This window comes from Triturus cristatus, chromosome 6 (genome assembly GCF_964204655.1).
Source record: "Triturus cristatus chromosome 6, aTriCri1.1, whole genome shotgun sequence".
Lineage (NCBI taxonomy): Eukaryota > Metazoa > Chordata > Amphibia > Caudata > Salamandridae > Triturus > Triturus cristatus.
Genome location: NC_140589.1, coordinates 981,117,792 through 981,694,507, shown reverse-complemented (window position 1 = coordinate 981,694,507; position 576,716 = coordinate 981,117,792). Strand labels below are relative to the sequence as shown.

General features: G+C 44.3%; 1 protein-coding gene across 1 annotated transcript; it reads left to right on the top strand.

Moving 5' to 3' along the window:
• Nucleotides 1-115,003: 115,003 nt before the first annotated feature.
• Nucleotides 115,004-529,389, top strand: CLVS2 (clavesin 2). The gene is made up of 5 exons (XM_085611751.1): nt 115,004-116,199; nt 353,886-354,060; nt 411,560-411,670; nt 468,807-469,027; nt 526,676-529,389. Exons 1-5 carry the CDS (start codon nt 115,811-115,813, stop codon nt 526,761-526,763), a joined length of 984 nt encoding a protein of 327 aa, XP_085467877.1. The 5' UTR covers nt 115,004-115,810; the 3' UTR covers nt 526,764-529,389.
• The last annotated feature ends 47,327 nt before the right edge of the window (nt 529,390-576,716 follow it).

Sequence of the window (576,716 nt, the reverse complement as noted above, 5' to 3'; positions counted from 1 at the left end):
TGTGAACCAGCCTTGGCCCCGTCACATACACTCGATGCAGTATTTTAAGCTGCACCAGCCTCAGACGCGACGGGATCGCAACCTCCTTAGGAGAGGAAACAGCAGACTGCCAATCCTCGTCATCCAACTCGAGGCCATCCCTAGTCCACTGGTCCCTCAGCCCCAGAAGCATATCCGCCCGGACGTTGATCAGTTTCTTATAGATGAGCGAGATCGTGCTCTCGGGCATATGGCCATCAAGGACCCGGTCCTCCAAAGGAGAGGACTCAGGCACCTTCTCACCCTCTATGAGGACTGATCGGAGGGCGTGACGCACCTGAATATAGCGGTAAAACTCAGATGGCCCCAGCTCATACTCCTTCTGCAACTCTTCAAAGGACTTCACCCTCCCCTTAATCAGCACATCACCGACCCTGGAGATGCCGATCAAGTCCCATTTCTCAAATCCCTTTGTGTGCCAAAGCCTACCCAGTCTCTCAGATTCAAACAGCGGGGTAGCGAGGGTGAGCCTATCCTTCCAGCCCAGCGAGTCAGTTGCCATCTTCCACACACGCACCGCCACACCAGTGGGCCCCGTGAGGGACGAGTCCAGGGACCGCGAGTACAACGCCCTGTAATAGTTACCACCACGCAGCAACCACCTGTCCATGGCATACCCAGGGTTGAGGGCAGGGCCATAAAACCCATGATTAATCGCACTCAGCTGGGTGGCCCAATAGTACCGTCGGATGTCTGGAAGCGCAATACCCCCGTCATACCATGGAAGCGTCAACTTTGCAATAGCTATTCGCGGTCGCCCATCCCACAGCAACGTTCGTTGGAGGCCTTCGACCTCCCGAAAGTAGTTGGCCGGTACCCAATCCAAAGTATTCTGCAGCGCGTAGAGGAACCGGGGAAGAGACATCATTTTGAACAGGGCCGCGTGCCCAACGAGGGAGAGCGGCAGCCTCCGCCAGCCCTCCACATCCCGCCTCAGGCGCGCTAGGGGGGGGAGGAGGTTCCTCTCATATCGCACAGCAGAGTCCATGGAGATAAAGATCCCCAGATACACGAAGCCCTGCTGAGCGACCTGGATCGAACAAGTTCGAGGGATCGGTGGAACCTCGCCACTAAGAACATATAAATACGATTTACTCCAGTTGATAACGAGACCCGAGTTCCTACCGAAAGATGTGAGTACGTCACAGACCACTATAAGTGATTTCTTGGGTGAGGCAAGATACAACAGGATGTCATCAGCATAGAGCGATATACGGTCCTCGTGTTCAGGCGACCACCTAAGTCCCCGTATATCCGGGTGCCAGCGTGTCCACGCAGCCAGCGGCTCAAGGGCGAGGGCGAACAACAATGGCGACAGGGGACAACCTTGCCGAGTACCCCTCCCAAGCTGAAACGGAGTCGACGCCCGGCCATTTACCACCACACTCGCAAGAGGGCCCTCATACAGCAACCTCACCCAGCTCACAAAACCGTGGCCAAAGCCGAACTTGGTCAACACGGCCCACAAATATGCCCATTCCACCGTGTCAAAGGCCATCGTGGCATCGAGAGACGCCACAATAGCTGGGTCACGCAGCGTGCCCTCCCTGGCGATTACACCATGAAGGCGCCGAAGATTTAACGCTGTGTTACGGTGCGGGATGAATCCGGATTGATCCGGGTGGACCAAGTCACCGAGTACCCTAATCAATCGGGCCACCAGGATTTTAGCCAGAATCTTCGGCTCTGCGTTAAGGAGTGAGATAGGCCTATACGAGGCGCACTTATCTCGGGGTTTGCCCTCTTTGTGTATAACCACAATCGTCGACAGTCGCTGATCCAACGGGAGGGCCCCACTCCCCCGCGCCTCCACGAACATGGCGCTCAGGTGAGGGGCGACCCTATCCGGAAACAGCTTGTACAGGTCGACCGGCAAGCCGTTCGGACCCGAGGCCTTGCCCGAGTTCAACGCGCGGATAGCCCCCACCACCTCATCGACCGTTATGTCACCATCTAGATCGTCCCTATCTATATCGGAGAGACAGGGCAATGCGATATCACGCAGGAGGTCATGCGAGTCCTCGGGCGGCCTGTCCGACACTGAGGCATAAACCATACGGAAATAGTCCGAGAAACACTGTACAATCCTCTCAGGTTCCACAATCACCTCTCCCCCCTCTCCCGTCAACTCCGGCACTACTCTATTGACCCGTTCTTTTTTGTCCAGCCAAACCAGGAGTTTCCCGGCCTTGTCACCAACATCATACAGACGGCCCTGCTGTTCCCTACTGAGGGTCTTAGCGGCATTCGTCACCAGGTCTAGGCCTTTTTCTTAAATGGCAGAATTCGCGCTGAGAGCGTGAATCCGGCAGAGAAAATTAAAAAAACAAAGCGCAGGCTCCCGCGCTTTGTTATTGTTAAGCCCCTGGGTGGGCCAGATCCCGGGGGCAATCCCAAATTATATAGCGGGGGCTTGCAGGGGCCCCCTCAGCCCCGGGGACTGCCACCTCCCAAGGGCTTTATTGATGATTTGCAGAGGGGCACGCAGCCCTCACACATGCCCCGGGACTACCAACTCCCTGGTGCTTTGCCAATTAAACAAGGGGGGCACGCTGCCCCACGCAGCCCCAGGGACCGCCACCTCCTTGGGGCTCTGTTTTTTTTTAAACATGTGTGTGCATTGGAGCTCCCCCATGGTCCCCAACAGTGAGGCCAGGCCCCGGGGATGGAGTCCCTGGGGCCAGAAGTAGCCAGGGAGGGGGCCACGCGGCCCCCCTCCAGAATAAAAAATAAAATAAAAACAAAAAAGAGGCAATGCCCCGGGGGATGGGGTCCCCGGGGCAGATAAAGGCATCAGGAGGGGGGCCACACGGCCCCCCTCCTTTAATAATTTAAAAAGATGTCTATGTGGCCATACCCCGGGGGATGGGGTCCCCGGGGCGAAATTGGCCTCGGAAGGAGGATCAAGCGGCCCCCTTCCCGTTTTTTTTTTTTTTAACAAAAAGTGGTTAGGCCCTGGGGAATGGAGGCCGCAAAAATGGTAAAAGAAGGGGGGCCACACAGCCCCCTTCTAAAAAATAAAATAAAAAAAGTCAGCATCTTGCCGGAGGCCCCGGCCCCTCCCTGCACCACTCTGCAAACGCGCCCCCTGGTGCATTGAAAGTTGGAGAACTAATTCCCCTTGAATACTGAGGGTCCCTGGGGGCCAACTAGCCCACCAGGTACCTCCAGTATGCGCCACAGAGCTGTGTTGCAGAGAGGTGGTCCAAGGCCACGCCCCTTTTTACACCACTCTGCAAACACGCCTCTTGGCACACTGCTGGTGGGGCGATGAGGTCCTCTTGTGTCCTGAGGATCTCAGGACACAAGTGGACTTCATCCTCTGAGCAGCAGTGTGCCAGGAACCGCGTTTGCAGAGTGCTGTAAAAAGGGGCGTGGCATTGGACCACCTCTCTGCAATGCAGCTCTGTGGCGCTTATTGGAGATACCTGGTGGGCTAGTTGGCTCCCAGGGACCCTTAGGATTCAAGGGGACTTAATCCCCCAACCCAGAAAGCGCCAGGAGGTGCGTCTGCAGAGTAGTGGAGAAAGAGGGCGTGGCCTGTGTCCAACTCTCAGCAATCCCACTGTGTGGGGCTTACTGGAGGTGAGAGGTAGGCTAGTTTTCCCCTAAAGGACCCCCAGCAGCGAAGGCGACTTTAATCCCCATCCAAGAGCGCACCAGGGTGCGAATTTGCACAGTGGTGGGCAAAGGGGGTATGGCCTGGTATAAGAATTTAACAATCAAGCTGTGTAGGACTTACTGGAGGTAATTGGAGGGGTAGTGGCCCCCAGGGATGTCCTTGGGGGCCAACTACCCCTCTTGTTACCTCAAGTAAGTCCCACACAGTGGGATTGCTAAGACGTCTTCAGAGGCCATGCCACTTTTTCTCCACCACTCTGCAAACGCGCCTCCTGGCAGACTACGGAATCGGGGATGAAGTCCAATTCTCTCCTGAAAGACTTTGGGGGCCAAGAATCCCTCCTGGTACTTCCTGTAAGTCCTACGCAGCGGAATTCATGAGTGCTGGTTGGAGGTCCAGCACCCTTTCTCCACCACTCTGAAAATGTGACTGCTACTTAAAGAAGCATCTTTCTGCACCTCTGACTTAGAGGTAGTTTTAATCCCCCTGCCCTATTATATACTAGGGCCTCACAGGGGAAGCCATGCCAATCACAGGGGTACCCCAACCCATAGTGTACCCCAGTGTATGTAGGTGTGTTCACTGTATTCTAAGTGTCTTATAGCATAGCACTGGCTCCGGGCCTGGTTAGTCAGAGTCAGTTACCACTAGTACCAGTCAGAAAAAAGTTGGTGGCACATGATGCCTTTGCAACAAGGCCTCTTTCTGCACCTCTGTTGGTTCTTTCTGCATATCTCTTGCTTCTTTCTGCACCTTTCTTCCTTTTTCTGCACATGTCCTACCTCTGTAGGCTTAGTTAGAAATGAACATTTAAAAAAACCTTTGAAATTCACTGAAAAAAACATAGGTTTCAGGGACGTTATAGTTAGTTGGACATTTAACTCATACAAAACCAGTGAAATTTGGCTGTTATAGTTAGTTCAGCTAACTATAACTTGTGTCCCTGCAATGCACTGCTGATGATGTCACACATTACATCATTCATGACATGGTCAGTGACATCACTGATGACATCTCAAATGATATCACTGATGACATCATCCACATGATAATCTGATGCAACTCCTCACACCCTAATATAACCTTTGATACACCCACTCTAAAATATAGACTACCATTTTCAAAACCATTGACACACCAATATCAGGTACTACATACCCACTCACTGATTCCTAGGTTTACACACACATCCACTTAGTGACTCATACAGTTACTCATACATGCAGTCACTCATCAATACAGTACTATCATATGCACTCATACACCTACACAGACACTCACACACAGCCACTCACCCATAAAGTTACTCACGCACATAGTCAGTCGTGCAAAGAATCAATCATACCCCCATTTACTCACCGATACTGTTATACACACACCACCTCACTTATTCATACAAATACTAACACATACTTACTCTCTTATACAATCACTGATACAAGCACACACTCATCCATACAGCCACTATCACAATCACTCACTCTCAACATATAGTCAAAAATCACATACACTGCCTTTCACATATGAAGATACTCACACATATACTACTGAGATATACATTCACTCACCAACACAGCCATACACACACTCACCCCATACAGCCCCTCACAGACGAATCACCCACTCACACATCTATGCAGAGTCACACACCCCTCACCCACCCACACAGACACTCAGGCATCCATACAGATACTCAGACAAACAATCAATAATCCATATAGACACTCATGTAGCTACTCACCAACCTATGCAACCGCTTACACACCAACTGACAGACTGATAAAGACATTAACACTGTTTAGTCACTAACCCATGCATTCACTAACACATGTTTAATCACTCACTTATACAGACAGCCACACACCTACTAAATTATATATTCAGACACTTATATACCCACTCATTCTTCAATACACCTTGGCATATATAAATATATATATAAAACATACTTAAACTTTTCAGAAACCCACAGTCACTGGATGATGTCATCAGTGATGTCATTTGAGATGTCATCAGTGATGTCATCAGTGATGTCACTGACCATGTCATGAATGATGTAATATGTGACGTCATCTGCAGTGCATTGCGGGGGCGCGAGTTATAGTTAGCTGAACTAACTATAACAGCCGAATTTCACTGGTTTTGTACGAGTGAAATGTCCAACTAACTATAACATCCCTGAAACCTGTGGGATGCTTCAGAGTAGCCATGTGCTTTACAAAAACCCATTTCATTTCATTTCTATATATATATATATATATTATCTACTGGCGGTCGCCAGTAGATAGTTATAGTTAGGATCGTGTTTCCATAGGAAATCTGCAACATTCTATTTGGAATAACTTTGGCGCCGATTGATGAATCCTCGCGAAATTTTCAAAATAGGTGGGGCGCTCCTCTCCGCTCCTTCCCTGAAAGTCTCGGGGGGATTCGTCAAGCGGGGGCTGAGAAAAAGGGGGGTCCCAAAATGCGTTTTCCCCATGCATTTTTCCATAGGACATTTAGTCCAAGCTACAGCCCGAACGGCTGAACAGAATTACTTGAAATTTGGCAGAGAGGTAGTCCTCAGGTCAGGGATGTGCCTTTTGTAGGTCTGGTGTAAAGCATATATATATCTATAGGCGCGCTCCGTGCGCGCTCCGTGCGCGTACGGTAAAACTTACCGTATGCGCACGCTGCCGTGCGCGAGCGCGATTCCGATTGGTTGTTAGATCTTAGTAAACATTCGAATCGGTTGAAACCAGGAAGTGTCGGCTGCCATTTTGTCTCTCGCAGTCTGAGGGGGTGAAAAACCAAGGTGGAGAACATGAAAAGGGGGCAGGGTGGACAGTTCCTGACCCCCTAGCCTTTGTCAGGGGGTCCCAGAAGGACCCCCAAGGGCCAAAATTTCCTTTAATTTTTTTGTGAAAAATCGCGGAGTACGCGTAGCGTGTGCGTACGATAGAAACAGAAAAATTCCGCGAACTGCGTAAAGTGGGCGCGCGGTGTGCGAAGCGCACCAGGCGCGTACGGTACGCGCACGGTGAAAAACGGTGAAAAACCTTTAAAAAAAATTAAAAAATACATAACTTAGCATTTAAAAAAACGTACAAATTCACTGAAAAAACCATAGGTTTCACACACGTTATAGTTAGGAATTAGCATTTAAAAAACCTTGCAAATTCACTTAAAAAACCATAGGTTTCACACATGTTATAGTTAGCTGGACATTTCACTCGTGAAAAACCATTGAAATTCCCCCGTTATAGTTAGTGCAGGCAACTATAACTCACGCGACCGCAATCCTCTGCTGATGACGTCAGATATTACATCACTGATGACATATGTGTCTTTCTGAAAAAAAAATATTTGTAATATATGTATAGCTAAAAATTAATGGAAGAAGACATGGGTAAATAAGTGTCTAAATACAGTGATGTAATATCTGACGTCATCAGCAGAGGATTGCGGTCGCGTGAGTTATAGTTGCCTGCACTAACTATAACGGGGGAATTTCAATGGTTTTTCATGAGTGAAATGTCCAGCTAACTATAACATGTGTGAAACCTATGGTTTTTTAAGTGAATATATATATATATATATATATATATGAAAAACCAGTCCCATTCCAAGAAGTGGGTCCGACACATGCTCAGTGGCGAAGGTAACTTTATTGCAGCGAAGGCTCCGTTGTTACAAAAATAGCGAAACGCTAGGGCAGACGCGTTTCAGCCATGCGGCTTTCATCAGTGCCCGCTCCACTATCTACTATATATATATATATATATCAGCTCCAAAATGCACCTACTCCATGCAGTCATGGACGGGTGCTTCTGAGCGGGGGTGCACCCGCTATAATTTCAGCTCCTAACCTGCGCTCATAAAATACGAGAAGAAGCACTCACAGGGGTGAGTTCCAGAGTTGCTTATTCACAAACTCAAAGCCAGACGCGTTTCGGCAGTCGCCTTCCTCAGTGTATATTTATATATACACATATAAATATATTTATGTGTGTGTGTGAAATATTCCTGTCATCCGCTTTGAGCTGTGCTGCCCAAAGGGGGTGTCACATGGAGCTGGGCACGGTTCCAGGTTCAGTGGTATACAACTCCAGATGCTAGAGTTCAAACAAAAGCTACGTGCACCCAGGAAAAGTCGAACAAAAGATATTTATTATTCAAACTTCACCTGCCCCCTAAAACGTGTTTCTGCCATTCAGATATGGGCAAAACATGTTTCAGGGGGATGGTGAAGTTTGAATAATAAACATCTTCTGCTTTACTTTATCTGAGTGAGCCTTAGCTGGGACCCTTACAACATTAGTGTGTGAACAGGTGAGGAGTCCATTCAGATCCAAAACACTCTCCAACGCTGTGGAGAGGCACGCACTCCGGTGCAAATAAATTCAGCAGATGTAGGCTTGTAAATGCATATTTTATTCCAGCGCAGACATGCAATGAGCAAAACTTAGCACATTTAGGCGTAGACACCGTGATCAAGGCGTGTCTACACTGAAAAGAGTTGGGTTTTGCTTATTGCATGTCTCCACCGGAATCAAATCTGTGTTTACAAGCCTACATCTGCTGAATGTTCTTGCACCGCATGTGCATATAGACCTAGGAAACAGTGAGTGGGTATGTACTAACTGGTATTGGTGTATCTATTGTTTCAAGAATGGTAGTGTGTATTTTAGACTGGGTGTATGAAAGTTTATTCTCGGGTGTGAGGAGGTGCAGCAGATATTAAGTGGATGAAGTCAGTAGTGATGTAATCAGTGATGTTATTTGAGATGTCATCAGTGATGTCACTGACAATGTCATGAGTGATGTAATATGTGACGTCAGCAACAGTGCATTGCAGGAACACGAGTTATAGTTAGCTCAGCTAACTATAATGGCTGAATTTCTCTGGTTTTGTACGAGTAAAATGTCAGCCTAACCATAATGTCCCTGAAACCTGAGGATTTTTCAGTGAATTTCTAAGGTTTTTTAAATGCTAATTCCTAGCTATAACATCCCTGAAACCTGAGTTTTTTAGTGAATATATATATATATATATATATATATCAAAGAAACTTCCCAAATGTGCAGTCTCGCACAACGAAAGGAACGGACAACTTCAATCGCCAGTGCTTGGAAATGGTGTTTATTCAAAAAGTTACGTGCCTAGTCCATGACGCGTTTCGAGCCACTCGGCCCTTGCTCACATGACCGCGTTTCGTGCATCACAGTACATTTAAAGTGAAATCACCAACTAGCACCTGAAAACAATCAGAAAGCATAACAAAGGAAATAGAAAAAACACTATTGCGTGTAGATTCATTGTATTGACGACTCGATGTCACATTATTGAAAGAATCACGAAAAATACTACTGCAACGTTGTGAACTTGGGCTTAAAAACTGTCAACAAAATATAAATTTTCTGCTGACACGTTTGATGTGTTGACCATTCATATGACTAACATTGTCAGCTGTACGCAAAGATTCAATCTATCACAGAAAAGAGTTATTTTTGTAGGTGGTTAGTCTGATGGCCTGAAAAACTTCCATGAATAAAAAAACACATGATATATACATAACAATTCAATACTATTTGTTGTATATAACTGGCAGTTGTTGTTACTGGGTACAAATACTCTATTGGAAACAGGTATTATGACTCCACAGGTTAAATAATCATTTGATAGCTGTATACAGGTATGCTGATAAACTGAAGATGGTCAACCAAGATAACATCCCAGGAACATTCCATATAAATGGTTAAATCCATATTTTAAGATATGTGCACGAGAGTGCCACAGTTGATATGCTAAAGTAATAAACAGTGCTCAGTGCTAAGGTGCCAATGCAGTTAAGTGTAAAGTGCTAGTGGTTAAAAAGATGAGTTCAGTACAGCCGAAAAATCACCAACTCCAATGTGGAGAGGGATTAACGAGCACTCTGTCAACATAGAAGGTATGAATACCTGAGGCTGACAAAAGGGATCCCCCTTAAAAAACAACCCTGAATGTTGTGTTAGTCTAGTAGAACTCCAAATGGAAGTGCAAAACTGTTGGAATAATTTAACCATGTCAGTGTCAAAGTTGAGGATTAGACGGTAATAGATTATTACCCAAAAACATCGTAAGATGTTATTTGCATGTTTGGTAGTGACGGATTGACCGTGGGCATGTAGATGGAATGCATCAATAATTAACACTCTGGGACCTGGGTTGAACAGCTGGGATGGAATGGCCCGACAACTGACTGGTGCCCAAATCCCGTATATTGGCCAGGCATTGCTTACAGAAAGTGGTGCATGTCCTCCCCAATATTAGGACCATGAGGGCATTTGGTGTCAAGCTCGATGATGTAGCGAGACTCCAATTGTCGCAATTGCTTTTCGCGATTCCCTCCTCTTTTTAGATTGGGTACGGAATCTAGAACGCAATATTTAAGACAATTGAGATTGTTGGCATGTATCATTTTAAAGTGTCTGGCCACTGGATATGCGGGGTCTGAATTGACGATGGCTCGCAAATGCTGGAGAATGCGAGCATGCACCGGTAACTTGGTGCTGCCGATATATTTCAGTCCGCAAGTGCATTCTAACATGTAGACTGCATACTCCGTTCTACAGGAGTAGTGCCCTTTAATGGGAAAACTTTCCGTCGAAAAAGCAGTGGTGTAGCTATTTGTATTTGTCCCAAAATTTACATGCGCGGCAGGAACTGCACCTGTAAAATCCAGATTTGGGAGATAACCAACTGGCTTTAGATGTTACTTCAGGACTAGATCTCACTAAGTCGTTGTGCATTGAATACGCCTTCCGGAAAGTAATGGTAGGCCTCATAGGGAGTACTTGTTTGAGCGTGGAATCTGTCAAAACAATAGGCCATTGTTTATTGATAATGGACTTAATTTGTTTAGCCTGTCTGCTATATGTGGTAATGAGCCTACATGTCGCTTGATTGCACTGGGAATCATCTGTAGGATTTGCTGAGGGTGTGTTTGATATATGCAACGTGTTGCTGAGTAATGATAATCTATCTGTGCTGTTAGCCTTGTCTCTAGCTGATTTGAGTTTGTGAGGATTATATCCTCTCTCTAAGAACCTCTGTGTGGCCTCATTTTGATGTCGGATCAACTCATTAGAGTTGCTGCATGCTCGGCGAATGCGAAGATATTCGCTGTATGGGAGACTGGTGATGGTGTGGGCCGGATGGAAACTTTTGGCATGTAAAATGCTGTTGCCTGCTGATGGTTTGCGATACAAACATGTTTCTATGTGATCGTTCTCAATGTACACTTTGATGTCAAGAAAATTACAGACTAAATTGTCTATGTTGGCTGTGAAGTGTAGATTGATGGTGTTCAAGTTGATTTTGTTGACAAAATCCTCTGCTTCCTCATGTGTACCATGCCAAATGACAAAAATGTCATCAATATAACGCCACCACCTGATGACATGTTTGCTCCACAAGGACCTGTGTTCTTGCTGTAGGACATGCTCCTCCCACCAGCCCACGTGTAAACACGCGTAGCTGGGGGAGAAGCATGCCCCCATCGCAACTCCCTGCAATTGTTGAAACAAAGTACCATCAAACGTAAAAATGTTGTTAAACAAACACCAACGGATCATAGAAATCAACATCTTGTTATGGGAATAAAGTTCAATGGGTCTTTTGCTGAGAAAAAATTCAATAGCTTGAATTCCATCAGTGTGCCGGATACTGGTGTAGAGTGAAGAAATGTCCAATGTTATGAAACAGTATTCTGAGGACCAAATCTGATTGTTGAGTTTGCACAAAAAATCTTTGCTGTCACGTAGATATGTTGGTAGTTGAGTTACAAGGTCCTGTAAATAATAATCAATGTAACGAGAAGTGTTTTCAAAAATGCTTTTCTTGGCAGAAATGATTGGTCTACCCTGTACCGGATTAATGCCTTTGTGAACTTTTGGTATGAAATACATTGTTGAAAGAACCGGAAACGGGTTATGAAGGAAATTAAATTCGTCCTTGCTGATCAAATTGTCTCTTCTCCACATCGTGAGGTCATCTTTATAGTTTTTACTAATTTTGTTGAACTCAGTTGTATTGGTTCTGCGGTAACAATCCTCATCGTTAAGGTGTCGATAGGCTTCAGCTCTATATATATATATATATATATATATATATATATATATATATATATATATTACCTACTGGCAGTCGCCAGTAGGTAGTTATAGTTAGGACCACGTTTCCATAGGAAATCCGCAACATTCTATTTTTAATAACTTTGGCGCCGGTCGACGAATCCTCGCAAATTTTTCAAAATAGGTGGGGCGCTACGCTCCGCTCCTACCCTGAAAGTCTCGGGGGGATTCGTCAAGCGGGGGCTGAGATAAAAGGGGGGTCCCAAAACGCGTTTTTCCCATGCATTTTTCCATAGGACCTTTAGACACAGCTACAGCCCGAACGGCTGAACAGAATTACTAGAAATTTGGCAGAGAGGTAGTCCTCAGGTCAAGGAAGTGCCTTTTGTAGGTTTGGTGTAAATCTGTTCAGTAGATTCTGAGAAAATAGCCTTTAAATCAATATATATATCTGAGCCAGCTTACGGTGCGCTTACGGTACGCTTACCGTACGCGTACGGTGGTGTGCGCGAGCCCGATTCTGATTGGCTCTTAGATCTTAGTAAACATTCGAATCGGCCGAAACCAGGAAGCGGCGGCCGCCATTTTCTCTCTCGCACTGTGAGTGTGGATTAAAATACAAAGCACAAAAACATGTAAAGGGGCTGTTTGGACAGCTCCAAAACACCTAGCCATGTTGACGGAGTCCCCAAAGATCCCCCAAGGCCAAAAACGGAATTTTTATTTTTTCGCTAATTTCGCCGATTACGCTTACCGTACGCGTACGGTAAAAAAATATTAAAAAAAAAAAATTATCCACACTCTCCCCACCCCGTGTGCAAATGGCTTATAACAGGTGTGAAAAATTAAAATATTACATTTCAAAACGAAGTGCATCATATGTCCTCCATGTGCGCACGGTGCGCGAAGCGCATCGTGCGTACATGGCCCATCTAGCGGTCGCGTGAGTTATAGTTGCCTGCACTAACTATAACGGGGGAATTTCATTGGTTTTTTATCAGTAAAATTTCCGCTAACTATAACATGTGTGAAACCTATGGTTTTTTCAGTGAATTTGCAAGGTTTTTTAAATGCTAATTCCTAACTATAACGTGTGTGAAACCTATGGTTTTTTCAGTGAATATATATATATATATAAATCCCTCCTTACAAGGAGCAGATTAGGGCACACAGCAAGGTTACAAGAGTTCATTCATTTTAAAACAGCATGATGCGTTTTGGTGAGTGTGCCTTTCTCAAATGCTTATGACTCAGGGGCCCATTTACACTTATTTTTACATACATGCTGCCTCACTCTGATTGGAGGGAGCACTGCTCGCCACACTTTCATTGAAGAGGACACTGGTGCTCATTTGAGCAGACTACACCTCTCAGCATTCGCTGTTATTTGTCATGATGGTTTTCTTTCAGCCCTTAAAATAATGACCTGTTATATCTTCTAGTGAGTATGGGCTGTCCATTTCATGTGCAGTCATATTCAAATGTTTTTATAAAATTCATTCACTGTGTTGCCCCTTGTGAAATTTCCAAAATAGCATGACTTTTTTAAACCCCTACATTCAGCCACATCACGCCAACTTGAAACACACCTGAAGGTACTGAGCACTGCTGGCCACCCTTTCATTGAAGAGAAGACTGTTGCTGATTTGAGCAGACATCTCCCAGCATTCTACTATTACTCCTGGGAATGCTCTTATTTGTCATGATGTTTTTCTTTCAGCCCTTAAAATAATTAACTGTTGTATCTTCTATTGAGTACGGGCTGTCCATTATATATATATATATATTACCTACTGGCGGTCGCCAGTAGGTAGTTATAGTTAGGACCCTGTTTCCATAGGAAATCCGCAACATTCTATTTTGAATAACTTTGGCGCCGGTCGACGAATCCTCGCAAAGTTTTCAAAATAGGTGGGGCGCTACGCTCCGCTCCTACCCTGAAAGTCTCGGGGGGATTCGTCAAGCGGGGGCTGAGATAAAAGGGGGGTCCCAAAACGCGTTTTTCCCATGCATTTTTCCATAGGACCTTTAGACAGGGCTACAGCCCGAACGGCTGAACAGAATTACTTGAAATTTGGCAGAGAGGTAGTCCTCAGGTCAAGGAAGTGCCTTTTGTAGGTTTGGTGTAAATCTGTTCAGTAGATTCTGAGAAAATAGCCTTTACATCAATATATATATCTGAGCCAGCTTACGGTGCGCTTACGGTACGCTTACCGTACGCGTACGGTGGCGTGCGCGAGCGCGATTCTGATTGGCTCTTAGATCTTAGTAAACATTCGAATCGGTCGAAACCAGGAAGCGGCGGCCGCCATTTCGTGTGTTTCACTCAGAAAAAAAAGAGTGATAACAAGAAAAGGGGGCAAGGAGGAGAGTTACAGACCCCCTAACATTTGTAAGGGGGTCAAAGAAGGACAGAAAAGTACAAAGAAAACATTTATTGATTTTAAAAAAAATCACGGGGTACACGTACGGTAAGCGTACGGTAGAAAAAAAAAAGAAAAAAAGAAATGAAAATCAGATTTAAGTGTTTAGATATTAGGGGGCTCTAAAAAGAGCCGTTGTGTTTATTAAGTGATTTTTTAGTGGTACCTACAAGTAAGTACCGATGCAGAGTCTAAGGTTCAAGAGGAAGACTCTGTTCCCTTCATCATTGAAGTGTACACCATCTCCTCTATAAATGTCTTGCATGTCATAACGCAAGTTGTTGTGGTAAATGGAACCCATACCATAGTCACGGAGGAAAGCAGAAACAGATTTGTTGACGTGCTTTCTTGCTTTGTCAATCTGCGGACAGAAATGATTGGACCAGTTCCATTTTTGCCTTTGGCATATGTTAGAAAACACAAAGGCAGTTTTAGGGAAAAGTGAAAACAGTTGTGCAAAGGTCTCCTTCATAAGCATTTCCAGACCTACCCCAGTCAAAGTGCCTAGGTCATTGCCACCACAGTGCACTATTATGAGGTCAGGGTGTTGGATGTGCATGAAGGATTTCACCAATGGCATCAATTGGTGCCACTTTAACCCTCTCTGACCAATCCATTTAATGTCTACATTTGGCAAAGCAAGGTCTCTCACCATATCTGTTTTCTCTGCATACTTTTCACTCCAGAAGACATAGCTGTGCCCTACAATCCACACTGTGAACATCTTCAAAGGAGAACTGGATGCACTCAGGAGGTGTCTTTCAGTAGAATGGCAATATGAAAAGAAAGACAGTTTGGAAATGGAGGCATACATATTTTTTTCAAAAAAAAAAGAACTGATTGGCTGTTTCATACCATTCTAGAATAAAAACTAGGCTGTATGTGTAAATTAATAGAAGCATGTTTTGTATTGGTACAGAAAAATGTGTTACCAAAGAACAGTACTATGGATTTGCTGTTAGGTTTGAAAAGTCAAGCACTCTTGCTCTTTGGAATTGAAACATTGTTTGGCGAACTTCTGACCTGACTCCACACAGCAGTGTTCCATGAGCTGTTGCTATGGTAGCAGGCAGAAGTCAAGTTGGGGGAAGGGTACTAGGCAGAAGTCAAGTTGGGGGAAGGGTACTTTTGGAAAAGGGTTGGTTTTCAACCAATAGAAATGTGTGATTACATTTGAAAAAAAGGGGCAAGCACTGAGATTTGAAACTAACATGTATATGTGTGGAAAAAGAGAGGGAAAGTTTGCCATTATCTGGTTCTGCTGAGAGGAGAGAGGTGTAGAGAACAGAGATCCTGGCTCTGATAATCTGCTGTTTGAGTGCCACATTTCTTTCACAACTAACTAATTTTAAAGGTGAGTTTAGAGTCTGAGAGGGGATGTATATGGTAAATTAAGAAATGAATAATAGAAATGCAATTCTTTTTGTTGAAGTTGTGTTTATTATTTTCTGTTTTGGGAGAAATTTAAATGTGAGGAACATGTAAAATAATATGGACTATGTTTTCACAATAAATTAAGGTGTACTGGTATAATAAAAGAATAGTTTAAGGGTTTGAGGTTGGACTCAGTAATGCAAATACATTCAGCATCACTAAGGCTGGTTGCCCTTGCTGGAGTGTAGGCAGACACCCAGGTTACAAATGATGCTGGTCTGAAAAAGCAGTTTGGACATGTGCTTTGTAAAAAATCTGAAAAGTGGATTCATAATGTGTCAGTCTGTAAAAGTGTTTATCACTTGCCAAAAAAAAGAGCAGTAAGTGTGCTTTCAAATTGGCAAAGAAATTTCGTTTTGTGACTAATGTGAAAACATGACTCTGTGTGCAAATAGGAATTACAGGCAGAGATTTATTGCGTATTGCTCTGGTGATTTCACAGTTGCATTAGAAGGAAAGGGGGAGCCTTTTTTTGGTGCAGAAGCAGACTCTTAGCACACAGGTAGCTGCTTACCATGTGGAATCATGCACAGTATTCACAAGCGAGTGGGGTTTGAGGTTTCAGTCAGTAATGCAAATACATTCAGCATCACTAAGGCTGGTTGCCCTTGCTGGAGTGTAGGCAGACACCCAGGTTACAAATGATGCTGGTCTGAAAAAGCAGTTTGGACATGTGCTTTGTAAAAAATCTGAAAAGTGGATTCATAATGTGTCAGTCTGTAAAAGTGTTTATCACTTGCCAAAAAAAAGAGCAGTAAGTGTGCTTTCAAATTGGCAAAGAAATTTCGTTTTGTGACTAATGTGAAAACATGACTTTGTGTGCAAATAGGAATTACAGGCATAGATTTATTGCGTATTGCTCTGGTGATTTCACAGTTGCATTAGATGGAAAGGGGGAGACATTTTTTGGTGCAGAAGCAGACTCTTAGCACACAGGTAGCTGCTTACCATGTGGAATCATGCACAGTATTCACAAGCGAGTGGGGTTTGAGGTTTCAGTCAGTAATGCAAATACATTCAGCATCACTAAGGCTGGTTGCCCTTGCTGGAGTGTAGGCAGACACCCAGGTTACAAATGATGCTGGTCTGAAAAAGCAGTTTGGACATGTGCTTTGTAAAAAATCTGAAAAGTGGATTCATAATGTGTCAGTCTGTAAAAGTGTTTATTACTTGCCAAAAAAAAGAGCAGTAAGTGTGCTTTCAAATTGGCAAAGAAATTTCGTTTTGTGACTAATGTGAAAACATGACTCTGTGTACAAATAGGAATTACAGGCAGAGATTTATTGCGTATTGCTCTGGTGATTTCACAGTTGCATTAGAAGGAAAGGGGGAGCCTTTTTTTGGTGCAGAAGCTGACTCTTAGCACACAAGTAGCTGCTTACCATGTGGAATCATGCACAGTATTCACAAGCGAGTGGGGTTTGAGGTTTCAGTCAGTAATGCAAATACATTCAGCATCACTAAGGCTGGTTGCCCTTGCTGGAGTGTAGGCAGACACCCAGGTTACAAATGATGCTGGTCTGAAAAAGCAGTTTGGACATGTGCTTTGTAAAACATCTGAAAAGTGGTTTCATAATGTGTCAGTCTGTAAAAGTGTTTATCACTTGCCAAAAAAAAGAGCAGTAAGTGTGCTTTCAAATTGGCAAAGAAATTTCGTTTTGTGACTAATGTGAAAACATGACTCTGTGTGCAAATAGGAATTACAGGCAGAGATTTATTGCGTATTGCTCTGGTGATTTCACAGTTGCATTAGATGGAAAGGGGGAGACATTTTTTGGTGCAGAAGCAGACTCTTAGCACACAGGTAGCTGCTTACCATGTGGAATCATGCACAGTATTCACAAGCGAGTGGGGTTTGAGGTTTCAGTCAGTAATGCAAATACATTCAGCATCACTAAGGCTGGTTGCCCTTGCTGGAGTGTAGGCAGACACCCAGGTTACAAATGATGCTGGTCTGAAAAAGCAGTTTGGACATGTGCTTTGTAAAAAATCTGAAAAGTGGATTCAGAATGTGTCAGTCTGTAAAAGTGTTTATTACTTGCCAAAAAAAGAGCAGTAAGTGTGCTTTCAAATTGGCAAAGAAATTTCGTTTTGTGACTAATGTGAAAACATGACTCTGTGTGCAAATAGGAATTACAGGCAGAGATTTATTGCGTATTGCTCTGGTGATTTCACAGTTGCATTAGAAGGAAAGGGGGAGCCTTTTTTTGGTGCAGAAGCTGACTCTTAGCACACAGGTAGCTGCTTACCATGTGGAATCATGCACAGTATTCACAAGCGAGTGGGGTTTGAGGTTTCAGTCAGTAATGCAAATACATTCAGCATCACTAAGGCTGGTTGCCCTTGCTGGAGTGTAGGCAGACACACAGGTTACAAATGATGCTGGTCTGAAAAAGCAGTTTGGACATGTGCTTTGTAAAACATCTGAAAAGTGGATTCATAATGTGTCAGTCTGTAAAAGTGTTTATCACTTGCCAAAAAAAAGAGCAGTAAGTGTGCTTTCAAATTGGCAAAGAAATTTCGTTTTGTGACTAATGTGAAAACATGACTCTGTGTGCAAATAGGAATTACAGGCAGAGATTTATTGCGTATTGCTCTGGTGATTTCACAGTTGCATTAGATGGAAAGGGGGAGACATTTTTTGGTGCAGAAGCAGACTCTTAGCACACAGGTAGCTGCTTACCATGTGGAATCATGCACAGTATTGACAAGCGAGTGGGGTTTGAGGTTTCAGTCAGTAATGCAAATACATTCAGCATCACTAAGGCTGGTTGCCCTTGCTGGAGTGTAGGCAGACACCCAGGTTACAAATGATGCTGGTCTGAAAAAGCAGTTTGGACATGTGCTTTGTAAAAAATCTGAAAAGTGGATTCATAATGTGTCAGTCTGTAAAAGTGTTTATTACTTGCCAAAAAAAAGAGCAGTAAGTGTGCTTTCAAATTGGCAAAGAAATTTCGTTTTGTGACTAATGTGAAAACATGACTCTGTGTGCAAATAGGAATTACAGGCAGAGATTTATTGCGTATTGCTCTGGTGATTTCACAGTTGCATTAGAAGGAAAGGGGGAGCCTTTTTTTGGTGCAGAAGCTGACTCTTAGCACACAAGTAGCTGCTTACCATGTGGAATCATGCACAGTATTCACAAGCGAGTGGGGTTTGAGGTTTCAGTCAGTAATGCAAATACATTCAGCATCACTAAGGCTGGTTGCCCTTGCTGGAGTGTAGGCAGACACCCAGGTTACAAATGATGCTGGTCTGAAAAAGCAGTTTGGACATGTGCTTTGTAAAACATCTGAAAAGTGGTTTCATAATGTGTCAGTCTGTAAAAGTGTTTATCACTTGCCAAAAAAAAGAGCAGTAAGTGTGCTTTCAAATTGGCAAAGAAATTTCGTTTTGTGACTAATGTGAAAACATGACTCTGTGTGCAAATAGGAATTACAGGCAGAGATTTATTGCGTATTGCTCTGGTGATTTCACAGTTGCATTAGATGGAAAGGGGGAGACATTTTTTGGTGCAGAAGCAGACTCTTAGCACACAGGTAGCTGCTTACCATGTGGAATCATGCACAGTATTCACAAGCGAGTGGGGTTTGAGGTTTCAGTCAGTAATGCAAATACATTCAGCATCACTAAGGCTGGTTGCCCTTGCTGGAGTGTAGGCAGACACCCAGGTTACAAATGATGCTGGTCTGAAAAAGCAGTTTGGACATGTGCTTTGTAAAAAATCTGAAAAGTGGATTCAGAATGTGTCAGTCTGTAAAAGTGTTTATTACTTGCCAAAAAAAGAGCAGTAAGTGTGCTTTCAAATTGGCAAAGAAATTTCGTTTTGTGACTAATGTGAAAACATGACTCTGTGTGCAAATAGGAATTACAGGCAGAGATTTATTGCGTATTGCTCTGGTGATTTCACAGTTGCATTAGAAGGAAAGGGGGAGCCTTTTTTTGGTGCAGAAGCTGACTCTTAGCACACAGGTAGCTGCTTACCATGTGGAATCATGCACAGTATTCACAAGCGAGTGGGGTTTGAGGTTTCAGTCAGTAATGCAAATACATTCAGCATCACTAAGGCTGGTTGCCCTTGCTGGAGTGTAGGCAGACACCCAGGTTACAAATGATGCTGGTCTGAAAAAGCAGTTTGGACATGTGCTTTGTAAAACATCTGAAAAGTGGATTCATAATGTGTCAGTCTGTAAAAGTGTTTATCACTTGCCAAAAAAAAGAGCAGTAAGTGTGCTTTCAAATTGGCAAAGAAATTTCGTTTTGTGACTAATGTGAAAACATGACTCTGTGTGCAAATAGGAATTACAGGCAGAGATTTATTGCGTATTGCTCTGGTGATTTCACAGTTGCATTAGATGGAAAGGGGTAGACATTTTTTGGTGCAGAAGCAGACTCTTAGCACACAGGTAGCTGCTTACCACGTGGAATCATGCACAGTATTCACAAGCGAGTGGGGTTTGAGGTTTCAGTCAGTAATGCAAATACATTCAGCATCACTAAGGCTGGTTGCCCTTGCTGGAGTGTAGGCAGACACCCAGGTTACAAATGATGCTGGTCTGAAAAAGCAGTTTGGACATGTGCTTTGTAAAAAATCTGAAAAGTGGATTCATAATGTGTCAGTCTGTAAAAGTGTTTATTACTTGCCAAAAAAAAGAGCAGTAAGTGTGCTTTCAAATTGGCAAAGAAATTTCGTTTTGTGACTAATGTGAAAACATGACTCTGTGTGCAAATAGGAATTACAGGCAGAGATTTATTGCGTATTGCTCTGGTGATTTCACAGTTGCATTAGATGGAAAGGGGGAGACATTTTTTGGTGCAGAAGCAGACTCTTAGCACACAGGTAGCTGCTTACCATGTGGAATCATGCACAGTATTCACAAGCGAGTGGGGTTTGAGGTTTCAGTCAGTAATGCAAATACATTCAGCATCACTAAGGCTGGTTGCCCTTGCTGGAGTGTAGGCAGACACCCAGGTTACAAATGATGCTGGTCTGAAAAAGCAGTTTGGACATGTGCTTTGTAAAAAATCTGAAAAGTGGATTCATAATGTGTCAGTCTGTAAAAGTGTTTATCACTTGCCAAAAAAAAGAGCAGTAAGTGTGCTTTCAAATTGGCAAAGAAATTTCGTTTTGTGACTAATGTGAAAACAAATGTAGTAATATATTTAAATAAAATAAAGGAATTTTTTTTTAGTTTTTTTCAGGTATTGCTGAAGAGCAGTGAACAAAATTTAAGATGCCTACAAAATCCAGAGTAAAAAAAGAGCAGAAAAAAAACCTATATTTGAAGACAACTGGAGGACCTAAGTTAGTTGAAGATGCTCATGTTGGGAAGAAGAAAAAAATCTTCTGGTAAGCAAAAAAAAGATTTTCTAAGGAACATATTTAAAAAAAGGAAAAATGTACAAAATGTCTGTACTGGAAAGAATGATTTGAATCGAAAAGGACAGGAAAAAATTGAGAATTTAGTTAATGCAAATATACCTTCTGCAACTCAAAAGATAAACTTAAACAGAAAAACAGCGTTTAAAGAGATACGTAGAAAAATGTTTCAGAGGAGAGTTATGTCCAATTTGATAAAGGATGTGAAGAAATATAAGCAAAAGGCAAAGTTTTATAAGAGAAAAAAAGAAATTGAAGCCATTGCAGCAAAGGCATTAGCATTAAAAAGGAAACTATTCATTTTAATTTTGAATAGGATGCGTACATTAGACAAAATGGTTAATGTACTGAAATCACATAGCAAAAGTAAAAGAGTAGTGAACAGAACAAACTTTTGTAAAGTGTTTTTAGGAAAATGGATGCATAGTTCAAGTAGTGAACCTTTTTTTAATGAAGAGAGCTATTTTCAAAGTAATAGTTTGCTGCATGCAGTTGACACCAGAGGTCGTGCTTATGAAGTGAAAAATGGTTGCATAATGGAGAAGGAGATAATGGTTCCAAGAGATGAGGTACAAGTGATGGCGGATGAGGCTATGGGGAGACGTCCTAAAGCCCCAGTGTACACTTGGAATTGTAGTAGTATTTGCACTGTGCGTCAGGAATCTATTGATAAATTTCGTGAGTTTCTAAGAGAATATAGCAAAAAAAGTGTGAAACAGAAGATTAAGGTGCTTCAAAGTCTAGATCCATGCAGAGTGAGAGAGAATACTGGTTTGCAGGGTCATTCTCTGGCTTGTCTATCTAGAAAAGTGTGTAATAGTGTTTTCCATCATTTTAGGATGCTGGCTGTTCATCATACTGAAATGAGAAAGTTTGTGAGACGGTTGTATTTTGCTAAAAGTCCAGCAATAAAGTTAGATGAATTGAATAGGGCTCTGTTCCGTGGAACGGTATCAGATGTAGAGAAGGTTGTTGATGAAATTCAGTTTTGTTACTTTGGTCCTGAACAAAACAGTGCAGAGAAGGACACAGTAAATGAGGAAGAAGTGGAAGAAAATGTAGAACCCTCTGTAAGTAAGACATTTAATGATCACATAACAAAATTTGCAATAATCTCTAATGAAAGACCAAATATAACTTGTATTTGTTGCCGCAGAACTCATTATAGAAAACAAACCAGGTATGTTGATCTCTACAGAAAGAGTGAAAATGAAGATAATTATAAGTGGAAGGATTTTGCCACCTATATATTTCTTGAAAATTGTTTTGAATTGGGTGAAGTTCAGCGTATTTGTAAATACTGTTACAACAAGTTAGAGGAAAATAGAATGCCGACCAGAGCTGTACATAATAATTTAGAATTGGATGCTATTCCTGCTGAACTATCTGAATTAAATACATATGAGTCTATACTCATTCAATGTGTTCATCCGTTCCAGACCATAGTACGTATGGAGCCCAAAACTGGTAAATTACCTCCTTCAGATTTACTGAGAGGTTTAAAAGGTAGAGTGGTGTATTTGCCCTTGGATTTGAAAAAAAAATATGGAAACTATTGATGCGGATACTTTGGACACTGAACCATTAATTATTCTGGTTAATGGTGTACCTACAAAGAATAAGAAGATTTGGCAGGAGCTGGTAGATGTACGGAAAGTACAAAGAGCAAATTTGTATTTGAAAAGGAATAACAAATGGTATGAATCAATTTATATAGAAGAAGAAGAAGAAGAAGATTTACAAGAAGACACAGAAACACCAACTGGACAAATTGAAAAAGTGGACAAGTCAAAGGAAGAAGAAATTTATGAACATTTTAGCATACATCCTCTTCATTCAAAAGAAGTTATGGGAGACAATATTGATCTATTTCAGATGAAGAAAGCAAAAGGAACTCCCGTGAGTGTATGGGAGGAGAGCTTGGAAGCTCGATGTTTTCCCCAGCTGTTTCCTACAGGAAAAGGAGGACGATACGATGAACGTCCGGAACAGATTCCAGCTTCTGAGTATCGGACTACAAGACTATATGCTGAAGATCCCAGATTTCAACAAAGTATTCCTTATTTGTTCCATCTTTTATTTGAAAGCGACTTGTCTGCACTGTCTTATGCAGTAAATCACATTTTAAAAAGTGGAGTACATTTACAAAATGTGTCTGCTAAGGATTTTATGGAGAAAGTGCAGCACCGAGATGATCATTTGGAAACACAACTGATCAATCTGATGGCTTGTCAGCGTGGGACAAATGAATATTGGTACCGACGCCATGGTGAATTAAAATGCATGTTACGGAATTTAGGAACACCAACATGGTTCCTTACCCTAAGCTGTGCTGAATACGCTTGGGATGATTTACTGGATTTTCTACGAGAGGCAAATTCAAACATTAAAAACATCGAATACAAAACAGCAGGAGAACTGTGCTCATTGGATCCGGTTAATGTTTGCAGATATTTCAATCATAGATTTGAGGCTATGATGTCCTCCATCTGCAATAAAAAAAATCCACCTCTAGGAGAAGTAGTGGATTTCTTTTGGAGAAAAGAGTACCAGGCAAGAGGTGCTCCTCATATTCATATGCTGTTGTGGATCAAGGAGGCCCCAAAGTTTGGAACAGATACTGATGAAGCAGTGTTATCTTACATTGAAGAATATGCAACATGTGCTATACCAAAAAGCACAGAAGAGAAAAAGTTAAAGGAGCAAGTTTTACGTTTCCAAAGTCATCGGTGTGGAAAATACTGTCGACGGAAATACAAGAGCAAAGATAAATACTACACTAAATGTCGATTTGGATTTCCTAGACCTGTTCTTTCAAATGGAAGAGTTAACAGTTTTATGTCAGCTGTGAGACATACTATCACAAGAAAATCACCTAAGAATACCTACAACCTTAAAAGAAAAGAAGAATCAAAAAATATAAATGACTACAAGCCAGTGATTTTATCCATGTGGAACGCTAACATGGATATACAGTATGTAGCTGACAATTCCATTGCTGTTGCTCGATATGTAACGTCTTACATTACGAAATCAGAAAAAACAGAATTGAAGGAAATGTGGGAAGAGATTTCTCACGAGAAAACTGTCAGTAAGAAGCTGTACAGTTTCAGTTTGAAGATGTTATCGCATCGAGAAATTGGATCCTACGAATGTTCAGATAGGTTATCTTCTGCAAGTCTCTACTCGAAATCAAGAAGAATAATTTGGGCAAGTTTAGGCCTTGCAGCAATGAGAAATCGGGTACTGAAATCTGTTGGAGAAATTGAATATTTGGCCGAGAATGACCCAGAAAGTACAGATATTTTGAAATCAAACATGTTGGATACATATTACCCAAAGAGAAGTCATCATCTGGAGAACATGTGTCTCTATGAAGTGCTGCAGAACTACATTTATTCACGGAAAGCCGCAGAAGACATCAACAATGGAAAATATAAAGTTATTGGTGAGGAAGGATGTTTGGTGAAGCAAACAAAAGGAAGTTTGATAAATCACCGGAAGCTGAGTTGCGACACTACTGACAAAAAGGAATTTTACTACTTGGCTCTTTTACAGCTGTTTAAACCATGGCGTACAGAGGATGAACTACTGGGAGAATTTCAAAGCTATGAAGATTCATTTAATGCTTGCAAAGACAGCATACAATGCAGAACATTCACAACTTATCTGCAAATGTTAAATGAAGAAATTGAACAGGAAACTACAATTGCAGCAGAAATAGCTAGAGACAGTTCTCAGGACAGCCAAAGTTCAGGAACACTCAGTCAAGATCCCCTAGGACAACCAATCGTTGAAAATGAAGCATCAATAGCCATGAATGAAGTGGAAACAGCTATGAATCAAGTTCAAGAAGAATTTATAGACTTACAAAATTTGGAAAGACAACTGAATCAAGAGCAGCAACAAATTTATGAAGAGATCAGAAACAAAATTGATCACGGATTTCTACATGAAAAAAAAGAGTGCTCATGCACATCATTTCATCCAATCAGGATGTATGTAAGCGGACAAGCTGGAACTGGAAAAAGTTTCCTTATAAAAGTCATCAGAAGCTACCTACAGCAAAAAACGGATTCTACTTTGTCTTGTGTGGTTACTGCTCCAACTGGGTTAGCAGCATATAACATAAAAGGAATCACTTTACATCGTTTGCTAATGTTACCAGTGGAGCATGAGAACAAAATACAATACAAAAAGCTAACTGGAGAAGCATGCTTGGAAGTTTCAAGAGTATTGAAGAAGATGCAAGTTCGCATTATTGATGAGGTGAGCATGGTATCGAACTTAATGCTTGCCTTTGTGCATTTAAGAATGCAGCAAATTCTGAAGTCAGACTATGACGTGTTATTTGGAGGAAATCACGTCATAGTTTTTGGAGATCTTTTGCAACTTACTCCAGTTAAAGGACAACCAGTGTTTAATACTGTGACACATGAAGACACGAAGAAGTCATTGGGAAGCATCGGTAATGCAAATATTTGGTCCTTCTTTGAGTACAAGAACTTACAACTAATATGAGGCAAGCAAACGATGAAGAATATGGAAGTATTCTGAAAGATATCAGGATTGGACTACTCACAGAAGCTGGCAAAAAAGCATTACAGACTCAGCTGCTACATAATTTATTTCCAAAGGAAGAAATAGTTGCAGAGAAGATATACAAGAACATTGCAGAAAACAAAAGTGTCATCTGCTTAATGCCAACTCTACGTGAATGCTCAATATTCAATGAGGAGCTTTTGAAATTGGAAAAGGAAGATATCAGGAAATTGGAAGCAGTGGACAAAATTGAGGATGGAAGAATTACTGTCACATTAACAGGCACACTGAAAAATAAATTGGATTCACTAGAGAAGAAGATTTCCAAAACAGCTGGATTAGAAAAGAATCTATATGTTTGCATGAACTGTAGAGTATTTTTAAGGAGAAATTTGGATGTTGAAAAAGGTTTAGTTAATGGAGCTATGGGAAGAGTTGTGGGTTTTATTAATTATCAGAAAAAAGATGGAATTGAATGTTTAAAAATAAAATTTGATCAGATAGAAGAAGTTAAAGATATTTGTCGTTGTACAGTTCGTTTCATGCTTGTGAAAGACTTATATGTACGTAGGAAGCAGTTTCCGTTTTCTCTAGCATATGCTGTAACTTTTCACAAGCCTCAAGGATTGACTGTAGATTGTGCATTTGTGAACATTGGTTCAACTGTGTTCAAAGAAGGTATGGCATATGTTGCTTTGTCACGAGTGAAAACATTATCAGGTTTATTCATGATAGACTTTGATGATTCAAAAGTTAGTGCTGATACAAACTGTGTAAAGGAGTATAATAGATTAAGAAGAAGCTATGCTCCTCATTTAGGTCAGTATCTTGTGTTGGAGAAACGTGTAGTTTCTCGTAAAAGGAGAAATGAGAATATCTGTAATGAAGATGTAGAGAGGAGGAAAAAAAAGAGGAGTGATGTAATTGCAAGCAAAAAGAATAAGGAAAATGAAGAACAGGTTGTAGGATGTCATTTTGAAAATAGCTCTGGTGTCAACTGCTACGCAAATGTAGTGCTGAATGTTGCATTTTATCTGGAAAGTTTGCAAGAGCAGATAATAGTAAATCAGGGAAAAAGATTCTGTACTGTGCTGAGTCTCCTTTTTGAAAAGCTGAGTAATGATAAAACTCAAATAGAAAGTGCTACTGAAATTAGAAAAGTTTTAGATGTATGTTCAGGACGAACACAGTTTTCTCAAAATGTACAGCAAGATGCACAGGAATTCTTGATGTATTTTCTTCAGGTACTGGAAGAGGAAGGGGTACAAATACAAAATATGTTTGGTCTCTCTTATAAATGGGAACATAGTTGTGAAAACTGTTATAATATATGTGGCTCTAATGTTGATTCTGAAAGGTTTATTTATTTAACATTGCCAGAGAGTAAAACAGTAACTTTTGCTAAATTAGTTAAAGATGCTAATCATAGCATGCAATGCAGTGAGTGTAAATCTGACATGTTTTCAACATTAATTTTAAAGGAATACAGACAGTATGTAATTTTAATGATGCAACGATGTAGAGCTGATGGTTCAAAATTGGATACTTTAATAAAGAAGTTTACAGGACAGCAATTATCAATTTCAGGAAAAACTTTTGTAACAGTTGCAATAATTTTCCATGATGGACCTACTGTAACTTCTGGTCATTACACAGTTTATCTTAAATGTGAAAAAGGCTGGACACTGTGTAATGATTCCCAATTGATTTTTAAGCAACGTTTGCCTTTTGATTTAGCAAATTCCTATCTAATCTTCCTGAAACCTAAATTTTAGAGAGATTTGACAACATCTGGAGAAAACAATTTTACCATTTTATTGGATTACCATTTGGAATTTACAAATAAAAAGATTTAACAAATTATCATTTGGCCTAATGGAAAGGTAACCAATTGTAATGTGGAATTTTTCCATTTTTTAAGGAAACTTTGGAAAACCAAAAATTTAGAAAAAATCGGTAACATCTGCACAATTTAAATTTTGGAATGTTATTGGATTGCCATTGGAAAGTTTTTCAAAAAAGATTTTTAAAATTACTATTTGGCCATGCGGAAAAGTAAACAATTCTATTGTGGACTTATTTAATTATTAATTAATCTGTCGGAAACCAAAATGTTACAGAGAAACGGTGACATCTGTACAATTTAAACTTTTGTTTTTTATTGGATTACCATTGGAAATTAAACAAAAAAAGAATTTTAAAATTACTATTTGGCCTAAAGGAAATGGAACCAGATGTATTGTGGAGTTATTTGACATATATTATTGTGATTATACTTCTGAAACAAAAATATCAGACTGTATTTTAAAGAAATAAGTATAGATATTAGATGATATTTTTTTAGAATATTATGCATTTCTTTAAAGTTATGTTTATGAAAAAAGAGATTCTGGGCTTTTTTAAAAACAATCTTTGAGATTGTTAATTTTTTTTTGCCTGCTGTTAAATGATGAATGCAATTGCTTTCACAATTTATAGTGAAATGCAATATTTTCTGAAAACAGCAAAAAAAAGGCAAAAATATTTTTTGAAAAATATGTAAATATGTGTACTGTATTATTAAATGTTTTATTAAATATTAATACTTTTTTCTTTTTTTTCAGATTGAGATAGAAAATTTTCGAAAACTATAACCATTTTAAAAGCAATTAAAAATAAATTAAATGAATAAATCTTTTTTTGAGTGGGTATGGTAAGTCAATAATGTCATGGTCCCTTTTTTCCACTTCTCTACAATCACATTTGCAGTTTTTAATTGTAGTCTCTCAAGGACCTTGTAATGTGATAATTGATTTTTAGTGTTTTTAAAAAAAAAAAAATAATAATTACACGTACCGTACGCGTACGGTAAAAAAAAAAAAAAAAAAAGTTTTTAAAAACATATAAAAATAGATGAAAGGTAAGGTTGGCTCTTAAAAGAGCCGTTGTGTTCATGCAGGGACAGAGGAAAGAAAGATTGGGAATATTATTCGGTACGACAAGTGTGCTGATCTATTTTACTGTTCACTAGGGAAATACTGGTCTCCCTATGACAAATTAGATCATGACAAGTGGCGCACCGTATATCAACCCTCAGAAACCGAGGGTTAATTTCCAGAGGACCAGAAAAAGGAGATGCTCCCCCCACAGATGAAGGGCTCACCTGACCTGCAGAAGAAGGACTCGGCTCTACAGATGATGGTCCAGGCTGAGCTGCTGTGGATGTGCTTGGTTGATTTACTGAAGGGTTACCTTCAGTAAGTCGAGCATGTGTCCTTCTGTGTACATCCTTAAGGTGTCTCATCATGGTGTGATTCCCAAAGGAATACTTCCTGTCAGGATTACCTCTTGAAAGTACACGCTTACACAGCTTGCAAGTCACTAAGGGTGCATTTACCTTTTGCTGGCCTTCTGGAAAAGTAAAATAATCCCATACGTAAGAGGTCTTTTGTTTCCTCGCTCTCTGCCTCAAGGTAGTGCTGCTAGCCTCACTCTCAGAAGAGCTCTGCTGTTCTGCCATCGTATCACAAAGACAACCCAGCTCCTTCTCCTAAGGGATCACAAGCAGAAATGAGGGGAATGGGTGTGGTGTAGGAGAGTTCTAGAACTGAAAGTAGTTTCAACCAATCAAAAGTTGTGTTTCATGATCACATGACCTACCGTACGCTTACGGTACGCTTACGGTACGCTTACGGCAAAAGTACGCATGCGCGTAAAAAAGACACGCGCTTGCGCGCATGCGCTTAACAGTCACTCCCCGACACTTCCGCGTAACGTGCGCGTGTAGCGTACACGCGTACGCGTCCCACGCGGAGTACGCGCGGCTACGCAAATTGCGTAACTATACGCAAACAGCGTAGATAAATTACGGACGTTGCGTAAACCGTACGCTTACCGTAAGCTTACGGTACGCGTACTAAAAAATAAATAAAAAAAAAAGGAAAAAATGTATTGCTAATAAATTTTACATGTTTATTTTATAAAATATATTAAAAAAAACATATTATAGAATTTTAATAATTTAACCATAGTCTTTAAAAAAGGATAGAAAATTAAAATAAAAATATGTAAAAAAAAAATAGAAGAAAAAAAAAAAATTAGCATTTAAAAAACCTTGCAAATTCACTGAAAAAACCATGGGTTTCACACACGTTATAGTTAGGAATTAGCATTTAAAAAACCTTGCAAATTCACTGAAAAAACCATGGGTTTCACACACGTTATAGTTAGGAATTAGCATTTAAAAAACCTTAGAAATTCAATGAAAAAACCATAGGTTTCACACATGTTATAGTTAGGTGGATATTTCACTCGTAAAAAACCAATGAAATTCCCCCGTTATAGTTAGTTCAGATAACTATAACTCGCGCGGCCGCAATCCACTGCTCATGACGTCACATATTACATCACTCATGACATGGTCAGTGGCATCACTCATGACATCACTGATGACATCATCCTTGTGATAGAGTGGCGGTCGCGCGAGTTATAGTTATCTGAACTAACTATAACGGGGGAATTTCATTGGTTTTTTGCGAGTGAAATATCCACCTAACTATAACATGTGTGAAACCTATGGTTTTTTAAGTGAATTTGCAAGGTTTTTTAAATGCTAATTCCTAACTATAACGTGTGTGAAACCTATGGTATTTTCAGTGAATTTGTACGGTTTTTTAAATGCTAATTTATTTATGTATTATTATTTTTTTTATATATTTATTTTACAATAAACTACGTATTAAAAAATTTTAGAAAGTTTTTATTTTGGTTTTTCACCGTGCGCGCACCCCCGCGATTTAAAAAAAAAAAAGAATTCTGCCTTCGGGGTCCTTCAAGGACCCCCTGACAAAGGCTAGGGGGTCAGGAACTCTCTACCCTGCCCCCTTTTCACGTTCGCCACCTTCCTTTTTCACTCTCGCACTGAAAACAAACAAAATGGCGGCTGACACTTCCTGATTTCGACCGATTCGAACGTTGACTAACATGTAACCACCAATCAGAATTACGCTCGCGCACGTTAGGGTGCTCGCATGGTGCGCGCACGGTGCGTGCACGGTGCGCGCTTATAGATATTTATATGCTTTTAAATGCTATTTTCTCAGGAACTACTGAACAGATTGACACCAGACCTGCAAAAGGCACTTCCCTGACCTGAGGACTACCTCTCTGACAAATTTCAAGTAATTCTGTTCAGCCGTTCGGGCTGTACCTTCGACTAAAGGTCCTATGGAAAAATGCATGGGGAAAACGAGTTTTGGGACCCCCCTTTTTTCTCGGCCCCTGCTTGACAAATCACCCCGAGACTTTCAGGGTAGGAGCTGAACGGAGCGCCCCATTAGTTTTGAAAATTTCGCGAGGATTCTTCAACCAGCGCCAAAGTTATTCAAAATAGAATTTTCAGATTTCCTATGGAAACTCGGTCCTAACTATAACTATCTACTGGCGACCGCCAGTAGATAATATATATATATATATATATATATATATATATATTACCTACTGGCGGTCGCCAGTAGGTAGTTATAGTTAGGACCTATTTTCCATAGGAAATCCGCAACATTCTATTCCCAATAACTTTGACGCTGATTGACGAATCTTCGCGAAATTTTCAAAACTTTTGGCCAGCTCTGGTTCGCTCCTATCCTGAAAGTCTCGGGATGATTCATGTAGCGGGGACCGAGAAAAAAGAGGGGACCCAAAACATGTTTTCCCCATGCAATTTCCCATAGAACCTTTAGCCGCAGCTACAGCCCGAACTGCTGAACGGAATTACACCAAATTTGGCAAAGAGGTAGACTCATGGCTTTTGCTTAAATGGTGTTAATTTGTTCAGTAGTTCCTGAGAAAATTACAGTTAAACATACATATATATCTATGGCCAAGCTGGATCCGCGCACCCTGAGCGCACCCTCCTGATCATGCGCTGAATGCTAATTGGCTGTCAAGTGGTTGTCAACATTCGAAACCAGGAACTGTTGGCAGCCATTTTGTGCCTCGGTTGAAGCGAGGCTGAAGAAGTCTGCGGAATAAGTGTGCAAAACGTATAAAGGGGGCAGGGTAGAAATACCCTGATGCTCTAGACCTGCTTAGGGGGTCCCAGAAGGACTCCCAGGGCCCCCCAAATTTTTATTTTTAAAAACCGCAAAGTGCGCGCAGGGTGCGCGGATCCTGCAGTAAAAAAAATAAAAATAAAACTGAGCTTTTTTTTATAAATAGCCCGAGGGCCAAATCCCGGGGGCAAAATATTAAATTTAAAGGGGGCCCAGAGGGTCCCCCAGCCCCGGGGACCGCCACACCCCAGGCTACAAAATAAATTGGTAGGGGCTCGAAAGCCCCTCCCAGTATAATTTGTGGGGGGGCTCAACGGCCCCCCCAAGCCTCGGGGACCACCACACCCAGGACTTTATGTAATGAGGGAGGGGGGCTGCGTGGCCCCCCTTCTGGAGCCCTCGAGGGCCCTGGGGACTGCCACCCCCCATGGCCGGCTCCTGCAGTGTCCTGTGGTGCCCACCCCCAGGACACTGTTGTTTGCTATGAGAGGGCGGGAGTCTCCCGCCCTCCCATAGCAAACTTGGTTTGGATTTTGAAAGAGAGAGCAGGGAAACTTGCTCTCTCTTTCAAAATCCAAACCATGTTGCTTTTCCACACGGGGAGCTGCATGTCAGCAGCTCCCCATGTGGAAAAGCAATGCTGGCTCCCAAAGGACGCGGGGAGCCGGCTGGGACCATGGGGGCGTTGGGGCTCCCCTCACAGTCCCCAACATTTTTTATAAGCCCTAGGGGATGGGGTCCCAGGGGATTATAAAAATTAGTGATAGGGGCTATTTTTTTTTTACGGTAAAATTAGGAGTCGCGCATCCAGCGCGGCTCTCAGCCCTGGTGTGCACGCGTTGGATGCACGACTACTAACCTGTAGGGTGCGTGACTCCAGCGCGTTTGGTGCACGACTTCTACGCGTTGGGTGCACACCTCCAAAAAAAACAATAAAAGAATAATATAAGTATATTTAAAAGAATACAAAATAATAATAAATATATATATTTTTTTAAATTTTTTTTTTTAAATATGTGTAGTGTAATTCAAAAAAAATATATCAAAATAAGTAGATTCAAAAAATGTAGTTAAAGAATATAAAAAAATTAGAACAAGAAATATATTTTAAAAATATCATTTAAAAAACCTTTGAAATTCACTGAAAAAATCATAAGTTTCAGACGTTATACTTAAGAATTAGCATTTAAAAAACCTTTGAAATTCACAGAAAAAACCATAGGTTTCAGACATGTTATAGTTAGGAATTAGCATTTAAAAAACCTTAGAAATTCACTGAAAAAAACCATAGGTTTTAGGGGTGTTATAGTTAGCTGGACATTTCTCTCGTACAAAACCATAGAAATGTCCCGTTATAGTTAGTTCAGCTAACTATAACTCGCGCGTCCGCAATCTACTGCTGATGATGTCACATATTACATCATTCATGACATGGTCAGTGACATCACTGATGACATCTCAAATGACATCACTGATGGCATCATCCAGTGAATGTGGTTTGGTTCGATATTTAAATAAGTATTATATATATAGGAATCTACATTGAAGACTGAGTGGATGTAGAAGTGTCTGGATGGAGGATTTAGTACTAATGTGATTGACTGTGTAAGTGACTAATTTAAAGTATCTCACTAAATATATGGGATAGTGATTTAACTGTATGAATAATTGTTTCACTCTGTCTCTTGTTGTGAAAACTACTGCATAAGTTTGTTACTAGCTATGTGAAACTCTATATTAGTTTTTTATTAGTTAAGTGAGTATATGTATGAGAGAGTGAATGTGTGTGTAGTTGGATGGAAGGTGTGTAACTGTTGAAGGATGTGTAAATAAATTGATTAAGTAGATATATGAGTTTAAGACTGTATGTGAAAACAGTTGTTTGGGTGAGTGAATGTCTTTATGGGTGTGTTGATGAGTAAATATATTTCTCAATGATAGATGTCCAACAAATTAGAAATATTAAAGGCAATGTATGTGACAGTTGTTGTATATAAATAAGTGTACATGATACTGATTGATAGTTTGAGTGACTGTATGGAAAACTATATACTTATAATAGTGATTTTATAACACACTAAGTATGAGTTATTATCTATATGAATAAATAAAGTGTTGTTTGTATAAGTGTGTAGCTGAGTAGATGGAAGTATGATCAATTGTTTCCATAAGTGAGTAGGATGTTTGCATAAGTGAATAGGATGTGTGCTGGTGTCTAATGTCGATATAGGTCTATAAGTATATTTAATAGTGTGCTATTGATCTTTCTCAGCATCTATGAGTAAATGTATAGGTAAGTGTTTAGATGTGTGTGTAGATCTACAAATGGCTGAGTGGGTTTTTACAAACTTGTATTGGTGTGTCAATGGTTTAAACATGGTACTCTATATTTTATACTGAATGATTAAAGGTTATACTACTGTGCGATGAAGTGTTTCAGGTTGTCACATGGATGATTTCATCAGTGATGTCATCAGTGATGTCATTTGAGATGTCATCAGTGATGTCATCAGGGATGTCACTGACCATGTCATGAATGATGTAATATGTGACATCACCAGCAGTGGATTGCGGGCGCGCGAGTTATAGTTAGCTGAACTAACTATAACGGGGGAATTTCTATGGTTTTGTATGAGAGAAATGTCCAGCTAACTATAACACCTCTATAACCTATGTTTTTTTCAGTGAATATATATATATAGGGGCCCGAAACGCGTCAGCTTTTGTAAATACTGCTTTGAGCATCCTGCTTACACGTGCTGCAGCCTCAAATAAAATGAATTGCGTTACCTACCTGTGTGAGGCTCCTGCGTCAAGGTAATCTTGTGTGATTGGATTTAAATGGCCTGCCTAGCCGTGGAGGAGCCCAGCTGCGTAGAAGCGGACCGAACATGATACCTACTGGCATCAACGAATACCGGACAGGTGCAGTTATTTGTGGCAGTAAGGTGCAGGTGGGTGTAAAAGGGATGTTACAGCAACCCACTGTGGTGAAATTTTATTTTATGTTTGGGGAAGCATGACAAACTCACTTGAGAAATACTGGCAGCACTACGGACACCAGAAGGCCGTGCGAGCGGCCACGCCCACTGGGGTTGGGTGCCAACTAGAAAACAAAGTGCTTCATTTGCTGTGCAATCCCTGTGATAATCAAGCCTATGACAAAGGGCAGGAGCCCGAAACGCATCAGCTTTTGAAAATACTGCTTTGAGCATCCTGCTTACACATGCTGCAGCCTCAAATAAAATGAATTACTCAGTGGCAGCCACCGCTAGGTAGTTATATATTTTTTTTCTAACTCTATTTTCCATTGCCAGAAAACAAACATAGCACAGTTCACATTTGTTATGCGCTGCCACACCACAGAACAATACGTCAATTAAAGTCATGTAAAGAACAATACAATGCACTTTCTTCACATTGAACACCAACCTGCCCTTCTCCAACATCAAGTAACAGTGTAATAAAAAACTTTTTCAAGTAATGTTTGTCTCCCTTGCAATCATCTCTAACCTAAGCATACCGTTTGCACTTCAGCACAGTGAAATGCAATTAACAATCGATACATCGGGGGGTGTGGCCTGCTGAGCTGCGAAATGGCTGCTCTGTGAATGTGCTATGCTGGTGGAGAATTAGTCCTGCAGTAATCCTTGTACTTGAAGAGCTACCACCGTGCAGCACATTCACCCACAGAAAGCAGACAACGTAAAGTACCGTTCACTGTGACCCACATTCCTGGGCTTTGTTCCGTAGCAGAGCTGTGTGCCTTGCTGGAAGAGGGCCAGCCGTGCATGCTCGTTCTGTCACTGCGTGGGTGGGCTGACCCTGAAATCGAGCCAGCAGCGATCCATGCGGTGGAAACCTCTGCCGGGGTGGCTGCGGAGCGATTCTTTCTCGATCGAAAGCCCTGGAAGTGTGCATTAATCCCACCGCAGAGGTGTGCTGACCTGCCCAAAGAACTTAGTACGCGCTGCCCGGACCATGATGGTGAGACGCGGTGACGAAGTGGCAGTGATGCATTACGGGAGGTGGTGGCGCCATCCTGCAGATCGATTGAGCGAGGGGCCTGCCTGCTGATTTTTTGGGGCGCACAGTGGGCCAGTGCTAAGGCCCCGTCCATCCAAAGGTGCAACTGCTGCCACTGTCCTGAGCGGATTTATACCTGGGGAATAGACTAAGGCCGGACGCGCGCCTCATGCGCCATTTTGTACCTGTGGGCCTGGACTCACCGCAGCGGCAATATTGATACGGAGGGCCAAACGGTGGACTGACTCATTGAGCTGCCAAGTGAGTGTGGGTCGCACTGGTGAGATGCTTCGTGGATCTTGCCTTGGTGCTGCTGTGGCCTGGATAGATTGGTGATCCCATAGGGAGCGGTGGCTCTCTGAAGTGTATGTCGGACCCTGCAGACTCATCCATTGTCTGACTGAAGTGCGGGAGGCCCTCCTGGCTGTCCCTGCGGGCTGCGGCTGTGCGCTGTCCCGCGTGGACTCGCAGATCACAAGTGGGTGAGTCACCGGAGTGGGGCAGCTGTGTGTGTCTCACTCATGCTGTGGGCTGTTGGTGGACCCTGCTGGGAAGGTAGGCGACACCTGCATGGGACATGGGGAAGCAGGATGCAAAGCAGCCGAAGCTGACCTTCGACCAGAGGAGGACCACGAGGCTTACGGAATCAGACCCTGAGGCCAGTGCAGAGAGACCTGCAGAGCCGCAGACGGAGGATCGAGGGGAAGACCTACGCAATCTGATGCTTGAGGTGCGGTCTAGTTTGCAGAACATCGATACCAAACTGGATGCGCTTACTACCCAACTAGATGCTGTCAAAACCCAAGTGGGAACTCACGAGACCAGACTTGATATACTTGAAAATAAAGTTTCCGATTTTCATGGGTTCCAAGTGGAAACAAAGGAACAACTTCTACAGATGGACAAAGTGTTGGGTTTAATCCGTGCCAAAAATGACGATTTGGAGACGAGGTAGCGCCGCAATAACCTGCGTTTCACAGGCATACCGGAGACCACGGCTTTTGCCAAGATGGAGACCTACGTGGCTGACCTGCTCCGGGAGCTCCATGGCACTCTATCTGTGGTCTTCGCGGTTGAGAGGGCGCACCGTGCCTTGGGCTCTAAACCACCGGTCGGGGCTCCGCCCAGACCCATCCTGGCCTGGATTCTTAACTACCAAGACCGTGACCTGATTCTGCGTCTGGCAAGAGAGAGGGGGAAGATCACGCACAAGGGCAATCAAATCTCCTTTTACCCGGACTTTACGCCTGCGGTACAGATGGCGAGGTGTGAATTCCTGCCGGCTAAACGACTCCTGCTGCAGGCCCAGATCCCCTACTCATTGCTATACCCAGCCAAACTTAAGATCACTCATGACGGATCTACACACTTCTTCACGGATGCCAAATCTGCCCGCAAATTTGCAAAACACATAGATGGTAAGCAGTCTAAACATGGTTCCAGGGTGGTGGATTCGGCTGAGGCCCGGCTCAGTGACAATGATTAATGGCTCTCCAGCTGTGTCATATCCTATGTTCTGGTTGTTCTGTATTGTAATTGAGGTTGGGAGACTTATGTGTGATACTCTCCCTGTTGGACCTTGATCGATATACCTCAGGTTTTGTTTTGGTTTAACCCTCCCGTGCTGGGTTTGAGAGGTCCAATACGGTGGGGGCCTACGGGTGGGGTTTGGTAGGTTATACGACATACCAGAGGGTGATGGAACACATTAAGTTGGACTGTGATGTACGAACTGCCGAAGCTCCTACCATGTCGTAATGTTATGTGGACGTTTTGTTTGAACATGTTCATGCAATTGGTTCAGCTCTCTGCAGTTTGTCGGCCACCCTGTCTTGACAGGGGAGTAAGCTGGCAGTCCTGCGCCCCTATGTGCAGGATTCCCTTTTGCTAACTGTTTCTTCAAGTTGTTGAGGGTGGGTTCTCTACAACCTAATTGGGGGGTTGGAGTGGGTGGTGGGTTGGTAGCAGGATTTGTTGTTATGTTTTCAGCCAGTATGACACTTTGCTGCTTGATTGTCTGTAGCTGGATTACTAAGATTGTGATGCACTGCCCTTACCCCACTGCATTTTTGCAATGTATACAGTCAGTCACCACGCCACCAGTTTGAACTTTTAAACATGGAACACTCGGGGATTAAATGACGGTAGAAAGTCCAGGCTTGTGCATGCCTACCTGCTGAGGCATAATGTAGACGTGGGTGTGCTGCAAGAAACACATCTCAATGTCGTACCATCCCCCAGGCTGAAACATAGTCGATGGGACCAAGTGTACTCTTCCATATACTCCAACTACTCTGGAGGGGTAGCTGTGCTGATACGGCAGGGCTTGGACTGGAGAGAAAGGGAACTACACACTGACCCGGAGGGTAGGTTCATTGTCATGCTGGGCACTCTGGGAGGAACCCCAGTCATGATAGTTGTGTTGTATGGCCCTACTGTGGACTCTCCTAGCTTTTTTCAAGACATCTGGACTAGAGTTAAAGCGACCGGCTGTGACACTATTATCTGGGGTGGGGACTTTAATGCAATAATTTCAGAAGGAAACCTGGTTGACATTTGGCGATGTAGACACCCAGTGATTCGGGAGGGTACCTGTATCTCAGAGCATCATGGCGCATGGTCAAGGTTGGACTTCTGGTTGGTTTTGCGCGATATTGCCACTTGGACCAAGGAGGTATCCCATCTCCCCAGATCCCTATCGGATCACGCCCCATGCCTTCTGCAATTAGTACGTCCCGAGTCCCCCCGCGCCTATTCTCATGGCAGTTACCACCACATGTACTTTTGGATGAGGTCTTTAAAGAAGAAATTAGAACAGACATAACTGACTATTTTACCCTTAATTCCGGTTCGGTGGACAAGGTAGTTATTAGGGGTAAATGCATTGCTCACCAAGCTGGGGTGTTAAAGGCAATTCGGGGCTCGCTCGCTTCCCTAGAGACTCAAATCAGGCAACCAGAAACGCAATATTACTTAGTCCTTTTAAAGGCAGATTGCTTGACTTTGAGGGGGAAGCGCAGCGGAAGGTCAAGTTCTTGGGAAAATGCACCGAGGCTCAGAGATACGGGGAGGGTGATAGGCCGGGGAGGACTCTAGCAGCAATGATTCGTGCCCCATAATCCACTGCTTACATTCCTGAATTGATTAGCACACATCGAACTGTCATTAGAGGCCAGTCAGGTATACTAGACGAATTCTCCTCTTTCTACTCCAGTCTATATACCGCTACTCGAGAGACAAGCCCGGAAGGCCTGCAGTCCTTCCTTGACTCACTTGAGCTGCTTTGGTTTAGTCAAAGGCATAGAGATTATTTAGATTTCCCGTTTACAGTACAGGACGTTTCTCAGGTAATCAAAAGTCTGCCACTGGACAAGACCCCTGGGTCTGATGGTTTAACCACCGCTTTCTACAAAACCTATGTGAAGGAACTGGCGCTGCACCTGATAGCGCTATATGAGGAAGCCCAGACCTCTTATATTTTACCGCCAACCATGCGCGAAGCAATAATAATTACTTTACTGAAACCTGGGAAGCCTGAAACTGAATTAGACTCGTACAGACCGCTGTCATTAATAAATGTGGATGTTAAAATCTTGGCCAAGCTGATTACTAACAGGTTACAGCCCCTACGCCCCTTGATCGCTCGTCCTGATCAATCGGGATTTATTTCCGAGCGGTCCACCTCACATAGCCTCAGGAATGTTTTCTCGGTCTTACACTATCTCCATCCAGACTTGCAGGCGGCTGCGGTTTTCCTCGACGCTACAAAAGCGTTCAACAAGCTCGAATGGCCGTATCTGTTCGCCATTCTGGGCCGCATGGGGTTCAGACCGCTATTTATAAATGTAATCCGTCTGCTATATACACGGCCAACGACTCGGATCTGAGTGAATGGCCTCATGTCGGCACCTTTCCCAATTTCGCGGGGCACGAGGCAGGGATACCCTTTGTCCCCCCTGCTTCTCGCAATCGCGATAGAGCCGCTGGCGGCCCGCATAAGACAACATCACACAGTCAGGGGGATGGGTTTAGCACCAGAAGCCTCCTTATATCGTTATATGCTGACGACGTCACGTTGTATGTAATCAACCCCGCAACGAACCTGGACCCCCTCCTCTGGGAATTTATTAGATTTGGCTGCCTTTCTGGAGTTTCCATTAACTGGGCTAAGTCAGTTATCTTTCCATTGACGGACACCACTGCCCTAGTTGTCTCCGAGTTCCCTCTAAAATGGGCGGATGACACAGTAAAGTATCTGGGCATATGGCTTAGCAGAAACTTGCAAGAGATATGGAATTTAAACTACAGACATGCCAGTACGTGGCTGGAGGAGAAAGTCATGGCGTGGGCCAAGCTCTCGCTCTCCCTGGCTGGGAAAATAGCACTAGGTAAAATGGTGGTACTACCGAAGTTTCTTTATTTATTTGCAAATATCCCGATCCCTCTGACAAATTCCTTTTTTAAGTACCTCAGGTCCCTGCTGGTTTTGCTGGTGTGGGCGGGCAGACAGGCTTGGGTGTCCTGGGATTTGTTGATGCTTCCACTGAGCCAGGGCGGCTTGGGAGCCCCGGATATGCAACTCTATGCCTGGTGCGCCCAGGCTCAGTTTTTCCACCACTGGGTCCACACGACTCCTTTCCAACCCCATGTGGCCGTGGAGACTGATGTGGCGGCACCTGTCCCTCTGTGTGTGGCTCTCTATCAGCCTTACCGTCATCCCAGAGACAGCATAGACACTGTGGAGACCCTGCGGTGGGCGTGGAATAAACTGCGGAAGAGAGCGGGTGCTCCCATACTATATGCCCCATCTATACCACTAGTGCACAACCCCATGCTACCCAATATAGGGGACGGTATCAGTAAGGCTGTGACACAAAAGATGAACCTATGTACTTTCGCTGACCTGTACCCAGGGGGACGCATTTCGACCGCTCCCCGTTGCGGAGGAGGGTCCAACAATGCCCTTAGCTGAACTATTTCTCTATTATAAACTTCAGGCTGCTTGTCGATCTCTACATGAAACATTTACGAGTCCCCTGCCACCTATGCCAGCATTAGAGAACTTGTTAAGCTCACTCTCGACACGCAGACTCGAGACACGGCTCTATACACACATGCAGACCACGGCACCTCTGACAAGGCAGAGGACACTTCAGGCATGGAACGACGAACTCCCCGTCCCGCTCATTGAGGTTAAGTGGTTGTACTGTTGTCTCCAGCTCACTGAGTTATCCCCCAATTATGAACTTCGCCTAATACACTTTAAGTTCCTCCATCGATTTCACAGGACGCCTATAGGCCTGCACCGTATGGGGCTGAGGGATGATGAAGGCTGTTGGCGCTGCAGTTTTATCCCAGCAACTTTTCTCCATATGTTATGGGACTGTCCACGACTGACGCTATTTTGGTCCACAGTATTTACAATGATAAATAAGATCATTGGCGCACCTGCGACTCTCACACCCTTGTTGGGCCTGTTGAGCTATGTAAAAGACACACCTGTTAAGGTTCGCAAACTGCATGCATTGCTTCTCCTCCTTGCCAAACGCCAAGTTGCCGTACATTGGGGGAGGAAGAGGGTACCTTCCATTAAGGAGTGGACCAGGGACATTGCGTATGGTCACTCCCAATTGACCACCTTCTGGGAATTAATGCCTCCTACCTCCAGACCTAGAGACATTTGGGAACCATTTATCACTTGGGCCTGGGAGAGACAGGGGGGAGATGGGGACATGTCGATCAATACGGGCATTGTCTTAAGTTTGTCTTAAGACAAACTTAAGACAGTCTTAAGACAAACTTAAGACAGACTTAAGACAGACTTAAGACAAACTTAAGACAAACTTAAGACAGACTTAAGACGGACTTAAGACAATCTTAAGACAAAATCCTAACTTAAGTCTGTCTTAAGTCTGTCTTAAGTCTGTCTTAAGTATGTCTTAAGTTTGTCTTAAGACAAACTTAAGACAAAATCCTAACTTCTGTGAATACCAAAAGTAGTAAGTTTAGGATTTTGTCTTAAGTTAGTTCTGTGAATCGGGCCCGAAGAGTATTACAAGGCGCTGAAGGTCTGGCTAGAGGCCAGGGATGCCCATAAGAATATGGGAGAGCCTGTGGAGGGGGAATAGAATGCAGGAGAGCAGCAGGATGAAGTAGTAGATTTGGTGGAAGATAAAGCAGTTTCCAGCCTGGGCACAAGTGTGTCCGCAAGGGGTCTGTCTCCAGAAGAGATGGAGGACAGGGAGAGAGATAGTCGGCATAATATGGAGATGGCTAAGCTTAAAATGGATTGTCAGAGGGACCTAGAGAACAAGAAGTTAGAATTTGAAATTATGAAAGTGAAACTTGAGCATGAGAGAATATTGAGGGAGTTGGAGATTAAAGCAAAGAGTGTAGACATCTCCCCCTCTGGTGGCAGCATACCAGTAGTGCATACTGAGAGTAGAGTGTATATACCTAAGAAGGTTATTAAGGATTTCCATAAGAGTGAAGATATTGGGCAATGGTTTGCCGCTTATGAATTAGCCATGGTGTCCCACCGGGTCCCTGAGAAGGATAGGGGAGCGGGGTTGTGGGGACGCTTTGTGAGTGAGGGGAAGGATACCTTGTTGGTTCTGCCCCCAGAAAGTAGGATGGTTTATGTCCACATGAAAGAAACTTTGATTACCCGCTATGGTTTGATCCCTGAGATGTATAGGCAGAGATTTAGAACCTGCAAGAAGATAGAGGGTACCACGTGGGTTTAATATGTGTCTTTTTTTTGCAGAGCAATGGAGCGCTGGGTAAAAGGTAGCAAAGTAGAAACTTTCTAGCAGCTTTATGATTTGATTGCATGGGAGCATTTATCTAGTAACTGTTTTCCTGAGCTACGCCAGCACCTGATAGAGTGCAAGCTAACTAACCCTAGGAAGCTTGCTGAGGAGGCGGACCGCTGGGTGAGCACCTGGGTTCGCAAGGGTCCAGTGGGAGACTTCGCCAAAGGTGGGCAGGGTCCCCAGCAGAGACGTGGAGGGGACAGGGGTAAACCAAGGGAGTTCCACAGAGGGCCCCAAAGTAATTCCCAAGGGAACCAAGCAGTGGTGTCCCAGCCTCCCCAAGATAGGAAGCCAGTGCCCCGACAGGTAGGCCTGTTCAGAGGGGGCCCCTTACTTGTTATAAATGTGGTTAAATGGGTCACAGATACTTTGATCCCTACTGTCCTCAGAGGGATGCTCCTGCACCACCCCGTGCACCACCCCGCCAGCTTGCTAGTGTAGCCCTGGGAGGGGAGGAGATGGGTGCCCAAGGTGGGTGGGATCCCGTAGAGTTGACCCTTGTCTCACTAGGAGACTTTGAGATGGTCCCTAAGCCTGCACTGCCTGCTAACACTAAAAAGTACAGGCAGTGGGTGACCATCAATGGCCATAGAGTGGAGGCTCTAAGAGACACAGGAGCCAGTGTAACTGCTGTCAGCTCCCGGTTGGTGTCCAAAGAGCAGGTTGTTCCCCATGCATTCTACCCAGTAGTGTCCACAGACAACTCAGAGAGCCAATGTGAGGTGGCTCAGGTTCCCTTTGAGGGGGGGGGGGTGGTCTCAGGAACTCTTCAAGTGGCTGTGAGGCCCGCCATGCCTGTAGACTGTCTGTTGGGCAATGATTTAGAGAATTCCCCATGGGCTACGGTGGAGAGGAGATCTCACTTGGAAATGTTGGGTCTGCCTGAGTGGGCGTGTGCTACCACTCGGTCCATGGCAGCCAAGGAGGGTGTTGAGAAAGACCTGGAGCCAGAGAGTATGGCCCAGGTCCCTGCCTTAGAGAGAAGGGGCAGGGGGCACGGGAAGCCGGCCCCCTTGGTTCCCACGGCCCAGGAGGAAGCAGACCCTGAGGGGGATGCGCTGGAGCCTACCGGGGAACAGATCGCCGAACTGGGGGACCTGCCTGAGCTGACCCATTGGCAGCAGGAAAGAGGGCCCACCAGGGAGGAGTTTTGTGAGCAGCAAAGAGTTTTCCCTTCTCTTGAGGGTGTGCGGCGACAGGCTGCAGCCCAGGAAGCAGGTGACATGTCTGGTTCACATCTGATTTATTGGGAGAACAGTCTCCTGTATAGCGAGCCTAAGGCTGCTGAGCCGGGGTCAGCCCATATGCTGGTGGTACCCGAGTGCTTCAGAGCCTTCCTACTGGGGTTGGCTCATGACATTCCATTGGCAGGACATCTGGGGCAGACCAAGACCTTTGAGAGGCTGGCAACCCCCTTTTATTGGCCCCAGCTGGGCAAGAGCTCAGATACTTATTGCAGAACCTGTGAGACTTGCCGGGCAAGTGGGAAGAGTGGGGGGAAGATCAAAGCCCCACTCAAGCCCTTTCCAGTTGTTAGTACCCCATTCAAGCGAGTGGGCATTGACATTGTGAGGCCTCTGGACCACAAGACAGCCATGGGCAACAGGTACATCCTGGTCTTGGTGGACCATGCCACCCGGTACCCTGAAGCCATCCCGCTCAGGACAGTGACAGCCCCCGTGGTGGGACGTGCACTGATGGGGATCTTCTCCCGTGTGGGGTTCCCCAGAGAGGTGGTGTCTGACAGGGGAACCAACTTCATCTCCCAGTATATGAAGTCTCTGTGGAAGGAGTGTGGGGTAACTTATAAGTTCACCACTCCTTACCACCCCAAGGTAATGGTCTGGTTGAAAGGTTCAACCGGACCTTGAAGGGCATGATCATGGGCCTAGAGGAGACCCTGAGGCGTAAGTGGGACGTCCTCTTGCCATGCCTGTTGTTTGCCTACCGTGAGGTGCCACAGAAGTCGTTAGGGTTCAGTCCCTTTGAACTGCTCTATGGCCATCCGGTAAGAGGACCTCTGAGTCTGGTCAAGGAAGGCAATCTCCCAGGAAACCTCCCCATGTTGGCCTTCAGGAACCAGACTCAGTGTTTCAGAAATATTGCTAAGGCAAATCTGGAAGCCAGCCAGGAGGAAATGAAAGGTTGGTACGACCAGAACACCACTCTGGTCGAATTTCAACCTAATCAGAAGGTTTGGGTACTGGCCCCAGTGGAGCCTTGTGCACTCCAAGACAAGTGGACCGGTCCATTTGAGGTGGTGGAGCGCAAAAGTCCAGTTACCTACTTGGTGGACTTTAAGTCTCCCAGGAACCCCTTGCGGGTCTTGCATGTGAACCACCTGAAGCCCCACTTTGAGAGGTCTGAAGCGGGCATGCTTCTTGCCACAGATGCTGGAATGGAGGAGGAGGAGAGTGAGCCTCTTCCTGACCTCCTGTGCACAGGAGAGAAGGATGGGTCAGTGGAGGGTGTGATCTTCTCCACTACACTGACCCCGGAGTAGCAGAGAGATTGCCGCCAGCTGTTGGGGCAATTCCCTGATTTGTTTTCCCTGGTGCCTGGTGTCACTGAGAGGTGCGTCCATGAAGTAGACACCAGGGACAGTCCTCCTGTCAAGCACAATGCTTACAGAGTGACTGACCGGGTCAGGGCCTACATTAAGGAGGAGGTCTCCAAAATGTTTGCCCTAGGGGTGATTGAGTCCTCTAGCAGCCCCTGGTTCAGACCCGTGGTCTTGGTACCAAAAGCTGCAGTGCCTGGTGACACTCCTGAACTTAGGTTCTGTGTGGACTACCAAGGTCTCAATTCGGTCAAGAAGACCGACGCGCACCCCATCCCCAGAGCTGATCAGCTCATAGATCGGTTAGGGGCTACCCGGTACCTCAGCACGTTTGATCTAACATCTGGGTACTGGCAGATCGCCTTAACTGATGGGGCAAAGGAGAGGTCAGCATTCTCCACACCAGATGGGCACTACCAGTTCCGGGTGATGCCCTTTGGGATGAAGAATGCCCCTGCCACCTTTCAGAGGTTGGTCAACTAGGTGTTAGTTGGGCTGGAGTATTTCAGTGCTGCCTACCTGGATGACATTGCAGTGTTTAGTTCCTCCTGGGAGGACCACTTGCGCCACCTCTGGGAAGTGTTGATGGCGCTGCGCAGAGCAGGCCTCACAATTAAGGCCAGTAAGTGCCAGATTGGGCAGGGTTCTGTGGTGTACTTGGGACACCAGGTGGCACCCCTACAGCCCAAGATTGAAACCATCCTGGCTTGGGAGCCCCCAAGGACCCAGACCCAGGTGAGGGCATTCTTAGGACTCACAGGTTACTACAGGAGGTTTGTCAAGGGGTATGGCAACATTGTTGCACCCTTGACTGAGCTGACTTCCAAGAAGCAGCCAAAGATTGTGAACTGGACTGACACCTGTCAGAAAGCTTTTGATGCCGTCAAGACTGCCATGTGTACAGCACCCGTACTCCAGGCGCCCAATTTTGCTAAGGAATTTATTGTCCAGACAGACGCTTCAGAGCATGAGGTGGGGGCCGTTCTGTCACAGATAAATGAGGAGGGACTATACCAACCTGTAGCCTTCATCAGTAGGAGGTTACTTCCACGGGAACAGAGGTGGAGTGCCATTGAGCGTGAGACATTTGCTATGGTCTGGGCACTGAAGAAGCTGAGACCATACCTGTTTGGGACTCACTTCCGGGTTCAGACAGACCACAGGCCCCTAAGATGGCTGATGCAGATGAGGGGTGAGAATTCCAAGTTGTTGAGGTGGTACATTTCCCTACAGGATATGGGCTTTACGGTGGAACACTGCCCAGGTACAGAACACTCCAATGCTGCTGGTCTGTCCAGATTTTTCCGCCTTAGTGATGAGAACTTCCAAGGGGATGGGTAGTTCTCCCGACATTTCAGCTGGAGGGGACACTTGTTAGACCTGGCACCATTGGCGTGGGTCTCCCTTCCCTTTTTCGCTGTTGTCTCCTCTGTTTTTGCTGGTATTGGATGTTCTGGGCGCTGTGCCACTGCCATTCAGTGACACAGCGCGAATGCTCCCTGTATAAATATGACATGTGAATTGGTATATCCATGATTGGCTTATTTGGTTTACCTGTTAGTCCCTAGTAGCGTGGCCTGTGTGTGCCTAGCGCTGGTAAGCCAAATGCGGCTGGTGGGCCTGAAGCGCTGGTTTGCGCCACCCACAGAAGCAGCTTGTAAAGTGTGTCTCAGACCTGCCACTGCAGAGTCTGCGTGCAGTCCAGAACTGCCATCTTGGCTGTGAAGTACACCCACTTTCCAGCCCCTGAACCTTCCCTTGGCATCATGTGAGTCACCCCTATGGTAGGGTGCATTGTATGTGTAAGGTAGGACATGTCCTGATGTGTATAGCATGTCCTGGTAGTGAATTACACCCAATTTCGTTTTTCACTACTGTAAGGCTACCTGTTCTCCATAGGCCAGAATGGGCAGTTTGACTATTACATTCTATAGTCCTAACTGAGCCAAAGAACATGGTGGAAAAACGAATTTAGTATGCCTGAGCTCAGAATATTAAAATACATCTTTTAGTGAAGTTTATTTTTATATTCTGTGTTTGAAAATACCACTTTTAGAAAGTAGGTCTTTTCTTGCCTAAGCCTTCCATGGTGCTCTGCTGTTATGTGTATTGGCTGTCTGGTTTTGGAGGGACAGGGCAGGCTGAGTCAGACCTGGGTTGAATAGAGAGATCTGCATTGGAGTATGGGGAGGGGTAGCTCTTTGACCCGAATAGGGCTGTGCCAGGCAAGGTGATTGCTGGCTCCACCTCCCACTGTGCGTCTGATGGCAGACCCCCTGTTTCTGAAAGGAAGGATGCAGCCTGGTAAACAAAGTGCTCCAGGGCTGGGCAGAACTGGTTCTGGCTGGGTTCAGTGACTTGTAGCTTCTGAGAACAAAGACTTTTGTGGTATAAATATCTGTGCTGAAACCCCTACAATGGGTATTGCTCCTGGACAACAAGAAGAACCTCTGTCTGTGTAACTGAAGGAATCTGCAGGAGGTGATTATCCTTGTGCTTGTGTGCTGTTTCTTGGATTGGCCTGCAGTGGTCACTACTGGACTTGGAAGAAGAGGAAAAGGACTTTGAAGAGAACTTTTATTTCAACTTGCTAAAGCAATCACCCAAGGGAGAAGAGAGCTAGCCTCCTGCTGGAGTCTCAGGCACATCGTTCTCCACCACCAGCCTCCTGTTTCCTCCCAGCTAGGATTTATATCTGCAGGTGAGCCCCTGTGAGTTCCAGGGCCTCTAGTTCTACTCCAGAGAAAAGAGTGCTGAAAATCGTCGCTAACGCCCGTTTGCGAGACGCCGCAGCTGAAGAACAAAAAACCATCGCGCTGCTGCCGCTGAGTGCTCGCTACCGGAGATTATCGCATCACACGTCTGCGAGCTGCCAAATGCTCGCTGACCTCAAGATTATTGCATCTCACGTTTGCGGGCTGCCAAAGGCTCGCTAACCCGAAGTTCATCGCATCACATGTTTGCGGGCTTCCAAGTGCTCGCTAACCAAGGATCATCGCATCGAGTTCATCGCTTCACGATATCGCAGCGCGGATGCCGGGCATCCGCCATTTTCATCGCATCGCACCCGGATCGTCGCTCCCTCACGGAGCGCCATTTCTCCTCATCGCAACAGGGTCGCACACGCAACAGGCTCGGCGCATCATCCTCCCTTGCGGCAAGGATTTCAATGCATCACCGGCTTAGCGTGGAGAAGTTTGTCGCGTTGTCCTGCACACAGATCAGTGCATCATCCTCCCTTGCGGCAAGGATTCAACGCATCGCTGGTCTCGCGTGAGGAAAATCATCGCTACAGCTCCTTAGCGACATTTTGGTTGTTTTGCTACAGAATCCAGGTACTTTGTAAGTAAAAGGGTCGCAGAGACCACTGCTTTGAACTGAACTCCTCTTTGCACACTTTGAACTATTTTTGCAGCCTTTCAAGGGTAACCCTAATTTTAGGTCTCGCCTGAGCGCTAGTGCATGCGCTAGCTCAGGCGTGACCTATAGTAAGCGGGTTTTCTAAGTAATGCCTAGTGGCCTAGCGCTTGCGTTCGCGCGCGCGTGCACGCGCTCAGCCGCCTGATCTGCAGCACGCGCACCACTCGCGTCCACTTTTTGTTCGTGCTTGTTTCTTTTAGTTGCTCGGCACCTCCCTGTTTCCCCGCTGCTCCACTTATCTGCCGCTTACCCTCTTGCTTCTAAGGGCTTAGCCGCTGGCCACATACCGGAGGACCCCAAGCGCACCCAGCAGGATGGTGCCATGCGCAGCCGCATCAGCAGTCATGCTTTCAAAGAAAATAAAGTGTGTGCACGTTTCAAATACATACCAATAAAAAGTGTACACCTTTAAAATACATACCACAACTTAGTGCAACTAGAATTTTCTTTTAGTTGTTCTGCTTCGTTGCGGTATGTATTTTAAACGTGCACACTTTTGTATCGGTATGTATTTGAAATGTGCACACACTTTATTTTCTTTTAAAGCATGACTGCTAATGCGGTCGCTAACCCCACCTACTACGCCCTGATTCGAGCTGCGATTGGATTACATAAATTAACAGGGAAGTGCATCAAAAGAAATTAAGAAGTGTGTGCACATATCGGTATGTATTTGAAATGTGCCCACACTTTATTTTCTTTTAAAGCATGACTGCTGATGCGGTCGCTAACCCCACCTAGTACGCCCTGATTCGAGCTGCGATTGGATTACATAAATTAACAGGGAAGTGCATCAAACGAAATTGAAAAGTGTGTGCACATTTGAAATACATAACGCTACAAAAGTGTGCGCGTTTTAAATACATGCTAATGCCCCCGGGGCTCCGGAATAACATCCTGTAGCTATCAGGACTGCCACAATACTTTCCCCAGTTTAGGAATGAGTTGCAGACTTGACTCTTCTGGGTTCATGCTAAAGAAATGCTATACATGCACATAGGTGCTAATGTCCCAACTTTGCAATACATAGGTGCCGATCACGATCCGGTAAAAAAATTCCCTGTACGACTCGTATCCGGTCTTTTTACCGTACGAATCGTACAAGTGCCGTACAAACTGCCAATTACGATTCGCATGGGAAAAAGACCATACGAATCGCATTGGGAATTATTCCTCACACGTCCTCGGGTCGGAAAATGTGTCCGACACGTCCTCGGACGATTTACCGTACAAATGTGAAAAGTGAAGTCCGACCGAGGAATCACGATCCATCCCGTGCGTCCGATGTTACAACCGTATGGAAAAAACACCGTCCGCACCGAACACCCATAGCAACCATGGAGACATGTGCCCGCATACGCGCCCAACACTCCCCCCAGCCCCCTAACGTTCGAGACGTACCCCCGTGTATGTACACCCCCACCCGTGTATGTACACCCGTGTACGTGTCGTACCCCCGTGTATGTACACCCCTGTACGTGTCGTACCCCCGTGTATGTACACCCGTGTATGTGTCCTACCCCCCGTGTATGTACACCCCTGTACGTGTCGTACCCCCGTGTATGTACACCCCTGTACGTGTCGTACCCCCGTGTATGTACACCCCTGTATGTGTCGTACCTCCCGTGTCTGTACGCCCGTGTACATGTCGTACCCCCGTGTATATACACCCGTGTACGTGTCGTACCCCCGTGTATGTACACCCCTGTATGTGTCGTACCTCCCGTGTCTGTACGCCCGTGTACATGTCGTACCCCCGTGTATATACACCCCTGTACGTGTCGTACCCCCGTGTATGTACACCCCTGTATGTGTCGTACCCCTGTGTATGTACACCCCTGTATGTGTCGTACCCCCGTGTATGTACACCCGTGTACGTGTCCTACCCCCGTGTATGTACACCCCTGTACGTGTCGTACCCCCACGTGTATGTACACCCCTGTACGTGTCGTACCCCCCGTGTATGTACACCCCTGTACGTGTCATACCCCCGTGTATGTACACCCCTGTACGTGTCGTACCCCCGTGTATGTACACCCCTGTACGTGTCGTACCCCCGTGTATGTACACCCGTGTACGTGTCCTACCCCCCGTGTATGTACACCCCTGTATGTGTCGTACCCCCCGTGTATGTACACCCCTGTACGTGTCGTACCCCCCCCTGTATGTACACCCGTGTACGTGTCATACCCCCTCGTGTATGTACACCCGTGTACGTGTCGTACCCCCGTGTATGTACACCCCTGTACGTGTCATACCCCCGTGTATGTACACCCCTGTACGTGTCGTACCCCCCGTGTATGTACACCCCTGTACGTGTCGTACCCCCGTGTATGTACACCCGTGTACGTGTCATACCCCCCGTGTATGTACACCCCTGTATGTGTCATACGCCCGTGTATGTACACCCCTGTACGTGCCGTACCCCCGTGTATGTACACCCCTGTACGTGTCGTACCCCCCGTGTCTGTACACCCGTGTACGTGTCGTACCCCCGTGTATGTACACCCCTGTACGTGTTGTATCCCCCGTGTCTGTACACCCGTGTACGTGTCGTACCCCCCGTGTATGTACACCCCTGTACGTGTCGTACCCCCGTGTATGTACACCCCTGTACGTGTCGTACCCCCACCCGTGTATGTACACCCGTGTACGTCAGAGTCGCACCCCCACCACAACCTCCTAAGTACGGAGCGCACCCCAGGCCCCAACATCACAACCGCATGTACGAGTCGTACCAAGCCACACACAAGGACAGCACTGTACAACAAAATGGCCCATGTACACCCCGTACACACGCTAAAAACGCACGTACACAACCAGGACAAAACAAAACAACACAAGAATACACCATTCGAATGGCACAAAGCCACTAAACATGTCCAACAACCACTAAAACAACACATTCACTGACCTGCAACTGCCAAAAACAAACAGAGGGCCCAAACACCACCACTCCTTATAACACACGCACCCAAACTTCAAACACAGCCACACCCACCAATGGACCAATAAAAAGGGCCCACACACACAAACCATGAGCCTTTGCAACAGACTCACTGCTGCCAGACCCCACAGACAACCTACAGCACCAAACTAGAAGCTTTACCACACCTTACACTTGCACACCTTCACACAACCACCTTCACAAACACCCCCTCATCACATTCACACACACACCTGCACAACCACACCCACACACCCACAACCATCCACCCCCCCCCCACCATCCACACCCACACCCCTCACCATGCCCTCTAACAAGAATCCAAAGTTCAGTAACCGAGAGTTGGAGGTCCTTGTCGATGAAATCCTCAGAGTCGAGCCACACCTCTTTGGAACATTGGTCAGACAGACCAGCATGTCAGAAAAAACAGCCATGTGGCAGACCATCGTCGATGCTGTGAATGCTGTTGCGGACACCAGAAGGAACAAGCAGGAATGCCAAGCCAGGTGGTACGATCTGCGGAGGAGGGTCCGAGCCAAGATGACGGATGAACACAACCAGGCCAACGTCACTGGAGGAGGGCCGTCCCGCAGACCCGTACACTACCATCCCTGGGAGGAGAGGGTGATGGCCATACTGCCGGTGGGGACAGTGGAGGGATTAGGAGGACTCCGAGACTCGGGTGAGTACACAAACAACGCACCTCACATGGGGGGAACGTCCTCCACAACCAAACTCACAAACAGGCACACAACCACCCCAAGCTATCGCATGACTCAACCACACTCCATGAACATGCACATGCCACTGGCGCCACCATGCCCCATGCACCCAGCTGGACAATGTCAAGTCACAGGCCACAGAAGACACCAACACATGACACGGTAACCCGGATGGCGGGAGGGTGGGCCCCAAAAATCACATAGTGCAACTCAGAAGTAGACAACAATGCCCTCTGCCCATATGGCCTAGGTCACAGCCAGACAAACAGTGTGTCCCCACACAGGAAAGACTTGCCAGCAAATGGCGGACACCTTGCATTAACACATGGGGGCGAAGGCAAGTTTTTGCACATGACAGCAGCTAATGAACAGCCAACACTGAAAGAGTGGCAGCACACACCACCACAGCAGCAGCGCAGACACAGACACTACACCCAATGGGTGCCTGGAGATCAGAAACAAACTCACAGCAACAATCCAAGGGCCATTCAAAGAACTGCTAACAGTGTGTGCCCAGGAAGCTGGGCTGAGGTGACAGAGGGTGACACACAGAGGGAGGGAGAGGGGGACAGAGAGGGAGGGAGACACAGGGAGACGGACAGAGGGAGGAGGCCGACACACAGAGGGAGGGAGAGGGGGACAGAGAGGGAGGGAGACACAGGAAGACGGACAGAGGGAGGAGGCTGACACACAGAGGGAGGGAGAGGGGGACAGAGAGGGAGGGAGACACAGGAAGACGGACAGAGGGAGGAGGCCGACACACAGAGGGAGGGAGAGGGGGACAGAGAGGGAGGGAGACACAGGAAGACGGACAGAGGGAGGAGGCTGACACACAGAGGGAGGGAGAGGGGGACAGAGAGGGAGGGAGAGGGGGACAGAGAGGGAGGGAGACACAGGAAGACGGACAGAGGGAGGAGGCTGACACACAGAGGGAGGGAGAGGGGGACACAGAGGGAGGGAGAGGGGGACACAGAGGGAGGGAGACACAGGAAGACGGACAGAGGGAGGAGGCTGACACACAGAGGGAGGGAGAGGGGGACACAGAGGGAGGGAGAGGGGGACACAGAGGGAGGGAGACACAGGGAGACGGACAGAGGGAGGAGGCTGACACACAGAGGGAGGGAGAGGGGGACAGAGAGGGAGGGAGACACAGGGAGACGGACAAAGGGAGGAGGCCGACACACAGAGGGAGGGAGAGGGGGACAGAGAGGGAGGGAGACACAGGAAGACGGACAGAGGGAGGAGGCCGACACACAGAGGGAGGGAGAGGGGGACAGAGAGGGAGGGAGAGGGGGACAGAGAGGGAGGGAGACACAGGAAGACGGACAGAGGGAGGAGGCCGACACACAGAGGGAGGGAGAGGGGGACAGAGAGGGAGGGAGAGGGGGACAGAGAGGGAGGGAGACACAGGAAGACGGACAGAGGGAGGAGGCCGACACACAGAGGGAGGGAGAGGGGGACACAGAGGGAGGGAGAGGGGGACACAGAGGGAAGGAGACACAGGGAGACGGACAGAGGGAGGAGGCTGACACACAGAGGGAGGGAGAGGGGGACAGAGAGGGAGGGAGAGGGGGACAGAGAGGGAGGGAGACACAGGAAGACGGACAGAGGGAGGAGGCTGACACACAGAGGGAGGGAGAGGGGGACAGAGAGGGAGGGAGAGGGGGACACAGAGGGAGGGAGACACAGGAAGACGGACAGAGGGAGGAGGCCAACACACAGAGGGAGGGAGAGGGGGACAGAGAGGGAGGGAGACACAGGAAGACGGACAGAGGGAGGAGGCCGACACACAGAGGGAGGGAGAGGGGGACAGAGAGGGAGGGAGACACAGGAAGACGGACAGAGGGAGGAGGCCGACACACAGAGGGAGGGAGAGGGGGACAGAGAGGGAGGGAGACACAGGAAGACGGACAGAGGGAGGAGACTGACACACAGAGGGAGGGAGAGGGGGACAGAGAGGGAGGGAGAGGGGGACACAGAGGGAGGGAGACACAGGAAGACGGACAGAGGGAGGAGGCCGACACACAGAGGGAGGGAGAGGGGGACAGAGAGGGAGGGAGACACAGGAAGACGGACAGAGGGAGGAGGCCGACACACAGAGGGAGGGAGAGGGGGACAGAGAGGGAGGGAGACACAGGAAGACGGACAGAGGGAGGAGGCCGACACACAGAGGGAGGGAGAGGGGGACAGAGAGGGAGGGAGACACAGGAAGACGGACAGAGGGAGGAGGCTGACACACAGAGGGAAGGGAGAGGGGGACAGAGAGGGAGGGAGAGGGGGACACAGAGGGAGGGAGACACAGGAAGACGGACAGAGGGAGGAGGCTGACACACAGAGGGAGGGAGAGGGGGACACAGAGGGAGGGAGAGGGGGACACAGAGGGAGGGAGACACAGGAAGACAGACAGAGGGAGGAGGCTGACACACAGAGGGAGGGAGAGGGGGACACAGAGGGAGGGAGAGGGGGACAGAGAGGGAGGGAGACACAGGGAGACGGACAGAGGGAGGAGGCTGACACACAGAGGGAGGGAGAGGGGGACAGAGAGGGAGGGAGAGGGGGACAGAGAGGGAGGGAGACACAGGGAGACAGACAGAGGGAGGAGGCCGACACACAGAGGGAGGGAGAGGGGGACAGAGAGGGAGGGAGACACAGGAAGACGGACAGAGGGAGGAGGCCGACACACAGAGGGAGGGAGAGGGGGACAGAGAGGGAGGGAGACACAGGAAGACGGACAGAGGGAGGAGGCTGACACACAGAGGGAGGGAGAGGGGGACACAGAGGGAGGGAGAGGGGGACACAGAGGGAGGGAGACACAGGAAGACGGACAGAGGGAGGAGGCTGACACACAGTGGGAGGGAGAGGGGGACAGAGAGGGAGGGAGAGGGGGACAGAGGGGGAGGGAGACACAGGAAGACGGACAGAGGGAGGAGGCTGACACACAGAGGGAGGGAGAGGGGGACACAGAGGGAGGGAGAGGGGGACACAGAGGGAGGGAGACACAGGAAGACGGACAGAGGGAGGAGGCTGACACACAGAGGGAGGGAGAGGGGGTAACAGAGGGAGGGAGAGGGGGACACAGAGGGAGGGAGACACAGGAAGACGGACAGAGGGAGGAGGCTGACACACAGATGGAGGGAGAGGGGGACACAGAGGGAGGGAGAGGGGGACACAGAGGGAGGGAGACACAGGGAGAGCAAATCAGCCTTGTGGTGTGTGGGAATGTCTGCTCGTCAGCAGGTGGACTGCGTGCATGTAGACAAGGGTGGCCAGTGCCAGCACCCCCCCTCTCCTCCATGGCAAAACACAGGGCCATGTCACAACCTGTGCACGAGCACAACGACAGCTACCTGCATCATTGAAGTGTGTGGAACAACTTCATGTGCCCACGTACAGTGCAACACGGAAGGCGCCAATGCACGGCTCGCCACACCTGCCCACTCCACTGCTGACTGCAGTCACACTTGACGCAGCAAGTAAGACTGTGCCACACATAGTTAAAGGCGCCAAAGTGGTGCCCAAGGGACACACCCATGCACAAGTGCACTGTGAGTGGAATGCAAGACAGATCCTAATTCCCAGAGGAAATGTTCCAACTTTGAAACTGATGAAACATGGATGTTGCATGGACCAAAATTAACATTGTCTCTCTCACACACAGGTCAACCTCGCGGTTCACCCCCCAACACTGGGGGTAAGACTCACAGGACCCGGCTCTGCGGGAGGCCGATCCCACCGGCAGCGACGACTCTCACCACTCTGTGGACGACCCCGACCAACCTGGCCCCTCTGGTGTCTAACGACCTGCAGCACCTGCGTCAGGTACAACGGGGCCAACCACCACCCCCACTCCTGCCACATCCCAGGAGACACCCAGGATCCCTGCCCCACCACCACAAAGCAGCCAGGCTGGCCAGGAGGGACACGGTATCCCGGGCACCCAGGAGGAGGCAGGCGACAACGCCAGTGCCACCCCTCAGGGGTCCCGGAGACCCGATGTGCCCACAAGGGCAGGCCAGGTGCAAGTGGGAAGGGGTGGTGGGAGTGGAGGACGGCGGAGGCGCCAGCCTGACCAGTTGGCTGGGGATCCGGTATATTCCCATGTCCGAAACATCCTGGACACATACCGGCAGGACACCACGGGCATGGCCCAGGTTGTGTCCGTCCTCGAGGGGATCAAGACCCAGCAGGCCCAGCAACATGCAGAGCTACATGCCTGTCTACTGCAACACCAACGGAGGATGGAGGACGGACAGGCTGAGCTCGTGACGGTGTACACGGGAATTCACAATACACTCCGTCGGATGGCCGACAACATGGGCAACCCTCCCTGTGCCAGAAGGCGTAGAACATCACCACCCACAGGGAGGGATCAGGAGGAGGAGGAGGAAACATCCGATGGAGCATCCCAAACATCGTCACGGCCTGCTTCTGAGGGTCCCCGCAGGAGGGCTGGTCGTCCACGGAAAGGACCGTGAGGGTCGGCGCTACAGCACCATCTCCCAGGACACCTGGCCTGGCACCTGGCCCACTGGAGCAACAGCAGCACAGCATCAAAAGACATTCTCTGCCACATGGCCTTGCTGGTCACTGTCTGACCAATGTTGACAAAGACTGTGGCATGGACTCTGAGGATTTCAAATGGCAAGGACACCAACTCCCCTACTGAACTTTGGATTCCAAACACCCGGAAAGCCCCTCATGTCATACCCCCCCCCCCACTAAAATAAAAAGTCACACCATGAAGAGAAGATGCCTGCTGGTTGCATTATTACCTTACATGTGTCTTGTAAAGTCTAAACATGCCTGAGTTCTCTTTTGACTTCAACCATCCACACCCTGGGGCCTGAGTCTGGCACAGGACACACGGGTCACAGTGTATTAGGCAAGACAGACATGGAGCACCATACACACCCGTGATGGGCCCAACCAGCTGAGGGGGTGGCCGCACAACCGTGCTGACAGACATATTGAGTACAGCAACAGTCATGCGCAGAGGTCAGGGATCCTGTCCAGTGTCCTGGGGGGCACCCAGGTATGTGTAGACAGGTGGCAGAACCATGTCCTGCAAGCTTGAGTCCGGTGGATGCAGATAATGGGGGCCTGGCCAATGTTGGATGCATGGGGATGGCACATGTCACAATACCCACACAGTCATGGACATCATGCACAATACACACTCTCATCCCACACACTCAGCTAGCATCTTGCTACTCGACACATAGACACATAGCCACTATCAGGGAAAACCATGCCAGACATGCTGGATGCACCGTGGCAACACACCAGCATTAACTGAGAAGAGGCACCTTGGAGGCATAGGGACACCTTTATTAGTCATGTTTTCGGGATTGCAGAGGCAACTTGAAGTACACATGAACACTTCATGTGGAGTAACATGTGGGTCCAACACTGGCACCCCCCTTCTGCAGCACAAATGCGTGATAGCCATGGAAGTGGCACACAAGTGTCGGCTAACAGCTAAACACCCACAGCTGCTCACGGAGAGACTGCCATACACCATTGATCCGCTGATGTGGAAGTCCCACACCATGTCAAGCCAATGCAAACCGTATGTGTCCGAGGGCAGTGTTACACACATTGATGCCATCATCACAATCCACTATCCCATCACTGATGACTGTCAACAAGTCTGACCATCTATTCAGGTGTACCCAGCTGCATGTCATGTGTACCATGGTGATGCAACATGGCTGCAGAGGAACCAAACATCGACAGGGGCAGTGTGCATACATCGTGAACAACTGCCACACCCAATACACCCCTGATGCATCCCTTACCCCAAGGAGACTTCCAAACGTGTCCGTGCCTGTAACGCTGAGTCAGCACACGATGACGTGTCCATGAGGAATAGCAGTGCCACAACAATGCAAGCAGCAGACGGCATGCGCAAGTACCTGGGGAAGAGAGACACACAAGAAGTCAGCTACAAAAAGCACAGCCACTTGCATGTGCATTTACTCGACACATTTATGGATGACAACATGCTAGGTCACAATTATGACTGAGGAAATACAACCATCACTGGCACCATCACTCCAGTGACACTCCCACACACACCTCTGACGCACGTGCCATACATGCAGGTGGAGACACACATCACAACACATGCCACACGGGGACCAATGCGTGCACACTCAGACACTGGTACTCACCACTAAGCAAAGAAGTCGCGTATGAGCCGACTCCGGATGTCCTCTTGCGGCTCCACATCCTCCACATCACTAGCCCCATTGCCAAGCCCTTCGTCCTCCACGGGTGGATGGTCCTCGTCATCTTGATCCAGGATGAGTGGCACAGCTTTCTCAACTGCCATGTTGTGCAGCATGCAGCAGACCATGAAGATTTTGCAGACCTTCGCCGGGGCATATGGGAGCGCGCCGCCGGTCTTGTGTAGGCACCTGAATCGGCACTTCAGCAGGCCAAACGTCCTCTCTATCACTCGCCTTGTCCGGCCATGGGCGGTGTTGTAGCGGAGCTGGGCCGGCGTGATGGGGTTGCGGAGAGGTGTGATCAGCCATGGCATGTTGGGATAGCCAGCGTCCCCTACATGGGAAGCACATGGACATCGTTAGAACAGGAGAAGCGGTCGTGCTGGTAGTCTACGCAAAATACAGGACAGACAGACTGTACCCACCAACAACACATGCTCGTTGGTTGCACAGCTGCGTCATCATTTCAGGCACCCTGCTACGCCTCATGATGTAGGCATCGTGTGCTGATCCTGGAAAACGAGCACAGACATGTGAAATCACCATGTTGGACAGACACACCACAAGGGCATTGATGGAGTGGTAGTGCTTGTGATTCCGGTACGCTACCTCCTGTGCCTGTGGTGGTACCAAAGCAACATGTGTCCCATCTATGGACCCAATGACATGGGGCATCCCTCCCAGGGCATAGAATCCACGCTTGACCCCAGTCAACATTTCTGGGGTAGGAAAATGTATGAAGTCATCCAGGTGAATCAACATGGCCTCTAAGATATCATGCAGCACACGGCAGAACATGCTCTGGGACATGCCACCAACATGAGCTATGGTATTTTGAAAGGTACCCGTGGCTAGAAAATGTAGGGCTGCCATTACCTTCAGCTTGGGTGTCAGTGCCGTAGGATACCGTGCAGCGGTTGCAGGTGTGGTGCCAGTCTCGCCGTCAACTCCAGAATCAACCTTTGGGGGAAGCGGTAGCACCGGATACGATCATTCTCCCGCATGGCAGCCAAGTCCGGAATTGCTCGGGGAAGAGGCGGCGCTCTGCAGTAATTTGGAAGTGACAAGGAAGAGTGAGTGCACCACAACAACAAATAATTTGTACTGAGCACATGTTAATCTGTCTATACACATATGCTACATACGGAGTCAGGTATGTGCCACATGCCCTGGACACGTATGGCTGGCAGGTGACACTCCTACCAAGACCCAGCTACACACGGAGATTCTGAACCTCCACATGCCATGGCATGGGATTAGCTGTGTCCCAGTGCAAGTGAACAGCCAGACGCAAGACAGGAGTGACATACATCCACACATCAGCAGAAGTAGGATGTCGATTGCAGAGACTGGTAGCGGAACACTAGAGCCACAGGTCACATGACATTACACTAGGACAGCCCACACACCTTGCCATGAAGCCTGTCACACCTGTGCCCCACACATGTAGTACTGCCCAGACAATGCCTTGATGTCCATCCATGGACAAGTATGTCAGCCCTATTCCTTCCTGTGTGCTGCCTGTCACCACTGTGATGTGTGAATACCACCATACTGCTGCTAAGAGGGCCTGTGTACGTTCCCATATCACTATGGGAGTGCTGCCGTATGTGTACCCATAGTCATGGTGAGCGTACAGGCATGTGTACGGTCAGTAAGTACGCATACACAAGAACACCCATAGTGGTACGGACCGTACACGCGTGCGTACGTTCACTATCACTATGGGTGTCCTCGCGTATGCGTACTCGTAGTGGTACGGCCCGTACACACGCATGTACGCTCAATATCACTATGGGTGTCCTCGCGTATGCGTACTCGTACTGGTACGGCCCGTACACACGCCTGTACGCTCACTATCACTATGGGTGTCTTCGCGTATGCGTACTCGTACTGGTACGGCCCGTACACACGCCTGTACGCTCACTATCACTACGAGTACGCATACGCGAGGACACCCATAGTGATAGTGAGCGTACAGGCGTGTGTACGGGCCGTACCAGTACGAGTACGCATACGTGAGGACACCCATAGTGATAGTGAGCGTACAGGCGTGTGTACGGCCCGTACCACTGCGTGTACGCATACGCGAGGGCACCCATGGTGATAGTGAAAGTACGCACGCCTGTACGGGCCGTTGCTATGCATTTGGGGTGCCCTAGGGCCCCGGAACGCACCGTACCTGTGTGTGAAGCTCAAAATTACATAGGGGACACATGAGGGACAAGTATTAAGGCCTACATGCATGCTGGTTGTCATGGAGACCAAGTTTTAAGTTTGAATTTGTTCTGGAAGGTGCACAGCAGAAGTCAGTTGGAATGAATCTACTTTGTTGCAATGTGTTTGTGGGGTTGACATCATGCTGAAGAAAAAAACACAATAAGAACCCACTGACTGTGCTAGGTTTGAAGGGATTGGAGGAAACATAGGATGCAAATGTGAGTGACCAATCACTCTGTACTCCTGTGCATGAAACAGGACAGCAAGGCAGATATAAGGCAGCCAGGTCCCATGAGGGAGCATTTGCCTGCACATCTCTGTATTCCACGACCCAGCTGCTGCTACTGATTCCCTGGAACCATGTCAAGGTCTGTGGAGAGGTCACAGCCCTTCACCCTGGAGGAGAACATGGCTCTGCTGGATGTGATCCTCCCACAGTACCCCATGCTGTATGGGCGACCAGGGTATCAGGTGAGTGCAGAGCTACTAGCACAGACTGTGTCCCTTTTTTTGTGACTGTGACTTCTGCCATTGTGTCCAGGTGTGACACACATGCTATGTATTGTAGGGGGGGTCCCAGGGGGGGAATGCCTGATGTCTCCCAGCAGTGCCCAGAGACAGGAGGGGTGGGTGCAGAGTCCTCCCAGCAGTGCCCAGACACAGGAGGGGTGTGTGCAGAGTCCTCCCAGCAGTGCCCAGAGTCAGGAGGGGTGTGTGCCTATCACTCACAGCAGTGCCCAGAGGCAGGAGGGGTGTGTACAGAGGCCTCCCAGCAGTGCCCAGAGACAGGAGGGGTGGGTGCAGAGTCCTCCCAGCAGTGCCCAGAGACAGGAGGGGTGGGTGCCTATCACTCCCAGCAGTGCCCAGAGACAGGAGGGGTGGGTGCAGAGTCCTCCCAGCAGTGCCCAGAGACAGGAGGGGTGGGTGCCTATCACTCCCAGCAGTGCCCAGAGACAGGAGGGGTGGGTGCAGAGTCCTCCCAGCAGTGCCCAGAGACAGGAGGGGTGGGTGCCTATCACTCCCAGCAGTGCCCAGAGACAGGTGGGGTGGGTGCAGAGTCCTCCCAGCAGTGCCCAGAGACAGGAGGGGTGGGTGCCTATCACTCACAGCAGTGCCCAGAGGCAGGAGGGGTGGGTGCAGAGTCCTCCCAGCAGTGCCCAGAGGCAGGAGGGGTGGGTGCCTATCACTCCCAGCAGTGGCCAGAGACAGGAGGGGTGTGTGCAGAGTCCTCCCAGCAGTGCCCAGAGACAGGAGGGGTGGGTGCCTATCACTCCCAGCAGTGCTCAGAGACAGGAGGGGTGTGTGCAGAGTCCTCCCAGCAGTGCCCAGAGACAGGAGGGGTGGGTGCCTATCACTCCCAGCAGTGCCCAGAGACAGGAGGGGTGGGTGCAGAGTCCTCCCAGCAGTGCCCAGAGACAGGAGGGTGGGTGCCTATCACTCCCAGCAGTGCCCAGAGACAGGAGGGGTGGGTGCAGAGTCCTCCCAGCAGTGCCCAGAGACAGGAGGGGTGGGTGCCTATCACTCCCAGCAGTGCCCAGAGGCAGGAGGGGTGGGTGCAGAGTCCTCCCAGCAGTGCCCAGAGGCAGGAGGGGTGGGTGCCTATCACTCCCAGCAGTGCCCAGAGACAGGAGGGGTGTGTGCAGAGTCCTCCCAGCAGTGCCCAGAGACAGGAGGGGTGGGTGCCTATCACTCCCAGCAGTGCCCAGAGACAGGAGGGGTGTGTGCAGAGTCCTCCTAGCAGTGCCCAGAGAAAGGAGGGGTGTGTGCAGAGTCCTCCCAGCAGTGCCCAGAGACAGGAGGGGTGGGTGCCTATCACTCCCAGCAGTGCCCAGACACAGGAGGGGTGTGTGCAGAGTCCTCCCAGCAGTGCCCAGAGTCAGGAGGGGTGTGTGCCTATCACTCACAGAAGTGCCCAGAGGCAGGAGGGGTGTGTGCAGAGGCCTCCCAGCAGTGCCCAGAGACAGGAGGGGTGGGTGCAGAGTCCTCCCAGCAGTGCCCAGAGACAGGAGGGGTGGGTGCCTATCACTCCCAGCAGTGCCCAGAGACAGGAGGGGTGGGTGCAGAGTCCTCCCAGCAGTGCCCAGAGACAGGAGGGGTGGGTGCCTATCACTCCCAGCAGTGCCCAGAGACAGGAGGGGTGGGTGCAGAGTCCTCCCAGCAGTGCCCAGAGACAGGAGGGGTGGGTGCCTATCACTCCCAGCGGTGCCCAGAGGCAGGAGGGGCGGGTGCAGAGTCCTCCCAGCAGTGCCCAGAGGCAGGAGGGGTGGGTGCCTATACCTCCCAGCAGTGCCCAGAGACAGGAGGGGTGTGTGCAGAGTCCTCCCAGCAGTGCCCAGAGACAGGAGGGGTGGGTGCCTATCACTCCCAGCAGTGCCCAGAGACAGGAGGGGTGGGTGCCTATCACTCCCAGCAGTGCCCAGACACAGGAGAGGTGGGTGCCTATCACTCCCAGCAGTGCCCAGGGACAGGAGGGGTGGGTGCCTATCACTCCCAGCAGTGCCCAGGGACAGGAGGGGTGGGTGTGATGCACAGTGTGAGCCTTTGTAATTGATTGTGTCTTTGCCCTCATTCCACCTGTGTACTTTCACTGGCACGTACTGCTTTTGCCCTTCCCCAGAGGAGTATGTCCCTATGGCAACGGTGCAATGCGTTGGCTGCATGACATGCCTTGTTGTAACCAGCTAATTTGTTCTCATATGTGTCTCTGTGACATGTTGCAGGTGTATTGATGTAGTGTCACTTGTTCATCCTCACAGGTAGGCGCCACTGCCAAGGAGCAGATCTGGCTGACCGCCGTCAGTGCCGTGAGTGGTGCGAATGGTCGGAAGCGGCGCCTGTCCCAGGTGAGGAAACGCTGGCAGGATATCCGGTGCTGGACGCGGAGGATCGCACGGGTCCTGCTGGGGGACTCACCTGAGAGCCATAAGAACCGCGGGCACCGCCGGCTGAGCCACATCCACAAGCGTGTGCTGCCGGTGGTCTTTCCAGACTTGGAGAGGCGCTTACAGGAGATGCAGCAGCAGGAAGGGGGTAGGTACATGTGTGTTTGTTGTGTTTCACCAGCATTTGTAAGTGCACTGTTCCATGGATGCACTGCCAGGGTTTAATGGTGCTGTGCAGATCCTGTTACCCACAGTATTGCAGTGCTCTCCTGCCTCCCTTCCCCTCCTTGCAATGTGTTCCCTGGTCTGTGTGAAGTCATTCCGTCACAAGGTTATGTAGCCTGGCATCCTTCTCCACGTGTACAATGCCTGCAGCATCATGTGTGGGGGTGGTGTGTAACAGGTTTTGGGACCTTGCCTGTGCCCTGTCCACTTCTGATCTTGTGGGTTCCATGTCAGTTGGCACTAATGATGAGTCGAGACATGGGAGTTAGTCTCTCAAGTGTGAGGCCTTACAGCACGCATGTCCTATGTGGTGGCCTGTGACATGATGTGCATGAGTGTGCGGTACGCATAGTGCGGGGATGGTAGCGTGTGTTGCAGTCATTCCCATTCAGGAGCATGGAGTTGTGTGGCCACTACTGTCCCCAGGGGCATATTTTCCTAGGTATCATGTGTGTAATCCGAATATGTTGACAATCTCTGTGTCTACAGCATAGGTTGTGCTCTGTGCCATTGTCCCCTGGCCAAATGTATATTGACGTGAAATGTAGTACAAGTGTCCACTGTACAGCCTGACCTGATTTTCCTTGTTCATAGTCACAGTGGCCAGTGCCTGTGTGTCTTGTTACAATCATCTGATGATGGCCATTTGTACATGATTATTTGGACAGGCGCACCTTGGGTATTTTGTGTGCAACCTTGATTTGTTGCATCCCATGTGTATTTCACCCAGACTAAGGGATGTAAGTGCTTCCTGTGTCTCCAAATAATAGTCTCATGTAGGGGGTGGGTGGTGCGGGCATGGCCTTCATGTCACAACCTGATATCTCCTTGCTAGGACTGGCCAGTGTGTGATGTTTGTCTGGACATGCACTCAAGGTGCAGTGGGCCAGTCATGGTGGGCATGTTTTCAGTATAACCTATGCTGCATGTCCCTCTTGTTCCTGGATATGGTCCCTGCTCATCCCTATTTCCTGCCACGCTGTGTGGTGCAGATGCAGTGCTGGATTGTCCCCAGGGCCTTGCTCCTCAGTCAAAATGCCATTCCATCTCATTTGCTATTGTGTCATGCTCTCCATAGTTTTTAGGTGGCATGGTGGGTCAAACAACTGTGTCTTGCATGCCCTACATAGGTACCTTGTTTTGTAGATGTAACTCTTCTTTTGTTTCAGGCTATGCACTGTGACCTATGTAGATTTGACTCATGTGACATATGTATACAGGTGTATGATTAATTTCTGTCTCTTCACCCTGCCCACAGCATCGTCGGGGGACACGGCGGGAGACATGGGCACAGACGGAGCAGAGGGACCGAGCACCAGTGCCAGCGGTGACATCGGGGCTGGCACATCAAGTGGGACTGAGGTGGAGGAGAGTGAAGCCGGGGACCTGTCGACTGGCACAACAGAGTATGAAGCTGACGGGTCCGAGGATGATCTCTCCGAGTGGGCGGCGGCTGCACCAGCAGCTGACAGCGGCACTACATCTCGCCCCGCCCCCTCCATTGCCATCAGCCGCCTCCCACTTGCTCGTGTCCCTTCCCAACGTGCCCGGTCACCACATGTCTCCTTCCTGCCAGGCACCGCACCCCCTGCCCCTGTCTCCACTGCTGCCGCCAATGCCGAGTCTGTGGACATCCAGCGGCAGTTGCATGTTGGTCAGGCTGCAATCCTTAATGTCCTCCTTGGCCACAGTCAAGTGCTGCACAACATGGAGGCATACTTGGAGGGCATTCATTCATCGCAGGCTGACCAACGCAGCTTGCTGAGGTCGATAGACTCGACACTGACTGCAGCAGTGGGTCTCCTGCAGCGCTACGTCCCACCCCCTACCCCTGCCCCATCCACACTTCCCACTCCCATGCCTGTCCCACGTACACCCAGACGTCAGCATGCACCCACCACAACACACACAGGCACCACACCAGCAGGGAAGGTCCACCGCACACCTCCTGACATGCACACACAGGGTGAAGTAGGCACACCCACTGGGTCGGGGGGCAAACGTGTGACACGCAGCCAGAGTGGGAGTCCGCATTCGACCCAATCCACTCCCTCCAAATCCCCTCCCCTCAGCTCTCCTGGCCACATCTCCCCCAAAGACTCCTTCATGGCCGCTCTGTCCCTGAGCCCCACAGTGACGCCACCACGCAAGCGGTCAAGGAAGTCCTCGGTCAGGGTGGTTGATTCCCCCCCCCCTGTCTACACCCTCCCCCAGTGGCGCTGCGACCCATCCCTCTGACCCCCCCCCCTCCTTGGGGCCTGTGGTTCCTTCGGGTGCAGGGGATTCCCTGGAGGACCTTGCTAAGGTGTGCAGCGAGATCCTGGCCTCCGCCTTTGGCCCTGCCCCACCCCCTGTGGTGGAGTCCTCCAAACCTGCACCCACGACGCCTACCCTTCACCCTCCTGTCCCTGCGGTGCCTGTTTCTTCCCCCCCACATGATGCCCTCACCCCTGTGGAAGACGACGGAATGTAACTGTGCAGGCAAGCTAGGGGACACGCATCCCTCTGTGTCCCCCATCCAGCTGTGACTTCTAGACTGCCCAATGGGCTTTGTAAATATTGAACTTTATACGAACATACAATTTTTGATCATGCTGATTAAAGCCATTTTTGTTTCCTTTGAACACTACTGCTTTTCTGATATTGCTGTTGGTGGGGCTGCTACATGATTTTGGGTGGTGATCATGTGTTGGTTGTGTGGGAAATGTAGTAGTGTGCTGGTCATAGGGGGGACCCTGGGATCTGTGTGCCATCACACGGTGTTAGCTAGGTTTCTGTGTTCATGTAAGCAGTTGCTGCATGGTGAAATTGTCCAAAGGTGTATTCCTTCCTCTGTGTACCCTGCCATCTTCCCTGCAGGGTGTTCCCAATATTTAGCGCAGAGCTGTGTGTACATTACCTGGGTGTGTGACGGACTCCTTCTACTTTGCAAATGCATGCTGTGCGATGTCTCCACCTGCATCATTCGTGGCATTCTTGATAGTCATTGTACTTGTGTATGTGGACTATTGACATGACTTCATGTGGACATGTTTTCTTTTCTGCGCCATGCATGCGTATACTCCCAGCCTCGCACACATGTGGTTACATGTACTGCAGGGTCTTTGTGCACCTGACTGACATTTGTGGGCATGGTATCTGTGGCTACTCCACCCTTTGCGTTACATGGGAACTTCTGTAAGTGTTAGGCACCCACCCCTCCTGTGTCTGGGCACTGCTGGGAGGACTCTGCACCCACCCCTCCTGACTCTGGGCACTGCTGGGAGGACTCTGCACCCACCCCTCCTGTGTCTGGGCACTGCTGGGAGGACTCTACACCCACCCCTCCTGCGTCTGGGCACTGCTGGGAGGACTTTGCACCCACCCCTCCTGTGTCTGGGCACTGGTGGGAGGACTCTGCACACACCCCTCCGGACTCTGGGCACTGCTGGGCGGCCTCTGCACACACCCCTCCTGCGTCTGGGCACTGCTGGGAGGACTCTGCACACACCCCTCCTGTGTCTGGGCACTGCTGGGAGTGATGGGCACACAACCCTCCTGTGTCTGGGCACTGCTGGGAGGACTCTGCACACACCACTCCTGTCTCTGGGCACTGCTGGGAGTGATAGGCACACACCCCTCCTGTCTCTGGGCACTGCTGGGAGGACTCTGCACACACCCCTCCTGACTCTGGGCACTGGTGGGAGGACTCTGCACCCACCCCCTCCTGTGTCTGGGCACTGCTGGGATGCCTCTGCACACACCCCTCCTGACTCTGGGCACTGGTGGGAGGACTCTGCACACACCCCTCCTGCCTCTGGGCACTGCTGGGAGTGATAGGCACACACCCTTCCTGTCTTTGGGCACTGCTGGGAGGACTCTGCACACACCCCTCCTGACTCTGGGCACTGCTGGGATTGATAGGCACACACCCCTCCTGTCTCTGGGCACTGCTGGGAGGACTCTGCACACACCCCTCCTGACTCTGGGCACTGCTGGGAGTGATAGGCACACACCCCTCCTGACTCTGGGCACTGCTGGGGGGACTCTGCACACACCCCTCCTGTGTCTGGGCACTGCTGGGAGGACTCTGCACACACCCCTCCTGTGTCTGGGCACTGCTGGGAGGTCTCTGCACACACCCCTCCTGTGTCTGGGCACTGCTGGGAGTGATGGGCACACAACCCTCCTGTGTCTGGGCACTGCTGGGAGGACTCTGCACACACCCCTCCTGACTCTGGGCACTGCTGGGCGGCCTCTGCACACACCCCTCCTGCCTCTGGGCACTGCTGGGAGTGATAGGCACACACCCCTCCTGTCTCTGGGCACTGCTGGGAGGACTCTGCACACACCCCTCCTGACTCTGGGCACTGCTGGGAGGCCTCTGCACACACCCCTCCTGACTCTGGGCACTGGTGGGAGGACTCTGCACCCACCCCCTCCTGTGTCTGGGCACTGCTGGGAGGCCTCTGCACACACCCCTCCTGACTCTGGGCACTGGTGGGAGGACTCTGCACACACCCCTCCTGCCTCTGGGCACTGCTGGGAGTGATAGGCACACACCCTTCCTGTCTTTTGGCACTGCTGGGAGGACTCTGCACACACCCCTCCTGACTCTGGGCACTGCTGGGATTGATAGGCACACACTCCTCCTGTCTCTGGGCACTGCTGGGAGGACTCTGCACACACCCCTCCTGACTCTGGGCACTGCTGGGAGTGATAGGCACACACCCCTCCTGACTCTGGGCACTGCTGGGGGGACTCTGCACACACCCCTCCTGTGTCTGGGCACTGCTGGGAGGACTCTGCACACACCCCTCCTGTGTCTGGGCACTGCTGGGAGGACTCTGCACACACCCCTCCTGTGTCTGGGCACTTCTGGGAGTGATGGGCACACAACCCTCCTGTGTCTGGGCACTGCTGGGAGGACTCTGCACACACCCCTCCTGACTCTGGGCACTGCTGGGCGGCCTCTGCACACACCCCTCCTGCCTCTGGGCACTGCTGGGAGTGATAGGCACACACCCCTCCTGTCTCTGGGCACTGCTGGGAGGACTCTGCACACACCCCTCCTGACTCTGGGCACTGCTGGGAGGCCTCTGCACACACCCCTCCTGTCTCTGGGCACTGCTGGGAGGACACTGCACCCACCCCTCCTGTCTCTGGGCACTGCTGGGAGGCCTCTGCACACACCCCTCCTGCCTCTGGGCACCGCTGTGAGTGATAGGCACACACCCCTCCTGTCTCTGGGCACTGCTGGGAGGACTCTGCACACACCCCTCCTGACTCTGGGCACTGCTGGGAGGCCTCTGCACACACCCCTCCTGTCTCTGGGCACTGCTGGGAGGACTCTGCACCCACCCCTCCTGTCTCTGGGCACTGCTGGGAGGCCTCTGCACACACCCCTCCTGCCTCTGGGCACTGCTGTGAGTGAACGGCACACACCCCTCCTGACTCTGGGCACTGCTGGGAGTGATTGGCACACACCCCTCCTATTTAACAATATGTACGCTTTGTCCATACAAGTGTGTGGGTTCGCTCCATGGGGGTACGGGTCGTACTTACACTGTTGGGGTGGGGGGTACGCTCCATACATCCGCGGGTGAGGGTACGGGTCGTACTTACACTGTTGGGGTGGGGGTACGCTCCATACGTACGCGGGTGAGGGTACGGGTCGTACTTACACTGTTGGGGTGGGGGGTACGCTCCATGCATACGCGGGTGGGGGGACGTGTCGTACGTACAATGTTGGCATGGGGGTACGCTCCTTGCATACGCGGGTGGGGGTACGTGTCGTACTTACACTGTTGGGGTGGGGGGTACGCTCCATACGTACGCGGGTGGGGGTACGTGTCGTACCTACACTGTTGGCATGGGGGGTACGCTCCTTGCATACGCGGGTGGGGGTACGTGTCGTACTTACACTGTTGGGGTGGGGGGTACGCTCCTTGCATACGCGGGTGGGGGTACGTGTCGTACGTACAATGTTGGCATGGGGGTACGCTCCTTGCATACGCGGGTGGGGGTATGGGTCATACTTACACTGTTGGGGTGGGGGGTACGCTCCATACGTACGCGGGTGGGGGTACATGTCGTACTTACACTGTTGGCATGGGGGTACGCTCCTTGCATACGTGGGTGGGGGTACGTGTCGTACTTACACTGTTGGCATGGGGGGTACGCTCCTTGCATACGCGGGTGGGGGTACGTGTCATACTTACACTGTTGGGGTGGGGGGTATGCTCCTTGCATACGCAGGTGTGGGTACGTGTCGTACGTACAATATTGGCATGGGGTACGCTCCTTGCATACGCGGGTGGGGGTACGGGTCATACTTACACTGTTGGGGTGGGGGTACGCTCCATACGTACGCGGGTGGGGGTACGTGTCGTACTTACACTGTTGGCATGGGGGGTACGCTCCTTGCATATGCGGGTGGGGGTACGTGTCGTACTTACACTGTTGGGGTGGGGGGTACGCTCCTTGCATACGCGGGTGGGGGTACGTGTCGTACTTACACTGTTGGGGTTGGGGGTACGCTCCATGCATACGGGGTGGGGGTACGGTCCGTACATATCCGTCCCCACGCTATGTGATGCTTGTGCGGGCCATACCCAGGCCTTTGCCACGTGGGTACGAGCCGTCCCGCCATTGTTGGGGTGACGTAGGTGTGGACGTGGTACGACTTGTACCCACGCTCTTAAGGCATGGGTACGGGACATACCTGTCTGGTTGTGTTGCCGGTTCGCGTCGTCAAGAACTTCCGTTGTGGCGGTCGCTGGCTTAGCTGGACACGCCCCCACCCCCTCGTAGTGACCAGGGCCTGAGGGTCAGGTATGTCCAGGGCATGTGTGCTGTGTGACTTTGGTGGGGGTTTTGTGGCCTGCCCTGGTCCTGCAACCCCCCCCCCCCTTTTTCCCCTCCCTTTGTTGTTCTGACCTTCTGCGGCGTCTGCGTCGGAGCCTGTAGAGGAGGTCGACTGCTATGAGGGCCGGGATGACACGTAGGTTCGGGTCCATGTCTGTCCGTCGCGTAAGGGTACTCCTTGTTCGTGTCGTCCTGTCTGTCCGTCGCGTACCGGTACTCCTTGTTCACGTCGTCCTGATTTCCCAGCAGTTTTTGGCAGCCGGAAAATATTCACCGTGCGGGATGACGTCGGTGCGAATCGTAATTCCTGGTTCGTGAATGGCAGGCTGCGTGCATCCCGACGTCACGTCGGCGCTTTCCCGGATCGCATTTGTACGTTTATTTTCGTCGGTCGGGGTTTTGTACGATTCGTACGGAAATGGTGTTTCCGTGCGAATCGTAATTCCATGTTTGTATATTTTGACGACCGGGTACGCGTCGGACGGAGAATATGCTCCGTCCGACGGTTCGTACCCGGTTTTTACAGGATCGTGATCGGCACCATAGTGTGCAGAATTATTATGTCTACATCAGTCTGCATCTCTCTACTCCTTCACTCTGCTTTGAGCGCCCTGCTCTCCGTAAAATGTATTAACCTCCACTTGCCCTCAATCTGCTCATGCTGTCACTCCTGCCAGATGAAGTAGTAGCAGTCAGCCTTCTTTAAATGGATTCTATTCCATTCCACGTTGGCCTTCTATGTGCTCTCATGCATAGTTGGATGGATCTTTGCATTGGTAGAAGGTGTGAAAAATAACAGCATAATGGTCTCCATGTACAATTTTCTTGCTAAACGTAAACAGATTAAATACACATTGAAACTTGATAGCAAACCCTCCCTACTCACTCCCTTCTTTTCTGTCTGTGTTCACGCTCAGTCCAAGGATGCATCAATATAAGGTGCATAATCTTTACAATATTTAGCAGGGACACAGCGTCTTAGCCCCAACTCGTCCAATGGAGGTCTAGACCAATCTACTTGGTGTGTGTTAAATATGTACATGTTAGTCAGGGGGTGTATCATGGTGGGTAGCTATTGTGTCTTATTTGAACTTCTCCATGTCTGGGCAATAACATATTTCCTCAGGACCAGCTCGCTCTTGTTTATGAAGTAAGGTGCCCTCCGCTTGGCTCCATGAGGCCACAGGTCATGCCCAGGATGCCCAGGCGGGGACAGATGGATGTTTCCAGAGTATTGTAATAGTAGGTTTTGCCAAAAGTAGGGCTAGAATCCTTAGTGCAGGCCTCTCCATGTGGGGGCGAGGAAAAAGTTCCGAAACACCCCATTAGGAGAATTAAGCATGGGAAAGTAAGTGGTGTTGGACAATAATTGCAATATTCGAGACCAATAGGTCAACAAGCATTGGCATAGCCAATAGGTCTCGCTTTTGGGACCTTATAAGTATTTAATTATGCAGCACAATATCCTTGGTGCAACAACATTAACTGCTGCATGGTTAAACACTTATAAGGTCCCAAAGGCGAGACCTATTGGCTATGCCAATGCTTGTTCTAGTATTGTGGATTTTTACTGTTATTGGTCTTGTGTTAAGTCTATATATAAAGATACTTATTTTTGTTAACTACTTATGTGGTGTCCCTTTGTAGTGTTCCTCACTGTGTTACTGTGTATAGTCATACATGCTTCACACACTGCCTCTGAGATAAGCCTAGCTGCTCGTGCTACGTTACCACAGGGTTGAGCAGGTGTTATCAAAGGGTGTAGCTCTCTTACTCTGACTTAGGAAGAAGGGTCCCTACTTGGACAGTTGCGAGCCATTGACAACTAGAGACCTCTATTTCTAACAGCTATCTCACGTTTAGTGAGCAGAAGGGCCACTCCCTTGAGTTTTCGAACAGCCTTAAGAAAATCTTATACACAGCCCAGTGAAGCAGATTCAGGGAAGAGAGGTACCTCCAAGTCTATCATTTTAGTGATTTTGTTGCAAACTGATCGCCAATAAGCCCCGATCTTAACACAATTTCAAACTAGATGTGCAAATTCTGTGTGTGGAGGACCGCACTAACAGCAAGTATGCAGTCTGCTTGGGTCAATGTTGTGTATTTTTTCTGGGGACATGTAAACCCTCCATAGAAACTTAAAGTATAGTAACCTATGCTTACTGTTTAGGGAAATATCTTTAGTTTGTGCACAGCAAAAGTCCCAGTGTGAATCTGAAATGCAATGTCCCAAATCTCTTCCCCATGCCTCCCGAACCCTGGCATCTTTACAGGGGACTAGAGTCATACACGCACAATACATTTTGGAGACCAGGCGCTCGCTTCTGGGAGTTGAGATTACAGTGGTTAAGGGGCCAAATTCAGCTGGTGCCAATGGGAACTCGGTAATTGCAGCCCTAAGTGTGCTTCGTACCCGACTAAGGATGAATCGGTCCATGAATGTAGGCTCACGAAATATATCTTCCTCAGCTCCGGCAAAAATGTGGCCGTCAGGAAATAGGTCGCCCACCTTACCTATTGCAAATTTGGTTAACGTGCGCCGTACTATTTTCTCAGTCATGATCGGGATCCAAGTGTTATTTAGTATTGGAATGTCCGTGGAGTATAATGTAGTTGTGGCTGTGACCAATTTCTGCCAAGCCCAGCTGGTGGTGGGGACGGTTTGGATATCTCGGGTGCCTCTTGGGAGGCCCTGGGGCAAGACTGTGTGTAATTTTGCGGACAGTACTAGGTCGACCTCGGGTCTTGAGTAGGGAAGTCTAGTGTCAGGGTGGTACCAGGAGTGTGCAAGGTTGCACTGCACTACTAGATAGTATACTTGAAAATTTGGAACCCCAAATCCTCCCCTGTCATGGCTGGCATCCCAGCTGACCCTAGGTCTCCTACCACCCTATGTTAATCTAATCAAATAAGACCGGAGTGTGAGAAAAAAGCTATTGGAGAGTGGGATCGGAATATTATTAAAAAGATACAGGAATCTCGGAAGAACAATCATTTTAATTAAGGCCACACACCCTGCAAGTAATAAGGGGAGGCGTAGCCATCTATCGACTTGTCCCTCAAGGGCATGCATCGTGGGGCCATAATTCAATCTGATAATCTCGTCTGAATCTGTGTGGATGTGGATCCCCAAATATCGCATCGTGTCTGAGCACCAGGTGAGCTGGAATTCTCAGTCCCACCTCTTAGTACTGGGAGTAATCGGAAAAATCACTGATTTGCCCCAATTGATTCCCAAGCCAGAGTGGAGTCCAAATCAAATATTCTCCCTAATAAGAGGATCAAGATTCTCCTCAGTGGTATGCACATAAAGCATAATGTCATCCGCATAGAGGGAGACAAGTAAGAGGCCTGTCTTGAACTGCAGTCCTCTGTGCAGGTGGCGTTCTTGGAAGTGTCTAACCAAGGGGTCCATTGCTATAATAAAAAGCAGCAATGAGAGTGGTCACCCCTGCCTGGTACCACGAGAGAGACAAAAGGACCGAGATAGTGTACCATTCAGCCGGAGTGTAGCAGTGGGGTTTTGACATAGTAGTGCAGTAAGGGTAACGAATCCTCTCGGCATTCCCATCTTATGCATCACCACCAGGAAGAAAGGCCATTCAAGAGAATCGAAGGCCTTTTCGGTGTCAAGTAGTATTGCAGCAGCTGAGACATCCAGCGATATTCTATGTAGGACATTGAATAGTGTCCTTAGGTTAAGGGTGTCGATCTCTGAGGGATGAATCCCGATTGGGCTGGGGAGATTATTCAGTCTAATAAGAGGGCTTGACGGAACGCTATCATTTTGGCCAAGATTTTGTAATCTAAATTTAGGAGTGAAAGGGGTCGATATGACCCACAAGAAAGCAAATATTTTCCTGGCTTGGGAAGCAGAATTATTACCGCTTCATGCAGTATGGGGGGCAACTCGCCACTTTCTAGGGCCTCGTTGTAGACTTCCAGCAAGTGCTGTGCCAGCAATTCCTTATAGGCCTTATAAAAATTCCCGAGAAGCCATCCAGCCCAGGCGACGTGGATCCATTGATGGCGTCTATTAAACTAGAGATCTCTTCTTTAGAAAAAGGTCCTGCAAGGAACTCTTGCATGAAATTTTCCAGCCAGACCACCGCGATCTCAGATAGATAAGCCTCTTGGGCCAAGCCATTATCATCTGTACGGGAGGTGTACAGGTTTGCATAATATGATAAAAATTTGTCACAAATGTCCGGTGTGCTCATAAGGACCCGGCCTATAGGGGTCCAAATCTCTGTAATGTAGGATCGCCCTGTTTGGTGTTTCAAAAGTCAGGACAAAGTCTAGCTTGGTCTATCACCCTCACCGTAGCGGTGAGCTGTGCTATACTTAGTCAAAAAGAAAGTCTCCCTTTCGGCAGCCTCCCTAAATTCTGTCAAGAGGGTCAGTCAGGTGCCATATCTTGCTGTGTCTGGCCGCATGACCTGGTCCCTGTCTAAAGCATCTAACTTACGCTCGATGCTCGCTATCGTGGCTCTGAGGTCTTTCAATACCCCTGAATGTTTGGAGATGTACACACCGCGACTGTAGGACTTGAAGGCCTCCCAAAGCGTCGCCCAAGTAGTGACAGAGCCCATGTTGAGTTCAAAATAGTCTTCGATGGCAGCCTGAAGCTCTGCATGAAAGAGACTGTCTAGTAATGCACGTCCAGGGAATCTCAACTGTCTTCTAACGCCCTCCGACCAAGGAACCTGTAACTCTAAAACTACCGGAGCGTGGTCCGAGTACATTCTAGGAAGCTGGTTGCTAGATTTGTACCATGTAAACAAGTGAGAGGTGAGTAACCAATAATTCAACCTAGCCAAGGTATCATATTGGGCAGCGTAGTGGGTGTATGCGGGGCTGGTTGGGTTTCTGTGTCGCCAAGCATCACACATACCAATGGAATCACAAAGATCAGATAGGCCCGCCCGGAACTTGATTTAGCGTCGGAGGAAGCAGAAGAGCTGTCTAATTTTGGGTCCATTTGTAAATTGAAATCGCCTCCCATGCAAATAAAGTCAGTCTCCATTTGCAGAATATGGGAATGCATATCATGGAAGTACTCCGGGCAGCCTATTTTAGGATCGTATATATTCACCAAAGTTATACGGTGATCCATTAATTGCCCCGTTACAATGCTGTATCGACCTTCTGTGTCATTATGAACTTTATGTAGTTGAAATGGCAGACGTTTGTGTATTTGGATTGCGGTACCTCGTGCATATATGCTGAATCCAGCGAAATACCTATGTGGGCCCCAGGCAGTAGCAAACGAGGTGGTGTCTGTTCTAGGAAGGTGAGTCTCTTGCAAAAACGCAATATCAAATTCCGTGTTGTTGTAAGTAGTTTAGTACATTTCTCCCTTTCTTAGCATTGTTCAGCCCCCTAACATTCCAAGTGATAAGCATAAGGTTGGAATAGGTGGATAAGTTATCTACAGTTGGCATATTGTTCTATTTGACAATGATTTCGAATTGGCAACGGCATTATTGTGGCTTGATGTGCAGCTAAGGAAACGGATTGGCAATAAATGCAGCCATGTATAGAAAAACTCCCCTCCACCCTCCCATCCCTGCTCTCCCTTATGCAGGGAACAACCCCATTTAGTATACAGTTATCTACCCCAAGCAAACAATTCAACAATGTAGAAAAATGAAGATCCAAACAAATTATAACCATCGTACAGACTTAGTGTGCTAAACACTTAGGGGGTGGCAACACCACTCCGGATACCCAACTTTATACTTATCTAAGGTAGTCCAATGACAGTCCATGGTCAATAACAGCGCCACAGCATTTGTGAGAGATATCGAAGATCTCAAACTTGCACTTGCATCATTCAGAGGAAAAAAGCTCCACGCTGGCAACAGAGCCACTGTGTGGGGGAGAGGATCTAGTTGCATCCTTATTGTTTTAGAGACCCCCCACCTTTGTAGCCTCTACAAAATTCCTGTACAGCTGAGGGTGATTCAAAGATACGAGACCTTCCTTCAATGTCAACGCGAAGACGTGCCGGATACAGTAACCCATATCGGAGTCCCAGTTTACACAGCTTAGCTTTTACACCATTATATTTAAGCCTCGCCTCTTGTACCATGATTGTAAAATCAGGGTACAGTGGTAACGTAGATCCCTGCCAGTTAAGAGTGCCTCTCTCTCTTGCCAGGCGCAGCGCGGTGTCTCTGTTGTGAAAGTTCAATAGGCGTGCTATTATAGGTCAAGGAGGGCAGCCAGGGTTAGGACGAGGGCCTAGTGATCGGTGCGCGCACTCTACAATAAAAGCTGACGTGAAGGCTTCTCTACCAAAGAGTTTGACTAAAAGATTTTCCACAAACTTGTCCATGCGACCGGTATTAGATGATTCTGGCACGCACAGGATACGGAGGTTGTTTCGTCTACAGCGCGATTCCAAATCCTCATTTTTAATGCCACATCTTTAAGAATCTTTTCAAACCGTTTGAGTCTGCGGACCGACTGAGCAGATCCATCTTCCAAGTCTGACACCCTTCCCTCTACAGTGTCCAATATCTTGTCATGTACATACATTTTGGCCCCTAGATTCTCCAATCGCTTGTCCAATGTGTCAAAGCGGCAATCTAAAGCTTTAAATCCAGCTTGTAGCTCTTGCAGCAGGAAATGTGGACACATTGCTTGATCTACAGAGGGGCCGGTGTCTGAGCCTCCAGCCGCCATGGTTGTATCCGTAACAGGACCCTTTTCTGTTGCCTTGGGAAACTGTAGGATACACTGCTTCGGGTCTTTACGGTCCATGCCGTCTCACCCACATCTGCTGGAATCACCTATTTTACATGCTAGTTGGTCACCAGGAAATTCAAACAGGGGGGGAGGTAGTTAAAGTTAGGTCCGCTTTTCCATAGACCAAGTGTTTTTTTGTTTGCTCATAACTTTGAACCCACTTGACGAATCTTCCCAAATGTTTCCAAAAATAAAGTTCATCCACCTCAGGTCCTTCCTGGAACATTTCGGGGTGATATGTCAAGCAGGGGCCAAGAAAAAATGGGGGTCCCAAAACATAAAATCCCCATGCATTTTCCATTGACTTCTTTTGGCAGGGCTACACCAAAAACTGCTGAACAGAATTACACCAAATTCGGCAGGCACTACATCTCGGTCCCCAGAGTGTGCTTTTTGTGATTTGGGGTAAATCCGTTCAGCAGTTTTTGAGTAATTAAGGGTGAATAATAATTGTATGTTTTGGCAAAATGGCTTGCGAGCCTCCTGTGAGAGAACATAACCAAAATGGAGCCCTGTGATTTGTCAAGAGGTTTATTTTTCTCGGCAGCCTGCGCACTCTCCGAGATCAACCTCTCTGATTGGCTGGCTGTTGGAATGTTAGAAATGCAATGGCCTCCATTACTGTTTACTGTGCAAAATTGGAGCTGTTGTGGAAATGAAGTAAAAACACAGGGGGCAGAACGGTATGCTGTCCTCCTAGATTTAGGGATGAGGTATCTAAGGGATAACTACTGTGAAGACAATAAATATATATTGTTTTAACAAGTTTTTACCATCTTGCGGGCCTCTCAAGGGAACGTGAAAAGTAAAAGGGAGTCGATGAGCTTCAATACACTCTTTTAGTAGGAATGCATATTGTGGTCCTTGTTTTTGAGAGGAAGTGTGTAAAAGATAAGTACCTTGATGAATAGTGTGTTATTTCCTTTTGATAAAAAATGTTATGCACTTGAGAGACTTTTGAAGGATTGTGAAAAGTATAAAGGAGTAGGTGATCTTTGAATACACTGTAATATGCATACTTGCTATTATAGGAAGGAGTATTACTGGAGATTGTGTGAAACAGAATCTACTATTTGTGCCCATCAGCTTTGTAAGAATTATGAGTATAGTACAGTCTCTTCCCATGCCCTACTATTCACACCTAATATCAGTGGCCTATAATGCAGACTGCTGCAGTCAGACCACCGATTTACTGTGCAGGAAGGTGAAGTTGGTGGTCTGACTGCGGCGGTCTGCATTATAGGCTCTTCTATGAGCCTTGTCGACACCGCAGTCACACTGCCGCAGTGGCTTGAACAGGCTTCATAGATGCTTCCTAGGGAGCGAATCAAACATGTCTACACATGCTAGTATCAAAGTTGCTAGAGCAATTGTGTTAGGTCCAGGCAGATTTACATTTTCTACAAATGGGATGAGACACTTTGGGTCAGGTTTGGCTTTTTCTCACTAGTACTGGTCTGTCTTTCCTGCAATCTAATGGCTCTCCTTTATTGAAGAAAGTCTTTCTCTATTGTAATTTCACTGCTTGTTCATGCTGGAATTGGAGCATCATTGCTAAATACAATTTGGATCTTCACCTATTCATTCAGGATTCTAATCTTGATATTTTTGTAACTGAAACCGGCTTTAAATGAGCCTCTACAAAAAGGAGAGTATATTCTATTCCAACATTTTGCACTGTTAGGGGCATATTCTCAAGGACCTATCGCCGAGTTAGAGGCACTTTATCGCAGCCAAAGTGGCGATAAATTAATCGCACCATTCTCAAGCTGGTGCTAACAGCCGATATCACTAGTTTTCCGGCGATAGCAGCCGCCAAAAACATCACCATAGACGACACCGGCAACTAACGTTAATGAGATGCAGAGTAGGCGTTTCCGTGCAAAAAGCCGCGACAACACCACTTTGCAACCTTCTCAACGACCAGCCAGATCGGCGATAAGTACACAAAACATGCGATAAGGCGCGTTAGCAGCAGGGATTTAACACCTACTCTTACCTGGTGTTAAGTCGGACGACAACCTGCACCATGAAAGGGAGCCCAGCCCAGAGCCACACCTGCAGAACGACAGATGCCATGGAGCCACTGATCATGGAGCTCGTAGAGCCCCAAGAGGGCCACAACACCTACCGCAACCATCCCCAGGAACCCCCCCCCCCCACACTCGGACACCCCCAGACAAAGGGATATCCCATCAACTGCACGAAATCCTGAACAAAAAAATGTGCCTGATGTCGCACAATCACAACAATCATGTGTGGTCAGAAAAAGGCGAATCGGTCATTCATCTTTGAATTTCAAAACAAAGCAATGTATTCAGATTAAACCAAACACACCTATGTGGAAGAGTCATGGCGGGTCTTCTCTGGACAATCTGTAAGGCATAGCCTGCAAGACAAAAATGAAAGATAAGAAGGTGTGCCATGCGCTCATCCAAGGACAGAGAGCGAGAGAAAGAGAGAGAGCATGAAAGGGAGAGAGCGAAAGGAAGAGAGGGAGAGAGAGAGAGAGAGAGAGAAAGAGATAGAGAGAGAGAAAGAGAATGAGAAAAAGAGAAAGAGAGAGAGAAAGAGCAAGAAAGAGAGCGAGAAAGACAGAGAGAAAGAGTGAGAAGGAGCAAGACAGCAAAAGGGGGAGAGGGAGAGAGTGTGCCGACATTGCGGACCCAGGCCTCACTGCTCACCTGCTGCCACCGGTGTGTCTCCAACCACGTGCCGGTACACACTGCAGTCCACCAGGTCCCTTATCTGAAACAGATTCCCGAATCATGAATGGCAGTCTACATCATTGCACACACCATCATCGTTTGTCCGCACCTGCGCACACAGTCTGCTGCACACCAGCGGTGATTGGCTGCTCCTGCGCAACCAGGCCTCACTGCTCATCTTCCACCACCGGCATGTCTCCAAGAGGGCCCACCACATGCCGGTGCAAGCTCCAAGCCCAGGTCCCACGACCTTGGCAGCCTCCACATCATGCAGCCCCGTACCGCGGGCCACAAGGTCACACACCTGATTCTGGGTCTTGATTACACAATGTCCGAGATCATATCAGTGCCCAGGGCATCATCGCAGGCTGCACACCCACCCAGCTCTTTAGGTGCCATTAACTCGCGAAGCACTGTCACGTGGCGGTAGGCCTGCATTGCCCCCAGTTCAGGCCTTCACTGCGGTCCAGCAGGGCTCACACAAATCCTTACCAGTCCAGGACAGCGCATCATCGCAGGCTGCACACCTGCTCAGCACTTACGGTGCCCCTACCTCAGTGCACCGAAAGTCACCATCCTGTGGCGGTAGGCCCATGCCGGCCGCAGTATATCCGGTGCCAGCAACTCTGTGCAACGCAAGTCATGGACCGTCTATGATTGAGTCCCGTGATATGCCAGGTGGATGCAGCCATGTCACCTCCGGCTGTGGGGAAGGACTGGGACATGGAGCGACATCCCCCCCACCCTTTATACGTAAGTCGAGTGGGCTGGGTTGGTGTACCCCAGGCCAGCGTAGGGGTGTGAATAATTATCCCTGGGCTCTGGGCGTGGTTCATTTCTGGGATGGACCAGAAACCAACTGATGTGTGTGTCTCTGTCGCAGTGTCAGAGCCACACGGCCCGCAATCGACAATGTTGCAATTTTGCATGCACCCGGAGGGCGGCCGCGCACGAAGATAATGTACAAGGAGTGCAAGACCGCTCGGGCTCTTGTATCATACATGCCAACTGTTGTGTGTGTTTCGCCATTGGTGCACCATAAGCCTAAGGCCTAGCCTCATTTGCAGCGCGGAAGTCACATCACATTTCCAGAATGCAAGACTAGCATTAGGGATGAAAGCACCTTTGTCCCAATACATAATGCAGAAGGACATCTGCACCTCCGACCTTGGTCTTGCATGCTGCTGGCACCCCCTGAGAGAGATACCATAGCAGATGATGACGACTGCCACACTACGCACAGCGCAAATGAAAGAGCAACGTATCCACACCACACACACAGAAGTCCTGGCTCGAGGTACTCTTGCATGGAATGCCCTTGACCTTTATGTACACAACTACCCATACGTCCAAACGTTGCTCACACATACAAATCATTGCACCGAGCTATGGCATATCATCCACATAACTGCTGCAAGCCATTCATACGAGAGCCAACAATGCACCGTCCGAACATCCCGGGCACATGCTCAACGGCTGTCACGTGGAACTTTACCGTGAATGAATGCTGCCTGTGAGTGTCTGATGCATTGGTCTGAATGCTGTGGCCCTTATCTTTCCCGTACTGACACGCACATGCTAATTAAGCATACGCAACTTCACTAGTGTAGAATTGTGATGAGTGTTGATTGGAATGACAAATCGTGTGCCTCAATGAGCATTGTCTGTACTGACGCATTTCACTGAGGGGTGAGTCACTATTGCCAGCTCCACCTCTGTGAGCCAGACATTGTGGTTGGGATAGTTGCTGATAGACTTGTGCTCCTACGTGTCTTCAGCAATGTGAGTATGGTGTCCAACGTTTTGCCATGTGGATCTATGTGATCCATCTGTACAGGCTGTGTCCACCCAGGTGTGTGTGAGTTGGTATGCAAAGAGATGTTCTGTTGTCAAATGTGATGGTGGACACTACTTTAGGCCTGCCAACGACTTAGACATTACACACACAGCCCTATTCCTAACATTGTGTGGGGCAAAGTTGTGTAAGTACGCAAGTGTTGTTTCTGTGCATTGAGGCCACAGCTAGTGCACGCATTCCCAGTCATCTCACTACCTGTGTGTGTCACGGTCACACATGCGCATTGCTTTAATTTCCCAGGGTGTACCTTTTTTTCAATCAACGTCCTTACATTCATCCATACTTTCAAACTTGATTGATTATGGACATGACACATCTGTGTCAATTTTAATGTTTTATTAACATTCGTTGGGGTTGTCGGAGCTGGAGCAGCACATGGCCATGCAAACACCACATCACATTGTAGACCAGGGTAGGGCCAGCCAGAGTCATCTAGGGATTGACAAGTACATCGGAAGAGGTAGAGGACAGTCCGCAGTGTGATTGCTGTGTCATTGTAGGGCAAGCAGAACATGGCAGTCCATGTCGAGGTTCAAGGTGAGTGTTGCGGAGTGTTTCGGGGGACAGTGGGAGTGTTGTTACAGGGCATGATGCAGAGGGCAGCACCAAGATGAAACAGGGCATATGGCAGAGAGGATTGCTACTGTTACCTTCTTAGTACACAGGTGGAATCACCTGCATCCTCGTCCTCTCTGTAATCTGTCTGACATGTGGGTGCTGATGTTTAGTCTGCAGCACTGTGTGCCACTGACACATCAGGGGCTGGAGATGTGTGTGTGGAAGTATCAGCAGCATTCATCTGCAACTGCCTTAGTGACAGCAATGCCATGATGAGGATCTGCAGGGCATGGAAGGTTCCAACAACTTTTCGCTGGTGTGCATCCGTGGCAGCCATTCTTTCCGCATGCATATGCTCCATGGTCTCCATTAACCTCATCATCTATGCCAACTCTCGGCTGACATCGCTGAGGCCACTCTGAGTAGGCAGTTGTTCTCCTCTCAGAGGCATGACTCCAGCGGTGTCAGGCATGGATTGTTGGAAATCATGGTGCGAAATGTGGGTGTCCGTTAGTGAGTGTAAGTGGTCCCTGATGTGACTCAGACACCCACTTATGACATCCAGTTTGGCTGCCATTTTGGCGAACCCCACCCACACATGTTCAGCCACCTCCTTCTGGCAGTCTAACACCTGGCCTTGGAATGCGATGTGTTCTTGGGTGAGGTGCTGGGAGCCAGCTGTGGTGGTGGCTGCTTTCTGCTGTGTGGTCAGTGCAGGTGGGGTCATCTCGATGCAGCTGGCCTGCACTGCACCTGGGGGTGGGGTGCGGAGGCTGTCCACAAGCCGTTAGAGGGTGTCGGGCAAATGTCCAGGGGGTCCTCTTCTTCATCACTGAAGAGATGTCTGGTCTGCTCTGCAGGAGGTGTTGATTGTCCCTCTGCAATGTAAAGGGGAGATGCTGGTTGACAGTGTGTTCCATGTATGTTGACGCATTGTACATGTTTATATACAGACTGCATGACAATGTACATTGTGACTGTTTGGGAGTAGCTGACTATTTCATGTTGGACAGTGGACATTTGAATTACATCAGGGATGTGAGGTTGTACGTGTACGCTCCCATCTCAGTTTCCTGCTATGCCAGATGTGATTGACCAGTTTCTACGCACAAGCGGAACCTGTTGTGTCCTCTGTTCTGCAGTGAAAGTGTTGCACTTCGTACCACATTGTCGTCAATGTTGATTTGCTGTTATTGCTATGTGTGTGTGCTGCATTGTGGGTGAGTCGCCCCTGCAGCTGTGATTTTGCTGTCCCTTTTCCCTTCGGGCGGTGCGCCTTTGACTTCTGTGCTTCTACAGTGCTGAGATGTTGCAGACTTGGCTGATTTGGGCTCTTGGGCATGGTTTATCCACAGATGTGTTGTTGCCGTCAGGGGTTGTGTGTGCACGTGGATGTGTCAGGGTGTGACCTGCTCCTTTCCGGATGTGTTCCACACTCAGCCTCCTCAGTGTCGTGGAGTGCAGCATGTCATGATAATTGGACTGTAGCCATGCTATTTGTCATGCAGTGTCACTTGCGTTGCCAGTGTGGCTCACAGACATGCAGATTTGCTGGTTTTCACACGTGTGCATGGGTTGGTTGTGAGATTGGTGGTGTGTGGGGGGGACACCTTTATGCCCATAGTGGACGTGGGCCTACTTGCTGTTTGTATGTGTGCTGCAGTGTGTCAAGGGGATCAGGGACATGCTCAAGAGTCATTATGGGTGTGCAGTGTGCTCTACTTAATTGTGCATGTGTGCCATTGTGCCCATCTTCCCCATCCCCCAGTCCCTGTTCGGTACTCACCCTGGTACTGTTGTGTCAGGTCATGTCGAGCAGTGTCCGGACCCCCAAATCCTGCCACTGTCTCCCCACTGATGACTATGGACTACATTTCATCCATCTCATCCAGCTCTTGGTGTTCCGCTGGACTGCCACCTCCAGTCTGCATTGATGCCTGATGGTTGCGAGTTTCTTCTTGGTTTTGCGCTTCGCATCATTCCAGCGCCTCTTGACCTCTCCAATTGTCCTCTTCCTCACTCCGACTGCATTCACCTTGTCCAAGATGGCCTGCCATATTGCATTTTTATTTGCCAATGGCACGTTGGAGGGGACGAACAGTTGTTGGTGGTGTTCTATCACCTCTGTGATGATGATCCTGTTTTCCTGTGGACTGAACCTCGTCTTCCTCTTCTTCTTCTACTTGCCCTTCCGTGATCCCAAGATCCCAGGCGGGTCCTCCTGGGGGCTTGTGGGGTTCTGGTCATCCTTTGTACTTGCTCCGGCTTCCTCCATTGTGCTATGCAGTTTGTATTGTTTTGTTTGTGTTTTTCGGTGTTTTTATAGTGCATTTTTCCGCAAAACGCGTAGGAATTGCAAGCCTGTCGCTGGTTATCGCTGATATTTGTAACGCGTTTGTCCATATTGCAACTTTTTTCATGTTCGTGTTTCGTGTTTTTTCGGCGTCGCGTTCATTTTAATGCGGTCATTTGACACGTTATCCTGAGACTATCGCATGGTGCCGCCGGGTTGAGAACACAACGTTAACACAGCGTTATTTTCACGCGATAGACTGCGATGTGCAAAGTTGCGTTAAGCAAATTTTGCGATAGTTATCACACATTCTTGAGAATATCCCCCATTGTGTTATTGAAGAGTTACAGCCATTTTCTGGGACCGTATTAGATGCCTTTCTTTTTATCCTCTGCAGCATTGAAATTCTTAGTATGCCACTTTAAAGTTTCTCATAAATTGACTATTATTTTGATCCAGGGGTGCATATATCGTAGCCACAGTACTATGTTTGCAGAGATTTGCTCAAAAGTCATAATTCTTGGTGATTGTAATTTATGAAAATGTCATAGTACTTGCTGACTGTACTTTATTGTAATATTTTTCTTCGATTTCGTAATTCTGCAATTAACTTTGCTTTTTTTATTCATTAGGTCTTTCTAAGACTCTGTACACTGTGCACCAAACAGGGAATGTGCAGAACTTGATTGCAGCCCATATTGGGAGAACTCAAATCCACAATAATTTACCTGGTCTCTAATCTGATCAGTGCACTATTTTTTCAGATTTATAATCCCTGGTACTATGTCACACAACCCTCTTCATTTGGTCCAATCGCCATTTAGACAATTACAGAAAATACTGACTCACTTAACACAGTTCTGGAGTATAAATCCTTATTGCGGCAGGATATGAGCCAGGTGATTTTTTCTACTCCTTTCATATTTATTTAGAGTATGTCTTTAACAAGTTAGCTATTGTCAAAGGGTGTGACAATTATTTATACTATGCTGTTGAAAAGTTCCAAAGACGAGACAATTTTAGATATGGCATGAGTCTAGTAATTTTCCTTTATATTACCATCAGTTACTTCATACAAGCACACAGGTAACAAATCACCTCCACATTTAAACCTGCTTTTCACAATTTTATTTCAGGGTCAGTTTTATATAGCACCAACATCAATCGAACATACAGTCACTGCACATTATGGCCTTTCTTAAAAAACACGTCATAACACTTTTACGGAGTTTCTTTAACTTATATTGCATTACTGCTCACCAAGCTAAAACTTGCAAAATAAAAGTCTTATTAATCACATGGGCAAAACCTATTGCATTTGCCAATGATTGTTCTTCTAGTCTTATCTTTTAGTGTGTTTGCACTCAGTTCTTTGGATTGTGCAATGTATGTGCCCTTTTCCAGACCGTGGGGGATCACGCCATACACCTATGTGCTACTCCTTTGTGCTATGACTTCTCATACTGACCACAGGTAGATATCCAAAGATATGGTCATATATAGCCATCACATTAGAAATTTCTCTGCCCACTTTGCCCAAATTAGGGGCATATCAACAACAACTGGCGATAATTATCTCTAAGCTCTAGGATAATTATCGCCGGCTAGCGTGAATTTTTATCACTGAGATAGCGTGCTATTAGCAACGCTTATCTCAATAGCGATAAAAATCCTCACGCTAACAGGCTAACGTGAGATTATCGCTGGAAACCCAGCGATAATCTCACGTTACCTTGTTGATAGGGACAGACAAACTTAGCCATGATATCCTGCTTCCATAGGATATCATGGCTAAGTCTGAAAAATACCAGACGTAAAAAAGCAGCGTTAACCGCGGTTAGCGCTGCTTTTTTTGTCACTAACAGGGTTAGCGACATTCTTGATAATAGGAGAAATGTCGCTTAGCGACATTTCTCCTATTATTTTACTCTGGAACGCCCCCTTTGCATCTCATTAGAGATGCAAGGGGAAGCGTAGAGTAAAAGGGTGCTAACATGCAAATTTGCGTGTTAGCACACTGTTGCTGATAGTGCGCTAGTTTTCTCTCCTTTTTTGGCTTTTAAAGCCAAAAAAGCAGAGATAAAGCCCTTGTTGATATGCCCCTTGGTGACTGTTTTTCACTACCAAACTAGGAGAGTGGGGGACTAATTACTTGCTTTATGGGGGGCTTTTTGAACCCTGTTACACCCCTGGATGAGGAATGGAGAAGCTACAGTACACATGGACAGTCAAACTCTCAGATGTTCGCTAAGCTTTACCAGAAACCTTTCAGTTTTTTGTGAAATGATTTACAAGAACTCCCTATTTTAAATGATAAAGAACACGCATTAATTAAGCTGCAACTACAGTCTGGGCTATCCTTTCTGGTACTGTCCTCTTCAAAAGGCAGATTTCATTTTCTTCAGGCTTTAATCAACTTACTTTGCATGTTATCAGTGATGACTTACTGTGCTGGGCCTTTTCATTGTTTGGCCCAGAGTCCTGTGACACCAGGGGCAGTAATATCAGTAAAGTCCCATGTTTCCTGTATCGGCGTGGGAACAAGTGTACTGGGTCATCAATCGTTGTTTAAGCAAGGGAGTTTGAGCACTATAGCTTGGTCGGTCACACCTCAGGCTTCCCCTGAACCCTCCACTAAAGGTCCTTATAATGTATTTGTCTTCTGTGAACCAGACACATTGTGGCCTCATTTCGTTCCAAGGATACGTAATCAATGTATAGCAAAGGCAGCCAGATTTTTATATATAAAGAGTAACAACTTGCCATAAGACAATCATGGTTTATGTTACATGTTGGTCGTCTTTTTTGTCTGCCTAATCCTCAACTAAAAGAGCCTTATTATATAGACACTTATGTTCCTTGCCATCATTAACATTTCTAAAAGAACGCCCAATGTGGTGAGCTTATATAAACATTATTTAATAGCTCCCACCTGGCAACCACATATGTTCTAATATATTTTTCAACATGATATTGAGTAACATCTTCTGATATGGCCAATGTGAGACTGCAGAGGAGACGCCCCGCTACACTGATCCAGGAATCCCATTGTTTAGTAGACGTGGATAATTGTGTTGTATTCATAAACTAAGCACAATGAATGCAACACAGCAGCACTGTTTTTAATGAAGTTTGATGTCTTGCCTTATAGGCATGCAGCTCTTACACCTCCACATTCTCGCTAGCTGTGTAGTGTCCACACAATGGTGTTCGGTAAATATGAAGGATGGTTCTGACTTGGCAATGTTTTCTTGGTCAGAAAGTTTGAATTTGACTTGTGCTAATTAGCATGGCTTTTTATTCATATAGTATCACAAACCATTTTGTCCTTTACTGCTGCTGATAATTAATGAGCTCTGGGCTATGTCTTACGTAACAGGTGTACACCAGAGCAGACGTACGATTGGTATGGAAAATAATCTTTTCTCTACTGTAATGTCAGTACTACATGTTCAGTACAGCTAGAGAGTGCACATTACCCTGATTAAGTGCTTTGACAATTTTCCAGGCAGACAACATAGGTCGAAATATTTTGGTAGTCTCTGCAATTTGAATAGTGATATTAATCATCATATTCTATCTATTGACCACACCTTTTTGATTTAAATCAAATCATGTGTACTCAGTAATGAGGATTTCCCCTTTGGGTATACTCCTAAATATTTGTATTATCTTTTATAACTCCAACTGAAACAATGAAATTGCCCTGAAATAGGTATATAAGAACTCACAGGTTTCAGCACTTCAGTTGAGTCCACTGGAGTGGCACTGTCCTACCCCAGGGTGAGAGGCCACCTATGATGAAGTATGCCACGATAATTTGTGGGTGAGGCATCCTCTCAAATATCTTCTGATGGTCCAGTACAATTGTTCTTCTATCAATACAGGAAATGTGGGACTTTAGTTATATGTACTCAAGTATCTTGTGTGAGATTATTTAGGTGTTAGGGAGACATACTTGAGTGTGAACCTCTTTACTCTCCCATTGGTATTAGTAGTAAGATCAGTTGACCACGCCAATGCATTGTATATTGGCCTCCCAGATTATACTCTCAATAAACTGCAGGTGGTCCCGAATGCGGCAGCTAGGCTTGTGTTCAACATTCCTATTAGAAAGAGCATTAAGCTAAATCTGCGTATGATGCACTGGCTGCCTGTGATGAAACATGTAAAGTTCAAGGCCCTGGTCATCGCGCACCGTGCTCTGCATGCTGGGGGGTCTGAATATCTTAGGAAGCGCTTTGCATTCTACACGCCTGCTAGGCACCTGAGGCCGGAATCTAAGCTTCTTGCACAGATACCCCGTGCGTGCCTACAAAGAAAGGGGGGGGGCAGGCCCCTTGCCGTTAGGGCAGCCACTGCTTGGAATTCACTGCCCTTTTCTCTGCATAGCATCCAGGATCGGGGGCAGTTTAAGAAACAGCTTAAAACTTTCCTGTTCTAATAGCTGCCCTTCCAGCACCTCAAGGCTCACGCCAGGACACTCCCAGGAGTATCTGTGCGCGGTATAAACTTCAATAACATGACATAACAGTATAAGGGGTAGTACTGACATCCCTGTGATAACAGCTGCTATCAATGGACATCACTAACTCGCAGCTGTAAGTTATTTAAGTAGCAGAAACAATAGCTGTTTCACTCTTCCTTACCCACAAACCTTGTTACGTTGGTGAATTGTGACGATGGCAGCTAAAGAAAGTTTTCACCCAAGCAAAAGTCGCACTCCTTTACGAGTGTGACCAGACAACAGCATGACATATTGGTCTTAAAATATGCAACTGTTAGTCGAGTTACCGGCAGTAACATTGCAAGGGTGCCAAGGCTTCTAAAGCAGACAAGGATATTGACTTCTCTCCCCATTTGTGGTGTAGTAAAACAGCCATAATTAGGGTGCAGAGGGCTATGCTTATAACCCGGGCATGGTGCCACTGTGCCTGCAGCACTAGTAAAAGCTACTCTCCTGGTTACGGGCCTGTGAGCATAAATCACGGGCATCATCGCTTAGCGGAGCTGCCAGCCTTGTGTTACTTTGAAAACACATGGAGAGAAAGTGCCAGTTCAACTACCTGTGCTGTATATGCCTGTGTGACAATCATTATCAACATGTATTAACACCTAGGGGCCATATGTAGTTAGCCTAATACCGGTCGGTAATGGCCGATTTTCGTTAAATATCCCGTTACCGACCGGTATTTAGGCTTTTGCTATGTAGGGGGATCATTTCAGGATTCGGTAAGTTACCGAATCGGTAAAATTACCGAATCGGTAATTTTACCGATTCGGTAAATACCGAATCCTGAAATGAGATGTAGGGGGAGTGTGTCGTGGGTGTGGGGATTCGTTATTTACCACCAACTCAAAGTTGGTGGTAAATGACGAATACCTGTCAAAAGGCATTTTTTTGCTATTTGAAGTGTGCAATGTGGCAGACATACATGCCCTTAGGGCATGTATGTGCGCCACATGTGCACACATGGACGAATCAGGGGTGCAACAGGGTGTCAATGTGACACCCTGCCACCCATGATGATGCCTCCCCCATTACCGATTCGGTATTTACCGATTCGATAATGGCAACTGGCTTCCCATTCATTCCTATGTGCCTCCAGGCCCATAGGAATCAATGGGAAGCCAGTTGCCATTACCGAATCGGTAAATACCGATTCTAAAATACCGACCCATTCCGAATCAGTAAATATTACCGATGGATTACCTACATATCATTTACCACTTCATAAATACCGAATCGGTAAAATTCGGTATTTATGAAGTGGTAAATGTTGGGCTACCTACATATGGCCCTTAGGGCCTTATGTAGGTGGCCTGGCATTTACCACTTCATAAATACCGAATCATACCGATTCGGTATTTATGAAGTGGTAAATGCTATGTAGGTATTTATGCGGTAAAAATTACCGATTCGTAGAAATTCGGTAATTACCGAATCGGTATTTACCGATTCGGTAATGAGGCATACCTTCCCATTGATGGGAAGGTATGCCTCATTACCGACTCGGTAAATACCGATTCGGTAATGGGGGGAGCACATGCAAGGGTGGCAGGGTGTCACATTGACACCCTGTTGCACCCCTGATTCGGCCATGTGTGCACATGTGGCGCACATACATGCCCTAAGGGCATGTATGTCTGCCACATTGCACACTTAAACGTGCACAAAAATGCTTTTTTACACCTATTCGTCATTTACCACCAACCTTTAGTTGGTGGTAAATAACGAATCCCCACACCCACCACACACTCCCCCTACATCTCATTTCATGATTCGGTATTTACCGAATCGGTAAAATTACCGATTCGGTAATTTTACCGATTCGGTAAATACCGAATCATGAAATGATCCCCCTACATCTCAAAAGCCTAAATACCGGTCGGTAACGGTATATTTACCGAAAATCGGCCGTTACCGACCGGTATTAGGCTTCCTACATGAGGCCCTTAGGGCCATATGTAGGTAATTTTTATTTACCGATTCTTAAATACCGAATTTTACCGAATCGGTATTTAAGAATCGGTAAGTTATATGTAGGTCAACAATCGGTAAACATTACCGAATCGGTAAAATTCGGAAAACATGAATCGGAATTTACCGATTCGGTAAATACCGAGGTGGTATTTACCGAATCGGTAAATACCGAGGTGGTATTTACCGAATCGGTAAATACCGAAGTGGTATTTACCGAATCGGTAAATACCAAATCGGGAGTTCAAAAACACATGACTTGAATCAGCCAATCCTGTGCTACCTAAACCCCACCCAACCAGGAAGTGGCCACACCCAGGCAGGTGCACACAATCAGCAGACTCTGGTGAGGCTGGGAGTGCTGAGGAGAGGAACAGAGCAACTGCCTGATTCAGCCCTGGAAAGTGAGACAATGGCCAGCCAGGACACAGAGAGGGAAGGAGAGGAGAGGAAGCGAAAGCTGAAATTCAGCCAAAAGGAGCTGCAAGTACTGGTGGAGGAGGTCGTGAAACAGCACCAGAAGCTATTTGGCAAACAGTCACAGCAAGTGCCTGAGTCAGAGAAACGCAAGATCTGGCTTGGAATCCAGGCACAAGTGAATGCGATGGGAGTGACACACCGGGACATCGATGTCCTCAAGAAGCGGTGGTACGACATACGTATCATCACGAAGAGGAAGGTGGCAGATTTTAAAAAAGAGGCCAGCCAGACAGGAGGTGGAAGCAACAGGGCACCAGCCCTGACAGACCTGGAGGAGCTAGTGGAGACCACCATTGAGGCAGAAAGCATCGTGGGGATTGGGGACGCTGACAGCTCCGGCAGAGGCACCTCCAAACAAGGTAAGCCGCTTGCACAGCAATGTGCCCCCCCCCTACCCCTATCCCAACTCCCCAAATGTGCAATTAGAATCCCACTCCAGTACAGGTGTCAGTGCATGCTAGCAATGCATCATGGGAGATGTAGTCCCTGCAAGCCCAAACATGCTACGATTAGCACAGAATAACAGGGCATGTGACACACAGTGGCGAGAAGTTGCCAGAGGACATTGAGATACTGTTTAGAAAATGTACTGTCATGTCAGCAAATCAATGCTTCAGGTACACTTAGCTGATGTTGCTCTTCTGTCCACAGGCACTACTGCGCACAGAACAGCCCATGACAAGGGAGAGAGGGCACAACACAAACACAGCGCCGAGAAGGCCACCACCAGCACTGGCCAGGGACCGGCACCACAGGCAGTCACACCACCCTAGCCAGCATCGCCGCTCCAGCCAGCATCCCCACTCCTGCAGGTGTCACCACCATCTTCACCACCTGCATTGCACAGGTTGAGGAGGCGTCCTGCTGCCAGGTTGGATGTGACAGACTCATCGTCTGAAGACTCAAGGGGGGCGGAAAGGTCCACTGTACCCCAGGATGTAACCCATGCCAGTGTGCCTTCCGACTCAGAGGGAGCAGACACAGTTGGCAGACGGCGCCGCAGGGCTCGGCCGCAGCGTCCACCTCCCCTCGGGCACGGCCATGGAGTGTTCTCAGGGCTGGAGGGCACCATGGTGAAAATACAACGCATCCAGGCAAGGGCAATGGTGTCCGTACAGCGACAAATGCGTGGCCTCAATAATACTTTTGGAAACATTGACAAGGGCATCAGCGCCATGGCAGGGGGCATGGCTGAGATGGCAGCGGGCATGCGGGACATGTCCCAATCCATCATGCTGCTGTGCTCAAAGTACGATGAGGACAGGGCAGCACGGCGCAGGGGACATCAGAGAAAGGATCTGACCTCAAAGGCAGTGAACCGGCTGGCGACTGCCACATCGCTACTCTGCAGGCGCTCTGTGGCGATGCAGGAGGGCCTTGCACACTGCAGCACAGATGTGTCCAGGGGGATGGTTAGGGTCACGAGTGCACTAGAAGTGCTGCTCACCAGCCAGTCTGCAACAACTGGCGCTTTGGATGCTGGTGACACAGAAGACACGACCAGCAGGAGCAGCATAACCCCCCCTGTCCCAGACACTCGTCGGAGCAACAGGCGTCAAGGTGGTGCCACTGGTACCCCAGCCAGTGAGGACGCTCCCTCAATTCCATCCCGCACTGGTGCGCGTGGGCGCAAACATTAAAGCGTCAGGTAAAACAATGACACCATTGGGTGAAGTAACCCTTAACTGACAAAATTTTATTTCTTATTGTTGTTGGAATAGGTTTCCCTTTGTGTCGTGGCGTAGTGCTGCCTGATTAAACTACGTTATGGCATCCGACTACTGGCTGTGTCCCCTTACTCATTCAGAAATAGTTGCATGTGATCTCTGCCCGTCTCACTCTCCCATCTGTCGCTGTTGGCACTCCTGCTGCGTTGGCCTCTGCCTGTGCAGACTCATCATCATTGTCCTCAATATATGTCATTTCAACCTCTGTGCCTCTCTTCGTGGCAAGGTTGTGCAGCATTGCACACGTGGCAATTATCTTGCAGCAGAGGATGGGTGTGTACTGGCGTGCAACTCCGCTCTTATGGAGGCAGCGAAACCTGCTCTACAATAGTCCAAACTTGCGCTCCACCACATCGCGTGTAGATTTGTGTGCCACATTATATCGTCTCTCACTCTGGGTTGATGGGTGTAGGTAGGGAGTGAGGATGAATGACCGCACGGCATATGCACTGTCCCCTAGGTGAGTAAAAGGGAGACATCAGTCACATGCCTCAATACACTATGATTTGCAATGAGTACTATGGAGCGTCACTGTTACTTACCTAGCAGGTATCCTTCTCCAAATTCTCCCGCAAGCAGTCGTGTGTAGATCCCACTGTTCTGGAAGATGTAGGAGTCATGGGTGCTCCCAGGGAATTTGGCTACAATATCAGTGATGATGTTCCCTGCATCGCAGATTACCTGCACATTGATGGAGTGGGTGGACTTTCTGTTTCTGTAGATGTGCTCGGTGGCAGCTGGTGGGCAGATTGGGATGTGTGTGCCATCTATACAGCCAATGACATGGGGGAACTGTGCCATGTGATAAAAGTCAGTTTTAGTTTTCTGCAGTTCAGCCTGTGTGTTTGGGAAGCTGATGTAGTGGTGCATTCTCTGCATCATGGCATCCAGGAACTTCCTGAAGAAACGGGACAGGCAACTCTGGGATACACCGCCCACCGCAGCTATCACCCCCTGGTAACTGCCAGATGCAAGTTTGGTGTAGGCTGCAGAGAACCTGCACATGTGGTGGTATGGCATGCGCCCTTCTTGTTGGCTGGTCCAGGAGTGGGTGCAGGTCCCTTATCAGGTCCATGATGGTTTGGGGGTGTAGCCTGTACCTTTCATGTATCTCAGCGTCAGTCAGTTGAAAAAGTGTGATTCGCTGTCTGTAGATGTGTTCCTCCCGTCTCCATATCCTCAGTCCTGCTGCCTGTAGACGTAGCCGCCTTGCAATGACATACAGAGCGGCCATGTTGTCCACGCTGTTGCATTTTGGGATTGCTTATATGCACTGTTGATGCTTACCACCTGCTTTCTATCAGTGTTAATTACCGACTCTTAATTACCGATTTTCATGGATTTCTTAATTACCGAATTTACCTACATATCTTTTTCCGTTTTACCACTTCATATTTACCACTTCATATTTACCGATTCGGAAAATATGTATTTGGTAAATTTGAAGCGGTATTTTAGTATTCGGTAAATATGATTCGGTATTTACCGATTCATATTTACCGAATATGGGTTTTTGGCCTCCTACATCTCAACTATCTAAATACCGGTCGGTAACGGCTTTTTTACCGAATTTCGGCCGTTACCGACCGGTATTTCGCTACCTACATGAGGCCCTAAGTGAGGTAAAGACTCTTTGTTACTATAGATGTAAATTCCGGCATACGGCCAAACAGAGTTATGTAAATAAATAAATAAATAAAACAATTTACATTGCGCGCGCTGCATCACCAAGTTGGCGTTGCAGTGCGCGTAATGTAAATTGTTTTATTTATTTATTTACTTAACTCCGTTCGGCCGTATGCTGGAGTTTACTACCCCACCCCACCGCCCACAGCACTCCCTGCACGAAGCGCTGGGATACCTCTGCTTGAGGTAGCTGTTGAGCTTTATAAATGCTTTTATCATTCAAAAATATTATATAACAGTTTGAGTCTGCCAGTGTGGTAAAGGAGGCTGATTTAGGATGGTGCATTTTTTCCACCTTAAGTGCCACTTGTAATGTCTCTGCCCACATGACCTGCCTCACTAGTATGATCTACGGTACTGCAGAACATATTAGTTAAATGAGAGTTAGGTTTCTTTTAAAGTCTAAGGCTCTTCTATGTAACAAAGTCTGCCAAACGCGAAGACAGATTTGTTACTGTTGGTTACGTCATTCGCCGCCGACAGTAATCGCGGTTGGTTAATTTGTTTCTTGCTCGCGCTGTAAAATAATACATTCTCGCGTGCGCGCGATCGCCTTACCTGAATCCCGGCGTTCGCCGACAAGTTTTCCCGATCCGGTCGCGTTCTCCACAAGATGTTGGATTGTTGGTAGCCATTTGCGCTGTCTTGCAAGTTGGCGAGCCGCGACCACGCAGAAAATACCGCGAACGGGCGGGAAAAAAACTTCCGCATCTTTGCGATATTTCTGCGTGTTTGCGGAGATTTGTAACATTTTCGCGATAATTTGCAAAAGTGAATTTCGCAAATTCCGCCCACCCCTAGTTTGGGCAGCCCCAGAGGGCCAACCAAACAGTCATTGCGCCCTCAAGAGTGGACACACCACTCCTTCCCAGATCACAGTGTGAGAAGCACAAACATGAAATGGTAGTTATTACCAATTTATGTTTCCACTTCTCGCACTGTGAGAAAGCAGTGCGCCAACGCTCCTCCGTCCTAGTGGAGGAGCCGCCCCTGGGTTGTGTGCCTGAACCACAGTCTCCTTTGGCCAAATTCTCACAGTGCCTTTACAGACCAGATGGCAACAATGGCATTCCTCCTTAATATGGACTGCCACCAGAATATCATTGACAAAATATCAAGAGCCAAAATATCGTTCAGGTAAGTTTACATGGGCAAGTATAGGTTTTATTTTCTATAACTTCACATATATATATACCTTCAAGGTACGTATACCTGGAATTAAAAATAGTAAATCTGTACTGACATATACAACTATCTTCTCTTCTTGGAATTTTGGTCCTCGATATTTTGAGCATGATATTTTGGTATCAGAATGTCTCTGTTGTCGATATTTCGATATACAATCGGCAACATTAGAGGTGTCTGCTGCCACGTGTGGATATGTAATTTGAGTGGCTACATCACTAGAAATGCACATTATCCATGAACTCTAAATAAAGGTGCCTTTCTTGACCAAGACGAGGGCAGTGTAGTGTTCGCATATAATTGTAATTGTACCTTTAAGTCTATTATGTGGAGCGTGGGGTGGAATGTACATTGTCACCATCATGTGTTCCAACCAGGACGTCAGTTATTACTGGTGTCCTGGAGTGGAGGTTGTACCGCCTGGCACTCACCTGTTTCTGATTAATAAACCTTGTTTTCCTACCCTACGTTTCCACGTTTCTACAATTGGCGACGAGCGGAAAGAAGCAGCTGGCATCTGAACCCACGGGGCAACTAAGAAGCGGAACCATCGTAGTTGTTTTCAATTTACCATCGGCAAAGCACTTCGTCGGGCCTGTGACTGCGGACGAGGCAGAACAACCTTGTGACTTTTCCGGGTCTGCGGTAACGTATACCGGAGCGGGGATACTTTAAAGTCAAGAAAAGGAAAGTTACCGTTTGATTGGGGTTACCGCGTGAACCAACGGCGGCATCATTCAAGCAGCTGTGTGCGAGCCAGGTACGCGAGCGGAGTTCTGCTGCATGCGCATTGAGACAGGCACGTCACTACGCAAGGTTACGTACGTGACCTTTGCGTGGCGGGTTTCCACGTTTCTACAGGCAGCCTATCTTTTTTACACAGAACTGGAGTCTGACAGTCTGTTTTTACTTACCACGTTTCCCCTTTGAAGTAGTGTGGAAGAACGAACATTGAACAGTAGGATTCTGTTAAAAAAGTAGTCTTCACATAAGACTGTACCAAGCATTTATTCTTCACGTCTCCTCTCTTCACTGTTACATATCTCTGTCCCAGGCTGCTTGACAGAGTAGAATCTCACAACGTAGGGTGACCAGATTCTCAAAACAAAAAACGGGGACTGGTCATAGACATAGAAGTAGGACTATGGTTTGCAGTAACCATCGACATAAAAGTAGGACTATTTGACAGCTGTCATAGACATAGAAAAAGGACTACAATTACAGCTCCCTCCACAGACCGAGATGAAGCATTACAGACAACAAATCCGCGGTCTTTTATTGGCAACCCTCTCCTTCACACAGCAGCATTAGTACTTTTTATTACATTTACACTTTTAAGGACTATAGCATATATTTGCCAAAAATCAATAAAACATCACAGGCTAGCAAACGCCAGATTTTTAGCTTTATCAATGCTCGTTTCTATAGCTGCACGTCAGCACCACATAAAGTACAACTCACCAATGTTGCTTAGTTGCTCATGACAGAAAAGCATGGGAGGTAAACTGCGGAATGCTAAATTGCCAAATGGGAGCCATGGACCATTGTACAAAAAAAAACTTCTCTCCAGGTATTACTGCCTTAGGGTCTTAAGGGTGGCAAAGGTTGGCCGACCACACTGTCCTCCCACATTTGCGTAGTTACTGCTGGGCTGTCATGTTACCTTACTGGGGTATGTATAGTGCACTCTAGCCATTGGTATCATCTCATAGTGCAATAGTGTGAAGACCTGAGCAAAAAGCTCGAGCAGCGCTGCTCGCCTCTCCCTGCTCTTTTAAGTCCTTTCCAGCTAAACAGTTTGCCGTGATCTGAAAGGTCAGTCAAAAGGTCAAGTCATAGCTTTGATATGGAGAACACAAAGCATGCATCAATTGGTTATGAATAAAACATGCAATGAGCAATGCATTAATCCTTGCACAGTATGCATAAGGGCTACTGAAAAGTTTGTATGACTATGAATACAAGCTACAGGATGAAGAAATATTGTTTTATCCAAAGAAGAAACTTTGGCTGGCACAATGACGTAGGTGGCGCTGCGTGTAAAATGTCTCTCTTCAAAGGATTTCCCTTCTTGCTACAGCGCTCACCTCAGTGACGACACATGCCGTAAACAGTGCAAAGAGAGCATGCGCGCGCATGCTCAACCGGAACAATGAAAAACAGGGACATTTCTGTGTTTAACGGGGACACTGTTTGAAAACAGGGACATTTGAGTCACTTGGAGAAAAGTGTCGGGACACGGGGACACTTCCCCAAAAACGGGGACCGTCCTGGGAAAACGGGGACGTCTGGTCACCCTATCACAACGCCAACATTCTAAAACAGGCTCGCGGCCTAACGGTAAGGATACACCAACTGCGGAGGAAAGTAGGGGTACCAGGGAATAAAGGGAAATACCATTCATCTATAACAAAAGATATATGAATGCTAAATATAAAATAAGCTATAAATTTGTACTCTTGCATAAGGAGATGAGAAATTATAACACTTGCGATGAAGCAATGAGTTCTGGGATATAAGATGGGCATTACTCAGAGATATACACCTAAGGAAGAACCTTTCAAACTCTGCAATATTTTCATAGGAAATCCGACTGCCATGCTTGTGGGAGAGAAAGAGCATGGACTTGATGTGAGCTATGAGTTAGTCCCCATATTTGTAATGGCAGATCAACAAGAGTATAACAGTTTTCCTTAAGAATAGTATTGGCTCACCTTTAGTAGCTTGGCCTGAGTAACAAGGAAGACCTTCGAAAAAATGTATGTGATGTACAGGTGATTCAAAACAAAGAAATTTACAGTTAAGAGAACAAAGAATTTAAAAGCCAAACTTTAGTTAAAATGATAATTCAAAAAACGAATAAAAGGAAATAAAATATGGACAATTGAACAGGGAGCGTTAAGTTGCCTTAAAGAAAAGCTGACTATTTCATAGGAAGACCAGGGAAGAAGGGAGATGCATTTTAGTCAAAATCTCAAAGAGTGCTAGAAATCTTGAAGAAATTCGAAGGTCCACCTGTGGTTGTTTGACAAGTACCTATGAGAGGCCAAAAGGTGTATGCTATGCAGGGCACAAGTCCTACAAAAAGAAGTGAGGGGACTAAAAATGTTAGGCAGTATGCAAGTGAAATTGTGGCCCGTGACATCAGAACATGTGACCACGATGCAGGACATCACATGAGGCACCACTGGATGACATCACAGCAAGTGGCATCAGAACCCCTGACCTCACAAGAAGTGACATCACAAGGAGTGTCATCAGATCTTAAGACCTCACACATATGTTTAGCAGACTTAGCATGAGTATATTTGTGCGCATTACGATATTTAGCCAATGAGATTGTGCATTGGGATTGTGCCAAAAAAATGACGCAACCCCGATGCAAAATATGGACCTCAACTTAAACATTTTGTTTTTGAAACTCTGCCACAATGAAAGTGGCAACAAGGGGAAACATTACAGTATATCTGTTCTGCTTAATTTGTTGCAAAGTCTGCATTTTAAAATATCTATGGCATTAAGGCACCTGCTGTAGAGATCTTTGTGTGCCTAGTAAATCTAAGGGAATAATAATGGGGAGATAACTCTGGAGGATTATGCATTTGAGGAGAGATCTGTGTTTTGTCTAGTCCTGTTTTTTATAAAATCAAAGTAGCATAGAGGGTTAATGTACCTCCTACAAACACTGACGTAACGAAAATTGAGGGGGTCTCCCTGCAAGGAACGTGAAGGGGCCCCCTCCGGACTCAATTAAGAGCTCTTCGGCAAGTAAGGGGGCCCCCTGGAGCTTGGGGCCCCCCCGCACCGCGGGGGCTGCGGGGGCCTGTGTTACACCCCTGATTACAAAATACATCATATAACATGCAGATGACAGACTTTTATTTTATGTAGATAGATATGTGGGTTACTGCTTTGAACACAGAGATCTTTTTGTTATTTGCAGTTAATTAGCTGTAATCCTTCTAATATAGCACAGTGAGCTATGAGGGCATGGGACCCCTACACCTTGTAACTCTCAATGTCTTATGTAACACACTATGCATTGACTAACACACATGAATTATTGCCAATGTATAATGTGTAAGATTAATGTCAAACAATCAATCAAACAGGATTTGTAGAGCGCTGGTTGATATTCACTATAGTATCCAGGTGCTGAGAGCCAAGCTGCTAGGGTGGAATCAGTTGAACAACCAGGTCTTGAGCTCTCTTTTACATTTCTGAAGAGAGGGTGAGGTCCGGTGCTGTAGGGGGAGGCTGTTCCAGGACTTTGCTGCGAGGTAGGAGGAGTGTCCTCCGCTGTTGATTTGGGAGATGCTGGGTGTATGAGCGAGGGAAAGCGAGGCGGAGTGCAGATGTCTGGAGAGTTGGTGGAAGATCAGGCAGTGGTTGACGTATACTGGTATTTGCTTATTCACAGCTTTGTAGTCGTGGGTTATCATCTTGAATTGGCATCTCGTGTGGACTGGGAATCAGTGGGGTTTCTTAAGTTGTGGGGTGATATGGGTCCATTTGGGAAAGTCGAGGATGAGTTCTGCATTGGTCTGCAGCCTCTTCAGGAGGTGTGTGTTAATTCATATGTAGAGTGTGTTTACGTAGTCTCAGTGGCTAGTGACAAGGGCCTGAGTGACGGTGTGTCTGGTGGTAAATGTAAGCCATTTGAAGATTTTGTTTTTGAGCATGCGAAGAGTGCAGAAGCAGGTGGAAGAGACTGCATTGATTTTTTTCATGGTTAGTTTGCTTTCCAGATGATGCTGAGGTTCAGGGCATGGTCTGTAGGAGTGAGTTTGGGTCACAGTTCAGCAGGGCACTAGGAGGCACGGGGAGGTGTTGTTCCCGTATATCAGTACTTCTGTTTTGTCTGTGTTGAGTTTGAGACAGTTGTTTTGCATCCAGTCGGTGACGCTGATCATGCACAAGAGGAAAGTGGCCCTCGTGGAGAATGGGTCTTCATATAGAAAAAAGATGAGCTGTGGGTCATCTGCACATGAGATGATGTTCAGTCCATGTGTCCTGATGATGTTGGCCAGTGGGATCATGTATGTGTTGAACAGAGTAGGGCTGAGTGATGAACCTTGAGGGACCCCACAGATGATGTTCTTGGGTTTTGGTGTAAAGAGTGTAAGGTAGATTCCCTGGGTTCTTCCAGTGAGGAAGGATGCGATCCATATGAGGGCATTCTCTTGGATTCCGACCTGATAAAGCCTTTGTGTGCTCAGGGGAATATCTCGCAAACACGCATTTTGAGAACGCGAACAAGCAAAAAATTCTGCGAAGCCGCGGAACGTAGAATTTTGGGCAATTCTGCATTCTCAGCAAAATGCGAAATTACCCAAATTCCGCAAATTCCACGAGCGGAACGGAATTTACCACCCAGGCCTAGAAAGCAGCATCCTATGAAAGGGAAAATATAGAGAAAGGCATAGAGTGCGCAGATAAAAAGTTTCAACTACAAACTGATAAATGTTATGTTACTAGAAAGGAAGGTGATGATTTTGTTGAAGAGCTATTGGATTCTTGCCCCCCCACTCTATGCCCCTGAAGGGATATACCCGACGGTTCTGACATCCCAGTCTGCGGCCTCTGTGCCGCCCTCTGTAGTGTTTCTGTTTCTAGCGCTACTGCCTCAGCCCCGGCCCCACTTGCTTCTCCACTACTCCCGTCAGTCACAGGGGCGGGTGCCGTTACGTCTCCTGTCCTGTCTGTTGGCTCCGTCTCGACTGCTACGCCTCCTTTTACCCCTGCCACACTGTCTCTCTACATGATGGTGCCTGTCTCTGCGTCTGCTCTATCCCCTCTGAGTGCGACACCCCCAACACTGTCAACTGTTGAAACGCCTGTGTGCGGGACGCATGAAGCGAATTGGGCAGCAGCAAGTGACCGCCTGGGAAAAGTGTTGGTGCGTTCTGCTGTGGGTGATGAGGAAAAAACAAATGGTGGTGAATCAGGTGGCTCAGTGGGCCCGGAGCCCGATCTAAAGTGTGGAAGATGTGTGGAGTGTGATGAAAGATTATGATCTCTTTATACAGCAGCATGCCCTTAAGCACGTCGGCCACGCTGATAGGGTTGTGAGAGCAGTGTTTTCAACGTGTTGCGCCACAGAATATCTATGACTGGGTGGCACATGGGATGAGATCAGGGCGTGGGATAAGGAGCGTAAGTCCGGCGACAAGCCTCAAAGCAGAACTCCTAGCCCTGCTGGGGGGTATCATCACTTACATGCACTCCCTTATCCCACCGAAGAGGGTGGATTGGGATAAGTTGGTTGCGTGTCGTCAGAAGAAGGATGAAAGTATGTCGGATTTCTTCACCAGATTTGAAGGGGTGTTTTGGGATTTTAGTGGTCAGGACCTGTCACAGGAGGGTTGTGTTTGTTTGTTTGTTAACAGATTTGTCTCTAACTTGCTCCCTGAGATTGCAAAATGGTTGCAGGCTTTGGAAAGGTCCTCATACCCGTCAGTGATATTGAGTATAGCACAATACTATGAACATAGAGAGAATGAGGACAGGGAAAGGGTCGAGAAAAAGTCAAAGGATTTGAAGACGAGGGTATTGCTGCAGCAAGTTGCGAGGGGAACTGGAAGAGAACAAGGTTCGGGTTTGGCCCCATGGCTAACCCGGTCTAATAGGGGTGGTGCTTCAAGTGCGCCCCTCGGGCTCAATCAATGTGCGTATTGTAAGCAGGAGGGACATTGGCAGAACGAGTGTCCAGAGTTGGGATTTTTCTCAGTTTAGGAGTAGTAAAGTAACTCCTAACTTTACTACTCCTAAACTGAGAAAAATCCTAACTTTCAGACTTTCGGTATTCGCAGAAGGCATTTAGGAGTCCTAAAATTAAGAGTCCTACCTTTACTGCTCCTAAACTGAGAAAAATCCTAACTTTAAGACTTTTGGTATTCACAGAAGGCATTTAGGAGTCCTAAAGTTAGGACTCCTAACTTCTGTGAATACCGAAATGAGTAAGTACCTTCTGTGAATACCAAAATGGTAGTAAGTTTAGGATTTTGTCTTAAGTTAGTTCTGTGAATCAGGACCCTACTCATTATGCCGCCTGCACTCTTTGAAAAAAATGTTGTGCCATCACATTACTCTGAACAAACACAACACTGTTGTCCGAAACACTAAATAGTTATGACAAGATTAAAAAAGCTTAAACAAACAACAAACGTGCTGCTATAGCGCAAACACAACCCTCTCTTTCATCATGTATTGATTGGATCTCTGATAAGATATTACAGATCCCAATGAATTATGATGAGCTTAAAAGTAATAGCCATGTGGAATATTGTTTATTTGTTCAACACTGTGAGCCTGCGCCGTTCATATGGCTGATCAAAGCTTTTTTTGGAAGATTGGTCCCAAATGGCCAATAGCCTGTTAAATGACTCTTGAGTCGCTTGTACTAAGATTTGTGCAGGGATCCTGCTGACGCTTGTGAACCAGAGGCTGACCTTTAACCTTGGCGGGTGCTGCACATAAAAATGGAGGTCTTTCAACAATATTAAGTATCCTGATAGGATAGTGATATTTTGGGTCTGGTCAAAAAAATGCATCAGAAGCTCAATCAGCACCATCTAGATGGATGCACATAGATGCTTTGAAGGGAGTCTGGTCATACATGTATTTCAGAGGTTGAGAATGTACCTTGCAGGGGACTTTGGACAGAGACTTGGGAAATTCTTGTCACATATAAGCACCAGCGTATTAGTCAATTATTAGATGTGGGTTTTAAAGTCGAATATTTTTTTCTTTACAAAAGAAAAATTACAAATTTTTGATTTTAATATTTTGAACAGTTTTTACAGTTACGGCTACTCTTTTCATGCAATTTTTGTATACATGCTAAACTGCTTCGAGTAAAATGTCTCTGGTAGGTAACCACACAATAAATTGAGCAGGTATCTTGAATAATTTTTGTAACCAAAGGCACACCTCAATTACAATTTTCTTGCGGATGACTGCCAAATATCCCACATAATGAGAAGATATCATGTACAATTTTCTCAAAGACAAGTACTCTCAAACATGATGCAAGTGATAAAATGTAATTTTCAGGAAAAATAAAGATTTTATGTTTGGAAAATATCTTGTCACACATATGAACAAGGTGCTAAGTTTCAGTGGTGGCCGGCATGGCTCACGGGTAGTGGGGTAGGTGGGGGGTGTAGATGGGCGCAGAGGGTTGAGTAGGGGGGTGCACGGGTCACAACAATTAAAAAACAAAACACTTACCTTCCTGCCGGGTCCGGCACGTCTCTGCTCCTGCTCTTGTCTTCCAGGAACAGGAAGCACCCAGCACACAGGCTCCCCTGACCAATCACAGTGCTGCAATGCAGCATTGTGGTTGGTCTGAGCACTGTGCCACGGCGCTCAGCCAGAGGCTGTAAGGGTGGGCATGTTCTCTATGCAGGCTGTAATGCAGCCTGCATGGAGAACAGGGAAAGTTGCCATGACTGTTTGGGAGGCCCGAGAGGGCCAACCAAACAGTCATTGCGCACTTAGGAGGGTTGTACCCTCTTCCTCTGCTTTTCAGCCCCATAACGCCCCCTCACGCAAGCTGCCACAGCAGGACGGAAAGATAAAATGATAATAACATTACATTATTATCATTTTATTTTTTCCTTTCTTTTCCTACGTGGAGGGCAGGGGAAGATGCTAAGTTTGAACAATTCAATCAATCAATCAATCAATCAATCAGTGTTTGTAAAGCACACTACTCACCCATGAGGGTCTCAAGGTGCTGGGGGAGGGTGTGAGCTACTACGTTGGGCTCATTCAAGGAGCCAGGTCTTTCCTGAATTGGTGCAGTGTCGGGCTCTTGAGGAGGTGAAAGGGCAGTTTGTTACAGGTCTTGGCTTCAAGGTAGGAGAAGGATCTTCCACCTACTCTGGTCCTGTGAAAACGTGGGATGGCGGCTAGGGCAAGGTCAGAGATTTCTCTTGGGGGTGTGGAAGGAAATTCAGTCATTGAGGTATTGGAGTCTGGTGTTGTGGAGGACTTTGTAGGCGAGTGTGAGCAGCTTGAAAGTCATTCTTTTTTCAACGGGAAGCCAGTGGAGGTCGCAGAGGTGTTGGGTGATGTGGTTGTGTCGTGAGATATCGAGGATAAGTCTGGCTGCGGCGTTCTGGATGGTCTGGAGTTTGTGGAGGAGTTTTTTGTTTATTCCAGCGTGAAGGGTTTTGCCGTGGTCCAGTCTGCTGGTGATGAGTGTGTGAGAGACGGTTTTCCTGGAGTCAGAGGGATCCACTTGAACGTCTTGCAAAGTATGCGGAGGATGTCAAAGCAAGCGGAGGATACGGCATTGATCTGGTGATTCATGGTGATTGATGTGTCGAGAATGATGCTGAGGTTGCATGCATGGTCCGTTGGGCGGGGTGGGTTTCCAAGAGCGGGTGTCGTCCTATGCAGAGGGGATGGAGCCTAGGATGAGGGCTTCTGTTCTCTCCAAGTTGAGCTTCAGGCAGCTGTTCCTCATCCAGGTCACAACAGCTTTAATCCCATCTTGAAAGCTGTGACTGGTGATGTCGGGTTCCTTGGTGAGGAAGAGGGTGAGCAGGGTGTCATTGGCGTAAGAGACGATGTTGAGCCCGTGGTTTTTGATAATGGTTGTGAGGGGGGCCATGTAGACGTTGAAGAGTGTGGGGCTGAAGGAGGATCCATGGGGTACTCGGCATCTGATCTCTGTTGGTTCTGAGAGGAAGGGTGGGAGTATTAATCTCTGAGTTCTGCCTGAGAGGAAAGATCGTATCCAGTCTAAGGCCTTTCCTTGGAAGCCAGCGTTGTGGAGCCTGGTGGCTAGTGTGCGGTTGCAGACGGTATCAAAGGCTGCTGATAGGTCCAGGAGGATGAGGGTTGCCAAATGGCCATGGTCAAGGAGGGCGGGGATGTCGTCGGTGGCGGTGAGGAGGGTGGTCTCAGTGCTGTGATTGCTGCTGAATCCAGATTGAGAGATGTCTAGGATGTTGTTGGTTTCTATGAAGAGTGCTAGCTGTGTGTTGATGGCCTTTTTGATGACTTTGGCAGAAAAAGAAAGAAGTGAAATGGGCCTGAAGTTCTTGAGGTCCGTTGGGTCTGCGGTTGGCTTCTTTAGGAGTGGGTTGACTTCAATGCACTTCCAGTTGTCAGGGAATGTGGCTGTCTCGAGGGAGCAGTTGATAGTTTGGCGTAGCTTGGGTGCAATGGCAGTGGCGGCCCTGTGTAAGATGTGTGGCGGGCAGGGTTCAGAAGGTGCTCTGGGGTGGATGCTCTTCATTGTCTTTAAGGTGTCTTCTGTGGTGAGAGGGTCCAGACGAGACGGGTCTTTTGGATGGCGTCACTGGGGGTAGGGGTTGAGATGGTGCAATGGTCTTGCTTGTCGAAGTTGTCATAGAGCGTCTTCATTTTGAAGTGAAAGAAGGAACTGAGTTTGTTGCAGAGGTTTTGGGAGGAAGGGTTGTCAGTTGCTTCGCTGTTGGGTTTGGAAAATTCCTGTATGATGGCGAAGAGTTCCTTGGAGTTATGGACATTGGAGAGGATTCTGTCTTGGATGAAGCTTTTCTTTGTTGATTTGATGAGCTGGTGGTGTGCTGTGATGGCTGTTTTGTAGGCTGTGCGTGCTTCTTGGTTTTGCTGTTTCTCCATGTCTTCTCCAGTCATCGGCAGCAGCCCTTGGATTCTCGGAGATCCATGGTAAACCAGTTGGCTTTCTTGTGGTGTTCTGGAGGGGGGCGAGAGTGTTGGTGCAGTTGGCGATCCATTGGAGGAGGGTGCCTGCCACTGTGTTGGTGTCTGCTGTAATGGAGTGCAAGTGAGGGCAGAGGTGAATGTTCTTCGGAGACTTTGTTCCAGATTCTACATGGGAGGCGGCACGTGTGCTTGTGTGCGGTGGGTTTTGTAAAGGAGAAATGGATGCAGTGGTAGTCGGTCCAGAGAAGTTCTGTGGTGTGGCTGAAGCAAATGTTGTTTCCTCCGGCGAAGATGGGGTTGACTGTGTATCCTTCTGCGTGAATGGGGGTGGAGACAAGTAGCTTCAGTCCTAAGTTGGTGAGGTTCACCAGGAGGGAGGTGGTGTTGGGGTCACTGTGGTTTTCCAGGTGGAAATTTAGGTCTCTGAGTAGTATGTGGGCTGGAGAGGTGAGGGCATGGGGTGCAATGTGGTCAGCGATGACATTGGTGAAGGGGGCGCGAGGTCCGGGGGTCGGTAGGCAGTGTTCTGCTGAGCATCGTCCTGGGGTTCGGCTTGATCTGGTAGTGGATGTGTTCCATGGGGGGCGAAACGTCGTACAAGTTTGTGGCTGTCAATTGGAGGGAGCTTTTGTGTACGATGGCAAACCCTCCTCCTGGGTGGGTGGGGTGGTCTTTTCTCAGGATCTTGCATCCGTCGGGGATGGCGGTTGAGATGTTGGGTGTGGCGCTGGTGTTTGTCCCGGTCTCTGTGAGGAAGGCAACGTCAGGCGTGTGAGTGCTGAGGAGGTGTATACAAAAAAGGCACAAGGGCCAAACAAGAGTTGAGAGGTATTGTCTACATAGCAGGAATGATACTCGTGTAGAACCTCCAGGGAAAGATACGTCCTCCCAAACAATATACAGTAAACAATTGGGGAGAACTTAAATGGCCCAGAGATATTGACTGAGAGATACCATTGGTAGTGGCAGCACCATATATTAACCGAATATAACATATATATTTTTTTTTGCAGAGTTTTATATAGCGCAAACTTGACCCGAATCCAATCAGAGCGCTTTACATAGCACCAGTTACGTTACATTAGGACACACATTCATTCTTTGTTAGGCACGGGGAGATTAAGTGATTTGCGCAGGATGTTCGGCATCATTACCGAGACTCGAACCCAATTCCCCAGGTCCGAGCGCCCTAGCCGTTAGACCAGCTCCTCTCCCCAACATATGGGTCTACAAATGTGCCATGCTCTTGGGAGTACACAATCCCTTCCATTTGCGATACCCAGACCTAGATATCCTAACAGCTCGTTCATGTAATGAGGGTTACTCCCTATGACTAAAAAGCGTAACTCCATTAATATGAATAAATCTTTATATATTGTTTTATTCTATACACTAAAAAAATACAGTGACCCTGTCACTGATGTAAATCATTAGTACAAAGTATTTTCCCCTTATAAAAACGTGGGTTTCTCAATAAAGTTTCTCTCAAAAAAACACCCGTAATACATAGGGAAACATAGCAAGACTACGTTTCCCATCATCCCCTATGTGTTTTGTAGTTCCTCCTACCAATGTCAGATTTGTCGCAGACATGATGCATAGAATTTATTCCACGTCTTTTCGGAGTAGAATCACCTGTGAATACGGTCCTCTCCTTCAAATAGACGGAGATCTCACTATACCGGCACTCATGCCGGGAGATGCAGGACGCAGTAGGTAATTCCTCGGGTCCAGGATCCTTGATAACGTGAGTCATGGATATGGAAGGAGAGTCACAAAAAAGAAACCAGCTGGCTATCAAGCAAGAGTGACTTTGACAATACTCCCCACTAAGTTTTATGCACTTGCACTTTATTGCCAGTTTGGATAAACTGTTTTTAATGTTTTAACTCTCTTATAGTTTGCAGCAAGTTGTGCGGGATTTTAACTCTTTTCCTCTTTTAGATTATTGAAATGATAGTATATTGTAACGATTTTAAGTAATTAAACAATAAAGCTTAATACCCCCAATGTCTGGGTGCAACAGAGTCATGGATGTGATACAAGTGACGGAAGAGATACCTTAGGTTACGGGGATTCCCAATCACCTTACTCTGTATTTCTTTTCATATACCTTGTCTTTCTAGTGTGTGACTACAGGACTGCTCTCTTGCCTGCACTTGTGGTCCTCCACAATTTGGTAAGAATCGTACTTTGTGTGGTATGATGATTTGTATTGCACACTATGAAAAATGTCAACTAATTTTAAACCATTTAATACTTGTCCCCGTATTACTGTGGTGTTTTTTGCACGGGACGGGTCTAGGAATCTGACACCCCTTATTAGAGGGTGTTTATATAAATGGGGAATGTTGATTTTGACACTCCCTTAAAAAACTCAGTATGCACAAACTCGTTATAAACATAAGAAGAGTATGATGCAATGTAGGTGAGGCAGTATGATACTGTCATGATGGTGAATGACTCCACAAATAGTGTATATTTTTTCTCCTTACAGGGCGGACATTTGATTGATGTAACTCCATACTGAGGATAAGTATATCCATAAGGCGTATCTTCCGAATGAACTTATTTTAACAATTTGATTATATTTTGTGTTTATTTTTCCAGGGAGGGAACTTACACTTTTTGTTTGTCCTGAAGAAAGCCATGGTCCCTTATGGCCGTCTGTTGGCTGAAACATGTTGGCAAGTACTTTAGGGTCATAGGACCATCGTATCCTGGGAACACCCTTCTTTTGTTTTTAATGCTATCACTACTCCATAATAAATGGATACCAGGAGTTGTTGGTGTTTTTTTAATCTTTAACCCCCCTGGCCTTTTCTCTTAAGTGCTCCCTGAAACATGGTTGAGCCAACCCTGGCCTTTAGGAGCCAGGGTGAACCCGATGATGAAGCATGACACTACTAGAGTGTGTGAGGGTTACTATAAAAAAAGAGGTACTGCTCCCAATAGTGGTAGTAGCAGTTAACTAAGTTCACCTCCTGAAAGAGAAATGTGCCTATACCTTTCTTATTAGTCTCCACTGGGTTGGATACCTTTTTGTTTACAGTGCTGAGGAGATCCCAGATTTCTACAGCATGTCTCTGTAGGGAGCGTGCGTTGAGGAGGATACAGCTCAGTGGTTTGTGTGCAGTGCAGTCTGGTGGGCTGGGGGTTGCTGCTGGGGTCCGGAGGTGAGTGAAAGTGTGAGAGCAGTGTCAGCAGGAGATTGGGCCTTGGGTGTTGCTCCGCATCGAGGAGAGCTGGCAGTTGTTGTTGCATCTGGGGTTGAGTGCGTGGAGAGTGCTGTGGTCGTAGTGGCGGGGGGGTCAAGTGACCAGGGTCCCTGGCGCTGGTCGGGTGGAGGACGGTGCAAATGGGCTTGACTTTGGCACGCCAGCAGTGCACCAGTAGTGCAGCCGTGCAGCCGCTGCCATTAAGTAGGGGTCGGGGAAGATGATCATCTGGGAGGCGGAAGGCAGAAGCGACACGCTGGGGGATACCTTGAATACTCTAATAAGTCTTTCGAACAGGCTTACGGCAAGAGCTTTCTTTTGCTGCTGTGCTTACTGTTTTTCCTGCAACCTTGATATTTATTATTCTTTCTTCTATCACGGCACTTTACACTTGAAAACTTCTATGACCACTTTTTCATGCACCTTATGGAGCGATAGCAGTAATATTTATTGAATGAATGCACCATTGATGAAAAAATATATAAATTGAATTGATTTCATATTTCTTTTGTGCAGGGGATTAATTTTCTTTCTCTCGCATTAATCAATTTGTATTGATTTAGATATGAAATGTAATATAGTATTTTTGTTCATTTTTATCGTTTTCCAATAAGACCAATTGTTGCTTGTATAGAATTATACCATAGAGGTAGCAGAATCAAGAAGTGTGTGGTTGTGCCACACAAATGCAGAAAAGACTGAGCATGCATTTTGGAAATGGCAGCACAAAGAAGATTGTATAGTCTTGATATTTCAAAATTCTTTCTTTATTAAATTATTCTCCTCTTCACATATACTAGGTTGGTAACCTTTATCATATATTATATTTTGAATTCTTTCGGTTCTTCAAATAGTTATTCAACATATGTGAAGAAAACCTAAACTGCAGACACTATTAGAGACTACACATATGGTGAATAACTATTTGAAGAACCGAAAGAATTCAAAATATAACATATGATAAAGGTTACCAACCTAGTATATGTGAAGAGGAGAAGAATTTAATAAAGAAAGAATTTTGAAATAACACCTGCTGTATGGACAGACATATTTTACGATCATTGAATAACTTTATGGAGTGCTGGATCACAGTGAATTGTTGACAAGTTATAAGGTCCTTTGATCCTAAGGGGGTTTAGGGGTATTTAACCTCATGATCCGGGGCACCCAAAGAATATTGATAATTGTGACTTGACGTAAGGATTTGGTGCAATCTGTTTCTGCCTTATACCCCGTTCTTTTGTATGTTATATTTATTTAATGCTTTTTTTATATAGCGCGGACTTTACCCGAAGGTGTCACAGCGCTTCACAATAGGAGCAGTACTGATACATGAGGAGAAAATTACAAGTGAGCATGTTACAAAAGCAAATGTTACGTTACAGAAGGCAATAGTGACAATTGTGCAAGTATCAAGAGCAAACAAAATTCAAGAGGGAGCAAACGATACGTTACAAAAGGAACAAGCATTGGCATAGCCAATAGGTCTCGCTTTTGGGACCTTATAAAGTGTTTAGCCATGCAACAGTTGCATAACTAAATACTTATAAGGTTCCAAAAGCGAGACCTATTGGCTATGCCAATGCTTGTTATTTTATGCAACTAACAACCATTGACAAAGCCAATAGTTCTGGCTTGTTGTAGGTGTAACGTTACTTGGTCTAGGTGTAACGTTACTTGTTGTATTATATATCTGAATGCAATGACAGAAGCAACAAAAAATACCAGTCGGGTGGCACATTATACTAAGCACAGATTTTTAGCTTATTTTTAAGCCACGCCCTTAATTACATCAAACACCCTTTGGAGAGACGCCCCTTGTTTTTTCATCCCACTTAAAGCTCTGGAAACAACACCATGTCACAGTCGCCCCACGTCCAGGCACTGTGCATCATGCATGACTCATGCCTTCCACTTTTTCAGATTACCTATGTGCAGGGGCATAGTGAACCCTGCCCCACCCCACCCCTTGCTTTAGGAACTACAGCGAGGGTGGAGTTCTTGATGGGTCTCTTATGTCTGCAACTCTGCAGCAAAGGCTCAGCTCATAATTAATGTGAAAAAGTGAGTGAGTAAGTAAGAGAAGGGATGGGTGGATGGATGGCTGGATGGCTGGATGGATGAGTGAAATGATGGATGGATGGATGAGTGAAAGGTTGGATGATGGGCGAGTGAATGGGTGAATTTATAAGTGAAATGATGGATTGATTGATGAATTGATAAGTGAAAGGGTGGACTGATTAATTGATAAGTGAAAGTGTGAACGGATGAACGGATGAGTGAATGGGTGGATGTAAGGGCTTGTAGATGGACAAAAGGATGGATAGATGAGTGAAGGAGTGAAAGGGTGGATGGATGAGAGAAAGGATGGCTGAGTGAAAGGATGGATGAGTGATATGTTCAATGGACAGATTCATGAGTGGCTGAGTAGATGGATGGGTGGGTGGGTGGATGGAAGGATGGATGGCTAAGTGAAAGAGGAATTGAGAGAGAAAGGGAGAATGGGTAAATGGATGACTGAACGGGTGAATGGGTGGAAGGATGAGTGACTGGGTGGATGAATAAGTAAGTGAAAGGATGGCTGGATAGGTAAATGCTGGATGGATGAGTGAATGGATGGGTGGAAGAGTGGACGGATGAGTGTACGGATGGATAGGGTGAAAGGGTGGATGGATGGATAATGGATGGATGAGTAAAAGGGTGGATGGAAGGATGGATGAGTGAAATGATGGATGGGAGGATATGTGATGGATAGGTTTGTAAATGGTTGAATATGGACATGGATGGGCACACAGATGGAAGGACAGAATGAATGGTGAAAGACTGAATGATGGATGAAAGTATGATCACACATTGTAAGCCTCATTATCTTAAGCAACATTTCCTATACATTGACTTTAACATTTATATGAGTGATTGTCTCTATATAATATGTGTGTGTTGAAACGCACTCCAACACTGCCCCACATACTTGGGATGAGTAGCACTATAGAAGAAATTAAATACACGTGAGAGAGGCTCTATGTGAAAATGAGGGGTGCCATTGGAGGGTGGTAGCAAGGCTGGACTGGCCGGACCGGGCATCAGGCGTTTTGTCTGGGAGCTGGAAAGGTGGGGGCGGTTTTGTAACCACAAAAAGACCTGCACATTTGCTTAAAGCTGCGCGCATTCTGAAAAACCATGAAGTGCACAATTGTCTCAACCTAAACTTATTTTCACTTGTATTTAAGTGGTTGTCTATTTACTTACTTACATACTAGTGCGCAACCTCCTCTGATGTGTCTGTAAAACTTACCTTTTGTCCTGAATTTCGACCTCCTGTCCTGAATTTTTGTCCTGAATTTTGACCCTTTGTCCTGAATTTTTACACTCACTGTCCTGAATTTGCACCCATGCCAGTTGGTCACCCTAGTGTAGGGGCTGATGAAGTCCTAGGAGTCAAGTTGTTTACCATACGGGCCACAGTGTTTTGCACCACTTGCAGTTTCAATACGAGGGATTCATTTGAGGCGAGGAACAGGGCATTGCCTTAGTCTAAGTGGCTTATTACTAGTGCCTGGATGAGTGTTTTACGTGAGCTCAATGAAAGCCACTGAAAGATTTTCTTGAGGAGACACATGGTACCAAAACTGGTTTCCATGTCTCAAACCCAAAGGACTTAACTAATTGGGCTAAGGGGGCTGAATGGATCGTGGGTGTATCTTGGCATAGATGCTGGTTGGTGTCTGGTGAGAACAATGCATCAGTAGTTGAAAATGCCCCCTGAGATGCCATCTCATGGAGGCGTGTGGAGATTTGGTAGCATGCATTCATTAGACCCAGATGATGGCTGCACACTAAGGTTGTATCCTCCAGTGTACGAGTGTGTTGAAACTGCATCAAACAAATCAGTTCTGCATAGAGGCTTGTAACCTTCTTGCTCTATACATGCACCAGAAGCTGGCCCTGGAAAATAGACATGACTGTTGAGATCATCATTCTGAAATTGTCATTCAACCTAGAGGTCGCTTCTCGCAGAGATTTGTGGGAGTTGTGTCTCACACACTCACATGCACCAAAGGCTGCGGATGAACCATAGAGATGGTCCCTGGGTCAGGGCACGAAAGTAGACAGGAACCCTAGAGGTGGCTTCGCCTAGAGACTTGTGGGAGACTTCTCACTCATGTGCGCACAGGCACCTGCCAGAGGCTGCGCCTGAAGCGTAAGGTTGGCCGTTTGCACAGGCTTGCAGTACATGACCAGCAAACGCATAGAAAGAAGAGTGTGTCTGCATCGTGCAGCTAAATTCTTCAGGGGTTTGTTTACTTTGTTGGGCTCCAAAGATGAGCAGCTTAGGCTTCTGTTACAAGTCATCTAATGGGATCGACTAGCCGACAATATGCAGTTGCTAGCTCCTGGAAGCACTGCAGGGGGTGGCATTAGCTAGCAACCAGCGCAGCAGTGGCGCGAGGTCCCAATGGTCTGAGGGGTCTACTGCACCCCCACTCACAGTTCATTTTCATTACCAAACCAGGGTACAGGAGCGCATTTTATTCGCTTGCACTGGGGCCCATCGCACCCACAATGTCATATTGACGGCAGGGCGCAATTTGTGAAGGACAGCGGGAGATCCACCTATGGCAGGAGCAGAAGTAACACGGAGAGAGAAGACTGACTCCACCTGCCTGCAACAGAGTTGTGTTTATTGAAAGAGTGAAGTCGGGATGACAGGGTGGGTGCGATGTGCAGGTGTTTGATGTGAAGAGGAGTTTGGTAGAAAGCAGCCAGAGAAATATGCAGCGCCAGCAGCGCAAATACAGGGCGCAGCCTGAGGTGACGTCACGTGACGAACAGCACCCTTATTGAGAGGAGAGCGAGCAGACGGGCGGGCTCCGCTTCCTTCTTTTCAGAGCTAAGCAGCAGCCGCCCCCCCCCCCCCCCCTACACACACACCGAGACCCCACAAGAACACAAAGGCATAGCCGGATAGCATCAGCTCCGTGTCACCAGCTGTCCGCCAGCTTTCCGCTCGGGCTGCCAGCTGCCTGGTAACACACACGCTCAGCCCCACCTTCGGCTCGTCCAGTTTCCAAAGGGTTGCTGGTTATTGTGGGGGGTCGCGTGCTGCAGGGACTTCATCCCAGGAGAAGAAGTAACGTCGTAACGTCGCAACGTCGCACCCTGCCTCCTCGCGCTCCCCTCTTTGCACCGCGATGCTCGCCTTCTGCCTTCGAAGACTCCTCGCCACCAGAGGAGCTGCTGCGGATGCAGGTTGCCGCATTGCCTGACTATGAGCTAGTAGGAGTGCCACGTTTTTTTTTATTCCTTCTGTTCTACGTCTCCATGTTCAGCCATCGCTGCTTTTTGTTACAACACAGCTTGGGTGGATTTTACTCTTTTGCGGTTTATTGTTAAATGTGCCTAAAATGGCAAAGAGCACGCAACCCAAACGTTGCAGGAGACATATTCATTATAAAGAAAACGAGACGGATCTTTGACTGGTAAATCTCACGCGCTGATTGAAGGATGTCAAAAATCTAACGGGAGCAAGGAGGGTGGAGGCAGCTGAAACATCTCCCGTCACTGATGAAGCAATGCATCCGTTGGAATAAGTGGTTTGGGCTGCTGCACGACGTAGAGATAGCCACATTTTGACCCAATGCTGGGACCAGATTGTGTGCCTGCTGTTCAGTGACTGCGGCCCCCGGGCAGTGCGTCTCTCCCGGCAGCAGGACGCTGGGCCCCGAAGGTGCCACCATGACCCACTTGCAGGCGGGCCTTTCGCCCGAGACCCTGGAGAAAGCCCGACTAGAGCTGAACGAGAACCCGGACACCTTGCACCAGGACATCCAGGAGGTCCGAGACATGGTCATTACCCGGCCGGACATCGGCTTCCTGCGCACGGATGACGCCTTCATCTTGCGGTTCCTGCGGGCCAGGAAGTTCAACCACTTCGAGGCCTTCCGCCTGCTGGCACAGTACTTCGAGTACCGCCAGCAGAACCTGGACATGTTCAAGAACTTCAAGGCCACCGACCCCGGCATCAAGCAGGGGCTGAAGGACGGCTTCCCGGGGGTGCTCTCTCACCTGGACCACTATGGACGGAAGATACTGGTGCTCTTTGCTGCAAACTGGGACCAGACCAGGTAAAACCGCAGACACCCACTGAAGTGCAGTCTCGGGCTTACATTCCCAATTAGCTGCTCACCCAGGCTCGCTTTTTGTGCGGGAGGTATTACTTTGTACATACATTTTTCCACTTCCTGCTTGATAAAATTGCATTTCCACGGGTCATGTTTAAGGACTGGTTAAAATGCCTCCCTGCTTTTAGCAGCAGATTGCAGTGAATAGAGGTGGCACGATTAGACAATCCCTTTTTTTTTTTAAATGAATAACAGGTTGTGGAAGATGCAGTGATGCTCTCAACAACAGTGTCATGTGGCTCTTGATTCCAGGCCAGAGCTTTTGCGCACTTGGCCACGCCTCCTCCCTCTTTCCTTGGGAATGGTAAACAATGAAGGGATGGGAGAAGGTGGCGGTACCACGTGGGCCATGGCGTATCTAATGTGAACGATGCTGTTTGGTGTCTGGAAGCTGCTGTGAGGCAACAGGTCTCTGCTGTCTTGACATGGCTGTGTAAGGTCTAGTTTCCGTGGGAATGGCACGTGCTGCAAACTGTACCAGTTAGGACCATGCGCAAACGAAGGGGCAGGGGTTGTAGGTTAAAGCTGTGTAAGAGAAAGCATGCCTGTTAGCTGCCCGCCAAAATTCTTATCAGATTTATTAACGTTTACATTGGAATGAAATGAACGGCAACCAATATCTGGTCATTATAAAGGAACCGGCATCAAGTTGCAATCATGTGGGCGCAAATTGTATGTTTTGTTGCTGAAGTTGGTCAGTTTTATTCCTTTTGCTTCTTCTCCTAATGTATGCCTTTTATGCCAGCCACCAAATGACTCCCTTGATATTCTCCAATCTGTTTCTTGTTCCATATTTCCTGTTGCTCAGTAATTTGCTCAAACGGATGCTTCCCTTTTGGTTTCCATGATGTACAGAACAGACACGAATGGTGGGTTAGTTATGAATTGCTAGTTCGGGCTTGACTGTTCGCATGATGAGCAGGGTCAAGACTGATTTTTATATGGCTGGGTCTGAACTGGGGTGGCAAAGTGAGCTAAAGAACGGTGATGGATTCCACCCAGATCTAATAGTGACCGGGGTGAGGGTCTGAAAAGTTTCAGCACTCCTTCCATCATCTCCTTGTGTTTGCTTGGTTTGCCCTAATCTGACAGGGTATGCCCGGACGTGGGTCCCTTGCTCACTTTGCTAGCTTGGCTGTTGAGGGGGTGTTACCCCTAAATGGGTCCCAGGATGCTTGTTTACTGTCCAGGGAAGACCTGACTTGGCAGTTCGGGCTGGACTGTTCACATGAGGAACAGGGTCAGGACAGATTAGGTCTCGCCTGACCCAGCGCATGCGCTGGTCTGGGGAGACTTATTGAGAGGGTTCCAAAAAGTGCTACCAGGCCAGCCTAGAGCTACAGTGCATTTGCGCGGGCGCACGCGACGCGCTTTACCGCGATTACTTTCACTTTCACGGCCGCACGGCCGCTTTGATGTTTGATCGTGATCGCGATCACTTTTACTTTCGCGGCCGCTTTGCATTGCCAATAGGTCCCGCTTTTGGGACCTTATAAGTATTTAGTTATGCAACTGTTGCATGGCTAAACACTTATAAGGTCCCAAAGCCGAGACCTATTGGCTATGCCAATGCTTGTTTGCCATGTGGCTTGGTCTGAACTGGGGTGGTGAAGTGAGCTAAAGAACAATGATTGATTCAACCCAGATCTAATCGTGACTGGGGGTGAGTGTCTGAAATGTTTTAGCACTCCGTCCATCATCATATTGAGTTTGCTTTGTTCACCCTAAGTCCCAGGATGCTTGTTTCCGGTCCAGGGAAGACCTGGCTTGGCAGTTCGGGCTGGACTGGGCTGTACTGATTTGCATATGGCTAGGTCTGCACTGGGTTGGTGAAGTGAGCTTAAGAAAGATGATGGATTCAACCCAGATCTAATAGTGATTGGGGTGAGTGTCTGAAAAGTTTCAGCACTCCGTCCATCACCTCCTTGTGTTTGCAACAGCTTGTTGATGGCAAGGGAAAAGAGAGACAGGACTTGGTAGAAGCACACACAATGTACTCTGCATACTTGGATGTGTCAAATGAAAACACATACATTTGCATTATTCCACTTAGAGATTCAACCACTTCAGACAGAATTGAGATAAGTTATTCTGTTATTGCAGGTGGAGCTATGACAGAGACACACACATTTTAAGAATAGACAGTACCCTACCAAACAGCTACTACAGGGACATTCTGCTTGCCCTGTGCACAGTTAACATCTGAACAATGCAAATGATAGTCTTTGGTGTCACACGCCATTGGAAAGTTGAACCTTTCCTCGATAATGGTCCATAACATAACAGTGACGCGCACGCCAAGATATTGGAACTGAACGTAATAATTAAAATTACCATTTAGCTTATTTTTAAGAACTGTCAATGTTGGCAGCTTTCAAGGCAAGCAAGGCGGAGATAGGTAAAAGATTAATTCAGAACAATATGGCTAATTGAATAAGATGAGATAAAATTATAAAAACATTTTTACAAGCTTCGCCCTATGTCTCCTAGCTCTACAGTCAACAAAGTAATTTAACATCTTCCATCACCTGTGATCAGTGTCATAAAGATATAAAGCATACTGTAAACATGGTAAGTTTTGACAGACATGCAAAATACTTTTGTCTGTATTAAGCTTAAACATAAGATGTCTTAAAACAGCAGTCCTTTCACATCCTACCTTTGGCCAAAATGGCACATCCTTGGGCACCTTTAGATGTTGCAACTGCTATCTGTTGTCTTTTGGTGGCAGAATATTAAGAAAATCAAGACAAAATGTGATTGTTTATTTGTCATCATCGCTTCACTCCTCGCATTACTAAGTTGGAGGCACTTTTTAATAGCTCGGAGTCATACCAGGTAACAAACACTAGGGGGCAGATTTATGTTTCCTGGCGCATCCCTGCAAATCAGCAAGGATGCGCCAGGAATGATGCGTCACGCAAGTTTACCCTTGCGCCACACATTTACAATGCGGCGCATCATGGCGCAGGAATAAACAGATGCGTGACGCATCCGATGGCGTAAGGTTGGCGCAGTGCTTCAGTTGCGTCGCAAGTGTGACGCAACTCTAGCACTGTTCCAACCTACCCTATCCCTAACATGGTGCGTCAAGCCTTACGCCTGCTTCAAGCAGGCGCAGGGTTTTGGCGCATCAGCGTTGGGAAAGTGACTCAGTCAAATCTTATAGATTTGACTGAGTCACTTTTCAGGGGCGTTCCTGCGACGGAACGCCCCCCCTCTGTCGACACGCCCACGTAAAACCTGACGCAGGTTTTACGTGGTGCAGGGCTTTACATCGTGACGCATCTCCATAGATGCGTCACGATGTAAATATGGCGCAACGTGGCGCAGGGATTACACCGCCGCTGTGTCACAAAAGTGACGCAACGGCGGCGTAAAAGTGGCGCATTTCCAATATAGATCTGCCCCGAGATTTCTTACAGTGGCAAACGTCCGCCATATTAGATGAGTGAAGTCACTGCCCTCGCGGTGACACACACGCGATCCAACTGGAAAGAAGTCGAAAGAATGTCCCTCGGGTTTTAGTATGAATTTGAACTCCTCAAACATGGACGAGAATTAATCAAAACGGTCCAGTGAAAAGGGAACACCAAAGGCCCTGTAATGTCAGGTGGCAGATGTTACTGAACCGGTTTTGTAAACAATCCACTTAAAATAAGTGGCAATCAATATCGAATCCTTATTGCCCCCCCTGGAGGTCATTAGCGCTGCTCACTGCCCGTATTATTGACCTGACCTGAACCTAAGGGTGCATAATAAAATGAAAGGCGATTGATCGGCGTGTTTTAATGCCAGAAAGCAGACAGGCAATAAAGTGTTAAAAGCCACCCAACAAGGACTTGTCAAAGTGTTCTTTGTCTCTGCCTCATGTCACTGCCACTGAACCAAACGTAAATCCACACAGTAGTGGCTAGAGTATCATGGAAAGCATTCTGAGTGGACGAGCCAAACTCAGAATTACACACAGGTGACTAGTAGAAGTGAAGTGGACTTATTGATGTGGCGAACACACGTTGGGGCAGATTTACAAGCCCCTTGCGCAACTTTTGCGACACTTTTAATGTGGGAAAAAGTGACGCACCGGCGGTGCAAGGGGCTTCTAAATTAGCCTCGTTAGGGGCATGGACGTCATTTAGGGGTCGCCAGAGGTCGCAGCTGCGACCCCTAGCTTGCCCCTTGTGACCCTAACCTCAGAGGTGCCAGGTATACAGTGACACTGACAGCCCGTCCTTACTGACGTTGGTTGGGGCGCCACTCGCTTTGCTTTCAGTCATTTTTTATTACACTAATAGTGAGTCACCATTAGTGTAATAACACATGGAGCACAATTAGGTGGAACGTGACTTTCCCTGGGAGCTGAGGTGAGTAACAACATGCTTTTAAATGTTTATTGCATGGGTGCTCGGGGTCGAGAGTGTGTTTACCTGAAAAAAGAGTGTATGTGAGTGCAAGTGTGAGTGAAAGGGAAGGTCATAGGGCGTATGATTTCACTTCGGCTACCCCAGGCATTTTGGTGAATTGACGTCCATGGTTAGGGGCCTTCTTAAAACAAAGCAATCAGTACAACGACAAACCTCATTTGAAAAACCTCATCCACCTACAGTATATTCAAGATGATGTTTCTGCCAGATATGCTTTTGAGGATGTGAATAAGTGAAGTTGGAAGCCGAACATATGATACACAACGTGTTAGGGAGCACACACAGAGGATGGAGCACAGACACAGGTAGGAAGACAGGTCTGTGGTGTCACAGCAGGCAGACAGCTGATAGACTAAATGCGCCCGCAGTCTGTCTCAAGCATTAATATCCACACACCTGTAGGAATGCCAGAGGTACATGATTTTGTGTTGGTGCAGTCAGTTGCAGGGCACTTCCAAAGTATTGTCTTCGATATATAAGCCCTGCCCACATGTTTGCAGGTGCCTAGACTTGGGTTATGAAACATGGGGATGGAAGCCTCCTTACTCTTAATTGGCACCCCCTTCCAAAGGGGAAACAGCCTTTACCACGAAGGCTTTTCTACGCGTTACGTTTACAACGGTACACTTACCTCGTAAACGTCTTCACAACACGTATTGATTCCACGACCGTTTTTACCACGCAAGCAACGTCATCACGGAACGTCTTCTTCCTCATCCGAAAAAATGCGTCAGTCCTTTTTTAGTGTCGGTGAAGACGTGAGAAAAAGGCAAAAAAAAGAAGAAAGGGGGCTTGGGGGGGGGGGGGGGGGGGGGGTCTCCCCCCCAAAAAAGAAAAGTCGGGGTAAAGGAAAAAGCAAGGTAAAGGCAATGCCTAGAAAAAACATTCCGTTGTAGCGCATGCGTGGTAAAGGCATGCGTTGCAACGGAATGCGTAGTAAGGACATATATTCCTTCCAAAGAAATGTATTCTGCAATGACCTACCTCGTGTCTTTTGCACCTCCTCACCATTAGCCTAGCGAAGACCCTGATTGGGTGGCATCAGGGAGATGAGTGTTATTGGGTAGAAGTGACGTGAACATTTTTATTGCACTTGCTTGCAGAAATTCTTGCCCACGTGGCCTGCCCTTAGAGTCCTGCAGTCCATATCACCTTCTTAACTACGACCTTCCCTTCTCAGAGATCTCCAACCCTCATGGCAGAAAAGCAAGTGGAGCGTCTACCTAGCTAAGGTAGTCATTGCCAAACTCATGCTTGTTGGTATCTGTTCTCACAGTGTCAGTCTATATTGCCACTCAGAGTCAGCTTCTGGCAGGGTCGGTGACAGCAATTTTTCCAGCCTAGTCAAAGAAAGTTTTTGCCTCCTCTGCTCCTCTCTTTCGAGGCTTGTGTACTAATTTTGCTGCTTATATCAACAATCTGGTGCCACAATTGTGTCAGGGCCATAGATCAGACCAAGCTCCAGCAATCCTTTGATGTAGCATGAAATTGCACAAAAACCTCAGAAACATAATACAGCGTCCTTAACCGGAAGTGCCTAGTGGCTTGTACAGGCAAGCCCTGTGGCTGGTTGGACGCGAATAGCGGGCATGCCGCTGGTGCACCGAAGGCAAGCCTGTCAGCGCCCGACCGGGTTCAGGAACCCTGACCCATCTCAGCCAGAGAAAAGATCTTATACTGCAACATTTCTGAGTTTGTTGGGAACGACTGGCAACATGAATTGTCAGGTCATTTACCTGGGGGTGACATCATTGACCTGCAACTTCTCCTTTTCCACTCACACTACCTCTGGGTTGCTAATGCAGTACAACCCCTGCCTACTAAGAATTTACTGACTGAGGGACATGATGGCCATCATGGCGAGAAGCCTTCTGATGGGTACCATCTTACTCAAACCTTTAATTTATTTAAGTCTGAACTGTTGTTCGCTTCCTAAACATCAGCATTTAATTTCCTTTGCGATTACAACCCAGATGCGCTATTCCTCACTAACACCTGTTTACATGCAGGTTCTCTGCCGGACATTATTGTGGAACGCCCTGCTAATTATTCTTTAGTTAGGATAGATAGAGAAGATAAAATGGGCGGAGGAATTGCCATCATTTAAAAAAAGAAAGACAACATATGCAAAATGTATCAACTTCCGATCCCTGACTGAAGCTTTGACATTAAGTCTTTCCCTTACTACCAAATTTACATTTTCTGGGGCCTTGATCTATCGTCCCCCTGGGTACCCCGGAAAGTGGTGTACCTCCCTACCTTATTGGTCCCTCAAATTCTCTGTACTGCTAATTCCACTTTACTCGGAGACATTAATCCCCATCTTGAGGACTTTAATAGCAATTGAAATATGTCCTTTATTCAGGATTTGGGTGTTCTAACTTGGCACTCGTAAATTCAGTACCTACTCACATTGCGGGACATCTTGTGGACCCTATTTTTTCTAACACAGATGGCTTGATGATAGACCCTCCGCTTCAGCTCTGCTGGTCTGACCCATTTGCTGTGCTGTTCAAGATTAGGATTTCTTCCCATTCTCCCACAACATGGCCTCTCCTGGACTCAAAAGTCAGAATTTGGTACAAACTTAACCTCTTAGCATGAAATGAGCAGTTACTTAGTACTAAGCCTAGTCTTTTACAACAGCTCGGTTTGGATCAAGCTATGATTTATTACTGGCTTGATGAGGCTATTGATATCACTCTACCTACGACCACTAAATGTATGGTCAGAACCCACCCACTTCCTCCTTGGTTCATTGATGCACTCAGTTCAGAAAGGAAAAGCTGCAAAGCTTTTGATAGACGCTGAAGGAAGTCATTTACTGCAGAGGCTAAGCCTGAATAAAGGGAATCATTAAAAGGTTATCATGCCCTCTATAAGTTTGCTCATGCTACGTACTATACAGGAAAAATAACTAATGCTCAGAATTGCCAGAACACACTTTTTAAGGGGGGTAAAAGAATTATCGTATGCAAGTAGCATCTCGCCTACGCCCCTTCTTTCACAGTGCCATTGTGATGAGTTAGCTCTTATTTTTCACTTAAAGTAGAAAATATTCACTTATAGTTTGCTAAAAATGTTGTGAATATAGATTCCAACCTTAATTAGAATTTAGTCAGTCAAAGCTTTTATTTCGGTAAAATACCATAAAAAGACATAAATACATATATACATTTAAACATGATTAAATAGACATTGTGTAGAGTGTAATCCATTAAAACATTAAAATAATTTTCATAAAAGATACACAGTAAAAGAACGTGGTTTTTCCACAAAGACAAATTATTAAAAATTGATCCAGGGCCAAAGATGTACTCACTACACCTCAAGGTACTGTAGTGGCAATATAGGTAATACTAAAATCAGGAGAAATGAGTGGCAGAAACCATAAATTTGGACCTTGTAAACCACATTGAGAGGAGAAATTTGGCCATTGCAAACACTATCAATGGAGTAGTATCATATTAGAATTAGAATTTAACCAATATGTCTTTAGCAGAGGCTAATCACTTGGCAACCAAGGCAGAGTGCACCCCTAAGTTAAGTGAATGGTCTCCCTTGAATTTGGCATCCTTCCTGGTTGCCTTGCAGTCTATTAAATCAGGATCTCCGATGGAACCTTTTCCACCAGACAAGCTCAGATTACTGGATAGGACCATTTTAACTATGATTTTGGAAGCTCCTTAATTCATCTTTGATCGAACGGTTTGTGCCTCAGAGGTGGAAGCATGCTTTGGTCCTCCTCTTCTCGAAAACATTGGAAAAACATATCAACGCCAAGCTTAGTTCATTTGTTGATGCCCACTTTCTTCTCCACTCCTTAGTCTGGCGATAGGGCCAGACACAGTACGGAGTCCACCCTTCTTGACGTGACGGAACATCTAAGACATCATCCGGATATGGGTGGTCCTGTCGTGCTCATCCTGCTCTATTTGAGTGCGGCATTCGACATGGTGTTCCACTCTATCCTGGCAGACAGACTGGAGTCTTTAGGCCTTGGAAGTTCAGTTTGGGATGACTTATTTCTTTCCTTAAAGACAGTACGTTTCAGGTTTTTCGGCTAATTTAAAATCCAATCGGCAAGCTTAGATTTGTGAGTTCCACAGTGTTCTATTCTGAGCCTCTTGTTTTTCAGCATTGATGTCCGCCCTTTGGCGGACCTATTTAGTTCAGGCTCTAGTCATATCCAGATTGGATTATGGCAATGTGCTGTACTTGGGCGCAGACAAGACCTCTGTCCATCGCTTGCAGATTGTTCAAAATACTGCTGCCAGGATGCTCTTTCCTTTGCCTAAATATGCTTCGGTTTCTCATTTGTTTCAGGATCTGCACTGGCCCAAGGTTTCCAAATGCATTGAGTGTAAAGCACTGTTGTATGTTTAAGGCTAAACTTGCTTGGCGCCACTGTACACCCAGGAATTGGTAGTTCCTTACCAGCCTACGGTCCTTGAGATCCTTGAATCAAGCCCTGTTTACTTTACCAAGGTTTCGTTTAACCCGTATGTCCAAAATTGTCCAAATTGTGAAAAACTCTGCTCAAAGCTCTTAGAAACTGCAAGTCACTGCTCACCTTTTGCAAAAGTCTGAAGACCTGGCTATTTTAAGTCATCATTCTGGGACAACCTATCTGCGTCTGCACCGGGAAACGCTTCTGGGTAGCTGTGCGCATTATAAGTCTCAAATTATTATTAAGCTAACATCCCAACCCCGTCTCTCTGAAAGCTGATCAGGGGGCATATTATCAAGACAGGCGATAAAATTATCGCCGCTTTAGCGGCAGAAAACTGCCGCTAAAATGGCGATAATGGGCTTGATAATATGCTCTATGGAATTCCAATTGAAGCTCAGGTTAGATGTCCTTCGCATCTAACATGGACTTCAATTGGAATTCCATAGAGTATATTATCAAGCCCATTATCGCTGTTTTAGCTGCAGTTTTCTGCCGCTAAAGCGGCGATAATTGTATCGCCTGGCTTGATAATATGCCCCATAGTTTTTTTTAGACCTTCATGGGAAGCAGGATGATTAATGGATTTATTTGCACGTTTTAACATAAGTGTTGTTGGCAGCCTTCCCCTGTGATGTGGCTTGGAGCCCTTGGCCTGGGCTCAGTAGGTCTACATTTCCGCACTTTCTTCACTTGCCATCTGATTGCTTTGCGCGTGCTGATGATAGCGCCCTCTGGAAGTGAGTGATGCTGTCTGTGAGCCTTTCTGACACAGGGAGGCCGGAGGACTTTGTCGAAAGCTGCTTTTCAGATTCAACAATTTAAGGCAGCGCTGGCAAACAACAATTAGTTAATGATACTGTGCCAGCCCCTTCTGTGGAGAAACAAACGAGTGGGAACGTTTCTGGTGAGTGCACTTCAGGGCTGATCACATTTCCACCAGCAGCCTCTGCGACGCAGTCAGTCCCTCTTGAAACAAATGCTGAAGCGCGCAGATAGATGCAGATCAAAGAAACCACGCATAACTTACAGCCACTGCTACATTAGTTAGGAGCTTACTAGGACCAGCAAGTCGAGAAATATATGGTACCGAAATGTAGGAAGGACAGTCCTGAATAAAAATTAAAAAAAAATAAGTTCAGGGGCCCAAAGTTTTACTTAGTAGCTTGCAGCTGGTGCTGCCTAATGCTTGGGGTTGCCGAGTACCTAAGTGATCTATTTTGATTCCACCTCAGGTATCTATCTTCCTCTACCCAACACTTCCTATCTCTTTACCTCAATCTTGCGGGCTCTTTTTCATCACTGCTTTCTCCTGTTGTCACTGTTTTCCTGCACAATTTTCTCGCCTTCTTGCGCCCTTTTCCGCCTTTCTCCCTCTTGCTGTAGGTCAAAATCTGAATTTGTAGAATAGGTCGGGTTACCAAAAATAAATGCTGATTCCACTGTCTGCAAAGACCAAGTCAAGCTCTGAGCAAGTAGTGCTTGACATAGCCCGAACCTTAGTGAAAACACCGCAGACCGAATAAAGGGGCATATCATCAACAACCGGCGATAATTATCTCTAAGCGCACTTAGCGCTGGGATAATTACCGCCGGCTATCGCTTGTTTTTATCGCGGAGATAGCGCGCTATCAGCGACGCTTATCTCCAGAGCGATAAAAATAACCGAGTTACCTGCCAAATGTGCAATTATCGCTGGGATTCCAGCGATAATCGCACAACGTTTGGCGCTACGTTGTTGATAGGGCAGGGCATACTTAACCATGATATCCACCTTCCATTGGATATCATGGCTAAGTCAAACTAAAAGCAGGCGTAAGGAAAGTAGCGATAACCGCGTTAGTGCTACTTTTCTTATCGCTATGCTTGTTAGCGTGCCCATTCATAATTGGAGAAATGTCGGTTAGCGACATTTCTCCAGTTATTTTGTGAAGGAACGCCCTCTTTGCATCTCATTAGAGATGCAAAGGGAGGCGTGGGGAAAATAGGGCGAAAACATTATCTCCGCTTTTCTGGCTTTTAAAGCCAAAAAAGCGGAGATAAGGCCCTCGATGATATGCCCCAAAATCCTCTATGCAGCGCAAGTGTAAATTAATGTTGCTTGAAAAGAATGTTATTCTGAAAAAGTGCAGTGCTTAATTTGAGCAGGTGTTTACAGGTGGGCGCCAAAAGGCACTGCTTTTTGAGCACCAACATTTATGTTTCCTCATTAGAGTTTTATCCAGAGAAATAGAGTGAAATATACAAAAGGACAAAAAAAGGGGAAAGGGAAAGACATAAAATAAAGAGAAAACGGAGGGATGAAAAAGAACCTGCAAGAGTGCAAGAGAGACAGGAAGTGCAGAATGGTGGAGTAAAGAGGCATAAAGTGGAACATGACTATGGATCTTAGGTATTCAGCAATCCCAGCATTCATCAGGGCAGGCAGGCCACAGGCTTTTGAGGAAAGCTTTGGGCACAGCGCTTATTATTTTAGATATGAAGCACTGAGTATTGTGAGCAGATTAACACATGTATTAATGCAATGAAAATGTGAAATTCAATGTTATTGCTGCCAGGGCGGGGATTCTTGTATTTCAGTCTTCGAGTGTAATCATTAGATAATCACTGCCATTGGTCGTATGAACCTCTCTTAAGGCATATTAAATGAGATTGGGTTAAAGTCAAATACCTTTGTTCAGACCTTATACATATGATACCCTACTTAGCATAAACTAGTTATTCAATACATAGTTCTGATATGCAGTTTACTATTCCCCTCCTGTGAGTCATGGCCCCTCTCCACACTCATCAATGACAATAAATATCATATTGCTCTCAACCAGTATATATGTATGTATAGATATTACAAAGATGCTATACCAACTCGGTAGTTATGGCCCAGCTGCATTATCCACTGAAAGGGCATGTTTTGGCCTGTTTGGCACACTTTCATCGAAACGGGTTGCGTTTTGTCACACACAGTTTTGTGCAGCTCGAGGGAAAAATGTAAGGGGGCAGTCAAAAACATGTATTTCTAATTTTAGCTCCCATACGGAATATCACTACACTAGAGCAAAAAACACTGAATAGACTTCCACCAAACTGGCATGAAAGTAGTAATTTACTCCTAAAGTGTTTATTGCAGTTTAGTGGAATTAAGATATTAGGATTTGAAAAAAGTGTTGAGCGTGCATTGAAGCTTTAACATTTAGCTCAATTTTGGTGATTAAACCCATGACTGGAAACGTATACGTTCTATTAATCACATTTGAATTTTCCATGGAATTCAATTGGCACATGCAGGGCTTCAATTATTGTTTTTCTTCCATATAGGAATATATGAATTCACCCAAATCCATGAGTTCTGAGTCATTAAAAAAATCACGGAGAAAATGAAAAAGAACAGCTCTCAACTTTAAAGTGTTGGAGACAGGCACCAAAAAGCAATGGAAAAATTGCTCAAAAAGACGACACAACTGATTTCAGTGAGCATTAAACTCACTAATTATGTAAAAATTGAATGCACACCATGTTGGTTGCAGCAGTGGGCATAATTTTACCAAAATTCACAAGTTTCATTCCAGTTCATATTTTGTTCTCAAAAAGGTGGATAAAGGCATCAGAGCTGTGGCTATGTGGAGGGCCTAGTATGGTGCATGGTAGGTTGAGTACAAGACCTAGTTGCAGGAAGGTCCTTTGTCCAGCCATAGAATGTGTAGGTGACAGTGCTCAGAATCTGGCCTTAGGCTATGCTCTGCATTGATATGCATGCAAGACTGAGGTAGAGCCTGGCCAACCCCTGTATGCACATACGTAAGCCATTCACTACTTTGAGTGAATGCATAGGCAATGTTCAGGCCTGCATCCAGCTAAACAGATCAAAGCCAAAGGATTCATACAGTGAGGTCTGTATAGGCAGTGACCCTGGGTTCAATCTATTTTCAATCAAAAACTCAGAAATTCATTGAAAAAAGCACAGATTAAACAAGGTTGTGATTCAGAGAGTGCAAATACTGTAACATTCAATTGGATTAAAAGCCTAAGAAATTCACTGTAAAAATCACAGCTAAAGTAACAAACAGTATGGTTCCAAAAGAAAACTACAAAAGCCCTGAAGTTTGTCTTTTTTGTTCATGACAAAAGCCATAACTCGCACCCCGCCAAGAAAGTCAAAACTTTTCCTAAAAGGACTGCTCATGACTTCACACATGATGTGGCAAATGAAATCAGGAATTTGATTTATTGAACATCTCTGGTGATATTACATATTGCTTCAAAATTTACATTATCAATGAGATTACTATACACACAGTATATTTTCTTTGGGTTTTTATGTGCTATTATTCAATCAAACGGGGGGAGGAAGTCTACTACTGCTTTGCTGATTTTGTTCGTATTTAAAAAAGTATATTGTTTTTGTGCAGATTCAATCAAAATGAACATGTTAGATAAAAAGTATGGAAAGTGTAACTTGAGTAATAGGTTTCTATATTGCCATCAAGAGCTTCTGGTGACATTTAGAAGCCACTCCTTCCTCCGCCTCATGGTTTAGGATGGCACCAAAGCCCCTCCACAGCAATTTACAAACCTGTTACAGTTACTAATATGGTTTCTTTCATCTAGGCCCTATGTCCAACCCCTTTGGCTGGGCACCACTGCTGCACACTGCCCTTTTCTATGCACTGCAATAGTTGGTAGTGTATGACCTAATAGAAGAGACACGCTTTTTGTTTGTGTTTTATTCATACTTCTCAAAAGTAATATCTGTTTTTGGTATTTTCTTTAAGAAGATGTTGTGGTTCTTTTGGTGTTTTACTCTGTTTATAAACGTACATTTTTTTCTTTACTGATGGAATTTTTTTGTAGCGTTCTTTCATCTTTTCTTTGTTAATTTTGCATTCTGTTCTCTGCACTATATGTTGTTTTTGTACTCTATGCAGTACAATGCACATATATTTTAAATGTACATTATTTTCCTGATAAACGTGCAGCATTCCTTTAACGTGACAAAAATTCTATGGCCCTCAACAGAAGTCCACAGAATCAGAGTTGAGTTTGCAGACAGAGCAATTTTAAGTTGTCCCAGAATGTGTCAATAGGTCAATAGTTCACAGATTTATATTTGAGCCCTCAGGATTGACGGTCCTAAGAAGGCACCAACAGTCCTTGAACTTGGTGGAGACTGCCAGCTATAAAAGGTCCACGAGTGTTATAGTTCACAGACTTTATACACAGCACACAGACTGGAGAAAGGGCAGGTCCAAGAGTTTTATAGTTCACAAATCAAGTATGATGTCTGTGAGCTATTCCAAGTGACCCAACATGGGTCTAAGTGTTTCTAAGGTCATGGACGCAATACTGGGTTTATCAATTTTGAAACATGCAGGGGATTTGTGTGTTTCAGGATTCAAAAACTCTAAGAGGAGCTTGGTGACCCCAAACACGAGCCAATTTTTTAATTTCTAAATATTGGGAGAGACTTTTAACGTCCCCCTCACCTAGGCATGGTTGTCACTACCCTCTCTGTGCCTTTTACTTTTTGACCAGAACAAGAAGACCATGCCATCCGTCTTATAATGGCAGTAGCAAAATAAAAGTTTCTCCTGTTGCCATCCCATTCCAGCATTTGGATGTATGAATCCAAGTCTGAGTTTGCATGCCCGAATTGCATGACAGGAAAAAACTTCGCTCATACAATCAAAATATTCCTTTATTTTGTTTAATTTGGGTCTGCAAACTGTTCTTAAACTTGGGTTCAAGAATGGTCTATTGACAAATGATCCAGATTTCTAACTCTTCTGTAGCCCACACAAAAAACTGTTTGTAACTCTAATTTCTGAAAGAATACTGAGCATATTTATATCAAGCAAAAGCCCTTTGCTTAAAAGTTCTATTTTCCAGCCAAGTTAAGTTGATTTCCATTCTGTGTTTTTTTGGTAGGTTGAAAAGGCTAGTGTTATAAAACTGTGTTTGTTGCTCTCTAAAAAACAGAGAATACATTAAATGTCTATGTGGATTTCTCTTCAGAGTAATAACAGCTTGGCATGTTAGACTTGTCTTCTGTAAATCAGTAGTGACAATTTATAATTAGCTCAAAGCTTTATAATAATTAAATAACAACAGTAATCCAAATTCCTCTTCGAATTCTGTCCATCTTAATAATGCCCATGATCCTTTTGACCGTCTCTTTGACCTCCACAAGAAATCTCTTAAAAGTTTAGCAAAGCTTTTAAGCATTCAATTATACAGTAATGAAGGAAGTTTCTTCAACACATAATAAGACAGGGAGAATATACATTTTTAAAGCAGTTCCTTTACTAGGAGAGTTCAATATATCTTCTCCTCCCAGTGCAATCAGTGTCAATTAATGAAAAATAAAGTCCAGAATTCTTTAATTGTTTCTTTTAAGTTTGACAGTGGACGGATCCCTACATATTTAATTCCCTCCGTTGACCATCATATTGGCATTAATAAAGTGTACCAAATAACAGCCCTGAAGTAGTGGGAGAACAAATAACTTGCCACAGTTTATTTTCTGTTAAGGTATTGCACCAACATCTATTCATTTAATAGGTGGGCACCAGTTTTTTTGGGTTGCTAGTTATGTGCAACATATCATCAGCATATAGCAATGTTTTTAATATTTCTATCTCTAAATTTGAAACTTTGGTGAGGAAGGTTTTTTCAGAGTTTTGTAACTAATGATTTTAAAGCTGAATTAAATAGAGAGGCTTATAATTGGTATCCCTGTTTAGTGCCACCCCGAAAATAGAAACAATTGATAAAACACAGTTTGTGATTACTCTTGCAGGGGCACCAAAAAACAAAGTTGTATGTTTCTATATATGTTGAACAACATTTCCAGTACATCAGAAAAATGGTTTTTAGTTTTCTCCTTACTAAAATGAAGTAGTTTTAGAAATCAGTAATTTAATTATTTTGTAATTATGTGTACCGATAGTTTGTGTGGGAAGGTCATTTGACATATTTCATATTGTAAACATATTGAAAAGTATAAACTGAAACATATTTCATTTGGCAAATTACGTACAAGTTAAGAAGATCTTACTCGTTTGTTAAATGTCATGCTCTGTTTGTGCATCATACGTTCATATCACAAATGTGCAAACATTTCTATTATGTTTAATTGTACAGCAATACATAAAAAAATTGCATACATTAAATAGATTAAATAATTGTATTTAAAGTTCACATATCTCTTTTTAGAGTAAACGGCTTAAATCATCAACGTATGTATTTCTCTAGAGCTTTAATTCTTGCTGTTGTAGTTTCCAACAGCCTGATATATCTAAATTATATAGTGTATGCTTATGTTACTGCTCATATTGTCATCACATGCCACAGCTATTGTTGTTACATTAATTTCATTAGGCCAATGTTTAATTTCCACAAAGTTACTTACTAATGGGGCATCAGGTGTTTAACAACTCAAACGTGGTTTATGTAGAAATATGTACTTTGTGCATTTTTATTATGGCTGTCTGGTAGCATGGACATGTTATGACGTATATTATATTTGTGTTTGTACAATAAGAAAATTATATTTAAAGGATTTTCATTCCCTGAGGGCTTTCTCTTTTGTGTTAGAGGCCAATGTCCCTACACTACATTTTCCAAATTTATAAAGGATTTTTTAAATCTCCTAAATTCAGCATGCTTTGTATAAAAAGGTAAGCTCTTTGCCTTCAGAGAAAGACAAACATATGTTCCTCTTAGTCCAGTGCTTTTTAATTCACATTTAACCTTATTAGCAGGTGGATTATAGATCATCACACATGCCAAAGGAATATTAATTTTCTTCTCTTTTGCTTACCATAATTCATGTCAGCACACGAGCCAAGCTCTGTTGAGTGCATTTTTCACTAGTCTTTTTGAGTAGCTCAATGAATCAATTTCTTTTTTCTGATGTTAGTTTTTCTGATGTAGTTTTCCTTTTCAAAAGATGCGTGTCTTATTTAAAGGAATTATCTTCAAACTCCCTAGATGATAAGAAGAGAAGTATAACAATGTGTTATGGTTAGTCGGTTTGGTGTGGATGCATGTACAGTTTCATTTCCTCAGGTAGATGTAGAAAAAATAGTGGTGTCTACCTGATTATTCACAAAAATATGTTTTGTGGACCTACTATTAAACCAAACATGGAACTCTTTTAGAGCTTCCAAAGTGTCTCTCAAAATTGGAGAAATGTAGTAAATGAACCATCTTCATTTCTGTATTGGTCTCCACAATAGGTTATGATTTCTAAAAATATTGCATTGCTTCTCCGTTAACAGCAGAAAGGAGTTATTTGGACATGAATATATCTTTGATAGAGCAATTTTTGCTGAATTGACTATTAGTTCTGGGAGGATGTATTGGGGTTAATATGTTTTGTTCTGTGTATCCCTCACAACTTCAACTGCTTCCTCTTGTCATATGTTTATATGCAACATTGAGGCTTACCAATATATTCCTTTTGTGCTACTTCTGTCATGTTGAAAAGGTGCATGGAATCCCTCACATATGTCGGTGTTACTAGCACAAAAGCTTCAGAAAAAAAAGTAGATGTACTGAGAGAGCTGTTCTAAAATAGATCCACATCCATATATTATTTGACATCCCTGTGGATGTGACTGTTTGTATGCTCTTTAGGTGGTATATATACAACTGGCATCATTTGTGCTCTTTTGTTAAAGAAGTCACATTTATTTTTGGTTGGCCACCCCTAATTTAAATCATCTTGTGAAGTATTCAATATCATGCTTTTTTATTTCTAAAGAGAAGTCTCTTGACAGAGTACAAACTATTTCAAAGTTGTATTTCTATTTCCTTTTTGTAGTCCTGGGTACTCATTAAGACAACGACTCTGCCTTTGTCTGCTAGCATTATCCTTATGTCATCATTGCTGGCAAGCATGTCTATTGCGCTAAATTTGTCTTAAATCAAATTGGCTTGACATAGGTATTCTTTATTTGTTAGACTCATCCAATTGAGCTATAATAAATTGTTCAAATGCTTACCCTTGTTAAGGCATAGGGGTGAATGGGTAGACAGAATGTAGATTTATTATGTAAGCATGTGGTATCTACTATTATATGAAATTCCTTGAAGACAAAAATACTTTTACCCTTATTTTCCTAAAGAAGTAAGGTAACTTCGACTTCATGTCAGTTGGGTATTTTACCAGTAATCTGGACAAAGGATAATCCCTGACTGAGTACATTATACTCTGCATTTATTAGCTAATGTTTAGAGATGCTATAAATTGTTAATTTTCAAGTGCCACCCTCTGTATACCCGTCTGTGGTTTCTGATCTCATAAAGATTGTGCATTTGTGTGTACATCTATCTACTTCTCTTGCTTCCTCTCCTAAAAGAGCTGTTGTTGATTTTGTATAAAATATCCCCCACCTGATGGGACATGTCTCTCTTCTCTAGAATCGGAGGATGTATCTGAGAATGCTATAAACAATGTTCTCGCTAAATATTCTTTGGTTGGTTGTGGCATCCTATACTAAAGATTCATTGGTAGCCTTGCTAGCCTGCCACTGTTCTGGGAGGTTGATCTGATGAAGGCACTAGGGAGTTATGGTTAGAAGTTAAGAGTCAGTTGGTTTCCAGGACCTATTGACAGATGGATGAGGTTCATTATCCTGGATTTACTGCATTAATAAAAGAAGATATTATATCTTTACTTGTGGAGAGTTGATCATTTCTACATTGGTGACAACTGGGCTACATCACCAACCTTTAAACCCCAACATCAATTGACTGAACAGTAAGTTGATGTCCTGGACCAAGAACACACATTCGTCTACGAAGCCTACTAAAGACTGCGGTTTCCTTGTTGTCACTAGGGCTGGTGACAGCCCTCCATGAGTAACCTCTGCACAAACTTAGTCTTTATAAAAACCTCCTGGCGATTCATATTTATCAGTGTCCAAGCCCAGAGTGCAGTGCTGGGCATTTTGTGGCATGTGGGTGTATGTAAGCTGCAAACGTCTGCAGCTGATTTTACTTTTGCCCATATTGAGCAGAAACATGGGAAAATTTTAATTTTTCAAGAAGCTCGCTCCTGAGAAGCTGTGCATGTAAGGTGGGTAACTGCACGTACCTCATAGTCATCTCTCCTTCTGTTGCCATGGTACTGGCTTCACATGCAAGCTCCATGGGAGTACGGACCGTAACCACCTGATGACTACGCTGCCTGTCATCTGGTTCAGCGCACCCGGACTCAGATGACCTCACGCACGCCACAATGTCACAGGAAAGTTCACAGAAAATGTTGGGAGGCCAAGTTATTTAGCAGAATATCCAATTTTTGAGACACAGTATTTTGTGCATGGATTTTAGCAACTTTAAGTACTGTTTTTTTAAATAAAGGCACAAACTGCAGGTAACTCCAGTACCTATGGGGTACTGGTGATATTTTGTCATCTTAAATTCCATTTATTTTAAGTATTATTTTTATACAATAATAACAATATCTACAAGTAGCTTGAGTACCTATTCAGGTACTGGTGAAATAAGTTTGGGACAAATGTTTGCCATTATTTCCTCTGTATTTTAGTGTGTACGATGGTATTGTGTGTTTATCATTGCATCTTGTGTTTTGATACCATAGTACTTATATTTTATGAGAACCTATTTCTTTCCACTTTGCTCTGCGTGATCCTGGTTTGGTAATTCCATCTGTAAATCTTTAACATGTATTTTCTGATGAGGGTGTTGATAGTAGATAATCTGCTTATGCATAATGTAATGGCTCCATCTTTCTTTCAATCATCTTCGGCTGAGCCAATAATTCAGTGGCAGAATATGTGGAACCTTGGGGGTAGAGACGAAGATGTCACTGCTCATGCCCTGCTTGGGCTCTGAGAGTCTTTGAGCACCTGCCAGATTTGTCGGCAGGGGATGCTACTAGTCTCAGTGAATATGGAATATGCCTGAAGAAACTAGACCCACATTACTTGGCCAAGATTAGCACTGTATTGGAGCATTATCACTTTGGATGTAGGATGCGACATGTGGGAGAGTCTGAGAAAATTAGTTGCCGCAAGCAATTTCGGGAATTAAGCAAATGATGAAAGGTTACGTGATCAATTTATGCTTGGCTGTTCTCTTGACAAAGATAGGGAAGCTCTCTGGTTGAAAGACAAACCCACTCTCACCGAGGTCTTAAAACAAGCAAAGACTTGTGAGCATTCTCTAGCTGTGTTGTTGTTATAGGCAATCACAAATCTAGTGCTGAAAAAGTGGTGCAAGTGGTAAAATCTAAAAGATTTTCTGCTGCATCAAGTGGTGAACAAAAAGGGAAAATAATGAAAAACCCAGTAATTAAGTACTTTAGGTATGGCAATGTAGGGCATGTGGCAAACCTCAAAGAATGTTCAGAATGGAAAGTTACATGCAAGACATGCTAGTAAGGAGCACTTCACATCCTGTTGCAGGGCGGACAAAAGCAAAAAAGTGAGTGAAGTGTTATATTACTCTAACGCACATGGTGAGGACCAAATGAGAAGAGCCGCATGAATAACTCTAGTGTAAAAACGTTATTTGATTCTAAAGTGAAAATTATGTAATTTCCCAGAAAATTCAATGGTGAATGTCTAAAGAATTATATGGAATTACTGAAGCCTGATATCAAGCCTAGAGCTTATGATGGACAACCCAATAAGTTGATGGGTTAATTTTGGGGAACAATTGAGTTCTATGCTAGGTTAATCTCTGTCAAAATATTTGTAAAAAACAAGGGTGATTAATTAATTGGCTGATTTCACCAGAGAGACATGTCAGTGTTTTCAGATCTCAATGAAACACCATCAGTGAAACTAATAGATGGCTGGATTGCAAGAGAAAGAGTAATGGTCCGAGAAGTGGAAAGTTCACACAAGCCTTTCGATTTTGAAGTACCTTTCCCTGAGGTGTTCCGAAAGGGGTAAGGTTACCTTAGGAACTATGCTCATCGCATAAAACTAAAACTGGGAACAATTCCCAAAATTGGGAAAGCGAGGAAAGTTCCTCTGATGTTTCGGGAAGTGATGAAGGACGAGTTGGACAAGTTTCATAAGAGTGGAGTGATTCAACAGGTGGTTGCAACAGAATGGGTGTCTCCTGTAATTATGACCAGAAAGGCAAATGGAGAGGCCAGACTTTGTGTGGATATGAGAGAGTTAAATAAGGCACTCGTTGCGGATCACTATCCCTTACCTAACATTACAAAGAACATTACTGTCTCGGGGGTGCCAAGCTATTCACCTCATTGGACATCACATCAGCATACCAACAAATATCATTGCATCCCCAATCGCAAGAATTTACTTCATTTATTATGCCATTTATAAGTATCATTGCGTCCCCAATCACAAGAATTGACTTCATTTATTATGCCATTTATAAGTACTTGTGGATGCCTTTTGGCTAAATGTCTGCTTTAGCAGTTTTCCAAAGAGCCAATTAGTGTGTTCTCAAAGGGGTTGATGGTGTAAAAATCCATCAAGACGATGTGCTAGTATACGGTAAAAACAAGAAAGAACATGAAGGATGGGTGTTTGAGATATTGAAAAGATTGACGGCCAGTGGGCTAAGTATGAAACTAGAGACATGTGGATTTGGAGTGACAGGAATAGAGTACCTTCGTCATTTAATCACTGGTGATGGGAATCGTCTCAACATGAGTCTTGTGAGTGCAATAAAAGATATGCCAAGCCCGCTTCCAAGGAAGAGCTGGTTACATTTTTGGGAACAGCAGAATTCTACAGCACGTTCATTCCCAGCTTTAATAAGTAATTAGCAGCAAGTAATAGCATGAGAATGTTGTAAAAAAAAGGGGGTTGAATTTGTTTGGCCGGCTTAATGTGAGAAGGAGTTTGAAGGAGTGAAAATAGACTTTTCTAAAGCGTTTAGTTTATGTAGTTTCAAACCAGGTGTAGAAACCATTTTGAGAACGGATGCCAGCGTGAAAGGGTTAGGAACAATGTTAGAACACAAATCTAGTGGTAAGGTTAGAACCATCTTGTTTTTGTGTAGGACATTATACGAGGCTCTGAGGCAAACTACTCTGTCATAGAAAAGGAGGCTCTAGCAGTTTATTAGGCAATTTCCAAGCTAAAAATGTTCTAGTGGGGCAGTCCATTTGTAGTAAAAACAAACTATAACATTTAAAAAAGGTTTCTTGCAAAAAAGGGATTAATGCCATCTCAGCAGGATCAGAAGTGGGTGTTGGCACAACAAGAATTTGATTTCACTGTCACATATGTCCCTGCAGTTTTGAACATCATTGCAGACTGTTGTTCTAGGTTGTGTGCTCAGGAGCCCAGAACAGAAGATGACATAGGTTTTGAGGATTAATTTGGGGATGAATCTTTCATGGTCTATACAGTTTCAGGTGTCATCATTCAAGAGGAGGTATGGAGAAAAGAACTGATGAATGATGTGCAGTTGCAGAAACTACTTCACAGGTTGCAACATGGTTAATCTACAGGTGTTACAGTGCCCAAGATAAAAAAGGTTTCTTGCAAGTGAAGGATGAACTATCCTTGGAGAATGGCCTGATAAGGAGAGGCGGAAGAATAATTCCTCCAGAGAAGGTGAGAATGCCCATGAGAGCCACCAGGAATTTCTAAAACGAAGAAGAGAATAAGAATGAATTATTGGTGGCCGGGCATAGATGTGGTAGTTGAGAGAGTGGTACGTGATTAAATGGAGTGCAGTAACAGCGACAAGATCTTGAAATGCAGGAACCCAACAATGTTAATCAGCGAGCCTGTATCTGGTCCTTGAACTGAGGGTACCCTGGACACAGTAGGTCCTATCAGGATCTCAAGGGGTGACAAGTTTATTATCACCTACATGGACATGTTTTGTAGGTGTCCTGAACTTGAAGTGGTTAATGCTATAGAGACCGGGGATGTGATTTTGTTTTTAGAATAATTATAAAACAGATAATAGAGTGCAATTAACATCAAGGATGATGGAAGATTTTTTGAGTGAAAAGGGCATCAATCACAGGACTAGATCCTTATATCATCCCGGTGCCAACTGTATGATTGAACGCTTCACGAAGGTGGTAGAAGAGTGTATCCAGCATGCAAGCTCTGAACTTTATGTTTAGAATTAAAGCGGGTACGGCTCCTAAATATCTTTTAGCCCTAGCCCACCCCTATACTCCCAAGCGTAACCTTCGGTCGCAGTCGGCAGCCTTTTTTTGTGTTCCAAGATTCAAACTGGCGAGAGTAGGTGGCAGATCTTTCGCACATCTGGGACCATCCCTCTGGAATACGCTCCCTCCCTTCATCCGAAGGGAGGAAAATTACGCCAAGTTTAGAAAGTATGTCAAGACCTGGCTATTTGAACAATAATTCTCAATAGCCTAACACCCTTTCTCCTGTCCTCTAACTTGCTGTGTCTAGGCGCCGGGAAACCCTTTTTGGGTAGCTGTTGCGCCCTATAAAATGAAAAAATAAATAAAAAATAAAATAAAATTAGCAAATTAGATGAGTTGGGTGGATTAACTAAAGGGAAAGTTTGTATGTACACGTTAACTTCTCATTCTTCTATGGTAGTTACACTTTTTTTACTGTTTAAGAAAAGGTCTGCCAATGATCTGGTTAGTCCTGCGTGGACAAAGAAAGTGAGAGCATTTGAAACCAATTTAATTACAGAAAGTGAAGATTTGTGTATGAGTTTGAGAGCTAACAGAGAAAAAGAGATTATGAGGAAGTGTAAAGAATTTTTTGATAAAAAAGAATGTCAGTAAAGAGTCCCAATGTAAAAGTTGGCGACTGGGTAAAAATAAAAAAACAAGAAAAGGTGGGCTGTTGGACAAGTTCTCCCAACCCATGAGGGTTATCAAACTGTTCAGGTATGCAATCAAGACTGATGATCACCATATTTGGAATTTGGGCAGAGTTGCATTATGGAAGATAACGGGGTCAAAAGGTCTTGCTACTGACTCCCGGATTGATCCTGAATTTGAGGATGGTCGTGAATCTGTTTCCAAGGGGCAAGTTCAGCACTCCTTGCATTACAGGGTTTCTAATAGCATACAAACAAGCAACAAGAAAAGCTAACGTATGAGCAAGAGACCAACACATCGCCAAGAATTTGTGTAATGATATTCTTAAACTCAATGTATATAATGCTATGGTATTCTTCATGCCTTGCTGTGTATTAGTTGTCACATCTTAATATTTATGTGTGTCTCACTGTTTGTTGAAGTAATGGGGGGTGGTGTGTGGTATCCTATACTAAAGGTTTTGTGATAGACTTGCTAGCCTACCACTATTCTGGAAGGTTTATGTGATGAAGGATCTAGGGGGGAATGCTATGAATGGAAGTTAAGAGTCAGTTGGTTTCCTGGACTTATTGACAGATGGACAGGGTTCATTATCCTGGATTTACTACACGAATAAAAGAAAACGTTATACCTTCATTTGTGAAGAATTGATCTTTTCTACATTGGTCTTATCGGTTTTGCTATTGTGTAATAACTTTCATTCAAACAAGAGTATGTACTATTTAGAATATCCTGCTTTTGGTTTCCACCTATAATAACTGATAAAACACAATTGAAAGAGAAACAGCCCTCACCAATGCAAACATATATATATATATATATATATACACACTGATAAAGACTTGCACACCACAAGCTAAAATACCATTCAAAGAAAGGAAAGTGAGAGAGAATGAGTCATTCTTATTTCTTTCTCAATAGAATGTAACTTTGTTATACAAGGCAGTAGCAAGAAAGACCTGTCTACAATTATTCTGCTTGAGTTTTGTTGCTTAGTGATGTCACTAAGCTATTGTCCATCTTCATTTTGTTTCCTCTAATATTGTCTTTCATGGATTAAGGGTGCATTTCAACTAATTGTTTTAAACACTGTAGAGAGTCTTGGAATGTTAAAATAAAATCAAATTTAATCATTTGGCAATGCTTAATTCTTTCAGTGATTGATAAATTGGCTGGCTCATAAGAATCTTGAACAATATGTACTATCACTTTCACCCACAGACACAGAATATGTAAAACCTTTTGCTATATCAGCCCCCTTTTCTAACAAATCCCTATTGATAGCAGGCCACCTGGCAAACACTCCAGGCTTTAAAGATTCATGGAAAGGGGTAGTGACAGATACCTGCAAGAAAAGAATGCATCCAGCATGCACATTGAATAGAGGTGAAAACATGGCCCAGTCTTTTTCACATACCAACAAAATTCATAGGCGCATGGTGTCCCATTGTTATGTGTGATGCTTTCAGCTAATCTTGGCTTTTTCCCCAACTGTGCTTTTACTGTAGGGGATTTTGAGTGTATAGTTAAGATGTTAAGTGCAATTTTTTTAAGTCCTAAAATACAATGTGATGTTTGTTAAAAGTTCAAGACTGAGTTAAAGTGAGACATTTGCCATGGGGACACTTGGCAGCTATGATGAATGTCCACACAGGAGCAGCACCGCCTTCATTTAGTCATGGAAAGAGTGCAAAAAAACCTGTGGCAAGTCTGCTTAATACATGAAGTTTCAGGCATCTTAGAATGCATGACTGCAAATCAACCTGGTATAATTAGAAATTTGAAAGGTTTCACAAGGTTCTATGTGGTTGACTATCGCTACAACATCGCAATATTCAGTGAGGAGTAGGTGAATAAGCCCAACCTGTGTCCAGGAATTTGTTTATTAAAACCTTTAACTAAAGCAATCTTACTTTTTAAATCCGTTATTAGTGCTGTAAAGCAGACGTGAGTATGAGAGGTACTGAGATGTGAAAGAGGGTGATGATATGTGTGTGAGAGTGAAAGTGCAATACACAGACTTTCTATGCTTGAAACAGTTTCCCTTAAGACCAACGGATACACTGCCAATGGGAAGACACTACTTATTGTGCATTATGTCTCCTTTAAATTAAATACATGCTTTATAGCAATCACAGCAACAAATGAATGTTGATCAATATTGGAAAGCAATTCTTTTGTCTATTTTGTTGATTACGCAGCTAAATAAACACTCATAAGCACTAATTTTAAAAGAAGTGGAAGAACTGCAAAAATACACTAGGAAGGAGTATGAAGCAGGCAGGAGATAGGAAAGCGAGCTGCGGCTGCTGCACCTACCACTCAACACCCACTGATTACTAACTATGGATGCCTCGGCTCCACCGGGTGGCTTTGACTGAGGAGATGGTTAAACCTCTCTGGTAACTTTCGACTGTGGAGCTTGCCTGTGGAAGTGGCTGGCGTACACTTGCCATGAAGGTGCAGGGCAGACCCAAGCTCTCTCTACTGGCTCTCTCCCCTATGACTCAGTACAGCTCTCCCTGTGGCCTGCAAGAGGGCATGCTACTCCCCAAGCTCGGACTGCCACAGTAAGCCCAAGCGTTAGCGGTTTTGGGGCTTTGGGTTTGGGGGAGAGCACCAGCGGGCAGTGAGCTTTGGGAAGGGTTCATGTGGGTTTGAGAGTGTGGGGCTCTAGAAGGTCACACTCAGTTCATTGCCAGACCCAATGTGGCTCGCAGGCTACCCACTCCTCAACCTTCCACTCTTCAGCTCCCTAAAGTCAGTTTACCAACTCTTTTAATTTTCCTGCTCCTGAAATGGACTAATCCTGTAACCTTCCAAAAGAGCCAGAATGTTTCACCCAATGATTTGTTCCTATCTCGTACAGCAAAGAAGCTGTCCCCCCCCCTCCTGCCTGTGTGCCTAAAATCTAAAGGGGAATGCACTGTAAAAAACTTGAAGGTAGGAAGAACAAGATTAAAACTTCACAATTTATACTGGGGTGTGGATACTGAAAAATCAAAGAGGATTAATGGCTGATGCACACCATCTAGTGGAGCTGTCTAGGAATTGGGAGGTGGCAAGTCTATCATTAGATAGCACTAACCCTTACATCAGTGCCAATCGGATTCACGAGAACAGTGAGAAGGTGATGACCTCTCCCATCCCTCTATCCCAAGCAACTGGACTAATTCATTGCACACCCACGCATCCATGGCTGGGTGTGCAAACCTCAGCTTGACACAGGCTCACATGTATTGGAAAATAATGATAACCAAGTAGAATACGGGAATCATCATCTAAAAACAAACATTGATGTGGAACTTTCATTCCCTCACCATGACCAAGATGTCTGAAAGTGCCTCTTCATTATGCTGGAGGCAACATCAAGGGCTTTAGAATTTCAGTCAAACATGTTTGACATCCAGATATTATTGCTGGAAGCTCTAGACCAGTATAAAGAAACCATTGACTTTTGCTTTGAACATCTTTTTGCCACAGTCAAGGAACAATGGGCGGGAGAACATGTGGGTTCACACATGAAGCAGCGCCATCCAAAGCAGTAATGCACATGTGATCCAGTTTTGGAAAAGCTAGCTTCACACTCTGCCAAACTCTCTATTTGAGAGTTCAAAGTGATATCCTTAACAGTGGAAACATCTTGAAGCTTCTGGCCTGTCATAATGATCATGAGCATCTGACATTGATGGATTTGGAGGTGGTCAAATTTATGCCACCATCAGCAGGGAGGTAGAATGATTCTACAATGGTTACGTATGCTTCAACAGCCATCTCAAATTCAACACTATCAAATCCTGAAGTCTTCTCAGACCTGGGCATCACAGTCTTCAGAGCTTCAGATTCAAGATAGCAGATAATGGTATTGTATGACTTAAAAACAACTTGTGATGAGCAAGGCCTGACAAGACAAGGTAGGAAACATTTCTAAGGGATGGACAAGGTTTTACTGTAAAGGATTTCATTGTCATGGAACACTCTTCAAGGCCGCCAGTGTAAGTTAGACCATCCCCTGCATATTTTGAGAGAAGATTGAGAATGGCTTCCCCAGGCACTGAATGGTAGCAAAGCTGCATGACTGAAACCCCATAACCACCTTAGTCCTTTAGGAAGTGCAACTGTGAAGAAAAGTATTTCTATGCTCTCCTGGAAGGTCGCTGGCCTAAAAAAGCTCCACACAAAACCAGCACTTGAAAATTATATCACCTCTCATGTGCTGATATGGCTACAGGAAACAAGGACTGAGGAAGAACTACCCACAAGGGGATTCACTAAATTCCATACCCCGTAAATTAAGCCAAAAAAAGGGCCACCAGAAGGGTATCCTGTTAATCTATTTATCCATTAATCATGCTTTTGTAGTCACAGAGCTGATCCTTTGACCTCCAAACATGCTAGGGATTAGATTAGAAAACTCGATGTTCAAAGAGATCTTTGGCAATGTGCTGATAGTAAATGTGTACATCAATGATAGTTTTAAGCAATGTTTTTGTGGCACTTACCACTTTATTGCTTTAATATTCAAAGTTGTTTTATTACCTATCACTGTTTTATGAAAAGCGTTTTATAAGGTAGGTGTAGAGTAAGCCCGAATCTTTCTAGCTCTGCAAGACTCGGCTAATGATGAACTTAAACAATGATTTATTGACGCTTATCACTTTAGAGCTAAAGAGCTTAAAACTGTTTAACCTTCCACCAAAGTTTTATGAAATGTATCTTAAAGGATGACTATCACTGACACTATAATGATTATCATCATATTGTTTACTTGCTACACCGGGCATTCATTGGCATTATGACCCGTCCACAAGAAATACTTTAACCTTGTTTTGATTGATGGGACGTTATGCAGGCTTTAATTGATGTAATATTATTACGGTCATGTTAATTTGATCGATAGTCTAATCTGCTATGTCGAAAGCTTATTGATTTTATTAACTGAAATAAAACTTTATCTTCTTACTTACTTACTGAGAAACATCATTGAAATCCGCAAAAGACTACACTGTAACAGGACAACCTAGCACTATCAGTGTCAAACATTTTCAACTTCCTTTCAAGTTTTTTACCTTCTGGTTCACTGTACATGTTGTGAGCTCTCTCGTGATATCAGAATATTTTGTCAAAAATATTGATTACAAAAATATCGTTTTTCTATTCATATAATGATAAGTAAAAAAATATCAAAAAAAGACATTGCTTCACACTAATATCGAAAAATATATGTAAAAATATCATTTTTACTATATATATAAGTTAAATAGGTAGAACTTAAATATTTGAACATATAACAATAATATAATGTAAATTAAATATGTCTACGTGATATTTATAAATATATTTAAATATTGACTACATTATTGAAACACACACACATATATAAAAAAGTGTGTATGTTCATATACATATATATAATAGTCACTAAAAAAAAAATGTTACAGGGACGTTATAGTTAGGCTCAGATTTCACTCGTACAAAACCAGTGAAATTAGGCCTTTATAGTTACCTGAAATAACTATAACTTACACCCCAGCAATGCACTGCTTATGACCTTATATATTATATCATTTGTGACATGGTCAGTGACATCACTGATGAGATCACCAATGTCACCAACGGACAATGTGTATTCAAACTGCAAAATTTACTTTAAGTTTACTGGATTTAAATATATGCTTTAATACTCATATTGTATAACTGTGAAAGATGTTGTTTAGCTCACTTGTTATATTTGCAGGCCATTGTCGATATTAGATTTGCAGTTGTTCTCACCATTTTACTGTTTAAACATCAAATTACTATGGGTCGTTACCCGTATGAGCAATGTGATTTTGAATAAGTCTCATAGAATACAGTTAAGTTATTGATAAACAATATGTACACCAAACTGACAAAGCAACAAGAAATCCAATTTGGAGGTCACTATAGGGTCATGCAATGCTGAAGATAGTCAGACAAAAAAACAGAGGTTCCTGTGGACACTCAATGATTGATATTACAATTTTTATCAGCGCAATCGCAGTAAAGGGAAGGTAAACAGATGCCAGAGAAAGAAATGACATGTAACACAGAGTATGTAGAGAAACAAGGTATTTTTATATATTAAATTCACAATTGTAGCAACATTTCCAGTGCGAAGTGTCCCAAGTGAAAAGTGAAACCTATAAGTATGGAATAAAAGCAAGATTTCAATATTTTTACAGACACAACCATTCAATAGATACACAATCAATGTTGGCAGCCTCCTAGTGTGATCATAGCACCTGAGAATAGGTTCGCTTCAAGTTGTCGACGGCGTTTCGACCCAACTAGCAATGCAGGGTCTCATCAGGACCTATCAATCTAGGGACACCAGTGGGATGCCTGTGGATGACTGACAGTCCCCAAGCAGAGACAGACGAGTGCAGGTCTCCCTGTTATTGCAGGTGAGATTTCTCTGCCACAGATTAACTCTGAACCCCTCATTTGACTTCTTGAAACAATTTCAACATCGGAATCCTCAAAAGAAATGGAGGAACTGTTCCTGCAATCTACTAAAGGCCCCTCAAATTGTTTCACGCCGCCAACTAATTACGTGACGCTGCCTTCCAGACAGGTATCACAACCACACCTTCGTAAATTACTGATTGCCAGCCCCTTTCCCTCCATAGGTGCCCTGATGGGCCCTATGTGAGTATCCTTTGCTACCCTTCACTCCCACAGGTGGTCACCACACCACTGTCAGTCACCCACAGGTGTCCCTATATTGATAGGTCCTGATGAGACTCCGCATTGCTAGTTGGGTTACTTTTCATTTGGGACAATATATAAAAATACCTTGTTTCTGTACATACTTTGTGTTACATGTCATTTCTTTCTCCGACATCTGTGTACCTCCCCTTTACTGCGATTGCGCTGATATAAATTGTAATATGAATCATTGAGTGTCCACAGGAACTTCTGTTTTTTGTCTAATTGTAAGTATCCTGGTTCCATGTGAGTAGGGTGTCCCTTGTTTCCTTATACACACTGCTGAGGATAGTGTCCTCCATGGTAGGAAGTTGTGCAATTGAAGAAGGACTGTATATTAATCACTCTGGTGGAGGGATCTGGGTTGCCCAGTCGAAGGCGCAAGCAGAAACCCTTGGCTTTCTGTTTGTGTTCAGTATATATATTTATTTACCTACCCATAAAAAAATAAAAAGTAAAGTAAACAAACTGCAAATAAATATAAAATGTTTCCAATTTAATTGTACATAAAAAGTAAACAATGTATAAAAGTATGTTTTACTAAAAATATTTTTAAAATTAAATACATATATATATACTAATAAAATTGAACACATAAACACATACTAATAATACATATTTTAAACAATATTAATTAAAAAAAGAAATCTCTATAAATAACCAACTATTCCCACTCCCATATATACAACAGTGGAGAAAGCGTTAAACTCAGGAGGGGTAAAATGTACTATTCCCACTCCAGTCTGAGCAACAGTAGGGAAAGCATTGGACTCAGAAGGGGTAAAAATTACTATTCTCACTCCAGTTAGTGCAAAAAGGTGCTTATCCCACTCCAGTCTGTACAACAGTAGGGAAAGCATTGGACTCAGGAGGGGTAAAAATTACTATTCCCACTCCAGGCAATGCAAGAGCAGGAAAAGCGTTGAATTGTGGACAGGTAGAATGTACTATTCCCACTCCAGTCTGTGCAACAGTAGGGAAAGCATTGGATTGCGGAGGAGTAACATGTATTATTTCCACTCCAGTCGATCAACAATAGGGAAACATTTGTTTGTGGAGGGGTACAATTTACTATTCTCACTCCAGTCAGTGCAATAGTAGGGAAAGCGTTGGACTGAGGAGGGGTAAAATTGACTATTCCCACTCTAGTCGGTGCAACAGTAGGTCAAGCATTGAAATCAGGAGAGGTAAAAAATAGTATATCCACTCCAAACAGTGCAACAGTAGTGAAAGAGCTGGACTCAGGAGAGGTAAAAATTACTATTCCCACTGCAGTTAGTACAACAGTAGGCAAAGTGTTGGACTCAGGAGGGGTATGATTTACTATTCCCTCTCCAGTCTCAGCAACAGTAGGAAAAGGGTTGGACTCAGGAGGGGTAACAATTATTATTCCCACTCCATTTAGTGCAACAGTAGGGAAAGCATTGGATTGCAGAGGGGTAAAGTTAACTATTCACACTCCAGTCTGTGCAACAGTAGGGAAAGCGTTGGATTCAGTAAGTGTAACATTCACTATTCCCACTTCAGTGTGTGCAACAGTAGGGGAAGTGTTGGACTCAAGATGGGTACAATTTTCTATTCCCACCCCACTCTGTACAACAGTAGGGAAAGCGTTGGACTTACGAGGGGTAACAATTGCCATGTCCACTCCAGTCGGTGCGGCAGTAGGGAAAGCATTGGATTGCTGAGGGTAAAATGTACTATTCCTACTCCAGCTGGTGCAACAGTAGGAAAAGCGTTGGACTCAGAAGTGGTAAAAATCAATATTACCACTTCATTCAGTACAATGGTAGGAAAAGGGTTGGACTCAGGAGGGATAAAATTACTATTACCACTCCAGTCTGCTCAACAGTAGGGAAAGGGTTGGACTCAGGGGGGGTAAACACGACCATTGTCACTCAAGTCACAGCAAGAAAAATACTTTTCCCACTCCAGTCTGTACAACAGTAGGGAAAGAGATGATCTCAGGAGTGGTAAAAATTACAATTCCCACTCTAGTTGGTGCAAGAGTTGGGAAAGCGTTGAATTGCGAAGGGGTAAAATTGACTATTCCCACTTTAGTCTGTGCAACAGTAGGGAAAGCGTTGGACTGAGGAGGGGTAACATTTATTATTCCCACTCCAGTCTGTGCAACAGTAGGGAAAGTGTTGGACTTAGGAGGGGTAAAATGTACCCTTCCCACTCCAGTTGGTGCAACAGTAGGGAAAGCTTTTGATTGCAGAGCAGTAAAATGTACTATTCCCACTCCAGTCTGTGGAATAGCAGGGAAAGCGTTGGACTGAGGAGGGGTAAAATTTACTATTCCCACTCCAGTCTGTGCAACAGTAGGGAAAGTGTTGGACTGAGGAGGGGTAAAAAACGTACTATTCCCACTTCAGTCGGTGCAACAGTAGGGAAAGGGTTGGACTCAGGTTGAGGTAAAACATTCTATTCCTACTTTAGTCAGTGCAACAGTAAGAAAAAAGTAGGCCTCAGTAGGGGTAAAATGTGCTGTTCTCACTCCAGTCTCTGCAACAGTAGGAAAAGCGTTGGACTCAGGAGGGGTAAAACATACTATTCCCAATACAGTCTATACAACAGTAGTGTAAGCGTTGGACTCATGAGGGGTAAAAATTACTATTTCCAGTCCAGTTGGTCCAGGGGTAGAGAAAGTGGTGGATTGCGAAGGGTAAAATGTACTGTTTGCACTCCAGTCTGTGCAACAGTAGGGAAATTGTTGGATTGCTGAGGGGTGAAATGTACTGTTCCCACTCTACAACAGTAAGTAAAGCGTTAGACTCAGGAGGGGTAAAAATTACTATTCCCACTCCTGTCTTTGCAACAGTAGGGAAAGCGTTGGACTCAGGAGGGGTAAAATCTACTATTTCCACTCTGGCCGGTGCAACAGTAGGGAAAGCATTTGATTGTGGAGGAAGTGTAACATTTACTATTCCCACTCCAGTGTGTGCAACAGTAGGGAAAGCGTTGAACTGCGCAGCGGTAAAATGTACAATTCCCACTCCAGTCTCTTCAACAGTAGGGAGAGCGTTTGATTGCGGAGGGGTTAGATTTTGTATTCCCACTCCAGTCTGAGCAACAGTGGGGAGAGCGTAGGACTGAGGAGGGGTACAATTTACTATTCCCACTCTAGTCTGCACAACAGTAGGGAAAGGGTTAGACTCAGGAGGGGTAAACATGACCATTGTCACTCCTTTGAGAGCAAAAAATGTACTTTTCCCACTCCAGTCTGTACAACAGTAGGGAAAGAGTTGGTCTCAGGAGGGGTAAAAATTACAATTCCCACTCCAGTTGGTGCAACAGTAGGAAAAGCGTTGAACTCCGGAAGTGTGAAAATTACTATTCGCACACCACTCAGTGCAACATTGGGGAAAGCTTTTAATTGCAGAGGGGTACAAATTACTATTCCCACTCCAGTCTGTAGAACAGTAGGGAAAGCGTTGGATTGAAGAGGGGTGAAATTTACTATTCTCACTTCAGTCTGTGCAACAGTAGGGAAAGGGTTGGCCTCAGGAGAAGTAAAAAGTTCTATTCTCACTTCAGTCAGTGCAACAGTAAGAAAAATGTTAGCCTCAGGAGGGGTCCAATTTATTATTCCCATTCCAGTCTCTCCAACAGTAGGGAAAGGGTTAGACTCAGGAGGTTTAAAATTTTACTTTTGCCATTCCAGTTGATGCAACAGTAGGAAAGTGTTGGATTCAGTAGGGGTAAAATTTGCTATTCGCACTCCAGTCTGTGCAACAGTAAGGAAAGCGTTGGATTCAGTAGGGGTAAAATGTGTTATTCTCACTCCAGTCTCTGCAACAGTAGGAAAAGCGTTGGCCTCAGGAGGGGTAGAATTTACTATTCCTAATACAGTCTGTACAACAGTATTGAAAGCGTTGAACTCATGAGGGGTAAAAATTACTATTTCCAGTCCAGTCGGTGCAGAGGTAGAGAAAGTGTCGGATTGCGAAGTGTAAAATTTACTGTTCGCACTCCAGTCTTTGCAACAGTAGGGAAATTGTTGGATTGCTGCGGGGTAAAATGCACTATTCCCACTCTAGCCTGTGCAACAGTAGGTAAAGCGTTGGACTCAGGAGGGGTAAAAATGACTATTCCAACTTCAGTCTTTGCAACAATAGGGAAAGCGTTGGACTCAGGAGGAATACAATTACTATTCCCACTCTGGCTGGTGGAACAGTAGGGAAAGCATTTGATTGCGGAGGGGTAACATTTACTATCCCCACTTAAGTGTGTGCAACAGTAGGGAAAGCACAAGACTGCATAGCGGTAACATTTACAATTCCCACTAGTCTCTTCAACAGTAGGGAAAGCGTTTGATTGCGGAGGGGAGCAATTTACTATTCCCACTCCAGTTGGTGCAACAGTTGGAAAAGTGTTTGATTGCGGAGGGGTAAAATGTATTATTCTCACTACCGTCTGTGCAACAGTAGGGAAAGAGTTGGACTCAGGAGGGTTAAAAATGACTATTCCCACTCCAGTCGGTGCAATAGTAGAGAGAGAGTAATTTACATCAAATATTTTAACAACTCAATTAAATAAAAAGTTTATAAATGTTTACATTTTGCAATTATATGTCTAAATGTTAAATAAAATTAAACAAATTACATATTTATCATGTTTAATAATTAATATAAATAAAACAAATAATACTCATGTAATTATAATACCATCCTATATTCTCCCAATCATAACAACCAACAATAAAATGTCATTGGAATTAAAAAGCATAACACAATTAACATATAACATAATAATAATAAAGAATACAATTGTAAATAAATGAATACATATTTTTAAATGTATTGATACTTAAATACCTTCCCACCCTATACTTCTACAAGCTAAACAACACACACGTCAAATATAAAGTAAGTAAAAATTTGCATAATTATCAATTACATAATTAAAAACAAATTAATCATTAATTACCAATACATTATTTCTTAATAAACTTCCCACCATGTCCCCTTAAAAACCCCAAAACCCTTACCAAAAATATATCTTAAACATTATAACTATTACACAATTTAAATAGTTAATTATCAATCAAACAATAATTAACTAATAATAAATTAATTATATTACTTTAACTTCACACGTCAAATATAAAGTAAGTAATAATTTGCATAATTATCAATTACATAATTAAAAACAAATTAATCATTAATTACCAATACATTATTTCTTAATAAACTTCCCACCATGTCCCCTTAAAAACCCCAAAACCCTTACCAAAAATATATCTTAAACATTATAACTATTACACAATTTAAATAGTTAATTATCAATCAAACAATAATTAACTAATAATAAATTAATTATATTACTTTAACTTCCCACCCATTACCCCTACAAACCCAACAACCCACAATTGATATATAACTTAAAAAATATTTTAGTTACACAATTTACATAATTAATTATTATTTTAAGAATTAATAATAATTAACAAGTAATTTATCATATTTAATGAACTTCCCATCCTTTACCCTTACAAACCCAGCAACCTGCACCTGATATATAACTTACAAAATATCTTACTTCCACGATTTACATAATTAATTATCAATTAATTAATGATGATAAATTAACATGAATTAATAATTATTATAATTAATTACCTTCCTAAACTGTACCCCTACAAACCTCACAACCCACACCAAAAATATAAATACCAAATGTAATCAATTACAAAATTTACATAATTAATTATCAATTACACAATTAATAATAATTAAAAATTAATTATTAATTAATTATCATTAATTTACTTCTCACCCTGTACCCCTGCAAACCCCACAACCTGCTATGACACTCAAAATTACAATAAACAATTACATTTAAAAACTACTAAAAATTGACAAACTATATTACAAAACATTAACAATAATTATACAAACAATTTATAACATATACAATTTAAATATATACTAAAGTTCATCATTTTGTAAAAGAAATAATATTATTAACAACAATATTTTTTGCAAATGATTTTAATAACATAGATATTTTTTACATTGATATTAGCAACATAGATATGCATCTCTTTATTTTTTACTCAATATTTTGCCCGAATACTAACGTCTTTGATCTATGTTTTCTCATCCTTTATACTGGAGTTGCCCACGATTTCTCTTTTTTATTCTTCTATTTCTTGTAATTGAACTTCACTTCTTTTCAAAGTGGTCTCAAACTGGAGCCAATTCAGAGGGATAATCTTGGTGCTTTATGGGGTTCTACTTAAATCCTTGCACTCAAATCCCTCCCATACTGTCGCTAGACTGCATTGACAGATTCTTCTAGGGAAGAACTATTATCCAGAGGACAGGGCACTACTCCATTCTGATCATTTACAAGAAAACCCTGGCACTCACAATATTTCAAAATAGATTGATGATAATAATATGTCAATCTTACCGAAACACAGGAGACACGAGAACTACAGTCATCTAATCAGTCATTGATTTATTTTGTAGTACAAAAAGTTGCAAGGACTAGCATATCAGTTTGTTAACACAATCATAACGTTTCTTCCATGATGTGAATAGCAGTCCAGTCTTTGTTGTGATGAAAATGAGAAACAGCCAACGGACGTTTCGTCACCACCATGACTTTCTCAAGGCTCAAAATTGTCAAAGTTAATATGGAGAAGTTGGCCGGCTCGACAGATGTAGTTGAAATGGTCTTGTCAGATCAGCATTCAGAGTTTAATAGTAGTAATATCTAATTCTTCTTCGATCTCTGTTATTGCTGATGGTACCATAAAACCTGTCCTCAAAAGAGTCGTATTCGTAGGCTATGTAAAGAGCAAAGTTCTTAGTTGCGTAGTAGATAATCAGTACGGCATCTGGGGCACTATGATGAGTCCCACATTTCTGCGCTGATATTTCTTACAAAGCCACCGTCACCTATTGTCTCTGCCGTCGTGAAAGGGCCTTCTGAGAATCACAGCAGAAATATTTATTCTTTCTTCCATGGCTAGTATCGGACTCCAAGAAATGTGTACCAGGCTCATCTCTTATAGCATGATTAGTGCTGGAACTGTGTGGGACATTTGCTGTGATCGTTCTAATATTCTATGATCCTGTCCAACTTTGCAGCCCTAGTGGACAGAGGTATGGACCAATTTACACCACTACAGCTCCTTGGCATCAATTCCCTCCCCTTTTCTCCCTCTCGTTAATGACATGACAGATGTTCTAGACTTACATTTCCATTGCCTTGCTGGCTGACCACCCCTTTGGCAGTTGCCAAAGTGTGTATTCTCCATAATTAGCACCAGTCCGTGACTCTACCAGTGCCGGAGTGGCTTATAGAGTTACAAAGGGTGTCATTATTTGAACACACTACATATATGTTGAAAGCCAAACTTAAAATGTTTGATAATGTCCGGGGTGCATTCCTTTTTTTCCTTCCGGGAGAATATTCACTGTCTGTAACTTGTTTTCAGCTTTCCATCTCTCCTTGTCAGTGAGTAACTACTACAACTTCTTTCTTTGGGCACTTGAGACTCTGGAACACTGCAGTTTGGATGTGTTCTTCCATTTTACATCCTTGGATGCCTTCACTTGGGCAGTTTCCTTGTACAGTAACCTCATCATCTGGATAGACGCTATGAGTCCCCCCTCGATAGAGTTTGGCGGATGTGCCCCTATTATGATTCCAGACCATCTGACTGACCTTGGAGATGTGGACTACAATATAATTTTTCTCATGCTTTTCTATTTTTTATTTTGCCTCTCTCCTACTTGTGGTGTTTCTCTTCTTAAACCTGACGGGCCCTATTGTCCTGCACACTGCTCTGTACTTGAGCCCTTGCTTTCACCAGCTTCTTTTGATAGTTTCCAGTGGCTTATTTGTAGAACAAAAAGTGCCAGCACCCTCATTAGGAGGCCACTACAACTTGCACCATCCATTGCCCCTGCCAGGGTTGTCAATTACAGTACCATCACAAATACTAATCATCACACTCCTACAAGCGTTACAATTCCTACTATTCAATGCCCCTCGAGCCGTAAGAACGGCTTGAGTGGCATGAATTTGTGATTATTAGTGAATATTAAATTAATAAACAACTTTTGTTGTTATCCTTCCCTATTTTTGTCTAATGTTGTCACCATGTGGCAGACTGTAACAAGCGCCGGTGCTAAAAATGAAGTGCTGGAGCCAAGCATCGGAATCCTCCGTCTCAAATTAAGCACTGTTAGTTTCTCAGGTACCGTGTTCTGATGTTGCCCATTTGGGTGGGTGGATACCCGTTGTAAGGCTATGGCTATGTTGTTACGCTGTGGCGTCCATGAGTTCTACAGTTGACTATTATACCTCAAACCTAGCTGTCGTCCTCTCCATACTATCATCACCTCACTCCCACCCTCTTTTGTCCCCACTCTCTTCCTAAGACACCCCCTTCTTCTGCTGTAGTGTGACAATGGGACCAAGTGTTATTCCCACCTGTTAAATCTATGGAGGGTCTTTTTGTGCTTACCAAACTATTGAAGGAATTATTGGTTATCATCTGCGTTATTTTTTAAATGTTCCAAAATCACCTGTGCATGCGAATGTTGTTGAATCAGTTTCCTTTTCAAGCACTTAGGTCTGTCAATGCGCTTCTGTGTTTCTGGAACTCCTGAGCTGCTATTCATATTTACTAGTGGCGGCCTAGCCAAAAATGTATTAATTTGAGCATCAATATAACTGACACCAAGGAGCTCAGACAGTCTAAAAAGCAAGAGTTTTCTAAGTTATGAAGGCATTGTATGGCATGCGTTTATTTAAGTTGACTATACGAAAAACTGTGGATGTGCGGTTCCATAGCTTTATATATAAGTATTATTTTCCAGCACAGTTTTATTGTGCATAGAAAAAGTCTTCAAAATAGAAACATATGGAAAATAAATCTGCAAATATTTGGCATTAAACATCAAATGGAAAACTGCATAGAGATATTCTGCAACCATTTTCTAACTCGGCTTGGTACAATTCAAAATAAAGTTTTTGCACTTTTAGAGAAATGATCCTGCGATGCGACCTGTGTCTAACGGGGCCGCGTCACAAATTGCCCCTTTTCAAGAAGTCACAAGCTGTACCAGCACATGAATATTAATTAGAAAGTTCGCTATTTGCAAAGGGTTTTGAATCCAGATAAGGTGGCTTCAAGGGACGTTGGACCTTCATCCCCAATGCACATTCCAAACTGATTTATTTTAAAGCGGTCTGTGTCCCTTATGGATAAGGGTGTTGTTCTTTCTTTTTTTTAAACAAAAGTTTCAGATTAGGTGAGCATTCAGTGGTCTGCTGGACCACTGTTTACTCACCAGTTGAGGCCGTCTGACATTGCTCACAAAGGAGAAAGTGCCAGTAGGACAGCTTCCCCCTTGTGAAACACATACCAGCCCAAATGAAAAATTTCCTAGTTTACGAAATGGAGCGTTTCAACTCTATTAAGAACACAGAGGCAAGGATTATGCTCTGCTTTCTTCGTTTTATTAAATTCCAGCAAAAAAAACAAAATAGCTATATTTTCCAGTAGGCAATGCAAAAGGACTATACAAATTCATCCAATCACAATCAGTCCAGTCCAACATAAGCAGACGTTCCCTGGTCAACTTCCTCTTTCTTGAATGCAACAGTGTCTCCATACAGTTTCTTTATTCAATCTTGTTTGAGTCAGACTCTGGGAAAGACATAAAATAGAACTAGAATGCCACATCAGGTAAATCTAGGATCATGCAGAAGACAAAGAGAGGAGCACATGCTACATTACATGATTGTGTTGCTCAGAAAACAACTCTTGCCATGCATATACCTTTAAAAAGTTTCAAAACGTGGAAAAAATATCTCAAACAACTATTCTCAACTAAGGAAGTTCCACAAAAACACAATTTACTCGAGTATCAGTTTCTTTGAACCATATAGGGGTAGGTTTTTCTCCGAAACCTGGGTGGAAATAATCCTTGCCTCCGTGTCCCTAATAGAATTGAAACTTTCTGTTACGTAAGCTAGGAAATATTTCATTCTTTGTCAGAACCGGAGGTGAGGGTTATGCTAGTTCAAAGCTTGTCCACCACTAAGGGTGCCATATCTAATATCGGTTTAAAAATAAAGCTGCTTGAACATGATGTCAGAAGACCAGCCTCCAACATTAGGGATTTCGTCTAGTCTTGTCCCTAGAATAAAGGCTTTAGAGGCCATCCCCCCTCTACCCAAGTGGGCTCCAAATTGCGACACGTCAATGCCTGCTTCTTGCATGACCCAGTGGACCCATTGAGGGATGATGAGAAATGAGACTGCTTTGAAAGGTTTCTTGAGAGATATTAACAGTTGTCTGTCACCAGGGGGACGGACTTCCTCTGTCATGTACTCGTAAGACTTGAGGCATCACAACACGCACAATTTGGGGCACTTATCATAACCCGGATAAGATACCACCTTAGAATTGGATTTTGTTCTCTTTGAAATGTGGAAAGTGACACCATCCATGAAAACAAGTTTTTTTAAACGATTCCTGGCAGTCCCAAGGGCAACAGCAAACAATATAGTACATAAAGAAGAACTGTCGGTACCATAATTAAGCGACACAATAAATATGACTGGCTTGACCTTTTGGCAAGGGCTATGGGCTAAAGAGGAAGCAAAATTTACAAAAGATTTAATAACGGACTGCCTAGCCCTTGATCTCAGCAGGAAAATACCATGGCTGGAGCACATTTTTAATCTCCTAACATGTTGTATAGTCGATATTGACATAAAGAACCCTATACTTATACAGACTTTTAGCAAACGCGACCTTAAGTTGAGATATTTAAAACGCCATGGACAATGAGAGAGAAAGGGCCACCACCCAACAACATAGTGTAGTTTCTTATTGTGAATGTCCACTGATGAGGGGCATACAGTTATACCTAACGCTGGTAAGAAATAGCCAACACAGATTTTACTTAACAAGGTTAAGGATGGGGATATTACATTATCTAGTAGCCTTCCCAAGAACGGAAAAGTGGTGCTATAAATTTCCAAACTGCCCGTGTGATGGAAAATCCTCACAATCTACCTTGCATTTTATTCGTTTTTGTAATTTTTATAGGGATATCCGGAAATCAGTTTTAAAACCTCTTTTTATATCAAATATGCTTTTTAATTCTAAATATGCGTTTAACTTTGTCTATAGCATGTGAAATGTGAAAATTATAAATGCTGTCCCTCGATTTATACAATTGTCAATTAAGAAAAGAAAGGACTATGCTCACTTGGATGTATTGTCGTATGAAAATTTAGAGGACAACCTTTAATGTAAGTTTTTAATTATTATCCCAATAAGATGAGGCATTCTGCACTTTACGTACCTTTTGCTGCTTATCAGCACTAGTACTTTATCATATAGTTCGTGGCAGTTTGCATTTTATGTATCTATATGCACTTATAGGCATAAGCACTTTATATCTGGATGTACTGTCTCTGAATAACTCATAGTGTAAATTATGACCTGTCTCCAATCTTCTATGTCTACTTTTATTGTTATTTTGTACCTTACGTATTTTATATGTATTAGCACCTGACATATTCTGTAACCCTCTGGCCTGATGATTTATAAACTGTTGTTTTTGACAATTTAACTATGATGTAATGTATGAATGCTCTTCTTTTTCTGTATTAGTATGCTTTTATGGTGTTTTTTTCTTTCACTGAATAAAGCTGATTTTGATTTGACACCTTGGGGAGTAAAAAATGACCTGTGATGTGCATAGCTCAAACGACTGAAACTCTGAGGCAAGAAACCAAACAGAGCCACATTGCAAATTTCGCCAATAATGTTTTTCATGACAGAAATTTGTTACGGTGCCATGACCAGAAACAAATTAGGACTTTATTGACGGCCCATAGAGAGGAGTATCTGGGTTCTGGGGGCAGTGCCAGATGGATTCCTTGTATTGGCAGCTGACCAGCCAAAATGGCCCACAAGTACCAATTGACTGTTCGATAAGCTAAGCCTTGTAATGCCTCTGAGGCCAGGAAGTTCATTATAGGGACAACTTCATATCACACTGGATCCTCACCACGTTGAACACACCAACAAACCCACTTTAACCATAAGGACCTGTATTGTTTTGTGTTCCCATCTGCCCATACTGTGGCCACCATTCTTTAAGCCTCCTGTGAAAGTCCTGGAACTCGGCATCTTTCCCTGTAATCCTCCATGCCATGAGAGGCATTCATCCCCGGAGGATAAATGGGTGATAATTGCCCAGAGGATCCTGAAGGAGATCTGGAGTGTGGGTTATAAGGATTGGAGAATACCAAGAAAGTTCCAGATCGGAAACCAAACTCAAGGCCTCCAGAATGGCATGATCAGGACCAAGTTTGTCTGTTGTCGTCTCACCTGAATTGACAAACTCATAATCATTGCGAAAGGGTAAAACACATACCCCATCTCCCCGGACCAGTTTTACAGGAATGCCTCTTTGGCTGCTGCCAGAGAGTCCGGCTTCCAGCTGAAGTATCTGGCCACCTTGTGGTCCAGAATTGAGAGTTCCACTGTGAAATGCCTCCAATGATTGTCCAGTTTCTTGAATATCAGTGGATCTAAATGCCACAGGCCTGTGTCAGACCATTCCCTCGAGCACTAGTCTTCTACCTTGTTGGAGGCTTTAGGATGATATCTGCTATGACTGAGACATTGTTGGGCAGACAGAATGTCCAGAAATCCTTGGTCAGATCTGCCTAGATCTTCAATCTTGGCCCCAGGTAATGATATAAAGAACCACTGAAATGTTGTCCATATTGAGGAGGACACAGCAACTCATCTTCTCTTTGGTTCAACATTGAATGGCGAAGGATTCCGCCATCAGCTCCAGGCAATTTACGTGATATAGTTGCTCTGAGGTGACCATTTCCCTCCTGGGAAAAGGTCCCCACAGTGTACTCCCCATCAAGATTTCCTGGCCACGTTTTGCTGGCTTCTGACTCAGCAACAATATACACGTCTGATCCGAAGATGGCTCTTCCCTTGCTTGCCTCCATGTGAGCCAAGGGCTACCTCATCTCATTACTGACTTCCTCTGTCAAAGGAACTTGCTCCAAATATTAGAGTCCTCTGCGTGGGTGGAAGGCCTTGAGCTGTTGAAGGGCCCTGTATTGCAACGGGCCTGGAAAGATTGCCTGGATAGAGGAGGACAGAAGGCCCACCACACAGACTACGTTGCATGGTGAAGTCTTGAGCCCGGACAAAGTCTTTCTCAATTGACTCTGAATTTTTGACACTTTCCTGGATGGCAGACTTAGAGTCTTTTCCTTTTAATTGATGACGAACCCCAGGAAGGTTGTCTGTTTGGATGGAGTCAGAAGGGATTGTCCTCTGCAACTAATCCCTAAGTCTGAATGGGTAATGCTACATAAGAAGGAGGTTGTCTAGGTAAATTATCAGGTGGTGGCCCTGAGTTCTGAAAGACTGCATCACCTGTCTCAACACCTTGGTGAAGTATCAGGGGGCCCTAGGACAGCCCGAAAGGCAATGTCTTGTATTTGTACACTTGACTTCTCGTTTGGAACTGCAAAAACCTGCTATGAGGTGGAAAAATAGGAACCGTCAGGGTCGCGTCTTTGAGGTCAAGATGCACCATCCAGTCTTCCAGCAGCAACAGATCATGCTAGAGCTGGATACCTTCAATCTTGAAATGGTGGAAAATCAACCATCTGTTGAACTCCTTTAGTTTGATCACGGGACATTGACCTCGGTCCCGCTTCACCACCAAGAAGATATTGCCGAGGAAAATATGCAGGTGAAGACATGCCAGGGCAATCACATCCTTATGGAGCAGCTCTGCCACCCCCAGATTTATCAAGGCAGCCTGATCCCCTACAAAAAAACAGTTGGCTTTGTATGGGATAACCGAAAAACCTGATCTGAAAATCCTGGAACATTTTCAAAACCCATGTATTTCCGCATTTGGGGCAGATCTATGCCCAAGTAGGGACATAGAGATAATACTTGTAAATACCCTTTGTAAATTCCCAAAGTCATAAACTTAGATGTTAGGTCTAAGTTTAGACCAAACATCTAAGTTTTACCTTTGTGAATCGGATCCATAATTTGTCATCCAGGGGAAGGAAATAAGATGGACTCCTCCTTCAGGTACTCACCCTCTATACCTGCGTGCATTGTAGCATTTGTTTTATTGATCACAGGCTCTTCACATTGCGAGTGGCAGTGCCAGCAAAATTGGAATAATGCAACCTACCTGATAGAACAGAGGGTATGAATGTAATACCGAACGATGCCTGACAACCTTTTGGTGCACTAGCAGCGCAAAATGAATGGAACATCACAGGCAGAAGGCAGGGGCCATGGACTACAGGGCCCAGCTCTGCTAGCGGCACCAGCATAAGGGATGCTGTCCCTTGCTGTTTTTGCGTAAGGAGGCACTTTAAATTCTTACAAGTGCTCCAGTGGTGCAGGACATCACAGGCAGAAGGTGGGAGCCACAGACTACAGTTTCCAGCTCTGCTAGTGGCACAAGCGGCAGGGGGCTGCCCCTTGCTGTATTTGCGCCAGGAGACGCTTTATGTTCTTGCAAGCGCTCCTGCAGCGCAGGACATCACAGGCAGAAGGCGGGGGCCAAGGACTACAGAGACCAGCTCTGCTAGAGGCAGCAGAGGCTTCCACAGACTACAGGGCCCAGCTCTGCTAGCAGCTGGGAGGCCACCCCTTGCTGTTTTCACACCAGGAGGTGCTTTAAATTTCTGCAAGTACTCCCGCAGCGTGGGACAAGAATGGATCATGTCCGGGCACGATATCTTCACCTGTCACTGCCCGGAAGAGGCTGAGCTAGGCCACCCACCTTTCATCGGCCTTTAAAAGGTACTGTGCTCTTCCATTTCTATTTGGGCTACTTATTGTCATCTATTGTGTTTAGGCCCATGTTGACAAGGTACTATACCTTTCCCGCCCTTTCCATTGTGGAGAGAAGCAGGGCTATGCCCTCGAAACCCATTTCAGGCACCACCATGGATTGCTTTTTTATGGTGAGATGAGGGAATGCGTAAGGAAATTGAACTTGCAGAACGTTGTTACTCCCTGTCATCCTCACTTGAACTGGAACCCAAGGCTTTGCCTGAGTCCACTATGGTCGCTGCTGGCTCCTATTCACTGCGGCAAGTTGAGAGTCCTGGTGTTTTCGATATCTCCTCTGGCCCACCTGATCCTGGACTCACTGCGGTTGTTGAACTTGTTGTCCATTCCGAGGGGACTCAAGTTTCTGTCAGTGTGGGCAGGAAGTGCAAATCAAAAAGTCTAGGGGGTAAGAGGTCGAGAGTGGAGAGGGGGGCCAAATCCAAGAGACAATGTCCTGGCCCCTAAACGGCTCTGTATACCCCAGGCCCTGGCTCTAATCTCGGCCTCAAAAGTCACAGTATAAGCAAGATCAGAGAACCTGTACCCAACATATTTGGGCAGCTATGCAAGGGTGAGTTAACCACCTTAATGTGTGCATTCAGGTCAATTCTGCTCCCCCTAGAGAAGATTGAGGAAGCACTGATAAATCTGAGTGTTGTCCTTGTGTAGTGTCACCCTACAGGGTTATTGCTACCTAGCCCTTTGGGCGGCACCAATATTCTTGATCCACCTATCCTGTCCCATGCTACACCTGATCCGGTGAACAAGCCCATGGGGGGGGTGATTGGTCTAGCGAAGGTATAAGCAATCATGAAAAGAATGGGATTGGCTTGCTAGGCATCCTGGCTGGGGGGCGGGGCCTGGTGCAAAACATAGGGTCTTGCGGCCCAGGGAGCAACAGATCTGGGTGTACACTAGTGTCCTTGCCTCCTAAGCTTCCGACACTATATCTTATCCCCATCCCTCTAGGCAACTACTTTTGTCATGATTTTGAAAAATGTCCCCCTTCTGAGGTGTGACACATGCAAGGACCATGACCAACTGGTTAACACAATGTTACACTGGGCCAATGGCAGATTGGGTGGCCCTGACCTATTCCACAGCCAGATCAACCTTGTCCGCAGAGTCTCATGGGTGGGAAACACCCCGAAGCCTGATAACAATGATTACATTGTCATCAAATTTAAAGACAGATGGGAGGCCAAAGATTTTTTGATCAGGTTTAACTTCACTGTGCCCATCTCTTTGACTGTAGAAGCCAGTAGCGGCTCCTGGTTGGAGTGCTACCGGGCAGTGACGTGGGGAAGGGGCAGGGTGGGGAGTAGTAAACAACGGAATACGGATGAATGCTGGTAAGTAGATAATTAAATCAATAAAACGAATTTCGTTGCACTCGCTGCATCGCCAAATGCGATGCAGCGAGCGCAACAACTGACTGCCTGCCTGGAGCTGGATTAATGCATAAATATTCCCTAGATCAGGTACCTCTATAACACCTGTATTAGCTTGGGCCTGTAAGATCTTTTTACCTCCCCTGGTAACCTGAATTCTAGTTACCTCAGAACCTTAACCCCTTCAGCGCTGCGGGAATTCCCCCGCGGTGCTGAAGGGTTCGAGCGCGGGCGGGCCCATGACTGAACGGTTCCGTCATGAGCACAGCGCAACCGATGCTCATGACGGAACCGTTCCGTCATGGGCATGGAAGGGGTTAAAAAGCACTTTTCCATCCAAATGCACAGATAAGAGAGTGCGGGGGGAAGCCGATAAGCCAACCGTCCAGGCATTGCTGAAATTTGCACAAGTAACTGTACTTTAGATGGGTTAGCATGTGGCACCATAGGTTTCTACTAGTGAAACTTAGATATAGAACAGTGCACTTTTTTGCCAGCTTCCTTCCGCTGAGTTCTTATTTTGCAATCTTGCATCCGTGTGATGGCTGTTCTTCACAAAGCACGTTACACTTTATATTGTTCTGCAAGTATTATGCACTACTGAGAAAGTGGTATCTTTTTTTAAACATGCTAATATCCAATATAGTTGAGTCATTTTTACTTTTCTACAGTCATTGTCAACTGTGAGGATTTATTTATCAAATGCTGGGTGCAATCAACGTGCTATAAGACATAGGCTATCTGTTGCTATGTGATGTGTTTTAATCTTCAAACTTGTATTTTCTTCTGAATGTTTTATGTCTTTTTAAGGGTTTTATGACCATATATTGATGGAGTAAAGATTGTTGAACTGTGAATGGTCAAACAGCTAGCCCGAATGTACTAGGGGCGATATTTTGGCAGTGGACAAGGCTAGTTGAATTTGGATGCCCAAGAAGCACGAAATATGGGCCAAAACCCCAGGGATGACACACCCTGTTTTTTATTAAGGGCAACATCAAGTTCTGCCTGTGCCCAGCCCCAAGTGGCACGCAAAAGCGCTATCACGCTGCAAAATACCTGTTTACACAGCTCCCAAATACAGACCTGTGTCACCGGGCATCAGGCACCTATTATTTTACACCAGACCCCAAGGTGCATAGGAGGCTACCAAGGCAGTTCGGGGGAGGCACATCCTCTGCAGGGACGCAAGTATGTCAGTATTAAACGCTAACAGATTCAAGCGCATCCCCGCAGAGCAATAAGATGCGATATCAGATGCCCTCTAGCAGGCAAGACAAGGCATTGCACTCGTGTGGCCCCGAATAAACCAATAAAGTAAGCTACAAATGTAGAGCTGACATTCGTCCTTAGGGCGGTGATCTGAAAGCCCCAAAACTACTAGATACACTGATATTGTACATACAGTTGGGAGAATAATGGAAACTACACTTATATGCTGAAGCAAGAAAGAAAGAGGAAGTTGACCAGGTGACGTCTGCTTATGTTGGACTGGACTGATTGTGATTGGATTAATTTTTGTAGTTCTTTCCCGTTGCCCATTGAGAAAGGTAGATTGGCATTGTTAAAGTTGAAGCCTGCTGGAATTGAATAAAAGGAAGAAAGCAGAGCATAATCCTCGCCCCTGATCCTGGAACAGAATCCGGGGTTGGTATCTGACCAATGGTTTTTTTGTGTTCAGAATATTTTATTGAATTTTTGATCAAATACAACTAAAAGAAGGACAACACAATTGCAGGCGCAAACCCTTGATGCATATAATTGCCATTAATGAGTCCCTTTCACATCACCTCATAATTGTTATTTGGTAGGGGAAACAGAACCCCTTTTGGAAATCACAAAGACATTTTTGACTCACTAAAGAGATTTAGTACATCACAAAATATTCTTTTGTTGACACACGTACTGTGCTTTTTATGAATCATATGGTATACGTCTGCAAAACTGCATTTTTGCTTCTGATCCCTAGCTCACATAAAAGTGAAGGTAAACCAGAAATTGTCTTATCCTTTCAAACTACTCCAATCAGTCATAAATGTAAAGTGAAATGTGCTACTTATCTGTATAAGGAGCAGCATTTAAAAGAGGAAGATTGTTACTGGTTTTTCGATGTAATATGTTCTTTAAAATGCTGCATGGAGTGGCATTAAAAGATTAATGCATAATGATAGCCTCTGGTCTTGTAATGAATTTAGCAAAGCTCTACCGACAAAAGCTCTCTACTACGCTCGGTTTTCCTTTTTATTTAAAATTAAGCCCATCTATTCCTTTGCATGGTTAAAAAAAAATTCTGAATGTTTTTATCCGTTCCTGAACTGATTATGGAAGACTAAAGTATATGGAGCATCTCAGTAAGTGAATGAAGGACCTGAATATGTGATAGTCTGTGTCAAAGAGTTATGTGGATGTGATATTAGAGCATATACAAACCCTGAACAACAAAAAAAAAACAGGAAAGTCTTGGTCAAAGCTTGGATAAAGGAAAATATCCATCCACTATATTAATAACCATACCACACTCACTAGTGCAGAAAATGATTGAAGGTAGCTGCTTTCTTTTCTTTTCAATAGTACAGTGAATTTAATTTTTATTTTACTCGCGACATCATTCACATTTCTGATTACATCCATGACATAAATCCTATTCTTGTGCCATGTTTACAAAACAGAATCAGTACGACTTGCATTTCCTTTTAGTGTATAAACTCTTGCCAGTTTACATGAAACTTGTCTGCTGACTACTTTTTTACAACCTGAGCAAAAATATTGCTTACAGTATTTATTTGTTTAGGGATCATAACCAGAACTGCAGCATGTTTATTAAAATAGGTGATATGTAGGGGGCTCACTGTGATTGACAACAGACACCAGCCAGTGGGAGAGAGAGTGAATGCTGGGACAATGAAATACAACAACAGTTTCCAAATTGATTATTGTTAAGTAACATTCCTGAACTTTTGCTATTTGCAGAGTAGTAAAGAGATTGGTTGGTGGGTTCCTTGAGATGGAGAAGCTCTTTTTAGAGAACTCTCTTGAAGATGTATACTGTAAAAGCGGCACCGAGGTCTGGGGGATGAGGGAGGGTATTTAAAATGGGGACATGCGAAAAAGGGAAAACAAGAGAAAACAATCAGAAGCGCTTGAAGGTGCAGCAGGACTGTTGTATTCCCGTTGGGGTAGAGAAGGGTGTAATATTAAAATGTGTAACGAGGTTTATAATATGGCCTTATATTCCGCCGCAGCGGGCTATACCGGCCATTAAAGGCTCGCTCCAGCATTAAGGACCTTTAACAAGGGAGTGGGACTTTAATGGCCGGTATAGCCCAGCTACAAAGGGCTATAAGGCAATTAGAACATTCTGCCACTAGAGGGCAGAATGTTCTAACAAATAAAACCAAGGCCTCTCGGAGCCCAAGGGGGTTTAAATCCCCTGGTCTCTGAGAGGCCATTGTGAACAAAAGCAACATTGGAATGTTGCTCCGCGGGCTTTTACGGGCCCGTAGAAGCATGGAGCACTCCATTGCATTCAATGGAGCGCTCCACATTCCAATGTTCTAATATTCTTTCAGTGCCAAGTATCAAGGGGATATGTCAATGAACTCATGGATAATTCTCGATGAGCAGTTTCGATGCAGAATTATCTGATGCCATATTTCATTAATATAATGGAGCGTGCCAGTCGATGGTGGCCTACTGCACATGGTGCAGACTTTGTATCATATTACAAATGTATAACAGGCTGCCCTCAATGCATTTTAATGTGGAGGTAAAAGCAGGCTTCTGCAGGGGGAGCAGGCAGTGTGGGACTGCACTCACCTGCGTCGTGATACCTCATAATCCTGGAATTCTAAGTCCCACCATTCTGTAGGCCTTCCGACGGGGCATATTGACTGTGCATCACTTCATATTTGGCACACCATCAATTTGCCGAGAAATGGCTGCTTTGCCTCTGGTTCCGCTTCTATACTACAGCACCGTGCCAAAGGAGTTCAGTCATTTGCACATGGTTGTGCCCTTGTGCAAATTAGGTAAATCCCGCCTTGGAGTTCACAATGTGTCCAGTGTAATCCATATTATGGAAACAGCCACATGAGTGTCTGATACCCCTTCTGTAATATCATTGTGTCACTGAGTGCAAAGAATGTGAGCAAACACCCATTGAACTCCGGGGGGGCTTTCTGTAAAATGCCCCTTAGTAACTGTAAGAGAGGTGTTAGTGATTTGTGAAACTCTCAACAGGAAGTTAATGGCTTTTGATGTGATGAGGTTTGAGAATCTCATTCCACAGTCAACGTGAACACCACTATGCTGGGGGCATGTGAGAGGAGAATATGGTCTAGTGATAAATAGAACAGTGAAGTGATGTTTTGTGAACAGGAGAGGAGATACATCGGAATCTCTCTGTCACAGTTAAGTTGAACTCAAATTAGTCTGAAATAGTGGGCAACAATCAATAGCATATAGCTAAGATTTAGTCCACAAATTAAATTTGGAACCTCCAAAGCTGTATCATTTATATACTTAACCATATTAAACAATAAACTCGACATCCTAAATAAACTTAGACACACAAATTCAGATATTGGGCCTCAGGAAGACTTGGATTGGGAGCGGAACTTATGAACTCATGACAGATTGTGATCAAGGCCATACTGCTGTTTATCCAGTTAAATATTTCACAGAAACCCTAATATAATGAAACTAGAGAGTTTAAAATGGTGAGATCGCCCACACTGCAATAGGTGCCATGTGGCAGCTGGTACATTCTTGCACATGGTTTAGGATTGTCCCTTTATTGGGAAATATTGGAAAGTGATGATACAGGAGCTGAAGTTGGTGTTGGGTTGGGGATTATACAAAAAAAAACTTGATTTCCCAAGGGCTAAGCTGCTGTCTGTAGCAAAAGGAGAAACTGACCAGGCATCGGGTAAAGGTTGTACCCCTGCCAAGCAAAAATGGCTGATAGGTATAGTTGGACTTTGCCCTCTCTGCAGGGTTACTCCCAAACTTTTTGCTTCTACCCGTCCTGTTTCTTTGCACCATTTGTTGTTGGCTTATTTTTATCCTCTATACATGATTAAATTGGCTAACATCAAATTGAAATATTTAATTTATGCACAAGTTCTTTGTAAAGTGGTACTATATGTACGCAGGGCCTGTAAATTAAATGAAATAGAGAAGAGATGCTATCTCTTATCTATTTGTGACAATTTTACTCAGAAATGGATTGTGACACTATTTTATACGATAATGACAAATGTGTGTTAGGCTCCAAGTATGAAGAAACGCACAAATGAAGTTCTGATTAAGATACTGCATCGTAAAAGCATGCAGAATTTTAGAAGTAGTTTCTGATAACAGATAACAGTTAATAAGTAGATGTGAAATTTTACTTTTATTGACATGTGTTCATATGCTTAGATAAACGTGGTAAATAAACGATAGCACAGAAAATTTCGATGTAAGAATAAAATTGCTTCATGTGTTAGAAAACAGATACTAATACTAGAATGTGTAACTTGAGAACTGACATTGATAGAAAAAGAACGTGCTACACGAGTTTATGTTATAATTGCATTTCGTGTCTTTAAATCTTGTATGCTGTAATAACATATGAAGTGCAAAGGAGACTTACAAAATTATGTGTGAAGTGATAGTGAATATTCAATTTTGTTTTATGGGGTACCCTACACTTACATGAACTAAGTGCAATTCATAATGAAGTGATATTAATATGCTTCATTTAAAAATTAATGCACCATTCTCTGTAATGTGAGATTCATATTTTAGCACAAATTCATCGTGCATGAGCTGAATTTCATGAAGGCCTCAAACTCAGCTTTCTTTCATAGTATGAACTTATGAATTGAATAGTCTGAAGCCTATGGGAATCTTTCGTAAAGTTACCACTTGTGTTCTAATACTCAATCACCTTCTCTCACGTTTGTAGCTTACTTGACTAGACTCGCAAAAAAAGTGTTATTTCCTAGAGAAGATGCTTAAGAATGGACAGACGAGGGATGAGAGCATGAAATCGCCTAATTTCTAAATGCAAAAAAATGTTTGTATGACTAAACTACAGTAGCTCTAAGGAAATGGCGAGTAATGAATTACTTAATTCTTCTGAATCTGTATACTTTTACCTACTACATCATCTCATTCTATCATGACCAACCAATTGGACTTAGTGGTCTGAAAAATTTGGTGATATCAAGGGGTGTAAACCTGGAACCGATGGAGTATAATTGCCTACATTGTGAACCAAGGGACATTACCCCTTTACCCATCCTGCAGTACAGAGACTGACAATTGGGACTTTCAGAAACAATACGAACTCTGACAAAATACTGCGACCGTGCTACCGGCTGGTATGCTATTGTAGGGGAACCATTTTAGCTGAACATGTTCACGCCAGAACAGCTGTGGCATTGAGGCTGCAGTGCAGATAGAGGCAGGCGATTCTGTTCATGAACTGGAACTGGTCAGTTGACATTTGCTGAACTTTCCTAGATGGTTGGTATGAAAATGCAACTGATTTCCCTGCTAATTCATTTTCTTTATGATAAAATATCCCTTGGCTGAGGAAGATAGTTTCTTCATGTTTGGATCTCGCAAAGTTTGCAAATGCTAATTAAACCTGATCTAATTTGAACTAAAGGTTTTATGCTATTGATTTTAGTCCAAAATAGAAATTTATACTAAGATAAATTACTCTGCTTGTTCTGGCTCATTATTTCCTTGTGGCTAAGTTCAATTTGATTTAGTGAGTACCTGAACTGGAGGTGGAGAGATTTAGTGAGTCCCTGGGAGACTATACCCAATATTGATTGTTAGCAGTTATCTTATTCCAGGTCCTCATATGATAATTGCTCACCCTCTAAACGTTACAGTCCCTTTCTACACAGAGCAAGATCCATCGGAGGACCTAAGAGATATAATATGGTAGCTGAAGTTAATTTGGGTTGAGAGAAAATTAAACTACAAAATAATTTGTGAGGCCCAACACGGTAACACTACAACAAATGCTAATAGTGGGCCTTCGGCACTTATTGTGCCACCCATGTAAGTGGATTTATTAAACATGTTTCAGGCCTACCATTGCAGCCTTTGTGCAGTTTTAACTGCCATTGCAACATGTTAAAATAAACCTTTTGCCAAGTGTAAACCATTATTAATAAAACATAAGAGTCACCTCTAGGGTAGGCCATAAACAGCCCATGGGGCAGATTGCATTCTATTTAAAAAAGTGGATACTTACTTTTAAGTTTTACATGTCCTAGTAGTGAAAAACCCTTAAATTCATTTTTCACTACTGTAAGACCTACCTCTCCTATAAGATAACATTGGGTTCCCTTATTAGATTTACTACGTGATTACTTTTTCTTGGTAACAGGTAGACACGTCATGTTTGGTCCCTAAAAAATTGTATTTCAAAATCCTATTTAATTGGAAAGTTGGATTTATTTAACAATTTCTGAAATGCCACTTTTTAGAAAGTTGACATTTTTCTTGTCCTACCCATTTGTTGCCTGCAGCCTGTGTCCTGGGTCACATGACTGGGTGCAGTTGGCCTTTGTGTATTACTTCCAACCAGTATCACAAAGGGGGACTGGGTGTTGGCAGGATGTACTATCCTGACATGATGGGAGGGGCAGTGCAGTCACATACCACGCTTGCATTTCAAAGGAGCTGCCTAAGTATGCACAGAAAGAACTTCACACTAGCCCTTCGTGACTCCAGACATCCTGGGACCAGGGAGGAGAGGAAGTAAATTCCAGAACCAGGTGTGGGGGAAGTCCAGAAGTTTCTCTTCATTCAAAGTTGGCCCTGGGTATAGTATAAATATTGGACCTCTTGAACCACTCATCAGATCACTTATGGACCTATGGAAAACCTAGGAGATGGACTGCTCTGCTGTCGTGCTGGACTGCCCTGCTGCACTGTTGCCTGAAGAAGGAAGACCAGGCCTGTCTTTTGTACCCAGAATCTCTAGAATGGCTCCAACAGTTAGCTGACTGGCCTCCTGTTTTGAGCTGTAGGGACTTAGCAAGCTCCAGAGACATTTCCAGATACACAGACTCAACTGGACTTGCCTGCACCTTGCTGCTGGCCTCTGCTATAATGAGTCCTGATCCCCAAGAGGTGCCCCCAGGTCCTAGCCCCTTGGTTGGCATCAGAGTGTACTCCTCCTGGCTCAACTGTGGGTTCCCTCTGAACCGACTCAGTGCTACACAATTTGATGCAGCACAATACAGGACCTCACATTGCAGCACCGTGCAGCTCCTGATTGGCCGTGGTAGAAATTGAGGTACTGATTAAGAGCTGGGAGAAACCCTACTCAAGCAGCTACCACAATCTCTGCCAGGGTGAAACACAAGCAAACCCCAAATTATCCTGTGCTTAACTCACTGGTAGCTGGGCACAAAGCACTCAGGCTTAACTTAGGGTCAATATGTGAAGTATTTATGCAGCACTTCAAAAAGCAATATAGTGAAAACATCACACAAAAAAAATCTCATACCAACCTGGAAAATAGAGTTACGTAAAAAAATGTATTTGAGACCAAAACAACAACAATCCAATCCATAGGTCTGGAAAAAAGCAATTTTTAGGATTTAAGTGAAAAAAGAGCCTAGAAGTACAAAGAGCCGACTGTTAGTATCTGTTTGCACTGGTCCAAGGTCAGGCCAGCCGCGATGGAGTGCAGGATGGATACAGGGATCAAGTTAGATGTGGTGTATAAAGTATACCTTAAATCATCATTAGTGGAGTGTGGCGAGATCCCACGTTGAGGATATGTCATGATGTGATGGTTCTATGGAGATGTGGTGCTGCAATGCAGAGTCCTGCATCATGATTGAGGATGCCATCGATGAGGGGCTCGTGATGCAAATTTCTGCATTGAAGATGTATTGTGCGCCAGTGGTTCAGAAGAAGCTGCTGGGCCCAATCGGGAGTCCGGGCCAGGGGTGACATCACTTGGGTTGTAGGACTCACAGCAGAAAGAATCCAGGTGCTGTGTTCAAGACAGATGGAGCCTCTTCTGTCTCTGAGGGTCTGATCAGGAGGCCAGAAACTAGACCTTGGAGTCACTCTGGTGGTCCTGGGACCAAAATGCAAGTGCAGCCCTTTTACGGAGGCAGCAGAGCAGCGAAGTAGCAATCCTTTGTTTCAAAGCAGCACAGCAGCCCTTCTGAGTTTTCCAGATGGGTACTTCAGAATTTGGTCTGAAGGCCCATTATTTATACCGGGTTGCCACTTTGAAGTAGGAGAAGGTTCTGCAAGTTCCAACCTCAGAGGTGCTGGGAAATTCCTGCCTCCCTGGCCCCAGCTTGTCTGCAGTCACAAAAGATTAGAGTCAGATAAGGTCAGAGGGGCTGGCTGATGTGTCATTACAGTACTGATTGATTCTGAGGAATACAATTGCGTTAATCTAAAAAACGTAATTTTGCTACTGTGACAGAAACATGTTATAATGTTGCAAACAACTCAAAAAAGAAAAAATATATTAAATAACAGATTCATCATTCAGTGAGTAAATAATGGAAGGAAATGGACTGAAGGCTTGGATTTTGTGAATCAACACGTTTAAGACAAGCCATATATGGATATGATATTTGCCACAGAAGCTAAAACATAGAGATGTTGAGGTGAAGAGGACCCATCCTTATAGTTTGCCTTCTCCTAAAGGGGTGAGAGGTGGGATGACCCATATTATTAATGATCTTTATGGTAGAGGAATAATAGCTAACCTCCTGTTTTACTCATGCCAAAGATCAACAAGATGATCAGAAGTATGTCTCAGCCAACAGTACCCAAGGTGGCAAAGAAGTCCTGAGAAAAGGATGTTGGAGAGATGGTTGTGTTGGGTGAATGTGATTACATTTGTGATGATAGACTCTTCTTTTTGTGGCATGTATTTTGCAGAATCTAGTTTGTAGTAGGTTGCTGGGATTATTCTGGGCAAGTATTACACCCCACCGCTTTCGAAGATCACCAGACGCCGCTGACCCAAAGTGAGGTGCAAAACATTTAAATAAAACAATTTGAAAAGTAAAATGAAAGTGGATGAATTGTTATGCATAGTAGGTCAATTGCAACATTTTGCAAGACAGATGATCTTTTGAAAGCTGGATCTACCAATAACTGCCCATGGAAATACCCAACAAATGGTTAACAGTCTACAACTCTTCTTTTACCTAGCCTAAATGTCAGTCATCTTTAGACAGATCTTCCTTCTGGGAAAGGCAGAGTAGCCTGGCAAAATGTTTCATATGTGTTAAATGGGACAATTAGGATGCATATTTTAGAAAACACTATGCCATGCCTTGTTTCACCAAATTCATACTCCCATACAACAACTCCTATAAGAACAATCACATATTAACATTCAAGACTACTCCAATGGTCACAGAAAAGTCCCCAACATAGCTAAGAGTAATGCGCAGAAGAATTTCTCAACAAACAACCTTGGAAATATCTGTCAATAAAATTGCACAGCATAAGTGGATTCACATTGAAAAAATGCACGATGGTGACACCAAGCCTTCAATCTTGCATTAGATAATGTCATCCTGGCCTATGTGTTTTAAGTATGCTTCCTGGATGTTCCTGGAGTTTTTTGGATGAAGAGACTCAAAAAGATATTCATATGTTTGTGACCTACAGCTAAGAAAGCATTACACTAGAATCTGGTCTGATGAATGGACAACAAACACACCGTATTCCATACCAGATTCATGAATACATACAACATAGACTGTCAGAACTCACCTGCTTCAGTGAAGCATCTATAGCCAAAATTTAACAGAAACAAAAAACTCCAACATATTCTCACAACTAATTGTTGTTGCATACAACTATCTCACTCAAACAAATATGCAAAATATATGGCTAGGATCCACCAGTGAAACATCTCAAAACAATGAGATAGCTAAAGAAGGCCATACAACAGGACACCAACGTCAATTCTGTAGCGTAATTATTATTGTAAATCAGACAGTTGTAAATTACCAAAATGCTGCATTTTGATTGGCTCCTTGTGTGTCAAAATCTACCCAGGAGATTCATAGCTAACACCTGAATGAATCCTCATTACAGAATCAATCCACCTATCTCTACACATTCTTCCCCTAACAGCTGTCTATGAAGGTTGCAGAGCTCTAATAAAAAACGAAGGGCTCAATTTAACATTTGGCTGTTGGGCCATCCTCCACAAGGGCAAAGGAGTAAATTACTCTGTCACCCTGGCCGAGGTTCGAACGACCAAATTTTGAAATGTCCTGGAGGCCAGCACACATTTCAAGCATCGACAGGAACCGCCTTCGAAGTGGTTTCTGCCATGTATTGTAACTTTGACGTATGGTTCTGTCAAACATGATGGAGCTGTATGGCAAAGTTAAAATTTTGTTTTTAAATTTCCAAAAAGAAAAACTCAAAGCAGAATTTTGTTTTTGAAAATAAAAAATCAGTGCCTCCCTTGCCATGGGAGATATCTCCCATGGTGAGGGGGGCATTTTGCAGTTTTCACTGCATTATTGTCAGGGTTTTCCTGGCGGTGAAAGGCAGTAAAAACTGATCTGTATTTCTACCTACCTAAATTAGGTGGGTGGACATCCAGGTCAACGTCCGAAGGCTCTTACTCCATCAGTCCGTCAGAGGGATGTAACCACAGTGGAGATGAGAGTAGTGTCCACTGTCATTACACCAAAGGCCCGTCCGCATTTAAATCGGGCTGACAGACCATTATGTTGGCCGAAAGTACCCTTTCCACCAACATATAAATTAGGCCCTAATTCACCTAGCTCACATAATGTGCCTGCCATGGAACCCATGCTGCTTTATAATCATCCATTTTAAGACTAGTAGACTGAATATGCATATGAAATGATTCACATACTTGCACTCACAATCAACGAGTTTCATACCTGCATTAAGCCAGTGCTCATTTACTTCTGTCTGCTTCATAGAAAAGGGATCAAGTACAACAGTTTTCCAGAAACATTATGTCCAGCAGTGCCTCATTTATGTCCTGAAAACATACTTTTGGCAATTTAGTTGTTCACCAGAACACTGGGGTGAAGCTGAAGTAGAATAGAAGTCTCAGAATGTCAGACCTTTTGTCTCACATAGATGAGGAAGATGTTTGAGAACTGATGGAAAAGGTCTCTTCATTGTAGCTTTCTGGAGCACTAACCATACTTCCAATGACAAAATAAAAGCCCTCATTTTGTTCATTTACTGCTGTTTTCTCGATTGGGAATGGTTTCAATTTTTCAGCTTCTATTATAGTAACATGGCATCAATGTATGGTTCAATTTTGTCATGAAAGTAGAATGTTAACATTCTAGCTGCTAATTACTCTGTGGTGGAGCTCCAGGAGAACATGGGGAAATTAACCAACATGGCTGCTTTTGCTGTTTTAGTGACGTCTCACTCATAATGCCATACTTTTTTCTCGCATGGATGAGAAAAGTATTTTTGAATTTATAGAAAATGTGTCCTCATTGAGTTTGTGAACCACGTAAAATCTGCTATCACACTTTCTATGTGCTACTTTTTGTGACCCTCAAAACCAGGCATTCAATACAGTGCAATTCAATAGGACACAAATTGGTGAAAGCTCATCACTCAAAAAAATCCAACAGGGATACTTCAATTACATTTCAAGCAAAGTAGTAGCATGAAAAAAATGCCATCTATTAGGTATTTTTTTAATTCTACTCCAAATTATAGGAGTTTGATTTACAAAACCAATATTATCCAAAGGGTTGGGCACACTAAGTATTTATGAACCAGATTGCAATAGGGCTTTGGCTTTGACTCAAACCCTCTTACTCAATCTGTGAGTAAAACAGTTTATTATACAGTGTGTGGTGCAATCTCACTGTGTGTAAAAAAACTCACAAACCCATCTTGGGTCCAGTTAGGTTAATTTTCAAAAACTTAACCCACCCTTGGTATCTGCGGCTTCTAGCAGTCTGGCTTTGTCAAGGGAATACGTGTGAAACATTTCGAAATACCAAAACAGTGGAACAAGAAAGAAACACGACCTAAAAAAACCTGAAAGCAGTTTATACAAATAGTTCTTATTTTCATGAATTGTTAGACACCAGAATGAACAAAATCCACCAAAGAGTTCAAGATATATAAGTGATTACACAACTTCTAAATCACTGCTTTACTTTCAGATCGCAAACAAGCATTGACAACTACTGCAGTTACTTGGAAAATATTTGAAAGGTTGTGTTTGTTTACTCCGGCCCACTTTCCACGACCAGCTCCAGCAGAGAGCAAGTCACAAGTGCTAATTAGGCTTGACAGGACAATTACCTTGTAGTTAAAGCAGTCTCCTGTCCAGTTCCAGGTGCTATGGGCAAACTGCCATAGAGATCAATTGAGCGGTCCTGATATAAGGGACAGAGGATGCTGTAAAATGCTTTGGATTCTGATCTGGTGATGGGGGTCTTCCTGGGGCCACTCCTCAGTTCACAAAAACAAAGGGTGGTGAGCGTTGATGTCCCACGAAGTCCGATTGAAGTCCAACCAAAAACCAGTTGCCACTGGCCTTTAACTGAGGCTAGTGTATGTCTTGGGTGACCAAATTGCACTCTGACGACTCACCCGGGTCCAACAGACTCTGGTGGAACCTTTGATCATCAAGACTTGTGGCCTGATAAAGACCTTGGCAGATGGGTTACTCCGTCACATCGGTAATGGATATCCTGTCCGCTGAAATAAAAATCCCATAGGATATAATAGGATTTATATTTCGGCAGACACAATATCCGTCACCATTGTGATGAAGTAACCCATCTGCCCAGATCTAAATCAGGCGCTTGGTCTCCCAGGCTGCACTTTAGCAGTCAGTGGCGGTCAAGCAATTGTGACAATCAACCACCAAGGCAGGCTTCTTCAGCTTTTGTGGCTCTGTAGCTGTAACAAGACGTTAGCCAACTAACTCTTAGAGTCACTTCTTCTGTCTGGGTCTAGGGAATGAGTTTTCCTCGATCAGGGCACCACAGGCCCAGTCCCCTCTATGGGAGCTCAAGAGTCAGCAGGTGCAGTGCAGTCTTTGGTTCACCCTTTCTTTGCCAGGTCAAGGGAACCACAAGGCAGTCCTTCTTCAGTCCTGTCTCCTGTGCAGATGTGATCTAAGGTTTAGGTGCAAGTGATGACATTTTCATGGCCAGAATTTGCCATCTGGGATGTGGTTACCGCTAGCCAGCGGGATACCAGGTCCCCTCCCACCAGATGACATCTTTATGCATAGTGTGGCAACTAGTTATCCCAGAATTCAATACACTGCCAATTACCAAGATGGCAGAACCCTTCTCTCAGTGTGTGGAGCTTGGTAGCCCACCTTAGAGTTGTGGCTACCTGAGGCCCATGGAAAAACTGATCTGGCAACTTGTTCCCCTCTTTGTCTCCGACACCAACCTGTCTACCAGAATTAAAGAGCAGCTCCTCTTGTGTGTACCAGCCAATTGCTCTTCATAGGTGGCAGCCCCTTTGTAGCGCATCTTTTGGGCTCACACCCTGTTTGGCCTTCCTGCCAGGGAGAGGTGATACCTCTTCCAATGGTAGGCCCTTTGTGTTCTTTTCTGAGTGTCATTCACACCTCCTCCCAGGAGGGTAGAAAGCTGTTTCATGGGCAGCAAATGTAAGCGGTCTCTGGAAAACTTGGGAAAGAGACTGGCAACTCTCTAAAGTTGCCATTTACGTAAAAGTTACAATAATTTCAACTTTGACTTCAAGTCGAGTTTGATTTAATAATTCTTTTGATACCCTAAAGTATCCTCTCTACCAGTCCCATTCAGAAGTTCGCACAGCTGAGTTTTGTCAGTGTGTAATCCTGTACCCGCCAATGGGGCTACTAGTCTTTCTACAGCAAAAACAACAATTTGTTTTTTTTACTTTTAAGACATATAAGAAAACAAGCCCTACTTTTAATAGACAGCACCCTGCTTAGGGCTCAATAGGCCTATCTTCGGGGTGACATATATTAAAAAGGAAGGTCTGGACTTTCTCATTACTGTAAATTTCAAAGTCAAGTTAGCAGTATGAAAATTGCTCTGCCAGCCAGCAATATCAGGATGGGAGTCTTGCTTTGCTTTGTTACACTTTAACTTACAATCCCTGGGTATCCCTGGTGCCAGATATTAGGGACTTATAAGTAAGTTAACCTATGCTAATTGTCGTTGAAGCCAATCAGACATATACCTTTTAACGGTTTGAGAGCTGGCACTGAGGCTTAATTAGCAGACTCTCAGAGTCGAAATACTAACAGCATCAGGCCAAAACTTTGGGGGTGATCAAGCAACAAGAAGAATTTACTTGTATCACCCAGAGCCAATAACTGTTCGGAAGTGCCCCCTGTTTTAAATAAATAATATTACTTATTTAGAACAATTAAATGCTAAGAGCTCCATTGGAGATAAAACATTGGATCAGGGTTAATAATGGCTGGTATAACTTCTTTCTGTTTCTCCCTTTTAATTCAAGAATATTCTACTGTCAGAGGGTAGACGCCATCGAGATGTATCCAGTCAAATACTTTAATTCGGCTTAGATGCCATAAAAGTTTCCTCATCACAACTTGTCACCGATTACCATCAGATAAAATATCTTTTCCTAATTAGTTGCTATTAAGATGCACCAGTTAACTTCAAATAGATACAAGAAATTGAGGTAAAACAAAGCCTCAGCCTACATGGGTTTAAAATACAATATAATATATAAAATAGAAAATACATAATTGCAACAGATTAGTAGTTACATTGAATAATCAATCTCAATTAAAAAATCGATACAGCTTCATGACCTTCTGTCCTGAGCTCTTCTCCTGATGCGCCACATGTGGCGATGTATCCCTTTGGTAATGTAAATTATTTAACCTGATGCCTCTGGCTATAATGGCTGTTTAAAGCCGTTTCCCTCGTTTAGGGCCTTGCCTAATAAAGAGAGCCTTTGACAATCAAAAGAGGATTGTGATGACATATGACATATTGCAACGAGGATAAATCTCCATCAATGTAGAAATCCATCGTAAAGGCCTAATTCTGATTGCTTACTAGTTTCAAGCCCGGTATCTACTTCTTGCACCACCCCGATATGTCCGTATTGACAATGGAAGCCAAACATGCTAGAAGCCGGGTGTGATTTTTTTTATGGAAGACACCAAATAAAGATTGACAAGAGACAGTGATTTTCATGTACTATGTTCAAGTGAGTGGAAATAAAAGGAGATTGAATGGTTTGCCTTAGTCGTGAAATGCTGATGCTTCTTGTATGCTCTGCTCCTGCCCCTCATAAAATGTTGTGTAAGCCGCTTGTATGGTTTTTATGTTTATAGGACTGTACATTTATGGCACTTGTCACGGCAAGTGAATTTGGCTGTATGGAGTATGACTTTATTATGCTCATAAATCTGACAAAATGCATTTGAGTGTATGATTAGTGCAGTGGTATACATTTTCTGTGCAAAAACCCAGTGAATTTAAACTTAAGCATGCATTTATGCCTGTTCTGATTCTATACTGCCAATACTACTAAATGATGCTTCTTAATGAGTTTAAAGAATCACATACTGCGCACTGGTTAGAAACAGACAACACGATGAGAGAGATTAAAGTCATCAAACTGCATTAATCATGCATACGCAGTAGCACTTACAAGATACATGGACTATCTGTATTGGAAGTACGCAATTGCAAGACATGTTAATTACTTATATGCGCTGAACATGGAATATAGGAATGCTGATCTATCTATCTATCTATCTATCTATCTATCTATCTATCTATCTATCTATCTATCTATCTATCTATCTATCTATCTATCTATCTATCTATCTATCTATCTATCTATCTATCTATCTATCTATCTATCTATCTATCTATCTATCTATCTATCTATCTATCTATCTATCTATCTATCTATCTATCTATCTATCTCTATATATATATATACAAATACATATATATATTATCTACTGGCGGTCGCCAGTAGATAGTTATAGTTAGGACCGTGTTTCCATAGGAAATCCTCAACATTCTATTTGGAATAACTTTGGCGCCGGTTGACGAATCCTCGCGAAATTTTCAAAATACGTGGGGCGCTCCGCTCCGCTCCTACCCTGAAAGTCTCGGGGGGATTCGTCAAGCGGGGGCCGAGAAAAAAGGGGGGTCCCAAAAGGCGTTTTCCCCATGCAATTTTCCATAGAGACCTTTAGTCCAAGGTACAGCCCGAACGGCTGAACAGAATTACTTGAAATTTGGCAGAGAGGTAGTCCTCAGGTCAGGGAAGTGCCTTTTGCAGGTCTGGTGTCAATCTTTTCAGTAGTTCCTGAGAAAATCAAAAGTAAAATCATATATATATGTGGGCGGAGCCTAACCACACATCTCATCCTGAGATCTGATTGGCTGTCAGCACTTCATCCAAGAAGTGTTGGCAGCCATCTTGGGACCAATATACATGATAGCACCTCATTAAAAAGCATTGCAGTTAATAGAAGGTTTTAAGACTTTAGTTACATTATAAATCATTTGTTGATGGTACCATACTCATTTTAGGAATTGTGGTATGTTACAAGGTGATTTCACCATGTGAAAAAGCCTTCTGCTGGGATATCATGATTGAGAGAAAAATATTTTCTCATGCTTTTCCAACATAGGTTTGGAAGGTGATCTATAAGCTAAACTGAGAGCTTATTTTCTGTAAATTCACATTATCTTTCTCAGTCATGTGAGAATGAAGTCTGACATTCTCAGTAAAACATGTACATCCAAAAAGGGCAGAGACTGTCAGTTGATTCCTTTGTGTTCTACTGCAGCTTCCCAGAGTGTTCCAAAGAACAACTAGAGCGCTAACAGTCCTACCTATGATAAACGTATGGCACACCTGAAGCCATCTTGCTTGGATTAAAGTGGCAACTCTTAAAACATTTAATTTAAAAAGGAACAAAATGAGGGGGTTCATTTTTCCATAAAAAGTATGATTAGTGCTGCAGAAAGAAAAATTGAGGCACATTTTGAGTGACTTCTCTAATCCTCTTCTATTTCATTAAAAAATTCTGACATGCAGACTGAAACATGCACTTTCAATACCAGCAGCAGTTTTCCCTGGTGAGCAGTAGCTTTACTAAAGTGATCTAATGAGCAAAAAGAGTGCTAACATTCTGAATTTATGGCAAATGTGAGACACATCTGAATGCCTTCTTGATGGAATCAAAGTAAAAAACTGAAAGTATTTCCTACTGAGGAGACTACAGTAAATGAGGAAATTAGGAAACTTCATAACAAATTAGTCTCCCAAGATGGCCACCAGAGACAAAAGAGCCCAAATGTAGCCCAAATATCACCCAGATGTAGCCCAAGTATAGCCCAATGACAGAATGTCCCAGAGTGTTCTTAAAAACAACTAGAGCGCTTACTGTCTTCATTATGACAAAAGTATGGCACACCTGAAGCCATCTTGATTGGAATAAACTGGTAACACTTAAAACATTTAATTTAAAAAGGAACACAATGAGGGGGTTCATTTTGCCTTAGAAATTATGATTAATGCTGAAGAAAGAAAATGAGGGCACATTTTGAGTGACTTCTCAAATCCTCTTCTATTTCATTAAAAAATTCTGACATGCAGACTGAAACATGCACTTTTAATACCAGGAGCAGACTTCCATGGTGAACAGTAGTTTTACTACAGTGATCTAATGAGCAACTAGAGTGCTAACATTCAGAATTTATGGCAAATGTGTGACATATCTGAATACCTTCATGATGGAATCAAAGTAAAAAACTGAAAGCATTTCCTACTGAGGAGACTGCAGTACATGGGGAAATTAGGAAACTTCATAACAAATAAATCTCCCAAGATGGCCACCGGAGACAAAAGAGCCCAAATTTAGCCCAAAATCACCCAGATGTAGCCCAAATATAGCCCAATGACAGAAGTGTGCAAAACACTTATTATTTTGTGTTTTTGCAGTGTTATATAGTGCAGACTTGTCAGGTATTGGAGTGCTTTACATGAGCATTGGTTACATCACACAAGAACAAATTCATTTTGGTTGTAGACATGGGGAGATTAAGTGATTTGACCAGAATCACAGAATGTCGAGCTGAAGCAGAAACACCAACCTGGTTCCCCAGTTGCAAAGTCTGCAGTTCTGGAAGTAACACCACATCCTCTCCCCTAAGTGCAACATTTAATCAAGTGGTCAACTGGATAAAAAAACATAAAGATAACAAATAATTTAAAAGTGCTTTGTCGCTATTTGAAACCTCAGAAAATATGTCCTTATTTTAGTCTTTTAGAGCACTAACCATAATTTTGATGCCAATAAGACCCTCTCATATATGTAATTTCTAAAGGAAATGCTCTAGGTATTACAGATTTGATTACATCAAGATGACGTCAGGCGTTCCACACTTTTGTAATAAATATAGAATGTTAGCAATCTAGTTGTTCATTAGGATACTGTTGAGAGGCAGAGGCCAGGGGCACGGACTCTGAAAATTGAAGGCAGGTAGGAGGGTGCAAAGGCAACAATTTAACCACACTGAGCAGGCAGGAAGGGCCGTGGCAGCACAACAGACTATGGAGGGCAGTGGAAAGAGGGGCAGGGGCAACAAACCAACAATACAGGACTTGCAAGAGAGGCTGTGGCAATGTAATAGACCATTGTGGGCAGAAGGAAGAGGCAATGGTAGTACAACCATACATGCCAACAGACCCGATTCAGCCAGGAAACGTCCAATGTTTTTAAGCTCAAATGGGCTTTATTTGATCTGTCTCCTGTCTACAATCTCCTCTTTTTCAATGTAACTCAAAGGGGAAAATCAATACCCCAGTTTTTTTTCAAAATCTCCCTCTTACCAAGTTCAAAATGTTCGCAAGTATGGTACATTGGATCATGGAAGGAAATGGGGTAGGGACATGGACTTGGATAACAGAGGACAGGAGGGACATGGAGAGGTACACCAAACTGACCCTGCAGGGCAGGCATCAGGGTTTGTAGCAGCACAATACACCACACAGGGCATGCGGGACGGGAGTGCAGCACAACAATCCATAGAAAGCAAGAGGGAGGGGACAGGACCATGCACATGGACAACAGAGAACAGAGGGGCAAGAGGCAATGGTAGCTAGCTGACCATAATGGACAGCCAGGAGAGAAAGCTGCAGCATAACAGACCATAAAGGGCAGAAGGGACGGATCAGGGGCATTACAATGGAACAGACAAGCCAGGAGGGAGGGAGTAGGGGTCTGCACATGTAAACAGAGGGCTGGGGGCAAGGGGGCAGGGCAGGAGCAGCAAGATAGCCATGGAGGTCAGGCAGGATGGGCACTAGAAGCAAGACACACCATGAAGAGCAACAGTGAGACTGTGATGGCATACACACAGACCATGGAGGGAAGGTGGGAGGGGGTCAGGGGCAGCTAACTGACCACACAGGGAAGGTGGAAGGGCCATGGCAGCACAGAAGACCATGAATGGCAAGTGGGAGGGTTAGTGGCAGCACAATGGCTATGATGGGCAAGAAGGAGGGTGCAGGGGCATGCACAAAGGACCATGGAGGATAGAAGGGAGGGTCAGGACCTGTGCACAGACAAGAAAGTTCAGGGGAAGGGGCCTGACAACAGACCGCACGGGGCAGGCAGGAGGAGCAGTTGCAGCACAACAGACCAGGGAGGGCAGAAGGGTGTGGCAGTACAATGGACCATGTAGGACAGGAGGAAGAGGATAGGGGCATGGCATGTGGACAGGCAGAGTGGAGGTGGCAGGGACAGGTTACAGTCATCTGACAATGCTAGGCAGGTGGGAGGGGAGTGGCAGCTCAACAGAACACTTAGAGTAGATAGGAGTGGCAGGTCCATGGAACATGGTGGGCAAAAAGGATGGAGCAGGGGCATGCACAAAGACATCGGAGGGCAGGGGGAAGCAGAATAGGGGCAGCAAGCTAAGCACAGAGTTTAAGCAGGAGGTCAATGATGGGGCATAGAATTGGGCAATGGAGGGCAGGAGGAGTGGACTGGTACATCATACTAAATTGAGGGCAGTGGCAACACATCAGACCATGCATGGCAGGAGGGAGGAGGCTAGTCCATGGATTCACACAACAGAGGATAGGGAGGAGGGGGATGGGGCAGCAAGCTAACTGTTCAGAGAAGGCGGGTATTAGGAACTTTATTGTTTTTAAAACGCGTGTCTGTGCAAACTACTTAAAATATGAACAAGTATGCAGCATAATCTCACTTTTATTCAGGAAGAAGAGGACGTTTGTGACTGTGACTCTGGGCTCACTTGGCAGAAACACCCCCTGACCCTCCACCCCCTATCGCAAAATGTAATGCCTGTGAAAAGGGTAGGTGAACACAGTGTTATATAGAACATAGTCCTGAGAGCACGATTGAAAATGAAAACTAGATATAGTGTATGGTATAAACTATGCACCAAAAAGTGTGATATAAGATGAACCGGGCGTGAAATATAGTATGCAATACATTGTGCGCAATGACAGATTCATTGGAGAGCGCGAGATAGCACAGGCACTAGTGCCTGCTATGCGATATGCGCCTTGGAGTGTAATATGCACAGGGCACTGTTGTGTAACCTAACTATTATTATTATTATTATTATTTCTGAATTTGTAGAGCGCCTGGTTACACTTACCAGTGTGTCCCCGCGCTATCATGGATTACAGCAGCACCCACTCAACAAGACCAAGCGAAGCAGAGGGGTTATCCTTTGGGGAAGAGAAGTGTCTTCAGCTCTCTTCGGAATGTCAATTCTGATGGTTCCTTCCGTAGTCGGGGGGGGAGGGTGTTCCATCTACGGGCAGTTAGGGAGCGGAAGGATCTCCCTCCCATCCTAGCCTTCTTAATTCTAGGGACCGAGAGGAGTCCAGCTCTGAGGGAGTGCAACTGTCGAGCAGGAGTGTAGGGAAGGAGCAAGTTGCGCAGGAAGCCCGGGCACTTCCCCTGGACTATCCTGTGGGCAATGCATAGAGCCTTGAAATCAATACGTTCCTTGATAGGGAGCCAGTGTAGTTTCTCCAAGGCTTTTTTTGAGGGAGCTCTTCTTGGCAGCCGAAGCACCAGGCGAGCGGCAGCATTTTGGATGGTCTGGAGTCTTCGATGGCAGCTTACATTTGCTCCCAGATATAGGACATTCCCATAGTCCAGCCTGGAGGTGACTAGGGCATGGACTAGGGTTTTCCTAGCGGATTCTGGGAGCAAATCGAGCATCTTTCTTAGCTTGCGTAGGATAGCAAAGCAAGTGCCAGAGACACGCCGGGAGTGGTAGTCAAAGGTCAGGTTTGAGTAGATCCAGAAACCTAAGTTCTTCACCTGATCCCTTGGGATCGGCAGTGGTCCCAAGGCCTGTGGCCACCAGGCCGAGGTCCAAACTGAGGGGGATCTGCCGACGATAAGTACCTCTGTCTTGTCTCCGTTCAGGCGGAGGCAATTACTGGCCATCCAACCTGAGAGGTCTTGGAGACAGGATGTGAACTTTCTAGCAGCCTGCTCAGCTGGCTGGGTCAGAGCTACAACCAGCTGAGTATCATCGGCATACGTTACTACCTCAACCCCATACTGCTAAGCGATGAGCGCCACAGGTGTAACGTATAGGTTGAATAGGGTGGGGCTGAGGCTAGATCCTTGAGGGACTCCCTGCCTAAGATCAAAAACATCTGATCTATTGCCCCCTTGCTCCACATAGAAGCTACGGTCAGTCAGGAATGATTTCAGCCATAGCCACGCTTTTAGTCTCTAAAGTTGTAATATAAAATATGTGCTGGGGAGTGTAACGTTGCATATGCACTGTGACAAAGATATGGATCCCAGATTGTAATATGTATGGCATAGCACTGTGCGTTATAACATAGGTATCGAGGAAGGCACGTTAGATGGGGCAATATAACCCGTGCGAAGACAAGTGTGGCATGACATATTCACGGGGTGGTGTTACAGTGCACATGGGCTAGAGAGTGTCATAGCATATGCACTAGTTAGTGGAATACAACACAGAGGTGTGTGGCACTCAGCAGGCAATGGTGGCTGTAACACAGCATTGAGCTCTGCCAGGAGCGCGCTGTGACTCTCAAGTGATGTTCGTCCCCTTTCCAGAGAGTAAAATAAAAAGTATTACACATCCGTCAGTGGATGTGTGTTTTATTAACCGTGAGGGGGGTTTCTTGCATAGTTTTGGTCGAATGTTTGTCGAATCCCCATTGAATGGCTTGGTGTGCATGTGTATTAAATGTGCCCATCAATAGCTACCCATGTTTGTATAAATAAACGACAAGGGTGTCTACCGGGATTAGGCACGGTAGGGCATCAGACATGTCAGAGCTTCACTAGTGGTGTAAATACATTCCACGTGGATTCATTGTATGCATAGTCACCTTTTAATGAATATCACGCAAATCGTCATGGTGATAGGTACGTACGGTTTGTCCAGCATGTCCTAGGTGTGCCTATAAATATATATTTTAAAAAAAATAATAAAAAACAGTGGCCGGCCCTGGGGATTGGGGTCAAAAAAATATAATTAGGAGACAGGCCTTGGGGGATGGGGTCATCAGGGCCAATACATTAGAATAAGAAGGGGAACCACACAGCCCCCTTCTTAAAAAATTAAAATAAATAAAAGACTGGCATCGTGCCGGAGGCCACGCCCCCTCCTTGCAGCACTCTGCAAACGCGCCCCCTGGCGAGTTGTAAGTTGGGGAATTAATTCCTCTTCAATACTGAGGGTCCCCGAGGGCCAACTAGCCCAACAGGCATCTCCAGTATGCGCCAGGGACCTGCGCTGCAGACAGGTGTTCTGAGGCCAAGCCCCTTTTTACACCTCTCTGCAACGCAGCTCTGTGGCGCTTACTGGAGGTACCTAGTGGTCTAGTTTGACCCTAGAGACCCTTAGGATTCAAGGGGACTTAATCTCTCAACTTAGAACAGCCACAGGGCGCGTTTACACAGTGGTGAAGGGAGGGGACGGGGCCTGAGGTGACGTGTGCAAACACGCACTATGGCACGTTTTAAATTGGGGATATAATTTCCCTTCAATACTGAGGGCCCCTGGGGGCTAACTAGCCCACCAAGTGCTTCCAGTAAGCGCCACTGAGCTGCATTGCAGAGAGGTGGTCCAGGCCGTGCCACTTTTTGCACCTCTCTGCAACGCAGCTCTGTGGCACTTACTGGAGGTACCTAGTGGGCTAGTTGGACCCTAGGGACCCTCAGGATTCAAATGAACTTAATCTCCCAACTAAAAACGGACACAGGGCGTGTTTACACAGTGGTGAAGGGAGGGGACGGGACCTGAGTTAACGTGTGCAAAAACGCCCTGTTGCAAGAGGTAGTTTTAATCCTCCTGCCCTATTATATACTAGGGGCTTACAGAGGAGGTCATGCTAATCACAGGGGGACCCCAACGCATAATGTTCCCTAGTGTATGTAGGTGTTTTCACTGTATTCTAAGTGTCTTTTAACATATCACTGGCTCTAGGACTAGGACAGACTCAGTTACCACCAGTATCCGTCTGAAAAAGTTGAGGGTACAGGATGATTTCGCAACAAGGCTTCTTTCTGCTCTTCTTTTTGTTCTTTCTGCACGTTATCCTTCTTCCTGCACTTTTCTTCGTCTTTGAGGACTTCTGTTGCTTCTTTCTGCACTTCTTTTTTTTCTTTCTGTGCATTTTTTCTTCTTTCTTCACATGTCCTATCTCTGTAGGCATAGTTAGAAATTAGCATTTAAAAAACCTTTGAAATTCACAGAAAAAACCATAGGTTTCAGGCACGTTATAGTTAGGAATTAGCATTTAAAAAACCTCAGAAATTCACTGAAAAAACCATAGGTTTCAGGGGTGTTATAGTTAGCTGGACTTTTCACTTGTACAAAACCATTGAAATTCCCCTGTTATAGTTAGTTCAGCTAACTATAACTCGCGCCACCGCAATGCACTACTGATGACGTCACATATTACATCACTCATGACATGGTCAGTGACATCACTCATGACATCACTGATGACATCTCAAATGACATCACTGATTACATCACTGATGACATCATCCTTGTGTTAGAGTGGCAGACCTCCTCTCACCCTAATATAACCTTTGATACACACATTCAAAAATAGAGACTAACATTTTCAAAACAATGGACATACCAATACCAGTTACAACAACCTCTTCAGTAATTCTAAGATCCGCATACACATCCACTCATTCACCAACAGTCCTATACAGTCACTCATACATGTACTCACTCATCATATGTACTCATACACCTATACATCCTGTTACACAATGCCACTCATCCATAGAGTTACTCACACACATAGTCACTCATGCTAATGAAGAATCAAACATACATTTACTTGCATATACAGTTATACACACACCACCACACTTACTTCTACGGAAACTTACACATACTTAGTCTTTTAAACAATCACTTATAGAAACACATACTTATTCATACAGGAACTCTTTCAATCTCTCACTCTCACATATACTCACTTATATACACCAATAGTCACATATACTAGTTTAAAAGTACTCATAAAGACACTATTGAGACAGTCATTCACTCACTAACACACCCATACACACACTCATCCACCCATACAGTCCTGCACACAGGCTGTCTTCAACACATACAAACAGTGAGTCACTCATTCATGCACCTATGCACTACGTAATACCCCCACCGAACCATGCAGACACTCAGACTGATACTCAAAAAACCAACTAATAACCTATATAGACACCCATGTAGCTACTCACCAACCCATGCAGCCACTTATACACAAAGTGAGAGACTGATACAGATATTTACATATTTAAACATTACTCACTAAGCCATGTATTCACTATGATACACTTAATCAGTCAGTTACACAATCAATTTTTCGAAAACAAATCATCCATTTAGACACTTATATACCCATTTATTCTTCCATCGACCTTGAGATATACATATGTAAAACATATTTAATTTTCAGAAAAACACACAGTCACTGGATGATGTCATCAGTGATGTCATCAGCGATGTCATTTGAGATGTCATCAGTGATGTCATGAGTGATGTCACTGACCATGTCATGAGTGATGTAATATGTGACGTCATCAGCAGTGCACTGCGGGCGCGCGAGTTATAGTTAGCTGAACTAACTATAACGGGGGAATTTCAATGGCTTTGTACAAGTGAAAAGGTGAAAAGTCCAGCTAACTATAACACCCCTGAAACCTATGGTTTTTTCAGTGAATATATATATATATTACCTACTGGCGGTCGCCAGTAGGTAGTTATAGTTAGGACCCTGTTTCCATAGGAAATCCGCAACATTCTATTTTGAATAACTTTGGCGCCGGTTGACGAATCCTCACGAATTTCTCAAAATAGGTGGGGCGCTACGCTCCGCTCCTACCCTGAAAGTCTCGTGGGGATTCGTCAAGCGGGGGCTGAGATAAAAGGGGGGTCCCAAAACGCGTTTTTCCCATGCATTTTTCCATAGGACCTTTAGACAGGGCTACAGCCCGAACGGCTGAACAGAATTACTAGAAATTTGGCAGAGAGGTAGTCCTCAGGTCAAGGAAGTGCCTTTTGTAGGTTTGGTGTAAATCTGTTAAGTAGATTCTGAGAAAATAGCCTTTAAATCAATATATATATCTGAGCCAGCTTACGGTACGCTTACCGTACGCGTACGGTGGCGTGCGCGAGCGCGATTCTGATTGGCTGTTAGATCTTAGTAAACATTCGAATCGGCCGAAACCAGGAAGCGGCGGCCGCCATTTTGTGTATTTCACTCCGGTAAAAAAGAGTGATATCTTGAAAAGGGGGCAAGGGAGAGAGTTACAGACCCCCTAACATTTGTAAGGGGGTCAAAGAAGGACAGAAAAGTACAAAGAAAACATTTATTGATTTAAAAAAAAAATCGCGGGGTACGCGTACGGTAAGCTCACCGTACGCGTACGGTAAAAAAAAGAAAAAAAAAGAAATGAAATCTGCTGTTCTGCCATCGTATCACAAAGACAACCCAGCTCCTTCTCCTAAGGGATCACAAGCAGAAATGAGGGGAATGGGTGTGGTGTAGGAGAGTTCTAGAACTGAAAGTAGTTTCAACCAATCAAAAGTTGTGTTTCATGATCACATGACCTACCGTACGCTTACGGTACGCTTACGGTGCGCTTACGGCAAAAGTACGCATGCGCGTAAAAAAGACACGCGCTTGCGCGCATGCGCTTAACAGTCACTCCCCGACACTTCCGTGTAACGTGCGCGTGTAGCGTACACGCGTACACGTCCCACGCGGAGTACGCGCGGCTACGCAAATTGCGTAAATATACGCAAACAGCGTAGATAAATTACGGACGTTGCGTAAACCGTACGCTTACCGTAAGCTTACGGTACGCGTACTAAAAAAAAAAATAAAAAAAAGGGAAAAATGTACTGCAAATAAACTTTACATGTTTATTTTATAAAATATATTAAAAAAAACATATTAAAGAATTTTAAAAATTTAACCATAGTCTTTATAAAAGGATAGAAAATTAAAATAAAAATATGTTTAAAAAAATAGAAGAAAAAAAAAAAATTAGCATTTAAAAAACCTTGCAAATTCACTGAAAAAACCATGGGTTTCACACACGTTATAGTTAGGAATTAGCATTTAAAAAACCTTGCAAATTCACTGAAAAAACCATGGGTTTCACACACGTTATAGTTAGGAATTAGCATTTAAAAAACCTTAGAAATTCAATGAAAAAACCAAAGGTTTCACACATGTTATAGTTAGCTGGACATTTCACTCGTAAAAAACCAATGAAATTCCCCCGTTATAGTTAGTTCAGCTAACTATAACTCGCGCGCTCGCAATGCACTGCTGATGACGTCACATATTACATCACTCATGACATGGTCAGTGACATCACTCATGACATCACTGATGACATCTCAAATGACATCACTGATGACATCACTGATGACATCATCCTTGTGATAGAGTGGCAGACCTCCTCTTCCCTTAATATAACCGTTGATACACACATTCAAAAATAGAAATTAAAATTTTAAAAACAATGGACATACCAATACCAGTTACAACAACCTATACAGTAATTCTAAGATCCAAATACACATCCACTCATTCACCAACAGTCCTATACAGTCACTCATACATGTACTCACTCATCATATGTACTCATACACGTATACATCCTGTTACACAATGCCACTCATCCATAGAGGTACTCACACACATAGTCACTCATGCTAATAAAGAATCAAACATACATTTACTTGCATATACAGTTATACACACCCCGCCACACTTACTTCTACAGAAACTTACACATACTTAGTCTTTTAAACAATCACTTATAGAAACACATACTTATTCATACAGGAACTCTTCCAATCTCTCACTCTCACATATACTCGCTTATATACACCAATAGTGACATATACTAGTTTAAAACATATGTAGTTACTCATAGAGACACTATTGAGACAGTCATTCACTCACTAACACACCCATGCACACACTCATCCACCCATAGAGTCCTGCACACATGCTGTCTTCAACACATACAAAGAGTGAGTCATTCATTCATGCACCTATGCACTACGTAATACCCCCCACCGAACCATACAGACATCAGACACTGATACTCAAAAAACCAACTAATAACCTATATAGACACTCATGTAGCTACTCACCAACCCATGCATCCACTTATACACAAAGTGAGAGACTGATACAGATATTTACATATTTAAACATTACTCACTAAGCCATGTATTCACTAAGATACACTTAATCAGTCAGTTATACAATCAATTTTTCAAAAACAATTCATCCATTTAGACACTTATATACCCATTTATTCTTCCATCGACCTTGAGATATACATATATAAAACATATGTAATTTTCAGAAAAACACACATTCTCTGGATGATGTCATCAGTGATGTCATCAGTGATGTCATTTGAGATGTCATCAGTGATGTCATGAGTGATGTCACTGACCATGTCATGAGTGATGTAATATGTGACGTCATCAGCAGTGCATTGCGGGCGCGCGAGTTATAGTTAGCTGAACTAACTATAACGGGGGAATTTCATTGGTTTTTTACGAGTGAAATGTCCAGCTAACTATAACATGTGTGAAACCTTTGGTTTTTTCATTGAATTTCTAAGGTTTTTTAAATGCTAATTCCTAACTATAACGTGTGTGAAACCCATGGTTTTTTCAGTGAATATATATATATATATTACCTACTGGCGGTCGCCAGTAGGTAGATATAGTTATGACCTATTTTCCATAGGAAATCCGCAACATTCTATTTGGAATAACGTTGGCGCCGATTGACAAATCTTCGCGAAATTTTCCAAACTTTTGGCCAGCTCCAGGCCGCTCCTATCCTGAAAATTTCACGTTGATTCGTCAAGTGGGGGCCGAGAAAAAAGGGGGGTCCCAAAACACGTTTTCCCCATGCATTTTCCCATAGGACCTGTTGACGCAGCTAAAGCCTGAACTGCTGAACGGAATTACACCAAATTTGGCGAAGAGGTAGTCCTCAGTTCAGACTCGTGCCTTTTGCTTAAATTGTGTAAATCCGTTCAGTAGTTACTGAGAAAATTAGAGTTAAAAGTACATATATATCTATGGCCTCGGAGGATCCGCGCACCCTCCCCGCACCCTCCCCGCACCCTCTCGAGCACGAGCTGAATGCTGATTGGCTGCCAACACTCTGAATCAGGAAGTGTCGGCAGCCATCTTGTGCTTCGGTAGAACCGAGGCACAAGAAAACCGAAAAAAAGGCGCAAAACGCGACAAGGGGGCAGGGTTTTTTTTTAAAAACGCAGTGTTTGTCATGTCATCAGTGATGTCATTTGAGATGTCATCAGTGATGTCACTGACCATGTCATGAATGATGTAATATGTGACATCATCAGCAATGGATTGCGGGCGCGCGAGATGTAGTTAGTACAACTAACTATATCGGAGGAATTGCAATGGTTTTGGACGAGTGAAATGTCCAGCTAACTATAACACCCCTAAAACCTATGTTTTTTTCAGTGAATATATATATGTATATATATTACCTACTGGCGGTTGCCAGTAGGTAGTTATAGTTACCACCTAGTTTCCATAGGAAAAGCATTTTTTGATTTGCTAATAACTTCGGCGTCGTTTCCGAAATTCTCCCCCAAAAAATTCTATCTAGGTCAGCTCCTATCCTGAAAGTCTGGGGGTGATTCGTCAAGCGGGGGCTGAGAAAAAAGGGGGGTCCCAAACGTATTTTCCCTATGTTAATTTCCATGGGACATTTTGCGATGAGATACAGCCCGAACTGCTGAACCGAATTCCCCCAAATTTGGCAGAAAGGTAGAGCTTGGTTCAGAAAGCGACCTTTTATTTAAATGGTGTAAATCCATTCAGTAGTTTTTGAGAAATTGAAAAAATAAGAGTGAAAAAATCAATTTCCCATAGGAAACTTTGTGCAAGGCTACAGCCGAAACTACTGAACGGAATTACCCCAAATTTGGCAGAAAGGTAGTGCTTGGATCAGAAAGTGACTTTTTTTTTAAATGGTGTAAATCTGTTCAGTATTTGGTGAGAAAATTGAAAAATAAAAGTGTTGATATCTGGGCGGAGCCTAAGTCCTGTGCACAAGCTTCACTGTGATTGGCTGCCAACACTCCAAACCAGGAAGTGTTGGCAGCCATCTTGTGACTCGGTAGAAGCGAGTCACCAGAAAACTGAGAAACAAAGATATAAAACAAGAAAAGGGGGCAGGGTAGAAACACCCTGACCCCCTAGGCCTGCTTAGGGGGTCCCAGAAGGACCCCCAGGGCCCAAAAAAGCATTAAAAAAAAAAATCTGCGTAATTCGCGCTGGGTTCATGGGTTCTCGCGTTTTATTTTAATTAGGTCCCAGGTGTATTTCTTAAAAAAATAAAAGCGGGGGCTCGCTGGGGCCCCCGCAATCCCAGTGCTGCACTTATGTTGGGAGGGGGGTTCAGAAGGCTGTGGAAATTATATCGGGAAAAAAACAATGCGCCGTATTGTGGCCTTCCTTTATTATAATGCGGAATAATGTTTACTTATTATGCAGTGTTCACTGTTATCACGGATAGAGTCACTTTGTTACCGGATATTTATTAATATGTGGTAGGGTGTGTTCTCTATCCCGGGGGTATTTCTTAAAAAATAATAGCGGGGGCCGGCTGGGGCCCCACAGCCCCGGGGCTTCACTTATATTGGGAGGGAGGTGCAGTAGGCTGAGGAAATTAATCGGGAAAACAACAATGCGCTGTATTGCGGCCTTCCTTTAATATAATGCGGAATAATGTTGACTTATTATGCAGTGTTCACTTTTATCACGGATAGAGTCACTTTGTTACAGGAAATGTATTAATATGTGGGAGGGCGTGTTCTGTATCTGTGCGCGGAACAAAATTAACGTTTAATTGGCTGTGGTGTTCTAACAACAAGCTTAATGTTTATTGGCTGCGAATCATCGAAAGTAGAAGTGTTTTCTGCCATTCACTTCCCCTCCGCAGAGTAGCAAGGACATCTAATTGCCTTACATGTTGTAAGGAGGAGCTTCCAGAGCTTCATGTTGTTGGTTGTGAACTATTGAAAGTAGAAGTGTTGGCAGCCATTCACTTCCCCTCCGTGGAGTAGGAGGGACATCTGATTGACTGACGTGTTCCAAGGAGGACTTTCCCAAGCTTAATGTTGATTGGCTGTAAACCATTGAAAGTAGAAGTGTTGTCAGCGATTCCTTCCCCCTCCGCGGAGTATTAGGGACATCTCATTGGGTAACATGTTCCAAGCGGGACCTTCCCAAGCTTAATGTTCATTAGCTGTGAAGCATTAAAAGTAGAAGTGTTGGCAGCCATACCCTCCTCCTCTGCGGAACAACATGGACATTTTATTGGCTAAAGTGTTCCGAGTGCAAGTTTGCTCCTTATTGGCAGGGAACGGTTCACTGTTGTCAGCCATTTTGTGACGCACTTCCAAAGGAGTACGGGAACACAAAGTAGTAGAGGGGAGGGTAGGAACACTATTAACTCTGTACAGTGGTCACAAGGTGGTGGAGAGGGATTTTGAAGGTAAAAACTGTTTTTTATATATTTTAAGGAGCATTTATATAATTGCCGTGGGGTGTGCAAATCATGGCGGAGTGTGTTGCGGTCTTCTTTTTATTAAGTTTGCGGGTGGGATACTTCCCAGGAGCACTATTTACTTATAATGTGGTGTTTACTTTTCTGACGGGGAGGTGTGGTTGTGCTGCAAAAGTTTCAGTTTAGGTTTCAAACAGTTTTTATTTAGCAATTACAAATGAACTTTCTTCGGATACTGACGCTGTATATATTAATGGGCTGACCAATAAAAATGGAATTTTATAAAATATCACTTAAGCATGGCCACACCCTCCTTTTTTCTGCTATAGTTTGTAAAAGTGTTGCCCCATATTCTTGATAATATAAGAGGGCATCAGTTACTTTTAGATAAAGTAGAAAAGAAGTGCTACAACAAACACTCCCGCACTACATCATCTGAGGTCAGAAGAACAAGTAAAAACAGTTTATCACAAATGACTTCATATTACATAGAAATGTATGCATTATCATTTTTCAAGTTTGTATTTTGTAGAATTCGGTAACGTTCTGTCGTAGTGCTTAGCGGTAGCACACTGTCCTGCTAACAAATCACGTACTCATTTATAGGATAGTACTATTATAATATACAGTACTGGTCTTATATATTCTATAGAGAGAAGGTGAATAGGAACCGCAACTGAGAAAAATAGAAATTAGAAAATAACATTCAGAAATGTAGGGTTTATCAAATGTTTAAAGTAAGAAAGTATGTATGAAAGCTATATTTTTTTAGACTGCAATTTCGTAAAATTTGCTGACTGAAAAAATATCTGATCAAGTATGTTATGAAGCTTAGTAAGCTGTATTTCAGATGGCGCAGACAAATCTCCAATTCCTCTTCTGTAACAATAGGACAGTCTATTACAATATAACGAGTGACACCATCGTTACAGTAAAAAGAAAAGGAAAATAAAGTTATGAATACAACAGAAGATCAATAACGAAATACTTTTGAGTGGTGAATATTTTCAGAGCTTCTTTTCTCCGGGACTTCTAAATGTTTGATCTTCTTGGCGACGGGTCATAAACTCCTCTGAGATCATTATGACTGTGAAAATAATAATATACATATTCACAGTATATGATTAAAAGGGGGGAACAGACCAGAAACTGGATGTTGGTGACATTGCTTATATATCTTTACTTTTTGTTCCGACGGGTCATGAACTCCTCTGAGATCACCATGACTGTTCATATTATAATATACATATTGACAGTATATGATCCCCAGGGGAAAACAGACTAACAATTGGAAGCTGGGGACGTTAATTATAAATCTTTAGGGTTTGCGCGGACGGATCACCAACACCTCTGAAGTGAAGTACAGTGTCAATATTATAATATAGAAAGTCACAATATATAAGCTGAAAGGAGCCAGAAAAGGAGCAATGTTTGCTGTAATCTGTCTGTTTCTGAAAACAAGCTGCTGACGTTACAGAAAAAAGGCAAAAACATGCAATAACACTTTTTTTCTAGATATAAATGTTTAAATATTGACAAATAGCTATGTGTTATAAATATCTACTATGCCATAATCAAACAACTTACAACTCCAGAATATGTTTTGTTGCCGCAAAGCAAGAATCCGATGCTAGAAAAGGGAACCTGCATCACAGAATGGACACGGATAAATAACTCGCGAAAACAAAACTAATCGGACAACGGGTGTGGTTTATAAACTTTTTGGTTATTGAGTAGTCTATGGAAGGAAGCTGTGGCTCTGCCTATTTAGATGTTTTATAGTTTACACGTGCTCAGGTTTTAACTGTTTAACTAGTGCACGTGTTGGGAAAAGTTACAAAATGTGACGCTGTAAAGGTTTTGATTTCCATCGTAACACGTATAAGGTCCTTAATATGTACATATGATGGAGAGTTTAAAAACTGTCACCTAGCAAACTGTGTCATTTGCATTCACATGATTAAAAACATCTCAATAGAAGACATAAAAAAAAAATATCGTTCACAATAGAAGAAAAAAAAATACGTGCTAATATTTGTCATCACTATGCTGTTAAATAAAAAAAAATGGCAGCATTTGTAAAGCGTACAACTACCCCCGGAAAGGTGTGCCGGCGCTCGGGGGTGTTGGGAAAATTAAGCAAGGTGTTGCCCACAGTGAGATAGTGGTGGGCTAATATGCTGCTCGAGCCGGGAATCGAACTGTGAACGCTGTTGTTCAAAATCAGGTATTATAGGTGCTGCGTCACACTTTTACTACACTTATATGTTAATTACTGCTAATTAAGTTGTAAACATTGTTAAATTATAAGTAGGGCTTCCTGTTTTCCTTTTTTACTGATTTTTACAGATAAATGCAGACAGAAAACTATTTACGGAAATTGGGTTATTTTTTGAGCGATTCTAAATGCTATCAATCATGACTACCAGGTCAATAGGTCTATCACTCTAAAAGTAAAAGGGTTAAAACAATAAAATAATTTTAGTAAAGAGCCTTAAACAGCAATATATATGCTCGTAAAAGAAAACATGCATATTTTAATATCAAGGTTGTGCATATTTTATCATCTGAGAGTGTTTATATGACTGAAAATGGTCAGTCCTTCAGGCATGAGTGCACATTTATCAGACAAATAAATGTGGAAATATACTCATTTCAGATTCATTTTTACACAAAACCCAAAATATATATGGGTAAATACAGATACAATTATTTAAAAAAATATATGGATAAGCACAGACGGAATTGCCCAAAAATAAATACAATAAAACCAGGAGCCATAATTATAAGTTATAAAAGACTACTGTTAGGTTAGTTTTCACTATAAAAAATATACACGTCTATTTAAAATGTACTTAAAAAACATTATAGGTTATAGGGACATTGTAGTTAGAAATTAGCATTTAAAAAACCTTTGAAATTCACTGAAAAAACCATAGGTTTTACAGAAGTTATAGTTAGAAATTTGCATTTAAAAAACCTTAGAAATTCACTGAAAAAACATAGGTTTCAGTGGTATTATAGTTAGCTGGACAGTTCACTCGTACAAAACCATAGAAATTCCACCGTTATAGTTAGTTCAGCTAACTATACCTCGCGCCCCCGCAATGCACTGCTCATGATGTCACATATTACGTCATTCATGGCTTGGTCAGTGACATCACTGATGACATCACTGATGACATCTCAAATGACATCACTGATGACATCACTGATTACATCATCCACGTGATAATCTGATGCACCTCCTCACACCCTATTATAACCTCTGATACACCCATTCTAAAATGCAGACTACCATTTTTGAAACTATAGAGACACCAATACCAGTTACTACATACCCCCTCACTGATTCTTAGGTCTACACACACAACCACTCATTCACCCATACAATCTCTTATACATGCAGTCACTCCTCAATACAACACTATCATATGCAGTAATACAACTATTCAAACAGTCGCATACCGCCACTCATCCATGAAGTTACTCACAGACCTAGATAGTCATGTAAAGAATCAATCACACTCCCATTTACTCACCTATACAGTTATACACACATCACCTCACTAATTCATACAGATAGTAGTGCATGCTTACTCTCTTATATAATCAGTGATACAAGTACACACTCATCCATACAGCCACTTTCGTAATTACTCATTGTCACATATAGTTATTTATATATACCATCACTCACATAAACTGCCTTTTACATTTGTAGCTACTTACATGTACCACTGAGATCTCCATTCACTCACAAACACACCCATACACACACTCGCCCAGTCATAGAGCTGTTTCCACATGCAGTCTTGAACCCATACACCCAGTGAATCAACTAGTCACACATCTTTGCACACCCACACACACACTCAGACACCGCTACAAATACTCCGGCAAACAGTCAATAACCCATATAAACTGTCATGTAGCTACTGACTAATCCATGTACTAGCTAACAGAACAACAGACACACTGATACAGACATTCAGACAGTTTAGTCACTAATGCATGCATTCAGCAAGACACCTTTAATCAGTCCCTTATACAATCAGTCACACTCCTCGTAAATCCTTCATCCAGACACTTATACACCCACTGATTCTTCAATAGAGCTTGGCATATATATAAAACATATTTAAACTTTACAGAAACACACAATCACTGGATGATGTCATCATTGATGTCATCAGTGATGTCATTTGAGATGTCATCAGTGTTGTCACTGACCATGCCATGAATGATGTAATATGTCACGTCATGAGCAGTGCATTGCGGGGGCGTGAGTTATAGTTAGCTGAACTAACTATAATGGTGGCATTTCTATGGTTATGTATGAGTGAAATGTCCAACTAGCTATAACGCCCCTGAAACCTATGTTTTTTCCAGTGAATTTCTAAGGTTTCTTAAATGCAAAATTCTAACTTTAACTTCTTTAAAACCTATGGTTTTTTCAGTGAATATATATATATATATATATATATATATATATATATATATTTATATAATTATCAAACACATGAAAAGGGGCAAGGTTTCGTTTACAAATTGCAAGTCCACACCACACAGTCTACCTCAAACATTAATTACTCACTATAGTACTGAACATGACACCATCAGGGGGGTACTGAAGATGCTCTGGCATTTAGTCAAAAACTATTCTGTCATAGGCCAAACACTCCTTGTCAGGCTCGGCTTCACATTTAAGCGAGTAAGTAAATTGGTGAAAAGCAATCTCACGGCACGCTCGGCTTCACATTAAAGCGAGTAAGTGAATTGGTGAAAAGCAATCTCATGGCACCAACAAAAGCAATTGGCTGAAAAGCAGTTGAGGCTTCTGCAAATGGAGCAAGTGTAGGTAGGGCCTGCACATTTGGGATCAGTAGGACACATTTTAGCACCCCTTTGGAGAGAGCATCACAATACATATGGGGACTCACACATGTAAAACCAACCATGCTGTGCCTGTACTAAAGTGCGCTTGTGGGCTCCAATATGTGGTGGGCAGTACTAAACTTCAAGTACACAGGCGTATACCGCAACAGGTCAGAGCTTTAAAAAACTGAGACAAAACCTATCCGGTGGCTAGGCATTTTGCTGAGGAACATGGGAACAGAGGCAAAGAATTGAAATAGTTTGTGATAGATGCAGTCCCCTGGAACATAAGGGGTGGAAACAGGGAAAGAACCCTTAGAAAGCTGTAATCCATCTACATTTTAAGAATAGACAGCAGAAATCCAGTCAGTCACAAAGTGGATGAGGAGATGTACACATATCTGTAGCTATTTAGCACTTTTTAACCACTTTGACATTGTTTTTTAGGGGGTCCCCTGTATTTAGTATGATTAATATGTGCACATAGGCCTTTGAACACTGACACTGCCCTATATGAACTAGGCCTAGAATCTAAAGCTAAGAGGGAGATAGAGCAAGCATTTGTTGGGTTATTCTGTGGGTATGATCAGTGTGTTTTTAGATTACATAACTTCTTTTTCTTGTTGTTTTGCCCTTAGTATTTTTCTGCTACTGCAAACTAGCACATGAGACATTGACGAGTGGAGTGAGCTCACTTAGGCAGCACTCGTCTCTTCTCACAACTTGTCTGTTCTCACGCCTAGTCTGTTTTTTCCATTTATCTTTCAATTATTGTGGTTACTGCACTACAGTCACTTTTCTACCTGAGTCTATTATTAGGATGGTGCCTAGCAGGTATCAGATGTGCTACGCTTGCTACTTTTAACAAGTGTGCAATTATGTGTATGCCTACTAGGGCTCAATTTTGTGGTAGCAATAACCTAGATGCCATTCCACAGTTACATGAGAGCACGTATGCAACTTATACAGTAATCTTGGTATCACTATGAAATTTACTTTGTGATTTAAATCTTTAATTGAGTTGACAATGCACTGGAGCCACTTTTGCGCACTGTAATAATGTTCATGCACAGCAATGTTTCATTATCCGCTGTACACTTTGTTTAAATTATTCTGTATTATTCTCAGTGACATTTTCAGCAGAATGAGCTGTTATTGATTAAAACCAGTGGAGTTATCTGGATATAACATTGCTTTGAAAAGTGCAGATAGCCCTTTGCACTTTATTTTTCAGTTTGTACTATAGAGTGTATCATTATGGGGTTTTCCTAACATGGGCTTGTGTACTTGAACTAAACTATGAGTTAATAGGATTTCAAATTCCATTTTATTTTGCCGTGCTGCACATGAGTATGTAAATAACGCAACCAAGAGGGTGGCTCCGTGTTGCGATCAAAGCCGTAACGGGTCGAAACGTGTTATCGGCGACTTCAAAAAAGGTGCTTAAACTGAAACCTTTGAGTGCTGGCGTCCTGATCTGCATTTAGCGTTTGGGCGAGGTATATATATGGGAATTAGATTTATTGCATTGTGGTTTGGTTATAACTTTGGCAACATTTGATGAATCTTCATGAAGCTTTACCAAAAAGAGTTCGTCCACCTCAGCTCCTTCCTTGAAAGTTTCATGGTGATCTGTTAAGTGGGGCTGAGAGAAAGGGTGGGAGGGTCACAAATGCATTTTCCCCAAGCAATTTTCCATTGGAAAACTAGACACAGCTACAGCTGAAATGAATGAATGGAACTACATCATATTTTGGTAAAAAGCTATATCTTGGTCCAACCCCATGCTTTTTGTAATTTGGTGTAAATCCATTCAGTCGTTTTTGAGAAATTAAGGTTCAAAACATCATGCTGCTGAGGATCGTTGGATCTAACAGATCAAAAGATATTATCATATTGGCTGCCACCACATCAACTAAGATATGGCTGCCGGTGTTTTTTGGACTCAGGGACTCAGTCCCCTGTCCTACAGAAAGATGAAAAGAAACATATATGGGTGCAAGGTAGGAATACCCTATCCAATTAGACCTGGTTGAAGGGGTCCCAGAGGTACCTCTCTTGGTGCCAAAATGTATAATTTTTTTATTGGTGCAGATCCACGGATCTGCTGCAGTTATCAAAAAAATGGCAAGCTTTCATCCTTTTTAAAATGAAGCCCCCTGGTATGGACCAGGGCCGGGGGGGGGGGGGGGTCGAAAATAAAGCTTACAGATGTCACAGGGACCCCATCCCTCGGGCTGAATCACTAATTATGGGGAGGGGCATGTGGCCCCTCTATGGGAAGGGGTATGTGGCCTCCCTCCCTGAGCCTTACCGAACCTTTCCGCATAGAAGCCCTGGGGACCCCCATCCCCAGGGCTGGTATTTTTTTTGTGATGGGGCTTTGGGCCCTACTTCCAAGCTGTTGATCGGCCCTAGAACCCAATCCCTGGGACCCGATCAAAGCAGTGACTCGGGGTCCCCGTAGTTTGGGACATTGCTGTGTTCCCTGTCTGGGAGAGTGCTGGCAAGGAATAAAACATTTATTGCTTGCCCTCATTTTACCAGGCAGGGAACACAATTCTGCTCCCACCTTTTTTAATGGAAAGTAAAATGTCCATTGCTGTGGGTGACAGAGGGTTGGGCTCCCTCTGGGGGTTGGCCACCGGGCCCGGCACCCAAACACTACACCCTGCATGGTGAGGGGCATCTTACTTTGTGTTAAACAAATAAGAAATCCACTGAAAAAAATAGTTAAAGTGACATTATAGTTAGGAGTCGTAATAATTTTTTAATTTACATTAAAAAACAAGAATGTCACTTAAAAAACCAATGGCTAAGGGACATTATGGATAGGTGAAAATGGCAGGTAAAACATACCATTTTAATCTTTCAAAATCACTGAAATTCACCAGTTATAGTTATTTCAAGGAGCTATAACGTGTGCCCTAAATTAACTATAACTCGAGCCATTGCCATATACTGGCACTTACCTCAAGATATTACATCACTCATGACATGTTCTATGACATCATTAATAACACCAATGCAACATCTGAAATGACATTATTGATAACAACACTGTGCATGTATGGGTGCACGTTATAGTAACTTTAGGGCTAAAGTCATAGTTACTTGAAATAACTATACCAGGTAATTTTGAGTGATTTTGTTAATTTAAAATGGTAAATCTTGCTGACATTTTCACCTAACCATAATGTCCCTTTATTCTTTTTTCTCTCAGTGAATATATCTACATATACACATACATATTGACACAAACATTTATATGCATATTTATGTACTAGTTAGGTTCAGACTTTACACACACACAAAATCATAGAAATTGAGCAGTTATAGCTAGAGTTAGCTCAAGTAACTATAACTTGTGCCCTAAGGTAACTATAGCTCGCGCCCCCCGCTATGCACAGTTTTCTTATCAATAATTTTACAGCAAATTTTGCAGTGATATCATCAATGATGTCATAGAAGATGTCGTGTGTGATGTAATATGTGGGGCAATTAGCAGTGCATGGAGAGGGCTCGAGGCATAGTTACCGGTGCGGGCAGGGAAACCGCTATATCCCAGGGGTGGGTGCCACAGGACATAGCATGAGCCGGCCCAGGGGATGAGGTCTCTAGGGCCATTAATGGCTTCAGGAGGTCGACCCCCACTCCTGATTACTATAATGGGCTGGCCCCAGGGGATGGGGTCCCAGAGGCCCAGATATTCTCAGGAGGAGGGCTATGTGTCTCCTACCCCTTTTTAGTTTGCCAGGCCCCAGAGGATGGGGTCCCCGGGCTGCAATCGGCCCAGAGAGGGGGACCCCTACCACATATTAATATTTATTAATCGGCTGGGACCTGGGCCAACCGGAAGGCAAAAAAAAGCATGCGCAGTAAACAACACTTTTTAAAATACATTTACAGCATATCCACTAATCGTCCATGCATTTCTGGCAAAATTAAAGCACAAAACATTTATGGCACCAGGGGACCACACCGTCAGGCTGGGGGGGGGGGTCAGAGTATTCCTACCTGTCCTCTTCTTCATTTTTGTTGGATTTGGGCCTAGCCCTGGGCCCCAAGAGCGCGGTCACCACTTCCTGGTGAGGTGGTGGCACCCAATCAGATCTCAGTATGAGGTCTTTCAGATGCGCAGACCCTCCGCACCCTAGATATACATACATCTTTTTTCTTTAATAACTCCAATACTCCAAAACTACTTAATGAATTTACACCAAATTGCAAAATAAAATCTTTCTTCACCAAGATTTTGCTTTTTGCCAAATTTGGTGTAATTCCGTTCAGTGGTTCCAACTATAGTTGTGTTTAAAATCCCTACAGGAAATTGGATATGGAATAAGTGTTTTGGGACCTCACCGTTTTCACAACCCCCACTTGATGAATCACCCGGAGCGTTCCGTACATCAGCTGAAGTGAGTGGCAAACTAGTTTTAAAAATGTTGTGAAGACTCGTCAAATGGTGCCAAAGTTATTAGCACAAAAATAAAAACTTTTCCTATAGAAACTAGGTCTTAACTATAACTCCCTATGGTGACCAGCAGTAGGTAAAATATATATATCTGATTGTGTGTGACTGTGTGTGTGTTTGTTTGTTTGCAGACCAAAAAGTGAAATGGTTAAATGGCATGACTTTAAATACAAGATCAAGCTCAAACTAATGAAAATGGGCACTGCAATGGGAACGCAAAAAACAGTTCCTGCAGGGCATGGACTACAAAGTCCATGCCGTTCAGGAACTGTGGTGCACGCACACAGAGGGGCATATGTTGTGACCCCCTGTATACACCCCAGGGTGCAGAGGCACAAGGGTGTCCTGTAGGGTCCCCTTTGTTTCCTCTCCATCACAGTTTTCATGGACGAGGAACCACCATGAAAACCGTAGCACAGGGGAAACTCGTGATATGCTTGACGGGTCTGCGGTTGTCCCACCAAGCATATTTTGCAGCCTCCTGACCACCGCAGCACCACCAGGGAATTGGGATTCCCTGGTGGCTGCAGCAGGGCAATGGCGGTCTGACTGCCATAATTGTAATAGGGAAGATAGAACACCGCCACTGCCGCGCCCCCACGAGTATGGCATGTCAGTGGACTGCCAGACTCGTAATAGAGCCCTAATTGGCAAGGGAAAATAGTATTTGAAATGACGAATCACTGCAAGAATGACTTGTGTACCAATTGAAAATTAAATTTTGCATTTGTCAACCAGTCCGCTAATGGTGTAAACATGCCTAGTCATCAGTGCAAAATTGCTCAGTCATGAGTGCAATGCATATATTCCATCCCCAAGTACATTGGTGGAGGGTTAATGGGATAATTTAGAGCTTGGCAGATGCGAGGCATCTGGGAAACAGTGGTGGATGTCCTGCCCACTGCATTTCCAGTACATTGACTAGACAAAGCCAAAAATCGTCCAAGAAAACTGTTCAAAATTATCAAACATTAATCTCAAAAACCTAATCCCTGCACAATGGGATCCCTTCCGCTGCCAAACTGCAACATATTTGCCTCCTTCTTTCTTGAAAAGTCTTAAAAGATTGAAAGTGATCTCCAAACAGCAATTGAGCTCCTCCCGATGATACCCCCGAATAGCCCAGGCCAGCATATGATTGTTCAGCACCCAGACCTACATGGACTCTACCTCAAAAACAACTCGTCGTGGGACACTTTCAAAACCTTTGATGAAAATGCCATTCTTAATATCTTAACAACACTTAAACCGGCAAACCACTTCTGCGACCCTCTACCAGCTAACATCTTCAATGAGATTAAAACCTCTGGACTAAGATAGTGAATGCTTCACTACTCCAAGGGGCTTCACCAGACTGCCTAAAATCAGGTAATCCCCATTCTAAAAAAACCCACAGCGGATCATTTAAAGCCTGATAACTTCTGTCCCATCGCCACCATTCCCACTATAGCAAAGCTCCTTGAGAAATGCATACATACCGAGCTATGTAATCACATTGATCAGTTCCACCTTATTGACCAATTCCTATCTGGTTTCCGTCCGGGTCACAGCACGGAAACAGTCCTTACCCACATAGTTGATGACGCACTTAAAATGCTAGATCAGAACAAATCTTGCCTCCTAATCCTCCTAGACATATCCTCAGCCTTCAACACGGTCAAACATGACAGCCTCCTTGAATTACTTGAACACAGAATGGGATTATCAGGGGCTGTCCTAAATTGGTTTGCCTCATTTCTACACAACAGAACTCAAAGAATTAAGGTTTACCAACCCTTGCCCACTACCACTCCTGTCACTTTAGGGGTCCACCTTATCACCTGCTCTCTTTAACCTGTTCATGGAGCCTCTAACCGAAATTCTGATTTTTTTTTAATGTACAATACCACATGTATGCAGACGACACCCAACTATACCTTAAAATCTCCTCCCCTGAGGATCTCCGTCTACTCAACACAAATCTCCAAAAAACCCAAAACTGGCTAACCAGAAACCACCTTAGACTCAACTCGCTCAAAACCAAATTCCTCTTAATTGCCCCACCAAAAGATCCCTCGACATCGTAGATTGGATTAAACACCTCCTCACATTATAGATTCCACAAGATCACTAGGAATTAAACTTTACAAGAATCTCAACATGCAAGAGCACATCAGCTCAGCCACCAGAGGAGCAAACTCTCAAATGAGTATTCTTAAATCAGCGGTGCAAGCACTAGTTATGCCCAGACTAGAATCTGGAAGTGTTTCCCTATGTGGTCTGCCAAGATCCAAGTTGGCTCCACTAAGGGCATCTCTTAACTCTGCGGCAAGGCTTATCACTGGAACGAAAAGGTACAGCCACATCACTCCAGATCTGAAGGCACTAAACAGGCTCCCTTATGAGGCAAGGATTCAGCCGAAAATTGCTTGCATGACCCATAAAGCCCTACAATTCAATACACCAAAGTACCTAGCTGACAAACTAGAACTGACAGGTGGTGGCAGATCATCTAGAAGCACCAGCACTTTACTGTTGAAACCTCAAAGATTTTGAAAAAGAAAACCTACAACCGAGCCTTCTCCGGATTGGCCCTTAGAATCTGGAACTCCCTGCCCCCTGAAATCAGACTGATCCCTTCAATCAATTCATTAAAAAAAGAAGTCAAACTGCTTTGAATGAATAAATCTCTACACTGAACCCACAAACTCATTCTCTGGATACTGATCTGACCAGCTGTTCTCCAACCAGAGCTTGTACGCCGTCTAAGTACTGGTTTATAACTCACTGTCCCACTCCTGATTGCAACGGACATCGTCATCGTTTATGTTTCTTGGTTATCTATTTTCTACTTATTTAAATAATCTGTAAAGCGCTCTGATACCCTCTAGGGTCAAGTTCGCGCTATATAAAACTAAATAAATAAATTAGTGTGAATGGAACTCAAGAACGCCAGCTGAGCTATTTGCCATTAAATAAGCCCATAAGTAATTTCATTTTATGGTAAACATGTTATATTGAAATATGGCCTCAGGCACGTATAAAGCAGCCCATTTTCTGAATTATCTGTCCTTAATATTTTGAAATGCTTATTATTCCCAGTTCAGCTATGATAAGGACATTGTAATCATTTCTAGGTCTAGGCTACAAACAGTGTTAGCTGTCTGTTTCTACGACCTATGCTTTTCATTGCATAACATTTACTTATAGTGGACTTTGGGTCATTCCCATGCGCTTGATTTCATGGCTTTGTTGTCTATCGAATATGTCTTTGATTGATTCAATGGCTTTCCTCCCTAGTCTTGTGTTTGCCCCAGCCAGGAGCATTTCAGTCTCAGTGTTCTGGTTTTATTATTTCACTGTTGACTTTATAGGACTATTTTTTTCATTTTGTATTTAGTACTGCATTGGAGTACATGTGTTTCCTTTCACTCTTTCGCACTTGTTTCTGAGCACCCCACACACTCCACTTTTACTTTCCTGTCCTACTCTCCGTCCCCTGGTTTACGTTTTGCTTCATTTCTTTTGTATGCGTCGGGCAGCTGCAAAGTACTTGTGGGTCACTGCCTTTATTTGTACTTGTGTGCACTTACTATTCCTTTATTCATACCTGCACACTCTATTTTCATTCCCCTCCCTGATGATATATGTCCTGCTCCAAGTCCCGCTCAAAGCTTTCTTTTAAAATTATTATTATTATTGATTTTTTTATGGTGCCAGATAGCTACTAATTGTTGCCAGGCTGCTCGCTTCCTGTTTTGTGTGTTTGTGGGCACAATTTATATTTAGTGTTCTGACATGGTCATCCTCCATTTTATATCGGTACATTGAAAAGGGGCATCTTTGATCATTCGTGAGTCATAATGCAAGCATGCCTATGCATCATCGCACATGTGCACACTTCCATGGCCATCTTGCTATGGGTTTTCTTTAATTGAAAACCCATTTCAGAATGGTCCACCATGCTCGAGCATACAACTGATAAAAAAGCTTTGGCAAAGGCAATACCATGGCCTTTCAGGAACGAGACCCACCCATTGGCATTATAGCAATTTGGCATAGTGTTGCTTTACTGCACTAGACAGAAACTGTTGAGTGTCTCTTCCAAATAATGGACTACTTTCAACTCTGCAGGAAGTGGATTAATCACAAGGTTGTTTACAATCCATTATATTCTTGTACTGCTAAAGAAGTGCTTGCATTTCTATGTGTATAGTAAGGAGTGGATTCAGTGCAATGGAGGCACGCTAATGAGTTTTATGCCAATGAATGACTGAGTTACAGTGCTAAAAGTGGAGAATTGTGTGGCTCAGAGAGACTCTTAATTTATCATTGCTAGGGTTATGTCTGTGCTTTTTGGTTTGTACTGCTCTGATACGAACAGTATTTTATCTAATTATGCCGTTGTTGTGTATGATAGTGGGAGAGTGATAAAGTAATTACAAGGGATGTTAAGTGCTGCTTTCCACCTCTGACAGCCACCTGTAACTTATGAGGGAGCACCCCCCCGCCTACTTCAGGCACCCATGGAAATGGTCGTATAACTTGCTAGAGTTTTGAAGTACAATGCACTTCTTACAAATAAGTATTCTTTCTGTGGCACTCTGCGAGGGCGCTTTTGTCACAGAAGTTTCTTGTACCAGCTTCTTGGTCACTTTGATCCAGCGGGTTACCAGCTAGAGATACTCACAAACCATATAGTCACCTGGGCCCATTAAATACACATTCACATGAGCTAGTAAAGTACCGCTGGGGTCAATTTGTTGTACTAATACCTGTAAGATCAATTTACCTTATAATTTCTTACTAAACCTTTCCGACCGATTGTACTTTTCTCTGGTGAATGGACCATTTAGTTAACTGTTGTAGGCAAAAATTGACATTGGATAAAATCTCTTTAAATAACCACAGACTCGGGAGAGTTTTAAATGTTGATCTAGTTACATTCATGTGAACCAAGAACCCAAATACAATTCGTACACAGTTTTCTCCAAGGAAGAAAAATCGTTAAACAATGTTATTACGATGACAGTGCCTCTACAGGGAGAAACAGAGAGAGCAATACAATGACATCCTACACAGAATTATACTTACATAGGATGGTGTGGAAACCAACCCCTTGGCCAAGGAGCTGGAAAGGGTCCCCTGGGACAGATCAGGTGACAAAGGTTCAGGACAGGATTCAGGTACAGGACAGATGACCTCTTCTAGATACGACGCCTGCATTGCACCCCTCTCTGACACTATCTTCCTCCTCGATTCTTCCGCAATCTTCTTCTATTATGTGCCTCCTCGATTCTTCCGCGATCTTCTTCTAATAATTGGCTCAAATTCTAAGTCTGGAAATTGATTCTTCTTCAGCATTTATTCAGTTCTTGAACAGCATCCCGGTCTCTCAGCATCTTGTCAGTACGAGCATAACTAACTAATTAAGCTACCTCAATTATACCCTTCTAATGGCATGTACCACCCCTAAATGTTTCAAATTTATGAAACTCCTAATTCTGATTGGACAGGAAGGAGGGGATAGGCATCACACCATGCTAAGTTTTAATAATTTTCTTTAGTCTATTGTTCAGTGTTCCCACCCCTTAATTTATTTTCACAAGCTTTATTTCACACCCGCATTTCACATCCTTATCAATAAAAAGAATACAATTTAAAATGTTCTCATTCATCATTCAAGATGTCCACTGCTTCTCAGGACATGTTGCGATCGTGGCCTTGGCTGAGGTTCAAGAACATCATCATGGTTCCTGACGGGTTACGAGTGCACGTGGGTAGAGTATCACATGGTATATAGACTTTAGTATTGCTCTGAGTTCCAAATACGAACTAAATAGCCAGAGTCAAAGAAACTTGTTAGAAATCAAAATCAAATTATTTCACTGTATACCACGTACCTCTACTCTAATCCCATTTACTTATAAAAATCTTTCGCATTAGCATTTTAATAAAGTTGCATGGTTTAGTTTCAGCAAAAGCATGCGCTTTAACATGTGAGTTCCAAGCAGCCATCTTAAAAGCGATTCCGCAGCTGCAAAGATTTCCCTCCAAGCAAAGACTCATCATGACTACATAGATGTAGTTGATGCATGCACATTACAGAATTCTGCGTTAGCAGCCATTTTAAGTCACACTTATTTGTTAGTACTTATTTGTTAGTACGACACATATGCAAGCTTCCCCTAAGCTTAAATGTATGAACTGTAATGCATGTTAGTATTTAAGGACATAATTATTACGGTATTACAAGTTATTTGAGAGGATTGCCTCCGAGCAAGTCTCTTTTATACGAGTCCTTGCTCCATCAACTTTTAACCGGAGTTCACCTATGCAACTGCCCTGCTGTGAAAAGTACTTATGGACGTCATTCTTGTTATACCTACTGAGTATCTCGTTTTTCTGGGAGTTAAACACGATATTCTGGGAGCAGGCCAGCGGGGCCTGGCACTGGCCAGAGGGTGGAAATTTAATACTATAGATTATTGAAAAAACAAAGGTTAGATGGACATTATAGTTAAGTTTATGTAGAGCAATGTGTTTCCCAACTTGAGGCAATTTTTGGTACGTCATAAAAAAAAATAAAGATACCTATAAATTCGGTATTTATCTTGTCATATTTGCTGCCCTCTAATGACAGGTTAAATGTCAGGCTATGTCTTCTGACAAATTGCTGCTTGTGATTTTTTTTAACATGGGGACTGGTGTTTACAATCTCCTCTCTCTTTGCAATCAGAGAAACAAAAGTAAGGCGAATTATATGTCAATCTTGCTGGGGTGAATAGAATGTGTAAGGAAAGGCTGTTGTATAAATATAAATTGTAAATACCTGCAAATAAACTGGACATATTCAGAAATTAGGAAAGCAAAAATAAAGCACTTTTTTTGCAATTTGTGTGATGGAAATAAATATTTTAATATGATCAAAACAATCTAGACACTTTTTCTTGGGCATGTGCAAATGACATTCACTGAAACCCTGATTTTCACACATTCTCATTTGTGTGCAATATAGTTGTATCCGTAAATCTGTATGTCTGTGCAAATTTAATGGCAATTTCAATGGAAAATTGCCCACCTCATGTCCATTAAAATTAGGTGGGTCATGACATTTTGTCATGTTAAAAAGTGGGTTGTGTATCAAAATGGTTTGGGAACACTGGATTAGAACCCAATCCTCAGAAGCTCAGGGCACTTGAATGTGCCATCAGTAGTGCACATCAACGTTTTTTTCTGTCTTTTTATGTGACAGTGTAAGCAGGGATATGATTATTCCATGAGATTATTAGTTTTGGTCTTATGCCAATGAATAGATGAACAAAGAGTACAGGAATCAATAACACAGGAAAACTGATGCTGTGGCACACACTGGTACGCCCCCAATCCTATCTCCCTACCTGTAGATGAATGAATGGATAGCTGATTGACTGAATGGCTGGCTGGCTGAATGGATGGACAGATGAAGGATTTTTATGTGGGATGGATGAATGGGTAGTGACCAATGAATGGATGAATATGTGGATGGATATTGTGCTACATTTTATTTTTATAGAGAAGTAAACACTATTTTGCACTTTCCTTGCTGATTCTGTTTAGTATGTGGAGCCTCAGTCTTTGTGTTCCTATGTCTTAATTCTTTGTCTGTATTTGCCACTTTCTTCCCTCTATCATCTCTCATCTTTTTCAATCTTCCCATAATTGCCCTCATTCCCTATGCGTTCTTTCTCCTCAGCCTTCTTAATCAAGGTGAACACTGGAACTGACTTTCTTTAAGGCTTGCCACTAGTATTCCCCCTTGTAACCTTCCCCACTTAGCCTTCTTCCCCTCTTGGTACAGTGAGATTCTGTCAGCAGGGAACATTATCAAGAACTTCATTTGTTCCTTTCAGTAAATTAAGTAAAGCAGGCAGATCTCTAAAATTAGCAAGCAAGGCTTCAGTTATGCCAAGAAACAAAATGGAGAAATGTTCATATGGGTCTTTTCCTCAGTCGTCAGCTGTTATTTGAAGTGCAGTAAACCAAATGCACACACTGGCTGCTAACCAATAAATCATTCACTTTTCTTAAACACAAGGGCCTAATTTATTTGTTGGCAGAAAGGTTAGTCCATCGCAATAGTGACGGAGTACCTTTTCCACCAACATTATGGTTGATGGCCTGATTTAAATGAGAGCAAACCTTTGGCGTAACAGCAGTAGAGACGCCTCTGTCTCCGCCATCGTTATACCTCTCCGATGGCTCACCAGAGTACGGACATGTATGTACTCCCACCTAATTTAGATGGGCTGACATATAGGTACGTTTCCACTGCCTAGCACCACCAAGAAACCCTGGCAGTAAGAGGCAGTGAAAACTGCAAAATGCACCCTCGCCATGTAGGATAACTGCTTTGGCAAGAGTAGAATTGTTTTTTTGATTTTCTAAAACAAAATCCCGCTTTGCGAAAAATATTATCTGGCTCACTGGCATTTACATTTTCCAACACATTTTCTTGTTAGTTATTTTCAATGCAGGATTATTCAAGATTTTATAAAAAAATTGATTTTAAAGTCCATATATGACTATTTCTCCAACTTAACCGTCCATAAATAATATATCTTTGAAGGTAAAGGGCTAGAGCAACATACTTCTTCAACCTACACCCCCTAGATGTCATCCTTAGTATGAAGGCTCATTGGTAATTCTAATAGAATAACTACAACTCCCTTCACTGACTTGAACTGTAAATTTGACTTAAGAAACGAAGGGTCGAATTTTGAGTTTGGCAGGCGGTCTGTTGTTGGCTGCCTTGGTGAAGACATCAGCAGGGGCACCGCTGGCTGAAGCCTAAATAGAGCAGGTGGACTGTACGTTTGACAGACAGGATAATTTGCCACACTTGCGGTGGAGTACCCTACCATCCAAGCTCTAAATTACGCCCTAGTACTTCTTAAAACTGCTTCAATAGAAGAATGTTAATAATCTGTGAACATTTTTCAAAATCCATTTAATTATTAGAACTAGTTCAGAGTTACAAACTTTGTTATTCATATAATTTTATTTACCATAAGTGGATCCACTTGAGACATACACTTATAAGGGTATATTCACAAACTGCATTTTGTAGTAGGTAAAGTAGTAATACAGTAGTACCACTCACAAGCTACAGCATGATATTCACAAAACTGAGGCCTGAGACCTCTGCCTCTGGCTCGCCTATCTTTCCTGTGCAAAGAGGTCCCATGAGAAATTTCAGTTGACATTGGTTTCTGCATCCTAAAAATGTGCCTGTTTCCATTTTTATCAACTGTATTTAACTTCTGCTTTATATGCAAAAACTGGATAAACACTTTCTGTTACATATACCACCTATTTCTTCAAGAAGTTAAAATGAGCATCATTCTTTGTGTTATGTACACCATCTGTTTCTTCAATGAGATAAATTGAGCCTCATTCTCAACAGTATGCTTCTCCTGATCTATAAATAAACAATGTAATGTCTTTTCTTTAAGCAAATATATCCTTGATCATTATGTTATCTTTCAGGAATACAGAATTGTTCCCATTCACCAAGGTCAGAAAAAATGTGCAATGTAATCTGGTTCTCATGTCTAGTGCTTTAATGGCCCTGGGCCATGCTTGCGCTGTACAAAACTTAGAAGATTATAGGTTGATTATCTTGCCTGCCTGCCATTCTACATCTGTAATACCACCATAGTTAGGTGCAAGTGCAGTAGCTAATGACCATAGCTGCTAAGTTTTGGGCTTGTGTGTGTGTGACATGTACATGGTTTCACTGTGCTTATGTGTGACATTTCATTGCCTTATGTGTGATACTTTGAGTGACAATTTATTGGCAGTAAAACCAAGCGGGGAAGTCCATGCGATAAGTTAAAATATCAGAATCTACCTCCATTTCTGAAATGAAACACTAAAATTGCCTTGAAACATGTGCAACTCCCCTGAAGTAAAAATAGAGGGTCACTAACCAACTTCCCTATTCTAATTTATTCATACCAGTAATACCTATGGCACTAATATAATAAAGCAAACACTTTGTTCACCCTAAGTTGGCAGGGTATGCCCAGACATGGGTACCTTGCTCACTTTGCCACTGGATTCAAGCTAGCCAGGTTGATGAGGGCTGTTATCCCGAAACGGGCCCCAGGATTCTTCTTTCCAGTCCAGGGAAGACATGGCTTGGCAGTTCCGGCTGGACTGTTCCCATGATGCACAGGGTCAAGACTGATTTGCATATAACTGTGTCTGAACTGGGGTGGCAAAGTGAGCTAAAGAAAGATGATGGATTCAACCCAGATCTGTTATGGGGGTGAGTGTCTGATAAGTTTCAGCCCTCCGTCCATCATCTCCTTGTGTTTACTGATATAACAAACACATTTTTAAACATTGCTTCTTGTCTGGCTCCACTGCCAACATCCAACTGCTGCTCTGTGCTGAGACAGGGACTAACTTAGGAATTTTCAACTAATTTGTGTCTGTTGTGCAGGATAGCCCGACTATGGGGCCCCTGGGGTGCAGAGACTGTGGGCACTGTGGCCTTTGGGCTTGATACAAAACAGTGAGAGTGAAACTAATAATAGGAAGTTCTAGTCCTCCTGCACCCTGGGCATAGAACATATCATGTTTTAAATGGAACAGCGTAGCCCAGCTGTACTACATGCAGGCTGCTCTCGTTACCTGTAAGGTTTGATTATGGCACACCGTGAAACTTCATGTTCTGGGATGCTGGGCGCCGGTGCTGTTTGTCCGCTCATTCACTGCAGCTGGAGCATTTCCTCCAGCCTGAGACTTACAATGCACATCACTGTTGTTCAGAGCTAATGTCAGGTCAAAAGCAGCCATGTCTGGGGAGGCGTGGCCAACAACATGGTTGGGTAGCTGCGTTCTCTACGAGCTCCGCCGGCCCCAATGTTATCCTAACTTTCATCCTGATCCTCGACGCCATAAACTTACTTCAGTGGCGATCGGAAGGTGAGCTGCTGTGGGGCAGGCGCGCAACACCCATTGGGCTCACCGGGCTTCAGCCCCCCCCGTCATGTGTGTCAGCCCAGCTGAGACAGCCTCGCGGGCTGGCGTCCGTCTAATTGCAGCCGGACCCCAGGGCCGGACTGGCCGTAGCGGGCACCGGGCAATCCCCCGGTGCGCCGCACGGGTGGGGGACGATTTTGGGCCCCTGGGGGCCGGTTTTGTACAGGGCCGTTTTTGCAGCATAGCTGCAAAATCTGCACTGTAACAAAATCGGCCGAACACCGGCCCTGGCAAAGAACTCGGCGGCACCCCTAACCCCACCCGGGGAGCCGGCCAAGCACTTTGCCAGGGCCGGTTGTGGTTCCCAGCCCGGCCCTGCCGGACCCGAGTACTTCACAGGTCTTTAAAAGACCATTTACTCGTTAATGAGGCTTTTGTTGCATTTTTGCCCCTTCTTACAGCCACTCTGCCTATGGCTGGAAGACTTAGCCCACCCCCCCCGAAATCTTTTTCAGCCCCCCCGAAATTTGGCTTTAGTTGCCCGCCTGCTGTGGAGGAGAGCCGGAAGACCACAAACCGGATGATCTAAGGCGTAATTTGAGAGTTTCATACACTGCAATTGGCACAGCGCTTCCCAAAACGGCGCCCTGTCGGAATGGTCCACGGAGATGCAATAAATCCACGACCCACTGAGGCTGTGAGATGAAGGTGGTGTGAGCCATGCAAAACGTAGGTAGTCGACTTGGGTTTGGCAGCAAACGGTGCCCTACTGCGCTAACATAGCGACGAGGTGTAGTAAACGCCCATCTGAAGCAGGCAAAGATTTTGCACTGCGGAGGCAGCCCGGGAGAAGCAATCGCACCTTGCCGGTGGGGTAGTGGTTCTCTGCCCTCGGGCAGCATCCTGGACTGAGGTGCGGACAGACCATCACAGCCTGGTGAGAGGGCTTTGGGGCTGAGAGAGGAACCCCCCCACATTTCCCACTGCACAGCGAGTGGCAGTGCCTGTGGCGGCAGCCGCACCAATCACCCGCCTAGACCCGACCAACCCCGGGAACTGCAGTGGGAAGAACGGCCTGCAGGAGGAAGACTGCGAGCCAGTACTCAGGCCATGGCGCTGATGTAAGTGTTGGCAGACTTTTCTCTTCCTCCCCCTCCCCCTGCAGATTCTAGCTGCACGGGTGTGGGCTGATTAGATAACTGCTGTGGAGGCTGGTGAATTTGCAGTCCCTGGCAAGTGCCCTTAATCCTGGACTTTGTGGACGAAGTTACTGCAGTGCCACAGCCCTGTAAGGTGAATACAGAACCTATTGGCAGCATTGCTCTGTGGTTTAGGGACCAGGGCTCAGCCTTTCCCTCCCCCTCTCCATAGGCCTCTCTACCTGCCAGACGAACACAGAAGTAAGCAGTGGGGAAGTGGATGGAGATGCCTTGCTGCCCTTTTCGGACGTCCCATCTGGCAGGGGGGACACGGGCGCCAAAACATTAGCCTGCACGGCCTGACGGACACCGCTCCGGGTCACGACTGTGGGAGGAAGTGTCTAGCCACAGCCTGCCACCAGATCACCTGAAATGATTTGGAATAAGGAGCCTAAGTCATCGCGGAAGGGAAAATTGGACCGATTTGACAAAGTGCTCCCTGCTCCAGCGGGAGCGGAGGGAGGTCTTGTTCCCCTCCCGGATAACCAGGCCATACTGCAGGCAATTCATGCCTCAAGAGAAAGCTTGGAGTGCAAAATGGCAGAGATATGTTCAGAGGTCACGCTATTACGCCACTATCTAAGAAAAGTTTCCGAGCGAGTTACTGAGGCGGAGCACCGTATCTATGAACTTGAAGATACCTCTCAATCTACACAGAAAGACATAGCAGGACTCTTAGCCTCAATGAGAGAGGTGGCCTGGAGGGTTGACGATCCCGAAAACAGGGCCTGTAGAAATAACCTCAGATTTATTGGTTTTCCGGAAAATGTGGCACGAACGGATCTGAGCCTGTTTCTACTGACATTTCTAAAAGAAATCCTTCCAGATACACAATTCTCGACCTGCTTTGTCATTGAAAGAGCACACCAAATGCTTAATATCCTCCCACCACCGGGGGCTCCCCCTCGGCCTTTGATAGCCCATTTCTGGAACTTTCAAAATAGAAATTTAATACTGCGGAGCTGAGACAGAAGGGGGAGATTAAATATGAAAACACACGAGTGATGGCGTTCCCGGATTATTCCCGTGACGTGCAAAAGCAAAGACGGACTTTTGACATTGTCAAGGCAAAACTTCGGACACTCAAAATTCCATACTTAAGGTCATCTTCCAAGGCAATACATTGTTCTTTCAGACCCCAGACAAGGCATGGGCATGGATCAAGAAACGGCCCCTGCTAAGGCGTAGAACACTCCAAACTCAAGATCAGTACGTAGAAAAAAGGATAAGCTCAAACCAGGAAAGACCCAAAGAAAAATGGGGGAGACGAGTGTTGAAAGTCCGGACCCCAGCAGGGGGAACTACGGGGAGGTCTTTGAGGCCTAGAGAAAACAAGTCACAAATATCTGACTCGAACGATGACGCTATGCAGGACCAAGCGGCACACACTTCGCGGAGATCAAATGATAACGTCAACACTGACCTGTCGGAGAGAGAAGAATCAGCGGATGCAGATAGTGAACACCCCTTACTGGAGAACATTCAACGACTGGAAGTTCCGGACTTGATCCTGCTCAACACAAGTACGCAGCAACTGCATCTGCCCAACACTGGTGAAGAGGAATGAGACGAGGGGCCGGACGGCTGCTGAAAAACAGTAAGACAACCCTAGGGCCTGGTGGACATTGCAGAACTATGGCCTGAAAAAGGGAAATATACTGTTTGCTATTACTGTATTGTTGTGTAGTTAATTGAAGTAGGGGGAGGGAGGGCTACAGGATTACCCGTGCCAGAGTTGTCACATTGACGAATTGGGGGTTGGTGTGGGTACCTGAAGAGTGTAGGGTGGGGGGCATGTTAGATATTGTCAAATGTTGTAAGCTGCAATTATTGCGAGGGGGCTACTGTTCTTTTCAGTTAGATCAAATAAATACCGAGATTGAAATGGAAATTGGAGATGTGGGTACTCCTATGGGGTGGGCGAGTCATGAGCTGCTTCAAAAGCTGTATTGTAATGGCTGAAGAGAGGTTCACGGCACTGACATGGAATGTCAATGGGTTAGGAAATAAAATCAAACTGGTCTAGTGTCCCATTATCTCAAAAGAATTAAACCTGATATAATATTTTTACAGGAGACACACCTGATGAGTTCGAGTTGCTCCTTCCTGGGAAGAGGACAATAGACTACCCTGGCACATGCAGGTTTTACTAAGGGTTCGAGAGGAGTGGCAATTCTCATTAAAAAGTCACCCCCTTTCGTGTTACTCAACAGTGGGTAGACTCAAACGGGACATACATTGCAGTACAGGGAATTTGGAATCGTAAGATGTTTTTCCTTATTAGCGCCTACGCCCCATGCGACTACAACTACGTACATTAGATAGGCAGATGGAAATCGTATTGCACTCCGGACCTGCCATACATGTTATAGGAGGGGACATCAATGATGTGATTGAGCCCTCCTTAGACCGAACCCAACTGAGACCTGAGTCCCAGGGACCTACAATGTTGACAAAGTTCCAAGATACCCTCGGACTGACCGACCTATGGCGACAACATCACCCAAATGTACGTACCTATTCCTATTTCTCAGGGGCTCACAGGGTGTTCTCGAGACTGGACTACCTCTTCGCTCCAGCGGGATAGGTCGGGCACGTGGAAAAAGTAGAATACTTAGCTAGGGGCCTTTCAGATCATTCACCGCTTCTATTGACGGTGCGCAGGAGGGTTGGCAACCAGGTAGCAAAATGGAGACTGAATTCCGGGGCTTTGAAGGACAAAAAGGTAGCTAAAGAGCTCAGGGTGGATTCGGAGCTCTATTTTACAGAGAATGTCGGTTCCGTACCCTTGGCAGTCATTTTATGGGCAGCATTCAAGATGGTGCTAAGGGAGAGAGCACAAAATATAATTGCTCACAAAAAGAGACGTGAAACCCAGGAGATAGAGGCCCTAGAACTCAAGCTGTTGAGCTAGGAGAGCAGTGGAATCCCCCATACCGACAGGGCATACCCTTCGCCAACTAGAAATAACCAGAAGGGACTACCAGGCGCTAGTGACTTGCGAGGTGAGGGCTCAAAAACTGGCAGTCTAACATCGGCTATACGCTACAGGCGACAGGGCAGGGAAACTGCTTGCATGACTGGGCAGGAAGGCAAAGGAGTTGATATGGGTAATGTCCATTACAGAACAAATAAGAAAAGGAAATAGAAAGATATTAGGGTATTTTGCCCAAGCAATGAACTGAACAACAAGTCACCAATGTAAATCAATACAAAATTTATTAACACCATTCATTTTCTGTACATACAGACAATAAAACATAAGTACACTCAATTTATACAATATTTTTTTTTTTTAAAAGACAAATAAAAGCTAAATAATTCATGCATATGTTGAAGCTGGCAACTCGGAGGAGCTCCTTGAGGACGTGATATATATTTTTTCGAAAGACATACCAGAGCTACTCTATGAAGGGTACATACTGAATCCTAACAATTACATATAGACATTGGAAGTTATGTGCCCAATGAAATAAAGTGAAGACGGGATATTATAAATACCCGAATGACGTTGCTTTGATATCCCAAATGCAGCCGGATATGCAAGTTTTTGCATAGACACAACGATACGACCAGTTTGAGTGGGGGCAATTCTATTGCTTAATTATAGCTGTTCAACATTCATCGGTGTTCTATACAAAAGCGGATAAAATATAAGGAATCATTACATCGAGAGAATAATATTAATGTCTTGAAAAAGATGGTTTAAATCTCTTAATACCATCGAAACGCGTCAACGCAATTATATACACATTTCGTTGTTGGATTTGGTTCGTTAGATACTAAAGGAGGACCAAGTATCAAGCTCCAATCAATAATCTTCTTTAGACGAATGTGTTCTTTACAATGACTTAATATAGTGTCTAATTCTCTTTTCTCTCAAGAACTGTTTTTAACATATTTTCCTAAGATTTCTCTGCATTTTTATTGAGCATATCAACATATGCATGAATTATGTAGCTTTTATTTGTCTTTTAAAAAAACCATTTTCTTGTATAAATTGAATGTACTTATGTTTTATTGTCTGTGTGTACAACAAATGAATGGTGTTAATAAATTTTGTATTGATTTACATTGGTGACTTGTTGTTCAGTTCATTGCTTGGGCAAAATACCCTCATATCTTTCTATTTCCTTTTCTTCTCCATTACTGCTGATCATTTGGTGTGTTTAGCTTTTTTTAGATACTAGGATATCCAAGGGGATTCTTTTCTTTGACTTATTATAAGTACCCTATTTCCATTGGATTGGACAAGGGGTCCCTCTCTACGTTTTACATTACAGAACAAAGTCAGACACACACCACGCCTGAAGCTATAGCGGGGGGCCTTTGCCCGGTACTACATGGAACTATATGCAGCCTAGTCACAGGTGACTGAGGAACAAATTACCCAATACTTAGACTCTGTTGAGCTTCCCTCGCTTTCTCGGGAGGAGAGGGACAGACTAGAGGGAGATCTCACTCTTGAGGAAGTGGCGATTAGCCTCCAAAAGTCGAGGAAAACTCCAGGCCCAAATGGACTCCCAGGAGAATTTTTTTAATTGAATAGTAGTCTGCTGGCACCGCATTTAATATATATGTTCGCGACGTCAAAAGAGCAAGGGAATCTCCCGAAAGATCTCCGAATGGCTACTGTAGTGGTAATTCATAAATCGGGGAAACCTCCGGAAGACTGTGGGTCCTATCCACCAATATTGTTGCTCGATACTGAAACAAAGATCTTGGCCACTGTCCTGGTGATGCGTCTCTTGACTGTTATTGCCCTCCAATACATAAAGACCAATCTGGTTTTATGTCAAAGCGAACCACACACTTTAACTTATGGCGACTCGCTAATTGAATGGGTACAGTTCGGAACCGAAGTAGCCCCCATTTACTCCTCTCGCTTGATGCCGATAAGGCTTTCAATACCATTCACTGGCCCTTTATGAGATGCACCCTGGAAAAGTTTGGATTTGGTCCAATGTTTAGGGAATGGTTGGCACTTCTATATAATGCTCCTGAGGCTACAGTCCGAGTCAAAGGGGCTATCTTGGCGAGTTGGCCGATCCAACGAGGCACCACACAGGGTTGTCCCCTATCTCCCCTACTGTTTGCCCTCATATCGGAGCCTTTGGCTTGTGTAGTTCAAACCCGCCAAGGATTGGGTGGTTTCATAGATGAGTTCTGATATTTAGAGGAAGAACGCATATCGCTATATGCGGATAACATTTTACTATATGTTACGGACCCAGCCGAGACACTCCCCAAAATGCTACAAATTTTTGAGAAGTATGGCCGCCATGCGGGATATAAGATTAACTGGAGTAAATCCACCTTGTACCCGGTGGGCAGAGCGGTGAAGCCCCAGACCTATTTGAGCTGCCTACAATTAACAACAGAAGGGTTTACTTACCTTGGACTCTATATTACCACTGAGGTAGCAACTAACTTAGAACACAATACTAGGCGAATCCTTTTGAACTTTCCAGAAGATGTCAAGAGATGGAGGAATCTCCCTCTGACGATTATGGGAAGGGCCGCTATGTACAAAATGGTCACACTCCCTCAGTTGCTATATATTTTGCAAAACACCTATTGCACAATACCGAAGACCGTGTTTACTGCCTTCAACAGCGAGCTATGTTTGTTTTTATGGAATGGGGCCCATCCACGGATAGCCCTGCAAACGCTACAACGGAACCCATACAATGGGGGTCTGGCCCTCCCGGATATTACAGCTTATTACAGGGCAACCCATCTCATTGTAATTAATGAATGGAACTACGCCCCGCTAGACCACCCCACTTACAGATTGGAAAGATTTCAATTCCGAGGTCGCACACAATTACACTACATAAATGGAGGTAAAGGCTGTAGTCGGCTTCTATCTGCCACCCAAGCATGGAAAAGTGCTGAGAAACAAATGGAATTGGACATGAAACCAACGAAGGAGATCCCACTGTGGGAGGAAACAAGACTAGCTGAGATTGGGAAACTGCGAGGCTTTAAACAGTGGGATCTGATAGGGATCTCCAAAATAGGGAATATACTAGAGAAAGGCACATTGGCCCCATTAGCCTCACTTCAAAACATATATCAGCTTCATGACACTCAATCCTATGCCTATCTCAGACTGAAACATGCCTAGCACGCAGAGGGATAGGAAGCAAGGAGACACTGCTGGAATACGCCCCGTTAGAAGGTAGACTCTTACAGGAAGAGATTTCGACTCAAGCCATTTTGTTGGCATATAAAACATTAGCTAACAACATGCCTGACAAGTTAGGCCCACTTCAAGCTAAATGAGATTTCACCACTGGTCCCCTGGAAGACATTGACAGGGAGGCCGCCCTCATGCACCAGAGTGAAGTGTAAAATCTTGCATAGGACTTACTTTGACAGAGCGAGACTATACACTATGCGAAGAGCAGATACCCCGGATTGCCTCAGATGCCACACAGAATGCTGTACATTCATACACACCCTCTGGGAGTGCAGTAGGGTTCAAGCATACTGGAGTAAGATAGTGAAGGAACTAAACAATATACTGGAAGCTCAGATGGAGTTAGAGGCAAGATTCCTCATACTGGGAATTCCCATGGACGTGGACCTGCCACGACATAAACTTAAGTTAGCTAACTTGGGACTAGTAAAAGCCAAAAGGGATGTAGCTCGTTACTGGGGTGCTCGCCAACTCCCTACACGTAAGGAATGGAGAACATGTTTAGATCTCTAAATGGTTGCAGAGAAAGTGACATATAAGGCAAGAGGTTGTCCCCGCAAATTTCGGAAGATATGGGCGCCCTGGATAAAATATTATGGCTTGGAAATAGGGGGAGGGACTGGATTTGCCACTGGGGAGATCGGGGAAGGAGTCTTGAGAATTGTAAAACCTGACCCATTGTTGATAAATGTGGATCAGCAAGATGTGACCCTTTGCACATGTATGTATAAAAATGCTTTCTTTCAGAGGAACTGTTGCTATATCTGTTGCCATACATCAAATGCTATTGCCCAACCACCAATCTGTATCGTGTATTCATGATGTCTTTGATTGTACGTTTAAATTACCAAAAATAAATAAAAACATTTTCCCCCCCAAAAAAGCAGCCATGTCTGACCAACTTTTTTAACCCGGCTCTCCTGGTAATGGTGTCTCAATTGCAGATGTATGTATTAAAATGTATGTATTAAATTCTTATTGAGCGCTGCTGTCACCCCAAGGGTATCCTGGCGCTGGACCATAGGTGAGTCATCAGGTCTAATACACTACATTACTTTGGAAAGAGATAGGTCTTTAGCTCCCTTTTAAAGGAAGAGAATTCCTGCTTACTCCTGAGCAACAGAGGGAGAGTATTCCACAGCTTAGCTGCTGTAAAACCAAAGGCACGACCACCCATCCTCACTCTAACGAATTTAGGGACTATGGTTAAAAAAGCCGAGGAGGATCTTAAAGGTCTAGCAGCCTGGTACCACGAGAAGAGGTGTTGAAGTGGCAGCGGTCCCAGTCCGTGCAGCGCTCTGAACACAACACAGGCAGCTTTAAAGAGAATACGCTGCTGAACAGGCAGCCAATGGAGGTCGGACAGAGCTTCTGAGGATGATGCAGAGCGAGGTCGGTCTAAAGCCAGTTTGGCCGCCATATTTTGAACCCTCTGCAGCCTACCTACTAAAGACTTCGGTGCCCCCAGAAGTAGTGCGTTACAGTAGTCTAACCTACTGAGTATAGTACTGCGCACCACCTCTATTCGAGCCTGAGGGGGGAGCAACGGCAAGATTTTACGTAGGGCTCGAAGCAGGCCCATGCACGTAGCTATGGTCTTATTCACCGAAGCATTTAGTTGTAGCCCCGGCTCAAACACAATCCCCAGGTTGCGGGCCGACTCCGCCGCTGTCACCGTACCTAAGATAGAAGCTGGCCAGAATCCTTCTGGTAACGTACGGGAGGGCTGATCCAATGAGCAATGAAGCACTTCAGTCTTTGCCCCATTGAATTGGAGTGAGTTGAGTCGGAGCCATTCTGCTGTTGCCGACATACACTGATGGAAAGTGTCCCTCGAAACCGCCTCCTTTCCCTCAAAGGAAAAAATCAGTTGTGTATCATCGGCATAGTTGATAACCGAGATACCAAAAGATTTTATCAAACTGATTAGGGGCCGGAGGTATAGGTTAAAGAGGATCGGGCTAATCGCAGACCCCTGTGGTACACCCTGCTTCACCTGACGTGTATCTGACCGAAAAGGTGGTAATGCCACTGCTTGCTGCCTATTATCCAGGTAGGACTCAAGCCAGCCCAGCGCCAGACCACCCACGCCTGCCCCCCTGAGGCGATCCAACAGGACAGCGTGATCCACCGTGTCGAACGCCGCCGACATGTCCAGCAGCACCAGAAAAGCTGCCTTACCCATGTCGACGCGCGTTCGCAGATCGTCAAGCACGGTGATCAGGGCGGTCTCGGTCCCATGCGCCGGCCTGAAACCAAACTGGGCAGCGTCCAAACAAACGTTGGATTCCAGGAAGTTTGATAAAGTTCTTGTAACCAACTTCTCTAGTATTTTTATAGGGAATGGAAGCAGCGATATGGGCCTGTAGCTGGCAGGACAAAGCGGGTCCAGAGAGGCCTTTTTTAGCAACGGTGTCACAATTGCAAGCTTCCAGCTATCAGGCACCGTGGCTGAGGTCAAAGACTGACAGCAGATGGTATACAACGGAGGTAGCAACTCAGTCTGAAAAGCCTTCCATATCCTATGTGGCAAAGGGTCCAATGGGGAACCCGATGACACACCATTAGCCACTATGCAGAATTCCTCCAAGGAAGGGGTGGGAAAACAGGATAATAATTGTTGTTCACCCTTAACCTCCTCAACACCCGAAGGGTGAGGAGGTTTCCGTGGGGAGGGCTCCATCAGGGCCACGTGGCTCGGAGTCGAAAGCCCACTCAAGATGAGTCTGATTTTTTCCTCAAATGCAGAAGCCAAAGAATCACACAGCTCCTGAGATGGTGTAATAACTGGGGCTGCAGAGGCCGGATTTGCCAAATTATCAACCAGCTTAAAAAGGGTCTGCGATTTATTGGTGGCTTTAGTCAGAGCATCTTCCAAAAACTTCGCCTTAGCCAACTTTAGATGGTCTTTATATTCCCGCAGGGCCTGTCTGTATAGTGCACGGTCTGAGTCTGCGTACCCTCTCCTCCAAGCACGCTCCGCCTGTTTGCAGCGGAGTTTCTGTTGGCTGAGATCACTGGTGAACCAGGCATTGGTACTCCGCGGCTTGTTCTTCACCCTTTTTAAAGGGATCCGTACATCTAATGAAGTCACAATCTGTTTACACAGGGTAGTATAGCTTTTATCCACCGTTTCCTGCACCTCAAAGGTTGTGGGCAGCAGAGAAGGTAAACTTGACCCCCTTAGTAGACGGGACCACTGTCTACTAAATTTATACCCAGCCGAACGGTCACTACGCTGCGCTCCAGCCACAGAAATAGACATAAGGATCAGAGCATGGTCAGTCCAGCATTGATCCAGGACTTCATTAATGCCAACCAATTTTTTATCAGCAAAGACCAGGTCCAAAATGTTCCCCTTCACATGTGTGGGGCATTGCACAAGCTGCTCCAGCTGTATGTTGTTGCATGCTTGGCAGATTTCCCTGTAGGCTAGATCTTGTGGGCCTAATGGTCGTAAATTAAAATCACCCAGCACTATGAAGTTGGAATGTGAATTGGATAAGTTGTACACAAGGTCAATAAATTGCTGAAAAGAAGAGGCTATACCGGAGGGAGGTCTGTAACACAAAAGACCAGAAAAAACTGTGCCACCCTGAGCCGATAAGGAAAATCCCAGGAGTTCAAAGCCCACCACCTGTTTGACTGAAAACTGTGAGAGTGCAAGTGTGTCTTTACAGATAAACCCCACTCCGCCACCTCTACCCGTAGTTCGAGGGATATGTCTGATGAAATATCCTGGGGGACATGCCCAGGCCAACTCTGCTCCACTATCTAATGTAGTCCAGGTCTCTGTCAGGAATAAAATATCCAGTTTGGCTGACTCAATCAACAAAGAGATTTCGTCGTAGTGCTTTACAAGGGAGCGGACATTAAGAAGGCCACAGGAAATGGGGGGCGAAGACAATGGCCATACGGCAGTATCTTTATGTGAGGCCGAATGGTGGAGCGGAGAACTGCGAGGGACTTGCTTCGGACAGTGTCACGCACCCTCAAACAGCAGAGATTGCCTGCTTGCTGCTTTGAGTTAAGTACTCTGGCACAGCAGCTACCTTTTTAAACTGTCATTGCAACCTGGTCAGGACACAACCTCGGGTCTCACGTGACCAAAGGATGCACAACAACAACATCCGCTGTCATGTGAGGGGGCGACTAGGGGTGGGGTAAAGGAGACTGTGTTGTTGACATTTCCTCTGATGACTCCCCCATGGGCCTAACAGCATCCAGGAGGAGAGGACAGGAAGTCTGTGGTGGAAAACCATCTTGGGCACCGCACTCACTGCCTACTGCACTGAATGATTATGCACACCCTGTTTGGTTGGGGCATGGCAGTAGTTAAAATAAATGACCCTCACAGCCTAATCAGCAATTGGCAACAGGAAGGAGGAAGCAGTCACCTGGGCCTGACTCATAATAACTGTTGCCTGTGGCAGCAGTGAGCAGCACAGCATTGAAGAGCACTGGAACAACGCTGCTGATTTATGTTTATTTAATAAATAAATACTGCACAGAGCTGTAGCTCTTCATTGCTTGCTTGCAGGATCTAAACATGTATAACATTAGCATTTTAGTGTGGTGATGCAGACAGCATCCTTTAAATGCATCAGTCTAAACCCTGGTAGGTAATACTTGGCAGGACTGTATAATAGCAATGCCAAAACCTCCCCCTAGGTCATATTTTTTTTTCCCATGGTGGACTTTGCCCTAGATCTAATTTCCTTTATGCTGAAGACCGACATTTCTACAAGTTCTTCTTGGCATCGATTCACAATTGCATAATTGCCCAACTATTGGGTACTACTTTTCATGAGGAATGTCATTGTTTTGAGTTCATGAAAAAGTTCAGAATAATATTGACTCACTGCTGTAGGAGACTGTTTACTGTGATATAGAGTTACTCTCTCATTTGCTTTTGTGGGAATGTTCTTTATAGGTCACAACCTATAGACATCTTGGGGAGTTTCAGGAAGTTGACCTGGGAATGCATTCTGCCCATTGCTTGCCATTGGCTTTGTGGTTTGTAACTCACATTTTCATGCTTTCCATTTGCTGGCTTTATTTGCTTTATGCGCTCCAGGTTCAGTTCCTACCTCCCATTTCCCAAACCTTATTTACAGTATCCTTTTGAGTCCTAGGTTTCTGTAAACAGGCATGTAATTCTTGCTCTTATCTCATTACATTTGCTGCGCATTCAAAAACCAAGGTCGAATTACAGGTGCTGGCTTCTGAGGGCGCCTGTTTACTTTTCTTTCTCTGACTTCAAAGTGAGAGGCACAAAGTGTGATGCAGGAAACAAACATCAGTGGCCACGAATGGCACACAGTTTAGTCTCTCCCACACAAATACACACCACGCACACAGCGGTGATGCACTCATCACACATCGGTGTTTGCCTATGGCACACAGTTTTGTCTCACACACACCCCTCATTGGCACTCAGCGATGCCGCACACAAACACAAATCATACATACATACATACAATAATACTGACAAACATTGGTGAACCACATAGCGCTACACCACTGTGCCACACAAAACACTTCACGGTGCCGCACACTGCACTTACAGCAAGTGCCAGGCACGAGGGTGCAGTGGGGAAGACGAGGCACTGTACCAGCCCACCCAGGAGTCCTCATGCAGTCTGCTCTCCACCCTGATGGACCAGACTCATAGAACGCAATTAACTTTCAGACACGGCTCTCCACTTCCTGAGCCCCCTCCCTGACTTTGTGTGCAGCTGGTTGCAGGGAATTAAAGACGCGCAGTCCTCTCCAGGCACTGCGTGTCTCTCTGGGCGCTTTTTGCCAGTGAGCAAGCCACTCCCCCAAGAAATGTCAACTGTAAATCAGCACAAAGATGACACACCCACCAGAGGAGGGCACTACTCTCCATCAATTGATTCAGGGGCATTAAGCGCTAAATAAATGCAATTGTAATATAGTGCAATACATTCTACACACTAAGGAGAAAACCCAAAGGCGGGATTTGGCTACTATTACTCTTTCAGATATTTTTTGTTAGTTTACAAAACTGACAATTGAATTGAGAAAATCCATGCGTTGCTTTGACTGTGAGTTTAGCAGGTACACGCCTCCCTCATATCATTGATAGCTTAAATGGGTACTTTTCAAGCCTCCGCGACATGCTCAAATGAGAACCTGTACTCTTTCTCCACAGGCTGTGGTACACATCTTTGAGAGGGTGTGCTGCAACTTGATGCTACTTCAACTTCAAAAAAGACCTCAAATTGTACTCCCTCAACAAACATTGTGGTCAATAATACCTACCTCTGACTTTGTCTCCCACTCTGCACCCGGTCAGGCTCCCCTCTATTGCCACCCAATGCTCTCCCCTCTCTATTCTCCCTCCTAACTCCCCTCCCTCATGCTACTCCTTCCCCTCCCCCTAAACTCCCCGCCTCTAACTTTAATTATGACATCTAGCCTTACGCACGGCCTTCCACTGATCTCTTATTTCCCTAACTCCCACTTGCCTTATTCCCCTCCTTTATCCTCTCTTTTTCACCTCCACCCACCCACCCTAGCCTAATTACTATCTTCCTCCTTTATCCTCTCTTTTTTCACTTCCATCCACCCACCCTAGCCAAAATACTATCTACCCACGTGAGCTTAATTTAGTACTTTTGTAAATAGCATTCAAATTTATCTGCTTTGTTATATTTGTCCAAATGTTCTGATTACCGTACTTCTTCACACTCCTGTAAAGCGCTCTGATGCACCTGGGTCTAGCCAGCTCTATATAAAACCTTTAAAATAAATAAATAAAGATGCTACAGCCGGAGCTGCCCACTTTGAAACTGGGGAACCAGGTTCGAGTTTTGGCGTCGGCAGAACACCCTGTGATTCTGGGCAAATCACTTAATATCCCAGTGCGTACAAAAAATGAATGCATCCTTAGGTAATGTAACTGGTGCTCTTGCAAAGTGCTCCACTACCTTTGGGTCGAGTCCGTGTTGTATAAAACTGGAAAAATAAAGAAAAACTGCAAAAAAAGAAAATTGACTAGCTCGCTTCTTGGCTCTACAAATAAAAACATGTTTTGTTATACTAAGGTGTGAATTTAGCGCTTGCCCTGGAGTCCAGGAGCGCTATAACTCAGCCATTGCATGACCTCAACGCCCTTTCAAGGCGCTGGCCTGTTGGGCAGATTGGCATCAAACTGACCACAGGGATACCTCCCATGAAACGCAGAAAAGGCGCCCCTCAGTGGTGAAAGAGGGAGGGCTGGACTGAGCTGCTTGGGGAAATACTGAGTGACGTGCTGCTGGACCCTCCCTGTAGCATCACTGCCTGATTACCATGGAAATAGCAGACACACAAACACAGCTGCTGGTGCACACATCACATCAGTTACAAGGAGGAGAAATACAGGGCTATTGTCACTAATTATTGTGTGCAGGGCCACAAATATATGGGATATCCTTCCTTACACAACCTTTAGCCATCCCTTTCCCACAGGTTCACATACACAAGTCACACACACAAGCATAACTCTATACAACCTCTACCCACCCCGACACACACAGACAAGTTCCCCATTGAAGGGTATTATTCGTGAGTGGTACTGTTCCCCGTGGAATGAATTCAACTGCATTGTCCATGGAAGTGTGTTTTCAAGTTCCCCATTTCACTGTAGCATTCATCAGTGGCAACATATTTGCATGCATCCCATACAATTGCACTGTAGGTCAGTGGCACTGTAAATAGGTGGATGAAAATTTTTATGTGCCACATTAACCCCTTGAGTGCCCCGCCCTTTCCACGCCCTGTGCCGGGCGTTTCATTAGCGGGCGGGGCTCATGACGAGATAGTCTCGTCATGGGCACAGCGCAACCGCGGCCCATGACGAGACCATCTCGTCATGGGCACTCAAGGGGTTAAAGGACACTATAAAACATCAGCACTGTATATTTGTGTCTTCTACAGAATTGCATGGTACATTGAATGCATGCATTATTTATAACAGTATTGTTACCCGACTTGGTGTCATGGCGCTGGATCAGCAGAGAAAAGTGAGAAGCTAATAAACTGCAGCATACATTCACAAGTGCCTTAATCTTGCACTTTAAGCAAAGAGTAAACAGGCCTGTAAATGTTGCTCTTATCTCGTCACATTTGCTGTGCATTCAAAGACTGAGGTCAAATGTCAGGCGCTTCTTTACATTTATTTCTCTGATTTCAAAGTGAGAGTATTTAGGTGACAATCTTGCTGGATACTATACATAGGAAAGAGGTTTTTTAAAAACATTTAAATGCACTCTAAGTATTTTAGAATATCTCAGAATTAGGAACACAAATGGGGCACAATTTTTGGTATTTCAGAATTGTGTTGCCAACAGATACTTTAATATGATTTAAAAAAAATAATTACGCTAGGGGATGAAATTTCCACACATTTCGTCTCTGTGCACTGTATTGTTTTATTACTAGAACTATGCCCGTACAAATGTAATAGTCATTGCAATTGAAAATGTGTTGTCTATAATGGCAATGCACTACCACACAATAAATACTCCACTCTAAGCCACTCCACTTTACTCTGCACCACTCCACACCACTGCACTCTACTCTGCACCACTCCACTTTACACCATTTTGCTCTACACCACCGCAATCTACACACTCCAGTCTATGCCACACCATTCTCCTCTGTACAACTCCACTCTACGCCACTGTACTGTACGCTATTCTGCAACACTGCAATGCACACCACTGCACTCTATGCCAATTCTCCTTACTCTACAACACTTAACTTTATGCTCCTGCACACTACGTCAGTCCACTTCACTCCACTCTAATCTGCTCTGCACTTTACATTACCTTACTGTACTCCATTTCACTTTATGCTACTCTACATACCTGCACTCTACCCTGCATCACTCCACGGAACAAGACAACCAAAGACCACCTGTAGCGGACGGAGAAGGCTAAAATCCATCCACGGTGGTTGGATTCGCGGCGGAAAATTACCAAACTGCCGCCATGACAGCGGAGACACCGCCCTGAAAATTAGGATATCCTCGATGTGACCGCGGTACGTTCCGCTGTTTCCGCATCGGTCGCTAACAGTGATGAATGGGGGAGCTGGCAGAACAACTGTAGCATAGCCACCGCTGCATACACTCCATGACAAATATAGCAGTCAACAGAAAAAACTCACAACAAGGCCACAAAGTGCACACAGCAAATTAGCCATGCCCTGCAAAACACCTAACACACCCCAATGACACAACCACATGGCAACTACAAAAATACAAATCCCAGGACAACCCACACAACACACCTGACAGCAACACCCCATCTGGACACACCCACATAGCTGAGTATGAAACCGGAGCCTTCCCTGACCAGAATCCTTTGCAATACTCCACAACTGAAGGGCCCAACGCCAGAGCACAAAGGAGAGGCAAATCAACACACCATCACTACTCACACCACACACAGCACCACCACTTCCACACCTGTACCTCTAACCCCTCTGCACTTCACACACCATACACATCACCACCACCCCCACCACTTACACCCCTGCACCTCTAACCCCTTTGCACATCGCAAACCATGGCAACACAGAAAATGCCCAAATTCACAGAGAGTGAGTTGATAGTCATGGTAGATGAGATAATCAGAGTAGAACCACAAGTGTTTGGTATCCTGGTCCAACAGACACCATTAGCCTCAAGAGCACACATGTGGGCAAGGATAGTCGATAAGGTCAATGCAGTAGGGACCACCCCGCGAACAAAAAATGAAATCGTGAAGCGGTGGCATGACTTGAAGAGGGTTGTGAAAGAAAAGAGGAACAAGAACCTTGAGCTGGCTCAGAGGACTGGCGGTCGCCCTTCAATCCCACCAAAACATTCACTGCATGGGAGGAGAAGGTGCTTGCCATACTGCATCCAGAGAGTCTCACAGGAATAGCCGGGGGAGTGCAGGCTGGTAAGTACAAACAAATGTAGACCATTACACAGCTATGTACTGTCCAGCACAACTACAAAGCTATATCTCAGAGGCCCAAGTATATCCATATGCACCACAATATCCAACACATGTCCCACAGATGTAATATTCACTCCATCTGAATCACCCCAAAGGTAGCCAACATTTACAGGGTTGTATGTGTCCAGGCAACCAGCACTGCAACTCCCACCATACCCCCTGTCCCCACCTGAGCAGGATGTAGCACTCCACACCAACCCAGAAGCAGTTGGCAGCCATTGTAAAGTTCAGCCTCACCTAACAGGTAGGTAGCTATCTTCCCATGGAGGGTTGCTTCGGGTTGGGAGGCCTGCAGAACAACTCCCACCATGCCCCCGTCCCACCTCTGAGCAGGATGTCGCACTCCACACCAACCCAGAAGCAGTTGGCAGGCATTGTAAGGTTCACCCTCACCTAACAGGTAGGTAGCCATCTTCACAGGGAGGGGGTTTGGGGGTGGGAAGACTGTACTACTACTCCCACAATGCCCCCTTGTTCCCCAGCTCATCAAGATGGAACACTCCCTCCCACCCAGATGCATGTGTCAGCCATTGCATTGTACACTTACGAATAACAGGTAGGTATCCATCTTCCCAGGGAGGGCTGTTTGAGGGTGAGAGTCCTGCACTACAACTCCCACAATGCACCCTGTCCCACACCTGAGCAGGAATGGAGCACTCCCCCCGAGGCATGTGGCAGAGATTGCATTGCTCACATCAAACTAACAGGTAGGTAGCCATCTTAACAGGGAGGGGGGTTTGGGGGGGGGAAGACTGCACTACTACTCCCACCATGCCCCCTTGTTCCCCAGTTCATCAAGATGGAGCACTCCCTCCCACCCAGATGCATGTGTCAGCCATTGCATTGTACACTTACAAATAACAGGTAGGTAGCCATCTTCCCAGGGAGGGCTGTTTGAGGGTGGGAGTCCTGCACTACAACTCCAACCAGGTACTCTGTCCCACACCTGAGCAGGAATGGAGCACTCCCCCCGGGGCATGTGGCACAGATTGCATTGCTCACATCAAACTAACAGGTAGGTAGCCATCTTAACAGGTAGGAGGGTTTGGGGGTGGGAAGACTGTACTACTACTCCCACCCTGCCCCCTTGTTCCCCAGCTCATCAAGATGGAGCACTCCCTCCCACCCAGATGCATGTGTCAGTCATTGCACTGTCCACTTCAAACTAAACGACAGGTAGACATATTATGCTTTCTTGTCTCACCCCTGAGCAGGATGGAAGCCTCCACCACACACACACAGAGGTGTGTCAGAAATCCAAGCCAAATGTGAAAAACTGGTAGTATCCAGTACATGCACCCAGCCATTCCTCCCAAAAAGCATGGTGCCATATGACAACACCAGCCCTCTCATCACACAAAAATATACACAGATCCTACAGACAGTAAAGCAAATGAAACTGTCACAGCAACCAAAGTGTGACACACCAATTCACATGTAGAAAAAAGGCTGTGCACAATCATGCACAGCACTGAATGCCATGTGTAAGTGCCATATGCCCGGAGCAGCAAGGACCAAATGAAAACAAAGAAAGCATGGTTGGTGGTACAAATTCAGATATGCACATGACATGACAAAGGTATGCATGAGATGACAATGGCCAGTTCATGCTCAGATGTTACGTCTGCCAGAGCAGAGTAATCAAGAAAGAGGCTTCACAGAAATTCTTTGTTGCGCTTGTCCCTAGATGGCAACATCTGTAATCACAAAATATGCACGTCGTGCATGGTATGTTTCAACATGTCACACCATGGACAAGTAATGCATGTAAGTAATGCAAGTAATGCATGTACCTCAACATCATATCAGGAGGCACAGTAGTGCGCATACAAACAATGTGATGATTAGTCAACTGTGTGGTGTACAAACACTGAATAATACACAGCTAACATAAAGCTTACGGGGTGCACTACAATGATCATATCCCATTTGTCTCACAGGTGACCAAGAACTGACTGCAGAGGACAACACCAGCAACCTGCAGAGCCAGTCTCTCCCCCGGAACATGAGCTCTCGGATGTTGACTCCCGGGATTCAGAGGACAAGGAGCTCAGAGCTGGCCCATCTGGTGTGCCAGGGCGCAACAGGTCCCAGGACCCCATCGTCCCCTCCATCACATCTGCAGCAACACCAACCAATCCGCAGACCACTGCTGTTACGGCATCTGCGTCCTCCACCACTACCACCACCACCACCAGTGCTGCCTGCAACACTCTCCCTGTCCCAGAGGATGACCACCCCACACCACCAACTGAGGAGGACAGGGAGAGGATGCGAGGGCCCACAGTAGTGAGGCAACAGGTCTGTGGTAGCAGGGCAGGTGAGAGGGGCAGGGTCAGTCACAGACAACCAGACCCTGGGACCGAAGCCCTGGAAAACATAAACAGATGAAGTCCATGGACACCCGCATGGGCTAAATTGTGGACCTCTTGGGCCAGCTAGTGGCGGCGCTGAGGGAAAGGCCTGCGCCACAACCAGCACCTCCACCTCCCTCTGGTGGGTCGCAGGATGAGTTCAACATCCTTCCCTGTGGCCACAGAGAGGGGTGAGTTCTCAGACCCCAGTGGCCCTACAGCAGAGGCACCCCCTGCCAAGCGACGAAGGGGCTGTCCCAAGAAATCCCTAGGAGTATCCCGTGGCAAAGCACCTGCCAAACGTCAGTCGCGGAGCCAGCCATGATGGCAACCCTCTTCACTACTGCATTGACTTTTTAGACTGTCCTTCCCCACACTGCCTTGTAAATGAGATCTGGCTGTTGGACTGGGTCACCACTAAGCCTGGGCAAAGCACTATGCTACGCTCGCGTAGTTTGCGAAGTTTGCGCTACTTCGCACTACGCGAATTTCACGTAGCACAGTGCAAACATGCGTAGCGTAGCTTAGCGTAGTGCAGCAATCATTTTTTGCTTGCTCGCGGTCCTCAACATCAAGTTGGCGACCGCGAGCAAGCAAAATGACATCCCGGAGAGATTTTTTCCTTGTTCGCGATCAGCAACATTAAGTTGCCGATCGCGAGCGTGGAAAATAAACGCCCCGGCGAGATTCTCAACACGAGGAGGTCAGGTTTCTCATTGCGAGTGGTCGCGTAAGCTCGCGACCGCTCGCAATGAGAAACTACCAGTCCGCGTTGAGAAAGCTGCCGCTCGAGTAAAAATCTACTTGAGCAGCAGAAAACTACAGCTCGCACTGTGCAAGATGCCGTTTTCAATGATTGCACAGTGCAGGATGCTTGCCCGCACTGTGCAATCATTGAAAACGGCATCTTGCATAGTGCGAACAGGGTACTACGCAGTTCGCGAAGTGTTACGCGTAGCTCGTGTAGTGCGAAGTGCACTTTGCGTAGCTTCGCGTAGTGCTACTTCGCGAACTACGCCCAGGGTTAGTCACCACATCAATGTGGTGACTACTTGATTTTCTCATTTACCATAACTGTCAACTCACTGCTTCACTAATCACCTCAATGTAAATGTACACCCCCCATGTCACCATTGTAAATAAATACTCCTTACACACATGCTGTTGTTTCTGCTCTGCGTTTTTTCAGGATGTGCAGTCTTCACCATGATTACAATGTACCAGGAGTATGGAATGTATGTAAGCAAGGAGATGCTGAAGGGACCTAGGAAAACACAACAGAACAAGATTCACTAGTCTGGGTGTGGCATCACAGACATCACACAACACTTACCATCAACCTAATCCATCATGCACACATCACAATGAGCAACAGTGCCAACATACACATCCTGTAGATGTTCCAAACTACCATGTCCCAGAAACATTGTCAGCCACCACTGAGTCAATAGCCGGTTGCAGTCACAATGCTCACATACACCTTGACAACAACAGCAACATCATCAGACAATGGGTCCGTTGTACATTGTCACTCACCTTCAAGTGAAGTAGCGGTTGATGAGCTGTTGGCGCAGGCCGACACCTTCCTCCTCTCCACTATCCTCGTCACTGGACACAGGTTGGTTTGCAGGCGGGGGCCTTGGCTTCTCATCAGCATCCAGGAGCAGGGGGATCTCCTTGCGAATGGCCAGGTTGTGGAGCATGCAGCATGCCACTACAATCTGACACACCTTCTTGGGTGAGTACATCAGTGCACCTCCGGTCTTATCCAGGCAGGAAAATCGTGACTTCAGGAGACCAAAAGTACACTCCACCACACGACATGTCCTCCCATGGCATCATTGTAGCGGACTTCAACTGCTGTCCTGGGATTCCGCAGTGGGCTCAGCAACCAAGAACGGTTGGGATATGCAGAGTCACCTAGGTGTGAGAAACACCAAGAAACCTTGTAATGTTACAAGTGACAGAGGACAGCATGTCACACACACAGCACGCTATTTGACTATGCATACTCACTCACAATCCATACACACTGAGGAAGCAGATTAGCCATCAGCTGTGGTATAATGCTGTTACGCATGATGTATGAGTCATGGCTGAGCCTGGAAATTTGGCACACACGTGTGAGATGATCATATCTGCCTGGCACACCACTTGCACATTTATGGAGTGGAAATGTTTACGATTCCTGTAGATGTACTCACGTGCCTGTGGTGGAACAAGCCCAACATGGGTGCAATCAATGGCACCAACAACATGGGGGATGTGTCTAAGGGCATAAAAATCTCCCTTCACCGCCGCCAATTCACGCCCCCTGGGGAAATGGATATATCTCTCCTTGTAGATCATCATAGCGGACAGGACATCACGCAGCACCATGCTGAACATAGGTTGCGACATCCCACCTGCGCTGGACACCGTGTACTGGAAAGACCCAGAAGCAAAAAAATGCAGGGCCACTATCACCTTAGACGTTGGTGTGAAAGCACCCGAGTATGTCCTGCGAGGCTGTAGATGGGGCTCCAACATAGCACATAGGTCTTTGGGGGTGCCTCTAACCAGACAGAATTTCCGTATGACATCCTCATCCTCCATGTCTGCCAGCACTGTGAAGGGACGAGGCACATTTGGTCTCCTACAAGGTGAGATGAGAGAGGACACATGTCAATGCAATCTACCAGGAGATTTGTCTGACATCTTACGTTTTGACTGACACAACGGAAACAATGACTGGCATCATAGTTGAGCTTACAGCACACCTTACATGTAGGGACATCTTCAGCTACACTACTCATACACTTGTCCACCTTTCACACAGCAAGTACCTCAAAAACAATATCAGACTATGAGAATGCCAAAAGGGATATGACCACATCTTGCATGAGCAGCCGTGAGAGTACCCCACACAGCATATGTGTGAAACAGCAACACAACTGTCTCATACCTAGCTGCAGTCCCTGCCACACCCTCAGGCGTAAGTCAGACAGGGCACACATCAACAACACAATAAGCACAGTCTGTGCGAGATAAACAGGTGTGTGCATGAGCCAGGAAAAGTAGACACTCAAATCAGCACATTGTTCAGTAAGACAATCATCACTGTGAGTTGCTCAGCACTTACACACATTGCCATGTGTACCCATTGGAGGGTCCATCACAACACTGTTCTGAGGGCATGCCCAGCAATATTACAAGTGACATGTGAGGGAGTACATGCCAATGTTCCAAAGCATAGACACAAACATTGCATGTGTAGTCATCAGTGAGGTAAATGTGACATTGGCATTGTGTGCACAGTCATGTGCCATTGATCATGTCGGCACTGTGCAGTGTTGAGAACTGCACATCGACATTTCACACGTATCCATAGGTGCTGTTAAAGTGCTCCACCACCCAAATCACAGTCATACATAGCAATGTATGGCACACATATCACAGTAGCTACCGCCTGGCACCTGCGGTGTGTCGCCACCAATGCCTAAGACACAATCGCAGTAGTGATAGGCATATACACATGGTCAAATGGCCGTTGGCATGCTCCGCCACCCAAATCACAGTCATACATAGCAATGTATGGCACACATATCGCAGTAGCTACCACCGCCTGGCACCATGCCCTTACAGACAATGGGAACCACAATCGCGGTAGCACAATGCAAATTTTGAAAATCACGGTAGGCGTGCTCCACCACCGCGAGCCGGTCATTGGATGCAAATGAAAGATGCACCACCGCGGTAGCACCCGCCTGGCCCCTGTGGTGTGTCACCGCCATGGACCATGCCCTTACAGCCAATGGGAACCGCAATCGCGTTAGCACAGTGCAAGTTTTGAAAATCGTGGTAGGCGTGCTCCACTACCGCAGAGCCAGTCATTGGATGCATTTGAAAAAGGCAGACCTGGAACACCAATTGCAGCAGCTTTGAACCACTGAAACGACCCCAGGGGTGGTATATATGTGTCGGAGAGAGCCTTACATTTCCAGAGCTCACAGAGCCTGCTGCCACCCCTCACCACCAACTGCTGCTACTGATTTCTCCAGGGCCTTCTGCCTGCCACCCCTCACCACCAACTGCTGCTGCTGCTGTCTCCTGGCCACAGTGATGGTGAGGACTGAGAAGATCCGTGCCAGTCCCTTCACCACTGAGGAGCTGGAGGTCCTGGTGGACGAGGTGCTCACACAGATTCCGAGGCTCTATGGTGCTCCAAATGTCATGGTAAGTCTCTCAGAGTGGGAGTGAGAGAGCAGAGGGCGCACACATGAAGTAGATCTGCTGCAGTATGTGCCTGTGAGTGTGAGGTTGTGTCATGCACTGCCTAGCATGCTGTCTCCAGGGGAAAGGGGTGTGTAGCCTATTTCACACGTTTCCCTGCCTGCACATCAAGACTGGAGGAACATGTATTGTCTTGTCAGCCATTCAGTCATGCAGCTAATTGGTAATGCAGGAGTCAGGACAGTGATTGCTTGGGTGAATGGCTGTGTGGGTCCCTGATGTCGTTCACAGGCCCATCTGTGGCCTTAGCTGGGGTTTTCATCCAGAGGGAAGTGATGGAATTGTGTCTGGCTAAAAATGTACATCATCTCCAGTTCAGAACTATGCTCAGGATTACTTTATCCAAGGATGATACTCTTGGTGGGCAGGCACCTATGACAGCATGTTGACGTACTATTGTGCTATTGTGCGCAGCACCCTACATGTCTACCAGCATGTGTATGGACTTACATGCGTAGGCACTGCTTCCACTCACAAATTGTCCCTTCATGTGAGATTTCTGATGCACCACGTTGGACCTCAGTATGAGCCCACCTGGCCTGCACAGTCACCGCCAAATCTGTGTTACATGTGACTCTCCATCAATGAGCCATCTCAGCCCTGTAGATTGCACACGACAGGCCTTTGTGAGAAGGGTGTGGGTTTGTGAGATCATGTCCCTCAATGTAACATCCATGACACAGTGAGCCAGTCACAGGGCAAGGGCATTGAGGGCTGCGCAGTGTTGGACGCAGTGAGTCTTCCACCAAAAATATATTGATATGTAATGTATGTCTTGCTCAACCTAAAAATTGACAGTAGATGTGGGCAGACTACACATAGCTTTATGTGCTGGCATCCTGCATGTGTATGAGATGGGCATGTACTCTGTCCACCCTCATTCCTGCATGCATTTTCGTGTGATTCTCCCATGCTGATGTTCCATGTGAGATGCCTTCTTATCTCTATTAGGCACATCTGTGAATTTGGGCTGAGTTAGTATCATGCTCCTGTACTGAGAGATATTGGTACATAACACTGTGTCACTGATTTTTCACCCTCTTGTCTCCCATGCCTGCAGCTCAAAGTCCACCAGCGTAAGGCTGTGTGGAGGGCCATTGCATGCAAGGTGCGGGCTCTGGGTGTCTCAAACCAACAGCGCACACACTGCCACAAGAGGTGGGATGACATCTGCCGGCTGAGCAAGAACATGGCGGAGATGACGCTGGGGCTGCTCCCTTGTACTGGCAGGTTGGCGTGGCGGAGCATGACACCACTAATGGCCCGCATCTTGGCCGTGACACAGCCTGAGCTGGATGCACGTTTGAAGGAGCATCAGCAGCAAGCTAGGGGTGAGTATTCTTGGAAGGGTGACATTGGCTGTGAGTGGCTGCATGTGTTCACAGCCTGGGCCAGCGCTGGGCTATGTGATGTTGGTAGTGGGATGCAGTGGCTTGTAAGTGGCCTCTGTGTTGGGTGCAGCTGTCATTCATTTGCCCTACCTGTACTTCCTAATGTAATTTGAGTAATGGGCCTTGACATTGCATTCTGAGTTGTGTGCTTCAGGTATCGTCTGCATTGGGGTACTCTGGGAAATCCCATGGAAGGGAACGGAAGTGTGCATCATCTGAGTGTGCTTTCATCAATGTGTGCATTGCCTGACCTCAGATTTGTGAGGCTCAGACATCTGACACCAATGTGCAACAGTAGCTGTGCCCCAGAGTACAACATGGTGGATGGCATTAGCTCATGGCCATTGTGGACTGTTATGTTGTAGTCTGTATCTGTGTTGTCCCCTTCTGCTCCCTCCAGATGTGACAGTGGCAACATGTCGTGGGGTACATCTTTCCCCCCATCAGGGCCCTAGGTGGGCTCAGGGCTATTCGTGTCTGGTTGAATGGAGCCACCGGCAGGATATTGTGCTGTGTGGGCATCACATGGCTCACTTATGCCCCCTTTGCTTGTTGACACGCAAAATTTGATTAAAAAATTGAGGTCGCACAATGTTATTGTACATGGTGGTGTGCAACATGGAGATATCATCGTCTTTAGTGATGCTTTGCTTGCATATGATTGTTCTGTTGATGCCAATGAACTGACCCTACATCTCTCTCTCTCATGCAGCAACTCCCGTGGGCATGGAAGGACAGGGAACGGACACCAGTGGTGAGGCATCAAGCACAACTGCTGCACACGAGCACAGTGACACAGATGTGACCAGCGCCTCGGAGGGGGACAGGAGTCTGCTTGATGAATCACAGCCAAAGACGCAAACCTCTACGTCATCTGATGCCAGCGGTGACGCATCTATGTTGGCGGGCACAGGGAATGGGGACTCTGCCTCCTCTTCCACCACACAGTGTACAGTGCCAGCCCTCCCAGCTACTTTCACTGTTGCTGCCCGTGTTCGCACCAGTAAGAAGGGAAGATTCTTCACCCCAGGCACCGCTGCCCCTGCCCGTGTCACCCCTGCTGTCATCAGTGCTGAGCCTGTGGTCCTTTTGCGCCAGCTGTGTGTGGGCCAGACAGCTCTCCTCAATGCCTTCCTAGACCATGACAAAAAGTTGGCATAGGTGGTTTCTTTCATGGAGGGCATACATTCAGATGTGGGTGGGCTTCACCGGACTGTCCAGTCTTTGTCCTGTGCAGTGACGGCAGCCGTTCAACTGGCACAATCTCTGAGTCCAGCTCCAGTCCCTTTGTCCACCCCCCTGCCAGTGGCCACATCTGACAATAGTGATCACACACCACATACCTCAAGGGCAAGATACAGCACACGCAGCACACATCTGCAGCAGCCCAAGCGGTCCAGGGCGCAGACACCATCCCCACAGAAAACTAAAGCCAACCCAGAGCGCAAGGACAAAAACCCGTCATGCAATACCAAGGGCCACAAAGTCAAGAAGCAGACCTCAGGGTTACATGCCTCAGAGGCATCCCCAGCCAAGGACTCTCCTGTCCCAAAAGCGTCTTGCAAAGACAAGCAGACAGTTTCCGTGCCTGCTGAGAAGGTGGTGCCTGCTAAGAGTACACATAAGAAGAGCTCCAAGGCAGATTCACCCACAGCCTCAACTCCCATCCAAAGCCCTGTGAAGCAGGGAAAGAAGGGCACTGTAGGCGGAACACCTGGTAAACAGGGGATGGAGGGGCAAAGGCAAGGCCAGGCCAAGCGTACCACTGGATCCAACATGTCCTCAGAGGGAGGGCCACCGTCTGCACCTGATGCAGCTTTGGTGGTGAGTGTGCCTGGTGTTTCCACACCACTTTCCATTAATCCAAAGACAGGGAAGCCATTTAGAGTTCCCAAGAAGTGGAATGGCACCCCTCCACAATCTACCACCCACACTGTGTCTCACGGATGCATGACTCCACCTCCACGTGCCACTACACCACCTGGTCCAAGCAGCCCCCCGGCTTCCCAAGCCACCGATGCCTCTACCTCAGCTGATCCTCTCTCTCCCTGGTCCAGTCCCCCAACTGTCCCCATCAAACACCCACCTCCCAGTCCGAGTGACAGCCAAGTCTGAGTGGAAGTCCCCCTCACACACCTGGCTAGCACACAGCGGTGCCTGTACTGCCCATTGTTACCCCCCTGACTGTGTTGCTGACCATGGCAGGGTACAGTCACACATATTCCCTGTGTAGCTTCTCGTGGACTTACTCTGCGCCTTGGCTTGGCCACTGGCCTTGTTGTTCCCTGCTGTTTGCCACTTGCCTGTGCAGGATCTCATGTAACTACTCTGCACTTTGTGCTGACCACTGGCCTTGTTGTTCACTGATGTCTGCCTTTTGCCTGTGCAGGATCTCATGTAACTACTGTGCACTTTGTGCTGGCCACTGGTCTTGCTCTTGTCTACGATTGATGCCTACCTGTGCAATATGTGAATAAAGACAGTTTCTCCTGTTATCTGTTTTGTCAGTTTCCTTACTGATTAAAGTGTTTTCTGTGTGGGTATGGTTTACTGTGACACATGCTCTGTATGCCAATTCAACATGGCTTGTCTCACCTTTTCAAGTTTTTACAGGGGTGACATGTACTTCAATTCTTACTGACTCTGAAGCTTGAGGGTGCAATGATTGTGGTTTTTGATGGACTACTGTTTTCATTATCATTCTTTGTTAATGTTAGCTATATTGTACACATGTCAGATTTGGAGGCACTTCCAGCACAGAGTGGGATTCTATCCTGAGGAGTGCAGGCAGGCTGGCCAGGAACATCATGTCTGTGTGATCTTACTTTATGTGTGCCCAGCAGTGTTGGTGTTTAGTCATCTTGTGATGGGCAGTCATTCCTAGTCACATGGGTGGATTTCAATGTGTGCACTTGGGTGGTCAAGAAGTGTGCAGTGTGAAGAGGGTGACTTTGTCGGCAGTGTTAATGTTTGTGTGTCCCTGCAATGTCAGCTACACACGTGTGTCACCCACAATATGTGTGCCTGTTTGTCTGATTGTTTAGCCCTGTGATTGTGTGCACATGTGTGAGTTGTATGTTGCACACTGTGCAGTGTGTTGGTGTGTCCTTGCAGTTCTGGCTGACTCCTACTTGTTGTTGGTACCTTTTGTGAGTATGCAGAGTGTGTGACTATCAATTCAGTGTTGTGTTTTGTTGATCAGCCACGTGTCTTGATACTGTTTGTGGTGGCTGTGCAGACCTGCTCAGCCACACTGACATCATGGGTGTGTTTTCTCATGCATTGATGTCACATGGGGCTTTATTGCCTCCAGTATGGCATGTTGTGTGTGAAGTCATACCATCCCCTATCTGTGCTTCTGATGCCCAGCCATTGTGAGTCTGCACTCCCATCTATTTGTGTATGGTACACTCCTGCCATACTCCACTACTGACGTACACAACACTTCACTTTCATGTCAGCTGTCCCCTTGGGTTGCCTGTGTGTGTGCCTCCCCGTCACTTAATTTGTGACAATGTGCTTTGTGTTGCAGATTTGCGCACTGGAGCAATGTGCCATTCAGGACATTTTCCCAAATGGTTATATGTTATTTTCTGTTACTGTTTTTCAGTCATGTTTGCTCAGATGCAGTTCAACTGTTTGTGCTGCACAGTTCTCTGGTCATGTTGTTTTCACTTTGGGGTCCCAGTCTTGGGCATCTGTGGGTGTTGGGTTAGGTGTATGTGTGTTTGCTGAGGTACTGCTTGACTTCCTGAGTGTGGTGTTGTCTGTATGCTGTTTTGATTGTTGTTGTGGGTGTTCATGGTGTGTCACTCATATCTGTGTGGAACTGGTATGTTTGGTGTGCACACACTGTTTGTTGTGCATGCAGTGCTGTGAGTGGATGTTGCCTTGTCCTTGCCTGGTGTGCATCCCCTGATGTCCTGCTGTGTTTTTGCAATGTGATGTAATGGCATGTGCATCTGTTGTGTGTTTGATGTGGCTGTGTGCAGTGTTTGGGCTGTGTTGGCTCTTTCAGATGACAGTTGCTCTGTGTGTAATGTTCTATTTGTTATGTCATTGTGTGTGAGTTGTTTGTGCATTGTGATACATTCTGATGTGTGTTGCAAGTGTGGTGTCCATTACTTGTGTGTCTGTCCCATGCAGCATGGTGTATTATTGTTACTGGGCTTGTTTTGGGTGCACACTTGTGCTATGTCCTCTCATATTTGAGCTGTCACTTGTCAGGATTGTGCATGTGCAAGCATGTGGTACACTATGACACCATGTTGACTTGCTGGGTGGTGTGGTATGTCTGTCTGTGTTTTCTTATTGGCCCATTGCTCCCAGTTTGTGTCCATGATTGTTTTGTGATGATGCACTTCTTGTCTGTGTTGTGGTATGTTGTCTGTGCATTGTTCCTGACTGATGAGGTTGTGTACTCCTGTTCTGTCTGTGCTCCCATTGCCTTTCCACAGTTTTGCTGCATAGGTCATGTCTGGTCTCGTTGTAGTTCTGTGTGTGTTTTTATTGAGCTATGTGTTTGGCTGTTTTTTGTGCAAACATTGGTTCAGGCAACGCTGAGTGTGTGTGATGTTTGTGGATACCCCCCCCCCCCAGGGACTGTGATTGTTTGTCAGTGTATTGACTGGACATTATTGGCACCCTTCTGTGTGTTTGACACTGGTGTTGTGTGCTGCAGGTGTGAGGGGGGTGAGGTATGTGTTAAGGTTCCTACTTGTGTTTGACAGACATGGAGTGTGTCAATGTGCCCTGTGTGTGGTGCTGCTGACATACTCCCGTCAAGTAGTTGGATACAGATGTGTGGCTGTTCACTGTTTTACTTCAGAGCCTTCATTTCATCCCTGTGCCTATACATGGGTTGTCTTGCTGTCTTCCTGAGTTGTTGCACTGAGGTGACTGTGGTTTGACTTCCCTCACTGTGCCATCCATGTGTCATTTGATGGGCTAGGGTGTTGTCATATGTTCCTTCTCTTGCATGGGATGTACACATGCTTGGTGGTTATCTCCTTGGCCTACCATTTGTGCACACCTCACTTTAGGTTTCCTATTTGTTGTACTCCATTGCTGCTGGCATGTGGTCTGTCTATGTGGCTGTGTGTCAGTGTGGGGTATGTCTGTGTCACTTGGCAGGCTGTGTGTCCAGTTGAGTGATTGTTCATCATCTGTGTGTGTGTTCATTTTGTGCTTGTACTCAGTTTTCTTGCCATAAGTGTGGTGTTGTTGTGGTGTGTGGGTTGCCCTGGCCCTGTGCTTCTATGCTGTGAGTTCCTGTGCAGCCCCACCTGCTGAGGCTGTATCCCTAGTTGTTTTGTGTGTGATGCTGGGTGTGGGTTCACCTGGCTGGTTTTTGTGCATGGGGGAGCACAGGAGGGGCACATAGCATGTCCCTTCATGTTTGGAGGGCCTAGTGTGTGGAGAGTGAAGGTGTGGCTCTGTGTTCTTTGTGGACTGCCCATGCCTGGCGCTGGCCCTACCTTCTTCATTGTGCGCAATGTTTTCACGCGTTTCCACCGCTGCGGTGACGTGACCGGGACATTACTTCAAGATCATCGTAGATGGGTGACCTGGATGCGGAGTGGTGATTTGGTGACAGGCAGGGCTTGTGTGGGTACACTTCTGGATGTGTTTCTGTCCCCACCAGGGGGTCTGGTGTGGACAGGAACCCCATATCTGCCCATGGATTATGTGTTGATGTTGTGTGCGGAGTTGTGTGGTCACGTACCTGCGGCAGCATCCACAACGGTGCATGAGTTGCTGGTAGTGTATCAGGTACAGCACCGGGAAGATGTGTAGAGCTGGACCATTGCGGTTGGGACCGGGTGGTGGGGATCGGCAATTAAGTGTCGCGCTCCGCTGTCGAGCTTCCGCCATCTCTGGTTGGGCGGTTTCTCCGCTGCGGTGCGACTGGCTGTTTGGGGCATCCTGATTTGTATAGCGGAAGGAACGTCATTCCGCACAGGGGTGAGTCTCCATTGGCTCCCACCGCCGCAGTGAGGGGCGCACTTTGATGGCAGTTCAGGTCGCACCGCAGCAAACGGAAAATGGGCTATTTTGGCCATACTAATATGGCGGGCATGAGGACCACTGCTGGCGTGCGGAAAAAACCATTTTCCGCCACCGCCAGCATCGCGGTGGTGCCTCCGCCCGCCATCCTAATGGGCCCCTTAGTATTTTTGTCTGTTGCACTTTAAATTGTTGTAATACAAGCCTATTCTTTACTTGTGATACGTCAAATCCTGGCCCCTTAAACTCCCATCATCTTAGCATTCAAAATATGGAGGTCTGCTGAGCATTCGGAGGTGCCGCTGGGAACATTTTATGTTCTCTCGCCCACAGGCAGTTTTAGCTGCCTGTTGGCAACAGACCTATTATATCTTATTGTATGCAAAATCGACATAGAATAGGGTTTGGTTTAGCCCCTTGGTAATGATTAAGTTGCTTTCACGTCTATTTCAGTTTATCACGCTGATTTGATACATTTTCACACTATTTATTTGTCTCATCCTATGAGCATTACGGAGTCGCTGTGTTTTGTCTGGATGGATTTAATCCTTCCGTTGCTGCCTTCAAACGCTAGTATTGCTATGCATGAGTGACTATTTTCTCTCCTCTCATTGCCCTTCATGCTCCAAACCTCTTTTCCATTCCCTTCCCTCTCAAGCACAGCAGGCAACTTGGAATGATTGTTCTTAAGTTTTAAGAAAAAGGCTTTCTGGTCGGTCGACAATGCATCCACACAGACGGCAATATGGGAAAAAAAAGTATTGACAGTCAGTCAGTCAGTCAAAACCACTTTAATCGATTAATTAAAATCATAAAAGTACATCACAATAATTCATACACATAATTAAATACATTATAAAATACAATATAATTAATGATTCCTATAGAGATCATCCAGAATAATGAATAAAACATTGGGATCATGGACCGGGCTGGGCATCAAGTTTTTTCCTTGTCCGCACCGCAGCAGTCAAGAAACTAGCAGTATTAAAAATAGTCCATGGGCAATCTAGTAGTTGCAAATACATCAGAGCAGGTTTAACCTGATTAAAACCTTTCCCATAGAGCAGTGGTAAAATGTACTTCTTTCTACTTTCTACATAATAATTACAAAATAGAATAAAGTGCGCAGTGTCTTGAATTGAACTATCATCGCATTTACAAAGAGCAGCATCCTCAGGTTTACTCCAACCCTGAAAACTCCCTAAATTAAAATGTATCAGATTAAAACAAAACCTGGTCAACAACCACTGGTGATAATGATTCGTAACCAATATGAGATAAGGCTCAATCTGGGGAGAGGTTAATAATAAAAAGTGGGTCCTTACCGACAGTTTGTTTAGTTCCACTCCCTCCCGCTCTTGAGACCTTAGGTTCAGGAACTGAGCCTTAACCCAAGCGATATCACCCTTGGTGATCACATCCGGGTTCTCGTAAATCTCTGGGCGCCCTAGGTTATAAAACATCTTCTTAATGTAGGAGAGCCAGGGGATATCGGACGCTTTATCTAGACCAGTACAATCTTTTAAAATTAATCGATTTAGGGAGAGTTCAGGGTTCAGTCATGTTTTCAGCCAGAATATTAAAGGGGCCAGGCTAATATGGTCAGACACGTAATCCATACCCAGTTCTTGATGTATAGAGAAGGTAGGGGATGATTGGGGGATGGAGAGCACTGATCGGAAAAATTTATTTTCTACCGTCTGGACCTCCTCCGCTTTTCTATACCCCCAAATGGCAGCACCATAAGTCGCTATAGCCAAACATTTCGCCCTGTAGATCGCAAGGACTGCCTCGCAAGGTTTGCCACCCAGACGTCGGGCAAAACTTAATATGGCAGAGGAGGCTCTACCAACACTGTTCTTCTTTGCTGTAAGCTGCGGGGTCCATGAACATCTATCGTCAAACAGCACCCCAAGTAGGTAAAAAGCTTTACTTTTGTGACCTCCGCTCCATTACAATAAAAGTTTTTAACTTTATTTTTCTGAGAGCCCAGGGACATGACATGTGATTTGGAACTATTCACCACTAGATCTAGGGAACTAATGAACTCCCCAAAGGAGTTCAGTAGTCTCTGTAGTCCCAAAGGGGTGCGAGCCAGTAGGACAGCGCCATCCGCGTACAGCAGAACAGGTAAAGTACTGTTCCCTATACGTGGAATGTCCAAACTGGCCTTGCCTAAAGTTAAATCTAGCCTGTTAATATATAACGTAAAAAGCAGATGGGCCAGGATACAGCCCTGTCTAACCCCTCTGGCCGATTTAAAGTTGCGTGTGCATTTGCCCTCGTGGGATACCCTTACTGCAGCATATAAATCTTGGTGCAATTCCGCTAAGAAATGAACCAAACAGGGGTCAATCCCCAAGTCCAGCAGGATCATCCACAGTTTCGATCTGTTCACCAGATCGAAAGCTGAGGATAGATCCATAAATGCCAAATGAATAGGACCTTTAGTGGCTTTTGTGTACTTGTTAATTAACAAGTACAAATTAAGGCACTGCTCCATAGTACCTCTTCCAGGTCTAAAACCATATTGAGTCTCTGCTAAAATCCCTCTCTCCGTCACCCGGTCTGATATTTTGTTCAGGATCACTTTGCCCAAAATTTTGACCGCTGAATCAATTAATGAGTTGGGTCGGTAACAACTCGGGTCACCTCTCTCTCCCTTCTTAAAAACCGGTATGATAATTGATTTGGACCAGGACTCTGGAAACCCACTTACTACGCTGGCATTAAAAACATTAGTTAGAATATTGCTCCACAACTCAATATCTCCTTTATAGAGATCCAGAGGGACACCATCAGGTCCCGGGGCCTTTTTGGAAGCAGAGTCTTTAATGGCCTTCCCCACGTCATGTTTATTAAATACCAAATGGTTAAGGGGGGGGGATGTTGCGGGAACCTTAAAAGTAGCAAAACTCAAATTGCAAGCATAAATTTGTTCGAAATGGTCCAACCACTCCCTCTCTGGGATATTAATATCAAGAGGGGCACTATCCTCTCCCGTTAAAAGTGGGCTGTTAACTATATTCCAAAACTTTGCACTGTCCTTAAGGACCTCTACCGAGGATTAGGCCTCCCAGGCCTCCTTTTTAAGTTTGTTTTTTCATTTCTGGATGGTTAATTTATAGTCTTTCCTCAGAGCTGAGATTTGGGCCTTGTCCCGGGGTAGCTTTTTTAAAGCAATTAAAAGATTATGGTGGGCCCTAGAGCAGCTAGTGTCAAACCACTTTTTCCCCTGCGAAGGACGTGATTTGCTAGGGATGGTTAGGTCTATAGCAACCTGGTTACAAATCAAATCAAAGGCAGAAATAATCTCTCCACTGGGGGTGGAAGGGTCCATACATTTACTAAACCCATCTCTGTTTTTCGCCACTAAATTCTCCATAAAATCCTCCGGGACAACTTTAGTCCACTTTATTTTTTAAAAAAGTATTGACACTGTCAATAGGGACATGGAGAGAAATGTTGGCTTTGCTGGTGCTTGTTACATGTGCAGCTGAAGTCACGCTCTACTTCACCTCCCACCATTAACTGCACCACCACATAGAAGACTTAACCGAATAGCAGCCTAAAAGGCTAACTGGAACATATTATAATGGTTTCTAAGCCTAACATATGATTATATTCAATAGTAGTTTTCAAAAGTAGCAGAAAATAACCATTTTTAAAAGTAGCAGAAAATAACAATGTTTAAAAGCAGCAGAAAGGACTCGGCTGACATTTTACTATATACTTAAAGTCAAACAGTTATTTAGGCTTCCTAGGTGCCTGGTCAAGTTTAGAAATTATAGAAACCGAAAACTAGTACAGATACACATGTTATGTTTTAGTGAATATTTCCACATTGACATCCAGTGGAAAATTTATAAAAATCACAGAGTCGGTTTAATGAAATTAACATTTAACAAATTAGAAAACAACCCATGTTGAGAACTTGGGCTGGGATGTAATTCACAAAGTGATTATGTAGTTGGTCTATTACCACAACCTTTATCTTCAGTCCTGAAGTTCCCAGGTATTTATCCATTTTTGGCTGCAATATTGTGGCCTCCAACAGCCAAGGACCCCCCCCAAACATCAGATCTAGTCCTTGTTAGGGTCCCCCCTAGGGGACCTCCTGATTTGGAGTCCCGCCAGGACGTTCTTAGTGGTTAACCCTCCATTACCTCTTCACTTACTCTTGTTGAAGGCAGCTAATATAGGTCTTGGGAACATGAGCTCCACCCAAGTGGGATGCCTACTATTCTCTCTGTGTACATTAAGTTCAGTCACCCCGAGTAAACATGCTCTCTTCATTACATTTTTTTCACAAACTTTATTCACATTGCTTTATTGCCTTTGAAACAGTGGTTTAATGCTCAATGATCGCCTCCCCTACCCCGTGGAATGTAACCACAGGCAGTGGCAGCTGGCAGGGAACGGGGGTGGTGAGGCGGCGAGGGGAGTATAGAGGGAGTGGGTCAAAAAACAACCTATTATTTAAATAAAGCACTTACCTTTGGACGGCTGCCATCTCTTCTCAATCTAAGCTGGTGAGTCTCGGAAGGAGGAAGCACACAAGCTCCCCTAAGCCAATCACAATTCTGCATGGTTCGGCGCTTAGACGGAGACAGGGAGCCTATGCATGTTTCCCATCAGGCTGTGCATTACAGCCTGGTGGGGAACATCCAAAGTGTGCATGAATGGCCCAAGGCGAACGGCCAAACAGTTATGCTCACTTAGAGTGTGCCACCACTCCTCCCCCTGTGACACCTGCCTCACCCCCCAACTAAGCCTTGCAGGTACAAAAAATAAAATGATGATAACAAAGTAATTATCATTTTCTTTTGTTGTCTTTTTTCACCGCTCTGAGAGCAGTGGGGCGACGCTTCTCCGCCTTAGTGGAGGAGCCACCCCAGAAGAGATGCCCCTCAGTCTCCCATATCTCATAGTTATTCAATGACCTTGGCCTGAATGGGGCCCCCTGAAGGGTTACTTGACCTGCCAATCAATTGAATTTGATAATAGAATTCCAACTCCTCAAACCGCTGCAGTAGCAGAAGAGAATTATGCTTGTGCATATTTCTTTGGCAGGCTAATCTTGGGAGCATTAGTGCTAAAATGAGTTTCTTGAAAAAAATTGCTTCCGGGGCAAAAGACACTAACCATTTCATAAGAGCACCACCTTTACGTGGATTCAGTAGCCCATTCACATTGCATGAAATTATTTTAATAAGTTGTGACATACCTTTTATTTTTTGTAGTAAAGACCTGTACCAGCTTTACCTGCAATATTGCGTCCTCCCTCTCACTATCTTTTCCTATTCCACTGCACGTGCATTGTAGCACATTAGCTCTTGCCCTGCTCATTTTCTGCCTGCCAATCACCCCCTCCCCTAAAGCATACCAAACCCTCCCCCCACCCTCTTCCGAGTGCTGGGGGCCTCCCCACCGACCAGACCTGGATCCTCCCCTCACCTATTGGTGCCATGGTGCCGCACCTGTCCCCAAAAACACTACCCTTCCACCAGAGAAAAGGAAAAATATAAAGATAAACTCCTACATCCATATTCAGAGGTTATGTGCCCCATCATGCATTTAGATTTTATCTTGAGATGAGTTTGATAGAAAACATTTGCTTCATCTACTGACGAAAAAGCATGAAATTGATCCTTCACCAACACTTTTAACTTGTACTATAGTGGCTTGTCCCCCCAGGCTTTTGAATTCTTGAAACAGGCTCTGGAAAGCCTTGCGACTGCTGGCTGTTACCGCAGCCAGATACAGGAACACCCCCATATGAACATTTTCAGAAATAAGAAATGATTTTTGATGGATTGCCGTAGCCAAGACCTGTTCTCTAATGCGGAAGTCTGCAAAATGTACTATAATTGTCCGTGGGTACTTGGCTTTGGCAGGATACTGGGCGGGCACCCTATGTGCTCTCATGATGGATTAATCTTTCGGGGCATTTGGCAATATGAATTTCTTAATGAGAGAGTTCATCAGCAGGGGCACGTTCTGATTCTCCCCCTGAGACTAACTTCCTTCTGGAATACCTATAAATCTTAAATTACTGCGTCGCAAATGGTTTTCCAACATCTCCTTTTTAAGTTCCAGCTGTTGCAGTTTCTTTAGTTCTGGAATAATGATCTCATCCATTTTTGATAGCAATCTTCAAGATCTGAAATTTGTTGTTTAGCCTCCGAGGGACTTTTAGGCAACTGCATCAGGGTATCCCCAATTATAGACAGTCTTTGATTAACTGTTGCTGTATCAAGAGCTTAGTGCTTTCAGCCCCCGGATGTCCATTAGAATGTCTTCCAATAGTGGTCTCAGCGCCTCTGAAGTAGAATGCAAATGATGTTCTACATTATCCGATCCCGTTACTTTCTCCTGCATCCTTTTTTCCGAATATGGATCGTGTTGCTTGCCTTGTACTGAATTTTGACCTACATTTACTGGCTCATGAGCGCAAACCAATCCTGTGGCATTTAATAACCTTTTTGCTTCAGGTATGGCTGATATTGAGTTTGCCTGAATCAGGGTCAAATTTGGCAGTTCTTGCAAGTTTGAGACAGTTTTCATCTGCACGGGCCTATTTTAGGTGTAATTTGTTTAAACAAGGATAGTCTTTGACTTTCCATGAGGTGACAATAGGTGCAGTCAGTGCTGCCGTAATCGGGGAGGGCGTGGGTTGGGTAGTTAATGAGGGTGCTACCCCCTGAAATGAATCATTAACCGCCTCTGCTCCTTCTTCCTCTAAATAAGTTTCCTCCCCTGTTAAACAAGACGAATGGGCAGACTCCGCTATGCCTGTCCACTGCATTTCCACGATGAATGGCATGTGTGCACTTGCAAGTATCTTCTTTTCTCTCCAGCCTGCTACCCAGCACTTTGATGTTTTTTTCCGTTGCTTTGGCATGACCGAGGTTGCTGTGGAATTACTGGTGTGCTTTGAGCGCTGTTGTTGATTTTCATCAGGATGCATGAGCTCCCCCCTGCCCCTTAGGTTGAGCTCACCCCTGACTCCTCACACGCTGGGCCCACCTACCTTGGGTCAGTTAAGCGGTTCTGCACCTTTCGCAAGAAAACCTGCTGCTCAGTCCAGATGACGCTGCTCTCGCATCTCTGCCTCTGCTTTCCCTTCAAATCAGCACTGCTGCTCGCATCTCCTCTTGATCTACCCCCTCGGCATTCCAGCAGGTCCTTACATATGGCAGTGAGACCTCAAGGGCTCAGACTGCCCTGAAGTGCGGGGGCCAGCATCCTTCCACAACCTCATGTCTCTAAACTACTCCTCAGGGCCATGATTAACTTTCTGGCAAGTTTTTTCAAAGTGCGGAAAGAAAGAACACCGCAGCTCCGCGTTTCGGATCATGCTGCTGCTGCCACGAGCCATGCAGCAACATCGCGAAGGAGCGTGTGACGTCAGGCCGGTGGGAGGATCGTATTCTCAGAGCTCAGCAGCCAAGTATGGGGACTCTGCTGGCTGCTGTCCACCAAGCAGTGGCGGTTTGTTCGTTTTGGCGGTGGTGCTTTGCCCACTACAATTATTGGCACATTTCAATAGCGACGTTAGCGCGCCACCGCTGCAAATTATTAATAAAATTTCAACTTTCAATGCTGAAATTGTATTAATATAAAGCGGCGCACTTCGTCGCGCGGCAACGTCACCGTCACGTGCACAAGCATCAATACTGACTGACACTACAAATTGCTTGCAAATGCAATATGAGTGCAGCGACTGCGCACTTTGCGCGGCACAGTGATCACCCTGCGCATGTTGGGCTTGGCCGGATGCCTTTCCGTGGCCAGGAACCCAACATGCGCACAGTGCCCTTTGAAAAGCAAGCACAAGGTGACAGGGGGTTTGCTGCAAACCACAGACCCCAGTGGTTGAAAACTGAGCGGCAAGTTTATCTGCTTACCCCAATCCTGCCGCTGCTCTCTTACAGAGAGAGCCTCTCTCTGTAAGCGAGCAGTGCCAGGATTGGCTGCAGTGCTGCCGCACAGCGGCGGTTGCCAGACTAGTCTGCAGTTACAGTAGCAGACGAGGCATCGACTTGGCACTGCGGGGGTGGAGGGCCCGCCCAGGGTCCAACGTAGTAATGCGATGCCCAATCACTGTAATGGCTTATTGTTAAGCCATGCAGTGATTGGGTCATTCTGCCGTTGCTGGGCAAATCAGGCCGGCCCTTCCTCCTCCTCTCAGTCTCACAGTCACAGTGGAGGGAGCACGTGTATACTCTAGTACTTGACTCGTCACTCGGAATCGAATCGACTCATCAAGCACTGCTGTAGTGAGTCCTCCTACAGTGCAATCATCATGTGATCCTAGTGATCTGTCATTGTTAGAAGAAGAGTCAATCCACTGAAGTTAGCAGGTAGTTTTTGTGACTGTTAACGTACTTAAGTTGAGTCGTTATGGTTCAGGGTCCGGGACAGGTGGTTGCTGAGGTGTGAGGCCATGATCACGCCTTCGCGCAGACTGCACAGCAGCAGTGAATTATATAACCAATATATCCTAAACTGACCAAGTGGCCATATAGTGAAAACCAAGTGTCGGGCCTGGCCCGGCTCGCAAGTCGCGACTAAGTCTGTAAATAAATTTAATACGCACATGATCATTGCATCGCATGGAAGGCCGGGTGGGCCTTGAAAGTTAATGAATGGCCCCGGGACCCGCGGTGCCACATTACATAAATAAGTTTGCTGTCTTTCAGCGCAGCGGCAGCGCAGCGGCATCTCATGGAAGGCGGGGTGGGTCTTGAAAGTTAATCCATTGCCACAGGTGGACATAGAATGGATGAATGCCATTGCCAACTAAACAAAATAATATATTTCCTGGCTTCCAGCCCATCCCTGGGCCAGCCGTGAGCTTCATAGGCCGGCCAATGCAGCCATCGAGCGTAGGTGCGTTAGCGTGAAATTGAATTGACTTTTTTGATATATACAATGCCTGAGATTTTATGGGTGCATGTTTTTCTTCTTTTATGTAGAGCTGGTATTAGTGGATTCATAGCGCTTGAGTGTCCTATAATACAAGTTTAGTTCACCAGCCTCAAAGCGCTGGTAAAAGAGAGCCTCGGTTTATCAAGTGAGAAACAATGAAGGCTATTGTGACCGGATAGTGATTTCTCCCGTATCAGTCTGGCGGAGGGCAAGGTTCCACCTTCACCAACCATTACGCTATTGTCTACCAAAAAAACCGTGGTCAAATCCAGACTGCTCATGGTTTCATGAGTTCACAATCCACTAGAGTTGAGGGTCCATTTATTTATGCTCATTTGGTGCCGGCTCCTCCTTAGTGTTCTAAAATGTTCCCCGGGCCAGTGCAACCGCGCTTAGCGCCAGACACTAACTGTTTCCCCTGTGTGCCACTTAACCACTGCACTGACGACACATGGGTTAGACGGTGACCATTGTTGTCCCAGAGAAAGGGGCCAACACACACAGTCATTCCCAGTGCTGCTCGGTTCCCATCAATAGCACCGAGGAAGTTGAACATACTACTGTACATATGTGTGCTATATTTTCATCAGCACAGTCCTCCTTTGCAATATTCTATGTGTGCGTGCCCCCCACTAAGGTGTTACCCTATTTGAAGAATGTCTATATAAATAGTTAAAAACAGCATGGGCCCCAATCATAAACTAATTTGCATGTGCAAGTCCTTCTTTAGTCCTCAGCAATGCATTGTATCACGAAGTCTGTTATGAAGCTCTGTGGTTATACTGAATAAGCAACTACCTATGTTACATGACATCTCTTTCTTAATGTAATAACTGCACCTTCACCATTGCTTAATTAACCCTCCTGATTTCTCAAATTTGCTTGAAAATGCACCATTTGTCCACTCTTTTTTCAAACTTTTCTTGGGGGGAGAACCCCCCCAAAACCCCTCATAGGTTGTTTCGGCTCGCTCGCTACGCTTGCTCGCTGGGGTGCAATATGACAAGATTTTTACACCTCATCACTCTCAAATGACACCAGCCGCCACTGCCTATAAGTGTTTGTAATGTCATGCAAATGGGGTACACATAACAACGTGGAGCAGTTGCAAAGCATCACTGGTACATATGGATGGTCATCTGTGGCTTTGTACCTGCAGATGCCCAAAATGATTCAAAGACATTCAGAATGGGTTAACATCGACCCTGCCTTAGCAGTTTTTCCAATATTGTTAGCATGGGACCTATGAAGTTCCTGTACCTTTACATCTGTCCCAATGTTGACTTTCTGGGACACCTAAGAACTGTGCAGTTGCTGACCTATTCTCAACGGCAGTGACGTCTAGTGTACCGCTCCCTAACATATCTTTTGATCTCACACTAGACACAGGTGCATTTAGACTCCACAGAATTGATAAGTTTGCATGGTTTTCTCCAGTGGTGGCCCATTCAGGTAAGCTTGGTGGGGCGAGGTGGGGGCAGGGCGGGGTTGGGGGTGAAAGTGACAAACGACTGGATAGGGAATGTACAATAAATAAATAAATAAATAAAGCAACTTACCTTGCCGAGTTGGTGATGCGGTGAGCGCAAGTGAAGTGTTTTTATTTATTTATTTATTTTATGTAAATCTTCCCCTTAGATTGCAGGTGAAATGTTCGTCCATGCATTAGCAGCCCAATTTTGTATGCATTGTAACCCTGATTGATCAGTCGCGCTGGTACCAAAATCAGGTTCCTGCACTTGTTTGTTCAAGCACCCCTTTGTGCTGGACTGATTTTGAGTTTCCATTTATTGGTTTAATCAAAGGAAAACATTTAGAAGTTCCTTTGTCCAAGGCCAAAAAACAGAACAAGAAAACACATTTAAAAAAGACTCCCATGCGTTCTCTCTTTCCCAAAAATTTATTTGGATTTTATATTTTATCATTCTCCTTACGTTTGTGTGAATAACATTTATTGTTTGACCGCCAAATGAGTCTGCAGTGACAGTTGTGTGTGACTGCAGGTCACTGTACATTGCAGCCCTCTTAGTGATTGAGATGAGACTGGGGTTGAAGGTCCTCCTTAAACCACCAAATCAGGCGTCCAGACAGCCAAAACTGATGTTTTAAAGCATATGAGATGATAGGTCTTGGTGTGACTCCTGAACTCAGGTCTTGCAAGTGTCATGTTGGTCCAGCACAAGGACCTATGAAAAGGTGACATACAAACCTTAAACCTAGGCGATGCTAGTGAGTCAAAAAGCCATGCTCATTAGATTTCATTAAGGACACATGTTTCAGAATGATATTTCAGACACCATGTGGTACTGTTGGAGCTCTGTATTATGGTAGCATACCTGTTGTGTTTGTTGAAGGTATTCATAGGCATGTTTGGGATTTTAGGCAGTCTGTCAATAGGCCCGAGGCCTGCACCCATGGATGTTGAAACACGGCTCGATTCAGAAAGTCATTTGCAATTGTAAGTCTGATTTACACACACTCGTAAGAATCAAGTTACCAATGCAAAGTATTCAGAAAAGGGCAACCTTACACTCATTAATCCTTTATTTCAAGACACCACGATGGAGTATTATTTTACAAGAGCAAATCCTTCCTAGGGGGTGTGGAGTGGGCTATCTAGGGCAGGGTCTCTGGAAAGTTTGCGAACACCCACAAACTTGATTTTCATGATATTGTCAGACACCTCTCTTACCATTTCCCACTCAAAGAATGGTAATGTATTTACTCCTGCTAATGACACACATAAGACCAGTTCTGGAAGATCTGGATAGGTCTTAACTCCCCAAAAGGGGTCCCTCATAGTCACCATGCAAGTGCAACACATGACCTATTGGTGATGTTTCTGGACTCATACAGTGGAAGCATAAGAAAAAACTGCACAAGCACTGCATACTTTGATCACCCACAGTTGTCGGAAACAAAAGATATAGGCCAAAAAAGGGATGGATGAATGAATCACTAGACTTTGATTCTAAAAGCTCTTTAAAGAAAAGCATCAAGTGAGCCTCACTAGAAAATTCCCTCCAGGACATGTGATAAAAGATGATTAAATGTTTTCCAATCGCCTTTTAAGCTAGCTGCTTCATAAAAATATGATGAGTATATGAACAGTTGAATACTAAATGCAGACCTCAAGGAATGCACTTTCCCCAGAAAGCCTAACCTCTCAAACTCCAAACACTCAGGGTATAGTGCCGTATCAGTGGGGGTAAATGACAGGGCTAGAAAAGAGTGCATGAGGTTGTTGGAGTATAATTGGTATGATTATAATTCAAATTCTAACGAAAAAGCTAAATCAGTGTAAAAAAAAAAGTATGAAAACACCAAATAATATTTTTTCTTAGTGGAAATTCCATTCTATATTTGTTCTCAGATCTTATGCCTTATGAAAAACCTTATGTGCATACTTTAGTGCAACTCAGGTGACTGGGCCACTTGCTTTTTGACTGGAAAGTGTTTTGGTCAAACACATCTCCGATGCATGGAGATCGTCCTTCCACTCTCAATCAACCAAGCAGGATTTATAAACCACAGCTCATCACCTGATCCGGTATCCAGGCTTACTCACAGGAGAAACAAGGTTGCAAAGTCTTTGTGTCTAGATTTGATGGTTGCTTTTTGAGAATAGCATTCATAACTGCAAATGTTCAAATCAGTAGATGATATTATTATTATTAATATTTATTATCATATTAGCAGCATTATTATAATTGCTGCGTGCATACTATGTTATAAATAAAATAAACAACACCTACAGAAAAATGAGAGGCTGAGAAGGGCCAATGCCTGCTTCTAAAGTAACTGTACAACAAAACAATTGCCATGGTGTCCTTATGATGTGACCGTCTGGGGGAAATACCAATTGCTACACTAATGATCCTGTTTGGATAGCGCTGGTGTGTCTCTTACTAAACCTGGCAATTCCAAGAATTGGACGAGGTGGGCTCAATCATGTAATGTGACATGCTAAATCATAGGCCACCTCGTCCCACCCTGGTAGGATGGTACTATCAGGGTACACTGAACCTCGGGCTGGGCTATCCTGAGGGAGTTCTGCGATATGAATCTATTTTCTGGATATCTTGGGCCATGTTATTCTGCTAAAAATACCTCAGGGTATACCACAAACGTATCCTTTTATTAAGGCGGTACCCTGGGTATAATTAACACTCAACATAAGGTATTCATAGGGTATGTAGGTAGACGCTGTGATGAAGCATGTCACATTATGTAAGTGAGACCACCTCGTCCAATTCGTGGAACTGCTTTCTATGCTAACCAGTTAAGCGTGGAAAGCAAGACATTCACGTCTTCTGCATATTCTCTGCAGTGCAGAGGACATGAACGCCCTCATCCTCCAACCAAATGATGTAAATGCATTGGATGCTCACACCAGAGAATTGTCTTTTTTTAAATAATCTTGAACTGAGAATCAGTATTACGAACAGTGCGTAGCCCATGTTGACGTCACACTGATTGAAAGTGAAAGCTGTCAGAGCCTTTAGGCGCTTGCTTCTTTCACTTTGGTCAGTACTCAGAGGAGCATATCCCAGCCCCCACACATTGATTAAGATGGTAGATATACAGTTGGAAAGGGAATAATGTCCTTTTCCTAGTGATTCTCTTCTTGGAGATCACTGCAGGAAGGTGATCTCCCAAGCAGGGATCAATCCAGTAGACACCAGGAATTGCTTGTGTGGGAGAGCAAACCCCATGCATGGCCAAGAGCTCCTTCAGAGATAAATACACAACATGTCTGTGCCCCAAAAATGGCCACAAGAGAATGTTTGTTTTAAAAATGGGGTCAGGACGGCTCGCCCTGGCATTGGCCCATGTTCCTACAAGCCTTTCAGTACCCATGGGGAGCAGATTGGAGGTTTTTAATCCCACTCTTCCATCCATGGGGGCAGAGAGTGTACTTGTCACCAGGGTATTATTTATTTCTAAATAAGATGGATAGGATGTCTCGCCCTTGCATATGTCGGTGCCCCCACCATAAGGGCCTAACAGTCTTTCTGCCCACCCTGGGTGCAGATTGGGGGGTGAGGGCAGAAAGCCCACTAGACTTCAGGGATTATGTTTTATAAAACATTAGGGAGGGACGACTCACCCACATGTGGGACCTGACCCTTCACCCCTAAGTGCCCCAACAATCTTTATACAGATTGGGGTTCTTACCCCCACTCCGCTCTCCCAGGGGGGCACAAAGCCAACTAGCCACCTAGGGGATGGACTTTTTTTAAAAACAAAAGGGTTAGGGTTGACCTACTGGGCATGGGTCTTGACTCCCACCCCTAAACGCCCCACCATGTTTCTGCCCCCCCTGGGGGCATATTGGGTGTTTACTCAAACCTGTTGTTCTCGTAGGGAGGAGAAAAAGAAAGTACATTAGCCACTAAGCAATGTTTTATTTTTTATATGGCATGAGACTGTCAACCCTGGCATTGAGCCACAGCCTCACCTCCTGATGGCTAGAACAATCTTTCTGCCCTCCTTGGGCCCGGGGATAGATTTCTTTTTAATAGGGTGGGGGAGGCCCACCCAGGCATCAGGCCATTCCTCCACCCTCTTATCACTCCCATGGGGTTTACACCCAATCTGTCTTCTCCAGGGGGTAAGAAATCCCACAGTAATTGAGGAAAAACTGTGATTTTAACAAAAGTTTAATGTTTACAGGGCATTCTGATTTTTGAAAAACATAGTTTGTTCCTTACAAGTCAGACTGTTCTGGACTCCCCAGGGTCTGTTTTTCAGAAATGTCTGGGTAGAGTAGGTTACTAAGGGGCGGCCAAGCCTCTGCTCAAATACCATATCTACCCACATCACCAGAATGGTTTAATTTGCAAGGCACAATCTTGATGTTTCTTTGTGTTTTGGAGCTTTTTTTCTTGCAGCCAACAAGCCAAGATACATACACAAGTGAGGTACCATTGCTATGAAGAGAAATGGGGGAATACAGAATAGTAGAAAATACTTTTTATTATGAATTTCATTTCTCTCCATGTTAGACTTCCAAATGTAAGTCGGAGAGCAAACAAGAGCACAATTTGCAAAATGCCTGTGAATCATATAATACTATGGATAATAGCAAGTTCAGAGTTGTACAAATAACCACTATTCTTAAGCTATGCCTCTTGGGCACATTTAAAGAATGCATATGCTTCCTTCATACTTTTTTTTAGTACACAATGAAGCATCATTATAAGCTGCAGCCCATTTGGTGGCTCTGGGTATCGCGTATTTTTGGCAAACCAATAAACACTGTGGACCACATTTGTGAAAACTGTTGCATCGCTGTGCCCTCCTTGCGACACAGTGGATGCAGATATGTCAGAAATGCTGACGTATCTGTCGATGCAAAAAGTCAAGCATTGCTGAAATTGTGTCGCAAGCATGGCGCAACTCCAGCAATGCATGGGGAGGCCTGTGCGTAAGGTTTTGACGCATCAGTGTCATAGGAGTGTTGCAGTGAAATCTCATAGATTTCACTGCAACACTTCTACGAGGCTTTCTTGCAGCAGAACTCTCACCCTGCATACATTATACCTGACACAGGTATAATGTGTTGCAGGGCTTTACAATGGATGCAGCACTTTGTAAATATGGTGCAATGTGGCGCATTGTTTATGCCGCCGCTGTGTCACGAAAAGTGATTCAACAATGGCTCAAAAGTGTTGCACGACGTTCATAAATAAGGCCCTATTCACCCCTGCAACTAGAAGAATCTGACAGATGTAACAACGTGTTACTCTTGTAAATCAGCTGCCTCGACAAAAACTTACAGATTAATACATTGTTACCTATTTTAATTTGTTCCTATACATTTTTACATTATATTTGATATCAGTAATTACTTTCATTGGGAAAACCATCAGAGATCTGTATAAATGACCCCTTGATGAATTTGAAATGTTACCTACTTTTCAGACTTGTACAGATTTCCAGGTTCACCAATTGGTTTCACACTCATTTCCCTAAAAATACATGTAAGTAGAAACCACACATAAATAAGTAAAATCCACTGTTTCTTATCAAAAATTCTGGGAATTTAAAACAGTAGTAGAACTGACTACGTTCAATTGGATTTTTCCTAATACTTTAACATAATCTACATATCCATCCAAATTCCAATGCCCATCATCCAGAGCACTCGGCAATCATTTGAGGGGGGGTTGTATAGCGGTGTGACGTTTATTAAGGGAAACAGAAACGTGTTGCATTGCTGAATAGGTGGAGAGGAATTGAATACTGTGTTTATTTTTCATCCTGTACCCATGCCATCCACCCTGCTATTGGTCTGGACACTCACACAGTTTCCTACCGAACCGGCAGCACTAAATCCCTGTTTGAGCTGAGTCCTGGATTGTTATCTTCATTTAAGTGGAAAGATAAGGTGATTTAATATCAATTGTATTACTTTGTTAGTACTTTTTCGCATCATGTAGAAATCTTGCAGATTTTGAAGCAACAACAAGTGTGCCATTTTACTCTCTCGTATCTCAAAAGACAAAGACAATACAAGGGGAGAAGGTTTTCTGAAAATTACCTCTTCTTTTAGTTTGTATTGACCTATTTCTGTGATGGAGAAAGATTTGGGGCCATATTCACAAGGATCCATCGCCGAGTTAACGGCACGTCATCGCAGCCAAAGTTGCGATAAACGTATTGCCCCAATCACAAGCTGCCACAAAAAACATCACCACAGATGACCCCCGCAACTATCTCTAATGAGATGCAGAGTATGCATTCCCCTGCCAAAAGCCGCGACAACACCACTCCTCAACATTCTCAAAGACCAGCCAGATCGGTGATAAGAACACAAAACAGGCGATAAGGCGTGTTAGCACCCGGAAACTAACACCTGCTGAGACCAGGTGCAAAGTCGGATGGCAGCCTGCACCACAAAAAGGAGCCCAGACCACAGCCACATCGGAAGGGCAACAGATGCCATGGAGCCACTGGTCAGGTGGCCCGGACACCCAAGAGGGCCACAACATCCACCGCCACCACCCCAGGACCCCAAAACCCACCCAGAACCCCCCCCCCCCCCGGACCATCACAGAGGCAGCTCAGACAAAGACAGCGGACCCCCGGGAAATGCACCAGCCTCACAGACCCAACACCTGACAATGTCATTGCCCACTACAGCATCAAAAGGACAACCATCCTACGCATCCTGACCATCATCGCCCAACACGCCGATGGTACCAACACAGCGGACAACCAACATCCCACCCCACACAAAGATTCTGGCTGTGCTGCACCTGTTGGCCCCTGGTACCCTCCAACCAACACCCGCCAGAGTCGGAGGAGTCTCACAGCCAGCCACATCCAAGTCCCTCACACCTGTCCTGGACATCACCATCAGCCTGGTACCCCAGTCCCTAAACGTCCAACACAATGCACAGGATCCGCTGGAGACCAAGCAAGGACCATTCGCCATAGCTGGATGCACGCACGTGTTGGGGGCAGTCCACAGCACACAAGTCCTACCTGTGCCCCCTGCTGACACAGCATACAATCACCGCAACAGAAAGCACATGTCTCACATCAATGTGCAGGCAACATCCGAACACTGTGGAACCTCCACCAATGTCGCCTCCAAATACCCAGCCAGTGTGCATGATACCTCCATCCTCTGACAGTCCATCAGCAACCAGCATTCCCAGGATGGCACCAAGGGAAATGCACAGCTCCTTGGCAAGTTCCAAATGAACACCCCACTCACCTCAACTCCACAACCATGCAACTCACAACCCTGGCAATGCACACTTCACCATATCACAACCAACATGCAAAACAACATGCCCACACACTCGACACAACAGAACAACTCACAATGGTAACCTGGGCAAGCCGTGAACATGAGCCATAAAAGGCATGGCACCCCAGCCACACAATAGCCGAATGTGGGGAGAGGTGGCAACTAGGCATGTGTGAAGGAGGCATGAGAACCATTGTTGGGAAAGTACACAATGCCAAGAGTGGCGGAGATGTGCTGGACAGACCGCAGTATGCAGAACACACCCATATCCATGGCGACATACACCTCTGGTGTATGGAGTGTAGTGGGCAGTGGACACAACCATGTCACCCCAGCCAGTGGGGAAGTTCGCAGTAATGTTGCGTGTTACGTTCCCCCCGTAAGCGTGAGCGGAGTGAAATGGCCCGGCATACACCAGGCCAGCGTAGGGGTGTGAATAAAAAGCACCTGGACCTGGGCGTGGTCCTCTTCTGGAAAGCCCAACGTCTCTGCCAGGGCGGCGCCTCTCACCACGACAAGAGGCTGATGCCGTCCTCGTGAGCGGAGTTGCCTGCGATCCTGTGTGCCTGCCGTACCCCGGCCCGCTGGACTCGGGACCCGTCAGGCCTGCCCCTGCACAGCCAGGCCACACTGATCACCTTCCGACACCAGCGTGTGTCAAGGAGGGCCCACCACGTGCCTGTACAAGCTCCAAGCCCAAGGCCCGCAACCCAGGCAGCCTCCTCAGACCCTCACGGCCTCCACGACGCAGGCCCGCTTTACTCCATTGTCAGTGACATACTCTACTGCTGCCTCCAGCCAAATCTACGGTCAAGTAGGTCACACATTTGGAACTGAGTCTTGATTACACCATGGCAGTGAACATTATTTAAGGCAGAGTTTATGTCACTATACTCCCTTCGATGTGATGCCACCAAGTCTGTGCATAGCATTACAACCACCCGTGTGTGTGGGCCTACGCGGACTACTGCCCTCGACCTACGCTGCGCATGAGTAGGTCACAGAATTGGAACTGAACATCCAATTATTCAAAACCAGAATACATATCATCGCACGCAAGGAGAAGCGTAAGAGAATGACGCGTTGCAGTCCGGAGATAATAGGATCATCATTATGGAGGTGATCGAACACTGCAGACAACTGCCCTGGTGTCACTAACTCTGTGCATCGCGAGCCAACGACAGGTCGGTGTGGGCCACTGCTGACCGCTGCCTCCGGCCTACACTGCAGTCCAGTAGGTCACAGAGTCTTGATTTAGCAATGGTGGAGTTCACATCAGTGTACCAGCATCATCGCAGACTGCATCCCCTCTCAGCCCCGGTGCCACTAAGTCTGTTCCCCGACATTCATGGACACTCTCTGGTCGTACATTGGTGATGTCTGAGTCCATGGACTTGGGGCTACTTTTCATTCTCATGTAGCTGATCCCAAATTGATGGTGAAAACGAGGCTGTCGCTTTCCACTCCACCATTTGCTGCTTCCTGATAACATCAGACCTTCCACATCATGCCCTGGAGGACACCTTCCTCTGTCCCCCGCAAGCCTCTGCCACATACACCTTTGACATCTATGAGGACCCACTCACTGCACGTGGAACTACCTCAGTGCACCACGAGCCACCTTCCACGTGGCAGGGTGCCTGTGCTGGCCGCTGTGTATCCGGGGCCACTAACTCTCTGCTGGTCAAGTCCGGGACCCCTTCTTCTGAGATATTGGATGGCCTCTGAGGCGAGGGCCTTAGGGTCATCAACGGCATGTATCTATGGACCTGCGCTGTCTGCTGCCTCCGGCCTCAACTGTGGTCCACCAGGGCTCACACATCAAATCGAGTCCTGACCGGCCCGGACGTCGCATCACTGCAGGAGGCACACGCCACCACTGCCAGGACCACCTCCAACCGCCATCTGCCAGAGTTGACATGGTGGTCATGACAGACTTATGGAGTTGCTCACACCTGTCGTGGATGTCATCATCAAACTGATACCCTGCTCGGCACTCCAGGTGCCACTGGCTCAGTGCACCGCAAGCCATCGTCTGTCACTGATTGAGTTTTGTGCTGTGGAGAGGTTGCACAGCAATGTGACCTCAAGCAGTGTGGGAGACCTGGGACGTTGATGAGGAAGATGATGCAGGTCTAACACACCCCACTGCATCTGCATCAGGAATATCTCGAAGGGACACAATTCGAGACTTTTTCTTCACATGGGTGCGCTCAGCTGTAGTGCCCCAACCTCAGTGCACTGCAACTCACGGACAGTTCTGTTTGCATGTTGGGTGTTCTCTGGACTTTCTCCAGCTCCCTCCATGTTGCTCAGCAGTAGACTCGGTTATGCAGGTGTTTTCAGTTTCCGTTGCACTGGTATCCACTGTTCAAGTGGTTGCCAGCACCAAGCACTCCGTGCGGGCTGGCTTACACTCACCCCACACACATCCAGCACAGGCGTCATTGTACATGTGGCCCTGCCAATAAAGGGTCCGGGCGCACGTGCCCATAGCCAGTTCAACATAATTTCTGCGTGTGTCCCTGTAGTCTTGTTGTATGCATGAGGGCCCTGGGCCCTACGACATTACATTGTGCTGTGTACAGCGGATGCAGACATGCCACCGCAGGCAGCGGGTTAAAGCTTGGACATGTAGCTTTGTCGTCACCCACTCAATTCATAAGGGGAGTGGCCTGGGCCATCGTACGCAGAGCCAACATGGGTGTGTGACTGCTATTTGCGTGCCCCTGGGCGTTGTTCTGTACTGTGAATGTGCATCTGCATATGTCTCCATGGCAGTGTGGTTCTCCTTTGTGGGGTGTCGGGTCCCTGAAGGGTAATAGACACCAACGTATGTGATCTAGTTCGCCTTTCATAGGTTCGGGCCCCACCCACACCTGTTAGGCCACCTCCTTTTGGCATGCTGACACATGGCATTGGGGTGTCATGTGTGGGTGGGTGGAGTGTCGTGAGCCAGCTGTGCATGCGGGTGCTTCCTGATGTGTGGTCTGTTGCAGGCTCTGTGTTCTCCTCTAAGTAGCTTGCTTTGCTGGAGGTGTTGTGTGCCCCTCTGCAATGTGAAGGGGAGATGCATGTTGACATTGTGTTGACATGTATGTGGGCACATTGTTCTGGTTTACATGCAGACTGTATGACAATGTACATTGTGACTGGGAGGTGCTGAATACTGCCTCGGGACAGTGTACATTTGGACTACATGACGGATGTGAGGTCGTACGCGTACATTTCCATTTCACAGTTTCCTACTCTGTCAGATGTAGTAGGCATGTTTCTGTGCATGAGCGGATCCAGTTGTGTCCTCTGTCCTGCAGTATCGGCTTTATGCATTGTACCACGTTGTCGTCAATGTGGGTGTGCTGTTCTAGCTATGTGTGTGTGCTGCAGTGTGCCAAGGGGATCAGGGACATGATCCTGGGTAATTGTGGGTGTGCAATGTGCTACACCTCATTGTGCATGTGTGCCATTGTGCCCATCTCCCCTGTCCCCCTAGTCCCTGGTCGTTACTCACCCTGTTGATGTTGTGTCAGGTCCGCTCGAGCTGTGTCTGTACTCCCTACTCCTTGCACCATCTCCACACTGATGACTGTGGCCTCGGTTTCCTCCAGCTCCTCCTGTGGTGCAGGACTGCCACCTCCTGTCGCCGTTGCAGCCTTCCTGTTGGCAGTGGGTTTGTGCCTGGTTTAGGTTGTCACATATGCCAGTGCCTCTTGGACTCCTTGATTGGCCTCCTCGGCACTCTGACTGCATTCCAGGTGGTCTATTTGTGGGTCAGCTGCTGGTAGTGTTCTGTCACCTCTGTGTCGCTGATCTGGTTTTGCTGCGGACTGTACCCCGTCTTTCTCTCCCTCTTCTCCTCGGCTGTCCCCCTCCACGTTGTTCCTTGCTGGTGGTCTGTGGGGGTTGTGGGGTTCGCGTTGGCCTCTGCGCTCGGTCAGGGTGCATCCATGTTGCTACGTGCTATGGCTTGTTTCTGGTGTGTTGTGTCTGTGGTTTTTATGGTTCATTTTCCCGCCAGATGCGTGGGATTTGCAGGCCTGTGGCTGGTTGTCACTACTGTTTGTACCGTGATTGGCCTCATCGCATGATTTTTTGCGTTTGCGATTCGCATTTTTGCGGCGTGGCGTTGATTTTAATGCTGACATTTGACGCGTTATCTGGTGACTATCGCATGTTACCGCCACGTTGTGAATACTTGGTTGGTGCGGCGTAATATTTCCGCAATAGGCTGCGATGTTGAGAGTTGCGTTAAGCTACTCTTGCGGTAGTTATCACACCTTCTTGTGAATATACCCCTTGGTTTTTGCAGTACTGATGAAAAAGAATACTAAAAATGTCACACAGTTTTTTCTCATTGTTGATTACCATAAGAAGGCCCACTGCCAAAATCACAATATGCAACTGTTCGAAATTCCGTAATAGTTATACATTTTTCTCCATTAATGTGAGGCTTCTGCAGACCTTCATCTTTAGTCTTACCAGAAATCACCAGAGCTGGACTGGGAAACAAAACATATTCCTTCAGTCGTCCCCATTTACATTCTGGAAAAAACTGAGGCCAAACTTCATTTTCTGGCAAAACATTTAAAGTGCTTTGGCTGAAAAGCATGAGGATTTTGCTGATCCTTGTGGCAGGGAGCTAATGAAATATTCCAACACTTAAGAGCTGAACAGGGAAATATTTATGTGGCATGGTAGAAACGGTGTCTAACCAATAAATCTCACTTTGTTGAAAATATGTAATTGAAATCTGTGTCAGAAGGGGCAACATTGATTTGAAACATTATGACAGGGCTTACTGTTCATTTCTGTTCTGGACACATTTAAAAGCTCCTCAGAATTTCAGTGTCAAAACATAAGACACCATCAGAATTGATGTCCTTGAATTGACCATAATATATGTGTGGCCTTTTCAGAAGCAGTCCTAGGTAAAAACATTTATAATTTGGTGTTTTGCAAACATATTTGTTGTGCAGAAGACGACACTGGACACGATGTGAGAGGTAAGTGGTAACTTCATTCTCCAGAAACACAGGAAGCAGCGGACCAACACTTTGCCAGCAACAACACTCACCACAGTTAGCTGCCAACCATTTTTACCTCCCTGTTCAAACCCCACATTCCAAAGCTGACTGACCACGAGACCTCGAGGCCAGTGGTGTAACACAGGCCCCCGCATACCCCACGATGCGGGGGGCCCCCAAGGTCCAGGGGGCCCCCTCAGCAAAAACCTCTGGCCGGAGAGCTTCCGATTTAGTTCGGAGGGGGCCGCTCCACGTATCTTGCTGGGGGGCCCCCCTCAAGTTTCGTTCTGCTAGTGCTCGAGGCATGAGGCTTCCTCGAGCTCTCAATGACATACGTTCTTCATAACAATTTTCTGGTGTATCAGCCAGAATATACCCCATGATGCTACTAAAACCTTCTAGTAATGTGTTCCATGAAAGCCTACCAGGAGCGCCACTAGGACATGGAAGCTCTTTGTAGCAGCTGTGTACTCTCTGTGCAGTGCAGAGGGTGGTGGGTGCATAGTCTGCTATGTGCTCAGGTTAGCAGAGCTGTTGCTTATGCTACTAGGTGAGATGAAGGCTTCAATTATGTTTTGTTAACTAATAGTGCAGGTTGAGGTGCTCGAAGGTAGATGTATCAGGTCTTTACTTTGAGTCTTATTAGTTTGGTAATGGTACCAATGGTAATGTTTTGAACATCACTTCGAAGCAATGAATAATGTATTTTGGCATACCCTATAACATAGTTTTTTTCATAATTATTATTTAGTAAAAAAAATCCCCTGGAAGTACCTGCTCCTCTCTTCTTTCCAGGTTGACTTTCTACCCCCTTCAAAGGCCCCCAGGGAAAACTCCTAGTTGCTTTCCTGGCTATTTAGGCCATGCAGACCACTTTTTGTTCACAATATATTTCAATCCTAAATTCACCCTTTACCTGATATCTAATGAGAGGTTTCAGGAAATAAGCTAAAACCACTGGGACTACAGATGTAATGCCTCAACTACTTTGAAAGTACAAGAAAATGCCTTCGATTTGGTTATCTGGGAAACTTTATTTTGCATTTCATCGAAATTTGGCATACCCTCTAAAATTACTGGGTTGATTGAGAAGCTATATATGAATGCAGATGCCGATATTATTATCAATGCCGCTCAGGTGGGCCAAGTAAAAGTTAAAAGGGGAACCCGGCAGGGATGCCCGTTTTCCCCCGTGTTATTTGCTTTTTTTATTGAGCCTCTCGCGATTGCAATTCGGAAAAACGGAGACATTCGTTCTCCACTTTTAAATATGAGCAAAATTAAATTATACGCAGATGACATTATGCTCATTTTAAAACCAGAAGAGGAAGTCCAGGTTAGAGCTTTCCAGATCTTTGATCTTTATGAGTCATTCGGCGGCTATAAAATTAATAAAAGAAAAACAGAGATAATTTTATGTGGCTGTGCATCTAGGGTTGTGCATCCAGATATTTTCTTGTGCCTTAAATCTAACCCCAAGAGATATCTGGGGATCTATTTTTCGCCATTTATTTCAGACGAAAAATCCAGGATTTATTTGCACGATGGAGCTCTCTCCCTTTAACCATTCTTGGTCGGGTTCCCTTGATCAAAATGTCGGTGCTTCCATTGTTCAATTTTCTTTTTTCAACAATTCCTTGTGTGCTAGTTAATTCTTTCTTTTTGAAAATAGAGTCATTGTTTACATCATTCCTTTGGGATAAAAAAATCCCTCGTATTGCACTTAGCACTTTATATGAAAAGTTGGAAGATGGTGGACTTGCCCTCCCCAATCTGAAGGAATATTATTTTGCGTATTTTGCACAATATATGTCGAGAATTAAGCAGGGTTAACAGTCGGGTCTTTTTATCAACTTCTTTATAAATTTAATGTGTAAGGAAAATCAGATTCACTGTCCATTATCAATATTTAGATCTACGAAATTAGTCAGATATAAGTGTGTGGACTGGTTTTTTCACAAGCGTCAGGCATTTTTTAGACGGTATTCTATTCCTATAATCAATGCCATAACCCCAATAGCAGATCTTTTTATTTCAGTAGGCATTAGAGATTCGCTTTTATCTGTACAAAACTGGACAAAGGCTGGGTTTCATAAACTTTGTGATTTTCTTCGGAATGATAGATGGTTGACTGTAAGGGAGATGTCGCAATTAGCTCCCGGCAACTTCCTTCTCCTTGGTTCTTATAATATTATCATAAAATGTTTTAGCAAGCTAGATCTCCCTCAGATTATTGGTCAGAAACAGCTAGTATTAGACCTGCTGGAAGAGAGGGTCGTTAAAAAGCCGGGGGATTGGAAAAAATGCCTAGCCGTAATCAAAGGGGAACACTTGGCGGATAAGGCCGCAACAAAATGGGGCAAACATGAGGACTTGGAAATCTCAGTTAACACATGGACCACAATTAATAAACTAAATTTCAGTGCAGTTAGAGGGGCCAATTGGAGGAGGATGCTATATTTTAGCAAGTGGTTACTATATAGAACCCCTTGTTTTGTAGCTAAAGTCTATCCCAATCAATCGGGACATTGTTTTCGGTGTCATACTCACCCTGCAGCCAATTGGACCCACATAATATTACATTGCCACAGGATCCAGAAGTTTTGGAACGATATTTTTGAATATCTGGCAACAGAATGCTCAATGTCTATTGGATTTAATGATCGACTAATAGTTAGGGGCTATGATTCAGATCTAGGGTTTCCCATGATGGTGATTAAATTGTTATATATTTGTATGGCAGTTGTTCGATCACTCCTTCTTCAAAGATGGCAGACTGATTTAATACCAACTAAGATCGATTGGGTTCGGAAAATGATACAGGTTAAAAGAAGTGAACGAATTTATGCTTCACGGATAGGAGGACTGAAGCAATTTGAAAAGATCTGGCAATGGTATTTTGATTCTGATTCTTAAGTCAGTATTTAATTTTTTGTATTTGGTTTTTTTTTTGTGGATGTTTTATGATCTATTAATGTCACGCTTTTTTATTTTTTTACCCCTTTGGATGTCATGGACTGTAAAGGATGTATATTTGTATTTAATGCTATTTGATATAGGTTTTCAATAAAAAAAAAAAGATTAAAAAAAAGAAAGTACAAGAAAAGTTATTACCATTTTAGGCAAAATAATTAAGCCGAAGGCCTCAATAATAACCTTCATAATAGTAGATTGTCTCCTTAATGTATTGCTCCAAGATGGGCGGTGCACATTCCTACTGGTCTGTGATATTCTCTTTTGTTCTGGACAGTTACATAAAAGCTCTAGATATAGGACTGAACTATATGCTACATTTCATAGATTGAATAGGATTCTGCCAAACAACAGATCAAGATTATATGATTTGCTTGAGACCCAATATTTATTAATCTTCTTATCCTGTTGAAAGATATCAACGGCACAATGCATCACCATCCTTATTCCTATGAATATTGTTTTTTAAAGTTTTAAGTTTTCTTTGAAGCTTATGTCATTCCGATGATTTTTGCGTATAACAGTAGTAATTCACTTGAATGTCGATGTAATTGCATCCAAAAATATTGTTCCTGGTTTAGAAGTTGTCAGAAAGATCTTCCGTTTGAAAAGAGATTATGTTAAAGGAAAAGGAGCTGAGCTTTGAGGGCATTTTAATTGAAAGCCCAAAAGCAAATCCGTTTTTTTAGCCATCATTTAACCAAGATGTTTATACGGATTAGAATATCATTGCCAGACTTTTAGGATTCATTCATTATTTAGTCTGCATGTAAAGACTTATAAGAAGGATTTTCATTTTGAGGCAAAGAGACTTCTTTCAGAGAGCTTTTCCAAATTTAGCAGACAAACCCACAATCTCGACTTCAGAAACGAAACAAAATCGTTCAAAAGCAACACATCGTTTTTAAATTGTTATTCTTTTTCAAATTGGGGTTTGGAATATAAAAACCACGTCACGGTTTGCTTATATTTACTTATAAGGTGTTACTTATTCTGAAGAGGATACAGCCCCAGGGATCTACAGTAGTGAGTAAGTGTGAAAATGATGCTCATGCAGCTGCAAAATCTCCTTCTCTGGTGTTAGACCAGTGGCGTAGCAAGTGGGGTGGAGGGGGGGGTGTCAACCCAGGTGACACGAATTTTGGAGGCGCCAGCCAACCCGCTCTTAAATGCGCCTGTCGAAGAAAACGTCAGCACCCCGCCCGCCACCCCCCCACCTGCTCTTACACACAGCAACAGGGCAGCAAATGCGGGGACCGCCACATGCGGTCATAGGTCATGCTACGCCACGGTGTTAGACTTGAGTGTTGAAGGCCTTAATAGGCTTCCATCAGGAGAATGGTGTGGCTACCGAGGTTGTTAGATCATAACATGGGCATAAAGACATAACCAGAAATTAAAATCATTTATATCAACCTACCAGATACCCAAGTGGGAGTGCAAACTGTGCTGGAAACAGGCTAAAATGTATTAAAAAATTCTCATTAACCGTTCCTAATTTAGCATCTTTAGTATTGTGGAGAAGTGTAGCTCACTGGTTAAAGGAGGCATACCCTGAAGCAGAGATCAGACCCGGGACCTGGGTTTGATTCCTGACGCGGCAGGGTCCAGAGCCCAATTGTCCACGTACTCGATAATTCTCGCTTCGGTGCCCACTCTAAGCACAAGTTCACACTATGCAGCTCTGGGCAACAAGCCTGCTTAATCTCCACAACGGCCCCCCGCAGCGGGATGCCTGGCTTTCACCTTGGGGATGCCCAGTACGGGTTATCTTACAGGGAAAAACCAGGACGGGTTCCCAATGCAAGCGCCAAGATGCCCGTAGGGTGATAGCTGCGCTCTATAAGTACATCAATCAATCAATCAATCATTGTCGCCCAAAAAATAAAAATAAAGAAGGCAGAAAAAATATAATTTAAAAAAAGCACAGCACAGAGAAAGTTGCATAAAACATTTCTATGCTTGTGTCTTGATTTAAACTATGACATACACCATAAAAAGAGGGTCACCGTCCTACAGTTGTAGAACAATAAGAAAGGAAATCCACCTTTATCTATAGTTATCCCCAGATTGTTTTACTTTTATTAACCTAGATTGTTGCCATTTAGCAGCATGGGAAATGTGAAGCTGCTAACCAACTTTAAGGTGTGTGCATTTCCCTTTAAAAGTGGGGAGTTTTGGAAACAGGCTAATGAGCATGTCTGCCTTCTGATTAAGTCCACTGTAAAGTGTGCACAAACTCTGAAAATGAAGTAAAATTGAAATACTAGTGTATGTTACACCATGACTTGCACCACCCACGTGTGGGAACAAATCCAAATTCATGGGCTGAAGTAGGGTTATTTAACACTGTGGCTTGGGTCTTGCTGTTGTAATGCCAAATTGAACCACTGTTTGAGACTTAATTATCAAATCTGAATTTAGGAAAGTCCGCTGTATGTGTACTTTGATGCAGCAATGTCTAGCTTAATGCTCAGATTTTAAACATGTAAAAGTGTTCAACATATGTATGGCCTAGAAAAACATGAGCTGCAGTCCCATATTCTCTAAGGAATGGTCAGCAGCCACTTTTTAAGATGTATTTTGGGAACAAATGCAAACACATTTTTCACAATATTTTGCAAAATAATAAAAACGAAACTCATTGGTGAACATATAATTTTATTACAAATGTCACAATAATATTTTCTAGAAATATTGCTAACACTATCTCTTAAACCAGTGTTAAAAACCAATTTGCTAGATGCTCCTGCTAGCTGCCCTCCCATGGAGCACCAGAAATTGCTTTTTTGTTGAACGGTCCTATGTTCAGGGATCAGATGTGAAAAATGCAAGCAGATTACAATAAAAACTTCTAGGAATTATTTGATTCCTTTCTCATGTGAGCAGCAAAAAGAGGAGGGTAATTAAAGTCACAACGAGCTAATAGGTCAACCCTGCATATGTTTTGTTAAAACTGTAAAGCAAGTAATATCCAGAAGGTGATCACAGAAACATCCAGACACCCCAGTTCAAGTATTGATTCTAGGTGGAAAACTGGATTGTGTTGGATTTCTTTTGATCTTGAAAGGTCTGGGCTAGGAGGACATGAATGGTACAAGAGGGCCCAGAGATGGAATCCTTTCCAAAGCTCTCTTCCAGCATTTTGGAAAACTGGGAAATATTGCCTTGAGGAATGAATTTTGCCATAAGTTACAGGAAGTGCTCAGAAAGATAGGAGGGGGTTCCATGGGAATTTACTTGTACTGGGCTTATTAAATTCAAAAATCTTTATTCAGATATATATATATATATATACATAAAAGCACAAGTCGTATAATAACAGAAGGGAGTACACAAATCCATTACCATAAAATTGCATTGGGCTTATATAAATTCATCAATCAGTACTGGGTTAACATTATAAATTACTGGTCTGACCACTTATAAAACAGAGAGCTACTCCGAACCACAAAGCAAAATAGAAGAGAAGAATGAGACTGTTATTTAAGGAAACTCCTGTCTGTCTTGTAAAGGAATGATGACTATCCCTCTCTTCCTGTATCTTTGATTCTGAAAGCGTACCCTGATAACCAGAATCCTGTTCTACTTTTAAACCCACACGGAGAACGAGAGTTCATGATGTATTCAGACGTGCTCAGGCCAGGGAAGAAAGGACAGTCCAAAGAAAGTCAGCTGCAGCAATGCTGGAGAAAGCCATCGAGTTCAGTTAGTACTGGACTATGATCTGGAAGGAAGTGTAACAACATCTTTCCCCAGTTAAATCCGTTAACTCGCACCCAAAGGGCAGCCCTTGAAGGTTTGAGGATGATGTAGCAAATCTTCCTTTTCTGTGTGGGTACCTCAGATTTTTCACCTTTTGCTTGTTCCCTATATTTTTGTTGGCTGTAAGAGTCTGTGCACCTTACCCTTGGTAATCAGTAGGGTAGCGCCTGTGCTCCCCTTTTAAACATGGTTGAATTAGTACATTCCTAATTGACATTTTTATCTTGCATGTAAGTCCCTCGTATATGGTACATAGTGTTCCCATGGTCTGAAAGTTACATTCCATCAGTTATCTGATAGAATACTGACGCAAAAAATATAGTGTGGACAAAATAACATGTCAGAAGTATCAAAGGCCAAAATATCAAGAAGGCAAGTGCAAATAGGTAAGTATAGATTTATTATTCCTTACTACACATCTACATACTCTAAAGATTCTATCTATTGTGGTGTATAGTAAAACGTTGCTTACCCATAGAAACTTACTTCCACAATATTTTTGTTCTCTATGTTCTTGACATGAACTTTAGTCCACACAATATATTTGACTCAATATTTTGTCCAAACACCATTCCACAAGTGAACTGCAACATCTATTGTTCCAATTGCAATTCAACCTGTCAAAATGAACCCTTTTGAGAGGGCAAATCCTCTCTTTTACATATTAGTAAATCACCTCTATGTAGGCCTTACAGCCCTCAAGACAGGGTGCATGGGTATTAAAAAGTAGGGCACGTAGAAACATAATGTTGACTGGCACAAAAAAGCAAGTTTTCACTGTTGCAGGCCCACGCTATGTAGAAAACCAGAGTACAGATAAAAAAACCTAGTTCTGTATCTCAAAAATGGAATTCGCATGAAAACTAATTTTCAATTAGATGGTGAAGTACAGTTTGTAATAAATAGTAAGGAAAAGCAGGAGTAATTTACATTTCCTTCCCGACTTCTCCCAGCCAGTGATTAGCTTCTGAATAGGTGTGAATGAGGTATGAAATTCATACCAGGAGCTACACAACAGGTTACAGTGATTAACAGGTCGACCTGAATGGGCAAAGATGACTCCCCTCAACCTTACAGAATATGTAAGGTGGGGGCTGTGGCCATCACTTTTTACATTACACTGTCAGATCCTGCTGGAGTGTCAAATCCATTTTGACAGGTCTGCTGAAGTTTACCAATAAAACTTGGGGCACACTTGAAAAAAAAAAAAACAAGATGGTGAGACAATTCTTGTGTATTCGCTGTTTGGTTGCTGAAGAACCCTTCTTGGTTAGGGTGGGCCCAGTAGTCAGTCCCACCCACTATCCCACTTCACAACACTACTGGGCCCGAGGATGAACAGAAAAGGAATCAACCAGCTGTCTGTTCTCTGAGAGAAGCCTTTAAGGACTGGACCTGCACACTCTTGAACCCAGGCAAAGACGTTAACTCCAAGGGTCATAAGGCTGACCACCTCTACAAGCTACAGGGATACTGCAAGCATAAAGAGGCCTTTCCTGCAACTTCCAAGCTGTGCAGTGGCAACAAGACCTGTACTGGACCCTGATGTTGACCTCTGTCTGACACTCTGTAAGACTCTGGGTGCCTCCCATAAGCTCCTGGAGGGCTTTGGAAGTGTACTCCTGTGGTGGCTTGGGGCTTCAAAGGCCTGAGCCAGAAGGTAAAATCTTTTACCAGGACAAACCAGGCTGGCATTATAACCTGCACCCAAATGTCCAGAACCTCAAAAAACATGGTGTCATAACGAAGAATGCCTCCCTTGTCAGGGCTCTCTGATTCTCGCGATTCTGCCTCTGTGTGAAATGCTTTTAGCCCTGCTGATAAAATATGATCAGAAATAATCAGTGTTCAGGTAAGGGCATTTTGGATTTCTGAAAAATGAATTTAACTATACATAGTGTGGAACATATTATGATGGTTACATGAATTGATTTTTAAAATATATTGCTTAAATAAAGAAGGTTGGAATCCAAGAAAATTTAGCTGACTGGATTTAAATTAAATCAGCAGTTTTTCTGTGAATAAGCTATGCCCCTGTGGGATAGACCTGTCTATTGTCAGGCAGCTTAATAATCTTTCTTTGCGGCTTAATAATCTTTTCTTGCCCTGCCATAATTTCAAGGTTTATACAATTCACAGCTTTTGCAGCATGGCTCAGATCTTGAGATAGAACAAACAGAAATAGACTGTCCATCTCATAGATTCAGTACAGTTCTTGAATTAATTATCGAGTACAAGCAACCCTAGTTTTAATTACCAAGTTAAATTATCCAGTTCCAAAGGAAGATTTCTTACTTAGTAATCTGAAGCATCATTTTTTGGAGACCAACTTCAACTAATGTGTTGTTTCTTACCAGTAATCTACATTACCCTAATTAAGGTCCTCCTTGTCCCCGTCCTGGTCCCTTCCTCCCTCCCGCCATGGTTGTGTCTGGTCTTGTTACTAAAAGGCTTGGTGGTGGGTGGGAAGGGTATATATAGTTAAAAGAAAAAAAAGACTAGGGTTCTAGATGGCCTGTCAGGATGCGGGATCGCCTCACTTATATAAGGACTGGAACTAGGAGAACATATCAGGGGGTAAGGCCCTCTTACTAAGTTGTCCTTGTGTAGTTTGGACTGCAATTTTTTACTAGTTACAGAAGAAGAATGCTTTTGCAAGACGTCGTGCTATTTTCCAAAAACTGTTATTGGGTGGTATTTATCACACCAGATATATCATAAACAGCAAATGTGAAATTTCTTAGGTACGATAAATATCACAGCCTAATTAATGGGCCACTGGTAATGAGAATCTAAGACAGTGAATCCATCTATAGCATAATTTGAGTAATGATTGGAAAGGTCTGCTATTTCCAGTATTGGATATTCGCTTGACTGTTTGTTAAAATATTTTGCCTACCAAGAAGTGCAGTTTCTAGGATCCTATTTAAACAGTATATTTCTCAGGCGGTGAAAGCTGCAGTCTGTCCGAGTGTCAGAAATATTGATAAACGAATGGAAGTGACTTACAACCCTTACCTTCTGAAATCATAAATGCCGTCAACTCGATTTATGGTAGCATCTAGACCACAGAAAGTGAAAAGTTGATGCATTAAGGTTTTCAAAAACACATCTTGGGAGATAGAGACAAAAGTGCTGAAGAAAAGACAAAGGGCCTCATTTGTCTTTTCTTCAGCACATATCCTTATTTCTCCTCATTTTATCGTCTTTCTATGTATGGTGCATTCTGCGGCACACATAGAAAGAGGAAAACACCACTCGTGATTGTTTTTGTGCAGGACGGTATCCCTTCTGCACAAAAACAATTACCTCTATAATGCAAACACCCTTGCACCATGGCGCATGGTAGCCCGTGTTGGTGTATGGCAACCCATTGTGCATCAGCGCAGGGGAAAAGGACAGTAATGCGCGGGGTCTCATAGATAAAGCAAATTCCTGACCTTTTCTTTTGACGGAGGGCAGCGTAGCAAGATTCCTTGCGGTGCTACCCTGCGCCAAAACCTCGTAAATGAGACCCAAAGACCGCAAGCTTAATTGTTTGTCTTGCAATATTCTTTTTCATTTTAGATACCGGTAGAAGTCAACTTCATAATTTAATCTGTAATATGTGTTTATTGAGAAAACTCTGGGGCATATTTACACGCCCCTAAGACAACTGGAGCGTCAATTTTTCTGACACTACGGTACCTTTGCTGTCTGCCCAATATTTACAAGGTGGTTTAATGCAACCTTGTAAATATGCCTCTTCCTGCAGCAGTCCACTCCGGCAAAGGAGCGGGCAATGGGTCTTGCTGTGGGCGTTCCACTGAAATACCCATTAAATTATTTCTTCTTGTTGCGTCACATTATGCCTCCCCTGGGAAGGCGTAGGATTCTGACGCATTCCAGGTTTAAAACATATAAATCTGTGCATGAGTTGAGATCCATGGATTTTGCGTGGAAACACTCACAGCAACCCCCATGGAACGCCCCTTTCAGGCAGAGTTATGTGTGAAAGGGAGACATTTTTACAAGGCCATGAAAAGTTGCGCAATGTGACTTTACTTGGCCTTGTAAATATGGGGAAGCCCAGTGCTCTGCCGGTGCGTCAATAAAAGTGATGCCCCAGCGGTGCAATGGGGTTGTAAATTAACCCTGAAAAGGGAAAGAAAGAGGAGGTGAAATATGGGAAAGCAGTGGCAAACGTAGAAAGCACAGAAGAAAAAGAACCAGCAAGAGTGAGATTAGGGAGCAATTAGTGTATGGTGGTGGACAAAAACTAATTTCATATGGTGGAATCAAGTCTCCACATCCTTGGTATTTGGCAACCCTGACATTCAGCATTAGCAAAGGGGTTCAGAGAAATTAATATGGACAGCACTTTTATATTACAAATGAAGCCCTGCCCATAATCATTCATAATCATACAATTGAGTTGCAGTGAATATTTGTACCCCTGAGAGTAAAGCACTATGGGTTGTTCAGTGCTGTGTTTTCCCTTATCTGTAACTGAATGTTTGTCATTTTCCTCTGGCAAATTGAAACCTGCTAAAATATACTGAGGATAACATGCAGTACATTAAATATGGAATTTGGTGAAGAACACATTAAATTCCTTATTTAATTTACACAATTTCCAGAGGAAAACATAGAATAAGAGGCATGTGTCAGCATTTACTGCCCCCTGTACATACGTCACTCCATTCTGCCGCACTCATGGTTAGGCCTAAATGTATGGTTTAATATGTGTTTTACTGTAGTCAACTTGGCTGATGTGGCACTGAATATCTAGTCCAGGATATAATGGGACACTAATATCATGGACACATTTTCCAAAGGTAAGCATGTATAGATTTTCTATACCTAACTACACATATTTGTACCTTGATGGTAATAGTAAATCTATACTTCTCTCTTTGCACTGCCTTAAAAGGTCAGACGAACAGACACCCATCATGTTCAGGTCATGCAGCCAGGCACTGTACATGAGCTAAATGCGCAGGCGCCTGGCTGCTTGAGCTGAACTTATGTGGGCTTGTGATTTCACAGCCCAATAGGCGTGGCCTCCTTGGCCAGGCAGAGCTCTTGGAGGTCTTCCCCCTCATGATGAGTGGATGCATCACTGATAGATTCCGACCTGGGCCCTGCAGCTTTAAGCCTTGAAGTGCTCAGGGCCTAGTATCCATCAGTGACGATCGTCAGATGGAGGTGGGGTCAGTAACTCAGAGAATAAGAGAAGGTCGGCAGTCCCTAACGCTGCAGGAACCTTGGAGGCTTCCCACACGCAACCCATGATCACAGCTGTGGTCCAATAAGATTTTAGTGTTTGGCTTATGCATGCATGTGTGTATGTATGTTTATTAGTGCGTGCATGCAATGTGCTTTTGAATGGTGAGTGTATGTGTGTGTGTGCTTGTGATTGTATGGGTATGAGCAGGGGCGCAACTAGAGCCAAATTCCAGGGAGGCTACTACTTCCAACAAAGTAACTGGCAGTGGCGGCCAGTAAGTTTTGGAGGGAGGGGGGAGGACAAGACACACACACGCACACATACACATAGCACTCACGACCATGCATCAACACATGCGCACACACCCAAACACATGTATTCACAACACTCTTTACCAAACAATCATACATACATGCACGCACACACCAAACATTAATTTAAAAAGAAAACAAAACACAAACTTACCTCCAGCCAGACCTGCCTCGGCGGTTCCAGAAGGCTTAGGACTGCTGCCATCCCTCATTGGCTGACAGGCATCAGTCCCAACATCATCACAGAGTGAGATGGGGTCAGTGAAACTGCTGACCCCACCCCACTCTGTGATGAATTGTCATTGACACTCGACCCTGGGTGCTCCAGGGCTTAAAACTGAAGCGCCCATGTGCGAGTCAATCAGTGACGCTACCCCTCGTCACTGAGGGAGGGCCTCAGGGACCTTTGCTGGGCTGAGGACATCACGCCCACAGGAGCTGTGACTTCCTCAGCCCAGCAAAGTTCAGCTCATGCAGCCAGGAGCCTGCGCAAAAACAACAATTGATGGACAGAATGCAGAACAATGTAGTACATTCACCCCAGTACAGAGATCTGGGCCTACATTCTTCGTTTTGTTGCTCACCATGCCATTCCAGTTTGGACCCAGCCATATGCAAATCAGTCTTGACCCACAGCCCTTTGCTGAGCTAAGGACATCACGCGCACAGGAGCTGTGACTTCCTCAGCCCAGCAAGGTTCAGCTCATGCATCCAGGAGCCTGCACTAAATGCACAAGTCTGGCTTCTGGCTGCCTGAACTGAAAGTGAACAGTGTCTGTCAGGCTGACCTTTGTTTAGCCTGACAGACACTGTTCGTGACGGGCAAAGGTGGAGGGGCGTGGCCCCTCAGCCCCAATGGACCCGCGCACTTGGTAACTACTGCTCATGCAAAAGTGATGCACTACCTTTGGGTGTAGTGCTAGCTATTTAAAACTGCAAAAAAAAGCCTAAGGGAACATTTCAGGAAATGCGTTGTCTGTGGCAGCAAAAGCAATTTGCAGGGGCTCTAGGAAGGGGCGAAAAAACAACAAAGCCTCATTATCAAGTAAATGGTCTTTTAAAGACCTGTGAGATACTTGGATGTGGCTGTGATAAGACGCCAGACCAGCCAGCCCACAGCAGCTCAAGAACTGTGTGTGGGGGGAAGCTGACTCAGCCCGGGCTGACACACATGACGGGGGGCTGAAGCCCTTTGGGCCCTATGGGCGTTGTGCACATGGGTATGAGTGAGTTTGCATGCAGATGGGTGAGTGTGAGTATGCATGTGTGTGCATGTGTTGCCCACTTTGCCCCGCCGGCTCATATTACCAGCAGCCACTGATGAAGAGTACAGTTTGTTTGAGAAAGACTGATGTATCTCTGTGTTCTATCTTAAGGTAACAAATGCATCCTGTTACATAGATGATCATTACATTCTAACTCAAGCTATCAGATTGGTCGCACATCTCCCCCCAAATTTTATTGACAATGGGCTCAAGCAAGGCTGCATTTTAGCTCCTCTTCTGTTTTCATTTTATATCTCAGACATAGGCAACTACATTCAAAAATCAAAATTGTGTCTATCAAAATTAGGTCACTCCCCAGTTAGATACCTAGCATTTATAAGCGACCTTGTAATCTGTTTACAGAACCCAGTTGGATTACAGTACCAACTTGCTGCTCTTAATGATAATAACCAGATGAATGGATTCTTAGTGAATATTAATAAAACAAAAATCATATCTTTTAGCAAAAATCTACAGAAATTCACATGGAAATTGGAAGATAACAAAGTTGAGACAGTAATATCGTATGTTTACTTGGGATTTTAGGATAAGAATTTACCTTCTGTACAACATCTAAATTTGTTAAAAACAAAGTCTGCCATGACAACAAAAGCATTAAAAAAGTTTTCACTAACATATGGAGAATGTTCGATTAGGTCCTCCATAATGATCTGCAGGGCAAGATGTATTCCACTCCTGGCTTATGGGTTTATGGGATTAAATAAAAATAAGATAAATCAATTAGAACTATTTTTCATTCAAAATGTTTGTCTTCTATTCACTATAAGAAGATCCACTCCTAATGAAATGGTCAGACTTCAATTAAGTCTTCCATCAATTGAGGCATGTCACTTAAATCAGAAAATCAACTATTTTTGTGATTGCACCGCTGTAAAACCTACCTCCTAGAGGGGCTTGGTTTATCAAGAACTGATGCAGAACATCATGATCAGTTCAGCATGCTCTTTTGATCAAATTACCTCTGTGATTCAAGAACATAATTTACCTCCACTGAAGGACCTTTTGATGATGGAACAGTTAAGCCACAAAAGAGCCATTAGGGAAAACCTTCAGGAGTCCTTTCATCTAAGAGATCTACACAAAGTACAATACTGCAAACATCTCTTGAATCATACTTTCAACCCAACCAGAAGTGCATCGATTCCTATTAAGAGGCACCAACAAAACAAATATTTCTGAGATTTTGTCTGCTGGATAACCAGTTGAATGAAGTGGGAGGCTCCTGGAAGTCCACATTTGGTCCCCTAACTGCAGACTCTGTAATGGTAGGAATGACAATCTAGAACACATAATCTGTGTTTGCCATGGCTTGAGAGACATTCAAAGAAAATTCTTATTGCCCTTCTTCAGGAAGCAAACACTGCGCACTATAAAGGAGGCCACCACAGCTTCCTTTCAGCTGCACACAAATGCCTTTATCAGGAAATTGACACGATATCTGGAGATAACCTATAAAAGACTCACATTAATGACAAGTGATGGGCATGCAAAGGACTAAACTTGATGCACGGAAGGATAGGGTATTCTTTTATTAATGTTATGATTCTTCTGAACAATTTTTGATATTGTGTGTTCATTCATTTGAAATTACTTAACATGTTCATGTTTTTATAAGTTACTTAATTAATTGGATCTTGTGATTGTTTTTTTACTCAATAAATACTACTACATAGATCAGGATTCTCCAAAGATGGTCCTGGAGGGCCGGATCCATGCCAGATTTAGCACATCTCCATTTAGATAAATGTAGTTATCTTGAAAATCTAACATCGATCCAGCCCTCCAGGGCCGACTTTGGAGAACCCTGATATAGATGATCATTGGTAACCACCAGCAAAGGGAAGGTTACATAACTGAAAATCCAATAAAAGACGCGCAGATTCTACCAGCAAACAAAACAAAATGTCACCAGAGTATAACCACATTAATACGCATCGAACTGCCTGGCAGGGCGAGGAGGGCTCTGAAAGACAGTAGCTTCTCTTAGGATGGGAACAAGGTCCAATTTCATTCTAGATTTCTCAAAGGTAATAAGAGAAAAGGTTTCCAATTGCAATCCCGCTCTGGTAACCCATCTATTCGACTATGCACAAGCACATGCAGACACTCCAGTTTTCAGCAGTCTATTTAACATTTTGAGGGCTTAGTGAGATGGGTTTCTCCCATGTTCTGTGACAGCCAGCAGATATATGGTGCTTCAGAGGGTGCAACTGAGCCATGAGATGGATTGTAGCAGATTCCTCTGAGTGAGCAACATGACAATGAGGGAGATAATGCTTGTCTTTAAATGATTGGAAGCAATCAGTAGCGCCTCTGCCTGATGTCTGATGTCTGCTCCCCTCCCAAGCAATAAGTGATGACCACACCCAGTACCAAGATTAGCACAAACATCCCTGGAGGAAAGGGTGGCATGTTGACAGAGGAGCAATCGTGAAACTCTCATGCAGGATCAGTTACTAAAAGAGAAAGTAGATGAGGTCCCAGTAGGTGGCCCCCCATTTAGTGAAGTGCGGGGAGTTATTATGCCTTAAGTACTAATAAAGAAGGACATGGACCCCTGGCTATATTGTCTTTATTTTGGAACTAACCAGTTCTCACAGGTTTCATCCTTTGCCCTTTTTATTAAAATAACACATTTAAGTTTATTTTTGGGTCTGTAACTAACGGACCAAATCATGCCATTCAAACAAAATACTCAACATTAAAGAGGAAATCAGTACCTTGCAGAACAAAAGGTAATGCCCCGTTCTGGGAATGCTAACAATGACCGTTATTTCAACCGCTAAGCCTAGTACCCAAGACAGATGAGCACCAATGAGTGCTATTTCTGGGGTCAGGGAGGACTAACAGTAGCTGCTTATGCAGTTCATCAACTTGACCCTACCCTTACCCCTACCCTGAAGATGGTGCTAATAGTCTCTGGGAACAATTAGGAAATAAAATATTGAAGAACTAGAGCTCTACAAGAACTAAGTAAGACGGCCAACCTTCAAGTGTGGTAGAAGAGTATTGGTAAAAGTACCACGCATTGCTCATATTTTAGAGAATTAAGGAAGGGAAGGACCATGCAACCCTGATTATTTTGAAATAACTGCTCAACGTATGGAATCTAATCTGAATGAAAACAGGATTATTCCAGAAGAAAGGGAAGCATTGAGAACCTGTGTAGCTCTTAAAGCTATTAACCATCATATTTTCACTGTAGGGAAGGACAATAATGAGAGAAGATTAAGAAAGTAAAAGAAAATAGCATCTGAAGAGCTGCCCATTTTAGGGCAATCCCTCCCATGTCATTATCATTGGCAATCTTTCTATCTGGCAGAAACATTCTTGCAATGTGTGCTGTGCAGTAGGAAGCATTTGGGGACATGCTTCATGTTATTTCTGAATACCGATCCCCACTTTGACGTCTACTCTCAGTAATAAAATATACGACATCTAGCTTGCCATGCTGGAATACCATGATGGACCTGTTTTCCTGGATCATTTTTCCTCTTAAGTGACTCCAATCATGTATGCGGGATCCATTTTGAGGGAAACATTTCTGCAAGCCCAATGGTGGACCTTTTTGAAATTGAATTCAATTTATAAAGTGCGAAACTCATGCCTGAGGGCATCTTGGCACTTTAAATGATGTGGCTCAGCCACTGCATGTGTGATAGAGTCAGTGTTTTCATTGCCTGGTTGTCTACATTTGAATGATGCCCTAAACTGCCAGAGTTAAGGGTCGGCTCTCTCCTAAATGCTGAAAGAATCCATACTCATTGCATGCTTATTAATGGATGATGTGTTTCAATGACAGTGATATATTTTTATTTAGCTTACAAAATTAGTTCAGGTACAGCACACTACAGTAGCCACTATCAAAACCTCTGAGTTCACTTCCTCTGATGTAGCAACAGTTTGAAACAGTGGGAAGAAGATATTTCAGGACAACCATTGCTGCATCATGTGAGCTGAAGTTTGTTCTCCCACATCTAAAATACTGGCATGAGAGAGGGTAATTCAAAGGATTTGTAGCACACTAACTGCACCTCCATAGATTGTTTTTTTTGCCGTTCCAAAAAGTAACTAATAAATCAGTGTTACATATTAGACATATGCTCTCTTACTTCTGAAAATCTTTAAGCTCTTATACATGCTTGCTGGAGTGAGAATCAGGTTTAAATAAAAAATGTCTGGTTTACCATCATCTGAGCTAATTCTCACTCTCTCAGGTCAAATTGGATCTTGGCCATTGTTTTGAGAAGAGAAAGTTAATACATCCAGTAACTTATAATAACAATCATCAACATTATTTTGAGTCAATAAAGAAAGTTAGGTAAAGTTTTAAGGGTTTTATTAGTCAAAACCTTTCAGTAGTCTTTATTAAGTCTTCAAACAATTCATCAATAAATAATTATATTAGAATCAATCAGTTGCCATATATTAATAAATGCATTAAGCACATTCCATTAAGGAGAGAATCCATATTCTAAGAAAGGAGTCAGTCAAAACCCATGCAGATTTACAAACAGGTAATCACTGCGGCCAAACAAAAATACTACGCCACTCGGATCGCGGAGTCTAAGAACTCAGTCACAGAAGTGTTTAAGACTGTCGCCACTTTGGCCTCACCCAAGCCGGTGATAGTTCAACCCAGCCAATTACTCTGTGAAGAATTGGCGAAGTTCTTTTTGTCCAATTTGGAAGCCATCTTCGCGGCATTCAGCAAAGCGAGCACTGGCAACACAGAGATGACCAGCGGGGATTCCCCGTCAAGAGGGGCCCTCTTCCCCACGTTTGACAAATTCTTGTCTGTTTCCCCCAGTGATACACAAAAGATCCTTATGGAGGTAAACTCAGGATCACCGTATGATCCCTGCCCCGCCAAGGTGGTTAAATTGGCCCCGGGCCCTATAGCGGACTCATTGACGGCTATATTTAATTTGATGTTCGCAACAGGATATTTTCCCATGCATTGGAAATTTGCATCCATTTTGCCCCTTTTAAAAAAAACAAATCTACACCCTAAAGACCCGAACAATTTCCGCCCAATTTCCAGTCTCCCCTTACCGGCGAAAATGGTCGAGAAAATCATGAACAAACAACTTAGTCACTTCCTTGCCGAGAAACAAGTGCTTGACCCCCCTCAATACGGCTTTAGGGCAGGGCATAGCACTGAATCCGCACTCATTAAAGCTACGGAAGAGATCAGGGAAGCGGTGGATCAGGGAGGCAGGGCGGCACTGATTTTGTTGGATCTGTCCGCTGCTTTCGACACAGTCCACTACACAATGCTGCTGAGCCGCTTATATACATGTAGTATTCGTGGGAAAGCTTGGGATCTCTTAAGATCCTTCCTTGCGGACAGAAAACAAATTGTGGCCCTGGGGGACTTTCAGTCCGAACCTTTTACATCACATTGCGGGGTCCCTCAGGGATCATCTCTTAGTCCAACTCTCTTTAATATTTATGTCAGTGCGCTGGCCCCTGTTATAGACGCATTCGGTTTTGGCCTCACTTCCTATGCGGATGATACGCAAATTGTAGTATCTCTGACACCTGGGAAAGAGGCTGGTATTGAAGGATGTTTTCATGAGTGTATGCTAGCAGTGGGTAGCTGGATGGCTAAGAATTGCCTCAAGCTCAACTTGGATAAAACTAAGGTGATACTGTTTGGCAACAACACTAACTTCTGGACATCCAACTGGTGGCCTGACTCAAAGGGCACTCTCCCGGCTCCCACTAAAAAGGTAAAAAATGTGGGCATAATACTTGATGATAGACTCACGTTAGAGCCTCAAGTGAATGCGGTTGTATCGAAAACCATGTATGTCATCAGAATGCTGAGGAAAGTACTGCCCTCGCTGCCTTGGGAAAGCAGACAAACGGTGGTTACGGCCCTGGTAACAGCAAGACTGGACTACTGCAACGGGCTTTATCTAAACGCTCAACAAAGAGCGCTAAATAAATTGCAGATGTTGCAGAATGCTGCAGTCAGACTGCTCACAGGTACTTCAAGATTTTCCACAGTCTCCAAAGAGATGACAAATCTACATTGGCTTCCAGTTAAAAGCCGAGTACATTTTAAGGCTCTTTGCCTGGCTTTTAAGGCTTTACATGACTTAGGTCCAGACTGCTTAAAGCACAGACTATATTGGTATGTTCCAGAAAGAACCTTGCGGTCTAAAGCAGCCAAGTTGGCATTGGTGCCACGTATAAAGAGAGCGCGATGGGAGGGCAAAAGTTTTATTTATGGTGCAGCAAAAGCATGGAACGAGTTGTATTTCCATCTCAGGAACACGATTGATCTTTGGTCTGTTCGCAAAGGGCTAAAGACGTGGCTTTTTTCTCAATGAGTAGGTCTTTTCTCCACTCTTCATCTGTTAGCAGTGTCAGAGGATTTAGACAGCGCCAGGACAACTCCGGGTTATTGCCGCGCTCTACAAATGTCATTTTATTATTATTATTATTATTAAAGATCTCTACATCAAGAGAGAGTAAGAGAAAGCATGAAGCTTTCACCAATAAATCAGCTCATTATATCGAAAAACTTAAAGCAAAATGGCCCATAAAAAGAAGTTCAAGAAACTCAGTCGAGTCTCAGAGCAAAGTAGCACAGAATCTGGGTAAATGGTAATAGCCAGTGAGGTCTGGCAAGGAAATGGGAAAGGTGGGTGAAAGAGACTCTCGGAGCACACGCTTATGTAAACAACACATTTTATGAAAGTCAGCAACAGTTGCAGCTTTAGTCTCCTTTCATACAATCAGCGTTGAATGTTTTCCTGGGAACAGGATCACTCCTCATCTCATCACCAAGTTAGCAATAGTTCTTTAAGTCATTCTGTTAGTTGTGTATCGACAAATGTTGAAACTTACTTTCCCACATATAATTCTACGCTTCTAACCTTTCAAATCTAATATCTACCCAATAGGCTATGTAAAAGTTGAAACATCTCTATAAGAAAAGAAAACAGTTTGCAGCAGACATTCACTGAGAAGGAAATACAAGTTATTGGAAAGGGTCAATATCAAGTTTAAATGCTGATTATTCCTGAATGATTTGATCTCTTCTCCATTAAAAAGACTAACTTCAGCAAGCTTTGTTTAAGTAGAAACAATCTGCAGAAATATATGAAACTTTATAAAACATTTACTTCATTATACAAAGTATTTTTATGTAGAGGTCAAAAGTTAGACATTTCTGTTATCTCTACATTCTTGGATAATATCATCTTCTGTTCAGGAAATAAACCGTGTTTAAGCATTTCTAAGCAAGTTTAGGCATTTAGCAGTGTTAATTTAGTGATTGGAGGCGTAGCACGTTTAAGTATGGTAGATGTGTGCATTTATTCATATTTTTGAACACATATTCTTTAATTTAAGCATGCACATTAATACTACAGGTTCATTCTAAACCTTTTTATTTGTTTATATTAAAAAAATGCTTTTCCACTGTGCCCTCTGTTTTATTTCTGTTCAAATGTTGTTAATTGATTTTTGAATATTTCAAAATTGACCACATGTGAATTAACATAGTAAATATTATCAATTACATTATTGCACCAATACTATAAACAAGTATAATGGATATTCTGTCTATGCCTTGCAAACCCAATTTCCTGTTATATGAAGTTTACAATTAAAAAACAAACAAAAAAACAAGACAACAAATACTTATGGGGAAATCTGGCAAAGACACCATAAGTGTGGAACCCATTAGGATGATAACAATATTCAACACAGAACATCAATTAATATACAAGATTTTCCAAAGTCATTGGAATATTCTCACAAGTGACAAAGAAATTGCAAAAGCAGTAGGTGAGAAACGACAAATAAGTTGAAGAAGAGTATGTTCTCTCAAAGATCAATTGGTGAGAAGCCATTTCTCAGACCAACAACCGGATGGCTGCTTACAGCAACACAGCAAAGGCTTTGTGAAATGTAATAACTGAAAAGCATGCAGGATTGGCAAGATCACAAAAAGTAAAAAAGATCCAAATGGAAAAGAAATCATGATCGAATATAAAATAACCTGCAATACACAATTTGTGGTATACATTATCGAACGTGAATGTAGTCTCAAATATCTGGGAGCACGATATGCCCGTTAAAACAATTAATTTTAGAGCATATACGGGCAGTTCGACACAAAGATGTAAGGTATGTGATTGCAAAACATCATGTCCAACAACATGACAGCAATTGGAAAACCTTCAGATATTATGGAATAGCACATGTTCCGAACAATGAGAGAGGTGGAAATAGAACTTTACAACTGCGTAGACTGGAGAGCAAATATATAATAAGACTGCATACGAAAATACCATTCGATTTCAATACAGATGAAGAACTGCATGTACACCTGTGAAACGAGAGACATTTTTTGTCAAATATTACAAGTCTAACACTGTAAAAATGTAACTGCCACCTTTCCATGAGTAACTCATATAGAAGCATGCATAAAGGGTGAAAGGTTAATTCAGTGGTACAAAACAGAAACATTTTCACAATGGCATAGTAATGTGATCACTAAGATTTCCTTAGGAAATTTCTAATTATAAGATATATCCCAATTACTCAGGATGGATATAAGGTATAGTTTAAAGATTTGGGATGTATGACTTATAATCACCAAATAAGCATGTTCAAATGAGTGAAACTGACACAACGTCTAGGAAGTTGCTGATTGGAAAGAACACTTAGTGACACCAGTGGTGACCAATTGATATCACACACATTTAGATTGCTACAATATAAGCACTCGTAAAGTACAGAGGATAAGAAATTGGGGTATTATATTGTTTTCATATGAATCATATGTGTAGGAATAAGGCACTCAGCTGAGACCACACTTAGCCCTCTAGAAAGAACAGAAACAAAAACAATAAAAGATGTATAGGAATAAAATCAAACATAAAAGATAACAACAACTATACCCAAACGAGAGCCTTCTATCCGATAGGGGCACTCAGCCCACTAAGAAATAATAACAGTGTGCTTATGTGCAAACGAACTTGTGATGAATATATATAGAAAATATCATAACGAGTCACTGTTAATGTCTATATTATGTAACACACAAGCATGTGTTTTCTTTGAAATGTATATCTCCTTCACTATGCTATACCCTGCTGCTAAATTGTATTATGAATATTTGTAACTACATTTCCCAGAATGCATCCTTAAAGCAGGGCGGGTATCATGTATAAAAAGCAACATAGTAGAGGGACTCACTGACCGTGAGCAAGACTCGGAGGAGTTGAAATGGGTAGGTGTTTTCTACATGAAAATAAAGACGGAGTGCAGCGTTTTCTTCTATTAAGGTGTGGAAGTGGATGTGCTATATATATATATATATATATATATATATATATATATACACACACACACACACACCTATGGCTAAGAACAAACAAATATAAATAAAAGAACACTAATGGGAGATATTTATCCGACAGGGAAGTTTAGAACAGGTGAAAGAAGATAGAATTGCATAATCATGAGGTCTTGATTTACAGAATAAATAGCCTCTCTATACCTTGGTAGCAACTGTATTGCAACTTTCTACCATTTATCTTTCCTAGAGTTGTATTCAACATAATCACATATTGACAAAGTGACGATGGGCTTCATCAGTGTATTATAAACAAGGGCCAGGACAGAAGACATAAAACAAGTCAGAGATTCATTTATCCTAGCTTTACTCTTACAGCCTGAAGAGATCTCTGGAATTAAACATCATGGAAAATATTTGCAAGTCCTAGTCTCCGTGTGTATTCCTCCCTCACTAAACTTACACCTGCAGGTTGCCTGCAGGGACACAATCCTGAAGTGAAGAATTTATGCTTTAGGACTTTGAAGAATGGGCGATCCCTATTTTTTCTCACCCTGGGAACCCGTTTAATGTGTCTTGATTTTTGGACTATTTTTATCAGTATTTCCAATTTTAAAATTGCCGAGCAAAATATTTGTGAAAGTATGAAAATATGGTATGTATCTGTTTCATTAATTTTAAACGGTCCATCTCACAAACACGAGCACTTTCCCGCTAATAATCGTAAACTCTGAGTATTAAATGCCCACAATTCTTGAAGATATTCCTGTGTTGGAAGATCCATTTGTGGGTTTACATCTCTGCAAATTCATTTTTGAAATTATGATAGCAGAAGTTTTTGTGCAGCTCTAAGTTGAAGTCAAGTGTGGAAAGAAATCAGTGAATCTCGTCCTATGTCATTAGGGTTTATTGGTTTGCATTTCTTCATTGTCATTGGTGCACTAATCACAAAGTTTGCCACTCTACATCAGTTGACTTAGTCATTAATACTCCATCACCATTAACTGGTATCCTAATTATGATTGCGTTCCAAGACAGACATTCTCTCAATGCAAATACTATAGATGTGTGTTTCATAAACTGCACAGGGCTAGCACACCTTTATTGGAGCATTCTGAATGTTGTGAGGAATAAAAAACAATAACTATCTGATACTAGCTGCAATTCAGATTGTACAATTCTCCATGCAGATTAAATCTCAAACTTTCCCATACAGGCTGGTTTATAATTTATCTTTCCAACATAAATTAACTGTCAGGTAGTTCATTCAGCAAGATAGAAAACAGAGTTACACACAACAAATGCAATGTCTTCTTATTGGGTTTCATTTACGAAACAAGGGCCAAGAAACCCTAGCATGCTTGACAAGTCCTTCATTTGTATAAATTATACTTTCTCTGGAGAACTCCTGATGCTCGAATATTTTGAGACCTTCATCAGTCATTATTGACCCACCCCTAACAGCCATACTTTTCCCAAGGTTTTGCAAACAAAACTCAGGAAGAATTGACTTTTGTTTTAATGATACATCAAAGACACTCACAAGATCCTATTGGTTTAAATATTGAATTTTCTTGCCTAGTAGAAAACATACTTTCTTCTCCATATGTTTCGCTGTCATTTGGCTTATGCAAGTAGGTGCAAAGTGTCTGGGCAACCTCTCTTCAAGGTCTTTCCTAACTGATTTTTCTTGATGCTTATAAAGAGTTCCTGTTATCACCTGAATTGAATTAGCCTCACCACTATTTCTTGATGTAGGGAGTTAGTATAGAATCTAGCATGATTTCATATCTATAAAGCACATTAAAGCTCTAACTTTGTTATTATAGAATGAGTAAGGAAATGAAAGGTAGAATATGGTCAGCAAGTAAAAGAAAAATAAGGATTCATTCTCCTAAAACCTTGTATTTATCTGCACAGCAGAAATGACAAAGCTGGTTAATAAGCTGAGAGGGTCTTCCAATTTTTACTATAAACCTTAATACGCCCACCTGTGAAGTCCGGAGAATTTGGAAACTTCACATCAATGAAGGGGGTGAAGATTTCTCACTGTGTCGAGCTTCAGTAATAAAAAATATCCCCACCCGCAGTAGGCCTGAATAACTGTGTTGTTTCCAAGCTTCAGGATGTTTCAGCCATAAAGAGTGGAGAATCTTGCAGCTGTAAAATGACTACATGAGTATTCTCCATACGGGCAGGAATTTAAAGAGTGATGGGTTCTGGGACTTTGAGGGTGCTAAAGCTCCAGACCATGTGCAAAGACATTGGAAGGGACTTATACATGTGACCTTGGTTAATAGGGATCAATATAGCAATGGAAAATACTAGAGGTTAGAGGTATGAGATTGAGTGTGGCAGTACTAGAGGATCTGATGGCTGATATTTGCCTTTTGTGGGCTATCGCAGTCGCCCATAGCAGCAGGAGTGACTTTTTGGTGCAATGAAATGCCACTGAAGCTACTCCCCTTTTTGCATTAAGTTTGTGAGTTTTGTCCTTTTGGAACTCACTATCCGTCACATGTTTGAAAAAAAATTATTTTCTCTCCAAGCACCACAAACTCAGTAGGTTTAATCAAGTAAGTACAGATGGTTTGCTCAAACTCTCATAGCTAAGCCAAGTAGTTGGCTGTTTCCTTCGTAATGATAAGGACCTCCTGTTGTTTCATTGGTTTGATTAGCCTCACCTCTGTGTCTTAAGTTGGTTAGCTCTTTATCTAGCATATCTTCCTTTCAATAAGACACATCATGTAGTATTAATTACTTATTTATGGAATCAGCAATTAAATGGTATTGAGACCATGATCAGGGGGTTCTGAACAATTTACACAACTATTATTTCAATAGCCTCCATCCAGCACCACCACACGAGTGATAAATATGCCCAGTTGTCTTTATGAATGTTACATTTTAACAAGATTTTATCTAAATTAATTTTAACAGATTGATAATAAGACAATGTTGTATGTGGATGGATTCCTATTTTAAACCGGTGGTAGAGATGTGGCATTTGGTTCCATGCTCTGAAAGTGGACACCATTTTGATTTGATCAATATTTATATTCTATCCCACTTTCAGCTCCAACAAGAATAGAAGAGTTTGTCACTGTGTTTGATTATTCTATATTTTTTACCTCTTACCAAAATGGCTTCACATGTAAAATGAAATGTGGGATAAAGTGGGCTTAACTGTTACCATGACCTATGAAAAAATTATAAGGGGGCAATGATTATATCAATTTTCAACAACAAAAAAGAAGTTTAAAAAAAAGTTGATGTCAAAAAGTAGAATTAAACAAGGCATGGAATGTAGAGTGAAAAAGTCAATTTTGTACCATTACATTTGAGATGTGTCAACCTGTCCTCTGTCCCCTAATGGTAATTCCTCCTTAAGCATAATCCTATTTTTTTCCTTTACAGTAACATGTCTCTGGCATGCTACAGGGGGTACTTTTCCATAACTCATGTACTCCTGTGTCACTATTTCCCATGTCTTATAATTATATCATCAGATATTATAACCCAAACAGTTACCCTGATCAAATCTCAAGAAATAAGTATTTTATTGTTTTTTTGAAAAACATAAGAAAGATTGCACATAATGATGCATACACTCAATCAGCCGCTGTAAAAGCAGAACTCCAGGACTCTCTAACCCAGTCTACTGTATATTGGAGCTAAAGAATGTAAGACAGTTTCACAGTTGTGAGTAGCATTAAAACTTGGGCTCTGATTACCCATTAGCCAGAGTTTGATGCATTGTTACTGGGGGTGAGGGTAGAATTTAAGATTTTGAATGCTACCCCCCACTCTAATTTCTGACTCTTTTGAGTTTTATCCCCAGGATGAAGAAAAACTGCATGGGCCCAGAAATACTAGATCATACTGGGATTTTGGTATATCAGTGGTAACCATTTTTACTTATTTTTAGACCTGCTACATTTGATCAGGTATGTCTCCTGGAGAATAGGATTTTTTTTCCTTAGACTCACATAGGACGTTAATCACTGTTAGTCACTTTGCAGGAGCATTCATCCCCTTATAGCAAGACACACAATCTTAAACATGTTAAGGTACAGTCCACAAACTGCATTTTATGGTACGTTTTGTAGTACCGCAAATTATACCACAGAATGCTACTCACAAACTGACGTATGCCTCCACCTCTCCTCTCATTTTCTGTGTGGTGATCTCTGTCCTGAGAGCAGAGTATCTGCACACGTAATGTTAGTGGTGGGCTGAACTCGCAGAGTTTTACTCTGCAGAAAATCCACAGAGTTAAAGAAAAACTCTGTGAGATTCCGCCGAAAGCATGCAGCTCGTGCTGCTCGCACTACAATTTAGCACCAGGAGCCTGAGAAGTGTTGAAAATCTGAGAACAGCATCATGGGTTGTGCAACAACGCACAGCGATTCGTTTTGATTTTGCTGCTGCTCGAGTAGAAAATCTACTTGAGCTGAAGCAAATCTACTCGATTGGCTACCCTCTGACCGTGACCACTCACGAACTCCAGTGACCTCCTGCCTTAAAATATCACGCTTGCAGACGCCAAAATATGATCACGAGTTCGGATATTCTGGGGCCCTGCTGAGGACAAATTATGCCACACAGCGATTAAAGGAATTTAGCCAGAACTTTGCGTTAACGAGTAACAATGAGTGCCCACAATTCCGCCAAGTCTGCAGGCGGAACTGAACATTCCACTCACTCCTAGTAACTATATATTTAGTAGTAAATGTGGGAGTAGCAGAGGACAGTGGCTTAAAAATGGTAAATGCTTACTTCTAAAGAGAAGAGGAATAGGGAGGAGTAAAGAGGTGTTAAGGGAGGGTCAAGGAGGGTCTAAGAGAGGGACATCGCCCAAGCCACAACATACTAATCCCATTACTATTCACAAACGACCCTTCTAAAGTTTTTACTGCCAAAAAGGGACCCAAAACTATAGTAATGTACTCCAGCTCAGTGATGCAGTAAGTCCAGCACCACACATGTCCAACCACTGGTACTGCTACACACTCTCATAGACTCTTGTAGAAATCAATGGTGTTAGGGACTTTCCAAAAAACCCATAGGAAATAATGTTAAATTAAATTAAAATAATTTAAAAGACCAAAAATGTAAATAAATATAATTTAATGTAAAAATGTATAAAAATAGTGCATATAAATATTTTACTAACTGTAAATAAACAATAAATTTTATTAAGTATAAGTTAATTACTTTAAATTAATTATGTACTTTTAATAATTATAATACATAAGATAAATAATGGTTTTTATTACTGTAGGTGGAAATAATTTTTTGGTTTAACCTTGCCAAAATAGATTTTGTCATTTACTATATTTTAAATAAGGTAATTTTTAATTCAAAATGTAGTCAATAGCACTGTAAAAATGTTTTTCTTTAGTTTAATATTAGAATTTTATAATGTTAAACTAAAGAATTATGTATACTTTAACCCCTTTGCTGCTATGCGTTCCCCACCCCCCTGTGCTAAGCTTTTTTGTTGGCTATTTGGGGTAGTTAGCGCTTAGGCCCCTGTAACATTTTAACCACATAAGGTTTCCACGCCAAATTTGCGTCCTTTTCTTCCAACATCATGGGGATTCTAAATGTACCCAGGGTTTGTGGATTCCCCTGGAGGGGACACAGAAATTAGCCAAAATACAGCGAAATTTTGTTTTTTGGGGGAAAAATTGGAAGAAAGTCCTGCAAATGAAAGCGTCTGTTTTTTCCCCTGTAAGTGGTATCAACAAAGGGTTTGTAGGGCTAAAATCACCATTTTCTCAGCTATTAGGGACTGACATCCTTTTGTCAGAAAACCAACATTTTTTACACAGTTTTGGCATTTTACTGGATATAGCCTATTTTTGCTATTATTTGTGCTTTCAACCTTCTTTCAGTTAAGGGTAGCAATGGGTATGAAAGCAATAATGGATCCTGGAAAGCTATTCATTTTAAAAAAGTAGACAAAATTCTGAATTGAGCAAGGGGTCATTTGTGTAGATCCTTCAAGGCTTCTTTATAGAAACTAACAGTTGAATATAGGAAAAATTAAAAATTAGTTAAAAAAGCAGCCATTTGTGCCTACGTTTTCACCTGTAACTTCTTCTAATTGTGACAACTGTTACAAAGCAATATACGGTTACATCCGCTGGACCTCTCTGGTTGTGGGGATATATAGGACTTTTAGGGTTACCAAGAACCCGATGAACCCAGAGCCAATAACTGAGCAGCGTCTTTCAATGGCTTTTTAATATGTACCAGGTATACAGCAATTAATTTGGGAAAATATATACATGGAAAAATCGGTATGAAAGACACCTATGTATTTCTGGAATTGTAACAAAATTTAGAGTTTAGAAACAGTAGATATTTGCACATTTCCAAAATTAGGAGTATTATTTCCAAAATGGGGTACAGAGTTCCTCAAGTTCAATAAGGAAGAGATAGGGACGAAGGTGGAGGCAAGATTCAACCACCAAATGATTATCAAGGAGTAATCAGTGGAAGGCCAGAGAAGCTCCCTTGGTGGAACTAGAGCTCTCACACACCCAGCAAGCTAGGTTTCATGCTTCATCATATGAGCACTACCCCTCGTCAAGTCGGCGCTGCAATCCTTGATGGGCTCCCGAAACCGGGGCTCTTTACCGGGGATCTTTTGTTCCTGCCGATATGTGCTTGGGGGTGAGGGGCCTAGTGTAATGGATGTAGCAGAATATGGAAATTTAAAAAGGGGTCAGTCAGTCCTAATAATGCTTTATTCAGAAGGTAGACTACCCTGTTAAAAATGATGTAGTCCGATTGGGTCCAGCGTTGTGGAACGCGTCTCTGAAAGACCTACCCAAACCGCCAGGAACCCCGGTTCCTGGCGGTTTGGGTAGGTCTTTCAGAGACGCGTTCCACAACGCTGGACCCAATCGGAGTCCTTTAAAGCCGCCAGCTCCGTTGCTAGCATGTCTAGTTAACACACTATGTCAGAAAACCTAGGACGTGGTATGTAGAGTTCACATTACCACCTTATGTAGACAGCCTTTGATCCTGATGAATTGCCCTGATCCTCCAGACACATATGGCAAGAAACATGTTGATCATTTAGAGTAGAGCTTCACGTATAGACACCTTACTTCTAGGACTTAGCCACTCTACATCATTTTTAACAGGGTAGTCTACCTTCTGAATAAAGCATTATTAGGAGGGGCGCTCCGCTCCTACCCTGCAAGTCTCGGGGGGATTCGTCAAGCGGGGGCTGAGAAAAAAGGGGGGTCCCAAAACGCGTTTTCCCCATGCAATTTTCCATAGGGACCTTTAGTCCAAGGTACAGCCCGAACGGCTGAACAGAATTACTTGAAATTTGGCAGAGAGGTAGTCCTCAGCTCAGGGATGTGCCTTTTGCATATATGGAGTCAATCTGTTCAGTAGTTCCTGAGAAAATTGCAGTTAAAAGCACATACATATCTATAGCCGTGCACCGTGCGTGCACCGTGCGAGCACCGTGCGCGCACCGTGCGAGCAACCTAACGTGCGCAAGCATAATTCTGATTGGTGGTTACATGTTAGTCAACGTTCGAATCGGTCGAAATCAGGAAGTGACGGCCGCCATTTTGTTTGTTTTCAGTGCGAGAGTGAAAAAGGAAGGTGGCGAACGTGAAAAGGGGGCAGGGTAGAGAGTTCCTGACCCCCTAGCCTTTGTCAGGGGGTCCCTGAAGGACCCCGAAGGCAGAAAAAACATTTGAATTTTGTTTTTTTTTAAATCGCGGGGGTGCGCGCACCGTGCGGTGAAAAAACAAAAAAAAAAAAATTACTTTTTTTTAATACGTAGTTTATTGTAAAATAAATATATAAAAAAATAATAATACATACATAACTTAGCATTTAAAAAAAGTTCACTGAAAAAACCATAGGTTTCACACACGTTATAGTTAGGAATTAGCATTTAAAAAACCTTGCAAATTCACTTAAAAAACCATAGGTTTCACACATGTTATAGTTAGGTGGATATTTCACTCGTAAAAAACCAATGAAATTCCCCCGTTATAGTTAGTTCAGATAACTATAACTCGCGCGGCCGCCACTCTATCACAAGGATGATGTCATCAGTGATGTCATCAGTGATGCCACTGACCATGTCATGAGTGATGTAATATGTGACGTCATCAGCAGTGGATTGCGGGCGCGCGAGTTATAGTTATCTGAACTAACTATAACGGGGGAATTTCATTGGTTTTTTACGAGTGAAATATCCACCTAACTATAACATGTGTGAAACCTATGGTTTTTTAAGTGAATATATATATATATATATATATATATATATATATATATATATATATATATATATATATATATATATATATATATATATATATATATATATATACTTGCTCACATGAGTGTAAAATGTTTTCTATGTTCATTGATGGTAACCAGGAAATGCTTCTTTAAAAGACATGGCTGTCCATTTTCGAGTGTATGACTTTTTGACAAGACTGTGTGACGAAACGCGTCAAGTCAATAAATACTTTTTCTGCTTAAAACAAGATCCTGAGTGCGACTGTTTCCTGCGTTGCCTGCAGCACGAGATATAGACATATATATATATATATATATATATATATATTACCTACTGGCGGTTGCCAGTAGGTAGTTATAGTTAGGTCCTAGTTACTATAGGAAAATGGCAACATTCTATTCGCAATAACTTTGGCGCCGATTGATGAATCTTCGTGAAATTTTGCACCAGAAAACATAACTATGTCCTACGATCCACACTAGCATTTTGAAGGTATGGCTGGAAGGCATGGAAAGATGTCTGTAGCTCATGCAGGTTCTTCAGTGATGTCATGAGTGATGTTACTGACCATGTCATGAATGATGTAATATGTGACGTCATCAGTTATAGTTAGCTCAACTAACTATAACAGGGGAATTTCTTTGGTTTTCTATGAGTGAAATGTCCAACTAACTATAACGTCCCTGAAACCTATAGTTTTTTCAGTGAATTTCTAAGGTGTTTTAAATTCTAATTCCTAACTATAACGTCTGTAAAACCTATGGCTTTTTCAGTGAATTTCGAAGGTTTTTTAAATGTTAATTTCATATTTTAATATTTACAAAACCTATATTTTTTCAAATTTTTTGGATAATATTTTCAAACTCTATAAACCTTTTTTTAACTTTAAAAATTATGTAATGTTTTATATCTTCAAAAAAATAATCTATATAATTTTTTTTTTCTGAGAAAACTAGAGTCCCGTACCGGTAGTCTACCAAGCTCAATCAGCACATGAATCCTATCCGCCATATTGAAATGATGCGCATTTCGTATCCGACGAGTTCGTGGCACCACGTCCTGCATAAGAACATATACGTATGAGGTCGCGCCAGCTGCTACTTTGGGATGCGACGGGTACGCAATACCAAGCAGCACATTACGTCATGTACGTATGGGGTCGCGCCCGCTGCGCATTGCGTATGCGACAACTGCACGCTGCCAGGCCCTGTGTTACATCATAGACATATGGTGCCCCGCTGGGTACGCCATTCCCTTTTTTTTTTGTATGTCTCAAAACTATATCTACATAACTTTAAAGTGTAGATGAAAGCAAGCGATAATCTAAAACATTTTAAACATTTGTATATTTCTAACTGTAATAAACTTATATTATGGTAATATTTTCTCAAAATCGCGTCTGGTGCATCCTCCTTGTGCGCTCGCTGCACGATTCCCATGTGACCTTAAAGAAAAGCATTTGATTGGTTCATAACATTTCCCATTGTAACAGTTGGAGGACCCCACCCATTTTCGCCATTCTCTCTACAGTTTGATGAGAGACTCCTCTTCTACTTACAGAGCTTTCTTGAAAACATTTTGCTATGTGCACATATCTGACAGTACACACAACATGCAACCATCATCTTCATCAATATTCATGCTCTGTAAAGCAGCCTTCCACCTGTGATAGCCATGCATCTAAAAGCTATATAACAGAACTTTTCCCCACTGCCAGAGGTAACATGGTTGCATACGCTGTCCACAGCACAATGTAATGTGGTACGGCCCAGGGGCAGTATCATGCATAGATAATGAACACACGGACACAAATAGCTAGAGGAAGTGGGTACGGGCATGAGCGCTTGACTCCTTTTTATTATCCAGTGACGTCTGTGCTGGATGCGTGTGCGGTGAGTGTAAACCAGCCCTCAGGGAATAGTTGCTGCTAGCGTCAACTACAACAGTAATCATTGGATCACACACAGAGATTCAATAATAAAAGGGTCAATTGTTTGGGATGCAGTAAGGTAGGGACAGTAGATGTAAAATAATAGAGAAAAGATTCTATCTTAAAAGAACCATAACTTGTGGTATACTGAGATACAGGCAGTAGATCTGAAATAATACACAAAAAGATTATATCATAAAGGGTCCAGTATTTCTAGTGCACTCAGATAGCCACATCAAAAGCATTCAGCATGTGCACAGCCAGCGATGAAGCATGCTGCGAGCGGGCCGTACTAGCAGCAATGTCTGTTGCCATTAACACTGCATCATCTGCAATAGCGACTCGATCTCAATTGTGAACACTGCTCTCTGCAGTGTAGGCCAGAGAGAGTGGTCAGCAAAGACCCACAGCTATGTAAGGTGGACTTGATCTACACAGTTTGTCATACGCGAAGCAAGAAAAGCGCGTGCGAAGCCTGCGATAACGCGTATGCATGGTGTGGACAGAGGGCACTGCAGCAATGTCTTTCCTACAGGACTGTGTCATCTACAATACCGACTCAATCTGAATTGTGAACGCTGCTGTTTGCAGTGTAAATTGAAGGCATTAGTCACACAGACATCCATTAATACTTTTTCTCATTTCCTCTTCCTAAAATACAACAATATAAATTACAGAAAACGCTGCAATAAATAAATCAAAACAATTTGAATTGCGATTTCTACTGTCCACAGTGTAGACTATTCAGCGTTCCTTTGAACTTGCAAGATGAATTTCACCATTGTACTAAACATATAACTCATCTAAAAAACATTCTTCAAGCAAATATACTAAAAGAATATTCTGTATATTTCAAAACGTTGTAGTGAGTTGCCTACTGAATTCTGTAATTAAACAATCACAACACGATCTGAATTTTGAGCCCTGCTGACCGCAGTGTAATCCAGAGGCAGTAGTCATTAACACCTCACAGCCACGTGCCGTTGGATTCGGATGCACGGAGATGGTTGCACCTGGTCGGAGGGGGTACACAGAAATCATCCCAGACTTTAACTTCTGATATCCTCAATCATATAATCAAGACCCTGTTTCACTGTTCGGACCTTCTGTACTGCGGTGTAGTCCTCCGACTATAGTCAACCAAGCCCAATAATCATGTGCAGCAGTTAACTACGGAAGCACAGACCCCAACTGATGCACCTCAAGCAAAACAGTTCTGTGAAAAGCAAGCAGCAGTTAATATCGGACGCCGTCCATTATGGGATCAAGACACCGTTCCACTGTTAGGACCTGGAGTTGATTGCACCTGTTCGAAGGGAGTACCTTCATCTCCACTCTCAGATGCAGTTCTAACATCGTCCATTGTGGGATCAAGACACCGTTCCACTGTTGGGACCTAGTGTTGGTTGCACCTGGTGGAAGGGAGTAGCTTCATCTCCACTCTCAGATGCAGTTCTTACATCGTCCATTGTGGGATCAAGACCCCGTTTCACTGTTCGGACCTGCTGTTCCGCGGTGTAGTCCAGCCACTACAGTCAGCCAAGCCAAATAATCATGTGCAGCAATTAGCTATGGAAGCACAGAGTCTGATGCACCTCAACGGAGGGAGTTCTCTGAAAACTCAGCAGCAGGTAATATCGGACATCATCCATTCTGGGATCAAGACACCGTTCCACTGTTGGGACCTAGAGTTGCTTGCACCTCGTCGAAGGGAGTACCTTAATCTCCACTCTCAGATCCAGTTCTAACATCTTCCATTGTGGGATCAAGACACCGTTCCACTGTTGGGACCTAGAGTTGGTTACACCTGGTCAAAGGGAGGACCTTCATCTGCACTCTGAGATGCAGTTCTAACATAGTCACTTGTGGGATCAAGACACCGTTCCACTGTTGGGACCTAGAGTTGGTAGCACCTCTTCGACGGGAGTACCTTCATCTCCACTCTCACATGCAGTTCTAACATCGTCCATTGTGGGATCAAGACCCCATTTCACTGTTCGGACCTGCTATAGCGCGGTGTACTCCAGCCACTGCAGTCAGCCAAGCCCAATAATCATGTGCAGCAATTACCTACGGAAGCACAGAGTCTGATGCACGTGAACAGAAGGAGTTCTGTGAAAACCCACTAGCAAGTAATATCAGACATCATCCATTCTGGAATCAATACATCGTTCCACTATTGTGACCTAGAGTAGGTTTCACCTGCTCCGAGAGAGTACCTTCATCTCCACTCTCAGATGCAGTTCTAGCATCGTCCATTGTGAGATCAAGACACCGTTCCACTGTTAGTACCTGTTTGACTACTGTGTTAGTAGTATACAGAGCACTCCACGCTGCTGGGCCTCAAACTGAACGCTGTGTGCCTGTGTCGCGGTAGCCAGCGTTGATCTGAGGAACCTTCCGACTCGCAGACCTCGCCCCAGGAGCTTTGGCCGGCACGTGGTGGGGCCTCTTTCATATAATGCGGTAGCGAAAGATGAACTGTGGGGCATCTGTGCATCGCAGCGGCCACAACGGTTTCTGAGTACAAGCAGGCTGAGAGCATCATTCACGCAGCCACCTTCACTCACAAAGTCAACCTTGTGATGGTGTAAGCTGCGCAGAACTGGCAGACACATTCGCCATTCTGGAAGAGAACCAAACCCAGAGAAACGTGCCTTTTATTCATACCCCTATGCTAGCCTTGCGTACGCTGAACCAGCCCACTACGCTAAAGATTTGGGGAGGGGGAAAGGGCATGTATGCGCTATGTTTTCAAAATCTTCCCTACTGACTGTACTATTATGGTTCCGTCCACTATCTACTTCACTCAATCAGTCAATCACTCAATCAGTGTATGTTCACATGTACATGTGTGTGCTCTGCATACTCAAGTCTGTCTGGCACATCACCTCAACACTTTGCATTGTATACTTTTATAATCAAGAATCACTTGCCACCTTCGCACATACTTTGCTCCCCTCTCTCCCCGCATTCTGCATTGTGTAACAGAGGTGCTATGCCATGTTTGCTTTGTGTACATGGCTAGCCACTGTTCCCACAGTACGTAGTGTCGTTGTGTCTGATAGGTGTACATGTTGTTTGTCATGTTGTATGCGATTATATAAGGTAGCTCGTTTATTCAGGAGCAGTGGTTTTTCCCATTTACATATCGCTGTCTTAAAGAGCATACAGAAGTTTTTCTCACAGGTGCAAACTGTGACCACAATGGCAGTCATTCATTACTATACAAAATGTTCCAACTGCTCAACACTTCTAAGCTTACAGCCCCCAATCTTGCCTGCTTTCTTGAAAGCACGCCAACTTCCACAATTACACCAACATTCACACAGCTTTCTAACGGCAGTTATCAGCTTCTCAATAACATGCACTCCTACGGAATGTGAGGTGGCATACCGTATGTCCTTACTGTTTCAAACCGAGTAACTTCCTGTAGCAATGTCTACTCCCACCCACACAAACTAACTCCCAAACTTCAACTTGTTGTGTTATGTTATGTTAATAGTTTATAAAGCGCATGAATCACCCCCAAGGGGGTCTCTCGGCGCTGACAGTGCGGGGCGGCTGAAGCCATATCATTCTGCGAAGAGGGTGGTCTTCAGTATGTTTCTGAACGTAAGGTAGTCGGAGCATTGCCTCAGGGGAAGGGCGAGCTGATTCCAGATCATAGGAGCTTGATAGGAGAAAGATTTACCTCCTAACCGTGTTCTCTTAATTCTCGGAGTAAGTAGCAGAGATTTGGAACAGGATCTCAGGTCACGACTGGGAGTATATTGGTGGAGTCTCGCAGCCAGATATGGGGGGCCGAGCCCCCACAGTGCTTTGTGTGTCAGGCAGCAGAGCTTAAACTTGATCCGTTTCCGCACTGGTATCCTATGAAGTTGTCGGAGCAGCGGGAGTGAAGCTGATCTATACGGGGCATTAGTAACTAATCGTGCCGCGGTGTTTTGAACCACCTGCAGACAGCTAAGCACAGACTCATTAGCAGCGACCAAGAGAGCATTACAGTAGTCCAATTTATTCAGTACGAGTGCCTGAACAAGTGTCTGGCGGAGAGAGTCCGGGAGATAGGGAAGGGCTTTCCTCAAAAGGCTCAGAGTAAAAAACACATGCGCCAACTGTATGGGATACATGGTCCTTCATAGACAGAGCCTGATCAAAGCGCACATCCAGATTTTTTGCTGTTGACTTGGGCAGAGGAGCAGGGCCCAGTTCCGTTGGCCACCAAGTGGGAGACCACATGATGGGGGCATCTCCGAAGAGGATGATCTCCGTTTTATTTGCATTCAGCTGGAGAAAATTGCTACTCATCCACTGCGAGATGGCCAACATACCTGAGGCAAAAGATGTATGGGCTGTCAGAGAGGATTTATTAAATGGGAAGATAAGTTAGGTATCATCCGCATAAGATACAGGGATGAACCCGAGAGATCTTAAAAGGGGGGCCACATAGATGTTGAATAATGTGGGGCTCAAACAGGAGCCCTGTGGCACACCCTTGGTCAGATTTTCGGTGGTAGAGCGAAAAGGGCCTAAATTGAGTGTTTGTGTGCGATTGGAAAGGAAGCTGGTAATCCAGTTCAATGCCATTCCTCCAAGTTCAGTCTCTTTTAGTCCTCCGAGCAAGGTCAGATGGTCAACCGTATCGAACGCAGCGGAGAGATCTAAAAGGACCAGGATGGCAGACTGTCCCTGATCAAGAGTAAGTCTTATGTCTAATGTAGTCGGTTATGGCTACCAACGCGGTCTCTGTGCTGTAGTTTGCGCGGAATCCTGTTTGGGACGGATCCAGGTGTCCAGTTGCTTTGATATGGTTAGAGAGATGTTTATTCACATGCTTCTCCAGCACCTTGCTCAGATAGGGCAAAAGGGAGATAGGACGGAGGTTGGAGAGGTCATCCATTGGAAGTTTATTGTTTTTTCGCAATGGAATGACCTGGGCTGCTTTCCAAGTGGGGGGGACCAGACCCCTTCCAAGAGAAGAGTTAAAAAGAGGACTAACAGAGTCTGCGAGTACCTTTGCGAGGGGCGCCAAGATTTTTGCAGGCATAACATCTAAAGGGGAACCGGATTTAACATTGCACAAAAGTGTGATGGTCTCATCCCTAGAGAGGGGTGGGAAAGTCAGTAGAGTTGAATGGGTGGCATTATGGGATTTAAGGGTGTCATCAGGCAAGGGTGCATGACGGGTACTTGCGAATTTATCGTAAATGGAGTCAATTTTTTGTATTAAAAAAGAGCTAATGTTGTTGCAGAGAGACTGGGAGAGGTTGTTATCCAATTCACATGCTGTTGCAGAATTTGATGAAGGATTTTAGGGGAATTACCTGCCTGTCTTAGTTGCTGGGCTATGTGCGATATACGGGCTTGTTTGATTTCGTTGTGGTATAGGGTGAGTGCGGCTCTGTAATTTGCTTTATCCGTGTCTTGGTGGGTGCGACGCCACCTTCTTTCCAAATTTTTGCAGCAGCTTTTTGTCGGGGGTAAACCAGATAGCCAGAGTATTCCTAGGGGCTTTAGTGCAAGTCTTTACAGGGGCGATGGAATTGATGGTCGCTAGGACAGTGGTGTTGAAGAGGGTAAAATTTTCTTCAGTATTATTGGTCAGTGGATACCTGGGGGTATAAAGACTGATGAAAAGGACTCATGGTTGATTTTGTGCCATTGTCTGTAGGCAAATTGGGTGTGTGCTGCGGTTATAGTGGGCGCACGGAAACACTGCACATGAAAATTAATGAGTGCATGGTCCGTCCGGCACATAGGGCGGGGAGCTCCACAGGTAAGCCGGTCAGTATTGGCGCAGATGATATCAATGGTGTGGCCTGCTAATAATAGGAAGTTATTAGGAGGCAATGACATGAGGGGCTATTATTTCCATTAATTGTGTGGAGAAGTCCTTTAAAGGGCCCGGAGGTGAGGTGTGGAAAGGTCAGCGAAGAAGGATGATATTTCGGGAAGCGAAAGATTTTCACTATGTATGTTAAAATCTCCTAATAATAGGAAGTTATTAGGAGCCAATGACATGAGGGGCTATTATTTCCATTAATTGTGTGGAGAAGTCCTTTAAAGGGCCCGGAGGCCGATACACCAGAGCCCCTCTCCATAGATCATGTGGGGCCATTTCCATCTTGAAAAGCAAAATTTCAATTTGGGGGTTGGTACGTTGGTCAAGCATCGTAATTTGTGCATGCTCATTATGAATAATTGCAACCTCCCCCCCCTCCCGGTTTTCAGCTGCCGATCAAGCCGCAAAATTCTGTACCCCTCTGGAATGGCGATCTTAATATCGGGACAACTGGAGGGTTTCAGCCAGTCAGGAAACCCACATCAGGAGAATCAGTGTTTAATATATCCCAGATCTCTAAAGCGTGTTTTGGGAGCGATCTAACATTACCCAGAAAGCCCTTCCAGAAGTGGCCCTGTGTGGTCTGAGGAATCGGGGTATTGCCTGCGGTATTAGTGTCTAGGGGGACAGAGGGTGCGATATCACACTGTCCACAAGCCGATGTGGTAGGGGCATTTTGTAGGATTTCAATATCACAGTTACTTTGAAATTTGCATTGTATACAGGAGATGGGCCCTTCCAAGGAATGCAGCCCCCCGTTGGGGCAGGTCAAGCTGGTCAGGCGACACTCACCTTGAATGAGCTTGAGTTATGCCCCACTATCTGTGAATATGCACTTCAAGTGATTGAGTGTAGAATTGGCATAATCCCTGGCGACTGGCGGTGTCCTGGCGCGGACGGGCTTGCCTTTGGCGCGGCTTTGGCACGCCACCGGCGCGACCGCTGCGCACGTCTGCTGCGCGCATGCGCCATGGCCCTCTAAGTAGCGTATGGGAAGCAGACGCTAGACTGCTCCCCACATTACCTCCAAGATGGCGGGCGGGCAGCCAGGAAACGTAAGTGCAGCGTTTAAAATGCTTCAATGAAGGGGAGCGGGGAGAGAATAAATGTGCCTTAAGAGTGAGTTCTTTTAAAAAGCTTAAAAACACAGTAAATACACACACCAAAAACGATATTAAAAGCAACCTTACAGCGAGAAAAAAATCCTCCAATACCCCTCGCACAGAGCAACAGCCTCGATCTCCCGGCTCAAGCCTCAGGAGATGTCGACCCTGCGCGCATGCGCCATGGCCCTCTAAGTAGCGTGTGGGAAGCAGACGCTAGACTGCTCCCCACGTTACCTCCAAGATGGCGGGCGGGCAGCCAGGAAACGTAAGTGCAGCGTTTAAAATGCCTCAATGAAGGGGAGCGGGGAGAGAATAAATGTGCCTTACTTTCCCTACTTTGGAAACAGATTTCATTAAACTAACCAAACTAAAGCGCTTTCCTTCACAACAGAAGTGTCCCTCACTTCTGCAAAGGAAATGTATCGCCTGCAGATAGCACGAACTTCCAGTAAAATACAGTCCCTTTTAAATTTGAACCTCCCATTACACTTTGTGAATTGTTACCCAATTTTCAACACATCTCACACTCAAGGTCTGGCACACTGTTTTAATGTGGTCTCCTCCGGCCTTCTCACAGCCTTTCAAACTGTTTTTCCTATAATACCACACTTCATTTATTCGATCATTTCTGGAATAACAGAAACAGTGCCCAAAATTCTCGCTCTCTTTGCGGCCATCCTACTACTATTTTTGCTTTTAAAAAATGACTGCACTCCCTGTGGTAACAAGCATGTCCAACAGAATACGCCTCTACGCGAAGCTACATCAATACCGTGAAAAAATTTAACAACTTTTCGGCTGCCTGCCTCTATCTATTATTGGAGCCAGCTACAACATGACATTTATTTACACATATACAATCTGCATGCAACCATCTTTCTATTGAAAAACTTGCCCATTCGACTGGCGAATGGATGTATGCCTTGCCAACATCACAACAATCGCTCCCGATATCCAGCAGGTAATGGAGTATCTTGAAATCCATGAACTCGATTGTTCAGGTAGTAGAGCAATGGCGGATGCAAAGCAAAAAGGTATCGTGGCGGAATGGGATTTCTGCGCAGCCGCGAAAGATCTACTGCAACATACGACCTTTGACAACATCGCAGATTGCCTGCCAATTCAAATTGCCGCTCCAACATTCGAGGAACATTACTGTCCCTTCGAAGATATGAATTGGATCGCTTCCCTTTTCTCACACGATGGCAACAATGACCTCTTGGAACATTACGCATCTCAAGCCGCTGAAGAACTTCTGGACTGCAATCTCCAAGACTTGTAAGAAATTCACGTTCTTCTTGGATTGATTTTTACCAACTTTTTTGAGTATTTCCTTTCAATTTTTTTAATACACTTCAATTGAACTATTTTCATAGAATAACTTTCTAAGTATGCTCAGGCATTTGAACTCTGTTTTCATTATTGCCCATTATGTCCCCAGTCTAACAAGCGATGAGTGATGTATGGCCTATCCAAATACACTATGTACTTCCTAAATTAGCCTAAACCCGACATTCATTATTAAACCATCTCTATTCTTTGTGCACATGTCTCTCTGCCTGCCTGTTATCCACAAAGCCCTTTCACACAAATTTCCTCATCCTCAGCCTCTACTCACGAGCTGGCGAACAGCCTAAAAAACACGACATTGTTTAGGAACTGGTTGGCACAGTGTGCTAATCGTATCCTACCTTTATTTTCATTATAGAATTGAGTCATTCATGTCTAATAGCTATTGTTTATGTCACATGGAACTGTTACATGTAATGTGGAATTCACTAATGCAGCAGCTTCAGATTTGAATATAACGGAATCGTTTGGAGTTTGCCTCAGCTCGGTGCCTTAGCTCTCTGCACAAGATTTTTTTTTGTTGAAAGAGCTGAAGACAATAATGTATGGTTTGACGAGAAGAGTACCTAATGTGCTTCTCAGAAGCACAATTTTGTGTTCCTCCTCAAAGTTCCGATGTGACTAGAACTATTACCAATTCTGACACGCACCAGATTGAATCTACCGTACAAGAGATTGCTGACTGTTCTACTGTTCATAATTTTGTGTTACAACAAAGGAGTACCAGGGTACCGAAGAAGTTTGATGAATACACTTTGCAATTATTTTTCCTTTTCTTAAAGGATACATGTGCTAATTGTATCCTACCTTTATTTTCACTATAGAATTTCGAGTCATTCAAGTGTAATAGGTATTGTTTATGGCACATGGAACTGTAACATGTAATGTGGAATTCACTGAGGCAGGAGCTTACGTTTGAATACAGCAGAAGCGGTTGGAATTTGCCTCAACTGAATGCCTTACCTTTTGCACCAGTGGATCCATTTATGGCACTTAAATAAAGACACTCTTTATATTACTTTCAGACTCCATGACTTTATTACACACAGTCACTTTCTTAGAAACACCTGATTTCACCATTTCTCTTCTGTGGCATTGCAACATTCTGCATTATATTCTTCACCATTATTTATTTATTCCTCCTTCCTAAAACACCTCATTTGAGTCTTCAGAAAGTAGAGGTGAGTGGTTCGCTTCCCACTCCCTGTATCGTATAAACGCATACTAACACTATTTACACAGATATGCTAAAGCGGCCAGTATCCTACAATGCCCACACACATCACTTTAAAACAATCAGCTCATGGCTTACGCTCACAGTTTTATCCCCGAGTCTTCAGACCAGTACCAGTGAGTAGTTTGCTTCCCATTCCCGCTATACTCTAAACGCATACCAACACCACCTGCACAGCTATCCTAGAGCGGCCAGTATGCTACAGCGCCCAGACCACATCATTTTACACCACTCAGCTCACGGATTAGGCGCACGCTTTCATCCCCGAGTGTACCGGCACCTGACCTCAGCACCATCTCACTCTGCGCAAAACATCACTTTCACACCGGTAGGGATAAATACTTCAGCACATCTGTCTACAGCACTCAGCCCACAGTTTACTCGCACACTTTCATCCCCGAGTGAACCGGCACTTCACCTCAGCACCCTCTCACTCTCAGCAAAACAGCACTTTCACACCGGTAGGACTAAATACTTCGCTTCACAATCCCTGTATAGCACACCCTAAACACCCCACAGACGTTGCAGTGCTCCTACCCTCCCCTTTCCTACTTTTCTTGCCCTTTTCCCCTTACTCATTTCAACAGAATCACAAAATGGCGGCCAACACTTCCTAGTTGCAACCGCTCGCACTGCTTACAGCCAATAAGCAACAAGCTTGTGCTCGTAACGCCTCAGCCAATCAGATGGCAGAATTCCCAAATATCGATATCTGTAAATTTCGATATTTCTCCAAAACTACTGAACGGAATTACACCAAATAAACAAAAGAGTGCTTTCTAGACCAAAACCCTTCTCCCTGCCAAATGTGGGGCAATTCCGTTCACCCGTTCGACCTGTAGCCTTGTCTAACATTTCCTATGGAAATTCCCATATAGGAGCTGATAGAACAAGGAATTAGTTTGGAAAATTTCATGAAGATTCATCAAACAACGCCAAAGTTATAAGCAAAACAAAAAGTGCTCTTCCTATAGAAACTTGGTCCTAACTATAACCACCTACTGGCAACCACCAGTAGTTAAAATATATATATATATATATATAGATATTATCTACTGGCGGTCGCCAGTAGATAGTTATAGTTAGGACCCTGTTTCCATAGGAAATCCGCAACATTCTATTTGGAATAACTTTGGCGCCGGTCGACGAATCCTCGCGAAATTTTCTAAACTAATGGGGCGCTACGCTCCGCTCCTACCCTAAAAGTCTCGGGGGGATTCGTCAAGCGGGGGCTGAGAAAAAAGGGGGGTCCCAAAACGCGTTTTCCCCATGCATTTTTCCATAGGACCTTTAGACACAGCTACAGCCCAAACGGCTGAACAGAGTTACTTGAAATTTGGCAGAGAGGTAGTCTACAGGTCAAGGAAGTGCCTTTTGTAGGTCTGGTGTAAATCTGTTCAGTAGGTCCTGAGAAAATAGCATTTAAATCAATATATATATCTGTGGCAGCTTACGGTGCGCTTACCGTGCGCTTACGGTAAGCTTACCGTACGCGTACGGTGCCGTGCGCGAGCGCGATTCTGATTGGCTGTTAGATCTTAGTAAACATTCGAATCAGTCGAAACCAGGAAGTGTCGGCCGCCATTTTCTCTCTCGCACTCTGAGGGGGGGAAGAAAAACAAAGTTGGATAATATGAAAAGGGGCAGGCTAGACAGCTCCTAACCACCTAGCCATGGTTAGAGTGTCCCAAAAGAACCCCCAAAGGCTAAAAATCATTTTTTTTTTTAAAAACGCCGATTACGCTTACCGTACGCGTACGGTCAAAAATAAAAAAAAAATAAAAATCATCCACAATTTCCCCCCCATCGCAGATTGCCTGCCAATTCAAATTGCCGCTCCAACATTCGAGGAACATTACTGTCCCTTCGAAGATATGAATTGGATCGCTTCCCTTTTCTCACACGATGGCAACAATGACCTCTTGGAACATTACGCATCTCAAGCCGCTGAAGAACTTCCGGACTGCAATCTCCAAGACTTGTAAGAAATTCACGTTCTTCTTGGATTGATTTTTACCAACTTTTTTGAGTATTTCCTTTCAATTTTTTTAATACACTTCAATTGAACTATTTTCATAGAATAACTTTCTAAGTATGCTCAGGCATTTGAACTCTGTTTTCATTATTGCCCATTATGTCCCCAGTCTAACAAGCGATGAGTGATGTATGGCCTATCCAAATACACTATGTACTTACTAAATTAGCCTAAACCCGACATTCATTATTAAACCATCTCTATTCTTTGTGCACATGTCTCTCTGCCTGCCTGTTATCCACAAAGCCCTTTCACACAAATTTACTCATCCTCAGCCTCTACTCACGAGCTGGCGAACAGCCTAAAAAAAACGACATTGTTTAGGAACTGGTTGGCACAGTGTGCTAATCGTATCCTACCTTTATTTTCATTATAGAATTGAGTCATTCATGTCTAATAGCTATTGTTTATGTCACATGGAACTGTTACATGTAATGTGGAATTCACTAATGCAGCAGCTTCAGATTTGAATATAACGGAATCGTTTGGAGTTTGCCTCAGCTCGGTGCCTTAGCTCTCTGCACAAGATTTTTTTTTGTTGAAAGAGCTGAAGACAATAATGTATGGTTTGACGAGAAGGGTACCTAATGTGCTTGTCAGAAGCACAATTTTGTGTTCCTCCTCAAAGTTCCGATGTGACTAGAACTATTACCAATTCTGACACGCACCAGATTGAATCTACCGTACAAGAGATTGCTGACTGTTCTACTGTTCATAATTTTGTGTTACAACAAAGGAGTACCAGGGTACCGAAGAAGTTTGATGAATACACTTTGCAATTTTTTTTCCTTTTCTTAAAGGATACATGTGCTAATTGTATCCTACCTTTATTTTCACTATAGAATTTCGAGTCATTCAAGTGTAATAGGTATTGTTTATGGCACATGGAACTGTAACATGTAATGTGGAATTCACTGAGTCAGGAGCTTACGTTAGAATACAGCAGAAGCGGTTGGAATTTGCCTCAACTGAATGCCTTACCTTTTGCACCAGTGGATCCATTTATGGCACTTAAATAAAGACACTCTTTATATTACTTTCAGACTCCATGACTTTATTACACACAGTCACTTTCTTAGAAACACCTGATTTCACCATTTCTCTTCTGTGGCATTGCAACATTCGGCATTATATTCTTCATGATTATTTCTTTATTCCTCCTTCCTATTACACAAACCCACTTTCTTAGACACACCTGTTTTCACCATTGCTCTTCTGTGGCATTGCAACATTCTGCATTATATTCTTCACCATTATTTATTTATTCCTCCTTCCTAAAACACCTCATTTGAGTCTTCAGAAAGTAGAGGTGAGTGGTTCGCTTCCCACTCCCTGTATCGTATAAACGCATACTAACACTATTTACACAGATATGCTAAAGCGGCCAGTATCCTACAATGCCCACACACATCACTTTAAAACAATCAGCTCATGGCTTACGCTCACAGTTTCATCCCCGAGTCTTCAGACCAGTACCAGTGAGTAGTTTGCTTCCCATTCCCGCTATACTCTAAACGCATACCAACACCACCTGCACAGCTATCCTAGAGCGGCCAGTATGCTACAGCGTTCAGACCACATCATTTTACACCACTCAGCTCACGGATTAGGCGCACGCTTTCATCCCCGAGTGTACCGGCACCTGACCTCAGCACCATCTCACTCTGCGCAAAACATCACTTTCACACCGGTAGGGATAAATACTTCAGCACATCTGTCTACAGCACTCAGCCCACAGTTTACTCGCACACTTTCATCCCCGAGTGAACCGGCACTTCACCTCAGCACCCTCTCACTCTCAGCAAAACAGCACTTTCACACCGGTAGGACTAAATACTTTGCTTCACAATCCCTGTATAGCACACCCTAAACACCCCACAGATGTTGCAGTGCTCCTACCCTCCCCTTTCCTACTTTTCTCGCCCTTTTCCCCTTACTCATTTCAGCAGAATCACAAAATGGCGGCCAACACTTCCTAGTTGCAACCGCTCGCACTGCTTACAGCCAATAAGCAATAAACTTGTGCTCGTAACGCCTCAGCCAATCAGATGGCAGAATTCCCAAATATCGATATCTGTAAATTTCGATATTTCTCCAAAACTACTGAACGGATTTACACCAAATAAACAAAAGAGTACTTTCTAGACCAAAACCCTTCTCCCTGCCAAATGTGGGGCAATTCCGTTCACCCGTTCGACCTGTAGCCTTGTCTAACATTTCCTATGGAAATTCCCATATAGGAGCTGATATGAACAAGGAATTAGTTTGGAAAATTTCATGAAGATTCATCAAACAACGCCAAAGTTATAAGCAAAACAAAAAGTGCTCTTCCTATAGAAACTTGGTCCTAACTATAACCACCTACTGGCAACCACCAGTAGTTAAAATATATATATATATATATATATAGATATTATCTACTGGCGGTCGCCAGTAGATAGTTATAGTTAGGACCCTGTTTCCATAGGAAATCCGCAACATTCTATTTGGAATAACTTTAACGCCGGTCGACGAATCCTCGCAAAATTTTCTAAACTAATGGGGCGCTACGCTCCGCTCCTACCCTGAAAGTCTCGGGGGGATTTGTCAAGCGGGGGCTGAGAAAAAAGGGGGGTCCCAAAACGCGTTTTCCCCATGCATTTTTCCATAGGACCTTTAGACACAGCTACAGCCCGAACGGCTGAACAGAGTTACTTGAAATTTGGCAGAGAGGTAGTCTACAGGTCAAGGAAGTGCCTTTTGTAGGTCTGGTGTAAATCTGTTCAGTAGGTCCTGAGAAAATAGCATTTAAATCAATATATATATCTGTGGCAGCTTACGGTGCGCTTACCGTGTGCTTACGGTAAGCTTACCGTACGCGTACGGTGCCGTGCGCGAGCGCGATTCTGATTGGCTGTTAGATCTTAGTAAGCATTCGAATCAGTCGAAACCAGGAAGTGTCGGCCGCCATTTTCTCTCTCGCACTCTGAGGGGGGGAGGAAAAACAAAGTTGGATAATATGAAAAGGGGCAGGCTAGACAGCTCCTAACCACCTAGCCATGGTTAGAGTGTCCCAAAAGAACCCCCAAAGGCAAAAAATCATTTTTTTTTTTAAAAAACGCCGATTACGCTTACCGTACGCGTACGGTCAAAAAAAAAAAAAAAAAATCCACAATTTCCCCACCCCGTGTGCAAAAGGTGCCCATAGCGCACCTTTTGTGCATGGCCTATAAATAACTTGAACATTTAATAGATAACCTTTTACAACGAAGCGCATAATAAGTCCTCCGTGTGCGGACGGTGCGCGAAGCGCATCGTGCGTCCATGGCCCATCGAGCGTAACGTGGGCACGCGGTGCGCGTAGCACGGCACTAACTGCGTAAAGTGGGCACGCGGTGCGCGAAGCGCATCGCGTGCTCACTGTGCGTGCACGGTGCGCGAAGCGCACCGTTCGTGCACGGAACGAACTGCGTGAAGTGGGCGCGCACGCCACGAACGGCGTAAAGTAACTTAGCTTTTAAAAAAACGTACAAATTCACTGAAAAAACCATAGGTTTCACACACGTTATAGTTAGGAATTAGCATTTAAAAAACCTTGCAAATTCACTGAAAAAACCATAGGTTTCACACATGTTATAGTTAGCTGGACATTTCACTCGTAAAAAACCATTGAAATTCCCCCGTTATAGTTAGTGCAGGCAACTATAACTCACGCGACCGCAATCCTCTGCGGATGACATATGTGTCTTTATGAAAAAAAAATATTTGTAATATATGTATAGCTAAAATTTAATGGAAGAAGACATGGGCAAATAAGTGTCTAAATACAGTATTAGCATCATCAGAGGATTGCGGTCGCGTGAGTTATAGTTGCCTGCACTAACTATAACGGGGGAATTTCAATGGTTTTTTACGAGTGAAATGTCCAGCTAACTATAACATGTGTGAAACCTATGGTTTTTTCAGTGAATATATATATGTGTATATATATATATATATATATGTGTGTATATGTATATATATATATATATATATATATATATATATATATTACCTACTGGCGGTCGCCAGTAGGTAGTTATAGTTAGGACCACGTTTCCATAGGAAAACCTCAACATTCTATTTTGAATAACTTTGGCGCCGGTCGACGAATCCTCGCGAATTTCTCAAAATAGGTGGGGCGCTACGCTCCGCTCCTACCCTGAAAGTCTCGGGGGGATTCGTCAAGCGGGGGCTGAGATAAAAGGGGGGTCCCAAAACGCGTTTTTCCCATGCATTTTTCCATAGGACCTTTAGACAGGGCTACAGCCCGAACGGCTGAACAGAATTACTAGAAATTTGGCAGAGAGGTAGTCCTCAGGTCAAGGAAGTGCCTTTTGTAGGTTTGGTGTAAATCTGTTCAGTAGATTCTGAGAAAATAGCCTTTAAATCAATATATATATCTGAGCCCGCTTACGGTACGCTTACCGTACGCTTACGGTAAGCGTACGGCGGCGTGCGCGAGCGCGATTCTGATTGGCTGTTAGATCTTAGTAAACATTCGAATCGGTCGAAACCAGGAAGCGGCGGCCGCCATTTTGTGTATTTCACTCTGAAAAAAAAGAGTGAAAACAAGGAAAGGGGGCAATGAGGAGAGTTACAGACCCCCTAACATTTGTAAGGGGGTCAAAGAAGGACAGAAAAGTACAAAAAAAACATTTATTGATTTAAAAAAAAATCACGGGGTACGCGTACGGTAAGCTTACGGTAAGCGTACGGTAAAAAAAATAAAAAATAGATAAATGAAAAGCAGATTTAAGAGTTTAGAAATTAGGGAGCTCTAAAAAGAGCTGTTGTGTTTATGAAGTCATTTTTTTAGTGGTACCTACAAGTAAGTACCGATGCAGAGTCTAAGGTTCAAGAGGAAGACTCTGTTCCCTTCATCATTGAAGTGCACACCATCTCCTCTATAAATGTCTTGCATGTCATAACGCAAGTTGTTGTGGTAAATGGCACCCATACCATAGTCACGGAGGAAAGCAGAAACAGATTTGTTGACGTGCTTTCTTGCTTTGTCAATCTGTGGACAGAAATGATTGGACCAGTTCCATTTTTGCCTTTGGCATATGTTGGAAAACACAAAGGCAGTTTTAGGGAAAAGTGTAAACAGTTGTGCAAAGGTGTCCTTCATAAGCATTTCCAGACCTACCCCAGTCAAAGTGCCTAGGTCATTGCCACCACAGTGCACTATTATGAGGTCAGGGTGTTGGATTTGAATGAAGGATTTCACCAATGGCATCAATTGGTGCCACTTTAACCCTCTCTGACCAATCCATTTAATGTCTACATTTGGCAAAGCAAGGTCTCTCACCATATCTGTTTTCTCTGCAAACTTTTCACTCCAGAAGACATAGCTGTGCCCTACAATCCACACTGTGAACATCTTCAAAGGAGAACTGGATGCACTCAGGAGGTGTCTTTCAGTAGAATGGCAATAAGAAAAGAAAGACAGTTTGGAAATGGAGGCATACATATTTTTTTAAAACAAAAAGAACTGATTGGCTGTTTCATACCATTCTAGAATAAAAACTACGCTGTATGTGAAAATTAATAGAAGCATGTTTTGTATTGGTACAAAAAAATGTGTAACCAAAGAACAGTACTATGGATTTGCTGTAAGGTTTGAAAAGTCAAGCACTCTTGCTCTGTGGAATTGAAACATTGTGTGTCGAACTTCTGACCTAACTGCACACAGCAGTGTTCCATGAGCTGTTGCTATGGTAGCAGGCAGAAGTCAAGTTGGGGGAAGGGTACTAGGCAGAAGTCAAGTTGGGGGCAGGGTACTTTTGGAAAAGGGTTGGTTTTCAACCAATAGAAATGTGTGAATACATGTGAAAAAAAGGGGGAAGCACTGAGATTTGAAACTTACATGTATATGTGTGGAAAAATAGAGGGAAAGTTTGCCATTATCTGGTTCTGCTGAGAGGAGAGAGGTGAACAGAACAGAGATCCTGGCTCTGATAATCTGCTGTTTGAGTGTCACATTTCTTTCACAACTAACTAATTTTAAAGGTGAGTTTACAGTTTGAGAGGGGATGTATGTGGTAACTTAAGAAATGAATAATAGAAATGGGAATTGTTTTTGTTGTAGTTACACATGGTGGTTTCATAATGTGTCAGTGTGTAAAAGTGATTTACACTTGCCCCGAAAAAAAAAAAGAGCAGTAATTGTGCTTTCAAATTGGCAAAGAAATTTCGTTTTGGCACTAATGTGAAAACATGACTCTGTGTGCATAGAAGAATTATAGGCAGAGATTTATTGCGTCTTGCTCTGGTGATTTCACAGTTGCATTAGATGGAAAGGGGGAGCGAATTTTTGGGGGAAGAAGCAGAGGCTTAGCACACACCCATGTCCTTGCCGTGTATAGTCATGCACAGTATTTACAAGCGAGTGGGGTTTTCAGGTTTAAGTCTGTAATGCAAATACATTCAGCATCACTAAGGCTGGTTGCCCTTGGTGGAGTGTAGGCAGTCACAGAGAATGCACATGGTGGTGGTCTGAAAAAAAAACAGCTTGGACACGTGCAATTAAATAAATCAAAAATAGTGGTTTCATAATGTGTCAGTCTGTAAAAGTGATTTCAAATTGTAAAAAGAGATTTTCACTTGGCCCGAAAAAAAAAAGAGCAGTTAGTGTGCTTTCAAATTGGCAAAGAAATTTCGTTGTGGGACTAATGTGAAAACATGACTCTGTGTGCATAGAAGAATTATAGGCAGAGATTTATTGCGTCTTGCTCTGGTGATTTCACAGTTGCATTAGATGGAAAGGGGGAGCGAATTATTGGGGGAAGAAGCAGAGGCTTAGCACACACCCATGTCCTTGCCGTGTATAGTCATGCACAGTATTTACAAGCCAGTGGGGTTTTCAGGTTTAAGTCTGTAATGCAAATACATTCAGCATCACTAAGGCTGGTTGCCCTTGCTGGAGTGTAGGCAGTCACAGAGAATGCACATGGTGTTGGTCTGAAAAAAAAACAGCTTGGACACGTCCAATTAAATAAATCAAAAATAGTGGTTTCATAATGTGTCAGTCTGTAAAAGAGATTTCAAATTGTAAAAAGAGATTTTCACTTGGCCCGAAAAAAAAAGAGCAGTAAGTGTGCTTTCAAATTGGTAAAGAAATTTCGTTTTGGCACTAATGTGAAAACATGACTCTGTGTGCATAGAAGAATTATAGGCAGAGATTTATTGCGTCTTGCTCTGGTGATTTCACAGTTGCATTAGATGGAAAGGGGGAGCGAATTATTGGGGGAAGAAGCAGAGGCTTAGCACACACCCATGTCCTTGCCGTGTATAGTCATGCACAGTATTTACAAGCCAGTGGGGTTTTCAGGTTTAAGTCTGTAATGCAAATACATTCAGCATCACTAAGGCTGGTTGCCCTTGCTGGAGTGTAGGCAGTCACAGAGAATGCACATGGTGGTGGTCTGAAAAAAAAACAGCTTGGACACGTGCAATTAAATAAATCAAAAATAGTGGTTTCATAATGTGTCAGTCTGTAAAAGTGATTTCAAATTGTAAAAAGAGATTTTCACTTGGCCCGAAAAAAAAAGAGCAGTAAGTGTGCTTTCAAATTGGCAAAGAAATTTCGTTTTGGCACTAATGTGAAAACATGACTCTGTGTGCATAGAAGAATTATAGGCAGAGATTTATTGCGTCTTGCTCTGGTGATTTCACAGTTGCATTAGATGGAAAGGGGGAGCGAATTTTTGGGGGAAGAAGCAGAGGCTTAGCACACACCCATGTCCTTGCCGTGTATAGTCATGCACAGTATTTACAAGCCAGTGGGGTTTTCAGGTTTAAGTCTGTAATCAAATACATTCAGCATCACTAAGGCTGGTTGCCCTTGGTGGAGTGTAGGCAGTCACAGAGAATGCACATGGTGTTGGTCTGAAAAAAAAACAGCTTGGACACGTCCAATTAAATAAATCAAAAATAGTGGTTTCATAATGTGTCAGTCTGTAAAAGTGATTTCAAATTGTAAAAAGAGATTTTCACTTGGCCCGAAAAAAAAAGAGCAGTAAGTGTGCTTTGAAATTGGCAAAGAAATTTCGTTTTGGCACTAATGTGAAAACATGACTCTGTGTGCATAGAAGAATTATAGGCAGAGATTTATTGCGTCTTGCTCTGGTGATTTCACAGTTGCATTAGATGGAAAGGGGGAGCGAATTTTTGGGGGAAGAAGCAGAGGCTTAGCACACACCCATGTCCTTGCCGTGTATAGTCATGCACAGTATTTACAAGCCAGTGGGGTTTTCAGGTTTAAGTCTGTAATGCAAATACATTCAGCATCACTAAGGCTGGTTGCCCTTGCTGGAGTGTAGGCAGTCACAGAGAATACACATGGTGGTGGTCTGAAAAAACAGCTTGGACATGTGCATTTAAATAAATCAAAAAAAGTGGTTTTATAATGTGTCAGTCTGTAAAAGTGATTTCCAATTGTAAAAAGTGATTTTCACTTGGCCCGAAAAAAAAAGAGCAGTAAGTGTGCTTTCAAAATGGCAAAGAAATTTCGTTTTGGCACTAATGTGAAAACATGACTCTGTGTGCATAGAAGAATTATAGGCAGAGATTTATTGCGTCTTGCTCTGGTGATTTCACAGTTGCATTAGATGGAAAGGGGGAGCGAATTTTTGGGGGAAGAAGCAGAGGCTTAGCACACACCCATGTCCTTGCCGTGTATAGTCATGCACAGTATTTACAAGCCAGTGGGGTTTTCAGGTTTAAGTCTGTAATGCAAATACATTCAGCATCACTAAGGCTGGTTGCCCTTGCTGGAGTGTAGGCAGTCACAGAGAATGCACATGGTGGTGGTCTGAAAAAAAAACAGCTTGGACACGTGCAATTAAATAAATCAAAAATAGTGGTTTCATAATGTGTCAATCTGTAAAAGTGATTTCAAATTGTAAAAAGAGATTTTCACTTGGCCCGAAAAAAAAAGAGCAGTAAGTGTGCTTTCAAATTGCCAAAGAAATTTCGTTTTGGGACTAATGTGAAAACATGACTCTGTGTGCATAGAAGAATTATAGGCAGAGATTTATTGCGTCTTGCTCTGGTGATTTCACAGTTGCATTAGATGGAAAGGGGGAGCGAATTATTGGGGGAAGAAGCAGAGTCTTAGCACACACCCATGTGCTTGCCATGTATAATCATGCACAGTATTTACAAGCCAGTGGGGTTTTCAGGTTTAAGTCTGTAATGCAAATACATTCAGCATCACTAAGGCTGGTTGCCCTTGGTGGAGTGTAGCACTGTGGACATGGGCTTTTTAAAAAATCTGAAAAGTGGTTTCATAATGTGACAGTTTGTAAAAGAGATTTTCACTTGCCCAAAAAAAAGAGCAGTTTGTGTGCATTCAAATTGGCAAAGAAATTTCGTTTTGTGACTATTGTGAAAAGAAATGTAGTAATATATTTAAATACAATAACAGATTTTTTTTTTAGTTTTTTTCAGGTATTGCTGAAGAACAGTGAACAAAATTTAAGATGCCTACAAAATCTCGAGTTCAAAAAACGCTAAAAAAAAACAATATTTGAAGACAACTGGAGGACCAAAGTTAGTAGAAGATGCTGATGTTGGGAAAAAGAAAAAATCTTCTGGTAAGCAAAAAAAACAATTCCTAAACAAAATATTTAAAACAAAGAAAAATGTACAAAATGTCTGTTCTCGGAAAAATGTAACAAAACATAGAGAACAGCAAAAAATTGAGAATTTAGTTAATGCAAATATACCTTCTGCAATTGAAAAGTTTAACATAAACAGAAAAACAGCATTTAAAGAGATACGTAGAAAAATGTTTCAGAGAAGAGTTATGTCCAATTTGATAAAGGATATAAAGAAATATAAGCAAAAGGCTAAATATTACAAGAGAAAAAAAGAAATTGAAGCCATTGCAGCAAAAGCATTAGAATTAAAAAGGAAACTATTCATATTAATTTTGAATAGGATGCGTACATTAGATAAAATGGTTAATGTACTGAAATCACAAAGCAAAAGCAAAAGAGTAGTGAACAGAACAAACTTTTGTAAAGTGTTTTTAGGAAAGTGGATGCATAGTTCAAGTAGTGAACCTTTTTTTAATGAAGAGAGCTATTTTCAAAGTAATAGTTTGCTGCATGCAGTTGACACCAGAGGTCGTTCATACGAAGTAAAAAATGGTTGCATAATGGAGAAGGAGATAATGGTTCCAAGAGATGAGGTACAAGTGATGGCAGATGAGGCAATGGGGAGACGTCCTAAAGCCCCAGTGTACACTTGGAATTGTAGTAGTATTTGCACTGTGCGTCAGGAATCTATTGACAGATTTCGAGAGTTTCTAAGAGAATATAGTAAAAAAAGTGTAAAACAAAAGATTAAGGTGCTTCAAAGTCTGGATCCATGCAGAGTGAGAGAGAATACTGGTTTGCAGGGTCATTCTCTTGCTTGTCTATCTAGAAAAGTGTGCAATAGTGTTTTCCATCATTTTAGGATGCTGGCTGTTCATCATACTGAAATGAGAAAGTTTGTGAGACGGTTGTATTTTGCCAAAAGTCCAGCAATAAAGTTAAATGAATTGAATAGGGCTCTGTTCCGAGGAACGGTATCAGATGTAGAGAAGGTTGTTGATGAAATTCAGTTTTGTTACTTTGGTCCTGAACAAAACAGTGCAGAGAAGGACACAGTAAATGAGGAAGAAGTGGAAGAGAATGTAGAACCCTCTGTAAGTAACACATTTAATGATCACATAACAAAATTTGCAATAGTCTCTAATGAAAGACCAAATTTTACTTGTATTTGTTGCCGCAAAACTCATTATAGAAAACAAACTAGGAATGTTGATCTCTACAGAAAGAGTGAAAATGAAGATAATTATAAGTGGAAGGATTTTGCCACATATATATTTCTAGAAAATTGTTTTGAATTGGGTGAAGATCAGCGTATTTGTAAATACTGTTATAACAAGTTAGAGGAAAATAGAATGCCGACCAGAGCTGTACATAATAATTTAGAATTGGATGCTATTCCTGCTGAACTTTCTGAATTAAATACATATGAGTCTATACTCATTCAATGTGTTCATCCGTTCCAGACCATAGTACGTATGGAGCCCAAAACTGGTAAATTACCTCCTTCAGATTTACTGAGAGGTTTAAAAGGTAGAGTGGTGTATTTGCCCTTGGATTTGAAAAAAAATATGGAAACTATTGATGCGGATACTTTGGAAACTGAACCATTAATTATTCTGGTTAATGGTGTACCTACAAAGAATAAGAAGATTTGGCAGGAGCTGGTAGATGTGCGGAAAGTACAAAGAGCAAATTTGTATTTGAAAAAAAATAACAAATGGTATGAATCAATTTATATAGAAGAAGAAGAAGAAGAAGAAGATTTACAAGGAGACACAGAAACACCAACTGGACAAATTGAAAAAGTGGACAAGTCAAAGGAAGAAGAAATTTATGAACATTTTAGCATACATCCTCTCCATTCGAAAGAAGTTATGGGAGACAATATTGATCTCTTTCAGATGAAGAAAGCAAAAGGAAATCCCGTGAGTGTATGGGAGGAGAGCTTGGAAGCTCGATGTTTTCCCCAGCTGTTTCCTAAAGGAAAAGGAGGACGATACGATGAACGTCCAGAACAGATTCCAGCTTCAGAGTATCGAACTACAAGACTATATGCTGAAGATCCCAGATTTCGACAAAGTATTCCTTATTTGTTCCATCTTTTATTTGAAAGCGACTTGTCTGCACTGTCTTATGCAGTAAATCACATTTTAAAAAGTGGAGTACATTTACAAAATGTGTCTGCTAAGGATTTTATGGAGAAAGTGCAGCACCGAGATGATCATTTGGAAACACAACTGATCAATCTGATGGCTTGTCAGCGTGGGACAAATGAATATTGGTACCGACGCCATGGTGAACTAAAATGCATGTTACGCAATTTAGGAACACCAACATGGTTCCTTACCCTAAGCTGTGCCGAGTACGCTTGGGATGATTTACTGGATTTTCTACGAGAGGCCAATTCAAACATTAAAAACATCGAATACAAGACAGCAGGAGAACTGTGCTCATTGGATCCGGTTAATGTTTGCAGATATTTCAATCATAGATTTGAGGCTATGATGTCCTTCATCTGCAATAAAAAAAATCCACCCCTTGGAGAAGTAGTGGATTTCTTTTGGACAAAAGAGTACCAGGCAAGAGGTGCTCCTCATATTCATATGCTGCTGTGGATCAAGGATGCCCCAAAGTTTGGAACAGATACTGATGAAGCAGTGTTATCTTACATTGAAGAATATGCAACATGTGCTATACCAAAAAGCACAGAAGAGAACAAGTTAAAGGAGCAAGTTCTACGTTTCCAAAGTCATCGGTGTGGAAAATACTGTCGACGGAAATACAAGAGCAAAGAAAAATACTACACTAAATGTCGATTTGGATTTCCTAGACCTGTTCTTTCAAATGGAAGAGTCAACAGTTTTATGTCAGCTGTGAGACATACTATCACAAGAAAATCACCTAAGAATACCTACAACCTTAAAAGAAAAGAAGAATCTAAAAATATAAATGACTACAACCCAGTCATTTTATCCATGTGGAACGCTAACATGGATATACAGTATGTTGCTGACAATTCCATTGCTGTTGCTCGATATGTAACGTCTTACATTACGAAATCAGAAAAAACAGAATTGAAGGAAATGTGGGAAGAGATTTCTCACGAGAAGACTGCCAGTAAGAAGCTGTACAGTTTCAGTTTGAAGATGTTATCGCATCGAGAAATTGGATCCTACGAATGTTCAGATAGGTTATCTTCTGCAAGTCTCTACTCGAAGTCAAGAAGAATAATTTGGGCAAGTTTAGGCCTTGCAGCAATGAGAAATCGGGTACTGAAATCTGTTGGAGAAATTGAATATTTGGCTGAGAATGACCCAGAAAGTACAGATATATTGAAAACAAACATGTTGGACACATATTATCCCAAGAGAAGTCATCATCTGGAGAACATGTGTCTCTATGAAGTGTTACAGAACTACATTTATTCACGGAAAGCTGCAGAAGACATCAACAGTGGAAAATATAAAGTTGTTGGTGAAGAAGGATGTTTGGTGAAGCAAACCAAAGGAAGTTTGATAAATCACCGGAAGCTGAGTTGCGACACTACCGACAAGAAAGAATTTTACTACTTGGCTCTTTTACAGTTGTTTAAACCATGGCGTACAGAGGATGAACTACTGGGAGAATTCCAGAGCTATGAAGATTCTTTTAATGCTTGTAAAGACAGCATACAATGCAGTACATTCTCAACTTATCTGCAAATGTTAAATGAAGAAATTGAACAGGAAACTACAATTGCAGCAGAAATAGCTAGAGACAGTTCTCAGGACAGCCAAAGTTCAGGAACATACAGTCAAGATCCCCTGGGACAACCAATCGTTGAAAATGAAGCATCAATAGCCATGAATGAAGTGGAAACGGCTATGAATCAAGGTCAAGAAGAATTTATAGACTTAGAAAATTTGGAAAGACAACTGAATCAAGAGCAGCAACAAATTTATGAAGAGATCAAAAACAAAATTGATCACGGATTTCTACATATCAAAAAAGAGTGCTCATGCACATCATTTCATCCAATCAGGATGTATGTAAGCGGACAAGCTGGCACTGGAAAAAGTTTCCTAATTAAAGTCATCAGAAGCTACCTAAAGCAAAAAACGGATTCTACTTTGTCTTGTGTGGTTACTGCTCCAACTGGGTTAGCAGCATATAACATAAAAGGAATCACCTTACATCGTTTGCTAATGTTACCAGTGGAGCATGAGAACAAAATACAATTCAACAAGCTAACTGGAGAAGCATCCTTGGAAGTTTCAAGAGTATTGAAGAAGATGCAAGTTCTCATTATTGATGAGGTGAGCATGGTATCGAACTTAATGCTTGCCTTTGTGCATTTAAGAATGCAGCAAATTTTGAAGACAGACTATGACGTGTTATTTGGTGGAAAACACGTCATAGTTTTTGGGGATCTTTTGCAACTTACTCCAGTTAAAGGACAACCAGTGTTTAATACTGTGACACATGAAGACACGAAGAAGTCATTGGGAAGCATTGGAAATACAAATATTTGGTCCTTCTTTGAGTACAAGGAACTTACAACTAATATGAGGCAAGCAAACGATGAAGAATATGGAAGTATTCTGAAAGATATCAGGATTGGAATACTCACAGAAGTTGGGAAAAAAGCATTACAGAGTCGGCTGCTACATAATTTATTTCCAAAGGAAGAAATAGTTGCAGAGAAAATATACAAGAATATTGCAGAAAACAAAAGTGTCATCTGCTTAATGCCAACTCTACGTGAATGCTCAATATTTAATGAGGAGCTTTTGAAATTGGAAAAGGAAGACATCAGGAAATTGGAAGCAGTGGACAAAATTGAGGATGGAAGAATTACTGTCACAGTAACAGGCAAACTGAAAAATAAATTGGACTCACTAGAGAAGAACATCTCCAAAACAGCAGGATTAGAAAAAAATCTATATGTTTGCATGAACTGTAGAGTGTTTTTAAGGAGAAATTTGGATGTTGAGAAAGGCTTAGTGAATGGAGCAATGGGAAGAGTTGTGGGTTTTATTAATTATCAGAAAAAAGAAGGAATTGAATGTTTAAAAATAAAATTTGATCAGATAGAAGAAGTTAAAGATATTTGTCGTTGTACAGTTCGTTTTATGCTTGTGAAAGACTTATATGTACGTAGGAAGCAGTTTCCGTTTTCTCTAGCATATGCTGTAACTATTCACAAGTCTCAAGGATTGACTGTAGATTGTGCATTTGTGAACATTGGTTCAACTGTGTTCAAAGAAGGTATGGCATATGTAGCTTTGTCACGAGTCAAAACATTATCAGGTTTATTCATGATAGACTTTGATGACTCAAAAGTTAGTGCTGATACAAACTGTGTAAAGGAGTATAATAGATTAAGAAGAAGCTATGCTCCTCATTTAGGTCAGTATCCTGTGTTGGAGAAACGTGTAGTTTCTCGTAAAAGGAGAAATGAGAATATCTGTAATGAACATATAGAGAAGAGGAAAAAAAAGAGGAGTGATGTAATTGCAAGCAAAAAGAAAAAGGAAAATGAAGAACAGGTTGTAGGATGTCATTTTGAAAATAGCTCTGGTGTCAACTGCTATGCAAATGTAGTGCTGAATGTTGCATTTTATCTGGAAAGTTTGCAAGAGCAGATAATAGTAAATCAGGGAAAAAGATTCTGTTCAGAGCTGAGTCTCCTTTTTCAAAAGCTGAGTAAAGATAAAACTCAAATAGAAAGTGCTACTGACATTAGAAAACTTTTAGATGTATGTTCAGGACGAACACAGTTTTCTCAAAATGAACAGCAAGATGCACACGAATTTTTGATGTATTTTCTTCAGGTAGTGGAAGAAGAAGGAGTTCCCATTGACATTTTTTTTGGTCTCTCTTATAAATGGGAACATAGTTGTGATAATTGTTATAATATATGTGGCTCTATTGTTGATAATGAAAGGTTTATTTATTTGACATTGCCAGAGAGTAAAACAGTCACTTTTGCAAAATTAGTTAAAGATGCTAATCATAGCATGAAATGTGGTGAGTGTAATTCTGACATGTTATCAACATTAATTTTAAGGGAATACGGACAGTATGTAATTTTAATGATGCAACGATGTAGAGCTGATGGATCAAAATTGGATACTTTAATAAAGAAGTTTACAGGACAGCAATTATCAATTTCAGGAAAAACTTTTGTAACTGTTGCAATAATTTTCCATGATGGACCTACTGTTACTTCTGGACATTACACAGTTTATCTAAAATGTGAAAAAGGCTGGACACTGTGTAATGATTCCCAATTGATTTTCAAACAACGTTTGCCTTTTGATTTAGCAAATTCCTATCTAATCTTCCTGAAACCTAAATTTTAGAGAGACTTGGCAAGATCTGGACAAAATAATTTTACCATTTTACTGGATTACCATTGCAATTTTGTAGAAAAAATATTTTTAAAATTATCATTTGGCCTAAAGGAAAGATAACCAATTGTAATGTGGACTTTTTTAATTTTTAATGCAATTTTGAAAAATCAATAATTTAGAGATAATCGGTAACTTCTGCACATTTTAAATTTTGGAATGCTATTGAACTGCCATTGGAAATTTTTTTCAAAAATGATTTAAAAAATTACTATTTGGCCATGTGGAAAAGTAAGCAATTCTATTGTGGACTAAATAAATTATTCAAAAAATTTTCGTGAACCAAAATGTTACAGAGAATCGGTGAGATCTGGACAGATTAAACTTTAGAATTTTAATGGATTTCCCTTGGAAATTTATTCCAGGAAAAAAAAAAAATACTATTTGGCCTAAAGGAAATAAAATCAGATGTATTTTGGAGTTATTTGAGATATAATATTGTGATTATACTTCTCAAACAAACATATCAGACGGTATTTTAAAGAAAAAAGTATTGTTTTTAGATGATATTTTTTTAGAATAATATGCATTTCTGTAATGATAAGTTTAAGTGAGAAGAGATTCTGGGCTTTTTTAATACAATCTTTGTGATTGTTAATTTTTTTTGCCCGCTGTAAAATGATGAATGCAATTGCTTTCACAATTAATAGTGAAATGCAATTTATTCTGAAAACAGCAAAAATAAGGCAAAAATATTTTTTGGTAAAAAATGTAAATATGTGTACTGTATTATTAAATGGTTTAAAAATATTAATACTTTTTTCTTTATTTTCAGATCGATATAGAAAATTTTCGGAAACTACAACCATTTCAAAAACTATTTTTTAAAAAAACAAATGAATAAATATTTTTTTGAGTGAGTATGGTAAGTCAATAATAAAAATTGTAGTCTCTCAAGGACTTTATAATGTGATAAATGATTTTTAGTGTTTTTTTTAAAAAAATAAAAAAAAGGTACGCTTACCGTACGCGTACGGTAAAAAAAAAAAAAAAAAAGTTTTTAAAAACAAGTAAGAAAAAGATGGAAGATAAGGTTGGCTCTTAAAAGAACCGTTGTGTTCATGCAGGGACAGAGGAAAGGAAGCATGGGAAAATCATTCAAAGCTACAAATGTGCTGATCTATTTTGTTGTTCACTAGGGAAACACTGGTCTCCCTATGACAAATTAGACCTTTACAAAATGTGCAATGAATATCAACCTTCCGAAATCGAAGGTTCATTTCCAGAGGGCCAGCAAAAGGAGATTCTCCCCCCACAGATGAAGGGCTCACCTGACCTGCAGAAGAAGGAGTAAGCCCTGCAGGTGATGGTCCAGGCTGAGCTGCTGTGGATGTACTGGCTCGTCTTTCTGAAGAGTTACCTCCAAAAAGATGACCATGTGTCCTTCTGTGTACATCCTGGAGGTGTCTCTTCATGGTGTGATTCCCAAAGGAATACTTCCTGTTAGGATTACCTCTAGAAAGTACACGCTTACACAGCTTGCAAGTAACTAAGGGTGCATTCACCTTTTGCTGGCCTTCTGGAAAAGTAAAATAATCCCAAACATAAGAAGGCTTTACTTTCCTCGCTCTCTGCCTCAAGACAGTGCTGCTGGTGCTAGCCTCACTCTCAGAAGAGCTCTGCTGTTCTGCCATCGTATCCCAAAGACAAACCAGCTCCTTCTCCCAAGGGATCACAAGCAGAAATGAGGGGAATGGGTGTGGTGTAGGAGAGTTCTAGAACTGAAAGTACTTTCAACCAATCAAAAGTTGTGTTTCATGATCACATGACCTACCGTACGCTTACGGTACGCTTACGGCAAAAAGTACGCGTGCGCGTAAAAAAGACACGCGCTTCCGCGCATGCGCATAACAGTCACTCCCCGGCACTTCCGCGTAACGTGCGCGTGTGGCGCAAGCGCGCACGCGTCCCACGCGCAGTACGCGCGGCTACGCAAATTGCGTAACTATACGCAAGCAGCGTAGATAGATTACGGACGTTGCGTAAACCGTACGCTTACCGTGAGCTTACGGTACGCGTACTAAAAAAAAAAAAATTAAAAAAAAAAAAAATCTGGTAATAAATTTTACATGTTTATTTTAAAAAATATATTAAAAAAAAATATTTAAGGATTTTAAAAATTTAAGCATAGTCTTTATAAAATGAAAGAAAATTAAATTAAAAATATGTTTGAAAAAAATGAAGAATAAAAAAAAAAATTAGCATTTAAAAAACCTTGCAAATTCACTGAAAAAACCATGGGTTACACACACGTTATAGTAAGGAATTAGCATTTAAAAAACCTTGCAAATTCACTGAAAAAACCATGGGTTTCACACACGTTATAGTTAGGAATTAGCATTTAAAAAACCTTAGAAATTCACTGAAAAAACCATAGGTTTCACACACGTTATAGTTAGGAATTAGCATTTAAAAAACCTTAGAAATTCAGTGAAAAAACCATAGGTTTCACACATGTTATAGTTAGCTGGACATTTTACTCGTAAAAAACCAATGAAATTGCCCCGTTATAGTTAGTTCAGCTAACTATAACTCGCGCGCCCGCAATGCACTGCTGATGACGTCACATATTACATCACTCATGACATGGTCAGTGACATCACTCATGACATCACTGATGACATCTCAAATGACATCACTGATGACATCACTGATGACATCATCCTTGTGATAGAGTGGCAGACCTCCTCTCACCTTAATATAAGCTTTGATACACACATTCAAAAATAGAGACTAAAATTTTCAAAACAATGGACATACCAATACCAGTTACAACAACCTCTTCAGTAATTCTAAGATCAACATACACATCCACTCATTCACCAACAGTCCTATACAGTCACTCATACATGTACTCACTCATCATATGTACTCATACACCTATACATCCTGTTACATAATGCCACTCATCCATAGAGTTACTCACACACATAGTCACTCATGCTAATAAAGAATCAAACATACATTCACCTGTATATACAGTTATACACACACCACCACACTTACTTCTACGGAAACTTACACATACTTAGTCTTTTAAACAATCACTTATAGAAACACATACTTATTCATACAGGAACTCTTTCAATCTCTCCCTCTCACATATACTCACATATATACACCAATAGTCACATATACTAGTTTAAAACATATGTAGTTACTCATAAAGACACTATTCAGACAGTCATTCACTCACTAACACACCAATACACACACGCATCCACCCATGCAGTCCTGCACACATGCTCTGTTCAACACATACAAACAGTGAGTCACTCATTCATGCACCTATGCACTACGTCATACCCCCCACCGAACCATGCAGACACTCAGACTAATACTCAAAAAAACCAACTAATAACCTATATAGACACCCATGTAGCTACTCACCAACCCATGCAGCCACTTATACACAAAGTGAAAAAATGATACAGATATTTACATATTTAAATATTACTCACTAAGCCATGTATTCACTATGATACACTTAATCAGTCAGTTACACAATCAATTTTTCAAAAAGAAATCATCCATTTAGACAGTAATATACCCATTTATTCTTCTATCAACCTTGAGATATACATATATAAAACATATTTAATTTTCAGAAAAACACACATTCACTGGATGATGTCATCAGTGATGTCATCAGTGATGTCATTTGAGATGTCATCAGTGATGTCATGAGTGATGTCACTGACCATGTCATGAGTGATGTAATATGTGACGTCATCAGCAGTGCATTGCGGGCGCGCGAGTTATAGTTAGCTGAACTAACTATAACGGGGCAATTTCATTGGTTTTTTACGAGTAAAATGTCCAGCTAACTATAACATGTGTGAAACCTATGGTTTTTTCACTGAATATATATATATATTCACTTAAAAAACCATAGGTTTCACACATGTTATAGTTAGCTGGACATTTCACTCGTGAAAAACTATTGAAATTCCCCCGTTATAGTTAGTGCAGGCAACTATAACTCATGCGACCGCAATCCTCAGCTGATGACGTCAGATATTACATCACTGTATTTGGACACTTATTTACCCATGTCTTCTTCCATTAATTTTTAGCTATACATATATTACAAATATTTTTTTTTCAGAAAGACACATATGTCATCAATGATGTAATATCTGACGTCATCAGCAGAGGATTGCGGTCGCGTGAGTTATAGTTGCCTGCACTAACTATAACGGGGGAATTTCAATGGTTTTTCATGAGTGAAATGTCCAGCTAACTATAACATGTGTGAAACCTATGGTTTTTTAAGTGAATTTGCAAGGTTTTTTAAATGCTAATTCCTAACTATAACGTGTGTGAAACCTATGGTTTTTTCAGTGAATTTGTACGGTTTTTTAAATGCTAAGTTATGTATTTATTTTTTTAAGGTTTTTCAACGTGCGCGTACCGTGCGCGCACGGTGCGCTTCGCGCACCGTGCGCGCGCTGTGGGCCCACGTTACGCAGTTCGCGGAATTTTTCCGTTTCTACCGTACGTGCACGCTACGCGCACTCCGCGATTTTTTGCAAAAAAATTAAAGGAAATTTTGGCCCTTGGGGGTCCTTCTAGGACCCCCTGACAAAGGCTAGGGGGTCAGGAACTGTCCACCCTGCCCCCTTTTCACGTTCTCCACCTTTGTTTTTCACCCCCTCAGACTGCGAGAGACAAAATGGCGGCCGACACTTCCTGGCTTCGACCGATTCGAATGTTTACTAAGATCTAACAACCAATCAGAATCGCGCTCGCGCACGGCAGCGTGCACGTATGGTAAGTTTTACCGTACGCGCACGGTGCGCGCTTATAGATATATATATGCTTTTAAATGCTATTTTCTCAGGAAATACTGAACAGATTTACACCAGACCTGCAAAAGGCACATCCCTGACCTGAGGACTACCTCTCTGCCAAATTTCAAGTAATTCTGTTCAGCCGTTCGGGCTGTAGCTTGGACTAAAGGTTCTATGGAAAAATGCATGGGGAAAACGCGTTTTGGGACCCCCCCCTTTTTCTCAGCCCCCGCTTGACGAATCCCCCCGAGACTTTCAGGGAAGTAGCGGAGCAGAGCGCCCCACCTATTTTGAAAATTTCGTGAGGATTCGAAAATCGGCGCCAAAGTTATTCCAAATAGAATGCTGCGGATTTCCTATGGAAACACGATCCTAACTATAACTATCTACTGTCGACCACCAGTAGATAATATATATATATATATATATATATATATATATATATATATATATATATATATATATTCACTGAAAAAACCATAGGTTTCACACACGTTATAGTTAGGAATTAGCATTTAAAAAACCTTGCAAATTCACTGAAAAAACCATAGGTTTCACACATGTTATGGTTAGCTGTACATTTCACGCGTAAAAAAACAATGAAATTCCACGTTATAGTTAGTGCAGGCAACTATAACTCACGCGACCGCAATCCTCTGTTGATGCTAATACTGTATCTTTAGCTATACATATATTACAAATATTAATTTTTCATAAAGACACATATGTCATCAGTGATGTAATATCTGACATCATCAGCAGAGGATTGCGGTCGCGTGAGTTATAGTTGCCTGCACTAACTATAACGTGGAATTTCATTGGTTTTTTACGAGTGAAATGTACAGCTAACCATAACATGTGTGAAACCTATGGTTTTTTCAGTGAATTTGCAAGGTTTTTTAAATGCTAATTCCTAACTATAACATGTGTGAAACCTATGGTTTTTTCAGTGAATTTGTACGGTTTTTTAAATGCTAAGTTATGTATTTATTTTTAATTTTTGCGCCCACGGTGCGCTTCGCGCACCGTGCGCGCGCTGTGGGCGCTCGGTGCGCTTCGCGCACAGAGCACCCACGTGGCGCATTTCGTACCGTGCACGCCTCGCCATTTTTTTCAAAATATCAATTGTTTTTTTCTCCCTTGGGGGTCCTTAGATTTATATATTAAATGTGACTGTTAATTTTTTTTTTTTTTTAAATTTTATTTTACGTACGCGTACGGTAAGCTTACCGTACGCGCACCCCGCGATTTTTTTTTTAAATTATTAAATTTATTTTTTATACTTTTTGGTCCTTCGTGAACCCCCTGACGAACGCTAGGGGGTCTGCAACTCTCTTCGTTGCCCCCTTTTCATGTTATTAACCTTTTTTTTTCAGTGCGACAGACAGAAAATGGCGGCCGATACTTCCTGGTTTCGACCGATTTGAATGTTTACTTTGATCTAACAACCAATCAGAATCGCGCTCGCGCACGGCACCGTACGCGTACGGTAAGCTTACCGTAAGCGCACGGTAAGCGCACGGAGCGCGCTTACAGATATATATATTGATTTAAATGCTATTTTCTCAGGAACTATTGAACAGATTTACACCAGACCTACAAAAGGCACTTCCTTGACCTGCGGACTACCTCTCTGCCAAATTACAAGTAATTCTGTTCAGCCGTTCGGGCTGTAGCTGTGTCTAAAGGTCCTATGGAAAAATGCATGGGGAAAACGCGTTTTGGGACCCCCCTTTTTTCTCAGCCCCCGCTTGACGAATCACCCCGAGACTTTCAGGGTAGGAGCGGAGCGGAGCGCCCCATTAGTTTTGAAAATTTTGCGAGGATTCATCAACCGGCGCCAAAGTTATTCAAAATAGAATTTTGAGATTTCCTATGGAAACATGGTCCTAACTATAACTATCTACTGGCGACCGCCAGTAGATAATATATATATATATATATATATATATATATATATATATATATATATATATAAAACACGTGTCAGGGGTTGCTTTTATTCATTTCAGGTTGCTGTAATAGTGTGCCTGGAGTGGTAAAAGGCTTTGGCTATTTTATAGCTCAGCAAGAAACACACTGTGCTAATCCTTTGCTTAAACACTTTGCTGTAGAAATGGTAAAATACTTTGTCCCTTTCTATTTCGGCGTGGATGGCACTGTCCTAATCCTATGCTTAAAGACTTTGATAGAAAAGCAGACATTTGAGGTGAGCAAATTTAGAGTGTCGCTGGTGTTGCGAGTGCTCTACACTGAAGCTGCTTTCCACCTAAACTTGAGAACTCCCCAGAGTTCTCTGCTTCTTTTTTTGTATAATTTATGCGTCACTCTATGCCTGAAAGGGTATTGTTTTGACTTATACTGGGTGCTCTCGTGTGTCTGGACAAAGCTATACCTCTCTGAAGAGCTCTAATGAGAGTTAAACGTGTCAGGGGTGGCTTTTATTAATTTCAGTTTGGCTTGGATGGTATTTACCAATCCAAAGGTGTAATAATGTGCCTGGAGTGGTAAAAGACTTTGGCCAATTTGTAGCTCTGCAAGGAATGCACTGTGCTAATCCTAGGCTGAAAAACTTTGCTGTAGAAATGGTAAAATACTTTGTCCCTTTCTATCTTGGCGTGGATGGCACTGTCCTAATCCTGCGCCTAAAGACTTTGATAGAAATGCAGACATTTTAGGTGAGCAAATTTAGAGTGTCGCTGGTGTTGCGAGTGCTCTACACTGGAGCTGCTTTCCACCTAAACTTGAGAACTACCCAGAGTTCTCTGCTCCTTTTTTGCATAATTTATGCATCACTCTATGCCTGAAAGGGTATTGTCTTAACTTATATTGGGTGCTCCCTTGTGTCTGGACAAAGCTATACCTCTCTGAAGAACTCTAATGAGTGTTAAACATGTGTCAGGGGTTGCTTTTATTCATTTCATGTTGGCTTGGATGGTATTTACCATTCCAAAGCTGTAATATGGTGCCTGGAGTGGTAAAAGCAGTGCTTAATTTGTGCCGGTGCTTTCCGGTGCTTAGCACCGGCACTTATTTTTCAGGGCCGGGTCTACACCTGCGTCTGCACTTCATATGTCATTGTGGCAAAGTCAGTAATATAATTACCTCACTTACTGACTCACTGCTGCAGACAGTGTTGTTCGTCTCCTGAGTCTCCCACGGCTGTGAGAGCCAGTAAAAAAATGAAAAGATTAATTCCCGTTATATCCAAATTTGCCTTAGGTGGCGCAGAGACCCTTAGTTCAGTGTTGCCGGTGGGCAGGACACTGATTGGGCTACATTTGGTTCTGTGGGGGTAGGGGCTGTGCGTGCTGCGTCATGCGTGATGACCTTTCCCACCATCTGCAACTACAACCGGTTCGGCAAGTCGGCCATCACCAAAATCGTAGTGCTGTGGGCTGGCCAGCTCCTGAACATAGAGGACGAGGAAAGGTACTGTGACTACTTGCAGGCCCCAGTCCTGGTGGAATGACTCCCCCTAAATCATTCCACAGCAAATCCTTCAGCATGTGGGACTTCTCCCAGTGCACGGGCCACAACATGGAGGATATGCTGCTCCACTGCCAGTACCGCAATGACGACTGCGGCGTTGTCAACTTCACCACTGTGAGTAATCTTGTAGCGACGAAAAACTGGAGGGTGTCTCAATTGTGCCATGAAGAGATTCAAAATGATTGTATGACATAATTTCGAAAGACAAAAATTCGACCTACAAAAATATCGCAACAAAAATATCGTGGTCAAGAATATCGACATCCTATCTACAACATGGTAAGTACAAAAATATCGATAATTTAATATCGATGTCAAAAATATCGTAATTCAAAAATATCGGTTTTTTTTTAGTTTAAAAATATATGTAAAATAAACCAAATAATACTTATAAATCAAAGAAACATAATTAAATATATTGTATAATATGTAAAATTTATAATAAATATATATAATTAAATGAAACTTTAATTAAACATATATATAATATATAATATATACACTTACTTAATAATTACTTTTACTAATAATTTCTGTAACATATAAATTATTAAATATTTATTTAAATTACCAATACATCTATACACATAAAACAATAACATTAATAAATATTAAATAATTACATATAGCAAATAATAATCATTAATTTTAATTTGAATTTTTTTTATTATTAATTATATATTACAATAGCTAAAATATTACAAAACATATTTAATATCAGACACAATAAAACTACTAGTCCAACTTCAACAAAAACAACAGTAAGGAAAATGTTGGATAGCGTAGGGGTAAAAATATCTATTCCAACTCCCGAGAGTGCAACAGTAGGGAAAACATTGGATAGCGTAGGAGTAAAAATTACTATTCCAACTCCAAAGAGTGCAACAGTAGGGAAAGCGTTGGATAGCGTAGGGGTAAAAATTACTATTCCAACTCCAGAGAGTGCAATAGTAGGGAAAGTGTTGGATAGCGTAATGGTAAAAATTACTATTCCCACTCCAGAGAGTGCAATAGTAGGGAAAGTGTTGGATAGCGTAAGGGTAAAAATTACTATTCCCACTCCAGACAGTGCAACAGTAGGGAAAACGTTGGATAGCGTAGGGGTACAAATAACTATTCCAACTCCAAAGAGTGCAACAGTAGGGAAAACGTTGGATAGCGTAGGGGTAAAAATTACTATTCCAACTCCAGAGAGTGCAATAGTAGGGAAAGTGTTGGATAGCGTAAGCATAAAATTTACTATTCCCACTCCAGAGAGTGCAATAGTAGGGAAAGTGTTGGATAGCGTAAGGGTAAAATTTACTATTCCCACTCCAGAGAGTGCAACAGTATAGAAAACGTTGGATAGCGTAGGGGTAAAAATAACTATTCCAACTCCAAAGAGTGCAACAGTAGGGAAAACATTGGATAGCGTAGGGGTAAAAATTACTATTCCAACTCCAGAGAGTGCAATAGTAGGGAAAGTGTTGGATAGCGTAAGGGTAAAATTTACTATTCCCACTCCAGAGAATGCAATAGTAGGGAAAGTGTTGGATAGCGTAAGGGTAAAAATTACTATTCCAACTCCAGAGAGTGCAATAGTAGGGAAAGTGTTGGATAGCGTAAGGGTAAAATGCACTATTCCCACTCCAGACAGTGCAACAGTAGAGAAAAGGTTGGATAGCGTAGGGGTAAAAATTACTATTCCAACTCCAAAGAGTGCAACAGTAGGGAAAGCGCTGGATAGCGTAGGGGTAAAAATTACTATTCCAACTCCAGAGAGTGCAACAGTAGGGAAAGCGCTGGATAGCGTAGGGGTAAAAATTACTATTCCCACTCCAGATAGTAAAACAGTTGGGAAACCACTAGATAGCATAGTGATTCTATTAACATGATAACCAATTCAATAATTTCTTATAAAAAAATTGCATGTTAACAATGTTTAAAAAAAAAAAAATATTATTAAATACCAATTATGTAAAATAAATATTTAAATAAATAAATTTAAATTACATCCCACACTATTCCCCCTTTAACACACAACACACTACACATAAAAATTCACATAATTAATTTAATTATCAATTAATCACTTAATAAAATTAAATCACCAATTAATTACTAATTAACAATTAATTAATTAACTATAACAATAAAGAAATATTATTAATAAACTAATTATAATTTATATAATTAACCAAATAATAAAGTAATTTTACAATTAATAATTAATTAAAAATTAATTATTCTATTAATCAAATTAATTACCAATTATTAATTGATTACCAATTAATTAATCATAAATACCAATGAAACAATACATATTAATTCATTAATTATAATTACATTACTTCCCACCCTATTCCCCTATAAACCCACAACCCACTACACATAAAAATTCACATAATTAATTTAATTATCAATTAATCACTTAATAAAATTAAATCACCAATTAATTACTAATTAACAATTAATTAATTAACAATAACAATAAATAAATATTAATAATAAACTAATTATAATGTATATAATTAACCAATTAATAAAATAATTGTACAATTAATAATTAATTAACAATTAATTAATCAATTAATTACCAATTATTAATTAATTACCAATTAATTAATCATAAATACCAATTAAACAATACATATTAATTCATTAATTATAATTAAATTACTTCCCACCCTATTCCCCTATAAACCCACAACCCGCTCTGATACTAAAACGCTAAATTAAATGTAAAATAATTATAAATCTCTAAACATTTATTTTTAAATGTATTAAAATACATTACAATAATCTTTAACATACAAATAAAATACATATTAAATGACATTACACTAAATAAATATCGATATTATTGACATCGAAATTTTTACTTACGATATTACTTACATCGATATTAATTACTTCGATATTATTTACTTCGATATTACTTACCTTGGGATCGATATTCTGTCCATCGATATTCTTGACTTCGATATTCTGTACCTACGATATTAAAAACACGATATTATTGTAGGTCGAAATTTAAAACTCGATATTTCGGCTAAACACCATTCAAAATGTGACGCAGTGCTTGTTAAACTACATTATCATTGTTCTTGTGTTTCTTATTACCATCATTGCTAGTTCTATTAGATTCCTCATGTTATTATTTTTATCAGTGCGATTACATGGTGTGTCTTATCATTGGAGGCTGTGTAGGTCTGAGGGTGGAAAAGAATTTCAGTTTCAGCATTGCTCACGTATCTACAGCCCCTGCAAGATATGTTCGCGGCCCTGGTGTCTTCATCTCAAAGATATGTGTTAAACTCTTAAGGCTACTCTTTCAGCTTGACTCAAGCATTCTTTCTTTCCAGGTCAACAAAAGGAATGGCCCTAACTTAAATGGTAGCAACGCCTGATTTTACTACTCTATGGAATGGCAAAGTCTGCTGCACCGGCGAGTGCTGTATACACTCACAAGTTAGTGACCAGACCAACTTTGGAAACACTAAAGAGACTATAATAACACATGTGCCTATTTATCTATAAACACACACACACAAATACACACACCTAAATGCACAATGTGTGAGTCATTTTATGATCACGCGCGAGCCTTTCATCGGTGGTAGAGTGTGCAGCTTCCGAAGATCACGGGGGTTTTAAAGTGTGCGCTGGTGGGTACCACATTTTTGCTGAAAGGGTTCAGCTGATATGGTATTTGGAGCTGTGGCGTAATGAAACTTCAGGGGGACCCCCTGCAAAGTACATGGAGGGTAGCCCCCATGGATCCGCAGCCCCCCTCACCTCACACTGCCGGGGCTTATGTTACACCACTGATTTGGACCTGGTATACGGCGATGTAGCCGGCACCAGTCAGCCCTGGAAAGCATGTGATGTGAGGGTAGCCGCGGTGCCTATTTGAACACTGCAGCCCCGCCATAGCATGTCATATTCTGTGTTATGATGTCATCACAAGGCACCTTTATTCGTAAAGGTCTGAACTATAACGCTACAAATACATTTTATGAGGGATAAACCAGTTAAGAACTAGCAGCGAACATCTGTGAGTTCATTTTTGAAAAGCCAACTCAGCATTTCATCATTCTGAGAATGATACATTCGACAGTCAATAAGCCACAGTTATGAAAAACATCAGAAAATACGATTGTACAGCCAGAGACACATTCTTTATAAAGGAAATAGCTTTTTAAACGAGAGTCAAGCCTAAAATGCGGGGACAATAAAATGGATTGAACAAAACACAGCATTTCAAGCTCTGAATTTATGACCTGAAACAGGTAGAATAAAGCTGGCGACCCTGCAATATGAGAAATAATGAGAACGGTGTCATTCTCCGTGTGTAATGCTCTTCAATGGCAGTTTGGCAGAGGTAACAGTGAATGGGGTGTTCTGATTGTTGCAGTGGTGAGCAGGACAGCATCAAGGTGTGCACTGATAATATGCCTTCTCAGAGGAAGCAACTTTGGTAATTGCTTAATTTGAGCACCAGCGCTTTTCATGAGCACCAGTTAAGGACATGTATGCATGAGGAGATGAAGTGATGTACCCAGTAAGAGGATGTTGAGCTGACGCCGAGATTTAAACTTCCACTGCGAAGTCGGTAGCTCTGACCATTATGACACATCCTCTCCTCACTTTCATGGTTGTTCTATTTTAGGTGGTGCTAACATGAGAAATGGTCTGGTGGAAGCTTCCTCCTGACGAGAGCCCCGGCACTTATTTTTTTACAAATTAACCACTGGGTAAAAGGCTTTGGCTAATTTGTAGCTCGGCAAGGAATGCACTGTGCTAATCCTATGCTTAAAAACTTTGCTGTAGAAATGGTACAAAACTTTGTCCCTTTCTATCTTGGCGTGGATGGAACTGTCCTAATCCTACACTTAAAGACTTTGATAGAAAAGCAGACATTGGAGGTGAGGACATTTAGAGTGTCCCTGGTGTTGAGAGTGCTCTACACTGGAGTTGCTTTCCACCTAAACTTGAGAACTACTCAGAGTTCTCTGCTTCTTTTTTTGCATATTGTATGCGTCACTCTATGCCTGAAAGGGTATTGTTTTGACTTATACTGGGTGCTCCCTTGTGTCTGGACAAAGCTACACCTCTCCGAAGAGCTCTAATGAGAGTGAAACACGTGTCAGGGGTTGCTTTTATTCATTTCAGGTTGGCTTGGATGGTATTTACCAATCCAAAGCTGTAATACTGTGCCTGGAGTGGTAAAAGGCTTTGGCTTTGGCTATTTTGTAGCTCGGCAAGGAACACACTGTGCTAATCCAATGCTCAAAAACTTTCCTGTAGAAATGGTAAAAGACTTTGGGGCAGATTTACAAGTCCCTTGCCTGACTTTTGCGCTGCAGTTGAGTCACTTTTTTGACGCAACAGCAGCAAACAATGCGGCCTATTTACAACGTGACGCATCTAGGGAGATGCGTCACGTTGTAAAGCCCTGCGTCACATTATGCCTGCATCAGGTATAATGTATGCAGGGTGGGTGTTCCCATGCAGGAAGGCCTCGTAAAAGTGACTCAGTGAAATCTACAAGATTTCCTTGCCCACTTTTAGGACGCTACTGCGTCAAAACCTTTCGCCTGCTTCAAGCAGGTATAAGTAGTGACGCAGTGTAGTGGGAATAGGCCTCAACATGCATTGCTGGAGTTGCGTTGTGCTTGCGGCACGACTCCAGCAAATGCGTGACTTTTTCTGCCACTTTTAGGACGCTACTGCGTCAAAACCTTTCGCCTGCTTCAAGCAGGTATAAGTAGTGATGCAGTGTTGTGGGAATAGGCCTCAACATGCATTGCTGGAGTTGCGTCGTGCTTGCGACACAACTCCAGCAAATGCGTGACTTTTTCTGCCAACAGATGTGTCAGAATTTCTGACGCATCTGTCAATCCTTGCGCCATAGTGCGCCGTATTGTAAATACGGCGCATCTAGGGTGGCACAAGGGTTTCTAAGGGTGGCCCAGGGAAAGTGCGTCACTTTCTTGTAAATCTGCCCCTTTGTCCCTTTATATCTCGGCGTGGATGGTACTGTCCTAATCCTACGCTTACAGACTTTGATAGAAAAGCAGACATTTGAGGTGAGCAAATTTAGAGTGCCGCTGGTGTTGAGAGTGCTCTACACTGGAGCTGATTTCCACCTAAACTTGAGAACTACCCAGATTTCTCTGCTTCTTTTTTTGCATATATATATATATATATATATATATATATATATATATATATAGATATATATAGATATATATAGATATAAAGGGACAATGGGGCAGATTTACAAGAAAGTGACTGGTTGTTAGGGCCGATGTTGCAGCAGGCATTTGAGAAAGGCATTACGTCCGAAACGCGTCGTGCCACGCTGGAATAAAGTTCTTACCTACAAATCCCGCTGTGTTTCCTCTGGTTCTTCGTATCGTAGGAACCCTTGTGGCACATTGTGCGCGCTAGCCCCGAGCGCGCTGGAGGAAACCCGCCTTCCAAGAGGCCAGAGACATTAAGGGCAGCTACGGCAAATTCTTTCCTCCAAGGTATTGGTAGTCTCTGGCACACCGCATCCACCAGCTGGGCTCTGCTGCAGACTGCAGCCCGTGATTTCACGGAGGTTTTCGGATTGTTTAAACCGTGACTACAGGGCAACTTGCAAATGGACTTATGCGGTTGAGGTGTAATGCGGGACCCAGATGGGAACTTTATTCCATCAGCAACTGGGTCGCCATTCAGCTTTAGGACGTTTTAATATCCGGGACTCGTGAAGAGATTCACTGGAGTTAATACTGGACATTCACCCGGGATGCAGTGGGAGTGCATTCTGGGTCCTGTGGTTTGCCGACGCAGCCACAGTGGTTGGTCACGGTAATTTAACCCACCTGGACTGCACCAATGGGACAAACGACCTGAACTATTTCAAAGCTGACTGGTTGTTAGGGCCGATGTTGCAGCAGGCATTTGAGAAAGGCATTACGCCCGAAACGCGTCATGCCATGCTGGAATAAAGTTCTTACCTACAAATCCCGCTGTGTTTCCTCACGTTCTTCGTATCGTAGGAACCCTTCTGGCACATGTATATATATATATATATATATATATATATATATATATATATATATATATATATATATATATATATATATATATATAACGATATCTGCATCTGAAGACGAAAAACAAGTCCCAAGGTTTATTACTACCTATAGTAAAGAGAGTGGTACTATTATGAGTAAAATCAGAAAACACTGGCATCTGATTACAAAAGATCCTGACATAGGTAAATTAGTCGGGACAAAACCAACAGTAACATACAGAAAAACCAAATCCTTAAGGGACATGCTCGTCAATAGCCACTTCGTACAAAAAGAAGAAACAAACTGGCTAGCAGAACAACGAAATGGGTTTACCCAATGTAATTCATGCAAGGCATGTAAAATTGGCAAAAATGTAAGAAACATCACTGAGCATAATGGAAATGTAATAACATTAAAGAAAAGAATAACTTGTAACACTAAATTTGCCATCTACGTCATCGAGTGTACCTGCGGACATAAATATGTAGGAAGTACCATCTGCCCACTAAAAAAGCGTATCCTCGAGCACATCCGAGCAGTTAAGAACAAAGATATTTCATACGCAACTGCTAAACATATGATACTGTGCCAACATGGAAACTGGCGAGCAATGTGCTACTATGGGATTGATACCATCATACCAAATGAACGAGGTGGTAATAGAACTAAGAAGCTACGACAACTAGAATCCCGCTATATCATCAAATTGAAAACTAAGACACCGAGAGGAATGAACAATGATGAAGAACTTTATGTGCACCTGGAATGACGAATTGAACATTGACAAACTCATTACTTTCCCAAACCTTAATGAAGATCAAGATGTCAGAATCTTTCCCTCTCTTGTCTTCGTATCTGTCTCTTTCCTATAAATATTATACACTGGAATCTTTAACCTTATATCTATCTCTGCCTTTCTCTCAACCTTCCCATTTTTCACTTCTACCTCCTACTTCCTTCTTGCCGCTCTATTGGTTATTGTACTATACAGGTAAACTAAGATGAAATCAGTACCATGATGCTTTTGCCACTATTGATATTGAATACTCTTGTACTAGAAAAAGAAAAAAATGAGAAATTGAAAAATGTGAAATTATGCACACTGATTTCCAGGTACTATACCTTGATTTAAAAAATTCCACCAAGATCATTTTTCCTGTTAATAACAGTGTAAATTTTGATTCCTTTTGTGCTAAAAATGCAACTATGTGTTTTCCCCGCACTACGACTCCCACAATGCCAGATTAAGGCCAGGTGGGGGTATATATAGTGTAATAGAGAAAGGACTCACTGACTGTGAGCAAAGCCGTGTAGGCTGAAACGCGTTGGTTGAGCTGTGTTGTGAATAAACACAATCTTGAAAATCCCCCTTCCAGAGTGCCGCGTCTTTGTAATCAAATATATATATATATATATTGTGTTGAAATGCATTATGCCGCTCGCTTTTAACTGCAATTAAAGGACGTTGGATTCACCTACCTGTGTGGGCTTACATCTCTCGTACTGGAGGGGTTGTGTGGTTCTGAGGTTTTGTGCGTTGCCACTCGCACTTGAGCCCCCACCCTCAAGAGCTCGGCGGATCGTGGCAGAATGGTGTAACGTCTCAAGGCGCTTGGGAATACGCCGAACCACCGTAAACTTTCAACGCATGGCTTGGCCGGTGCAAACTGGGTGATGACTTCATCATGTTGCCTCTGCCTACTTAGGAGAAGGGATCCCGGTGCGCTGGTGGTGATATCGGTTGGGTGAAGGTCAGTGAATTCAGCCCCTTACACTACAAGATCCACAATGCAAAGGGAGCTGCAGGCACCGCCCACTGGGGCAAGGACTTCCACATGTGTTCCTGCAGCAAATGAACTCGAGGCAGCGAGTCCGGGAAATCTTCCTTTTAATGGTGGAAGGAGTGTCGCCACCGACTTCAGTGAGACGCTCCATGTCTTCAAGTGAACAGTGAATTTTGGAACGAGCGATGGCATCTGAGGAAGGCACTTTGTGTTGAAATGCATTATGCCGCTCGCTTTTAACTGCAATTAAAGGACGTTGGATTCACCTACCTGTGTGGGCTTACATCTCTCGTACTGGAGGGGTTGTGTGGTTCTGAGATATATATATATAGATATATATATATATATATATATATATATATATATATATATATATATATATATATATATATATATATATATATATATATATAGAGAGAGAGAGAGAGAGAGAGAGAGAGAGAGAGAGAGAGAGAACTAGATTACATTTAATTATATTTTCTTTTGTATGTCTGCTATGCCTCCTGCAGGTTTAATCTAACATGCCTTAGGCTGAACTTCTTACATTTTTCTTTTTTGCATTTCTTCTGTCTGGACTTAATTCCCCAGTCTTCCTGCATGCCCTTGTGATAATCAAAATAAAGCTCTTTGCACACTATGCTATTTTGCACATTGTACAGTTCTCCCTGAAAAATATTCCTTGTTCCACTTAGAAAAGATTTTAACATTAGGTAGCATAAACTGGCAATGGTTTTTATTCAACTGCTTCAGTATGAAAATGTTTGAATGGCAGTTAATTGCTTTATTCGTCTTGTTTTTAAAATGTGTAAATTTTATGGATTGGGAAGTGTTTTTTCTCTGTCATGATATAACTGAATGTTACTATTGTTTTCTTTATTGCATCATGTTTTACATGTATTAACTACGTATTGGTGTGATTTTATGGCTTATTCATAGCCAAAAAAGTATTTATAAATGACTGACATTTAATTTTCCATTTATGTTCAGGGCTGTAGGAGTCTTTGTTTCTATGCTCACAATGTATCTAGATTCTAGCAATTGAACTCTATCAATTACAAAAAATTTCAAAAACACAGCATTGCTGTTATGTTCTTTCTCAAAATGTCTAGCCACCGGAGAGGTCTTGTTTCTATGGTTGATAGCACATTGATGTTCCAATATCCTTTTCTTTGCAGGATGTATCATGCTACCCACATATTGTAGCCTGCATGGACAGATCAATATGCGGATCACATGATCCAAGATACATGTGAGGAATTGGTTAATAGCCATACGTCAATTAGAATATAATACCTTTTAACTGCTATAATCATGGCTATTCTTACAGGGATTACAATTTTTACAGACAAAAAAGAAATGCAATAATATCTCATCTGATAAAAGGATATGCCAATGTTTTTTAGCAACTCTGTTCAACTCCCCAGATTAAGGGCCTGACTAAGACTCTGGTAGTGTGGGAGCGGGACGGCGCACTATCGCCCCGCTCCTGCACCGCCAAAGTCGACCGCAGTCCACCCACAGCATTACAAGCTGTAATTGTCAAGCATTTATCAGCCTCACCCAATGCACCACTCGTAGATCCCTAGCGGTTGAAGAGGTGAAATGGCCGTCCAACCCCCCAACTTGGAATGGGGCGGTTAGACCGCTGGTGTGGCAGTGGCTGGACCACACAGCTTCACCACTTTGAGTCTGGCGATTATAATCAGGCCCTAAGTATTAGATGTACTGATAAAACTTTATGAGGTATATGCATCTTTAGCTTTTGTGGATGGATGAATGAGATACTTTCTATTTCTAAGTTCAACCATTCTGACTGCTTCTTCCAACACCCAAGATGGGTATGCTCTCTGTATCCCCCCGAAAAGAAAAACAAATGTAATTGTAAAATAAAATTATATATAACATGCAACGGTCCTCATCTCTTTTGGCAAGTTATGGCTGGAAGCCTGGTTGCTAGTGATGTCAGGCTTTTTTTCTTTGAGTCAGTGGCACTGACCAGCTCCATGTGGCTTGCCAAGTTGGCGGACAAGTGGCTCCAGGGTCCTACTTAGTCCTTAGATTTTTTCTTCTGCCATGCATGGAATGTTGGGAATGTTGGTTACTTCTTTCTTTCTCTCTGTAGAGCGGAGCCTATAGCTGGTTGAAGAGTGCAGATAAAATGTGATTATGTCAGGGCCTGAGCAGAGCCCTCTGTATACACTCACATCTTCTTCATATCCCATCCAGGCATTCTTGACCCAAGATCTAAACCTACTATTAACCTACTTTCTTACCACACTCATAATACTGTAATCCTAACACTAACCCAACCCCTAAACTTAATCAGATACTTACATAATAAATTGACTTTGCCTAATTCTAACTTCAATCCTAACTATAACCAATACAACTAACCTAACACAGTTTCTCGCACCATACCTCCCTTTAGCCCTAACTCCTATATATAAACTAGACATAACCCTAAATGTCTCTATTACCCTTTTTCCGTACTCCAACCCAAACTATGTATTATTACTTTTTTCCACTTCTTTATATTGTACTTTTTATGATCTAATCTCCCGATTGTACGTGTTTGTCTGTACTTTAATTCTTTAACTAATTTTCGTTGCAAACCTTAACATCTTCACCCACGAAGTCCAGTGATTTTTTAAATTTTACATCGTTGAAGCTGGGTGACTTTTTCTGACTTTGCCCATCTTCACCATTGCAAAGATTTCCCAATCAACGATGGACCAAACTGCTATTTCTGAGGTGCAGGATATGCCACCCGTAAAAGTTGGGTGATGCAGCGGCTGAGATGTTTCTCCTTGTGGGGCCCAAGAATGACAGTGTGTGGTATCTCTTTATCTTAACAGAACCTTCTTGTAAAGAATGAAAGGTTCTGAGAATGTGGAAAAGTGTGGTTTGCGGTTGGAGGCTGATAGAGATGGTGGCTGAGGCATTTCTATCTTGAGATGTACCCTTAACAAAGCAAGTATAAGCTTCACACTTTTTACATGAGTGATTTATACTTTACCACACAGTGCAATGGATAGGATGGAGGTCACAGGAGTTAAAGGACTGTTGAATGGAAAGGAGGGGAAGGGTATGGAAGCAAAGTGGAAGGGGACAATGATAGCGGTGAAAGGTGGGGAAAGTGGAGTATAGGTTGGGCATGCTGATTGAAGTCTTCTACCAAGTGACAGCGCTCCAAGTGCTGACTCTTGCGGTCCTTCACAGGTGGTGCTGTGAATATCCAATGAAGATGCAACCCCATTTGTACAAAGCTCATAATGATTTAAAAAGCAATTTTTCAAGTTGTGAGTGTCAGGTCTTTCCAATTTCAGACAGCAGAGAGAAAAACGAATGCGTACATATACACAAACCTTATGCTCTTGGTTGCTAGCATGACACCCATGCACATATGATAAGACTACATCAGCTGGGTGCACCACCCAATGTCAGCTAGTAGCGCATTTTCCCAGTCTTCCTTCAGGCCCTTCAATGAATTGACAACACCACGTAACATAGTGATGGAGAAGCGCCCACTGTAGGGTGACTGATCAATAACTTGTCTGGCAAAGTTAAGTCCATGAAAGATTGCCATGGAAAGTTTCATCATATTAAGTGTAGTGCTCTTAACATGCTCCTCTTGTCAGCACATATTAGAGAGACTATACATATTGTTATGAACAAGATACCACTCATTTGGACGGGACACTCTGAGTGTTCAAATCAGCCCCTGGCAGTAGAGGTTTTCTACCGGGGGCAAGGTGTTTTGTTCCTTCATAGAGGTAGCCCTATTTGAAGAGAAGCCTCTGCTGTGTTGGCTGATAGCTAACAATGCAGCACAATGTCCACCTCCAGTATGAAGGATGAACATCTACCACACTGACAGACAAAACATTTTTAGACAAAATTGTAAATTACTAGCTGCCTAATTTTGCTTTTAGGCTTAGTCATTATTTGAACTTATCTGTGAATGAGTAATGGGATTTAAATGTGTATAAATATTATGCTTATAGCAATGGGGTGTATGGCTTTGGTACTTACTAACAGTCAGGCAGAATGGAATTATCATGCGGCATTCCATTCTGCCGGATCAGGGCCAGACAGGGAGATGATATTGTCAGCTTCCAGTAACAAAAAAGACCTCCCTGGTGCCCAAAACCGGCCCCCACTCTGGCAGCCCACCGGGGAAACACCCGGTGCCCGCTATGGCTAGTCCAACCCTGTACCGGATCATGACGGACTGGTGTTCTTGCACATGGTTTTCTCGGGTGTTAATGATTTTACTGGACTGTATAATTCTTCCTAGTAAAATCGCATACGACTTTGTCTGCTGCAGCAGTCAAGCCTTTCTTCCGGCCTTAAACGACCTTTCCCTCCCTTACTTCCCTGTTTCTGTCGCTCCATCTAGCCCACACCAAGGACCCCGCCAACATTTACCACCTTCTCAGAGCCTGTGAGTAATGTTTGCATTAGACTCCACAGCATTGGGAATTCAGTGTGGTATTCTGACCAGTAAATCCGGTTCCTCATGGCGATTCCCTATTCTGTGGTATTCAACTTATAATTGCATGGTACTGGTACAGTACTACTGCACAATAATTTAAAATTTGTATTCAGATTTACCACTCTACCCATTCAATTCACAATCAGGTTCTTTGTATGAATTTATGGAATTAGGATGCATCTTGAATTGTTTATTAAAACCTGTATGGATAAAAACCTGATAGTTGCTTCGAAACTTGTGATATATCGTGAGTGACTATAGTGTTTATTAACTGTAACAGGAAGTACTTTTTGCATACTGTGTTTAGAAGCTGTGATAATTGCCTTTATGATTTTTATTGAAACAAAACACAATTGTATCGAAACATATTAATCAATCTGTTTTTGTGTAAATTCTATTTAAGGTATCTAGAGGCAGGTGGGGTAGAAGCAGACTTGATAACATAACATGTGTGTTTGTAAAGCACACGTTCACCCGTAGGCGCTGAAGAACAGATGTTTATGGTTACCCAACTCAATGGTACTCATTTTATCAACCTCAGATGGATGAAAGGCTGAGTGGACCTGCCAGGATTTGATCCTGTAACCATGAGGACGAACATAGGCCCCTGCAGTGGATGCATTAGTCCACTGAGCCACCAGACCCGGTGCCTCTTCTAAAACACAGTTGGAAAAGGTGTTCTAACTTTGGGATTTACTGGTTAGTTTGTAGGTGGCACTGTCTGAGAACTCTTGATAGGATGACTTTAGTGGGCTGTTCTTCCAGCCACTAGCAGACTACAGTGCTGTCTTGTCAATAGATCTCTTCGAATTTTTTTGTCACTCTAGTGTGATTTTGCATAATTCCCGAATTTTGGGCTACATGAAACGTGCAAAATTGTTAGCACAAAATTCAGCATACCTTTTGCTCATTGGATCCTGACTCAAGTAGAAAATATCTCATTGAGAGAAGCTTTCTCTTCAGGCCGGACGTATTCTCCTTGAACCACTCTATTACTTGAGATACCGGCAAGATACATTTTGCAAATTTGTTTTTTTTTTACAAGTCCCTTGTGCCACCAGTGCGACACTTTTTGTGACACACTAGCTGCGCATTTTTCTGCCCCATATTTACAAGGACAGTAAAGCCACCCTGTGTGGCTTTTCCTGTCCTTCTAAATACGGCCCCTTTACACTCAGCATTTTGCGTGAAAGGGGCATTACATAGGTGTTGCTGTGGGTGTTCCCACACAACACCCATGGAACCTGAAACATTTCCAGATTTACTGGAAATCATAAACCTGGAAATGTGTCTGAATGCTACCCTAGGGGAGGCGTAGGGAGGCGCAACGAGGAGAAATGTATTTATTTCTCCTCGTTTTTTTCCTCTTTTTATGTGTACTGCAGAACACATAAAACGAGGAAATCACCTCTTGTGGTTGTTTATGTGCAGGAAAATGTCCCGTCCTGCACATAAACAATCATTAAAAACATGAAGTTTTGCAAGTTCTATGTGTGCTATTGCAGCTCACATATAAGTTGAAAAACGCCATTTCGGTTTGTTTATGTGCAGGAAGGGACACCTTCCTGCACATAAACAATCATCCCTGTGATGCAGGAATCCTTGCACCATGGTGCAAGGGTGCCCTGCATCGGCGCATGGCAGCTAATTGCGCCCCAGCGCAGGGGAGAGTACAGGGATCCATCATATTCTTGTAGATATGGTGCATCCCTGTGCTTTGAAAGTGCCGCAGTGTGGCGCAGCCAAAGGGCCTGCGGGGCCGCGCTGCAGCACTTTCTTGTAAATGAGGCCCTTCGTTTTTAAATTACTTCCATTTCGCACTAGAAATTTGCACATTTTACATACTCTTTGTCACCTGAACAAAACTCATCTTATAATATTCATGAAATTAATAAGCAGTGGCAATCAACAATTGGTAAACTTCAATTGTGTTGATTTTTTGATTGACCTTGGATACTAATAACATGTTATAATGTATATAAACCTGTTATGTATTGCCATAACTTTGATGTTGTGACATTCTCAAAAATTAAAACTCCTGTTGCTTGGTAATTACAGGTACACCTTGGTGGACATTTTACGTGCCATATTGCTGTCTTTAGAAGCCATGATTGAAGACCCAGAGCTCCAGGTGAATGGATTTGTCTTGATCATTGACTGGAGCAACTTTACTTTTAAGCAGGCTTCCAAACTGACTCCAAGCATGCTGAGACTAGCTATAGAGGGACTCCAGGTAAAGTATTTAGATTTTAAAATCTTTTCCTATGCCATAGTTATGTTCTTTTCATACCAGTGCTGCATTGACAGATCACATTTCCTTAATCCATTTCTCTTGAGGGTGTCATATTAAGAATATCTCCAATACCTTCGGGTCAAGTTCATGCTATATCAACTGCAAAAAAATTAATATATGAGAACATGTCTCACGTTAGTGGCAGTGTCTTCAACATTGTATGAGTTCCTATTGAATTTCATTTTTTACCTCATTGTCTGTTAGAGCATGCGTCATGACTGACAACAGAAATGAAACAGTTATTTGTATCACAACTTTATCATTATTTTGCAAGTGACCAAGTAGTTACTTTATCACTATCACTGTTTTTCCTGTCACTGTTTCAAAGAACATGTGTGGACATAAGTATCTGTCATCAATGATGACCATTGTAAATGGGAAAACAGAGGAGGTGACTTTGTGGATGGTGAATATACTGAAAGTGCCATCTGCCATGCCACTTCCTTGAAATTCCATGGGACCTGGGTTGAATTTAGAGTAAAGGGAGGAGATTTCCTTTCACCTGCAAGTCTTCTTTCAAGAATTCTGTCTCCACCTCCTGCCAGGAAGCTACACCAGAGAGGACAGAACTAGTTTTGGCTGGGTACAGACACTCTCTGCCTTCAGACACAAAGGATTTGTGTGTATAAAAAGGGGGGCTCAGAACCCAGAACTATCGATCACTTCTGGAAAATCAAGAGGACCCTTTGGCAAGGAGAAGAACCGGACGCGCTGAAGGAAGATTACTGCCCCTGTGCTGTTTGCTGTTTGGGGTTGGCCTACAGTGGTTACTTGTTGCCAAGGAAAGGAGAAAAGGACTTTGCTGTTTGCTTTGTCATTTCGAGGAAGATCTCCAAGGGCTTGAAACTGAGCTTGCCTCCTGTCTGATATCTCAGGGACACAAAGACTTCACCACCAGCTCCTCTGAATTTCCTTGCTGGGAAATCTAACCTTCAGAGAGGTGCCTGCTGCTGTTCAGGACCTCTAGAGACTGTTTGTCGCTGGGAGCTGGAAGCGCGACGCAATGACGAACAAGCGTGTCGCATCCCCACTGAGACCGGACGCATCGCCGAGCCATAGGGAAGAAGTGTGCCGAATCTACACCGAGTCCTGGCGCATCACCGAAAACATCGTCCCAGCGCCTGCCGTGTGGCTGCAAAAGTTCACGCATCGGACCGGATCGTCGCATCGCATCAAGCCGCCATTTTGTTGCATCGCACCAGATCATCACATTGCGACGCCATCTTGTCTCATCGTAACCGGAACGCAGTAAGAAAGTGACGCAGCATCCCCTCCTCTCCGGTAAGGAACTGACGCATCGTCTACCCTGCGCTGCAGTAAGGAACAAGTGCGCCGCCTTCCCCAAAGCAAGGAACTGACGCTTCGCCTTCCCTGTGACCCTTTTGTTTGTTTTGCATGACGCATCTAAGGTACTTTGTTGGAAAAGTGTTGCATTTGCAACTTGGATTGAACTGAACTATTTCTACCATTTAGGCACCCTACCTTTGATACTGTATTGTGGATTTTTGCCATTTGGTCTTGTTTAGATAAAGATTACTTATTTTTCTGAACAGGCAGTGCTCCCTTATTTTCACTGTGTTACTGTATGTGTTCACAAATGCTTTACACACTGCCTCTGAGATAAGCCTGTCTGCTCGGGCCAAGCTACCAAGGGGGTGAGCAGGAGTTATTTTAGGAGCGTATCCCCCTTTTCCTGACTAGAAGCAAGGGTCCCTATTTGGACAAAGGTGCAAACTATTGCCAACTAGAGACCCCCATATCTAACAGTGACACACTGCTACTCACCATAAAATTTTAATTAGCCACCAAACTTCCTTGAAATTAGTTATTTGGTCCCCACCTCACACAATACCCTACCAGTTTAGCAATCGCAAATTTAAATAGCTGGGCTGAATCCATGCCCTTCTTGAACAGTTGATTCTGGAAGCAGGACTATAAACTCCAACAGAGTCATTGTGAATAATATACATTTGGTGTCTGAACTTGACTGAAATTAATCAAGAGTTCACTATTACATTTTTTAACTGACCACGCATTATAGAAATAGCATAAAAATGCTGTGACTTGTTGAATTAAACACTCCTGACTTATGGTTACTTATTGTATACGTTCCCATACTAAAATTGTTTATCACATTTTCTTTTTAGGATTGGATATTGCAATCCTTTTCGTAATTGTACATGATGGCTTGCCCTTCTCTTCTCCGCTGATGCATTTACCCAAAGGTCAAATAATTCTGAGGCTGTAATTCAGATATTTTCCGGTCTCAGTGACTGCGTAGCCTTTTCCCGTCATCATCCATTTGGCATTATCTAGTGTACACTTAAGTGCAGCGGAAGCCACGGGCTAGTCTGCCTGTCAGTTGTATTTCATTTAACCTTTGCGATAGCGTGAGCCACATATTTAGCTTTTCGTATTTTAGGAGCAACACGCACATGCTGCGGGGTCTCCTGACAGCTGCTATCTCTTAGAAAAACGTATGAGCCCACAAAGATGCATTCATCATTTTACTTTACTTTATTTTAGCACAACGCTTTGGCTATCGCCGACTTAACTGAACTAAGGGGCATATCAACAAGGGCTTTATCTCTGCTTTTTTGGCTTTAAAAGCCAAAAAAGCAGAGATAAAACTAGCACCCTATCAACAACAGGGTGCTAACACGCAAATTTGCATGTTAGCACCCTTTTACTCTACGCTTCCCCTTGCATCTCTAATGAGATGCAAAGGGGGCGTTCCAGAGTAAAATAATAGGAGAAATGTCGCTAAGCGACATTTCTCCTATTATCAAGAATGTCGCTAACCCTGTTAGAGACAAAAAAAGCAGCGCTAACCGTGGTTAACGCTGCTTTTTTACGTCTGCTAATTTTCAGACTTAGCCATGATATCCTATGGAAGGAGGATATCATGGCTAAGTTTGCCTGTCCCTATCAACAAGGTAACGTGTGATTATCGCTGGGTTTCCAGCGATAATCTCACGTTAGCCTGTTAGCATGTAGATTTTTATCGCTATTGAGATAAGCGTTGCTAATAGCACGCTATCTCAGCGATAAAAATTCACGCTAGCCGGCGATAATTATCCTCACGCTAAGAGCGCTGAGCGATAATTATCGCCGGTTGTTGTTGATATGCCCCTATGTTGTCTTTGTTGTTGGCAGGATAATGGTGGGCGCCCTCCTAGGGCAAAGCTATTCACAGTGGCGCCAGACTGCGCCCATAAGTAGTAAATATGACCCCATTCATACCTCAAGTTGTGCTCTAAGATGGTGGGCAGTGGCATCCATTTTGTGGGCAGAACTTATTTTTCTTCATCAGACTTTGACCCAGATCAACGAATGGAAAGGCAGCAAAGGGGCGGAGATGGAGGAAGAGAAAGATAGGAAAACATTGACAAAGGCAAAAGCAGGGATGAGAAAATACCTGCTAGAGTGAAACAGTAGCCCTGGTCACAATTTTTTTTGACTTGTGCTATTTCAAGTCCTCTGTGATAAGTGCTTGGTATCAACACCTTTTACCACCATGTCATGGTAGCAGGCAGAGGTTTGGAGGTTGTAATGTGTGACACAAATATTTGTACATAGTTAGTTGCGTGCTATTTTGTTGTGGGGTTGATGTGTTGTGTTGTTTTTTATTCTGCCATTTTTGGGGTTGCATTATTGCAATGTGATCTTATGTTGAACCGCGCTTGCTCTGTTGCATACTGTTTTGACTGTTTCATTGTGTTGTGCCTTGCAATATTTATATTGCCTTATTCCTTCATCACAGGTGGTTTTCCGTTATGTGTGGACTATCATGCTCACCTTAATTCAAATGGGCAGTTCAATATCCTTTTCTTTGTGCCTATCACCGCTAGGTAAAACATGGTGGTCACGAACAGAAAAACAAAATAATAATCTCATAATCTGGGAGAAAACCTCAAGGGTGTGGGTGCCGCTATTTTTTTTTGTTGTTGTTTTCTAAACACAAGCTCCTTATTTGTGGTTTGTTTATGAAATACAAAGAAGCCTGGTGTGCAGCTGTCCAAAAGAGATGCCAAATGTTTAGTGCATTCCGAGTTCCTGTGAAGGCACAGAGATCACTGTAGAGTTGTTGGTGATCTTAATTGTTCAGCCAGCAGTGCAGCCGCGGTGGCAGTGGATGGATGCCAGGCCGCCAGCTAGGGTCTAAGTCAGGCCCTAAATCACCATTCTGTCCTCCCTTGAAGACCGAACATACTGGGAGGAGTCATTTTATTTACCTGAAGTGCAGGTAGGACCCTTCCTCATTTTGGTTAAAGACCACAGTCAAACCCCAAAAACTGTGGGGCAGATTTACGTTACCTGGCGCATCACTGCAAATCAGCAGGGATGTGCCAGGAAAGATGCGTGACACAAGTTTACCCTTGCGCCACCACAGATGCGGCACATTTACAATGCAGCGCATCATGGCACAAGGATAAACAGATGCGTGTTGCATCTGTCGGCGTAAGGCTGGCGCAGTGCTGGAGTTGTGTTGCGGGCGTGACGCAACTCCAGCACTGCGTCAACCCGCTTCAAGCAGGCGCAAGGTTTTGACGCAGCGGGGTCGGAAAAGTGACTGAGTGAAATCTTGTAGATTTCACTCAGGCACTTTTCCGAGGCGTTCCTGCGCTGGAACGCCCACCCTGTGCCGGAACGCCCACAAAAAACCTGATGCAGGTTTTATGTGGCACAGGGCTTTACAACGTGACGCTTCTCCCTAGATGCATCATGTTGTAAATCCCCCGCAGCATGGCGCTAGCTTTACGCCGCCACTGTGCCACAGAAGTGAAGCAACGGCGGCTCAAAAGTGGTGCACGGGGCTTGTAAATCTGCCCCTAAATGTTGATCTTTATTTAGTAATGATCACATTGCCCCCTGTATCTTTCTTCCCTGTGTTTCAATCATTGCCATGTCCATCAGTGCCCCAAGGCCACCCATAGCTTGCAATAGACTGCACAAGCCCCCCAAAATTAAATCCATATTGAACAATGTGAGAAGGGGTTAAAGACACTAATCATTTGACCAGAAATAATTGATTCCCAAATGCAGTCGATGCACAGATTATACCTGCGGAGCGCTACCGAGGAAGATAAATAGATCATGATGATTTTTTTACACCATAAGGCGACGATAATAGAACAAGGATTTGGAAAAATGTCAAATTCTTCACAGAGTTTGGGAAAGTTTTAAAAAATTGCGTGAAATAAAGTGCCAAGTGAGGCAAAATGCTGGCTGATGACTGATTTGGATGGATAATGTCAATTTGCCACAGTTTAACTGTGCCCTTGAGACATTTTCTGCTCAAGCCAGTCGGTCTGCCCCATGACTGCGAAAACTTCCAACGTTTGGTGATATTCCAATAATGGGAAAATTTTCTAAACATGATTTGACATGAGGGATTTCGAACTCACCACACTGATGCATTCTGTCTTCACTCCTTTGACCGTAGGTACTCTATGGCTGCACATACCTAACCTCATTGCTGGTGCTAAATGTCTCTGATTAGTCCAAACCATTTTACTAGGCTTGTATTCTTGCTTCTGTTTTTTATTGGTAACATTCTACTTGTCTTTTGGGGCTGCCTTGGCAGATACAGAATATACAGCCTCGGCAAGAAAATGTAATGCAACACGTTATGTTTTCCTAACAATACGACTGGGACGTTTCTCTATTTTTTATTATACATTGATAGTAAGTCATGTATTAAGGTGTAGCTTTTGGCTACCAACTATTCTGGGATTTTTGTAAGGATAATTAGACTTTAAAACAAACTCGTGTGCATGCTTTTATTCTTTCTGAAGACATCTAATTGCTCCTTTGTGTAATGCCTGCAGCAGCTAAAACTTTATAATGAGAAGAATGAAAAGGGGATTAGTTGAAACAGCATTTTCATGCATAGATCTTTAAGTCTGTCTCTTTTAGATATTTTAAGCACTAAAAAGCATATTTAAATTTGCTCTATTTTTATAAATTATACAGAGCATGACGTTCTTTCACACAGGAGTAATATCACTCCTTTGTGTGCAGAAACCCCTGAGATTAAATCTGGCTTTTGTTCACCTCTATAATCAAACACATAAAAAATGCTCGATTAATTGACTATTGGATCACCATTTCCTTAAGGGAATGTATTGTAGATGTGTGTCTATGACTGTGAGTGAAAATTATTCTTTATGTATGCATTTGATGTGAAGAACGAAACGTATGCCCATGATAACACCCCTTGATATACAGTGATCGCGGCTGTGCTAAAATGCCCCTTTTTGTATGGTCACCCCCATTTTCTGGACTGATGCTGCTGTTTTTTTTTACACCGCCACTGGGACACTGCTATCCCAGGCTCCAGTGAATTAGCATAAATCCCGAAAACATGTTGAAAATGCCTACACTCCTGATGGGCATATTTAACCAACTACTACGTTCCTAGTATATGATACAAAAATGTACCTAAGACTGTAAGTTAAATGTCAATAGTTGACTGTAGCACATATTGTGCTACTACCACTAAAGCAAGGCATGTCTCCAGGCCTGCTGCTGTAGCCTGGATATGCAGTTTTAAAAGTGCGAGTTTGAATTGTCAAAATGAACCCTTTACAGGATCTATCCCTTCCTTTTTAATAGCTATCAATCACCATTAAGGTAGGTTGTATATGCCCACAGGGAAGGATGATTGGTATTTACACAGTAGGGCAAGTGTATCTATGGTTCACATATCCTGTGTGTAAGGCACTTCCAAAGTTCTTTTTCACTGTGGCAAGGCTGGCTCTCCCACAGAAATGATCTGCATTACATTATAACATCCTTTAATGCATAACTTCAGTTTAGGAATAGTTAGAGAAATTACTTATTAAAAATCCTTACTTATGGTGAATTTGGATTTTAAATTACAATTTTAGAAAATGGCACTTTTAGAAAGTTGTAATTTTCCTGCCTAAGCCAAATATGCCTTTCTGCCAGTGTTCGGTGTCACATGACTGGTAATAGCTCTCCTGTGGTGCGATATGGATTGCTCCCAGACAGTGGACAATGAGCTTAGGTGTGGGTAGATGTTTTTCTACCTCAGCAAGATGGTCTGGTGGGTCGTGCTCAGCCCCTTCCCGAGCTTCAGAGGCTGCCTACCCTGTCACTGGCAGATTTAGCTCCTACCTAAACCTGCCTCCCTTTTGTTTTAATATTCAGCCAGCCTCATAACTCAGTGGAGGGGGAGCTAACCCAGTACTGGTTTGAAGTGACCAAAAGGAAGGGTTTGCCCATTATCATAGCCACACCTCTTCTTGGGTTTTACATAAGAGGGGCACTGCGGGATAGTTCACAGTAAAAACACAAAGGAAGTGCTGCAAAAGTGGCCACGTTTACAGGTGTCCCTGAAAACCTATACCCCATTGAAGTTTACCCCACCCACAGGCCTGCACTGAGCATAAATATGGCACCCCAGTGTCAGGAAACAGGCCTCTTGTATCGTGTCTGGGGACCGGGACAGGATTGTGATGGTGCATGTCAATAATGAGAAAGTCTGATCTTTTCAGATGATCCCTTACTCCTTGATGGACTAACAGCCACAGTACAGCTCTTTTGACACACTCCCTTTGTGGCTTATAGTGATGTGTCCGGAACAAGCCTTTGCTTGGCTTTCTGTTCCACTTCTGTGACTACGCCCCTTGTTTTTGTTCAAGACACCAAAGGACCTGTTACTTCGGATCCTGATCCTTGGCAACGTTTGGAAACCTGTTTGTCGCGCAGGCTAGGTATTTCCTACTCTGCATCTTTGTGACCTCATTCCCCAAAGCCTATGTCCGTGTCCTGGAAACCTCACCTCCCCGCGCTATCGCTCACCAGAGCCCTGTCGCTGAGCCAGTCGCGTTATTCACTTGGACTTCCATTCCACCCTTTTTTTACCCCAAAGCACTTAATCCCTACGTGGCTTATCAGACCTACGTGTGCATCACCTTGCCTTTGCTCGTGGATTCGCCGCATCTACAGTTGCTGAGCACTCTCTGTCAGAGCGTGTGGTGGTGCAATTACGATTACAAGGCACGTTACCCGGGCGCTCCCTTCACACAGCTGTGGGTAAATCTTCCCTCTCTCCCTCGCTGTTCCCTGATGCTCTTCCCAGCTGATATTAAGACTTCAGATAACGCTGTTACTACTTGGTTGCAACAGTCTATAGGACCTCCTTTTTGTTGTTGTTTGTTTTGCCTCTTCAAATCTTGAAGCAGCCGCTTATTTGTCTTGAGAAGGACAGTCTTTTATTTCAATTACTGGCCATGTGTGGTACAAGTCTTCTGTTCCTGCACCCTATAGAGGAGTGATGGTAACTCCTCCTTCAAGGCTCTTTAGAAGACCCTTTTGGAACTCGTTGGCTGGTGAGTGGATTTTTGTTTTCTTGGAAGTTGACATGCAGTATTACAATAACTAGGGATATTAACACCTAAAGATTTAAGGGTAATAGGAAGTCTTATTTTCTTGCAGCTCTCCTTGTATCCTCTCGAATTCCAGGAGCGTTACCAGTTCATCAAATTGGAGAAGAGTGGTGATCACTCTGGGTTCAATCCCCCACCTTTCAGAGGCAGTTATCTGTGATGGGGTATATATCTTTTTCCCCCAGATGCTGCCTTCGGGGAGTGTGGGGAATTCATCTTCGCTCGTGTGGAATTCATTGTGACACAGGCTCAGTCAAGGAGCTTGTGGCCCAACACCCAGTACCCTCTTCAGAACACCTCTGGACATGTGGAAGACAGAAGAAAGACTGCACCTTCTCTTGTGACCCAGATCGAGACCTACACCCACTTGTTCCCACAACTGAGCAGTGGACTCCAAGGGTCAGTTGGCTGACCTCCGGTTAACCTATGGGGACACAAAGCTGCATGATCCCTTTTCCTGAAGGTCTCCAGTGGACCAGTTCCAAATAGACCTGTTCTGTACCCTGTTGTTGGCTTCTATTAGAGTGAGTAGTAACCCCTCTGTGGTGTCCCTAAGGTCCTGGGACCCTTAGATACGTGTCAGAGTGTAGTCTTGTTGCCTAAACCTAAAAGCTGGGGCTTTGAAACTTTTAAAAAGATTTCTGCTGGAGTACCAGCAGAGTACTGGGACCCCCTTTATAGCTGATCCACGAGGGTGCTTTGCTGGTGTGCCTTGCTTCGCCACAGTTTCTGCTACACTCTTCTCCACAGCAGCAAATCCGGGCCTGATGCCGAGTTGCATCTGATCAAAGTCGACAGCTTCCTGGGCACAAATTTTGGACTTTTTATGCTCTGAGCTTTTCCCACCTTTGTTGTTTGCTTCACTGACACCTCATCTTTCACCAACAAGTAGTCAACGGCCTTCTCTTCATAATTTTGCTGCTGCCACACCCCACTGAAGATTACCTTCACGGAAAAAGTTTAAGTCAGAAGGTAAAGCTTTGACCAGGCCCTGCCTGGACGTTGTATCCTGACCCTGCTCCATCTTGGTCAGCCTTAAATTTCACTTTTGTCCCAGTCTTGCATGATCAGTTGCCCACGGTTGACACTTTGTGCTTTTTGGTGCTAAAATTTTATGGTAAACTTTAAAAAATCATATCTCCCATCTCCCTTATTTTTGTTGGACTGTTTTTGTTAATGAAAAAAATTCTCTATTTTCTTGAAGTGGAGTGGGATTTTTATTGTGTTGTGTTTTTGAGTATTAACTTTCGGAACTTGTAAATGCTTTACCCATTTTCTTAAGTTAAGCTTGTCTGCTCTGTGCCATAGCTACCAGGAGTTGAGCTCAGATTTAAATGACTGAAACATTTACTGGACTTAACACATTACTACTTGTGCTGGAATAAAATCAACCGAAATGAATAATCCACCTTCTCGCAGATGCAAATAATGTATTCACTTTTTACTTAGTTCTAAATAGATTTCTTTCTTTTGTATGTGTCTAAATCTGCTAGAACAAATTTGGCACATAATCTCTGGTTTATGCAGAGAGGACCTCACACTTTAAAAGTCCTGACTAACAGCAGTGAGTTTGGTTGATACTGTTATTATGCAAACTAAAAGCTTGCAAACTCATTACACTACTGTTATGAGTTAATAAATATTTCTCAACTGACAATGTCCCATCTGTGATATATTTCTAATTGTATTTGACTATAGGGTAACAATTGTTTTGTGGTTTTTAAATTTAAAGCAACCTACTGCTTCTCTGGGCTATGTCTGTGCTACATGAATATCCAAAGTAAAAAAACAAAACATGTTTACAACAGCTAATTATAGAGTACTTTTCTACATTGTGTAACCAATTACTCATTTTCCTTGTATGGTGAGTTCAGTAAAGACCTGAAGGGGCCTTATGTACAGAGCTTTTTTTACGGCCGCCTATGGCTCAAATCGCAGAACAGGTTCTTTGCATTTTGTAATGTACAAAAAGTCAAATTGCAATCTGATAACTTGATATTGAATCACAATTTGGCTTTGCGAAACAGAATCATATCTGTCACCCTTAGGGTAGGCCCACTTATGCTTGAATAGGCTGTGTCCTGTGTCCACATTGAGGGCTGCGTAACACCCTGTATTTAATCTGGAGCCAGGGCAACGAAGGCAGGATGCTTGGGGACTTCAAAGGGAACCTCTAGAAGATTTTCTCACCATCCAAAGGAAGGGCACCAGGTATTAATATTGGACCTCAGACACAACCTCTTCAGTATACTTCTAGACCTGTGCAAACTCTGCCAGGAAGGACTGCTTTGCTGCTAGAAGGATTCCCACTCTGCTGGACTGCTGTTCTGAAGGACCTGCTGCCCTGATGTTCTGACCTGCTGCTGCTGCCCTCTCTTGGGTGAGAGGGACTGTACCTACATCTGTTGAACCCAGGACCTCAAAGTGGCTCCAATGGCTAATTAGCTAGCCTACTGACCAGAGCCTCAGGGAAAGAAGGTTCCAGTAACCTTGAACCTAAAACCTGTACTCTTCCTGTACTCTGCCAGCTGTGAGTCCTACCCTGCGAAGTGGTGCCACCCCAGTCCTAGACTCTTGGAAGTGGGCCTGAAGGTGCTCTACTAGTCCATCTGCCAACTTTAAAACTGTAATCTAACGTACTTTTATTCAGCGGGCCTAACTGGGTCCCTATAGCTGACCTTTGCGCCATCTCAGTCAGCCTGAACTTGTGACTTTGTCCCGGTCCGATTCCAACAGATTTCTACAGTTGGTGCTCTGTGCTTTTTCACACTATTTTCACTGAAATCTTTAAACCTTGATATCTCCAATTCTACTGATTGGATTTTTGTTGGTTTGGTTTTGTTTAGTTTTATTTAGTATAAATTACTCTATTTTTCTAAACTGGTGAGGGATCATTGTGTTGTACATGTGCACATGTGGCGTCTGCATTTGTATGAAGTATAGCTATAGGGTAAACATTCATACCTTAACCCTTTATGGCTCACAGAGCAGGCAACTGTGCTTAAATTAAGCCAATACTGTGTGCCCCTAAAAAGGAAGGAAAATTACTTCTCAGAGTTTCAGGTCACATTTGTTTAAGAATATTCAATCTAACAAATGATTCTTTTAGAGATAATAGCACTTTGATTCTTAGTGAGGGTAACTGGCATTGCCCAGTGCAGACTTCAAGGACGGAGAGAGATGAAAATATAAAAACATTTTAGGGAGTTTTAGGGGAACCTCTAGTCTGAAAGCACATCCTTACAATGCAACCATTTTATTCTACTGCAGCAGATAGTTGGGTAAAGCCTAGGAGTTTTACTTTGATATGCCTAAAGGTAACCTTTGATTAATTTTACCCTTTTAATTGCTGAGCTTGTTGCACTCCCAGCTGGCAGCAAAAAGGAAGGCAAGAGTGTGTCTGTGCATTCTTACTATGGAATTATATGACGGTGGCATACAAATGATTTATCTGTAGATTTGGCTTGCATTTGTGGTACTAGAAAATTATTGAAAGAGTTAGTGATCCCAAAGGAATAGAGGTCCCAAGTGGAACATCTCTCATGTGGTTGGATAGGGAAGCAGGTCCTGAAACAGAGAATGCTGTGGTCTGGCTGGAAGAAACCCACCTGTGCCCATTGCAACTGGACAGTTCTTCTGTCTGCTCCTGTTGGACATACTCCAGGGGAGGGCAGAAAGAAATGGAATTGGTGATGCTGGAGAGAAATTTCAGGAGGCAAATGGAAATGGGCATTTGGACTGAGGTTCTGAGGAACCCACCTACAATTTTAACAAATGGATGTTGTCTGGATGTTGCAATTTTAACAGTCTTAAATGTTTGGAGCACCTTAGAGTCAATAAACTGAAGTGACATAACATTTTTAAAAGTTGAGACTAAGTAAAAATGTAATCTCTGGAGGGCAGAGGAAAGGTGCCATAGCTACCACACAAGAAAACACCATCTCTTTGGCTTCTAAGCATTTTTTTCTGCTCTAAGCAGGATGTATCGGAGGCCTTACTGTTCCTTGTTTGTCCTGCTGTACTTACCAATGTCTAACTTGCATGTATCAATATCTTTCTGCCTCCCCCCCAGCAGTAGCCTGCACTGCTCAAATGATTTAATGGTCCCTTTCTTTAAAAGGTTCTCTATTTTGATGCATCAAGTTTGTTGCTCTTGTTTAAATGAGTCTCTATTGATACTTTCACTGGAGAGAGCGTTATCTAGGCGAGGTATGTACTCATTGAGATAACTCATCAGCTCTCAACCCTGTGGAGTTAAAGACCATAACATTGCCTTGTTAAAGTGAATTGTTTCAAACTGAGTGAACTGTGTTTAGGATGAAGTCACAGTACCTCCCACACTGTAACATGGCTAGGTAGTAATTTATGGAGCCATTGGTACTTCACTTTGACCTTGGAACAATTCAGTAAGTACCAGAGATAGGCACCCTGGTGATATACATTGGGATCAGAGAAGCCTAGTCACCCACTTAACATTGATCTATGTGAAATTCGGTCTGCTTATCTCACTCATTTCTCTCCCCCAAAGATCTCCGTATAAGCTTGCTGTATCTGTCTCAGTATCTTAAGTTCAAACAGGACTGGGACTGCCTGAAACACGAACAAAAGCTTTGGCAGGATGAGGAATGATTTGTGCCAACTATGTAGTTCCCTCCATATCTCCCTTAAGATTAGGGTAGAAATTTGTTTCATGTATCACTGTGAAGGTCATTGCTAAGCGGATTACCAGGCATGTCACAGTGGGCATGTTAAAAGCAAAGGGTGAATTGACCCTCAACCAAGCCTCATTTCCCCTCAATCATGATGAGGCCATAAGCGTCAGATTTGGTCTTGATGAGCTTAAACTCTGACACTGTGCTGATTTTCTGTAGCTCATTAAGAAGTGGGCGTAACGGCCGCACAACTTTAGCCAGTGCTACTAAGATATCATCTGTGAATGGGGACAACTTGAACACATAGATGACTGGCTTCAGTCCCTGAATGGTGGCTTTGTTCTTATTTGTCTACACCAGGGGCTTTAAGTACAATACAAAAATCAGGGGTAACAAAGGGCATCCTTGACTCTTTGAGCAATTTTCCTTAGGGAATCCTTGCCTCAGATCTTCACAGTAGGTTTCAAGTATCCCATGAGCAGTGAATAGATGAAGCTTATTGGCAATGTCTATCTGGTGATTTACTTTTTTTTATCACATAGCTACCTTTTAGTGATACACTGTGCCTGGTATGGCTGGACCAGTTAAGGCAATAAAGGATTCAGACATCCGGTCAGTATTTTTGCGTGGATGTTTGCACTAGCAGTTAGCAGCAAGAACGGCCTGAAAGAGATTCTCATATGTCCGTCCCCTTCTTTACAAGTGCCAAAACCCTAGCTTCTGTTGTTGTGGGCGTCTTCACTCCTGATGCTGTCACCATGTTGTATATTTTCATTAAAATACCCATAAGGGAAGGCCAGAGGGATTTGAAGACGGATGAGGTGTGGCCCAAGGCTTTGGAGATATGCAGGATTTCTAATGCTGTAATCACTTTTCCTGCTGTAATGGGGTATGTCGTCCACCTCCGCCACCTGCTCTGTGTGTCATTTTTCTAGCATTACCCTCTATGTCTACAGCACAATCACCTCAGTGTTCACCTACTTCACCGTGTAAAGGGGCTATTAAGATATGTCACCTCCACCAGTTCAAGCCCTGGTAGCATCATGACATATCCTGAAAACAGCTTGTGGGCAGCCGATTAGGATGAAAAATCTACTTCTCCTGAGTGGGATCAGTGTTAGCCGTTGATCAGACCAAGCTTTGCCAGCCATCTATCCCTTCTTTTGAGAAGACCACTATGCCCTCACCTGTGCAGGTTCCTGTTGATCACTATATTACAATACGCCTCAACAATGAGAGGGCCAGTTGCTATAACTATCAGTTTTTGGATTTTGTTGTGAAGAAAGGACTTTTGGCCCTGGTATGGGGTGTAGACTATTGCTAATGAGATCTCTTCCACCCTGAGATGCCCACTTAGGAGTAGCCAGTGCTACTGTCCATCTTTGTGTTGGTCATTGAGTCTTAATCCCACATAATGTTCTATGAAAATCCCAGCCCACTTTGCTCTGGTCTTGGCTGAGATGAAATATTGTAGAGGGAAACTTCGAGATCTCAGTCACCACGTGTCATGGCACATCAGTTGGGTCTGCTGTAGGAAGTTGATATCCCTGTTCAGCCTCTTCACGGCTTACAACACCCATATTCTTTTGGCTGGTGTGTTCAGCCTCCATACATTGGATGAGATAGTGGTCAACTACCTAACCATTATGAGTTCCTAGAGTGTTGGCACTAATGTGTGTAAGTCGAGGCACGTTGGAGATATTATAGTGTGCTAGGTATTTGACTCCTAACTTGGCCCTTTCTTGCAGCTGGTTCTCTCTGGTCCATTTCTATGCCCTTTAGTGATCCTTCAACCTGTAGAACAACAAAACAACTCCTCTAATGAAAAACAACCCCCATTCCTACCAGGATAGAAAATTGTGTGCCTCTTGGCCCAATACTCTCCCCTGTAGCTCCTTCCTAAAGTCCAAACCTCCCTCATTCCACCCTCCACCTTGCACTGCCATCTAAGGTAAATATTTGAAGTGTCCAAAAAAGGGACCTTCTCTTTCTGTATTCATTCAGTTCTCATCTTCTTTTCTGGATGAGAAGCTCCACCAAACTGTGTGCCCACAGTTTCTCAAAGATGGTTAATGACTGCAGTGCTCTCTTTCTCATTACCCTCTGCCATGGGCCTCTGTCCTTTTTGCCTTCTCAAAGCTTTCCTCCACTTTTCTCCCAGGGGCTTCTTCTCCATTGTCTTAACTGCAAGGATCTCGCTCCCCTCCCTTGGTGGTTGTTCACCTGAGGGTGTGAGTCAAGTTGAGAATTAGTTTTTTTTCTGAAAGTGGATTTCAATGATGCATCTGGCCTTTCCACTGAAAGATGAGGTAGAACTTGCACCTCCATCTGTACAGAACACCTTCTGACCTTCACAATTCCATCACCTAACCTTTGTTTCTGCAGTTTCGCAGCAACTGGGATGTTGGATGTTCCTCAAAAGAAAAGGCTTCTCGATGTCTCATGCTTCCATAGCCCTAATTTATTAGAAGTGTTGCACCATTATTTGTATTTCAGGGGTTTGTTGGGCTGTGTTCAGTGCTGTGGTGATTCTGTTGAGCTCAATGTCTTCTGAGTCTTCCATTTGAAACAAAGTCCTGAACACTTTATATAAGTAACCTTCAATATCTTTGCCTTCAACCCAACAAGGTCCTCCCCAGATCCTTAAATTATTGAACCGGATCAGTTTTCTAAGTTCTCCAGATCGCCTTGCTGGATTATGTTTGTTTCTTTCAACATAATTAGCTCCTCTCTGGAATTAATGCGCCTTACATCACTCACCTCCTCCAGGCAGCATACCATGTCTCACAGTGTATTCATGTTATTCTTAATTACTCACAGTTTTGCTTCATTTCCCCCCTCAGGGAGTCAAAATCGTCCCCCAAACTCACAAAATGTTCTTCCTGGAATGTTCTCATGTTGGTGGGCTCAACCTCTTTAGAGAAGGTTGAGAGGATCCTGACTTATGTGTGCTGGATGCTTGTGGCTTGTTTTTCTTTGCCTATCCCCCTTCTGGATGTTGTCTTGCCAGAGATGTCTTTCTTCCCGTCTTTATGTTCAGTGAAATGGGCTTCTTGCACTGAGTCTCCCTCTGCTCTTTGGCCATATGCCTTACCCCTGCATCGTTGACAGTCCTCAGGACTATGATGTTACTCCCTTACCCTAAATGCCTTTTCTTGGGTCAGCGTTATCATTTGCAGGTCCTGGTCACCTCACACCACCACTCTTTGCATCCCCCTTATGCATCACTACTCTCCTCTTCTAGCACTGTGCAGGGCCCTCCCCAGGTGTTCTAGTTTGTAGTTCTAGGCCTGGGGTCCTTCGCGTTTCTATTGCTGCTTTTCCCCTCAGTAGAAGGGTGCCCTGTGTATGTGGTACATTTAGTTTCTTTCAGGTAAATACAACTTGATCAGCAAGGTGATAATCTCCTTGCCCCCTACAGAGATCATTCCTTTTCAGAGACATCATTGGGAGTCTCCCAGGCCCCCTTTAATGCACTTTAGGCCTTCCACAAGGACCGCCAACTTTCATATTGGCTAGGCCCATTTGAGACTCTGTTTCAGGTCTCTAGGTGCCCTAATCCATTGCATCATTTGCGCAGACTGCTGCTGTGCTTTAAACTCCAGGAGAATCAGCGACACTATGAGTCATGCATGCTCTCAGTGTTCGGAGGTCCCCAGCCGACCCACTGGCATGGGGCGGGGGACACAGGCATTATCTCTACTCCAGGTGGCCTGGCTTTCTTCACTTGGACCACTGTTCCACTTCCCACTGGCTGCAGGGGTGCCCAGTCACATTGGGTGGTTCTCCCTTCAACTTCATCTAATCAGGGTGTCACCAACCATTGGACCATAGTGGACATGCCCCACTGGCTTTCTTCAGCCTGTCAGCTACCCTTCTGTATTTTCTGTGTGGGGCGACACAAACTTAGCTAAATCTCGTTCTCATATGTCCTCTTTCCAACGCCACGCTGGTCCTACCCACTATAAATCTGTTGCTAATGGCACTCCCAGCCACCATCCACCACTCGTTACTTTACTATTCGATGTAGGCACTTTAAGGGTGCTGATGCCCTGGTTCCTGCTTAACTGTGCCGGGAAAGAACATTGCTAGCAGGCCTGGAAGGTATTGACAGTGAGATGTGCCATCTATCCTATCCCATACTAGCCACAATCCCTTTCATAGGTCTTTGTTTAAAGCAAAATGAAAAAGCATACCTGGATATGAAACAGATTGGAGTTCCAGATTCTTTGGGCACATGCTAAGAACAATTGTGTTATGGCCTGGTGATTTATAATGTCCAATGTATAGAAGCATCCACACTCTGTAGTAGGGAGAGCCATCGGAGATCTTGAAATTTTGTCACAAGAAGGTTTCAGGCTGGACATCATGATTCACTCTGTAGAAGGCTGCAGACAGATTTAGCAGGCTTAACAAGCTGTACTCACCTTATTCAATGACTCGCAGAGAAGAGTTCACTGAGTTTGGAGGTGTTATACTATACTGCAAATGTTTCTAGGAAAGGAAGACTTGATATTGAGGGAACGCTGTTTAGATCATCTGGATGGTCTAGGGCAACACCCTTCAGGTTGTTGATTAGAGAGCAAGATTGTTTAATGTCCTTTGTGAGTATTGTGCTAGAGTGGTAGAATATAAGGAAGCTCTCAGGTCTGCAGATAGTCACTTCAGTCTGAGCTATCTCATTAAAGGACAGTCATCTAACTCAAGCTTGCCGAGTGCGAGCCTGCAGGACACTAAGGTAGAAGGGGAGTGAAGTGACAATTACAATGTATTTCACTTTTCTGGCAAAAATGTGGGTGACTTCCCCACAAATTATTTGATCGATTATGGATGGAGACTAAGAGGTTGGGGTTGTCACCTGTTTAATAACGTCATTAATTCTGGGTAATTTTTGTATCTCAAAATAGCTCTTAGTGATTTGAACACGATTTCCAGCTAGAACACTGCATGGCATTTCTTTCCATGATGAAATCTGAGTAAACTTGTTGGGTAGATTGTAAAAAGAGGGATGAATCCTTGAGGATTTCAACCACAGTTTTGTTGTAGACAGGGAGTTGCCATCTTGCTTCAGTGTTGGCAATGGTAATAACAACAGAACCCAAACCCTATACCCCTGATTAGTGCTTTTATGTTTTGTATGTTTCCTAAATTTTGTACAGGATCTCTTAAAAAACAAACATAAAACTACCAAATGTAATGGTGTCCTGAATGACTTGAGAAGGTAATACCAAATATATGTGCGTTTTATTATGGAATGCATTCTGCACATTCATTTATGTAATGCAAGCGAGGATCACTAAACTGTGGATGAAACATTATTAATGGTTCACTATTTATATGACGACAGATATCAAATTCAGGACCATGTGTAAAGTGTAAAAGCAATTTATTTTACTATTCTATACAATCAAAGGATTTTAGTGATGCAAACTAGTCCTCATTTGTTTTTACTGGCTTGTTGAGGGAATGTTCTAAAGATAATGTTTTGCAGATTTGTGGTAATGTATTGCAAAGATGACAATTCCTTCCAGTCCAGCTTGAGCAGGAACGTTTCCCTGCCAAAGCTTGACCAATATCTCCATTCCTCAGAGTCTCTTGAATTTCACGGGTACCAGACTTTCATAGATTGTCTATGGGTTCAGCATGCCCAAAGTTAAAAATATAGGGTGCAGTGCATTTGGGAAATTTTGAAAGCAGTTGAAAGCAAAATGCTGGTTTATGGTATCTGTTATTAGTTGCAGGTATCATCCTTGAACTATATGAAAACATACGACAAACATATATTTTCAATACATATTCATCCTAAGGTTTCCATTGCAGGGTGTTAGATCTACTTCATCTGGATTGGCTGGCCTGGACAATGTGTTAACTTGATTTTGTCAGACGTTTAGCAATTCTTCCAAAACTTGGTAATACCCCCTAGTCTCCCTCATACAGAAACATATCCCTGCTTTCCCCATCTGTGTTCCCCTCTATGTCTTGAGTGTCGGGGTTTCAGATCTGTATGGGTTTTTTCAATGATTCATTTTTATTTCTATAGATAATTCTGTGTCTTTAATCATTTATTGTTGAACTTTAAAATGAACATAATACTAACCAGTGGTTCTGCTGATTTTGCACTGTTTTCAGTCTATTTGTTCATGACAGAATACTAACAGGAGTTACAAAAAACAATAAATTCCTCTGTCATCGATTTAAAGCTCTGACATTGAACAAGCCCTTTTGTGATCCTTGTCATTATCATGAAAACCTTCTCCTCTGCAGTTATGTCTCCTTTATTGCAAAGGATAAAAGTCTAGTTGGTCTATTTGTTCTATGTCCTCAGTTTCACCAGTGCCCTTCCTTTCTGGCAGAAGTTTGAACAAGAAGGGCTCTTACTCAGGTGTACAAAGTCCATTCACTCGAGGGTACATTTTTAATTCAGTGCTCAGATGTCCCAAGTCGTACAGTCTGTGGTAGATTGCTATGTTGTCAAACAACACTGACATATCATCACCATGTTTGACAATTTCTCAAGGTTGAGATCTTACGACTGTAGCATTACTGTCCAATGTAGCAAATAGTCTCTGAAAGCTACAGTGATTCAACCGGCCACTTTTTGTATCTATCCCTTAGAACAAATAACCACCATGGTACTCCAGCAATAGCATGTCTTAACAGCTTTCTTAAGGATGTCAAATGTTGTATGTTGCAAAGTGCCCCCATTTTTGATGTTCACCCCCTGTTTTTCATTGTGTTCGGATTCACCTGCTGGTAATTACACTGTGCCATCTACTTTGTGACTCTAAAAACATGGCATAAGCTTCCACTCATTCCTGGTTCCCTGCAGCCTACAAGCGCTCAAGAATAAAATCTTTTTTACAGGCCTAAAAATGTGCTTCTAGTTGCTAAATTAGTCACCTCTAAAATAACATTATTGCCCTTAAGGTAGGGTGCATTGTGCCTTGAAGTGGTACATGCCTAAATTATTGTTAGCATATACCTACAGTGAATAAATCATCAAACGCTATTTTTGCCGCTTTGGGTTAAGCTGTTCCAATAGGAAATACTGGTAAAGCAGATGAAATCACTGTTTCTGCATTATCCATAAAAATCCAATGCATTGGTAAAGTCTGATTTTTTTCTAGCCAGTTAGAAAATAACTTTTAAATATAACTTTTCTGAAAGTTGTATTTCTTCTACTTAGAAAAAATACGACTTTACTGGATTTTTAAAAACACGGGAAAAAAGTTTGTTAACTTTCCCTGCAGTTTTTTGCCTCTGGATGATGCAGAAACAGTGATTTAATCTGCTTTAGCAGTATTTCCCGTGCCTACGCATAAATTCCAAATTGTGAACCTAGGTTTTGGTGATTTATTCACTGCAGGTACATGCTAGCATTAACTTAGAAATGTTCTTGCCTGAGCCACTATAAGCAAATTAGTCTTAGTCTGCAGCTACTGGCCGTCCCTGCTCTGCCTATAATGAGGTGTGTAATTTCTTCCAGGAGTAGCTCAATAGACCACTTTGATTGACAGGTTGATCTGAATGGGCAGGAATAATCCATCTGAAATCGACAGGATACTCAGTTTGGGGGCTGCTAGCCCTCCTGTTTGCACAACAGTGTCAAGCTCTGCATGACAGGCCTGCCTGAGGAGGCACATGTGAAACTTGTGTACCCTTGAAAGATCGATCAGGCCGAGATCACAATTATTGTGTATCCATTGCCTGCTTACTACAGCACCGTGCTTTGTCTTAGTAGGCTAGGTAGTCATTAGTAGACTTAGTTGTCTTTGTAAACCTATTAGTCATTTTCTGTTGTGTCTCCAGGGCCTCTTTCGAACTGGATTTTGGTGTTAGATGTGGGAGAACATTAGTATTTTCCATAGTACACTCCCCTACATACCTCCTGTTGTTAATGCCCAAGCTTAGTGTGGTTGAACACTCATTGTAGTTTAGGCCTGTTTGCAGTAAGATAAAGATGAACTACTGAAAAAGTATGTAAGGCAGGCTCTTGGAACATTTACTCCATGGGTCAGAGAGGGACTAGGAGTGGCTTAGGGTATCCCATACCTAAAGCTGGGTGAATCCCTCTTCAGAGCTGGATGCTCAGCCAGCCTTCCTCAGAACATTGCTGGATTTGTGAAAGGGCCCCAGACAGACTTAAACTGCTGTGCTTGGCATCTGTGACCTATGAGTTGGACCTGAGGGTGTTAAAACTGGTACCAGTTGAAATCCAAGGACAGAACGTGCTCCTAGGATCATAAGGCTGATCTCCTGGGTAGTTCAAGGAACATCAAAAGAGCTCAAGAAGAAATTCCTGCAAAGAATCTTAGTGAACCACTGGCAACTGGGCTAGGACTGGACTTTCCTGTAGGCCTATGACTGACACTCTGAGAGTCTCTAAGTACCTTCCCCTGAGGTACTAGGGCCCTTAAATGTGTAGTTCTGTGGTTGTTTGGGCACCTGAAGAATATTTGGAAGCGTTTGAAAATGTTTCTTCAGAGCTTCAGCAGGACCCAGTGGAAAATGTATACGACCAGCAGTTCCACAGCAAGAGGCTGGATTTCAGCTTTATCCCACGAAGAAATCTCCACAACTCTATGGACCCACTTAGATGTGACTTGAAAAGTTTTCAGTGAGAAATCTCAAAAGTTTTAGAGCGCCATTGGGACTAACCTGCTCCAGATATCGGGCCTTCGATTCCATGGCAGTGGCTACAGTTTCTGCAGCATCCTATGTGGAGAGAATATTCCTTCTCAAAAAGTGACAAAGTGCCATTCTGCATTGAGACCTATTATACATTTTAATAAAAATCTTTAAGAAAGTGACAAAAGCCCATTCTGAACAGGAACTTAGAAACGTATCTGAACTTTAACACTTCCAGATATTCATCAGGACCAATCTTCTGGGTGTATCCAGTCCGCCCTCTAGAGAAGTCAGCCTGAAATAGCACCTTGGTCTACCACGATCATTGATTACAATTGGCACATTATTTTTCTTGGAGCTTTTTCACTTTACTCATAATATATATCGAATTTCTCTGACTGGACTTTTGTATTTTGGTCTTTTTTTACTCATAACAATGTTCTCCTTATTTTAAAAATTGGCTGTGGAGGTTTATTGTGTTTAAAGTGACTTTTTCTAGGGTTCATGCACTGCTTAATACTTTACACATTGCCTTTCGTTTACGTCAGGCCGCTGTGTGTCACTTTACTACAGACTAAGCAAAGGTTCTTTTTATTTAATTTGTGTGACATCTAGAAGGTGGCAGCCTTATTCTTTGATGTGGATGCTTGTCAATCTACATCTACATTAGTTACATTAGTTTAAACTGAAAGTGTCAACCCAACTTTAACTCTTTTTAAACCTCTGATCCATTTCTCCATGTAGTGTGAAGTCTCTCCACAAAATAATTCATTTTCTCAGATAACTGTATGAGTGCAATATGCTTTGTTAATTAATTGCTTTATAGAATGTTCTCCTGGCACTAGCTAGTAATGTCAAACCATAGACAAGTATAGGTGAAACATCAGACAGCAATGCAGATTGGCTATGTTTAGTATGCCAAGGGGCCGAGGGCGAGGCTGGCAAACGGTCTGGGCCTCGCCAGATTCCGCCGTGATGCCGCCTCTGGGAGTCGGGGTCCCTCAGGGCTCTATTTTGAGCCCGACCCTCTTTAATAACTTCATGACCCCTTTGGCGGCGTTGGCGGAGTCGTTTGGGGCCCGGATCGTATCTTATGCAGACGACACCCAGCTCCTCTTCTCGTGTAAGAGAGGAAGAGACTTCGATGGGGAGAGTATCAGGGATTGCCTTGGGGCTGTGTTTCAATGGTTTCAACTGAACAGCCTCAAGTGCAATTCCGATAAGTCCGAGGTACTTTTCTTTGGGTGTGACACGGAGCCAGACTGGCAGGCTTGGTGGCCTACCAATATGTTCCCCCCAACTTGTTCATCCCAAATGGCTAAGAACTTGGGGGTCAAGATGGACAAGGGGTTGACTATGAAGTCCCAGATCCTGGGGGTGTCAGGCACTTGCTTCGGCCTCCTTAGGATGTTACGGAGGTTTCTTCCCCTCTTATCGGAGGAGCACAGGAAGCTGACTGTGCAGGCCCTGATAGGCTCTAGGCTAGATTATTCAAACGTTCTGTACCTGGGCCTGCCAGAGTACCTGCTACAGCGGCTCCAAATTGTGCAGAATGCTGCGGCGAGAGCGATTTTTGGATTGAATAGACGCGTTAGTGCTGCGGGCTTGCTCCAGACCCTGCACTGGCTCCCAATCCGCAAGCGGATCGCCTTTAAGGCTTTGACCCTGACTTACAAGGCCCTCCATGCGACGGGAGCTAAGTACCTCCAAAGGAGACTTGCCTTCTACCGACCGGCTCGCTCTCTGAGATCAGAATCCCTGTTTTTGGCGATCGTCCCGCGAGTGAAGAGAGTGCGCTTGGGAGGTCGCTCCTTTGGACTACTGGCGCCACAGCTGTGGAACTCTCTGCCTCTTACACTTCGGGGAGCCACCAGCTTACTAGCTTTTAGAAAGGACCTCAAAACCTGGTTGTTCACCCAGTAGGTCTTTTTTTGCTCGTTGTTTTCTCTCTGTCTGTGACACTTTCTCTTTTAATGTGTTATGTTAGTATACTGCAGCCTACCCTAAATAAAAGCGCCGGGACACTCTTTTTGAGTAGCCGTGCGCTCTATAAAAGCCATTTTAACATAACATAACATAACATCCTATGTGTATCAATAATGCAAAGTTCACCTTAGAAAGAAATAGTGATGAAGTCAATTGGTCTGAATCTTCATTGTGAAAATCTTTTGAGTTTTGAATATGACAAAGCCGTTTTGTATAGTTTGGTATAATTGTGAAGAAGCAGAATAAAAGTTCCTCTGGAGTGTTAGGGCCATATGTAGGTAGCCTCACATTTACCGATTCATAAATACCGAATTTTACCGATTCGGTATTTATGAATCGGTAAATGTGATGTAGGTAATGATTCGGTAAAGTTTACCGAATCGGAAAAATTCGGAAATTATGAATCGGTATTTACCGATTCGGTAATGAGGTATACCTTCCCATTGATTCCTATGGGCCTGGAGGCCCATAGGAATCAATGGGAAGGTATGCCTCATTACCGATTCGGTAAATACCGATTCGGTAATGGGGGGAGCATATAAAAGGGTGGCAGGGTGTCACATTGACACCCTGTTGCACCCCTGAATCTTGCATGTGTGCACATGTGGCGCACATACATGCCCTAAGGGCATGTATGTCTGCCACATGGCACTCTTAAATCAGCAAAATATTGCTTTTTGCAAGGTATTCGTTATTTATCACCAACCTGTATTTGGTGGTAAATAACGAATTCTTAATACTGATGTTCACTCTTTAGAGTGCTCCCTACATTGCATTTCTGGATTCGGTATTTACCGAATCGGTATTTTGCCGATTTCTTAATTTCCGATTCGGTAAATACCGAATCCAGAAATCAGCCCCCTACATAGCAAATGCCTAAATACCGGTCGGTAATGGGATATTTACCGAATTTTGGCCGTTACCGACCGGTATTTGGCTTCCTACATGAGGCCCTTAGTGAGGTGTTGTGGTGCGGCTGATAGTGGGTGCTCATAGTGCTTTGTTTCTCCAGTTTATCTCTCTCATAATTCTCATGATAAATATTATAATTCTTATATTCTACTCATCTCCTTATAGACTGTTTTAGACTTGACATCTTTCGTGTACCCCCCACCCCCCATATATTTTGCCTTCAATCCTGTTTTGCTAAATCTGCTTTTGTTGGCATTAGGACATTTTGCACTTTACCACTGCTAACCAGTGCTGGATTGCTTGTGTTCTCTCATTTAAACATGGTAATATTTGCTTACACCTAATTGGCACATTTAATTTACTTATGAGTTCCTCATGAAGTGGTACTTCATGCACCCAGGGCCTTTAAATTAAATAATACTAGTGGGTCTTTAGCACTTATTGTGCCATACACATAAGTAGCCTTTTAAAACATGCCTCAGGTCTGCCATTGCAGCCTGTGTGTAGTTTTTAACTGGTATTTCAACCTGGCAAAATAAACATTTTTCCAGGCATACACCATTCTTTTTAATAAATATAAGTCACCCAGGGTTAGGCACCTAAACAGCTCACAAGGCCGGGCCCATAAGGCAGGGTATTTAAAAAGTTGGACACGTAAACTTAAGTTTTAAAAATTCTGTGAGTGAAAACCTCTACAAACCATGTTTCACTACTGTAAGACCTACCTCTCCGATAGGATAACATTGGGTTATTTTATTAGATTAATACATGATAAGTTTTGTTTCGGAATTTGTAGAAATGTGTTGTTTGATCTCTAATGAATTGTAATTTAAAACCATCTTTAATGATAAATCAGAATTAAGGGGCACCACCACCGACAGGCTGTCACTGGCGGTCTCCCCGCCATCAGAGACATATTTCCTGTCTGCCATATTGCAATGGCGGATGGGGTGATGGCAATCGGAAAGTCCGAATGCAATGCTTCCGACGGGCTCCCTGAGCCGGACTGCAAGGCACCACTGTAGGGATTACTATGCCCCTTTCATCCAGCCTTTTTATGGCAGGTAAACCTGCCATGAAAAGGCTGTCAGAAAGAGACTTTGGGGGCCCGTAGTGGGCCCCCATTCCCCCCTGGCCCCCAGACATTGGACCTAGGGGGCACCTAGGGTGCCCCCCTACCGATCTCTGCCCCATGTGGTAGGCTCTGCCACATAGTGCAGAGATATGTAAATTGTCCCTTTTTGCATTGCGGCGGGTGCTGCAGCCAGCAGCACATGCCACAATGCAAATAATAGGTATTGTGACTGCCATGGTGGCAGTCGAATCAAAATACCTAAGTTGAGACCGCCAACAGCCTGTTGGGCGGTCCCAATCCCAGATACATCTGCACGCCATCGTTTTCGGGCCCCTAGTCACATTTCTGAAAATGGCACTTTTAGACAGTGGGTATTTTCTTGTCCTAACAAATTGGTGCCTGCTACATGTTTCCTGGGTCACATGAAGTCATTGTAAATTATACTTTGATTACATTATGGAAGCCTCATTCACAATAAATATCTTCTAACAAATGTGGTGCAATGCTATTATATTAATGTAATTCACTTGATACTCTGCAGAAACAAGGGGAGAGATGGGTTGCTGCAGGACACTGATTAGGAGAGGGATTGAGCAGAAGAAACTGAACACAACACAAGAAACTGCATCCATTTTATAATGATAGCTTTCAAAATGAAAATGTGGCATTATTTACTCTTCTAAGTGACTTGAGTAACTCGCATCTATGCATCATCTATGCATCATTAAAACGCAAATCATTCCCCCAAAATGTTCCCATAATATTTACACATTTTGCACATTTTGAAAAACCCTATAACATCTGATTACAAGTAGTCTCTTAAACTGTGAGTCCTACGCAAGATCACAGTTAGAAGTGGTGCAATGTTTATCACATCATGTAATTAACATGTGAATTACAAATCACAACCTTTGTTAAATTCTGGAAAATCAAACCTGCCCGAATTTAGCAAGAGGTAGAGGCCCAGTATTACCAGGACATGTGAGGCATCGCATCCAACAGGGCTACTCATAATCAGTCCAAAAGTGATAGATGATCACATAAACCATATTAAAAGTCCAAGATATTTCTCTTTCCCGTGTTATTTCTCAGGTTTGGCTCCGGGAGTTCACTTCCTCTAATACCCGCTTGGAGAAAGTGGTTTATTAGCTAGGGTGGATGGTAGTCCCCCACAAGTAATAAAGCCACTATTCTTGTTAGGTTCAGTAATGGTTTCAGTAATTGAAACATGAGCTCTTCATGATGAGGTCCCTGGGGCCAGAAGGGCAACCCTATGTTGTGTACATCAAAAGCTGTGTACGAACTAGGGTGGTAGCCTGCTGGGGGTGTGACCATAGGGCCTGGTGGCAGGCCAAGCCCTGGGGCCAACCCACTTTGCACAGTGTATGATTGGCTGCCTGCTGGGAGTTGGACCCAGGGTCTGGCTGCAAGCCAGGCCATACGGCCAACCTAACACCACACACACCCAAAGGCTGTACACGGCGTGGGGTTGGCTGTCTTTGGGGCGGCGGGGGTTGGCGTCCTCAAGGGGAAGTTGGTAACAAGGAATCAGTAATGTCACAAATGATACAACATGTCATGAGTGATGTAGTATGTGAAGTCATAACCAGTGCACGGCGGGGGCGCAACTATAATTGCTTATCTGGTTTTTTTTTAGTTCAAAACATAAAGGTTGTCACTGAGTTCTTCACCTAACTATAACGTCACTTTAACCTCTGTTTTTTTCAGCAAATTTCAATTTAAAAAAACAAAACATAAACACATTTTTTATCACACCTAACTCTAATGTAACTTATATATATACATTTACATATATATATATTTTTACCTACTGGCAGTCGTCAGTAGGTAGTTATAGTTAGGAGCTTTTTTCCATAGGAAAAGCCTTTTGTTTTGCTAGTAACTTTGACGCCTTTTTACAAATCTTCACAAAGTGTTCAAAACTAGTACATACCTGAGTTCAGCCGCTGTGTGGAAAATTTTGGGGTGATTTTTCAAGGGGGTGGCAAGAAAAAGGAGGGGCTACAAAACACGTTTTCCCCATGCAATTTCCCATAGGGATTTAGGACATGACTATGAACCGTTGAACGGAATTACATCAAATTTGACAGAAAGCTAGCTCTTGTTCCTGAAAGAGCCCTTTTTGTGATTTGCTGTAGATTGATTCAGTAATATTGGAGTTATTTAACAAAAATATAGCTATATAGCTACTTGAACCCTCCTCGGAACCGACAGATCTCATGCTGAAATTTGATTGTCTGCCAACACTTCAACCAGGAAGTGTTGGGAAGCCATTTTGAGACTCTGACTCAGGCGTGTCCAATAAATAGGTAAAGAAAAGATAAGGGGGCAGGATAGGAATATCCAGACCCGTAGGCCTGGTGGTGGGGTCCTCCAAGGACTGCACACGGGCCAATAAATATATATATTTTTTAAACTCCTTAGACTATCGCAGCAGAACTGCATATCTTGAGAAATTTTTAAAAATGCAGTCTCCCTCACTTGTTTCAACCTTGAGCCCCAGGTGGGCCAGGTCCCGAGGGCATATTGTATTAATATAAATGGAGAGGAGGCACATGTGGACCCCACCAAAGTCCGTTTATGGCACCGTGGGCCACCACCACCTCCCCAGTGCTAGGTCCATGTTTTAGAGTGGAGGGGTGCCACGCAGACCCCTGCTTGGGCCCTTTACAGCCACAAGGACCACAACCTCCCCAACGCCAAGCCCTGAAAATAGAAAGGAGGGGGGCTTCATGGCCCCCTTCAATTTTTTGTAATTGAGTGGGCTCAGGGGGATGGGGTCCCTGGGGTTGAAATTGACCCGGGAAGGGACTGCATGCCCCCTACCAGGTGGCCTACATATGGGGCAAGGTGCACACTATCTGGTCACAGAACAGTCCCTGCAGCCCCCCTGACCACAACGAAAGGCATGTAAGGTGTGGGCGTGTGTGCCTTGCATGGTATTGGGTGCAGGGCCTGGCAGCAGGCCAGGTCCTGACCCCATCACACCTTTGTGCCCAGCCAAAGCCCTGCCACGACGGCTGTAGGCCATGCGTGACCGGTTTTGGATTAACGTAAGGTAATTAAAGATTACCCAACGTTAAACAAACCATAGAAATTCACTGTAAAAGCAAAAGTTACAGGGACATTATAGTTAGGAAATAGATTTAAAAATCCTTAGGAATTCACGGAACTAAACAAAAGTTACAGGGATGTTACAGTTAGGGAAATAGAATTAAAAAAAAACCTTAGAAATTCACTGAAAAAACAAAGCTTATTGGCATGTTACAGTTAGGTTAACATTTTACACGTACAAAACCATAGAAATTCAACAGTTATAGTTGTGCTTCCCCAAGAAACTAGAACTCATGCTACATACCCTCCACATTACACCAGTGAGGACATTGTGTATGATATCATTCATGATATAAATGCGACATGTGCAATAAAATTATGAATGAGAAAACTGTGCATGGCAGGGGTATAAGATATATTTACCTTCGGGTATGAGTCATAGTTTAGTTATAGTACAAAATATTATATAATTCCTCCTGGGGCCAAAAGGTAAAAAAACATCAATTGTTGATGTGATCGCGCTGATTCCCATGGGATGGTGGCAAAAAACAAAAAATGATATCCCAGGCACACATTTTTTAATTAAGGTAAGGGAGATCATAAACCCCTCACCTAAATGTATTTTGCCATGGAGACCCCATCCCTGAGGCCTGATATATTAATGTGTGGAGGTGGTGCATACCACACCTCCCCCAGCAGAACTCGCCCCCTGGGACCCAATACCCTGTGGTTCAATTTACTAGTTATGGGTAGGGGCTTGTAGCCCTCTCCCCGAGCAATATTCGACCCCATGGACCCTATCACCCGGTGCCCAATGTATTTTATAAGGGCAGGGGGTCACGTAGCCCCCCTCTCCAGACCTTGAAAAGGTCCTAGGGTACCCATGCCCCACACAGCCCTCCCTCTCTGAGCCTATATTGGGCCAACTTACTTGTTGTGTTCTAGGGAGCCCACCCCCAGGACACAGCAGTTTTCCTGCCTGCACCGATGTGGGCAGGGAAACTTGTGTTTACTCCCACCTGGCTGGAGCATTTTTTTATCTCCCACCAAACAGGAACAAATACAAAGTCATCTGTCAGCGTGCGGGAGTTTTAAAAATGCTCCCGCCAGCTGGGAGCAGACTTGTGATCTGTTTCCCTGCCCGCACTGATGCAGGCAGAGAAACAGATTAACAGATGTTTTCTCCCCAGAGGGAGCAGTATAAATAGCTGCTCCCTGCAGGTGGGAGCAATGCCAGCTCCCACAGCATGCGGGAGCCGGCTGGGGCTATGGGAGCCATTGCACTCTACACAAGGATTCATTTGGTACTCATTTTTGTATGAAGACACTCAAGGAGCGATTACATTGCTAAAATTACACATACACAAGGTCACCAGAGACATTACAGTGTGGTCCTTTACGCAGCTGTAGTGTGGAATCTGCACTAGACATTCACCCTAAGAGGTAGCACGTACTAATGACCTAATGGAAAGGGCTCCGGTTGCATAGACACTTTGTGAAAAACTGTGGACTCCTCTTGGATTAATACACAGGTAAGGTTCTGGCACTGATGCCCATTTCACAGAAATTAAGCCTCAGTGTGAAGCACAGACAAATATAAATATAGCAGTGCCCCAGTTGAGGATCCACTTCTGTAAAGGACATATTATCCGAACTTCTTGTGCTTGGCCAAGGAAAATAATTGTATTTTCTCTACAATTCTACACTGAAAACGATCTGTAATACTTTATGGAGGTGAATGCATCATTGATTTATTGAAGCGCAATCTCTTCTATAGTGATTGTTCAAGGTAACTGGGGTCTTACTTGCTATCTCCTGGAAAGGAGAGCTCATGGTACTTCCTTCTTATTGTCTAAGAGTATGGAAAAGGTGCCAAATCACCTACGAGCTCCGTTCATTTAGCTCCTCCACCTCCAGGTTAGTAGTATACAATGCCTACCCACCATTTTCCATGCTGATGGACAACTCAACTTACCAAAGAACCCAAATTCATTTCCCTCCAATTTTGATGGTGCTTTCTCCTTGTTTGACCCTGCTCCTTCCATGTTAGAGTATGAAATGTTTTTTTTCCTTTGCTTTTTGTATTGCATTTTAATATTTTATTGAACCGTCACAGTTTTCTAATTTACTGATCCCCAATTCCCTTTTTTGAGTCTATTTCATAAATTGACTGTTATTTGAAATGCTGTTTTGAATCTTTAGTGACACATTGCCGAATCTATTTTTGAGAACAACACCGTCCCTCATCCTGAATTTGAAACTTCGTCTCTATAATGCCGATCATCTGAGAGATAGTGTCCACAGTTATTGGTAGCCCGTACAGGGGCGATTGAAGATAAGATACCAGCTCTATTTAGAGATCATTTTTCTCTCCATCCTGTCTGCATTCCCTTGATTTCCATGATCTGGCCAAATTGGATTATTTGTGATGGTCTCGTGTTGTAGAGCTGCTTCAGAGCAAAGGAGTGTGAGTATTAGTAGGGTGGAATGCATTGTGAGTGATTATGGCACTAGCAAAGTAGTGCATTGTGGGATTTGTAGTCTCCAAATGCGAGTCTATGCGGAGACATGAATTACACTGCATGTGAGATGTAGTTTTTATCGTTATGCCCTTTTCATTTGTGTTTCATTAGGTGGTTTGATTGCTGTGATTTTGAGGATTTTGTCATAATTGTGACTTAAAGAATCATGTTTGTTATGATGTTTATGTAGGTATTATTGTAAAAGGGGCTGATTTTCTTTTTGATATTGAATTTTGATGTTTATTGTTGGTTTAAGGTAATCAGATTAATCCAAATCCAAGAACTCATGATATATTGTTGAACTTGTCTGAAAAGTAGTGGTGTGTTTTGTGAGGCACCATATACACACTGTGAAAGGGATTTCTGAATTAATAGAAATCTTTTGGTTGATTGTGTTCCAACCTAGTTAGATTGATGTTTGTTTATTCTTTGGTACACAGGTGTAAATGTGCTATTTGAGATGGGGATTACCGCAGGCTGGGAATCTGCCTTGGCATGACTGATAGAGTTGTGAAGCTAGTGATCTTCTTTATGTAGTGAGTCTGACTTTCCTCTCACTAGTTCATGCTGGAATTGGTTAATTGTCACTGGAAAGCCTAGCAGAGATTTGTGACATATCGCAACGAGTTGCACTGCTTTAAGCCATGCTGGTATTGGTTGACCTTTTCCAAAGCTGCAATCAATCAATCAGGGAATTGTAAGCGTGCTACTCACCCGTGAGGGTCTCAAGGTGCTGAGGGGGGGTCCGCAGATCTGTTTAGCCGAAGAGCCAGGTCTTGAGGGTCTTCCTGAAGGTGTTCCGGGAGGGGTCACGTCTGATGTCTGCCGGTAGCTCGTTCCAGGTCTTGGCTGCAATGTGAGAGAGGATCTTCCACCCGCTCCGGCTCTGTGGATGCGCGGGGTTTCGGCCACTGGTAAGCAGAGGTGAAGTGTGCAGTGTACTAAAAGCCAATAAAAAATGGGTTCAGCAAAGGAAGATAAAAATCAGGTAGGAAGCTGTTGTCTTGCTTTGATATTCCATAGAGTTTACCATTTAAATGAAAGGAATAATGCTGTTGGTTTGCAAAGAGGGAATCTTTGGTCTGCACACATTGTACAAGATGTATTTGGTGCTATTATTCTGTCTATTGGTGTGGCTTTGAATGATGTGAAATGTAGGAAACTGTAGACACTTGTAGATGACTTAGCGTCTAACACTGCTGGTGTATTAACTCATATAAACAAATAATTCATTGCTATACTTGCTATGACAATGCAAAACAGACTTGCATTAGACATTGCTTGTGAAAGAGAGCTGACTGTACATGAGTTGAAGGTACCACAGTGCTGTACCTTCATCTCAGATAATAGTAAGCTTAATGCTTATATAAACAATGTAACTAGTATTTCTCGTGAGGCAGAAGCACTTGAGAAGTATGGTCTGTGTATATCAGTGAGTCCTGGTTTAATGAGACTGGAAATGGATTTGGAAAGGTTGGTGAGTGCTCTGATGTCTCAGGAGGAAGTATGCCTCATTAGTTACTAAATCCATTAAGTATTTTGTTTATTTGTACAATTGTTTTTATTCTTTTGCTTAAAATGTTTAAATCAATCTTATAGAAAATGGGAATAAATTAGGGGAGTTAGAAGAAAGTGTCAGAAATTTCCACAACCAATACAAAACACAATCTTTTTGAGGAGGACAATATCAAAGCACTCAATTTTGTTTTTGGAGCATCCCTATTATTGGTTGTTTGTTTATATGTTTCATTGACACCTCATGCAGCAAAATGATTACTGTTGCTTTGTGTTGACATGCTGTTATTGAACAGCTACGGAGGAAGCCACTACTTATTTTTCAAAGATTTTACTGCTTCATCTCTGTTAATTGATGAGGTTTTTCATTGTTTATATAATCAGATTTGTTCTGACCTCAAACTGATTAGGTCAGAAGGGAACATATTACTATTCATTTGGTAGTATTGTGGTGTTAAATGGTATTTTATAATTCTGGGTTATGATTCAATGGTTTATTGATTCAGTTGCATACCCTATGCTGTCTGTGCAATTTCCACTGCTTTCTATTGTAAAATGTATTATAAAATTCTCAGATTTTTGGGATGAGAAGGATTCTTTTGGGTCTCTACCAGAGATGCTGTGCATTTCTCCATTGATTTGCTGCACACTCTAGAGTTAGACTATTTCCCATAGTTTGCTCATTGCTGCATCTATTTTAATTGCTAAGAGCCTTTAGGGCACTTAATTTGTAATCCCTATGATTGATTTATTGATTAACAGTATTTTTGCCTTTTGTATTGAGGTTTAATATTTTAATGAACCTTCATTTCTAATTTCCTGATCTACAGCTCCCTTTTTGAGTCAAAATAATTAATTGACTGTGATTTGAAATGCTATTTTGAATTTTATCTTTGGGGACACATTGCCTCATCTCTTCTTGAGGATAACACCATCCTTGGGCCTGCATTGGGCTCTTCATCTCTATCATGCAGACTATTTGAGAGATATTATCCATATATGTCCTACTTTTAAATATCATGCACCCTGCCTTATTGGGCCTTAAGGCTTATTTTGGGATGACTAATATTCAAAAGGAGGGTTTAGGCCTGTCAAAATGGGTTATTTTGAAAGTTCGAATTTGCAGTTCAAACCTGCACAGCCAGGGACTGGTGGCAGGCCTGAATCATGTTTGTCATTGTCACTTTAGTGGTAGCACATGTGATGCAGTCCATTAGTGACAGTTCACTCACAGGCCCTGGGCACACTGTGTACCATGTACTAGGGACTATTAGGTAAGTTAATTATACCAATTGCGATTTTAGCCACTTTTGACATGTTTTAGTGGTCAGAGCGTATGCACTGGGGTCTGGTTAGCAGGGTCCACATGCACAGAGTCAAAAAAACTAAAACATCAGTCCAAAAACAAAATAGGCATGATAATGCAAAAAGTGGCATTTTCTAACACCCACCTATGCAAATAATGCCTCCACTGCCCTACAGCAGTCTCTGTATTCGTTTTTGATTCCTGTAAATGCATTCAGTCTTCGCCAGTGCCACCACAATGATTTACGTGTAGTTATCTAAATAAATGTTCAAGTTTTAGAGATCTCACAACAAAGACTGTCACAAGGTGAGTCACGATGGCATTTGCTTGCTAGCACTCGTTTGTGAAACATACACATGTAATGAATGACATTTTACCCACAAAGAAGATTTTACTTTTGAAATACTGCACTTGTTTGAGTCACTGTCGCCAGTCAATGTCCCTTCTCTGGTCACCTCTGTTTACAAATTGGCTGGTAATGTGACAGAAGTTATCTAAAGTTGTATGGCTACTCAACTTATATGCAATATCTTCAGCACTTTGCTACTCACCTCCACAATGAACCCATCTTCACAAATCCAACCCTCCTCTCAGCTTGAATGAAAAAAGACTGTCCTCACACCACAAAGCACAGCAATGTCAACACCGAGAAATCCTACTCTTAATGTTTTTACATTTAGAATAATATTGGAGAAACTGCTGAGCCCGGGTCTCAATTTTGCATCTTTGCTCTGTTTTTCTTGCAAGGTAAAGGTACTTCCACCACTCTGGTGTGTGCTCAAGTTCCCCTTAAGATTGGATTTTGCTTGCTCAGTCCCCACATGTTCAAAGCAACTAGATTTCAGTGCATGGTTTAACAACAGGCAGGGCTGGTTCTCAAACCTTGAATTAGCCTCTGACACAACTTGCTTTGACAAAGCCAATAGGTATGGATTGCATTATGAGCTAAGCCTTAAATATGTTTTTAAAAACCTGCTACAGTGAAAAAACAAATAAAACAATATTGTCTCTATGAGATAAGTGGCTCTATGAGATAAATAATTTAACATAGGTTCTTCAGTGTACTGTTGGATGTAAGATAGCCTCTCCTAACTTGCAATTCAAGCACTCCATAGGAGGTGAGATATTATACCAGAACATAGTGGCTATTTTGAAAAAACCCACAGCACATTACGCGGACCTAAACAACTTCCGCCCAATCTCCAAGATTCCAACTCTGGCGAAGCTCCTTGAGAGATGTGTGCATGCCCAAATATGCAATCACATAGAACATTTCGGACTTATATACCAAATCTCATCTGGCTTCCGCCAGGGCCACAGCACCGAATTGGGTCTTACACACATAGTTGACAAAGCGTTTATAAAATTTTTGGATCAGAACAAATCTTGCCTTCTATTCCTTCTCGACCTTTCGTCAGCTTTTGTTACGATTAAATATGACAGCCCCCTTTATTTACTGAATTGGAGGATTGGGCTATCAGGGGCTGTCCTAAACTGGTTCGCCTCATTTCTTCACAGCAGAACTCAAAGAATCAAGGTTAATCAGTCCCAGTCCAATTCACACTGGTCAAATTAGGGGTCACACAGGTGTCACACTCTCACCCTCTCTCATTAACCTCTTTATGGAGCCTTTAACTGAAATTCTGAAATTATCTAACATCCACTATTCCATGTATGCCGATGACACCCAACTACACAAAAATCTCTTTCCCTGAAGACATCTGGTATCTCAGCATACCTTCACAAAAATTCCAAAACTTGCTGACCTGCAACCACCTCAAACGTAACGCTCTCAAAATGTAATTCCTCCTAATCGACCCACCCAAACAGACATATTGAAGAATGGATGAAGCAACTAACAGCTCTGAACTTCTTACCATATGCTATAGATTGCGCAAGCTCACTGGAAATAATGCTAGACAGGAGCTTGAACTTGCAGGAGCACATACAGCCACCAAAGGAGAAAACTTTCAAATGAACATCTTAAGCAAAATGAAACCCTTCCTTCCCCTTAACGACTTCAAGTCAGATGTTCAAGCCCTATTGATTCCCAGGTACGACTAAGGAAGTGCAACTCTCTGCGGCCTACCTAGATCAAAGTTGGCTCCACTAAGGGCCTTTCTTAACTCTGCTGCAAGGCTCATTGTAGGATCTAAAAGAAACAACCACATCACTCCTGATTTGAAATCTTTAAACTGGCTCTCATATGAGGCAAGGATACTGTTAAAAACTGCCTGCATGACCCATAAAGCCCTACACTTCAACACCCCTTGGAACCGTGCACAAAAAGTGGAGCTATCTGTCAGCTACAGATCCTCTAGAAAAACCAGCACCTTATTGTTGAAAACACAGAAATGTTATAACAAAAAGCCTTACAACCGAGCCTTCTCAGGTGTTGCCCTGCGAATTTGGAACTCCCTGCCCCTTGAAATCAGACTGAACCTCTCAACTGCATCATTCAGAAAAGAAGTTTACGTGCTACTGATGAACACACTGTTGACCTAGAACCCACAAACCCTGCTCTCCGTGCACGATATAGCGCAGTGTCTACACCCAGATTTATTACTCGCCTTTTATGATCTTGTTTGTTAATTTGTTGGCCTGGACCTTCGTGGTCTATTCCCTTACCTTGGGAGCTATTACATACTGTATCATTCTTGAGTATGTTGTTGTTTTGCTCCACCTGTTTCTTCCTTCCTTAGCCAATTTAAAGCGCTCTGCTACCCTCAAGGGTCATTTTCAGTCAAAAGTAATAATTAACAGCTAACAAAAATGTCTTGGCATAAATATAATTTACAAAACAGAACATCAATCCCCATGTAATCAAGATTTTGTAAACAATAATTAGGCCAAAAAATGTATGGCAGACAATTTTTTTTCCATCAATATTGTGACATACACTCCGGAGGCGGAATGATATACAGAACTGCCAATTGAATGTGGGTGAAAGTGAAAAACTACTATTGGCAGAGCCAATGCACTTACTCTGTATATGTTACGTAGATGGTAACAATTGGTCCTCCGGACAGCTGTGATGGGCAGACAGCTGTGGTGTAAAAAACTACAAATGTGATCTCCCTGCTTACAGCAACTCAAAGTACATTAGCTGGTTCTCAAACTACGCCATAGCTTATCAGATTATATATTGCATTCAGAATTGTGGTGACTGTAGTTACTTGTTAATCAAACTGTTTATTTCAAAAACTACTTTACAGATTTGCATTTAAATATGTCCAATTGTTTTTTGTGTGTACTTGAAGCTAATTATTCATGCAGAATTGTGATTAGCAGTTGCAAGTCTGGACTGAGGGTCTGATTCACAAAGGGATTTGCCCACTTAAGTTGAAGTTAGTTGTGCTCACACCTCCATTTAAGACATAATGTGAATTTACACTCATGCACCTGTTTATTCAGTATAAAATTATACAGTATGTTTTCATTTTAAATGTAGGCAAATCTGTTTACAGTGGTGAGTCGTCGATGTTCCAGGGCACGGTTGCCTGTCTGAGTAGGTGAACACCGGGGGCCGTGGCTTAGCCGGCTGCAATGTGGCCGCACTCTGAGTGGGCTCTGCCGGCCAGGCCAGTAATCCAACATCATCCGGCAGACATGCGTGGATCTAACCTCCACGCTCTGCGATCCTGACTCCCTGCACCGAGGGGTGCGATTGACCCCTTCGCTCGCCCTTCCGCTGCCGCGCCGAGACATCGACAAACGAGCCCAGCAACCGCACGCGGCTGCCTGGTCTCATCGGCGGCACGCGGTCGGAGGCGGCGCTGGGATGCTGTGGAGCAAGACCATTGCCTGGGGGCCCAAGGCGGAGCCTGAGATCCTCGTCGCTGGTTCTTGTAGCCCGCTGCCTCTTCTGCCTAGTGAGGGGGTGCCACGTGAGGGGCATTTGAGGTGGGGTGAGGGCCCGCGAGTCGCACCATGAGGGCCCGGAGATCATACGCTTTGCAGGGGAGCGACTGTTTGCTCTCTGATTGACAGTGTGCCTCCACAGACTGCCCTGAGCTCCACGAGGGGGGTTGCGCACCCCCATGTGTCTCCGCTGATGCCAGCCTCCGGCCGCAGAGCGCCCGCCGTGGCCCTCGCTCCATGGCTCTTCGGCACTGCGGCTCACCGTGGCTGCGTGGCTCTTCACTGGTGGTCGCCCTGACTGCGGTTGCACCTGGACCGGCCTGGTGAACTGCGGTGCAGCGCCGATCCGCTGCTGCCCTCAGATCCTTCCTCCGGACCTGCCGCTCCAGTGTGTGTGCCCCTCAGCGATTCTCCTTCATCTGAGCCCGGCCTGCTAGAGTCAACGTTTGCCTCCTCCTTCTCTCTGCTGCCCCCGCTGCCCTGGGGGCTCCTTCTTGCAGCGTTTCACCGCCATACATATCCTGTGTGCCTTAGAGGCCTCGGCAACCTGCTCGATGCTGCCCCCTCTTAGCGGGGCCCCCTGCCGCCGGCCTGCGAGGCTGGGCTGCCCTCCTGGAGGCCTCGGACACCCAGCCGCTGTGCTGTTCTGGCCACTCCCGGCTACCACTTCACCTGCAGGCCTAGCGCTCCCCGGCGGCCCACACCCTCAACATCGGCAGTCCCTCCTCTACTTGTGCTCCCTGGTGGCTGGTGCGGGTCTGTCCAGCCACATCGGCCTACTCATGGGAAAGACGGACCACAAACAGCCGAAGCTGGCGTTCGGACAGCGCAGACAGACTCGGCAGGATAGGGTTGCCCTAGAGACAGGTGAACTTGCTACTCAGAATCACGTATTGCGCACGTTGATGCTAGTGTCTCGGATGCAGAGGACTCAATGGCCGGAGACCGTCACAAACTGCTACAAATGGACAAAGTACTGGAACTCAGCTAGCAAGAGAGCAAAATCGAGGATTTGGAGGTGCGTTGCAGGAGCAATCGCCGCATTACGGGCGTGCCCGAGTCCTCTCACATGACAAAAATGGAGGACTTTGTTGAACAAATTGTGCGCGACCTGTTTGGTGATGTCTTGTCCCCGGTCATCGTTGAGAGGGCCCACCTCTCTCTGGGACCACATGTAGGAGAGTAGGATCTGCTTCTTAAGGTTACCCCCACTTTTTGCTGATGTTTCACTGTTTTTCGACTTCAGTCTGGCTGGGACCCTGCTATTCAGGGCCCCAGCCTAGCTGCTTCCTCTCTAAATGGATTCCATGTACTTTAGGTATACTCCAGATTGGATTTTGGGGTACCCTTATAAGTCCCTAGTATATGGTATACTAGGTACCCAGGGCATAGGTACCCCAGAGGCCTACCAGGGGCTGCAGCATGTATTGTGCCACCCCTGGGAAGCCATTTAAAATTACACAACAGGTCTGCTACAGCAGCCTGTGTAAGGTGGTGTATGCACCCCTTACTCTGATATAGGTTCCCTATATTTATCCATATCACTGCACATATAAACCCATCAGTCACCCCTATGGCAGGCCTTATCAATCCTGAAGGCAGGGTCCTGGGTTTTATGTGTGAGGGTGCCCATGCATGAGCAGAGTCCCTCTGCAGCCTTCAGAACTTTCATTCCAGGGTTGTTTGTGATGCAGCCAGACCATATGCTCTTAAGTGCATTATAACCTCGCAGTAAATGCTAACTTTGGAATGGCTGCACGGAAACATGTCGTGTTTGGTGTAAAACACTGTTGGACTTGGCCCTTCTGGCAGGTTCACCCCTGGACTTTTTGGATTTTTACTGGTGACTTGGTGTGGTGATTGTTTGGTCTCTGCGCACTTTCCCTGTGTCCCAGGGTAAAGTGCGTGCGTGCTCTGAGTGCATGTGGTGAGATAGGCCTGCCCTCCCATAGGAATGCATGGGGAGTGTATGTGTCCCTAGTAGTTCCTGATGCGTGGGGTGTGCAGGCCCAAGTTTGGTATGTGCGGACTCGTGGGAGTGAATGCTGCGCGATGATGTGTGCGGCGTGCATGTACCTAGTGTGGAAGTGCCACTTCTAGAAGTGGGCACTTCTGTGTGCAGTGTGTCTGTCGCGTGATTGGCTGGTCGTGTCATGTGACGGGCTAGGGATTCCCCAGAGTCAGGATGAGTCACCCAGTGGTGAATGGGGAGATCAGCAGCTAGATGGGTGGGAGGAGTACACCTGGGTCCTGAATAGGACAGGGTTTTCCACACACAATGCTGGCCCCGCCCCCTGTGGTGCGACTGACGACCCTAGCCCTGCCAGTGAATAGAGTGAGGGGCTGAGCACATCAAGGGTGCTCCCCAACCAGCTGCGACTGGTTTTCCCCCTCACCCTGAACCCAGAACAAAGGGGTTTGCCTGTATAAAAATGGGGCTGTGTCCCCACAGAAACTGTTCTCTGCCAGGATCTTACCTGAGGGGGGGCTGCTACTGCTGCTGGACCAGAGGACCGCCACCTGGACTACCTCCCTGCCTGGAGGCCCAGTGAGCTGGCACTGGGTCCAGCCTTGCCCCCACCCCTGCCCTGCTGCATGCAGGGAAGAACTTTGTTGGACTTTGTGGTGCTTTTTGGGCTGGAGCGCTGGGAATGCTCTATCTGTGTCCCTAGGCGCTTGGAAGCGCTTTTATTTTCCTTTAGCGCTCAGGAGCGCTTTATTTCTAACAGCCGGTGCCCACCCGGCGTTTGCCCCGTCTATACAGCTTCTGAATTCCTCTGGCAGGTGCCCACCCTGCCAGGGACATTGCCGGGGTCGTTGGCGGGTGCCCACCCCGCTTATTTGTCGTAATTTCGCGGCGGGTGCCCACCCCGCCGTATATTTCACATCGCGAGGGAGCCTACCCCTCTTATTGCCAAGTTTGGAAATCACCGCCGCGGCCGGGCTCACAGGAAGTCAGGCGGCCGAGGGCGGGCCTCCGGGACACCCAGGACCGGAAGTAGGAGGGCGGGAGCCTACCCCGCCTCCCACCGAGGACTCGCGTTTTTGTTGCAAGCCCCGGAGCCGGCAGGAGCCTACCCTGCGCCCCGGGGTACTGAGGAGAGTCACGAGGACGGCCGGAGCGGGAGCGGAGGGGGGCGCGAGGCACATTGTCGGTGCCTGCCCCCTCCGTGTCGAGAAGCAGCCCCAGAGTCCGCCGGCACCAGAAAGAGCAGAACGGAGACGACGCGGGAGTCCCCCAAGCAGCCGGTGAGTGGCCAGAGGGCTGGGGGGACTCCGCGCATGTGCTGGGGGTGCGGGCAGCCGTGCTCACGAGCCCTGTGAGGCTCCAACAGTGTCACATTGCTTCTTTCGAGTCCCCCGATCGGGACTCCAACGTTGGGGGCACTCTTGTGTTCAGAGCCCCGTGGCTCCCACGTGTACAGGGCATCCTTGTGCTCAGAGCGCCCAGAGCGCTCCAACGAACGGGGGCATTTCTCTTTGAGCCCATCGAGGCTCCACCTTACGGGGGCATTCCTTTTCAGTTACGAGCGGCCCCGGAAGGCTGTGGGCCGCTCCAACGAAGGAGCACATTGTTATTTAGAGCCTGCGAGGCTCTAGGGGGCATTGTTCTTTGTTTCTGAGCGTGAGACGCTCCAATGTACTGACAGTGGTTCCGAGCCCACGAGGCTCCAACGAGGCCAGCAGTGGTTGCGCAGAGCGCTCAGAGCGCTCCAACGTTGGGGGCATTTCCTTGGCGATTGAGTGGCCCCAGATGGCAGCGGGCCACTCCCACCTTGCCCCACAATATTGATCAGAGCCTGCGAGGCTCAGGGGGCCACAAGTGTTTTCTTAGAGCCACGAGGCTCCAACCCCTGCCATATTTGTTTAGGAAGGCACAGTGGTGCCCCAGCATTTCACCAGTTGCCCAGCACTTAGTGGGCAACTGCTACGTGTAGGTTGTGCTTTGTGCGCCCTGGTCTGCGCAACCTGCGCAGTCGCGCCCTGACTTTGCTGGGACATAGGGCGTCCTAGCCCCGACAAGGCCAGTTGGCCTAGGGACTGCCACAGGTGGTGGCTTATGTGAGTTCTTGCGCAATTGTGTTCCTAACCTGCACCTCTGAATGTGTTTATGCGTCATGTGCTTTGCTTTACACCTCTGAATGTTATGCATCATGTGTTTATGTGCTTAGACCCCTACAGGTATAGTGATACTTAGGTGGTTGTTTTCTCCCTAGTACAGGTGGTGCCAGTGAGGTCCTGATTCCCTGCGCAATATTTTCCTAAGGTGGTTAGGGTTGCGTAGGCGGTACTTACCTGATACCAGTAGTGACTGGTTGTGTGCTAGGTGTAATTTTGTGCAACAGTAATTTTATTTCCTATGTTCTAAGAGTGCTAATCCCGGACAGTGGTCCAGGTGGCCCTGTCCCCTGTATATATAATCCCTTGTAAATTCTGCCCGTGCCTGTTGGCACATTGTAGAGTGTGTATTTTTATCTAATGTGTTGTGTATAATACAAAGGCTATTTTTATAGAATACCTTGTGTGGAGTTTCCTTTGTGGTGGGCCTTGGGTGTTGTTGCTGGGTGCGCGCGCAAACGCTTTACACATCGCCTCAGGGATAAGCCTGTCTGCTCGTGCCAAGCTACCAAGGGGGTGAGCAGGGGTTATCTTTGGCGTGTAACTTCCTTGCCCTGACTAGAGTGGTGGTTTCTGTCTGACTTTGGCGCAAGCCTTAGCCAACCAGAAATCCCATTTCTAACAAACACCTTGAAATCATACCTCCACACCAGTAACTGGTGTGGGAGGTATGATTCCACCCTACTAGAGGGAGAACCATTACTTCACTGGTACACCCGGTACCAGCTTCACAGACCCTGGCATCACACAATGGATGCTGCCAGCCACAGACACGAGTCTACCCTCTTGCTGCTGGACAATACTCCAGCAGGTGAGGCCTGGACAATAGGTTTCCTGTCACAGGGAGGTGTGACCACCTTCCAGACAGGCTTTAGTGTATTGGGGCTGGTTGGGTGCACTGCAAGGGTGCTTTGATGTCTGCACTGGGGGCACATTTGGTGTCCCTGTGCATAGTCCAGCTCAAACCGGTTGCAGGGGCACTCAGCCCCTGCTCTGGCACGAAACTGGACAAAGGACATGGGTGTAGCCACCCTTTTGTCCTGACCCTCCCATAGGTGGGTCCCCAGAGTTTGTCCCACCCCTTACTTGGGTATAAAGTGGGAACCCCTGACTACAGGACTTTAGATTTACCTGGACTAAACTCTGCTACAGAATCCCAGAACTTCTACTATCTACACGACGTTGGATGATCGAAGAATCTACCTAGGAGTAAAGGAGTTACTCCCCTGCAAGGCAGGCACTAATGACGCATCTGTCCGGTTTGCATCGACGCTGTTCCCGAAGGACACCAACAATTTTGCAACACAGGAGGTGGGTTTCCAAGCTTCCCCGAGGCTGATCCATGCTCTCAGCACACCTGAGATAAAAAGCCCTTGTGGGGACCGTGCAACCCAAACCCCTGGACACCGCGACCATTTGCAGCAGCATATGCTTCTTGGCGATCCCTGAGGCTGTGCTTTGGGCTACTGGTAGTCCAGACCCCAAGTAGTGATTCCACTGAAGATTGCTGGCCTACACTCCTCGAGTGGGCTGGTATCTAGTGATTCCTCTTGAGGTCCTTTCGCGATCCCTTGTCCATCGACTTGTGGATCCTTGAGAAGGGAACTTCGACTTTCAATGGGCTTACCTGGTTGCTCCAGACGTGCCCTGACTCTCCATTGCGTGGGGAGTCCACAGGACCTTGCTGGTCCACACCGAAGCCATTTTTCTCTCACCACATGGGTTGCCGTTGCCAAGGCTTGATGGTCTTTAATCCGGACAGCGACCCCCCCAGCACTCGACATCCTTTGTGGGACAGCTCACCTGCAGACTGTGGTCATCATCGACGCTTCCTGGTCTCCGTGGCAGTGGAGTCAAGCTTCACCTCATCGCACCTGAAACACCCGACATCGGTGGGCATTCGTCTGTCGTGCTCCTGGTCACTGGCAAGTGACCCAGACTCTGTCCCCTCTGCTTTCAGGTTCTTCCCATCTTTGATCCAGGCTTGGATCACACCGGATACTTCTCCTTTCCACAGCAGCAGCACTTTGCAGCACATCGCCAGTGAAATCAACGACGATTTCCAACACCATTTGACACCTATGCACCCGGCTTCCCTGGGTGAGGTAGCACGAGTACTCCAGTACTCCCGTGGGTACTGGCCCTAGAACCCTCTAAGTCTGAAAGAGTTTGTTCAAAGTCCCTAAGTGTCCTTATTCTTTAAAATTCCAACCACAACTTTCCCAGTGAATTGTACGGGGCTCGCGGCTGTGTTCTCACACTGCACACATCCCCCGTGGGTCCCCTGTGTCACTGCCTTGGGTGGTTCCTTGGGGTCCCAGCGATTCTACGTACTCTAGGCACTGTTTCTAGTCAAGTCGTGGTTCTTTTACCACTTTCTTAATATATGGTTTGGTCTCCCCATGGGGCCCATTGTATATTGTGCAATTTACTTTTGTTTAATAACTGTATTATTGTGTGTCTTTCTCTCTAACTTCATAAAGAGGTTAGTAGAGAGTGTTTAGAAATAAATACATATATTTTATATATATACCTTGTGTGGTTCTCCTTTCATTTAGTTATTCAAGAAGTTATAATCTGGTAAACCAAGCCGCTTTACACTCATTCAAGACTTAGCCTGAAGGCTGCTCTCCAGAGCTATCACTAGGATAGCTTTCAATAAAGGTTGTCTTAAACCTAATCATCAATAAGGGTTGTTTGGACTGGTGCAAGGTGCCCACTATAACTAGTGGACAGCATATACAAGGCCAACTTCTCACTCCGCGGCCTCCCCCGGGCGCACCCGCCTGCCCAATTATCGCCAAGCTGTTGAACTTTTGAGACCGCAACGCGGTCCTCCGAGCTGGCCGCGAGAGAGGTGAGGTACTTTATCAAGGTAACTCTCTCGCTTTCTATCCGGACATCCCGATGGCGGTTTAGGCCACTCGGCGAGGGTTTTTCCTGGCTAAACGGCTGCTCCAGAAGCACGACGTCTCCTACTTCCTGGTTTACCCGGCCAAACTGCGGGTTAAAGACGGCTCACAAACGCACCTCTTCAACGAGCCATCAGCCGCCCTGGCCTATGTGAAGAAACTAGACAAGCGGCAGTGCCTGTCCCTGCCCAGTTCACAGCAAGTTGACGGATGTGGCACGAGTGACAACAACTAGAGCGGGCTTTCGCTGCCTTGACATTGCCATTCACTATGTTTGTTCTGATGCCTTCTCAGGCTGTTGCCAGATTTCAGTAGGTTCATGTAGTCGTGCCTGAGACTTTTCTCATCTGCTGACCCCACGATTCAGGGAGGCTGGATTAGTTGCTTTGCACTGGGCCACCCATGTAGTAATTGGCTGTATCTGTCTTTGCCAGTGGGCCTCCCGAACTGATTGCTTGGCCCATCCCCGGCTCGGTGGTGGTACCCACCCGACTTTGACAATACCCTGGTGCAACTCTATGCAACGTGAAACTGATGCCCGAATACTACCTCGGCCTGGCCTGGCCTGGCCTCGGCCTTGTGATGGGGGTGTATGCCAGGCGGAGCCATGCCTCATCAGGATAACTCCCTCCTCCATTTCCTTAGGTCCCCTTCCAAGTTTGGGTCCCAGGGGCGGGGTGGGGAGGTATACTCAACCTAATTGGGGGTTGGAGTGGGTGTGAGGTTTGGGGGTATGGCATTATTGGGCTTGTTGCCTCTCCGCAGAGGCTTGTTACTGATTCTATTTTATATTATTTTGGTATCATGTTGCCAGATTTGCTATCATACACCACGTCACTAACACTTACCACTCACCCCACGCATCGGTCTCTATCCATTGTCCAACATCTTTGCACCCCAGTATGACAGACATCACGATCTGGACTTGGAAAATCAGGGGCCTTAATGACCACCGCAAGGCCCGTCTTATGCACGCCCATCTCATAAGGCATAAGGTGGAAATATGCTTCCTTCAGGCGACCCACCTCCTCCCTGCCACCTCCTCAAGGCTCCTTTCAAAACACTGGGGCGAAATCCACTCTTCTTTCCACTCTAACTATTCACGCAGGGTGTCAATCCTACTGGGTAGGAGGCTGCCCTGGTGCACCTCCCAGACCATCGCTGACCCGGAGGGTCGATTTGTAATCCTACACGGCACTCTCCTAGCTCAGCCCTGCATTCTAGCGGCAATATACAGCCCCAACTCAGACAAGTTTGGCAGCACATTTCTACTTTGGGACCCGACACTCTCCTTTGGGGATGAGACTTTAACATCGCACCCTCACCTTCGCTTGACCGCTCCAGACCACTCACACTGCACCCCCACGCTACCTCACTTTTACATTCTATATTGTCCGACAACTCCCTGCTGGATGCATGTTGGCACGCTCACCCAGATGTACGCGAGGGCACCTGTATGAAGGGCTCGCGGGGTTGTTGGTCCCGGCTGGACCTTTGGGTCACTAACCACGATGCCTTTGCATGGGTCTCCTCTGTGGAACACATGGCTCGCACCCTCTCCAACCACGCTCCTGTGTGCTTATGCTTGCATGTCCCGCACACACCGCGCCGCACGTTTGCCTGGCAGCTGCCCCCCAACACGCTCCGAGACTCGTTCTTCCGCGAGTAGATACAAACAGCCATCGACAAATATTTCGAACTTAACCGCGGTTCGGTCGACTCCCCCTTGATGCTTTGGGAGGGCTTCAAGGATGTGATCAGTGGCAAGTGTATTTCCAAGCAATCTGGAGAGCTACACTCTATCCGGGGTGTCTTAGAGCGTGTGGAGGGGGAGATCAGGACCATGGACTTCCAGCAGTCCAAAAACCCCAACCCTAAACCTTTGGCGCAGGTCAGGGGCAAAATTACTGAATTTCAGGACGAAGCCAATAGAGAGATTTCATTCCTGGGCAAGGAGGCAAGAGCCCGTCGCTATGGGGAAGGCGACCGCCCTGGGAAAACCCTTGCCAACCTTCTATGTAAACCGCACGCTGCCTCATATGTCACTGCACTTCAAGACAGGAGCCCGGATAGGACGACCTCCCCCAGTGAGGTTGTTGCCAGGTTCTCCACCTTCTACTCGCAGCTATACGCTGCTAGAGTGGCGCCATCTCTTGAAGCCCTCAACCAATATTTTGAGATTATCAAACTCCTCTGGCTGGGCAATAGGCACCGAGAATACCTTGATAAACCCTTCACTAAAGAAGAGATTTTGGCTGTCATCAGTGGTCTCCCCAGGAACAAAGCTCCTGGCGCTGACGGCCTACCTGTGTCCTTCTATAAGCAATTCGCGCCCCTCCTTGTTCCACATCTGGCCGCCATGTACAATGATTCTTTCGAACATGGCCGTTTCCCCGCACTCTCGGATAAATGGTCAGATTACAGAGCCAATCCCTATCGCGAGGGGTACTAGGCAGGGGTGCCCTCTTTCCCCCATGCTATTTGCCATTGCCATGGAACATTTCGCTGCCAGGCTCAGACAGCATCACACTCAAAGGGGCATTGGCTTCACTGCTCAAGCCCTGGTCATCTCCATGTACGCGGACCATGTCACACTGTAAATCTGCAATCCACAAGAAAACCTTGGCCCCATGATTAGGGGGGTTGTGCGGTTCGGGGGCCTATCCAGCATCCAGGTCAACTGGAGTAAGTCCATTCTCTTCCCTCTCACGGATGCCACCACTCCCTTTGCCCCAGACTTTCCATTCGTCTGGGCGTCAGGTCCCACCAGATATCTGGGTATCTGGCTCAGCAGGGACGTGGATGAGTTGTGAAAGGTCAATTCCGGCTGCACGATGGACCGATTGGAAACCAAGATTCAGTTATGGCAGAAACTTCCCCTTTCACTGGCGGGGCATATCGCCATTGCCAAACTCCTGAAATGTTTATATCTCTTCTTAAACGTCCCCATCCCCCTCACAGCGCATTTCTTTCGCAAACTACGCTCTCTCATCAGCACCCTTATTTGGGCCGGACGGCAGCCCAGAATAGCATACAACATTCTCACGCTCCCCCTGTCCCGGGGTGGCATGGGTGCCCCAGACTTCAAGCTATGCACGCTCAGTGCCCAGGCCAGTTTTCTCCACTTCTGGTTGCACCCCACGCCCTTCCAACCACACGTCACGGTGGAGGCTGATCTCGCTGCCCCTTGGCCACTATAGACCATTCTCTTTGTCCCTCCTAAGCCCCCGCGTGGTGAGATAGACACATTGGAAAACCTGAGCTGGGCCTGGGATGACCTCCGGAAGCATACTGGAACCAGCATACTCTCCGCCCACACCATGCCAATAACCCAGCATTTCCTCCCTTGCAGTCTGCCGGCATGGCCAAGCATGCTGCGCATACGGGGTTCACCACATTGGCGGACCTCTACCCCAACAATACCTTTTTCACCATCGACGGCGGGGCAGACCCAATGGATACGCTGCTATATTATCAAATTAGAGCGACCTGTTGAGGGACTCACCCTACATTCCCTCAGCCCCCTCCTGCACTTGCTGCCCTTGACCTGGTTTATGCTTCCAGCTCTCCGCGCAAAATGGTCCCCAGGATCTATGGTCTCACGCTCGTTGCATCCCCTGTAATACTGATCGCGCCCGCAGAGCCTGGAGCAAGGACCTGTGCACAGACCTCCCCCAGGATGTCTGGCTGTACTGCTGCAACCAGATTAAACTCCTCCCCAATTATCGTTTGCGGCTCATTCACTTCAAATACTTGCACAGATTATACCGCACACCTGCAGCACTGCACAGAATGGGTCTTATCGCTAGCGACAGATGCATGCGGTGCTACTCCCCTGCGGCTGTGCCCTAATATTTCTGCCTATTGGCAGGACGAGTGTGCTGTCATCACTAAGATTACCTCCACACACATCACTCCCGACCCTCTGGTGTGCCTCCTGGGCTATGTGAAACATTTCCCAAATGCCAGTCGCAAACTCATTGCCATGCTACTGGTTCTTGTCAGGCGCAGGTTGTCAATGCACTGGGGACGGAGACTGGCACCCAAAGTCCGGGCCTGGCTGGAAGACTTGTCACATTGTCAGACGCTACTGGGAGAATTTTGGGAATTAATGCCTGTCAACCGCCTGCTATCTGGGCCCCTCTTATCTCCTATTTACAACGCCAGGTTACTCCGTCCAGCCCACTGCCCCACTTGCCCTTCAGAAGTGCCTTGACCGATGCAGACAGCGTGGCTAATCAGTCCCACACAGCATTGCCGTCCCCATGTCCCCACGATACTATGCACTAACTCTCACACACCTCCCAGCCCGAAGGGTGTTTCATTTCTGCTCAGCACCAAGTCTCTTCCTGCTATGTGGTGCACTGGGTTATATCATCATGCCCACCTCCGATGCGTAAGTAACGGGTATGAAAATGTGACTTTGCATGTGCCTTGCTGATAGATTGTAATGCAACATGTTTTTTTTTTGTTGTTTTTTTTTAAAAACCTTTATTTATGCCAGTCTGGAACACAGCTATTCAGCCGACATCCCGGAGGTTCGGCAGCCCATTAAGTACAACACATGAAGTGTCCACAGCTCTGGAACAGGAAAAACAAAGGTTCCTTTTTTAAACAAACCTAAAGTAAATAACACAAGCAAGGCAGTATACACAATGAACTCGTGCCAGTTCCCGATGGGGGCGAGGCCCCATTCCCAAAGTCAGAGCAAAGCCACCGGCCGGGTGGATGAGGGAGAAGCAGAGGCGCTAACATTCAAGCATATAATCATCATAAAAATCCCAAGTTGGAAGTGAAGCTAGGGGGAAAGTTGCTCCTCTAACGGTTCAGTGACCGGGGGCAGACATATATCACCCCTATACTGGTTCCATCGCCCCCATATCTTATGCCATTTCTTAGGGCGCCCCCGGGCACTATACACCATTTTCTCCCTAAACATGCTGCAGTCCATATTTTCCATCCATGCTTCCATAGTGGGAGGTCTCTGGGAACCCCACAATCGCGCAATATCCCGCTTCGCCACCATATTTCCTAGGGTCACCCATTGAGTCTGCGCCGCATGATAGTCAGTAGGACCCCAGACATTCAAAAGACAACGCCGTGCCTCCGGCAGCAGTGCAATACCCGTGACCTCCTGCATCACATCATGAATTCGCTTCCAGAACTCCGTGATCACACCACATTCCCATATGATATGTAGGAAGGTTCCCACCATCCCACAGCCTCTCTTACATAAGCCATCCTCGGAGAAACCCATATGAATCAGTCGGGGCCCCGTGACATAGACTCTATGAAGTATCTTAAGCTGCACCAGCCTCAGTCGTGCCGGGATCGCGACCTCCTTAGGAGACGAGATGGCATACTGCCAGTCCTCATCATCCAGTTCAAGGCCATCCCTAGTCCACTGATCACGCACCCCTAGGAGGAGGTCAGTCCGGACATTAACAAGCTTCTTGTAAATTAAGGAGATTGTACTCTCCGGCATATGGCCATCCAGGATCCGATCCTCCAAGGGAGAGGACTCAGGCACGGTCTCCCCCTCGACGAGGACGGACCGCAGAGCGTGGCGTACCTGTGCATACCGGAAATATTCCGTACCCTCCAGTTCGTACTCCGTCCGTAGCTCGTCGAACGATTTCACCCTTCCATTAACCAGCAGGTCCCCCACCCTGGATATCCCAATCAGGTCCCATTTCTCGAACCCCTTCGTGTGCCAAAGTTTCCCCAATGTATCAGATTCAAACAGCGGAGTAGCGAGGGTAAGCCTATCCTTCCAACCCAGCGAGTTCGTAACAGCCTTCCACACATGCACCGCCGTCTTGGTGGGTCCCGTAAGGGACCCATCCATTCACCTGGAGTACAGTGCTCTAGAGTAATTACCCCCGCGCAACAACCACCGATCCATAGTGAAGCCGGGGCTCAGCGCCGGACCGTAGACTCCATGGTTAATCGCACTCAACTGAGTGGCCCAATAATATCTTCTAATGTCAGGAAGCGCGATACCCCCATCGTACCACGGAAGGGTCAGCTTTGCAATAGCTATACGCGGTCGGCCCTCCCACAGCAACGAGCGCTGGAGGCTCTCGACCTCCCGAAAATAGCTGGCCGGGACCAGCTCCAGGGTATTCTGCAGGGCATAAAGAAAGCGGGGAAGAGACATCATTTTGAACAGTGCGGCACGGCCTAGGAGGGAAAGCGGCAGCCGCCGCCAGCCCGCCACATCCCGCCGCAGGCGCGTCAATGGAGGGAGCAGGTTTCTCTCATATCGGAAAATTGGATCGGTGGAGATATAGATCCCTAGATACAAAAAGTCCCCCTGGGCGATCTGGATCGAGCAATTCCGCGGGAGGACAGGGACGTCTCCACTTAGGGCATACAGATACGACTTCCCCCAGTTAATGGTGAGACCCGAGTTCCTACCAAAAGACGTCAAAACATCACAGACTACTATGAGGGATTTCCTGGGTGAAGTGAGGTATATCAAAATGTCGTCGGCATAAAGAGAAATGCGGTCCTCATGATCTGGTGACCATCGGATCCCCCTTATGTCCGAGTGCCATCGTATCCATGCCGCTAGCGGTTCAAGAGCGAGGGCAAACAACAACGGCGACAGGGGACAACCCTGCCTGGCGCCCCTCCCCAGCTCGAACGGGCAGGACGCCCTACCATTGACCGCGACTTTAGCCAAGGGTCCTTCATACAGTAGCCTCACCCAGCCAACAAAGCCAGGTCCAAAGCCGAATTTTGCAAGTGCAGCCCACAGATATGCCCACTCTACCGTGTCAAAAGCCATCGTGGCGTCAAGTGCAGCCACAATGGTCGACTCCCGCAGCGTCCCCGTCCTTGCGAGCACGCCGTGGAGGCGCCTAAGGTTCAACGCTGTGTTACGGTGCGGGATTAAACCGGATTGGTCCGGGTGGATCAGGTCCCCGATCACCCGGATCAAACGGTTGGCCAGTATTTTAGCGAGGATTTTCGGCTCAGCATTAAGTAGCGAAATCGGCCTATATGAGCTGCACTTATTCCTGGGCTTGCCATCTTTGTGTATGACCACGATTGTCGCCAGGCGTTGGTCATATGGAAGACATCCTGTCTCCCGCGCCTCTACAAACATAGCTCGCAGGTGTGGAGCGATCTTGTCCGGGCGGAGTTTATACAACTCAATTGGCAGGCCATTCGGGCCCGAGGCCTTGCCCGGGCGCAGTGAGCGAATAGCACCCGCGACTTCGTCAGCTGTGATGTCACCATCAAGATCTTCCCTGTCTATGTCAGAGAGGCAAGGCAGAGCCAGATCGCGCAGAAGTTCACACGAGTCCTCCATCGGCCTATCCGACACAGAGGCATAGACCGTGCGGAAATAATCTGCGAAGCACTGGACTACGCCATCCGGTTCAGTGACAATATCGCCACCATCTGTTACTAGTTCTGGCACCACACGGTTAACCCGCACTTTTTTATCCAATCACGCTATTAATTTCCCGGCCTTGTCCCCAACATCATACAGTCGCCCCTGCTGCTCCCTACTCAGGGCTTTGGCCGCATTCGTCACCAGGGCCTTATACTCCGACTGCTTTAGGCTCAATTTATGCAGCGTTGCTGCCGTAACCTCCTCCTCCAAAGCCAACTCTAGAACCGCTATCTCCGCCTCGATCTGTGCGACCTCCGCATCCCTCCTACGTTTGGCTGCCGCTATCAAGGAAAGGGCCTCTCCTCTCAGCACAGTTTTAAACGCTTCCCACAAAGACACCGCAGACGTAACCGAGCCTAGATTTTCCTGGAAGTAGAGATCGACCGCCTTCAGCACCGCGCTACGAGTCCTAGGGTCACGGAAATACCAGGGGTTAATCGGAGCCACCCTGCCCACCACTCCTCGACCAATATCCATACAGATCCACACCGGCGAATGATCGGAAATACCCCTAGCCATGTGCCTGGCCTCGGACACAAAGGAGGCGTGTGCAGCCAAAGTAAGAACATAATCAATTCTAGAGAGACTGCCATGCGCCCCGGAGTGGAAAGTGTACTGCCGCTGAGTGGGATGCAGCAGTCTCCAACAGTCAACCAGACCAAGGGTATCCACAAAGTCTGACAGCCATTTCTGCGCCCCCCCAGAGCTTCTTGGCGGGTGTCTATCAAACAATCCAGAACCAACCGCATTAAAATCACCACCCACCACCAACATTCCCTCGGGGAGATCCAACAGAGCCCTCCCCAGGTCCGCAAATGTGGAGGGCTGCAGCGCAGGAGGGACATAAACAGAAACCAAAACCAGTGTCCTGCCCTCCCACCTCCTCGCCACAGCCATAAATCGCCCCCTTTCATCAACAGTGGTGGAGTCAACCTCAAACGGCAGCGAGGCCCTAACAAGTATTCCAGCCCCTCTAGAGCCCGAGGAAAACCCCGAGTGTGCAGCGATTTTGTAACCCTTCCTGTTGAGTGCATAGCACGTGTTACCTATCAAGTGCGTCTCCTGCAATAAAACTATGTCAGGGGAGCATCGCTTCAGAAATTGCAGGACAATCCCTCGCTTAATACGATCCCCTAAGCCGTTAACATTCCAACTGAGTATCTTTAAGCCCATACCCCCATCCCGAAATGTAACGAGACCTCCACCCCCCCGTAGAACAGCACTCGAGCAACAAAAGCTTGCATCACTACGCCTTGCAAATCAGAAACCAACAACAACCACCTCAACAACCCCATACCACCCCCCACCCTGCACCCCTGCGTAAGCTTAAGAAGCCCCCCCAACTTGCAGTGTGCCTGTCGCCCTATTCTAAAACTAGTCTACAAAAAGAACCCCAGAGGAGGAAGAAGTTCCCATCATAACCCCGCCGCCCCCCGGGCTACAACCCTCCCGAAAAGACCGAAAACTGTGATTCACTGTCCTGGGCAAAGTCAAAATGGTCTGACACCAGAGTCCTCACTCTTGTTCATCATGGCCACCTTCTGCTCCACCAGCATGCTCCCCGCTAGTCCGTCGTTGGGGCAATGTGTCCAGCCAGTCTCCGACCATGTCCGGTGATTCAAAAAAGAAAGTCCGCTCTTCATACACCACACGCAACCTGGCTGGGAAGAGCATGGCGTACTTCAGTCCCATCTCTCTCAGCCGTCTCTTAACCGCCAGGAAGCTCTGCCTTTGCTTCTGCACCACCTGGGTAAAGTCAGGATAAAAACTCACTGTGGTGTTCTGGAAAGTCATCGGGCCGGACACTCGTGATGCTTGTAGAATGGCGTTGCGGTCCCTGAAATTAAAGATCCTGGCGACAATCGGTCTCGGGGGGGCCCCTACCTTGGGCCTCCCACCAGGGACTCTGTGGGCACGTTCAACAGTAAAAAACTTACTTAGGCCTTTGGGCGCCAGATGGTTTACCACCAAGTCCTCCACGAACATGTCCACCGACTGCTCCTCCGAGGTTTCCGGAACCCCAATAATGCGCACATTATTGCGCCGTGCCCGGCCTTCAAAGTCCTCCAGCCATCGGGCAAAGAGGTCGTTTGCGGTCCTCAAATTACGGACTTCCAGCTGCAGATCAGAGACGTCTCCCGTGAGGCCAGAGGTTTTAAGGTCCAAGGATTGAACCCGTTCATTGGTTTTCCCCAGGTCTGCCTGAATCAAATTGACGTCGATCGAGATTGTGTCCACTTTATGTGCCAGGGTCTCGAATTGCTGCCCAACAGAGGACTGCATCCCCTCGATGGCCCCCATGACATCCTACAGGGTTGGTTCCGTTGCGGGGGGCAAACCATCTTTCAAGGCTTCCAGTGGCCGTCCCGATCCGCCAGGTGACCCCTTCTGCTGGGCATAACGATCCATATTGTTGGTTTGGGTGTATCCTCCCCGCCTGGTATTCTTGGGCTTCTGTTTTTCGGCTTCCGATTTGGCCGACATCGTGATCTGCTGCAGAAACAATTCCCTTGCCCATCCAGAGAAGACGGGGCCCTCTGAACCTTCAATTCCCACGCCGGGCCCGGGCACGTGTCGACAGTGTAACAAGTGACTGTCGCGACTCACTCCTAGGCCAGGGCGCGATGAAAACATGAAAGCGAAAGCAAAAGTGATGACACCGTCCTTCCGATGGCTCGCCCCTCACGCGGCCGCTGTTGTTCAATTAGTGCTCGGGCACCGTGCCAGCGCAAGCCCCGGGCATCTTCCGGGGGTAGGCCGCAAACTTCCACGTGTCACAACTTCGGCCTCCTGTGGGCGATTTCAGTCCGGACAGTGACGATCACCTCAGCAACGGCTCGTCTCCAATATTCCGGGTGTTAAAAACAGGATTCTTCACAGGATATTTGCCGGAGGGAACGAGGGTCTCGGGAGCTCTGGGCTCACGCGGCCATCTTGATCACGCGCTAGGCTCCTCCTCTGCAACATGCTTTTAATCTTCAATAAAGGTTTTCAAAAAGCACAACAACAAAAAAAAAGTAGGTGAACACCCACTAACTTAAGTGTTTGTAGTTATTCACACATTTTTGGTAGGTGCACTCCCACACTGGATACACTAGATTCAGTTGTAGATCTAGTCTTGTGAGGCACAGGAAAAGGTACCTTTGGATGGGACACCGTTAAACTGTTTGTGTTGAAGCAAAGGGGATTTCGCAACAAAAAAAAAAGATTCTTGTTGAGAAAAAAACCTAAAATTTAGAAAGTGCAAATGCGCATGTGCACAATGTTAATTCTTCATGCGTAAATCAGCACTGGACACATTTATGAATACCTGATTGGTTCCAACTTTGAATAAAACGGAATTCACTGGAAAGTCCAGAAGAACTGAGGTGAATTTGCTGCTGTTTCAGGTGCCCAGAAGATGTCCTGTGTGTATTCACTAACAGACTGAACTTCACTACAAAGGCGGGCACAATCCTACAGAAGCAAATTTATATATATCTTTTGTTCTACAATAGATCTATGTTCTACAGGTTTTCAGTGTTAATTCCACAAACGGAGCCATACTTCTAATTTTGATTAAAATATTGCAGCCATTTTAAAGGATACCCACTGAAACAATCACAATTCAGCGGGGCTTTCAGAAATGAGGGAAATTATGCCCTAGGTCACACACTTTGGGGATGATTCGGATCTCGCTAGGAAGGCCTTCAGATGGGTTCCGGAGCAAGCAAATCCGATTCGGAGCCTATGTTTCCTACCGAATCGTCCCCCGTTCCAAGCGACCAAGATGCAAACATCTCATCTGTGTAGACCAATTTGTTTTTGAACCCGATCCTGCCAGTCCGACTCATTCGCAGCCGAATTGTGCCACGCAATGGACTCGGCTTCCGAATGAGCGTTATGAGGCAAGATTCGGACAGCCGTATCGCCTTGGTCTCAGTGAGGTGAAACAGCTGTCGGAATCGGACTTTGGAGGGCTGTAGCAGGCCCCCTTCACCCAGGGCCCTCTGAATGAGTCCTGTGGGGGTACCCATGAGTCCCCCCTTTCCAAGCATGCACAGTGTGGCGGGCAACATGGGGTGCCCGCCACAGGGTATACGCATTTCCCCACCCACCCCTTTTTGCTATGGGAGGCTGTGTAGGCGTTTGGTATGCAGGCTTCTATAGAGTTCAATGGGAGTCTGAGCGAACCCAGTCCGTCACCATACAGGTGCATCAGAATCAGTCGCTCTGACTCGCCAAGCGCAATTAACCAGGAAAGCCCTCTGGATCCGAGTCATACGGAGGGCTTTCCTAGCAAGATTGTAATCGGCCTGTTTGTCAGGGTGCTACAGCGGTTATTTGTCGATTTTAAAGTAACAATGTCCTGTTTAATAATGATGAGTCAGCTAATACCATTACATGGTGGCAGATGTTGTATTGTCATGTTTTCTCTGACCCTGCATCAAGTTTTTTTTGTTTTTATTTGAAAACAGGGGCTAATCCTGTGGGGGCCCAGTGAAGTTGCTGACCCAGGCCCCACGAAAACGTCTAACATGCCTGGGTGTCAGCTCAAAACAACAACTTCAAAGACATCTATGCTGCACAAAACAATATGTTGCTGCTTTTTAGCCCAGGCACATTTCACGCATTACTGTGGCTCAAAAAGGGATTGGAGGTCCAATCCAAAAACATGCTGTACACAAACATTTTCTGACAGCATGTATTCAAAACTTTGTTAGTTGCACTATTTACACTGCACTCACTATTTTTCAGGTTACTAATCGGACGAGAGATCCTGCTGCAATGGGACTTTCTTTTTTAGTTTCATATTGATTCTATAGGCACTTTAACAAACTAGTTAACATTTATACTCAACAAGTTTAAGTTACAATGAGCTCATTAGGCCATTTTTCTCTTTTCTACATAGTTGGGGAAAACTGCAATTTTGTTATTTGAAGATCAGTCAGAAATTCTGCCAATTTTCATGTAAATTCAATAATGTCGTTACTCATTAAAATCTGTGATGGATGCATTGCTTCTGTTTAAAATATTCCTTCTAATAAATATGATTTTGTTTTTTGTTTTAGGACAGTTTTCCTGCTCGCTTCGGGGGAATTCATTTTGTCAACCAACCATGGTATATACATGCTTTGTACACAGTGATACGACCTTTCTTGAAAGAGAAGACGCGGAAAAGGGTAATTTTATTTGAGTAACTGTAACTGGTATAGATGTAGCCAACTAAATGATATATTTTTAAAGAGGTAATTTAAGGAGGTAAGCAATAGGGCTTTGGTTGAAAATGGTTCACGTACTCTCAGTGCACCCCAGAAATTTTGTTACCATAATTCAAAGGCAGAGAATGTCCTAAAAGTAAATATTGCTTCACTCTTCCTTCTGGTTCATGTGGTAAATCAACCACCCAATCTCGGGCCCCATTCTAGCACCATTTCTGGTATCATCAAAGAATACCATGCACATCGTTATGGAATAAAAAAAAAAACAAGAATTAATGTGTCCCTGGCGTGCAATACAAAAAACTCAGCTTTTTTTTGGGCACGTTCCTGGCCTCCACATATGCTAGCAGAAATGCCATGCTGCCATAAGAGTGAACAACAGAAGTGCTAGTACTGCTACTGTTAAACCTCAAGTCAACTTGTGGGGAAACATTTTGAAAAATTACAAAATGCCTGGAATAATTTCTTTTTCCGATTGTTTAAGTGAGGCGTCGAGATTTTTTATCAGATGGCAATTTTGATTGATCACCTTTTTGAGGTTGTTTGAATTAGGGCAGTACGTAGAGACACAGACAATCCTGTCTAGTGGAGGTTTTTCGTGTTTTTGAAGAAGTACCTCTCTTGGTGTCCACCAGGCTCTTTTCATAGCCTTTTTCAGGAGTTTCCTGTGATAACCTCTAGTGATTAGATTATTGGACAGTCTAGTAGCATGAAAGACATATTCATCCTTAAATTTGCAGTTACGTCTCACGCGTAAAAATTGCCCAAAAGGTAAATTTTCACGTAAATTCCTAGGATGGTTACTTGCAAAATGTAACATTTTATTACGATCTGTTGGTTTTTTTAATAATGTTGTCGCCAAACCATTGTCAGATGGATATACCTCCACATCAAGAAATGGAATTCTTACTTTGGAGTAGTTAATGCTGAGTTTGATGTCCTCAGTGCGGTTGTTGAGCCAGCAATGGAAACTTTGGAGATTTTCTTCTGTATTAGTCCATGTCATAAAAATATCGTCTATATAACGAATCCAGTTTCCGAGGAAATGGGAATAAGTACTCTCAGTGCACCCCAGAAATTTTGTTACCATAATTCAAATTCTGGTTCATGTGGTAAATCAACCACCCAATCTCGGGCCCCATTCTAGCACCATTTCTGGTATCATCAAAGAATACCATGCACATCGTTATGGAATAAAAAAAAAAACAAGAATTAATGTGTCCCTGGCGTGCAATACAAAAAACTCAGCTTTTTTTTGGGCACGTTCCTGGCCTCCACATATGCTAGCAGAAATGCCATGCTGCCATAAGGGCATAGTGAAATGACCTCTTCTGTCTAACACAGAGCGAATCCTTAGCTCACATTTTATGTGTATGCCCTGCTTATAAAATTCCTAGGCACAAATGACTCAAACCAATTTTGTTTGATTTTGGGCATTAGTTCCGGCAACAAAGCATTCAGGATTTTAAAAAACTGACACTAATGAACCCATAGTGATTGCAGCTGCCAAATTTTTAAGTTGGATGTGGGCCATCCGTGCAAAGAAGATGAGGCCAAGTTAGTTTGTTTTTTGAAAAAATAAAACAAAGTTTTTAGATGAATTTAATGATGTGGGAGTAGTACACATTGTTTTGTTGTTGCATTAGAATTTAGTGTGCTTACCTGGTTATTTTTATATATAAAATGATATTCACTGGTATTGATTTCTGCGGCACAATGGTCAGAGGTTTTATTAGTTTTAATTATTTATTACATATTAAGGTACTTTAACATTGTGGATCTACTTCTTTCTTTTTGACTGTTATTCTATTGTATACACTTGTAAAAATCTATGAAAATGAAATTGAGTATTATGTTTTAAATGTAAACGTCTGTATGATTTTTAATGGAAATAAAGACATATTGAATTGAATTGAATTGAAATTTCAATAATGCATTTTTTGGTTGCACTACCTCCTCCTGGGGTGGATTAAACAAATGTAGGAAAAAACATCTACTGCTTTGGCAAGCATTCTTATGGCCTAGCTTGAAATTGCAGCTCTCAACATATAATTATGTGACAATCACCAGGAGAGGAACTTTGCCTCTGCCCACATGCTGACAGCCAAGAATATATGTTTTATTAGATAACTCGATAATTTACAGTATCTTTTGTTGACAGCAGCACAAATGGGAGAAGGGCAGTCATTAAACTAAATGGACTTTTAGGTCTGGCTTTACAGTGACACTGTCACCTGACTTTATGTGATCAATAAAAAAGAGTTTTCAGAGTTCTATTGAGAAATTGGTGTATGCTCCATCCGCATCTTGGGCCATGAGGACAGGATTTGATTGGGCCTAATTTGTGTGCCTCTACTAAAAAGTCTTCCTGCCTAATTTGTGTGCCTCTACTAAAAAGTCTTCCTGTATTGCACTTTTTGGCTTTTGACAAAGTTTATAATGAATTCGGCTGGACTGAGTTGGTTTTGATGGCATGCCAATGATCATGGCTGTAGGTTTGAATTGTTTATTACAAGCTATTATGATAAAGGCACTAGGCCTGACATATTTATTGTGAAAAGGATATGTTAAGGCCAATAGGCATTTAGGTGTGGGTTGTTATTACTCTGCATCAAAGTCTATAGATAGGTATTTTTGTGTGGAATCTCACAGATTACCGTAGCAGGCAAATGTTTAGTCTTTGGGCATCTACTCTGATAAAACCTTGGGGGTTTCAATGTGCTGATTCTTGTTAAGCTCTGTTGAGAGGGGTTGTATATTGTTTAGCAAGCTGTTTTTCCCTACATATTTGTAATTTTATAACTATGTTTAATGGTTCCCAGTTTATGTGCACTTCAATAGGTTTGTGTTGGGTTAAATGTAAAGCCAAAATCAAAGGGGCTAGGCTTCATCACTACATAAAGAATATCTAGTTAATTTAAAAACCATAGTTATTATACATATTTGTACAAAGGAATACATAGATACATAAATACAATCAAATTATAAATGTTTACATACACAGGTATATGCTGTACATTAGTGTTTGAGTATGGTGGTTATGTAGGAAAGAGACACCTCTTGAGTAGCCTTCTTAAGATACGATAGTTATCCATAGAACTTATGTTTGGGGGTAATGAATTCCATAGATTGGCTGCTTGAAGAGAGAAAGGTGTACCATCTTTGAGTTTTTTTCTTGTATGGTGCGTTTTTGAGGCGAGGTGCCAGTCTGGAGCTGAACACTAAATGTGTGCCTGCTGGTTGCCAGCTTCTATGTACATGTATTGGCCTAGGTTATATACAGTATTGAGCCAGTGGGATAGGTTAGAGGCCTTATCAGTTCACTGGGAAAAGTTGTATAACATTCCTTAAGTGAGATCTGAATGCAATGAAATGTTATGGCTGATCAAGTTGGATTTACTTACTTAATATGAAACATATGTGTTAAAGACATGGTGGCTTTTAATTTTTAATTGTGGATTGTTATTACACTGTGCTAAAACCTGTAGGCAGGCATTTTCTTACATGGAGTATTGCAGATTTCTGTCGAAGTCAATGGTTTAGGTACTGGTGACACACCGTAACAAAACATAGGGACAGATATTTTGCAATATGGTAATCCTTATTAGCCTCTATGAGTAGAGATTTTGTATTGTTTTCATAGCTGTATTTTGTATATAATTATAATTTTATTACGGTATACCTGATGGTTTCCTTGTGGAAAGATTTATGAACTGAAGCAGCATAGGATGGGTATTGCACCATGCAGACTTTTGGAGTGAATTTAAGTACAAGCTGTGCTCAAGTAGATGAACCTGTGTCTCGAATTGAGGTTCACTATCAACATTTCAACAATATATTAATGACAATAAAGCACATTTTGCACCACAAGGAAGACAAAGTAGTAGATTTGTATACCATGAAGATGTATTAAAATATTAGCAAAGTTACAAACTTAAATCATTAGGATTAATCATAACTCAATATTCACCTTGTGAAAGCATAGTTCAATATAATCCAAGGCATGAATCAAAATAGCATATACAAAGACTGGTTATGTAAGGATTGTCATATGAAAATTTAAGAGATACTGTTTCCCCTGAAGAGAAATTCCATAATGCTAAACTAAGGATTGAAAGGAAGGCGGTAAAATTTAAGCAAGTAAAACATCTCAAGGGGGACCCAAATGAAGGTTCGACAGGTGAAGGAGAATAGATTTGCTTAAGAGTTTAAATCTATGAGTGTGTCAAAGTAAGAATATGGGGCCAAATGTACAACCTTTTTTAGCAGTCACAAACAGAAAATCGGTCTGTTTGCGACCGGTAAAAAGGGTTGCAGCATGTACAAACCCTATTTTGCGAATCGGTAACCTATTACCAACTCGCAATATAGGGTTTGCGAGTCGCAATTAGGAAGGGGTGTGCCAAGGGCGTCCCTTACTAAAAGCGAGTTGCAGGTCGATGTACGATTGCTTTGCGACCGCAAATGTGGAGCCAAAACAATCGAAGTTACCACCATTTTCAAATTAGTGGTAAACCAGTCACAAACAGGAAGGGGTTAGTGTTTGGCAGTGAAATGTTTTTTAAGAGCAGGCAGTGGTCCAACGGACAACTGCCTGAACATAAAAAATGAAAAGAAATAACTAAAAGAAATCCTTTAATTTTTTTCTTTTAAACACATCCCATTTTTCTTTATGGAAAACAGGCTGCATTTGAAGAAAAAAATACTTTGCTTCATTTAAAAAGCAAACACAGACATGGTGGTCTGCTTTCCCCAGCAGGCCACCATCCCTGTGATTATAGCCCATTCCCAATGGGCTGCAAATAGCGACTGCCTCATAAATATTTATAGCGCAAACATGACCCGAATTGGGTATCAGAGCGCTTTACATAGCACCAGTTGCATTTCATGAGGACACATTAATTTTTGTTAGGCACGGGGAGATTACGTGATTTGCCCAGAATCACAGGATGTTTAGCGTCATTGCCGAGACTCGAACCCAGTTCCCCAGATTCGAGGTCGTCGGCCCTAGCCGTTAGACTCCTCTCCCCAATATGAATATTGATGAGGCAGGTAATTTGCGATCCCATTGGGAATCGCAAAATGAATTTGAGACACATTAGTACATTTTGTTTTGCGAGTCGCAAAAAAATCACAATCTGTGGCCCGCAAAACGGAATGGTCGTTCATCGGGCCCAAGGGAGAGGGAAGCGAAACCTGCTCTCAAAAGAGTACATTGGAGCATCTGAAACTAGCTAGATCAGCATTGCACAATTATAACATAGGATTCAACAAATGCTATGCTGCCCACCGTCCCCAAGAAGTGGGAACCAGTTCAAATTCCACCCTTTCAACAATAAAGCATTATCGCCCAGTTTCCAAGACATCACACAAACGACGCGCACAGCATGGTGCATCACGTCAAGCCATCCCCCAACACAGATGACATAAATGAAATATTCAGTTACAGTGAAAGTAGCAAAAATAAAATGTTCCCAATGAAACTAAACAATTGACTATTGGTTAGTTCAAACTACGGCAGTTAGCTTGGCTCCTGAAATGAGAGTAAAACGTGAGATAATACAAGCAGACAAAAGCATAGTTTCAATGTTAGGAGGAATTACTTTAAATGTAAATGTAAATGTACAGATATTTATATAGCGCAAATCACCAACCGGTCTCTAAGCGCTTGCTTAGGGAACCAGTCCTGGTATTCCCCTGTGAGATAACCCAGCAGGGCATCCACAAGGTGAAAGCCAGGCATCCCGCCGCGAGGGGCCATTGTGGAGATTAAGCAAGCTATTGCCCAGAGTCGCAGAGTGTGAACCCATGAATCGAGTATGCACTGGAGCGAGAATTATCGAGTCCATGGACAATTTATGGACTCAAGACCCAGCCGAGCCAGGAATTGAACCCTGGTCCCGGGCTGACCTCTGCTTCCAGGTCTGCCTACTCTAACCAGTGAGCCACACTTCTCCACACTTTACTGAGGCCAATATTAACTATGGCTAACTTAACATGAAAACGCTTTACTATGGTTGATAATAACATGAGTTTCTCTAAGTGTGATCAAGCTTAACATGGAAACCCCATTTTAGATATAAGCATGTAATGTGCATTAGTATGCATGCCACAAGAACCGCCACAGTAGGTCTTAATTGGTTATGGTGACAAGCCAATGATAAAGATCATAGGCCTGATTGTTTATAATGAAAAGTTATAATAAACGCAGTAGGCCTGATGTATTAATTGTTGTTAAGTGTAGATTGTTATTATTCAGTGTTAAAGCCAACTGATAGATATTTTGTTACATGGAATCTCACAGATTACATCGTAGTAGGTTAGCATTTTGGTGCTGATTACCCCCTCAGACAAATTGCTGGTATAGGAGATTTTTTACAGTCAGAATCCTTGTGAGATCCTCTTACGTCTCATAGTATTGTGCTTTGCAAATTGTTATTTTGTATAATATGTTATTTTATGTCTGTATGCATGATGGTTGCCTTGTGGGAAAGTTTATGTTCAGTACAGGAGGCCTCAGCTGGTTATGGCGATACCACGCTGATAACTGCAACACGCCTGATTTCTGTTGCCTTAGGTCTGATCTGTTTAATATGAAAAGTTATGATAAACTCATTAGGCTTGACATATTGATTGTGAAAAGCATATGTTAAAATCAAATTTCATTTAAGGGTAGATTATTATTTCTCTGTATGCCTACAGATAAGTATTTTGTTGCACAACATGTCAAATTTTCTTTGTAGGTTATGATTATTCTGTGGGCCACTGGCTCCAACAAACCCCAGTGGGAGAAGAATTGCACTTTAATAATTATTGCTAGAACCTCTTTTAAGATGTCTGCCAAGATTTTGTAATAATAAAAATCCATTAAATAGTACATACATCCACAAATGAAAATATATATCCATATAGATAGGTAGAGGATCTTTAGTTCCACTCGGCTCTTATATTGGTCTGGCTGAGTGTCATTCAAATTCCATCATGGCAGCAAATTGCATGGAGCACTGGTCCAGTCTGCATCAGTCATTAGCTCTTTCCCCCTGTGAATGATGGCATTTTCCGATCACGTGTTTAAATCAGCATGAAAATGAGTGTATCAGTATCGGGGCTGATTGGCCAGTCCTTTGGTTAAGAATGTTCTCTTTTTATAGATTCCCTTTCATTTCTTTGCTTCTCCTCATTTCGTTTTTTAATGTGTCCTAACCAGATACTACAGCTCTCCAGGCAATGCTAATGGTTGCTTGACTGTTGCTCATTTCATCTGCAGTACGCCATTTTCCTCTTGACCATTTTATCTAAGAAATGAAATCCTTAAGGAATGTTGTTGTCCATATTGTATCATTGTTGTACCATTCCTAGATGATTCGTTTTAAATGTGTCTACCGTGCTTGAACATTTAAACAATGATAGACTATTTACAACACCTTTGCAAAAAGGATACCCACTGCTATGTTTAGTTTTGTTATGGCAAACATATGCCCACCATGTTTAGAAAGCGGTACAAAAGGGGGTGGTGATGGACGGAGCATCAGAACCAATCAAACACTCCCACCCAATCAACAGATCTGGGTTTGATCCATCACCGTTCTTTAGCCCACTCTGCCACCCCAGTTCAGACATAGCCATATGCAAATCAGTCTGACCCTGTGCCTCATGGGAACAGTCCAGCCCGAACTGCCAAGCCATGCCTTCCCTGGACCGGAAACAAGCTTCCTAGGACCGGTTTCTGGCATTTCAGCCGTCTTCAGCCAGGCTTGCTTGGCCATGTCTGAACTGGGGTGGCAGAGTGGGCTAAAGAACGGTGATGGATTAAACCCAGATCAGTTGACTGGGGGTGAGTGCTTGCATTGTTCAACACTCCGTCCATCATTTCCTTTGGTTTTGCTTTGTCCGCCATAAGTTGGCAGGGTATGCTCAGACGTGAGTCCCTTGCTCACTTTGCCACTGGATTCAAGCAAGCCTGGCTGAAGACGGCTGAAATGCCAGAAACCGGTCCTAGGAAGCTTGTTTCCGGTCCAGGGAAGACATGGCTTGGCCATTCGGGCTGGACTGTTCCCATGAGGCACAGGGTCAGACTGATTTGCATATGGCCATGTCTGAACTGGGGTGGCAGAGTGGGCTAAAGAACGGTGATGGATTAAACCCAGATCAGTTGACTGGGGGTGAGTGCTTGCATTGTTCAACACTCCGTCCATCATTTCCTTTGGTTTTACCATGTTTAGAAGCCATCATGTTTTCTTTTTTCTTCTATTATTTTTTTGATTTGGCTTGCATATGTTGAGTTTGTGTCAGAGGGTGAATAGAAGAATGAGTCATTGGATTGATGAATGGATGCATAAGTGCAAAGACAAGTGACAGAGTGCATGTATGATGACTTATCGAATGTCTACATGTGTAAAATAGCTAAATAGGCACCCTCGGAAAACATTGTCTGGCATTTGACCTCAGTCTTTAAATAGACAGCAAATATGACGACATAAGAACAAGATTTACAGGCCTGTTAACAGAGGAACTTGGAGTAGCAGGTCAAAACATGAGCGCTCATGTTAAGTGCTCTTTAACCAAAAAAAAGTAGTCCCTGAAACAGACCCTAAAATGGAAGGATAGTGCAATTGGTCCATGCTATCAGGTAGGGCTAAATACAGGAAGAGGCATGACAAATGCATGCCATGGACAAATGGGGAGAAAGAATATGGAGACAGCAAATGGGAAGCCAATGGGCGCGCTGAAGCCCTTACAGTGTACAACATGTAACTTATAACAATTTGTTCACAGTTTTAACTTAGGGAAGGTATCCTAAATTAGGAGCAGTACAGCCCTGATCCCGACACAAGTATGGACAAGGGAATCACTACACGTCCCTACGGAATTCAGACTGGGATAATAGATTATTCTTAAGTATGACATATTATACTTTTGGATCCATCTTCAACCTCGTTCATGTATCTTTTTGTCTCTTAGGTATTCCCCAAGTATAGAAGACCAAGACAGGTTAGGGCCTTAGGCCTCACGTGTGTGCATGGTATGCATGCATTGCAAGGCAGGGATACTTTAAATTGCCCTGACGAAGGCCCCAGACGGGCACTTAGTATGGGCTGAAACATGTTGGCGTTTACATATTAGGGTTAACTGAGCTATTAGATTCTACAAAAACCCTGAGAAACCTTTTTATCCATACCCCAGGTACCCTACCAATAAAGGAACCCTTTGGGTATATCTGTAGATATTTTCTACTTTTCACTCTCATTCTGGATCCTTGCTTATCCAGTCAGATTTTATCTAGGAACTCCCATTCTTCTGGATTAATCCAACCTGGTGCTACCATCCTACCTGGGTGTGAATAGGAGCCGATGATGAAGCATGTCAAGATAAAGTGAGTGAGGTGTCTATTTCAATATCTTTGGATACCCAAGGGGTACTAGGAAGCAAAGTCTTCTGTCTTTAACTGGTCAAGATGCCTCCTGAATGGGGGTAATGAGTGTGCCACATTTATACCTTGAGCCAACCAGTGGATAAGGGAAGCTCCTGACTACTCTCCAACCAATGAGGTCAACGTTTCCAGTGGTGCCCCTACCTACTTTCCTTTTACTTCATGTGTTTGTTTATTATAAACAATCCCACAAGGCCCCTCTCTACCTAAATCCAATTTAGTAGAATCTTTCTTCCCTTGCATGGATCTACCTGTGGCCACCCACAGGTGCGTCTGTGATAATGGGCAAACCCTCCCTTTTGGTCACTCAAATGTTTCTTGGCACTGCCCATCTCCTACTGGGATTGTGCCCAGTTGGCTAGCAGGACAATATAAGGGCCAAGCCGATGTGTGAGGTATATCAGTTTGTGACAGGGTAGGCACGTTCTGAAGTTTAATTAGGTTCCTGGGCACAGCCCAGATGGACATTCTGTCAGGGAGAAAAACATCACCCCACAACCAAGCCTTTTGTCTACTGTCTGGGAGCAATACTCATCCTGTCGCAGGAGAGCCATTGACAGTCTGGTGACATTAAACACTGCCTGAAAGGAACATTAGGCTTAGGGAGAAAAAAAAAATCAACTTTCTAAAAGTGCCGTTTTCAAAATAATGTAACTCAGTGCTTTTATATGGGAGAGATAGCCTTGCCACAGTGAAAAACAACTTTAGAGATTTGTCAATGAGAGGACATGTAAAACATATGTATATGTCCTACTTTTTAAATACCATGCCACCTGCCCTTTGGGCATTTAGGGCTTACTTTGGGGTTGAGTTACAAGAATTAAAAAGGAAGGTGTTGACCTGGCAAAAGGTTTATATTTCCCATAGCTAATTAGCAGTTTTAAAAATGCACACTCGGGCTGCAAGAGCAGGCCTAAAAATGTGCTCTGCATTCTCACTTTAGTGGTGGCACAATAGGTGCTGCTGCCCACTAGTGACATTTAACACTCAGTCCCTGGATACACTGAGTACCATATACCAGTGACCTATTAGTAAGTTAAATGTACCAATTGAAAAGGTTTTTAGGGGTCAAAGCATGTGCACTATTGCCTGGTTAGTATGGTCCTAGTGTTCAGGGTTCAAAAATCTACAGCATCGGTTCCACAAAATGTGGTTGATCATGCAATTTCTTACATTATCTATATTATGAGGACCAAAATTGCACCCAAGCCAAAAGAGGTGAAAATGGGGGGAATCCAAGTTTTTCTTGGGCAGGAAACTGAAACCAAAATAAGCAACCCCCTTAGCACTTCCTGAAGTTGCTGCAATGGCAGGACTATGATAAGAAGTAAACCACTGGGTAAATGGCCAAGTTTCTTGAAAACAAATCAGGTCGAACCTTGTTATGAAACTTTTCCATTACAAATGATTTAACTTTGCACTCTGCTCCACAATATTAGGCAGGCTTTAGTTGGGAGCAAATATGGTACCTCAATGACCTCCCTTGAAGCAGTTATCAGACAAGGTACTTTAATAAGAGCATCTGAACATTTCTATGGAGGTATGGGTACATTTTATTGAGCTATATGAGAAATTGGGGAATTAAGTTAGGCTCACAATAGATTGGACATGTTGGTAGTGTGTCAGTCAATGTTGTCATGCTGGCCATTGAAGCAATTTTTGGATTGGCAGAAACATCTGGGATGTTGCAAGCACTAGGTCTATTAAAGTACCTCAAAGGAAGAATCTTTATTTTACTGTGACTCAAAAGAGGGGAATTGAGCCGACTAAGAAAGTTGAGCACAACATTTTATTTCCTAAAACTGATCACAACACAATCATTAACATCAGGCATAGGCCCATTTCCAATCCGGGAAATCATGAGGACTATGTTTATCTCATCATGAAGTAAATTCTAGTCACCTAATCTTCATTAACTTTATTAAATAGTTGCTCATGTCTTTCACTTTGAAGTGTTCTAAGCGATGCAAATTCTTTAAGCACAATAACAAAGGGAGTGGTTTCCAGAGGCAATAGATTGAATATGATTTTCTCCACCAACGCTGGTGTATGTGCTATGGTATCGTTAGACTGTGCCGATTGGGAAGATGGATCAGAACAAGGCTCATTAGGAATTAGACTGCTCATAGTTGTGCTATAGGCATAAGCATAAAGACCAGGAGATGAGCAATCATTGGGTGGCAGTTGAGGCATCCTTGGTGTGAATCACCTTGTACAGAGTGGCAGTTTTCGATAATTTCTCAATAAATTCCTCAATAGTTTTCAAGCGACCATTAAACAGAGAAAAAAAACTTGTAAGCTAGGTCCCCTAGGTTGATCAGTTGTGCACTATTCAAAGAATGATCACATTTACCCACAATTCTCCTTTGTCCACACAGCCATGACTTTATCTTTTCTTCGCAAAGGGCGTAGTGAGTCTTTTTTCTCTTTAGTTGGCGGCAAACCCAGTAAATCAATACTCAAATTTGTACCAATGACTTCCACTGGGATGATTGAGGAATTGTAGAGATTGACTGTTTTTCCGTTGGCGCTTGCCCAAATTACATTAGGTGTACTCAAAGTACCAGAGTTAGATTCTTAGGTGCCTGTGGGTGTTGTGCTCCATAAGGGCCCAGGTAAAGATTTTTTAGGGCTGTCCATCCTTTTCCTCAATTTCTTGATTGTTAGCCTGATGGCATTTGTAAGGAAGTTGATAATGGAGCAAAGTAGTGGAGGTTTCTTAGCACCTGAAACCATTAACCATTTTCACCATTTCAACCAAATCTAATAAGCAGGGACTAAGATCAATGTTATGCTCTGTTAATATAATTTATTGAACACACAAATACCCAGAGGTGTCTTGGCGCTGGGAAACTAAAAGTAAGCCCGTAAGAAGTGAGACCTAATTCTGGAATAACCATGGTTTAAGACCCTTTCTAACAGAGGCAAGTGAGCTTGCAGCTCTGATATCCATTGGAAGCGTATTCCATTGTTTAGCCGTGCCATAAGCAATGCTTCGGCCTCCCCAACTGGAGGTGCGAATCCTTAGAACCATCATGAGTTTGGCGCCAGTGGAATGTAGCTGTCTGGCAGGATGGTACCAGGAGAAAACGATTTCAAGTAACACTGGTCCTGAATTATTCAAGGCCTTATATGCTAAGCATAGCGTTTTGAACTTGAAACGATGTGCAATAGGAAGCCAGTGGAGTCTCTGAATTTCTGTAGAGACTGACTAATACTTAGGTATATTAAATAGGAGTCTTACGGCTGCATTTTGTACCATCTGTAGCTTTTTTATATTGTTTCTATTGGTCTGTTGTAGTAGTCTAACTTTGACAGCACAAGTGTAGTCACCACTTTCCTCCTGGAGTCGATGGGGATATAGGGCAGAATCTTCTTCAGTTTCTTAATCAGATGGTAGGGGACCGACACAGTAGCATAGGTCTGCTGAGCAAAAGCTAGTTTGTAGCCAATCAGTACCCCAAAATGTTTTGGCTTTTCTACCGGTTTTGGCAATTCACCCATCTCTGCCGGCCACCAAAGGCCGTCCCATCTGGGTTGTAGATTCCCAAAGATCACTACTTCGGTTTTCCCCAAGCTAAGTTTAAGATAGTGCTTGCCCATCCATCTGTTAATTTCCACCATACAGTTTTGAAACTGCAGTGCTGGAGAGGCTTGATCTTTGTATGCTGCAACCACAATCTGGGTGTTATGGGCATACGATGTTAGACTGAAGCCAAAATGCTGGATCAAAGGAGCCAGTTCTGATACATAGATGTTAAACAAGGATGGGCTAAATGATGAGCCCTGTGGAACTCCACTCGGTAGAACATAAGAGGTTGATTTAAACTGATCCAGGGTCACTGTTTGTCTTCTTTCCTTCAGAAGAGAAGATAGCAGAGACAATGCCATATTCATAACCCCTCATGTGTCCAAACACAGTTGCAGTAAATTACGGTCAACAGTATTCAAAGCTGCCGACAGATCAAGGAGGATAAGGGTGGCAGCACCCCCTCTATCCAACACAGTCCTAATCTCCTCGGTGGCCTTGATCAGGGCAGTCTCCGTACTGTGTTCTAGCCGAAAACCGAATTGGGAGGGATCAAGTAAATTATTTTCCAGGATAAAATGAGCAAACTGTTTATTCATGATTTTCTCCACTATTTTGGCTGGAAGAGGCAGCCCGACGATCGGGCGATAGATGCTCAGGTTTGATGCGTCCAGATTAGGTTTTTTATCAGTGGAAAGATTGACGCATCCTTTCATAGTGCAGGAAAATTACCAGACGTGAACATGCTGTGAAATATTTCTGTGAAAATAGGACTCACCTCCTTCGTTATATCTTTCAAAACTGCGGGGGACAAGGATGCAATGGGGATACAGATTTAATTTCCCTAATGTGTTTTTCCAATGGCCAGGCCTAGGCTGATTTGGGCTTTGATGGGTGCAGACAAGCCCATTTTTGGCATGAGCTTTGCCAGGCCTGATCGCCGGGAGCGCCTGTATGTGTTCCAGGCAGTGAGGAAGTAGAGCGCCCTTTGAAGCACTGAAAGTAATCCGCCCCAGCTCCAACAGCTGAGCTAAGTCCAAGATGCAGTGTGAGCTGTGAAATTTCTTTTGCCCCCAAGAGTCCTTAGCGACATCCTGCACAATGGGAAAGGAGAGCGCCTTTTGAAGCACCAAAAGTAATCAGCTCTTGTCCACTAGCTGGTGTAAGGCTGAGATGCAGTGTGGGCTCTGAAGTTGTTTTTCCCTCATGAATCTGAAGTGGCGAAGTTTTGAATTTTATTCTGGTAGCTGTAGTTTTGATGTGTTCAATATAAACAAAACACTAAAGGCCTATGAATGGTAAACAAAAACAGGCCGGTTATCTCTGCATTTTACAACTTTTCTACTTCCAATAAAGTGTCAAAGTGCCATACATTTGATCAGCACTCATTGGCACACTGCACTGCAACTATAGGAATGTCACACATCTCCATACTGAAAACTTGGTGATAGTAATTATTTTTCTGGGTGCATGGCACTGCAGTTTCCCTGGTGCCAAAAAATGCAATTGTTCTGCTTTCAGTGCAGCACTGCAGAGCCTTGGTCTTGGCCCAAGGCTTAGCTAAGAACTTCCAAGATTGACATTATATTAGGATGTTAGAAATAGATTTAATTATAAATCTTCCTTCTTGTATATTTAGACTAGCTTGTTTATACATGGGAATGACATTTACGTCTGCATTCAACTATCATGATGGGTCCCCTTGGAGCATGTTCAGGTTTACGATACAATACACTCGGAAAATCCTCCAGCTGAGTGTGATGTAATTCCTGTGATAAAGGAACACCCTGCTTCTGACCACCTCCTCTCCTTTTCCTTCCCCTGCCAAGTTCGGCTTCTAGTCAAAGTGTCCAGTGAAAACAATTCAAGCTTGGGTGCCTACATTTAAGGCCTCTTTATGCTGAGACTTGGAAAGCCTCTGACCACAGGTCGGAGGCTTTCCGAGTCAAACCATGGGTTTCACCTTCGACCGTCGCATTGCAATGCAGGCAGTCAAAAGCGAAACCGGACGGTCATTTGGCTGGATTCTGACGGGCTCAAGGAGCCCGTCGGCCAGTCGGAGGCCTGACCAAATCCCAATGGACGGCGTTTCTGCCGTCGAGATCACAATGTCGATTTGTGACAGGCTTTCCATTTCGGGCTTTCCAACATGAAAAGACTGTCGGAAAGCAACTTTGGGGGCCCTTCTCTCTGCGGCCTCCGGTTGGGGGCCGAGGGGGCAACCATAGGTGCCCCTGTTAATCTCTGCACCATCTGGCAGGCACCTTGAGGTGCCTGCCACGCAGTTCGTGCATGAACAGATTCTCCCATTTCTCTATTGGAGCTTTTGTTACGGCTGGTTTACAGCTGCAGCACAAGCTCCCATTGAGAAATGTGAGCATTTGACCACACCATGTGAGGTTGCATTGTAATGCTGCGGTCGGGTCTGCCGACCAGAGTCAGTTGGTCCTGATTACGTTCAGGTGCGTTCGCCTGATTTCATAATAAGCCCTTTAGTGTAAAACCTCGATCTAAGAAGAACCATTTAAGCATAGCGGGTTTTTCTGCATCCAATTTTGGTCATGAGTTAATCAGTCAATGATTTGTAGTTTCATAAGATACTCTAATGTGACTGGGATTGCTTAATTACATACAGTAATTCCATGTTGAAATGGCTGAAGGTGTGTGCCATGGTATCATAAATGCATTGAAGACAGCAGCAACTTTTTTGAGACTGTACAGGTGATATTGATCAAGGGAGACCTATTGGCTTTGTTAGTGGATATAATGACACTTGTAATTGGTGGATTTGTAGTTGAGCAGAGGCAGAGCTGAAACAACAAATGTGGGTGTGAGGATGGCAGCAGATGGTAAACATGCATGTATAGAAAACACAATAACAGGCCACTTTGTCTAGTACATCAATAAAGTATTGGGTTATTCCTTTCTAAGGACGTTTCCCCCCACCCACCCGAAGGTGGCATGCTTCATCATAGGGGATCTCCTTGCACTACGAACCTAGTCGTAATGCGGGCTACAACCCCCACACTGAGAGGGAGGAGCTCAGGGATGTTTTGAAGGAGATGGTGAGGTAGACTAAACCTCTAGATGAGCTGGGTATGGGTAGGAGGCTAAGTGGGAAGGTGAAAGTGATTAAAACTAGCTCTGTGCAGGCCAAACAATGTTAATATTGCATACACAGACTAGGACTAAGGAATCGTTGAAATACATAAAGCTTTCCCTCAAAATGAGATATATACGAGATACTGCCGGGATGGAATTAAAACTGGTGATAAGGTAGGACTGCCTGATAGAAAGATACTTATAAACAATCGATGTGTCTGATGCTAATGTAGCAGTGATACTGACCCCTTGAATTATCATTTACAAATCAGATGTCTCATACATAAGACACGAGGAAGGCAGGTATGCGCCATTCATGAGTTATAACAGGGCAAACATTCTGTATCCATAGCCCTGCTTTGGGTATTATTTCATCTAATATCACGATTAGGTTTTTGTCCCCACAATTTTCACCATATAATGAGGGTTATGAATTGCACCACATCCCATACAATTATTTGCATGTACTCTGAGTAATAAGAGCCAATCTATGTAGATATATGTATTCACTGTATATTTAGGGTGATGTTATACACCCACATGCAATTGGTGTAAAATGTAAGTATAAAGAATGACACAACTCTTCACAGCACATCCACACTCTTGGTAGAACCTGTTTTGGTTTCCACAATTGGCATGAGCATTGGTATGTGGTGTGTATGTTCACACACTACAACGCAAAAAATATGTTTACTGTATTCCAGCCCTGAGGAAGTCGTGGGAAATACCCGATACGATGAAACATGTGTTGGCTGGGCACTAAAGTAAAAAGAAAATAAAGAACACCAAAAAAACAAAGAATCCTAAAGACATTGTGTACTTTATATGTAATTGAATTTGGAGTGTGTGCTCAGGAATTGACTATACTAAGTTAGAAGGATCAAATTGGTCCTAACATTAGGAGGCTGGGTGATTCCTCCTTCCTTTGGAGCTCAACTTATACAGATAAATAGTGAATAGTAACATACCATTAGAAAGAGCGCGCCAGTTAGAAACTCAGAAAAACATCACCCAATGTCTGTACATTAACAAATATTTCAATAAAATCAAAACAGATCCATACATTAGGTGATGACATTTCCACACATTATCGATAGTGTGCTGTATATCTTTATCAGTAAAACTGAAAATGTATTGTCTGTAATGGCAGTGTGCTGCGACACCATGAATACTCCACACCAGTGGTTCCCAAACTTTTGACTCCTGAGGACCCCCACTGAGTCACCACTGGAAGCCGGGGACCCCCAAGCAATTTTTAGGATTTAAATTTCAAACATTAAAACAGTGATTCGAAAAAAATTAACACACGTGTGTACTCGAATTACTAATGATTTTAGGTGCACATTTACAAGCCCCTATCACCATGGGAACATCACTTTTTGAGACGTTCCCGTGGCGATAGGGGCTTCACCTTATTTACAAGGCAGCGTTAAGCCACTTATTTACAAGGGCAGCATAAATGGGAGGCAGCGCCAAAATTAAGACCAGGGAAAACCTGGTCTTAACTTGGCGAAAGAAGGAGAAATGCTTCATTTCTCCTCGTTTTTGCAAAACGCCTTAGATTGTTTATGTTCAGGAAGGTGACCCTTCCTGCACATCAACAATCTTTAAAAAAAAAAATGACATTGTGTAACTTCCATATGTGCTGCATTAAGCAGCACACATAGAAGTGACAAAACGACATTTCAAGATTTTTTTTGTGCAGGAAGGGGGACCCCTTCCTGTACATAAACAATCTTCCCCTGTTAAGTATAGCACCAGTGCAGGGGAAACGCAGGGCTGCACCATATTCTTGTAAATATGTTGCAGCCCTGCGTTTCTGAAGTGGCGGAGTGTGTTGTTAAGCCAAGGAGGCTAACGACACTCTCCGCCACTTCTGTTGTATTTTATATTGAAAGAATTTGCAAGAAAACGAAAAAGTTAATGGGAAGGTTGGTGCTGCATCTCCGTGACTAACTTTTCAATGGTTGGTTTTATTTCGCAGTACAAGGCTCCTGCTCCTGCCAGGGCCAGACTGGCAATCCAAAGTAGCCCTGGCAAATGATTTCAGACCAGTCCCCATAAGGTGCACACCAAGTGCAGTGAGTGAGCCTGACCACAACAAAGGGGGCTTTGGGAGGCTTTCCCCCCAAAACATTTAGGAAACAATGGTGCAGTCTACAACACATTTATCATTATATATTGAATTGTATTAGCTTTTAAAGAATAGTAAATGAAGACCTGACTATGCACCAGAATACCACCATCTTTCTGGGGGGGTTTCAATGATTCCCCCACTATCACCCTCCAACAGTGCTTCTCATCTCCCCATAGCCCCTCTGTCACCTGTATTTCATTTTTTATAGCATTTCTCATACCATTGTAGGATGTCAAAGCACTTTACATCACACACATATAGAGACAGTTAATCATACATGTAAATGAGTGTATAGAAAATGTTACATAAGGCAAAGGGGACTACAAGGTGTAGAATTCACATGTCATTCATACTGGTAGGCATTTTTAAAGAGTGCTTGGTCTGGAGAAGCACAAACTCAGGATTCAGAACATAACACAGTGATTAGCATTGACTTTAACAATAAAAATGTATTTCCACCCAAATAAACCTTTTTAGCAGCATCAGGATAATGAAAGACTGGGAAAAAACATAAGTCACTAACTTGTACCTTGTAGTTTGTAAGCAGCTGTTTGATGACAGTGTATAGGTCACTGTGCTAGATTACGATTGTCACTTATGAATTGCACAGTAACAAAAGAATCTTGCTGACAAAAGTAGTAACCCATTGACCTATGCATATAAAATACTGTTTTTTAAAATGCATGGTGCACGTTCTTTGCAGTAGACATATTAACCCTCTGTGCTACATTAGATAAGTCAAAGCTGCCACTGGACAAAACTCTCAACTCTCTCCAGCAGGGACATTAATCACTGGCGTTATCTTGACACTTTTATTGTTCTTTGAAAACTGCTAATTAAACAAGATACTTTGCAGTGCTTTTAAAACTGCTGCCTGCGGACCCCCTAGGAATGTGTCAAGGACCCCTGGGGGTCCCCGGACCACAGTTTGGGAAACACTGCTCCACACTATGCCAGTCCACTCTACACCAGTCTAGCCCACTCTATGCCCCTCCAATATATGCCACTCTATGACACGCCACTCAATTCTACAACTCTCCACTCCACTCTATGACACGCAACTCCACTCTGCAACACTCAACTCTATGACACTATACTCCACGGCACCTAACTCCACATCACTCCGCTCCACCCCACTCTATGCCCACTCCACTCTACACCACTCTATAGCATGTCATTCCACTCTATGACATTCCACTCCACTCTACAACATGCCACTCCACTATGCCACTCCACTCTATGCCCCTCCCTCTCAGACACTCTGCGACATGCCACTCCACAATACTCTACGACCCACCACTCCACTCTATGCCCTCCACTCTATGTAACTCCACTCTCTGCACCTTCACTTTATGCCTCTCCACCCTACGCCCCTCCACTCTATGCCACTCCACCCTACGTCCCTCCACTCAACCACACAACACTCTACGACGCGCCACTCTACGATACTCTACTCACTCTATGCTTCTCCACTCTATGACACTTTAGCCCAGTTTACGCTACACTACACCATTCCACTCTATTCCACCCCACTCCACTCTACTCCCTTCTATGACACTTTACTCTACTTTATGCCACTCTGTGTCACTCTACTCTATTCCACTTTCCTCTACTCCACTCTATGGCACTTCACTCTACTCCTCTCTATGACACTGTACATCCAACCACTCAACGACACTCTACTCCATTCTATCCCACTCCACTCTGGAACAAGCTACTTCACTCTATGCAACTCCCTCTATGCCACTCCATACCACTTTACCTCACTTTACTCTATGACACACTACTCCACCCCACACCACTACATCACTCTACCCTACTCCACTCTACGACACTCTATGCCACTCAATTCTACAAACCTCTACTCTACCCTACACCACTCCACAGCACTCTCTATGCCACTCCACTCTACAGCACTCCACCCTACACCACTCCACTCGATGACATTCCACAACACTCTACTTGATGAAACTGTACGCTACTCTATGACAATCTACTCCACTCTATGCCACTCTACAACACTTTCCTGCACTCTATGCAACTCCCTCTATTACATTCCATGCCACTTTACTCAACTCTAATCTCCTCCACTCTATAGTCTTCCACTGTATGCACACTTTACTCCCTCCACGACACTCCATGGTACTCTATGCCACTCCAGTCTACTGTATGACACTCTCCTCCACTCCACTGACACTCTACTTCACTCTACACCTCTCCACACTATGCCCTTCCCCTCTATGCCACTCCATTCTACTCCCTGCACAATACTCCATGCCGCTCTACACCACTCCACTTTACACAACTCTATGCCAGTCCATAACTCTCCACTCCTCATTACTCCACTCCAAGACACACTACACCACTCCATGATTCTCCACTCCCCTCCATTATACATAACACTCTACTCCATCAACTACACTCAACCACATTTCACAACACAATATGCTACTCCACTCTACAACACTCTACTCTTTTCTACATCACTCCACTCCATGACACTCTATGCCACTCCACTCTATGACACCCTAATCCACTCTAATCACTCTTTGTCACTCCACCCTATGCCCCTCCACTCTACACCCTTCCATTCTACTCCACTCCATTCTACTCCCTTCATTGCACTCCATGGTGCTCTACACCACACCACCCCACTCCACTCTACGCCACTCCGCTCCACTCTGCACCACTCCATGACACTCAGTGCCATTCCATGACACTCCACTCTACTCCTCTCTACCTATTCAACTTTACTCCACTACACTATATGCCAATCCATGACATGACACTCTGCTCTACTGCAGTCTACTGTATTACACTACTCTACTCCACGCTATGCAACTTACAACACTCTATGCCACTCCAGGACACGCAATGCCACTCCAAGACATTCAGTGCCTTTCAATGACACTCAAATCTACTCTACTCCTCTCTACCCCAATCCATGACACTATATGCCACACTGCATGTCATGTTTTCTGCTCTACTCCAGTCTAGGGTATTCCATTCTATGCCACTCCATGATACTCTACGTCACTCCATGACACTCTATACCGCTTTACTCAACTCTAGGCCACTACAGTCTACGGAATCTACTACACTCTATGCCACAACACTCTACTCCACTATATACAAATCCCTCTAAGCCACTCCATACCATTTTACTCCACTCTACACCACTCCACTCTATTATATGACACTCTATCCCACTCTTAGGCACTCCACTTTAAGATTCTGTATGCCACTCCACTCTATGACACACTTCTCCACTCTGCTCTATGCCACTCCACTGTATGACACTCTACTCCACTCTAAGCCCTTCCATTTACTCCACTCCACTCTACTCCCTGCACAATTCTTCACAACTCTTCATGACACTCTATGCCACTCCACGATACTCTTCACTACTCTACTACCCTATACTCCCTCCACTATGCTCCACAGCACTTTAAAACACTCTATGCTGCTCCAGTTTAAGCCACTCTACAATACTCTACGCTACTCCACAACACCCCACTGTACTCCACTCTTCTCTACTCCACTATACACTACTCCACTCTACTCTACTCCACAGTATGCTACTCCATGACACTCTATGCCACTCTACGCTACTCCACTCAACGCCTCTCCACAACACTATATGCCACTCCATGGAATGACACTTTGCTCTATTCCATTGCCACTCTACTATACTATATGTCACTCCACAACACTCTGTTCCACTCTACTCCACTGTATGCTACTACAGTCTACAAAAATCTACTTCACTCTATTCAAAACACTCTACTCGACTATACGCAACTCCCTCCATGCCACCTTGCTCCACTCTTCGCCACTCCACTCTACTCTATGGCACTCTTTCCCACTCTATGGCACTCCACTTTAAGACACTGTATGCAACTCTACTCTGCAACACTCTGCTCCACTCTATACCTCTCCATTGTATGACACTCTACACTACTCTATGCCCCTTCACTCTATGCCCTTGCACTTACTCCACTCCACTATGCTCCACAACACTTCACAACACTCTACGCCGCTCCACTCTAACCCACTCCACGATACTCTATGCTACTCAACAACACTCCACTCTACCCTTCTCTACTCTGCTCTACTCTACTCGACTGTACACTACTCTACTCCACACTATGCCACTCCACAATATGCTATGCCACTCCAGGACACTCTACGCCACTCCATGACACTCAGTGCTTTTCATGACACTCTACTCTACTCTACTCTACACCACTTCACAACACTATGCGCCACTCCGTGACATGACACTCTGCTCTACGCAAGTCTACTGTATTCCGCTCTATGCTACTCCATGATACTCTATGCCACTCCATGCCACTCTATTCCACTCTATTGCACTACAGGCTATGCCAATCTACTACACTCTATGCCACAACACTCTACTCCACTATACACAACTCCCTCTATGCCACTTCATGCCGTTTTACTCCACTCAAAACCACTCCACTCTATCACACCATATCCCACTCTAAGGCCCTCGACTTTAAGACACTGTATGCCACTCCACTCTATGCCACTCTACTCCACTCTGCTCTACTCAACTCCACTCTACCCCACTCCACTGTATGACATTTTACACCACTCTACACCCCTTCACTATATGCCCTTCCACTTACTCCATTCCACTCTACTCCCCCCACATTACTCCACAACACTTCAGGACACTCTACACCACTCCACTCTATGCCACTCTATTCTACTCCCCATATACCACACCACAACACTCTATGTCACTCCACAACACTCTACGCTATTCCATGACACTCAGTGCCATTCCATGATATTCCACTCTACTCTCCTCTACTCCACTCTATGCCACTCCACGACACTTTGCTCCACTCCAGTCTACTGTGCTCCACTCTATGCAACTCTATGGTACTCTACTCCACTCCACAATACTCTGTACCACTCTACTGCACTCTATGCTACTACAGTCTACAACAATCTACTACACTCTGGGCCACAACACTCTACTCCACTGTATGCAACTCCCTCTATGTCACTCCATGCTGCTTAACTCAACTCTACACCACTCCACTACACTCTTTGACACTCTACCCCAGTCTCAGGCACTCTATTTTAAGACAGTGTATTTCACTCCAGTCTACGAAAATCTACTCCACTATACCCCATTCCATTGTATGACACTGTACTCCACTCTACACCCCTTCACTCATTGCCCTTCCACTTACTCCACTCCACTATACTCCCTCCACAATGCTTCACAACACTTCACTACACTCTATGCCGCTCCACTCTACGCCACTCCATAATCCACGCCACTCCACAACACTCCACTCTACTCTATTCCACCCTAATCTACTCTACTCCACACTGTGCCACTCCATGACACTCTACGCCACTCCAAAACACTTTATGCTACTCCAAGACACTCCGCAACACTCCACTCTATGCCACTCAACTCTACAACACTCCACTCCATGCCACTTTACTCCATACCATCAACTTTTAGCCATGCTGAATAGCAGCCAGGCTGATGTTCAACTTGGCTAAAACACATTGGCAAAGCTAATAGCTCTTGTATAGGCGAGACCTGTTGGCGTTGCCAAAACCTGTTTACATTTTCCGGCCATCTAATTCTAATAAGATCCTCATTTACAGGATATCTCTGGGAATCGACTATGAAGGGGATATGAAGGAATTTACTTGAAGTGAAATGTAGCATTGTAGATAGTTGCTGTGAAAAATAATAGGCCATGTGAAACTGCTTTTCTTAACTACCTGTTTTTACATTGTCTGTTTAGACATGTATTATATACGTTGTCCTACAAGGGAATAATGTTTCCTTAAGTTTCTTATAATCTTTGTGCAGAAGGTGTACATGCAGCACCTCTGTGTGGAGTCATGCTTGCTTAGTACTCAATTAATTATGTAAAAAAGCCAAATAAATAACATTGAGAGTAACTTGCAGAGGCAGTTCCTAAATATATAAGTAGCCTAAGAAGATGCCATCATTTTGAACTTACATAAACAGGGGTGCGTTTATATACTTTGATTTCTGTAGATGTGATTATAAACCTTTCAAAAAAGCGTGGCTCTGCTCTAGCATATCCTTGATGAAAGCTTTAGTTAGGTATTTTCTAATACTAAAAGGGGGGAAGTTGATATCAGCATATCTTCCTTCTTTCCCACAAGGTTACATTTTAGAACATCAGTGCCTTGTTCGAGTTTCCCACTTGACCATATTGTAACTCACCTATTATCAACCTTGGGTCAATGAAAGGCTGAGCCGACCTACTGGGATTCAAAGTTGTGTTCAGAGGTCAAATACAGATCCCTGCAGTGAATGCATTAGTTCACTGAACGACATAGAACCTGAATAGTCAGACTAAGAAAACTAGAGAAAGCCTTGGATCTGGAACAGTCAATCATAAAGGAAGGGCACCATTAGTGCACAATACACCAGAGCACGTCTGACTACCACAGAGTTGTATATTTCTTTTCTTGATTCTACTTAAGAGTTATTGCTGACAACAATTAATGATAGGGAGTAGAAGGAACACATAAAAGATATGTACACTGGTGGTGGTGGTGGGAGGCAGGGCAGTAGCAGGAGGTTGGAGCAACTTTGCAAAGTAGTGCTTTGGATGTTTTTAGTGCATGCAAGGTACATGCGACCTCTAAAATAAAGTCAAAGATACCTTAGCAAATTTGCAGGAGCACATGAAATGAAAGGTAGGCTTATAGGTTTGTGGAGCACAAGGTTTCCCGCATGTAAATCGAAGGCCTGATGGTGTACTATATTTAATCCATATCGGAATAACAGCTCTTCTAGGACATCTATTGTGTGCAATGATCACATACTATTCCAGGTTCCCAACCACAGAAGGGCTTCTTCCACCTGATAATTTTTGCTGTGCTTTACCAAGTGAAATCAGTCAGGGAAAAACAGTTAGGAAAATAATTATTTTACAATTCAGAATTTCGATCCCTGCTCAATCTCCCATTTGGACAGGATTCAGAATTTCCCATGAACTCAGAATCAAAGCTTGTGTCCTGATTTAGACCTGATGCAATTTTGCTGGGTAGGCCGAGGTAGGACCTAATCTTTGGAATCCGTAAATTGACCTATAACTTAGTTGGAAATAGCTTGATTTCTGGTCTTAGTTTCTATTGCCTAAAGTGTCAGTCAATCTGTGGTCTTCACACGATGGTTGTTCTGTTACTATAATGCCATTGTTTTGCAAAATGTGAATATTTTGCATATCATCAGCATAAATAAATGTTGATCTATTATATATTTGGAATGTATTGATAATCTGATTTTGAGCAATACTTATTGTATTGTTTTGAACACTATTACAAATCATTGTTCAAAATTATTTCATACAATGGAACAATAATCTTCTTAAATCAACACATCTAACTATTGACAATGAGTGTTTAATCTGACAATTTTATGAACACCTTTTCTTCATTCTGGTGCTATGATTTATGACACTGGAATTATGGAAAGGGTACTTAAACAGAGGAGTATCAAGAACATGAATGAAAGCTCGCAATTAACATTATAGTCTCCACCCCAAAAAAATGTAAATGCCAAAACATATTATGGAGGATTCACAAAGGTTAGCCCAAAGCGATACTCATAAGCACAAGTTTAGAATTTGAAGACAACAATACTATGATTCACTTGTGCAGAAGAAACAGAGGTTTTATAAGTATAATTGATCTACAGTGCATGATGTAGTAGTGTGAGGTAATTAGCGGCATGAAATTGTCAAGAGCAGGAAGCCTGGCCATATTATTTAAGCCTGATCCCCTTTGGTGGACGGGAATATAAATAGTGGTTTTTAAATGGGTAACTTCTAGGTGGTCTTTAGCAGATCATTGACTTGGTGCCATCATGGTTTTAGGGGAAAGTATTCTACAACGGACCATTTGACCACACTTTGGTGGGAGGCCAGGAGTTGCATAAGAACAGCTGGCAACTTATGCTACTGTTTTGTTGATTTCCAGGCTGCTTTTGATATGCTAAATCATTAACAAATTGGAGGGTTGCATTATTCCTCAAGACCTGCTCTTTTTGATTCAGCAGTTATATCTAAGAAACTGGGTACAGGTGAGTTTGAATGGGATCTATCAATATCAATTGAAAATGGTCTATGGCAGGGGTGCAATTTAGCACCTTTATTTTTTAGCTCTTTTTTCTGAAAATCCAAGCTTTTTCTGCAAAGTAAATTAATTCTCTCCTAAAGTGATCGAGGCCCATATAATGTTCCTTTTGTAGAAGAATGATTTAATCCCTGTGGACTGCACGTTCACGGTTGCGGCGGAGGAAGAAAGAAAGCGAGGTGAGGACAAAGGCGAGGGTGAGGTGCTACGCGGGGCCACATGAGCAGTGTGTCATGGCCAGTTGCTTGCAGTGTGCCCTGTCATGAGTAATCCACCCACCCAGCTACTTTGGTGCTTTAACACACTCCAGCTAGCCAACGAGGAGGACCCACCATGCTGATGGTATCAGCACCTACAGTGGGTCTGGTGTACATGCTCCCCCGGCGTTCCGTGCTTCCAGTCTACCAGCTTACCAGGCATCCAGGTGTCCAGACCAGGCTGTCGCCAGGGCGGGTAGCAGCAGGCATTGAGCAGCAAGTTAGCAAGCGTGCAGCAAAGCAGCAAAACGGTTACTCCCAGGCTAATGTAGTTGGAACCCATGTTAAAAACACAAAATTGTGATACAGCATTAGCCTCTCCTCAGCTACAACTTTTCCCTCTGCCCCTGCTTCAGCTCGAGTGCTCTAGCGCTCCAGGGCTGGTATTAGTAGTCTCAGGCTTCACTTCAGCTTTTAACTATAATACAGGGACTAGGTCTGTGCCACTAACAATCTGGTAGGAATTTTTGAGCTAAAATTTAATCCCACGGGGACTGAGCAACCACCCTAAGGCAGCAGAAGTGTCCCGACTAGGTTCGGGTGTGGCTTGCGGCCACCGGAGGGGGGGCTGGTGCAATATTATCGAAAACCGCGTGTCTCATTGGATTCCTGAGGGCATACTTACAAGCCCCTATTGCCACCACAGCGTCACTTTTTTGGAGAATGTGGTGTCCTTATTTACAAGGCAGCGTTAAGCCACTTAACGTGGCTTAAGGCTGACATTTAAATAAGGCACCCTATCACGCTATACTTAGCTTGAAAGAGAAGGGCAATGGGTGTTGAACACCCATTGATTTTGATGCTGCCCCACATTTACAAAGGTGGCGTAAATATGGGGCAGCACCAAAATTAAGACCAGGGAAAACCTGTTCTTACCAAGGTGATACGAAGAGAAGTGTTTAATTTCTCCTCGTTTTTGCTATTCCTATGTTTGCTGCATTGTGCAGCACACAAAGAAACAGCAAAATGCCATAGATTGTTTATGTGCAGGAAGGTGTCCCTTCCTGCACATAAACAATGATTAAAACAATTACGTTTTGCCACTTCTATGTGTGTTGCATTAAGCAGCACACATAGAAGTTAGAAAACACAGTTTAAAGATTAATTATGTGCAGGAAGGGACACCTTCCTGTACATAAACAATTTTCCCAAGAAACAAAGGCACCCTTGCACTATGGTGCAATGGTGCCGGCGTTGGCGCTAAGCAGCTACATTTTGTGCCAGTGCAGGGGGAAATGCAGGGCTGCACCATATAGTGGTAAATAAGGTGCAGCCGCGCTCTGTCACTTCCATCTAAATATGCCCCCTGATTTGATACCTAGCTGGGTATCCAACTGTTGGGGATAGCCAATTTTGTACCACTGCCACTGCTTGATTGATTTAGGAGAACTTCATAGTACGCATTGGACAGAGGAAGGGGGGCATCCCTGCGGACTCTGTCAGCATAGGTGCTGGTACGGCTTGCAGGTCACCTGTCCTTTTCTTCCAAGGATCTTGTTCTCCATCATTCTGTAGCAGTGAGGTAGAACATAGGCAACATCTCATGCCAGTAGCCGCAGCGGCAGATTGTTCATACGTGGTCAGTGGACAGTGACCAGTGGAAAGGAGTCGGAGCAGAGTGCCCATTCTGTATTGGTCAAACATCTCATGACAGCAAAAGATTTATCTCCTTAAGGCATTGTCAAAAGACCAAATCAAATCCATTAAGGAACAAGGCACCACATTTGAGTATTTTAAGAGAGAAATCAATGATTCATACTTATTTTATTAGATCAGATGAGAGCACCTCAAGACCGAAGCTGATTTGTTACCTATGAAAGATGGGTTGAAAATGAAATAACAATTTGATTGCCCTTTGGCAGACCCAAAGGGTAATTTTCATTATTTTTTTAACTAGTAAGATCACCCCTGATACTCCTTTGCCCTTTCTTGATAATGGTCCTGTCCTATCGGTAAAGAGCATACAATCCAAGGTTTTAGATGACCTGTGTCTCTACAATAGAAAATCCAGATAGTTTATCAAGGGAACTATCACAGAGATGCCTCCTTAATGGTAGAGTATTCCCTACCAGAGATATCGCCGTTAAAGGATGCCTCTTCTGCATTAAGTAAAAGTAACTCAGAAAGAGTTGTACCGTTATGACAGAGAAAGAGAAAGTCGTTGGAATTCTATGTCAGGACCGGAGGCTTCGGATTATGCTACCTCTCTTCGCTTTATTACTTATCAGAAACAGACAGCAGCCAGAGAGATTCGTAAATATCAGAGTAAAAAACCATACAAAAAACTACAACTCCCTACAACCAGGAAGATAACCTAGTAATTAGTCCATCAACTATCTCTGTGACACCATCTCAAAGTCCTCTGTCAGCTCTCTCTCCTCCTCTTTCTTCGCTGCTGCGCAGCCAGTTAAGTGCTCTTGTTTATTTTTCTGGTATTCACGAGTTTATTTGTGTATATGTGGGGTTAATTACGCGTTTTCGTTATATTTGTGGGCTCTCCGTGATTTTTTCCTAACACATTGTCAGGTTGTTTTATTTCAGAGCCCTCTCCGGCCGCGGGAGCGTTCTCGCTCCTTACGCGGCCGGCTCCCCTGCTGTTGCGGCATTGTTATGCGCCGCTAGGGGCGCTTGACCGCCTTGTCGTTCTCGCGTCGCGTCTCCTCAGATGAGGAGCGCGAAGCGAGACCAACGGTCACAGCCATCCCCTGCTGCCTCACCTTGACGTCCGCATCGCGGATCGTATGCTTTCCCCACATTGAACATTTACTACGCCCCGGTGGTGGTCTGTATTGCGGATTTATCCGCGTTGAACGCGCTTTAATACCCAGCGCTGTAAGCACCTTGCTAAACACCACGCATCTCGCGGAGGGTGTTATTTTTACATTCTGGGCATTTTTCTCCAAGTTTCTTTGGCTTAAATTAGTATTTACAACGTGGTAGGGAGGCAGCCACCCGGTCAGGCCCTTCCTGAGGGTTTTTTCCGCGTTGAGGGTCTGGTGCAGCCCTATTGTAACCCTCTGGGCTACCCTATCTTGCAGCCTTTGGACTGCGCTTAATCCTTTTAGCCTGCTAAGTTGGTAAAGGTTACGTACTTACCTGATTGAACATGGCCACTCAGTCTGAATACTATGAAGAGGAGGTGCAGGAATACTCACCTTATAGCGACGATTTCTTTGACGCGGTTGATGATTCAATCTACCGGGTGGTTAATGAAGTAGTGGGTCCGATGGAGCAGCGTCTCTCGGACAGGATAGTCCAAGAATGCAATAGATTAGCGTCGGCACGTGGCAGTGTAGCGCCGACCCCTGGGCAGTTTCCCGATGGCACCCCTCCCCCCCTAAAAAGCAACGCCCTGATGGGGTAGATGCGGACCCCTTTGCGCGCCTTAAGACGGCGTTTCTAGCAAAGACGGCCCCGGTGGCCCCCCCTCTCCCAACGTCCGACCAACTTCAGGATATCCCTGAACCCCCATCCCTGGCGACAGATAATGACACTCAAGGGGATACAGATGATGAGGCAGGTTCTTCCCGTCCTTGGCGACCGGCCTCGGCGTCCACTTCGGCGGCGCTTGAGGAGGATGCAGATATGCTGAACCCAGATGAGATAATGCATCCCCGGTCTTCCGCTTGGGTCCCAGGGGATAAAGTTGTTAGGTTCCTTGCCAACCGTTTGCGTAAGCCACTGGAAAAAGAGGCGCGGAGTTGTTTGAGGGCGGAATGCCCGCGTCCCTCCTTGCCAGACAAAATCGCGCTTACGCCGGAATTAGATTCCAAAATGGCTACGTTCCTGGCGAAATTTGTAAAAGATCCCCGTAAGGGTATTGACAGATCTTGGCGGTCTTGTCAAGATAAGCTCCTTGATGCCGTCGGCCCTTTGGCAAAAATCCTGGACATGGCGGAGGAGGCTAAAGTAACGGGCTCAACTATTTCGCCGGAAGTCTTGTCGAATTGGGCCCAACGGGCCATCATTTTTTTGAGCAATGCGAATTGTGCTCTTTCAACGGAGCGTCGCCGCTCTTTGTTGATTAAGTTGGACCCCAAACTTGGGGATTTAGCTTCCTCAGAGGCAGGAGCAGTTGTTCAAGGGGGCCTGTTTGGAGAACCTTTCGTGAAGGAACTGGGGAAGTTTGTCTCTACATTTACCTCCTTAGATAAGGCCCAGTCGGGTATTAAGAGGGTGTTCACCCAGCGGGTTTTCCGCGGGGCCGGTTGAGGCAGGGGCCGCTCGTCCGGCCGCGGATTCCAGCAAAATCCTCAAAGGGGACAAGGCTCTGGCCGTGGTCAATACAACTCCACTGCAAACTATACCAATTTCTATCCAACGCGAGGACAGCGTTTCAGGGGCCGTGGAGGATACAAGTCCAACTCTGGAGGCGGAGCTTCTACCGGTAAGTGTCCTCCCCGCTTGTCAGCTGAAGATAGGGGGGCGATTGGCAAGCTTTACTCAGGCTTGGGAGGAACTAACGTCCGATGCATGGATCCGGCAGACAATTCGCGGCTTTCATGTGGAATTTCTGGGCAGTCCTCATCAAGCCACACGACCGTGTCCCTTGCAGTTCACCCTTCAGGATGCACGGTTGATCGACGAGGAGGTCGCCGAATTGCTTTGCAAAGGCGCAATTTGTCGCACAACTTTGCATCCTCACGGTTTCCTCAGCAATATATTCCTGGTGGACAAAGCGGATGGAGGTCGTCGTCCGGTAATCAACCTCAAAGAATTCAACGAGTGGTTGGTGTACCGCCATTTCAAAATGGAGGGAATCCACCTCTTGAGAGATCTCCTGCGCCCTTCCGATTGGATGGCGCGGCTAGATTTAAAAGACGCTTACCTTGTGGTTCCCGTGCATCCGCCCCATCGACGATTCCTTCAGTTTCGTTGGGGGGGCTTGGTATACGAATTCACGGCCCTTCCATTCGGGCTTTCCTCGGCACCTTGGTGTTTCACCAAGCTGCTTCATCCCGTGGTAGAGTTTCTCGGGGCGCGGGGTATACGCATGATCGTCTATCTGGACGACATCCTTCTGATGGCTCAGTCTCCCCAACTCTTGGTGATGCAACTCCAACAAACCGTTTCCCTGCTCCAGGGCCTGGGGTTTGTTATCAATACGTAGAAATCACTACTTCACCCCTCTCAGGCAGTCACCTTCCTGGGGTTTGTGGTGGACTCCGTTCAAGCGACTCTGAGTCTTCCGTCTCGCAAGATGGCGAAAATTCGACACGAACTACGCCGTACGGTGTCCAAACCCACCATTTCCTTGCGTCAGCTCGCCAGGGTTGTGGGCCTCCTGTCGTCCTCGATTCAAGCAATTTTTCTGGGCCCCTTGCACTATTGCGCTCTTCAGCGTCAAAAGGCCTACCACCTCCGACGGGGTCACTCTTACGATTACGTGGTGCCCCTGTCGGCGGAAGCCAAAGAGGAGATCCTCTGGTGGCTCAATCATATGGAGGCATGGAACGGTCGAGCGATTTTCGGATCTGTTCCAGACTTGGTCATCGAGTCCGACGCCAGCAAGTTGGGGTGGGGCGCTCGATGCGGAGATTTTTCCACCGGAGGTGTTTGGTCAGCAAACGAGCGGGATTTTCACATCAATTGCTTGGAACTGCTCGCTGGCTCTTTCGCGGTGCGTTGTTGGACCAAGGACAGGGTGCAGTCTTGTGTCCTCCTGAAGATGGACAACATCTCCGCGGTCCATTATGTCAATCGATTGGGGGGTCCCCGTTCTCGGGCGCTGGCCATTTTGGCAAAGGATTTTTGGAGCTACTGCCTCGAACATCATGTTTCGGTGAAGGCGGAATATCTCCCGGGCCAGCACAATCAAGTAGCGGATTAGCACTCACGTCATCTCTACGACTCCAGCCTTTGGAAGCTGGATGTTCCGATCTTCCAGTGGTTGCACAACCTCTGGGGTCCGTTCTCGGCGGATCTTTTTGCCTCCCGTCTGGACAATCAAGTGCCCAGGTTCTTCAGTTGGAGACCGGATCCACTGGCTCTTGCCACGGATGCCTTCCTCCAGGATTGGAGTCAGGAGAACGGATATGCGTTTCCACCGTTCTCGATGATCATGAGGACAACGGCTCAGATCCGACGTCAATGTGCGCAGGTGGTCCTGATAACCCCCCTTTGGAGGTCTCAAGTCTGGTTTCCAGTTCTTCTGGAACTTTCCTGGGATTCTCCAATCCTACTCCCCCTGTATCCTCAGCTTCTTCAGAACCCGGAAGGGGATCTTCATCACCTGATCACACAGGGGACACTCCGACTCATGGCGTGGCGTCTTTCAGGCGGCGATGGTCGTTGCCGGGACTTTCGTGTCAGGCTGCGGCCCTCCTGTCAAAGGCATGGGCGGACAGTACCACGAAACGTTATAGATCCTCGTGGTCACGTTGGGTTCGTTGGTGTCTTCGACGACGTCTGGATCCCGTGGTCGCAGGAATCGTTCCCCTCTTGAATTTTTTCGGCGATTTGGCGTCGGAGGGTTTGGCTTATCGCTCCATTAATGCTATCAGATCGGCGATTTCCGCCGGTCACGAGCCTCTAAACGGAGCACCTGTCGAGGAACATCCAATTTATTTATTTTTATTTGAGGTATTTGTAGAGCGCAGCATTCATCCCAAGGGATATCAAGGCGCTTAATGAGAAAGGGCTGCTGAGGTTTGGACCGGGGGTTTATTATTTGGGGAAGAGATGAGTTTTGAGTTTTTGCCTGAATACAAGGAGGTTCGTGGTGTGTCTCAGATCCGCCGGTAGTTCATTCCAGCGTTTGGCCGCCAAATGCGAGAAGGCTCGTCCTCCTGTTCTTGTTTTGTAGATACGCCTGGGTTTTGCTAGGGCTGAATTAGTGGATCTTAAGTTTCGGTTTGGAATGTAAAATTCAATTTTCCCTTGCAGGATAGTAGGGCCTGTTTTATGGAGGGTTTTGTGCGCATGACAGAGTAGTTTGAATGTGGCGCGCTGGCGCATCGGCAGCCAGTGGAGTTGTTTTAAGCATGCCGATGCTGAGTCCCTTTTGCCTTTGTTACATACCAGCTTGGCAGCCTGGTTTTGCAGGACCTGGAGGCGAGAGAACAACTGCTCGTTCATTCCTTCGAATAGAGCATTGCCGTAATCCAGGCGGCTAACTAGGAGGGCCTGTGTGATTGTGCGACGACAGTCCAGTGGGATCCATTTGAAGATCTTGGCGAGGAGTTTCAGGATTGCAAATCCCTTACCCCAAAGTGTGCGTACGTGGTCCTTCATGGATAGTGCGTCATCCATCATGACACCCAGATTCCTGGCGTGTTGTTTCGGGGCGGGGGCTGTCCCTAGAGCCGGTGGCCACCAAGAATCATTCCATGATAGTTTAGCTCCTCCGAACAGTAGAATTTCGGATTTTCCGGCGTTGAGCTTAAGACAGTGATTACGCATCCAGTCGGCCATTTCGGAGAGGCAACTGTGGAGTTTATTTTTAGTTGTTTCTAATTTCTCCGATCTTTCATCCAAGGTCACCATCAGCTGCGTGTCGTCGGCATATGAGCAAATGCCGATGCCCCACTTTCTCCCGATGTCGGCCAGAGATGATACATAGGCATTGAAGAGAGTGGGGCTTAGGGAAGCCCCTTGTGGGACTCCGCAACTGATGGGGCGGGGTTCAGAATGGAATTGGCCCATGTGCACTGCCTGGGTGCGGTTGCACAGGAAGGATTCGATCCATTGCAACGCTGTGCCTTGTATACCTTTGCACCGGAGGATGTTCAGTAGGCATTTGTGTGAAACAGTGTCGAACGCTGCCGACAGGTCTAACAGTATCAGAGCCACCGAGCCCCCTTGGTCAGTGATGCATCTGACGCTGTCCGACACTGCCAGCAGCGTGGCCTCGGTGCTATTGTTGGATCTGAAGCCGGTTTGGGTAGGGTCCAGAAGCAAGTTGTCCTCAAGATATTTGGATAACTGTGAGTTAACCATCTTCTCCAATGCTTTGGAGAGGTAGGGGAGTTGTGAAATTGGCCTATAGTTCTCTGGGTTGAGAATATCGGCTCCAGCTTTTTTCAGGAGGGGGGTTACAGATGCGTGTTTCCAGCAGTCTGGAAAAGACGCAGAGGTGAGGGATTGATTAAAAAGTTTGGTGATGATTGGGCATAAGGTTGGTGCAATTTCCGAGAATACAAAGTGTGGACAGGGGTCTGTGGGGGAGCCAGATTTTATTGCTCTAAGGACTGTTAGTACTTCCTTTTCAGAGAGCGGTTGGAAGTTGGATAAGCGAGGGGAGTTACCCAGGTCTGTGCGATCATTATCATTGTCGGATGTAGGTGGTCTTGCGTCAGAATTATCATGAGGAGGGACGGTTTGGGGGAGAGTAAAAGTTGAGTAAATTTTATTGATTTTTTCAGAAAAGAAGCAGCTTATCCGTTCGCATGCTTCTGTCGAGGGGGTAAGGTTTTGCGAGGTGCAGGATGGATTGCTAAGCTCCTTCACAATTTTAAACAACTCTTTTGCCGAGTTGTGGTTTTCGTTGATTCGTTGCACGAAAAATGCCTTTTTTGCCACTCGGATGGCAAGGATGTATTGTTTCCTTTTGGCAGTGTAATTGACTCTGGTTGTGGGGTTTTTCGCTTGTCTCCATTGGTGTTCCATCTTTTGGCATTCCCTTTTAAGGCTCTTGAGGGAGGGGGTGTACCATTTTTCGTTGATGGTTGTTTTTTTTCTGACGTCTCGCAGGGGTGCAATTTTGTCTAATGTTTGGCGGATGCTGGTTTCTAGCCGGATGGCGTTATTCCCAGTAGGTTCGTTATCTGGAAGGGAGACATCTGTCACGTGAAAATGATTTTGGAAATTGGAGTCTTTGATTAGTTTCCAGACTCTGTTGGAGGTGAGGGGGGAGTATTTGATTTTTACGGGTTTGCCAGGAAGTTCAAGTAGAAATGAAAGCATGAAGTGATCAGACCATGACAGGGGGAGAATTTCCTTGAGAGTGGTCCGCTCGATGTTTGTAAAGAGGAGATCCAAGGTGTGCCCTGCTGTATGAGTAGGGTTGTCGATCAGTTGTTTCAGTTGGAGGATTTCCATGTCGTATTTAAGCTGGGCGACTCCAGGGGCATTGGAATTTTCGTAGTGGACGTTAAAATCTCCGATGATCATGTAGTGTTTGTGTTTTAGGCACAAAGGGAGTACTTGGTTCACTAGTTTCGCACTGAGGTTAGTTTGTTGTCCAGGTGGATTATAGATGACTGCACCCGCTAGCATGACATGATTCTCGGTGAGGATTCTAAATGGTAATAGCTCATGCTCAGGCTCCGCATTAGTTGTATCCGTTAGGCAAGTTAGGTGGTCCCTAAAGATTACGGCTACTCCACCTCCTTTTTTGTTATTTTGTCTGTTTTGTGTTATTATTTTATAATTGGGGGGGAGAGCGTTAGCTAGATCCGGGGCACTGGCATCTGATAGCCACGTTTCGGTGACGAAGACCAGATCTGGCGTTTTAGAGGTTAGGATATCCCATATGTCAAGTGCATGCTTGGGTAGTGATCTAGCATTAAAATATAAACATTGTAGTTCATGCTGAGGGTTGGTGGGGGTCATATGAGGATCCGTTGGAGATTGACCTAAGCTGGTCCAGTGACAGGAACGGCATGAGATGGGACCGTAGGATAGACCTGGGCCGGTTAGAATACAATTTGATGTTTCAATAGGTTTACGTAGGGCCAGTAGGTCGGTGCGGTTATAGCGAATGATGGTTACCTCGGGTGTGCTGGGGCTGGCAGGGGGTATGGCCCCTGGTCCCGGTCGGTCGCGGACGGGCGCAGACGGGCTTGCCTTAGGCGCGCCTTCGGCGCGCAAGAGTCGCGCCCGCTGCGCTCGTCCGCTGCGCTTCCTCCCAAGACACATACTTTATACCAGTGGGCGAGGAGGTTGGGGGGGGTGTGGCCAGCCGAGGGGGCGTGTCTCGCCTCGCCCTCGTGAATGGCGCCTGAGGGAAGAGTTCGTTGCAGCGCGAGGCGCTGTTCTGAGCTGCCAAGATTCAGGTGAGGGTGGATAGCAGTTTTAAAATCACGTTAAGTAAAAGCGCACAATACGATTTTTAAAATGTCCCTGCTCCCGGCTTTCCGCCTCAGGAGCCAATTAGCAATGCAGCGCCTGAGCTGGCGCGCGCTATTTGTATTCGCGGCGGGGGGGCGTGGCCAGCCGAGGGGGCGTGTCTCGCCTCGCCCTCGTGAATGGCGCCTGAGGGAAGAGTTCGTTGCAGCGCGAGGCGCTGTTCTGAGCTGCCAAGATTCAGGTGAGGGTGGATAGCAGTTTTAAAATCACGTTAAGTAAAAGCGCACAATACGATTTTTAAAATGTCCCTGCTCCCGGCTTTCCGCCTCAGGAGCCAATTAGCAATGCAGCGCCTGAGCTGGCGCGCGCTATTTGTATTCGCGGCGGGGGGGCGTGGCCAGCCGAGGGGGCGTGTCTCGCCTCGCCCTCGTGAATGGCGCCTGAGGGAAGAGTTCGTTGCAGCGCGAGGCGCTGTTCTGAGCTGCCAAGATTCAGGTGAGGGTGGATAGCAGTTTTAAAATCACGTTAAGTAAAAGCGCACAATACGATTTTTAAAATGTCCCTGCTCCCGGCTTTCCGCCTCAGGAGCCAATTAGCAATGCAGCGCCTGAGCTGGCGCGCGCTATTTGTATTCGCGGCGGGGGGGCGTGGCCAGCCGAGGGGGCGTGTCTCGCCTCGCCCTCGTGAATGGCGCCTGAGGGAAGAGTTCGTTGCAGCGCGAGGCGCTGTTCTGAGCTGCCAAGATTCAGGTGAGGGTGGATAGCAGTTTTAAAATCACGTTAAGTAAAAGCGCACAATACGATTTTTAAAATGTCCCTGCTCCCGGCTTTCCGCCTCAGGAGCCAATTAGCAATGCAGCGCCTGAGCTGGCGCGCGCTATTTGTATTCGCGGCGGGGGGGCGTGGCCAGCCGAGGGGGCGTGTCTCGCCTCGCCCTCGTGAATGGCGCCTGAGGGAAGAGTTCGTTGCAGCGCGAGGCGCTGTTCTGAGCTGCCAAGATTCAGGTGAGGGTGGATAGCAGTTTTAAAATCACGTTAAGTAAAAGCGCACAATACGATTTTTAAAATGTCCCTGCTCCCGGCTTTCCGCCTCAGGAGCCAATTAGCAATGGTCTGCAGACTTCTGCGGGGCGTGCGATTGTCGCTACCCCCGGAGCCTCGCTACTCCGTCCTTTGGGACGTTAACAGGGTACTGAATCTGTTTCTTTCCTGGCAACCTAATCGGTATCTTTCTCTGAAAGAGTTATCTTCTAAGCTTGCTATGCTTCTCTGCTTGATCTCCTGCAGGAGAGTTTCCGATGTTCGCGCGCTTGATGTCTCGGCGCGGATTTTTTCCCCGGAAGGGGTAGTTTTTACAATTGGACGCAGAACCAAGTCCAATTCGCGGACAATCATGTATCCGGCTTTCCGGGATTCTCCCAAACTTTGTGTGGTAGACTGTTTGAAGACTTATGAGGATTTGACGCAGGAAATCCGCCCGCCAGGCGAACGACAACTCTTGATAGCTCTCAAGAAGCCACATAAAGCAGTCTCTTCTCCCACCATTGCTAGGTGGGTGCGTTGGGTTATGCAAGAGGCTGGCATTGATACTAAACAGTTTGGTGCCCATTCAGCCAGGGGCGCTATGGCCTCGAAGGCTTTCGCGCTTGGAGCGCGTTTGGAGGATTTAATGCGTGCAGCGGACTGGTCGTCCGACTCCACCTTTAAGAGGTTTTATTTTAAGCCGATTCTTAACGTGGCACAGTTAGTGGTAAGTAAGCTTTGAACTAGCATAATCCGAAGCCTCCGGTCCTGACATAGAATCGGAATTTGCCTAGTGATATGACGGTAAGTTCCAATTCTATTAAGGACACGGAGGCGAGGATTATCCCGCCCGGGGCACCCTTGGTGCGAACCCCCCCGTATAGGGGTAAGTAAGGTTTTTTCCTGGATGTTTATTGACAGAAATGCTTGCTGTTCTTTGGTTCTGTGACCGTTGCTTACGCTCCGGATGGTTCGTTCAGTTCTCACCTCCCTGTTTGGCTTCTTTCAGGAAATGATGGATCCAAACAAGACCAATGAGGAAGTGGCGTGACTTGCGCGAAGAAAGCGGAGGAGAGAGAGCTGACAGAGGACTTTGAGATGGTGTCACAGAGATAGTTGATGGACTAATTACTAGGTTATCTCCCTGGTTGTAGGGAGTTGTAGTTTTTTGTATGGTTTTTTACTCTGATATTTACGAATCTCTCTGGCTGCTGTCTGTTTCTGATAAGTAATAAAGCGAAGAGAGGTAGCATAATCCTCGCCTCCGTGTCCTTAATAGAATTGGAACTTACCGTCATATCACTAGGCAAATTCCGATTCTTGTGTAGTACACTTAGTATTTACCTTTATTCAAGGTTAAATAGCTCTGCATCATCGAAATTACCATTTAGTCCATCAGCAAATCTCCCTGGCGACTATGTCTGCTTCTCTAGAACCCTTCAATGCATTAAGAGAGTTTTGTGCAGACAGATATAAAGCAGAACAAATGAAAATACACATATTTCACAGTGATTTACAGTTCGGACAGCTTGCATGGGAAAATAGCATCGATAAGCCGTACATTTCAATCACAGTTCTTAGATATACAGTACAGTGATAAAAGTGCAACTTCATATATATTAGAGTAATCAACAAGTTAGTGACTTTCGAGACTTGACGGCAATATGTTAGAGCAGAGCAGTACTGGGGGCACTAAGGGAGCTGAGACAATGCGAGAGGAGTCGTTGGCCCGCCAACACAGTGCTTCATACTGGGGGTGACTTTATCTTAACTGTAAGGGCAGCCTACCCAAGGTGTTAGGCATTAGGGCAACTGTTGGTTAGTTTCCTACGGGGCTACAGCTGTCAATGGTCTGGTGTCATCTGTGAGGTTCACATCCCTTTCCCTGAGCCAAGTCGTGAAGGGTTCCCAAACATCTATTGGGCGAGACACCATTGGCATGAGATCCCAAAACGCTGCCAGCCGTTCCTGACAATAAGCTACGTCTCGAATCCTCTCAGGAACTCGGGTGTCTAGAGGCTCCCCAATGTATGGCTAATCTACGCTTTGCTAGCAATAGCAACATAGCTGTGAGGCGGCGTGACTCAGGTGGGATCTCCTCCACATAGCCTAGCAATGCAACTAATGGGGAACACACCAGCGATGGGCCAGTGATGGCCTGTATTGTGTCATATACCTCTCTCCAGAAACTGGATATAACTGGACAATCCCACACAATATGTAGAAACGTGGCAGCTTCACCTTTGCACTTCCAGTGATGCGAATCGGGACGCAGCTTCATCTTGTACAGCTGTAGGGGGGTTTGATAGTATCGGTGTAGAAACGTAAAATGTATAAGTCTCAGCTTATAATTAGGGGATACATAACTTAGTTTTGAGCAACAAAAAGCCCATTGTTCATCTGTGGGTAGATCTACCAGCTTGTTCCTCCACTGCTCCAGGGCCTTTGGAGCAACCCATGGAGTATTCGTTTGCGTGAGAGTATAAAGCCTAGTGATCAGTTCACGAGAGGACGGCATGATTAATACTTGTTCTAATGGTTGCATAATAGCTGGAGAAGTCAGGAAAGTAGGATATATTTTTTAACAGGCGGCCCGGAATTTGTAGTATAGAAGTAAGTCCAGGAATGGTGTCTGTGTATCATCTTGACCTGTTGGCCAGTCCTGAAACGTGCCTTGTGGATATAGGTCGCCTACCGTAGAGTTTCCCATGTTACAGGCACATGCAATGGCTCCCTTTTCATGCAGAAAGGGAAAGTGTGGGTGAAACGCAAGTAGAGTGGAGGGTGAAAACAGCAATGGAGTACCTGTCCACCTCCGCAAGCACTCCCAAGCCCAGTGAAGGGTCTCTACTGTATTTATTTCGTTGTCGGTTCTACAATAAGGTTTATAGACTGCCACGTGCAGGGGGGTTGGGTCAGCTACATCCCTCTCAGTGGCCACATGTGGCTGAAATGGGATGGGGTTTACCCAAAAGTGAAGAAACTGTGCCCTGCGCACTCAGTGCATAAAGTTCGAAATCAAGAGCTCCCAGCCCTCCCTTCGATAGTGGATGTGTCAACAATTCCCAACTCACCCGGGGTTGGACGCCAGCCCAGACCAGAGCAATAATAATTGTCTGCAGAGATTTAAAAAAGGCCTGAGTTAAGGGTATTGGTATATTAACAAAAAGATATAGTAATTTAGGGAGAACTATCATTTTAACTATGGCAATTCTGCCTGCAAGTGTCAAAGGTAGAGCCGCCAAGAATTTTGACTTGCCCTCCACTTGCCCTCCAGCCAGTCCAGTAATGTGCCAAAATTCAAGTGCCATATGTGAGGTACTTTACGGCATCATCCGCTAATTTAAGTGGAAATTCTAAGGAGGTGTCTAGCAGGGCATTACTAAGAGGTAGAATAGGGGATTTTGACCAGTTGATATGTATGCCGGACATACCACCATACCTGAGAACTTCTCGTAATACTGGGTTTAAATTGTCGTCTGGATTCCGAATGTATAGCGTAATGTCATCAGCATACGGTTCCTATCTGTAAAACCTAGACCGTGCGTGGAGTGATCTTGATGAACTCTAGCAGCTAATGGTTCCATAGCTACAGCAAAAAGTAGCGGTGACAGGGGGCAGTCCTGCCTCGTTCCGCGAGTGATGGGAAAGGGTTCAGAATTTAACCATTCGCCTTTAGCCGGGCTGTAGGCTCAGTATATAGCAAGCTGATTAAGTTGATGAAATTGGGACTGAAGCCCAGTCTGGGTAGAATGGTAAACAAGAATGGCCACTCCAAAGAGGCGAACGCTTTAGTCACGTCCAGAAACGCTGCGATGTCCGGAAATTGAGGGTCGATTTGGTGGAGTGTGGAAAAGAATGTACACCGGTTATGGGCTGTTGACCTGCCCGGGATAAAGCCAGATTGGTCGGGCCTTGCGATAAATGGCAGGAGCGGCTGTATTCTGTTGGCAATGAGTTTAGCCAGGATCTTGGCATCAACGTTAATGAGCGAGAGGGGTCTGTAGGAGTCACAGACATTCATAGCTTTATCTGGTTATAATAGGGAAATGATAACTGCTTCCCACATGGTCAGTGGTAGTTCACCAATTTCCAGCGATTCTTGATATACATCAAGAAGTCAGGCGCAAGTTCTTCTGCATATGTTTTTTAAAATAGTGTAGTCAGCCCGTCTAGCCCCGGGGCCTTCCCGCCTGGTAAGCCTCTAATGACCTGGTGACATCTTCGATTGTGAAAGGTTCATCTAAATATTCTCTGTGAATCGCACTGAGCCAGAGCAGCTCAATTGAGTCCAGATATTCACCCAGGTTGGTGCTAGGTACACTTTGTGTGGCAGTGTATAATGAAGAGTAGAATTTGGTAAGGTATTCATGAGTGGCCATTTGCCCTCTGATGGGGAAGGAGTTCTCGTTCATCAGCTCAGCTATAAAATTAGGGGATGTGTGTTGCTTAAGCGCATTGGCCTGGGTCTTTTCTCTGGCCGATCACCTTCCCCGTATCTACGTGCTCTCGTGTTTTTTCCCAGGGATCTGGTTTCCCTTTCCGCCTCTGTTTCAAATTCTGAGATTTTGCTCCGTATAGAAGCCAATTGTTTGGGGTCTCTGGTGTTGAAGAACATAAGCTCAAGAGATTTGATGTCCTATTCTAGTTTTGTAAAAGTAGAGCGAATAGATCGATGTACCCCTGATTGCTTAGAAATACAGGCCCCTCTTATTACCGCCTTGTTGGTCTCCCACAGCATAGAGGGAGAGTCTACTGATCCCTCATTGGTAATAAAATGGTGTGTGATGTCAGTTGTGATTTCCTCTTTAAATTCTGCGTCTAGAAGGGCGTGCGGGGGAAGTCGCCAGCTGAACACATGTGGGGATGTATGTGGAATCCTCCACTGCAGCACAACTGGGGCGTGGTCAGAGAGTGTACGTGATAGATGTAGAACTTCCACTGTCCAAGTCACGACATTACACGTTACAAGCCAGTAGTCCAATCTAGACCAGGCATTGTGATAGGAAGAGATGCAGGTGCCCACTCTGGCACTGGGGTATCTGGTACGCCAGATATCAGTAAGCCCTTGTTTAAGAATGATATTGTTTAGTTATAGCGTTGCCTTTAGATGTGGATTACGAGGGGTACCTGCTCTGTCCCAGTCGTTGTTCAGTACGGCGTTGAAATCTCCGCTCTAAATAACTGTGTGCTCACCTGTTGCAATTATCTTGGCTCATACAGTAAGAAAAAATTGTGGGTCATCAACATTGGGACCCTAAATGGCCACCAGGGTGACCTGTGTTTTTATGAAGGAGCCTGAAAGAATGACATAGCGCCCATCTGGGTCTATTTGCGCATGTGTAGTCAACCAGCCGAGTCCCCGTCTTATCAGTATCAAGACTCCCCTGGCGTAGTTGGAGTATGAAGCTGAGTGTATGTATCTCCCCCTAATACCTATGATTTAATTTTGGGTCATTTGCATACTTCAAGTGGGTCTCCTGTAGGAAACATATATCTATATGGTGCCTTCGTAAATATGTATGTACCATCCTTGTCTTTTTAAAGTCATTAACCCCTTTCACATTCCATGTAAGGAATTTTGTCTCAGTCATGGTTTAATAGGAAGAAGTAAATGGTGCATTGCATGTTTGGGGAAGGTGAAACTGCAAAGCGTAAATAATAGAGTTATGAGATGTCCGTGTTGCAGCTAGTGTTTTGCAGAAAGGTGGAATTGCCCTGACATCAAAACCTGAAGTGCAATTCAACCCGTGCACATACAGTGCGGTCAATGATCGTGTGTCTGCGAGTGCTTTGAACTTCCTATCCGAACCCCCTCCCACAACAACCTCCCAATTAGGTCGTGACTGGTGACCCCCTACCCCCCTTGAATAAGCCCTATACCAAAATAGGAACATAGGTACATTGGAGATCTCCCTTTGGGGGCCTAAGACGACGGCTTTTAAACCTGCCATAGGGCAGGGTGACCAGGCTTTGGCATGTGAGTCAGAATCCGCCTAATAAGAGGCTAAGGATCAAATTGAACCGTGAACAAAATAGTGCTGGTCACTTTAGCTAGTAGTAGGACTAATGCAGTAGCATAAAATAATCATAACCATAAGCAAAACAAACCCAGCAGTCTAGTGCTGATCAAGGCTGGTGCGTGACAGGGAGTAGAGAAGCTGCCAACAGTCAGTCATTGTCACTCAAACTCAGTTCAGGGACGGATTGCTGCGAGGAACGAGGAAGCGATTTCCGCAGACATATATGTTTAGTGTATTTTAAAGCTGACTTAGCGCCTGTAAAGAAGTGAGTCTGGCCATCATGCTTGATTTTTAACTTAGCTGGATACAGCATGGCATACGGAATAGATGCGTTTTGCAGAATGCGTTTCGCTGGTGTAAATTCTCTTCGTGCGGCTTGAACAGCAGGAGTGCAGTCAAGGAAAAAGGATAGTTGGTTTCCCTGGTGGGTTATGGGGCTTTTGGCTCTGGCTTCATGAAGTACTGCATCTCTGTCCTCATAGTTTAAGAGCCGTGCAATGATCAGGCGCGGCGGCGCTCCCGGCAGTGGCCGGGAACCCAGTGATCGGTGAGCACACTCCATGATCATGACCTGCGAGAGCGCCTGGCCAAACAGCTCACGCAGCAAATTCTCAATAAAGGGTTCCATTTTCAGGATTTCTGTAGATTCTGGAAGGCCTAGGATTCTTAGGTATTGCATCTAGAATGCGCCTCTAAATCTTCATTCTTAGCTTTGACCACAGCAAGAACTTTCTCCATGCTTAATATTTGCGTTCTAGATTCCGCCTGAGGGTCTTGAGTATCCGACAGTCTGTTTTCCAGGACGTCCAAGCGAGTTTCATGAGCATTTACCCGCTTTTTAACAGTGTCCAGGCTTGAGGTGAGTATATCTATTTTGCTGGCTAGAATGCACATCCAGAAGGATGGATCTCATGTCTTCCTCCGGTTGTTCAGTCATTTCCTTGGGGCCCTGCGCATTGTCCGGCTCAGTGCTGGCCTCTGTTATGCATGTTTCACATTTGCTTTCAAAGGCCACACGGCATGACCATGAGTCAATCAAGTGAAGCCATCAGCTCCCGCAGTGCACCCGGAGCTGGCACAGTCTGCAGCCGCCAGCAGCACTCCAATTACGCCCAGTGCCTAGGTTGACAGATGCGATGCAGTATTGCGCTCCACTTCGTGCACTTTAGAGTGAGAAACATGCCGCTTATTAGAATATGGGAGTCAGGGGCGGGATGTCCAGGACGGGGCTCCTGCTTTAGCCACTGTGCAGGAGGGAGAGACCTGATGAGCCACAGCACGGTCGGAGCCACCACTCTGCAGTCCAGCACAAGAAGGAGCAGGCAAGATGGTGGATGCTGCCCAAGGCCTGCCTCACCCAAGGCAGCTGGCCGCAAAGCATGATCGCAGGTTGATTTAGCAGTGTCACCAGACCCCCCCAGGTCAACAAAGTCAAAGCCAGCCACAGCCGTCGGTTACGCAGTTGGTGCTGCGTTTCAACTGCTCCCAGTGTCCAGATTATGCGCAATGATGCGATGTTTCGCCATGTCATATGTCCTGAAGTAAGTAAGGCAGGTTTCTGGTTGGAGAGGAGGCAGAGTGCACAAAACAGTAGGATGGGAGGGCTCTGCGCTTGCCACTGGATGGGAAGAGGGGGGAACTGATGGGCCCCGGCACGACCCGGACCAGACACCCCGGGGCCATGCGCACACACCGCATGGCCGTGCCTCCCATGGAAGGATGTAAGCCGCCTCAAATTAGGGCACACAGCTTGACCCCTGAGGATTTCCAGCTACCTCCGGTACACCGAGGCACGAGGGCACGGTTGTGGTGTTGCAAGAAGCGCCCAACTATGTCGATATTTCTACGGGGCTGCTAATCGTGCAGCGGCCATTTCATGCCGCCGGTCCAGTTGCGGCTTCCACCGGTAGGTTTTGGCAAGTTTCTCTTTTAGCTGCATGGCTGAAACTTCACACACACAGCCCAGTCACGGTCCTCTCGAAGCGGCTTAATTTTCACCTGTAGATTCCGTGCCTGAACGGTGATTGCTTAGGATTTTGATGCCTGGCCTGCAGAGCCGCTTCAGAAGGCGGCCATTCTGCAGCGGGTCGTAGCCACACCCCCCTTCCATTATGCAATTGTTGAAAAAACACTACAGACAGCACAGACCATATTGTGGACATTGTATCAGTACCATGGTTTTACACTATTTACCGGATTTAAATGTGATAAAGAATATTTTGAGTGACCACTATATTCTTCTCCTTCCCATCAATGGAAAACCTGGTGATGTGGATTCTTGGCAGATCCCTGAGAGTGACAATGTGTTATTTAGCATAGCGAATGGGAAGACTTATGGATCAAGAAAGATAAACAGTCGTCATCAGTAGAATTAAGGAAAATTACTGAAAATCTTTGCCCCATCTTGTTTGTAACCTGTAGATATATTTGAGGGAGATATGGGAAAATTAGTGAGGATAGCTCAGAATTAGGTATGTAGTCCTTGTAAAAAAAAACATACAGAAATCTAATAATTTTAATTAATTGTTTGTTTTTAACAAGCTCATTAATCACTTGCAAAGAAGGCAATTCACCCTTTTATTCTTAGGAACAAAATAAGTGAATTTCTCATTTAAAAAGAAGAACTAGTTGGGGAAGAATCCAAAAGAGATGTAGCTCTGATAACATCTGGGTAGAAATAACAGAAGCAGTCGAATGTAAAAATAAAAAGGCATTTTGGGAAGTTATAAGGGAAAACAGTGTCTCTTTCTCCAAACCTAAGAAAAATAATATCAAAGCATGGAATGTCAAAAATATGTTATCTCTTTTCATTTGTTAAACACAATTACACCCAGTAACAGTTATAGAGTCCTTGGATGATGGATCAGCTGGGGGATGCTCCCCCCTTTCTCCTCTTACTAGACAGGAAGTGTTGCATCATCCTAAAGCTGCTCAGAAAACCAGGGCAGGAGGTCCAAACCAACTATCTATTTCTATCGACCCTGACCTATTGGCGAATGATTTAGTGGTGCTTTTTCTGTTATTGTTATTTTACTGGGGTGGTCCCTAGTTCATGGAGGGGCAGTATTGTCTTGCTGTTTCAGTCAGTCAGTCACTCAAAATCTTTATTTGGTTGAATTTCAACCATTAAAGAATGTATCTTAAAAACAATTAAAACAAATGCCAGGTAGGTAAAATATACATGATTGATAAAAATCCCATGAGAATAACTATTTTATTTTCAGAATGTCAATATCTTGAATAAGTGCTTCCACAATGAAGCCTTTGTGAATACTAAGCACAAAATATAAATGGTTAATAAATTCATTTTCCGACAATATCCCGCAAGCGAACGGAAGAATAAATGTATCTGTATATCATCAGACAAGTAAATTCATCTTTTAAAAGCTGGAGGTGGTATAATACAGCCCAACACTTTCTTATATTTAAAAATGTTAAAAGAAGAATTACAAAGACACGCCTAGGTCCAGTATAAAGTTTACAAAAGAACATATAATGTAAGGTACTTTGGACTGACTCCGAGTCACATGGACACAGGTCCAGTTTATCATCACAATAAACTTTACGTGGATACGAGACAAGAAAGTGTGAAATACCAAACCTAAATCTTATTAGATAAAACAATTTAGTGTGGCTGAAATAAAAAGAGAGATAGTGTTCAATACCTGGAGTGCAAACTAACAATGAATGTTCTACAACCCTTTTTTTCTAACTCCATGGTTCTTCTGATGGAGAGAAGTGTGTTAAAAAGTCCTTTTTCAGCTTCACTTTTGATGTCTTCACAATGATCTCTGAATTACGGAGACAATTCACCAGCCCCATGTTCTCTAGTTGATTTTTTATGTAATTAAGCCAGTGTATTTTTGTCATGCACTCTAGTTTTAAACAATCTGAAATAATAGCACGATTTAAAGCTGTTTCTTCCTTAGCCCAAGTGGCGTGCCACAGGAGTATCGGTGCTAATTGTATTCGAAAGTTCATGGAGGGTCAGTATTGTCTTGCTGTTTCAGTCAGTCAGTCAAAATCTTTATTCGGTTGAATTTCAACCATAAAAGAATGTATCTTAAAAACAATAAAAACGAATGCCAGGTAGGTAAAATATACATGATTGATAAAAATCCCATGAGAATAACTATTTTATTTTCAGAATGTAAATATCTTGAATAAGTGCTTCCACAATGAAGCCTTTGTGAATACTAAGCACAAAATATAAATGGTTAATAAATTCATTTTCCGACAATATCCCGCAAGCGAACGGAAGAATAAATGTATCTGTATATCATCAGACAAGTAAATTCATCTTTTAAAAGCTGGTGGTGGTATAATACAGCCCGACACTTTCTTATATTTAAAAATGTTAAAAGAAGAATTACAAAGACACGCCTAGGTCTAGTATAAAGTTTACAAAAGAACATATAATGTAAGGTACTTTGGACTGACTCCGAGTCACATGGACACAGGTCCAGTTTATCATCACAATAAACTTTACGTGGATACGAGACAAGAAAGTGTGAAATACCAAACCTAAATCTTATTAGATAAAACAATTTAGTGTGGCTGAAATAAAAAGAGAGATAGTGTTCAATACCTGGAGTGCAAACTAACAATGAATGTTCTTACAACCCTTTTTTTCTAACTCCATGGTTCTTCTGATGGAGAGAAGTGTGTTAAAAAGTCCTTTTTCAGCTTCACTTTTGATGTCTTCACAGTGATCTCTGAATTATGGAGACAATTCACCAGCCCCATGGTCTCTAGTTGATTTTTTATGTATTTAAGCCAGTGTATTTTTGTCATGCACTTTAGTTTTAAACAATCTGAAATAATAGCACGATTTAAAGCTGTTTCTTCCTTAGCCCAAATGGCGTGCCACAGGAGTATCGGTGCTAATTGTATTCGAAAGGTCAGGGGGATCAAACCAAGTTCACTATGGAAGACAGTACCAGAGGTACTTTTAGAAACTGTCAGCAGAGGCTTCATAAACATGTTCTCTGCGCTTTGGAGGCCCACTGCCTTACAGAAACCCAACACTCCAGCACCATACAAGGAAACAGCACATGTGCGTGCTACATCTGACCCCTGAAGAGGCAGTCATCTTGCAGTTTAGATCATATAAGACAAAGCACCTCCCAATCAATTAGCGATGGGTAAAAGAAAACTGGCCGCAGGACAAGGGGGTTCACTAGGAACCAACGCAGCAGGGTCAGTTGGGACCATAGACTCTTTTTTAACCAAAGCAGCAAACGTCATCACGAAGGAGATAGCCATAACTGAAAAAAGGCTCTCGATGGAGTCCAAAAAAGTAGCATTGGCCTCTGTAAGGGATGGAGACATGACAAAGGCAATGAGTGTCCCGGCAGGAGAAAGGTCCCCCCCTATGTCTCGACTCCCATCGACAGCGGCCAAATAGTGGAGGCGGAAACATCTTTGTGTACCCCTGCAGCAATTCTGACATTGGGTGAAGACTCGGCTTGCCCGCCCTCTAAAAGAAAGAGAACTGGTGGCAATAGAGTAGTTAGAAAATCACTGCAGTCAAAAATAACCCCACAGCCAGCTGAATGTAAACAGGAACTATTGTTGACAATCTCACTGCAAGGCTAGGGAGTTGGTCCAAGGATCTGTTAGCACCCATCGTTTTAAAACTGGAAGAGATCGAGCTGAAAGTTAATTTCTTTGTCTCTATGAATAACAACTGTTCCCCAGGGCATGTTACAGCAGCTGGGGGTAGGGGAGGGCCTTGTATGGCGTCTGGTGGCATGACCAAAGACCACCAGGCAAGCAGCACTCAAGCAATTGTGGCAGTGTCTTTACCCAGTAAATTTAACATTAATCATTCTAATCACACATCAGGGGAGCCGATTACTGTACCTCAGGTGGCCCATATGGAAGGGCAGGAAAATTTCAATGAGGGCCCACCATCTATACACTCTTTCTCCCACCCCCAATACGGTCACGGCTGATAAGCACTGTATACTTGACCTTCTCCCCCAATCAACGCCTCTAGTTGCCGTTTTATTAGGGGTTCCCATGCTCACTCCAGGCGCCAAGGAAACTTCTTTGGATCTCATCCATAAGACCACTCACTGGTGTAACAACAATGTGATTAACGGTCGTACGATCTCCTCTGACATCATTATGGCCAGAAGAGCAGGGTGGATAGGTTATGGGACCAGGAAAAATGTTGAGGGGGATTGCATAATTGTTAACTTCAAGAATTCCATGCAGACTGAAGCACTGGCAGGTTGCCAATTTAAGAACGGTACCAAGGCCAAAATCAGAACAGTCTCCTTACAGTCTTTTTATCCTTTTAAATGACCCCCAGCTAATCCCCAATGGCAGCTGCCGTTTAAATTGGTCAAGTCTATTTAAGATAGAAATGTGAACCCAGTACTAGCTTTGACAAACCATTATCTACCCCTAGTTTGCCATGAGAGCCTTGACGAAAATGATTGACTACTGTCGGTGATTTAAAAAACCCAGGGCTAGATGTCGTTATCGAATACTTCTAATAAGCAATGTGTATCTGTTCCTACACTTTTACCTTTGCTGGATAACGTCTCTAATCCTATTTCTACATCAGCCATCCCTGCTGACCCTTTTTTGAAAGTACTGTCCTGGAACATAGCTGGCCTTAGGTCAAAGAGGGGATACATACATTGGGAACACTTTCTTACCACACACCACATCATTGCTTTACAAGAAACATGGGAACCCAACAACTGTTTTTATCTAGATGGTTTTATCACATTTTGCAAACACGCAACCCCCTCGAATATGGGAAGAGCCGGGGGTCTTCTCTTAATGTTTTCTCTTAAACTCTCCTACAAAGCCAAACTGATTGATTGCTGATCACCCCATGTGCTAGCAGTGGAACTGTCATGCAAGAATCTCCCCACCCTGTTAGTGGTTAATTGTTATAACTCCTTCACCAGATCTCACGAGACTGAATATCTATTAGCCCTAGAGGATTTTCTGGAAAGCTACGGGGAAGGAAGACAAGCATACCATGATACATTAATCTTAGGGGATTTTAATATCCATCATTGTTGTCTTAACTGTACTCCTGTGGGGGATGAGGGTGATGGCTTCGACCTGTCAAATCACTTTGAGCACACACCATCGGGCACTTTTTTAGAAAGTTTCATATCAGCCCATAATTTTCAATGCCTGCAGGAAACTGACACCACTGTCCTGGTCCCCACCTATGCAGGCAGTGGTAGCCCTAGTATAATTGATCACTTTATGTTATCTGTACTATTAGTGCCGGTTGTTAAAAACCTAATCATTACCTGGAACTGTCTCAGCGATCATAATCCTTTAATACGGGATCCCTCCCTGACGGCCGCCATTAAAGGGGGAGTCGCTAGTCAAATCTCTAATGCTAACATTAGGACTAAACACCAAGCACGGAGACTGAAGTGGGAAAGGATCATTCCGGAGAGTTTCCTAGACAATTTGTATTTCACCTGTGCTCCGGAGTTTCAAGTCTGAATGGATCTTGTCCCACATGATAGAGCCATTCTAGATGCTTTTGATAAAATCGCTAAGCAGCTAGCATCCGATTTAACCTCTAAAACTAGAGCTAGATGCCCAAAACCTAAAAGGTGGTTTGACAATACCTGTTTGGCTGCCCATAAAGAACTAAAGCAGGCCCTTATGCAAAACCCAAAGGACGCAACATTAATTAGGAGCCGCTGGAAGGCTTATAAACATGCAGTTCTGGAAAGGAAGAGGCTGCTAAGGGAGCAGGTTTGGGAGGCGCTCAGCCAAGATAGCGTCCTGGCTGACAGTGCCAGATTTTGGTTGATGGTCAATAGCCCTTTCTTTTCAGATATGCCAAACTCTAGTAGAGACTGCACGATACCTGCTGGACTCTGGGTCCAGCATTTTGGTAACATCTATAGCGACGTAAATCTGGAAGTTTCTGTGGGACAATCCACTCCCGGCCCACCAAACATCCCCCTCCATTTCAGTATAGATGAGGTTCATAAAGCTATTACCTCAACTTCTGGAGGAATGGCGTCGGGATCAGTCAGGGTACCAGCAGACCTCTATAAGGCCGATCCCAAGGACTGGGCCAAGAGCCTAACCCGTTTTTATTGCAGTTTGCTCTTGTGGCTTTCCCTCATCGTGGGCAAAGGCAGTTATCATCCGCAGTTTGGAAAAGAGCACCCGGGATGACCCCGTATGATATAGGCCGATCTCCCTCCTAGATTCAGCGGCCAACATTTTGGGGAAAGTAATATCGGATCGCCTAACAGCTTTGCTTGATCAGGTTAATATAATTTCCGATCTGCAGTATGGCTTCAGGCAGGGGAAAGGAACCTTGGACCAATGCCTTAACCTGCATTTAGTAATTGGGAAGTACACTATCGCTAAGAGGGGAGTTTTACATCTGGCCTTCATGGACCTAACCTCAGCGTTTGATTATGTTAATAGGTCTAAGTTGTGGTTGGTGTTACGCGATCTGTGTTTAGACATAGAGTTGGTCTCCTTCTTGCACACTGCCCATGAAAACACTACAGCAGCGGTAAGGTACAATGCAGATGGCAGTCTGACAAGCTCCTGGGAAGTAAAAAGGGGGGTCCGGCAGGGGTGCATTTTAGCCCCCCTGCTGTTTACGCTACATTTTAACAAACTGGGAGACTCCCTAACATCCTGTTGCAAAGACATACCAAGAGCTAGCTCTAAAGTTGATCCCGGCACTCTTGTATGCCGATAATGCTGTTCTACTGGCCAGAACCGCAACAGGCCTTCAACGACTTTTAGATTGTTTTAGAGGTTTTATGGATCTGTTAGATTTAACTACAAATCTTAAGAAATCACACACTATGACCATAGGTCCCCGAAAGGCGGCCAAGGGAAAGTTTTATTGTATGGGGGCCGAATTAACCAAAGTATCTACATTTCCATACCTAGTGGTACTTTTTGAGGAGCAAGGATCTTGGTGTGCGCAACGTTTACTTAAAAAGAACATCTTACCCAGAGCAACAGGGGCCACCTTGAACTTTGCCAAAAGATAGGGATCAAAGACCCTTCCCCCATTATTGAAGGTCTATAATGCAAAATGTATTCCGATGGCAATGTATGGGTGTGACATTTGGGTCTAGTAGGATGTGAAGGGAATCCAGGTGGCTGAGAATAATTTTATGTGGAAACTCCTTGCGGTCCCCACTGCAACCCCTGTTTTTACCGTACACGAAGAATTGGGAGTGGGTTACATCTCAGACCAGGTTGCGGCCACCTCGCTGTTGCGCTGTCTTAGAATCTGGGCAAGCCCGACCACAAACTTAAATCAACTTATAATTACAGATTGCATTGCATTGGAGGGGGCGTTACATATTACCTGGTTGAAATACATAAAGGAACAGACTAGATGGATTGGCCGTCCTGACCTGTTCCCCAGTTAGTGCTAACTAGTTTTTGAACAATTATAATGTGCTCTTTATGAGATAATGCCTATAGCCTCTGGACTAATGCCTAGCACTGTTGCACTTTATATATTGTGCCCTCTACAGGTCTATATGTGATCGATGAAATAGTCTAGTCAGATGTCCCTTTATGGCTCTGTACAGATATATTTTTTTTAATTATGTAACCTAAGTGTTTATGTATACAATGTTTTTCAATGAAATGTGTCCTTTTAAAATGCTTACTTTTATGGCTCTTGGCAGGCGAATAAAGTACTTTTGACTATGACTATGATTATGACATGGGTTTGTTGTTCCAGTAAGTCATTGTTGGACTTGGCCCTTCTGGCAGGTTCACCCCCGGAACTTTTTGCTTTTTATTGGTGACTTGGTGTAGTGATTTTTGGTTTCTGCGCACTTTACCGCTGTGTCCCAGGGTAAAGTGCGTGCGTGTAGTGAGGTTGGCCTGCCCTCCCATAGGAATGCATGGGGGAATGTATGTGTCCTGGTAGTTCCTGATGCGTGGGGTGTGCAGGCCCGAGTTTGGTATGTGCGGACTCGTGTGATTGAATGCTGCGCGATGATGTGTGCGGCGTGCATGTACCTAGTGTGGAAGTGCCACTTCTAGAAGTGGGCACTTCTGTGTGCAGTGTGAAATGTGTGGCTTGTCTGGCGATTGGCTGGTTGAGGTCATGTGACGGGCTAGGGATTCCCCAGAGTCAGGAGGAGTCACCCAGTGGTGAATGGGGTGTTTAGCATACTGATGGCTGGGGAGGAGTACACCTGGGTCCTGAATAGGGCAGGGCTTTCCCCACACAATGCTGTCTCCGGCCCCTGTGGTGCGACTGATGACCCTCGCCTGTCCACTGAATAGGGAGAGGGGCTGAGCAAAACAAAGTGCTCAGGAACCAGTGGTAACTGGTTCGCCCCTTCCCTGCACCTTGAAGACAAAGGGTTTCACTGTATAAAAAGGGGCTGTGTCCCCTTACAATTTGTTCTCTTGCAGGATCAACTTGAGGGGGGGCCTGCTGCTGCTGGGCGCCAGGAGAGACCGCCACTGGGGACTGCCTCCCTGCCGGAGGGCCCTGTGAGCTGGCCCCTGGGCCCAGTCTTTGCCCCCCTGCTCTTGAAAGACTTTATTGCTGGACATTTTTGGCCTTGTAGCGCCTGGGAGCGCTTTTTGGCTTTATAGCGCTGTGGGCGCTTTGATTCTGATAACGGGTGCCCACCCCGCGATTCTGCCGGTGTCTGCCAAGTTCGGCGGGTGCCCACCCCGCCGTTGTGCTCGTTTGCGAGGGAGCCACCCCTCGCATTGCCGAAGAAATCACCGCTGCAGCCCGGACCGGAAGTCAGGCGGGCCGGGGGCGGGCCTCCGGGACAACCGGAACTTAGAAGAGGAGGGCGGGAGCCTACCCCGCCTCCTACCGAAGCGTCGCGGCTGCTCAGAGCCCCGGAGCAGGCAGGAGCCTACCCTGCGCCCCGGGGCACTCTGCCCAAGAGAGAAGCGGACGGGAGTCAACCCCGTGCTTCGCTGCAGCTGCGCAAGGAGGGAGGATCCAGGCGGGAGCCCACCCCGCGCTAGACTGTGAGGAGGAGTGCGGCCGGAGCTGGTGCGGAGGGGGCGCGAGGCACATTGTCGGTGCCTGCCCCTCCGCGTTGCACAGAAGCCTCAGGAGTCCTCTCTAGTGCCGGCCACTTCCGGAGGAGCGGAGACGACGCGGGAGTCCCCGGAGAGCAGCCCGGTAAGTGTGAAGGGCTGGGGGACTCCGCGCATGTGCTAGGGGTGCGGGGGCAGTGCTCACGACCCCCGTGAGGCTCCAACGTCTTAGGGGGCATTTCTTTAAGTGTCCCAGAGCTCCGTGTAGCTCCAACGTCCCCCAGGCATATTCGTTAGAGTCCAGAGGGACTCCCACGGGGCATTTCTTTGATTAGAGCCCAGAGAGGCTCTAGGGGGCATTTCTTGTGGTCTTGAGCCCACGTGGCTCCTACGTTGCTTTGGGGGCATTAGCCCTGCCCAGAGCCCGGTGGGGCTCCAACGTTGGCCCCAGTAACATTGTCTTACAGCTGCCCAGCACTTAGTGGGCAGCTGCAACGTTTAGGTCGGGATATTTACGCTTTTTGGCTTGCGCAGCAGGCGCAGCCTGACTGGGACAGAGCGTCCTAGTCCGGACAAGGCCAGTTGGCCTAGGGACTGCCACAGGTGGTGGCTTATGAGAGTTTCTCGCTAATGTTCCTAACCTGCACCTCTGAATGTGTGTTGATGCGTCATGTGCCTTGTTTTACACCGCTGAATGTATTTTATGCATCATGTGTTTTCCTTCCCTACACCTCTGAATGTTTTAGGCGTCATGTGTAATGTGCTATTACCCCTACAGGTATTGTGATACTTAGGTGGTTGTTTGTTTTCTCCTAGTACAGGTGGTGCTAGTGAGGTTCTAGTTCCCTGCGTGACATTCTCCTAAGGTGGTTAGGGTTGCGTAGGTGGTACTTACCTGATACCAGTAAGTACTGGTTGTGTGCTGTATATGTTATTTTGTGCTACAGTAATTTTATTCCTATGTTCTAAGTGCTATTTCTAAAAAGTGCTAATTCCTGATAGTGGTCCATGTGGCCCTGTCCCCTGTACATATAATCCCTTGTAAATTCTGCCCGTGCCTGTTGGCACATTGTAAAGTGTGTGTTTTTATCTAATGTGTTTTGGTAATACAAAGGTTATTTTTATAGAATACCTTGTGTGCAGTTTCTTTTGTGGTGGGCCTTGGGTGTTGTTGCTGGGTGCGCGCGAAAACGCTTTACACCTTGCCTCAGAGATAAGCCTGACTGCTCGTGCCAAGCTACCAAGGGGGTGAGCAGGGGTTATCTTTGGCGTGTAACTTCCTTGCCCTGACTAGAGTGGTGGTTTCTGCCTGACTTTGGCGCAAGCCTTAGCCAACCAGAAATCGCCAGTTCTAACAGTCATTTTAATCTCAGACCAGTGTTTCGCATTTAAAATTCACAGAAAATGTGGTAAAATTTCTTCCACTTAAAGAAATATACAAAAAACCTAGTAGAAATACAGTTTTGCACAGTTTGTGGAAAGACTGTAGAGTCTTCTACCTCCTTGACTCACAATCATCCCTTCTGTACAAGGACTCTAATAATAAACAGGGTGACCTGAATAATGAAGATTGTCAGTAATCTGGACATAGAACATTGAATGGTCACACTCATGTTTAAAGGTGGCTTCTAATTTAATATCTGAGATGTCCATCTGAAACTGTTTGTGATGTCAATGCTGCACTCCAAAGTCTGCACATCGTGATAAGTGATATTTAACAGTACCACAGTGGATATTTAGAATGCCTGCAAATGCCTCTGCCTACCCTGCGAATCAGGTGCCACTCCTCTGCAAATAGATTTTCAGTATGAACTGCACAGAGCTTTCTCGCTGAGCAAAATGTAAAGTGACAAAAAATAAATGATCCGAGTATACCCATACATGACTGTCCTGACGGGTTACAGTGGAGGCCCAATCGCGAGTCACTCTGTGTTCTGTTGTGAATAAATAGAATTGTTACAGAAATGTCAACGCATTCAGCAAAAGCTTTGTGTGTATCCATCTGCTTCGCTGTAAATGTCATACCAAACATGTCAGAAATAATCTTTACTCCTGTGAAGATGTAAACAATGACCTAAGATCATTGGCTTACATGTGTAATGCAATGAAGAAATTAGAATAGCAAAGCACTCTGTAGAGATTGTTCCTACCTTAGCGGTAAACTTCCAGAAATGGTTGCCTTGTTGTTGCCTATCGTCAAGAAAAAAACCAATACATTTTATTTTAATGCTCTTAATCGTTTGCTGTGGTTGACAAATTACATTCCTACACCCACAGAAAGGGATAGAATCTTAGACAATATGTTTTTTAATATTAAAGCTTCTCTATAACTCATTTAATCCAACTTCTTTAAGATTCATTGTTTCGTTTGTTGCAGATGTATCCATGACGATTTTTATGCTCTTAATTTGTAGATATTTTTACATGGAAATAACTTGAACAGCTTGCATCAACTCATCCACCCCGAGATCCTGCCATCGGAGTTTGGAGGGATGTTGCCTCCCTATGATATGGGCACATGGGCAAGGACACTACTTGACCATGAGTACGATGATGACAGCGAATATAATGCAGACTCCTACACCATGCCAACAAAAGAAATGGAGAAGGATCTTTCCCCGAAATCCATGAAAAGGCAAGTGTGAGACATATTTGAGTAATAACTGCTCCAACTTGCTTGTGGTCCTGGTTCATGGGATAATGTGCACTTATCCTTGCCATCCATCAGCATAATCCTTTATATTTCATTCCATATGAAAAAAAACTATATGTGAAATTGTTTATTGGATTAGAATGTGCAGGTCTAATTTTGTTAGTCTCCTTTTGATATGTGATAGTCTGCCTCAGAGATGATCTTCTTTAGTAGTTTTCTTTTTATTAAAGACTATGGAGGTTATTTACTAATATTCTGCATGGGTGTTCATGTGGCGCAAAACAACACACAGCATTTCATATATATATATACATATATATATATATATTCACTGAAAAAACCATAGGTTTCACACATGTTATAGTTAGCTGGACATTTCACTCGTAAAAAACCATTGAAATTCCCCCGTTATAGTTAGTTCAGCTAAATATAACTTGCGCGACCGCAATCCACTGCTGATGACGTCACATATTACATCACTCATGACATGGTCAGTGACATCACTCATGACATCCCTGATGACATATCAAATGACATCACTGATGACATCATCCAGTGAATATGTGTCTTTCTGAAAAATAAATATTTTTTATATATGCATATCTAAAGGTTAATTGAAGAATAAATGGGTAAATAAGTGTCTAAATGGATGTTTTTTTTTTGTAAAATTAATTGTATAACTGACTTATTAACAGTATGTTAGTGAATACAGTGAAATGTCCAGCTAACTATAACATGTGTGAAACCTATGGTTTTTTCAGTGAATTTGCAAGGTTTTTTAAATGCTAATTTCTAACTATAACGTGTGTGAAACCTATGGTTTTGTTAGTGAATTTGTAAGGTTTTTCAAATGCTAATTTATGTATTATTATATTTCTTATATATTTATTTTACAATAACCTACCTATGTATATAGTTATAGATTGACTGTATCCTGTAATATGGAATGGCTCGTTTAAAATGTTGTTTTTTTTAAGGGTTTTTCACCGTGCGCGCACCCCGCGATTTTTTGAAAAAACAAATAAAATGTTTTTTTCACCCTTCGGGGTCCTTCAGGGACCCCCTGACAAAGGCTAGGGGGTTAGGAACTCTCTACCCTGCCCCCTTTTCACGTTCTCCACCTTTGTTTTTCACTGCCACACAAAATAGCATCCGACACTTCCTGATTTCGACCGATTCGAATGTTGACTGACGTCTAACCACAAATCAGAATTACGCTCGCGCACGGCACGGTGCGCGCATATAGATATTTATGTACTTTTAACTGCAATTTTCTCAGGAACTACTGAACAGATTGACACCATATATGCAAAAGGCACATCCCTGACCTGAGGACTACCTCTTTGCCAAATTTCAAGTAATTCTGTTCAGCCGTTCGGGCTGTACCTTCGACTAAAGGTCCTATGGGAAAATGCATGGGGAAAACGTGTTTTGGGACCCCCCTTTTTTCTCAGCCCCCGCTTGACGAATCACCCCGAGACTTTCAGGGTAGGAGCTGAGCGGCGCGCCCCATTAGTTTTGAAAATTTCATGAAGATTAGTCAACCGGCGCCAAAGTTATTCAAAATAGAATTTTCAGATTTCCTATGGGAACTCGGTCCTAACTATAACTATCTACTGGCGACCGCCAGTAGATAATATATATATATGTATATATATATATATATATATATATATATATATATATATATATATATATATATATATATATATTCACTGAAAAAACCATAGGTTTCACACATGTTATAGTTAGCGGAAATTTTACTGATAAAAAACCAATGAAATTCCCCCGTTATAGTTACTGCAGGCAACTATAACTCACGCGACCGCAATCCTCTGCTGATGGTAATACTGTATTTAGACACTTATTTGCCCATGTCTTCTTCCATACATTTTTAGCTATACATATATTACAAATATTTTTTTTTCATAAAGACACATATGTCATCAGCAGAAGATTGCGGTCGCGTGAGTTATAGTTGCCTGCAGTAACTATAACGGGGGAATTTCATTGGTTTTTTATCAGTAAAATTTCCGCTAACTATAACATGTGTGAAACCTATGGTTTTTTCAGTGAATTTGCAAGGTTTTTTAAATGCTAATTCCTAACTATAACGTGTGTGAAACCTATGGTTTTTTCAGTGAATTTGTACGGTTTTTTAAATGCTAAGTTACTTTACGCCATTCGTGGCGTGCGCGCCCACTTAACGCAGTTCGCGCACGCGCGCCCACTTTACGCAGTTAGTGACATGCACGCACGGTGGGCACGCGGTGCGCTACGCGCACCGCGTGCCCACGTTACGCTAGATGGGCCATGTACGCACGATGCGCTTCGCGCACCGTGCGCACATGGAGGACATATGATGCACTTCGTTTTGCAAGGTAATATTTTAATTTTTCGTATATTTTATAAGCCATGCACAAATGGTGCCCTTCGGGCACCATTTGCACACGGGGTGGAGAGAGTGTGGATAATTTTTTGTAAAAATTTTTTTTAGTTTATCTCATCTGTGATAAGCCATGCACAATTAGTGGCCTTCGGCCACCAATTGCACACGGGGTGGAGAGAGTGTGGATGATTTTTTTTTTTTTATAATTTTTTACCGTACGCGTACGGTAAGCGTAATCGGCGAAATTACCAAAAAAATAAAAATTCAGTTTTTGGCCTTGGGGGATCTTTGGGGACTCCCTCAACATGCCTATGTGTGTGGGAGCTGTCTAAACAGCCCCTTTACATGTTTTTGGGCTTTAAATTTTAAAAATCACTCTCAGTGCGAGAGAGAAAATGGCTGCCGCCGCTTCCTGGTTTCGGCCGATTCGAATGTTTACTAAGATCTAAGAGCCAATCAGAATCGCGCTCGCGCACGCCACCGTACGCGTACGGTAAGCGTACCGTAAGCGCACCGTAAGCTGGCTCAGATATATATATTGATTTAAAGGCTATTTTCTCAGAATCTACTGAACAGATTTACACCAAACCTACAAAAGGCACTTCCTTGACCTGAGGACTACCTCTCTGCCAAATTTCTAGTAATTCTGTTCAGCCGTTCGGGCTGTAGCCCTGTCTAAAGGTCCTATGGAAAAATGCATGGGAAAAACGCGTTTTGGGACCCCCTTTTATCTCAGCCCCCGCTTGACGAATCCCCCCGAGACTTTCAGGGTAGGAGCGGAGCGTAGCGCCCCACCTATTTTGAAAAATTCGCGAGGATTCGTCGACCGGCGCAAAAGTTATTCAAAATAGAATGTTGCGGATTTCCTATGGAAACGTGGTCCTAACTATAACTACCTACTGGCGACCGCCAGTAGGTAATATATATATATATATATATATATATATATATATACATATATATATATATATATGTATATATATATATATATATATATATGTATATATATATCCAAATACCACTCCAAAGCGCTTCTCGGCACCATGAAAAGAGAGACGGACACCTTCTTCTTTGTTGGAAACTGCAGCCGCAGTAACGAATTTATTTAAATCATAGATTCAGTGCAAATGAAACGGGAAGACGCGTTTCGGCCAACTGTGTGGCCTTGCTCACTATATATATATATTATATATATATATATATATATATATAATGCAACAAAGTGCTGTACATTGCACAGGGTGGTTGGGAGATGATATACAAGATTGTGCACATCAAGTGGGGATTACACAATTACATTCCGAAGGAGATTAAATGATTTGTTCAGAATCACTCACCGTGGAGCGAAGGACAGGATTTGAACCTGGTTGCCCCAGGCTCCAAAGTCAGCCGTATAGCCACTAAGCCACACCTCCTCCAAACAATCAAAAATTGCACAGTGCTGTGTGAGCACCTGCACAACCCTTAGTGCATCTAGATGTAGGTCTCTCATATAGAATGTGATAGACAGGCCACTAAGAAGATGATGTGGTGGAGGTATGGCTTTTTTTTTTACTTTTCGTTATTGAGATTTTGCAGTGCACATAAACAGTGCAACAGATATCAATAAACACGTTTACAAAGTTTTCAGAATGTGCATCAAGAAAAAAGGAAATGAAGTAACCAAAAACAGAAAAGATACGATACAGAGTACTTCCATAAATTTCAATGATAATTGTCTCAGCAAAAGTCTCTTGTCTAGAAGATTCATCGTCCATTCTCCTCATGTGTATATATCTCACATGCATAGTTCTATTGAACAATTAACATATCTTAAATTAGATCAAACAAGGTATAGCCAGGCATTTAACCATCCTTTCCATGAAATACACCTGAGATAGCGTCAGAAACCCTTGTATAGGCATGCATGCACCCCCCTCTTCATCATCAGTAAACACCAGCACCAGAAAAGGGCAAACAAAAAAGGTACTGCAACCTCTCCTCCCCCAGTGTATGTATGCCCGCACTGCAATACCCATGTACAGCTTTCAGTCGGTTTCTAGGGGGTGTGCCTGCAAATATGACTTCAGCGGTTGCCAAATGACACCGCTAGTTGAAGTTTGGTATATATTTCACTTGTGGTGTCACAATACTCCAAATCTCCGAGCCAGGACTTCACAGTAGGGGTTTGTGCACTACTCCAATGTAAGGAGACCTGCCGATTTGCATAAGTAGGGTAATTGCAATAAACTGCCGCACTCTCTTCTGCACAGGTTGGACATAACCCTAGCAACTCCATAAGTGGTGCAAGATGCAATGTGTGTTCAATCATAAGGGACAGGCATTGAAAAATCTCTTCACAGTATGCCAATATTGGCACACAATTCCAAGCTAAAATCAGCTTGATCCGCAGAGCATCTAGTGCATTGATGCGGCATGCTTGGCTCCATTTAGCTAACAGGTAAGGTGTTAGATATTGAAATTGAAATTGAAAGAGCATTTGTAAAGCGCATGGTTACCCAGGAGGCCTCCCAGCACTAGGCATGACCAGTGATCGGGCGGAGAGAATTAGGGGACCAGAAGGATTAGTAGTAGTTTTCAGAAAGCAAGATGGCATGGTTCTTTACGAAGGTGGAGTGGCAGTGTGTTCCAAAGATTTCCGGCATTAAGAGAGAAACGTCTGCCGCCGCTTCTGGACCTTTTAATTCTAGGGGTGTCAATTAAGTGAAGTTTGTCCCAGGGAAGCTTCCTCCTCGCTTTATAGGGGCAAATCATGGCTGTGATTAGGGGAGGGCCCATCCCCTGCAAAGATCTGTGGACGATGCAGAGGGTTTTGAAGCTAATTCGTTCTTTCACTGGCAGCCAATACAGGGAGTGGAGAGCCGGTTTTGCGGAGAGGAACTTAGATGTTCCCGACAGTAGTCTTGCCGCGCAGTTTTGGACAGTTTGCAGTTTGTTAATTACTGAAATAGGGGCCCCTAAGTAGAGTGCTTTTCCGTAGTCTAGCCTCGAGAGTATGAGGGATTGGACCATGATTTTCTTGGCTTGGGGGGGAGAAGTGGAAGCACCTTTCTGGTCATTCTGATCAGGCCAAAGCAAGTTGCGACCGTCTTCCTCGCTTGCACCTTAAATGTCAAATTCTGGTCTAGCCAGAGGCCAGGACTCTTTATTTCCATCTTTGGTGCTGGAAATGGGCCCATGCATGCTGGCCAGATGGTTCTGAGTGTCGTATTAAGGGAGTTACCCAGGATCATAATCTCTGTCTTTTCCCCATTGAGTTTCAAGTGGGACGCCCCCATCCACTTTACGACTTCCGTTAGGCACGCATTCAGAGCCACAGGGTATTGTGTGGTTTGGTTCTGTGCTACAACTAGTTGAGTGTCATCAGCATAGGTGACCATATGGATCCCGAAAGGTGCCACGATTGAAGCCAAAGGGGCCATATTAACATTAAAAAGCGTGGGGCTCAATGATGAACCCTGCGGCACACCACACTGAAGAGGCCGGGGTTTGGAGCTCACGCCTTTTTCAAAAACCTGGAAGGAGCATTGCAAATATTTTAAATGTTGCAATTTATGGTGGTGGTTGTTTGATACAAAGCGCGTTTGCTCACAAAAGTAAGACCACACTTTGACTGTCAATGAGAGGCCAAGGTCCTGTTTCCAGGCCAGGCACGCTTTCGCACCGACTGCAGGGCGAAGAGCCAGGGAGGCATGATATAGTCATGATACTAAGTGTGTTCCATCTGGGGAAGTGATAATCAGTGTAAGTGGGGGGGAGTTGGGTGGTTCCTTTGTTGTGGTCGGTAGTGCCTGCTTCAGGGAGCAGCGAACCCTGTGTAAAAGGAATCTATCCATATACGGTGCATTTCAATGTGAGGTAAGCTCCTCTATGTTGTGCAATTGCGAATCTTTAAAAAGATCCCCTACAGTACACAATCCGTATCTGACTAGTGTATGTTTAGTAAGAGTTTCCGTTGCGTGGGGTATCCAAGGATTATCAACAGCGGCATGTGCCCGTAGGTATTGTGGCCGTACCACCATTTTCATTATGGCAATCCAACCAGCTATGGAAAGAGGGAGCTTGATCCATCGTTCGACCTCCGTTGTAAGTTTGTCTATTGCGGGCCCATAATTTAAACAAATCACCTCATGTGCACTACACTGCAGAAAGATGCCCAAATGTTTGGAGGGATCGGTCCACCACTGCAATGGGAATTCAATATCGACTTGGTTAGTGGCCGGGGTCAATGGGAAGACCTCAGATTTGGCCCAGTTGATAGTTAACCCTGAATATACTCCTATAGCACCACATCGGGAGATAGGGTAGCACTTGGGTCATGCACAAATAGCATCAAGTCATCGGCATAAAATGAGGCCACAAGCAGGCCCCTATGGAACCTCAGTCCACAATGAATGTGTCTCCCTTGAATGAGTCGAGCCAGGGGATCCATGGCTTTAATAAATAGCAGAGGTGAGAGGGGGCAACCCTGTCTGGTGCCTTGCGTGAGAAGGAACTGGGGAGTTATGTCACCGTTTAATTAGAGACAGACGGCAGGGGCCACATATAGAAGCCGAATTAGGTAAACAAAGCCAACTGGAATCCCAATTTTTTGTAACACCGCATATAGAAAAGACCATTCTAACGAATCGAAAGCTCTTTCGGCATCTAGCAGTGTTGCTGCTGCAGGAAGAAAGGGTTCCACTTAATTTATGACTGCAAATATTGCCCGTAAGTTCACAGTGGTAGAGTGTCTAGGAACAAACCCTGCCTGGAATGGGTATATGATCTTGTCAATTAATAAAGAGAGGCGGGTAGCCAGGATCTTGGCCAACATTTTATAATCTTGATTTAACAATGACAATGGTCTATAGGAGGTGCATCTACGGGGTGTTTTGCCCTGTTTGAGTAGGAGCGTAATTATAGCTTCACGCATAGTAGGAGATAGCATTTCCGTCTGCAGAGCGTCAGCATATACTTCCAGCAAATCAAGTATGCCCTGGTAGGTTTTTATAAAAGTCATCCATTAAACCATCCAACCCGGGGGCTTGATTGCCAGCGAGATCATTAATTGCTGCCTTAATTTCATGCTCATCAATAGGTGCGACTAGGAATTTGCGCTGTCCCCGTCTAGCCACACTATGGCTATTGTTACTAGATAGTCTGCGAGGGCCTGCCCCACTGGAGGTTCGCGGGTCCTGTATAGTTTAGCATAGTAAAATAGAAAGGTGGCAGTAATTTTGTTGCCCTTCTGTAGCGTAATCCCACTCTCCACATCTAGTTGCATAATATACGCGGACTGGCACTGGGGACGAAGTAGTCTAGCGAGTGTTTTGCCGGGCCTCTCACCCTTGCCATATGCTCGTGCTCTGGCATACTTGCCCAGATATTCTATCTCGCGTGCAGCAAGGTCAGTGAATCCCTTTAACAATGTCGCCTGCTCATGGAGTGTCGGGGGGCCACCCGCACGCGTTGCGGCATTCAGTCCTCTGAGTTTTCCCTCCACTACCTCTATTTCTCTTTGTATGGAGCTCAGCTCTTCTGACTGGTTGGAAATGCACACCCCTCTGATATAGGCTTTAAAAGCGTCCCACAACATGAACTGTAGTGCCACTGAACCCTAATTTAGTTGAAAGTATTCGCGGTTGGCCTCTCCAACCTCAGCGTGAAATACCAAATCTAGCAATGCCTCAGCAGGGAATCTCCGTAGATATTGCGGTTGCGATAGTGTGGGCAGTTCCACCAAGAGAAGGATCAGGGAGTGGTCTAACAGTGTGGGAGGCAGACAGTCAATAGTTTGGACCGCTAGCAAAAGTCAGGTAGTAAGGTACCAATGGTCCATTCGCGACCAGGACCCATGCGGGGCTGAATAAAAGGAGTAGTCATGACCCACTGGGTTACGTGCCCTCCAGGGATCTGTCAGTAGTGATGAACCCAACCAAGAGGTAAGGCTCCTCACCGCGTGGGGTTAAGTAATGTGGCCCGGCCCTGTTGTGTTGATTGCGGGGTCCAGGGTAAGATTGAAGTCTCTCCCCATTAATATGTTCTCGGCATCCAGTCCCTTGATATGCGTGGCAAGTGTGGAGAAGAAATCTGCAGTATCGATGTTCGAAGCGTATACGTTGACCAACAGGAGTGGTTCGCTGCCCAGGGAGCCCAATACCAAAACATATCTGCCTGCCTCATCTGCAATTACGTCCTTCACCTGGAAGGGGAGAGACCTGTGCACCAACATGCACACCCCTCTGGAGTATGTGCTATAAATGTCGAAGAAGCGGTTAGTGCCCCAATTCAATGCAAATCGGTATGTTGGGAGTGGTGTGTAGTGTTTCTTGTAGAAAGCCTATTTGGATGGCATGTCTGGACATATAGGCTAGAACCTGGCATCCCTTTCTAGGGTTCGACAGCCCTCTAATGTTACAGCATAAACATCTGAAACGTAAGCCCTTGCTATGCGTATTTGGAGGCGTTTTGAGAGCTTGGTACTATAAGCAGGAGCGTATTGTAGATGTGTAACATACCTACGGTCAGTAAATCGCAAGGAACATTACTCTGTATCAAAATCTAAAACGAACAACAAATTCTACAAAGCCTTTACCCACAACCCCCCACCCACATTGGATACATGCAACTAGGCACCCGGTGAATACCATTAAAAATCCCCAATAAACAATCAACAACAGGAATAACCTTCCAAGGGGGGTAGGCAATACTCGTAAGAGGCCGTCCTTGTAAAGGATATATGAAATGTGAGTTTTGTACCGCCACATACAAATCCGCTATGCAGTTAATAATGGTCGCCACTGCTTGGCATTAGTGTCATTAGTACAACTCACTGACTGTCGGCACTACAGCAGCAATCCAACAGTGTCCACTGCAAACTGCCATGTCGGTTGACAGCTGGGTCCAAAAGTAGCAGCTGTGATATTTGAAGGTAAGGGCCACTAAATGTCACTGGGAGCCGGGCTCCTCTTCCTCGCCATGCTTGTGGTTATTCGTCGCATTTTGATGGTGTCTCCAGAACTTCGCGTCGTGGTCTGGGGTGTCGAAGATTTGTGATTTGCTGCCAAGCTGGATGCGAAGCCGAGCTGGATATAACAATGCATATTGGACATTTGCCTTTTGTAAGGTGCTCTTGATATCAGCATACTTGCGCTGTGCATCTTGCACCGTAGGTGTAAAATCTGGGAAGAGCGCCAAGCCAGACCCCTGAAAAGAAAGAGTGCCACGCTCCCGGGCCAATCACAATGCCGTGTCATGGTCCTGATAGTTGAGGAGTCTGGCAGTTAATAGCCTTGGGGGTTCATCTGGCACTGGGTGAGGTCTCAAAGTGAGGTGCGCTCTTTCATCCGCAAATGTAGTGGAGAAGGCCTCCCTGTAGAAAATATCCATCAGGACTGTCTCCACAAACTTAGCCATGGAGCCGGTATTCGTGGATTCAGCCACCCCAGCGATGCAAAAATTGTTGTGGCGCGAATGCGCTTCCAAATCTTCTGCCTTGGCAGCAATGTCTTGCCTAAGCATTCGGTCTTCTCTAGCCTTTTGCAAGTCAGAGGTTGCTCGTCTTCCAAAGTCGATACCTGCTGTTCAACTTGTCCGATTCTGGTATTGTGTTCCTCAAGGCACTCATGGATGTCGTCTAAGTGGGTGCTGAGGGTGTCAACCGCGCGTTTATGGCCTGGAAGCCAGCCCGTAGCTCCGCCATAATGGCGGCGACTCTGTCCATCTGTGGGGCCTCAACTTCAGGTGGGCCCTCCGCTCCTTCGCGCCAGGGAGTCTTCACGGCATCAAACGTTAATTGACGTTGTTTAGGGTCAGCGCACCCCATCGCGATCTGTAGCACCAGTGAGCACATGTAATGCAGGGAGTATAAGCTTCTCGTGAATGTGCGGCCTTTGGCATTATCAAAAATAGCAGCTCTTAGGAGTTGCAGTGGGCGAATGCTTCTGTGTATGAATGAGCCGCTATATGCACATCAATAGGGGTTCAGCATATGCACGTGTTGTCCATCAGTGCAGAGCAGGGGAGCCAATTACCATCAACAGGCCACTGTGAGGGAGTTACGGGGGTGAAGCGGCATGCACAGGGAACAAGTAACAATATGCCGATCAGCAGATTGCCACCAGCAGTGCCGAGTCGAGGGCACGATCATATGGGTCAGGAGCCCCCACTCAGCCAAGACGCCGCACCGCCGATCCCACTCCCAGGCCGATCACTCGGCGTTTTGACATTGTGTGCCTCCCCGTCTCGCCCACTCACCGCGATGCTCCAGGGTTCCCAGAGACAGGATCGTGGGAGCCAGTCTCCTCTGCCACATGCATGGACAAAATCCAAGCCGCAGGCAGCCAAGCAGTGCTGCTCCCCTCTCTCCGGGCCCCGCCCTCAGTCTCACCTGAGATCCCTGTCATCTCGGGGGCTCCGAGGGCTGTGTCAGGCCCCAGAGAGCGGCGGACATTGCACCATGCCGCAGGCCCCGTCTTGAGCAGCAGGTGGCCCAGCTGGAAGCCGCTCTTCCGCGGCACTGCCACCAGTGCTCCACGGGCAGAATCAGCAGCTGTAAGAAGCGACGGGTGGACCTTCAGCGTTGGACGGCCACGGAGCTCCAGAGTCAGGCGGCCATCTCGGTCGCCGGCTCGTCCATGCCCCCATGGAGGCACCTCTTTTGTACACCAGATTCTGAGTTTCCCCACTGATGCAAAGGATAGTTTTCCAGAACACTTTCAGCACAAAAATAAAACACAGTGGTGGCTTGGCACACCACGCACTGTGCACCGGCTACCTTTTTTTACATTATTTAAAGACAACAAACTGAAGCAGAGGATTGTTATTGCAAAAAGGAGTAATCATTACTGGTAGTTTTTATTTCACTGCATGGGCTACACTAATCTTTTTTTCCTGCCTGGGCCCAGCTGCTTGGTGTGGCAGTCCCAGACAGGAAAAAAATCAGTGGACATAGCGTCTGAAGGTCTTTCCTAAAGATAGTGTCTGATTTGACACCATGTCAACTGACAGATGGTGGAGGATGTTTGGCTCTTAGGGTATTTCCAAAGCTGGAGCCAGCAGACGCCTATCAGAATGACATCAGTTCTTCCACCTGTAAATGAGAGGGCAGTGAATGGGTCATCTAAGAATTTTTAATGGACCTCCCACTACCACCAACTCTAAATCACCCCATAACTTATTTCAGGAAAAATTGGTTTCTGAAGCATTTTACCTTTGTCATGTGGTGAATTTGCAGTGAAATTGAGCATCTGCTTTCTGTAATATGAGGGTTTTTTCCATTTCTCACCTCACCATAGTTTCATAAAAAAATGTTGGTGCATTTTTAGGTCTCGCCTATGCAGCGCGCATGCGCTGCATAGGCAAAAAGACCTTTTGCAATCGCTTGGCCATAAACGTGCACGCGTTCCATTGCCCTCAATGACAACACGTGCACGTGTGGAGATTCACTTGTGGGAGCGCGCGGCACCATATGGTAGCAATTATTGCTCCTGGCGCCGCTCTCTCTCGCAAGTGACACGCTTTCACTCGCCCCTCCACTCGCCCCTCCCCCTGCTGCCTCCTTTTAGCGCGAGGAACGTGCTTGTTTAACAGGATGCTCTGACCACAATTCTCCCACAGACCTCTTCCCCCTTCCAGTATGAAATTATGTGGTGCCAGCTGGGAGATGCGTTGTGTTTTTGAATGAAGGTGCAGTTAAAGTGTTCAGTGCTTGGGTGGTTCTCTATCAACCTGGTGATTTCATTAGACTCATGCCCAGTGTTTCATTTCTTTGCCTTTAAATGTGAAAGTCACATTTAGCATAGATTTACCATAGGCCGACTAATGTATGCTGACTGCGAAATATCCAGCTTTTTGGTGGCCATCGTTGTCTATGATAATTTTTTTTCCAAATAGCAAAACACAAATACTGCTCACCTATGACATTATTGCATTTTTTGTGGCTAAAGAAACTTTGAGTTCGCTGAAATATATGCTCTCTAAAGACTCAGCTTTTTGGAAATGCATGCAAAGCTACAGTTCACGTAAGACCCTGGGAATCTAGCTGTTCCGTTTTTTTAAACAATAGGAAAGACTGCGAGCTGCACTGTTTTTCCTGTTCGGGGGAGACTCTCCGAACCTCTTTTCTGGCAGAGGGAGGAGAGGAGGTTCTTCAAAGTACTACTGACCTTTATATGCATAATTTAGTTTTTGTAAGCGTGGCTTTAGGCCTTACCTTCCCTTCCATTTGACTTTGTGGGAGGCGCTTCATTGTCAGATGCATGACGTAAACACGTCACAGGACCTCCCACTTTCCTAGAAAACCATCACTCACACATTCCCAACTGTTCCACGGGTACATGTGACTGGGATAATAAAAGGATGCTGGGTGCCCATGCACTTACCCCAGTTACCCAGGGTCTTTGTCAGCACTTCCCCCTGACATGCCAGTGTCTGTCTCCCCGTGCTAGTTTCCTGATTGTGGGACTGGTTTGAGCTAAGCAACATCATAGAGCATGGTGGTGGTGTTTGGTTCTTGTACATGTGTCCAGCTTACGAAGAGAAACTGAAAAAGACTGCTCTTGACCACCCTCGTCGCCACATGGAGTAACACCGAGGTCCACTCGTCACGCTTTTATACACAGATTACAGGGTTATTACCACAGTAACTTCCATATGAGCACCACTGAGAGAGAGACAGTTGGTCCGCACCCTTTATTATCACTCAGGTCTGGCTTTTTATCTCAAGGATACATATATAGAGCTCTTCGTCGTCATTGTCTCTTGAAGAACAGCTGATTCTCCCCTGCACGTGCTCCTGCAAATATGGCCCGGAAAGAAAACTGCATCTAAAACCTCGAGTCCATTACGCTCGGTAGAGATGCGAAGGGGCAGCTGGGACAGGATGCAGATATGCTTCATCTTGGGGAAGGCCTTCTCTGTCTCTCCACTAATACTGGTCTTGGTTCAGGTGAGTGAGGTCTGGATGAAAATGATAAAGGTTTTGCTCGGCAGTCCTTCAGACTTCTCCTTTACCCCCCTTCACCAAGATATATACACCATCATTCTGTGTACACTGCTTTGTTTACCCACCTTGGTAAGAGTAAAGCTTGGCACTGGTTGAGAAATTTGCCAATCCGGGAAAGGTGCCAAATAGATTCACACTACTTTTTACCACTAGGATCTTGACAAAACACTCTCGCTGTCATGCACTGTCAGATGGTATTTCACAAACCATTGTTTTTTCAGTTTCAGAGTTAAGTCCGGACAATTGCTCAGTTTCTAATCTTATATTTGTCTCCTTCAAATTCACAATATGCTGGCAATCTCTGGGAGTTCTACCAAAAGTATGGAATACTACGTTGCTTTTTTTCAATGAGAGATGTGATTTAAAAATGCCTGTCGTTTAAAGAGGTATGGGTTTTAGAGTTACAGACCTGCGCTTTCTTAACTATAAATGTTAGCGGGTAGCGCAGTTCCACTGCAGTCGTGAATCAAAGTATTTCCCTCCATAATTTAGACAGAAGTTGGGAGTTTATGCACATTTTAAGACTCTTCCTTGCTGGAAAGGTAAGGTTAGATCCAAAGGTTAGTAGAGTTCCTGAGTATGTAAAGGAGGCAAGAAAGAGCTTATGAATCACTCTATTTCGACAGAAAATAGGTAATTCCATTGTCCTTTCTATTAAATAGACTCCTCCGCCGAGGGATTAGGATACATCAAGTGCAAGAGACACATTCCCTCAATGAACATCATATCCATCGTTAATACCCTGGAACATCACCCACAGGCAGTGCCTAATTTGAGCTGGTGGTAACCCCCAACACGGATTTTCTTTTAGGATTAGAACTTATTTTTCATCATCAGACGACTCAGAGCAGAGACAGATAAAGATGGAAAAGGGAGTACGAAAGAGGCATGGAAGTTAGTAAAACAGTGATAAAAGGAGGAGGCAAAGATGAAAAGGAAACCTGCAAGAGAAAGATACAGACACATGAACTGTAGGGTGGCAGAAGAAAGAGGCGTGAGGTGGAATCAAGACTAGGCAGCTTTGGTATTCAGCAATCCAGCATTTAACAGTGGGGATGGCGGAGTGCGAAGAAAAATCTTTGGGCCTCGGCACTTATTTATATTTTACAGATTAATCGCTGCACATAGGGCTTGGATGACACGAGAGCCATTAACAAAGAGGAAAATGATCTCTAGAAGGCAACGGCACAGCAGTGTCCAAGAAAGGCCTACGAGGCCCAGATTCGAGCTAGTGATTCTGGCTATCCTGATGAGATACGTTTGCATTCAATGAATTCAAACAGAACTAATTTGTAAGTGGTTATCCAGCACCGCAAACAGTCGCCATTCGCTTTGTATTGTTTCTGTGCATTCACAGTCAAATTTTTGCTGTGAATTTCGTATTTGCGGCAACCTTTTACAGGGAGTGGCGCGTAATTATCCAAAGTGGCGTAATGGCGTTATTTTGAGACTTTCTCCTTACAAGTGTAACCCAAAATTCCCATAATTATGCTAACCACGCCAGTGTAATTTGTTTCACCCTGGCCTAGCTTTGGATACATCAAATATAGTAAAATACACTGCTTTCTTTTCAAAGGCAGGCCCTTTGTACCCTGCCTTTAATTGGTCAGTGTCCAGGTATATCTTGCTTAACATCCACGTTAAATGTAGTCATAGTGTAAACCATCCATTTTAAATCGTATATCTCCCACACCACTTGTTTAGATAAGCAATTCCTTATATTAATAACACTTGATGTGTAGTCGTGAAGTATTCATCACAGTGCATGCATTTTGCGTCTTTAATATTTCTTAAACTCCTTTCTTCTTTTACATGAAAATGAATGCCATTCCTTTTAATGCCTCACTGTACATCAACCTTCGTGCCCCAATAGATTTCGGACCCATCTAGTGTCCTTTGTCAGGGGGACCTTTTCCCAGTAATGTACACTTAATTTACTGTAAATGGGTTCAAAATGCTTTTGGGCCTGAAGTTTGTTTTAGTCCGACACAAATTACAATAGCCAATACATAGCCAACAGGTCTCGCCTTTGGGACCTTATAAGTGTTTAGCCATGCAAAAGTTGATGTTGTTGCACCAAGGGTATTGTGCTGCATAACTAAATACTTAAAAGCTCCCAAAAGCGATACCTATTGGCTATGCCAATGCTTGTTAAGATAGTTGGTGTCATGGCTAATAATGCAATATTGGTAGATTCCGAATATTTTAATTTTTTTAATTACCACCATCTCAACATTTTAATTGCCAGCTTGCAAACATTTCCAACAGTTTACTGATGAAGCATTATTTATGGGGCCTGATATTAACCTAAAGGTACTTTGTTCAACAATCATAGTATTAGTCACTATTGGAAGGATACAACCATTAAAGTCTCCAATAAACATAAGTAATATACACGTTTTTCATAATGGTATAACACAGAGACATTGATATGGTTCTTTAAGCAAATCATAGCAATTGTCGCACAGCTAGGAAGAAAACATATATTTTGGAATGAACCAAAGGTTGTGAATTTATTCTGCATATAACCAGAGGTTGGCTTTTGTGATTTAGAGTCAATAATTTAAATCACAGTCCACATTTTATTTTTGCTCTTAGGAGTGCCATCACATGCTTTATGTGTCTATAATATACCCACATTACTACATTACTTGTTGCAGTCAGAGCTTCTTATAAATTAATCAGTACACTTACTATAATTTATACTGGAGCACCTCTTTTAGCAGAAGGTTGATGAGTTTCGGCCCATATATATATATATATGTATATGTATATATATATATATTTATATATATATATATATATATTCACTTAAAAAAACATAGGTTTCACACATGTTATAGTTAGCTGGACATTTCACTCGTGAAAAACCAATGAAATTCCCCGTTATAGTTAGTGCAGGCAACTATAACTCACGCGACCGCAATCCTCTGCTGATGACGTCAGATATTACATCACTGTATTTAGACACTTATTTACCCATGTCTTCTTCCATTAATTTTTAGCTATACATATATTACAAATATTTTTTTTTCAGAAAGACACATATGTCATCAGTGATGTAATATCTGACGTCATCAGCAGAGGATTGCAGTCGCGTGAGTTATAGTTGCCTGCACTAACTATAACGGGGGAATTTCATTGGTTTTTCACGAGTGAAATGTCCAGCTAACTATAACATGTGTGAAACCTATGGTTTTTTAAGTGAATTTGCAAGGTTTTTTAAATGCTAATTCCCAACTATAACGTGTGTGAAACCTATGGTTTTTTCAGTGAATTTGTACGGTTTTTTAAATGCTAAGTTATGTATTTTTTTTTTTTAAGGTTTTTCACCGTGCGCGTACCGTACGTGCATGGTGTGCTGCGCGAATCGTGCGCGCGCTGTGGACGCGCGGTGCGCTTTGCGCACCGCGAGCCCACGTTACGCAGTTCGCAGAATTTTTCCGTTTCCACCGTACGCACACGCTACGCGTACTCCGTGATTTTTCGCAAAAAAATTAAAGGAAATTTTGGCCCTTGGGGGTCCTTCTGGGACCCCCTGACTAAGGCTAGGGGGTCAGGAACTGTCCACCCTGCCCCCTTTTCAAGTTCTCCACCTTTGTTTTTCACCCCCTCAGACTGCGAGAGACAAAATGGCGGCTGACACTTCCTGGTTTCGACCGATTCTAATGTTTACTAAGATCTAACAACCAATCAGAATCGCGCTCGCGCACGGCAGCGTGCGCGTACGGTAAGTTTTACCGTACGCGCACTGTGCGCGCTTATAGATATATATATGCTTTTAAATGCTGTTTTCTCAGGAAATACTGAACAGATTTACACCAGACCTGCAAAAGGCACATCCCTGACCTGAGGTCTACCTCTCTGCCACATTTCAAGTAATTCTGTTCAGCCGTTCGGGCTGTAGCTTGGACTAAAGGTCCTATGGAAAAATGCATGGGGAAAACGCGTTTTGGGACCCCCCCTTTTTCTCAGCCCCCGCTTGACGAATCCCCCCGAGACTTTCAGGGAAGGAGCGGAGCGCCCCACCTATTTTGAAAATTTCGCGAGGATTCGTCAATCGGCGCCAAAGTTATTCCAAATAGAATGTTGCAGATTTCCTATGGAAACACGATCCTAACTATAACTATCTACTGGCGACTGCCAGTAGATAATATATATATATATATATATATATATATATATATATATATATATATTACCTACTGGCGGTCGCCAGTAGGTAGTTATAGTTAGGACCCCTTTTCCATAGGAAAACCTCAACATTCTATTTTGAATAACTTTGGCGCCGGTCGATGAATCCTCGCGAATTTCTCAAAATAGGTGGGGCGCTACGCTCCACTCCTACCCTGAAAGTCTCGGGGGGATTCGTCAAGCGGGGGCTGAGATAAAAGGGGGGTCCCAAAACGCGTTTTTCCCATTCATTTTTCCATAGGACCTTTAGAACGAGCTACAGCCCGAACGGCTGAACAGAATTACTAGAAATTTGGCAGAGAGGTAGTCCCTAGGTCAAGGAAGTGCCTTTTGTAGGTTTGGTGTAAATCTGTTCAGTAGATTCTGAGAAAATAGCCTTTAAATCAATATATATATCTGAGCCCGCTTACGGTACGCTTACCGTACGCTTACCGTAAGCGTACGGTGGCGTGCATTCTGATTGGCTCTTAGATCTTAGTAAACATTCGAATCGGCCGAAACCAGGAAGCGGCGGCCGCCATTTTGTCTCTCGCACTGAGTGTTGTTTATCAAACAAGATGGCCAAAAACATGTTACGGGGCTGTTTTGACAACTCCCTCCCACATAGTCATGTTGAGGGAGTCCCCAAACATCCCCCAAGAGCAAAAACGGTTTTATTTTTTTTTCGGCAATTTCGCCGAGTACGCTTACCGTACGCTTACCGTAAGCGTACGGTAAAAAATAAAAAATAAAAAAAACACTATCCACACTTACCCCACCCCCTGTGCTTTTGGTGGCCGTAGGCCACCAAATGTACAGGGCTTATTAATAGGTAAAAAAAACTAAATTTTGGCAACATGAAATTATAAAATCGAAATAAAAAAAACACTATCCACATTGACCCCACCCCCTGTGCTTTTGGTGGCCGAAGGCCACCAAATGTACAGGGCTTATTAAAGTTGATAAAAACCGTGCACGGAACGAACTGCGTTAAGTGGGCGCGCACGCCTCGAATGGCGTAAAGTAACTTAGCATTTAAAAAACCGTACAAATTCACTGAAAAAACCATAGGTTTCACACACGTTATAGTTAGGAATTAGCATTTAAAAAACCTTGCAAATTCACTGAAAAAACCATAGGTTTCACACATGTTATAGTTAGCGGAAATTTTACTGATAAAAAACCAGTGAAATTGCCCCGTTATAGTTAGTGCTGGCAACTATAACTCACGCGACCGCAATCTTCTGCTGATGACATATGTGTCTTTATGAAAAAAAAATATTTGTAATATATGTATAGCTAAAAATGTATGGAAGAAGACATGGGCAAATAAGTGTCTAAATACAGTATTAGCATCAGCAGAGGATTGCGGTCGCGTGAGTTATAGTTGCCAGCACTAACTATAACGGGGCAATTTCACTGGTTTTTTATCAGTAAAATTTCCGCTAACTATAACATGTGTGAAACCTATGGTTTTTTCAGTGAATATATATATATATATATATATTCAATGAAAAAACCAAAGGTTTCACACATGTTATAGTTAGCTGGACATTTCAATCGTAAAAAACCAATGAAATTCCCCCGTTATAGTTAGTTCAGCTAACTATAACTCGCGTGCCCGCAATGCACTACTGATGACGTCACATATTACATCACTCATGACATGGTCACTGACATCACTCATGACATCACTGATGACATCTCAAATGACATCACTGATGACATCACTGATGAAATCATCCTTGTGACAGAGTGGCAGACCTCCTCTTCCCCTAATATAACCTTTGATACACACATTCAAAAATAGAGACTAAAAATTTCAAAACAATGGACATACCAATACCAGTTACAACAACCTCTTCAGTAATTCTAAGATCCACATACACATCCACTCATTCACCAACAGTCCTATACAGTCACTCATACATGTACTCACTCATCATATGTACTCATACACCTATACATCCTGTTACACAATGCCACTCATCCATAGAGTTACTCACACACATTGTCACTGATGCTAATAAAGAATCAAACATACATTTACTTGCATATACAGTTATACACACACCACCACACTTACTTCTACAGAAACTTACACATACTTAGTCTTTAAAACAATCACTTATAGAAACACATACTTATTCATACAGGAACTCTTTCAATCTCTCACTCTCACATATACTCACTTATATACACCAATAGTCACATATACTAGTTTAATAGATATGTAGTTACTCATAAAGACACTATTGAGACAGTCATTCACTCACTAACACACCCATACACACACTCATCCACCCATACAGTCCTGCACACATGCTGTCTTCAACACATACAAAGAGTGAATCACTCATTCATGCACCTATGCACTACGTAATACCCCCCACCGAACCATACAGACACTCAGACTGATACTCAAAAAAACAACTAATAACCTATATAGACACCCATGAAGCTAATCACCAACCCATGCAGCCACTTATACACAAAGTGAGAGACTGATACAGATATTTTCATATTTAAACATTACTCAGTAAGCCATGTATTCACTATGATACACTTAATCAGTCAGTTACACAATAAATTTTTCAAAAACAAAGCATCCATTTAGACACTTATATACCCATTTATTCTTCCATTGACCTTGAGATATATATATATTAAACTTTTTTAATTTTCAGAAAAACACACATTCACTGGATGATGTCATCAGTGATGTCATCAGTGATGTCATTTGAGATGTCATCAGTGATGTCATGAGTGATGTCAGTGACCATGTCATGAGTGATGTAATATGTGACGTCATCAGTAGTGCATTGCGGGTGCGCGAGTTATAGTTAGCTGAACTAACTATAACGGGGGAATTTCATTGGTTTTTTACGAGTGAAATGTCCAGCTAACTATAACATGTGTGAAACCTTTGGTTTTTTCATTGAATTTCTAAGGTTTTTTAAATGCTAATTCCTAACTATAACGTGTGTGAAACCCATGGTTTTTTCAGTGAATATATATATATATATATATATATATATATATATATATATATATATATATATATTCAGTGAAAAAACCATAGGTTTCACACACGTTATAGTTAGGAATTAGCATATAAAAAACCTTAGAAATTCAGTGAAAAAACCATAGGTTTCACACATGTTATAGTTAGCTGGACATTTTACTCGTAAAAAACCAATGAAATTCCCCCGTTATAGTTAGTTCAGCTAACTATAACTCGCGCGCCCGCAATGAACTGCTGATGACGTCACATATTACATCACTCATGACATGGTCAGTGACATCACTCATGACATCACTGATGACATCTCAAATGACATCACTGATGACCTCACTGATGACATCATCCAGTGAATGTGTGTTTTTCTGAAAATTAAATATGTTTTATATATGTATATCTCAAGGTTGATGGAAGAATAAATGGGTATATTACTGTCTAAATGGATGATTTCTTTTTGAAAAATTGATTATGTAACTGACTGATTAAGTGTATCATAGTGAATACATGGCTTAGTGAGTAATGTTTAAATATATAAATATCTGTATCATTTTTTCACTTTGTGTATAAGTGGCTGCATGGGTTGGTGAGTAGCTACATGGGTGTCTATATAGGTTATTAGTTGGTTTTTTGAGTATCAGTCTGAGTGTCTGCATGGTTCGGTGGGGGGTATGACGTAGTGCATAGGTGCATGAATGAGTGACTCACTGTTTGTATGTGTTGAACAGAGCCTGTGTGCAGGACTGCATGGGTGGATGAGTGTATGTATGGGTGTGTTAGTGAGTGAATGACTCTCTCAATAGTGTCTTTATGAGTAACTACATATGTTTAAAACTAGTATATGTGACTATTGGTTTATATATGTGAGTATATGTGAGAGTGAGAGATTGAAAGAGTTCCTGTATGAATAAGTATGTATTTCCATAAGTGATTGTTTAAAAGACTAAGTATGTGTAAGTTTCCGTAGAAGTAAGTGTGGTGGTGTGTGTATAACTGTATATGCAAGTAAATGTATGTTTGATTCTTTATTAGCATGAGTGACTATGTGTGTGAGTAGCTCTATGGATGAGTGGCATTGTGTTACAGGATGTATAGGTGTATGAGTACATATGAAAAGTGAGTACATGTATGAGTGACTGTATTGGACTGTTGGTGAATGAGTGGATGTGTATGTGGATCTTAGAATTACTGAAGAGGTTGTTGTAACTGTTATTGGTATGTCCATTGTTTTGTAAATTTTAGTCTCTATTTTTGAATGTGTGTATCAAAGGTTTTATTAGGGGAAGAGGAGGTCTGCCACTCTATCACAAGGATGATGTCATCAGTGAGGTCATCAGTGATGTCATTTGAGATGTCATCAGTGATGTCATGAGTGATGTCACTGACCATGTCATGAGTGATGTAATATGTGACGTCATCAGCAGTTCATTGCGGGCGCGCGAGTTATAGTTAGCTGAACTAACTATAACGGGGGAATTTCATTGGTTTTTTACGAGTAAAATGTCCAGCTAACTATAACATGTGTGAAACCTATGGTTTTTTCACTGAATTTCTAAGGTTTTTTATATGCTAATTCCTAACTATAACGTGTGTGAAACCTATGGTTTTTTCACTGAATTTCTAAGGTTTTTTAAATACTAATTCCTAACTATAACGTGTGTGAAACCCATGGTTTTTTCAGTGAATTTGCAAGGTTTTTTAAATGCTAATTCCTAACTATAACGTGTGTGAAACCCATGGTTTTTTCAGTGAATTTGCAAGGTTTTTTAAATGCTAATTTTTTTTTTCTTCTTTTTTTTCTAACATATTTTTATTTTAATTTTCTTACCTTTTATAAAGACTATGATTAAATTTTTAAAATTCTTAAATATGTTTTTTTTTATATATTTTTTAAAATAAACATGTAAAATTTATTTGCAGTACTTTTTTTCTAATTTTTTTTTAATTTTTTTAGTACGCGTACCGTAAGCTCACGGTAAGCGTACGGTTTACGCAACGTCCGTAATTTTCCTACGCTGCTTGCGTATAGTTACGCAATTTGCGTAGCCGCGCGTACTCCGCGTGGGACGCGTACGCGTGTACGCTACACGCGCACGTTACGCGGAAGTGCCGGGAGTCACTGTTATGCGCATGCGCGCAAGCGCGTGTCTTTTTTACGCGCATGCGCACTTTTGCCGTAAGCGTACCGTAAGCGTACCGTAAGCGTACGGTAGGTCATGTGATCATGAAACACAACTTTTGATTGGTTGAAACTACTTTCAGTTCTAGAACTCTCCTACACCACACCCATTCCCCTCATTTCTGCTTGTGATCCCTTGGGAGAAGGAGCTGGTTTGTCTTTGGGATACGATGGCAGAACAGCAGAGCTCTTCTGAGAGTGAGGCTAGCACTAGCAGCACTGTCTTGAGGCAGAGATCGAGGAAACAAAAGCCCTCTTATGTATGGGATTATTTTACTTTTCCTGAAGGCCAGCAAAAGGTAAATGCACCCTTAGTGACTTGTAAGCTGTGTAAGCGTGTACTTTCTAGAGGTAATCCTAACAGGAAGTATTCCTTTGGGAATCACACCATGAAGAGACACCTCCAGGATGTACACAGAAGGACACATGGTCATCTTTTTGGAGGTAACTCTTCAGAAAGACAAGCCAGTACATCCACAGCAGCTCAGCCTGAACCATCATCTGCAGGGCTGACTCCTTCTTCTGCAGGTCAGGTGAGCCCTTCATCTGTGGGGGGAGAATCTCCTTTTGCTGGCCCTCTGGAAATCAACCCTCGATTTCGGAAGGTTGATATTCGATGCACATTTTGTCAAGATCTAATTTGCTATAGGGAGACCAGTGTTTCCCTAGTGAACAACAAAATAGATCAACACATTTGTCGCTTTGAATAATTTTCCCATGCTTCCTTTCCTCTGTCCCTGCATGAACACAACGGTTCTTTTAAGAGCCAACCTTATCTTTCATCTTTTTTTTACATATGTTTTTAAAAACTTTTTTTTTTTTTTTTTTTACCGTACGCGTACGGTGCGCGTACTTTTTTTTTTTTTTTTTAAAAAACACTAAAAATCAATAAACACATTACAAGGTCCTTGAGAGACTACAATTATTATTATTGACTTACCATACTCACTGAAAAAATATTTATTCATTTGTTTTTTTTAAAAATAGTTTTAAAAATGTTTGTAGTTTTCGAAAATTTTCTATATCTATCTGGAAAAAAAGAAAAAAGTATTAATATTTTTAAAACATTTTATAATACAGTACACATATTTACATTTTTTTCCATAAAATATTTTTGCCTTATTTTTGCTGTTTTCAGAATATATTGCATTTCACTATAAATTGTGAAAGCAATTGCATTCATCATTTTACAGCGGGCAAAAAAAAATAACAATCACAAAGATTGTATTAAAAAAGCCCTGATTCTTTTTTTACTTAAACTTAACATTATAGAAATGCATAATATTCTAAAAAAATATCATCTAATACCAATACTTATTTCTTTAAAATACCGTCTGATATCATTTCATTTCCTTTAGACCAAATAGTAATTTTAAAATTCTTTTTTGATTAAATTTCCAATGGTAATCCAATAAAATTCTAAAGTTTTATTTATACAGATCTCACCGATTCTCTGTAACAATTCCTTTATTGTATTTAAATATATTACTACATTTCTTTTCACAATAGTCACAAAACGAAATTTCTATGCCAATTTGAATGCACACTAACTGCTCTTTTTTTTGGGCAAGTGAAAATCACTTTTACAAACTGTCACATTATGAAACCACTTTTCAGATTTTTTAAAAAGCCCATGTCCAGACTGCTACACTACAGCAAGGGCAACCAGCCTTAGTGATGCTGAATGTATTTGCATTACAGACTGAAACCTAAAAAACCCCACTCGCTTGTAAATACTGTGCATGACTATACATGGCAAGCACATGGGTGAGTGCTAAGACTCTGCTTCTTCCCCCAAAAATTCGCTCCCCCTTTCCATCTAATGCAACTGTGAAATCACCAGAGCAAGACGCAATAAATCTCTGCCTATAATTCCTCTCTGCACACAGAGTCATGTTTTCACATTAGTCCCAAAACGAAATTTCTTTGCCAATTTGAAAGCACACTTACTGCTCTTTTTTTTTTCGGGGCAAGTGAAAATCACTTTTACAGACTGACACATTATGAAACCACCATGTGTAACTACAACAAAAACAATTTCCATTTCTATTATTCATTTCTTAAGTTACCACATACATCCCCTCTCAAACTGTAAACTCACCTTTAAAATTAGTTAGTTGTGAAAGAAATGTGACACTCAAACAGCAGATTATCAGAGCCAGGATCTCTGTTGTGTTCACCTCTCTCCTCTCAGCAGAACCAGATAATGGCAAACTTTCCCTCTATTTTTCCACACATATACTTGTAAGTTTCAAATCTCAGTGCTTCCCCCTTTTTTTCAAATGTAATCACACATTTCTATTGGTTGAAAACCAACCCTTTTCCAAAAGTACCCTTCCCCCAACTTGACTTCTGCCTAGTACCCTTCCCCCAACTTGACTTCTGCCTGCTACCATAGCAACAGCTCATGGAACACTGCTGTGTTGAGTTAGGTCAGAAGTTCGCCAAACAATGTTTCAATTCCACAGAGCAAGAGTGCTTGACTTTTCAAACCTAACAGCAAATCCATAGTACTGTTCTTTGGTTACACATTTTTTTTTACCAATACAAAACATGCTTCTATTAATTTACACATACAGCCTAGTTTTTATTCTAGAATGGTATGAAACAGCCAATCAGTTCTTTTTGTTTTGTAAAAAATATGTATGCCTCCATTTCCAAACTGTCTTTCTTTTCATATTGCCATTCTACTGAAAGACACCTCCTGAGTGCATCCAGTTCTCCTTTGAAGATGTTCACAGTGTGGATTGTAGGGCACAGCTATGTCTTCTGGAGTGAAAAGTTTGCAGAGAAAACAGGTATGGTGAGAGACCTTGCTTTGCCAAATGTAGACATTAAATGGATTGGTCAGAGAGGGTTAAAGTGGCACCAATTGATGCCATTGGTGAAATCCTTCATTCAAATCCAACACCCTGACCTCATAATAGTGCACTGTGGTGGCAATGACCTAGGCACTTTGACTGGGGTAGGTCTGGAAATGCTTATGAAGGACACCTTTGCACAACTGTTTACACTTTTCCCTAAAACTGCCTTTGTGTTTTCCAACATATGCCAAAGGCAAAAATGGAACTGGTCCAATCATTCTGTTTCTGCTTTCCTCCGTGACTATGGTATGGGTGCCATTTACCACAACAACTTGCGTTATGACATGCAAGACATTTATAGAGGAGATGGTGTGCACTTCAATGATGAAGGGAACAGAGTCTTCCTCTTGAACCTTAGACTCTGCATCGGTACTTACTTGTAGGTACCACTTAAAAAATGACTTCATAAACACAACAGCTCTTTTTAGAGCTCCCTAATATCTAAACTCTTAAATCTGCTTTTCATTTATTTTTTTTTATTTTTTTTTACCGTACGCTTACCGTAAGCTTACCGTACGCGTACCCCGTGATTTTTTTTAAAATCAATAAATGTTTTTTTTGTACTTTTCTGTCCTTCTTTGACCCCCTTACAAATGTTAGGGGGTCTGTAACTCTCCTCATTGCCCCCTTTCCTTGTTTTCACTCTTTTTTTTCCAGAGTGAAATACACAAAATGGCGGCCGCCGCTTCCTGGTTTCGACCGATTCGAATGTTTACTAAGATCTAAGAGCCAATCAGAATCGCGCTCGCGCACGCCACCGTACGCTTACCGTAAGCGTACGGTAAGCGTACCGTAAGCGGGCTCAGATATATATATTGATTTAAAGGCTATTTTCTCAGAATCTACTGAACAGATTTACACCAAACCTACAAAAGGCACTTCCTTGACCTAGGGACTACCTCTCTGCCAAATTTTGAGTAATTCTGTTCAGCCGTTCGGGCTGTAGCTCGTTCTAAAGGTCCTATGGAAAAATGCATGGGAAAAACGCGTTTTGGGACCCCCCTTTTATCTCAGCCCCCGCTTGACGGATCCCCCCGAGACTTTCAGGGTAGGAGCGGAGCCTAGCGCCCCACCTATTTTGAAAAATTCGCGAGGATTCGTAAACCGGCGCCAAAGTTATTCAAAATAGAATGTTGCGGATTTCCTATGGAAACGTGGTCCTAACTATAACTACCTACTGGCGACCGCCAGTAGGTAATATATATATATATCTTAGCATTAAAATGTATGCAGCCAGAGCGAAACATGTCACTTTGCGGGGCAGGGTTCATGTGTCCGTATCACACGAGTTAAAAACAACAAAGCTGCGGCATGAAAGCAATGTTAAAACCTTTCAGTTGCATTCAGCTAAGCAAAAGGCCTAAAGCTGTCCTTGTGTGTGGTCGTACAGATAATTTGTGGCACCTAAAGGAGTTGTGAACACGTTAGCATGATTTCTAGACTTGCTGGTTTGGCAAGAAGCCCCTTCATTTATGTCTTCCCCCTATTTGTCCTTGACTGATAACTTGTCTTCGGAATTTGACCATTCCAAATTATCATGGACTTCCTCCTTGCTTGTTAAATAATCCCTCACATCTCACTATGCTAATTTAGCGAATCATACTTCTTTTGCCTCAAAGCCTCCTTGATCACAACATCATCTCATAATTTGGATTCTCCTACTCCTCATTTGCTGATAATAGATTCCTTCTTTTTTAGGCTTATTTAACCGCTTGCGTGCTCATGACGAGCCCAGCTCGTCATGAGGCACAGTGGAGCTGTGTTCATGACGAGCTGGGCTCGTCATAACGGCCGCGGCCCGCCCACGCACGATTGATTCCCAGCCTGTGCGGGAGAATCAATCAGTGGGCGGGGTCATGACGAGCTCAGCTCGTCATGAGCACAGCTCCACTGTGCCTCATGACGAGCTGGGCTCGTCACGAGCACCACAGCGTACGCCCGCCCCGTGGGGGATTACCCCCGCAGCGAAGGGGTTAAGCAAAATATACAAACAAACTGAAAGTCAACTGCAACTAGTAGCCCTTCAATACCAAAAAATAAACTCTGATAAACTGACTGCTGGGAGAGCCATTGTTTGCATGGTATTACTCCAGATATTTGCCTTCTTTAGCGGAAGCCTGTTTTGTTGGCCTTAGGACTCTTGGCACTTTATACATGCTAACCAGTGCCAACATAAATCTACTACACGATAAAAGTGGTATACAATTGATTAGATTATGTAATTTACTTAAAAGTCCCTAATTATAGCACTACGTGAACCCAGGGCCTGTAATGTAATTGCTACTAGCATAGTTCCCCCTAAGATGCGCACCCACCCTGCCTTCCTCTACATGCCGCGCAGTACCAGGATCTAAAGCCAGCACCTTGAGACCCTCGCGGGTGAGTAGTTGTGCTTAACAAACACTGATTGATTGATTGAAGCAGACAAAAGATAAATCTGAAGTTGTCTTTCTTTTTCCATTTTTAAAGAAATAGGTTTTTGTCTCCATATTTTATGAGCATCCCGACTGCACTCTCAGAAAGGCTTACACTTTGTTAAGTGCAAAACAATAATTGTGAAATGCTGTAGCACCTTTTGACCCATTGATTCCAAATCTGTGATTAGTTCTACTAAGAAGTTCGGCAGCTGCTGTAAAAGAAAGCATAAAGCAGCTCATAAATTGCTGTGGGATGTATGGGACAAATGTGTAGAGACGCTTTCTTTAAAAAGAACTTCAGAAACAGAACAAACCATCTTGTAGAAACTGTTAGCGTGCAAAGTCCATCAGTTTGAAAATAATGGATTGCTTTACAACAGCTGTGTACCAGGGAAATTGTCTCCTACAGCTAACCCTCACTCCACCTTTCACCATGGTTTCCCACTGAGTGTCGGAAGTCTAAAGGTATACTAGTTAAGGCCATTAAATCAGATGATCGGGAGGTAATTAGGGAAGCCAGATGCCAGTATAAGTGAATTGTGGCCTCTTCCAAACACAGTTAGATTGATTCTAATCGGCTTGATCTTGTGGAGACAATGTAGCTTTCTGGCAAATCATAACCCATGGCAGCGTGAGCAATACTAGCCCCTTAGAATTTTTTGTTCAACCACATCAGTGGGTCAATCATTTTACAGAATTGGATCCACCTAACAGTATGGAAACTGTTGCACCATCAGCAGTTAAGATATTCACTTGAAGACCAGCGTGCGCCCCTAGTTTGAGCGACAGTTGCCCAACGGGATATGACTCTTTTTAATTCTCTTTGGATTATACTTATAGGCCCCCATAGGGCCATTCAATTTCTACAACTCAGGAAAGCGCCGTGGATTCACAAGATTCTGGGTGATATATTTAGCTCTGAACCCGCCAAGTGGGGCCCTTGCATTATTTTATTGTCCAACAGGATTATGGCAGAGGAAATGATTCCTGATGTAGAGCAGAAATTATACCATTATTCAATGAAGGGGACAGGACGGTCAAAGGTAACTATTGGCCTAGCAACCAAATTGATAACATCCAGAAAGTATTTTGTTGCCAAGTTTTAGATAAATTGCAAGATTGGATGACAGAATCTCAGATTCTTTCTCTCCCACTTACAGACTGAATTCCGAACAAAGGTCAGCATGATCGATCAGATATTCAGTTTTAATTTATTCATGTGGAAATTTCAGAGGTTCACCAAGGACCACTTGAATGTGGCCTTTGTAGACCTAGGAGCAGTGTTTGATCTTGTTCCTAGGCAATGCTTGTCGTCTACATTAAAGTCAAAGGGAGTTAATCCCACTTTGCTAGGAATTCTCATTAGGTCTCATGAGGATAATTTGGCCCGAGTAAAAAGGGGGGGGGGTGAAATCACAGATCGCACAACAGGTGAGTGTGGGGTGCGCCACAGCTACATACTGACCCCCACCCTGTTGTCTCTCTACATAAATTATGTCATAAACCATTTTAGCGTCTGTACCCACGACTCCCCCTAATTTTGAAGGATTCCCATTCCAGCTCTTTTATTTGCTGATAATACCTTTCTGGCTTCCCACATTCCATAGGGTGTGCAGAATCTCCTCAACAATTTTGTCAGGTTTTATGATCTACGAGATTTGAAAGTGAATGTTAAAAATGAAGGTTCTGGCGTATAACCCTCAAAGGTCATTCAGAGGAGGGTTTTCAATGAAGAGGCTGCCTTTGCAAGTAGCTGATAGCTTTGATTACTTGAGTGTTAGAATAGATAAATCATATTCTCGGGAATCACAAATACAGGTGGGAACGCCGGTTCTTGACCTCGTCTAATTAACTACAAGAACCTACACAGGTCGCCAGGATCTTTTTACTTGCAGAATAGCGTAGAGGGAAGAAACACAATTATCAGGTCGTATTTACCGCAATTGGACATCTCAGGAAAGAAGACTCATAATCTGGGAGGTTGACCTTTTATTATCAGCAAAAACATCTGAATATATAGGCACCTCAATACCAAACACAAAAGATATATGGGGATTAATACAAATGCTAGTCTGCAAGTATTCGCATACGACTGAAAATGAACAGGATTACAGCTTCCAAGAGCATTAAATACCCTATGGCAATCGTGATATCAAAATTTAAAGTCATCAATCAAATCATTTCTGTCCCTACTCTACTCTAAGGTGACATACCTACTTAACATTCCCTTCCAGGTGAGGATCGCATAAAAGGTGTCAGCAGTGAAGCTTCCTAAGAAGTTTTCACCATATGAGAGCTCGATCTATATTGCTCCTTTCCGTCCCTCTCCTAAGTCTCGTCTGCTCCACCCACGGGGCTCTGTCCCTAATACAAAACCCCAAAAAGCAGTACACGCCCTTCAGCACACCCCTTCAGGCAGCCTCTTTCTTCAGTAAATTTCCATTTGGGTCCTTTCTTCTTCCATCCACGAATTCGACCTTGGGTCCCAGGCCTTCTCTGTACCAGGAGTTGCAACTTTACATTCCAATCCACTCCCTTCATGTCTACTCCTTCTGTCTCCATTCCATTTGAACAAAGGCTCTTTCTAACTAACGAGCTACATGGCCTTGTACCTGCAGCCAAATGCTGAATAAGAAAAAACCCCTAACATCATGAGGTTTCACAATGCACTGTATTTTAAGCTCTGCTAGCATCCTGCCGCCTTAATAAAACATGGCTAAAATAAATGAGGCCTTCACTTTACACTCTTGGTTAGGCCTCGAACTAAACACTCTATCATTAGTAACTCTAATTATTCCTTCTATACTTAAGAGGTTTACGTTCTTCATCCCTCTAACATGACTTTATGTCACTTAATGCACAACATTTTATACTAAGCATTACATATACACATCAATATATCAAAATACCTGAAGGCCCTTCTCTTCCCTCTAGGCCTGTTTACATTTCTACCTTTCTATTTCCTTGAATACATTTCCATTATACTTGGGTAACATGTTCATATATATGTGGGTGCTGACTAACAAAGAATATGGTGCACCCCTACAATTTTCGCATCAGCACCGCTCTATCAGTCCCCCCCTTTGATGACAACTTGTCATCACACAAATGCATCTACATAGAAGTGGTAACCATTCCATTCTGTCGGAAACCTTCCATTCTTTTCAACTCTTGGTACTGATTATCTTGCATATGTGCCATTCGTCTTTCATGTCCCCTGAGAATCCTCTCAGCTCGGTTTCCTCGGTGCCACTTGTATGCTCTCACAAGTCCCCACAGGCAAACCACACAAACCACCACAATCAAAATTGGCTTCAGCACATATCCAAGAATTCCCTTTCCCAAATCTGCAAACCAGCTTCCTACGTGCCCAAATCCTTTTCTAATCTTTTCCCACACATTCTCTTCTGCTAAAATTGCAGTTTCTTCATGAAGTGTGGTAATGTTGACTATATATTTCCTCAGCTCTTTGCTGTTGTCTGGAATATATGTGCAACATTCCTGAACCTTCAATGTCTTACAGACTCCGCCCTCTTTGGCTAACAATACGTCCAAAGCAAGACGGTTTTGTAAAACCATTGTCCTGATCGATAACATCTCTCCATCCACCAGCAACAATGACTTCGCTGTGTTAATTGACAACTCATCCACCACAGTTGCTAATTTTCGTATTTTCACGTCATTTAAAATCACACCCAAACCAGGTATGATTGCTCCAAAGATATCACCAATCACAGCTCCTGCACTAGCATCCCTGCGTGCTCTGGAGTGTTGTCCTGTCTCTAGCAGGGTCAAATCCTCGGCATGGTATATCTTCGGGAAAATAACAGCCAAATAACAAGCCCCGTACCACTGCTCAGGCAATCTCACGTATGCATTCCTCCTGCACACATAATACACCGTTGGGATTACCTGTATCTGACCCTGCAAAAAGTTCCTAGCTGAATCTTCTATACTAAAGGTGTGGGAACATGTGCTATGTCCCACCCAGATCTTATCCTTGTCCGACTGTGGACGAGCAACACACAGATTTCCTCTCTGGACTTGGTCTAAAGCTATGGGTCCATAACTTCCCCTTGACTTATGCAGCCTCTCTTCTTCTGTCCAATCAGTTGACTTCTCTCCCCCATCTTTATCTTGGGTTAATTTTCTATATCTGTCCTCGACTTGATCAATAAATTTCTTTTCAGTGTCTGACACCGAACATGTCAAATTATTTCTATGTGCATAGGCAGTATCCAAACTTTGAGTCGGGATAAAATAAGACCGAAGTCTTTCGTGCGACTTATAATAATCGTACTTATTCAAATGCTTGAACGCTGGTACATCGGGAAGTACTGTATCATAATTTGAGAAGTAGTACTCAAACTGCTTCCTTTCATAAAACAGGCTAAGCAATAGACTGCAAGAGATCCCATAAGTCAACGGAAGGTGATGGTATCTAATACCCTCATCTACAGAAGCAGGTAACTGCATGCATACATAGCAATCCTTCGCATCCATCGCATCCACGTACTCATACAACAGTTTTGCATATGCATTGAGCTTGAAATCACCTCTCGACAAATCCATGTGTAGCCTACGACTTTCTTCTATCATCATCGCTCTTTTATCTCCTGAGATATCGTTCTCTGTACTGATGGTAACAGGTGTAGGTGTCCCCAACATCTTTCCCTCCTCTCTGTGAGCCACTACATATGAAGTTATGACCACTGCAAAAATAACAGCTATGACTACTCCTAAGAGTGTACCTATCACTTTCTTCGCCCTACGGTGTGAACTTCTAGGTTCTGCCATCTTTCCCCCACACTCCGAATCTAGTTCTATAACAATGGGCGAGAGTCTCCTTCTCATTCAGTCTAATATCTAAGTGTTCAGTTCTCTACCTTCTTTTTCGGATTCGCAAAGGCTCCCTTCCTTTATCTCCCTCCTAACAAAAGTCAACTTCAATCTAAAATGACTGCGGGTCCCAACACCTCCAGGACCCCTTGCAATATTTCAAGCTTAAGTGCTTTCAGTTCTTGGGGAGAAGGTACAACTGCAAAGTTCGGGAAGGCCAATGTATCCAAAATCAGAACACGAATGTTACTCAGGAGTGGAGGGTCTGGAATGAAGAGAGTCAATACCCCCTCGATTTCCAATCCTGGAACCTTCAGCAACACTTCTGCCCTCAAATTCGGTGGACCACTGACAAGCGTGATCGATCTCAGCCTCCCTGTACTCATCGGTCCTAGCATTCGTTGCTACGTACGTCCACTCAGGCGAAGCGTACCTGTGACACGGTACTCTGGCTCTCCTCGACCTCCTCGGGGCTTCAGGATCTTGTTCTTCCTCGCTCTGCTCCAACTCCTGCACCTCCGACACTGGGGCAAGATCTCTTCTCGGTGTCCCTCTGGGATTTTCCCGTCTCTGACTTACGGGCCAAACTCTTTCTGCTTCTGAGACACCTCTGCTCTCCCTTCCGATACCCTGTGCACTATCTCTTGCTCCAGGAAGATTTGGCTCTTCCCCGCCGAATGCACCTTCTTCTGATTCTGATTCAGAATCTCTCTCTCTTTCACTTACGGCTTGTTCTAGTGCACAACCAGCTGCGTCAGCCACCCTTACAGCTTGACTTGCCCTCTCAGATGGCCCTGCCACCTCAGCTGGGTTTTCACTTACAAGAGGGGCTGTATCTTCCAAGGGTGCTGGAACTCTACGGGTATGGGAGGCATGCACCCAGTTCGGTAGTCCCCCACACTTCACTGCAGTGTTCGTGACTAAGATGATTTGGTAGGGACCTCTCCAGCGAACATCCAAGCAACTCTTCCTCACGTGTTTCCGTACTAATACCCAGTCGCCTGGGCACAGATCGTGGCACAGATCACTTGCAGCTGGAACAGCTACCGCCTGCACCTGCTGGGACACAGAATGAACCACATCAGCCAGGCCTTTACAGTAGTCCAGAATAACATCATCAGTGATATTTATTAATGCAGAGGCTGGTATTGCTGGCACACGCATCGCTCTCCCCATCAATATCTCATGGGGCGATAATCCAGTCCTCCTATCTGGCACACTTCGGAGACTCATTAGTACCAGGGGTAGCGCGTCTGGCCACTTCAGGGGAGTAGAGGAGCACACTTTTGCCATTCGGGCTTTCAACGTCCCATTAACTTGTTCGACTATCCCAGAAGCCTCTGGTCTATAACTGCAATGCAACCTTTGATCTATGTTCAAGGCAGCACATAGCAACTTCATCAATTCACTGTGGAAATGCGTTCCTCTGTCCGATTCCAAAGAGGTTGGGACCCCGAACCTCGGGATGAGCTCTCTCAACAGCAACTTAGCTACAGTTAGGGTGTCACACCTGCGTGTCGGGTAAGCCTCCACCCACCTGGAAAAGACACACACCACGACTAATATGTACCTCAACCCATTACACTTTGGCATCTCAATGAAATCTAACTGCATCCTGTTGAAAGGGCCACCTGACCTCCCTATATGACTCATCGTCACAGCTGTCCTTTTCCCTACATTCATTTGTTGACAGGTGACACATCTCTGGCATACAGCTTCTGCTGCTGCCCGAAACTTCGTATTGTACCATGTCTGTCGAAACACCCGCACCATCGCGTCCCTGCCAAGATGCACAGCACCATGTATCAATCGCGCCATTGGATTTAACAAACATTCTGGTAACACCGCTCTTCCATCATTTGAAACCCAAACATCCACATCTCCCTTTTCACACCCAGCTCGTACCCAACTATCTCGTTCTTCTTCAGACACCTCATCTTGCAACTGTTTCAACTCCTCCCATGTATCGGCCATCGCCAACATCATACTGAGATCAGTGGTCTCCTCATTTCCCCTCATGTGTCGCTCTGTAAAATTGCACCCCTGCTCTGCACAAAATCGGGCCACTTCGTCGGCATAGCTATTTCCAAGAGATACAAAATCATTTCCTCTCGTATGAGCAGCACACTTCACAACTGCAATCTCATCGGGGCCTTGCAACGCCTCCAACAGTTGTCTCACATATTCTCCATTTCTAATGGGTGACCCAGATGATGTCATGAACCCCCTCTGGGACCATAACTGTCCGAAGTCGTGAACGACACCAAACCCGTACTGGCTGTCCGTATAAATCGTTACACGGATCTGGGTTGCGGCCACACAGGCGCGAGTTAAAGCAATGAGCTCGGCCACCTGTGCGGAGTATACTCCTTCTAAACAAGCGGCTTCGACCACCCCACTGATGGTACACACAGCAAAGGCTGCTTTCAACTGACCCATATTGTCTCTTAAACATGAACCGTCTACAAAGAATATTTCATCAGGTTCGGAAAGTGGTTCATCTACAATATCAGGTCTGGGTTTGGTGCACAATTCAGTCACATCGAGGCAGTCATGATCCTCGCAATCTTCATCATCAATATTTGGGATTGGCAACAGTGTAGCAGGATTTAAAACAGAACACCTCTTCAATGTTACATTTTCAGCAGCTAGTATGACTTGTTCATAACGTGTCAATCTATTATTCGTGAGGTGTTGTGTCTTAGTCCTGGTCATCAACAGTTCAACCGAATGTGGCACATGCACAGTAAACGGATGACCCATTACAATGCTCTCACATCTCTCGATACTGACACCTGTTGCAGCAACGGATCTGAGACATCCGGGCAACGCAGAGGCTACTGGATCTAGTGTAGCCGAAAAATAAGCAACTGGTCTACGGACATTCCCATGGACCTGAGTTAACACTGCCAATGCGCAACCTTCTTTTTCACAGCAAAACAATGCGAATGCCTTCTTATAATCAGGCATTCCCAATGCTGGTGCACAGCACAAGGCTTCTCTTAACTTCAGAAATGCCCTTAAGCAGTCTTCATCCCATGGTACCGGATCACTCACATCTTTGTGCGTCAGCCTCTGTGAAGGCTTTGCCTCAAAGGAGAAGTTTGGGATCCATTGGCGACAGTAGCCAACCATTCCCAAAAACATTCGAACTGCCCTCTGAGTCGTAGGGACGGGCATTCTCAGGATCGCCTCTATGCGATCTGGGGATATTTTCCTCTTGCCCTTCTCGATCCTGTGACCCAAATACTGTACTTCACTCAAACAGTATTGCAATTTATTTGGAGACACTTTATGCCCATTCTCTCCCAGGAAATTCAACAGTGCCACCGTATCAATCCTGCAGGCGTCCTCAGTTTTTGACGCCACTAACAAATCATCTATGTACTGGACGAGAACGGACTCCTGGGGAAGCACTAGACCTTCAAGATTCTTTTTCAAAATCTGGTTGAAAATAGATGGACTCTCAGTGTACCCCTGTGGGATACGACACCATGTTAACACACGATTTTCCAGCCTGAACGCGAAAAGAAATTGGCTCTCCTCATGCAGAGGTATTGAGAAAAAAGCTTGACACAAGTCGATCACGGTGAACCATTCCGCATCACATGGGATTTGGAACAGGATCACGGATGGATTCGGTACCACAGGACAACATGGGATTACGATTTCATTAATTCTTCGCAAATCTTGCACAATCCTGAATTTCCCACTCGGCTTCTGCAATCCCATTAAGGGCGAATTACACGGACTACCTCTGATTTCCATCAGAATCCCCTGCCTCAGCATGGACTCAATTACAGGTTTGATCCCCTCAATAGTTTCCGGTGACAATTTGTACTGGATCTACTCCCTTTACTAATCCGATCTCTTCCCCACTAAGGTCCCATACTTCAACTGACACAGACTCCCTTAGATCTAAGGGGAGTTCCTCCACTGTAAGTGCAGGATACATTTCCACGCACCAAAGCTGATTCGCAACCTTAAAGGTCGCATCATCATCTCTTGTCTGGACTTCCACTCCATTCGGGGTGCAATAGATGGTACAATTAAGTTTACACAATAGGTCTCTTCCTAACAAACAGACTGGGCTAGAATCGCACACCACAAACTGGTGTCTATCACTGAAGTTCCCGATCCTGATTGGTTCCGTCAGTGGGCTAGTCAATTGCCTGTTCGCTACTCCAACAACTTGGATTGTTTGACCAGAGAGGGGTAGATACGGGATCACTGCAGACCTTACAGTCGACCTTGTAGCCCCCGTATCAACCAAAAAGGTCGTAGGGTGGCCATCAATCTCTGCTTCTACAAATGGTCCCCTTTGGTCTACTTCTAGGACTGCTCTAAGCGCACAGTCATCATCTCCTCTCCAGTATGATCTTGTGGCTGGATCGGAATCGCCTTCCCTATTCACTTCGAATAGAGGCATCTGTACATACGTCCGAGCTCCCTGCTGCATATTCTGTATTCTAGGCGGTCGGGGAACTTGTACCTGCGGAACGTTCGTCCCCCCTTTTGTCATTCTAGGTGGCGTCACTACAGGGAGTGTGTCTGCTACTGGAACATGGGTCAACTTTTCTTCCTGCTGTATCTGATTTAATGGATTAAACGGACACTCGCGTCTCCAGTGTCCAATCTGATGGCAAAGGTGACAAGCTGTGGTCTTTTTCAATACTGTCACATCTATTCCGGTCTTAGGATCTACTCCTCTCGGCCTCCCCAGTCCTTGAGCATTCTGTGCTCCTCCTTGGTAATTTCCCTGTCTCCTTCCCAACGTTCCTCCAGTAGACTGTCCCTGTACTGCGGTCTGCATCTGTACCAATAACAGATTGTCTTTCAATTTCTTGTGCTTAGATTCGATTTCATCACTGCAATACCTAGCATATCGGAGGATCTCATCCACAGGCTTATTCTGCCAACAAATCAAATGTTGCTGTATCATCAGGCTCACCTCTGGCCTCAATCCCAACACAAACTTAGACACAAACTGCCCCATATCCTTGGTATCCAATGCCTCCAAACCACTGTACTGTTTAAAAGCCTGCAAAAGCCTCTCATAGAATTCATGCACTGTCTCCTTGGGCTCCTGCTCCTGTCCTGTCCTATCTATCTTCACCCAATCGGTATCTTGAGGCGAGACCTTCGATTTCAACCAAGTGATTACCTGCTCGAACTTTTTCGTCACTATCGGCGACGGGCCATGTGTAAGCAAATCTCTGTCGGGCTCTGAGGCCGGCCATTCAATCGCAACCTTACATGCCGACCACAAATCCCCCGGGATCACAATGTCAAACAAAGTATTCAAATCAATCCACAATACTTTCGAGATCTTGACAAAACGGTCAACCTGCTTGTACCACTCCACAGGTTTTTCCCTTAGCCTGGGAAAATCATTTGTGAACGCAGCCAAGTCCCCTCTACTCCAGGGTACATGCACGTATCCTCCATTCTGTACTTCCCTTAAAGGGAAACTCCCTATCGCCATCGCGCCTCCTCCTGGAGGTGGCGTCTCTCCCATTACTCCTCTAGAACTTTTCTTCTTGGACCATCTTTCTTCCCATTTATCGAGCATTATCCATGCTCGCATTGCTATAATCAGGTCCTTGACATGGGTTCTTAATCCCATGAGTCTCTTATCTTCCAGTTCCTGATCACTATACTGTAATCGGTGGTCACCTTGCAACGTTTTAGTTTTGGACAGATCCACCCCATATCTTTTTGCCATCTCCGCCAATTTCTCATGAGCTGTGCGTGCCTTGCGAGTCCCATCTTTCGCTAAAAAGAGTAACTCATCTTGTTCGTAAGTCTGTATGCTTTCTAGGGGTAGATTTCCACCTATTATCTCATCCAATTCGGCCTTTAGTCTTACAACATCCAACATTTTCCCTCTCAATGCTCCCCTCAGGACTTCTCGACAAGCTGTACCATCCCTGTCATTGTATCCACATTCTCTTTCTTGCGACCTACTCTCTCCTGATCTGCCCATAGGAATCGAGCGATTTACAACCGCTCCTCGATCCCTTTCTGCATCTAAAACACCCTGACTCTGAGTTCTCACTGGTGGAGTCCACATTCTCAAGTCGGATCTTGACTCCACTAACGACTTTGGTCTAATTGGTCTCGATTCTCCTGTCCTCCTGAAGAGTCCGCTGTAGCTGGCATCGGCGTACTCCATTCTATAGGCTGCGGAGCCCTCTCCATTCTCCTCACCGAGCCACTTCCCTCCATCTCATTTCTTGTCCTGCCCTCTGACCGTTCTGAACTCCCTGCTGTGTCCGGCTCAAGCTCATACATCGACTCAATAGGTCCGATGATAACTGGTATTTTCAACGCATCTGGTAACCTCACTCCTTTCTCCACCTCCGAGCTGCTGACAGACTTATACCTAATATTCTCGGTTCCCATTGAGATCTTTCCTTCTACTCTTACTTCTGATCGAGGTACCGTTCCCCTACCCTCTTCTTCTTTCATCTCGTTGCCTTCTGAGGCATCTGGATTGTACGGAGGGGGTCTCTCGGATAACAACCTTTCTACCAGGCTATCATCCGTGTCACTGTCTTCCTCTCCATCTACTGTCTTTTCCTTTGGTTTTCCTGTCGTCTCTAACAAGGGATACAATTTATGTCCCTCTATGGCCTGCTTTCTCCATCTTTTCTCCGCGGCATCCCATCTAGCATCCTGTAACGCCTGAACCGACCTCTTCACCCTTTCTTGATTTCTACCTCTCTCTTTATCATGCGCTGCTCTTATCCACGCATGTAGTGCTTCAAATTGTGTGGGCCTCGGCATAGGTCGTAAAGCTGCCATCACAGTCTTTAGCTGATACAACACTGCTAGTCTGAATGAACCATACCGTGGGAACGCTAACTCTCCTTCTCCCTGAGTCACCTTGTGCCAATTTTCAATCCAAACTATAGTATGCAACCCTACATTTCTTGCCATGTAGTGTGCTGGTGAATCCTCCGGAGGGGCCTCCGCACCCTCCCGAGTAACCACAGGTTCATCCCCCCGGCACAATTCTCTAAAAACTTTAAAACATTTCATCATGACCAAATACTAAACGCACACAACCTCTATTTACTTCCTGGTTTCCGTCCGCCAATGACAGCGCAAACTACACCAACCAGCCTATGGCAGCGCGACACCTTCTGACGTCACAGTTCCTCCGCTCGCAGCAGTTCCCCTCCTTCACACCGCTCGTCTCACCCTTGCATTCGTCCCATTTACACGCTGAAATAACCGTTTGATCCCAAACAAATTACTCCTCTGGCTGTCCGTCCACAGCCTCTGACTGTCCGTCCACAGTCTCTCTAAATTGTCGACCTCGGTTGGTTACTGTCCGTCCCTTTCGGGCAGACAGATCGCCTCTGATAGGTTTCAATTACTCAATTCCACATACTACAACCCACGACCGGCGTCAGGTTGTCACACACTCATACACTCGTTCCCCCTATCTCGGTCCTATTGATCGATGGTACCTCACGATCGGTGGTCAACAAAATCTACCAGGGGTGTCTTCTACACCCTCTTGCTCAGGCTTCTCATCGCCTAAGACTTTCTCAGGCTGCGCGCGCTCACAGCCTGTTCTCACAGTCACACAACACTCACACCAACTCCGCAAAACATCTCATACAATACAACACCGCAATCTACAACATCGTATCCTGTTCATACTCACTCTTCGAGCTTCTGCTTGCTGTCGCACTGCTACTCGCCATCTACTTTCGTCTGCCAGGTCTTCTGCCGCTCGCCCTCCGATGATTCAACCTCACTTATCATGGATGGGCCTCAAAAATCACTTATCCTATTCTTGATCTTCCCTCGCTATCAGAAAGAAACCATCCTCGTTTGCTACCAACTGGGAACGCCGGTTCTTGACCTCGTCTAATTAACTACAAGAACCTACACAGGTCGCCAGGATCTTTTTACTTGCAGAATAGCGTAGAGGGAAGAAACACAATTATCAGGTCGTATTTACCGCAATTGGACATCTCAGGAAAGAAGACTCATAATCTGGGAGGTTGACCTTTTATTATCAGCAAAAACATCTGAATATATAGGCACCTCAATACCAAACACAAAAGATATATGGGGATTAATATAAATGCTAGTCTGCGAAGTATTCGCATACGACTGAAAATGAACAGGATTACAGCTTCCAAGAGCATTAAATACCCTATGGCAATCGTGATATCAAAATTTAAAGTCATCAATCAAATAATTTCTGTCCCTACTCTACTCTAAGGTGACATACCTACTTAACATTCCCTTCCAGGTGAGGATCGCATAAAAGGTGTCAGTAGTGAAGCTTCCTAAGAAGTTTTCACCATATGAGAGCTCGATCTATATTGCTCCTTTCCGTCCCTCTCCTAAGTCTCGTCTGCTCCACCCACGGGGCTCTGTCCCTAATACAAAACCCCAAAAAGCAGTACACGCCCTTCAGCACACCCCTTCAGGCAGCCTCTTTCTTCAGTAAATTTCCATTTGGGTCCTTTCTTCTTCCATCCACGAATTCGACCTTGGGTCCCAGGCCTTCTCTGTACCAGGAGTTGCAACTTTACATTCCAATCCACTCCCTTCATGTCTACTCCTTCTGTCTCCATTCCATTTGAACAAAGGCTCTTTCTAACTAACGAGCTACATGGCCTTGTACCTGCAGCCAAATGCTGAATAAGAAAAAAGCCCTAACATCATGAGGTTTCACAATGCACTGTATTTTAAGCTCTGCTAGCATCCTGCCGCCTTAATAAAACATGGCTAAAATAAATGAGGCCTTCACTTTACACTCTTGGTTAGGCCTCGAACTAAACACTCTATCATTAGTAACTCTAATTATTCGTTCTATACTTAAGAGGTTTACGTTCTTCATCCCTCTAACATGACTTTATGTCACTTAATGCACAACATTTTATACTAAGCATTACATATACACATCAATATATCAAAATAACTGAAGGCCCTTCTCTTCCCTCTAGGCCTGTTTACATTTCTACCTTTCTATTTCCTTGAATACATTTCCATTATACTTGGGTAACATGTTCATATATATGTGGGTGCTGACTAACAAAGAATATGGTGCACCCCTACAATTTTCGCATCAGCACCGCTCTATCACAGGCAATTGAAATTACTTTATTGCACAGAGCCTCTGCTGTCCTTAAGAGATACAAAGCTATTTCTCCCAGATCTGTCTCCCCAGCTCTTAAGGTTTACCATGCAAAAGCACAAAATGCAGTTCTTTATGGGTCAGAAATCTGGGGAGTTGGGAATACTACTGGGTTAACCACTAAGGAGAATAGCTTTTAACATCCTTATTCAATCTACCTTAAAGCACTACTTCGATCTCTCCATTTTTTGCCACAGAACTCAACAAGTTACCTTGAAACCCTTCCTTTTTGGGTCAGGATGTGGCCAACCCCTGAGTTATTTTACTATAGGCTAGCCCTAAAAGAAATTATGAATATGGGGAAGGCGTACTCTATACCCTGGCTTTCACATATATAATCGCACTTTCATGATTTAGGAATGGGGAATTGGTGGAGCATCCCTACAATAATAAAAAAAGTATTAAGGACTCTGTAAAAGAGGCATTTTGAAATCTTAAAATTGATTCGTACCATAGAAGTTCCAAACCTGGTGGACTTACAAACTTTTTTTTGTACATGAAACTTTCCCCCTTCTTGGAACCATACATGGATGCTATCACACCTTGGCAGCTTAGAACATTGTTTATCAAGTTCAGGCTGGCTACGCTGATGGTTAGCAAGTTTACCAGCAATTGGAAGCATAATTCAGATACATATACTCTTTGTATGCTTTGCATTGATACACTTGAGGATGTCGATCATTTATTATTTTTTTGCTCAATGTATAAAAGGGCAAGAAGGGCATGGTTATGTCCCTTAGTAGAAACTTGGATGTGAGACATTTCAAAGTTGCTACCAGAACGCTCCAGACGAACACTGGTACCGTTGTTTCCCTAAGCCACTATTTCTATGCAGTTTGGAGCCTAAGGTTGACTATCATTAAGATCTTGAATTAATTGGCTATTTATATCTCAACTTGATGTTGCATACTTGGTTCCTGGTTCTCCCTTCTAAAGTCGAATTAACCTTATAGGGTGTGCGGCCGCGAAAGTGAAAGTAATCACGGAAAAGTACGGCACGCGCGCCCGCGCACATGCACTGTAGCTCTAGGTTGGCCTGGTAGCACTTTTTGGAGCCCTCTCAATAAGTCTCGCCAGACCAGCGCATGCGCTGGGTCAGGCGAGACCTAAAAAGGACAGGAGTGAACGAGACACTTTGAAGACCACTACCCCTTCCACAGACATTAATATTGTGTAATTCAGTCTAATGTTTTCAGAATTTAAGTATTTTCCTTCTAATTATTTACCAAAAGTCATTGATTGCTGCTACTCATTTATCAGATGCTGCTGACAAGTATTGGCAATAGTTCTGACGTGCTCTAGGTGTATGTTGTTGAGAGATATTTCTAGATGCAATAACAGAAAACCCAGTGTCACCAAAATAATGGAAAGGCTACACACTGTCAAAGGCCATCAATCTTAAAAAGAAGTCCAACGTACACTTCTTTGTCAACATCCCTTTCACAGACCTCCCCCATATTTTATTTCATCCCACTTAAAGCACTGGTGGTTATGTTGCCTGCCTACCTGCCTGCATGGCTCTGAGCTTAACACATCTTACTGGAAACTAAAGTCCTGCTCATTGTGAGTAATTCTATGGAATGTAAACGAGTCATTCACTGCAACTGGGCTGACTAATAAACATTACACATCTCTTGCCTAATAGCAGGTGACAGTGCAGAAGACATTAATAAATCCACCTGTTTATTGGGACTTTATTCCCCATTGCCATTTTCGTCCTTTATTTTAAAGCACAGCTCTTAAATCTCATACAAAAAAAGTTATAGTCATCACACCCTAAATCAATAATGAATGCTGTTTTATAAATGTTTGGGTTTTGTTTATTTCAGTGAAACTTTGTGTGGACATACTGAAAGTTAGCATTACCATAAAAGGCATGCATACTGTGGAAACCCATTTATGGTTAGTTCTTTACAGTAAAGAACTATCTTTCTGCATTTGGCAAACCACATTAAGAAGGCACCTGCTCCTCTCTGTTGGAAAGGCCCCTCTACCCTGTTGGAGCCTGGCTATTGCTAAAGAATGAGTCTATGGTTATACAAAGGATTGTGGATGTCCTCCTTAAAGACTTGCTTACTATTCCTGCATCTCTGTCTCTCATCATGATTTAAATGAGGGACCCTTGTATCGTATTTCAGATTTCACCTATACTGAAAAAAGAAACACTGCCGAAGGAATCCTAAATAGACCATAGCTCTTTGATGGTCTTTTTGGCCCGTGCCAGTAATGGTGTAGGAGCTCAGCTCATCTCCTTTACAGTAGACTTGTATAGGGTTGAACACACATTAAAACATGTGGTATGAGCTCACCTGTGTCTGACTAAGGAACACAGATTATCCTCCCATTTAACTTTCTCTATCCATTGTCAGGGGTTAGGAAAGTCAGACTCACAAAGGAGCCCAGTCTGAGGTGGTTTGGGGTTTTCTACTTCATCTACTTGTGAGTGGTCTCTAGTAACAGGATAAGGGATTGCATCATCTGCTCACTTTGATTAGCACTCTGTCCAGGCTCTGAACCTAGCCTACTGAACAGTGTGATGCACCGTCTGAGGCCCCATTGCCTTCAGTTGATTTTAGAAGTTAGTTCCATGAGATCAGGCCTAACTAATTTTCTGATAAATTGTGATAGACCCCAGACATCACTTTTCGGGTCAGATAAATAATATGCTCTCCAAATGAATCAAGTTTTCACATCTATTACTACGTTGTCAGATTTTGTTAAAACATCTAACAATTAAGATCAGTTAATACTAATTTGTGAAAGTGGACTCTTTTATTCGCATTATCTTTAAATGCCATTCGCTGGGCGAAAGCATGGAACCAAAAAACTAAAAACCTATTAAGGTAGCTCAGTGAGGTAAGCGTGCTCTACTGAAATCTGAATTTAATATACAAGCAAGAGGATCAGATGCTGCCAAGGCTTACTCAACTAATCACCCATTCAAAGTTGATAAAATAACCACCACTTAATTGGTTAATTGTAAGAGGTATTATTAATAGATCACCGAAAGTGTAAAACAGTGGTAGCAAAAATATATCAAAGACTGTCTTTTAATTGTATCCACAACGTTCAGCATAACAACACAGAACTAATGTGAATGGAGAGCTAGTTGGACACAAATTTCAAATTGTTCATGTTGAACTATTATAAAATCAACATAGTACTTGCTTAGCTGTCCTTCTGTCTCTTTAATATAAATCTTTATTGACATGTCCCCCATTTTACAACACATTGAAACAAGGTACCTCACTCATTACAATTTTATATTCAGGGGACCCCTTGCTCCTTTGGAATGTGGAGCACTTACCTGTATGGTGAGTTGGTGCACAAAGTCTTGGCTGCAGTGCACGGAGATCCTTTATTGCCTCACACAGAACATTGGCTACTAGTGGGCTCAAGCACAAATTGTGCCATCACTAAAATAACCCTGTAAAATATGTCTTCAGGTTTAAGTACTGCATTCATATTTTACACATTATCTCTAAGTTAAGGCTCACTGCTTTCTGCCAAGTTACCAGAGGGTTGAGAATAGGTTGAGTTAGTGACTTTTGAGGATGAGCCTCACACGGATTGTAATTATTATTTGAAGTGGGTTCTCATCCCCCCTCCACTAAAAATCCAATCTTTTACATTTGTGTTCAGTGCTGGAATTTAGTATTTTTGCAGTGCTACTCAGTGATTTGTGTAATAATAAAAAGCCTTAATTTAACAGCAAAATAATATTTTGTTTAATTATCTTCATTTGTGTTTGGGCATTTTTACATTTTTCTAAATTCAACTATTTTTTGTTGTGAATTGAATGAGATCTTAGCAACTCTTTAGGCTTCCTAGTGGCAGAGCTGAAGGAGTTGTACAAGGAGAGAGGGCAGAAGCTATCTAAGCGCTCCAAGAAACTGGAGCACCAGGTAGCCCTCAGAACCTTGGCAGAGGCCCTTCTTTTGTGGCCCACATTACAGGAGGGTGATGATGATACTGAGGGGGAGGATGAAGGGGAGAAGCAGGGAAAGAATACTCTGTAGTGATGTCCCCTGCCAGGAGCAGAATGTCCTTCAGCAGCCTTAACCCTGAAGAGTTGGAGGACAGGAAGGAGGAGAGGGCCCTGTGTCTGCAACTGGAAACCATGGCTATGGAACCAAGGAAAGCAGACGCAGCTGCAAAAGGGCCCAGGATTAAACTAAAGCTGGCCATGGAGGAGGCCATGAAGAAGAGGAGCATTTTGCTGACTCATGAAGTGAGTCAGAAGCAAATGGGTCTTAAAGCCAAGAGAGTTACAAAGTGCAATGAAGCTGGTGGCAGCAACATAGTAGTGCTTAGAGTAGGTAAAGGGGTCCACATTCTCACGGACCTCATGCCTAGTTGTTTGGGGGAGTGACCCTGATAAGTGGTTTGCAGCATATGAGGAAGCCCTTTGTTTTGACAGAGTCCCAGAGGAGGGCTGAGAGGCTAGTCTTTGGAAGCACATTTCAATAGTTGGGAGGGATAACCTGTTGGTCCTAAGGATAGCTGACCAGATGAGGTATGCCTCATAAAGGAAGTCCTTATCACCAAGTTTGGTCTGACCCCTGAGAGGTATCTCCTGAGGTGCAGAGATAGCTAGAAGCAGTCACACCAGCCTAGGCAGACTTTGTGGACTCATGAAGTAAAGTAAGACACTGGATAGTTAGGTGAAGAGCAGAAAAGTGAATGATTACAGCAGGCGTTATAATATGATCATGAAGGAGCACATCCTGAGTAATTGTTTTACAGAGTTGCACCAGCACCTAAGTGATTATAACTCAGTGTGCCCAGAACGCTTGGAAATGATCTTTACCTCTGGCTCAATAGCAGAGTGGTCAGGATGGTATCTTAGGAGGATCCCAAGAAGTGTGGATCATGTCCCACTCAACAGAATGATTGGGAACACAGGGTAAATCACAAGAAGTTCTCTAAAGGGCCCCAAATAATTCTTAAAGGAAGGAGTCCCAGCTGTCCTTTGACCTCAAGTAGCATGGTCTCTGTTCGAAGAGGCCCCAGTGGCCCTTCCGGCTCAAGTGCTATGAGTGCTACCAGCCAGGGGTCAAAAAGGAAGATGCCGTATGCTCCTGGAGGAAACATCCTCCACTGGTGGGCTACCCATTGGTATTGCTAGTGCAGTGCTTCAGGAGACAGTGGCACCAGTTAGTGTGGGAGAGAGCAGAGGTTACCCTAGTGTCCCTGGGTAACAGATTGATAGTGCCTACTTCTCACATGCCTAACAATACTAATAAATACAGGCATTGACTCACATCAATGGGTAGAGGGTGAGGACTGTAAGAAACACAGAAGCCAGCATGAATACTGTTAGATGTCACTTGGTGTCCTCAGAGCAGGTTATTCCCAATATAATCCCCCAGGTTTTGACAGATGATGATCGGGTATGCCACTATCCTGTGGCTTTAGATCCCCTAGAGGGGTGGGTGGTCTCAGGCACTATGAAAGCAGCTGTGAGTCCTGCAAACCCTGTTGATTGGCTGCTGAGGAATGGCCTAGAGCACACTATCTGGAGGGAAGTGAAGCTCAGGTCTCATCTGGTGACCTTGGGGCTGCCTGATTGGGTGTTGATGACCATTCAGTACATGGTAGCCCTTCAGGGAATTCCTGAGGACCTGGAGTCTGACACAGTGGCCCAGGTGCCTGTCAGGAATGGGAGGGGCAAGGGGCACAGTGTGAGAAAGTCATCCTTTTGGCCCTGATCCCCTCCATTTTTTGTTTGATACTGCTGGGAACTGTCTCTGTTTTTGCCCTGGGCTAAGCTATGTGACCGAGGGCCAGTGCTTTGTGTAAAAGGTATGGGGTGATTCGGTGTAATTGCAATTGGTATGACAACCTACCTGTAAGTCCCTAGTATATGGTAAGACATTCAGGCTTAGAGACCCAGCTTTGCAGGCTGCTTTTAAAAGTAAAATATATGCAAATTTGACTTTAAAGGTAAAGGTACTTCCAAAGTCTTAAACCACCTTATTTGTACGCAATTGAGTCGCCCCCAAGGTCTCCCTTAGGTGCCCCAGGAGTAGGGTGCCTTGTAACTAAAAGCAGGGACATTTTAAAAGATGTGTTATGTGCCCTGGTAAGGGAAAAACTGTCAATTTCATGCTTCTCGAATTGTGGCATATTGGCTCCATAAGCTAGCATGGGAACACCTTATTAAAGTATAATTATTGGTAGACGTGAGCTAAAAACATACTTCAAAGTTTGAAAATGATAGAATAAATCCAACAACTTGCCAAGGTTAGATTTATTACAACTATTACAGAAAATAAGTTATAGAACGTTCTTTTCTGATAAACTAAAATCCAGCCTTCCAGCAGCCTCTCCTGATTGGCCAGCCTTTGGCAGGCTGAACCAAGCTGCTCAGATGAGGTGTGAAGTGACCTGCATAGAGACAATTGATATCCGGTGGGAGGAGACCTATAGGTTGCAGAGCAAAAGGCAGGGATCCAAACTGGTCTTCAAAGAGAGAATAACAGTTTGGACAGGACACAGGCTCCCCCACTTGCTGCACCCCCAGTCAGAAAGGAGCCCCAGTAATTGAATTAGCATTGGGGCTGGAAGGGAACTGTTAGGGAAACTTAGCAACACCAGTAGGGTGGCTTTGCCAGATCCTAACCTCCAGGAGAGAGTTTCTCCATTTGGGATTTTAAAGGGACAGTGCTTCCTGGGACAAAAATATGCCATACTTCTGGTGTCACCCTATATCCCATTAGTCAGGGGTGGCTCCTGCTTGTAACCCAGGAACACTGGATAAATATGAGTGAGCTGCCCAGCAACTCAGAACCCTGCTGGAAACTACAAGAAGAAGAAGGACTGCCCTTCTGGAACCCTGGCCTGCACCTATAGGACTGCACTCTGAATGATTGCACCTGCTGCACACTTTGAAAACTTCAACCCTAAGGACTTTGCCTTGCTTTAAAAAGTGAAAGATTGGACTCCCTGGAAGCAACAGGTTAAAAGATCGGCTCCTGCATTATCTCTAGCAAGAAGATACCAGCTAACCACCTTCAGCTGGACTTTAAATGATTTGGCTGGGTGCAGTATGGGAGACATAGTCCCAACAACCCAAGGAGCAACTCAGAGCTTCTGGAAACTTGGATTGGTGTTGTGGACACTTTGGAACCCCAATAGGACCTTCTGGAAGAAGATCGAGAAGTTTGGAAAATTTGGAGAACTTTTCTCAAAAAGATCCATAAGGTGACCAACCCGTCGATGAGAACCAAGCTGGTGACGTCGAACAGTCACCCAACCTGAGATTCAGGTTTGCCCTGCTGAATCTCTGGAGCTTTTCGTCGTCACCAAGACTGCCAGTAGTTGACTGTGGCATTGTGCGGAGCCCATCTGCTATCATCGACTTGAAACCCGGCCTGACAAGGGGCCTGACTTGACGTTGAGTAAAAAAGCTCCCAAAAAGTGGCTAAGTCAGAAGGTAAAAACTACCAAACCCTACCTCTACGTGTACTCAACCTGTGCTCCATCTCGGTGAGCATGAAACTTTGACTTTGTTCTGCTCAAGCGCCACCAGATGTCCCAAAATATTTTTTGTGGCACTAGAAAGTGTTTATTCTTTCAAAATTCATGTCTCCGGTCCCCTACTTTGGATTTTTGCTGTTTTAGTGTCATGGTTCCTATATTTATTAATTGGTGTTGGATTTTTATTCTGTGTTGTGTCCTACCTATTTAATGAATTGGTGTTTTCAAATGCTTTACACGTGTGTCTCCTAAGTTAAGTCTGCCTGCCTGCAGCCAGCTACCAAGGGTTGAGCAAGGGAATAATGTATTGAGACCTTGACTGGGCCTCATATTGTGATTGTGGCCTTGTTACTAGTGGTAAGTACCTACTTACCCGTTCTAATAAACCACATCCCAACACACAGGAATCCCACCACTGATGTTGAGGAGAGTGAGCCTGAGGATGATGTTCCGGAACCTACAGGAGATGGCATTTCTTTCTTGGGAGACCTACTTGAGCTAGCTGGGTCACAAGCTGCAGAGAGGTGCTTCAAGCCCTGCATCACGCAGGCCAACAAGAGCCAGAGGCTTGTAATGTATGTCCATAAGTACCATGCAGAGTTGCACAATGTAGAGTTCCCGTCCTGAAGTTTTTTCTTCAAGGCAAGAGTTCTACCAGAATTTGTGAAAAATGCTACACCTTAGTTTTTATTGTTTTTAAAAAAAATATCCAGATCACTGAGGGCACCTTGTGTAACTTCCCAGGAAAAGACGCAGCCTCAAGGACTTCATCTTTGTTGCCTTTCTAGCTCAGAGCTTTTTGGTGACACATTTGAACCTTTAGAGGGCCTCTTGCTTGATGTATCCAAGTTCTGAAGCACAAGCGAGATACTTCTTTCAGGTTTTCCCCACAGAAGATGTCCACCTCAAAAAGGGTTTCTAAGTCTTAAGGTAAAAACTTTCAGCAGGACCAACCAACAACTTCTGCTCAACTACATTCACTCATGAGTAAGACATTAAAGGTTCTTAGGGGCCAATAATATGAATGTTTGACACTGTCATTTTTCCAAGTTTTTTCAATTTCTTTTTCATGATTTCCTATTGGTTTTTTTGGTTGTCATTACACCTTTTACTCTCTACATCTGATTTGCTTTTTTCTGTGTCATTTACTAATTCGATTTATGTATTTTTACTAAATTGTTTTGGCCTATGTAAATGTCTAAATATATTGTTGTTTCTCTAGATGTTACACACATGCCATATACATTTTCTCTCAGACTATCCTTGTTGCTTGAACCAAGCTATCGAGGGCAAGTAGGAGACTTTCCACAGAAAATCAATGTATCTTTTTTCACACATTCATATCAGCTAACTGATAGATAGGGTTGCATATAGACCAAGATCCTGAATCTTTCTTTAGCTCCTGGAAGCCTCAACTCCAACTGAAGGACCTTTTTCAGCTCAATGTTTCCTCACAATTTTCACACACATGACTTAACTAAGGACATCAACCCTGTATCGCTCACAGAGTGTTTCAAGCTCCCTGCTGAACGAATTTTACTCCATTAGAAAGACTAGGGGGTTGATTTGGAGTTTGGCAGATGAGTTATTTAATCACTAAAGTAATGGATATCCTGTCCGCCTTGTTAGAAGTGCATTCTTTCCTATGGCACTTATAATAAGGCTTGCAGGATATCTTGGACATTTGTGATGGGGTAACTCATTGCCAAACCATAAATTGGGCCTCTAAGTCCATAATTGCATCGTTCAATGGACCAAATATTTGCCACACTAAAATGAAAATCCCTTTTAGATCATACCTGGGGAAAGACACTATCCCCCTAAATGTCTAGATACTTTTAGGCTTCTTCTTGAGTATTTGTAGCAAGATAGATTTGTTGGGCCATTTCTATCTTGCTAGAGCATATATTTGGAACTTGTTTCTCACGCCTGCTAGCATTCTCACCAGATCTCCTCTGTTAAATTCAAGCCTGGGTTTTATAGCCTCACAACTGACATTGTAAAACAATTCTAAAGGACACTTGATGGACTACTAAGAAGAATGGAAGAAGAGTTGCCTGGGAAATGGGCAGCGGAAAATCTGGCCGGTTATGAGTTGGACCTAGGGGGGCCACAGAGAAATGAAAAATCACCTAGGAATCAGTAATTATGGATCCAATTCTATTTCTATTTCTATTTAGGGAGTTTTGTAAAGCGCTTGGTGACGCACAGCGGCGTGTCCCCGCGCTAAGGAGCGGCTGCTAACTGGAACCTACAGAAGTGGAATACTTTACTGTTCGAATAGTGTAGTTTTGAGCTTGGCTCTAAAGATTAGTTCAGATGGTTCGAGACGCAATATTAAGGGTAATGTGTTCCATCTGACGGCTGCAAGGTACCTAAAGGATCTTCCGCCCATCCGTGCTCTGGACACCTTGGGGACAACAAGGCGTCCCGAGCCAGAAGATCTGAGGGAGCGGGACGGTTCATAAGGTGTCAGCAGTCCTTTCAAAGGGAGAGGAGACCTCCCGTTGATGATCCGATGGCACATGCAGAGTGCTTTGAAATCAACCCTACTTCTGATCGGGAGCCAGTGCAAGGACCGAAGGGCCACCGAGGATGCGGCTCTTCTGGGTAGTCTAAGTACTAGCCTAGCAGCGGCATTCTGTAAGACCTGTAAACGGCTCAGATTCTTCTTCGGAGTCCCTAGATAGAGGAGGTTGCCATAGTCCATCTTTGAGGTGACTAGTGCATGCACAAGGGTTTGACGGGCCTTTACAGGTAAAAACTTCAATGCCTTCCTGAGACTTTTGAGGGTCCCAAAGCATGATCCGACCACCCGGTTGATCTGAGGGCCGAAGGTCAGGTCGGAGTCGAACCAAATGCCCAAGTTCTTTGCTTTCAGGCATGGGATAGGTGTTGAGCCAAGGCATGGAGGCCACCATGCCGACGTCCACGCCGATCGGTCTCCCCCTACGACAAGCACCTCGGTCTTATTTCCGTTAAGCTTAAGGCAGTTTGCGGACATCCAGGCAGCTAGGTCTTGCATACAGGCTCTGAAGATGTCCGCCGAAAGATCGGGTGCGCGCGACAGGGAGATCACCAACTGCGTGTCGTCGGCATAGGAAACCATTCGGAGGCCGTAGCTCTCTACCAAGGAGGCAATCGGGGCTACGTAGAGATTAAAAAGTGTTGGGCTCAGGGACGAGCCCTGCGGCACCCCCTGGTCCAGAGCAATTCGCTCAGAGTAATAGTCACCCTGCCTCACTTGGAAGCCTCGGCCTGCGAGAAATGAATAAATCCATTTCAACGCTGCCCCTCTCACCCCACCTTTGCTCAGACACTGTAGCAAGATGGAATGTGCCACAGTGTCGAACGCCGCGCTAAGGTCTAAAAGGATGAGAGCCATGGTTTGACCCTCGTCAGCACCCTGCCTGAGAGTTTCGGAGGCCCTAAGAAGGGCAGACTCGGTGGAGTGGCGTGGCCGGAACCCGAATTGAGTCGGATGAAGAAGGTTACTGTCCTCCACATATTTCATTAGCTGCTTATTTACCACCTTCTCTGCTACCTTCGAAAAATATGGCAGGAGAGAGATGGGGCGTAAGTTATCCAGCTTATCGAGGCCAATGTTAGGCTTCTTGCGGAGGGGAAGCACCACAGCCTGTTTCCAGTCCACAGGTAGAGAACTGGATCGAAAGGAGACATCTAGCAAATGCCTGATGTAAGGTTCCAGTGTCTCTATGCTGTCACTCAGCCTTTTTGGGGAAGCAGGATCGCGTGGGGAGCCAGATCTGACGGATCTGCAGATTTTAACGAGATCCTCCGATAGAGGAGTGGTGAAATGAAGTAGCAGATCTGAGTCAGTTTCAGCTCCTGCTAAATCTGCAGGTTCTTCCGCTAAGGGTGGCGTGTCGGGAAAAGCAGAGTAAATCTTGCGCACTTTGTCTCCGAAGTAGTTAGCAATGCGATTGCATGCTGTTACTGAGTGATCTTCATCTCGAGTAACGGTTATTGGGGTGGAAAGGGATTTATATATGCTAAACAATTCCCTAGCCGAGTTTTCCGCCACGTGAATTTTATCTGCATAGTAGGTGGCTTTTTCTCTACGGATTTTATTATGATAGGATCGTCGTTTTGTGAGGTAAGCCTCTTTCATCCGATCATCATAAGCCATTCCTCTGCTAAATTCTCATTTTGGTCCTGTCTTATTTCCAAAGTTTTCAGCGTGAAACTAAAAAACTGATAATTCTGATGGGCAGATAGCTGCTGGTACTAGTTCTATTGGAATTAAGTTGCCACTCATAATGAGGGTTTTATGGTATGAGTCACAGATTCTTGTTAAAAGCCTGAGTTATGCACATTTCATAAAGCCCACTCTCAACCAAAGGGAACTAAAATGCAAGCATTGTCTTCATATGTAGCATTTATGATTTGTGAGAAGGCTGGACGTGAGTAAAACAGCTGGTTCCATTCACTCTTCATAAATGAGTAATCAACTTGATCCTTATAGTTATGCGTTTGCTCACAGCACCATTTGGGAGGAAAGATGGCTGTGTTTAACATCGGCAGATCCAGTCTCTCTATCAGTGTCAATGCATGGAATACATTCCTGAGAAAGATTGATAAACCACCCCTCCTATAAATGTTTTGCCTTCCATTTCTACTCTACTCTTCAGCTGTACTCTGGAAGTTAATGAATGTAATCTTACTGTGCTTGTCTGTTGGCTGGCCGGACCCATGCGGCAACTTCAGGGTCCTCTCTTAAACAGTTGGTCGGAGGTTACAATCCCAGCATGATCACTCACACTATCATCATTCCCAGGTCGATAAAGTAAGAACTATATAATTGGGTAATAAGAAACAGCTGATATCAATGATAAGATGGAGGTTTGGGAGTGAACATGGAATTCAAAAACTGTCACATTTTATATCATGGTGCACTCTACAAAGAAATACCATGCGAACAGTGTAATGAGAACAGTGTTTGTCCTGTGCTTTGTCCTGTGCCTGACCTGCACCTACTTCAACCTACCACACAGGAATACATACCTGAAATAAGTGCATCCCTGTCTTAATCTATATGGTGATAAGTGATCTGCCACAAACGTGCTGGCTTTGGTCTTTATCCACCTCATACGTCTGCCAATGCACAACATGTACACATAGGATACCTCAAGTGCACATCACAAGTTAGTTCCGAGTGAAAATAGCATGCACAATTTTCTCCTTGTCTCACACAAAGGAAAACAAGAGCACGACCAGACCTGTTTTGGACATCCTTCACAATATTTCAGAAGAAGCATATATGCAGTGACCAGCTACCAACATCCTTGCATGCCTGGAATTCTGACCCAAAGAAAACTGTGTCTATTCCTCATTGCACCGGTGTGTGTCCAAAAGAGTTTACTGCTATTCTATCGCAAGTTTTATTTCACAGGGCAATAATACTGCATTCACTACGTCGACCTAACCTTTGCATTGCAAGGGAAATATAGGTAAGTATAATAGAAGGCAATAATACTGCATTCACTACGTCGACCTAACCTTTGCATTGCAAGGGAAATATAGGTAAGTATAATAGAAGGCAATAATACTGCATTCACTACGTCGACCTAACCTTTGCATTGCAAGGGAAATATAGGTAAGTAAAATAGAAGGCAATAATACTGCATTCACTAAGTCGACCTAACCTTTGCATTGCAAGGGAAATATAGGTAAGTATAATAGAAGGCAATAATACTGCATTCACTACGTCGACCTAACCTTTGCATTGCAAGGGAAATATAGGTAAGTATAATAGAAGGCAATAACATTGCATTCACTACGTCGACCTAACCTTTGCATTGCAAGGGAAATATAGGTAAGTATAATAGAAGGCAATAATAATGCATTCACTACGTCGACCTAACCTTTGCATTGCAAGGGAAATATAGGTGAGTATAATAGAAGGCAATAATACTGCATTCACTACGTCGACCTAACCTTTGCATTGCAAGGGGAATATAGGTAAGTGTAATAGAAGGCAATAATACTGCATTCACTACGTCGACCTAACCTTTGCATTGCAAGGGAAATATAGGTAAGTATAATAGAAGGCAATAATACTGCATTCACTACGTCGACCTAACCTTTGCATTGCAAGGGAAATATAGGTAAGTATAATAGAAGGCAATAATACTGCATTCACTACGTCGACCTAACCTTTGCATTGCAAGGGAAATATAGGTAAGTATAATAGAAGGCAATAATACTGCATTCACTACGTCGACCTAATCTTTTGCATTGCAAAGGAAATATAGGTAAGTATAATAGATTAATATAATAGTTAATATGGTTATATAGATTATCTGAAGGTAAAACTAATAGTTATTGTTATGTTGAGACAAGCTGCTCTGCAGACTCGAGGAAATAAAGCTTCTTTAACTGCAGTCAGATGGCTCGATGTGACGTGTGATGCCCACTACCGTAATACACTCACCTTGACTTTGTGATGGATACCATATAGTCGTAGATCAATGTTATTTCACCTGTGTTTGTCTCATACAACCGTCTGAAAGACTGCAGCCTATTGTTTTCATTTCTAGTTTGAATTGTGAGTGAAATCCATTGATTGATGCTGCTTGGTGATGGGGGAATGTTGCGTGATTACTACCGCTAACAACCATTGTAAAGTGCAGCGGAGAAGGAAGCATGCAATTTTCCTCTTTGTTGACCTCACAAATTGAATGCACCAAAGCCCAATGATAAACCCTTTTACGACCTGCCTCTTGAGGAGCATAAACTGTTCTGATCCGTAACCCTTCTCTCATGAAAGATAGGGACTCCAGCAGAGGACTCTCTTTGTGGAATGGGCGCAAAACAGATGCAGTCGATGTGTCATCGGAAGCATAAATATTGCTGCTTCTATGTACATGTGGGTTTTTATATAGAGGGGTTTTTACCAGCTGGTAAAACCATACAACGTGACATTTGTATATATACATCTGTAAGATAATTTCAGTAGTGTTCTATAAAAAGAAAATCCTCCTTTCAACGTTTGCACTATCCCTCTTCACTCTGACTCATCCCAAACCTTTCTGACTACTGTGTACCCCCAAACATCCTTCTCAAACTTTCACTTCTTTCCTACTTCTTTCAAATCCAACCACAAAGCTCTTCAATGCCTTTTCAGGGGTAGTAAGCGATATGTAAATGCCATTTACAATTACAATCTGCAAAAAATATAACATCCCAGGTTAGCCCTTCTTCCTCTTAGTATTTAAGATAAAGGTCGGCACGCCCTTAACCCCTTCGCTGCGGGGGTAATTCCCCCACAGCACGGGGGCGCGCGGCACCGCGGTGCTCGTGACGAGCCCAGCTTGTCATGAGGCAGAGTGGAGCTGTGCTCATGACGAGCTGAGCTCGTCACGACCCCGCCCACTGATTGATTCTCCCGCACAGGCGGGGAATCAACCGCGCGTGGGCGGAGCGCAGCCGTTATGACGAGCCCAGCTCGTCATAAGCACAGCTCCACTGTGCCTCATGACGAGCTGGGCTCGTCATAAGCATGCAAGGGGTTAAGCTGGCAGATTGGTGTTGTGACCTGGCAAGCAATGTGTTTCATCTTTCTTTTAAAATGTTTTAATATGTGCGGGACTGTTTCGAAGACCTGAGTCCTGTGAACATCCAAAGAATGATTTGGCAAGGCCTCGCATTAGATGGGAAATTCGACCTGTAAACAAGATTCATTAAGAGAGCCCATGTGATTGTGATAAGCTGCTATGCACACTGCACTTTACAATGTTGTTCCTGAACAAAATGAGCTTCAAGGCAATGGTTAATTCAGCATCTTTTGTCTTTTTAATGTGTTCTTAATATATGCGAGATTTTGGGTTAGGGACCACCTGCTGTCATTTAGCCTGGGAAATTTTAAGTATTTATACAGCTATTAGATGAAGTTGTGTTGGTTAAATTGACCTAAATGTGTGCTGGCACTATTAATTTTATGACATTCGGGATCGTTTGCATATGAATTGGGTAATGTGCAATATTTCTGTAAGAATGTATTTCTTGGAAATAAAGTAGGTTTGATTTGAATTACAATAGCATAGGTGTGCTTCTTGCAGGAGCTGAATCACATTTCCCTTTGTTCTTTCCCAGATCTCAGTCAGTCGTGGATCCCGGGGTACTCAAGCGCGCAGATAAGCACGAGGAGGAAAACATGCAGCCTCTGCTATCACTTGATTAGCAGCTCCCAGCAGCATGTCAGCAGTGGATATACATTGGGGTGGCACGTGCTGCCTTTCAGCAACACGCAAACCATTACAGAAAATGTACCAGCTGGACATATAAATATCAATGTTAATGTTGCATAATGTATTGAGGCAGCAGGTTTTTGACCCGCCTGCAATATGGATGCCCTGAGCTGGGAACGTTCTGTTTTTTTCTGTAAGTGCCAACTTGTTTGTAAATATGATGTGACCCTCCACTTTGGATTTGTGAGTGATGGTAGCAAAACAGTATTAAAATGTACATTCAAAAGATATATTTGTGGCATACAATGTCATAAGGAAGTTAAGGACATTATGTCCTTTGATTGGAAGTCATGTTACAGGCAACTTGTCGACCGCTTTTCCTTCTGTGTCATGCTCCTATATAATATTCAAACACAACATTTGAGGGTGTAGATTATGTGATAATTCAGGCGGAAAGGTTCAGAAGAGAGATTCAACATCTTGGTCAAACAGTCAGTAACTGGGCCTAAGGGAGAAAACTCGAAATTATTTGATTGCCACATATTTTTACCAATTGCGTGCCTCTACGGTCTAATACTAATGCTGTGACAAACCTGTAAAAAAAAACCCTGAGTGGAATTTCTGTTAACGCTGGCTATTTCACATTTTTTCTGTCAGATGTCTCGAGCGGGAGATAATGTCCACTGGTAGCATGATTACCATAGAAAGAGATTTTTCACAGCACGTAAGAAGGCTTGCGAAGAAAACATATATTTTGAAACAACTCTGTTTTGACAATAGGAATGTGCGATGCTGAATAGAAAATAAAACAAAGGGCATAGTATTAAACCTATATATTGTGCCAATTTTTTCTAGTTAAATTTGGGATGCTAGTTTTTTAAATTTTTGATTGAGAAGAGTGTGACACAGAGAAGCAGCTGAGATAATACAATCAGTGCCATACCAAAAGAGATTTGATATCAGATCACCAACTAGCATGGATTTTCAACTGACCTTTATACTCTTCGAAACAGAAATCAATTCAGTTCTTCAAATGCAAATCAGTAATTTGCAGCAGATGCACTGGCACCAATGCAGACAGGTGTGAAGTGCCCACTGCCCCCTCAATGGGAATGTCTTTTAAACTAGGGTCCCGCGGCCCATTATCTTGCTTGCAGTACAGCAAACTTCACCCTTGTTATGTCACAGGTCACAGGTCACAGGTCATTGCTTATGGAAGCCATTTGAGATATGTTTGACTTTTCGGCTCATATTTGTTTCACAAATAAAATATAAATCAATATAAGGTCCTTGTAGGCACAACACTTCAGTGTGCATGTTGTGCCAGAGGCAAAAAATCATAAATGAATTGGGGAGGGTGCAAACTAATTTCTGTGGAAAAATTAAATGCAGGGTGTGTGCCTCCTGAACAACTTTTAACCCAAATGTTTTTCAAGAATCCTTTTAACATATAATCAACTTTCGAGTCTGTGTGTACACATCACCCCACTTCAACGGAGCACTTGTAAAAAAATATATTTCTCACAGTATTCTTTTTCTCTATGTAAGTGTGTGTTCTACAGTGCCCCAAGCGGAGAAAATCTACGCTCCTTCTTTGTGGATTGACCACATTTGCGTGTGTTGTACTGTGTACAATAATGTTGTGTGTTGGATCACTTTGTGAAGAGTCACACACTGAAGTGCTTGCTCATACTCTAGGCACTAGTACCACACCACTTTGTAGATTGCTGCTATGCACCTTGTAAAATCAGTGTTCTCAAGGCTGTCATTTATTGTTTCTGTTATATAATTAAAAATGCTACATTTATTAAGAAGACATTGCATTGGCTATCTGGTGATGCTATGAGAAGGAAACTGAGTCTGACAAAAATTGACTTGGCAGGTATCACCGAAATCCGTTTGAGCTGCAACAGTCCTCCATCTTGGAGAATGTTTTACTTGCTTCATTGAAGAAAAGCCCCTCAGTCCACGTCTACAAAAAGCCTACCGGAATTATTGCTTTCATTACTTTGAAAATATGTATTGGCTTATTTATTTATTTATTTATTTATTTATTTATTTATTTATGTATATATTATATATGTATCATTATTATGGGTACAGCAAAGAAGTGATGGATGAGGTGAGCCTAAGACCCTTTTTTGCTATTACTTGTGAAGTTTCTGCTGCTATTTGTAAACATGAATGAAGATATCAGTGAAAATGTTTATTAGAGCCAATCAGATTACCCATTGTGTGCCACTACATTTATTTCGTTTGTAAATCACTGACTCCTTAACAACTTGTTTTGAGAAAAACTCGCAGATGAAGCTAGTAGATTAAAGATGTTTGAAGAAAAATATTTATTATACACTAACTTTTTCTATGATTGTGAGAGAAATTACATTGTTAGTATTGTAGTCACTGCATAGCATTATTTACAGAGCAATTATTTTTCTCCATAACAAGAACATCCAGCAAGGTATTTCTACGTTTTCTTTTCAAGAAGGCATGTCAGACGTCTTTGTTCTTTCAGGGATGTATCTAATTGTCATACTGCTTCCCTGGAAATATACACTTTTTTTTAAAGAAAAGAAGGTGTGCGTTGCGTTGGGTTGGCAAAAAATAAAAAAAGTACACTATACATACTTCTAGCCTTCATGAACGGTTTGTTATTGTTTTATTGTTCTTGTGTTTTTGTTGTTTTCTTAATTTCGAACTTCATGGCTAAAATAACTATAATTAACTGTTGCATGGCTAAACACTTATAAGGTACCAAAGGCGAGACCTAGTGGCTATGCCAATGCTTGTTTTAATCATGGGAGAATCCCCCCAAACTTCAGCAGAAAATAGGTGGTGCTCATAGGAATCCAGCTTTAATTCTCTGCAGGCAGTGAGCAGCGCCAGTGGTGGAAGGGGGCATTGGCGGAAGGCGGCAGCGCTAGTGGTCAAAGTTGAAATTGCTAAATAAATACTTTGGGACTCCGCACTTTTATTGTTTTTACATTGTAAGGACTGCAGCCAAAGAAGTGAGTTTTTATAACATGGTCATGAAACCCCTTACCTTCAGTGACTTCCGGGCTCTCTATAAAATAAGCTGGACATTTATGCATGCAAAAAGTTCTTCAGGAGCAGTGTTTGGTCATTTTGTGAAGGAGGAATTCTCAAATACAATATTCGATTGATTGTTAAAATAAAAACATATCTGGCGAGATAAGGTAAAGATTTAAAAACCTAGTGCTAAGATCTGTCACGCAGTAACATACTCTAATCTTAGTCAGCGCATGTTAATCTTCAGAGGTATCCATAAGTATCACTGAGTTGTGTTAATATCACCTATTACAGTGCTTCGAAACGGCAAGACCGTGATAGCCGCTACCTACATTTGCATTACATAAGGCAGCTATTCTTCTTGAAACTGAGACGAAGCCTTAGGATGCTGTACACTGGTTGTGCACGCGGCGTTTACTTACCTGATGTAGGGGACCAAGGGGGTCGACGTGGTGGAGGAGGATGGCGGTGATGAAGGAGAAGATGAAGGAAGCCGAGGACCAGACAACCAACGCCCAGGGCCAGAAGCACAGGCCCTGCTGGAACCACCACATGGTCCTGCCTCCCCCCGCAGATGACAACACAAAACTATCCGCGGGCTATTTAAGCTCTTTTGAAACAGCACCTGTGGCACGTAGCGCGTCAAAATTAAATAAACACAAAAACAAAGTACAGAAGCCTGGGGGCAGGAGTAGTCCCTAGAGGGGAGCGCGCCATGTGCAATCCAGCGGCCCGGGGGCTCGGAAGCACCGGCGTAGTTCAAGCGCTACCACAGCCTCACCTCTGCCGCCGTTAGTTTATACAAAATAGCCACGTGAGTGTCCCAAAATGCGGTGTCGTTTAGCTGCTCGTCTGCGCTCACTGCGAGCACTTTCAGTTTCCATTCAATGATCTAGGAGCAGGATGAACAGTAGCGGTCCGTGGAGGGAGTTCCGTGGGGTGGTGAGGCGGGGCGGGGGAGGGCAGGGTGGGGATATGTAAACACCGGAATATGGATGAACGGAGGTAAGTGCACATTCAAAAAAATAAAACGAATTTCGTTGCGTGCGCTGCATCGCATTTTGCGATGCAGGGCGCGCAAAGGAATTCATTTTATTTATTTAAATGTGTACTTACCTCCGTTCATCCATATTCCAGTGTTTACATTTCTCCACCCTGCCCCTCCCCCGCCCTGCCTCACCGCCCCACGGAACTCTCTCCACGGACCGCTACTGAGGATGAAGCCAACAGGAAAGAGCCGTTTTTTAGGTCTCACTGAGTCAGCGTACATGCGCTGCTCGGAGAGACTTTAGTAGGTGAGTTTTCAAAGTGCTGCTGAAGGCTGGCGGTTCGCGCGTGCACGCTCGCGTGAACGCAAGCCTGTCACCAGCCTGCAGCACTTTGAAAACTCTCCTACTAAAGTTTCGCTGGGCAACGCATGCGTGCTGACTCAGCGAGACCTAAAAAGGTATTTTAACCCTTGAAGATAACGGACGGGTTTGACGCAGAACAATTCTCCCGTTTCAGATTATGCAATAAATGAAAAAATGCCTACCAATATTGGATCTCAACCCCAGAGATACTATTTATTTGTTTTGTATTCATTTGTTTATGAGGTTTTGCCAAGCTCAGCCAAGTACATAGCAGCATCGGGAAGAGCATGCTGAATGTAGTAGTAGGACCCATGGAGGGACATCAAAACAGCTTACAGTGGAAAATTATCAAAATACTCATTTAATATAGATAATGTGGTCCACACAGCTACAAAGTGATGTACAGTAATCGTCTACATAGACGTTTGAAGCATGAATCCACAACATCATGAAGAAAGTAGCTGGTGGCAAAAAGAGGTGGGGCATGAACTTTGAATTTGAGATGGCAGCCAGGTTAAAATCAAGACGGAAAAGGTGGATTGATATCTTAAGTCAGTTAAAACATAGTTATCAGCGCTTTATTGCAGTCAAATTGGTGATAACTTTATCACCCCATTCACAAGCTGGTGCAAACAGCCGATATCACCAGTTTTCCGGCGATAGCATCCTCAAAAAACATCGCCACGGATGACCCCGGCAACTATCGTTAATGAGATGCAGAGTAGGGGGTTCCCAAGCAAAAAGCCGCGACAACACCACACCTCAACATTCTCAACGACCAGCCAGATCTGCGATAAGAATACAAAACATGCGACAAGGCGCGTTTGCAGCAGGAAATTAACACCTGCTCTGACCTGGTGCAAAGTCGGACTACAACCTGCACCAGAAAAGGGAGCCCAGCCCAGAGTCACACCTGAAGAACAACAGATGCCATGGAGCCACTGATCATGCAACTTGGACCCCCAAGAGGGCCACAACACCCACCGCCACCACACCCAGGACCGCCACCCCCGGATCTCCCCGCCCCCCCCAACCACCACAGAGGCAGCGCAGACCAAGACAGTGGACCTTCAGAAAATGCACCAACCTCACAGACCCAACACCAGACAATGTCATTGCCCACTACAGGCTCAAAAGGACAACCATCCTACGCATCCTGATCACTGTTGCCCACAGGCTGATGCCACCAACACAGCGGACAACCAACATCCCTCCGCAGACAAAGCTGCTGGCTGTGCTGCACATGTTGGCCTCTGGGACCTTCCAACCAACAACCGCCAGAGTCGGAGGAGTCTCACAGCCAGACCAATCAAAGTTCATCACAACTGTCTTGGATGCCATCATCAGCTTGGTACCCCAGTACCTATACTCCCCCAACAATGTGCAGGAACAGCTGGAGACCAAGCAAGGCATCTATGCCATAGCTGGCATCCTGCATGTGTCAGGGGGCACACATGTACTACTTGTGCCCCCTAGTGATACTGCACACAATTACCTCAACATAAAGTACAAACATTCCATCAATGTGCAGGCAACAGTGGACCACCTGGGAATCCCCACCAGCGTTGTTGCCAACTACCCAGGCAGTGTGCATGATTCCTACTTCTACCGACAGTACATCATCAACCAGCGCTAACAGGATGGCACCCATGGAAATGCACTGCTCGTTGGCAAGTACCAAATGAACACACCACACCCTCCCCACTCCACAATCATGCAACTTACAACTCTGGGAATGCACACGTCACAGACTCACATTCAACATCCCATACATGCCCACCCACCAGACACAACAGCATAACTTACTGTGACAACCTGGGCTAGCCATGTACATGAGCCATCAATGGCATGGCACCTGAGCCACACAATAGCGGAATGTGGGGAGAGGTGGGAACCAGGCATGTGCGATGAAGGCAAGTGACCTACAAATGAGAAGGTACCCAATGCCAAGTGTGGCAGAGATGTGCTGAACAGACTGCAGTATGTAGACCACAGACATATCCATGTCCACATGCACTGCTGGTGTATGGAGTGTAGTGGACAGTGGACGCAACACGTCACCCCAGCCAGTGGGGAAGATCCCGGAAATGTAGCTTGTGATGACCCCCCCTGTAAGCGTGAGCGGAGTGGGCTGGCCTGGCATATGCCAGGTCAGCGTAGGGGTGTGAATACACAACACGTAGCTCTGGGCGTGGTTCTCTTCTGGAATGTAACCATTAAGTGGGTCGCACACCGCTCGTCATACTAGCAAGTAGCCCCATAGGATTCTGGACAATGAAGTAGCAGCGGCGAGTACACCTATGCTACGAGTGTTAAATAAATGCCATCCCTGGACACGTGTTTCGAGGTAGTTGCCTCTCGTCAGCAGGGAGCAGGTCTGTATGTGGGGTGCCGGTAGACTGCCAAATATACAAGGTTAAATACCTTTCAAGGCGCGCGGGTGCGGGATCCTGACTCATCAGCCGTTTAGCTCGAGGGAGCTTTAAATTCAACCATTAAGTGGGTCGCACACCGCTCGTCATACTAGCAAGTAGCCCCATAGGATTCTGGACAATGAAGTAGCAGCGGCGAGTACACCTATGCTACGAGAGTTAAATAAATGCCATCCCTGGACACGTGTTTCGAGGTAGTTGCCTCTCGTCAGCAGGGAGCAGGTCTGTATGTGGGGTGCCGGTAGACTGCCAAATATACAAGGTTAAATACCTTTCACGGCGCGCGGGTGCGGGATCCTGACTCGTCAGCCGTTTAGCTCGAGGGAGCTTTAAATTCAACCATTAAGTGGGTCGCACACCGCTCGTCATACTAGCAAGTAGCCCCATAGGATTCTGGACAATGAAGTAGCAGCGGCGAGTACACCTATGCTACGAGTGTTAAATAAATGCCATCCCTGGACACGTGTTTCGAGGTAGTTGCCTCTCGTCAGCAGGGAGCAGGTCTGTATGTGGGGTGCCGGTAGACTGCCAAATATACAAGGTTAAATACCTTTCACGGCGCACGGGTGCGGGATCCTGACTCGTCAGCCGTTTAGCTCGAGGGAGCTTTAAATTCAACCATTAAGTGGGTCGCACACCGCTCGTCATACTAGCAAGTAGCCCCATAGGATTCTGGACAATGAAGTAGCAGCGGCGAGTACACCTATGCTACGAGAGTTAAATAAATGCCATCCCTGGACACGTGTTTCGAGGTAGTTGCCTCTCGTCAGCAGGGAGCAGGTCTGTATGTGGGGTGCCGGTAGACTGCCAAATATACAAGGTTAAATACCTTTCACGGCGCGCGGGTGCGGGATCCTGACTCGTCAGCCGTTTAGCTCGAGGGAGCTTTAAATTCAACCATTAAGTGGGTCGCACACCGCTCGTCATACTAGCAAGTAGCCCCATAGGATTCTGGACAATGAAGTAGCAGCGGCGAGTACACCTATGCTACGAGTGTTAAATAAATGCCATCCCTGGACACGTGTTTCGAGGTAGTTGCCTCTCGTCAGCAGGGAGCAGGTCTGTATGTGGGGTGCCGGTAGACTGCCAAATATACAAGGTTAAATACCTTTCACGGCGCACGGGTGCGGGATCCTGACTCGTCAGCCGTTTAGCTCGAGGGAGCTTTAAATTCAACCATTAAGTGGGTCGCACACCGCTCGTCATACTAGCAAGTAGCCCCATAGGATTCTGGACAATGAAGTAGCAGCGGCGAGTACACCTATGCTACGAGTGTTAAATAAATGCCATCCCTGGACACGTGTTTCGAGGTAGTTGCCTCTCGTCAGCAGGGAGCAGGTCTGTATGTGGGGTGCCGGTAGACTGCCAAATATACAAGGTTAAATACCTTTCACGGCGTGCGGGTGCGGGATCCTGACTCGTCAGCCGTTTAGCTCGAGGGAGCTTTAAATTCAACCATTAAGTGGGTCGCACACCGCTCGTCATACTAGCAAGTAGCCCCATAGGATTCTGGACAATGAAGTAGCAGCGGCGAGTACACCTATGCTACGAGTGTTAAATAAATGCCATCCCTGGACACGTGTTTCGAGGTAGTTGCCTCTCGTCAGCAGGGAGCAGGTCTGTATGTGGGGTGCCGGTAGACTGCCAAATATACAAGGTTAAATACCTTTCACGGTGCGCGGGTGCGGGATCCTGACTCGTCAGCCGTTTAGCTCGAGGGAGCTTTAAATTCAACCATTAAGTGGGTCGCACACCGCTCGTCATACTAGCAAGTAGCCCCATAGGATTCTGGACAATGAAGTAGCAGCGGCGAGTACACCTATGCTACGAGTGTTAAATAAATGCAATCCCTGGACACGTGTTTCGAGGTAGTTGCCTCTCGTCAGCAGGGAGCAGGTCTGTATGTGGGGTGCCGGTAGACTGCCAAATATACAAGGTTAAATACCTTTCACGGCGCGCGGGTGCGGGATCCTGACTCGTCAGCCGTTTAGCTTGAGGGAGCTTTAAATCCAACCATTAAGTGGGTCGCACACCGCTCGTCATACTAGCAAGTAGCCCCATAGGATTCTGGACAATGAAGTAGCAGCGGCGAGTACACCTATGCTACGAGTGTTAAATAAATGCCATCCCTGGACACGTGTTTCGAGGTAGTTGCCTCTCGTCAGCAGGGAGCAGGTCTGTATGTGGGGTGCCGGTAGACTGCCAAATATACAAGGTTAAATACCTTTCACGGCGCGCGGGTGCGGGATCCTGACTCGTCAGCCGTTTAGCTCGAGGGAGCTTTAAATTTAACCATTAAGTGAGTCGCACACCGCTCGTCATACTAGCAAGTAGCCCCATAGGATTCTGGACAATGAAGTAGCAGCGGCGAGTACACCTATGCTACGAGTGTTAAATAAATGCCATCCCTGGACACGTGTTTCGAGGTAGTTGCCTCTCGTCAGCAGGGAGCAGGTCTGTATGTGGGGTGCCGGTAGACTGCCAAATATACAAGGTTAAATACCTTTCACGGCGCGCGGGTGCGGGATCCTGACTCGTCAGCCGTTTAGCTCGAGGGAGCTTTAAATTCAACCATTAAGTGGGTCGCACACCGCTCGTCATACTAGCAAGTAGCCCCATAGGATTCTGGACAATGAAGTAGCAGCGGCGAGTACACCTATGCTACGAGTGTTAAATAAATGCCATCCCTGGACACGTGTTTCGAGGTAGTTGCCTCTCGTCAGCAGGGAGCAGGTCTGTATGTGGGGTGCCGGTAGACTGCCAAATATACAAGGTTAAATACCTTTCACGGCGCGCGGGTGCGGGATCCTGACTCGTCAGCCGTTTAGCTCGAGGGAGCTTTAAATTCAACCATTAAGTGGGTCGCACACCGCTCGTCATACTAGCAAGTAGCCCCATAGGATTCTGGACAATGAAGTAGCAGCTGCGAGTACACCTATGCTACGAGTGTTAAATAAATGCCATCCCTGGAAACGTGTTTCGAGGTAGTTGCCTCTCGTCAGCAGGGAGCAGGTCTGTATGTGGGGTGCCGGTAGACTGCCAAATATACAAGGTTAAATACCTTTCACGGCGCGCGGGTGCGGGATCCTGACTCGTCAGCCGTTTAGCTCGAGGGAGCTTTAAATTCAACCATTAAGTGGGTCGCACACCGCTCGTCATACTAGCAAGTAGCCCCATAGGATTCTGGACAATGAAGTAGCAGCGGTGAGTACACCTATGCTATGAGTGTTAAATAAATGCCATCCCTGGACACGTGTTTCGAGGTAGTTGCCTCTCGTCAGCAGGGAGCAGGTCTGTATGTGGGGTGCCGGTAGACTGCCAAATATACAAGGTTAAATACCTTTCACGGCGCGCGGGTGCGGGATCCTGACTCGTCAGCCGTTTAGCTCGAGGGAGCTTTAAATTCAACCATTAAGTGGGTCGCACACCGCTCGTCATACTAGCAAGTAGCCCCATAGGATTCTGGACAATGAAGTAGCAGCGGCGAGTACACCTATGCTACGAGTGTTAAATAAATGCCATCCCTGGACACGTGTTTCGAGGTAGTTGCCTCTCGTCAGCAGGGAGCAGGTCTGTATGTGGGGTGCCGGTAGACTGCCAAATATACAAGGTTAAATACCTTTCACGGCGCGCGGGTGCGGGATCCTGACTCGTCAGCCGTTTAGCTCGAGGGAGCTTTAAATTCAACCATTAAGTGGGTCGCACACCGCTCGTCATACTAGCATGTATTCCCATAGGATTCTGGACAATGAAGTAGCAGCGGCGAGTACACCTATGCTACGAGTGTTAAATAAATGCCATCCCTGGACACGTGTTTCGAGGTAGTTGCCTCTCGTCAGCAGGGAGCAGGTCTGTATGTGGGGTGCCGGTAGACTGCCAAATATACAAGGTTAAATACCTTTCTAGGCGCGCGGGTGCGGGATCCTGACTCATCAGCCGTTTAGCTCGTGGGAGCTTTAAATTCAACCATTAAGTGGGTCGCACACCGCTCGTCATACTAGCAAGTAGCCCCATAGGATTCTGGACAATGAAGTAGCAGCGGCGAGTACACCTATGCTACGAGTGTTAAATAAATGCCATCCCTGGACACGTGTTTCTAGGTAGTTGCCTCTCGTCAGCAGGGAGCAGGTCTGTATGTGGGGTGCCGGTAGACTGCCAAATATACAAGGTTAAATACCTTTCACGGCGCGCGGGTGCGGGATCTTGACTCGTCAGCCGTTTAGCTCGAGGGAGCTTTAAATTCAACCATTAAGTGGGTCGCACACCGCTCGTCATACTAGCAAGTAGCCGCATAGGATTCTGGACAATGAAGTAGCAGCGGCGAGTACACCTATGCTACGAGTGTTAAATAAATGCCATCCCTGGACACGTGTTTCGAGGTAGTTGCCTCTCGTCACCAGGGAGCAGGTCTGTATGTGGGGTGCCGGTAGACTGCCAAATATACAAGGTTAAATACCTTTCATGGTGCGCGGGTGCGGGATCCTGACTCGTCAGCCGTTTAGCTCGAGGGAGCTTTAAATTCAACCATTAAGTGGGTCGCACACCGCTCGTCATACTAGCAAGTAGCCCCATAGGATTCTGGACAATGAAGTAGCAGCGGTGAGTACACCTATGCTACGAGTGTTAAATAAATGCCATCCCTGGACACGTGTTTCGAGGTAGTTGCCTCTTGTCAGCAGGTAGCAGGTCTGTATGTGGGGTGCCGGTAGACTGCCAAATATACAAGGTTAATTTAAAGCTCCCTCGAGCTAAACGGCTGATGAGTCAGGATCCCGCACCCGCGCGCCGTGAAAGGTATTTAACTTTGTATATTTGGCAGTCTACCAGCACCCCACATACAGACCTGCTCCCTGCTGACGAGAGGCAACTACCTCGAAACACGTGTCCAGGGATGGCATTTATTTAACACTCGTAGCATAGGTGTACTCGCCACTGCTACTTCATTGTCCAGAATCCTATGGGGCTACTTGCTAGTATGACGAGCGGTGTGCGACCCACTTAATGGTTGAATTTAAAGCTCCCTCGAGCTAAACGGCTGACGAGTCAGGATCCCGCACCCGCGCGCCGTGAAAGGTATTTAACCTTGTATATTTGGCAGTCTACCGGCACCCCACATACAGACCTGCTCCCTGCTGACGAGAGGCAACTATCTCGAAACACGTGTCCAGGGATGGCATTTATTTAACACTCGTAGCATAGGTGTACTCGCCACTGCTACTTCATTGTCCAGAATCCTATGGGGCTACTTGCTAGTATGACGAGCGGTGTGCGACCCACTTAATGGTTGAATTTAAAGCTCCCTCGAGCTAAACGGCTGACGAAACAGGATACCGCACCCGCGCGCCGTGAAAGGTATTTAACCTTGTATATTTGGCAGTCTACCGGCACCCCACATACAGACCTGCTCCCTGCTGACGAGAGGCAACTACCTCGAAACACGTGTCCAGGGATGGCATTTATTTAACACTCGTAGCATAGGTGTACTCGCCGCTGCTACTTCATTGTCCAGAATCCTATGGGGCTACTTGCTAGTATGACGAGCAGTGTGCGACCCACTTAATGGTTGAATTTAAAGCTCCCTCGAGCTAAACGGCTGACGAGTCAGGATCCCGCACCCGCGCGCCGTGAAAGGTATTTAACCTTGTATATTTGGCAGGCTACCGGCACCCCACATACAGACCTGCTCCCTGCTGACGAGAGGCAACTACCTCGAAACACGTGTCCAGGGATGGCATTTATTTAACACTCGTAGCATAGGTGTACTCGCCGCTGCTACTTCATTGTCCAGAATCCTATGGGGCTACTTGCTAGTATGACGAGCGGTGTGCGACCCACTTAATGGTTGAATTTAAAGCTCCCTTGAGCTAAACGGCTGACGAGTCAGGATCCCGCACCCGCGCGCCGTGAAAGGTATTTAACCTTGTATATTTGGCAGTCTACCGGCACCCCACATACAGACCTGCTCCCTGCTGACGAGAGGCAACTACCTCGAAACACGTGTCCAGGGATGGCATTTATTTAACACTCGTAGCATAGGTGTACTCGCCGCTGCTACTTCATTGTCCAGAATCCTATGGGGCTACTTGCTAGTATGACGAGCGGTGTGCGACCCACTCAATGGTTGAATTTAAAGCTCCCTCGAGCTAAACGGCTGACGAGTCAGGATCCCGCACCCGCGCGCCGTGAAAGGTATTTAACCTTGTATATTTGGCAGTCTACCGGCACCCCACATACAGACCTGCTCCCTGCTGACGAGAGGCAACTACCTCGAAACACGTGTCCAGGGATGGCATTTATTTAACACTCGTAGCATAGGTGTACTCGCCGCTGCTACTTCATTGTCCAGAATCCTATGGGGCTACTTGCTAGTATGACGAGCGGTGTGCGACCCACTTAATGGTTGAATTTAAAGCTCCCTCGAGCTAAACGGCTGACGAGTCAGGATCCCGCACCCGCGCGCCGTGAAAGGTATTTAACCTTGTATATTTGGCAGTCTACCGGCACCCCACATACAGACCTGCTCCCTGCTGACGAGAGGCAACTACCTCGAAACACGTGTCCAGGGATGGCATTTATTTAACACTCGTAGCATAGGTGTACTCGCCGCTGCTACTTTATTGTCCAGAATCCTATGGGGCTACTTGCTAGTATGACGAGCGGTGTGCGACCCACTTAATGGTTGAATTTAAAGCTCCCTCGAGCTAAACAGCTGACGAGTCAGGATCCCGCACCCGCGCGCCGTGAAAGGTATTTAACCTTGTATATTTGGCAGTCTACCGGCACCCCACATACAGACCTGCTCCCTGCTGACGAGAGGCAACTACCTCGAAACACGTGTCCAGGGATGGCACTTATTTAACACTCGTAGCATAGGTGTACTCGCCGCTGCTACTTCATTGTCCAGAATCCTATGGGGCTACTTGCTCGTATGACGAGCGGTGTGCGACCCACTTAATGGTTCTCTTCTGGAATGTGTCTGCGCCCCAAACCAAACGCACTGCGAAATGTGCTGCATTACCAAAAATTGATTCTTTTTTAACACTTTTAACTTATTTCATTCGTCCTTGTACTCTTCTGCTTTGTTTGGCTCTCATTGATTTATTGTTCCCATGCGACATTGTGCGCCTATTTTCCAAATTTCTAGTGTTCTGACTGTGCCCCTCCAGACCTCTTGAAAGAACATGACAGTTGCGAAGTTCACCAAAGGCAGTGTTTATTAAATGAAACTCAATGCATTTCGGGCAAAGAAATGCCCTTCATCAGGGGTCACTGTGAACAACAACAGAAATAACAACCAATCAATATTAATCATACTCCTTCGACATGTTGAATTACACTTTTTGCTATATCAGTTTAAGTTTGTTCATACCAATGTTGGCTTGCGAACTTTTGTTTTACCCTAATTAACTACCCGTCATTTTACTACCAGTCTCACATCGTTGTAAACAACATACTTTTGAGAAAAAATCCCTCTCCTAGTCCGACAACCGTTAATCTATCATCGCGGTAGTACTGCGTGTGCTATTTCAAATTATCCCCACAATCTTCATCTCTCTCTGCTGCACACATTCACAAACATTTCCCATTGTGCCACATTTAATTAACTAACATTGTTGGTTCTCATTCGTAGATACACACATACCTGCCGCAAAAAGGTTTAAAAACCGCGCGTCCTTCTCTTCATAACCAGAATCTTTATTCCTCCCACACTCCCTTGCGTTTTTAAAACCCTCCCGATCACACAGCTGTTCCGACTTTCCCTCCAACAAGGTAGACTATTGAGTTATTCATAGGGTAAATACTACATATCCCATAATGCAATTTGATCAACACAACTTAGCTTCACTGTCAAAATGCCCAGCTATAATACAGAAATAATGTCCTTATGTACACCATGACGGACTCCGAAGTTCATTACATACGCTATTTAATACTGACTTCACAAAATGAACCTGGAAGTTCCGATAATCGCGTTGAGAATTATATTTTCATCTTATTTGCATTCTTGTCATCCTGCGGGTGCAATCCCATGTCTGGGCAATATTTCAACACAAACAATTATAAGGGGGAGGGATGCACACCTTTACACCAAACTTGTCCAAACGTACTTGAATATGCGTGCAGCTTGGTATAAGTGCCTTGCCCAATTGGCACCTTAAAGATAAACATCACTGAAATGTTCGTGAATGTGTGCAGCACGAGGAGAGATGAAGATTGTGCGGATAATTTTTAAATGGCACACGCAGTACTACAGCGATGATAGATTAACGGTTGTCGGCGTATGCCAGGTCAGCGTAGGGGTGTGAATACAAAACACGTAGCTCTGGGCGTGGTTCTCTTCTGGAATGCCCACCTGCCAGGGCAGCGCCTCCCAGCTCACCACGAGGCCGAAGCCGTCACCGTGAGCGGTGTTGCCTGCGATTCTGTGTGCCTACTGCACCCCGGCCCTCTTGTCCCCGAACTCGTCATGCCCGCACCTGCGCACCCATGCCACACTGCTCACCTGCCGATACCGGCGTGTCTCAAGGAGGGCCCACCACATGCCAGCGCAAGCCCGAGGCCCGCGAGCTCAGTAGCCTCCTCAGGCCATCACGGCCTCCGCGAAACAGGCCCGCAGTACTCCTTTCTCGTTGACATACCCCACCGGCCTTCACAGCTGCCAAGTCGCTCACACATTTGGAACTGAGTCTTGGTAGAGTACACACTTTATGGTAGATTTTATGTCACTGTACTCCCTTCGATGTGGTGCCACCAACTCTGTGCATAGCATCTGCATGACACCTGTCTGTGGTCCCTTGCTGACTACTGCCTTTGGCCTACACTGCAGTCACGTTGTGTATGGCAGAGTTCATATCATTGAATGCATGGAGAGGAGTAAGAGGAAGATGTGGTGCAGTCCGGAGGAAAAAGGATCCTTGTTACAGAGGTGATCGAACACTGCCAAAACCTGCTCTGGTGTCACTTACTCTGTGCATCACATGCCTATGACACGTGGCTGTGGGCCCCTGCTGACTGCTGCCTCGGGCCTACACTGCGATCGAGTAGGTCACACATTGGGAACTCAGTCTTGATTTATTTATGGCATATCATTGTACTGGCCTTATCGCAGACTGCATACCCCTTCAGCTCTGGTGCCACTAAGTCTGTTTCCTGACAGCCATGGACACTTTCTGGTTGAACGTTGGTGGCAACTGATTCTAGGGGCTGGGGTTGTCTTCATCATCATGTCGGTGATACTGATTCTTTGGTGAAAACGCGGCCGTAGCATTCCACTCCTCAATCTGCCGCTTCCAGATGGCTTTTATCCTCTGCATCATGCCCTGGAGGACACCTTCCACTGTCCCCTGCAACCCTCCGCCACATTCACCTTGGACATCGATGAGGACCCGCTCAGCTCACGTGGCCCTCTCTCACTACACCGCAAGTCACCGTCACTGTGGCGGTGTGCCTGTGATGGCCGCAGTGCATCCAGGGCCACTAATTCTGTGCAACTGAAGTCAGGGACCCTGTCCAGTGAGATATTGGATGGCCTCTGAGACGATGGCCTTGGGGTCATCAACGCCATGTGTATGTGGCCCTGCACTGTCAACCGTCTACGGCCTCAAGTGCGGTCCACCAGGGCTCACACATCAAATTGAGTTCTGACCGGCCCGGACATCGCATCACCCCAGGAGGCACACACCACCACATCCAGAACCACCTCCAAATGCCAACTGCCAGAGTCAAAACAGCCGTACTGGCAGACTAACGGAGTTGCTCACACCAGTGGTGGATGCCATCATCTGCCTGATACCTTGCTCAGCACTACAGGTGTCACTAACTCAGTGCACCATGACTCATGGACCATTTCTGAATGAGTTGTGTGCTGCGGTGAGCTCACGCAGCAATGTCACCTCAGGCAGTGTGGGAGACCTGGGACGAAGATGAGGAAGATGATGCATGTTTGACATACCCCACTGCAGCTGCATCTGTAATAACTCGAAGGGACACAATCCTAGACATATTCTTCACATGAGCACACTCAGCTCTAGTGCCCCAAACTCAGTGCACTGCAACTCATGGACACTTCTGTTTGCAGATTGGGTGACCTCTGTACTTGCTCCGGCTACCACCATGATGCTCCGCAGTTGGTGTTCACTGTTCAAGTTGTTTCCAGCACCAACCACTCCGTGCGGACTGGCTTACACTCACCCCACACCAATCCAGCACAGGCATCACTGCACATGTGACCCTGGCAATAAAGGGCACATGCCCGTAGCCAGTTCCACAAACTATCTGCATGTGTCCGTGTGGTCATGATGTAAGCATGAGGGCCCCGGGGCCTACAACATTACATTGTGCTGTGTACAGCGGACGCAACCATGTCTCCGCTGGCAGCGGGTAAGACCTTAGACATGTAGCTTTGGCGTCACCCACTCAATACGTAAGAGGAGTGGAGTGGGCTGTCGTACGGAGGTCCAGAGTGGGGGTGTGAATGGTGATTCCGGGGCTCTGGGTGTGGTTCAGTACTGGAAATGTGCAAATGCATGTGTCTCTGATTTGGGTATACTTTGTGGGGTGCAGGTGGTCCCTGATGGGACTTGAACACCCACAAATGAGATCTACTTCGGCTTCCATGAGCTCTGACCCCACCCGCACCTGTTCAGCCACCTCCTTTTGGCATTCTGACACCTGGCATTGGAATGCGATGTGTGCCTAGGTGAAGTGTTGGGAGCCAGCTGTGGTGGCAGGTGCTTCCTGCTGTGTGGTCTGTGCAGGGGCTGGGGTCTCCTCTATGTAGCTTTGCTGCCCTGCTTCTGGGGGTGGGTTGCCTAAGATGTCCATGGGCTGGTGTAGGGCGTCAGTGTTGAAGGTGTGGTGGTCCTTTCCAGCATCACTGATGAGTGGACTGGTCTGCTCTGCTGGAGGTGTTGTTTATCCCTCTGCAATGTGAAGGGGAGATGCATGTTGACATTGTGCTGACATGTATGTTGGCGCATTGTTCTAGTTTACATGCAGACTGTATGACAATGTACATTGTAACTGTTTGGGAGGTGCTGTATATTTGATGCGGGACAGTGTACATTTGGACTACATGACGGATGTGTGGTTGTAGACGTGCTTTCCATCTCACAGTTTCCTGCTATGTTAGATGTGATTGGCCTGTGTCTGCGCATGAGCGGACCCAGTTGTGTCCTCTGTTCTGCAGTGTCGGTGTTGCACTTTGTGCCACAATGTCATACGATGTGCTGTTATTGCTATGTGTGTTTGCTGCAGTGTGCCACGGGGATCAGGGACATGATCCAGGGTCATAGTGGGAGTGCAGTGTGCTACGCAACGTTGTGCATGTGTGCCATTGTGCCCATCTCCCCCCGTCCCCCCCAGGCCCTGGTCGTTACTCACCCTGTTGATGTTGTGTCAGGTCCTATCGGGCTGTGTCCGGACTCCCAACTCCTTGCGCCGTCTCCACCCTGATGACTGTGGCCTCCGTTTCCTCCAGCTCCTCCTGTGGCACAGGACTCCCACCTCCTGTCGCCATTGCTACCTTCCTGTTGGCCGCGGGTTTGTGCTTGTTTTGACTTTTCACATCATGCCAGTACCTCTTGTCCTCCTCCATAGACCTACTCGACACCCTGACTGCATTCACGTTTGTCATATTGACGTTCAGTGGATGGTAGTGTTCCTTCACCTCTGTGTCGCTGATCTGGTTTCCCTACGGACTGCACCCCGTCTGCCTCTTCCTCTTATCCTTGGCCTTCCCCGACCACAAGGTTCCTTGCTGGTGGTCTGTGGGGCTTGTTGGGTTCGCGTTGGCCTCTGCACTCAGTCTGGGTGCATCCATGGTGCTACACAGTTTCTTTTTTTATCCCTTCTTTTTTTTGTTGCTTTTATAGTGCATTTTCCCACATGAGGCGTGAGAATTGAAGGCCTGTCGCTGGTTTTCACAGATTTTTGTATCGCGATTGGCCTTATCACAGCTTTTTTTGCATTCGGGTTTCGCATTTTTGCGGCGTCGCGTTGACTTTATCGCGTTCATTTGACACGTTATCGTGAGCCTATCGCATGGTACCGCCGGCATGGGAATACCACGTTACCACGGTGTTATTTTCTCATGATAGAATGTGATGTGCAAAGTTGCGTTAAACTAAATTTGCAATGGTTATCACACGTTGATACACATAGATGGATACTTTTGTAGCAGGAGTTTCATTGGCCAATGTCAGTCTACTAGCAGCACATCAAGTGCAGCATTGTGACAAAAAGCTGAATTTCGTGATTCAAAATGTATCAGCATTCAGGAGAACAACCACAATGTGCTTTAAATTATGATTCTTATATTTTTTATTCATTACCGAAACTAGGGTTAGCTAATACAATTTATTGAAAAGTGATCATACAAAATACAGCATTTATTTTAGTTAATCTGCAAAGCAAAATTCAACAAAAATATCTGTAGGCGAACCAGAGTAACTGGGTGGGTAACTTGCCTGCACTGCCCAAACCACACCAACTGCAAACCACTGGAAATTGGGTTTTTTCAGCTGTTTGTGGCAGTACCACCTGCAGTTCGCCTTTCTTGCTCGCTGTAGATGGAAGTGGATCTGTCAAAAAGTTGCAGGTTTGTGCTAGTATTCACATGTGCGTACTTCCGACAAGAGCATATCCCGAAGTCTGAATAAATACAGAAGGCCTCAGTTTTCCTCAATACATAGTTTTAGATGTTATGTTGGACAATTGTATAGTCGTAACAAACCAATGCGTTAACAACAGTTCGGAAATTGGGTCTCTAGTTGGCAGAGGCATGCACCCTGTACAAATAGGGACGACAATCCTAGTCAGGGTAAGTCAGATACACAACCTAAATTAACCTGTACTCACCCTCTGGTAGCTTGGCACACTCTGAGGTCTTGGTTGTAGAGATGCAGGTCCAGTCCTTCTCACTCCCAGGCAAGAGTGCAGTCGGCACAGGTCAGAACAGCAAAGCAGGAGTCCAGCAAAGTAGCGGAGTGGCAGTTCTTTCAGCAGCACAGCAGTCTTTCTTCCTGGCAGAGTATCCACAGGTCCAGAAGTGTGCTAAAGTGGTAGTGTCTGATGTTCAGTATTTATGTTGCAGCGTGGAACATCTTCATCACAGACCAAATACCTCAACATCAAATTCACTCATATACATTCATTGGTGGGGCCCATAACACCAATACTTACACTCCGTTGATCTGCTTTCCTAGGGAAAATAAGTTTCCAAACGCTGACATGAAAGGAATACCTTTACCTTACCCTAAATACATTGACTTCCAACCTAAGATATCCCTCTCATAAGGAGATGGATCATTTAGTTGCTATCTATGATTTTAGTGACTAAACTCATCTATCTACACATTACTTCTTTATCTTAATTCTCTTCTTCAAATAATCGACACAACACATTTGTCAATTAATCAAGTATTCTTTATCTAAGAAATATTGCAAGAAAACATTAGAAATCATCATCAGCATTTCAGAGCATCATATTCACCTATTCTGGCTAAAAGTCGTCTTCTAAGTCAGTCAGGTCAGGGAAGAATTTTATTCAGCAAAGTTAGGCCGCAATTCAGTCTCTCAAAGATTCAGGATAACAGCTGTCCAGCAGTATCACCGTCCTCTCCGTCAGCATAACGTCAGGAAATCGAGTTCGTCAAGAAGAGCGTGTTTTTTTAGTTCAATTTCCTACCTACTTTTATAATGAAAATAATATTAAAAAGTATCAAGATCGGGGTTTAGAAAGTCCTGATTGGTCGACTTGGGGTTGTGAAGTGCAGTTCTCAGGGTGTCAAGCGATGAACTCATCTTACTTGCTGGTTCCGGTTTTTAAATCAAGCATTGTCTTTGGTATTGGCTACGTTCCCAGAGCGACCTTGAAGAGTACATGTTCTCCTGGGGTCAGGTCCAGGCCACTGCTGCTAGCGGTGAAGCATGCGCACTTCACCCAGAACCTCGTGTTGGCAGGGCAGTCACGTTTAACGTCTCATTCAGCCATCTTGTTTAGGCCAAAATGGTCAACTTAAGCAAAAGAAACACAAAAAAGTAATTAAAACAGAGAAATGGCTAATAAGATGTTATCCCTTGCTAATACCCATATGTGTGTGTATTTATCTAGCAGAAGCAACACTCAGAGCGGTTTATACTCACAAAATAAAGCACAAATCACAAATACATCACCAAAGCAACATATAACATGCAATATACTAATTTTCCTACTATTAATATGCGTACTTAAATTAGTGTACAATTAGTATAGCCGTGCAAAGTGCAATTCCCATGTATAGTTCTTTGTTAGTATGATTGGTAAATGTTTCACTGCAAACCAATTAATATGATTACTATTAGTTAATTATTCAGATTAATATAAACATGCAGAATGGGGGGTATACAAAATTTTGTACTACCCGCTCCAGCATTTACACTTTGGTGCCCTGATTCTGGAAGGTGGGAGAAGCTTTTAGGCAGTGGCTTTGAAGTACAGGGAATTCCCTTCCTCCCCTGCCCTGGCTCTAAGCAGGCCTGGTGTGGTAATACAGGACAGTTAGACCTATTTTTTGGAGGCAGTGGACAGCTTATACAGGTGCAAGTGGGGTTGTGTTTAGCTTCCCCACCTCGCATCTAACCAGTTAATGGCCCATTAAGGCCCATTAAGTCACACCTAAGCTCCCATTGTGTGTGGCTACCTAGAGAGAATTCCCAAGGCCAAGCTGTCAACCATCCCAAATGTATATTTAGAGACAGACAGAAGGCACAGAATGGTTAAAGTAAGACAATGCCAATATTCTAAAATTACAATTTAAAATCCGATGTTACCATGAGTTGTGATTTTAAATTGTGAGTCCAGAAATACGAAACTCAAAGTATCTATCTTTTCCCAAATGTAAATTACATTTAATAAAATGTAACAAGATAATCCCAATGTTATGGGAGAGATAGGCCTTACAGTAGTGAAAAATGAATTAAAGAATTGTTTACTACCTGCACATGACAAACTATCAAGTACATATCCATCTTTTTAAAATACATTGCACCCTGCCCTTGGGGCTGCCTTCGCCCTACCTTAGGGGTGACTTTTATGTATAAAATAGGGAGGTTTTGGTCCTAGCAAGATGGTTAGCTTGCCAGATCGACATGGCAGTTTAAAACTGCACACACATGCTCTGCAGTGGCAGGCCTGAGACATGCTTAAAGAGCTACTGAAGTGGGTGGCAAAATCAGTGCTGTAGGCCCACTTGCAGAATTCAATTTACAGGCCATATATACATGTAGTGCACTTTACTATGGACTTATAAGTAAATTAAATATACCAAATGTGTATATGCCTAAGTAGCCATGTTTTAAGTAGAGCGCACATGCACTTTAAGAGTGGTTAGCAGTGATAATGTTCCTAGTGTCCAAAAGCCAACAAAAATGAATTCAGCAAAAAAGGGAGAAGGAAGGCCAAAGGGTTTGGGGGTCACCCTGCAGAAAGGGAAGATCCAACAAACAGGCATCGGCAAAAGCCAATTAGCCTAGTTTAATTTCCAAATGCTCGGAGAAACGGCATTAGCACATTAAAGCCAAACAAATTTAGGAAACCAACACTGGGGGTATTGAGAGCTCCCTTGCTTTCATTAAAGTACAGTTTCTGCCAGTATGCAAAATGAAGGTGCAATGGCAAATCGTTTTTTTGTTTCTATGATAAAAAGAAATGAAGCGCTATAATGAAGGTTCCTTACCAACTTTTCTTTATTTAATATAGAAAGAAAAAGGAACTGTAATGAAGGCAAAAAAGTCTTCATTACTTAACAGTCTTCAGTTCTGTGGCACTGATGACAGGTTGCCAGGAGAAAGCGCCATGAGGATGGAGAATAAAGAGGAAAGAGGGAGGAGTGGAGGGCGGAAGCAAGGAACAAGGTGAGGTGCATCAACAAGCAGCAATGTGGGAGGGAAAAGAGGGGGTAAAAAGGAGGAAATAACAAGAAGAAAGTGTCAGCTGGAAAAGTAATGAGAGAGGTGCGATGTTGACTTTTCTTTTGGACATATTGAAATCTTCTCCCATGATGGCACTGAAGTCTTGTGCGATTGGGATGGCAATATTGGGGTAAAGCTCCCTGATAAGTAAAAGGAAACAGCAAAGACAGGGTCGGTTAAAACATGAGAGCTACCAAATCACCGAGAGGCAACTACCTCGAAACACGTGTCCAGGGATGGCACACGCCACGCATACTTGCATTCACACTCGAGCATAGGTGTATCCGCCGACGCTGACCTTCAGGGACCATTTTCATTGGGGGAACACGACTGGTAGGTGTAGCAGTGTGCGACCAATCTGGTTTAACTTTATATTCAGGCTCCCTTGAGCCGGTGGAGTCGACGGACTCATGGTTACGCACCTGCGCGCTACGAGAGGTACTAGACCTGATAACGATTTTAGCAGCTTACACAGCAACCCCACACATTTTCCTACTCCCTGCTGACGAGAGGCAACTACCTCGAAACACGTGTCCAGGGATGGCACACGCCACGCATACTTGCATTCACACTCGAGCATAGGTGTATCCGCCGACGCTGACCTTCAGGGACCATTTTCATTGGGGGAACACGACTGGTAGGTGTAGCAGTGTGCGACCAATCTGGTTTAAATCACCGAAACACTGGCTGCACTAAATTGAATAAAAGAAATGTATTGATTTTGTCATAGAATGGAGGTATGACTAAAAGAGTTGAATGTGGCAAAAAGTGTGCTGTAATGTGTGTACTTTGACATGTAAATTAAACCTTTTGCTTTGCAATGCAAGCAATTGATTGGAGGTGAAAGGATGCACTGAACAGCCGGGAGCATCCGGCCAAGGAAGAAGCAAGACGTGATTAACAAAGATTTAAAAAATACATAGATTGTCCCTGACTGACTAAATATATTTGGAGAAGAGGACAGGGAAAAGTACACATAGCAAAAACAAAAATTTCTCCAAATCTTCATATAACAGAAACAATACATTTGTAGTGTACAGAAGCCATAAGTCAGACCAGTGAATTTTTATAATTTATTCATTTTAAGTACAAAAATATTTTTTAATTTCTTTTTGTTAAAATCAAGAAATGTAGAACCACAGCACATATTGTTGTGAAATTGACTAGACATGATTATATATACATGATTAGTGGGCTCCACAAAAAAGAGCTGACAATACAATTATTCAATCTAAATACAGCACAAAAAATAAAAACATGACCAATTACAATACTGTAAAGACAAAAAGTACATAACAATAATCACATAACAAACTTCCAAAAACAGAAGCGATCAAAAAGGTAAAAGTTGTTTCTCATTATGATAACAGTTCTAGTATAATAGGGATGGTACAGGTATAACATGTATTAAACCATAAGAACAGAAGTGCGCTGTTGCGTGTTTCGGAACTTACAATCGATGTCAACAAGATTCATCAGGGCGCTGTCTGTAAAAATTTAATCTATGACAGATAACCATCCATTTAAGATATGTTCAAACGAGCTGTGCACATGGCAAAGGGCTCACAACAATCTTCACAACAACTGATCTGAAATTGAAATGCATAAAATAAATAAACTAGTTAAAAATAGCAGGCATAGGAGGAGAGAATCACCTACGTGCCAATGTGTGATGAGACTCCACCATACGTTATAGATCGTGAAATGTGTGATGGTAGCCAAAGCGCTATCACCCTGAGAGAAAAAAAAAATGTTTGCGTAGGAAAAGTAAACCCATGATAGAGAAGAATGTGACGTGGGCCTAGCCCAAGAAAAAAGAGCAAGCATTAAGTGTATATTTAAAGGACGACCTACTATCAGAGAAGGTTCCTCATAAATCTGATAAAGTAACGTGTAGCCATAAACTAATCGATAGCGAAGCAATCATTTTCCCAATATGGCATCACAAAAATGAGGAAGTGGGAATAAGAACGGTCCCACTGCGGTTTCACAGGAAAGAGTATCTGTATAAAGAAAAAGACCAACATGAGTAGTGGACTTAGACGGCCGATAAGAAACAGGAGATACACAGAACAGAGAGTGACTTGCCTCCCGAGGCCCTCCATGGGGTAGTTGGGCTCAAGTAGCCGGGATGGAAGTCAAAGATAGAAAGTCACTGCCCGGAGGAAATTCTGATGAAATGGGCCAATGCGGTCTGTTAGGCAAAGGCAAAGTGCATATGGGTAGAAGGCAATAATAAAAAAACATAACATTCAGGGAGCCCACTCCCTTAGACGATATGGGATCCCGGATAAAGGAGGAAGGGCAGACCAGACAAACCTTACCTGGTATCGAAAAACGGGGGTCAAATGCGGCTCCTCATGGCCTGGATTCGGCCAATAGTGCCATGAAGTGGATCGGCAGTTTAAGTATTCTCGCCCGGAGGCCGGACGCTTACTAATAGCCATCAGCTGGGAATCGATGAAAGACGGAATAGAGCCTGTAAAGACTAGACCGATAACCAGAACATGGGTGCAGAGAATAGCACACTCACGTCTACAGAAGAGTGGCTGCCAAGATGGAATAGCGCACTCACATCTGTAAGGCTAAATGTGAATGTAATAATAACTAGTTTGCTAAAATAAAAGAAGAATCTAACGATAACAATGGAAAGTGGAAATAAATAACCACTACATCAAATGTAGCCAGAAACTGAATGAAGGGGATAGAAATGCCATAATATGGTCGTGAGGCATCTCTAAAATGAAGATAGGATCTAAGGTAGTAATGGATAGTGGAGATAGGTAACCACTACATAGAAGGTTGCCAGGAACTGGATGAAGGGGATAGGGGTGCCTTCATGTGGTCGTGAGGCAGGCCTAAGAAAGGGAGAGGGCCCCATACAAGAGAATCTAGGAAATACATCCAATAATCAGCAAGGAAGCAGATAGACTAGAGTAACATGGGCCAGCAGGAGAAAAATTAAAATATAGCATTTTGCCAAGGGAGAAGTTCATTGAGGCCAGAGATAGCTGTTTGTCAGGTGTAAATCCATAAGACCTCTCTTCGTTTCCTCAGGCCATCAATGTTGCTGTCTTTAGGGCATCTGATCTTTTCAAGAATCATCCATTTAATATCTTTCTCAGTATGTCTTTTCTGGGACCAATTTTCAACTAGAGGGGCTCCAACTCTGTTGTTTTTAGTGGCAGATTTGTGTTCGCTAAATCTGACCCTGAACTCTCGGTTAGTTTCCCCCACGTAGCCTAGATTGCAGGGACATAGAATCAGATATATAACATTAGCAGTCCTGTAGTTTGTCATCTTTGTAAGTTTAAATTGCAGTGGTGGCTCGCAGAGGGAGTTCTGCGGGCGGTGGGGCGGGGCGGGGAGGGGCAGGGTGGGGGGTTAGTGGAGTCAGACATAGAACAGCCAGGAGTAAAGTAAGTAAATAAATAAATAAAACTATTAACCTTGTGCTTGCTGCATCGCCAACTCTTGAACAGAAACCTTCGTCAGGGCAACCTCAGCAGGTCTCAGTCTGTGCAAGCCAGTGACTCCAGAGAGGGTATTGCCTCTAGGGGTGTCCTACCCACGGAGGCTGTCAACACATCTTGATTTCACTCATCTCCAACATCTAGCCGCTTTTCAATTAAAAGAGAATATCGATGTTCTCTCCATTGGTTCGGAGAATTCCATTGTGTGGTACAACTAAATTGTACATCAATTGTAAATGTAAGAGAGAGGAGACTGTGAGTAGTCTGTTGTATAAAGATGGGGGGTTTGGTTTGAATCGGCTTGTCAATAGCTGAAGAGCCTGGTGAGACGGAGAGTTAGTAGTACTAGGCAACACCCATGTACCGTAGCTTCTGAGGAGCTGGCTAAGCTTAAGTCCCAATATAAATCCCTAGTGAAGACGAAAAAAACCTCCTATTACCACAATAAGTAGGACAAGATGCAGGAAATGATCCTCTCCCAGGATCAGCAAAAATGTTGGGAGAAGGTTAACGAGCCCAGTGACCATAATAGGGGTGTCCTTGTATGTATGATACCAGAAGATCTGTGGGCTACCTACTTGGCAGATCTATATAGAGGACATTTTTTCCCAGCCAGACTCCAAGGAACTCCAGAACAAAAACTCCCTCTCACTTGGTTTTAAATAAAGGAGGTAAGAGCAATAATAGAAAGAAGAAAGCTTTCCCGGGTTGCTGGCCCCGATAACTTCCTAGCTGTAATAATTAAATCAAAGTGTTTAGTGGGCTACAGTTTACTCACTTTTGTTCAGGTAGATTGCTTCAACCGGCCTTCACCCTCCATCAGGGAAAGGGTCTATAGTAAAACCCATTTTACAAAAAGGGAACGTCTTAGAACCTACACACTATAGACATAGCCTTCTGGATATCTCTGTTAAGGTCTTCTCTAAAATTATTTTATCCAAGTTGGAAGACTGGGATACTGAGTCAAGATAATTCCACAGGAGCAGGGGGACTTCCGTGAGGGCCATTCTACCACTGATCACTGCTTTGCATTAATGGGCATCATTCAGACGGCCCTAGAAGTTAATCAAAGGTTTTTCTGATGTTTGTTGAATTCAGGACAGCCTTTGATTTGGTGGATAGGGATATCTTATGGAGAAAACTCTCCACCTGGGAGCTCTCTCCAAACCTCATAGTGTGATTCAATCCTTGCACTTTGACAACTGGGCTCAGATGGAGCTAGATAAATCAGGCCAGATATCTCAAAAAATTCGAAATAGCCTTCGGCAGGGGTGCGTTTTAGCACCCTTGCTCTTCACTCTATTTGTAGCTGACCTTCCTACTTTTATATCTCAAACAAAGCCCTTCTCCCCTAAAGTAGGGAAACAGCACATGATTGTCTGCTTTACTCAGATTATCCGGTATTGTTGGACTGTACCCCAATTGGTCTTCAGAGGAAACTAAAGGCCCTTGCAACATATAGTAAACAGAACCGGCTCCAAATTAATCTGGAGAAGACCAAGATCCGTCTTTGGGAAAAGAGTAAAAACATTCACCTGGTGCCTAGATTCACGGGAGGTGGAGGCAGTCGACCAATATATATACTTAAGTTTGACTTTTAGGAGGAACTTGAGAAGTGAGTTGCATTGAGACTGTTCTAAGCAGAAGGCACCATTGCAGGCCAGCTGTTTGTCTAGCTTCAACTCAAATTTTCGGGGGTTGTCCCACATCCCACTATTGAGGCCTTATGAAGATAAGATACCTCAGCTGGGCCTGTATGGAGGAGAGATGTTTTTCCTTGATTTTCTCTATGAGTGGGACCGATCAGAAGGGGCAGTTCTCAGAAGACTTCTATCGCTCCCTCCAGGTCCAGTGGTCCAGGACATAAGGCGAGAGATCAGCCTAGTCTCCTGGCGTCTGCTGGCCTTCACTTGGGCCTTAGGATACCTCACTAGACTCTTGGGGGACAATGAAGTGATCAAAGTATCAAAACTCTGCCGGGATGAGATTCAAGGTAACGAAAGAAGGTTGGCAAAGGAAGTAAGGAATAGATTTTCCTCTATTATGAACCTACATTCAGAATGTGGCACAATTATGTCTTGGTCCCCCTTCCCAGGCAAACAATTACAGTCTCCAGTAATTGTGACCAAGACCAATGACCTGACCTCTTTGAGCAAGAAACCGTCTATCAGCTTCTCAATTTCTACTCTAGCCAGGACATTGTCTTTACATATTTGATGCAGTTACCAGACCCAGGCTTACGAAATGAAATCTTAAGAGCTACAGTGGGTCATAATCTAATCCACTCATCTCACCCATGTTGGGCCAGGGTCCAGGATAACAACGGTCTCTGCCCCTGCTCTCTGAATGTAAAATGCTCTCTATTGCACACACTTATGGATTGCGTTTTTTATCTTTCATACCGTGTTAAGTTTTTAAAACCCTTGTATTTTAAATATGAAACTTTCCAAAGGAGGAAAGCTGTAGAATTGTTATCGGAAATGTGTTATTTAGATGTGGCAGTAGGAATGGCTCAGTGTTTACAGTCAGCTAAACATAGTTTTAAGGATGAACTGTAGTAGGAGGGGGGATGTGGGGGTAGCTAGATGGTTTAAATGATCTATTTTAACAGTTTTATGTGTATTGGAATATTTTATGGGCAATTGTCTAAATAATCTTGTTTTCTACCTGATGGAAGTGCGCTTTACTATTATGGATCATTAAAAGACAGTGGAAGTTAGCCATTTGCATGCTGTGTGCCCAGTTTGAATTATTTGTCAACAAGATCTGCACCACTTAATTACATTCTGAATTTATTGAAAAACATTTCATTTCAAAATTTAACATGCAATCCTTTTAGCTGGCTGCTGATGAGGTTCCACAGCTTAACTTCAGTTTTCCCTAATGTTATCTGAAGTTACACCACTTGGCAATCAATTTAAATTACGTGAAATGCAACATGCTGATATACTTTTTGCGTTTCTCTGAACATATTCAATGTGTATTAGACAACAAGGGTTTTTGTAAGATGGTACACACACACACACACACACACACACCCACACACACACACTGCATGTGCAATTGCTTGGGTAAGTGATAAATGTCCGAGCAGGCAGCAATCATGATGGAGAGGGTCACTTAAGGATAATATTTCCATAGGACATGACTGGTAATCATAATGTACACTTCAAAACATGACCCTCAATGAAAGTTGTGAATGTAGGCATGAGTGGAGTGTTAAGATACATGAATGGAGAGCAACTTTAACCCAAATATCTACGTGAATGAGCAGGCGTCAAATTTGTGCAAATAAAGTACAACTTTATCAGAGACAGTGTCATTAAAACGATTCCTCAGTTTTGTGGGGTTGGTTATACCCAACTTGCCAAGCATGCCTGACTGCCAGGCTGACAGGAGATCTCCATGAAGTGCAATCTCTTGGGGATTGAGAAATGCACTACAAGAGATGTCCTTAAGAGCTGGGTTGACCTCTTCTGCTGATCAAGAAGCAAGGAACACGTCTTTTTCAGGAGACTCACTGATCACTACACAAAACTCCAGGCCCTTCCCATTCTATGGAAGTGGCAAACCCTAGTGAAAGCCTGGCTGGACCTTGTGAGCAGCAGCATGATGGTGAGTACATTTCCTTTGAATCGAATGTTTATCAGTATACACAGTGTGTATTGTCATGTGATGTCCAGTGGTCTGTATCAAGGTGAGCGGATGTCCGATTAGGCCCAGCCATAATCATGTGCCATTGCCAATAAAAAGGTATGGCACAATGGGAATAACGCGAAAGAACACAAGCATCTGCTGATCGCTGTTCTTTTGTTTTTCATGCTTTATTTTAGTGTTAAATGCATCCTCCTGTCCAAAATTTACTTTAGGACTCATTTGCACCAAAATATAGTGCCAAATACTAGCCTATTGTGTATTTACATGTAATTTCACACAATGTGTTACAAAATCTCACTTAATGATGAAAAATTAAAATTAGTGAATTTTGCACATTCCCAGTCGACATGTGTTTAATGTAATACAGTGAGATGGACATTCATGCAGAGATTTGCTATGATTTTGTATTGGGATTGTGTAGCTTTTATGGCACAGCCCCAATGTAAAACCATTTTTGGCATTTACTGAGCCACTAAAAGCCCCTTTGTGTTACTTTGCGTGGTTTAGTAAATACAAAGTAATGCAACACAGTTCATAGCACTGCTTTGCATCAGGTAGGCATTACATGGATGGAGCATGGGTATTCCCACCCACCCAAGTATTTTGACACAAACCCAGATTATCAAAGTCTTGTAAACCTGGGTTTGAGCCAAAAGGTTGCACCTCCCCAATAAAGGTGTTAACAAGGAGAAATATCTTTATTTCTCATTACTTCCATTTTGCATGTGTTCTGCATTGGAGCTAGTCAGCACACAGTGTGCCAGTGCAGGAAGAGAGCATAAATGTTCCATTTCTTTGTAAATATAGAGTATTTCTGCTCTCTTCCTTTCACAAAACATATCACAGCAAGCTTCTTTGCTGCTCTGTGTTAACTTGAATTAATAGTAAATGTGCCCCTCAATACCCACTGATGCATAAATGACCAGTTTGCAGGCAAGCAAACATTTAAGTACGAAAATTAGCTTGGGTAAGTGATAAATGTCGGAGCAGGCAGCAATCATGATGGAGAGGGTCACTTAAGGATAATATTTCCATAGGACATGACTGGTACAGCCATAACCCCCTTGGCAACAGGTAGGTAGGTAGGTAAAGCTTTATTCGATATAAAATATCATAAAAGCACAACATACAATAATATAAAAGGATCAAGATAGACATAAAAACAACAACAATAATCGTGAACATCTTAAAAAGTTATAAAAACGGTTAAAAACAGCATATAGGAAACAAAGACAAAGTGCTTAGTGACTTAAAGTTCGTTAAAGTGCAGATAGTGGTCGATCACAAAAATGGATCAATGCAGTTGCGCTGAAATTTTTTTCTTACGCAATAGCCAAGCACAGCCCAAGTACTTGGCAATGCCGCAGACAATAGTAAGGGACGAGGTATCAGTCTGCAGAATGCGTAGCACAGTACGATAGTCACGGCATCCCAACATTCTACAGATCGGACGTAACCATTTGGCTCTTGGCCTTCGATAATGGTAGCAAGCAAATAAGAAGTGAGGAGTAGACTCACTAGGTGCTGTGCAGCTCGGACAACCAGCAGATGAAGGTAAGGATCCCTTCCAGCCAGAAGTCACACAATTAAGGGGGAGGGACCCTAATCTGAAACGTACATACAGGGATCTGTCCAGTGGGGACTGGATGAAGTCAAGGTATGCCTCCAGTTTACAAAAGGGCTTATGTTCGAAGAAGGCCTCACTCAGCTTCCCCAATTTGGGATTATTCAGATCTCTTGTATTTACCCAACTCCAATAAGCTTCCTTAAGATCCTGTTTCGGAGGGGGTACCTGGGAAACCCAGGAGTCTTCATAGCCAATAAATTTCAGTGTTTGCTTTATGTGAGTGAACCATTTTAACCTCCGCCCAGTGTCTGCTAATAAGAGATCATTTAAACCTGCTGCATATTTAGCAAGTTCAGGGGTCCTCCGCAGTCTTGCCCAGAATAATAGGGGTTGTAGACGTGCAATGTCCTGAATAGAGTGTCTCCCCAGGTCATGGAGCAAAGGTTTTAGGGGGGATGATGTTGGGACAGAGATGAGGTTCCTCATAAATTTGTTCTCCGAGACAACCAAATCGTGAATGTTTTCATGGCCCCAGATTTCAGCCCCATACATAGAGCTAGACAGTGCCTGAGCCTCATATACCACAAGAGCCGGTGCCACAGGTCGACTAGTAGAGAGATGTTGTTCTCTTATAATGGCACCGGAAACCCTCTTGTGGCACAGAAGCATCTTAGTCAGATGTGCACTCCACTTCATCCCTTTTGCAATACGTATCCCTAGATAATCAAAAGAATCTACAATGTCTAGGGGAGTGCCATCAAGAGTAAAAGTATAGCTAAAACGTCTCGGAGGGTTTATAACCATTAGTTTAGTTTTTTCGGTATTAATAATGAGCCCATAGGATTTGCAAAAGGAGGCAAATCTGTCTAGGTTTCTTTGTAGGCCAGCCGGGGATTTTGAAATCAGGAGAGTGTCGTCGGCGAACAGGAGGGTGGGGATCTTTTCGCCAGCCAGGACTGGCGCGTCGGCAGGGACCTCTCTGAGGAAGTCCACCACCCCGTTAATGTATAGAGAAAACAGGGTGGGAGCTAGCACGCAGCCCTGGCGTACCCCCCTATTCACCGCGACACTCCCTGTAAGCTGGCCCTGGGCCCCCCATCTAATATTGGCATGATTATTTTCATGTAAAAGCTTTAAAAAGGCAAGAATCTCATGGGGAACACCTAATTGAAATAAAACCTGCCACAAGCGTTGGCGGGGAATTAAGTCGAAAGCCGACTTTAAATCAATAAAAGCTAAATATAGGGTTCCCTTGCCTAGAACTACCGTTTTCCAATATATCATAAAAAATCTAAAAACTTGATCCATAGTGCCTACCTTTTGTCTAAAACCAGCTTGGAAGTGTGATAAAACATCCCCATTCTCAATCCAACATCTCAGTCTCATTAGGAGAACCCTGCCAACCACTTTCTGTATTACGTCAATTAGACTGATGGGTCTATAGTTAGCAGGGTCCTCCTTGTTGCCTTTTTTAAAAATTGGTACCACCACCGCGGCTTTCCAGGACTCAGGTACTATGGAACCCTTAGCTATGGCATTCATAACAACAGCAATAAATGAGGCCCAGGGAATTGGGTCGTGTAAAAGAAGATCACCTGGTATGCCTTCAGGCCCAGCCGCCTTACCGGGGGCAATACTTTTGATGGCCAAAATAGTTTCGTGGGTCCCAAAGTTAGTCTCCGCTGGGAACTCAACAATGGGTGGCAAATCATCCGCCACCGATGTGTCAGAGACAATATCACCCTCATATATAGCAGAGAAATGGTCGAACCATTGCAGCTCCGCTATATGATTTGGGATGCTTATTGTTTTGGCCCTTTTGGCTCTGTTCAAAATGTCCCAGAAGGCTGTAGAATTCCGATTTAGAGCCGCCTCCTTGAGTTCCTGCCAATGATTTTCTTCCCAATCCCGTTTGGCGTCTTTCAGGGATCTTGAATAGTCTTGTCTTGCCTTACTGATTTGATTTCTATCCTGTTTCCTTAGGGCTTGGGACAGGGTAGCTCTGGCCCTTTTGCAACCTTTAGAGTACCAAGGGTTTCCGCTCCTCGAGGAGTCCACCTTGGGACGGGCTTTCTCCCCCAGAATAAAGAAGTCCCCTATTTTGCTAATGGTGTCAAGATAGACAGAAGCTATGAGGTGGGGATCATCCATTTTGGTGCTGGCATCGCAGAGTTCGGTGTGTTTTCTAGCTAAAAGCTCTTTGATCGAAGCGAGCTTCTCCTCATGTTGGGAGATCCCATGCCATTTAAGGCGTCGACAACACCCTGCCAGTGATACATCCTTGGTTGCCATTAGGGGGGGTTCATTGGCCACATTAGGTATTGTCATCCAAAGGTCTTTGGTTTGTAAACATAGTGGGTTGTGATCGCTATCTATTGTGTTTTTGACAACCATATCTATGATGAGCCCCCAGGAATAGATATCGACAAGGATATAATCGATGCGTGATGGCGAGATTAACCTGTTAAAAGTAAAGGCACCACCCTTGTCAGATATGGATCTGCCGTTCACTGCACGTAGATTAAATTCTTGAGTAAGTGCATTCAATTGAATGGCCCTTTGTGACCATTTCTTAATCGGAGCGAGCTCCAGGGGCGGAATTCCCCAAGTAAGATCTGAATCACTAAGCCCGAGTAAATCTTCTGTAGCTAGGGGTTCAAAAGTGCAGTTGAAGTCTCCACAGATGATAATAGTGGAGTTCCGGTCGATATGGGTCAGTTCATGTTCCAGAGCAGCCACTGTCTGAGAGATCTGTCCACCCGTAGAACCTCTGGCGTAAATGTTAAAGAGATCTAGGGTGGGGCCGCCGTGTGGACCTTTTATTGTCAAATGAAGCAGGTCGGGGGAAACATTATTATGGCACTGAACCTGCCAATTGTGCTTAATATTTAGCCACACATGTAGTCCCCCCGAAGGGCGACCTTTCCCTGAGCTTATGGCCGGTAAAAAATAAGTGGAATACCCTGATTTATATAGCGGGGTTGTACTCCATGTCTCTTGAAATGCACATACATCGAATGCGCCGATAAAATCATGCCATTCCGGGATCAAAAGCTTTTTGGTGAGCCCCGCAACATTCCATGACACAAGATTAAGAAGGGGCGTAGGCTTGGCAAGTGTAGTGGTGGACTGAGTGACAGGGGGCATCTCACAGAGCAGGGAGGGCAACGAGAGGGGGGACAAACTTTCAGGGGCTGTGATAATGTGATTAGGAACAACAGTAACCGGCTCCATAAAACAAGCCTTGGATGAAGGATTTTGGGCCAGTCAATCAACCCTATTTAAGTTGGAGTCATTACTAAGAATCCTCTGTCTACCCACTGGTAGAGCATTACTTGGGACCCAAGGCGGAGTACGCCTTATCTGGATACCGGAATGGTCCGGGGCTGAAGTACGGTACTCGAGGAGTACCAAGTTCTCGGCCAGGGTGCTGTTAGAGAGAGTAAGCTCAATACAGTCAAATTGGCTAGTGTAATGAGACAGTCTTCTGGCCTTGGTAATGTCTTCCCGAATAATGGACCTACAGCCCCTGACATGCCTGACCCAGTGTATAGCTTTGTTCGTAAGGGAATCCGCATTTTCGTAAAATTGATTGTTAGTAAGTCTTGGTACCCCAGCCATATAAACTACGGTTGGGTTAGACAGCGAACCAGCGAGAGTAGGATTAAGTGCAGTGTTGTCTCCGGGACATGGCACAGACCTCTGGCTACTGGGTCTCAAGGATCCAGACCCTACAGCTAGGTGTGGAGTAGGGGTGGTAACTTTATCAGTTCTCTGATTATTAACAGTATCCCTATTTGGTGGTATACTCCGTCTAGTGGGGGGCAGAGTTGGCTTTCTAGTGGAATTGGTTGTGACATAAGGTAGATCTTTAGCCCTGTGAATAATTGGCAAGGAGCCGGTTTGGACGGGAATTAGAGGTGCAAGTGATGTTGACACCGCAGGGCTACTATACGTTGTAGACTGCGTAGGAATTAATAAAACCCTCTTGCTCAGTTCCATGACTATGTTCTTCAGGGATACTATCTCGGACAATAGCTGGTCAATTTTTTGTTCCAACAAGACCCCATGCGAGCTAGGGGTTTGAGCTACTTCAGAGGGCGAGGAACCAACCACTTGGCATGCAGATGTATCCTCCTCTAGGTCTTCGAGGATAGCAAACCTATTAGAGCAAGTAAGGTCGAGCTGGATAATGGAAGAGGGAGATTCGATGACTGGTATGGGGTCCTGTGTAGCCTGTTTGTCTTCCTGATAGGGCTCATGATCATGAACTATAGGTGTGAGGGAAGTCGGTGCATTAGGAGGGGCTTCCCTGGCTTTAGTAAACATACTAGGGATCTTGCGAGTGCAGATACTAGTTGGCAAATCTTTTGTCAAGACCCCAGTACTAGAAGAAACAGAGCTAGAGTCCTCTAGTATGACTTGGCAATTGTCAACAATAGCTTGAATCCTATCAATCCTATCTAGAATGCAGTTACCTGCAGCGTGGTTAACTTTTTTTGCTTTCTTTCCCTTTTTCGAGACATTACCCCCACCTCCTTCCATGGATTTCCTTTTGGCCATGTTACAAACACAAGGGGGATGAAGGATATCAACAATACCACAAACCTAGGGACAATATAAAATCAAGGGGCAGTATACTACAACAATACTTAGTTCAGGCTCTCACAGAGGGTGGTGCTGCATAATATAATATAGGCACAGTTTTTCTCTGGGGGTGGGAGAGTCTCAGCAGTACAGTACCTTGGTGTGCCGACTAGCACGTACGAGGGGTGGCCCGGCCCGGCCTCCTCCGGCCCCGGACGGCCACAGACGGCCCGCCCTCTGCCCGGGCTCAGCCCGGCGCCGCCCGCGCGCGTCCCGCGACGCGGAGGGAGACGCGACTTTTGAAGCGCCTCCGGGCGCGTTGACACCAGGAAGTGGGCGGGGCAGCGGTGATTCACGGGAGCTGTAGTCTCCCCCAACAGCGGCCTTCGATGTCGTGGAGGCGGCGGGGGAGACACACAGCGTAGGCACCCCGTCCAGGCAGCAACAGTTCAGCGTTCAGGTTAGTCCCCGAGCAATGTAGTGGTTGAGAGCAGCACCCCCCGCTCCACCGAGGGAGACGCGACTTTTGAAGCGCCTCCGGGCGCGCTGACACCAGGAAGTGGGCGGGGCAGCGGTGATTCACGGGAGCTGTAGTCTCCCCCAACAGCGGCCTTCGATGTCGTGGAGGCGGCGGGGGAGACGAACAGCGTAGGCACCCCGTCCAGGCAGCAACAGTTCAGCGTTCAGGTTAATCCCCGAGCAATGTAGTGGTTGAGAGCAGCACCCCCCGCTCCACCGAGGGAGACGCGACTTTTGAAGCGCCTCCGGGCGCGCTGACACCAGGAAGTGGGCGGGGCAGCGGTGATTCACGGGAGCTGTAGTCTCCCCCAACAGCGGCCTTCGATGTCGTGGAGGCGGCGGGGGAGACACACAGCGTAGGCACCCCGTCCAGGCAGCAACAGTTCAGCGTTCAGGTTAGTCCCCGAGCAATGAGTGGTTGAGAGCAGCACCCCCCGCTCCACCGAGGGAGACGCGACTTTTGAAGCGCCTCCGGGCGCGCTGACACCAGGAAGTGGGCGGGGCAGCGGTGATTCACGGGAGCTGTAGTCTCCCCCAACAGCGGCCTTCGATGTCGTGGAGGCGGCGGGGGAGACACACAGCGTAGGCACCCCGTCCAGGCAGCAACAGTTCAGCATTCAGGTTAATCCCCGAGCAATGTAGTGGTTGAGAGCAGCACCCCCCGCTCCACCGAGGGAGACGCGACTTTTGAAGCGCCTCCGGGCGCGCTGACACCAGGAAGTGGGCGGGGCAGCGGTGATTCACGGGAGCTGTAGTCTCCCCCAACAGCGGCCTTCGATGTCGTGGAGGCGGCGGGGGAGACACACAGCGTAGGCACCCCGTCCAGGCAGCAACAGTTCAGCGTTCAGGTTAGTCCCCGAGCAATGTAGTGGTTGAGAGCAGCACCCCCCAGGCAACAGGACATGTATATTGTTCAACTTAAAAATGCTGACCATAATGGAAATGTCGTTGTTCAATGTTCACCTGTAAAATGTATTGCATCCATTGTCACTGTGTCAAATGTAGAACATGATATCATACCCTATTGGGCTGATGGCTATTTTACAGTTTCGCCTGCCAGCGCTTTCTCTGTTCTTGTGTAATCTCTTGTATTTAATATATCTTAAAAGGGGGCTCTTATCAGTTCCCAAAACCATTTATTGTGTTAATTCGCTTTTGTCCAGAACATTTGTTTTGTTAACTTCCCCTGGCCTCACGCATTTGGGTTTCTTCTACAAAAGTTGTTCGCATTGTTTAAGCCCCATTCACTGTGAAGACAAGATCTCTTTCCAAGGAAAAGACAGACAGCTTCTATCAGTATGCTGGAATGCTTACTTTTTATTTCTTAATTGTGTAAAGCAGATGCTTTCGCCGGAGAACATTTGTAGCATTTCCTATACATTCCTCAGTACTTTTCTTTGTACTTTGTAGGCATTATCGGATTGATTTTTCAGCTTAATCTATTTGGTCATTATGATCAAATTCTAAATGTTGCAGGTTAAAAATAAAGTTAATATACAAGAGCAATGCTATATTTTACTATGAAACAGGCTGCCACAAGTGCAGTTACATTGTAGACAACAGGGTCATGATTTGAAAATTGCAGTAGGTGCAGAAGCACCGAGCCCAAAGTAGTCAGAACTCCTCTAAACACATACTATTGCTACATTTTACTACTAAAGAGGCAGTCACAATTGCAGTTACCATGCAGTTAAAGGGACTTGATTTGAATGGGGCATCAGGTGCAGTGGCATTTTGACCAAAACTCTAGGGAGTCCACTAAACCCAGATTATTGCTAAATTTTACTATTAAACAAGAAAGTCACAAATGCATTTATCTAGCAGACAATAGGGTCATAATCTGAATGGTGCAGCAGGTGCAGTAGCACCAGGACCAAAAGCTTTGGGCACTCCCATTAAACACCTAATATTGCTATATTCTACTACTAAACAGGCAGTCAAAAGTGCAGTCACCTTGTGGACAACAGGGTCATGATTTGAATGGTGCAGCAGGTGCAGTAGCACTGGGCCAAAAAGTTGTCTCTAAACACCTAATATTGCTAGATTTCATAACTAAACAGGCAGTCACAAGTGCAGTTATCTTTCAGGCACCAGGGTCATGATTTGAATGGCGCAGCAGGTACAGTGGCACCAGGACTAAAAGCCATAGGCACCCCCATTAAACACCTAATATTGCTACATTTTACTACTAATCCAGAAGTCAAAAGTGCAGTTACCTTGCAGGCTACAGGGTCATGATGTGAATGGTGCAGGAGGTGCAGGGGCACTGGCCCAAAAACTTGTCATAACTCCTCCAAACACCTGATATTGCTATATTTAACAGCTAAAAAGGCAGTCACAAGTGCAGTTATCTAGCAAGCGCTAGGGTCACAATTTCAATAGAGTATCAGTGCAGTGGCATCGGGACCAAAAGCTCCAGGCACCTTATTAAACACCGATTATTGCTATATTTTACAACTAAACAGACAGTCACAAGTGCAGTTATCTTGCAGGCAACATGGTCATGATTTGAATGGTGCAGCAGGTGCAGTGGCACTGTATCGAAACGTTGTCAGAACTCCTCTATAAACCTGATATTGGGTTCACTGACAGAATAGAGAGACCTAAAATATCCCCATACCACAATATCGAGTTATAAATATCACTGTCAAAAATATTGACATCCTAAATTTGCAATGGTAAGTACAAAAACATCAGAAAAAATATCCATTGTATATATATATATATATCTACAAAATATCATTTTTTTATATATATAAAATCAAATAATGAAAATTCCATGTATTAAATAACACAATTTATTTAAAAAATATATATATATATTTAATAGACATTTTAACAAATAAACTTAAATTAAAAAAGTTAAACACATATATAATAATTAATATATTAAATTAAAAGCTCAATAAATCGATTCCTCAGACTATGTACTCGCACCAGTTGATGGTTTATTCCAGTAATACGTTTCGCTTGCAAAGCAAGCTTGTTCACACAATAATTAATATATGTTTACTTTAAAACAATTAATAAACTATTAAATTTATTTTTTTTATTTAAAATTATATAAAAAACAATAACATGAAATCCATTGAAAAGAAAATTCTATTACAAATTAAATCATTAAACTATTTAAAAGTCTTTAAACTTACATCTCCCACTCCATTCCGTGCAACAGTGGAGATAGTGTTGGTTAGCGGAGGGGTAAAATTCCAATTCCAACTTCATTGAGTGCAACAGTAGGGAAAGTGTTGGATACCAGGGGGTTAAAAATACTATTCCCACTCCAGCGAGTGCAACAGGAGGGAAAGTGTTGGATAGTGGAGGGATAAAATTAACTATTCCCACTCCAGTTAGTGCAACAGTAGGCAAAGTGTTGGATAGCAGAGGGATACAAATTACTATTCCCACTCCAGTGAGTGCAACATTAGGGAAAATGTTGGATACCAGGGGTGTAAAAAATACTATTCCCATTCCAGCAAGTGCAAATGCAGGGAACGTATTCGATAGTGGAGGGATACAATTTACTATTCCCACTCCAGTCAGTGCAACAGTAGTGATACTGTTGGACAGCAGAGGGGTAAAATGTACTATTGCCACTCCAGTGAGTGCAACAGTAGGGAAAGTGATGGATAGCGGCAGGGTCAAAATTACTATTTCCACTACAATGAGTGCAACAGTAGGGAAAGTGTTGGATAGCGGAGGGGTAAAAATTTCTATTCCCACTCCAGTGACTGCAACAGTAGGGAAAGTGTTGGATTGCGGAGGAGTAAAATGTACTATTCCCACTCCAGTCAGTTCAAAACTAAAACCGAAGAAAATATCAACAGCAAAATATGTTTTTAAAAACAAAATAAATATGTATAAATATGTTACAAATTAAAATACAAAAATCTTTAATATGAAAAATTCAAAAAACAATTATAATGTTACATACATATTGCAAATACCATAATATCTATGAACAAAAACATTAATTATTAGATACATTTAGTTTATTTACATCTTACCCTATAACACCACACAATTCCCAACCCACATCTAAAATAAAAAAAGGAATTTCCATGATTAACATAATTAATTATCAATTAAAGAAATATTATTATTAAAAAAAACCTAATTAAAACACATAAAAATTAATTAACTCCCCACCATTTACCCCTATAATCCCCACAACCCACATCTAAAATGAAACTGTAAAAAATTAATTACACAATTAAAATAGATTTTCAATTATAAAACTAATAGTATTCAAGAACTAATTATAAAGTAATTAAAATATACTCCCCACCCTTTACACCTATAAAGCCAGAATCCACAAACAAACAAATTAAACAATTTCCCTAATTAATTATCAAATAATAAATATTAATTATTAACTAATTGTTAATTAATTGACAACAAATTACTTCTCACCCGTTACCCCTAAAAATGCCACAACACACCTAAAATTAATTACACAATTTCCATAATTATTTTCATTTAATTAATTAATATTAATTAGCAACTACTTATTCATTAATTAAAAATAAATACCTCACCACCTATTAGCTTTATAAAACCAAAACCCACACCCCCCAAAAATATAATTAAACAATTAACAAAATGAATTATCAATATATTTTTAATGATCAATTATTAATTATTATTTAATTAAAAATAAATTACTTCCCACCCTTTACCTCTATAAATTCCACATCACACACATAAAAATAATTACACAATTACCAATTAATTAATTCATACTAATTAAAAACCAATTAATAATTAATTTAAAAATAAACTACTTTCCCCTTTATACCCTTATAAACTCCACAACCCATACACATAGGGGTCAATTCCGATCCTGTATTTTTTTTTCCCGTACGACTCGTATCCGTAATTCGACTCGTATCTGTCCCGTCCCACCCGTGAAGTACGATTCGTACGGGAAAAATACATACGGATCGGCCCGATCCGTACGAATTTGATGGGGAAAAGTTGTACGAGACGGACCCAGACACTTTTCCCTACGAATCAAAAAAATACAGTCCGACCGTACAAGTACGATCCGGACCGGATTTCCGATTCGCACGGAAAACGTCCCGTACACGGGGAATGACTTTACCAGCTACATAGCAAACTTTGTACGACTCGTATCCCGGGAAAAGTAGTTCCCGGGGTGCGAGTCATACAGGCCCCCCATGCATATGTACACACCTCACAACAACATCGCGTATGTACGCAGCTCACAACATCGCGTATGTACACACCTTACAACCACATCATCGCGTATGTACGGTGCGTACCCCAACATCGCGTATGTATGCACCTCACAACTACATCATAGCGTATGTACGGTGTGTACCCCAACATCGCGTATGTACACACCCCACAACAACATCATCGCGTATGAATGGTGCGTACCCCAACATCGCGTATGTACGCACCTCACAACAACATCATCGCGTACGTATGGTGCGTACTCCAACATCGCGTATATACGCACCTCACCACAACATCATCGCGTATGTACGGTGCGTACCCCAACATCACGTATGTACACACCTTACAACCACATCATCGCTTATGTACGGTGTGTACCCCAACATCGCGTATGTACGCACCTTACAACAACATCATCATGTATGTACGGTGCGTACCCCAACATCGCGTATGTACACACCTAACAACAACATCATCGCGTATGTACGGTGCGTACCCCAACATCGCGTATGTACGCACCTCACAACAACATTGCGTATGTACGCACCGTACATAGGCAATGTAAAACAGCACAAGGAGGGTCTATTCGCCTCACACAAGACCACAAAACACGTCTACAGTGCACAAAACATGGAAATGACTGACCTGGCCACATGCAAACAGGCAAACAGAGGGGCAAACTCACAACCACCCCTTATAACACACCCACCAAAAATTCAAACTGAGGCCCACCCACAAATGGACCAATAAAAAGGGCCCACACACACAAACCATGAGCCTTTGCAACAGACTCACTGCAGCTAGAGAGCACACACCAACAGCTGCACCCATCCACCTTAATATATGCACCTTCACACAACCTCCTTCACACTTACCCCCTCTTCACATTCAGACCCACACCTTCACATTCAGACCCACACACCCACAACCATCCACACCCTCACCCCACACCATGCCCACAGACAAGAATCCAAAGTTCACAAGGGAGGAGCTGGACATCCTTGTCAATGAAGTCATCAGAGTCGAGCCACAGCTGTTTGGAACATTGGTCAGACAGACCAGCATAGCCGAAAAATCACGCCTGTGGCAGAGGATCGTCGATAGGGTGAATGCTGTTGCACACATCAGAAGGACCAGGACTACATGCCAAGCCAGGTGGTACGATCTGCGGAGGGCGGTCAAGCGAAAAATGAATGACGACTACGCCCAGAGCAACATCACTGGAGGTGGTGGGCCCCGCAGACCAGTACATTTCCATCCCTGAGAGGAGAAGGGGATGGCCCTGCTTCCGCCGGTGGGAGTACATGGACTTCAAGGACTCCCAGAGCCTGGAGAGTACACAAACAACTTACGTAACATGGGGTAATGGCACAGTCTGACCAATGATGCCAAACACTGTGGCATGGACTCTGATGACTTCAAATGCCAAGGATCCCATCTCCCCCTGTGAACTTTGGATTCTATGGTCCCTGTATTGCACCTTTTTCTGTGCACAAATCACGCCCCAGACCTATAATAAAAAAAATTATAATTGTAATTTTATGTTGCAGTCATTTAGCATGAGTCCACAACATGCGTGTGAGGATATGTCAAAGTATGCCTCGGTGTGGAACTAACTCCAGCCATCCATACACTTGGATCTGAGTCCGGTCGAGGACACACATGGGTCACAATGTATCACCAAATACAGACATGGAGCCCAATACTCACCCGTGATGGCCTCAAGCTACTAAAGGAGGGCTTGCAATACTGCTCAGACAGACCAATTTGGCAGAGTATCATGAAGGTGTAGCGGTCATGGGTCATGTTGAGGTGCCCGGGGAGGGAGTCCCAGGTCTGTTTGGCGAGGTGGGAGAACTATCGCCTGCATGCAGTTTTTCTGTGGATGTGATGAATGGTGGCCAGGGCAAGGTGGGCTGCACGGAGTTGGGCCAACGGGGTGTTGGATGACAGACGTCCAAGGTCGATTTTGGGTCTGGAGTTGTGGGCTGCCTCCTGAGTGTGGGTGAGGAGTCTGAAGGTGATCCTGCAGCAGACAGTGAGCCATTATAGCTATCTCAGGTGGACGGTGATGTGGCTGGGGTGGGGGATATTGAAGATGAGGTGTGCGGATGCACCCTGGATGTGGACAACTTCTCCTGCAGTTTTGCTGTTGTTCCTCCGTAGAGGGCGGTGCTGTAGTTGACCCGGCTGGTGTCGTGGACCTGGGGGACGGTCTATCTTGCCTTGGAGTGGATCTATCTGTGGATCATTTGCAGCATGCGGAGGGTGTTGCAGCATGAGGTACAGATGGTGTTGAGTTGCATGGTAATTGTGAGTCCATGATGAACACCAGCTTGCGTGCGTGGCCACTGGGTGCTGGTGCGGTGCCCAGGCCAGTGGGACACAAGGAGTTGACCCAGCCGTAAGGGGACAATCCTCAGATGATTACCTCAGTCCTGTCCAAGTCCAGCCTCAGGTGGGTGATGTTCAGCCATTCGTCAACGGATCTCATGCCTTCTTGATGGTTGGATCTGGCAATGGCTGGGTCTTTGGTGAGGTTGAGGAGCAGCTGGGTGTCAATGGCATACGAGATGATGATGAGGTCGTGTGCGCATGTGATGGTGGAGAGGTGGGTAATGGAGACATTGAAGATTGTCACGCTGAGAGATTAGCCTTGGGGCATGGGCCACATGACCCCAGAGTACTACATGCTGCAGGGTGGTGGCCGACTCCCTGAGCCTTGCTGGTGAGCTACTTGTTGATTTAATCCTGGGCCCTCCTCTGGATACCCGTGTTGGAGATGGGTGAGCTGACAGTGTGGTAGCACATGGTGTAGAATTCCGTTGAGAGGTCAAGGGGGGTGGTCTCACCATTGTTGAGCAGGGCAAAGTTGTCCCTGGTGGTGGCAATGATGACGGTTGCAGTGGTGTGATTACTGTGGAAGATGTTCTGGTGCCGGTTGCCTGGGGCTGTTTGCGTGGAAGAAGTTTGTCAGTTGCTCGTTGAGTGTCTTCCTGATGACATTTGCTGGGTAGGGAAGCAGGGTGATGTTCCAGGAGATCCTGCGGTACTGCCGTCCGTTGTTGAAGAAGGGCCTGGGTCTCTGCATGCCTCCAGCTCCCATGGAATGTCGCAAACTCAAAGGAGACATTCAGGACGCGCTGGACGTGGGCTTCAAGGATGGGGAATGATGTGGTTGAGATGTTGTGTGGGAAGGGGCCCGATGGAGAGCCAGAGTGGATGGTGCACATGAGCCAGGTGGTGTATCTGCTGCTGAAGGGAGTCCAGAACCTGAGGGGGGTTTGTCTCGCGGATAATAGTGCTGTATGCCTCTGTGTGCCAAGGCTGTCGTGTATGGCCATGAGCTTGCAGTCGTAGAAGTTGCAAGGGATGTGATCTGCCTTGCAAGGGTGGGGTATCTTTTGGATGGAGATCTGCTGTCAGTTCACTCACAATGCTGATGAGCTCCTTGATGTCGTGTGTTTTTCTGCCTCTGCCCTATCTGAAGGATCTCCACTTGTCCTTGCTGATAATATGGTGATGGCTGTGTGTGGTGTTTTCCAGGGCTGTAAGGTAAATGAAGGTTCTTTGTGTTGCAAGGTTTGCACAAGAGTCCGGCTAGATCTGTATGTGTCCTGTAGGTCTGCCTTGTCCCAGGTGGCTTAACTGTTGTTGTGCTTCACAGGAAAGTCCGTCAATGTGGCAAGATTGTTGGATCAGTAGCTGATCCAGTGTGTGAGGTTGCACGGTGTGGCGGTGGTGTTGGTTCGAGTGTCCCACACAGCTTGTCTGTGGTGACTTACATCAAGCATCTTTGGGGGATCGGTAGCGGGGTGTGGGGCAGTGTGTTGCTTGTCGGAGACGTGGATACAAATGTTGATGGACCAATGATGGATGGTGGTGTGGTTCTCCTCCAGCAAGAAGTTCCAGGCCCCCAGCCACATGTAGCCTGTGGGGGTGAGGGCGTGCGTGCAGATGTACGTGTTGATGGCTTTGCGGAATTGTGGATGTAGGCCTGGAGATCTGTAGATGAGTGTTACTCTGAGGGTTGCCAGGGGGTTGGAGCAAAACCGGATTTGTGACTCTGAGGGCATACTTGGGAATAAATTGCTTTTCATCCTCCGGTATTGTTGGTGCCGTCCCTGTGGGTGTTCTTGTATCCGTCTGAGATGGCAATGAAGAAGTTGTGTGCTGAGGATGCTTTTGTCCAGGTTACAGTCATGAAGGTGATGTGTGGGGCTGTTGTGTTGAGGAGGTAACAGAGTCCAATGGCGTGCTTGTGGACGGAGCGGGTGTGGAGTAGGAGGCACATGACCTGGTTGTTCTGACAGGGTCTGGTAGGCGGGGCAGCGCTGTGTAGGCAGTTGGAGTTGCACACTCAGCATGCGAAGGTGTCGTGTGTGCGCTTAGGGGGTGCCTGATAGCAGGCGGTTGATTGTCTGGAGGACATTGCTAGAAGGGTGGCTGCAGCATGAGCCTATTGTGTGACATGGGTCATGCGAAGACCAGAGGGTCGTGCACTGTGCATGTTGTAGGCGCAGACGGTCCTGCCTTTGGCACGGCATTGGCGCAACCGTGGCACAGACAAGCTGCTGGCTGCATTTAGAATGGGGGAAGGGAGGAGCATTTTGGAGGCGTGTGGGTTGCAGAATCAGGGCACTCGGTGGGGCGGTGCTACAGGTGAGGCAGCAGCAGGCGGAAGGGGTGAGAAACTAGGCAAAAAGTAGCACACAAAGACAAGGAGGTCGGAAAGGCACAGTGCAACAGGTGTATGTAAAGGAAGGAGTGTCAGGTTACTCATGGGTCACTCCGAGAAAATGTATGAAGAATCAACAAAAATGACGGCCACAAGATCAGGCAACAAAATGCGGAGCTGCGCACAGGAGACACACCATCAGCAGGCGTTGACGTCCCGTTGTGGGGAGCAACCTGCACAAATACATACACAACCAGGTACTTCATGCACAATAGAGATTATTAGCCGTGAAGAACTACATGCATGTTGCCGAAGTACACATACACTCATATGCTCAATCTTTGACAATTATGCCATCGATGACGCATGCAAACTGGCAGGAGATCTGCAGTGACAGAGATGAGGCACTTTGGATTGTGCTGAACACCTTTATTGCACAAACTCACACAAAGGGAAATGCATCCATACGAACAGACTCACAGGTCAGTTGACAGAACATGTGGGACATACGCTGGACCCCCCCTTCACAACACGGATGTTGTAAATCCCAATGAACTGGCACACAAGTTAAGGGGCTGAGCCAAACACATCCTGCTGCACACGGAGAGGCTGCAATTCACCATAGAGCCTGTTGTTGTGATGTCCCACACTATGTCCACCCGTAGCATCTGCAATGTTTCAGAGGCAAGGTTTACGCACATTGATGCCTTCATCAGACTCCACACTCCACTACAGATGACTGTCAAGAAGGGTGACTATCATGTCATGGGAGTGATGCTACATGTTACAAGCTCCATGGTGAGAAGACATGTATGCATGGTACCACAACATGCACAGAAGCAGTCCCCACACATTCACAACCCGTACCACCACAAAATTGCCTTGCTGCAATCCTTACCCAAACTGACATTTCCACATGTCCGTGCATGGAACGCTGATTCAGCACACGTTGCAATCCTCATGAGGAATAGCAGGAGGACAAAGATGACACGAGCAGACAACAGGCGCAAAAACCTGGGAATGACAGACACACAAGGAGTAACCTAAAACAAATGTCGTGGCACACATGGTCAGTTACGAAACATGAACAATGTTGGACACATGCAAATTTCAAAGAAAGTCTCTCCGCAAAACTGTGTGGCATGACATCATCACTCGAGTGACACATCAGTACACACATCAAAGTCACTTTGCATTCAGTCAGCTGGACACACACATTGCAACACATGCCACTCAATGCTACAAGCTTGCACACTCATACCCAGTGACTCACCATTATGAGAAGAAGTTGCATATGAGCTGACTCCGGATATCATCCTCCTCCTCCTCATCACTTGCCTCGTGACCAAGCCCTGGATCCTCCACGGGTGGATGTTGCTGCTAGTCAGGATCAAGGATGAGTGGCACTGCCTTCTCAACAGCCATGTTGTGCAGCATGCAGCACACAATGAAGATTTTGCACACCTTCTCCGGTGCATATGGGAGGGACCCGCCTGTCTTGTCAAGGCACCGGAATCGGCTCTTCAGGAGGCCAAACGTCCTCTCAATCACTCGCCTGGTCTGCCCGTGTGCATTGTACCGGTGATCTGCAGCTGTTCTTGGGTTGCGGAGAGGTGTCATTAGCCATGGCATGTTGGGATATCCAGAGTCCCCTACATGGAAACATCATGTAAATGAGTGGGTCAGGAGATGCCGTAAGAGCCAAAGATACCGTAAAACACAGGACCAACAGAGTATACCCACCAACAAGACATGCTCGTTCGTTGTGCAGCCGCAGCATCATTTGTGGCACCCTGCTACGCCTCATGATGTAGGCATCGTGTGCTGATCCTGGAAAACGTGCACAGACATGGGAAATCAGCATGTTAGCAAGACACACCACAAGGGCATTTATTGAGGGGAAATGTTTACAGTTGCGATAGGCTTGCTCCTGTGCCTGTGGTGGTACCAAAGCCACATCAATGGACCCAATGACATGGGGCACCCCTCCCACGGCATAGAAATCACCCTTGACATCTGTCAACTCCTCAGGAGTAGGAAATTTGATGAATTCATCAAGGTGCTCCAACATGGCAGCCAAAACATCACGCAGGACACGGCTGAACATTGACTGTGACATCACACCAACATCAGCTATGGTCAACTGAAATGTACCTGTGGCAAAAAAATGTAGGGCTGCCATCACCTTCATCTTGGGGATCGCGGTTGGAGGTGTGGTGCCAGCTTTTCGGTCAAGTCCTCAATCAACTGTTGAGTGAATCTGTAGCGTCGGATGCAGGCACGTTCCCTCATGGCAGCCAAGTCTGGCATTGGTCTTGGGACAGGCGGTGCCCTGCAAGACATTGTTAGGAATAATGAAGATTGAGAGTCTGCCAACATCAATGTCAATGAACGTAGCACATGCTAAACTACTACTAAACATCAGGTAACTATGGAGTCTGGTGTGTGCAATACATCCAGGACACATATTCCAGCTTGCTGGCACTCCTACGAAAAGCCAGATACACCTGTTGATTGTCAAGTCTACATGACATGCCCTGAAATGAGCTGGGGGCAAGTCTGAGTGAACAGCCAGAGATATCACCGGAGTGACACACATCCACATAGCTGCATTGGAAGGATGTCATCTCATCCAGACAGTTGACTGCAAGGCACACGCACAGGTCACATGGAATGTCAAATGTACATATGAAACACATTACGATCAAGGGGGGCACGTGACAACAAATAAACACAGCCATTGAGACGACGCAGACATGTATGGCTGGGAAAATATGATGGCCGATGCACACAGACCCTACAGCCGTGGGAATCCCCATGTGGCATGGTGTGCATAGATGTGTGCCATGCCCATCTCCACACAGACCCATGTTGGATGCACCAACAGCAGATGCAGTTGACGGAACACTAACAGCAAGCTCACGGGAACACATGACACACACCTGACACATAGGGGCACGCTGATCGTGACATGTCAGTTGATAGAGTTTCCCGGTCCATGGCATCAGGAGACAGGTGCGGCTGTTGATGACTGTGCCATCCCACTGCTGCTGTGCATGACACAGTTGGACTACAGACACACATGTGGCAAGTGTCAAGGTGATGTGTGCCACATAGTGCCCCATCACACATGACATTTGTACACAGGTCATCACACATCAATTGTGCAACTAGATGAGATGACCTGTGCAATATCACTGGCTGACACACCTAGGGCCTGCACATGAAAGTATGCGATGACAAGTACTTGATGGACATCCTTGTGCGACTCGTAGCCCTCCATTCCTGGCATGTGTACGCCTGTATTACCATTGTAAGCGTGTGAAACGCACCGTACACCCGCAATCATCGCGTGTGTACGCTTCGTTTCACTATTGTACTTGTGCTGTAGGGGTACGTGTGAAACACACCGTACACCCGCAATCATCGCGTGTGTATGCTTTGTTTCACTATTGTACTTGTGCCGTAGGGGTACATGTGAAACGCACCGTACACCCG

Bases quoted from the DNA above. Each gene is read 5' to 3' on its own strand.
- CLVS2 (XM_085611751.1), top strand. From the start codon at position 115,811: ATGACCCACTTGCAGGCGGGCCTTTCGCCCGAGACCCTGGAGAAAGCC. The intron at 116,200-353,885 runs GTAAAACCGCAG...TGGTAATTACAG, and splicing joins GCAAACTGGGACCAGACCAG to GTACACCTTGGTGGACATTT. The intron at 411,671-468,806 runs GTAATTTTATTT...CTTAATTTGTAG, and splicing joins AAGAGAAGACGCGGAAAAGG to ATATTTTTACATGGAAATAA.